This window comes from Rhinoderma darwinii, chromosome 2 (assembly GCF_050947455.1).
Source record: "Rhinoderma darwinii isolate aRhiDar2 chromosome 2, aRhiDar2.hap1, whole genome shotgun sequence".
NCBI lineage: Eukaryota > Metazoa > Chordata > Amphibia > Anura > Rhinodermatidae > Rhinoderma > Rhinoderma darwinii.
Genome location: NC_134688.1, coordinates 229,485,316 through 230,062,031, shown reverse-complemented (window position 1 = coordinate 230,062,031; position 576,716 = coordinate 229,485,316). Strand labels below are relative to the sequence as shown.

General features: G+C 41.5%; 1 protein-coding gene across 1 annotated transcript; it reads right to left on the bottom strand.

Moving 5' to 3' along the window:
- Positions 1-109,044: 109,044 nt before the first annotated feature.
- TMEM132E (transmembrane protein 132E) lies at positions 109,045-487,848 on the bottom strand. Its single transcript, XM_075852911.1, has 9 exons — positions 486,686-487,848; positions 205,720-206,611; positions 186,473-186,613; positions 178,151-178,343; positions 176,187-176,330; positions 147,438-147,643; positions 121,330-121,609; positions 112,974-113,165; positions 109,045-111,769 (listed from the first exon to the last, which is right to left on the bottom strand). Exons 1-9 carry the CDS (start codon positions 486,831-486,833, stop codon positions 110,699-110,701), a joined length of 3,267 nt encoding a protein of 1,088 aa, XP_075709026.1. The 5' UTR covers positions 486,834-487,848; the 3' UTR covers positions 109,045-110,698.
- Between the last annotated feature and the right edge of the window lie 88,868 nt (positions 487,849-576,716).

Here is a 576,716-nt window from a genome sequence, read left to right as displayed (position 1 = left end):
GTAGTTGAAGAAGCGGGCAGCTCGAGGAGATGACAGCCAAAGGGACACTATCTTTTAGGACTATCGGGGCAAGACTCGACACATCTCTAACTTCTAAAAGAGGAAACGGTAAAAGACAGTGGTCACCTTCAGAGGAAAATTTATATCAGACCTTCAAAGTAGCTACAGTGAGGGGGTTATGAAACCTAATGTTATGTTAACTTGTGAAAACTAAAGATCTAAGAGTTACAGGGGAAATAGCATTTTCCACAGGGATTCATATTTTGTGAAGGAGAGCGTGAATCCAATCAAGAATTCTAGCCAAGTGTATAGCAGTATAGTAGTTTTCAGGATCCGGTAAGCTAATGCCTCCACTAGTCTTCTGTCTAGCCAAAATGCCTCTAGAAATGCGAGCCTTCTTACCCCTCCAAATGTACTTGGAATATAATTTATTAATGGCTGTAGAGAAAGCTCTACTTAGTGGAATAGGTAAAGCCTGCATAAGGTAGGTTAATTTAGGTAGCAAGAAAGACATGACTATATTCTTTCACCTAAACCAAGAAAGGTAAGGAATGTCAAGACGTCTCAACAAATCTGGGAGAGAAGCAAGAAAAGGGGCATAATTCAGGGAAAACAAGTGACTCAAATTATTACTAATCTTAATGCCCAGAAAGGTAATGTGAAGCGAAGACCAATTATAAGCAACATTTTCCGCTAATAGTTTCTTGCGAGGGTCAGTTAAGGAGAATTCCAAAGCTTGGGATTTACTAATATTTATTTTAAAGTTAGAAAAAGCGCTGAAGGAGTCTAAAATTTGCTGAATTTTGTGAAAAGCAATCTCTGGATTGGTCACCATCATTAATAAATCATCTGCATATGCAGCTACTTTATGTTCCCTTGTCCACAATGTCAAGCCAACAATGCTAGTTTCCAGTCTAAATGCTTGCATAAGGGTCTCCATTACCGTCAGAAACAACAATGGGGACAGTGGACACCCCTGACGTGTACCATTATGTATCTCAAAGGAGCCAGACATCATCCCATTGACCGCCACAGAAGCAGAGGGAAAGGCATACATAGACAATATTGCATTAACAAAGGGGACAGGGAAATGAAAACAGTTAAGAGAGAAGGACTAATGGGATTCGATTTGTCAGTGAATGGTGTAGGATATGAAGTACTCTAACTGAACCATCTTTACCTTCTCTATTTTAAACAAAACTGACTTGATCGGGTGAGATTATATCGGGCAAGATACCTTTCATTCTATTAGCTAATAATTTTGCTATTAGTTTTAAGTTCGAATTTAGAAGAGATATAGGTCTATAGTTAGAGCAAGAGGTGGGGTCCTTGCCCTCTTTGGGAATAACAGAAATATGAGCGTGAGTCATATCTGGGGAAAGAGAGTGTCCTAACAGTGAAAGATTGGCCAACGACAGTAAGCGGGGGAGTAAGACATCTTTAAATGTTTTATAATAAATTACATGCAGTCCATCTGGACCTGCACATTTACCTGAAGGTGAATCCTTCAGCGCAGTTTCCATCTCTGACACTGTGAAAGACCAGGCCAGATCCTCGCTCTGTGAGGTGGAGATAACGGGGAGGGAGAGGGAAGACAAGAAAGAGGAAATAAGAATCTAATTCCCATCTGCAAAGGGGGAGATACAGGTGTCTTTTAGATTGTATAAATCTTTATAAAAGGAACAAAATTTCTTCGGCAATACGGTCAGAAGAGTACACAAAGTTGCCCGTCAAATCTTTCACATATGCACATAATTTAAAGTGTCTCTGTTTTAGTCTCTTGGCCATAAATTTCGAAGCTCTATTACCATGTGCATAAAATTTCTGCTGAGAGTGCATATAATATTTTGCTGAGGATGCGTTAAGTAAATTTTTCAACTGAGTCCGAAGGAAGCCAGTTCTTGGGAATGCTGAAGGGCTAAGGAAACTTTATGAAGTCGTTCTAAAGCACTTATTCTGGCTACAAGATCATCAATACATTTAGTTTTCTCCCTCTGCACATGGGAACAGTAACTAATGAATTGACCCCTAATAAAAGCTTTATGGGCGTCCCAAACCATATTAGGTGAGGCATCCGAGGTCTCATTTAGCAGGAAATATTCCTCTAACTTGGCCTGAAAATCATCCTTAACTTTTACTGTACTCAAAATAGAATCATTTAAACGCCATCTAACTGTACGTTTAGTCAGATCTGGGAGATGAAAGGTCAGGAAAATGGGAGCATGATCGGAGTGTAGTTGAGAGCCAATCCGTACAGAAGAGCTAAATTAGGAAGGGTTTGGGCAGAAAAAAATAGTCCAAACTCTGGTAAGAGGAAGGTACACTGGAAAAGAACGTATAATCCAAACTAGTTGGGTTGAGGCATCTCCAATCATCAATCAAACCGTATCCAACTATCAGAAATTTAAATCTATTCAGAACCATCTTTACCGTCTCCATTTTTAACAAAACCGACTTGATCGGGTGAGATTACATCGGGCAAGATACCTTTCATTCTATTAGCTAATAATTTCTCTATTAGTTTTAAGTTCGAATTTAGGAGAGATATAGGTCTATAGTCATATCTGGGGAAAGAGAATGTCCTAACAGTGAAAGATTGGCCAACGACAGTAAGCGGAGGAGATGAAGGGTCAGGAAAATTGGAGCGTGATCGGAGTGTAGTTGAGAGCTAATCCGTACAGAAGAGCAAAATTAGAAAGGGAAATTAGAATAGTACAATCTCTGGTAAGAGGAATGTACAGGGGAAAAGAACGTATAATCTAAACTAGTTGGGTTGAGGCATCTCCAAACATCAATCAAACCGTATCCAACTAGCAGAAATTTAAATCTATTCAGTGCCCAACAGGAGAGAGCTGACTTTCTAGAGGAGGAGTCAACAAGTGGTTCCATGACTAGATTAAGATCTCCTCCTATGATGACCATACCCTCTAAGAAGGACTCCAAAAGCGGGAATACCATTAACAACCAGTCTATTTGACCAGAAATAGGGGCATATAAATTAGCAAAAGTAAAAGATTGAGAACCTATTTTACCCTTTAAGAACAAATACCTGCCATCAGAGTTCTGAAGATGCGAAGAATAAACAAATTGGACAGAGCGACTAAAGCCTATGCTCACTCCCCTAGAAGCAGAACCAGCTGAGCAAGAATGGTGCCAATTATGGAAATAAGAGAAAGATAGGTTGGGAACGTGATTTATTTGAAAATGTGTTTCCTGAATCAGAACATCACAGACTGACTTCTTAAGAAATTAAAAAAATCTGACATCTCTTAGAAGGGGCATTGAAGCCTTTGACATTGTAGGACACAACTTTCATGGAGGCCATCGCAAAGAGAAAAAATTAGAAAACAAAGCAAATATTCTCGCCCAAGGGGCTGAGCAAAGGCTAAACCAATTTACCTGATATCTCAAGGTTAAAGCAACATACCTTAATATATAGTAGTAATGGAAGTATCTATTAACCCCACTCAGAAATGAGGAGTCACAATAATACATGTACCAAAAACAGATATACAATGTGAAAAATAACAACAAAAGGGGCCAAACCGGAGGTCCAGAACACAACCCCAGGGGTAGACTATCGAGGGAAGAGGTAGTCAATACTACATCATATGGATGAGTATGTACAACATCAAAAACAGCATAAATGTTAGCAGTCATTTGAACAACATGAGCAACAAGGGGGGGGGGGAAATACCATAGTGTATGATATTTCTAAGCCCAATAGCTGGGAACACTCCATGGGTAATTCGAGACAGGACATGTGTTAAAAAAAAAGTCACATTTTAAGAAAATAGAGGGACACAAAGTAAAGGCATTAGTTATACGATACCAGTTTCAAATAGCGACGAGAACAGTAGAGAGCAATTAAACAGGCAGTCCTCAAGCGTTCTCCTCTAGTAGTCTTCTGGGGGTTAGGCGACCAGATTTTTTACGATTCCTTTGAATCTTGAGTGCTGGATGCTGTTCCCAGGGTGTGACCGGAGCAACTTGGGGGAGAGAGGAGAGATCCGACATTGAGTCCCAATCTGCAACAGGCAATGGAGCAATGTCAAGGTCAGTATAGACGTCATCTAAATCAGTAATCGAGGAGATGGAAAATCGACGACCCTCGATCAAGAAAGTTAGACTAAACGGAAATGTCCATCTATAAAGCATATTTTTATTTCTCAAGAGATCCGTAAGCGGCTCAAGCTTCCTGTGCATTTGCAAGGTGGCAGCAGCCAAGTTTTGAAAAATTTTAATCTCGGCTTCCTCAACCAATATTGGTGCAGCATTTCTGGATGTAGTCAGGATGATGTCTTTACCTTGAAGTTGAGATAACGACAAATCCCATCTCTGGGAGGCTCGTTATGTTTGGGTCTTGGACGTAACGCCCTAAAATGGTGTCTGGTATATCCTCAGGGAGCACAGACTCAGGTATCCCTCGGAAATGCAGGTTGTTTCTGCGGCCTCTATTTTCCTGGTCTTCCAGGGCTCTAAAGATGTTACTAAAGGCAGGCTGGCAGGAGGAGAATCGTTGTGTAACCACTCTGTTATAATTTAGAACCTCGGCTTGGGAGTTCTCCAAGGCCTTAACTCTGTGACCAATATGGCGGACATCTTGCTTGATATCAGCCAAATCTTGAAATGCAGGTTCTAAGGTTTTAGCCAGTACCTGTTTAAAAAAAAGCTCTAGTCAGCGGTAAATCTCCAGATGCAATAGCGCTCACTGTCTCGCTTTCTGCCTCAGAGGCCTCAGAGATCGCAACCTCGCGCTGGTGGCTGTAAAATGGCGCCATCTTAGGACTTTCCGTCGGGAGAGAAGGAGGCTTCTTTTTGAAGAATTTCTCCATTTCATGGTGTGAGGGTGCCGGAGTGACAATCTCTGGGGTATCCCTCACTGTCCTCGATTTTAACCACTGGGAGGTTAAAGAAGCTAACATATGGTGTACAAGGTCTGTTAGATGTACGGAGCTCAGCGAGACATGTCCATGCAGTCTCAGCACTAGCTCCGCCCCCAGGTGGATGTAACTATTGGCAACTCGAATAAATAGTGAGTCTGCCATTGTCTTTTCCTGGACCAAAATCTTGAAATACAGTTATTTAAAAAAAAATATATTATATCTGACAATATTAATATTTTCCTAGGCACAAGCGAATTAAAGGGGTTTTCCCAAAATGCACAATTATTCCTATCCATTTTAATGATTTATATGTATATCTTTTCTTATGAAAATATGAACATGCTCTTTTCATGTGCATTCTAAATATACATTTTTTTAAGTATAAAACTACTAAATATTATATAAGAAATTTCAATAGTCGCTCCCCTAATGTTTTGTAACAAATATTGTAATAAAAAATATATTTGTATTTACATGTTCGAACAATTGGGTTACTATGGTAACATCCCGTTTAAGTTTTCACCTTTGAGTAATGCGAGCAGCTCCCTGTAGTATTCTTTGATTTGTGCACATCTTTGATCCATTTCGGCAGCTGCACTCTTCCAAACAACTTTGCTTATGAGCAAACTGTGCATGCGAGTGCACACACAATATGAGCTGCCCTCCGCGACAATTTATACACATTTTAAACCCATCTCGGCCACCAGAACGATCCAATTCACCTTAATTTCCATGACAACGGAAAAATTTCCTCTATACGCATCCGTAGATCTTCTGATCTGGCCCAGGAGTCATGGCAACCAAAAGAAACAAACATAGACTGTTCAACCTTAGTCTCCATGGCCATGTGGATGCAAAACTAAAAATGTCCCCTACAAGCATCCAAAGATCTTCCAATGCATCCCACGACAAACAAATAAACAAAAGTAGCCCGTTAGACATAGACACATTTATTTTGGCTACTGTAACTTATTTCTAAAATATTTTTAAGCCTGTATGTACTCATGACCACTCATATTTATTTTACTTTATTGTATGTACTGTTTTTTATATATTTATCCAATCAACTGATTGTGTGTGAATAATTTATTCATCAAGTGGTGGGACTTCAGTCCATCCATTTGTCTTTTTTTTTTTTTGCCAATTTAAACTACTGTAGTTTTTTGTGAGTGAAAAAGACGATGGTTCAGGGTCGAAACATGTTTTACTGACAAATAGAATCTTTTGGTTTCTTTGAATTTCAAGGGCTGTGCAACATTATGGTTCTTGCAAAATCATGATAACGCTCCTGATGTCTGTTCTATCAGAAGTTTCCTACACATTCTATCCTGCATATATATGACGAAGAGGAACCTTTCCCCAGTGCTCCGGGAATCAGAAGCGACACAGACTATCATTACCTTATAAGCTTACAGTAGCGTTGCGCCCGCAACTGTATAAGGTGAGCATATATTCATCCTCCTTTGCTACCTTTGCTATCTCTATGGTATTGCACTACGGGCACCACTCGTGTCTTTTCTTTTTCTAATAGGTTTTCCATTAACTATGGGATTACTGACAGGAAGTCCAGAAAAAAATTGCTTTATCTCATACATCACCAGTTCTATGAACCTCCAGAAACAGTGATTTATATATTATACATTGTTTAGTATAGTTTTAGAAATATATGGGTAGGTATTTTTAATGAGCTAAGGCTTTTTTGCCACTCTACATTATGTTGTGGTATTTAATGACTGTTCGGGACCTTGGCTCACGCCAGCACGTTGCTTCATGAAAGTAATTTTTACCAAGAATATTTTACAACATATCAGATATCAATTACTGCAATTCTGTTCATATTTCACGGTAAGCATCTGTTAGCTTCACATTGGAGCAGCCTACTTTCATGCAACTAGTACATTTCTTAAGGGCATAAAATTCATGCAATTTATCCAGTGATGTCCACTACATGCTGTGAATTGGGAAACTCCTCCATAAATGGCGCAGTTCACATAAACTGTATAGAACTACAAAGTCAGACACCCTGCTCTCTGCCCAGAAACAATGCTCTGAATGCCTTTTGATAACTGTATCTCTTTGGGTTTCCATGACCCTTATTTCTCATCGTAAGAAACAGTATTTGCCATAATATCTTTCATAATTAACTTTGTCCATGAAAAATACGTAAATTAAATGATCAAACACAAACTAGACACTATAACCAGCAGGATCAGACAGGCGTTACTGTTCATTTAGTTAAAACGCTCAGTAAATAATCTTTTACATACTTTATAACAGAACACTATTATAGGTTTTCTACTGTTTTAGGAAGTCATTATTTACAAAAAGGTCTAAACACCCCTGTAGCACTTTCCCTAAAATGAGGATCTAGGTATCAAACATTAAAACAGTCTTTATCAGGATGTTTGTAGCTAGATTTGTTGTGCTATTTCTGCCCTCTTTACAGGAATCTAGTATTCTACCATTTTCATTTTTTACTTTCCATTAATCCTTGTCTGTCATCTAGAACAACTATGTGGGTTCTCCTTGGCACAGAATAATAAATATTTGCAATAGTATATAGAAGGGGTGCACAAACTTTTCTGGCCCAAGGGCCACATTGTCAGGATGTATAATTTCTAGGGACCGCAATAATACTCGAAGGGATATTCCCATCTGAGAAATGTATTAACATTATATCCAATAAATGTCTAATAGGTGGGGTTCCACTTCTAGGACTCCCACTTTTTGGGAGAATGGGAGTCCCCTGCCCCCTTGTTCGGCAATCCAGGCAGAAACCTGTACTATAAAAGTCTTAGATGGGAATACTCCTATAAAGGAGGTAGCATGACATAGGGATCAAAGAATATTAAAAAGAGAATCTATGGCCCAAGTTTCTGTTACTCCCAGACACTGACATGTGTCACGAAGGTTCTGTGGACCCACTGGGCCGTGCCACCTTGGCGGTATGGCAGCTGGCCAATAGGCCGCAGGTCAATGTCTATAGTTTGTATAGGTACCTGTGGCAGCTTGGACAGTAGCAAGGCAGGCTCAGCTGGGACTAGGCAGCAGGTAGACGTCAGGTGAGGTGAAGCAGGTCAGGCGTAGTATACAGCACGACTTTGGCTCAGCACAGTACTCGACCAGTATAATATGGAATGCAGGGAACAGGAACAGGAACACACTAGGAGACCATTGCATAGACAAACTAGGGAAACAACAACAACAACGCTCAGGCATCAAAGCAGGGGGCTGGACCCCTCTTATAGTCCAGGGTACTCATGGTCTGATGTTCATCAAAGTCAGGTGCGCCTGCTGCCCCTTTAAGAGCGGGCACGAGCGTGCACGCACACCCTATGGGATCCGGCTGAGGTGAGTGGAAGCAAGCACTGGCGTCTCCTGAGGAGGAGGCTGGGGCCAGCAATTGCCGACTTGTGGCTGCGGCTGTCAGGGGAGATTGGAGCTGACAGCCCGCAACCACAGACATGACAGTATCCCCCTCGTACGCCCCAACTTCTTGGGGCCAGTGCAAGAGAGAAACTTTTTCAGAAGAGTAGGAGCATTGAGGTTCTCCTCTGGCTCCTAGGACCTCTCTTCAGGACCAAACCCCCTCCAATCCACCAAATAAAAATTCTTTCTTCTCACTTTTTTGGTGTCCAAGATCTCCTTAACCTCAAAGGTGTCTGAAGGGACGCTGGAGGCAACCGCAGGGCTAGGAGTATTGGTATAGTGGTTCAGAACCATCGGCTTCAGGAGGGAGACACGGAAGGAGTTGGGGATCTTGAGGGTAGGAGGCAGCCGAAGCTTGTAGGCGACAGAGTTGATCTGATGTAGGATCTCGAAGGGTCAGAGGAACCTGGGAGCAAATTTGCATGATGGCACCCTTAGTCGGATATTCATAGAAGACAGCCAGACCCTCGTGCCAGGGAGAAATTGAGGAGGTTCTCTTCTCCTTGTGTCAATCTTCTGTTTCATACGGTCGAGTCTGCTTCCAGATCTGCAGGAAGTCTCTAAAAGCGGAGTCAGGTGCTGGTACCTCGGAAGTATCGGGGACCGAGAGAGGAATTAGTAGGTGATGCCGTAGACAAAGAAGAATGGTGTATTCCTTGTGGACTCGCTGGTGTGATTATTATATGAAAACTCAGCCCACGGAAGCAGCTGCATCCAGTCATCATGCTGCTTGGAGATGAAGTGGCGTAGGTAGTTCTCCAAGATCTGATTGATCCTCTCGACCTGACCATTGGACTGAGGATGGTAGGCTGAGGAAAAGTCCAACTTCACACCGAGGAGTCCGCAGAGGGCTCTCCAGAACTTCGAGGTAAACTGAACCCCCCGATCAGACACAATATGCTGCGCGCAGCCCTGCAGGCGGAAGATGTGGTGGAATGTCCTTGGGCAACGTGGACCACCAGAAATGACGAGCAATCAGATCTTACGAATGCCTGCGTGACCTGCTAGTCTAGAGGAGTGTCCCCAGCGGAGTATTCTTCCACGATCAGCCGGGCGCTCAAAAGTCCTCCCTGGAGGAATGTCCCCAACTACTTGCAGGGGATTGACAGAGACAATGCAAGACGGATCAATAATGCTCTGTGGAATCTCCATGGTGTCTTCCGTCTCGACAGACCTGGACAAGGCATCGGCCCTCACATTCTTGTCGGCCGGGTGATAATGGAGCTCAAACTGGAACCTGGTAAAGAACAGTGACCACCTGGCCTGACGAGGGTTCAGCCGTTGGGTGGTCTGGAGGTAGGTCAGATTCTTGTGGTCTGTAAAAATTAGGATCGGATGAGCTGGGCCCTCTAGTAAATGTCTCCACTCTTCAAGAGCCAATTTGATGGCCAGTAACTCCCGATCCCCAATCGTGTAGTTGCATTCTGCGGAAGAGAAGAGCTTAGAGAAATATCCACATACCATTGACTTGCTCTTGGGACCTCTCTGGAACAGGAGTGCACTAGCACCGACGGAGGATGCGTCCACCTCTAATGAGAACTGCAGAGAGACATCCAGATGATGGAGGATAGAGGCTGATGTGAAGGCACTTTTCAGGCTATTGAATGCGGACTCTGCCACGGGAGTACACACCTTGGCTTTCATGCCCTTCTTAGTGAGGTTAGAGATAGGAGAAGTCAGTGAGGAGAAGCTTGGAATAAACTGTCTGTAAAAATTGGTCAATCCCAAAAAGCGCTGTATTGCCATCAAGCCTTGAGGGCGTGGCCATTCCAGTACAGACTTTACCTTCTCAGGATCCATCTCGAGACCTCGATTAGAGACGATGTGGCCCAGGAAGGGTAGTTCATCTCTGTCAAACACGCACTTCTCCAACTTGGTGTACAGACGATTCTCCCTTAACCGTAGCAGAACTTGACGGACATGTCTCTGATGCGTCACAGGATCTGGAGAAAAAATCAAGATGTCATCAAGACAGACCACAACACAAACATAGAGAAGGTCACGGAAAATGTCATTAACAAACTCCTGGAAGACTGCTAGAGCATTACACAGGCCGAAGGGCATTACTAGGTACTCATAGTGTCGATTATGGGTGTTAAATGCAGTCTTCCATTCGTCATCCTGGCGAATCCGGATTAAGTTGTAAGCCCAACGCAGGTCTAGTTTAGAAAAAATCTTTTCACCACGTATACGATCAAACACTTCAGAGAGCAGTGGCAACGGATATTTATTCTTCACCGTGATCTCGTTAAGACTTCGGTAGTCGATACAAGGACGAAGAGAGCCATCTTTCTTTTTGACAAAGAGGAACCCTGCTCCTGCCTCCAGCCGGGGAAGAAGACTTTCGTATGAAGCCCCTCTCCAAGTTCTCTTTTACATAGGCTGACATGGACAGAGTTTCTGGCAAGGAGAGAGGATATACCCTACCACGGGGAAGGGATGCACCAGGAATCAGTTTGATAGGGCAGACATACGCCCAATGTGGAGGCAATGTCTCCGCCTCCCTCTTGCTGAAGATGTCCGAAAATGCAGCATACTGACCCGGCAATCCTGCCAATGACCGAGGCAGAGAAGGCTGAACCAAACGAATCTGCACCAGGCAATGGCTTTGACACTCAGGACCCCACTGAAGAACCTCTCCGGAATTCCAGTCCAGGACTGGGGCATGCAGTCGGAGCCAAGGCATGCCCAGCAACACAGGGTTAACAGCTTGGGATAGGACATAGAACTACAGAAGTTCAGAGTGAAGAGCCCCTACTTGGAGCCTCAGCGGCTTGGTTATAGCTATAACTAGGTCTGGCAGAGGTAGTCCATTTACTGAAGCAACTGTCAACAGGCTCTCCAGAGGGGTGGTGGGTAATTGATGAAGGTCCACCAGGTCTCTATGGATGAAATTAGCAGCGGATCCAGAGTCCAGATACGCAGAGACCTGATGCGTTCTCTCACCGGACACTACGGTCACAGGTATGGACAATTTAGACTGAAGTCCTTTTTTACCCAAGGTCGTCACTCCTAGCAACCCTAGGCTTTGGGACCTTTGGGGACACAGGCGCACAAGATGGCCACCGAGGCCGCAATAAAGACAGAAGTCCAGAAGTGCGTCTGCGTTGTCTTTCCTGGGTGGATAGCTTACACTGGTCCATCATCACAGACTCCTTGGGAGGATCAACATCTGAGGACAGCAGGGGTTGCTGCAAAGTAGGAGCCAGACTAGAGAGGACTCCCTCCCGACTAACCTCTTGGAGGCATTCTCGGATCCGTATATCAATCCGGGCGGACAGAAGGATGAGGTCAGACAGGGTAGGCGGCAGGTCTCGAGCGGCAAGTTCGTCCTTAATTTTAGGAGAGAGTCCATGCCAGAATGCAGGCACTGGTGCCTCATTGTTCCATAACAGCTCTCCCGCCAGGGTGCGGAAGTGGATGGCGTACTCACTCACGGAGGTGTCTCCTTGGCATAGGCTAATCAAAGAGGCCGCTGCAGATGAGACACGACCAGGCTCCTCAAACACCATACGAAAAGTCCGGAGGAAGGCTTTGAAGTCACGGGTCTCTAGTCCTTGTCTCTCCCAGATGGGGTTCACCCATGCAAGAGCCTTGCCAGTGAGGAGAGAGATGATGAAAGCGACCCTTGCGCCATCAGACAAAAATGTCCTACTATACAGGCTGAAGTGGATCTGGCACGGATTCAGAAATCCACGACAGGTACTTGCGTCTCCATCATAGCGGTCAGGAAGTGGCAAAGAAACACTCGGGTCAACACTGCCAAGAGGTGTAGTCTGAGGATCAAGACTGCCAGGAGGTGTAGTAGGAGGAACAGCAGCTTGTGCCTCCTGCCGACGTGCAAAAATGTTCAACGCCTGGAGGAGTTGGTCCTGTAGAGACCAGAGGTCTAGCATATCCGCCCCATCTCTTGAGATGTCGTCATTGTCTTGAAACGACCAGCGGGGTTTATGGCCTGAGCGTACTGTCACGAAGGGTCTGTGGACCCACTGGGCTGTGCCGCCTTGGCGGTATGGCAGCTGGCCAACAGGGTGCAGGTCAATGTCTATAGTTCGTATAGGTACCTGTGGCAGCTCGGACAGTAGCAAGGCAGGCTCAGCTGGGACTAGGCAGCAGGTAGACGTCAGGTGAGGTGAAGCAGGTCAGGCGTGGTATACAGCATGGCACGACTTTGGCTCAGCTCAGTACTCGACCAGGATAGTATGGAATGCAGGGAACAGGAACAGAAACAAGAACACACTAGGAGACCATTGCATAGACAAACTAGGGAAACAACAACAACACTCAGGAATCAAAGCAGGGGTTGGACCCCTCTTATAGTCCAGGGTAATCACGGCCTGATGTTCATCAATGTCTGGTGCGCGCGCTGCCCCTTTAAGTGCGGACACCCTACGGGATCCGGCTGAGGTGAGTGGAAGCAAGCGCTGGCGTCTCCTGAGGAGGAGGCTGAGGCCAGCGCTTGCCGACTCGTGGCTGCGGCTGTCAGGGGGAGATTGGTGATGACAGCCCGCAGCCACGAACATGACAACATACCACTGACCCAGCGCATCAGTATCTCTGCGTCAGCACTGAATCATCTTATACATGGAGGCTGCTTCACAATACACCACCGAATAAAGACAGATGTATTCTGCAGGCAAGTAAAATTTAGCTTTGGGACTATATTTGTTTACTGCCAAACTGCTGGAATATATGATAAATATATAATTATATATATATATATATATATATATATATATATATATATATATATATATATATATATATATATATATATATATATATATATATATATATAAAAAACAGGAGCTGAAGGGGTTAATTGTTGAAAGCAGGTACATCCCACCTAGGCTTCTGTATTTAACTAGGTGTGGCTACTCATGTGTGTGAGCTGCTGGGTGCTGACTCTGAGGGTATGTTCACACGAGGGGGTTTCAGACGTAATTCTGGCCGTTTACTCCTCGAATTACGCCTGATGAAACGGCACCATTACGCCTCCAAACATCTGCCCATTGCTTGCAATGAGATTTATGGTGTTCTGTTCCCACGAGGCTTAATTTTATGTGTCGCTGTCAAAATACGTTGCATAAAAAGACGCCCGCGAAAAAGAAGTGCATGTCACTTCTTGGGAGGTTTTTGGAGCCGTTTTTCATTGACTCCATTGAAAAACAGCTCCAATATCGGCTGTAAAATACGCCACGAAAAACGCGAGTTGTTTCAAAAACGTCTGGAAAATCAGGAGCTGTTTTCGCTTGAAAACAGCTCCGTATTTTCAGACGTTTTTTGCTAAGCGTGTGAGCATACCCTCACTCTGCACTGAGAGTGAAGAGCTGTGTGTGCTAAATGCTCCTGAAAGGAAAAGGACTCCTGTATGAGACTCTAAGGCCTCATGCACACTTCCGTCGGCCATTGTACAGCTGTTAATAGTCCCATCACACACGGGCTGCACACGGATGGCTTCAAATTCAATGCGAAGGCCGAGACTGTTCCGTCAAGAACGGGCAGGAGTAGGACCTGCACTACTTTTGAAGGAACGGCCGCACGGTTCTGTTAAAACAGAAGTGTGCATGGCCCGATTGAAATGAATGGGTTCAGGGTGCTATCCGTGACAAAAACGGATAGCACCCTGAAGGAAAAAACTGAATTGGGCATGAGGCCTAACTAAAGACTGGACTTTCGTGGTCATCTCTGGGTGAGAGAAACCCGTATTCCTTTGTTACGGTTTAATACCTGAAGTAAGGACTAAATGTTGATCTCTGCTGTAAAGAGTGAAACTTTGTTATACTTTATTTGCAAATAAACTGTCACAGCTAAAGTGTGCCTACCCCTAGAACTGTTTTGCATGCTCTCCGATCCCCCATGCATCCTCGGATCCCGACAATTGGTGGAGAACGCAGGCACTGTTGCTAGGGGCAACGGCATGAAAACTTGTCTGTTTTGAAATCTGCAAGCTACTTATGTCCTGGCTGAAGGCTGCTACTGCCCTACAAAGCCAGTCAAGCGTGATGGAGGACCTTGTTAAGCAACTCGTACAGGCGAATTTGCAGAAGCAACAGCGGCACAACAAGAAACCAACCGCCTAATGTTAGAACAAGTTGCTGTGCTTAGAGAAACTGTTATATCTCACCCAGAGAGAAGGGATGAAAGGCCTCCTGTGTCTCTAATGGGGAGGAAGGCTGTGCAACGTGCTTTACAAAAGATGACATCTGATGATGATGTAGAGGCCTACCTCACTGTGTTTGAGAGACTTGCTGAAAGAGAAACACTCCCACCCGGTGAATGGGCAGAGGTTCTGGCACCCTATTTAACTGGTAAGCCACAAAGGCCATATTTTGATCTAACTTCAGAACAAGCTAACTATGGCTTGTTTAAAGCAGAGATAATGGCTCATCTGGGGGTCGCCTTAGCTTTGCGGGCTCGCAGAGTCCATGACTGGCAGTTTGAAAAAAGAATGCCGCCACGTTCCTAGATATTTGATATTTTGCACCTAGTGGGCAAGTGGCTCCAACCATAAACTTTGAGGCCCTCTGACATTGTGGATAAGATAATACTGGACCGCTATGTTAGTGGTCTTCCTCGGGACATACATCGGTGGGTTGCTCAGGGAGAACCCAAAACATTGGACCAGCTTGTTTCCCTTGTGGAGCGTTACACTACTACTGAAGATTTTCTTGGCCCTGAACCAAAAGCGCAGCGGTTTGTGCGACACACCCATGCTTCCCCTATTTCTACAAAGAGAAGTCCAGACGAACCTGCAAATGAGGGAGATCGATTTTCTGGGCAATATCTCAGTGTCCGGCCACAAGGACAGAATGTGCCAAAGTCTATAGACCACCAACCCGGGGACCAACTGATCGTCTATTCTGGAGGTGTCACCGACCTGGGCATTTAGCAGCCCACTGCCCAACAGAGGCAGAGCCAATGGATTGTGATATGGCTCAGCGGCGATCATTGTGTGCTCACCCTGTGAAACTCAGGGTTACAGCAGGTCTCCAAGAATGTCTGGTGGCCATAAATGGCCATTAAGTAGTTGCCTTACTGGATTCGGGTAGTCTAGTTACCTTACTTAATGCAAATGTTCCCCACAAAGTTTGTGCTCCCCGAAAGCATGTGAGCATGACCAAGAAGTAGGGGTTGTAGAAAACCTGTTGCATGAACTGATTATAGGTCGGGACTGTGTCTTGTTCTGGCCACTTTAGGAACAGGGCACAAGCTCTATTGAGTCTGTGGGAGTCAATAGTAACCACGTGGTTGATGTGTTGGTGAATACTGTTGAACCTGCAAACATTACCAGTAATCTACCTGAAACTGTAGAAATTGTATACCATGACGAGCAGAGTCAGTCACCACTAGCCGTATTTGGTGGTGAAGAAATTGAGGATAATTCCTCTGAGCAGAACCTCTGTGATTAAAGGGGTGTCACATGATAACTTTGGTACGACTCAGATGAAAGATCCTACTTTAAAGAATGCTAGAGTTCAAATAACGGTCTTGAATGGTTTTCCACAACAGCGGGAAGCTGATGCCCAGTTCCCTCATTTTTCGTTCCATGGTGATCTGTTATATAGAGTAACCAAAATACGTGATGAAGTGGTAGAGCAGCTGCTAGTGCCCCAGTCATACAGACGCAAGGTGTTAGACCTGGCCCATACTCATGCACTAGGGGGACACCTTGGGGCCAACAAAGATTCTACTGGCCTGGGGTTTAAAGAGAAGTAAAAGAATTCTGTGAATCAGGTCCCACCTGTCAAATAACCGCTCCCATGTCTCATTTTCGGAGCCCTCTGGTGCCAATCCCAAATATTGAGGTACCATTTGAATGCATAGCTATGGACCTGGTAGGCCCTTTAGTCCGATCCTCTAGAGGGCATCAATATATACTTGTGGTCCTAGATTACGCTACCCGGTATCCGGAGACTATCCCTTTGAGGAACACCTTCTCAAAAACAATTTCTCGCGATTTATTCCATATGTTCATTAGAACTGGTCTCCCTAAAGAGATTCTTACTGACCAAGGAACACCATTCATGGCAATGGTAATGAAGGAGTTGTGTAAAATGTTTAAAATTAAGCATCTCCGCACATCTGTCTACCACACGCAAACAGATGGCCTGGTTGAGAGATTTAACAAGACCTTAAAAGGCATGTTAAGGAGAGTTGTGGCAAAAGATGGATGGGATTGGGATTATTTACTACCATTTCTGTTATTTTCTATAAGAGACGTGCCTCAAGCCTCCACTGGGTTTTCGCCCTTTGCATTAGTTTATGGTAGACGCCCCCGGGGATGGCTGGCTATTGGCCTACAGGAAGCCCGATATCTGGGGTATATTGTGGGGAGAGGGGTAATCAATCCTCAATTGAACAAAATAGATGCTATCCAGAGTTGGCCCCGCCCTTGCACCAAGAAACAGGTGAGAGTATTTCTGGGCATTGTGGGGTATTATAGGAGTTTATACCCAATTGTGAAACTCTGGCAACGCCATTGACCGACCTCACAAAAGGGGGAAAGTTCACCAGCGTACAATGGAGCTCAAGTGCAGAAAGTGCCTTTCAGATTTTAAAATCTGCGTTGTGTCAGCAACCTGTCTTAACCCCTAGGCGCACCACGACACAACTGTACGTCCGGGTGGCCAGTGTCTTAGGGCGCGGGGCCGTACAGCTACTGCGCAGTTCCCGGTGAACACTGTCGGCGATAGTGTGCACCGGGAACCGGGAGGCCAGCTGTCCCTGACAGCTGACACTCTACTGTATGCCGATCAGCGGCTTATTTCTGCTGTTTTTGCCAATTAATCCCTTAATTGCGGTAATCGATTGCATTTGCCGCATTTTAGGAGCTTCTAGCAAATCGGCAGACCTTACAATGAAATCGTGAGGTTTGCAGATGGCTAGCATGGCGACCGGAGGCAAAGTAATGGCCTCCGTGTCTGCCATGTAAGGAAGCCTATCAGGACCAGCCTCAGAGTGACAGGACGTCACTGCCGTTCGCGATGCACACTGTCGGTGACAGTGTCTGTGACAGTGTGGATCGGAAACTGGGACATCAGCTGTCCCTGACAGCTGACACTCCACTCTTGCCGATCAGCGGCTCATTGCCGCTGATTTCGGCAAGTAACCCGTTAAATGCGGAGCTCGATTGCGATCACCGCATGTAGGGGGTTTGTAGCACATCAGCAGCCCCTATGCAATTGTAGGGGGCTGCTAATGCTTGCGCTGGCACCCGGGGGCCAGACAACGGCCTCCGGGTCTGCCATGTATGCAAGCCTATGAGGACCAGCCTCTAGCTGGTCCTCGTAGACTAACTGACAGAGTGACTGTGATGTCACACTAACAGTTGGAATACATTACACTACCTGCAGGTAAAAATAGAACGTGTAAAAAGTAAAGAAAAAAGTAAAAAAAGTTAATAAAAATGTTTTACAAATGTGTAAAAATAAAAGATTTTTTTTCCTATAATAAGTCTCTTGATCTAAGAAAAAAATAAAACCGTTAAAAAACAGTACACATATTTAGTATCACTGCGTTTGTAACGACTCAATCTATAAAACCATAATGTTATTTTTACCGCACGGTGAATGCCGCAAAAAAAACAAACTAAAAACAATGCCAGAATCACTATTTTTTAGTCACCACCCCTCCCAAAATATAGAATAAAAAGTGATCAAAAAGTCGCATGTACCCCAAAATAGTACCAATAAAAACTAAAACCCGTCCCGCAAAAAACAACCCCTTACACCGCTTTTTTGACTGAAAAATAAAAAGTTACGGCTCTCAGAATATGGTGACACAGAAAATAAATGATTTTATAAAGAAGTGATTTTATTGTGCAAACGCTGCAAAACATAAAAAAAACTATATACATATGGTATCGCCGTAATCGTACCAACCCGCAGAATAAAGTAAAATTGTCATTTATCGTGCATTATGAACGCCGTAAGAAATAAAGAATTTAAACCGCCAAAATCACTGTTTTTTGGTCACCAAAGCTGTAAATAAAATGCAATAAAAAGTGATCAAAAAGTTGTATGTACCAAAAAATGCTACCAATAAAAACTACAGCTCATCCTGCCAAAATAAGCCCTCACACCGCTCAATTCATGAAAAAATAAAAAAGGTATGGCGTTTGGAAGGCGGGGAATGAAAAACTAAAATGGAAAAGCAAAAAAGGATCAGTCCTGCAAAGGTTAATTAATTTCTATTAAAAAAAATAAAAAAAATTATTACCACATGTGGGGTATTGTCATACTCGGGAGAGATTACGTTACAAATTTACGGCAACTTTTTCTCCTTTATCTATTGTGAAAATGAAAAAATTCAACTTTTTAGTGGACAAAAATGTTTATATTCATTTTCACGGCCTAATTCTACTAAATTCTGCAAAAACCTGTGTGGTATAAATGCCAACTATACCCCTAAAAAAATTCCTTGAGGGGTGTAGTTTCCCAAATGGGGTCACTTTTTGGGTGTTTCCACTGTTTTGTTCCCTCCAGGGTGTTGCAATCGCGACATGGCACTAAAAACCAATCCAGCAAAATCTGCGCTCCAAAATCCAAATGGCACTACCGCCCTTCTGAGCCCTGCTGTGGATCCAAACAGCAATTTATGACTACATATGGGGTATTTCCGTAATACCCCATATGTAGATTTTCATTTTCACAGACTAACACCAATAAATATGGCAAAATACCTGTGGGGTCAAAATGCTAACTATACCCCTAGATAAATTCCTTGAGGGCTCTAGTTTCCAAAATGGGGTAACTTTTTGGGGGTTTCCACTGTTTTGGCACCACAAGACCTCTTCAAACCCGACATGGTGCCTAAAATATAATCTAAAAATAAGCAGGCCCCAAAATACCGTAGGTGCTCTTTTGCTTCTGAGGCCGGTGTTTCGGTCCATTAGGAAACTAGGGCCACATGTGGGATATTCATAAAAACTGCAGGACCTGGGCAATAAATATTGAGTTGTATTTCTCTGGTAAAACCTTCTGTGTTACAGAATTTTTTTTAAAAAAAAATAAATTTCCCCTCTACTTTGCTTTATTTCCTGTGAAACGCCTAAAGGGTTAAGAAACTTTCTCAATGCTGTTTTGAATACTTTGAGGGGTGCAGTTTTTAAAATGGGGTGATTTATTGGGGATTCTAATATATAAGGCCCTCAAAACCACTTCACAACTAAACTGGTACCTGTAAAAATAGCCTTTTGAAATTTTCTTGAAAATGTTAGAAATTGCTGCAAAAGTTCTAAGCCTTGTAACGTCCTAGAAAAATAAAAGAACGTTCAAAAAACGATGCAAACATAAAGTAGACATATGGGAAATGTTAACTAGAGACTATTTTGTGTGGTATTACTATCTGTTTTACAAGCAGATACATTTCAATTTAGAAAAATGCTAATTTTTGCAAATTGTCTATAAATTTTGGTGTTTTTCACGAATAAATATTGAATTTATCGACCAAATTTTTCCACTATCATAAAGTACAATATGTCACGATAAAACGCTTGGATAGGTAAAAGCCTTCCCAAGTTATTACCACATAAAGTGACACATGTCAGATTTGAAAAAATCGGCTGTGCCACAAGGCCAAAACAGGCTGCGTCCTAAAGCCCCAAACTTCAACAAAGAATTTTTGGTGCAGATTGATGCCTCAGATGTAGGGTTAGGTGCGGTAATGTCACAAGTGGTTGACAGAGAAGAACACCCAGTCATCTATCTAAGTTGTAAATTAAACCCAGCAGAGAAAAATTCTTCAATAGTGGAGAAGGAATGTCTTGCTATAAAGCGGGCATTAGATGCCTTGAGGTATTATTACCTGTTGGGTAGGTCATTCAGGTTGGTTTCTGACCATGCTCCTCTGACCTGGATGTCCCAAAACAAAGAAAAGAATGCAAGAATCACCAGGTGGTTCTTGTCCCTTTAGGACTTTATAAGGATCACCAAAATACAGATGCGCTTTCCAGAGTGTACTGTACTTGGGCTTCAAGTGTCCAGTCCCCGGGCCTGGAACAAGGGGGGGGGGATGTCAGGAGCCAAAGGGGTTAATTGTTGAAAGCAGGTACATCCCACCTAGGCTGCTGTATTTAAGTAGATGTGGCTTCTCATGTGTGTGAGCTGCTGGCTCTCACTCTGCACTTAGAGTGAAGCGCTGTGTGTGCTAAATCCTCCTGCAAGGGAAAGGACTCCTGTATGAGACTCTAACTAAAGACTGGACTTTCGTGGTCATCTCTGGGTGAGAGAAACCCGTATTTCCTTGTTACGGTTTAATACCTGAAGTAAGGACTAAATGTTGATCTCTGCTGTAAAGGCTGAAACTTTGTTATATTTTATTTGCAAATAAACTGTCAGCTAAGGTGTGCCTACCTCTAGAACTGTTTTGCATGCCATCTGATCCCCCATGCACCCTCGGATCCCGACACTACATATATACATATATAAAACATCATAGAAAGTGACGGCACCAGGTCTTCAGGATAGATGAAAAAGGGTGGATTTATTAACCTCAAGTAAGCAGCGACGTTTCTCAAGCTGAGAAAGGTTCTGTGACGAACCGAGGCGTGGCTGCTTACTTGAGGTGAATAAATCCACCTTTTTTCATCTATCCTGAAGTTCTGGTGCCGTCACTTTATTCTATGGTGTTTTGTATATTCAAGTTGGGGAAGTGATTCGTCCTCCGGTGAGCGTGCATATGGCCTAATAACCACAGTATCACTGTGCTTGATCGGCCAGCAAATTCGCCTGACCTAGACCCCATAGAGAATCTATTGGGTATTGTCAAGAGGAAGATGAGACACCAGACCTAACAATGCAGACGAGCTGAAGGCCACTACCAAAGTAACCTCGGCTTCCATAACACCTCAGCAGTGCCACAGGCTGATCGCCTCCATGCCACGCCGCATTGATGCCGTAATTCATGCAAAAGGAGCCCCAACCAAGTATTGAGTGCATATACCGTACATACTTTTCAGTAGGCCTACATTTTGGTATTGGGCTCATATAATACTCTAATTTTCTGAGAGACTAAATTTGGGGTTTTCATTAACGGTTAGCCATAATCATCAACATTAAAAGAAAAAAAACTGCTGGAAATAGATCACTCTGTGTGTAATGAATCTATATAATATAGGCGTTTCACATTTTGAGTAGAATTCCTGAAATAAATTAACTTTCTGATAATATTCGAATTCATTGAGAAGGACTAGTATATACCGTATATAGGCATAGATATCACTTAAAAATAAAAAGTCCAATAGCTAATTAAGCAAAGCTTCTGTTTTCATCTTTTTTGCCAACTTGTTTGGAAATAATTCCTGGGCAGCCTGTCTGATGTCAAATCTTATCTCCTTTGCCAGGTTTATACACTGTTCTGTAATTAATAAGGCTTTGATACCTGATGGATCTTAATAGGTCTGCAGGAGAGCTGTTTAGCTCGATCTCACTTTGAAGTACAATAACTGAATCATAGGGGACATATGAAACAACACAAATAGTTCTCAGGTTTATAACCATCTCTCCAGTACGTGAATCTATTACAAGGTTTCTCTTCTTTTACTGATCAAAGATGAATGCATAGCTGTCAATGTACTAGACAAATCTGTGAATGCCAGCAGTCTTACATTCCAACTGAATTTACTATAGTTGGCATGGGTATTTTGTACCATAGTAGTTGTGTATGCTGTGTAATAAATTATTACAATTTTTCCATTAACAACTTTTATTGATCAAGCAGAACAGCTAAACATCAAGTACTGAAGGCTATGCCCACCATTATTGCTCTTATGCATTTAAAATGCAACTACTATGCAGACCAATTTGTCTCCATGGTAACAGACTACAAACAAACCTTTATGGGTATGGATAATAACAACAGGATTACTGAAATATATTGCAAGTTCATTTGTTTTCACGTTTTAGCCATATTAACACGCATTTATATAAAAAAAATAAAATGAACTATTTCCACCTCAATGTAAATTTTCTAATATACTTAAAAATGTCTAACCACCAATTGGTATACTGGTTGTACTGTTCTCCTTTGTATGTGTGTGTGTGTGTGTGTGTGTGTGTGTGTGTGTGTGTGTGTGTGTGTGTGTGTGTGTGAAAGAAGCCCATTACCTTTAGTTGCCTGTGTCAGCGTGGTGGCACATACAGACTGAGAGAGTTGCAGGAGAAAAAAGGATCTCTCCAGGGGCGCTGCTGCGTGGTAGAAATGATAGGAACAAAATCCAGAGGTAATGTAAATAAGTTCAATTTATTCGGGTGAGTGGCTACGCGTTTCAACGATGAACAATCGCCTTCCTCAGGCCATGTATGCAATACATTGGACACATCTTATATAGCATGTGGGTTCAAAATTAACACGATCTAGAATTACTCCAAAATATTCACAATAGTTGCAAAAAGAGCAAGTTATCAATTCCTACCATCTTCTCAACATCCAACAGGCATATCCACTTTGCAGGGGACCCCTGTCCGTGTCACTGACTTCAGAAACTAAACAGGAGGGATCCAACACAGGCTCAGCTAAAACTTCAACGCTAAGCCAGTAATGTATACAACAAGAAGTAATTTAAGGGCACATGCTTCAAGTCTGTGAGGGGTATTTCATTATAGCCAAGAGCTATGTAACCATTGATTATTTCTTGATGGGTATGTGATTGGTTTAATAAAGCATTGAAGCTTTAGCTGAACTGGAGATAAGTCTCATTTTCCGCATGTAAAATTTGGATTCATTCCTCTCAAAATTACTTTTTTAACGTAGTGGTTTCTTATTCATGCATGTACATCACTCGTCAGGGCTTTCCACAACATTTCTAATGAATTAAGGAAGAGATATTCCCATACAGTGCACAGTGTCCCCATAACACTGATAAACACAGTGGCTTAGCCACATCTTATTATTCCACGTATCCACACAGGCCTTCTAACACGATTCCTGCCTAAACCCGGTACAGAAAAAATCAGAACCAAATAAATACAATACTAATTTTATTACTACTTTTAATCAAGGGAACAAAACAGTTAGGTCAATCTTGTACAAACATTGGCACATTATAAAAAGCGACCCTTACCTTAAAGATGCGATCCCAGCTCATCCTAGCATCACTTTCCGAAGATCTTTGACTCTGAAAAATATTCTGGCCCCCAGCAGAATCCGTAAACCTAAAACATTATCAACCACCTTTCTATCCAGACCCAATGGCTCCTACAAATGTGGCCACCCACGATGTCTATGCTGCAATAGTATCAACAACAAAAAATACACATACACATCAACAGTCACAAAAGAGTCTTTCCCAATCAAGTCACCCTTAAGTTGCAGCAGTTCCTATGTAATTTACTTAATGGAATGTACGTGCCAACTCCAATACAATGTCTGAGATCCAGAATAAACAAACACAGATTCAATGTGAACACAGGTTTTTTGAAACATAGTGTGTCTCGCCATTTCACCCGTGTACACAAATGCCAATTCAACCAAATCACAGTTACACCCATTGAAGAGATACATCTTGATGTTCCCAACAGATTCAATAAACTTAAACAGAGGGAAAACTATTGGATCTTCAAATTACAGACATTGCACCCAGGGGGTTTGAATGATATCTCCGAATCAACATTGGATTAACCCACACCTCTATTATTCGTAAATTTGTAAACTAATACTTGAGGAAAAACAATCTCCATAAGTCAAATTATTACACAACAATAAACATGGAGCAGTATTTGGTAAATATGAGTGACAAATTCATTCATCCGTTATGCGTTCTCTTTCTGCCACTTAAACCTCTCATCCATAAAGTCTATCATGCCGTGATTGTCCCCTTTTAGTTTAAATATTGCATACCTAATTATTTTAACCGTAATATACGGTTTTTTATTAACTTACCTGCAGCATGTTCTGCCTGTTTTATCCCCGATCTTCTTTAGATCCTCTGGTCTCGTTGTTCCGCATTGCAATTTTAACCTTTTTTAAAAACCATCATTTTATTGTACCCTACTACCAATTTCCCGTAAAGTTATTATTCCTCTGATAGAATTACATACCAGAGCTAAAGATACACTGCGTATTCCTACTTAAATCAGGTCTGCACAGTTTGGAGAATCTTGCAAAATCCAATCTTTTCTTATTTATTTATTTATTTTTTATTTATTTTTTTAACCTGTATAGTTACAAAAGAATGTATATGCCTAATACCGTACCTATGGGTATTCTCTTATTTAATAATGCATTTTTTATTATTTAAGCCCTTTTTTTAAAGTAGTATTTAATCTTTCAATGATCTATCTACATTAAGCGCAGATATCTCCATTTGTTCTGTTACTCCGTTTCCTGCTTGGTTGTCCTGGTAACGAAGTCGCGTCCTGGCGTTTTTCACTGTAACCCAGCAACACATTGGCTTCTAGTGTAGCCCTTGTTAATATTATTATTTTAACCCTCAGTTTACTGTTTCCATCTAATTACTTACTGACTAATGTATGATTCCCTGCTTTCATAGTCGTATATTAATGACAGTGTGATACCGCTTAGAAAGACCTTTTTATGAACACTTCAAACTTCTTTTCTATTTTTCTTTTTTTCTATTTGCAATTTTATTACCCCTTTGTTTGTGTATCTATTTACAAAGAATTATTTGGTTTGTATATTAAACATGTTTACGTATTCACTGCCCTGCGGTGAGAATAAAGAAAAAGAAAAAAAGCCGGGTATGACGTCACGATCGCACCTTGACCTCTGCAGATTTGGCGGTTTTTTCACTCGTGTTAATTTTGAACCCACATGCTATATAAGATGTGTCCAATGTATTGCATACATGGCCTGAGGAAGACGATTGTTCATCGTTGAAACGCGTAGCCACTCACCCGAATAAATTGAACTTATTTACATTACCTCTGGATTTCGTTCCTATCATTTCTACCACGCAGCAGCGCCTCTGGAAAGATCCTTTTTTCTCCTGCAACTCTCTCTACCTAAGCGGTCCTTTTGGGTTACCGACTCGGATCTGGCAGCAGCACTGTGGTTTCTATTATACATGCCCAAAAACTTTGTATCTAGGTGAGCATATTACTTGCCCTCTTGTCTCACCTTTACCAACTGATCTGCACAAGGTGGCGCCTTGTTTTTTTCTCTTTTCGTTCCATACAGACTGAGGACAGTAATGTCATTGTGCGGCACTTTCCAAAACGTGTTAGAAGGCCTGTGTGGATACGTGGAATAATAAGATGTGGCTAAGCCACTGTGTTTATCAGTGTTATGGGGACACTGTGCACTGTATGGGAATATCTCTTCCTTAATTCATTAGAAATGTTGTGGAAAGCCCTGACGAGTGATGTACATGCATGAATAAAAAACCACTACGTTAAAAAAGTAATTTTGAGAGGAATGAATCCAAATTTTACATGCGGAAAATGAGACTTATCTCCAGTTCAGCTAAAGCTTCAATGCTTTATTAAACCAATCACATACCCATCAAGAAATAATCAATGGTTACATAGCTCTTGGCTATAATGAAATACCCCTCACAGACTTGAAGCATGTGCCCTTAAATTACTTCTTGTTGTATACATTACTGGCTTAGCGTTGAAGTTTTAGCTGAGCCTGTGTTGGATCCCTCCTGTTTAGTTTCTGAAGTCAGTGACACGGACAGGGGTCCCCTGCAAAGTGGATATGCCTGTTGGATGTTGAGAAGATGGTAGGAATTGATAACTTGCTCTTTTTGCAACTATTGTGAATATTTTGGAGTAACTCTAGATCATTTAAAGGGGGTTTCAGATATATGTAAATAATTTTTAACATGGCTAAACCTTAAATATAAACCAAGTTGCCATATACGTTTTCTACACTATCCATCTGATTACTTTACGTGGTGTCACATGGATGTCATGTAAATGGGTAATGGATGGTAGCAGGATTAGTGAAATATATTACAATTTGATTTATTTCCACGTGTTAGCCATATTAACACGCATTTAAAACAAAAAATAAATTAACTATTTACACCTCAATGTTAATTTTCTAATATGCTTAAAAATCTCTATCCACTAATTGTTATACTGGTTGTACCTCCTTTGTATGACCCCTATAGTACGTAGCATTCCTTTCTTTTTGTGATCCTTGCGGCCTGAGATACTTTTACGCGTATGTGTGTGTGTATATATACACAGAGACACATACGTATGCATAAAAGTACCTCAGGCCGCAAGGATCACAAAAAGGAAAGAATGCTACGTACTATAGGGGTCATTCAAAGGAGAACAGTACAACCAGTATACCAATTGGTGGATTGAGATTTTTTTTTAAAGAATATTAGATAATATTTGGATATCCACTTGGAGAACAATTTGTTTTCTATTTTACATGGAAATCTAATCACATTACAGGTCACTTTTTTTACAGAAATTTAGGAGGGCTCACAAAATTTCTAGCACAATTGTACGTTCCTAAGTAGGTTAATGTATGATTAAAGTTAAAATTACTCTTTCTTTGTATAGTTCTAATGCATAATATGCCACATTCTTTTCACAATCATGAAAAAAGCAGTCTGGTATTATACCTTTATCCATTCCACCACTTCATAATGCAGGCAAAAAGTCACTAGAGAAACATTGTATGATATTATTATATAAGCATGAAATATTCAACGTGTTATTATTAGATATATTAGCACGCCAAGTCATAAATGGAGGAATAGAATCGAGAAACCTGTTCGTTCTGTTCAGATAATAATGTGCACGTAGGTTAACATGAATAAGAAAGTACAAAAGGAGAAATAGAATAAATGCTGCAAAGGTCAGGCAAAATGAATGCTAATTAATAAAATTTTACTTAAAAGAGCCTCAATACGTGAACGGCAAATATGAAAGGAAATATGATAGATCTATTAATTGTAAGATCGGGAAGGGTATAAGTAGGGCAAGGAAATGGCGATATTACACATCAAAGTAACTTTGAGCTTTTATTTTGGAGGGCAGGCTTTTGGTGATGACACCGGGCACTGGATATAAGCTGCCATTATTGTTTTCGTGTCACATAGAAGTTAAAGTTCACTCTTTCATACATTATACAGTAACATGCTTATTAAGCAGATATCTTGTGAGCCACGGCAATTGATAGATTGTTCTAGAAGAGAACTGTAATTAGCTAGTGAGATATGGCCTGTGGTTTCGATAGGAGAAGAACGAAAAAGGGTAATTTCCACACTACAGAAAAATGTGTTCATGTCTGATTCATGGCTAAGCCCAGGATTTCGATAATATTATTCATACATTAATTCAATATTTTAATTTACTTCAAGCACTTTAGCTGAGGTCTGCACATTAGAAAACATAAAAAAATCATCGTTTTACTATCTGTGTCACATTTGACGTTACCATGGTAACAAACTAAATGTGTGTATTGTACATATCGGCATATTTTTACTATAAAATGCAAAGGAAGGGTGAAAGACTAGAAAGGTCAAACTTTCCTTACAGATATTTTTTGTCATCACGGTCTAAAAAAAGGTCTAAAACGTTCATAAGTCCTTCTCCTGTCACTAAACATCTGTCAGAAAGTAACAGGGTTATTTCTCAAAATCAGAGTTGTTTAAGGGCAGTCATTAAAATTCTTTATTAGAAGAAGCTGCTTAAGATTTTCGTGACGTTCTTCTCTACAAAGGTTTGCTTGGTCATTTAAGATTGACATTTTATGCTGTTCCATTTGTAACTGTAGTTCATGAAGATTGACCTGTCAATATGAAATAAAATTACGTATTAACCTTAAATGTTCTGTTATTCTGATTAAGCCGACTATGGACATGGATAAATGGACCAGTGCTCAGATATTTCCGTATCAGGGCTCTGGCGGTTTACAGAGGAATACACTTTAAGGAATTTCAAATGGATGTAATGATTTTCATGAAGAAGATATTTTCCCCTGTTACTAATATTTGGTTAGAGCCAATTAATTTATTGTCATAAATCAGATTGTTAATGATGGTTGTTACATTTACGGCTACCTTTACTTGCTAATTAGATTTTTCCATATGGAAATCACTCAAGAGATCGATAGGTCTTTGCTCATACAATAGTGACATCAATGATTATATTTTCAGAAGTAGTACGATTGAAGAAATGTGAAGTTGTAAAGATCAGATACATGAAGGTTCGTCTGAAAAATAATCTAAGATGAAGCTATCAGACGTAAACACTATAATGACCTGCTATTTTAAACGGAATTGTTCAGAATTCATAATAGAGTACACCGCTTCTGACTTCAGATATTTGTGGTAATTGCACCAGATTTAGGAGCAGTGGTTTCATTTGTGCAAATAGAGGAAAGACACTCAAATTTTGTGTACCTGAAATTTGATTAGTCCTGCCCATCGATTCGGATGAATTTTAGCTCATTCCTCCATACAAAACAGCTTCTACTCTGTTATGTTAATGGGTTTCCTCCTATGAATTGCTCGCTTCAGGTCCTTCCACAACATTTCAATTGGATTAAGGTCAGGACTTTGACTTGGCCATTCCAAAACTATGGGCTTAGGGTCGTTGTCTTGCTACATGACCTAGATGTCCTAAATTTTGCTAATGTGAGAAAGGACTTTAGTTGCTTAAAGGTTACCTTGGGTTTCTTTGTGACCTCACGGACTATCATATGCCTTGCTCTTGGCGTGATCTTTATTAGTCGACCACTCCTGGGGAAGGGTTATAATGGTCTTGAATTTCTTCCATTTGTACACATTTGTCTAACTGTGGATTGGTGGTCCAAACTCTTAAGAGATGGTTTTGTAATCTTTTACACCCAGATGAGCATCAAGAACTCTTCTTCTGAGGTCTTCAGAAATCTCCTTTGTTCGTGCCATGATACATCTCCACAAATGTGTTGCGAAGACCAGACTTTGATAGATCCCTGTTCTTTAAATAGCACAGGTTGCCCCCTCACACCTAATTGTCATCCCATTGATTGAAAACACCAGACTCATTTAACCTTCCAATTATCTGCTAATCCTAAAGGTTCACATACTTTTACCACTCACAGTTATGTGATATTGGATCATTTTCCTCAATAAATAAATAACCAAGTCTAATATTTTTGACTCATTTGTTTCATTTGGTTCTCTGTATCTACTTTTACGACTTGTGTGAAAATCTGATGTAGTTGTAGGTCAAATTTATGCAGAAATCAAGAAAATTCTGAATGGTTCACAAACTTTCAAGCACCACCATACATACATACTATAGGCTGTGACATGAACAAGAGACCTTTTTTAGGCACATTATTTTCATTAGAAAAGTAAAATCACTGTTAATCTAACAGAAAAGAGTCTTAAGTGTTAATTCTCTGATAAGAGGTCTTTCCCTGGCTTAGCTACTCTCTTTAATACAGGTTTTTCATAGAAATCTGCTGAGAGTTAGAAGGGGCAAGGGATTTTGCTATTTAATAACAAGAATGATCTAGTGCAGATTTCATAATCTTGTGTGGTGCTCTGATACAGCTCAATAAAAAAATAAAAAAATAACATAAGTCCAGTACTGGATGAAAGGCCAGTCTTCCGCCAGAAGTAATAGCTACTGTATAATCATTTTAGAGGTGATAACAAAAATAAAAAGCCTGATGGTTCCTCTCTGACCTGTGTAGGGTTTTATATCAGTGGTAACAAAGCATCCATTATACCATAAGCCTGCCTTTTATTCTACAAAACACAAATTTAATGTCATTGCAAGAGCCCACAGCCCATAAAGCTTGTCCTGTCCATAATGTAATACTGATGGACTAGCAGAAATAACCATTAGCCCATTCAGGTGGAGCACTCACAAGGCCTTTCTTACAACCCAGGAAGGTTCAGAGCACACAAAAGCCGAATAACAGAGAAGACAGAGAAAAGCATCAGTATCAACAATCACAAGATGCCATAATAGTCCCACTATAATCCTTTTACTTTAATAATCCTAGAAATCTAATTAGCAGTCTTATTACTGTATTTCACAAACCAATAGTTTACCCAGCAGCACCTACAAAGTGATTTTAACCTCTTAATGACCACCCATATGCCTTTTCATGGCGGTCATTAAGAGGACTTTAAGGTTGGAGGATGGTGCGGGTGCTCGGTTGTCTGATGACAGCCGGGCTCCTGCTCCAACGGTATCGATTGAAGTTTACTTCGATCGTGACCGTTTAACCCCTCAAATGCCGCGGTCATTAGCAACCGCTGCATTACAGTTGTTTACAGAAGAAGGGAGCTCCCTCTGTCACCCATCGGCGGCCCGCAATTGCGGGCATCTGATGGGGTGCCATGGCAGCCCGGGGCCTAACAAAGGCCACACAGGTCTGCCCTGTCTATATACCTATTAGGATGTGCCAGAGGCACGTCCTAATAGATTGCCTGTCAGTTTTAAACTGACAGGCAATAATACTTTGATATACTAAGCATAGCAAAGCATTATATCTGTGATCTAAAGATCGCATAGTGAAGTCTCCTAGTGGAACTTAAAAAATAATTAAAGTGAAATAAAAATTAATAAAAGGTACACATAAAAAAAATGATTTTATTTAGTAAAAGTGTAAAAATAAAATAAACGCTACACATATATGGTAGCCCTGCAATCATAATGACCCAAAAAAGAAAGTTAGCTTATTATTTATTCCATTCCCCAAAAAAATAATAATAAAAGGTTAATCATTAAGTCCCATGTAACCCAAAATGGTAACAATGAAGTCCCCGCAAAAAACAAGCCCTCATATTGCGACATTGACAGAAAAATAAAAAACTTATGGCTCATGGAAAGCGACGATGCAAAATAAAATTATTTTAGTTTAAAAGTGTTTTTATTCTGCAAAAGTAGTAAAACATAAAAAAAGATACATATTTGGTATGATTGTAATTGTACCGACCCCTAGAATAAAGGTAGCATGTTATTTACGCCGCATGATAAACGTAAATGTAAAAGGTGTAGAACAATGGCTAAATTGCTGGGGGTTTTTATTATCCCCTCCAAAAAAAAAGTTTATAAAGTTAATAAAAATAATTCTATATACCCCAAATCAGTACCATCAAAAAAGAAAACTCATCCCACAAAAAACAAGTCTTCATACAACCATGTTCATGTGAAAATAAAAAAGTTATAGCTCTTTGAATGTGATAATGGAAAAACGAAAAAAAAAAATTGCTTGGTCATTACAATGCATGCAGGGGAAAGGGGTTAAAGAGCAATGAAAGGGAACATGTTAAAAGGATATCCTCACCTAACATCAAGGAAGATAAGCATTGCATTTCATGTAGTTACTGATCTAATACTTATGAAGAACTTTTTTTTTCATTAGCAATGGTGTTCATTCAGTCCGGTGTATTTCAGTTACCTGAATGGGGCCATACTCGAGCGCAGCTTACCCTGGACTTGCCATGACAATGAAGCAAAGCTGTTATGAGCCACTTGAGTCTAAGCATACCAAATACAACTGTTAACTGCATCAGGCAGTGACAATGTGACAACTGAGCTGCGCTGTCATGAGCTACTCATGTGTTTGTCTAGGAAATACTCCAGCTATCACTGTCATAGTTTAAATAATCGTGGCTGCATTCAAAGTCCTATTATAGAGAACAGAGAAGCAAGTTGTAGTATTAAATGAACACTTTGGGCAAAGCTGATACAATTTATGCCTTGTAGGGCTTAAAGGGGGTGGTGATGAAACAGGGATTTTCATATACACCGTGTTCCAAATTATTATGCAAATGTTATTTTTCGCTGATTTTCCTAAATAGTCGATGCAAATGACAGTCAGTATAATCTTCAAGCCATCAACCGTTGGAGCATAATGCAAATTTTATTGAACAAATCTCCTAATGATAACAGATTTTTTTTTAGAAGTTAAAAACTCAAAATGCACTGTTTAAAATTATTATGCACAACCGAGATCAAAATATTTAAAAGGTTATAAAGATAACTAAAATGGTAATTTGTTGAATTTGCAGCATCAGGAGGTCATATTTACAGAAATCAAAAGCTCTTTCAATAAAAAAAAACTTAACAGGACAAGTTACATGTTAACATAGGACCCCTTTTTTTTATATCACCTTCACAATTCTTGCATCCATTGAATTTGTGAGTATTTGGACAGTTTCTGCTTGAATATCTTTGCAGAATAGCCTCCCAGAGCTTCTTTTTTGATGTGAACTGCCTCCCACCCTCATAGATATTTTGCTTGAGGACGCTCCAAAGGTTCTCAATAGGGTAGAGGTCAGGGGAACATGAGGGCCACACCATGAGTTTCTCTCCTTTTATGCCCATAGCAGCCTATGACACAGAGGTATTCTTTTGCAGCATGAGATGGTGCATTGTCATGCATGAAGATAATTTTTGTACCACGGAAGAAAGTGGTCAGTCATAAACTCTACGTACTTTGCACAGGTCATTTTCACACCGTCAGGGACCCTAAAGGAGCCTACCAGCTCTCTCCCCATGATTCCAGCCCAAAACATGACTCCGCCACCTCCTTGCTGACGTCACAGCCTTGTTGGGACATTGTGGCCATTCACCAACCATCCACTACTCCATCCATCTGGACAATACAGGGTTGCACGGCACTCATCAGTAAACAACACGGTTTGAAAATTAGTCTTCATGTATTTCTGAGCCCACTGCAACCGTTTCTGCTTGTGAGCATTGTTTAGGGGTGGCCGAATAATAGCTTTATGCACACTTGCAAACTTCTGGAGGATCCTACACTTTGAGGTTCGCGGGACTCCAGAGGCACCAGCGGCTTCAAATACCTGTTTGCTGCTTTGCAATGGCATTTTAGCAGCTGCTCTCCTAATCCTATTAATTTGTCTGGAAGAAACCTTCCTCATTATGCCTTTATCTGAACGAACCCGTCTGTGCTCTGAATCAGCCACAAATCTTTTCACAGCACGATGATCACGCGTAAGTTTTCTTGAAATATCCAATGTTTTCATTCCTTGTCCAAGGTATTGCACTATTTCACGCTTTTTGGCAGCAGAGAGATTCTTTTTCTTTCCCATATTGCTTGAAACCTATGGCCTGCTTAATAATGTGGAACGTCCTTTTAAGTAGTTTTCCTTTGATTGGGCACACCTGGCAAACTAATTATCACAGGTGTCTGAGATTGATTACAATGATGCAAAGAGCCCTAAGACACAATACCATCCATGAGTTAAATTGAAAAACTAATAATTAAATGTTTATGACACTTAAATCCAATGTGCATAATAATTTGGAACACGGTGTATATAGGGCCCCCGATAGTCGATAGTCTTCTGTCGATAGTGCCCCCTCTAACATCCCCTGTGGCGTCCCCTGTAGATAGTGCCCCCTTTAGTGTCCCCTGTAGATAGGGCCCCCTATATAGTCCCCTTTAGATAGGGCCCCTTAAAGCCAGGGCCCCCGATATAGTCCCCTGTAGATAGGCCCCCTGTGTAGTCCCCTGTATATATGGCCCCCTACATCGTCCCCCTAGATAGGGCCCCCTATATATAATCTCCTGTAGATAGGGCCCCTATATATAGTCCCCTGTAGATAGGGACCCCTATACAGTCCCCTGTAGATAGGGCCCCCTATATAGTCCCCAGTAGACAGGGACACCAACACTGCCCACTGTAAGATAGGGTCCCCGCACCATCCTCCAGCAATGCCAGGCCTCATACAGCGGAATGACTCAACAGCGTGATGCATCATCACTAAAGCGCCAAATGGCTAGGCATCCAGTGCCTAGCCAGGGCAGCGCTAGGCAAATCAATTGTATCCGTGTCCTGAGGAGGGACTGTATTAAGCCTAGCTTTACAACTCCTGTGAAAGCACTTCTTAGTACTTCTTTGATTATATCATCCACATACATTGAGAGACCATTTGCTTCTGGGTTGCCACATGATTAGAACACAGCAATTTAACAGATATGCCAAATTAAATGGGATACTTAAGAACACAAAATGCTCCACATAACTTATACAGCTGTATAGCCCATTAATAACTTACAGACAGACCAAGTACAAAAATAGAAGGGAAAAAATAAGTTGTCTTTAGTTACTTAGCAATAGTAACAGCAGCAAAGACAGAAGAAGATAACATTTTATAAACTAATAACAGGTTTAGTCACATGGGGTCTGCATGGCTATCTGGACATATGACCACGGCAATCAATCAATGTCCACAACAGTAATATGTCAACCTCAATGACGTTAGCACTGTGGACAGTTGGCTGTCACAGTTACACGTCAAGACAACATGTCCTCGCTACAGTGAGGGGGGACCAGGAAACCACCTGTCAGGTGTGGCAGGGAATTTGGCACGTAAGTATAATTTTTTCATTTGATTTCATTTTAATCTATATTTAGTGTTATGCACCTCTCCATGAGCCAGTGATAACCCTTGCCTGTGAGATGTGCTTCTCCTGCTTTCTGCGACTGCTGTTCTTTTCATAGCCGCTGCTTTCCTGCCCCCTCAGCTGGCCGCGTCAGGTTGCCATGGCAACAGAAACTCACTGATGATATCGGCCCCAGTGGTCGATATAAAGGAGATACTAGCCAGACAGCATTGCCGGCGGATTACGGTACATCCTTGTGTTCTAGTGTATGCTTTCTGACCCTGAACCTGATCTTGACTTTGACCCCGACTAAGCTTTATCTTCCCTCAGCACTCCTTCTGCCAACCAGTGAATATTTTGTGGACTTCTAGCTGGGAATTTTCCCATTTAGAGCGCATGCCACCTTGCGAGAGTTAAGGGGGAAGAATGGGGAGGTTACTTAGATCACACTGGATCAGCATGCATCAAACTGATTGTGGCTCAAAGGATTCACTTCTCCGGTGAGAACCCAAGTGTTTTAGAAAAATATGGGGTTTTAATGCTTTTGGGGCTCGAACGCTTTAATGCTTTTATTACCCTTTCATCTGTGATGCTTGCTAAAGGAGATCACAGGCAGCGTATAGACAAGGAATTTCTGGGCCCTTTCACGAGAATGACTCTGATAACTTGCCTGCGGCATATGACTGATGCTTACATTCAACTCAAATTCTATAAATTATTGTCAAATTGTATATATTTCGTTTGGACATTATGGACCTTATTTACACCCTACAGCAAATTCTATATGCATAAAACTACATTTTCAATGCATTATCTAGCAACGGAAACCATGTAGAAGTAGCTGAATAAATCAAACGTTTTATATATTTCCCTTAATGATATCTATTCCAATGCTTCAAATGATAACTCTGAATATATTGATGTTGCGCTTTGCAAATGGAAATAGACAACACTTAGAAGTTCTGTGAGATTTTATGGAAGACATCAATTGCGTGCTTGGGATTCCTTGGGCACTATTTCTTGATGATAATTGTACTCTTTAATTGCCATAGGATCTACATTAATTTCTTGGAGCAATAGTGCTACATTATCAATGTAAATGGCATGCATGAGAATAAATTCTCTTGCTGTGCCTGGAAGCTGCAGATTTTTGGTCTTGTAACTTCTGATCTTCAGGCTTCCCTTTGAGCAGGTATATTTAGATAGAAGGAGGGAAAGGGAGTGATGTAAATGGGAAATCTACAAGGGACACAGTAGTTGTGATGTGACAAGAGCCAGTTTGGGAGTGACTATCATAAAAAAAGAGAGTATGTAAAAGCAAGATGTTGCTTAGGTAATCCTGATGTGCTAGTTAGACTGCCAGCGTTGTGTATCTGTCAGGGCGACTGCGCTTTAGCAGTTGTAATCCTCTTAGGAACCGTATAAGTAAAGCAGCTCGGGAGCAGAGCTCCCAGGTTTAAGGCAATAAAATCCTAGAAAAGTAACTTACATGTTATTATGCAGTACCAAAATAAAAAAGTAGAATGACAAGTGGTACAGAACTGGGCAATAATGTAATATAAACTTATATGCCCTGTCTTACATTCAACAAAATTACTGAGCTAGAAAAAGAATGGAGAAATTCAGCATAACAACAATCTCTAAAGTTAAAGGCTTTTCCTTGATATATTGGGTCCTAGTGACCAGACACTTTATTTGTTTGCCAAGGTGAAATCAATAAAAATAGTAAAAAACAAAAACACTTTGACCCATATGTATCATTCTGCATGCATCAATTTTTTAGCACATTTTCAGTGAAACTAAAGGTGTATACTGTGTGCATGTGATTTATTAAGTATTTGTGCCCAACAAAAATTACTCTTTGTGCTGCATGCATCACTTTGTCACGTAAGACAAGTGGGCATGGTTATAGGCAGAGTTACTTTAAAGCCATATTTATGAAATGCGACAAAAAATTGCATCTGCAAACCCCCAGCTGGCTGGCTTAAAATATAAGCTACAAAACGAAACCAAAGGAACCATACCTTCTTTAATATAAAATGTGAAAAATGTAACAAATTCAGTATCAACCATGAATCATCTTAAAGGGAATGTATCAACAGAAAATGTAACATTTTTAAATTAGTTTTTTTCACTCTAAACAATATTTGAATTTTTTATGTGACTAATGACTATGAATATAAAAATAAATTCTGAACATTCCAGTTTTCACACTGTCCACTGTAACACACACAATAGGTTGTAATTTTCTTTTTTCTGCTGTGCACCCTGGGAGTCAGCAGAATACAGAGGCAAAGCTAAAGGCTCGTGGGCCTAGGTGCAATAATTAGGCATGGACCTGCTCCTCGTCGTGCAACTTTCCACCCCATTTGTAACTTTAAACTGCATCAATGCCCCTCTCAGTGCCCCCTCACAGTTATAGTGCCTTCTTTCTACCCCACAAAGTAATACTTCCTCTATTCTACGACAAAGGGATAGCTGCCTCCTATGTACTCCTACACAGTGATAATGCCCCCTTTGTGCCTTCCACAAAGTAATAATGCTCCCTCTGTACCCCACAGTAATAGTGCCCTTCTTTGTGCCCCCCCAATAATCCCTCTTTGTACACCCACACATGGTAATAGTGCCACCAAAGTAATAATTTCCTTCTGTGTCCCACAAAACCTGACCCCCCGGCATGGACTTCTAAATCAGACCCAGGTCAGAAATTTAAAAAAAATTGCCCCTGGCTTCTCTTCCAGGGCTGTTTTCTTAACCAGAGCTGGCTTCTCTTCCAGGGCTGGCCAGTCTGCCCTGGCACCCACAGGATGATGCCACATCAGGCTCTTGAGGCATAGAAGGTCCTGAAGCAAGGTAGCACCAGGACATTGTATAAGACACAGCATACAACATTCTGATGCTGCCCGGCGACATGAGCAGATCAGGTGCCATGGAAGCAACTACATGTTTCGCTGATAAATGTTGTCCTCAGGGGGTTTGAGGCTAATGGGTGAAACATTTAAGGGAGGCTGTGTGTTCATGATTTTTAGATAACGGGAATTTTTGTAGGAATAATAGTGCTGGCGAACTGCAGATTACCAGCACTAACTAGTAGATAGGAATGATCATATTTGCAGGCTGTGCCACAAATAACTTGAGCTGATACAGTATTGCACATTATACATTCACTGCATAAATGTTCAGCAGTGAATACGTTACTGTATAAGCAACTTTATCAACAACTAATTTGACTAGGAACTGCAACTTTTAAATTGTTCCTCTAATTATTATGGAAGTGTCTATCCAATCTTGATATTTACTAATAAAGGTTACCTTTTTAAATAGATTAAATTGGGCAACTGTTTATAGAATTGTTATTTTACCCTGCACTCAGCAAGGAAACAAAGCTTGTTTCAATATGTATTAGTCTATTGACACATTCTCTAATTAATCACAGCTGCCATAAAGCACACACACCGTGCTGCACTATCTATACATACAATATAAGAGGGAAGTGTGCGTGTGTGTGTGTGTGTGTGTGTGTGTGTGTGTGTGTGCGTGTGTGTGTGTGTGTGTGTATGTATGTGTGTGTGTGTGTATGTTTGGACAGCGCTGGAGAATTTTATCCTCCTTTTTTACTCCATTTATCTCGATCTACTGAGGGAGCCCTGACAGCCCCTGCATGGATTTACCAGCTGTAGTTCTTTGAGACCATACAGGCATTTCTGGGTGTTGTGCTCCTAGCACAACGCCACAAGGTAAGCACAACCGCTTACCCCAGACCCTTTGTCACTTTAAACAAGAGATGATGCACAATGTGCGCCGGGTGTTTTTTTTTTTTTTTCTCTCCTTGTCTATAGATAATGTGTGTCCACCATGGCTGCTCCAGGGAAGTTTTTAAAAATAAAAATAAATAAGTAACAAAAAATTAATAACGCATTTATATTCTACATACTGGAAACATATCTCTAAAAATGAACCAAAATGTATAATAGCAATAGCGTGAAAGATTGTTTAAAAAAAAATGCAAAATCATTCTAAATACATAGCAGGAAAGGCATTACAATAAGAAACTAGTTAATAAGTAATACAGGTTTACTGGTAATTAGATAAACATTTCAAAAATATCAAGTATACTTTGTTACATACTTAGACGAAGATGACTAGAGGTGATAGGGTTAATTGAGAAACAACATCAAATGCACCCGGCTCAGAGATACTCCAGGCAAAACTGAGATCAGAGAGATCCACAAATTCTAAATGCAATTCTGTTTCAAGACACTGTAAAATAATATTAATATTCAACTGAAGTGAGAAAGATACAAGAAATATTACAAAAATATATGCAAGCAAATGATAGCGGATCAGCCTAGTCTGCTCACATCAAAGCCATCTTCAATCTCGTCTCATTAGCTGGCTTTTTATGCCAACCTAATCGAAAATCATATTAGCAAGTAATGTTGTTGCTTGGACTGAAATAAATGTTAATGCACTGTGATGTTAATCAATGACAAGGTGTCAAATCAATCAGTGTTCTCATATTGTGATGTTATCGGCTGTCCCTTGGGGCACTGAGCGCAATCTCCAAACATGCTATGAAATTCATATCACATGGGTTATGGGTTATGACTGACCTGTCTGCTGCTGCTACAATAGTAACTAAATAAATAAAGCAATGGGTGACCAAACTGACATGTCCTTATAACTAGTCTTCTGTGATCGTCTGTGTCTCCACAATCATGTTCTTATCACGGCTAGTGGCGACTTCCACAATAACAGAGATATGCTGATGCGATTTAAATTTAAATAGCTTATTATGCAATTTCCTATGTGTATACAGGTATAAATATAATAATAATAATTTTTATTTATATAGCGCCAACGTGTTCCGCAGCACTTTACAATTCAGGTGGTACATTGTACAGACAATATCGGACATTACATATTGGCAAAACTAGTTTACAATTTAAACAAGAGGAGTGAGGACCCTACAATCTTACAATCTATGAGGAAATAAGGGAGACACAAAGTGTAAAAAATGCTTAAGTACAATGGTCCACCCATCTTTTATACATATTGGGTAGTACACATAAAGCTGCATGAGCCGGTTACCAGCCAGTGTCAGTGTACGACAGACATGAAGTGTGGAAGGAGGGATCCTCCAGCTCACCTGACACAAATGCTTGGTGTCACTGCCAGCGCACGGGTCCTCGTGTCGGTACACGACGTAAATAGCAGAGGTAACAGGAAGGTTGGATCCAGCGCTGGATTGTAGTAAAATGGAAACTGATTCCAAGTTTAATGTTCTTTGGTTAAAAGATCCACAAGGATGGAGTCCTGGTGTGCAGGGTAGGTGATATCAATCCGGGGATAGAGCCTACGCGTTTCGGACGACTCTGGCGTCCTTAGTCATGGCCAACACGTATATATTCCCATGGCCACGTGCGTAAACAATGGCACTGCTGCAAAGGTCGAGACCAGCGCATGTAAGGAGAGCATATGTGGCAAAACATTTTGGGTCTGTAAGTAAATAAAGGAGCTCATTTATTTTTGGAGAGGTTTATTATGTAGGAGATATACTGTATATAACATGTACATACACGACAGACATCAATCACTGGTGAGAGCAGTGGGGAAAGTGGGGAGAGGTGTGGGGAGCACTCACCTCATGATCACAGTGGATTCCATACTCAGAATGCACTGTGTACTTTAAGCTCTATTAGTCAAACATCACAATATTTTTTGTGTTGTTTAGACTAAGGCTGTGTTCACATTGGGCGGATACGCTGCATAATAGCCCGCAGCGTATCCGCCCTGTGCGCCGCAGGGAATTCCGGGTGAAAAACTGCACCAAACTGTCCACTGCGGAAAACTGCAGCACTTGCCGTCCTGCTAGCAGGCCAGCCTCCTGGGATGACGTTTCCTACCAGGAGACAGCTGCAGCCTGCGATTGGCTGCAGCGGCAGTCACATGGGATGAAGCGTCATCCCAGGTGACCGGCCCCCTGACGTCATCCAGGCCGGCCTCCTGGGATGATGTTTCATCCCATGTGACTGCTGCTAGAGCCTGTGGTTGGCAGGAACAAAGACTTCTGGGTAAGTATGAGTTGTTTTTTTCTTGAGTTGCATTTTTTGCGGTGGAATTGCTGCGTACCCGCCGAAAAAATGCAACAACTGCTATTTGTTGCAGGATTTACCTCCCTATTGAATTCAACCTGCAACAAATAAGCAACGTTTACGCAAATATAATTGACATGCTGCGAATAAAATTCCGCACCGCGGGTCAATTTCTGAGCGTTTTTTCCACTTAGTGTTTAGTGTGGATGAGTTTTGTTTTATTGCATCTACTTTGCTGTTACTATACTTGCTGCGGATTTTCTTCAACAAATTCTGTTGCGGAAAATCTGCAGTATTTACGCAACGTGTGAACTGACCCGAGTCAACCAACCAAAAACAGACACAAGGAATCAAATTGTAAAATATATATAAAAGTAAATTTATTAATTAATACATATAATATAAAAAAAAGTCCAATAATATATTCAGTTAAAAGGAGAGGGACCGGGATAAAGATGACACAGCCCATGCAGTAGAGACAACATAACACACCTCCAAGGCACCTAAACCCCACAATACAGGACAATTAAAATACAGGGCATCACAAAATAGTTTAGTGATGCATACAACAGTATATCACATGCAGAGCATTGTTACACAGTAATATATATTGTACTTTAACCCTTTCAAGACTGAGCTCATTTTGACCTTCATGACCAGCCCCATTTTCTCAAATCTGACATGTGTCAATTTATGTGTTAATAACTCTGGAATGCTTTTGCCTATCCAAGCGATTCTGAGATTGTTTTCTCGTGACATATTGTACTTTATGTTAGTGGAAAAATTTGATCAATAAATTCATTGCTTATTTGTGAAAAACACCAAAATTTTGAGAAAATTTGCAAAAATTATGATTTTTCTCATTTTAAATGTATCTGCTTGTAAAATAGATAGTAATACCACACAAAATAGTTACTATTTTACATATTCCAGATGTCTACTTTATATTTGCATTGTTTTTTGAACATTATTTTATTTTTCTAGGACGTTACATGGCTTAGAACTTTAGCAGCAATTTCTCACATTTTCAAGAAAATTTCAAAAGGCTATTTTTACAGGGGCCAGTTCAGATCTGAAGTGGCTTTGAGGGCCTTATGTACTAGATAGACCCCATAAATCACCCCATATTAAAAACTGCACCCCTCAAAGTATTCAAAACAGCATTCAGAAAGTTTCTTAACCCTTTAGGCGCTTCACAGGAATTAAAGCAAAGTACAGGTGAAATTTACAAATTTTCTATTTTTTGCTGAAATTCATTTGTAATACATTTTTTTCTGTAACACAGAAGGTTTTACCCGAGAAATGCAACTCAATATTTATTGCCCAGATTCTGCAGTTTTTAGAAATATCCCACATGTGGCCCTTGTGTGGTAAAGGACTGAAACACCGGCCTCAGAAGCAAAGGAGCACCCAGTGGATTTTGGGGCCTCCTTTTTTTAGAATATATTTTAGGCACCATGTCAGGTTTGAAGAGGTCTTGTGGTGCCAAAACAGTGGAAATTCCCCAAAAGTGAGACGGTTTTGGAAACTACACACCTCAAGGAATTTATCTAGGGGTATAGTTAGCATCTTGACCCCACAGGTCTTTTGCTATATTTATTGGAGTATGTCTGTTAAAGTGAAAATCTACTTTTTTTCTGAAAAAATATAAAAAAAAATAATATTTGCAAGGAATAAAGATTAAAAAGCACCCCAAAACTTGTAAAGCTACTTCTCCCGATTACGCCAATACCCCATATGTGGTACTAAACTGCTGTTTGGACCCACGGCAGAGCTCAGAAGGGAAGGAGCGCCATTTGGATTTTGAAGCACAGATTTTGCTGGATTGGTTTTCAGTGCCATGTCGCGTTTGCAACGCCCTGGAGGGAGCAAAACAGTGGAATCCCCCTAAAACTGACCCCATTTTGAAGACTACACCCCTCAAGGAATTTTTCTAGGGGTATGGTTAGCATTTTGACCCCACAGGTTTTTTGCTGAATTTAGTGGAATTAGGCCGTGAAAATGAAAATCTACTTTTTTCTGAAAAAACATAGAAATGTTTAATTTTTACAATGAATAGAGTAGAAAAATCACCCCAAAATTTGTAAAGCAATTTGTCCTGATTTCAGCAATACACCATATGTGGTAATAAACTGCTGTTTGGACACAAGGCAGGACTCAGAAGGGAAGGAACAATATTTGGCTTTTGGAACTCAAATTTAGCTGGAATGGTTTTCGGGTGTCATGTCGCATATGCAAAGCCCCTGAGGTACCAAAACAGTGGAAACCTCCCAAAAGTCCCGTTAGGGGACTGGAACGAGCGATCATTAGGTCGCTGGTACAATACACTGCAATACTAATGTATTGCAGTATAATGTCATTTTACAGGCTCTTGTAACAGCGCGATCGCTGTTCCTGTCCGTTAGTCCCGGGTGTCAGCTGTAATACACAGCTGACACCTGCAGAATATGGAGCGGGCGCAGCGCGTGAGCCCGCTCCATATATAACCCCTCGCACCACGACATGCTATTAAGTCGTGGTGCGCGAAGGCGTTAATGTGCAGCGGATGGTGCAAATTGAAAATTTAAATTTTCCACTGATATGCCATTTTAATGCACAATACGTTGTGCCCAGTTTGTGCCACTGAAGACAAATACCTCATACAATGTTGAGAGGGTTCTCCCGGATATAAAATATCATATATTTGGACGTAAGCTGGTGTTTGGGCACGCTGTGGGGCTCAGAAGGGAGGGAACGCCATTTGGCTTTTGGAGCGCAGATTTTGCTTGGTAACTGTTCTGTTTGGGGTTTTGCTGGTATTTCAGTTATGATGTGGGGGCATATGTAATCTGTGCAGAGAACATCAGGACATAATAAGAGGGTATAATAATGGGGTACATAAATAATAATCCGCAGATATGTGGCCGGTGTCGCACTGATAAATGGTTGCCCGATCTCATCTGCTTTTGGAACACTCTGCACATTTTGCATCGCCATATTCTGAGAGCCAGAACTTTTTTATTTTTTCTCCAACGGAGCCGTGTGAGGGCTTATTTGTTGCGGGACAATCTGTACTTTTCATTGGTACCATTTTAGGGTACATTTGTTTTTTTTTATCACTTTTTATTAGATTTTTTTTGGCAAGCAAAGTCACAAAGAAACATAAATTCTGACAATGTTTTTTGTATTTTTTTTTTTTTACAGTGTTCACCGTGCGGTATAAATGACATTTTACTTTATTCTGCGGTTTTTTATGTTTTGTGGCGATTGCGCAATAAAATCACTTTTCTATCAAATTATTTATTTTTTGTGTCACCATATTCTGAGAGCCATAATTTTTTATTTTTCCGTCAAAAAAGCGGTGTAAGGGCTTGGTTTTTGCGGGACGGGTTGTAGTTTTTATTGGTATTATTTTGGGGTACATGCGACTTTTTGATCACTTTTTATTCTATATTTTGGGAGGGTTGATGACCAAAAAATAGTGATTCTGACATTGTTTTTTAATTATTTTTTTTGCGGTGTTCACTGTGTGGGAAAAATAATATTATAGTTTTATAGTTTGGGTCGTTATGAACGCGGTGATACCAAATATGTGTTCTTTTTTTAACATTTTCATTTTTTTCCTATAATAAAAGACTTATTATAGGAAAAAAAGCATTTTTTGTTTTTGTAACTTTTATAACTTGTTTTTACACTTTTATAAACCATTTTTATTACTTTATTTTTTACTTTTTACTTTTTACTTGAAGACCTGCAGCACTGATCGCTGCTATAATACATTACACTACCTACTAGGTATTGTAACGTATTATAAACTGTCAGTGTGACGCTGAGAGTCACACTGACAGGAAGCTTATGAGGACCTGCCTCCGGCTGGTTCTCATAGGCTGCTGTGGATGGCAGACCCGGGGGCCGTTGTATGGCCTCCGGTTCTGCCTTATAACCGACTGCAGCACACGCAATCGGTCCCCGGGAAAATTTGTTGTAGCAACAAACTTTCCAGTTTGTTATAGCAACAAACTTTCCAGTTCGTTGCTACAACACACTTTCCCTGCGATCACATGACCGGGACCTGAACTAATCAGGTCCCGATCATATCTCCGGGACCAGAGGCAGCTGATAACAGCGCGATCCGGGTGTCAGCACTACTCTGAGACACCCGGATCGTGCTTTTAACACCCACCGTGAATTCACGTCGGCACTGCACAGAGCCTAGCAAGTGCCGACGTGAATATACAGTGGACGGTCGGGAAGCGGTTAAAGAACAATTCTAGGACTCTTGAAAATGTCATGTGTCATTCTAATGTTCTTTAAGAATATATGGGTATGTTCAGGGGCGTAACTAGGAAGGACTGGGCCCCATAGCAAACTCTTGACCAGGGCCCCCCCCCCCCCGGGTGCCACAATCAGCCCCCCTTATAAATAGTGCCCCCTGTAGAATGTGCCATACAGCTCCCCTGTAGACAGTGCTATATAGCCCCGCCTATAGACAGTGTCACACCCCATTTGTAGATAGCGCCGCCACCTCCCACTTGTAGATAGTGCCATACAGCCCCCGTAGATATCGCCATGAAGCCCCACTGTAGATAGCGCTATACAGCTCCCACTGTATATAGTGCCTCACAGCCGCCCTTAGTAGATAGTGCAGCACAGTCCCCCCTTACTAGATAGTGCCACACACAGACCGCTGTAGATTGCGCCACACACAGACCCCTGTAGATAGAGCCACAGCCCTCCCCCTTGTAAATAGTGCCATACAGTTCCCCCATGTGTATAGTGCCACACAGCTCCCCCTTGTGTATAGTGCTACAGCTCCCCCTTGTGTATAGTGCTACAGCTCCCACTTGTGTATAGTGCCACACAGACCCCCTTTGGGTATAGTGCCTCACAGCCCCCCCCCCTTGTGTATAGTGCCACACAGCTCCCCCTTGTTTATAGTGCTACACAGCTCCCACCTTGTGTAAAGTGCCACACAGCCCCCCCTTGTGTATAGTCCCACACAGCCCCCCCTTGTGTATAGTGCCACAAGGCAATGGTGCATCCGAGAAAGTTGTATCAGCCAGGGAGAATTGACTCAAACATGGAAAGGTGGGTTTTGAGGCAGGACTATGTGACTCTTCAGGATAGCGGCACCGCCCCATGACCCTCTAATGAGTAATTATCATATAGCGTGTGCCGTTTTAAAAGTGGATTTTAAAGATTTTGCTGCATCTGGAAAAAAACATACAATGTTTGGAAATATTGTCAGGTCATGTATTACCGTGTGGTGGTGGTTCAAGGGGTTAAAACTACCTGACCGATTTCCATTAAATATACAGTGAATTGAGAAAAATTCCATCTGCCCTGCAATTTTGTTATTATAAATATATGCTATATAATTACAGATCCAGAACCAAGCTCTGACATATATATTCAGTACCACAACCAAGCTCAGTACATAAATACAGCACTAGAACCAAGCTCAGTACATATATACAGCACCAGAACAAAGCTCAGTACATAAATAGATCCCCAGAACCAAGCTCAGTACATAAATAGATCCCCAGAACCAAACTCATTACATACAGTATATACAGCACCAAAACCAATCTCATACGTATATACAGCACCAGAACAAAGCTCAGTATTTACATACAGCATCAGAACCAAGCTCAGTACATATATACAACACCAATACAGCTCAATTTAGTGCAACCCCTGCTGTATAGGTTTTTACGGCGTAAAACTACAGCTCCCAGCATGGCCCGAACAATGGTGAGGATATGCTGGGAGATGCTGTTTCACAAAAAAAAAATCATGTCATAATCATACCACCCATCATCTCGCTGCAGATCATACAGTGACTACAGTGCTGATTAGAGGCAGAATAAACATTTACATTAAGTGACTCACCGGTGACGTCTCAGATTCTAGTTCTTTTCATCTCCCTCCGATCCAGACATCTATGATGGATTTCTCCCGGCCATGACCCATTTCTGCAGTTTTCCGCTCAGATGTCTTCAGCTTCTCACATTTAAAACATTTCTTCACCTATAAACGAAGTTAAAATTCTCAATACCTCTAAATATAATAAAGCGCCCTACACTGCACTACTAACTATTATAGCGACATACACTCTGTACCTGATTATAATAGTACCATACACTGTCACACACACAACGTGCCCCCTGTAGATAGTGCCACCAAAGAGCCTCTGTAGATAGTGCCCTACATAGAAGCCCCTGTATATAGTGTACCGCATATAGCCCTCTGTAGATACTGCCTACATATGGACTCCAGAGTTGCAAGGCAATATTACTAACCACTGAGCCACCGTGCTGCCCTCCATATAGCTTCCCCTACAGATAGTGCTCCACATATAGCTCAACTCTGTAGTCTCACATATAGCTCCCCCTGTATATACTGTCCCACATATAGCACACCCTTGTAGACAGTGCCCTACATATAGCCACCCTGGAGCTAGTGCCCCACAGGTAACCCACCCCTTTATATAGTGTCCCACATATATCCCACCCCTATATAAAGTGCCCTAAAAATAGCTCCCCTATAGATAGTCCTCTACATATAGCCCACCCCTGTATAGTGTCTCACATATAGCTACCCCTGTATATAGTGCCCCATATATAGACCACCCTGTAGATAGTGCCCCACATCCCCACATATAGACCCCCCTGTATATAGTGGCCCACATATAGACCCCCTGTATATAGTGGCCCACATCCCCACATATAGACCCCCCCTGTATACAGTTGCCCACATATAGACCCCCCTGTAGATAGTGCCCTACATCCCCACATATAGATCCCCTGTATATAGTGGTAGTGGCCCACATATCGATGACCCACCCCCTGTAGATAGAGCCCCTACTATAGATAATGCCAGTTGCAGTTTTATTAGAAAAAAAACAAAAAACTTTACATACTCACATGATCCCGTTCCCGCGCAGTCCGATGGCAATGCAGATCTGCTCTCTTCTAAGCATGTCTGCTGGAGTTGAATGACGCGTCGTTCAATGATGCTGATTGGCGGGGCAGAATGACTTGCCCCGTCAATCAGCACCATCCAAGCATGGATGCGGCGCGATGACGTCATCGCGCCACCAGCAATGTTGAAAGGGTCTGATTGGCGGGGCAAGTCATTTTGCCCCGCCAATCAGTATCATTGTAAGGCGCTGAATAGTCAGACACAGAACATGCCCGGCCATTCAGCGCTAATGCATGTATTTGGCTGTCGCTAGCACCGGTGCTCGCGACAGCTTCGGGCAAGAGAGGGCCTGTGTCCCCCAGCCCATACTTGTTGGTGGCGCAGGCCCCGTAGTAGCGGCGCTACCGCTATAGCAGCCATAATGGCTGTTAGCGGCGCCACCGGTCATATGTGGGGAGTGTCGGCTGGCGGCACGGGCCTCCTCAAGCCGCGGGACCCGTAGCAGCCGCTACGGCTGCTACCGCGGTAGTTATGCCACTGGGTATTTTCAAATGCTAAACAAAAAACGGCTGTAAAATATGGAGCTGTTTTCAAGGGAAAACAGCCTATGATTTTCAGCCGTTTTTTAAGCATCAAGCATTTTTTGATGCGTTTTTTACGGACGTTTTTGGAGCTGTTTTTCTATTGACCCAATGAAAAACGACTCCAAAGACGGCTCAAGAAGTGACATGCACTTATTTTTACGCGAGGTTTTAAAAACGGCCGCGGAAAAAGCGTCAGTTTTTCACATTGAAATCAATGGGCAGATGTTTGGAGGTGTTCAGCCCTCGTATTTTCAGCCATTTTTCAGGGCGTTTACAGCCCGAAAAATGGCTGAAATTAAGCCATGTGAACATACCCTAAGAACTAAATGTTTCCTAGATCTGCCTTATCAGGACACCTTATTGGACAAGTCCAAGGAAACAGAAGCAGGACTGGGTTTTGATCCCATGTCAGTACCCCTGAAGAGACCATATTCAAATGGCCATATGTGTCCTTTAATTAGGTTGAATTAATAGGTCCTGACAGCCAGTGATGAGAAGACTGTGTGATCTCGCGAGAGAGATCACACAGCAGAAGCCGCTCTGAGACTGTCTGCAGCTGATTGGACAGTGTTAGAGCGCTAACTATCACTGACAGTACAGGGGCTAATTTACATATCTGGTGCCAATAATAACAGCATCGATATCTCCAGAATGGCTAGACAGGTAATTCAAAGTGCTCCAAATCTGTACAGCTGCACATGTATGGGGTAGATAAAGGTTCTCTTTAATAGATTATATACAGGTTACTTGTAATGTTGGGGGTAGGGAAACAGACAAGTGAGCCCTAATCTATCCGCCACTCAGTCCCTGCCTACTTGCAACGACCCGCCCTAGGCGACGGGGTACAACTGGGCGACGGTCCCTACGCTCAATAAGTCCACGAAGACAAACAGACAAGGGTACACAGAAGCTAAGGGAAATGGGGCAGTTGCCCACGGCAACACCGTGAGCAACAAGAGAGGTGAACGAGCCGAGTCAAACCAGGAGTGTACGAGGTACCAAACGCAGAGCAGGAGAGTAGTGAACAAGCCGAGTCAAACCAGGAGTGTACGAGGTGCCAAACGCAGAGCAGGAGAGTAGTCAGTAAGCCAGGGTCAATATGAAGCACGGTCAAATAATTCAGAAGCTGCAGCAGGGCCATGAAACCAAACGAGAAGAATCACAAGCAAGGAGGAACAGGAAAGGCAGGTATAAATAGACAGAGGGCGGGAGCTAGCTCCGTCTGGCCAGGCTGTGATAGGCTCTCCCACTCCTAAGCCTGCCATCCTGAGTGGTGGAAGATGGAGTCAGTCTCACAGACATAGAAGCAGGTGCAGACTGATTACCTATGGGCGTTGACACAGAAGCTGTGCCTGGCAGATCCTTTACATTACTACAGTAGAGTTTTATGCCTTTATTTTTTTTTTTTGAAAAATCTGATTAATATAGCAGTACAAGATAACAATCATTTTAAATCGAGTTGTCAGGCAGCATGTTCCTAGCAACCAGTCTATGTCAGATTAATCTCTTCAGCTCATGTCAAAATGGCCACTGATCAGAGAGCAGAGCCAAGGAAAAGTGACCTGGAATGACATTAAAGGGTAACTTCTGATAGTGACATGGCAGATGTTTTGATCTGTGGGGATCCGACCACTGAGACCAACACCGAAGCAGCAGAAGCACTTGGGTGAGCGCTGAGATGCTTAGTTTCTGATTGGCTTTTCTCAGAAAGTCGATATAACGGTGTACGGACTCAATAGAAAGTTTAAAAGCCGATGAGAAAATAAGCGCCTCAGCGCTCACCCGAGTGCTTCTGCAAATTCGTTTTAGCGATCGGTGGGGGTCTCAGTGCTCGGACCCCCACGGATCCAAACTTCTGACATGTCACTATGATATGTCAAAAGTCTTCTGAAAGTTTAGTTACTCTTTAAGTAATACATAGGTTATATATGTTGAACCTACGGCTAGGGCCTGTGCTGGCAGAGGGTCCAACACTGTAATAGAAGCTACCTGCATGCACAAGTTATACAACTCCTATTGAGTTCAATTTTAGCTGTATAAATCCTTAGTTATCCTCCTTCTTATATACAGAAATTATCAAGTCAGAAAAACAGAGCTCCCCTATACAGATATATTATGAAATCAAACAGCACAACAACTTGGACCTTAAAGATTTACTCTTTAATAAAAGAGTGCTACATTTTCCAGTTCTCTCAGTGGGGTGCCTGGAACATTCTAAGGCTACATTCACACTAGCGTGACAGATTTACGTGCGTTAAAAAAAGCATGTTAAATCTGTCCATGTGTGTTGTGTTATGCATCAGTGTGATTTGCATGTGGCATTTGTTTTTCATGGACTCGCAAGCAATTTTTATTTTTTTAAATGTAATTGATGCATGAAACATGGACAGCACAGGGATGTGCGTCCGTGTGCTGTCCGTGGTTTTCACACACCCTTTGACTTCAATGGGCGACTAGGTGCGTGAAAACGCACCAATATAGGACATGCAGTGAGTGTCACGCAACGGACACACGCTGTGTGTATGGCCCCATGGAAATCAATGGCTCCGTGTGCTGTAAGTTGTTTCAGCGCACAGCACAAGGACGAGAATCACATTCGTCTGAATGAGCATTAAGTTTTGCTATCGAGCCCTACGAGTCTGTGTCTATGTTTATGAGCATTTCAGTTTTAGAATTACATGCAGTAGCTTGAATGTATATTAGAATTAAAAATAATCTGCAAACTACAATTGCAACTATCACAGAGCAGAAAAGGGTCCTGCAGGACTGTGAAATACTTTGATAATAATCCTATTTTTACCGGAGTCTATTTTCTGGATAGGGGTACAAGTAGTATATTAACCAAGATTGTAAATTTATCTAGCCAAAACCATAATCCAATGCTTAACCTAGAGCCAGCTTGACTTTAAAATAATAGCAAGAACCCATTATTTATAATTGTTTCCCTTGTGTCTAATGGTTTGAGTTTGTGGACGTAGGCTCAGCATGTAGCCAGTCTTTTAAGGACATTCTCTTTCCAGATACAATAACTGAGAAATGTTTGAAGGAACTTCAAGTGAATGTGCGAAAAGGTTGGCTCCGGAAATTGTACAAAGCTTCTCTTCTACACCATCATTTTAAAATGCTTTCTATAAATCCTCTTTTCAATATTAGTAAATTAGGATTCTCCTACAAATACTTTCAGATGATTTGCTTTTTAATATTCACTTTAGCTATGAATTTATGATATACATTTACATCACAGATTATCACATGGAAAGGGATCTGAGCTTGTTCCGTGTCAGGAGCGTAACTAGCAGTGCTGGACCCCATACCAATCTTTTGAATTGTACTAACTTCTCCTCCCTCCCAGCTTTTTTTTCTTTTTCTTTAGAGCTAGGCAATCAGATCCTGAAGCCAGAATATTTTGTGCCGGGCCCTGAAGGCCCTAATGTGGCCTGTGTGTTCCCTAAACTAGGGGCCCTGGTGACAACTGCAACCCCTATAGTGCAGTGTGTTTTCCTTTAGTTCCATGCAGCATACATCCCCGAGCTCCACAGAATATATTGATTATACACTTTTTCTTTCCTCCTGGTGATGACTTGTCATTCACTGCTATGAAAACATGTCCTTTCACCCCAACATGCCCCCAAAAATGTATCCAAGGCCTTATACACACATGCCTGTCCTTTTATGCTGCCTTAAAATCTGATCCGCAAAAAATGGGACAAACGCAGATGACTTCATTGTGCAGTCTGTTTTTATTAATATGCCATTGAATAGAATGGGAGGGATAGATCATCAAAAAGTGAGAGGAATAGGACCTGCTCTGAGTTTTGCGAATCGGGCACACTGATACTCCAAAAAAAAGTGATATGTGCATGGCTCCATAGAAATGATTGGGTCAGTGTGCATGAGTGCTAATCTGTAAGTCTGAGGCCTCATGCACACAAAAGTGTATTTGCATCCGCAATTCATCCACAAAAATACGGATGAATTGCAGACCCATTCATTTCTATGGGCCAATACAAATGTCCGTGGTTTAGAAGGACCGTGTGGGGGGGCGCAATTGTGGACTGCAAAAACTCAGGACAAGTAATTTTATGGTCCGCAATTGCGGTCCGGCCCCATTGAAATAAATGCACAGCTTTAATATGCATGGTCCATGATTGCGGACAGCCTGTGGATGACTCTCTTTGGGCCATCTGTGCCGTAGTCACGGACCATGCACATGGCTACGGCCATATGCATGAGGCCTGAGTTCAGATTGGATTTCGCCATGAATCAGCAGCAGATCTGCAGCAAATTCATGGCAAAATCTGCAAGTGTTACTTATGGGTTTTGCCATAGATGTGCCACAAATTTCACTTTTTGTATTGCAAAGATATTAGGCATGCTGCAGTTTCGAAAATTCGCAGCATGCCTTGAAATCCCCATTCATACATATTAGACTGTAATCTGTGTGATTTTCAGTGCGGAACCCTCTACCAAAAATCCACAACAATTCTGCCACGTCTTAATTTGGCCTAAATTTCTTTATTTTGAACCAAGCTGTAAAGTAGATATTCTTTTTTAGAATACATAATGCAAAGATCAGAAATATGGCCTGTCCATAAAGATATGAAACCCCTTCAGCCACAAAACGGTTAATTCTTTTTTCAACATCACTGCACATATGATACTTATATTTAGATACGTAGAATTTTTATAACACTTTGACAATGTTGCTTTGTTAAGATTTCTCTATTGAGCCCCCGGCTGTTTACTTTGAGCATGTTGATGTGTGGATAAGCTATAAAGCTTTCTTTGCAAGGTACCCCCTGCCTGTTCATCCATTTGAGACTCAGCGGGAACAGGAGCACAAGACCCATCTCTAGAGTCAGCAGCTGAAACTCCACTCCCTGAACCTTCAACACAAGGATTGGTCCCATAGCTTTAACATCTATAGATCAGATGCTACAAAAAGATAGGATTTAAAGAGCACAATGATAAGTTCCCTTAGCTTATTCTTTCCTGTTTCATTACTTATTAAAGAAAAAGAAGAAGCTGCAAAACAACATCTGATTCTGATGTCAGAAAATCGGATGATGTACGCTACCTAGCAGCTACGTTTCCCAGCTGCTGGGTAGCACAACTATAATACCTCCTGTAAGTGTATTTTTCTGTCTGTTTCAAGAATATGCAACGGAACATTATCTTTAGTCACGTCCATAAGGCCTATCATAAGTATTTTCCCTGTCTAGAAAAAATGTCACATAACAAATCACAGCCCACGTTCTCCAGTCAGAACGCACTTTGCCCGTATATGTATTATTCAGTCTTCCTTTATCTGTAGGAGAAATTACTATATATAATATTTATATAATAATGAAATCATGTAAATAGATGGTAATCCCCTTTAATTAATTGTATGAATCACATCAAGAAAACTTGTTGAAAAACATAAAATATCGATCTTATGCTGGTGGACAGCAGATAATTTATCATTTCATTACATAAGGGCGGATTTACACGAACATGCTATACGTCCGTGCAACCCGCGTGGTTTTCACACGGGTCGCACGGACCTATGCAAGTCTATGGGGTAGTGCAGACTGTCCGTGAGTTTTGCGCAGCGTGAGTCCGCTGCGTAAAACTCACGACATGTTCGGCATTTTTCACGCATCACGCACCCATTGAAGTCAATGGGTGCGTAAAAATTACGCGCACCACACGGAAGCACTTCCGTGGGACGCGCGTTATTCGCGCAACAGCAGTAAATTTTTTTTATGTAAACAGAAAAGCACCACGTACTTTTCTGTTTACAAACATCCAAACGGAGTGTCATTAATGATGGCGGCTGCGCAAAAAGCACATAGCCGCGCACCATATGAACATGACACACGGAGCTGTTAAGTGCCTTTTGCGCACGCAAAACGCTGCATTTTTTGCGTGCGCAAAACGCACACGCTCGTGTAAATCTGCCCTTAATGTAAGACAATTTATTGCCCCATAATTGTAGAGTATCTTCTGCTGGATGAGCAAATGATTTGCTAAATGGCTGGATATGGGAGTTCCAGTAGAAACAGATATTTGACACACTCAAAAACATTTATCCTGTTCATGGTCTGTATAGAGCTTTATAAGCCCAAAAATTGTCTTCTTTTTGCTTCGTGCGCTTATTTCTGGAAAGCTTCACATGCAGAGCAAAATAAACTTTTGTCTTATGCAGAACGTTTTAACCCCTTAATGACCAAGCTTGTTTGAACCTTAAGAGATTTCTCAAATCTGGTATGTCCGACTTTATCAGAGAATAACTCTGCAATAGTTTTGCAAGTAATTTTGACATCGTTTTTTCGTCACATGTTGTACTTTATTTTAGTGGTAAAAGTAGACTGATGCGATTTGCGGAAATTAATGAAAAAATACAAATACTGATAAAATAAAAAAAATTATCATTTTTCCCTATTTGGAACTGCTATATGTCAAATATGTACATACATACTGTACATTTTTTTAATTAAATATATATTTCCATCTCTTTACTCTATTTTGGCAGAACTTTTAAAAAAAAATAAAACAATTTTCAGCAAGTTAGAAGACTTACAAATGTAATAATAATTTTATACATTTTGAAGTACATTTTGTTTTCCTGTACCAAGCCAGGTTTTCAGGGTTTCATAGTTGTCAGAATGATGGAAACCCCCACAAATTACCCCATTTTTAAAACTACACCTCTTAAGGTATTTATCTAGGGGTATAATGAGTATTTTGATACCACTATTTTTTTTGTAAGAATTCATGCTAAGTGAAAAAAAAATAACATTACACTTTTTTCACAAGTGTATTATTGTAAAGACAGATTTCTTTGAAAAGCGAACATGAGAATGAAGAACACACCTCAAAATCTATCACCCCGTTTCTCCTGGACACCCGGCAGGGCCCAAATGGAAGGGAGCACCTTTTATAGGCTTTCAGGTCACATATTTTGCTTGAAAATCTTTTAGGCCCCACTGCACATTTGGAGAGGCATTGAACTGCCAGAACAATAGAAACTCCCTATAAATGACCCCATTTAGAAAACTAGACTCCCTTAAGGTATTTATCTAGGGATGTAGTGAGTATTTTGACCCCACAGTTTTTTGCTAAATTTAATGCAAAGCAGGTGGGAAAAAAATCCTTTTTTTCACAAATGTGTCATTGTAAAGACAGATTTATTTGTAAAGCGAACATGAGAATGAAGAACCACACACCAAAATCTATCACCCTGTTTCTCTTGTGTTCAAAAATACCCCCATTGTGGCCTCAATCTGCTTACCAGACGTGTGGCTGGGCCAAAAAGAGAGTGAGCACCCTCTGGCTTTCAGGGCATAATTTAATCAATTCTAGGCTCCATGTCATGCATTTAGAGGCATTCAGCTGCCTGAACAAAAAAAAAAAACCACCCAGAAATGATCCCATTTTAAAAACTAGACCCCTAAAGGTATTCATCTAGTGGTGTAGTGAGCATGCTGAATGTTAAAGGGGGTGGAGTAATAGCGGGGTTCACCTAGACGTGTCAGCCACTATTACTACCTTCTTTATATATGGGTCACTAGGTTTATGCCTAGTTCCCCTACCTTTTTCTTATATTAACATTAGTCTACTTGCTTTTGCTGATACTCAAGAGAATAAGACCATATAGTAAATAAAGATAATAATAAACATGGCATCACAATCTTAATCTATACCGCCACCCACTTACCTAAACATACATAGAAGTTACGTTACAATACAATACACGCTCACTATTTCTGTCCCACTCCCTCCTAATATAACTGTTCCTGTACACTTAGGGTATGTTAACACGGCAGTGTCCGTAACGGCCGAAATTACGGGGCTGTTTTCAGGAGAAAACAGCCCCGTCATTTCAGCCGTAATGGCATGTGCAGGCGCTTGAACGCCGCGTCCATTACGGACGTAATTGGCACTGCTTTTCATTGGAATCAATGAATAACGGCTCCAATTACGCCCCAAGAAGTGACAGGTCACTTCTTTGACGCGGGCGTCTATTTACGCGCCGTCTTTTGACAGAGGCGCGTAAATATACGCCTCGTGTGAACAGACAAACGTCAGCCCATTGCTTTCAATGGGCAGATGTTTGTCAACGCATTCAAGCCGTAATTTCGGACGTAATTTGGGGGTTAATACGCCCGATTTACGTCCGTAATTAGTGTGTGTGAACATACCCTAAGGGTTAATCAGGTAAAGGGTTAAAATGGGAAGGGTTAAACGTATCAGGTCAGCAAGGGTTAACTTAGGGACTCAGGCACAGCATGGGTCAACTCAGGGACAGCAAGGGTTAACTTCAGGGACAGCGAGGATTAACTTCAGGGACAGCAAGGGTTAACTTCAGTGACAGCAAGGGTTAACTTCTGGAATAGCAAGGGTTAACTTCAGGGAGAGCAAGGGTTAACCTCAGGGACAGCAGGGGTAAACTTCAGGGACAGCAAGGTTTACTTAGGGACAGCCAGGGTTACTCAGGGACAGCAAGGGGAGAGGGGGACAGCAAGAGGAGAGAGGGAGAGTGAGGGTTAAGTATAGCTGTGTCTACACCATGATACTTAGGGTGTAGGTAGGAGACAGGAGCAGGTCGTTGGTGGAGAGAGGCAGACAGGACAGGAGAGGTGAGCCAGTCTGTAGTGGAGCTCTCGTTCGTGGTGTGGTGGTGATGGCAGGACCCAGCTGCTGAGCGTACCGACGGAGGGCTATTTAACCCTGCTGGTACGCTCGCAGCGGGGGACGAGTGGCGCTCACCCTGGCTAACATGGGTCGGCATGGTTATAACATATAACCGGCCGACTCATGATCGGCCGCGCATTATCCCGCGGGATTGCGTGCGTGGGAAGTTTGAAATGGAGACAGGAGATCAAACAGTATCTCCTGTCTCCATGGCTTCCAAACAAAGCAAGGCAATGCTAATTGTCCAGCATTGTTTGTGAATCATGACCAGGGCTGTCATGAGACATTATATATAATATATATATATATATATATATATATATATGTATATATATATATATATATATATATATATATATATATATATATATATACATACACAAAAATAGGGGACACTTCCTTTAACACTGTCCAAATAAAATTTTAAAGGAGGAAATAATGGGTATTATTTCAGAAACTACGGGTATATAATGTTTTTTTCAAATTCTTATTACATTTACACATGAAATAGGGGAGACATGTGGTAGAAGGTTATTTTGTTAGAAATATGCCACATTAATAAATTTGTGCGGAATACAAAAGAGAAGTGAAGCCGTGTATTGATAACGGATGCATGTCACTATATTCCTATTTGCATGTACTTATGACTATGTCTTGCAAAAGAAGCAGTTGTCCCTCATCTGTGCCATTTTCATGTCATTGTGGACAGAATTTTGTCCTAATATAAAATCAGTCAGAGAGGAAAAAATAAACTGTACTGGAGTGACAGGCAATATCTTAAAAAAAATGGAGGAGAATGTATCCAACTAGTTGACAAACTCTAGTTTGTTCACAAGAGAGAAGAACAACTGCAGGGCTGTCATGACTGTCACGGTTTATGGGTATGTGGACCCACAAGGCCGCACCACCGTAGCGGGGAGGCAGCTGGCCAAACAACAGGGAGCCCCAGCAATACAAAGACCCGCACAAGGGTACCTGGATAGTCGGACAGTGGCCGCAGCCCTGGCACTGATGGAGATGGGTGCAGCAGATAACGCTAGATGTGGCGGATGACAGCAGGTACCACAGGTTGCACCAGACAAGGCGAATCCCTCGGGTCGTGGCAGATGACACAGGATGTGGCGGATGACACAGATGCCGCAGGTTGTGCCAGACGTGGCGAATCCCTCTGGACGTGGCAGATGACACAGGACGTGGTGGATGACACAGATGCCGCAGGTTGCGCCAGACTTGGTGAATCCCTCTGGACGTGGCAGATGACACAGGACGTGGCGGATGACACAGATGCCGCAGGTTTCACCAGACGTGGCGAATCCCTCAGGTCGTGGCAGATGACACAGGATGTAGTGGATGACACAGATGCCGCAGGTTGCGCCAGACGTGGCGAATACCTCTGGACGTGGCAGATGACACAGGACGTGGTGGATGACACAGATGCCGCAGGTTGCGCCAGACGTGGCGAATCCCTCTGGACTTGGCAGATGACACAGGAGCAGTAGACACGACTCCAACTAGTAGGCACAGGAACAAGAACACAGCACGGGATACAGGCACAGGTAACAGCGCACGGGTAACAACTGGAACGGGAAAAACTAAGGGACCATTTGCAAGACAGACTTGGGAATTACTAACAATGCTCAGGCAAGGATCAGACGGACTGGGGCCTTCTTATAGTCCAGGAAATCATGTGTGTTGATGATGATGATTTCCTACGGGATACAGCGGACCGGAGCGGAAGTGAGCGGACCCGACGGCCCGTGGCTATGGACGCTACAGTATCCCCCCTCTTACCCCCCTCTTCTTGTGACTAGAGTGAGAGAGGAACTTCTTAACGAGAGCAGGGGCATCAAGGTTCTCCTCTGGACCAAACCCTCTCCAGTCCACCAAATAGAAAGTCCTTCCTCCTACCCTCTTGCAGTCCAGGATCTCCCTCACCTCGAACACATCAGAAGAACTGCTGGGAGCAGCTGTGGAACTGGAAGTCTTGCTGTAGTGATTCAGGACCACTGGTTTCACGAGGGACACATGAAAGGAGTTGGGGATTCTAAGGGTAGGAGGCAGCCACAGCTTATAGGAGACAGGGTTAGTCTGTTGCAGAATCTAAAAATGACCAAGGAACCTGGGAGCAAACTTGTATGAAGGCACCTTCAAACTAATGTTCGCGAGGACAGCCAGACCTTGGTACCTGGAAGATACTGCGGCGGCTCCCTTCTTCTTGTATCCGCTTTTCGCTTCATGCGATTGACAGCCAGCAAAATAGAGGACCGGGTCTGTTGCCAGATTTGCAGGAAGTCCCCAAATGCAGAGTCAGCAGCGGGTACCTGAGAAGTAGTAGACACTGGAAGAGGGACTCTAGGATGTTGACCGTATACAATGTAAAACGAAGTGGAAGTGGTGGACTCGCTTGTGTGGTTCTTGTACGAAATCTCGGCCCATGGAAGAAGCTGTACCCAGTTATCATGCTGTAAGAAGATGAAGTGAAGGAGATAATTCTCCTTCATCCGGTTGATCCTCTCAACTTGCCCATTGGACGCAGATGCCGCAGGTTGCGCCAGACGTGGTGAATACCTCTGGACGTGGCAGATGACACTTGCCCATTGGACTGGGGGTGATAGGCTGAGGAAAAGTCAAATCCCACATACAGAAGTTTGCAGAGAGCCCTCCAGAACTTCAAGGTAAACTGAACCCCCCAATCGGACACAACGTGTAGGGGCAAGCCATGCAAGCGGAAGATGTGCTGAATGAAGAGACTCGCCAGTCAGGAAGCAGAAGGTAGGCCGGTCAGCGGGATAAAATGTGCCATCTTCGAGAATCGGTCCACCACCACCCAGATAGTGTTGCATCCTGCTAAGGGAGTAAGGTCAATGACAAAGTCCATCGCAATGTGCTGCCAGGGGGCATTGGGTATAGGCAGAGGTTGAAGCAGGCCAGCAGGCTTAAAGTGAGTAACCTTGTTAGAAGCACGAAGAGACAAAGTCCACAACATCCTTGGGCAGCGTGGGCTACCAGAAGTGACGAGCAATCAGGTATCGGGTTTTACGAACACCAGGCTGCCCAGCCAGTTTAGAACTGTGTCCCCATCGGAGAATTCTTCTCCTGTCTACTAATCGAATAAAAGTCCTCCCCGGAGGGATGTCTCTAACCTGCAGGATTGGCAGTGATAATGCAGGACGGGTTTATGATAGTTTGAAGAGACTCCACCGTGTCATCCGTCTCAAATGACCGGGACAGGGCATCAGCCCTCACATACTTGTCAGCGGGACGGTAGTGGAGCACAAATTGGAAACGGGTGAAGAACAGCGACCACCTGGCTTGACAGGGATTAAATCTTTGAGCGGACTGAAGGTAGGTGAGGTTCTTGTGGTCGGTGTAGATCAGTATGGGGTGAGCTGCGCCCTCCAGCAGATGTCTCCACTCCTCCAGAGCCAATTTGATGGCCAGTAGCACCCAATCCCCAATGGAGTAATTGCGCTCTGCAGAAGAAAAAAGTCTTGAGTAGTAACCACATACTACTGCCTTTCCTTTGGAGCTCCTCTGGAACAGAAGTGCACCTGCACCAACAGAAGAGGCGTCCACCTCCAAAGAAAACTGTCGAGATACCAGGATGATGGAGGATCGAGGCTGAAGTGAAGGCTTTTTTGAGACTAATAAATGCAGACTTCGCATTGACAGTATAAGTAAATTATGCTTTTGCCAGTACACCCTTGCACATGTGTATTATTTAAGCACTGGGATGTTTGCACAATGGCATATATTCCAGCACCAAACAGTACATCAGTGTCTGGAAAGCAAGGAGGAAGGGGAATAACGCCCAGAAGTCCTCACTGGTTCTCCCATAAGATGTACAGTGTCACGGTTTGTGGGTATGTGGACTCACAAGGCCGCACCGCCGTAGCGGGAAGGCAGCTGGCCAAACAACAGGGAACCCCAGCAATATAAAGTCCCGCACAAGGGTATCTTGATAGTCCGGACAGTGGACGCAGCTCTAGCACTGATGGAGATGGGTGCAGCAGGTAACGCCAGACGTGGCGGATGACAGCAGGTGCCGCAGGTTGCGCCAGACGTGGCGAATCCCTCAGGTCTTGGCAGATGACACAGGACGTGGCGGATGACACAGATGCTGCAGGTTGCACCAGACGTGGTGAATCCCTCTGAACATGGCAGATGACACAGGAGCAGTAGACACGGCTCCAACTAGTAAGCACAGGAACAACAACACAACACGGGATACAGGAACAGGGCACGGGTAACAACTGGTACGGTAAAAACTAAGGGACCATTTGCAAGACAGACTTGGGAATTACTAACAACGCTCAGGCAAGGATCAGACGGGCTGGGGCCTTCTTATAGTCCAGGAAATCATGTGTGTTGATGATGATGATTTCCTACATGTGTGCATGCTGGCCCTTTAAGAGCGGGCACAAGCGTGCGCGCGCACCCTACGGGACACAGTGGACTGGAGCAGAAGTGAGCACTGGCGTCTCCTGGGAAGGAGATAGGGACTAGCGCTCACAGATCCATGGCTGCGGGCTGCAGGAGGTGAGTGGACCCGACGGCCCGCGGCGATGGACGCTACGATGACAAGCTTTTTTTTTTCAGTGACTGGTTGTACAACGTCTCTTTAGCTCCATCAATCCCTATATAAGGGACGAACATGCCAAGTGACGCGGTACACGATAACAGGCCCCTGCCCGGCAAGGTAGGAACCGCTATGTGCACAAAACAACCAATCAGTTAAAGTATATATAAAGGGGCAGTGTCCCAAACCATCTATAAGAACAATAAAGGATCACTAATCCCCAAAATAATGTCAGTATTTCCAGAAGCATTGTCGGGTGCAAGAGGTCCTGCGAAAACCCGAATGTAGTAAAGCCAATGGTGTATTGATTAGGAACAGCTCGATTATTTAGTGATCCTCCAAATTAAAAAAAAAATATCATGCCCGTATCACCATACAGAAATATTAATAAAAATAACAGCTTTGTTCGGCAGGATATAGTCATAAAAACAGTCAAAAGAACTCTACTACCTCTCCCAAAAGAATTCCTCTGCACTTGGAAAGCTCACAAACTAAAATGAAAATATTAATTAAAATTGACTTCTTACAAAGACCCCCCTCCCCCATTTTTGCATTCCCTAAATAAAATTAATAATTGTAAACTGTGTGGTACGTTTCAAAACAAGGGTAGTTGCAGAGTCCTGGTTGAGATGGGCACATCAGGCAGTAGAAGCGACTATCCCTCCTCCTTCCATGCTTACTGTAAACCCTTTTTGGGGATATCTTTGCGTCTCGGTGGAAGGGACGGGGTGAAGAAAGTGGCGCTCTGCAATTCTTTGTACATCGTCAGACTCGTAGGGTTGTGCAGGGGGAGGGAGTCAAATAAGAGACGCTCAATAACCTCTTCCTCTAACTGGAGGAAGGTGAGCGTTCCTTGTTTTTTTTTATAAAGTACAAACCCATTATAGGTAGCGATCTGAATTAGGTAGATTGCTAAATTTTTGTACCATGCCCTGGTCTTACGCTTCACCAAATAAGGTTGTTTATTGTAGTCTGTCACACAGACAGGCTTACGCTTTTCCACGGTGGCACCCTCTCTCTAACTGTCTGGATGCAGAGTGGACAACATATAGACGTCCTTCTTGTCATTCCACTTTACTGCAAGTAACTGCTCGCTTGAAGTGCGAATGACGCCCCCCTTTCCACACGTCTGGACACCCATTGCTTTGGAAATCCCATCCTGGTTTTACGGACTGCCCCGCAGGCTCCTGTATTTGCAGCATGGGAGGATTTAAAAAAGGGGGACACTGCTATAAAACTTATTAGTGTAGATGTGGTAGCCTTGGTGCAGGAATGGCACAATTAGGTCCCACACAATTTTGCCGGATGTGCCAATGGTCTCTGGGCAGCCTGGGGGATTAATTTGGCGGTCTCTGCCTTCATAAATCAAGAACCGCAGGTGTACCCTATTGTGCTCTCGCACACCTTATATAGTTTAACATTATATTTGGCATGTTTGGAGGGGATGAACTGCTGGAATAAAAGACTGCGTTTGTAGCTCATCAGGGAATCATCCACAGATAAATTTTGTGTCTGGGGTGTAGGATTTAAGAAACTATTCTTGTAGGAGGGAAATTAATGGTCTCAATTTATTAAGGCGATCGTAGCCTGGATCATTTCATTGGGGGACTTGGGAGTTATTTGTAAAATGCAGGAAGCGCATTATAGATTCATATCGGTGTCGGTACATAACTGCTGCAAATACAGGCGTAGCGTGGACAGCTCTTGATGCCAAGTAGGAGCAGATAGTATGTTTTTTTGACCAACCCCATATTTAGAGTTAGGCCTAAAAATATTTTAAGCTCTGGGACACTAGTGGGGATCCATGATGAGTAGAGGGATGTGGGTTACTGTGCAATAAATTGTCTTGCATAGATATTTCTCTGTTGGACAATTAAGTCCATTGACAAATATGTGGAAGAAGCCCTAAGGGTTATAATTAGCATCATCCACTTTTATTCCTGGGATTGCTGACAGTTGCGGGACCTGGGAGTTGCTTATAGGGAGTGCTAGCCCTTATTTTTACTGTTTCTTTCTTCTCTCACAGACTCTATTCTATGAGAAAAGAGAGAGAACTAACCGCCATTGTTTTGACGGTAATCGCCGTCATCCGGTGAATAACGGCGATCACATAACCGGGGACCAGACAAAACGGTCCTCAGTCTGCGTTCCGAGGCCTCAGCTTCCTCCGTAGCTGAGTACACAGAGTTAAAGCGCCTCCCGCAGGTGCTATCTTATGCCAAAGCGCTGCCGTGAAAGGCGGCGCTCTGGCATAAGTACCATTAATGGCCGCCATGAAAACACATATAGGCAGTCATTAAGGGGTTAAGACTATAAATTAATTATACCTTCAAAAAGTAAATATAATTCATTGTTTATATGTAGGGACTGAAGCAGAATGCTTTTATTTTGGTCACATTAATGTGGTGTTCAAGCATACTTCTACTTTTCAGTTCTTTTAATGCAGAAAAATATATTACAGTAATTCTCTGTTATATAATCTAAATAGGTCTAACATTAAGCGCTGATCAATTTCATTATATACACAGCTCCAAATCCCCTGCTTTTTTGCCCTATAGCTAAAGAGTTAAATGATACAACCCTGGCTGCATGCAGCTACCATGGGGGGGGGGGGGGGCTTACTAAAGATGAACATATACAGCTTCCAGTGAAATCAATAATCTGTCTTCAATATGCTCCTCGTCTCCCCCTAGTGATTGCTGCAGGCAGACAGAATTTTAACATTTAACTTTATGACTGTGTGAAGAAAATTGAGGTAATATATTCTCTTATAGTACATATTTTCTAAGATGTACTGTATTCCTAAATAACAATTTATCTGTTAGACACAATCTGCTTAATATAAAATGCAAGGGTTCCTATTTGTCCAAACACCTGCTATAACTACTCCAACATTAACTTACTTTTATCCTATTAAATAAATAAAAATATATTCAATAATATTTTTTTTTAAACAATTTTACTCTCTCTTTGTATGGACAAAAATTTGTAATTTATGTGCCGCTGGCCAAAAAAAAAATACCATACGCTGAACGCAAAACAATTAGAAAAAATGGTTTTGCTAGGTATCATCAAATTACAGAGTATTAGTTTGAGCTTCGGCTTTTGCTAGATGCAGCCACCTTGATGGATTTACTTTTAATCCGTAATATTTGCTTTTGAAAATCAAATTTATCATTGAAAGTTTTTCTTTTTCCATTAGATTTTTTTTTTTTTTAAAGTTTAACAATATTTTTAAAAACAAGGACAGCCAGTAGCAATTTATGGTAAAAAAAAAAAAAGCAAAACAGCATTTCCAGACTAACAGCTCTGCTTCCAACTGTGGAGTATTCGAAAGGTAATGTTCTGCCTGATATGTGGTAAGGCCTTGATAATCACTGTGAGGTGTGCATTATTGATTAACTATGCAAACAGCCTGGGGTTAATAGCTTGCTTCAGCACCTCGGACAGAGATTTTAGCTGTGACTGTTGCCCGATAGAAAAATGGTGACAGATGCTGAAAATATTGCTAAAGGTTCAATCATGCTCTAAGCTCCTTTACAAAATCACTTACTGGTTTTCTACTTTACAGAAATCCTTGTAGAATGAGAAGCATTTTGAAACCTCTAGCCAGCTGCTCTAAGAAATGTTCATTATTTAGACTGAAATGCATTATTCATAAGAGCTCCGCAAGTTTACCTGCAAACTGATACAGTTTCATTTAAATAATTGCATAAATTAAGCAGAAATATAAAAGCTGCTAAATTATTAAGTTAGTTAAAAGCTTTTTATTTCCCTACAATCTTTCAGTGTTTACTAATAAAACAAATGCGGATGAAGGTATTTGCATTTTGTAAAATATACATTTTAATGTGTGGTTATTTTATATCGTTATTGCTAGGATTACTAATTTAGGATTGCTATGTATACATGTACTATGTAGCAAAAAGATAGCAAAGCAGAACCAACCCTGGCAGATTCAATGCAACCACTTGGTCACCTCTTTATTTCAGTGGGTGCCGTGTAATAAATTTTCCAAGCAAAATTCGTTTTTGAGCAGCTTCGCCAGAGGTTAAAAAAGCTGCATCCAGATCTCAGGGGCTGCTTCATTACAAAAAAGGGTTTTCCAGTTTTCAGAAAATGTACATCATCATCATCGATATACTCATCAAATGCACACATGAATACATGCGGAACTATAATGGTGTCTCCTTCTAGCAAGATACAACCACATTACATGGACCAGTAAATGACTTAACAAGATGCTTCCTGGAATAAGTTCTATCATCTCTCATATATCTGATATATCTGCATCTCTATTATCTACCCTGCCTTCATGTTAAAAGGGAAATCAATTTAAAACCATCTTGCCATATGTCATAGATACATGTCAGAAAATTACATTGGTACGGTCTGTGATTTTCGACTACCATTGAATTCCAAAATGATTGGGCACTATAGAACGCTTAAAGAGGCTCTGCCACCAGATTCTCAAATCCCTATCTCCTATTGCATGTGATCGGCGCTGCAATGTAGATAACAGTAAAGTTTTTTGTTTTTTTTAAAAATGTTCATTTTTGGCCAAGTTATGAGCAATTTTATATATATGCAAATGAGATTTGAAATGGACAACTGGGCGTTTTTTTTTCGTTATGTCCAACTGGGCGTGTATTGTGTTTTTAACTGGGCGTGTTTACGTGTATGACGCTGACCAATCAGTGACCAGTCAGGATCATACACTCATCTCCATTGATTTACACAGCAGCGATGTGCAGCCACATAAACAGAGATTAACGTTAATCAAGTGTCCTGATAATGAATGCACATTAAATCCAGCCTGGACGTCATGTGTTTTCAGAATCCTGACACTTCTGACTCTTTTCTGTGAGATTTCCAGCAAGTTAAACGAAATCTCGTTTACCTCCGAAATCTCGCGAGATTTTGTTTCCCGTACTAGAAATCTCAAAGAAAAGATTCAGAAGTTTCAGGATTCTGAATACACATGACGTCCAGGCTGGATGATCATGTGTATTCATTATCAGGACACTTGATTAACGTTAATCTCTGTTTATGTGGCTGCACATCGCTGCTGTGTAAATCAATGGAGATGAGTGTATGATGCTGACTGGTCACTGATTGGTCAGCGTCATACACGTAAACACGCCCAGTTAAAAACACAATACACGCCCAGTTGGACATAAGGGCGGGTTCACACATGGCGGAATTGCACTTAAATTCCGCTGCGGACACTCCGCAGCGTTAATCCGCAGCGGAGCCGTTTCTACATTGACTTTCACTTTAATTTAGCAGTGTTCGTTTACACGATGCGTACAATTCCGCTGCGGAGCATAGGCTGCGGAGCGGAATTTGGTGTCCGCAGCATGCTCTGTCTGTTGCGGAGCAGTGGCGGACTCATGGCGGAATTTCTCCATTGACTTCAATGGAGATTCAAAGTTCCGCAATGAAGTCCGCAGCTGTCATGCACATGTCATGTGTGCTGCGGATGCGTCTTGCTTTTTTTACTTGACATTTCTTCATTCTGGCTGGACCTATGTATTTCTAGGTCTACAGCCAGACTGAGGAAGTCAATGGGGCTCCCGTAATGACGGGAGCGTTGCTAGGAGACGTCAGTAAATAGTCACTGTCCAGGGTGCTGAAAGAGTTAAGCGATCGGCAGTAACTGTTTCTGCACCCGGGACAGTGACTACCGATCCCAATATACATGTATCTGTAAAAAAAAATGAAGTTCGTACTTACCGAGAACTCCCTGTTTCTGTCTCCAGTCCGGCCTCCCAGGATGACGTTTCAGTGTAAGTGACGGCTGCAGCCAATCACAGGCCAAGCACAGGCTGCAGCGGTCACATGGACTGGCGCGTCATCCAGGGAGGTCGGGCTGGATGCCGAAGGAGGGACGCGTCATAAAGACAACGGGCGGTAAGTATGAATTTCTTTTACTTTCACTAGGGAAAGTGCTGTCCCTTCTCTCTATCCTGCACTGATAGGGAGAAGGGAAGCACTTTTCCTGCAGTCCGCAGCGGCCAGTCCGCATCAATTTTCTGCACATTTTGTGCAGATCCGCAGCCGTAATCCGCAACCCGGATTAGGTGCGGCATTGATGCGGACAGTTGCGGAGGAATTCCGCCATGTGTGGTCATGCCCTTACGGAAAAAAAAACGCCCAGTTGTCCATTTCAAACCTCATTTGCATAAATATAAAATAGCTCATAACTTGGGCAAAAATGAACGTTTTAAAAAAAACTAAAAACTTTACTGTTATCTACATTGCAGCACCGATCACATGCAATAGGAGATAGGGATTTCATAATCTGGTGACAGAGCCTCTTTAAACCATACTTGGATGATCTCCTATATGAGCGGTGATCTCCTGAGACCCTGGAAAGGCTGCTGGAAACCGTTACTATAGGGAGCTTTATATTGCTCTCATTGACTTCACTGGGAGCTGTATACATATGTATGCAATGATCTTTCTCTTGCATTAGCTACAAGAAACCAGAATCGTATAATTTAATTTTATGGCTGTGTGGAGGAAACAGATAATTTGGAGCGCTGTATCACCAAAACCAAAACTCCAAACTTCAATAAAGATATATTCTGAAATGAAAAAGCACTGAGTTTCAAAGCTTTTTATAGTAAATAAAACAGTGCCAGCATTCTGCATTCACTGCTTACGTGGGATACTCTGCTTCCACTTCGGGTGCACTGTGTTGGTACTGTTTATGTAAGGAATATTGCTGCCACTATTTTTTATAGGTGCCAATCTGATAGCCCTGTTAATAGAGTCATTCTAAATGTGTTTAGAATGCTAACCATAAAAAGGATCTCTATATCTGCAATGGGATGTCTGGTAAAATTGTACGTTTACCAAAAGGAGTTCCAGGACTTTGAAATTGATGCCCTTTCCTAAGGTGGGGTTCAAGTCACGGCTGTAATGTCCGTGGCTGCGGGCTGTCAGCTCCAATCCCCTCCTGACAGCCGCAGCCATGAGTCGGCAAGCACTGGCCCACGCCTCCTCCTCAGGAGACGCCAGCGCTCGCGTCCACTCACCTCAGCCGGATCCCGTAGGTTGCATGTGCACGCTCGTGCCCGCTCTTAAAGGGGCAGCGCGCGCACCGGACCTTTTGATGAACTTTGACCCGTGAGTACCCTGGACTATAAGAGGGGCCAGTCCCCTGCTTCTATGCCTGAGCATTGTTGCTGTTTCCTAGTTTGTCTATGTGATGGCCTCCTAGTGTGTTTCCTTTTCCTGTTCCTGTTCCTGTACCTGTACCTGTTCCTGTACCTGTTCCAGTTCCTGTTCCTTGCATTCCATACCATCCTAGTCTAGCACTGTGCTGTGCCAAATTCGCATCGTGCTGTATTCACATCTGACCTGCTTCACCTCGCCTGATGTCTACCTGCTGCCTAATCCCAGCCGAGCCTGCCCTGCTGCTGTCTGAGCTGCCACAGGTACCTATACGAACTATAGACCTTCACCTGCTCCCTGTTGGCCAGCTGCCTTACCGCCAAGCCGGTATGGCCCAGTGGGTCCACAGACCCTTCGTGACACCGGCACTTCCACCTATGAGCTGAATGAAGGCGGGTTGGATGCTGTTTTCCAGGCTAAGCTTTGTACATTTTGTAGTGGATGTGCCTGGTACTGCAGCTCTCTGCTGCTCAGTCCTATTACAGTGAATAGGACTGAGCTGCAATACAAGTCACAGTCACTACCAAATATATGCTGGTGTTCCTTATAAATAATGAAGAGGATGAATGTCAAGGCCCCTTCAGTTAGCTCATTGTTGGGGGTGAGGGGAGTCAGACCTTCACCAATCTGATATTGATGGAAAACCCCTTTAATATCAGGTAGGTAAATGACCTATACCCAGTAGAGTAACCAAATAAGGTCTTTAATCACCATCTCTATTGATAAACATCCGTAATTTCAATCTCCAGCAAAATATTCCATAATCACCGCCCAGAACCTCTAGTCTGTGACACTCAATAAGTAACAGTTAAGGGGTGGGGGGTGGTAGAGCACATGGCCCTGGTGCCGGGTCCTGGATATTGAGGAAGGCTTAGCTACAACACTGACTGTGTCTCTTCTCAATTAAAATAAGAACGATACACACATATTAATAACTTATTGATACAAGGCCAGGTTAAAACACCAGATCCCAAAAGAATGCAGACAAGCCACATTTCTACATACAGGGAGATTGCACAGGTGCAAAATACTGATAAACAGCCACTCACACCTACCATTTATTAGGGGGATGGCTGCACAGTATTATGAATGCACACAGATAAGGATTATATAAAGTGCCAGTCACACGGTTGTGTGCAGTGCACTATGTTAACACATATTAGTAAATATAAAAAATAGTTTTGCTTGTTAAAAGTCCAAAGGGTTTTGTGCTATATAACTTCCCTAATGTTACAAACAACATGTCTGTTCCTGCATGCTTGTCATCTCCTAGCGATCAAGCAGCAGTTAAGGCAGTTGCTAAAATAATTGCTGCATAGCTGATTCATCAGTGCAGGTCATATGATGACCGTCACAGTGGCTCATTTAGAGAGAGCGACCTGATTGGTCTACTTCTCCTTAAGAATTCCTAGCCTCACCATTTGGGTGTTGGTTATAGAGTTTGCAAGGTGTGGTGATACCAGCCTAGACTTGTGTTTTTCCATATCTGTTTTGTATTTTCTCAGTCCTTGTTTGCTTTAGTGTTCGGTCTTCTTTAGTTGTTCCGTTTTTTCCTGTATCATTTTTTCCTGATTTGGTCCATCTTTCCCTCGTCTAGTTATAATCGTGATCCATCGTCTGGGATTACCATCACCTGAATGTTATTATTGGCTATCCTCTGTTTGTTCCCATCATCTGTCTGACATCATCATCGTGTTACCATTCCGGTCTTCAATTCGTGAGTCCCTGTTTCTTGTATTGGGTGGTGTCTTGTTCTGCCCTCTTGTGGCCAGCTGGCGTTGTTACTCCTATACAACATATATTGACAATGGCTGCATTGAGCAGCTGAAACGTTGCATCCTTTGCAAATATGGGTGATTAAACCTTTTGAGATTTAATTCTGGAGTGCTGCCTCTCTTCCATTTTTGCCTGTGACTGTGGGATCTCCAAGTCGGATTCCCGGAGACTTGCATCGTGTTGGCCCGTGGGTGGTCTTCTTTCAGCTGTGCTGCTCCTACCCTTCATATATAACAATATATTTGCTTTAAATTTATTCAGGTAAATAATTTGTTTTCATATAAGAAAAATACAAAGGCTTGACACATTATGTAACTTATAATTGTAAATGTATGCAGAGAAAAAACTGGTGGAAAACGTTTACTGAAGAAATTATATATTGAAAGCTAATCAAGTCTGACTTAAATACTGGATGTATTAGTTGGGTAAGTTGTGCTTAAGAAATAATTATCTTTCAGAAACAAAGCTTTCTGAAAAGGAACTTAGCTATTGATCAAAACAATGGATTTAACAGACTTTGCAACAAACTAGCCATTTATGTAACAAAATGTAGTAATAAAATAAAATAAAGTTGTCTTACAGACTAATGTATTTGTCTGTGATGTGAAGCACCCGATAAATAAAGTATGTTACGAAAATAGAGGATAAAGTCATTGAGTCATAGAAAGCGGTTGCCATATTCAATCAAGTCATAGCAAATATGAAAAAATTACATCAGGGTAAAGGGCAATGTTGTAGGCCATTACCAGACTAATTGAGGTTAAATCAGGCCGGGAATTATATGCAGGAGATTATTGTTATGTGTGCTTGGATGATGCTTGCATTGATAGAGTGAAATAAAGAATTCATTGCATACCTGCCTGGTTTTGGTAATCGCAGCTTTAAAAACAGAAATCATAAAAGAAAAAAAAATACTAACATATACTATATACTCCTCAACATTGAAATTGCAACACCAAGAAGGAAAAGTTTTGGAATTGTGAAATCACAGTTTTGATAGACATGTTAATGATATGAAAATGATAACAAAATGGAAACAAATATTTCAAATATCTTGATTTATTTAGTATGAGCACCACGCATAGAAATACATGCACTTACACGCCTTGGCATGCTATGAGAAAATTAATAGTTGTCTGAGGAATGTTATTCCATCCTGAATGCACTTGGGTACACAAATCATCAAGATTGGCTGCTGACAGCTCCCTTTACAATAGCCAACCAATGACATTCCAGATGTGCTCGATGAGAGACAAGTCTGGAGATGCTGCAGGCCATGGTAGCACGTTTAGGCCATGCAGGCAGCTCGCGTTGACCTGTTGAAAAACGGCTTCTGGGACACTTTTGAGAAATGGCCATACTACAGGTTCCACGAATAAATCAATGTAATGCCAAGGTGTTATTATACCTGAAATGAAGACTAGAGGGTTCCGGCTACCGTACATTATGCCACTCCACACCATAATCCTGGGAGTAGGACAAGTGTGACGTTCCCTTGTGAAGGCCTCTTCATGGCGTTGCCCACATGGTCTCCAGACCAATATCCAGCTATCATTGCATCTGAGACAAAAGTGGGCCTCATCACTGAAGAGGATACACCTCCATTCCAGCCTCCATTGCCGTCTTGCTGTGCACCATGATAGACTTTGAGATCGGTGGCGTGTGGTCAATTGAACACCTATAGCTGGATGTCCGGCTCGTAGCCCTATGTCGTCCAAACGCCTTCCGATGGTTTGTGTCAACACTGGTAGCTGCCCTACGCTTGGGATGTGACGTCCAATTTCACTTGCAGTACAAAATGGATTGCTATGCACCATTCTTCCAATTAGACGATCCGTCTGTGCAGAGAGTCACCTCTGCGCACCTATTGCTTTCATTCCCGTTTGTTGTTGTTCACCCAACCTCCGGGACACACAACGTTGAACAGTGCTGACATGTTGGCCTAGGCGCGTAGCGTTCTGCCGGAGTGATAAAAAAAGGTCTCTTAGCTCAAGGATTCTGTCCTTCTCAGTTTGCAACAGGTGGCGATAACTGGTACATTAATGAACAGAAGGCATCGCATAATCATCCCACATTACTTGATCCGATCTTTGATGTTTCATGTGGCTAAAAACTTTGCTTTCAATCTGGCTCTATGCCCCTTCCACATGCCACAGATTGAGGCTAGGTGCTTGAAAATTTATAATTTGCAGATCTTAGCGACACCTGCTACTTTCTCGATTTGTATAACCTTAGGTCTTGCCCTTCTTGGTGTTGCAATTTCAATATTGAGGAGTGTGTATTGTGTTCCAGATCTGCAAAATTTCTTCCGATGGGAATATAATAGAACGAATACAAATGAAAAATGGAGTTGTCCATATCAACTACTCATTTATAGCTCATTGTCAGAGCCTCTATGGAAATGTAAAATAAAAACCTAATTGCTTCTTACGGACAACTTCTCTTTCCTTTACTACCCTTCATAACGCTCCCACATAATATGTTAGGGCTGTAGAATGCCTCATCCTATTGGTCTTTTCACTGCAGCTGGTGCTGTAGCAGGGTTACCAACCGTCTGTAAATCTACAGACGGTCTGTAAGAATAGAGACATTTCCTTTAGTATTCGTAAAAAGAATTGTTGCTTTTATGAATTTTTGTATTTACACCAGAGGAGCTTTCACAGGATATTGTGATAATTATATTCTTCATAGTAAATGCTGCTAACGTGTTCATATTAATATTTTGAGATAAAGACATTTAGAACTTATAATCCTATTATTGTTTTGGTTTTCCAGTTGGTTTCTGTCTGTTCTCTGTCTATGATTTCTGAATAAATTGTCCAAAGAAAAAGAAAATCCGTTTGGCAACCTTTTGTTACAACGTGTGAGATAGATAGATAGATAGATAGATAGATAGATAGATAGATAGATAGATAGATAGATAGATAGATAGATAGATAGATAGATAGATAGATAGATAGATAGATAGATAGATAGATAGATAGATTAGATAGATAGATAGATAGATAGATAGATAGATAGATAGATAGATAGATAGATAGATAGATAGATAGATAGATAGATAGATAGATAGATGATAGATAGATAGATAGATAGATAGATAGATAGATAGATAGATAGATAGATAGATAGATAGATACAGCACACAAGAAAATGGCAACAGCACACTGCGAACACTAATGCCACCTAAACCACTAAATATAAATAAATATACATTACTGCTGAATCTACTTACAATAGTAAGGTTCTTAATGCACATTTCGATCAAATTCGCTAAGAACCTCACTATTGTAAGTAGATTTAGCAGTAACACATATTTATTTATATTTAGTGGTTTAGGTGGCATTGGTGTTCGCAGGGTGCTGTCGCCATTTTCTTGTGTGCTGTATAAATTTGCAGTCACAGGCGTGCTTGCACCTGTATACATGTGTTGTTTCATTTTGCTGGAAAGTGCTGTTCAAAATTTAGCATTTCTTATATATTGCATATATGTGGGGTTAGTGACTGCCTCCATTTTTGTTCTTACACTCCTCCCATTCTGCCCTGGGTGATTTTAATTAATTTAATGCTGGTTCCTATCATCCCAAGATATATGTAGGTTTAGTCCCAGTTCTGGGTGTATGAGCAGCATTAGGGACCCACCTTATAGAAGGTGCCTTGTCGTGGCAGGTGGGTACACACAATTTGATCAAAATGTGCGCTAAGAACCTCCCTATTGTAAGTAGATCCAGCAGTAATGCATATTTATTTATATTTAGTGGCTCAGGTGGTATTAGTGTTTGCAGTGTGCTGTCACCTCTTTTAGACTGCATAGGATTGACAAACAGCCATCAGGGATCCATATTTTCCTGAGATGTAGTGGTCCCAGAAGTGAGTAGTGTATAAACTACCCATATAAATAGTGACTGGCAAGGGCTAAACAATGCTAAGTAGATGCAATGAGATAGATAGAGAGATAGATAGAGAGATAGATAGATAGATAGATAGATAGATAGATAGATAGATAGATAGATAGATAGATAGATAGATAGATAGATAGATAGATAGATAGATAGATAGATAGATAGATAGATAGATAGAACATTTAAATTTCTTTCAAAGAGTGCAGAACCCACCAGGAAGCCTAGAACCTATCCGCAGCTAACTGAAATTATGGACAAAATACAAATCATAAATTTTCCCCAGTCTCTATGAAATAAATGCAATGATAACGAGGAATGACATAAGACTATAGAATGAAGGTAGTTTTCTTTATGACTTGCTTGTTCCTGTCACTTCAGAGGTTCTGTTACATTATATGTTACTTTCAGTGGGCTGCATACAGTATGTGTTAAAGTCTTTTTAAAAAATGAAATAGTTACTTGGCTATCAATATTTTAGAACATCACCTACTGCAGCTTGATTTTCACTGTTTGTTATGTAATATGCTTGAAGTCACATTTTGTTACTTATTTGACATTGTATGTACAATTTCTTGGCTTTTTTTTCTGTGTCACCCAGACTTATATCAGCTCCCCTCTGATCTCTTGCAGGCATTTCCCTTTTATCACCCTATCAGTATTTATTCCCTGACTATTCCTTTTTGGAAACTCATCAGGCTTCTGTTTGCCCCTGTGATCTGAATAAATCTGTAAATTCTCTTCTTCCTACACAGAAGGTGACAGCTGTCAGAAGCTCCTGGGATAGGCAAACAAGAAGGCCTGGGGGCTCAGCTGACAGCGAATAAGATCTTCACAAGAAAGAAGAAAATCTGAAAAAGCTCTGAACTTCAATCCCCTAGGTAACAATGGTAAAATTAGAATTTGTAGCAGATAAAGTCAGAGATCACATTAAAATAAGTCGTATACTGCAGGAAAATGCTACTTAGAAAACAACTTTCTGCACTCCTTGGTTATTAAGGCATTACTTACATCAGGTGTACAGTTGAAGTTAATGGCCAACAGAGATCTTCATTCACATCAGCACTTTCCTTAGATACTGGCAAGTTCTAGTTCCCATTATGTCATGTAATACCACACAAATGCAATATCCCATATTGATGCTGTCTACTATTCAAACAACAGTAACAATCTAACCTTTTTTTGTAATGGTGCACTAATGGGCTTCAATATGCACATAGAATTCACGTGTAAGTTTATAGGGATTTTCCAGGAGTAAAACAGTGATGGCCTCTTCTTAAAGGGAACCTGTCACCAGTATTTCACCTATTGAACTCTGCTTACCCCTCGCTGGCCGTTGCTGTCAAAAGTACATTGGCGTTATCCCCTCTCCTAAACTCGTTCTCTGATCGTGAATAACGGCAAATTTTACGCCTTTTATGCTAATAATCCGGCTGTCTCATTGATTCCTCTTCTTATGCCCGCCCACCGCTCAAAACTGGCGCACCCTGAATGTTGTCAATCAAAAGTAAACTGTCAATGAAAAGTAAGAAGGCGGAGATAACTCGGAAAGACTTGAGGAATGAAGATTTGACTCTTTTCAAGCGAAGATATGACTTTTATGCTCATTAGCATACGGCACGGGAACACTAAAAAACTGAATACTAAAGCTACAGAGCCGACTAAGAAGACAATTATAGGTTACATAAAAATGATGTTTTCATCCACTTCCACCAGGTATTGCTGTTGTAGCCGGCCGATGAAATGCTGGTGACAGGTTCCCTTTAAGGTCCATTTACACTTATATTCATATTAGCGATATTTAACCCCTTCCCGACATTTGACGTATCCATACGCCAAAGTTGGGTAGGGGGAAGTATGGAACGGGCTCACGGAGTGAACCCGCTCCATACGATGCCGGTGTCGGCTGTTTGTTACAGCCGACACTTCAGAGTAACGAGCGGCATCGCTCGTTTAACTCATTAAATGCTGCGGTCAATAGCGACCGCAGCATTTAAATCGTTAGAAAGAGGGGGGCAACCCCCTCTAACAGGTCATCGCGCCCCCTGCAATGCAATCGCGGGGAGCAATGGTTGCTATGGCGGCCTGGGGGCCTAATGAATGCCCCCAGGTCCGCCATCTTTGTGCACCTATTAAGCCCTGGGCTTAATAGATGCCTGTCAGAATCACGATATACTGCAATACATTAGTATTGCAGTATATAGTGTAAGCGATCTAACGATCGCTGGTTGAAGTCCCCCTAGGGGGACTAATAAAAAAAGTAAAAATTAGTTAAATAAAGTTGTTTTTTTTATGTAAAAAAATAATTTAAATTAAAAGTTCAAAAAACCCCCCCTTTTCCCATTTTCCCCATAGAGCATAGTAAAAAACAAATAAACAAACATAATTGGTATCGCCACGTCCGTAAAAGTCTGAACTATTACAATATATCATTATTTAACGCCGTAAAAAAAAGTTGTAAACGCCAGAATCTCTATTTTTTTGTTCACCTAATCTCCCACAAAAAATGAAATAAAAAGTGATCAAAATGTCGGTCGCATGTACACCAAAAATGGTATTATTAAAAACTAAAGCTTATCCCGCAAAAAATAAGCCCTCGTACCACTTAATCAACGGAAAAATAAAAAAGTTATGGCTCTCGGAATTTGGCGACAAAATACATTTTCTTTTTTACACTTAGGTTTTTACTTGTAAAAGTAGTAAAAAATAGAAAAAACTATATATATTGGTATCGCCATAATCGTATTGACCCACAGAATAAAGTTAACTTGTTGTTTTAATTGCACAGTGAATTCTGTAAAAACGGCGCGCAAAAAAACATGGAGGAATCGCTGTTTTTTTAATTTGCTACCCCACAAATAATTTTTTTCCCATTTCCTAGTACATTATATGGCAAAATAAATGGTGTTACAAAAAACTACAACTCGTCCTGCAAACATCAAGCCCTCATAGGATTATATTGACGTGAAAATAAAGAAGTTATGGCTTTTGGAAGGTGGGGAGGAAAAAACGAAAATGAAAATCTGAAAAAGGGATGCGGTGGGAAAGAGTTAATACTATTGCTGTAAGTGATTATATATAAATTGCAGACAAGTATTTGCACACAAAGTTATCATCTCAGTATAAAAATATATCATTTGGTTGCCTATTTAATCTTCTATCGCATAGGAGCTATCAAATTATGTTTACATACCATCAGAACGACCAACGATTATTTTTATGTTTGAATGATTAACGACCATATTATCGTTCTGTTGCTACACCTATTTACATTAAGCGGGTATCGAGCACGATTACTCATTAGCGTTGGAATCTGACCGATTGTCTGCTCAAGTAAATGGGCCTTTAAAATAGGCCATCAATATTTGATCGGTGGGAGTTTAACTCCCGGGACCCGCAACAATCATTAGAATGAAGGGGCTGCAACAAATGCAATAAATGAAACGGAGGCAAGTACCAGCCACATGTATTTACAAGCTGTTGTGCCTGGGTAAATAATGAAGAGGCTGTGGCCCCTTTTGTTCTGATAATCAACAAGGGGTCCCAAGGATAGGTCAAGCTGCTATTTCAATATTTTTTCTAATATAATCTAAACACAATACTTTATTTGTATAGTGTGTGTGGCAAATAATGACCATATAGGTTGGTATGTTTGTTTTGTGTAAATACACTATCCGAGCTGAATTTAATAGACAATCACTTCACCATAAAACATTAAAAGGTTTGTCCCACCACAACCTTTTCTATACTTTTATGTCCTGTCAATTAGAGAGGTCAGAAAAGTATAATACGTGGGGGGTCTGACCTCTTTAAATAATTCAACCCCACAATCAATCAAGAAAAATAAAGAGCTAAAATAAAAAGTAAAACAAAGAACAAAATTCCTTCTTTACAGAGTGAAGCCCAGAAAATGCATCTATTTCCTAGTGCAACAGACCGGTAAGAGGAAAAAAAATACCCAGAAGATACACAGCATTATATAGTTTCATAGCAGCTGGAAAGCAGTAAAACATCTAAGCAGTACACAAGATAGATAGCTCTATAACAGAGAGATAGACACCAGTTATGTATTCAGTTCACTCAGGGCCATTTCTATGGGAATTTTGCTTACAGGGCAAACATGCATAAAGCGCACTTACCCCAACCATCATGTAAGGTAGTGAAAGTCTGCAAGCAACCGAATATTACTGAATATTTTCTTAATATGTAAGCCACACCTTCAGCACAAAAAGACAAATAAAAGACAGACACACCTAATCACACAGCAGGGACCGGCGTACACTTGATCTTTCAGTCAGGGACAGGCATTCACTTGTATGTGCGTACCAATGATACAAATGAATATTATAGGCTGCAGGCCACGTTAGGCCTGCAGTCTATAAGGCGATGGGAAGACTCCCTGCGCAGGCCGGTGTGATGACATCACTGCAACACGCCAGTCTGCGCATGCGTCCCACCCGGAGGCTTTGCATTGTTCTGTCCGTCATGGGAAGGGGGCAAGGTAAGTACAAATAATTTTTTTGGGGGGGCTGTGTGGCGATATACAGGGGGAAGCACATTGTGACACTATATACGAGGGGGAGCGATGTGTGACACTATCTACAAGGGGGAGCGCTGTGTGACACTATATACAAGGGGGAGGAGCGCTGTGTGACACTATATACAAGGGGGGAGAAGCGCTGTGTGACAACATATAAGGGGGAGGGCTGTGTGACACTATATACAAGGGGGAGCGCTGTGTTGCACTATAAACAAGGGGGTGCTGTGTGACACTATATTCAAGGGGGAGCGCTGTGTTGCACTATATACAAGGGGGGTTCTGTGTGGCACTATATACAAGGGGGTACTATGTGGCAATAGACAAGGGAGAGGGGCTGTGTAGCACTATATACAAGGGGGGTTCTGTGTGGCACTATATACAAGGGAGAGGGGTTCTGTATGGCACTATATACAAGGAAAGGCGGCTGTGTGGCAATATACTGGGGGGATTGTTGTGTGGCACTATAAACGAGGGGGCTGTGTATCACTATATACACAGGGGGCTTCTGCGTAGCACTATATACAAGGGAGGGGGGATTTGTGGCAATATACAGGGGGATTGCTGTGCACTATATACAAAGGGGGGGTTGTAAGGCACTATATACAAGGGGTATTGAGGAAAACAGCAGCACAGCCACAAAAAAATCTTCAGTGTGAAAGGACAACTTCCCAAACATGGGTGGTGCATGCGGCAAAGAATCCCAGGTCCAAGGGAGACAATCTATATGCAATTGAAGAAAGGAACTGCAGCACTCAAGATAATCCAAAGAAGTGTATTTGATTTATTCACCAAGCATAAAAACACTTGCAACGTTTCAACCCATGAATGGGTCTTTATCAAGCATGGTTACATAGATTCAGTGCACACTTTATATAGTACAAAATACGTGACATCATTTCCTGTACATCATTTCATGTAAACAAAGTGTTTAAAAAAGTTAATACATCCATAATAACATTTATAAACATCTCCACATGTTCCTTGTGAGAAAACCTTATTAACCCCTTCCCGACATTTGCCGTATGGATACCTCATGGAAAGCTAGTGCTTCCCGCATTTTGCCGTTTCCATACGCCAAATGCTTGGCACTGGCTCAGAAGCTGAGCCGGTGCCATCATCGCCGGTTGTCAGTGGTATCTTACAGCTGACATCCGGCTGTAATGGCGGGGACCGAAATTAGCTTCGATTCCCACCATTAACCACTTAAATGCAGCGGTCAAACGCGATCACTGCATTTAAGGTGTTTACAGCTCATCGGAACACCAGCAATGAAATTTACGGGGTTCCGGTGGCTGCAATGGCAACTGGAGGCCTAATACTGGCCGCCCGGTCTGCCTAGCATGGAAGCCATTCAGGACACACCGGGCGGCAGAGCCTGAAGGCTTCCGTAACCGCCGGCAAGGTGGCGCCAGCTCAGGAGCTGAGCCGGCGCCATCAGCGGTGGATGTCAGCTGTATGTAACAGCTGACATACACTTGTAATGGCAGGAACCAGAGCTGGCTCCGATCCCTGCAATTAACCCCTTCGATGCAGCGATCGAAAGCGATTGCTGCATCTCAGCGGTTGCTAGCAGATTGCCAGCCCTGACATGCAATCAGAGCTGCCGACTGCTGCTATGGCAACAGGAGACACAATGGCCTCCTGCTCTGCCACTACGGAAGCCGATTAGGCCCTGCAGGGAGGCGAATCCTAATCGGCTTGCTGTCAGTGAATAACTGTCAGAGCTAATACATTGCATTGTAGGTAGTGCAATGTATAAGAAAAAAAAATAATCAGACAGTTGGACCTTCAAGTCCCCTAGTGGGACTTGAAAAAAAGTGTAATAAAAGTGTAAAAAAAAGTGAAAAATAAATAAATTTGAAAACATAATAAAAATTTCAAGTAATAAAATAAAACACAATCGCCCTGTTCCCTTATCAAGTCCTTTATTATTGAAAAAAAATAAAATAAACCATACATATTTGGTATCGCCGCAACCATAACGGCCTGAGATATAAAAATATTATATTATTTATTGCACGCGGTGAACAGCGTAAAAAAAAAATGTAAACAAATATACCAGAATTTCTGTTTTTTGGTCACATTGACCTACAAATATTGGAATAAAAAGTGATCAAAAAGTTGCACATATCCAAAAATGGTACCGATAAAAACTATAGCTCGTCTCGCAAAAAACAAGCCCTCATACAGCTCCGTCGACAAAAAAGTTCAAAAGTTATGGTTCTCACAACATGGCGACAGAAAAAATACATTCTTTTTACAAAAGTAATTTTATTGTGCAAAACGTTGTAAAACATGAAAAAGTGCTATAAATTAGGTATCGCCGGAATCGGACTGACCTGCAGAATAAAGTTAACATGTAATTTATAATGCATGGTGAACGCTGTATAAAAAAAAAAAAAAAAAAACTATGCCAGAATTGCGTTATTTTGGTTACCTGGTGTGACGATGCAGGGTGTGGACCCACTGGGCCGTACCGCGTAGCGGGATGGCAGCTGGCCAAACAGGTAAAGTACAGCGTCTATAGTCCAGAGAGGAGACCTGAGGCAATGTAGACAGTAGCAAATCAAAATGTCATCGAGATACACCACAACACAAACATAAAGGAGATCACGAAAAATTTAATTGACAAATTCTTGAAACACCGCGGGGGCGTTACACAGGCCGAAGGGCATAACTAGGTATTCATAGTGCCCATCACGAGGATTAAAAGCAGTCTTTCCACTCATCACCTCGACGAATCCGGATCAGATTGTAGGCACCCGCATGTCCAGTTTAGAAAAAAAAAATTCCCCCATATGCGATCAAACAGTTCTGAAATCAAAGGCAGTAGGTACCTGTTCTTCTGTTCTTCACCGTGATCTGGTTGAGACCACGGTAGTCAATGCAAGGTCGTAGCGATCCATCTTTCTTCTTGACAAAGAAGAACCCAGCTCCGGCTGGGGATGAGGATTTACGAATGAAGCCCTCTCTTTAATGTAGGCCGACATAGACTGGGTCTCTGGAAAGGAGAGAGGGTACACTCTACCGCGAGGAGGAGACGACTCAGGAACCAAGTCGATTGGACAATCATATGCTCGATGTGGCGGCAAGGTCTCAGCTTCCTTCTTATCGAAGACATCGGAGAACATAGAGAAACAAGAAGGCAACCCTGCCAATGACTGAAGCGGAGAAGGCTGCAGTGGCTGGATATGACCCAGACAGCGGTCAAGACACTTCGGGCCTCACTGGAGAACCTCTCCAGAGTTCCAATCCAGGACTGGGGCGTGCAAACAGAGCCATGGCAAACCCAGCAGAATTGGGTTGACGGCCTTGGACAGGACAAACAGGGAGATGAGCTCAGCATGAAGAGCTCCCACTTGAAGTCTTAATGGCTTGGTCATAGACACAACTGGGTCAGGCAATGGCAGTCCATCTACCGAGGCAACAATCAACGGCCTTTCCAGCAGGACAGTGGGCAACTGAAGAAGGTCCACAAGGTCTTGGCAGATGAAATTGGCTGTAGGGCCAGAGTACAGGTAGGCAGAGACTGGATGGGGACTCTCGCCAGCAATGATGGTTACGGGAATGAACAGTTTGGAAGAGAATTCTCGATTAAATGCAGTGGCGCCCAGGGTTGTCTCTCCAACCAAACCTAGGCACTGGGGTTTTTTGGCTTCTGAGGACACAGACGCACACCATGACCAGCGAGGCCGCAATATAAACAGTTCAGAGATGCGCCTTCACTGTTTCTCCTGGACGTACAATTTTAGCCGATCCACTTGCATCCGAAACTTGGGCAAAGTAGTAGAAGGAGGCAAGAGGGGTTGCTGGAAGTTTGGCGCCAGTCTAGGAAGCCGTCTCTCCTGACGAACTTCATGAGATCTCTCCCTCAGCCTTATGTCCACCTGAGTAACAAGCAGAATCAAGTCGTACAAGGCAGGTGGCAGATCTTGTGCGGCCAGTTCGCCCTTAATCTTGTACCATAGACCATGCCAAAAGGATGCCACCAAGGCCTCATTGTTCCAGGATAGTCCTCCTGCCAGTGTCTGGAACTGGATGGTGTATTTGCCCACGGAGGTGTCCTCCTGGCAAAGGTTAAAGATAGCAGTGGCTGCCGAAGAGACTCGTCCTGGCTCTTCTAAAACAGTCTGGAATAACCGTACGAACCCCTGAAAGTCTTGGATCTCGGGTCCTTGACGTTCCCAGATAGGGTTTGCCCATGCCAGGGCCTTGCCGGCAAGTAGAGACACGATGAAGGCGATCTTGGTTCCGTCCAACGGAAATGCTCGGGCGTGCAGGGTAAAATGGATATAGCATTGGTTCAGAAACCCCCGACAAGTACTGGCGTCTCCATAGAACTTTGAAGGTAATGGCAGCGAGAACCTAGGATCCGACCCGGAACTGCCAAGAGGTGTAGCAGGAGGGTCGATCTGAGGAGCTTGCATAGAGGCAGGAAGAGAAGCAGCTAGCGTCCCTAGCTGCTGTGCCATGGAGTCCATTGCCACAAGAAGTTGATCCTGTCTAGGTCAGAGATCCTACATGTCTGACTGCATGGCTTGGGAGGGTGACATGCCCTTGAATTGACCAGCAGAGTCCATGGCCTGAGCATACTGTCACTATGTGGGGTGTGGACCCACTGGGCCGTACCGCATAGCGGGATGGCAGCTGGCCAAACAGGTAAAGACATTAGACAGGAGAAAGACAGGCACGGCTGGGACCAGGCGGCAGGTAGACGTCAGGCATGGCGTAGCAGAACAGGCATGGAATGCAGCACAACATGGCAACAGCTCAGCACGACACTAGCACGGGAACAGGATACAGTATACAGGAACAGGGAACACTAGGAAACTGGAAGACACTAGGGGACCATTAGCAAGACAAACTTTGCGTAACGAACAACGCCCAGGCAAAGAGGGCAGAGTCCCTTTTATAGCCCAGAGCATTCTGGGCTAGATTGCCGACTTCCTGCAATTATGCGCGCACTGGCCCTTTAAGACCGTGCACGCGTAGAGACAGTCTTGATACCTGGAAGTGAGTGCCGGTGCCTCACAGGAGGACAACGCTGCAAGGAACTCGGATGTCCATGGCCACGGTCGTCGAGGGGTATGTCAGAACGACGGGCCGTGGCCATAGACGTTACACCTGGCATCCCAAAAAATAGGATAAAAAGTGATCAAAAAGTCGCATGTACCCCAAAATGGTACCGATAATAACTACAGCTCGTCCCGCAAAAAAACAGCTCTCATACCCCTATGTCTATGAAAAAATTTAATTAGTTAAGGCTCCAATAAGTCAGGAATTAAAAATATGCAGTTGTGCCAAGGGGAACATTTCTTCTGTTTCAAGAAGCGATTTATCAAGGCCCTAAAATTAGGGAACCAGGAAGGGTAGGGCCCAAACATATCTGCTAGAAGCGAGGGTACCCGTATTATACCAGGACAACACTTTCCAGAAAAATTCCCCAAACTGCAAAGGTGCGGAGTGTGGACCAAAAGACGGATAAGGAGGGACATTTATCAGTGCAACACTGGCCTGTGCAGAAAGGATTGCTTCACAGCGTAACACACATCTATGGATTATTTTATTGTTTTTTTACCCCATTATTATACCACCTGACTATGCCCCTGAAGTACTCTGCCCAGCTCACATGTACTCCCACATTATAAACGGAAACACCAGCAATACTCAAACAAAGCTACTACCAAGCAAAATCCGCCCTTCAAAAGCCAAATGGCACTCCCTCCCCTCTGAACCCTACAGCGTGCCCAAACAGCAGTTTACTTCCACATATATGGCATCGCCATACCCGGGAGAACCCATAACAATTTTTGGGGTGTGTGTCTCCAGTGGCACAAGCTGGGCACTACATATTTGCCACTGAAAGGGCATATCTAGGGAAAAATATAAATTTTTAATTTGAACCATCCGCAGCGCATTCATTTATGGAAAAGACCTGTGGGGTGAAAATGCTCCCTACACCCCTTAATGAATGCATTGAGGGGTGTCGTTCCTAAAATGGGGTCACTTCTCAGGGGTTTATTTTTATTATTTCACATCTGAGCCCTGCAATTGTGAACCAATACTTTGTAAATCGCCAAATTAGGCCTCAATTTTACATAGTACTCTTTCGCTCCTGAGCCCTGTCAAATGTCCAGGCAAAAGATTAGGGTCACATGTAGGGTGTTTCTAAAACCGTGAAACACAGCATAATAATTAGAGAGCCGTCTAGTTATGGTGGCCCAAGCTGGGCACTACATATTGGCATATCTATGGAAAAAAATCCCATTTTTACTCTGCAACATCGAATGCACACTAATTTCTACAAAAAACCTGCAGGGTTAACATGCTCACTACACCCCTACGTGAATGCATTGAGGGTGTAGTTTCCAAAATGGGGTCACTTCTGGGGGGTTTCCACTGTTTTTGCCCCAAAGGCGCCCAGAAACCAATCCAGCAAAATCTGTCCTCCAAAAGCCAAATGGTGCTCCTTCCCTTCTGAGCCATGCAGTGTGCCCATACAGCAGTTTATAACCACATATCAGGTATTGCCGTACTCGTTTGTGGTTCTTTTTTTCCTTTATTTTTGGAGAAAATTAAAAATTTTGAGCTACAGCTATGTCTTATTGAAGAAAAAGATTGTTTTTATTTTCACTGCCCAATTCTAATAAAATCTATGAAACAAAAGTGGGGTCAAAATGCTCACTACACCCCTAGATGAATTCCTCAAGGGGTGTAGTTTCCTAAATGGAGTCACTTTTTGGGCGTTTTCATTGTTTTGTCCCCTCAGGTGATTTGCAAATGTGACATGGCCTCAGCAAACCATTCCTGCTAAATTTGAGCTCCAAAAGCCAAATGGCGCTCTTTCCCTTCTGAGCCCTGCCGTGTGTCCAAAATATCCGTTCATGACCACACGTGGGGTATTGTTTTACCCCTAGATAATTTCCTTGAGGTGTGTAGCTTCCCAACTGGGGTCACTTTTGGGGGATTTCCACTGCTTTGGCACCGCAAGAGCCCTTCAAACCTGACATGGGAACTAACATATATTCTAATAAAAATAAGGCCCCAAAATCCACTAGGTGCTCCTTTACTTCTGAGGCCAGTGCTTCAGTCTATAAGCTTGCTAGGGCCACATGTGTGATATTTCCTAAAACTGCAGTACATGGGCAATAATTATTGAAGTCTGGAACCCATGGACATAACCAAACTCTGGGTTTCCTCCTTTGTGTTGCTTTGCCAGGCCTTTACTGCAGCGGTCTTCACTTGCTGCTTCTTTCTGCCTTATGTTTTGTCTTAACCCTTTAATGACCAGCCTATTTTAAACCTTAATGACCAAGCTATTTTTTACGTTTTTCGATCGTTACATTCCAAGAGCTATAACTTTTTTTTATTTTTGCATCGACATATCTGTATAAGGTCTTGTTTGTTTGCAGGACAAGTTGTGTTTTTTAATATCACCATTTTGGGGTACATATTATTTATTGATTAACTTTTATAAAAAAAAATTTGTAGGGTAATAGAAAAAAACAGCAATTTCACCACACTTTTTTGCATCCTAAATTTACGCCGTTTACCGTGTGTTATAAATAACACAATAACTTTATTTAGCCCGTTTTTAAGATTGCAACGATACCAAATTTATACAGATTTTGAATGTTTTACTACGTTTACAGAGTAAAATCTTTTTTTTTTTCAAAATTATTTGGTTTTGTGTCTCCATATTTGAGGAGCCACAACTTTTTTACTTTTACGCCAATGCAGTTGTACGAGGGCTTTTTGTGAGACGACTTGTCGTTTTTATTGGTACCATTTTGGAGTAGATGCGACTTTTTGATCACTTTTTATCACATTTTTTTTAAGGCAGGAAAAGAGCAATTTTTGCATTGTTTTTTATTTTATTTTTTAAGGCGTTCGCCGAGCTGGTTAAATAATGTAATAACATTATAGTTGGGGTCATTACAGACGCGGCTATACCAAATATGTGTAACTTTTTAACTTTTTTTTGTTTTTTAATAATAAAGCAGTTTGTAAGGGGGAAATGTGGGTTTAGAGGATGGGGTATAGGTGGGGAGGATGATTGAAAAGCGAGAAACCAACATGTCTGTGTGTCAAATTTTGCAGAGATGAGTCATGGCTGGAATAAATCATTACAGTAGTCTGAGCCGAATGGAGAAAAATAGGGAAAGTGAACGACTTTAATCAGAGAATACATCACCTGTGAGTCACTAAATATAAATGTTCTATAATCAGATTCCAGAATTAATTGGACAGTGACACAAGCTCACTGTGTAAAGTGTCTGCTCGCCTCCTTATAAATTAGGTGCATTTCTCCGGCCGCCCATGCGCCAGAATGTCAAATCTTTCCAACTAGGAGATGGAATAGATTTGCTCTATAATTTATGCCACTTTCTGGAGTCAATTATAGTAAATATGTAGTGCAGCTAGTGTCCCTGTCCCTCCCACTAAGCTCCACTGGCGTAAAAAGTTAATGAATTCCCACCACAACATTTTCAACTACAGTTAGGTCCAGAATTATTTGGACAGTGACACAATCTTCATGATTTGCGCTCTGCATGCCACCACATTGGATTTGAAATGAAACAACTGAGATGCAATTGAAGTGTAGACTTTCAGGTTTAATTCAAGGGGTTGAACAAAAATATCCTGTGAAACGTTTAGGAATTGCAACCATTTTTCTACACAGCCTCCTCATTTCAGGGGCTCAAAAGTAATTGGATAAATTAACATTACCATAAAGAAAATGTTTTTTTTAATACTTCATAGAGAATCCTTCTTTGCAGGTAATGACTGCCTGAAGTCTGGAACCCATGGACATAACCAAACACTGGGTTTCCTCCTTTGTGTTGCTTTGCCAGGCCTTTACTGCAGCGGTCTTCAGTTGCTGCTTCTTTCTGCCTTATGTTTTGTCTTAACCCTTTAATGACCAGCCTGTTTTAAACCTTAATGACCAAGCTATTGTTTACGTTTTTCTATCGTTGCATTCCAAGAGCTATAACTTTTTTTTATTTTTGCATCGACATAGCTGTATAAGGTCTTGTTTGTTTGCAGGACAAGTTGTGTTTTTTAATAGCACCATTTTGGGGTACATATTATTTATTGATTAACTTTTATTAACTTTTTTGTGGGGTAATAGAAAAAAAAACAGCAATTTCGCCACACTTTTTTGCATCCTAAATTTACGCCGTTTACCGTGTGTTATAAATAATACAATAACTTTATTTAGCCGGTTTTTAAGATTGCAACGATACCAAATTTATACAGATTTTGAATGTTTTACTACTTTTACACAGTAAAATCTTTTTTTTTTTCAAAATTATTTGGTTTTGTGTCTCCATATTTGAGGAGCCACAACTATTTTACTTTTACGCCGATGCAGTTGTATGAGGGCTTTTTGTGAGACGACTTGTCGTTTTTATTGGTACCATTTTGGAGTAGATGCGACTTTTTGATCACTTTTTATCACATTTTTTTTAAGGCAGGATCCACAGAAAACAGCAATTTTTGCATTATTTTTTATTTTATTATTTAAGGCATTCGCCGAGCTGGTTAAATAATGTAATAACATTATAGTTGGGGTCGTTACAGATGCGGCTATACCAAATATGTGTAACTTTTTAACTTTTTTTTTGTTTTTTAATAATAAAGCAGTTTGTAAGGGGGAAATGTGGGGTTTTTCATTTTTTTTTTTCACTTTTTTATTTATTAACTTTATTCAACTTTTTTTTTTACTTTTTGTTACCAGTCCCACTAGGGGAATTCACTATGCGATCGTCCGATCGTTATTATAATACACTGCAATACTTCTGTATTGCAGTGTATTACTGCCTGTCCATGTAAAACGGGCAGGCATCAGCTAGGCCATGCCTTTGGCATGGCCTAGCAGGCATTAACTGGGGCAGACCTGGGGGCCTTTATTAGGCCCCCCAGCTGTCATAGAAGACACCGACACCCTGCGATCACATGCAGGGTGCCGGTGGGGTGAGAGAGGGAGCTCCCTCCCTCTCTCCAAAATCTCTCAGATGCGGCGCTCGCTATTGAGCGCCGCATCTGAAGGGTTAAACGAGCGAGATCGATACTGATATCGAACTCGTCAGTCCGAGCAGGGAAGCTCCCAAGAATTAGCTACCGAAGGTATCTGAGAGCAGGGAGATTTAACGGCTCCCTGCGCGGTGTATTTATTCTGATGCAGCGCCATAAAAAGGCTACTGCATCGGAATAAGGGTTAAAAACACTATGGGCGGTCACTAACGGGTTAAGCAAGTGAAATGCATGCTCGATCGGGTTGAGATCTGGTGATTGACTTGGCCATTGCTGAATTTTCCACTTCTCTGCCTTAAAAAACTCCTGGATTGCTTTCAAAGTATGTTTTGGGTCATTGTCCATCTGTACTGTGAAGCGACGTCCAAATCAACATGGCTGCATTTGGTTGAATCTGAGCAGAAAGTATATCCCTGAACACTTCAAAATTCATCCAGCTGCTTCTGTCTTCAGTCAAATCATCAATAAACAATAGTGACCCAGTGCCTTTGGCAGCCATGCATGCCCATGCCATCACACTGCCTCCAACATGTTTTACAGAGGATGTTGTGTGCTTTGGATCAGGAGCCGTTCCAAGCCTTCTCCATACTTTCTTCCTCCCATCATTCCGGCACAGGTTGATCTTGGTTTTATCTGTCCAAAGAATGCTGTTCCAGAACTGGGCTGGCTTATTTAGATGTTGTTTTGAAAAGTCTAATCTTGCCTTTCTATTTTTGAGGCTGATTATTAGGTTTGCATCTTGTGGTGAACCCTCTGTATTTGCTCTCATGAAGTCTTCTCTTTATGGTAGACTTAGATACTGATACACCAACTTCCAGGTGAGTGTTCTTCACTTGGGTAGATGTTGTGAAGGGGTTTTTCCTCACCATGGAAAGGATTTTGCGATCATCCACCACTGTTGTCTTCCGCGGACGTCCAGGCCTTTTGGAGTTCACGAGATCACCAGCGCACTTTTTTTTCAAGAATGTAGCAAACTGTTGATTTGGCCACTCCTAACATTTGTGCTATCTCTCTGATAGACTTCTTCATTTTCTTCAGCCTAACGATGGTCTGTTTGACTTGCTTTGAGAGCTCCTTTGACGTCATGTTGTGGGTTCACAGTAACAGCTTCCAAATGCAAATGCCACACCTGGAATCAACTCCAGACCTTTTACCTGCTTAATTGATGATGGATTAACAAGGGAATAGCCGATGCAGCCCATTAAATAGCTTTTGTGATAATTGTCTAATTACCTTTGGTCCCTTGAAAAATAGGCAGTTACATATTAAAGAGCTGCAATTCCAAAACCATTCCTCAAATTAGGATGTGAATACCCTCAAATTAAAGTGGAGAGTCTGCACTTTAAGCCCATATTGATTATATAACTGTATATTCAATATGTTTTGGTAAACAGCTAAAATGCCAAAACTTGTGTCACTGTCCAAATAATTTTGGACCTAACTGTATATCCTCTGCTGAGCTCCTGTGTATAACTGGCACCTACTACTATATGGTCACTACCACATGGTGGTAATATTGGTTTTTGTGTAGTGGTTTGTATTCAGTAACAGTATGGGGGTATTATTCCATCACTATGTGGTTATGGTGTGGCAGTATTATCCAGTAACAGCACTGGGGTGTTATTCAGTAAAAGTATGCAGGTAATATTTCATATGGTATAGTGGTATGATTTAATAACTGTATATGTATATAGATAATTTTTTTGTGTGAGAGGGGGGACATATGCTTTGGGTCTTGCAAAGCGAAATCAGTGATGCAGTTCTCTGAACACCGCCTTCTGAATTGACTGCATTATTGATATAGTAAGGGTGTGTTCACATCTGCGTCGGGCTTCCGTTCATGGGTTCCGTCACAACTTTCCATCAGGGAAACCCATGAACGCAAACCAAACGGAAACCATAGCTTTCCGTTTGCATTACCATTGATTCCAATGGTAATGTTTCCAATGCAAATGGTTTCTGTCTGTCTCTGTTCCGTAAGGTTTCCGTTTTTTGGACAGAATCAATTGTTTCCACCAAAAACACAAACCTTACGGAACGGAGACCAAGGAGTCTGCAGAGTATTATTACTCTACAGACCATACAAGAGAATCCAATACTGATCAGTCACAATTACAGGTAGAATAAATAACTTTTAAATTCAGTGTCTCACTGGTGGCATCTGCTCTGATTGTAGCCGTTCACTTTCCTTTTTTTCAGTCCGGACAGCCATGACGACTTCTCCAGAAGACTGCAGAGTTTGCTGATCAGATATGTTTGGCCCCTCGTTTCTGCAGCCCAATCCCACTTTCTATAGCATGACAAATTAAGACGCCTTAAATTTATTCAGACCCCTAAATTAATCAGACGACAGACCAGACCCCTAAATGAATTCAGAATCCAGACCATATTCCCAAAATATTTAGACTCCAGACTCCCAAATTATTCAGACCCCAGACCAGACCCCTAAATTATTTCAGACTCCAGATCAGACCCCTTAAATGTGTATTCCCAGATAAATTTATGGCATATTCACAGGATATACCATGAATGTCTGATAGATGAAGGTTCAATCTCTCGGACCTGCACCTATACCCAGAACCGGCATCCCATAACACCATGGTGAGATGACCGCTGGCTGCCACATCCAGATGGTGAATCAGTGGAAAAGTGGCCGGGATTACGGAAACAACTGAGTTAGTTGTGCTACACTCAGGGCCGCCATCAGGAATTTCAGGGCCCCCTACAGCTAAATTTTCTGGGCCCCCCTACCGTGGCACCGCCTGTTAACGGTACTCCGTCCAGCACTATATCATGGTACCCAGGGCCGCCATCAGGGGGGGTATTATGGGTACTGATGTGAGAGGCCCGGCTAAACCTAATTGAAAGGGGGGCCCGGCAACTGCAGCGACTTGCCTTTGGTAGAAAAAAAACAGGCCCGTTTTTTTCACCAAAAGAATGTCGTGAGCTGCGGGCCCCCCTTTCAATTAGGTTTGGCCGGGCCTCTCATATCAGTACCCATAATACCCCCCTGATGGCGGCCCTGGGTAGCATGGGGTCGTCATGGGGGCCGTCAAACACTGCCGCCCGTGCGACCGATCGCGCGCACCCGCAAACTCCCGCGCATGCGCACCCGCGACCGCCTGGAACCGCGCACCGAATTTTGAGGCAGATTTTGACCTGCCCACACTATCTTGCCGCGTTTTTTGCCCGTGGCGATTGAGGACAGCAGACAAAAAACGCAGGGAAAAATGCATTTTCTGCCTCCCATTGATTTCGATGGGAGGTCAGAGGCAGAACCGCGGCAAGAAAGGACGTGCTGCTTTTTCTTTTTTCCGCGACTGGCTCCCATTGATTTCAGATTAAATCAATGGGAGGCGGTTTTGGAAGTTTTTTGGTGCTGATTCTGACGCAGTGTCCGAGTCAATATCAAGGCCCAAAAACTCTGTGAACTGGGCCTTATTGTTAGGGCTTATTCAGACGAACGTGTAATACATCCGTGCAACGTGCGTGATTTTCACGCGCCTCGCACGGACTTATGTTACTCTATGGGGCCGTTCAGACTGTCAGTGATTTTCATGCAGCGTGTGTCCGTGTGTCCGCTGCGTAAAACTCACGACATGTCCGATATTTGTGCATTGCTCGCGCATCACGCACCCATTGAAGTCAATCGGTGCGTGAAAATCACGCCCAGCACTTCCGCAGCAGTATAAACTATGAATGAAAACAGAAAAGCACCACGTGCTACAAACATACTTAGTGTCATAATGATGGCCGCTGCACGAAAACCACGCAGCCGCGCATCATACGCTGCTGACACACGGAGCTGTTATGGACCTTTTGCATGCGCAAAACGCCACGTTTTTGCGCACACAAAAAGCACACGCTCGTGTGAATCCGGCCTTAGGGTAGGAACACACTAGGCATGAACACTGTGGATTTTATGCAACACATTTTATTGTGGAAAATCCGCAGCGTATTACAGTCGCAGCAGAGTGGATGAGATATGAACAAATTTCATCCACACGCTGCAAAAAAAATTGACCTGCCGTGTGGCTTTTTAAGCCACAGCATGTCAATGTACTCTGTGGAATCGCCGCTCGTCTGTTGCGGAAATGCTGCGGTTCTGCCGCAAAAATCACACATGAGAAAAAAAAAAAGGCACTTTTTAAAATTTATTAAAAAGTTTAGACTTGCCCCGGCCGTAGTCCTGGTGACGCGGTCCTCTATTCTTAGCGCAGCTCGGCCTCCTGTCATGACGTTTCATCCCATGTGACTGCTGCAGCGGTCACATGGTCTACAGCGTCATCCCAGGAGGCGGGGCTACGTTCAGAAGAGAGAGATGCGTCACCTAAACTACGGCCGGGGCAAGTCTAAACTTTTTTTTCCCTGCAGGATTCCCGCAGCGGACATGCCTCACGAAACCTGCGCCACTATTTGGTGCGGTTTTGCTGGCGGAATTCCCTGCGGCTACCGGGGGCGGATAAGCTGTGTAGTTTTACTCAGCATATCCGCCTAGTGTGTCCCTTATGATGTCGCTCCTGGAGCTGCTGCCGGTCTCTAAATAGGCAGTTGGTCCAGTGGAATTTGGAATTATTTTTTTTTGTGAACCAGCTTAAAAAAATACAAAACTTTTGTGTTAGGGCCTGTTCACATCACTGTTCGCTTCCGTTCCGGGGTTCCGTCTGAGGTTTCCGTCTGAGGCTTGCGGTCGTTCGCGCGCTCGCTCGTACGCGCGCAAGCGGGCGGAGTTTCGCGGCGGTTATGAGAGGGGGGCCCGCAGCTCACGGCGGTGTTTCACGAGAGGGGGGCCCGCAGCTCACGACATTGTTTTGGTGAAAAAAACAGGCCCCATTGCAGGGGCCTGTTTTTTTCTACCAAAGGCAAGTCGCGGCAGTTACCGGGCCCCCCTTTCAATTAAGTTTGGCCGGGCCCCCTACAGTAGTACCCCTAATACCCCCCTGATGGCGGCCCTGGCTACACTGTTTCCGCAACTCCCATAAAAGTGAATGGGAATTACGGAAACAGAGTAGCACAGCTAACTACACTGTTTCTGTAACTTGGGAGTAGTTACCCTAATAGTGCTGGTATTTCCTCCAACCTCTAATTGGTCAGCCAAAGTGGGGAATTTATCAACCCTTTTACACTAGTATTCTGGCGTGGAGAAGTTGCGAAAGGGACCATAAGTCACATTTTGGCCTTTTTACTCCACATCCGGCACTTTTGTTGGATGGGAGCATGGCTTCCAAAACGGGGCAGTTCCACCGTGGCCTAACAAATTTATTATAATTTACGTCAGAAAATTGGAGTAAGTGGAAATGGACGCCAGCTCCTAGCTATCGTAGATTTCACTCTGTGGGGCAGAGCAAGTTAGAGGCCCATGGAGGATACTCTACACCCTATTCCAGCTCAGATCACGGCAAGTGGAGACCTCGGTTGAGCGGGCTGATGATTTTGAGAACAGGCTTAGAAGAAATAACATCCGCATAGAGGGGCTGCCGGAAAAATCGTAGGGTGCAGATACAGTTTCTTTTCTGGAACGGTGGTTAAAGGAGACCTTTGATGCTACTGTTTTTTCAGCATTCTTCACTATTGAACGGACTCATCGGGTCCCTGCTAGGCCCGGGCCGCCGGGAGGCCCTCCTCACCCCCTGCTGGCTCGTCTGCTACATTTCAGGGATAGAGATGCTGTTCTTCAAGCGGCAAGGCGTAAAGGTTCTATCCTATATAATTCCCAGCAGATCTCCATTTATCCAGACTTTTCGGTCACTATTCGGAAGCAGCGTGTTTGTTTTATGGGGGTCAGGAAGAAGCTCCAAGAAAAGGGGTACAAGTATGCTATGTTATACCCTGCCAAACTGAGGGTCATTAATGGCCCGACTGCGAGATTTTTTCTTTCCCCCACTGAGGCCTTGGTCTGGGAACCTGCTGCGCCTCGAGCCCCAGGAGTGGACTCCCCCCCCCCCTGATTGCTGAGTTCTTCTGTCTGGAGCTTTCTATTTTGATATTTTTCTCTCTCTTTCCTGAAATATTACTTACTGTAATGAGTCGGTTGCTAATTAACTGTTGTATTTGCACTGTTACTATGGAAAGATGATGAGGTCTGGCATTGATGTAATGCTCAATTTTTTTTATGTGATTTGTCTTAACTTCTTTTTTTTTTTTTTCCCTATGAGTGGGATCAGGTCTCAGGGCTGTGCTGCTGTTTTAGCTGTTAGCTTAGGCCTCATGCACACGACCGTAGCCGTGTGCACGGCCGTGATTTTCAGGTCGGCCGGCTGCGGACTGTCAGCCGCAGGCCACCCGCAAATCACCATTGTTTTCAATGAGCCCGGACCGCAGAACCGGGCCGTAATAAGACATGCCCGTTCTTTCTGCGGTCCGGGCTCCCGGGCCGTGCAAGGACCGCAAAAACTACGGTCGTGTGCATGGCCCCATAGAAAAGAATGGGGCCGCAATTCTCCCGTGGATTTTCGGGGGAATTGCGGCCGCAAAAACACGGTCGTGTGCATGGGGCCTAAGTCAGGGACCACTGTTCTCAGCTGTAGTTCAGTTAGTGGGTAAAGGTCTACACTAGCAGTTTTGTGCTTGACAGTGATTGTTGAGGTCTAATCTATTGTATTTTAATGTACTGTTATATGTGGTGTGAGATAATTGCGTGTGTCAATGTTTGTATGCTTTTCTCTTCTCCATTCCCCTCCTATGTTGGCTCTGGGTCTCCTGCTGCTTTCTATTCTTGAGGCGTACCATGGCTATAATTAAGGTCTTGAGCTGGAATGTCCGTGGGCTTAATTCTAAATTTAAACGGTCTCTTGTTTTCAATTTTCTGAAAAAACACTCGCCCCATGTTATCTGCTTACAAGAGACACATTTAACTGGACAAAAAATGTTGGCCCTTAAGCGGGCTTGGATTGCTAGAGGGTATCCTCCTATTCTTCATATTCTAGAGGGGTGTCTGTCCTCATAGCCAAGAGTGTGTGCCTGGAGGTGTTGAGAGTAGTGTGTGACCATTTTGGGCGTTATGTAATCATGCACTGTTCACTGCATGGGTCGCATTTTACTATAGTTAATATGTATGTTCCCCGCATTTGGATCCTGCACTGCTGGATATGATAGCTCAGAAATGATCAGAGTTCCCTGCTGGCCCTGTGTTATGTGTGGGCTACTTCAATGCGGTCCCTGACATATCAATGGATCGTACGGGAGGTTCGGACCAGTCTTCTATTCACCTTAACTCTTGGTCCTCAATGCTTCACTTGACGGATGTGTGGCGCTGGAAATACCCGTTTGAAAAAAGATACTCCTATTACTCCTCTGCCCATAAAACATTCTCTAGAATTAACCTTGCTATGGCGTCGCCAGACTTCTTGCCTGCAGTTACTTCTCTAGACATCAATCCTCGGGGAATCTTGGCTCATTCAGCTCTTATATTGTCATTTTCGGCTGGTCCCCCAGCTGACTCCAAGATATGGAGACATCATCCGGCCTGGCTGATCGGAGGTGGAGTCCTCTCATAATTCGTATTGGTATCACAATTCCTCATAGCCGGACTCTTTGGTAGTGTGGGATGCATATAAAGCCACTGTTAGGGGTGCTTTTATGTTAGGGGTCGCAAGGTGTAGAGCAGTGTCCCGAGAGAAGGAGAGGTTTCTGGTAGGGGAGATTCAGAGGGCTGAGAGAGAATATATTGCGGATCCCAGTGACGAAGAGTCGATGGGCAGGGGTTCAGAGGGAACTATATACTATACAGGTTGAACAAACAAAAAAACGAATACTATATACTGAGGCAGCGGTGTTTGAGTTCGGGGATAAGAACGGCAAGCCTCTATTCCATCCATTCTCTGCTCTGACGGACTCCTATGTACTGTCCCTAAGGACTTGAATAAAGTGTTTATTGACTTTTATGCTGCCTTATATAGCTCCAGATGTAGTGGGCCCCCGGAAGACATAGAACGATTTCTAGATGACCTCCCCTTGTGGCGTTTGTCTGATGCGCAGGCAAAGGAGTTGGACAGCCCGCTTATCGACGATGATATCACTAGTGCAATTCAGTTGTTGCCTTCTGGTAAAACTCCAAGACTTGATGGACGGGGGGGCTGATTGGTATAAGGATAGCTGTGAGGTTTTAGTGCCCAGGCTTCAGGAAGTATATTCTAATGCTCTGGAGATGGGGGTTCTGCCGGTGTCTATGAGAGAGGCTCTTGTTGTGGTGTTGTGAGAAGCCTGGGAAGGATCCGACTCTTCCGGACTACTATCGGCCCATCTCGCTAATTAATTCAGATGACAAGATACTGGCCAAAATATTAGCCACTAGATTTAACAAAGTTATCTTGTCCCTGGTTCATCCTGACCAAACCGGCTTTATGCCTGGGAAAGGTACGGATATTAATGTACATAGGTTGTTTCTAAATATTGATGCTGCGCAATATGATACCTCCACTGGTTTTGTTCTCTCTCTTGATACATATAATACCTTTGACTCGTTTGAGTGCAGATATCTTTGGATACTTCTTTCCCGTTTAAATTTTGATCCAAGATTTATTGCTCTCGTACGTCTTTTATACGAACGGCCTGTTGCTAGAGTGAGAACAAATCTGAATGTCTCTAAACCCTTCCCTTTGGGATGAGGTACGCGTCATGGGTGTCCACTTTCCCCTTTGTTGTTTGCTCTTGCGATTGAGCCTCTGGCGCTGACAGTTAGGCATTCCTCTTCAATTACTGGTGTCCCTCGAGGTTCTCTGGTTGAGAAGATATCCCTATATCCGGATGATACGTTGGTGTACTTGGCGGATGATGGTCCTTCGTTGGCTTCACACCTACAGCTGATTGACACTTTTGGGGCCTTTTCGGGTTTATCGGTTAATTGGTCTAAGTCGGTTATGTTTCCTCTCTCTGCAGAATATCGCTCCCGGCGGGGTCTCCCTGTCCCGTTACAGGTCGTATCTCAATTTACATATCTTGGGGTGCGGATTTCCCTTAATTTGCTACGTTTTCGTGAACTTAACCTGTGTCTGTTGGTGGCCCCTACTGAAAAACAGCTAAAAACATGGAGAAACCTTCCCCACTCCTTTTAAATCACTGGAATAGGACTAGAGTTTCGTTTAAAATGTAACTTTTACTTGTAACATATTTAAAAAGTGTGTAAAACAAATGGCACACCAGGACAAGACTGTTTACAAAAAAATCTTCCTTATTGTACAGGAGATGTAGTGCTCCATGCAAAAAAAGTCAATTCAATATTGGTGATATTATAATTTCTTTGCAGAGTTTAAGAAAATGCTCCAAATTGTTGCAAAACATGTGAGTGATCTATTTCCCAGGAGGATAAATATAAATCTCTGTGGGGTAATGACCCCTCCTACCCGTTCCGTAGTGTGTTAAAGTCCTGTTCCGTTCTTATGGCTGGGGACTGGGAAGCCTCACTTGTTTCTTTCATATGATTTTAGGCAATCAATCATTGCTTTCTCCCGACGCGTTTCCTTATGGCCAGAATTCCTCAGGGGAGATAAGGCCAGATAACCTCCTTTACAGGGGGCACAAAAAATCAATGAGGTCACGGTGGATGATGATACCATTTTGGCCAGCATTGATGTGGAGGCACTGTACTCCTCAATCCCCCACACAATGGGTCTAAAAGCGGTAGAATATTTAATGAATACAAGGGGGGCCCACCTACAGCGACACAATGCCTTCATTTTAGATCTATTAAGATTTGTATTGACAAACAATAATTTTCTCTTCAATGGTCGTATCTACCACCAACTCAGGGGCACAACCATGGGTAACTCATGTGCACCGACATATGCAAACTTGCTCCTGGGTTGGTGGGAGGAAACCATGGTATTTACAGATGAGCGCCAACATCTAAACAGCCCGATCCTGATGTGGGCACGTTTCATAGACGACGTGTTTGTCCTTTGGGGGGGACTAGAAAGGGACTTCATTCAATATAGCAAAGAATTGAATGAAAATATTATCGGTTTGAGATTTACATCTGAATCCGACAATCAAAATTTGCTGTACAATAAGGAAGATTTTTTTGTAAACAATCTTGTCCTGGTGTGCCATTTGTTTTACACCCTTTCCTTATATGGTAGGATAAATCTTTTCAAAATGATATATCTGCCTAAATTTCTTTACCTCCTCCATATTTGTCCAATTATATTGCCCAAACAATTTTTTGGACAACTGGATGGGATTCTACGTGAGTTCTACTGGCAGGGGGGCACACCTAGGTTTAGTCTCAGTCTTTTACAGGCCCCAAAGAGAATGGGGGGGATGGCAGCACCCAACCTTTATCTATATTACTTGGCTTCGCAGCTGGTGCTGGCTGACTGGTGGATTGAGATTGATTTAAGTAATGCGGCCAGGAGCACTTATGAGTTCCTATGAGAGTCTCACCAACTTTTTATATAGGCTTAAACACTCATGTCGGGCGCCACTATCATTAAAAACTATAGCTAGTGCATTGGGGAAGGCACACATATTAATAAGAGATGATGTGAATTCTTCTGTCTCCCCTAGGATTCCATTATGGAACAATACATGGTTGCCTCACCTTGTGTCCCTGCCGGGAGTGATGATGTGGGCTGGGGTGGGGGTTCGATTTTTGCGTCTGCTATACTCTGTTGATAGTGGTTTTGTCTTCTTTTCTGAGCTTGAGGGGAGGTTTGGGGTCTCAAGGAAGGCTTTTTATCATTATCTCCAATTAAGGCATGTCTGTGTGGCACAGTTTGGTTCTGTTACACCTGCTTTGGGGTTTTCCAGAGTGGAGGACTTGCTTGACACCCCAGACCTTCCTAAAACTCTTACTCAAACATATGCTTTGTTGTTGTCGTCTGAAAAACGACCATTTGATAGGGCGTTCCTGGGGTTGAAGAGAGATATTCCTGATTTGTCGGAGGAGGGGGTGGAGCTCTCCTTCTTTGACTTAGTTATTAGTGCACGAGATTTTTTAATACAGTCACGGTTCATACACAGGAATTATTACACTCTGGTTAGACTCCAAAGTATTGGGGACTCAGGGTCAGATAGCTGTTTTAGGTGTTAATCGGAGGTTGGCACATACCTCCACTGTGTATGGTTATATCCTAGGATTTCGCCATTCTGGTCTAAGGTTGTGGAGTTCCTTCATGATAAATTTGAGTTTCCTCGGGTTCTCTCCCCTCAGGTGTGCCTCTTGGTCATTATGAATGAGATAGTACAAGGCTATTATGCCAAAATATTTTTTCGCTTTGTTTTGTTTTGTGCTAGGAAGGTTATGATTATGGCATGGAAAGCCACAGTGTCCAAATCTTGAACATTGGTTGCAATTGGTGAATAAGTAGGTACCCATGTATCAAAAGTTATACCTTAACAGGAGATGCCCTGACAAATTTGGAAAGATTTTGGCTAGGTGGTTGGAGACCTCGGACACTGCTATCTAATCAGTTTTTTACAAGCACAGGGAGAGTGGAGCGAATGTGTGACTGGCGTGTGAATGGGTGTTTATTTAGTCTGTTCTGGGCAATGATAATGATCACTTTATGATCCTGTTTTAATTGCAATTTACAAATTGTCCTTATGTGATCCTTCTTGTCTAAATGCTGTCTTTTGCAATGTGCATGTCTCATATTTTATGGTCATTGTTATTGCCAACTAGTTTTGGTTGGTCAGTATGCTCTGTTTGTTTTTGATTGTACTTTTGTACTATGAGAAAAGTTAATAAAAGAAAGCATTTTATTTTTTTAAAAAGAGAGAACTGTAACACCCATTTTTAAGACAGAGGAACTATTGTGACTCCCAGGCATAGATTTAATACAAAGCATCATGTATCCAATGGCCATTTCGTTTTTACTGTACTAAAGAACATATAAATATCTAATTTGGTTTGTCTTGCCATGTTAGGATCTTATTCAACAACATGACCCCTAACGTAAATATATATATATATATATATATATATATATATATATATATATATATATATATATATTTATTTATTTATTTAATTTGCATTATAGGATACCTCAGTCAAAGTAAAAAAAATAACCTATCAATAAACTGTATCTACTGTATCTCTGAATTCCTCAATTTTTCGACTGAAGCCAATCTCTATCATACCAGACACAGCCTATGTACGAGTATGAGTGGCACTTTTTCTGCCATGTTTTTCTAATCTCATACATCGGCTTTAAATTATCTTCTTCGGTGAGCAAAATAGGACAATAAATCCCTGCCCTGTATTTTTTTTTTAGACAATACTATACAAACTGACATTAAGGCTCTGTTCACACTACCAATTTTAGGTTAGAAGTGACACTTTTTTATGGCAAAAATAGCGCTGTTTGTAGTGCTATTCTTGTTGTCAAGAATACCTAGACCCAGATGGAAATCTGATGAACCCCATTATAAGTTCATGGGATACATTATAATTAGCCTTTCAAAAACAGATTTGGCTAAGCTGTCACGGGTTTATTATGTACAGAAGCCATGGCGCTAGGGTGAACGGAGCCAAATAATTTTGACCGTTTGTAGCTAGGGTCATATTGAATATCATCTAAAATATGCAGTGCATAAAATGTATCTATCATCAATAATAATCATTTTGGTAAAAATAAAAGGAAACATATTCTAAATATGAGTACAAATTTCAACTATGTAGAATTCTGATGGTGTTATAAAGTTATCTCTCTAAGCTACAATAAATGCTTCTTGTTATCTTGCCTGTGCCCAATTTGAGTAGCACAATTTTTTAATGATGTGAATTAATGGCTTTTTTTCCTACTATGTGTGTACCTGTTAACTTAGTTGTTTTGTTTTTACAAAGAATGACCAAACAATCTGAATTTATAAGTTCAACTCTTTCTAAAAATAAAATACATGCAATATTCAGAACATATAATTTCACTTGTCTAAATAGGTTCAAAATTCTGTGCTGAGCCTCATAATAGTTTTAATAGGATTAATTTTTTTTACAAAGATCCAAATTCCTTGCTTCTCTTCTACAGTCAGAGTTAAATGATAGACTTTTAGCTTTCTGCAACTGCCACTTGTTGGCGCTCAATAAATATGGAATTATCTAGCTCCCATTGAACTCAAAACTAGCTGTATAAATTCAAATGTAAGGAGCTACCCCCCAATGGTGACTGCCGACAGCTCGAATTTAGCATTAACTCCCCCCCCCCTTAAATTAATCAGCATAGAATATTGGATTTAAGAAAAACAATAAGTACACAAAAAAGTCCCTTTCATTTGAATTATTTTTCCACATACAGTATATGTTTCTAGCATTTCTTCTTTCTTCAACTTGACTTATCTATCATGTCAGACATTGCCCTAATATAACCAAACACTAATCAGATTATCGAAATAAGAACCTAATCATTTTATCACAAACTTAACCTCTTCCTGACATATGACATACAGTTATGTCAGAGGGGTAGGGGAATTATGGAGCAGAGTGCTCCATACAACGGGGGTGTCGGCTGTATGTTACAGCTGACACTTCACAGTAACGAGCGGGATCACGCCTGTTTAACCCATTAAATGCCGTGGTCAATAGCGACTGCGGCATTTAAAGCATTAGAAAGAGTGGGACGACCCCCTCTAACAGCTCACGGGGTGCCGATGGCTTAATGAAAGCCCCAAGGTCTACCATCTTTGTGCTCCTATTAAACCCAGCCTCGATATACTTCAATACAGACGATATACAGACGATATACTGTGATACAGACGATATAGTGGTTCAAGTCCCCTATGGGGGAATAAAAAAACTGTTAAATAAAGTTTTTTTGTACAAAAAAAATTTTAAAAGTTGAAAAATAAAACTTTTCCCATTTCCCCCTAAAGCATTCTAAAAAAATTAATAAAATAAACACAATTGGTATCGCCGCGTCCGTAAAAGTTTGGACTATTTCAATATTTTACCCACACGGTGTACACACTGTATTTAAAATGCCAGAATCGCTGCTTTTTGATCAGCTCATCTTCTACAAATTTTTTTATAAAAAGTGATCAAAACCTCACATGTACCCCAAGATGGTACCATTGCTTGTCCCACAAAAAAAATTGACGGAACAATTAAAAAGTTATGGCTCTCAGAATTTGACGACACAAAATACATTTAAATTTTTACAGTTAGTTTTTTCCTTGTAAAAGTAGTAAAATATAAAAAAAACTATATACATTTGCCATATCGCCGTAATCCTATTGACCCAAATAAATTTAACAGGTCGGTTAAATTGCATGATGAACAGTTGGCAAAAAACAATGGAGAAATCATGTTTTTTTCATTTTGTACCCCACAAATAAATAATTTTTTCCCGTTTCCTAGTACATTATATGGTACAATAAATGGGGCCGTGAAAAACTACAGCTTGTCCCGCAAAAATCAAGCCCTCATAGTACTATATCAACAGAAACATAAAAAAGTTAGGACTTTTGGAATGTGGGGAGAAAAAAATTAAAATCTGAAAAATGCGCCGAAAGGTTAAAATAAAGTTTAATCTGAGCTTAGGATAGTATTTGTATGGCATGTATGTACATTATTTATAAATGATGATGAATGGAAAAAACTCAAATCTAACTTATAAACATTCCAGTTTTAATGTGTGGTGACATTATGCCCAGCAAGAAAACTGTGGCACAGAAATACTAACCTAGTGGTGGCCAAATAGTCGATTCCGATCAACTGGTAAATCTCGGAATTCCTGCTGGCTTCTACACAGACGACAAAACTGTCTCCTCGTAGGTTTAGGTTTCAGTATACCTGTTTCTGCCCATTTCTATTAAAATGCTCATGGTCGAATCATACTTGTAAGCCATTAGCTGATGTGTTCTGATAGATCGTGGTGACTAATATACACTCTAGCACAGGGCAATCAGGTTGGGAGGAGCAGCATGGCTGTGAAGCAAGTGCAATTAGTAACTAATTCTGGCTGCTATCACTATTCGGTGGGCGTCTGGGTATCTGTAAAAGGGGCATGCAAAAAACTTCAGCAGTGTCCTTTGGGCACCACTTGTGCCTGTACCTAGGTAGATAAACATAACTCAGGCTCCATAAAAGTAGATCCCATACTGAATACCATTGGCCACTCCTGTATTAGCCTGTAATTGTTAGAAAGCAGTAGGTGGTTACTGAGAATAGTTTGTTCCATCTCATCACATAGTACAGTAATTAGACTAAGATGCGGAAGAGTCACAGTAGTTGTCGCATGGCAGAGATCCGCTGGGGTTTTTCCATACAGTTTTCATCCACATGGCTTGTACAGGTGAAGCAGATTAAAAATGTGGCCTGGCCACATTGTATACCGGCACCCTTATGGATAAGAATGAATCTGTAGTACATTTAAATTGTTTGCTTTTTGATGCTTTTGCACCATACCTCATTCACCTTTTGCTAAATTGTTGTTTTGTTTTTTTGTCTATGCTTTCCAGTAATAAATTTTAGATATGAACACATTTTCTCCCTAGGATTGATGCCAACCATGCTCTTTGGATTTAACTGTATTTAATATTGAAAACACATCAGAATTATGTACTTTACTTAATGTCGGGCTTGCATGTTTATAGTAGAGTCGGGAGGAATAGCCAGTTATTTTATGTTTTGGGCCGCCTTTACTGCAGTCAAACCCTTGTGTGTTTTGTATAATCAGAGAATAGATTCCTTAAATATGAAAAAAAAACATCTAGTGAAGGATAAGACACTGAAGAAAACTGTTATCTATCAGAGCTAAAACAGAAAAAAACGACTGATTACATAAATTTTAAAAAAAGCGTCTAGGCCAAAAAAATCTTATTTCATATCTTCTTTTTAAAGAAAATAGGAATGACCCCTTACCACCATTGTAAAAGGAAGAAATCTTTCTTGTAATAAAAAAAAAAGACTAATAACCTCAGCTTGAAAGAGGACAAGTGCTGAAACCTTATCTTTTTAGAAAAAAATACAGTGATATGCAATATAGCTCATCCCTGATAAACTTAACCTTTCAAGCAAAAAAAAATTTTCTACTGTTAGTAGCTACCAGTTTCCTAAATTCTATAAAGAATACATGTTATCTAAAAACACAAATTAAAAGTAGCAAAAGAAAATAAAGAAACCGTGTCTATTACTAAACAGAAAAAGAAATTCCAGCCAAATGCATCATTTTTAACTGAACATAAACCAATTAGAAATTATACCAGAAGGTAAAGCCTCAATGATTGTGTAAAGTAAAATCATTTTATTTAGTTCCAAATATATATCTAATGACATTTTGCAGCAGTATACAGAATGTATCTTGTCTACCTGTCCTAGGCATACAAAAATGAAATGTTTCAAAATGCTTCTATTTTTTGTTGCTCTCTAAAACCAGAGGTATTCCCATTATTTTGCTAGGATATGTCAGGACATTCTGATCTAGGGACAGGGGTCCTAGTTTCTGAGTGTGCCTCAGTACTTGGTAAATCAGTGAAGTAGCCGAAAAGCTTAAATCGTGTTGCAGCCCCATTCTAAGGATCGTGGGGCTCCAGTCAGTCGGACCACATAAGATCAGTAAGTGGTGGCATGGCCTAGTTATATGTCATCACTGCCTTTAGTGGAAAATCCCCTTTAATCCTCCTACTTGATAATAGTTTTGCCACTTTAAAAAAAATTAAATAAATAAACAAATGACAGGAAAATATCTAAAAAAAAACACCTGGATGATGATCAGTGAATGAGGGGGAAAGAAACTGTGGTAGAAACATTGCTTTTATTGTGATTTAATAATTTTTTTCTCATAACTCATTTCTCATATATTTACTGCAACATACATTTAGTGCTTGAAAATGGTTCCTAAAAAACTCGTACTGCATAAAACAAGACTTCATACAGCTACATTGATGAAAAATGAAAAAAAAAAGTTATGCCCAACCAAATGCATCACTATTCAGAATAAATAACTTAAGAAATCTCGGTCTCTTTTTTTTCAGCATTGGCAGGGTGTTAGAGGTAGGAACTCAATGGATCATAATGTTATGGCGTGTCCTAGTAATATGCTACAACATAAGAAGATAGGAGTTTTTCTTTAAGCCTTCATAAACATTAAAGAGGTTGTCCCAGTATTTAATGTTATAGCAATATTCAGCATTAAAAATTAAATTGTTTAGTAATTTATCTTATGTTACAAAAATGCTCCAGTCGCAAGATATGCCCTTTACTTAATTCTAATAGCGCCCCCTGGGGTTCATTCCATAAAGTAATGTGCACGTTCTTCTGCTGAGCTGAATGATGGAGGATGCACATGCTCAGTTCAACTAGTCAATAGAAAATGCCTTCTCTGTTTGTCAGTAAAGAAGCAGAGAAGAAGCTTTATTTCAGAAAGACAGCTTGTAGTGTGGATAGAGACTCACACAGTAAGAAACACACAGGAGAGCCAGCAGCTTGCTTAGATGATGAAAGAGCCTGTATACAACTCTGCTTACATACAGCGTTGAGCTCGCCCCTCTCCTGAGTGCAAGCTGCAGGCTCTCCCTCTTCTTGAGTTATATAGGGCTGGGCTCTCCATCTAAAAAAAACATGTAATGGGGGAGTTTGTAAAGCTGCTCCTAGAGAGAAGGCAGGGGCAGTGAAACAGAACAATCTGCATATACAAGCTATGACAAGGAGGGGGAGTAGCTGCAGCCAAAAATACATGCCCCCTGAGCTGTCAACCTGAAGAAAATCTAGCAGAGCAATGAATGTGTAGATCTCTGTATGCATGTAAGTTATAGGCCTGGTTCTAGCTCTGTTAGAAATAGATTGTCATGCATTATATTATGTCTGATTTTCTTTCGTATTAATTCTTTAAGCCCTTATTCACACGACAGGGTTTCCCGGCCGGGTGACTGCCGTTCATAAATCGGCTGCATTAGGAACAATAGACCCCTAATGGGGCTATTCACACGACCGATTTTTTGACGGCCCGGGAAACCTGGCCGTCAAAAAATGGGACATGCCCTATTTTCAGCCGTTTACCCGGCCGCCCGGCTCCCATAGAAGTCTATGGGGCCGGGTAATACACGGCCATCACCGGAATGTGTCCCGAGTGATGGGCATGTATTCCGTCGCTCTCGCTCTCTCTCCTCCTCCTCACAGTGCAGAGTGACGTCACTCACTTCTGAAGCGGAATCCCCGACCCCGTGGCCGGGGATTCCGCTACAGGAGAAGTGAGTGACTACGCTGTCCATATATGGACACAGCGACGTCACTCACTTCTGAAGCAGAATCCCCGACACCTTGACCGGGGATTCCGCTACAGGAGAAGTGAGTGACTACGCTGTCCATATATCGACACAGCGTCGTCACTCACTTCTGAAGCGGAATCCCTGACACCTTGGCCGGGGATTCCGCTACAGGAGAAGTGAGTGACTACACAATCCATATATGGACACAGTGACGTCACTCACTTCAGAAGCAGAATCCCCAACCCTGTGGCCGGGGATTCCTCTCAAGGAGAAGTCAGTGACTAAACTGTCCATATATGGACATTGAAGTCAGTGACTTCTCCTGGAAGGGGGGGGGGGATGGGTGCAACCTACCGGGGGCTATGTGGCGTAACCTACAGGGGACTTGGTGGCATTACCTACAGGGGACTTGGTGGCATTACATACAGGGAGCTGGGTGGCATTACCTACAAGGGGCAGGGTGGCATTACCTGCAGGGGGCTGTGTGGCATTACCTACAGGGGACTGGGTGGCATTACCTACAGGGGACAGGGTGGCATTGCCAACAGGGGGCTGGGTGGAATTACCAACAGGGGGCTGGGTGGCATTACATACAGGGGGCTGTGTGGCATTACCTACAGGGGGCTGTGTGGCATTACCTACAGGGGACTTGGTGGCATTACCTACAGGGGACTTGGTGGCATTACATACAGGAAGCTGGGTGGCATTACCTACAAGGAGCAGGGTGGCATTACCTACAGAGGGCTGGGTGGCATTACCTGCAGGGGGCTGGGTGGCATTACCTGCAGGGGGCTGGGTGGCATTACCTGCAGGGGGCTGGGTGGCATTACCTGCAGGGGGCTGGGTGGCATTACCAACAGGGGGCTGGGTGGCATTACCTACAGGGGGCTGGGTGGCATTACCTACAGGGTGCTGGGTGGCATTATCTACAGAGGGCTGTGTGTGGCAACAAATGTATGAAATTCATCCAATTTTAAAACGGACAGGGAAAAAAACGGATGCAAAACGGGTCAAAATCGGCCGTTAAAAACGGCAACACGGCCCGGAATGGAACGGATGCAAAACGGAAGCAAACCGGCCGGGAAAAACGGCCCAAATTTTATCGGCCGACACTCGGACCCTGTCGTGTGAATGAGGCGTAATTATATTTGTACATTATTTGCTTTACCTATATTGTACTACTTCTTAACTATGTTATATTTACTGTTCAAACAGAAAACTGAATTCACAATTCTGCTGGACTCCTGTACTAGAGAACAGTGCATTGTGGAAGCTCGGATGACTGTTACGCACTTCGATTTTTGCTACTAGGTCACATGCCAGTCAGCAGAATGAAGGTAAAGTATTTCATGGCCCAAATGAAACCAGCAGAATTTTGAATGTAAAATATACAAAACAGTCAAGCCAATTGTTTTTTTATTGGCATTCCAATGTTGATATTTTCTTAAAAGGTGGAACTTTGCTTTAATGCATTTTCCATTATATAAGTACATCTGTCATGAGGAATTGTGAGACGTTGGTTCATGACAGCTGCAGCAATTTACATTTAGTGATTATGTGTTTTCATGATACGTCATTCCCCATTTATCTACTATGAGACACAGAACAGCAGCCTCAACCTCTGCCGCTAAAGAGTTGGGGAGCAAGAAGACACCTACATGAACGCTTTGCTGCTGGTCACTAGGGGCTAGGGGGCCACACTAAAATAGAATGTTGTGGTCATGTGAATGGCCTGTAAAAGAATTGGAACAATCTAGCAAGGACCGTGGCTATATATAGGAAGTCTTGAATATATACTGTTGTGCTTTACAGAACATGTCATTAGTTGAAATTGTATAATGTCTTGGATGGTATGGTTCTGTCGTTTCAAATGAGCTATCTTGCAGGAATTGGAACACTTGCCTGTTCTCCAGCAAATGAGTTATACAAGTGCATGAATATAAGACTTACTTAATAGATTATTAATAACAATTACCCGATGTATTCGATGTATAAAGAAAACAACAAAAACACACATGTAACTTTGGTGCACTGCCAAACTTTATTTTCCCATATATTTGTTGAAGGAAACATTTGACATAAATGGTGGTTAAATTCAAGACACACATGTCTTATATAAGGAGAACCTTCTTTGCACCCCTTCATCCTGCTTGGGAACGATACACCCCAACAAATGTGTCCCCTGATTTTAGCAGATGTGCACTGTCCTCCATAGTTGGTGGCATCTGTAGCATCCATTCACACAGGTGAGTGGTCTTCTGCCATTACACTCAATCCATTTGTCCGAAAGAAAGCAAAAATAAATCAAATGAAAAAGGCAGCAGTCCTATAGTTTTAAGGATTCGCCAGAGTATTAATGTCTTATTACTTTGAAAATATATAAACCACATCCTGGTAAACTCAAATTAGGAAATAAATGCATGTTTGCATATAATAAAATAAAGATACATATACAAGGTTTAGGGTTTGTTTGAAGAAATCCTACTACAAGAACTCTTCAGACTGAACGTCACGCAATTGAAACACTGACTCATAGAATCAAGGACTCATTTTTGAATGGATTAGCTGACTCCAAATATCCTAAAGAAAAAAAAAGTTTCCCTTTGCAACAATGAAATATAATCTATTTGTGTGGTGACATGACAAACAAAATGCTGTGTCTCAAAATGACAAATTAACCTTAAACATTCTGAGTTTGTGTTAGCAAGCATGTGTCAGTAAAACAAATATTAGCTGCGCTCTTACTGACTTGTATATCCCAATACCAGGAGTTAATAATTTCGAGTATGTGTTTATGCCATTACTATAGGGCTAACCCATTCATACATGGCTACTCTCCCATACTGTGTCTTGCCACAACATCACCTATATTAGCAATTTATGAACCATATTAACTTATTAGATCCCCTGAGAAAAATCTTGTCACATTAGAGGTGCTTTTTAAACCTCTTGCTATTTGTTCAACACGTTCATGTACTTTATAATACCGTATTGTACTGTATAATAGATAAGAACTATCTTCACACTATGTTGTTAACATATTTCATAATCCAAGGTTATATTTTAGATGTTTCCAATTTCAATTTTTTTCTTTATGTGAATTCTATTTGCATTGGCAAAATGAATTGTGTCCCATGTCTCTAAAATCTTCTGTTGCATTCGGTTTCATCAGTTTGATGGTTATGTATAACTTGTGTTAATTTTAAGCATGTTTTTGTTTAACAAAAACAATATCATTCATTCTTACAAGCAAAAGAACCTGTTCTATTTTGGGGTTCTTCAACATTTCATCGGGAACTTAAGAATGGTATATACTTTACTTATGTAATATATGAAGCAGATTGGTATGCAGTAGGCCAAGTAATGCTTACATCTCCATCTCAAAGAGAATAAAGAGACATAAGTAGACAACATGCTTCCCTTCTCTTGGCTAGATGTGCATGTGTTTTGAATAAAAGCGAAAAAGAGAAAGACAGAGAAGTCAATGTCTTATGTGAATATTCTTATGAAGGAAGGAAAAAAGGTGAGTGGCAGTGTGTGGATTTGAATACATTAATATAGAGACATAAGAAGGAACATTATCCCATTCCTGTGTTTTGCAGAAAACAGCAGACCTAATGGGTGCATGATTGCCCATCTTGTCCAGTACAACGGGCCAACAAAATCCTAAGGCTATGCCATATCTCTGACCCTCCTGATATAGTCTCTGAGTTCATGTTGGTCTCTTAGTCCCATATCTCGGCAAACCCACTCAAGATCACATTCCTCTGCTCCTGGTACTGCATCGTAGGCACTACCTTCACTAGGTAAACTGGTAAATGTAGTAAACTTCACTCGCTTGCGTTTAGATGTTGGAGAAGAACTTAATGGGTCCTCACTTGCTTCCCTACTAGATCCACCACCACCTGAGGAGCCATCTCCACGTCCATGAGATTGGCTTTGCACACTAGCCTGAGAACTGCTGTTACTGCTACTTCCTCTTGCTTCCCCTCTACAGCAAGAAGAATGATGAGGTGGTAGAGTTCCTGCTTCCAAGGGATTCCCAGGACTTTCAGGTTGTGGTGATAATTCTCCTCGTGCCCTAAGTGGCTGTCCATTTCCAAGAAAAACCCAATGGTGAGAATGATCAGGATTAGCCTGGCCCTCTGGTGGAATCCTTTTGTGTCTGTACTTTAGAACAAACACAATACAGTTTATAAGGAAGACCAGTATGGCAAGGCAGAAAACTCCAAGGAGAGCATACATTCCAATCTCCAAGTCTGTTAATCCTCGGGGTAATTGAGGATACACTGTAGGAATTGGCAGAGAATAATCCCCAGGAACATGTGTGCTGTGCTCTTCAACTGGTGTGGATAGAGTAATCATAGATGTTGTTCCTGATGTTTCTTTGTTTTCTTGCACAGGCGAGTGTGGGGGAATCTCAGTTCGAAATTTTCCCGGTTCACCCTCTCCTCCTGGTTCAAGTGTGCCAAAAACAACATGGACAATTGCTGTTGCTGTGAAAAGTACACTTTTTCGTTTCGTTTTTTGGCAATTTTCATTAATTATCATTTCTGCTCTGAGAAAAGACCCTGTTCCTTGCTCTTCTCCAGCGATAACAAGAGGAAAAGAACGTTCTGGGCTTACAGATACTACCCTTTCATCCAAGCTAGTAACAGCCAATGTGTAATCCTTGGGATCATAGAGTGACAATGGTGCAGAAGTTCCATCACTGAATGTGAGCCAAAGGTTGAGAAGAGCTTCCTAAAAAAAGGGAAAACAACATAAGTTAGTTGTAAACACCATAACACAATATTCTGCCACCAATGGAATCATACACAAGTGATTAATTATTAATATTGTTTTCTAAGGCCCCATGCACATAGCCGTGCCCATAATCACAGTCTGCGATTGCGGGCACAGCTCTCTACTGACGGCCGCCCGCATTTTCGGGCCGTGCTCCCGGCACAGTTCTACGGCACGGGGCCTAACAGTGGGTTTTGAAGTGTAAATCGGATCAGGGCCAGTATTATAATGGAGTTTGTATGTTCTCCTAGGGCCGACCTTGAGAGTAGGCAGAGTAAGTGGCCATCTAGGCCACCATAGAGGAGGTGGGTGTTTATGCAACCAATTTGACACTGTGACCAAGCTGCTAATAGTGCCGTAGGTGCCGGGGTCGCGAGGGAAACAATTAAATGAATGCTTGTCCATAAAAGCAGTTTTCATGGTGAACTTCAGAGATCAAGGATGGGGGTAAGCTCCACTATAGACAAAGGCAGTCTGCAAAATATATTGGTGCCATATAAGTATTTAGAAATAAATGAACAAAAAAAAAAAAGTATGAACGGCCCAATGTGCTGTCATATTTATACTTGTTTTCCAATATGCAAATAAATGCACAAAAAGTGTTCTCCTCGAGTACGGAAAACTAAAATCTACATAGCAATGGTGGAGAATTTAGTGCCTAACAGACAAAATTCATAGTCAATCCTATTACAGCTTAATAGTTTTATTAAGGGCCTTACATAACAACTTACATAACAGTATGGGAATGGATATTTCTCTCTAAATACCATAAACATTTACAATATTATAAGATTTGTGTGATAGTTATGCCAAACTTATATCATACCATATGAGAATTGAAGATGAAAGAGACTTTTTTCCCCCGTTTTCATATAATAATGCTACACTTCAGAGAGCTAAGACCAGAACTGGTTACACAAAAGCTTTAATGTTGATATATTACTTTTGGGATTATATTTATCTGCTTAAAACACATTCTAACATTGTAAGTGTATTTAGTGATAACATCTTGACAAGAACACATATTTATACAACTTTCCTGCATCTAAATTAAAGTTGCCCTTAGAAATAACAGATTATATTGACACTGTTCACTGAAAGTACTGCATTGTAGATTATACTGTAGACACACTTCACTTTCTTCTTTAATGAGGTCACTTACTTGTTTAGGATATTTTAACAGATGCTGGGCTGTTGTCTTTGCAACTATAGTGTGGCTGTTTCCAGGGCTGGCATGTAGGGAGAGGGAAAGTCCTGATATCACCTGTGCCTGGAGCTCCATTATGCTGACCTTCTCCTCAGTCACTATAATTGTAGTTTCACCCAACACTGCTTCCATAAGTGGAGATACCACCTGTCCAAATTGAATAAAGAAAAAGACAAGGCGCAACTAAATAACTTTCTTAATGAATGTTAGCTCAATATGTCATGATAATTAGCAAAATCATGTGACATCTTGTGATTGTGGAGGTGGCCACATATGTGCAGTCACTTTACATTATTGTGTACTATGATGGTGAAGTATGGGAAATACTGAAACAGCCGAACACACGTCTGTTGTCGTGCCCCTACCATGCTAACACGGCCTCACCAACCTACCTGCGCCCATCAGAGATTGTTCCATTTTTACAGCCCTCCTCTCCTCCCTCTAGAACTTCTTATCTTCCCGCCAGACCTCCATTTTTGCCATCTGTGAGTACTGTTAGCTCTCCTGCAGAGTATGCTTCACATTCATCTCCTGTTCCGCTGAACTATAGTTCAAACGCTCAGCATACATCTCTGCCTCTATATGCTTCTGGTTCAGAGAAACCTGTTTCTGAAACTGCACTTAAACTTATGCTCATGAGCTACATACATCTATACAACAAACTATTCACTCTGCATGTCATAATTTGCAAAAGGACTTTAATGTTTTAGGTGATAGAACGTCACTTATTGAAAACAAGATGGCTGAATTTTCTGAGGTACATAATACACTTGTGGATATGAGTACAAACTTGGAGGAGCAGGTAGAGGCGCTAAAACATAAAGTTGCAGACCTCGAGGACAGGTCACGCCGTAATAACATATGGTTCCATGGAATTCCTGAGGCGGTTAAAGGTGACCAGTTGGTGGAATTTCTGACAGATCTTTTCGTGGCTATCCTGCCGGATACACTGCAAATGGAATTGATGGTTGACAGGGCACATCGTATTCCTAAATCCAAATCTCACCCTATATCATCTCCACGGGATGTGATTGCACGTATACATTTTTATCAGTTCAAGGAAAAACTACTGTTTGCAGCAAGAAATGTGGTTACTCTCCCGGAGAGGTTTCAGGACATTAAATTGTTTGCAGGTCTTTCTGCCACCACACTGCTTCGACGTAGAGAATTTATTTCTGTGACTACCATCATGCGGGACCATCAGATTCCATATAAATGGGTATTTCCTGTCAAGCTGATTATTACATATAAAGGATCTAAGTATGTAGTATCTAAAGCTCGTGCTCTGCTTAACCTGCGGAATTTGGGTGCTGCAACACCCTCACGTTCATCTACCTCTCCATTTTGACGAGATGCCTCTCCAACCAAAGGTCCTCTGCTCTTGAGTACAGACTGGCAGTAGGTTCCAGATCGTCGGACATCAATATCCTGATTGCTTTTCTTGTTCAATTTGACTTCACCTTTCTGCCAGATGAGTGTCACTTTACTACTTGATATGTCTTGTTCTGATAAAAGTACATTATATTTTTATGTACTTATCTCATTAATAATTTATGCTGTCTCTTTGAATAGCCCGGACTTGAATCATGTCTGCTGCTTAGTAGCACAGATTCCCCCTTCCATCATAGCACGACTTTACCCTCTTGTGCCAACATGATTGGGTTTTGTTTATTTATTTGTTATTTTGCTGTTGATTGTGTTCATTATGCTCACTTGCTCTAGATTACCATTTGTATACTACATACTACTTGAACTTGACATGAAACAATTTCTGGTGGAATTTACAGTGATAGCAACCATCTTTTTGATTCATCATGGTACTGCGTATTTCTTTCTTAAATACTAAGGGACTTAATAGTCCATTGAAATGTTCCATGTTTATGGGCTGAAGCCAAAAAATTGAAGGCTTCTATATTTTGTCTACAAGAGACACATCTAAATCAATCAGATACTTTTAGACTAAAACATAAACATTTTCCTAATATATATATATATATATATATATATATATATATATATATATATATATATATATATATATATATATATATATATATATATATATTGCTCCAGCTGTTTCTAAGAAACGTGGAGTAGCTATAGCTACAGTGAAGGAAATAAGTATTTGATCCCTTGCTGATTTTGTACGTTTGCCCACTGTCAAAGTCATGAACAGTCTAGACTTTTTAGGCTAGGTTAATTTTACCGGTGAGAGATAGATTATATAAAAAAAACAAATAGAAAATCACATAGTCAAAATTATATATATTTATTTGCATTGTGCACAGAGAAATAAGTATTTGATCCCCTACCAACCATTAAGAGTTCAGCCTCCTCCAGACCAGTTACACGCTCCAAATCAACTTGGTGCCTGCATTAAAGACAGCTGTCTTACATGGTCACCTGTATAAAAGACTCCTGTCCACAGACTCAATTAATCAGTCTGACTCTAACCTCTACAACATGGGCAAGACCAAAGAGCTTTCTAAGGATGTCAGGAACAAGATCATAGACTTGCAAAAGGCTGGAATGGGCTACAAAACCATAAGTAAGACGCTGGGTGAGAAGGAGACAACTGTTGGTGCAATAGTAAGAAAATGGAAGACATACAAAATGACTGTCAATCGACATCAATCTGGGGCTCCATGCAAAATCTCACCTCGTGGTGTATCCTTGATCCTGAGGAAGGTGAGAGCTCAGCCGAAAACTACACGGGGGGAACTTGTTAATGATCTCAAGGTAGCTGGGACCACAGTCACCAAGAAAACATTGGTAACACATTACGCCGTAATGGATTAAAATCCTGCAGTGCCCGCAAGGTCCCCCTGCTCAAAAAGGCACATATACAGGCCCGTCTGAAGTTTGCAAATTAACATCTGGATGATTCTGAGAGTGATTGGGAGAAGGTGCTCTGGTCAGATGAGACTAAAATTGAGCTCTTTGGCATTAACTCAACTCGCCGTGTTTGGAGGAAGAGAAATGCTGCCTATGACCCAAAGAACACCGTCCCCACTGTCAAGCATGGAGGTGGAAACATTATGTTTTAGGGGTGTTTCTCTGCTAAGGGCACAGGACTACTTCACCGCATCAATGGGAGAATGGATGGAGCCATGTACCATCAAATCCTGAGTGACAACCTCCTTCCCTCCACCAGGACATTAAAAATGGCTCGTGGCTGGGTCTTCCAGCACGACAATGACCAGAAACATACAGCCAAGGCAACAAAGGAGTGGCTCAAAAAGAAGCACATTAAGGTCATGGAGTGGCCTAGCCAGTCTCCAGACCTTAATCCCATCGAAAACTTATGGAGGGAGCTGAAGATCCGAGTTGCCAAGCGACAGCCTCGAAATCTTAATGATTTACAGATGATCTGCAAAGAGGAGTGGGCCAAAATTCCATCTAACATGTGTGCCAGCCTCATCATCAACTACAAAAAACATCTGACTGCTGTGCTTGCCAACAAGGGTTTTGCCACCAAGTATTATGTCTTGTTTGCCAAAGGGATCAAATACTTATTTCTCTGTGCACAATGCAAATAAATATATATAATTTTGACAATGTGATTTTCTGTTTTTTTTTAAATATAATCTATCTCTCACTGGTAAAATTAACCTAGCCTAAAAATTCTAGACTGTTCATGTCTTTGACAGTGGGCAAACTTACAAAATCAGCAAGGGATCAAATACTTATTTCCTTCACTGTATACACCACTCAATAGCCTTTAAACAATATTTTGTACGTATAGACCCAGACGGCCATTGTATTATTATTTTATGCCAACTTAATAATGTTCAATATACTATTGTTAATGTTCATGCGCCAAACACTCATCAAACCAGATTTGCTAACAAACTTCTTAGATTGGTACAAAAACACAAACAGGGATATATTTTATTAGTGGGAGACTAACAAAACGATGTGGCCTTCTCTTGATTCCTCAGCTTCGGGTGCAACCCACTCTCCTTCAGATTTGCTTCATACCATGTCTACAGAAGTTTTGATGGATGTCTGGCGCTTCTAACATTTGACTGAAAAAGATTATACTTTTTTTTCACACCCTCATGGTACTTATTCAAGAATAGATATGTTCTTCGTTGAGAAACCCATGTATGACAGCACTATTTCCTCTCAAATTGGAGTAATCACCTGGTCAGACCACGCTCCTATTACACTTCTGGTATCTGAATGTTTCAATAAACCCCCTACTTTTCCTTGGAGGACTAATCACTTTATTTTGCATTCTACTAAAGATCAGCAGTCCCATATTAAGGTTGTCAGAATTTTTTTTTTAAATTAATGTTACCCCTGACGTAACTCCTACCACAATATGGTGTGCTCACAAGGCCTTTATGAGAGGCCATTATATAAGTTTAGCAGCGAAAGATAAGATAGACAAAGTAAACGCCTTCATCTCTCTCATGATATTTTGCATCTTAACCAGTTGAATAAATGCTCTATATGTCCTGATAGAACTAAATTGATTGGTCGTCTTTAAAGCCAACTACACCAACTTAACCTATATAAATATGATATGGCGTTGCGAAGATTGAAGGCTAAAAATTAGAGGCATAGTAATAAAGCTGGAGCTCTTCTGGCATCACAATTAAGCATCAATCCTTTAAAGCAAGAATCCCCTACCTCTATAACTAAAATAATGATATATTGTTTAACCCTTAAGAGATTGCAAATTCTATTGCACAATATTACTCTTCCCTTTATAATTTAAATTTGGACCCCTCCATTTCTCAGCACTCTTCCACTGCGATTGCAGATTTCTTAGCTTATATTTCTCTTCTAACTGTTACGCCTTCTCAAGTAGAGGATATATCCAAACCCTTTTCATTACCAGAAATAATGGAAGCCATAACGACTCTAAAGCCCCAGAAGTCTCCTGACCCTGATGGTCTTACTAATGACTATTTCCAAAAATTTAAATCCACTCTTGCCCCACAACTTCTTCAGTTGTTTAATCATATACACTCTACGGTACAGATTCCCTCAGAAATGTTACAGGCAAATATTATTACGTCACCCAAACCAGGAAAACCGACGGATAGGCCGCAAAGTTTAGACCCATTAGTTTGCTTAATACAGACTTAATACTGTATTCTAAGATATTAGCTTCCCACTTTACTTCTATACTACCACATTTGGTTCATCAGGACTAAGTTGGGTTTATTGAAAAAATATTTTCGGTTGATGGGATCCAACATTTTATAGACAATATAGATTGGGTGGAGCCCCGTCGAATGCCCTCTCTGCTCCTATCTCTAGATGCAGAGAAGGCATTCGATACATTGGGGTTATTTGGATGCTGTACTTGCTAAATTTGGTATTGTAGGGAAATCACGAGACATTATTATGGCGTTGTATACTAAACCCTCGGCTACTGTATTAACCTCAGGATATCAATCTACTCCTTTTACGATATCTAACGGTACCCGTCAGGGTTGTCCTCACTCCCCATTAATTTTTACTCTTAGAATGGAACCCATGGCGGAAACTATTCGTTCTTCACCACAAATAAGGGGAATTGTACACAAATAAGGTAATATTGTACACAAAATAGGCTTATTTGCGGACGACGTGCTTGTAGCGTTATCTGACCCAGGTGATTCTCTTACTCAGGTTATACAAGTTTTAGATTGTTTTAGTTCTGTATCCTATTACAAAGTGAATGTTAGAAAATCACAGATTATGAATATGGGGTTGACACCTGAAATTGCACAAATCTTACAAATTAAATACTCATTTACATCGTCCTCCCAAGGCTTTCCTTATCTGGGAATTAAATTGATGTACCCTGTATCACGTTTATATACCCTTAACTATCCTCCGCTACTTAGTCAATTAGAACGTGAACTTTATCACTACCTTAAATTTGAGGTTTCTTGGGTAGGCAACATTGCAGCCATTAAAATGTTAATTTTACCTAAGATTCTATATGCTTTAAAGAATCTTCCTATCCTGATACCTATTTCCTATATGAATAAACTGCAAAACACATTAGTGAAATATGTTTGGAAAAAGAATAGGGCTAGGGTTGCTACACACACGTTATATCTTCCTACAGTGAAAGATGGGTTGGGATTTCCTCATGTTGCGGCATATTACCATGCTACCATTCTACACTAAGTTAGGCAATGGCTGAATCCTATGCATTTAAATTAGTGGGTGAATATAGAACAATATTGTGGACACTATAACTCACTTGATACTTATTTATGGGCCTCTGCCCTTAAATTACAGTTCCCCTCCCCCTTTACTGACTGTTAAAACTGCTTTGATCTCCTGGAAACTAATGGTGGTCAAAAAAAAACTTTTAACAATGAGTGTTTGATATCTCTATAAAAACCTTTATGCATTTGACTCCTGTCTTGGACCTGTCGAACTGGGAAAAAAAATGGTATTCAGACTCTTGCTGATATTCGGAGTGGAAGTATTTTGTCTGCTTTTGCAGCGATGACGAGTAAATATTCTATACCGAAAATAGACTTTTATAAATATTTGAGAATCCAACATTTCATGCTCAATACGACTATTACAACTAATCTTCCTAAAACGCCTTATGAATTGTACTTTAACCATTACCAAGGAACTGCAAAGGGAGTTTCTAAGGCGTACTTGGCTATTTCGGAAATTTTACAAGGGAAAGCTTTAACATGCCTATCGCATTGGAAAACTGATCTAAACCTAACACAAGGTTCTACAGATTGGAAATCTACTTTCCTTTTGGCTACCAAGCTGTCTAAAGCCACTCAACACTTGAAAGCTATAAAGAAGTTTTTATATCGATAGTATTTAACACCTCATCGATTGCCCTTGATATACCTGAACTCTTCTAATGTGTGTAGGAGATGTTGTACTTCTGTAGGTACTCTCAAACATATCTTTTGGGACTGCTCAGTCATTAGACCTTTTTGGTGTAAAATCGACAAGTTACTAACTACTGTTTTATAACAACCTATTAATTGTAATCCAGCATTGGCTTTACTTAATATAGGTGTAGCTGACATCCATTCTTGTGACAAAACATTTATTTTTCATGTTCTAACCTCTGCAACAATTCTGATAAAAAACTTCCACTCCTACTTTATCTGAAGTCATTCAATGTGTTAACAACAATTGTATTATGGAAAGAACAATTTCCTCTGTACTGGGTCATCGATCTCAACACTTCACTTGGGACAAATGGACATCTTCCCGCTATTATATGAGTTCTCTTTATACATGATCTTTTTGGATTCAATTTCCATTGTTTTATCTAAGGCAGTGGGCTATGTTTTGTTTTGTTCTGTTTTACTTAATTGTTTGATTTTATGTCTATAATATGCGTAATTATTCCTTTTTTTCATTGTACACATTTTTCTATACCTGCAATTATATGCCATGGCCTATTTTTGTATGCTCTATGGTGTATTGTGATATCTACCTCACATTTTTTATCTGATACCATGCATACTACAATTTTATTTAAGTACCTGTACATAGGTTAATAGAGAGCCATGTGTCTTTTGGATTGGAACCATTCTTCTACTGTTTGTTGTGCACAAGGGGGCTTTGGGTTATGTTCTCTGAGGCTAGCACCCTTCTGCTGCTTAATTTACTGTGCTAATTCCTTCTGTTCTGAAGGTTGTACCTGGCATTGTTTACTGACACTTCTTCGTTCAACATTGGAAATCTTTGATAAATTAGTTGCACTTGGTGTGACTAGAAGACTATGCCCCCTTTTACTATGTTAAACTAAAGTAGACCTTTGTGTAAGTAAATGTGTTATTAGGCTTCTAAACATTTGGCATTTGGAATGAATGTTGTTCTTTCTAATACAATCAGTGACACATTGTTGTATTTTTTTTTTTACTTATATAGTGAAATTAAAGTTTTCTAGTTTTCTGGCCCACAGGCTAAAACAGGATAAAAAAAATAAAATCAGGATGTAAAGACATGTATGGCTTTGATAAAAAGTCAATTTATATTTTGTGAAGCATACAGAAAAATTTATAAATCACAAAAATATGTAGCTCAAGTTTAAAATAAGAAATCATATATGAAAAAAATAAATAAAATACAGTAAATATTATCTGTAGCCTTATTATCTTAGTTCAGAAAAAAAGGATTTTCGACTGAAAAGGCAGATACAGGTCATATGCCAATACACATTATTTCTAGCATTGAGTTAAGGAAAAAGATGTCAAAAATATATTCTATTATTGCACTGTCTACCATTATAAGCTGTAATATAACAATAGCAGGGTGTGAGATTTATATTTGATGTAACATAGCAAGACAAACGTCATTTGAAAACACTCACTTTGAAAATTGTCGTGCCAGGCTCCCTTCCAGCCAAGGTATTACTATCAACCATTTCTGCTACTTTGGGGTCTTCCACCTGCATGAAATCATTCACCAGATCAGTAACCTCCACAAGCCAATTTGGGCCCAGCATTGTGATAACCTGGTCAGTGCCCTCAGAAGAAGTAGTATGGAACTGGGTAAAGACTTGCAGAGTGGCATGCTGATACTGAAGAGTACAACCTCGGTTTAACTTTCTATCTTCTTCATCATCATCATCATCACTGTCACGTACTGACCTGCCAACAAAAGACAAACATAAACTTAAGTAAAGCACTTCAAAAAGCTATATGTATATATACTGCATACACACACACACACACACACACACACACACACACACACACATAATTGTAGCAATATATTGCATTGTTGACATTGATTACAATATCCAACAAATACTGTACATAGGAAAAACACATTATTTCTATTGAAGTTACCAATTAAGGCCTTGTTCACATCTGTGTAGGAGGCTCCATTAGGGGCTTCCATCGTAGATCTGGCCGAGATTACCAGAGACAATAGCGCAGAATGCTGCACTATTGTCTCCTGTAAAACCACAGACACTCCAACGGAAAGCCGACGGAACCCAATAAAGTCAATGGATTCTGTCGGCTGTTGATGGTGTTCGTTGTGCAATGGAACCGTTGCTTCCGTTATTCCCTTCTTCTGCTCCTCTGACAGAGCAGAACAACGGAATGACACAAAGCAGGTCTTATCCTATGATTTTATTTGTATATCTTAGGATTAAATTACTGCTGAAAAATAGAAGTATACAAATATTTTTCGAGTAATTGTCAGAGCTGTTATATTTCTAGTGCACTACGTTATAGGAGGCATCAGAAAGTGGATTATCTTACAGTGGTTGTCCTATATGCCCTACTTATTGTAGCAGAATCTAAGGTGGTGCTTTGGTCTATGATGCATTACAATTTATATATATATATATATATATATATATATATATATATATATATATATATATGAAACGTTATACGGAATTTCATACAAAGAGAAAAGATATACTAAAAATATAAAAATATCTATGTGTATTCCTTGTAATTAACAATACATGAGATTCCTGATGCTTTGCTTTGGCTCCTATACTTGCCACTTTGCCTTTCTTTCATTTCAAATGTCTGTAAAAAAATGGAATTATAATTGGTGTGGTAGACAAAGAGATGAAAAAGATGTAGGAATTCTTAACAAAAGCCAATGCTTAGCATATGTTGCCGAAGTGGGTTTTAGGAAACTAACATAATAGATATAACAACAGGCACAAGAGGAATACAATCAAGCCTAGGAATGAAGATAAACATAATGGAAGCAACAACGTAGTATAAAGTCCTGCACCTGTTTATACAAGAGGGAAAAAGATAAAATAGTCCAAGTAAGCAAGGTAATTCACATCTGCTAGCCCATACAAAGTCATTTTCAGCTGCTCTATAATTTTTATTTTTATTGACAATTAACGGTTAGTGCATTAGCGTTGCTGGACCAATAAGGGAAACTACATTATACTGATTTAATTTTCCTTGAAACAAATTAACCAAATGCTTTGAAGGATTTAATTTTTTTAGCAGGTTAGAGTGGTCTGCAATGTTTTTATATTGGTACTTGAGGAAAAAGAAAAAAAAGATCCCCAAAAAGCCATGTACACAGAGCCAGATTATAGGGAGGACAGAAAGCACATGTTCCCTGGCGGTTTCATCTATCTATCTATCTATCTATCTATCTATCTATCTATCTATCTATCTATCTATCTATCTATCTATCTATCTATCTATCTATCTATCTATCATCTATCTATCTATCTATCTATCTATCTATCTATCTATCTATCTATCTATCTATCTATCTATCTATCTATCTATCTATCATCTATCTATCTTTGCATCTACTTTGCATTGTCTAGCTATGCCCTTGCCAGTCACTATTTATATGGGTATTTGATACACTACTCACTTCTGGGACCCCTACCTCTCAGGAAAAATAGGGATCCTCGATGGCTGTTTGTCAATCCTATCCAGTCTAAAAGAGGTGAAGACGCATGTATGTGGCTCTATTTTGAAGTCTAAGGGAAGCAATAGCTCACCAATCTCCATAACTCCCATAGACTTCCGAAAGTTTAAATTAATGGAAGAATGGATGAGAACGGGTTGTGGGTAGAGATGAGCGAACCGGGACAACCGAACCCGGTTTCGGTCCGAACTTCCGGAAAAGTTCGGTTTGCAGCGAATCCGAACTTCACCGGGTTCGGCCGAACTCGTTTTGACCGAACCCGGCTACATTTTGGCGCCTGCCACATGTTACATCTAAAAGTGAGGATTTCACAAGATCACCTGATATCAGGCTACCCCATAATGCCTTGCAAACGGCTCTCCCAGCCAATCGGTAGGCAGCATAGGGGCGGGCTCAAGCCTGCAATAAAAGTCTATACACGGAGCTCTGCGGCAATTTTACAGACAGGAGCTGTAGGGATAGCATCTCTGTGCAGTAAGGGAAAGATTTAGGAATCTAAAAGGCAGGAATCCAGCAATCGAAGGGGCTCATCCACTACTCACTACTCAGCCAGTGTGTGAATACGCTTTTATAAGGGGCTCATCCCCGTTGCATCCAACTTGCAATACAGGCAGGCTTTGTAGTACTGCAACGCCCAGCATTCCCTGAGTCAGTGCACAGTGGCTAATAGAAATTCTCATTCATTGCCATTTAGCAAGCCAGTGTCAGTGTGTGAATACGCTTTAGAAGGGGCCCATCCCGGCCGTTAACATAACAAACAAATAACAATACAACTTGCAATACAGGCAGCCTTTGTAGTAGTGGTAGTAGTAGTACTACAAGGCCCAGCATTCCCTGAGTGCACTGCGGCGTGGCTGATAGAAATTCTCATTCATTGCCATTTGCCAAGTCAGTGTGTGAATACGCTTTTAGAAGGGGCTCATCCCCGAGATTATGATTCAACTTGCTGCACTCCAGCAGTGAAATGTCTGGGAAAAAAAAGGTTGTGAAAGGACGGGGTAGAGGAAAAAACACCCATGCCGTCTCCACTTCCAGTCCAAATGTTGGAACTGTTGGTGCCAAACCCAGTACCAGCATTTGTGGCACAAAACATGTGCCCAGTTCCACTAGTAGCAGCTGCCATGTGCCTGCTGGTAGTAGTATCACCAAGCCAGACTTGTCCATCTCCTCCGGTGGGCGGGTTACTTTAGACAATACGGCCATTGTGGACTGGTTGGCTGGCTCGCGGTCATCTCAGCAGGAAGACTCTGACGATCTGGCTTCAAGCCAGGTTTCGTTGGATTCCAGATCGTCTACAGTTCCTTGGCACAGTGACAGTAGTAATATAGGTATTTCTAGCGTTTCCATTCCATCATCTATGTCTTCGCTTCCCCTTCCTAGCGGGAAGCCATCTTTCCTGAGAGTCCTAAGAGACAACTCTTCGGGTGCGAAGGAAGATACTGAACAACATAGTGATGATGATGATGATTTGTTTTCTGCGAGTCAGCCAACGGAGTGTGTTGCGGCGGTGGTGGAGGTGGAAGCGGTGTCCGAGACGCATAGCTGCGGTAGTGGGGGTGTTGGTGGTGGTAGCCGTGGTGGCAGACGCAGTAATGAGGGGGGGCATGAAGCCCTCCATGATGTCACATCACATTCACAACACAGTGACAGAAGTGGCGGGGATGATGAGGAAGGCTATGATGATGATGTTGTTTTATACAGGACGTGGGAACCAGGTGACGAGGTGATGATGGCGTCAGAGGAGGAGGGTAGTAGTGGCGGCACTGGCCATGATAAACAGCCAAGCCGAGGTAGGGGCAGAAGTCAATCTGCAAAACGTTGCAGCGGTAGAGGGTCAGCTCAGGAGCCGGTGACGGCGACATTGATGCTGGTGTAGGCTCCAGAAAAAAGCCTGCCAGACAAGGGGCAAGCTCGGGTGGTGGTGGTTGACGTGGTACTACCTCTTTACGGTACTCTGCCGTGTGGCAATTTTTCTGTACCTTCCCGGAGGACGAAAACATGGCACAGTGCCGTATCTGCAAGCAGAAAGTAAGGCGTGGGCAGGGCAGCAATGTAGGAAATACCGCTCTACGTAAACAAATGGAGCGGCATCACAAGGCCATGTGGGACAATCGACATGCCCCACCATCATCATGTACATCTAATGAAGACCCCTCTTCCGCTGCTGCTGCTGCTCCGAGTCCCTGTCATCTAAGTAGTAGCCTGTAAAGGATCTGCCAGGCACAGCTTCGGGGTTAACTCCCTTAATTAATCAGTCAGCACCTGAATCTACATCCCTGAGACTGACTCCAGCTTCCACCACTCAGGCTGGCAGGCTTAGGAGTGGGAGAGCCTATCGCAGCCTGGCCAGACTCAGCTAGCTCCCGCCCTCTGTCTATTTATACCTGCATTTCCTGTTCCTCCTTGCTTGTTATTCTTTTTCGTGTGGTTTCCTGGCCCAGCTACAGCTCCTTCTATTTTGTTCCTGCTCCATACTGACCCTGGCTTACTGACTACTCTTCTGCTCTTCGTTTGGTACCTCGCACACTCCTGGCTTGACTCGGCTCGTTCACCACTCTGGTTGCTCACGGTGTTGCCGTGGGCAACTGCCCCTTTCCCTTGCTTGTATTCCCTTGTATGTTTGTCATGTTTGTTGTGCACTTACTGAGTGCAGGGACCGCCGCCCAGTTGTACCCCGTCGCCTAGGGCGGGTCGTTGCAAGTAGGCAGGGACAGAGTGGCGGGTAGACTAGGGCTCACTTGTCCGTTTCCCTACCCCCCGGTCATTACATAATAACAAGCCCATACCTAGTCTACCCTGGTCCCTGACACCACTATGGACCCCCGTGAGACCCTGGCTCAGCAAATGCAGGGTCTCTCCCTACAGGTCCAGGCCCTGGCTCAGAGGGTCAACCAGCCTGATGCTACCTTGGTAGTTCCCCTCACCGCACCTCTTGAACCCCACCTCAAGTTGCCCGACCGGTTCTCAGGGGACCGGAGGGCTTTTCTCTCCTTTCGGGAGAGTTGTAGGCTTTACTTTCGTTTAAAGCCTCATTCCTCAGGTTCTGAGAGCCAGCGGGTGGGTATAATTATGTCCCGGCTCCAGGAAGGGCCTTCTCCTTGGCTCCTGACGCCCCTGAACTTTCCTCCGTTGATTGTTTCTTTTCTGCTCTCGGACTTATTTATGACGAGACGGACAGGACTGCCTTTGCCGAGAGTCAGCTGGTGACCTTACGTCAGGGTAAGAGACCTGTTGAGGAGTATTGCTCTGACTTTAGGAAGTGGTGCGTAGCTTCTCAGTGGAATGACCCTGCCTTAAGGTGCCAGTTTAGGTTGGGTCTGTCGAATGCCCTGAAAGACCTGCTAGTTAGCTATCCCTCTTCTGACTCCCTAGACCAGGCTATGGCTTTAGCGGTACGACTTGACCGACGTCTCAGGGAACGACAACATGAACGTTTATGTGTTTTCTCCTCCGACTCCCCCATGATGCCTCCCGAAGTTCCGTTGCTTCGTTCCTCCCTGAAAGACTCAGAGATACCTATGCAACTCGGGGCCTCCGTGTCCCCCCAACAACGTAGAGAATTCCGCAGGAAGAATGGTCTCTGCTTCTACTGTGGGGATGACAAGCATCAAGTGAACAACTGTCCTAAGCGTAAGAATGCAGCCAGAGAACTTCCGCGCCTAAGTGATCATCGGGGAGGTCACTTGGGCGCACAGGTATTTCCAGTAAATAGGAAACGTACTAAGATCTTGCTTCCCTTTCAGGTCTCTTTTGGTGGTAGGTCTGCTACCGGCAGTGCCTTCGTGGATTCAGGGTCCTCTACTAATATCATGTCTGTGGAATTTGCTATGTCTCTTGCTATGCCTCTGATTGATTTGCCTAAACTTGTCCCGGTAGTGGGTATCGACTCCACTCCTCTTGCTAATGGTTATTTTACACAGCATACCCCTGTTTTTGAATTCCTTGTTGGCTCCATGCATTTGGAGCAATGCTCTGTACTGTTGATGCAGGGATTATCGTACGATTTGGTTCTAGGCCTTCCCTGGTTGCAGTTGCATAATCCCACGTTTGACTGGAATACTGGGGAGCTAACCAAATGGGGTAATGAATGTTGTACGTCATGTTTTTCTGTTAATTCTATTTCTCCCCCTGAGGAGGCGAATACGCTACCCGAGTTTGTTCAGGACTTCGCTGATGTTTTCTCTAGGGAGGCCTCCGAAGTGTTACCTCCTCATAGAGAATATGATTGCGCTATCGAATTGGTACCAGGAGCTAAGCTTCCTAAGGGTAGGATATTTAATCTTTCTTGTCCCGAACGTGAAGCCATGAGAGAGTATATCCAGGAATCCCTGGCCAAGGGTTACATTTGTCCCTCTTCTTCTCCGGTAGCTGCTGGCTTCTTCTTCGTGGGGAAGAAGGATGGTGGTCTTAGGCCATGCATTGACTACCGTAGCCTGAATAAGGTCACGGTAAGGAACCAGTATCCCATTCCTTTGATTCCTGATCTCTTTAATCAGGTTCAGGGGGCCCAATGGTTCTCTAAATTGGATCTACGGGGGGCGTATAACCTTATTCGCATCAAAGAGGGGGATGAGTGGAAGACTGCGTTTAACACGCCCGAAGGCCATTTCGAATACCTCGTCATGCCCTTTGGGTTGTGTAATGCCCCTGCGGTCTTCCAGAATTTCATAAATGAGATTTTGAGAAATTACCTGGGGATATTTCTTGTAGTGTACCTTGATGACATACTGGTGTTTTCCAAGGACTGGTCCTCCCACATTGAGCATGTCAGGAAGGTGCTCCAGGTCCTTCGGGAAAACAAACTGTTTGCCAAAACCGAAAAATGTGTGTTTGGGGTACAGGAGATACCATTTTTGGGTCAAATCCTCACTCCTCATGAATTCCGCATGGACCCCGCCAAGGTTCAGGCTGTGGCGGAATGGGTCCAACCTGCCTCCCTGAAGGCGTTACAGTGTTTTTTGGGGTTCGCTAATTATTACAGGAGATTTATTGCTAACTTCTCGGTCATCGCTAAGCCTCTTACGGACCTCACTCGCAAAGGTGCTGATCTCCTCCACTGGCCTCCTGAGGCTGTCCAGGCTTTTGAGGTCCTTAAGAAGTGCTTTATCTCGGCCCCAGTGCTGGTTCAGCCCAACCAAATGGAGCCATTTATCGTGGAAGTTGACGCATCTGAGGTGGGAGTGGGGGCTGTCTTGTCCCAGGGTACCAGGTCCCTCACCCATCTCCGCCCCTGTGCCTACTTCTCCAGGAAGTTTTCGCCAACTGAGAGTAACTATGATATTGGCAACTGCGAACTCTTAGCCATTAAATGGGCATTTGAAGAGTGGCGCCACTTCCTGGAGGGGGCTAGACACCAGGTAACGGTCCTTACCGACCACAAGAATCTGGTTTTCCTAGAATCTGCCCGGAGGCTAAACCCGAGACAAGCTCGATGGGCGTTATTTTTTTACCAGATTCAATTTTTTGGTTACCTGTAGGGCTGGGTCTAAAAATATTAAGGCTGATGCACTGTCGCGTAGCTTCATGGCCAGCCCTCCTTCGGAGGAAGATCCTGCTTGTATTTTGCCTCCAGGTATAATCATTTCCTCGATGGATTCTGATTTAGTCTCTGAAATTGCTGCTGATCAAGGTTCAGCTCCCGGGAACCTTCCTGAGAACAAGCTGTTTGTTCCCCTGCAATTCCGGCTAAGGGTACTTAGGGAAAATCATGACTCCGCACTATCTGGTCATCCAGGCATCCTGGGTACCAAACACCTCATTACCAGAAATTATTGGTGGCCTGGGTTGCCTAAAGACGTTAAGGCCTACGTCGCCGCTTGTGAGGTTTGTGCTAGGTCCAAGACTCCCAGGTCCCGACCAGCGGGCTTACTGCGTTCGTTGCCCATTCCCCAGAGACCTTGGACACATATCTCCATGGATTTTAACACCGATTTGCCTCCATCCCAAGGCAAGTCGGTGGTGTGGGTGGTGGTAGACCGCTTCAGTAAGATGTGCCACTTTGTGCCCCTCAAGAAACTACTCAACGCCAAGACGTTGGCTACCTTGTTTGTCAAACACATCCTGCGTCTCCATGGGGTCCCTGTCAATATTGTTTCGGACAGAGGGGTACAATTTGTTTCATTGTTTTGGAGAGCCTTCTGTATGAAGTTGGGGATTGATCTGTCCTTCTCCTCTGCCTTCCATCCTGAAACCAATGGTCAAACGGAGAGGACTAATCAATCTCTAGAACAATACTTAAGGTGTTTTGTCTCTGACTGTCAATATGATTGGGTCTCATTCATTCCCCTTGCCGAATTTTCCCTTATTAACCGGGTCAGTAACTCGTCAGGGGTCTCTCCCTTTTTCTGTAATTTTGGGTTTAATCCACGGTTCTCCTCCGTTTCACCTGGTAGTTCCAACAATCCCGAGGTAGAGGTCGTCCATCGGGAACTGTGCACAGTCTGGGCCCAGGTTCAGAAGAACCTAGAGGCGTCCCAGAGCGTACAAAAAACTCAGGCTGATAGAAAACGTTCTGCTAACCCCCTGTTTATGGTCGGGGATCTGGTGTGGTTGTCGTCTAGGAACTTGCGTCTCAAGGTTCCGTCCAAGAAGTTTGCTCCCCAGTTTATTGGGCCGTATAAGGTCATTGAGGTCCTCAATCCTGTCTCCTTCCGGCTGGAGTTACCCCCGTCTTTTCGTATACACAACGTGTTTCATGCCTCCCTCCTTAAACGCTGCTCCCCGTCCTTGGCTCCCTCGAGGAGACCTCCTGTTCCCGTCCTCACCCCTGAGGGGGTGGAATTCGAGGTGGCCAGGATTGTGGACAGCAAGATGGTCCAAGGCTCCCTCCAGTACCTGGTCCATTGGAGAGGTTACGGGCCGGAGGAGAGGACTTGGGTACCCGCCCGGGATGTTCACGCTGGGGTATTGGTCAGGAGGTTCCACCTGCGTTTCCCCAGTAAGCCAGGTCCACTTAGAAAGGGTCCGGTGGACCCTCATAAAAGGGGGGGTACTGTAAAGGATCTGCCAGGCACAGCTTCGGGGTTAACTTCCTTAATTAATCAGTCAGCACCTGAATCTACATCCCTGAGACTGACTCCAGCTTCCACCACTCAGGCTGGCAGGCTTAGGAGTGGGAGAGCCTATCGCAGCCTGGCCAGACTCAGCTAGCTCCCGCCCTCTGTCTATTTATACCTGCATTTCCTGTTCCTCCTTGCTTGTTATTCTTTTTCGTGTGGTTTCCTGGCCCAGCTACAGCTCCTTCTATTTTGTTCCTGCTCCATACTGACCCTGGCTTACTGACTACTCTTCTGCTCTTCGTTTGGTACCTCGCACACTCCTGGCTTGACTCGGCTCGTTCACCACTCTGGTTGCTCACGGTGTTGCCGTGGGCAACTGCCCCTTTCCCTTGCTTGTATTCCCTTGTATGTTTGTCGTGCCCTTACTGAGGGCAGGGACCGCCGCCCAGTTGTACCCCGTCGCCTAGGGCGGGTCGTTGCAAGTAGGCAGGGACAGAGTGGCGGGTAGACTAGGGCTCACTTGTCCGTTTCCCTACCCCCCGGTCATTACATAGCCAGGCCTTATCCACTATGTCGTTGTCATCATCATCATCACTGTCATCTAGTGCTCCTCTTACGTCCCGTCAGTTATCCATTACGGAATCGTTGTCCAATAAGCAACAATATATACCCAGTCATCCACTTGTCGTGCGGCTTAATTCACACCTCGCTAAGTTGTTGGTGGTGCAGTCGTTGCCGTACCACCTGGTCGACTCCGCCGGCTTCAAGCAATTGATGGCGTGCGCTCAGCCTAGGTGGCGAATACCTAGCCGACATTACTTCTCCAAAACAGCTGTCCCTGCCTTGCACAAGCCTGTGGAGGAAAAGGTGTGCCAGTCCTTGCAATTATCCGTGTGCAGCAGGGTATATGCCACCGTCGACACGTGGAGCAGCAACTATGGGCAGGGACAGTACATGTCTTTCACGGCCCACTGGGTCAATATTTTGCAGTCCGATGCACCACCGCAGAAATGCCAGGCATTACCACCTCCACGCTTGTATCTTTCTGGTTCAACTCCGGACAGCAGGCGCCTACCATCCTACTCCTCCTCCTCCTCCTTGCCTTCCTCCTTGGAGGTCTTCCCGTCCCCGACAGGACACAGCGTATCTTCCTCTCCTCCTCCCTCCTCTTTTCATAGGTGCAAGGTGAAGCGCCACAACGCTGTCTTATACCTGCTGAGCCTGGGCGAGAAAAGCCACACAGGGCAGGAGCTGCTGCTGTGCATCAAGGAGGAAATCGCACACTGGCTGTCTCCTCTGAAACTCACACTGGGCAATGTTGTCTCTGATAACGGCAAGAACGTTGTGGCTGCACTGCGTCTAGGTCACCTGACACACGCTCCTTGCATGGCACATGTGATCAATCTGGTCATAACACGCTTCTTAAAGTCATATGTTGGTTTGAAGGGTATGCTGGCCATGTCCATGAGGGTTTGCGTTCGCATTAGACGTTCGTATGCATTTAAGCACGCCCTCCTGGACTTGCAGCGTCAAAACAATCTCCCAGAACACAGCATGATTTGCGACGTTCCAACACGCTGGAATTCCACCCTGCACATGTTGGACCGTCTGTACGAACAGCGGAAAGTCGTGAATGATTTCCTGATGCAGCAGACGGGCAGCGTTTGGAGCCAGTGTCATTTCGAGCTCAGGCACTGGCAGTTGGTTAGAGACGCATGTTGCGTTTTGAGGCCCTTTGAAGAGGCCACACGATTTTTGAGCCGTGACGCTAGCGGAATGAACGATGTTATGCCGCTGATATTCATTATGGAGCAAACGCTCACAGCGATGATTCAGCAAAGGATGGAGGAAGGATCACATCTGGCTATGGATATTGAGGAGGAGGAGGAGGATGAGGATGAGGAAACAGGACCTGAAGAGTAGCTGGATTTGGAGATGGAATCACAGGAAGGGATAGGGGACGAGGCAGCCGCACAACATGACAGTGATGGTGGTGGTGACGAGTCTGACGACGACCTTGATGATGGACAACCATGGCAGTATGGGGCGGAGATGGAACCAACCGGGCCCTCTGAAACGCTGGCCAGGATGGCGAGCTGTATGCTTCGTTACTTGCGCGCTGACTGTCGTATTGTTAGCATGAAGCAAAGAGATGAGTACTGGATAGCCACACTTTTAGACCCTCGGTATAAAGCCAGAATGGGGGAGTTTTTTGCGCCTTCTGACAGGGAGGCAAAATTGGCTTATTATCGAGAGAAGCTATGCAGCCAGCTTGTCACGGCTTTCAAACGGCAAACACCTGCTGCAAGCATGTCTGACCGGGGGGCCACTCTCCGCTCTACCTCTGTAATAGGCGGCAGCAGCAGCAGCAGCAGCAGCCAATTCAGTTTGGAAAATATGATGACAACATTTTTACATCCAATACCCCGACCTGACACACATCGTAGTCACCAAAGGGATGTTCACCATCACCAGGTGCAGCACCTAAACAACCAGGTTCACTCGTACCTGGACTGTGCCCTTTCTCCGTCAGAAATGCTGATCCCAGACCCCATGGACTTCTGGGTCAGCAGATTGGATCATTGGCAAGAACTGGCCCAGTTTGCCATTGGTGTACTGTCTTGTACACCCTCCAGTGTAGCGTCAGAGAGGGTATTCAGCGCGGCAGGGGGCTTCGTCACCCCTAAGCGAACAAGATTGTCCGCCAACAGCTTGGAAAATCTCACGTTTCTGAAAATGAATCAAGCGTGGATCGGTGAGGATTATAAAACCCCTGTGCCTGATGCCACTGATTAGATCTGACATTGCTGCTGCTGCTGCTGCCGCTACTGCCTGTTACATACCGCCTGCAACTACGGGATTCTGTCCTGTCCACTCTTTTTTTAATGTGCCGCTGTTGGTGCTGCTACTACTTCTACCACCAATCCACCCCCAGTGCCGTCTGCTACAAGCAGGCCTGCCCCACCACAGGGCTTTGTCCTGTGACTGTTGTCCAGTCTCTTTTTTTAATGTGCTGCTACTACTACTACCACCCTTGCTGTCTGTGTTGGCTACCTCTACTACCACCAATACACCTCCACTGCCGTCTGCTACAAGCAGGCCTGCCCCACCACAGGGCTTTGTCCTGTGACTGTCGTCCAGTCTCTTTTCTTAATGTGCTGCTGCTACTACCAGTCTACCACCCTTGCTGTCTGTGTTGGCTAACTCTACTACCACCAATACACCTCCACTGCCGTCTGCTACAAGCAGGCCTGCCCCACCACAGGGCTTTGTCCTGTGACTGTCGTCCAGTCTCTTTTTTTAATGTGCTGCTGCTACTACCAGTCTACCACCCTTGCTGTCTGTGTTGGCTACCTCTACTACCACCAATACACCTCCACTGCCGTCTGCTACAAGCAGGCCTGCCCCACCACAGGGCTTTGTCCTGTGACTGTCGTCCAGTCTCTTTTCTTAATGTGCTGCTGCTACTACCAGTCTACCACCCTTGCTGTCTGTGTTGGCTACCTCTACTACCACCAATACACCTCCACGGCCGTCTGCTACAAGCAGGCCTGCCCCACCACAGGGCTTTGTCCTGTGACTGTCGTCCAGTCTCTTTTTTTAATGTGCTGCTGCTACTACCAGTCTACCACCCTTGCTGTCTGTGTTGGCTACCTCTACTACCACCAATACACCTCCACTGCCGCCTGCTACAAGCAGGCCTGCCCCACCACAGGGCTTTGTCCTGTGACTGTTGTCCAGTCTCTTTTTTTAATGTGCTGCTACTACTACTACCACCCTTGCTGTCTGTGTTGGCTACCTCTACTACCACCAATACACCTCCACTGCCGTCTGCTACAAGCAGGCCTGCCCCACCACAGGGCTTTGTCCTGTGACTGTCGTCCAGTCTCTTTTTTTAATGTGCTGCTGCTACTACCAGTCTACCACCCTTGCTGTCTGTGTTGGCTACCTCTACTACCACCAATACACCTCCACTGCCGTCTGCTACAAGCAGGCCTGCCCCACCACAGGGCTTTGTCCTGTGACTGTCGTCCAGTCTCTTTTTTTAATGTGCTGCTGCTACTACCAGTCTACCACCCTTGCTGTCTGTGTTGGCTACCTCTACTACCACCAATACACCTCCACTGCCGTCTGCTACAAGCAGGCCTGCCCCACCACAGGGCTTTGTCCTGTGACTGTCGTCCAGTCTCTTTTTTTAATGTGCTGCTGCTACTACCAGTCTACCACCCTTGCTGTCTGTGTTGGCTACCTCTACTACCACCAATACACCTCCACGGCCGTCTGCTACAAGCAGGCCTGCCCCACCACAGGGCTTTGTCCTGTGACTGTCGTCCAGTCTCTTTTTTTAATGTGCTGCTGCTACTACCAGTCTACCACCCTTGCTGTCTGTGTTGGCTACCTCTACTACCACCAATACACCTCCACTGCCGCCTGCTACAAGCAGGCCTGCCCCACCACAGGGCTTTGTCCTGTGACTGTTGTCCAGTCTCTTTTTTTAATGTGCTGCTACTACTACTACCACCCTTGCTGTCTGTGTTGGCTACCTCTACTACCACCAATACACCTCCACTGCCGTCTGCTACAAGCAGGCCTGAGGCCTGCCCCACCACAGGGCTTTGTCCTGTGACTGTCGTCCAGTCTCTTTTTTTAATGTGCTGCTACTACTACTACCACCCTTGCTGTCTGTGTTGGCTACCTCTACTACCACCAATACACCTCCACTGCCGTCTGCTACAAGCAGGCCTGAGGCCTGCCCCACCACAGGGCTTTGTCCTGTGACTGTCGTCCAGTCTCTTTTTTTAATGTGCTGCTACTACTACTACCACCCTTGCTGTCTGTGTTGGCTAACTCTACTACCACCAATACACCTCCACTGCCGTCTGCTACAAGCCGGCCTGCCCCACCACAGGGCTTTGTCCTGTGACTGTCGTCCAGTCTCTTTTTTTAATGTGCTGCTGCTACTACCAGTCTACCACCCTTGCTGTCTGTGTTGGCTACCTCTACTACCACCAATACACCTCCACTGCCGCCCGTCTGCTACAAGCAGGCCTGCCCCACCACAGGGCTTTGTCCTGTGACTGTCGTCCAGTCTCTTTTTTTAATGTGCTGCTGCTACTACCAGTCTACCACCCTTGCTGTCTGTGTTGGCTACCTCTACTACCACCAATACACCTCCACTGCCGCCCGTCTGCTACAAGCAGGCCTGCCCCACCACAGGGCTTTGTCCTGTGACTGTTGTCCAGTCTCTTTTTTTAATGTGCTGCTACTACTACTACCACCCTTGCTGTCTGTGTAGGCTACCTCTACTACCACCAATACACCTCCACTGCCGTCTGCTACAAGCAGGCCTGCCCCACCACAGGGCTTTGTCCTGTGACTGTCGTCCAGTCTCTTTTTTTAATGTGCTGCTGCTACTACTACCAGTCTACCACCCTTGCTGTCTGTGTTGGCTACCTCTACTACCACCAATACACCTCCACTGCCGCCCGTCTGCTACAAGCAGGCCTGCCCCACCACAGGGCTTTGTCCTGTGACTGTCCAGTGTCTTTTAATGTGCTGCTACTACTCACCCTTGCCAATAAAAAGGGTCAATTTTTGGAGGGCTTATCAAAAGCCATTGCCTGTTGCTTTTACATCCATGTATGGAAGAACCCCGTTAGGCATCTGCCAATAAAAAGGGTCAATTTTTGGAGGGCTTGTGAAAAGCCATTGCTTGTTGCTTTTACATCCATGTATGGAAGAACCCCGGCAGGCATCTGCCAATAAAAAGGGTAAATTTTTGGAGGGCTTGTCAAAAGCCATTGCTTGTTGCTTTTACATCCATGTATGGAAGAACCCCGGCAGGCATCTGCCAAAAAAAAGGGTCAATTTTTGGAGGGCTTGTCAAAAGCCATTGCTTGTTGCTTTTACATCCATGTATGGAAGAACCCCGGCAGGCATCTGCCAATAAAAAGGGTCAGTTTTTGGAGGGCTTGTCAAAAGCCATTGCTTGTTGCTTTTACATCCATGTATGGAAGAACCCCGACAGGCATCTGGCAATAAAAAGGGTCAATTTTTGGAGGGCTTGTCAAAAGCCATTGCTTGTTGCTTTTACATCCATGTATGGAAGAACCCCGGCAGGCATCTGCCAATAAAAAGGGTAAATTTTTGGAGGGCTTGTCAAAAGCCATTGCTTGTTGCTTTTACATCCATGTATGGAAGAATCCCGGCAGGCATCTGCCAATAAAAAGCTTCTTCTTTTACCACCTTATATGTATGAACCCTGGCAGGCATCTGCCGCCAAAAATGGTTAATTTTTGTACCTTTTTTAACAATGCATTAAGCATACAAAATGCACAAGTGCAGTAGTTTCTGTTAGTTATCACCGTGTCCCATCCGTTTTCCTATAGCCATACATGTTGGCGTAACTTTGACACTAACTTTGCCTTAAAGACAGCTCAAAAGTACTTGGATACACTCATGGGTGACCTAAGAGTGTTATACAGGGCTTCTAGGGCTTTTAAACAGTGTTATACACGATTTTTAGGGGCTTTCTTGTATTACAGGTTCGGTCAGAACTAGTTCGGTCCGAATCAAACTTTTTCACGAAATTCGGCGAACCTGCCGAACCGAACTTTTCATAAGTTCGCTCATCCCTAGTTGTGGGTAGTGAGGGGACAATTTGGATTTATCCTTGTTCACCCCTTTCTTTCTTAACCCCTTCCCGCCGCAGCCCTTTTTCAGATTTTCATTTTAGTTTTTTCCTCCCCACCTTCCAAAAGCCATAACGTCTTTTATTTTTCCGTCGAGATAATACTATGAGGGCTTGATGTTTGCAGGACGAGTTGTAGTTTTTCGTAGCACCATTTATTTTGCCATATAATGTACTATGAAACAAGAAAAAAATTATTTGTGGGGTAGAAAATGAAAAAAAACAGCGATACTTCCATGTTTTTTTGTGCGCTGTTGTTACGGAACTCACTGTGAAATTAAAACAACATGTTAACTTTATTCTGTGGGTCAATACGATTACAGTGATACCAAATATATATAGTTTTTTCTATATTTTACTACTTTTACAAGTAAAAACCTAAGTGTAAAAAATAAAATTTATTTTGTGTCGCCAAATTCGCTTGCACGATATATTGCAATACTAATGTATTGCAGTATATCGTGATTCTGACAGTCATCTATTAAGCCCTGCCGGAGGCACAAAGATGGCGGACCTGGGGGCCTTCATTAAGCCCCCAGGCAGCCATAGCAACCATCGCCCCCCCGTGATTGCTTTGCGGGGGGCGCGATGAGCTGTTAGAGCGGGTTGCCCCCCTCTTTCTAACGATTTAAATGCTGCGGTCGCTATTGACCGCAGCATTTAACGAGTAAAACGAGCTGGATCGCGCTCGAGCGCGATGCCGCTCGTTATTGAAGTGTCGGCTGTAACATACAGCCGCCACCGGCATCATATGGAGCGGGTTCACTCCATACTTCCCCTACCCGACTTTGGCGTATGGATACGTCAAATGTCGGGAAGGGGTTAATAGTATAGTATTCTTCCTTTACGATTTACATTTGTTTCTTTCATTTTTTGTTTGTTTTCCTTCATTATTAAATGTTAATGGTATAGCTCTCACCCACTGAATGATATTTTTGTCTCTGATGAGGTGTACTACCTGTTAGGTTGACTATGTATTAAAATTACTTAACACATACTAATATATTTGTTTAAATTTTATTTTAAAATAATCGGTAGACCTGACGATTTGTATAAAATGCTGTTTGAGAGCTACTCTAATTGACTACATACACTATATGGACAGTATTACAGGTGTAGCCATCTTTAACTTGATTCTGATAACTTGCTGCAGTGTGGTATCACACAACAAAAGCCATTGAAAAGTCATTGAAAAATTCAAGATAAGAGATCTAGCCACTGTGTATTTAATGCGTTAAAAGTCAAGGTGAAACGAAGGTGTATGAGGTTATTGCTCCGTTATTGCATAGTCCTCTGTTGTTCTCCCCGAAAATAGCCCTGCTGGGACTCATTGATGATGAAAACTGGACACGACACACTGGCATTTTCATCAGGGAGTCTCTATTTTTGGCTAGGAAAACAATAGCCATGCACTGGATGGCAGATACAGCTCCATCATTAGCCTCATGGAAACGGTTGGTTGATACCGTTATTACTTACGAACAGATGGTATACTCCCCCAGAGGTTGTCCGGACAAATTTCAGGGAGTGTGGGGACAATGGTTGGATATCAGGGCAGTTCCTGATGAAGGCCTCACCCCATAATAGGATAATTCAGTTTCCAGATTCCCAGGCAGGAGGTAGGATACTAATATCCGTAACCTTGTAGTGCGACATAGGCGACTTGTTTTGTTTTGTTTGTTTTGCTCTATCTGTGTAATTGTTCCTTTTCATATATGTGAAAAGTATGTAATAATCCTGCAATTCACTAATTGAACGGCAACTGACTGAAATGTTATGGCTATATATGTGACTGTTTTCTACTGTTAATGTTATATACTGTATATGCACTGTCACTATTGATATTGTCATACACTATTCAATTGCTGTGATACTTTATATGTGATATTTTGAATAAACAAATTTTTAAAAAAAAGTCAAGGTGAAGACGGCTACATCTGTACACCTACAGGAGCTTTTATGACATCCCATTCTAAATCCATAGACATTATTAAGGAGTTGGTCTCCTCTTTGCTGCTAAAACAGCTTCCACTCATTTGTGGGGTCAGACACTGATGTTAGACGAGAGGGTCTGGTTTACAATCTCTATTCTAGTTAATCCCAAAGATATTTGATGGGGTCAAGGTCAGCAGTCAGTCAAGTTCTTCCACACCAAATACACCGACCATGCCTTTATGGACCTTGCTTTATGCACTAGGGCACAGTCATGCTGAAACAGAAAAGGACCTTTACCCACAGAAAAGGACTGTTCCCACAGAGTTGGAAGTATACAATTGTCCAAGATGTATTGGTGTGCTGAAGCATAAAGATTTCCCTTCACTGGCACTAAGGGGCCTAGGCCAACCCTTAAAAAACAACCCCATCGCATTATCCCTACTCTACCAAACTTTTCAGTTGGCACAATGATGTCAGGTAGGTAATGTTCTCCTGGCATTCACCAAACCAAAACTTGTCCATCAGACTGCCAAATATAGAAGCGTGATTCATCACTCTACAGAACACGTTTCCACTGCTCCAGAGTTTATTGACGGCATGTCTTACACCACTCCATCCGACACTTGGAATTGTACTTGGTGATATAAGGCTTGCATGCAGCTGCTTGGCCAAGGAAACCCATGCCATGAAGCTCCGGGCGCAAAGTTTTTGTGCGGATGTGGCCATCTTTATCTTGACTGTGATAACTTGCTGCAGCGTGATATCACACAAAAGCCATTGAAAAGTAATTGAAAAAGTTAAGATAAAGGATCTTTCCACTGTGTATTTAAAGCGTTAAAAGTCAAGATAAAGAGGGCTACATCTGTACATTTTTTGTCATACTTCTATTTTACTGGCACTTTGGGGGAAATATATTTCACTTCTTGAGAAGTATCCTTGTGTACTTGTATATCAAGGCCGGCTCCAGGTTTATGTGGGCCCTTGGACGACACAGACTTATATGTCAGTTTGTGCCCCCATATAGACGTTAGGCCCCCCGTTTGTACACCATTAATTTAGTGCCCGCTGTAGATAGTGCCACACAACCTCCCTCCCAGGTAGTACCACACAGCCCCCCCTCCCAGGTAGTGCCACACAGCCCCCTCCTCCCAGGTAGTGCCACACAGCCCCCACCTCCCAGGTAGTGCCACACAGCCCCCTCCTCCCAAGTAGTGCCACACAGCCCCCTCCTCCCATGTAGTGCCACACAGCTCCCCTCCCTCTAGGTAGTGCCTTTGCCTTTGGAGTTCCCTCTAGAAGTGGAATCACCAGCAAGAGAATTGCCGACGCTCTGGCTGGGGATTCCGCTTCAGGAGAAGCCCCTGACGTCATTGTCCATACATTGACAGTGTTGTCAGGGGCAACCCCAAGCCCAGTGTCCCGTGCAGAGAACTACTAGAACTCTGCCTGGGATTCCTGCTCTGCTCCTGACATCACTGTCCATATATTGATAGTGATGTCCGGAGCAGAGCTGATGTCCGGTCAGAGCACTAGTAAAGGCTCTTCTCCGGTACTCCGACTGTGGAGAATCCCCTGACCTCACTGCCCATATATGGACAGTGATGTCAGGAGCAGAGCAGTGTCCCAGGCCAAAGTCCCTGTTCTGGGCTCCAGCTCATAGAAAGGATGCCCTGGAGTTGGAAAAAATACAAAGAAGAGCAACTAAACTAATAAGGGGCATGGAGAATCTAAGTTATGAGGTAAGATTAAAATAATTAATCCTATTTAGCCTTGAGACGACTAAGGGGGGGGGACATGATTAACTTAAATAAATATATGAATGGCCCATATAAGGAATATAGTGAAAACCTGTTCCATGCAAAACCCACTCAAAAGACAAGGGGGCACTCTCTCCGTCTGGAGAAAAAAAGGTTCAATCTCCAGAGGCGACAAGGCTTCTTTACTGTGAGAACTGTGAATATGTGGAATAGTCTACCGCAGGAGCTGGTCACAGCAGAGACAGTAGATGGCTTTAAAAAAAAGCTTAGATAATTTCCTAGAATGAAAATATATCATCTCCTATGTCAATGTGTAGAATTTTTGTTTCAAACCTTCCCTTTCTCCCATCCATTGGTTGAACTTGATGGACATATGTATTTTTTCAAATGTACTATGTAACTGGCATGTCAAACTCCTATCTTAAAATAATGTACATCGGTGCAGTGGTGAGAAAAAAAAGTGGGAAATTTTAGTTGAATGATGGTGTGCACCAAAATCTGCAACTGTTTTACGCCAGAAAACTGGCCTAAATTTGTTGATACATCCACGGCTTTGTTTTTTTAAAGTCAATATACAACTAGTCTGTGTACATTGTATGGCTGGTGTAAAAAAGGCGCAAATTTTGGTGCATGCCATATTCGCACTAAAATCTGCGACCCTTCCTTTTTTGGCAATTTACAAAAGTGCCAATGGAAAGGGGGCCAGGCTTAGCCATAGGCACGACCTCCATCGGAAAAACAGATTTATCACAACTTGAAACTGGAGTAAGTTATGGCGAAAATCTACACCTGCTCATAGCAGGCATAGATTTGCATTTTTTGGCACACACAGCCAAAGATGCGGAAAATATATTAAGAGGCGTGCACCACTTAATATATTTGGGGCATTTTCAGCCAACGTACACTAGTTTAAGACTGAATATATTTCCCCCACTGTCTTTATGTGTCTGTGTCTTATGTTTAGCCTTTTCATTAAAGTGCTGAGAGCGTCCCTTCATGATGCTTTGCATTCTCCATGCTTTTAGTATAATTTATTTACAGGTACAATAGCATCTCTGGAGCAAGAATTGCAAGCAGCAGACTGAGGTTCAGATGCTTTTGCATTCATATAGCACCAGCTCCTTTGGGGCTGTGTTGATGCTTGTGAACTTACTACAAGTCATACAGCAAAATGTGTGAATTTGGCCAGGGTTAAAAAAAATAAAAAAATAAAAAATGTAGACACAGGTTGTTACCCAGCCAGCATGTGAAATGTAAAGGATTTATTTTTACTTTATAAAGTGAAAGAAATTGCAATTTGATAGATGGTAATAGCCAAAAACGCTCCGCAGTTAGGCAAGAGTTAAAAAAAGAAAATTAAGCTATTTCTATTTTCTCTCTTGAAAAACAAAGTTACTGATCTTCCCCTTGGCTGAAATCACTAGAACGCAGCGGTGCAGAAAATTGAAGAGGAGAAATTGGAATTTTCTTATGTTTAAAGTACCAGTGCGTAGCTTCGCGGTGGAATGGGGAACACAGGAGTGCGTTTCTAAGGCCGTGTGTACCTGTGACTATAGTGCATAATGAGAACACGGAGCTGGCATTTTATAATCACTGAGGGGGAACTCTTGTCTGCCTAATTATGTGTGGGATATTCATCTTTCCATCTGCTACAGCAAAATTGTGCATGAAACGGCTATATTTTCACCCCTACTAGGAAAAAAACGATTTACTATTTCAAATATTGTCTGCTTAAGATAAAAAAGATGTCACAACCAAACTAATGCAACGTTCAGTACCTTGCAGGCTTTGTAATGACTTGCTTAAGCTGGACTGTTTAATTTGTCTTTATTTCTTTAGCAGATAATACGTACAATGTCCAAACAGATCAAATCGATCACAGATTATATGCTTTTGCAAATATAATGTGGGAGATTTATTCAAACTGGTGCAAAGGAAAAGTGGAATAGTTGTCTATAGCAACCACTCGAATTTCACCCATCATTTTTCAAAGGCCCCTTGGGAAATGAAAGTAGTAACCTGGGCAACTACTTCACTTTTCCTTTGCACGAGTTTTGATAAATCTCTCCAAATGAGTTTTCTAAAATATGAAAAGAGAGATACATTGTCTAATTTGCTTATTATGTGTCATTTCTGACTATTCCTTACCTGGAGTAAAGGAGACCCACCCGAATAACATTAGTTAAATGTGAAACCATCTTTTTTAATATCTTACTTCTATGCTTATGATCTATTGAAGTTACAAGCTTGAGGCCTAATGCTGGATTTCTGGGTGATTCTCATGATGACAAGTTTGAATCCTAATTAGCAAATAGAACAAAATATACATCCAACCTAACTTGTATCTATGTGTGGGAACATGGATATATTTGGTTATATGAATCCACACATGGTCTTCATGACAACACTGTACTAGACAAAAATCAAAACAAGAAATGTCATCAGATTTCCTCATAGTGTAACATCAGGCTTTGGGCCTATAAGTTCAAGCAACCATATCCATTCATATACATAGCTGCTTTCACAATACTGCTGGTTGACCTTGGAAACGGACAGGAGATTATCTCTAAGGCCTAGATCACACTGAGTTTTTTGCAGGCAGAAAAATCTGCCTCAAAATTCCATCAGGAATCCCACTATGCGGTGCTGATTTCCTGAATGTAGAGTCAAAGAAAGGCAAGCTCCTTGGATCTAAAGCCGCTGGTTGGGCATCGATAAATCCACGACTAATGCAAGATAAATCTTGGTTATTTATTGTGTTTTTTGGAATAAATTATACATTTAAAAGTAACTGCTACGCATTTCGAAACCGGACAGGTCTCTTCATCAGGCTAGGAAAAAACACAATGCCGATCAACTGCTTTGACAGCAGCTAAACAACCCATTGTGAGTCCACAAAGAGGCTCTGGGTTAGAGTTCATATAGAAGTTAAAGTTGAAGAAAAAGCAAACATTTTTATATGCATAAAAAACAGTGGCATTTGTAATAATAACAATTTGTCAATATTAAATGTAAGCGATCCAGAGAGGACAAAGAACCCAGCGGACAGTGTGATTAAAAATAGCATTAAAAATACAAGATGCAAATATACGTCATTATGAGCCCTTTTGATTTTCACAAAGTGGCTAAACAGGAGGTCTGGGTGTTAGCATATAGAAAACACTCAATGTGGAATATAAATACTGACATGCGGTAATAAAATGATCTACATAAAAATAGAGAGTCATAATAAATAAAGATTATAAATTCTATAATTTAAGATAAAAGGAATTATATCCAGCTAGCATAATAGGTGTGACAAGAAGTTAATAAAATGATATAAATTTAGATAGCTCATGTATATCAGTTTAGAGATCCATGCGTCTCTGGGAGAACTTTATATCAGTGATAAAAAAGCATTAGGGGATTAATATTAGAGTTATTTCTACGGTATCTTTCTAGAAGGCAACAGTTGTGCTACATATATCAAAGAGGACACAGCGTTATCCCAGCCACTTATTGAACAGCGGTACAGATCATATAGTTATCTCAAACGAGCAATCAAGGCAAGGCACAATTGGCCCCAGAGTACATTACACGGCATTACGGGAGGCACCTTGGAAACATAAAGACATAGTGCCAATGGAAAGGGGGCCAGGCTTAGCCATAGGCACGACCTCCATCGGAAAAACAGATTTATCACAACTTGAAACTGGAGTAAGACTGTCAATTGGACATCAAAAGATTAAAACAGGATGGAGCTATCTTTCCAGGATGAAGCACCTATCAATAAGGTAGGTGAATGAGAGAAAACACATTTCTCTGTGGTATTACTTGCGCTGTCATATTACTGTAGGGCAACGCGGGACACAAATATATTAGGAGTGATCAATGGTTGGTATACTCTGTTGAATATGTCAGCGTTTAGCATACGCAAAAATAATGCTTGATTATTTAGTTGAACTTGTCAATCAAATAGCAGGGAGATATATTGTGACTGAAGTAATCTAATAATTAAACTAGATATTAGGGGTTAGAAAATAGTTTCTGTAATGATGTTGAGACCTATAGGACTAAAAGTATTTAATTTATACATCCAGAACACTTCATGTTTATTTAGGGTGTCCATGCTATTATTTGTAGTTGAAGAGACCTGTCCGGTTTCGAAATGCGTAGCAGTTACTTTTAAATGTATCATTTATTCCAAAAAATACAATAAATAACCAAGATTTATCTTGCATTAGTCGTGGATTTATCGATGCCCAACCAGCGGCTTTAGATCCAAGGAGCTTGCCTTTCTTTGGCTCTACATTCAGGAGGATCAGCACCGCATAGTGGGATTCCTTTACCTTCATTGTACATCTATGAACTCCTATTATGCACTGCTCTCTGGTAAAAGGAGCAGAATTCAGAGTTTAGTTTTAGACTTAGATATCTTAAAACTTAGTAAACACTTACAAAGGTATATCTCATTTTGCTAACTTAATATAGATCATGCAAAAAGTTCTTGTTATCAAATTCAAAGGCTGTCATCTGCCAGAAGTGAGAACATACCAATAATAATAATAATAATAATAATTAATAAAAAGCAGTGAATCTCGCAACAACTAAAAGAAAGGCATGCAGGTTAAAAACTGGATTCATACTATTTTGCCTTAAGGTATTTGTGGATGCAATTAAAAAAAATAATTGTACTGCATAGGGTGCGCTCGAACAACATGAAAAGAAAAGGGAAAAAAATGGTGTCCCGACTGCTCAAAGAGGGGTCCCATTGTCTAGGACATCCATATATCCTATTAGGATATGAAAAGGCGTTATCCTGGTGAGACAAAATCTTTAATTCACAACCATGTTGTTCATTGTTTGCAGTGGATCACTATCAAGACCTGTAGTGCACTTCATTTTAGCTAATAGGGGGATTAGAGAAAAGGTTGCCGAAATCCAGATAACTGCTTTATTATTTGGTTAAACTGGACATGATCTGAAAATGATCTTCTCAACTTTGTTCCTTAAAACATGTTGCAATATTTTTCATCTGTATTAGATTATGAACATGTTTAAAAATAGCACATTACTATGGTCTGTACAATATTAATATAACATAGGACATAAAATGCTGTTAAAAAAAAACCCGCTTGCTGTGCAGTAATGGAGGTATTCATCATGCTAATGTTATGTTATTTTGGGCCCTGTGTAAGTTATGAGAACTTGTGTTTGCCATTAATATGTCTACATTGTCTATCCTATAGCCTGCAGCCAGTCATAATGGCAGGGATTCGTATACATTTATAAAAGGAAGCCTGAAGGACAAATTTCTACTAAAAAAAAGACTACGGCAATGTCTATTTATTGTAATTATCCTTTATGTATCAATAGTACAACATTAAATAAAGCTATTATTTGTCATTTTTATGATTTACCAGTGGGAAACATTAGGCTAGCCCTAGGAAAAAATGGGCCAACTCAAAAGATCAATGCACTCATATGACATTGATTTTGTGATAAAATATAAAAGAAATGGCATAAAGCAGATAACAGAATGTGAAAAATACAGTAAGTCCCATAATTTAAGGGGAATATAGTTAATAATTTTTTTATTTAAGAGGGCCTGTTTACTTTGTCGGTGAAAATGTTTTTCAAAAACATTTTTTTAAATTATGTTTGAGATAAAGATGAACTAAAATGTATGTAAAATTCTGACTTATTTGGAAAAAGCCACCTATTATAATGGAAGTCTATCAGTCTGACACCCTATGATCCTGTATCCTTTAAAAATAGCCTTAACCCAGCATGAAGGGATAGGGTAAAGATCTATTCTTGGGTATGAGAACCGTCTGTTTTTGTCAGATGTGTCCTTCACAAAATAGATTTTTTTTTATTGTATTTCACTCTGATAAGCCAAAAATATGATAACCAGAACCATCTTGCTAAATGGATTGGTAGAATTATCTCATTAATGTTGTTACTATGGGACCATCAAACTTGAGAAAAAAAGAGGATTTACATATTTCCAGACAAATATTAAACGTTCTTTGATCAGTTTATCATTGTCTGATGATAAACTACTCGCATGGTATTTGGCTGCTTGGACCCCCAGCGATCATTTGTAAACCATGGGAGAACCTGTCAATTTCCCTACAGTGCCGCCACAAGATGTTACACAGTTCCCATTAAAACCGATAGGTTGCCCATGCACCGATATGCACGATCCTCCCGAGCTCTCTGATCTGGCTAATAGATGAGGGTCCTGAGTGGGTATTTTAGCATCATGTTAGTGGTTCAAAAGTGAAAAAAATGATATGTGCTTTAGAAGTAGGCTGCAGTGTATTCCATAAGGTAAAACACTGATAAATGGCTGATATAGCTAGCTATATGGTTTGTCGGTTGTAATGAGGACTCACAGGAAAGACAAATCTTTCAATGTCTCTATGTTATTTTAATTAAAACATCTATTGCCCTGACATTGGATGTTATTATATTTGTAGGAGCTGTGGCTTCTTGTATACTATCCATATTTCATATTTTGTAATTTCACTATTGTTAAGCTCTCCGTACATCGATTGAACTCTACAAAGGCAATTCAATAAAAAGTCATTTAGGAATAAAGTTATTTTCTTTCACTGCTTGGCTAGTATTAGCTACTTAGTTGTACAGTACAATGTTCATATATAATGTACGTGCTTACCTGTGGTCTGGTAGTATTGGAATTCTCCAGCCTTTTATTTGGCTTAGTTTTGAGTCAGAGAGTTCAATGGATAAAGGGAGTTTGGGTACCCATACAGTCATTTCTAATGGCGCACTGAGATGTTCATAGGTAAAAACAGCTTGGGCATTCATTGATCCCCTCGTCTCCTTCCCACTGACAAACACATAATCACAGCTTCTTGACACCTGTTAACAGAGTAAGGGTAAGAATTACAAGAGGTACAAGTTAAGGACCCCCATTTGAGTTAATTCATTATCCCTGAACAGATATCATTTTCTATGGTTTTTATTTTATTTATACAAAGGTTTAGTTGATATTCTAGTCTGAGAATAGTTGCTATGCTGTGTATTCTTAGCTACCAGATTCTAATGACACAGGCGTTAATATTAAAGTTGGATTTGTCACCATGATCGCACCAGAAAAGGGGAGACTAAAATATAGAACCACTCACAGAATGTCAGTCTCTATCTTAGCTTGTTTCCCATGTTAACACAACATTTGGTTCATTAAAACATTCTTTGGACTTGCAAGCTATTTGATAAGCCTTGTTCACATCACGTACATCCCGGCTTACACGCTAAACGTGTCCATAGGGGAACATTAGCCCAACGGAGCCCAAAAGTATACTTTTGGCCTCTGTCAGGCTGATATACAGTACATCAGCATACCACCAAAAAAGTCATAGAATAGCGTTGTATACTACACTGCTCCATACAATAGAATCCTGTAAAAATGTCTATCCATTTCATATCTATCTATCTATCTATCTATCTATCTATCTATCTATCTATCTATCTATCTATCTATCTATCTATCTATCTATCTATCTATCTATCTAGATCTTCCTATTGTAAATGAAACTTTTTGTAGCAGCAGCATGATGCCACCAATAATGATCGATAGCACGATTAATGAAGATCAATAATACATTTATTTTATCGTTGACCTTCTCCTTCATTCACATTGGTCAATTATCGATATGACTTCTGAGAAGTGAGCGAATAGTAACAATGAACAGTAAACAGCCTTTACTGAGCACATAGAATTCCCTCATTTGCTAATAAAAAAATGCTAACATTCAGTTCCTGGGGGCTGAGTTTACAAGAGTATTATTTTTTGTTTACATGCAGCCAGTTGGGTGTATGAATGTGCTATATAAACTGACACTTTATGTTACTTATGTATCTATAAAACAGAAGGATGAAAGACACAGTCCTCCCTACAGCCTAGATTAGCTCTCAGGGACAAGGTATGCTATTATTAACCTTCCCTTATAGTACAAAGTAAAGGTTAAATTATTGTAAAAGAAAATCTTTTGAAGCTAATAGTAGCACAGTATAAGGCGAAATGATAAAACTACGATGGAACTTCATTAATAGATCATTGGAAGTACACAGGTTGACAGTCTGCAATGGATTTCAAAAACAACCTTCAGTATCGGACACGGGTTTCATGAATGTCACAGGAGGAAAATATTTTAAGAGTTTACCCTCCATGTATACAGAACTAGTGCACATCAATTTTTAATGGCATTGTAATCTTTGTTGATATCATTGCACACACACAGGACATCTCATTAAAAGGGTCTAATAAGTTTTTTATTAATCAACCCATAAGAAATAGAACCCAGTGGTAAGTGATTTTCTCCAAAATCAGCTTCAAAACGGTTTTGCCTTCTTTTGGACCTTTATGTACATATATATATATATATATATACACAGTACTAAAGTTTTAGGCAGTTGTGGAAAAATGCTGCAAAGTAAGAATGCTTTCAAAATGAGAAATGTTAATATTTTTTTATCAGTTAACAAAATGCAAAGTGAATGAACAGATGAAAAATCTAAATCAAGTTAATATTTGGTGGGACCACCCTTTGCCTTCAAAACAGCATCAATACTACAAGGTACTCTTGCACACAGTTTTTGAAGGAACTCAAAATTTTGAGCATAATCAGACACATCCCAGGATATTGCATGATGTATAAGTATCTGCCTCATTCAGGACACCATTAATCCTGAGCAAATCCCCAACTTCATTTGCTGAAATGCAGCCCCAAACTTGCAAGGAACCTCCACCATGCTTCACTGTTACTTGCAGACACTTATTATTGTACAGCTCTTCAGCATTTTGGCGAACAAACTGCCTTCTATTTCGCCAAATACTGATCATCACTCCAGAGCACCTCCTGTCATTTTTCTGCACCCCAGTTCCTATATTTTTGTGCATAGTTGAGTCGCTTGGCCTTGTTTCCACGTCAAAGGTATGGCTTTTTGGACATAATTCTTCCATGAAGACGATTTCTGGCCAGACTTCTCCGAACAGTAGATGAGTGTACCTTGGTCCCACTGGTTTCTGCCAGTTCTGAATTGATGATACTGCTGGACATCTTCCGATTACGAAGGGAAGAAAGCATGATGTGTCTTTTATCTGATTAATCAAGTTTCCTTGGCTGACCACTGCTGCTGCCGTCCTCAATGTTGCCTGTTTATTTGTGCTTCTTCAAAAGAGCTTAAACAGCACATCTTGAAACCCCAGTCTGCTTTGAAATCTTTGCCTGGGAGGGACCTTGCTGATGCCATTATTGCCATGGCAGACCTGTGACGTGAAACTGTCTTCCACAACCTCGTCTTTGTAGCAGAGTTTGGATGTTCCTCATTCAGTTTTAAGCCTCCTACACAGCTGTTTCTGTTACAGTTAATGACTGTGTTTCAAACTATATATGAAAATTATGACCATTATCGCCTGTTTTTTATAATTGGTTAACTTTACACCTGACTACAATCCTACAAAATCCATGACTTTGTGCAAGTGTACCTAGAATAATTTATGCTGTTTTGAAGTCAAATGGTGGTCATATCAAACATTGGTTTGACTTAGATTTCTGCTCTGTTTATTCACTTTGTATCTTGTTAATTATGATCTTTTTATATATTTTTAACTTTTAATAACCCCACATCCCATTCCACAGGATGTGATTTAAACAAAAACATACATTATATCCAGCAAATTATTATCCCCCCCTTTCCAAACCACACAGAGGAAAGGAAAATAAAAGACACAACAAAAGAAGTACTCCAGACTTCATCGCTCCTCCAGTCAGCCCTTAGAATCATTAGATAGGCATCTAACTATTATTTTCATTCTGATTTAGCCAAACTTTCCATATTTCAGAGAATTGATACCCCTGCCCTTTATTTCCGTATATCACTTTTTCTATTTTCACCATCTTATCTACAGCCCTACTCCATTCTATCAATGTGGGTGGTTCAATTGTTTTTCAATCTTGTGAGCCCAATTGATTCACCCCACCCAGCATCACTCTGTCATGATTTAAATGTAACCCAAAGGTTTTATTCATCTTTTTCATCATTTCTGACCAATATCTAAAAAGTTTGGGTCATTTCCAAATTATCCAGTAATCTTATTTAATTAGGGAAAGCTGGTTTACGGTATAACCGGTGTAAAATAAAGGCTTGAGAAACCCTGAGTGAGGCACTAAATTAAACTAACAAAGGACACCGAACTATCTCCTTCTATGTTTCCTCCGATATTTCTCCAAAGTCCCTTTCCCATTTATCCCTACAGGCTATCTTATTATTGAATTGTCTAGTCTTCAATAATACCCTACCTGTTCTGAAGATAAACGTTTTTACTTTTTGTCTATGATGATTTTATCAATAGAGTCCGAAAACACTTTTTTTATAACAATCCTGGGAAGGTGTAGATAATATCACATTCCTCAATTGTAAATATTTATAGAAGTCTTTCTGTGGAATCGCAATTCCCTGAAAAGAGTGGTAAAATCTTTAAGTGTCTCTCCCCAAAAAATGTGACTCAAAAAGTGTATTCATTTTATATTCCAATATACATATTCTAGAATTCTTTCAATCTCCTTTAAATTATTGTTATTAAACATTGGTGCATATTTCAAATACCCTTTTATCCCTAATATCTTTTTAACTGCACCCCATTTCCCATTCATCAACTTAAAAATGTCATTGTAAGGGCTCGTCCACATGCTGCGGAATTGCCGCGTTTTTTCCAGCCGGAAAAAATGCAGCAGAATACAGTAGCAGCATAGTGGATGAGATTTAACAAATCTCATCCACATGCTGCGTAAAAATTCCAAGCAGAAATTGGCCTGCGATGCATATTTTTTGGACCGCAGCATGTCAATTCCTGCTACAGAAAGTGCCCAGAATTACTGCGTTTTTCAGAAGAGATGTCACCATTTCCTAACATTCTGAAAAACGCAGCAAAATATGCACCATTTTCTGCTGTAAAAAACGCAGGAAATGGTGCGTTTTTGCCGCAGCGGAATGTCTGCATTTTTCAACGGAATTGCTGCAGAAATATTCTGCAGCAATTCCGTTGTGTGTGGACAACTATTCTCTATGTTAGCCAATATTCCTGACTCAAAAAGTGTTTCATACCATCCCTTATTGTCCATTTAACTCAGCAAAGAACTAATTATAAGATTTGTCTCACCTCTCTGCAAATATGTAAGCTGAGAAGCTATAAAGTAAATAAACCAATTTGGAAGTGCCAGCCCACCTTTCTCACCTTGAAGTTGCAATACTTCACTTTTGATTATCGGACGTCTTCCCCCAAACAAATTCTCTTATTACTGAATCCAAAGTCTTAAACACATTACTTGGTATCCATATTAGAGAATTTTGCAATACAAATAAGATCTGGGGAAGGAAGACCATCTTGATCAAATGGATTTGACCTGCCATAGATATAGGTAGTCTGCGCCAGATCTTCACTTTCCTCCTCAGCCTACACAACAGGGGTGAGACATTTAACCTAATATAATCCTCTATTTTCAGTCAGATATACACCCCTAAAAATTGTAAAGCTTAATTTATTTTCTAACACTCGTACCCCTACATTACCATTAATATTGCCTCTCCCTAACATCATCATATTAGAATATTATTTCAGTTAATATTTGCCCCTGGAAAGTTCAAAAGGCAGTGACATCCCCCCATCCACTGCCACCCTCACCTGCGGGTTAGCATATAGAAAATTAATCCACCCCAAAAATTTACTGCCTAACTCAAAACAACCCAATACTTCCCACAAATACTACCACTCCACACAATCAAATGCCTTAGTGGCATCCAAAGATAATATCCCTCTATCTCTGTCTACAACAATATCAGATAGATTAGTGAATACCCTTCTATCATTTGAGTATAGGCTCTTCTCTGGGATCATACACCTGACTATAATCCTACAAAATCCAAGACTTTGTGCAAGTGTACCTCGAAAAATGTATGCTGTTTTGAAGGCAAAGAGTGGTCACACCAAATATTTGGTTAGATTTAGATTTCCCTTCTGTTCATTCACTTTGTATCTTGTTAATTGATAAAAAGAAACTATTAACACTTCTGTTTTTAAAGCATTCCTACTTTGCATAAATATATCACAACTGCCTAAAACTTTTGCACAGTGCTGTATATATATATATATATATATATATATATATATATATATATATATATACACTTACCCAATCCTGCTATGACTAAGTACCATAAAACCAGCAACATAAAAACATTTCTCTTCTTCAAAGATTCTGGTAATGAACGTGATTTTTCTAAATGAATCACATTCAGTCGGTCATGGCTCATGCCCATTGCACAGTGATATCTGTTGGAGAAATCTACTAACCAATAAATACTGTCATAAGAAAATGTTGAGGGGAATTATGAAAAAGCATTCATGATATTTCATTTCATCAAGCTCTTATGCAGTATAAAATGTTATTAAATATACTAGAGGAACACTTAAAATATGGGCTTTCTTAGATCAAATATTTGAGTACCTTTGGAAAATGATATTCCTAAAAAGGTTGTTATGTCTAGGTAATAGCTCTATAGATGTACTGTAAAACTCAAACATTAAAAAAAAATGAAATGTAGCGCAGAGGATGTAGCGTTTCTGAAAATATATTCTTTCAATAATTGAGATTAAAATTACTGACGTGAAAGGAGAATTCCAACTAAACAAATAGAATTAATAGTATACAGAAGAGAAAGCGGCAGGGTCAAAATATCCCCTTTCCCGCAAAGTAGTTTCAGTAGAACCATGCACATAAACATGGAAAAGGTTTAAGGTGAGTATTTTTGGTCTTTACTACTACATCTTTGCATTGATACCAATTAGATCCTTACATAAACACTTGGGTTAAAATGCTCTTCAAGCAACATTATTTGAATAAATTATATTTAAAGAGGATCTGCCAACTTTCTTGACATGTGGGTTTCAATTAATATTTGTATCCCCATGAAATAACAATTCTGGAGCACCTTTTCTTAGAACTATATGTTGTGCAGTTCCTCTGTTATTTCTCCTAGAAATGTATGAATTAATTGACAACTGGGTGTTATCATTCCCCTTGTCAAACAGGAGTCTCCATACACAATCTCACTCACAGCACTGATTACACAGTGTCAGTCTGTGTAGGGACATACCCAGTTGTCAATTTATTTATACATTTGTAAGAGGAATAACAGAGGAATGGCACAGTGAACAGTCCTAAGAAAAGATGCTTCAGTATTGTTATATCAAGAGGATTACAATTATTTACTAAAACAGACATATCTAGAGAGCTGATAGATCTTCTTTAAGGTTTATTGGTCCATTATTTTTAATTGGTATTAAAACTCTTTTTTTTTGTTTGTGTATGTGTTAATTGTGTGTCTGCAATGTACAATACATTATATCTATCAATATATGAGAAATTACACCCCGGACTGTGAATAATTATAGTATCAGACGTGGCCAAGGAGTTCTGTGACTCTATAAAAGGAAGCAGGCGGAGTGCTTTTGTACAGGTCACCCATGTGACAGCCACAATGCTTTCAAGTGTCTGCCACAATTTCCTCGAATTTCAATCCAAAATATGTCCACAATGCCAACAACAATTCCCCCCCGATGCCAGCCTGAGACCCTTTTATATAAGAAATACTAAATGTTCCCCCAGTGTCAGCAACTTAGCTCCACCAGTGCCTCCCCAATGCACTCCCAGTGCCTCCACAATGCCTCCAAGTAACAGCTGCATAGCGTTGCCAATGCTAGCCCCAACTGATCTCAAAGTACCAGCTCTTGTCCCTTCCACAAGAAGTATCATCCTCCTCTTCTCCCTTAGATGTTACATATAGATTATCTCTGTAAAATTGGAACATTCTGACATCAAACACAAAATTTCAATTACATTACGAATTTATGTCAGGCAAAAATTTAATGTTATAAAAATATGACATTATACAATTATTATTTGCAGACACCTCAATGGAAAATTTCCATTGATGTGTATAAAGAACGATGTCTGTAAAAAGGCCTTGATATTTCATAATTCGTATAATTCACAATACACCAACTTGAATCTGAATGCAGTTAAGAAAACTACAGCTACAATATTATATTACCTGCACTTAAAAAACAACTTTAAATTACTGTAAGTTTATATAGCATGAAGCTACTTAGCAGCTGTATTATTAAAGTGGTGTTATTAAAGTGCCAATCTTCTCATTGTAATAAAGAACATTAAAAGTCCAAATAGCACAGGAAAGCATCAATTAATCCACCTCTCATTCATTCCATTTTTGGACAAACCCTTCCTAAGAAATGATTGATTTCTATGAAAAGACATAAGAAAATTATACAGAGCTAAATGATCAAACCATACTGCATAGCCTGGACTGAAGAATGTGCTTTCCCCTTGTCCCTACAGCAACATGCACTTTAATAAGAAAGATGACTGTGAAGTTTATAAAAGGCAGTGTCCAGAGAGATATACTGCATGCAACGTACAGAGGACATGTGCAGCTGGACAGAGGAAAGAGGGGTCCTCTACTGGTTAGAAGGACAGGTATCTACTAAATTCCGGAAATGCAGAACTCAGGGTGCCTCAATTTCTTAAATATTGAGGGCAGACAGACTGTTACTTTTGACAGCCAAGGAGAGCCTTACTGGGGAAATGATGCTCCCTACAGTTGCTCTCCCAGCACCATCAGCAGAATACAACCACCTAAAAAACAGAATCCATATTCTGCTGATGGTCTACTGAGAGCAGTCCCATGAAATATCAACTCTCCTGGTGAAGCTGGGGAACCCAGAGTGTTTTTTCTGCAGTATGCATTGCTACTTTTCCTGGAGGGCTGTGGGTGGTTAATGTATTCTGAAAAATTTGGATACTAGGGGACAAAGCTGAATGCAGATGGGTATCTCCCAAATTGGAATGATTATAGCAGCATAAAAACAATGCATATGGTAGAGAGATGGTTCCAATAAATCCCATTGTGGGATAATCCTCATTTCTCCATTGATAATATACCTGTCTCTATATATACTTGTATATCCATATCTGGTAGGGGCTTTTATGAGAATTTAGAGTCAGGTTACTGTTATTTTCCATGTTATTTCCTATTTGCATTATGTTTATAAAACATACAAAAGCAAACTATAAAAACAAGAAACAAAAAAGCACAAGCTTCTAAATTGATCTTGTAAAAATATGTATCAAGAAGACGTTGACCATAACCGGGAGTCGGAAGTCCATAGAGGAACTGTGCAGGTTTAAATACATTATTTCATCCAGAAGCTCTTTGTACTTCGTTCTTCCCATTTAAAATGCGCACAGTGAGCTAAGCCTGATGCATTAGTTTGACCTTAAAGGAGACCTTGCTAATCTCAGTGATGAATTGACAGCTTAGTTAAACAAGTAAAAGCAAAGTGTTTTAAGTTCAACCTCATGTGATTTAACCCTGCGTATGGAGCAGCCCTACATCAGGAAAGTTGCAGGTATCCATGGATACCCATTATCATTAAAGTTCTAACAGTGTCGGAACAGAAGAAATTCCAGTGCAGAAACCGGCAGGTACTAACGGTTGCTTGAAGATGAGACACTTAGCTGATATTGTGCCAATTACAGATTGCTGCATCTAATCTGCTGTGTGACCTCATATCTTTTATAAATGACATACACCAGAAACTATGGCTGGTCTTATGAATTGATCATCATCATACATTCTAATGAAGTCTAGAGACTACAGTGCTAATAAGATGATGCATTAAAAGGGTGCAGCTTGCCATTAATATAAGACTCATCTCTTCTGTGAACATGGTATAAGAAGTAAGAAGCAACAGAACTAAATGCATTGTACTCTTTCTGTTGTGCACAGTGACAGCTTACTGAGTTAAAGGGACACTGTCTCATGATATCTCTTCTCTAAATACAGCCACCCAGAGTTTAAGCTGTCGGGTTGTGGTCTATCAGCTGTTAAGCTTTCTTCCGATGCTGCATGGAAATAAAGTATTACAAGTCAGCTATTTAAGTAACATGGACGGGCTGGGTTCGCAAGAGTGAGAGCCACTCCAACTTAGCGGCTCTACGTTTTGGCTCACAGAGGGTCTTCCGACGTCAATGTGTCCCAGGCATGTGGACAGGGGGTTGTTTTTATTAGACAATTCCTTTAAAGGCATTAAAAGCGTAAAAGCACGCAGCGTATCCACCCTGTGCACTAAAATGTACAAAAGCAGTACACCAAAGCAGCACAGGCTGGATGTGTTTGGCGTGCTGCTTTTATACATTTTACTACATGTTTGAAACTTTTTATCCTTAAACATTAAAATCCGTTACCTGCTGTAACTGCGTGCAGTGGCAAAAGCTTGGAAGATGTGAAGCAGCAATTGTAGAACTTCAGCTCTCAGGAGGAATAGTGAAACCTCTTTTTGGGACTTTATTGATTTCCTGCATACGTGCTGGGGAAAGGACATTCACTGAGGATTTTTCTTCTAGGTTGTGAGTCCCCAAACTGTTAGAGCGGTATAATATTCTCATTTTGTAGTTAGCAAGCTTAGATAACACTTCTCATAATTATTTGCAAGCCAAAGTAGTAGGCGCTGGAATATTTGTGGGCTTGGACTGACCCACTGGGAAGTTGGTGAATCTCCCAGTGGGCTTTAGAACCACAAGTGGATCTCCCTTAGCCTACCCTGTAGCCCAGGGTGAGCACTCTAACCACCTGGGTAGGAGCGAGATATCAGAGCCGGTAGGAGACCAATGGTCGGTGGCCCATCGACAGCAACCTATCAGAAGCCGGGGGTGGAGCTAGATAGGCAGGGATGAAGAGAGGCTGTGAAGAGTGGAGGAGTGGGGCTGAGCAACAAATGCACTCACTAAACGAGGATACTGAACTTGTGCAGACTCCAGGGGACCAGTCAAAGCAGAGATGATGTAGGAAGAATATTTCCGTTATAGGCACCATGAGGGGCCTATTGCCCATTGTCAGGAGTAGAGATGAGCGAACTTATGAAAAGTTCGGTTCGGCAAGTTCGCCGAATTTCGTGCAAAAGTTCGATTCGGACCGAACTAGTTCTGACCGAACCTGTAATACAAGAAAGCCCCTAAAAATCGTGTATAACACTGTTTTAAAGCCCTAGAAGCCCTGTATAACACTCTTAGGTCACCCATGAGTGTATCCAAGTACTTTTGAGCTGTCTTTAATGCAAAGTTGGTGTCAAAGTTACGCCAACATGTATGGCTCTAGGAAAACGGATGGGACACGGAGATAACTAACAGAAACCACTGCACTTGTGCATGTTGTATGCTTAATGCATTGTTAAAAAGGTACAAAAATTAACCATTTTAGGCGGCTGATGCCTGCCAGGGTTCATACATATAAGGTGGTAAAAGAAGAAGCAATGGCTTTTGACAAGCCCTCCAAAAATTGACCCTTTTTATTGGCAGATGCCTGCCGGGGTTCTTCCATACATGGATGTAAAAGCATTAAAGCAACAAGCAATGGCTTTTGACAAGCCCTCCAAAAATTGACCCTTTTTATTGGCAGATGCCTGCCGGGGTTCTTCCATACATGGATGTAAAAGCATTAAAGCAACAAGCAATGGCTTTTCACAAGCCCTCCAAAAATTGACCCTTTTTATTGGCAAGGGTGAGTAGTAGCAGCACATTAAAAGACACTGGACGACAGTCACAGGACAAAGCCCTGTGGTGGGGCAGGCCTGCTTGTAGCAGACGGGCGGCAGTGGAGGTGTATTGGTGGTAGTAGAGGTACTAGCCAACACAGACAGCAAGGGTGCAAGCAGTAGTAGCAGTAGTAGCAGCACATTAAAAAAAAGAGACTGGACAGTCACAGGAGGACAAAGCCCTGTGGTGGGGCAGGCCTCAGGCCTGCTTGTAGCAGACGGGCGGCAGTGGAGGTGTATTGGTGGTAGTAGTCGAGGTAGCCAACACAGACAGCAAGGGTGCAAGCAGTAGTAGCAGTAGTAGCAGCACATTAAAAAAAGAGACTGGACAGTCACAGGAGGACAAAGCCCTGTGGTGGGGCAGGCCTCACGCCTGCTTGTAGCAGACGGGCGGCAGTGGAGGTGTATTGGTGGTAGTAGTCGAGGTAGCCAACACAGACAGCAAGGGTGCAAGCAGTAGTAGCAGTAGTAGCAGCACATTAAAAAAAGAGACTGGACAGTCACAGGAGGACATAGCCCTGTGGTGGGGCAGGCCTCAGGCCTGCTTGTAGCAGACGGCAGTGGAGGTGTATTGGTGGTAGTAGAGGTAGACTAGCCAACACAGACAGCAAGGGTGGTAGACTGGTAGTAGCAGCAGCACATTAAAAAAAGAGACTGGACGATAGTCACAGGACATAGCCCTGTGGTGGGGTAGGCCTGCTTGTAGCAGACGGGCGGCAGTGTAGGTGTATTGGTGGTAGTAGAGGTACTAGCCAACACAGACAGCAAGGGTGCAAGCAGTAGTAGCAGTAGTAGCAGCACATTAAAAAAAAGAGACTGGACAGTCACAGGAGGACAAAGCCCTGTGGTGGGGCAGGCCTCAGGCCTGCTTGTAGCAGACGGGCGGCAGTGGAGGTGTATTGGTGGTAGTAGTCGAGGTAGCCAACACAGACAGCAAGGGTGCAAGCAGTAGTAGCAGTAGTAGCAGCACATTAAAAAAAGAGACTGGACAGTCACAGGAGGACAAAGCCCTGTGGTGGGGCAGGCCTCAGGCCTGCTTGTAGCAGACGGGCGGCAGTGGAGGTGTATTGGTGGTAGTAGTCGAGGTAGCCAACACAGACAGCAAGGGTGCAAGCAGTAGTAGCAGTAGTAGCAGCACATTAAAAAAAGAGACTGGACAGTCACAGGAGGACATAGCCCTGTGGTGGGGCAGGCCTCAGGCCTGCTTGTAGCAGACGGCAGTGGAGGTGTTTTGGTGGTAGTAGAGGTAGACTAGCCAACACAGACAGCAAGGGTGGTAGACTGGTAGTAGCAGCAGCACATTAAAAAAAAAGAGACTGGACGACAGTCACAGGACAAAGCCCTGTGGTGGGGTAGGCCTGCTTGTAGCAGACGGGCGGCAGTGGAGGTGTATTGGTGGTAGTAGAGGTAGCCAACACAGACAGCAAGGGTGCAAGCAGTAGTAGCAGTAGTAGCAGCACATTAAAAAAAGAGACTGGACAGTCAGAGGAGGACAAAGCCCTGTGGTGGGGCAGGCCTCAGGCCTGCTTGTAGCAGACGGGCGGCAGTGGAGGTGTATTGGTGGTAGTAGTCGAGGTAGCCAACACAGACAGCAAGGGTGCAAGCAGACAGTAGTAGCAGTAGTAGCAGCACATTAAAAAAAGAGACTGGAGAGTCACAGGACAAAGCCCTCTGGTGGGGCAGGCCTGCTTGTAGCAGACGGCACTGGGGTGGATTGGTGGTAGAAGTAGTAGCAGCTGCAGCACCAACAGCGGTACATTAAAAAAAGAGTGGACAGGACAGAATCCCATAGTAGCAGGCAGCAGTAGCAGGCGGCAGCGGCAGCAGCAGCAGCAATGTCAGATCTAATCAGTGGCATCAGGCACAGGGGTTTTAAAATCCTCACCGATCCACGCTTGATTCATTTTCAGAAACGTGAGATTTTCCAAGCTGTTGGCGGACAATCTTGTTCGCTTAGGGGTGACGAAGCCCCCTGCTGCGCTGAATACCCTCTCTGACGCTACACTGGAGGGTGGACAAGACAGTACACCCATGGCAAACTGGGCCAGTTCTTGCCAATGATCCAATCTGCTGACCCAGAAGTCCATGGGGTCTGGGATCAGCATTTCTGACGGAGAAAGGGCACAGTCCAAGTACGAGTGAACCTGGTTGTTTAGGTGCTGCACCTGGAGATGGTGAACATCCCTTTGGTGACTAGTGCTACGATGTGTGTCAGGTCGGGGTATTGGATGTAAAAATGTTGTCATCATATTTTCCAAACTGAATTGGCTGCTGCTGCTGCTGCTGCCGCTGCTGCCACGGCTGCCGCCTATTGCAGAGGTAGCTCTGCCAGAGGCGGTGGAACGATGAGACAGTGGGGAGCGGAGAGTGGCCCCCCGGTCAGACATGCTTGCAGCGGGTGTCTGCCGTTTGAAAGCCATGACAAGCTGGCTGCATAGCTTCTCTCTATAATAAGCCAATTTTGCCTCCCTCTCGGAAGGCGCAAAAAACTCCCCCATTCTGGCTTTATACCGAGGGTCTAAAAGTGTGGCTATCCAGTAGTCATCTCTTTGCTTCATGCTAACAATACGACAGTCAGCGCGCAAGTAACGAAGCATACAGTTTGCCATCCTGGCCAGCGTTTCAGAGGGCCCGGTTGGTTCCATCTCCGCCCCATACTGCCATGGTTGTCCATCATCAAGGTCGTCGTCAGACTCGTCATCACCACCATCACTGTCATGTTGTGCGGCTGCCTCGTCCCCTATCCCTTCCTGTGATTCCATCTCCAAATCCAGCTCCTCTTCAGGTCCTGTTTCCTCATCCTCCTCCTCCTCCTCCTCCTCAACATCCATAGCCAGATGTGATCCTTCCTCCATCCTTTGCTGAATCATCGCTGTGAGCGTTTGCTCCATAATGAATATCAGCGGCATAACATCGTTCATTCCGGTAGCGTCACGGCTCACAAATCGTGTGGCCTCTTCAAAGGGCCTCAAAACGCAACATGCGTCTCTAACCAACTGCCAGTGCCTGAGCTCGAAATGACACTGGCTCCAAACGCTGCCCGTCTGCTGCATCAGGAAATCATTCACGACTTTCCGCTGTTCGTACAGACGGTCCAACATGTGCAGGGTGGAATTCCAGCTTGTTGGAACGTCGCAAATCATGCTGTGTTCTGGGAGATTGTTTTGACGCTGCAAGTCCAGGAGGGCGTGCTTAAATGCATACGAACGTCTAAAGCGAACGCAAACCCTCCTGGACATGGCCAGCACACCCTTCAAACCAACATATGACTTTAAGAAGCGTGTTATGACCAGATTGATCACATGTGCCATGCAAGGAGCGTGTGTCAGGTGACCTAGACGCAGTGCAGCCACAACGTTCTTGCCGTTATCAGAGACAACATTGCCCAGTGTGAGTTTCAGAGGAGACAGCCAGCGTGCGATTTCCTCCTTGATGCACAGCAGCAGCTCCTGCCCTGTGTGGCTTTTCTCGCCCAGGCTCAGCAGGTGTAAGACAGCGTTGTGGCGCTTCACCTTGCACCTATGAAAAGAGGAGGGAGGAGGAGTGGAAGATACGCTGTGTCCTGTCGGGGACGGGAAGACCTCCAAGGAGGAAGGCAAGGAGGAGGAGGAGGAGTAGGAGGAGAAGGATGGTAGGCGCCTGGTGTCCGGAGTTGAACTAGAAACATACAAGCGTGGAGGTGGTAATGCCTGGCATTGCTGCGGTGGTGCATCGGACTGCAAAATATTGACCCAGTGGGCCGTGAAAGACATGTACTGTCCCTGCCCATAGTTGCTGCTCCACGTGTCGTTGGTGGCATGTACCCTGCTGCACACGGATAATTGCAAGGACTTGGACACCTTTTCCTCCACATGCTTGTGCAAGGCAGGGACAGCTGTTTTGGAGAAGTAATGTCGGCTAGGTATTCGCCACCTAGGCTGAGCGCACGCCATCAATTGCTTGAAGCCGGCGGAGTCGACTAGGTGGTACGGCAGCGACTGCACCACCAACAACTTAGCCAGGTGTGAATTAAGCCGCACGACAAGTGGATGACTGGGTATATATTGTTGCTTATTGGACAACGATTCCGTAATGGATAACTGACGGGACATAGGAGGAGCACTAGATGACAGTGATGATGATGATGACAACGACATGGTGGATAAGGCCTGGCTACTACTTAGATGACAGGGACTCGGAGCAGCAGCAGCAGCGGAAGAGGGGTCTTCATTAGATGTACATGATGGTGGGGCATGTTGATTGTCCCACATGGCCTTGTGATGCCGTTCCATGTGTTTACGTAGAGCAGTAGTTCCTACATTGCTGCCCTGCCCACGCCTTACTTTCTGCTTGCAGATACGGCACTGTGCCATGTTTTCCTCCTCCGGGAAGGTACAGAAAAATTGCCACACGGCAGAGTACCGTAAAGAGGTAGTACCACGTCCACCACCACCACCACCACCACCACAACCACCCGAGCTTGCCCCTTGTCTGGCAGGCTTTTTTCGGGAGCCTACACCAGCATCTGTGTCGCCGTCACCGGCTCCTGAGCTGACCCTACCGCTGCAACGTTTTGCAGATTGACTTCTGCCCCTACCTCGGCTTGGCTGTTTATCACGTCCAGTGCCGCCACTACTACCCTCCTCCTCTGACGCCGTCATCACCTCGTCACCTGGTTCCCACGTCCTGTCTAAAACAACATCATCATCATAGCCTTCCTCATCATCCCCGCCACTTCTGTCACTGTGTTGTGAATGTGATGTGACATCATGGCGGGCTCCATGCCCCCCCTCATTACTGCGTCTGCCACCACGGCTACCACCACCAACACCCCCACTACCGCAGCTATGCGTCTCGGTCACCGCTTCCACCTCCACCACCGCCGCAACACACTCCGTTGGCTGACTCGCGGAAAACAAATCATCATCATCACTATGTTGTTCAGTATCTTCCTTCGCACCCGAGGAGATGTCTCTTAGGACTCTCAGGAAAGATGGCTTCCCGCTAGGAAGGGGGAGCGAAGACATAGATGATGGAATGGAAACGCTAGAAATACCTATATTACTACTGTCACCGTGCCAAGGAACTGTAGAGGATCTGGAATCCAACGAAACCTGGCTTGAAGCCAGATCGTCAGAGTCTTCCTGCTGAGATGACCGCGAGCTAGCCAACCAGTCCACAATGGCTGTATTGTCTAAAGTAACCCGCCCACCGGAGGAGATGGACAAGTCTGGCTTGCTGATACTACTACGAGCAGGCACATGGCAGCTGCTACTAGTGGAACTGGGCACATGTCTTGTGCCACAAATGCTGCTACTGGGTCTGGCACCAACAGATCCAACATTTGGACTGGAAGAGGAGACGGCATGGGTGTTTCTTCCTCTACCCCGTCCTTTCACAACCTTTTTTTTCCCAGACATTTCAGAGCCCCTTTTAAAAGCGTATTCACACACGGACACTGGCTTGGCAAATGGCAATGAATGAGAATTTCAATCAGCCTCGCTGCAGTGCACTCAGGGAATGCTGGGCCTTGTAGTACTACTAGGCTGCCTGTATGGCAAGTTGGATTGTTATCCTGTTAATAACGGCCAGGGATGAGCCCCTTTTAAAAGCGTATTCACACACGGACACTGGCTTGGCAAATGGCAATGAATGAGAATTTCAATCAGCCTCGCGGCAGTGCACTCAGGGAATGCTGGGCCTTGTAGTACTACTAGGCTGCCTGTATGGCAAGTTGGATTGTTATTCCTGTTAATAACGGCCAGGGATGAGCCCCTTTTAAAAGCGTATTCACACACGGACACTGGCTTGGCAAATGGCAATGAATGAGAATTTCAATCAGCCTCGCTGCAGTGCACTCAGGGAATGCTGGGCCTTGTAGTACTTCTAGGCTGCCTGTATGGCAAGTTGGATTGTTATTCCTGTTAATAACGGCCAGGGATGAACCCCTTTTAAAAGCGTATTCACACACGGACACTGGCTTGGCAAATGGCAATGAATGAGAATTTCAATCAGCCTCGCGGCAGTGCACTCAGGGAATGCTGGGCCTTGTAGTACTTCTAGGCTGCCTGTATGGCAAGTTGGATTGTTATCCTGTTAATAACGGCCAGGGATGAGCCCCTTTTAAAAGCGTATTCACACACGGACACTGGCTTGGCAAATGGCAATGAATGAGAATTTCAATCAGCCTCGCGGCAGTGCACTCAGGGAATGCTGGGCCTTGTAGTACTTTTAGGCTGCCTGTATGGCAAGTTGGATTGTTATTCCTGTTAATAACGGCCAGGGATGAGCCCCTTTTAAAAGCGTATTCACACACGGACACTGGCTTGGCAAATGGCAATGAATGAGAATTTCAATCAGCCTCGCTGCAGTGCACTCAGGGAATGCTGGGCCTTGTAGTACTACTAGGCTGCCTGTATGGCAAGTTGGATTGTTATCCTGTTAATAACGGCCAGGGATGAGCCCCTTTTAAAAGCGTATTCACACACGGACACTGGCTTGGCAAATGGCAATGAATGAGAATTTCAATCAGCCTCGCGGCAGTGCACTCAGGGAATGCTGGGCCTTGTAGTACTACTAGGCTGCCTGTATGGCAAGTTGGATTGTTATTCCTGTTAATAACGGCCAGGGATGAGCCCCTTTTAAAAGCGTATTCACACACGGACACTGGCTTGCCAAATGGCAATGAATGAGAATTTCAATCAGCCTCGCGGCAGTGCACTCAGGGAATGCTGGGCCTTGTAGTACTACTAGGCTGCCTGTATGGCAAGTTGGATTGTTATTCCTGTTAATAACGGCCAGGGATGAGCCCCTTTTAAAAGCGTATTCACACACGGACACTGGCTTGGCAAATGGCAATGAATGAGAATTTCAATCAGCCTCGCGGCAGTGCACTCAGGGAATGCTGGGCCTTGTAGTACTACTAGGCTGCCTGTATGGCAAGTTGGATTGTTATTCCTGTTAATAACGGCCAGGGATGAGCCCCTTTTAAAAGCGTATTCACACACGGACACTGGCTTGGCAAATGGCAATGAATGAGAATTTCAATCAGCCTCGCGGCAGTGCATTCAGGGAATGCTGGGCCTTGTAGTACTACTAGGCTGCCTGTATGGCAAGTTGGATTGTTATTCCTGTTAATAACGGCCAGGGATGAGCCCCTTTTAAAAGCGTATTCACACACGGACACTGGCTTGGGAAATGGCAATGAATGAGAATTTCAATCAGCCTCGCTGCAGTGCACTCAGGGAATGCTGGGCCTTGTAGTACTACTAGGCTGCCTGTATGGCAAGTTGGATTGTTATCCTGTTAATAACGGCCAGGGATGAGCCCCTTTTAAAAGCGTATTCACACACGGACACTGGCTTGGCAAATGGCAATGAATGAGAATTTCAATCAGCCTCGCGGCAGTGCACTCAGGGAATGCTGGGCCTTGTAGTACTTCTAGGCTGCCTGTATGGCAAGTTGGATTGTTATTCCTGTTAATAACGGCCAGGGATGAGCCCCTTTTAAAAGCGTATTCACACACGGACACTGGCTTGGCAAATGGCAATGAATGAGAATTTCAATCAGCCTCGCTGCAGTGCACTCAGGGAATGCTGGGCCTTGTAGTACTACTACTACCACTACTACAAAGGCTGCCTGTATTGCAAGTTGGATGCAATGGGGATGAGCCCCTTCTAAAAGCGTATTCACACACGGACACTGGCTTGGCAAATGGCAATGAATGAGAATTTCAATCAGCCTCGCTGCAGTGCACTCAGGGAATGCTGGGCCTTGTAGTACTACTACTACCACTACTACAAAGGCTGCCTGTATTGCAAGTTGGATGCAATGGGGATGAGCCCCTTATAAAAGCGTATTCACACACTGGCTGAGTAGTGAGTAGTGGATGAGCCCCTTCGATTTCTGAATTCCTGCCTTTTAGATTCCTAAAGCTTTCCCTTACTGCACAGAGATGCTATCCCTACAGCTCCTGTCTGTAAAATGGCCGCTGAGCTCCGTGCATAGACTTTTATTGCAGGCTTGAGCCCGCCCCTATGCTGCCTCCCGATTGGCTGGGAGAGCCGTTTGCAAGGCATTATGGGGTAGCCTGATGTCAGGTGATATTCTGTAATCCTCCATTTTAGATGTAACATGTGGCAGGCGCCAAAATGTAGCCGGGTTCGGTCAAAACGGGTTCGGCCGAACCCGGTAAAGTTCGGGCTCGCTGCGAACCGAACTTTTCCTGAAGTTCGGACCGAAACCGGGTTCGGTTGTCCCGGTTCGCTCATCTCTAGTCAGGAGGTACTTCACTCCACAATGTGGTCAAAATGCGTTTTACCACGATTTTCACAAAATCACGGAAAGAAACGCATTTTGACCCCAATATTTGATTCCAGAGAGTTTGTGTAGTGGCAAGGGGTCGGTTGACCCAAAGCTGAATCGCTAACTGGTACCGCCCTACATTGGAACCAATCCCAAATACTCATGGACGCCTGTACAGGAAGTTCTACACTTTATTTCTAAGCTTAATTTATTTTTACGCTCTATTCCTATGCATGAGACTGAAGTTCACTAAACCGTCTGCCATATTGTACATCTGCTTGGTACAAACGGCAGAGCATAGCTAGGTTCTCCTGCACCCAGGGCAAAGATTCAGTTTGGCGCCCCCCCGAACTTCTTTCCTGACATCTCTTTCCCCCTTGCCATGTTTGCTTTCTCTACCAATCAATGAGATGTCATTTATTTTTAACATTTGTTTTTAGGTAACTCGAGCATAAAACCATTTGTACATTTTACAAGTGATTATAGTTATATAAGGTAGTTACCATAGCAATAAATTAAAACAAAATAAAGAGGTCAGTGTGCCTGACAAAAACAGATTGTATAACTGAGGCTAATGAGACGAAATGGTGACGTAATAAACAGCCTCCTCTTGCAGATAGTGCCACACCCCCTGTAGACAGTGCCACACCACCCATGTAGATACTACCACACAGCACCCCACTTATAGATAGTGCCACAAACACCCCTTGTAGATAATGCCACATAGCCCCCTTTGTAAATAGTTCAACACAGCTCCCTGTAGATATTGCCACATTCACCCCTAGTAGATAGTGCCACACACACCCACCCTTGTAGATAATGCCACACACACCCCCTTGTAGATAAAGCCACATCCCCTTGTAGATAGTGCCACACACCCACCCTTCTAGATACTGCCGCACAGCCTCCTCTTGTAGATAGTTTCACACAGCCCCCCCGTATAGTGCCCCACACCCCCATGTAAATACTGCCACATAGTCCCCCTTGTAAATAAAGCCACACAGCCCTTCTTGTATAGTGCCAAACACCCCCTGTAGATAGTGCCACAAGCCCCCCATTGTAGATAACTCCACACAGCCTCCTCTTGTATATAGTGCCATATAGCCTCCTTGTAGATAAAGCCACACAGTATCCCCCTTTCTAGAGACTGCCACCCCCCCCCACGCTGTAGACTATGCCACACCCCCCCCCCCACTGTAGATAGTGCCATACAGCACCCCCCTTGTGTATGGCGACCACCAGCCCCCCCTTGTGAATAACGACACACAGCCCCCAAACAAATAAAAAAAAACTTTATTTACCTAGCCCCATTCCCGCGACAAATGGAGCAGCCCCACAGCCTCCTCAGCAGTCTATGAGACTGGATCCTTGCGTATGCCGGCATGATCCATTGACGTCATGGATGAGGGGGCCCAAACCGCCTGGCCCGTCGCTTCCCGTTCCTTCCCTCCTAAATGCGCCCCTGCAAACAGGAAAGGAAAGCCACAGAGCCAATTGTGGGCGGCAAGTAAGGAGCTTTCTCTTTGTTAAGCAGGCAGCAGCCGATTGGTCAGTTTGGGCAGGCTGCAGTGCCGGAGCCCGGATGTTGTATAATGCAGCATTCTCTGCACTGAGCCAGGTGGTGCATTGAAAGTAGGTAGCATATTCAGGTGTAGTGCACTTGTTCTCTCGTCAAGAATAGGTGGCTGCTGTTTGAACAACTTGGTGTCAGCTGCTATCCAGCTGATATTGTTCTTACCTACAAATCAAAAGGTCTGGGATTGGCCTGGGTTGGGTTAATGTTGTTCTCTGGACCTGCAGGGCATACCTGGCTGAGCCAGTGAGGGAGTGATTGTTTAAATTCAACACTGTGTGTACTACAGAATACATGCTGCTATCTAGATGAAGAATTTGAATGTAAGCTCCTGTGGGGCAGAATATGAGTGTAGCCCAGTGTCAGTATTTTTGACTTTGTCCTAAAAATGAACAGGTAATATTTCCATGTAACTATAGGGTAGGCCCCCAGAATCAATTCCACTGGTGGAACCTAGGCATCCTATTCAGTCACTGAATATTTCACAATTTTTTTGCGAATGCAGCCCTGTCATTTTCAGATTTACTTTTAATAAGTCATATAAAAAGTCTAAATAATCATATTAATGATTTTTATTATCTATTGAGGGTTATGGATAGAATTTGGTGGGTTTTGACATAGTTTAAGAGCAATGATCAATGACAGTCATGGCAACTCTTATCTAGCTAACCTACCAGAAGAAATCTATGTAGGTCAGCAACCTAGAGATTAGAAAGACTTGACAGTGTGATTAGGGCTGAAGAAAAGAAAATGTTGAGGCTATGAAATTATAGTGTGCCCTCAGCCCAGCAGTGATGTGCTAACAGTCTTGAGAGCATAATTGGAAGGAAAACTTGAGCATTTACCGAGTGTGGCCTGTATAGTAGAAAGCACTAAAAGAATGCACTGAAGGCGCAAGTAAAAATAACATATACAGTATTGCGTTGATAAAAATGGAGACATATTAAGTTAAACAAGTTGAAAAATATAACTGTATATTATAAATGTATGCAGTATTGTCGAAAAGTATTTCTTACCTATTTTTTAATATTTGGCTCACTGAATATATGCAAACATAATTTTAAAAACTTTTCACAGGTTCTGGTAAGACTTGACTTTTAACTACAGTACCGGTCATAGTCCCACTATTGCTAGAGAATAGTGGCTGACTCATAGCACTGGAACATGGTATAACATAACTAGTTAAAGGGAGTGTGTCATCAGAAAATGACCTATTGTTTTAATCAAGTTTTTATGTTAAACATTTTTTTAATAAGTTTTGTGTTGTTTTTTTTTTTATTTCTATGTCATTATCTACAGTCATGAGAAAAAGTGCACCAGCTTTGAAATTTATTGTTTTACATATATAAAAAAAACACCTGGTCCTGAGAAAGTTTTAAAATTAGGAAAATACAACCTCAGATGAACAACAGCCCACGACAAATTATACCGTCTCATTATCTATTTAACAAAAACAAGGCAAAAATTATAATTCAAAAAGGGTATACATTGTTTTCCTCATGATTGTATATTAAAAAATAATCCTAAAATCTTGCAATGTTCACACACCACTGAGAGACACAATAGACTGACCCTTCCTGTTCAGTAGGGATCACTTCTAAGCAGTCATCTCATTATCATTATAGGCAGGATTACAAGGAAAGGTAACACGTATATAGAGATAACACAGGACCCACCATTGCCAATAGCTGATGGTTACAGCTCCCCTCCTATCCATTCCTGCACAATGACCTCTGCAGAGGTCACAGAGCATGCCTAGAACACTCTACCATAGAAATAAATTGGTTCCATCCTATTCACAGCTTCATAAGCATTTTATTTTGTCATTATAATAAACCTGATGGGGGTGTGGGAGTGTGCAACAAGTGACAGACAACAATCTAGCACATTTACTAAGGTCAGGATCACACAGTGCAGTTTTTTATGTATTTTTTTTACTTATCAGAACAAGGAATGGATACAAATTAGGAGAATCAGGAGTCTTTCCTTTATACCATTCCTAGCCTCAAATCTACTCCTGGCCTTGGCCAAAAAAAACAAAATCTGCATCAAATTTTACTGCGCGAGTCTACCCAATACTTACATCATTATGTACTTATAGTGTAGCACACACCACAACATATTCCCCAACATGGCACATTTCTATTGAGGGATATGGTGCATGCCACTGAACTACAGTATGCCAGGCTGTATCTGCCACACATTAATTCAAATTTTATGTAAAAAAAATAGTGGTGGGAAATCTTTGCACATAGAATGTGACTTGAACGCCACACTCCTTTTTCCCTACACCTGAGATAATGTTGTCGATGTCAGAAATGGTGAGGGAAGATGAGTCCATGGTGAAATGATATTAACATGAATATCATCCACATCCACAGTGTAAGGCTGGGGCTTGACTGCAGTATTAGTTACCCATGGTTGTGGTAAAATTGCAGCATTTCCAGGAATTGCACACAACGTTAATGTTTCCCAGTTGTGACATTGGAAATCTTAAGATTGTCACATTGATTTTTTTTTCCAGATAGGGAATAATTAACGTTGTACCCGAGTTGCGGTATCACTGTAATTTTAGCTGTGGCATGCAGATGACAAATGTCCTCATGGAGCCCTAGTATTCTGCAGGAAAGATCTAGTTGACATATAAAACAAGGTAAGAATTGATGTTACATGACAGGAAGGTAAGGCTTTGTTCACATCTGCGTCAGGGCTTCGTTCCGACGTTAGGTTTCCGTTTCCATCATCAACATTGATTTCATTGGCACCGGATCCGTCACCATTGAAATCAATGGTTATGGAAACAGAAACGGAAAGCTCCAACGGAACGTCGGGACGGAGTCCTGACGCAGATGTGTACGAAACCTTACAGTGAAATTTCTTATAACAAGAAAGCTACTTTGTAAAGTGAAAAAAAAAAAAAAGACAGGAAATTATAGGGGCTTCACTATATTTCAGTGCTTTGTGCAGTTGCCTTAGGCTATGTTCACATGGTTAACAAAAAACGGCTGTAAAATACGGAGCGTTTTTAAGGGAAAACAGCCTCTGATTTATTGCCGATTTTTGCATCAGGCGTTTTTTGATGCGTTTTTTACGGACGTTTTTGGAGCTGTTTTTCTATTGACCCAATGAAAAACGGCTACAAAAACAGCTCAATAGTGACATGCACTTATTTTTTACGGGGGTTTTTTACGCGCCATTTTTCCCCATTGAAATCAATGGGCAGATGTTTGGAGGCGTTCAGCATACATAACTTTAGCTGTTTTTCAGGGCCTTTACGGCCCGACAAAACGGCTGAAAATAGTCCATGTGAACATACCCTTACAGTCCTGGATTAAATTCTGACCAGGACTACCCTTCCCTGTTTTTGCCTGTACCGCAGTACTCTGGCCGCCCACTGCAGCATGGCCCCATTTAGCTTGTGGCTGGGAGCAAGGATGTGCAGGGAAAACTCAGAAAGGCACGCAGAGCTAAATAAGTGCTGTGGCCCCTTCATTCTAAGGACTGGTGGGGGTCCTAGAGGTTGGACACCACCAGTCATAAAATTATGGCATATCCTAGCAATATAACATTATTTTTTATGATGGGAATAACCCAGGGTCGTAACTAGGAAAGACTGGGCCCCATAGCAAATTTTTGACTGGGGCCCCCCTCCCCTGGGTGTCACACAACCCCCCCCCCCCCTTGTAGATAGTGCCTTTTTTACAGCCCCCCCTGTAGATAACGCCATACAGCCCCCCTGTAGATACGCCATACAGGCCCCCCTGTAGATAACGCCATACAGCCCACCTGTAGATAAAGCCATACAGTCCCCCCCCCCTGTAGATAACGCCATACAGCCCCCTTTGTAGATATCTACAGAGGGGGCTGTATGGCGTTATCTACAGAGGGGGACTGTATGGCGTTATCTACAGGGGGGACTGTATGGCGTTATCTACAGGGGGGACTGTATGGCATTATCTACAGGGGGACTGTGTGGCGTTATCTACAGTGGGGACTGTGTGGCGTTATCTACAGTGGGGACTGTGTGGCGTTATCTACAGGGGGGACTGTATGGCGTTATCTACAGGGGGGCTGTGCGGCGTTATCTACAGGGGGGGCTGTGTGGCGTTATCTACAGGAGGGACTGTATGGCGTTATCTACAGGGGGACTGTATGGCGTTATCTACAGGGGGACTGTATGGCGTTCTCTACAAAGGGGGCTGTATGGCGCTAACGCCATACAGCCCGCACTGTAGAGAACGCCATACAGCCGCCCCTGTAGAGAACGCCATACAGCCCCCCCCCATGTAGGGAACGCCATACAGCCCCCCCTGTAGGGAACGCCACACAGCGCCCCCCCTGCAGGGAACGCCATACAGCGCCCCCCCCTGCAGAGAACGCCATACAGCGCCCCCCCTGCAGGGAACGCCATACAGCACCCCCCCTGCAGGGAACACCATACAGCACCCTCCCCCTGCAGGGAATGCCATACAGCTCCCCCCCTGCAGGGAACGCCATACAGCGCCCCCCCTGCAGGGAACGCAATACAGCGCCCCCCTGCAGGGAACGCCATACAGCCCCCCCCCTGCAGGGAACGCCATGCAGCCCCCCATGCAGGGAACGCCATACAGCGCCCCCCCCTGTAGGGAACGCCATACAGCGCCCCCCCCCAAAAAAAATAATGCGACCTATAGTGTGTCCTACAAATAACATGCATCCCCTATCCACAGGATAGGGGATACATGTGTGATCGCCGGCATTGATAGGGAGAACGGGGGACCGAAAGTCCCCTGAAGTTCTCCATGACTAACCTCTGACTTCCGGCGTCTGTGTCGGCAGCTCAATAAAAATTAAAGGAGCGCTGGTCACGCATGCGCACAAGCGCGACCGGCGCTCCATTCATTTCTCCGGAGCTGCCGACACAGACCCCGGAAGTCCGAGGTTTGTGATGGAGAACTTCAGGGGACTTTCAGTCCCCCGTTCTCCCTATCGCTGCCAGCGATCACACATGTATCCCCTATCCTGTGGATAGGGGATACATGTCTTTTGTTTAATGGCAGAGCGGGGAGATACCTCCTTGCTCTGCCGTAGTGTTCAGTGGAGTCCCGCTGTAGCAGCCATAGCGGCTGCTAGCGGAGCCTGCGGCCATGGTGGGGGCCTGTGCCGGCGGGCGACACGGGCCCCCTCATGCCGCAGCCCCGTAGCAGTCGCTACGGCTGCTATGGCGGTAGTTACGCCACTGGAATAACCCTTTAACCCCTTGAAGTTCAAACCATTTTTATTTATTTTTTTCCCGTTTTTTTCACTCCCTGCCTTTCCGTCAATGGAATGGTGTTAAGGCTTATTTTTTGTGGGAGGAGTTGTAGTTTCTATTGGTACTATTTAAAGTACCATATAATGTTCTGGGAAACTGAAAAAAAATTCTTTGTGAGGTGGAATTGGAAAAAAATTTGATTTCTCCAATTTTTGGGGAGTTTTGGTTTTAGTTCTTTCACCGTGCGGTAAAATGACAATTCATCCTTATTGTGCTAGTCAATACAATCACGACGATACCACATGTATGTAGTTTTTATTATGTTTTACCACTTTTACAAAGAAAAAAATATTTGTTAAAAAAATTTGTATCGCCATATTCTGAACGCCATAACTTTTTTATTATTTCATTATCGATTGAGTAGTATGAGAGCTTTTTTTTGCGGACAAGCTGTAGTTTTTACTGGTACCATTTTTGTGCGATTCTGGCGGTTAAACTTGTTTTTACGGCGTTCACTGTATTTAACTATTCTTAACATTTTATTAGACCCCCTAGGAGATTTAAACCAGCGATTGTCAGACACAGGGGATTTAAACCATCGTACAATACACTGCAATACTAATATATCACAGTGTATTGTCAGGAGCAGTGCTTAACATTAGCAGAAAGAAGAAAGACTTGGGGATCGTCATTAGGCCCCCGGGCTACCATGATAACCATAGGCACCCGCGATCACATTTTTCTAACGGCATAGATGCTGCGGTTGCTATTGACAGCGGCATCTAAGTGGTTAAACAGCTAGGATCTGAGTTTCCTCTGTTCCTGGCCGTTAGTGTGAGGTGTCAGCTGTAATACACAGCTGGCACCTGCAGCATATGAAGCGGGCCCAACGCATGAGCCTGCTCCATACTTCACCCTCCGTACCATGACGTTTGGGCATGTCCTGGTGCGTCAAGTGGCTGTGTTGATGCGGAGGAAGGCAAAACAATTTCCATTATCTTAGAGGAAAAATTTCTTTGCAACTCTAAATATTACAATCAGAATAAATCCCTGGATCATCGACCCATCTCCAATAATCTAGTACTCATAACTTTTTATACTATTACTTTCATCTAAGGCATTCAGGACCCTTTTAAACTCTTTCAACAGATTAACCTTTACAACATCCTGTGGCAAAGAGTTCCCTGTCTATGTACCCTGACTATGATGAAGCCGTCTTTCCTCTAGACGTAGTGGATGCCCCCTTTTTACATTTTCACAGATTGGTGATTATACTATGAGCCCAATGGGGACAGAAATTAATGTGAGTCATTCTACTATGTGTACACTGCTATGAGATATGTTGATGTTTTGAATTCTGCTAGTATTGGGCACATACACTTAGGTACCAAGTAGTAGAGTTACTATTAATAAATCAATTATATAGGTAGGTAAATGAAGTTAGATGGACATATAATGGAACTATAATGTCAAACTACTTTAAGCAAGCTTGAAAAACTATATGAAATTCAATACCTATAAGTGATGCTACAATAGAAATGTTACTTCTCCATAGCAAGTACAACAACCTGCTATGGAGGAGTAACATTTCTATTATAGCAAGAGTAGACTGATTATAAAATGCATATAACTAAACCACCAGCGAGAAAAAGATGAACATCACAAATCTTAAGGGTATGTGCACACGATAACTGAAATTACGTCTGAAAATACGGAGCTGTTTTCAAGGGAAAACCGCCCCTGATTTTCAGATGTTTTTTGAGCAACTCGCGTTTTTCGCGGCATTTTTTACGTCCGTTTTTGGAGCTGTTTTCATTCTATGAGAAAACGGCTCCAAAAACGTCCAAAGAAGTGTCTTGCACTTCTTTGACGAGGCAGTCATTTTACGCGTCGTCGTTTGACAGCTGTCAAACGACAACGCGTAAATTACAGGTCGTTGGCACAGTACGTCGGCAAACACATTCAAATGAATGGGCAGATGTTGGCCGACGTATTGGAGCCGTATTTTCAGGCGTAAATCGAGGCATAATACGCCTCGTTTACGCATGAAAACAGGTCGTGTGAACACAGCCTAAGAGTGAATATTGTATGAACATAACAACCCAAAATCATGCTATGTAGATAGCCTCATACTGTATGTCGTAGATTTACACAAGCATTTTCAATTTCTAAATCCAGCAGATAACTACTAGGGTAGCTGGAATAGCAGCTGCTATGAAGTCAGTATCTGAAGGGGTCCATCTTATGTGTTAGAGCATGGAAAGAAGTGAAATGTTTCTTGAAGAGGGCAGATATATAGAGCAAGGAGGACGAGTGGAGTAGAAGTAAAGGGAAAATGTACAGTAGTAGAAAGAGCAAAAGATACACAAGCAGGGAAAGCTACAAGGTGCAATGTAGAAAATTTGCTATCATATACATGTTGAGTCTTCACTCATAATGATCATAGACATTTTCTGAAACATCTAGTTTTGCTGGGTATAACCAAGTGGGACCTGATTTCTGGTTTTACTATTTGGTACCATGACTACTTGTTACCCCCCTAATTGGCTCCCATTCAAAATCCAAAGTTGCGCAGATTCCAACTCCCCAACAGCAGTGGTGATAAACACTATTCTTCCCCTCGTGCCTCGGACTACATTACCTTGATGATGTCCTCATTGCTGGATTTACACTCTGTAAAAGAAGTAATATCCGTGATGACTCCAGACACTTCAATGGCCAGAACCTTTACGGGGATAGCGACAGTCCGGCCTGTTAGAATAGCTGTGTTGATTATCTCAGTGTCCTGAAAGTGAAAAACCAAAGACAGTTGTAAAAATATGAGCCCATGCATCAGTGATACAATATAACAGCAGAAATATATAATGCATTCGGAAAGACTTCAGTCACTTTACATTCTTTCACATTTTGTTATGTTGACGCCTTGTGCTAAAACAAAAAAACAAATCAAGTTTCCCCCCATCATTCTGCACTCAATCACCAATAATGACAAAGTGGAGTCAAAATGGTAGTAATTTTTGCTAATTTATTAAAAAAGGAAAAACTCAAATATTTCATTGACTTAAGTATTCAGACTCTTTTCTCAGTTCTTAGTTGAAGCACCTTTGTCAGTGATAACAGCCTCCAGTCTTCTTGAGTATGATGCCACTAGGTTTGCACACCTGGATTTGGGGATTTTCTGGCATTCTTCTCAAGCTCTGTCCGGTTGGATGGGGACGGGCTGTGGACAGCCATTTTCAGGTCTTTTCCAGAGATGTTCAATTAGGTTCAAATTAGGGCCCTGGCTGGGCCACTCAAGGATATTCATAGAGTTGTCTCTAAGCCACTCCTGCGTTGTCTTCGCGGTGTACTTAGGGTCATTGTCTTGTTGGAAGGTAACCCTTCTGCCCAGTCTGAGGTTCAGAGCACTCTGGATCAGGTTTTCATGAAGAATATATATGTACTTTGATCCATTCATATTTCCCTCAACCCTGACCAGTCTCACTGTCCCAGCCGCTAAAAAACACACCCACAGCATGATGCTGCCACCACCATGCTTCCCTGTAGGGATGGTATTGGGCAGATGATGAGCAGTGTCTGGTTTCCTCCAGACATGACACTTAGAATTGAGGCCAAAAAGTTAAATCTTAGTTTCATCAGACCACAGAATCTTGTTTTTCACAGTCGTTGAGTTCTTTAGATGCTTATTTGCAAACTCCAGGTGGGCTTTAATGTGTCTTTTACTGAAGAGAGGCTTATTTTTGGCCACTCTGCCATAAAATCCAGATTGGTGGAGTGCTGCAGTGATGGTTGACCTTCTGGAAGTTTCTCCCATCTGCACAAAGGATCTTTGGAGCTCAGCCAGAGTGACCATTGGGTTCTTGGTCACCTTTCTTACCAAGGCCCTTCTGCCCCGATTACTTCGTTTGGTGGGGCGTCCAGCTTCAGGAAGAGTCCTGGTTGTTCCAAACTTCTTCCATTTAAGAATTATGGAGACCACTGTGCTCTTGGGAACTTGTAGTGCAGCAGAATTTTTTTTGTACCCTTCTCCAAATCTGTGCCTCCACACAATCCTGTCTCTGAGCTCTACAATCAGTTCTTTCCTCCTCATGGCTTGGTTTGTGCTCTGATATGCATTGTCAGCTGGGAGACCTTATATAGACAGGGGTGTGTCTTTCCAAATCATATCCAATCAAATGAATTTACCACAGTTAGACTCCAATAAAGGTGTAGAAACATTTCAAAGATAATCTAGAGAAATTGGAGGCCCCCAGATCTAAATTTCATGTGTCATAGCAAAGGGTCTGACTACTTCTGTCCATATGAAATTGGAGTTTTTAATTTTTAATACATTTGTAAAAATTTCTAACTTTCTGTTTTCACTTTGTCATTATGTTTTGAGTGCAGAATGATGGGGAAAAACATGTTTTTTTGTTGTTTTTTTAGCACAAGGCCTCAACATAACAAAATGTGAAAAAAGTGAAAGGGTCTGAAGACTTTCCAAATGCCCTGTACATGTTAAAAAGACATTTAAAGAATAAAAGCACCATAAACACACAGAAGATAAAGAAATATATAAAGCAATGTTTAATATTAAAAAGCAGAGGATGAGAGAAGATGTCTTACCATTGCCAGGGGGACTATAGCTCTAATATCCTTCTGGATCACTGTCAGTTCTGTCACTGCCTTTTCCATTTCAGATGGGGGGTTTTGACCTTGATATTCTAGATGCCACATTATACGCCTTTTAACTGACTGACTTGTAAAATTCTCCATCTCGAAGTCCAGCTGCATTATGGGGTTTATAGGTTCATCAGTCCTAAATTTAAACAAAGGTTCATTAAAATGGATAATTACAAATACATATGAATGATCACAAATTCATGGATAATAATTATGTATAGCGCCGGAAATATTAGATCAAATACTAAAAAATTATAGTATAACTACATTGTATTGTATTGTATCTACTGTATTGTACTGCAACTACGTTGTTTTGTATCTATTATAGTCCTGATTTTATTAGGCTTGATAGGAAACCCTAGTGGGCAAGTTGTTAAAAACAAAAAACATGATTAAAGCGACTCCATGAGTCCTGGCAGCATTTAAACAGCTTATTATATGAAAATACTAAATTATATGTCCCCGAGCTCAGCATATATCTATCTACTATGCCTCAGATATGATAACATAGGTGACCTGACAACTCAAGTTTGTGCTCAGTTAATCATAATCTCCCTCGACTCTTTCCAAAGTTATACAGGGATCCAAAGAGTTAAAGTCTGGTATGCTGTTTACAGGATCCTCATAGTAGAGCACTGGTTTATCTGTCATTTAGCTGACATGGAGGGAACAAATTGATCAGCGATTAATTTAATTCCGTAGCAAAAAAAATAGCTTTGTAGAGTCTTAGAACCGTGACCAGAGCAACTAGTTAGTAAGGGAAGAAAAATCACCAGTGATAATTTCTTGTGGCCCACCAGTGTAAGGATCCCACCAAACAACTCACCATATCTGGGTTTCCTGGTATCTACAAGTATTGCAATGGGGGAGTAGGAATTGAGCGAATGTGCCAAACTGCACTGAAACCCAAAATTAGCTTCAGTAAGGACTCATATACACAACAATTTTATAGATCGGCATTGCAAGGATCCATCATACGTCAACTACCATTTTATATGTAAGTTGTTTCTTACGCATTCTTACAGAATATGTGGGGACTCCGCGTACTGTTGTACAGGTTTCTTGCTCGCATCAAAGCAATTTGCAATAATGAACAACATTCTTCTGACCCTTATTGCTTAATATGAAATTTTATGAAATTGTGATAACCAGAAGTAAAGAACTCAGGGTCAATAAAACATTTCTTCAATGTATTCTACCTAACAGGTGAGAGTTTCAGGCAGAATGCCTGCTGGGGAGGAATTACATAATACTGTGCCTACTGAACAATATTACAGCATAATCGTGGTAGAAGATCAGCAAGTCGTGATCCCAGCACAGTCTATCCAATAAACCCACACTAACAGATTAGGCTTCACAGACTCAAAACACCTCAATATTCTAACTTTACAGCTATGATTTCCATGGTACTCCAAAACGTCATTGTTCTACATATAACACAGACATAATGCATTCCTATGCACTAGCGAAGTATACAATTTCTCCCATGATACTTAGTTACAAGAAAAGGGTCAAGCTTCATTGGTAATATGGTATCTTTACTAAACTTTTTTTTTACAAATACAGTGAAGGAAATAAGTATTTGATCCCTTGCTGATTTTGTAAGTTTGCCCACTGTCAAAGACATGAACAGTCCAGAATTTTTAGGGTAGGTTAATTTTACCAGTGAGAGATAGATTATATATAAAAAAAAAAAAATAGAAAATCATATTGTCAAAATTATATATATTTATTTGCATTGTGCACAGAGAAATAAGTATTTGATCCCTTTGGCAAACAAGACTTAATACTTGGTGGCAAAACCCTTGTTGGCAAGTACAGCAGTCAGACGTTTTTTGTAGTTGATGATGAGGTTTGCACACATTTTAGATGGAATTTTGGCCCACTCCTCTTTGCAGATCATCTGTAAATCATTAAGACTTCGAGGCTGTCGCTTGGCAACTCGGATCTTCAGCTCCCTCCATAAGTTTTCGATGGGATTAAGGTCTGGAGACTGGCTAGGCCACTCCATGACCTTAATGTGCTTCTTTTTGAGTCACTCCTTTGTTGCCTTGGCTGTATGTTTTGGGTCATTGTCGTGCTGGAAGACCCAGTCACGAGCCATTTTTAATGTCCTGGTGGAGGGAAGGAGGTTGTCACTCAGGATTTGACGGTACATGGCTCCATCCATTCTCCCATTGATGCGGTGAAGTAGTCCTTTGCCCTTAGCAGAGAAACACCCTCAAAACATAATGTTTCCACCTCCATGCTTGACAGTGGGGATGGTGTTCTTTGGGTCATAGGCAGCATTTCTCTTCCTCCAAAAACGGCGAGTTGAGTTAATGCCAAAGAGCTCAATTTTATTCTCATCTGACCACAGCACCTTCTCCCAATCACTCTCAGAATCATCCAGATGTTCATTTGCAAACTTCAGATGGGCCTGTACATGTGCCTTCTTGAGCAGGAGGACCTTGCGGGCACTGCAGGATTTTAATCCATTACGGCGTAATGTGTTACCAATGGTTTTCTTGGTGACTGTGGTCCCAGCTGCCTTGAGATCATTAACTAGTTCCCCCCGTGTAGTTTTCGGCTGAGCTCTCACCTTCCTCAGGATCAAGGATACCCCACGAGGTGAGATTTTGCATGGAGCCCCAGATCGATGTCGATTGACAGTCATTTTGTATGTCTTCCATTTTCTTACTATTGCACCAACAGTTGTCTCCTTCTCACCCAGCGTCTTACTTATGGTTTTGTAGCCCATTCCAGCCTTGTGCAGGTCTATGATCTTGTCCCTGACATCCTTAGAAAGCTCTTTGGTCTTGCCCATGTTGTAGAGGTTAGAGTCAGACTGATTAATTGAGTCTGTGGGCAGGAGTCTTTTATACAGGTGACCATTTAAGACAGCTGTCTTTAATGCAGGCACCAAGTTGATTTGGAGCGTGTAACTGGTCTGGAGGAGGCTGAAGTCTTAATGGTTGGTAGAGGATCAAATACTTATTTCTCTGTGCACAATGCAAATAAATATATATAATTTTGACTATGTGATTTTTTTTTTTTTTTTTTTATATAATCTATCTCTCACTGGTAAAATTAACCTAGCCTAAAAATTCTAGACTGTTCATGACTTTGACAGTGGGCAAACTTACAAAATCAGCAAGGGATCAAATACTTATTTCCTCCACTGTATACTACTCATAATGGCTACTTTATTGCGTCACCAGAATGAAAATGAATAAGACCCTTATCAGTTATACTGTATAGCCAAGCAAATTGTTTCCATGACAAAGGGGGTATTTATGGAAGGGCTACTGGATAGCATAAATCCCAGGTGCTGGATGCCATTGGTAGGGGGGGGGGGGACAAGGGCATTCAAATACGCTAGGGTGGCAAACTGAACATTTGCCTCAGGTGAAGGTAAACGCCTACTTACAACTCTGCCCATGCCAACACAATGCAAGCAATATGTTTATACACATAGTAATAAGATAAAGCATTGACAGTAATTGATCTACGGCTTTGTGCACAAGTCTAATCAATTGTAAATGGGTAAATTCTAAGACGGTACTCCTTGGACCGCTGTGAATTGTATTGTTTCAGGCTTCGATACTATAATGATTTTATGCGCTCCATTCAATTTGACATTCAATGTATTTTCCCCCAAATTATTCTAAAGCCCGATACTCAATAGTGAACCTGTATTCAGGGATACTCTGGTATAAAATGCTGAGCAAACTTCAGAAAAGTTTACATTGAGTTAAAAAAAATGTCTAAATTATAACAAATCAGATATATAAACTGTATTTTATCATTGATCCTTTTCTCAACTGGCATAGAGTATTTATACAATATACAGCACATTTCTACACACTACATATGGTTGTGATAAACTGGGTAGGTATTAGGAAAAAAGTGAAATCAACGTTCTCGCAATAATGCAGCTTTCCAGACTGCAGTCCGTTTTAGGTCACATGTACCATGTAGAATGATGACATCAGCCTCTGTTTGCCCTCTCTCTATATAGGAAGAAATGCTGGCATTTAATGTCATCTGCAATGTCCGCCTCCGCTTTTTCCCGCTCCTGCCATATTCTTGCCTAACTAACCTATCAGTATGCTTTTTGAAGTGTGGGAGAAATCCACGCAAACACAGGGAGAACATACAAACTCCACACAAGTGGTGAGCTTGGTCAGATTCGAATCCAGGACCATTTAGCAGTGCTTACTACTGAACCCCTGACATTGCCCCAAAAAACTGATCCTCCAATTAAAGAGTTGTTTTAAGGGGAGAATCTGTCACCAGATGACATGCAAAAATGAACATTCAGTAGTGGAGTTTTCTTTTCAGGGGGCTAGAAGAGCAGGTATGTGTCTCTACTTACTAGCCAAGGGGGCTCATATGCGGACTCCTTTTTATTAGCTCAGACTCATTTTACTACATTATTCCAAACTTCTGTGTAACTTTTAAAGTTCAACTTATCATTAAACACTAGATAAGATCTATAAACTGTTAAACCAGAAACCTACACAATAATTGCAAGTACCGAGCAGTTACTAAATTTTAACTCACTCGCCTAAGAAGAAGGGAATAAAAGTATATGTTATGGAAGTATTAGGTATATTGTCTTCAATGAAGAAAGTTGACCTTTCATTATGGCAGTCATTATTTCTAGGCTACGTTCTCGATCCCCTTAAGCAGTTATGTTATTCAAAGCTGTAAAGCTTGAGCACAATAAAAATAATTTCTTCTATTTCATTTTGGAATGACATTGCAGATTGTTAAAGATATAGTGTGGCATGTGTATATATTACATATTGCCATCTTCTTGAAACAAGCATAGTCTGCTAAAAACCGAGGCTTTCCAATGCAGATTGAAAGCGGCCTTCAAAAGGTTAGAGACAGACGATGAATTTAAAGTGATCACAATCACCTTTTAGGAAAACAACCTGATGAAATATTAATGGGATAAATCTAGAGAGCTGCTTTAGACCTCTTCCCTGCGGGGGGGTTACGCTTCAACGCAATTATGCTTTTCTTCTCCCTTAGACCTGTATTTAAAGCATGTTTTTACATTTCTTCAAAAGATAACACTTCTGCTTCAGTGGTGGGCACAAAAGAGATACAAAGGACCCTTGTCCATTTGACACATGCATACTTGTTGAATCTGCATAGTAAGATTTTTCATTCTCATTACAATCCCAGCAGGCAGCATCGTAAGCAATGTATATTTTCATTCTGGTTGTCATGACTGTGTCCATGGTCGTGTAAATACAGTATGTATGTATACATGTAAATACACTTTCTCCTCTAGACCACTGCTTCTCAAGCTGTGAGATGGGCCTGACCTTACCACCAGTAAGGCGCCCCCTAGTTGTGGATGAGGTGCAACTGGGGAGGCAGTTTTGACAGAAGTGATCATATGCTGAACAGTAATTTTTCTGGCTGCACCAGTCTCTGGTTTAGAAACATAATTTACTCATGATGTGCTTATTTTATTGTTATACCGGGTGTACGCATGACTGAAAGGTAAACTAAGGTACATTTTTAATTTTAGCATAGACTTTGACGACAGATGGTGAGGTCCAGGCTTTACCATGTCCTGGCTGGTGTGGCCCTAGTAGTAAAAGTTTGACAAGCCATGCTCTAGACTGTACTAGATATACTAATTCACAGTACATGCAATAAACAACCTAAATATAGTGCAAATCACTTCAATTATCTGCTAGATTTAGACTGGCATAAAATGCGACAGTGCCTGGACATAGTAACGGTAAGGCCTTATTCACATGACAGGGATAATCGGCCGGGTGACGGACGTTTTTTTTAACGGCCGTCACACAGCTGTATTAAAATCAATGCATCTCTATGGGGCTATTTACACGGTCATTTATTTTAATTGACCGTGTGAACGGCCCCTGGAAAAAATAGGACATGTCTTATTTTTGCCCGGTTTCCCGGATCCTCTCAGTAGACTCAAGTATATGAGCCGTTTTGCATTGCCGATTTGCCACCCGGTTGTGTGAATAAAGCCTAAGCATAATGTTTTATGTCATGACTAAACATGTTATTTACAGTATTAAAAGGTTCACTTTTCATCATCTTTTCGGTAGACAAATTATCATATGTTAAGGTAATAAAGTCTGGTTTATAGATATATAATATTTGGTCCATTACACCATTAACAACTTTGGCATAAAAATTGTTTTTATATGTGAATGCATGGTTCAGAAAAAGAAAGAATACACTATATATCACTGGAGTCATGATTTACATATTAACTTTTAAAATAACTGGCAAAAATGTCCCACATTTATCATGCAGCTTAGGCCAGATTTCAATGTAAACTGCAACAAAAAAGTCACAAATCAGAACAAGCTACAAATTTGTAGCAAAATATGCGACTTATGTCACCACCTGCCAAATTAGAAAAATAATGAGAAAAGTGAGCATAATTGTCAAGGATTTATAATTTTAGTCAAATTTATTAAGCAGAAATGCTGAAATGGCGCAAACTTTGTTGCAAATCTATGCCTACTCATAGCAGTCATAGAAATCATTTTCTGCTTCTCAGACAGTGCAAAATGCTTTAAAATTACAATTGCCCGTACAATCAAGAGTGGGTCAACGGCTGTAATACATAGCCACAGCCCCACTTTAACAGCAGAGATTCGAGAAAACTTAACCCTTTGAATGCCGTGATCAATGTAAAATATATACAAATATTTAGTATCGTCACGACCGTAACAGCCTGCAAAACACATTTATAGCATCATTTATCATAGTCGGCGTATACAGCTAAAAAAAATAAAATGCAGTGGAATTGCTTTTTTCCTGAATTTTTGTTTTAATAAATATGATTATAAATTAAATGCTAATGTATATGCACTAAAAAATAGCACCTAATTAAAGTACAACTCATACAAGTCTTATACAGCTATGTTTATAAAAAAATAAAAACGTTATGATTGCCCGAATGCAAAGGGGAAAAAAAAAATTCTGGTCCTCAAGGCCAATTTGAAGTGTATGTTTACCTGACCACTTTTACAGTTTCCCTATCACTATAATGAACAAATTGTGCAGATGTGGAGCCAGAAAGGAATGCTGGGATATTACAGCTCTGAAATCTACAGAATTGTCTATTTAGCATTGGACTATAATATATTCTGTAACTCTGGATCAGTTAAATAAGTATTCCAATGTATTTATAACGTTACTTAATATTTTATGTAGATCAATTCTACATGTAAACTGTATAATGGTATTCAATGGTAAACATGCGTCTCGAAATGTTTTCGTTATTAGTATGCCTATGGCCTAACATTGACACAAATCAGTTCAATGAGTAAGAAATACTCCATAATCACTAGAATTAGGTGTCAGGCACATGGCAGGAGCCTTTGTGGCCGCACACAGTTTGTAGGCACACCATGTTCTCTCGTTTTTTTGCCTCTGTATGACAGTTTTATGGAGATATTCTCCCCTACAAGAAATTCTAATACGGCATACTATGCAGGCCTTCATATGAAATCGGAGGCATACAGAGGTACAGTATGAGCCTACAGACTTCTATGGGTGGGCCATTACAGCTCTGAGTAAAGCACAAGTCTATGGCAAATCTGTTGTGAATGTACGGCAAAATCTGCATGTGTCCTCGGCAATGCCAACATTGAAATCCCCAACAAACATTTGCAACCTATTTGAAAATCTGGATCATGTCTTAAAATCCACATTGGGAAAAGTCTTGTCAATAGAGTGCTCAAAACCACATTCAATGTATTGTACTGTACCTTGTTGCAGATTTTAGGTTTGGATTCCACACCGAAAATCTGCATCAAATTCACCATGTCTGAACGTCGTCTACGACTTGTAAGACAGCTTCACCATTTTCTTACATGATGGCAGCTGTGTTCTAAAGCTTATGTAAACAGTTTACCTTCAAGGCAATCATATTAATTTCTTGAAAAAAAACTTGTAATTCTGTACACATATTTGTGAATGAGCTTTCTATTAATCATAATCTATAATTTATTACAATGAGACCTGTGGGGCATTAAAGCCACTGGCCACCATGCCACACAACTGCAGAATTGTTTCTTGATGTGCACTCATGCCCATTTATTATAAAGCAAATATAGTCTAATAAAATAATTGCATTTAATTACCATGACCCAATCTTCAACATATATATAAAACACCCAGTGCTCACCTAGCGTAATCTCTGTATGAAATCATAGCCGCACAATGACTTACTCCTGAAACAAGTGTAGTGTATACAATAGAGTACTATACCTGTGAGGGAACCCCTGAACCTTTGTCACATCTACTGTCGCAGTGGAATGTTTGCCACCAGTTAGAAGCTCTGAGTTGACAACCCACTGAAGATCCCGGGATCTGGTACTCTGCAAGTTTATTCCTTTCTTAGCTTTAACCCTGTAGAGAAATGAAAAAGAACATTTATAAAGCAAGGTATTGTTCCCACTGACAGTCTATTGATTTTTTGCTACTTCCATTCTTTGGTCTGTTAGCTCATGATTTCATTTTTATATTCGCAGAACCGAAGGAAATTGGTTATACACAGATGTTCTGCGCAGGAGACCTAAGAGATGGAAATGTTTTTGAAATCTGAAATACTGAAGGATACTATTCTACTTTGATGAAAGAAGGTGCACAGTTGGCCCCTTAATACAACTCTTCCCCTAAGGCAGGAACAGCTGTACCTAAAAAGTGCCATAAAATGTCCTTGTGCCTCAGGGAAGAAGTTGTGCTGAAAGTCGAAAATGCCTCACTAGAGATGGTTATGTTTGATGTGATCGTGTGCATTCGAAGCTTTTTTCCCTGGTGTTCATGTGACTTTATTTTGTAGACATCAATGCAGACAAAGCAAGGTTGGGGAGGAGTAGAGATAAAAGACAGAAGAAGTGGCTTTGTGCTATGCAACATCCCATCGTCCCAAAAAGTCTCAGAAACTGTACCCTATTATATGTGTCATACTGAAGAACAAAGTTTTAGGAGGGGTGTCTGCTAGACAAATAAAAATGATGGAGTCAACTACAAATGACATAACACAAAGAGACTGATAATAGTATGGTTGTGATGGATGGAAACTGTGTTACTGACTGTAAAGGTAAAAATCAGAAAGGAAATATTTATTTTAAGTAATTCTGATTATATACATTGTTTCCTTCCTTCTCTCTCTCCGGCAGACAAATTGCATTTGGGGATAGGGTTGGGATTGGGTATGGGGAGGAAGGGGAAGTAGTAAATAATGACCCAAAATACGTGTATTGATTTTGTTAGATAATCTACTCTCCTACTTTTATTTCTTTTAAAACAATAAAAACTATATTTGAAAAAAATAAATGAAATCCGAGTATATGAAAATGCACTGTAAGTGCGTCACTACAGATACATTCAATGACTTAAAGCTTCCTAAGCCCTTTAAACCAGCACAGATCAAATAAAAGATGTTCCGGCGTGCTAACATGAGACGCTGCGGCTTCTTTACAGAGAAATTAATACAACACATACTCATCCTGCACGGTTGACTAATCATTCATCTCTTTCCAAATGAAGGGGCTAATTGAAAGGTACAATGTGAAGCCCTTTCCTCCCGACCCCCTATCAGAGAGGAGGACAGGATAGGAGGTAGCTCTGCAGAATGGGGAGTCTGATTATTGAGAAGCTGGAATAACAGATTAGAGAGCAGCCCCTCCCTCTGCTGTGCGCCCTGATTACACAATTAGGATCTAAAGATAGTGACAGCCGGGGGAGCAGCTGACAGCAGCTACCTGTGCTACTAATCACTGCAGCCTCCATAACACGTGCAGTCAGAATACACATCGCCCTGCAGAGGGCTCTGTTATCATTCTCTATGGCTCAAACCTCTGCAGGCTGGAAAAAAAAAAGTCACAGACAATAAATTGCCTAGTGGTGCATAGGTGTAGTCTACGTCTATAGCACTCTAGCTTTATAAAAGACACTATGGCCTTTGTCTATGAAATAGCAAAGCAGAGCAACGTACTATATGTCAAAATCTACTGTACACCGGCAGCTAAGAAAGAGTGCACATCTGCAAATACGACCTAAAGACAATGGTTGATCTACAAGGTCACTTTAGAGATTAAAAAATGCTGTTATCGGAACTTCGAGGAAGTCTAGTCATTTATGGTCAAGTGGTGATGAGGTGACATCTCAGGTTAGACATTTACAGCTTTATAGTGGAGCAGTTTATGAGTCTGACACTTGTAGCACAAGCAGTAGCAATACAATTTATAGTAATAAAAGTGGAGAAGATGGTCCAACTCAAAATATATTTTTTTTAACGTATTCTCCCAAAATGATAAATACGTGAGGTTTTTTTGGTTGGATTTCTGACTAATGTGCTTTGCTCGAAATGATTTACTGATTGTTACTGCCGACCAGTACACTCTCTATCTGGAGGACCATGTCAGTAGGCATCTGAAGAGTCCAGTAACACCGGCTTTGTTGTGTACAGGGATTTCTCTTATTCCAATATTTATTGGTTCCAGAATAACAGAGTATCTTGGGACCAGGTACAATAAAAATGATGGCACATGCAATACAAGGTTAGGTCAAAATCAATAGGTTTTCGGTGCACTGATGACAGGCACAAGCTCTATACCGCACTACAGTGATGGTAGCTACTTAAATATGGGGTACAGTACAACTGACCCACTAAATACTGGCTGTTCCCCTCTATACACCTCCATTAGGGGTCCCCTAAATATATACCACTGATCCATTTCTTCCAAACAGGAGAACATTTGCAGCCATATACACAAACACTAACATTACTGCAGTGTCCTGACAATGAATAGACATTACCTCCAGCCAGGACGTGATGTGTATTCATTCTCCTGACCACTTCTGTAGCATCTCTGTGATTTACAGCACAGCAGGCGTAGTCTCGCGAGATTACACTGTAAACTGTCATTCACAGCGAGATCTCGCTGTGCTGTAAATTCAAGAGAGATGCTACAGAAGTGGTCAGGAGAATGAATACATATCCCGTCCTGGCTGGAGGTAATGTCTATTCATTATCAGGACACTGCAGTAATGTTAGTGTTTGTGTATGTGGCTGCACATAGCGATATAGCTATATCGCTATGTGCAGAGTAAATGAATGGAGAGAAGTGTATGACGCTGATTGGTCAGCGTCATAGACTCCTCTGTGCAACGCCCACTTGGTCATATAGTAAAACACGCCCAGTTGTCCATTGAGAAACTCATTAGCATAAAGCTAATATAGGTCATAACTCCATCAAAAATGATCGTTTTTCCAAATAAAAAACACTGCTGTAATCTACATTACAGCGCCGATCACATCATGTACAATATAGGCCACTTATAATGTGGTGACAGAGCCTCTTTAAATACACACTGTCAAGATCCTTTATCTTGACTTTTTCAATGGCTTTTCAATGGCTTTTGTTGAGCGATATCACGCTGCAGCAATTTATCAGAGTCAAGATAAATATGGCTACATCTGTACATCATGATGGATCTTTTATGGGTCCCGTGAAAAATGCAGGTATGAACAGAGTAAATAATTCTAGGAGAGAGTACCTCCATAATACAGCCATAATTCCATAATTTACGTCTGTCATAATTGGATGGAATCCTACAGGAAAAAACCCTCTGTATGCCTCCCTAAAAATCAGTACAGTAAGGCCCCATGCGCCACTATGGGTGCCCTATTACGGCATTAATCCAGCCACTTAAATATGGTCTGAGACTGGTCTGGTGTGAAGGAACTGAAAAATAATTCTAGTTTCCTTTTAGTCTACCAAAAAGTTTAGCCCATGCATGTTTTTTAGATTAAAAACCAGATTGAATATAAGAATAACGTATAAGTGAAAATATGTGTTTAAACATTGTCTGAATTAAAACTGTAATTATACTAAGGAATGCAACATTTCAATGTGAAAACCAGTGTGGATTTCCTATTCAATGCATTACAGGGTGTTCAACCAAACCAAATGAATTGTTTGTGCAGTGTCACCACTCATTGAAACGCTGTCAGCTCATTTCCATTAACCGTACATTTTTATTCCAATATCTTCCATCTAATGAGCATTACAGATGATACAAACAGCGTTCGGCAACTTACAAGTCACTTTTTAACTTGATCTTTACAGGCGCAAAATGTCTCATTACACAAACAGACATTTTTTAAAAAGCTACAAACATCCGACATGTTAAAGGAGATCAGAGTTGTTATGAGAAGTGTAGCCCTGAGCTCTGTGGCTTTCTACAAAAGCTTCAAGCCTTCAGTCACTTGTCCCCCGGGATGGCGCGCACGCAGGCGCAGGCAGTACTCTGATTAGGGGCAGTGAGCACGTTGGGCCTAATAAAAGGATACAAAGCGCAGCATATGGTTTGTCTCGGTTATGCTAATAACCTGAGCAATTACTGCAGAACAAATGGTACAATTGTAAATGTGTCTCCTTGGGGACTCATTTCTTTCTCTCGCTCTCTAATAGTTTTGTCCCTCTCACTCTTCTCTTCCTTTGCACCAGCCTGCCAGATGAATTTTGCTTGCTTGGAAAGCATCGGTGATTTAGCCTAGACAGCCTGTGTAATTATGCAGTTTGTGATCCTACATTTGTTTGTACATGAAATGACTAAAGACTGGAGAAGAAAATCTAGTCTTGTCTTGAGTGCGCTTACATAGTTCTAGCTATTGTGTACCATGTGACATATGAAAGATCAATGATGTGGAGCAGAGCTATTCTCACACTAACTTGGTACATATGGAAATTATGTAAGCGTATCTGCCATAAAAAATTCACTGGTCGGTTAAGGCTGTGTTTACATCTGTGTTGAATGCTCCGTCAGGAGCCTCCAGCGCAGAATCCGTCATATTTGGTAGAAAGAATATTGCAGCATGTAGCGCTATTCTTCCTGTCAAAATGACGGACACGACCGCAGAACCCGACAGACCCAATTATATGTGAATGGGGTCTTTCAGGCGCCGTTGGTGTTCATTCAGATCCAGCTTGAATTCCATTTTACTGCTCCTGACTAAATAGAAAAATGGAATTCACAAACAGTAAATAAGTGAGTAGTAGGGTGCACATTTACAACAGTAAACTACAACAGTTTCCCAGCTAGTTGTTCAAGACCCCCATCGATTGCTAAAATGAAGCGGCAGAAGCGCTGGGTGAGTGATGAACTGCTTTGTTACTGATCTGATCAGCTTTTCTCAGAAAACTGAGCAAATAGTGTACAAGCTCAATAGAAAGTCTGAGTCCGTACACAAACTGTCCGCCTTTCCGACAAAAGCCGATCAGAAATTAAGCGGCACATGGACTCACCCGAGCGCCTCTGCTGCTTAATTTTAGTGATCAGTGATTTTTGTTCAACATAAATGATTTGCTATCCTTTCTGTTTCCTTTATTCCCTGAAAATAATCAGACATTTTCATAATATGACATGTCATGTCACTATGATATTTCAGAAGTTTTTGAAAGTTTAGTTAACCTTTAAGGGAAATAGGTGTAAAAATAGCAAAAACATTCATAAAGTACCATAGAATAAATATAACAAGAACACAACAAAAACTAAATATAATTATGCCCACCTTATAAGAAAGATTAAATCAGAACTGATGAGTTGGATGGAACTTCCACTATCTATGACAGGCCTTTGCTGTTTATAAAAAAAATGGCAAGCTAGGCCAGGCTCCTACATCCCATGTAGAACATGTCATTACTGCTACCAAGAAATGATCTAAAAACCCTAAAGACTACTATAAACAAATACCCATTTAATCCTGAAATCGGTAAACCACTACCTTATAAAGAGATAACAAATAAGTACAAACTGGTAGGAAATGCCTGTCACTTTAAGGTTTCTATGACTACCAGCCTAGCTCTTGTTTTTTTTTTTTTGCATCCAATCCCGGTTCTGGGTGGGATATTTAACTCTGGATTGGTCTCTCAGTTTTGTTTATGATTTTCCTGTGTATGCATGTATCTGACCTAGCTAGGATAACTCCCTGAACCAAACCTTTATTACTTCGGATTTTCTTGGATTTAGACTTCGGCTTTCCTCTGGATTAACCCTCTGCTTACTGATTCGGACTTGTATGTTCCCTCCTGGTTACTGGACTCGGCTTGTTTGACTTCTCCCTTTGTCTGTCAGTTTTCTGCTCTGGTACAGCCTGCAGGTGCACCTCTTGTCTAACTTTTTATTCTGCACCTGCAACCTGGGTCCCAAGCAGCCAAACCCAACCTGCCTTGCAGCAGGCTCTGGTGAAAACCTTTGGGGGTCTTAGACTGCCAACCAGAGTGGTGACAGACTTGAGGTTGCTTATTTACTTGTGCGCCTGATCCAGACAGTTTCCTGCAACTTTTAGAGAATCGCTCTTATATTAATTCCATAAGCATAGATCCTGGGAAATTGCTCAAGTAGCTATTCCCTGGCACAAACTCTCTAAATGTGGTTTTACACTGTGGTTTTACATGGTCGTAAAAAAGAGCGCCAATCGACGGTACAGCACGTTGCTCGGCATTCGTTAGGTCCTTTCACAAGGAGCAAGAATTGTATAATGTATAAGGATGAACAATCGTTAATACGATCGTGCGTCTTTATGCATTTGTATCATGTTGGCAGCACATCTCACTACTTATGCAGGCAGATGTGCTGTCAACTAGGACCATCTGATCAGCTGATAAACGAGCGTTTGCTCATTCATTGACTGATTTTTTCCCTGTTTACACATGGCAATGTTCGGGAACGAGCGTTTTTATGAACGCACATTTGCCTTATCTTACAAGCACTTACTGCACTTATTAAGTGAGGGATTTTAAGATAATTGTTCTAAAAGCACGAAACTATAGTAAATTAGATGAGATATTAATTGTGCACAAAACATATGCTACCTCCTACATATATGGTGTATTGGGACAGTCTGAACAAGGAGATATATTAATAGATACCATTGAAAAATGGAGACAAGATATGGAAATAGAACTGGCAGTGGAAGAAATCAAGATCATATTAATAAAATGCCTAAAGCGTACCTAACTTTTCAGGTGACATTTCAGAATAAGCTGTCATATGTGTGTACGGATGTAGCCATCTTTATCTTGACTATGATAACTTGCTGCAGCGTGATATCACACATCAAAAGCCATTGAAAAATTATTGAAAAAGTCAAGTTATAGTTTCTTGACACTGTATATTTAATGCATTAAAAGTCAAGATAAAGATTTCTATGACTGTACATAAGGAATAACACTAATTCTGGCCATTATGACTTGCATTCTGCATTATTTAGCAGTCTTCCCATCTGCAGGCTCTCTCTCTCTAATTCTCAGTTGTCTCTGAGCTGGTGGATGGAGCCTAACTGCTATCATGCCTTCTATACACAGCACACATAAAAGAATAGAATCCTGCTCTCCTATATATCACATATATAGAAGCTGCAGCAGCATGGATGAGATTATACAGCAGTAATGAGCAGTACAGCTTAGAATCCAGCATTGGGGTGACATAGAAATCTTATCATCACATCTGTGTCTCTCTCTCTGCGCCTACTTCTTCTCCCTGCTCTCCCTCCATAGACCTACTTGCAGTGTGTGTTGCTAACTCACTCTCTCTCTGCTCCTTTCTCCTGCTCCCCCTCCCCTCTCCATAGACTTGTATAGCCAGGCAGAGACACAACCCCACCTTTTGCAGCCCATCAATTCTGCTCTGTAACCAGAGACGGACAATGCTTCACAACAGGGGGTAAGCAGCAGATTACAAGAAGGGAGACACCTAGTGGCAGTAACTTCACACAGAATTTTCATGGATAAAACACAATTTTAACAGTAAGTAAATGACAAAATTGTTCTATATCAGGTATATCATTAGATCAACATAAGTTATTTGAAAAGTTAATATAATTACAAAGCCCTGACAAAACCTTAAACCGGCAGTTTATGCTGTAAAACCCTCCAATGTAGCTGAATTAAAACAATTCTACAAAGAAGAGCGGGCCAAAATTCTTCCATAGCGATGTAAAAGACTCATCGTAAGTTATCGCAAATGTTTGATTGCACTTTTTACTAACAAGGGTGGCACAACCTGTTAGGTTAAGTGGGGAAGTTACTTTTTCACATGGGTGATATAGGTTTTAAATAAATCTGTATCCTCAATAAATGGAATGATCATTTAAAAGCAGCATTTTGTGTTTTCTCGTGTTGTCTTTATCTTATATGAAAATTAGTCAGATGTTCTGAAACATTTAAATGTGACAAATTAGCAAAAATAGAAGAGATTGGGTAGGAAGCAAATACTTTTTCTCAGCACTGTATAAATACACTACCGGTCAAAAGTTTTAGAACACCTCAATTTTTGCAGATATTTTTTACATTAACACAGTTCTAGTACAGCAACTAACGTTTAAAAGTAAGTTAAAAACATAAAAATAATATGAATTTTTAACCTCAAACACAATAGTCTGAATTTCTGATTTTAACCAAAGGGCTTTTTTTTCCAGGGAAGACATCAAGGAGCACAGAAAGCAATTTATGGTTTGAAATTGGATGCAAACTATTCTTACAGGTGTCTCAACTTTTGGAGATTACTTTCAAACTCTCTGATTCTACATAACCAGTGCTAGAACAGACTGCATTGCAACACCCTGTAAGGTAAAAGTTGGAAAGTTCTGCTCTTCAGGACAGAGCACATTGCTTACATAATGGCAAAAAAAGGCTATTAACAAAACACAGACAGAGAATTATAACCCTTAGGCTGGGTTCACACGAGCGTGCGCAAAAACCACTTAACAGCTCCGTGTGGCAGCAGCATATGATGCGCGGCTGCGTGCTTTTCGCGCAGCCGCCATTATTATGACACTCCAATTGGATGTTTGTAAACAGAAAAGCATGTGGTGCTTTTCTGTTTACATTCATCCTTTTGACAGCTGTTGCGCGAATCACGCAGTTCGCACGGAAGTGCTTCCGTGCGGCATGCATGGTTTTCACGCACCCATTGACTTCAATGGGTGCGTGATTCGTGCAAAACGCCGAAAGAACGGACATGTCGTGACTTTTTTTCAGCGGACTCACGCTGAGTAAAAATCACGCACATGTCCGCACGGCCCCATAGACTAATATAGGTCCGTTGCACGGACGTAATTCCCGTTCGTCTGAATGAAGCCTTAGAAGTTTAAGTCTGTCCTACAGAGAAATTGCCAAGAAAGCCAAGGTGGCAGTCAGTACAGTTATAATCATTTCTTCTATTGATTCTGATTTAGTCTCTGAAATTGCGGCTGATCAAGGTTCAGCTCCCGGGAACCTTCCTGAGAACAAGCTGTTTATTCCCCTGCAATACCGGCTAAGGGTACTTAGGGAAAATCATGACTCCGCACTATCTGGTCATCCAGGCATCCTGGGTACCAAACACCTCATTGCCAGAAACTATTGGTGGCCTGGGTTGACTAAAGACGTTAAGGCCTACGTCGCCGCTTGTGAGGTTTGTGCTAGGTCCAAGACTCCCAGGTCCCGACCAGCGGGCTTACTACGTTCGTTGCCCATTCCCCAGAGACCTTGGACACATATCTCCATGGATTTTATCACCGATTTGCCTCCATCCCAAGGCAAGTCGGTGGTGTGGGTGGTAGTAGACCGCTTCAGTAAGATGTGCCACTTTGTGCCCCTCAAGAAACTACCCAACGCCAAGACGTTAGCTACCTTGTTTGTCAAACACATCCTGCGTCTCCATGGGGTCCCTGTCAATATTGTTTCGGACAGAGGGGTACAATTTGTTTCTTTGTTTTGGAGAGCCTTCTGTAAAAAGTTGGAGATTGATCTGTCCTTCTCCTCTGCCTTCCATCCTGAAACCAATGGCCAAACTGAGAGGACTAATCAATCTCTAGAACAATATTTAAGGTGTTTTATCTCTGACTGTCAATATGATTGGGTCTCATTCATTCCCCTCGCCGAATTTTCCCTTAATAACCGGGTCAGTAACTCGTCAGGGGTCTCCCCCTTTTTCTGTAATTTTGGGTTTAATCCACGGTTCTCCTCCGTTTCACCTGGAAGTTCCAACAATCCGGAGGTAGAGGTCGTTCATCGGGAACTGTGCACAGTCTGGGCCCAGGTTCAGAAGAACCTAGAGGCGTCCCAGAGCGTACAAAAATCTCAGGCTGATAGAAAACGTTCTGCTAACCCCTTGTTTATGGTCAGGGATCTGGTGTGGTTATCGTCTAGGAACTTGCGTCTTAAGGTCCCGTCCAAGAAGTTTGCTCCCCGGTTTATTGGGCCGTATAAGGCCATTGAAGTCCTCAATCCTGTCTCCTTCCGGCTGGAGTTACCCCCATCTTTTCGTATACACGACGTGTTTCATGCCTCCCTCCTTAAACGCTGCTCCCCGTCCTTGGCTCCCTCGAGGAAACCTCCTGTTCCCGTTCTCACCCCTGAGGGGGTGGAATTCGAGGTGGCCAAGATTGTGGACAGCAAGATGGTCCAAGGCTCCCTACAGTACCTGGTCCATTGGAGAGGATACGGGCCTGAGGAGAGGACTTGGGTACCCGCCCGGGATGTTCACGCTGGGGTATTGGTCAGGAAGTTCCACCTTCGTTTCCCCAGTAAACCAGGTCCACTTAGAAAGGGTCCGGTGGCCCCTCATAAAAGGGGGGTTACTGTAAAGGATCTGCCAGGCACAGCTTCGGGGTTAACTCCCATAGGTAATCAGTCTGCACCTGAATCTACGTCTCTGAGACTGACTCCATCTTCCACCACTCAGGATGGCAGGCTTAGGAGTGGGAGAGCCTATCGCAGCCTGGCCAGACGGAGCTAGCTCCCGCCCTCTGTCTATTTATACCTGCCTTTCCTGTTCCTCCTTTGCTTGTGATTCTTCTCGTGTGGTTTCCTGGCCCAGCTACAGCTCCTAACTATATGATCCTGCTCCATACTGACCCTGGCTTACTGACTACTCTCCTGCTCTGCGTTTGGTACCTCGTGCTCTCCTGGTTTGACTTGGCTCGTTCACCACTCTGGTTGCTCACGGTGTTGCCGTGGGCAACTGCCCCTTTCCCTTTGCTTTGTATTCCCTTGTATGTTTGTCTAGTGCACTTACTGAGTGTAGGGACCGCCGCCCAGTTGTACCCCGTCGCCTAGGGCGGGTCGTTGCAAGTAGGCAGGGACAGAGTGGTGGGTAGATTAGGGCTCACTTGTTCGTTTCTCCACCCCCGTCGTTACAATATCAGCTAGAGGTGGCTACTTTGAAGGGTCAAAAATCTAGATTTAATTTATTGTAACAAAGTTAATCAATTATTTTTATTCAACTTAACTTGTTTATTTCTTCTATGCTTTCATTTCAAAGTACATTTGAGACATTAAACGGTGTAAATACAAACTGGAAAAATGGAGGTGTTCTAATACTTTTGATCGGTAGTGTATATATAGATATATATATAGATGTAGCCAAGTTTATCTTGACTCTGATAACTTGCTGCAGTGTGATTTCACACGACATAAGCAACTGAAAAGCCTTTGAAAAAGTCAAGTTAAAATTTCTTGCCATTGTGTATTTATTGTGTTAAAAGTCAGAATAAAATTTCAAAGCAGACTAGGGTTTCAATATGTGCTGTTCAGGCTCTTTTAAATTAGCACAAAGAAACGGGCAACGTATAGGACCATAGACGCAGTGGTCGGCCAAGGAAACTTAGTGCAGCAGATCAAAGACACATCATGCTTACTCCCCTTTAAAATCGCAAGATGTCCAGGAGTATCTGCAGGCAACAGTGAAGTATGGTGGAAGTTCCTTGCAGGTTTTGGGCTGCATTTCAGCAAATGGAATTGGGGATTTGGTCAGAATAAACCCTTTGATGACCAAGGGTTATTGATACCTCTGTGGCCAGGTCAAATTTTGCAGTTCTGATATGAACTTCTTTAAACGATAATATCTTTGCAACCGCTTCACACAAATATCACAACTATTTTTACTTTGTCTTTTATAAGACTTATGAGGCTTTAATTTTCGAGATTAGAAATTTTTCGTTTCTTATATATATTTCTCTATATTATATGTATATTATATATATATATATATATATATATATATATATATATATATATATATATATATATATATATATAACAAAAAGACAAGAGCATGGAAGCAGCACTCACGAAAAAAAGTGAAGTTTATTCACCCAACAAATGCAACATTTCACTTCCTCAATGGAAGCATTTTCAAGCAGTAATCGCCGGTCACAGTTTCGGCTGGGGATTCCGCTCCTAGAGGAAGCCCTTGACGGTGGACAGTGATGTCAGGGTCTCTCTCTTGAAGCGGGATCCCTGGCACAGAGCGATCTGACACAGTGGATGTTGCTCCTAGTGGGTGTTTAGGTGGCGCTATCTACAGAGGGCGTTTCTATCTACAGGGGGGCAGTATTTACAGCGGGATGGAGAGACGTCTGGGGGCTCCCTCTAGAAGTGGAATCTGGCCGGGGATTCCGTTCCGAGAGGGAGCTTAGGTAGCACTATCTGCAGGGGGTTTTGCGCTATCTACAGGGGGTTGTGTGTAACGCTATCTACAGTGGGGGGTGTAGTCCGGTGCTCTTAAAGCTCCGGCAGACATGAGAGTGCATTGCAGCTCACACTGAAGCAACACTGCACTCGTGCACTGCACCGTTCAAGGCTGCCAACGTTTATACACGTGGCAACTGAACGGGGCATCGGCAGTTGGAACGTATATAGCTGAATGGCAGTCGTGAAGGGGTTAATGATGTCCTCAATGCTGAGAAATACAGGCATATACTTATCCATCATGCAATACTATCAGGGAGGCGACTGATTGGCTCCAAATTTATTCTGCAGCAGGACAACTACCCCAAAGATACAGCCAATGTCATTAAGAACTATCTGGAAGTGATGATATGGCCCCCACAGAGCCCTGATCTCAACATCATCGAGTCTGTCTGGGATTACATGAAGAGACAGAAGGATTTGAGGAAGCCTATATCCACAGAAGATCTGTTGTTAGTTCTCCAAGTTGTTTGGCCGAGTTCCTTCAAAAACTGTATGCAGTTAATGACTGTGTTTCAACCTACATATGAAAATGATGATCATTATCATCTGTTTGGTATAATTGGTTAATCATACACCTGACTATAATCCCACAAAATGTATGCCTTTGTGCAAGTGTACCTAGAAGAATTGATGCTGTTTTGAAGGCAAAGGGTGATCACACCAAATATTGATTTGATTTAGATTTGTCCTCTGTTCCTTCACTTTGCATTTTGTTAAGTGATAAAAAAAACTATTAACATTTCTAGTTTTGAAAGCATTCTTACTTTACAAAATTTTTCCACCACTGCCTAAAACGTTTGCACAGTACTGTGTCTATTTCTCAACAGTAGGTGTTAAGGACTGGATCCTCAGAGGTAGTGTCTCTGCTGGTGTCCTTATTAACTTGTGTGATTCCCTTTCCTCTCAGCTCTGAGCTGCACGACAGACAGCTTAATGGCACACACATCTTAGATTATTGCTTAAGTGACTCCCAGAATAGGTATGAGAACGATGGGCTTAATTGGTCATCACTTCCCCATTTCCTTAACTATAATTGTTTTGTCAGCAATGTAAAAAGGAAAGTTAATCTTGACTCCATCACCTATAGTATCTGTGATCTGGCAATACAAGAATAGTTACATGGTTCTCCTAAAGCAGTGGTTCCCAACCGGGGTGCCGCGAGAACCGTCCAGGGGTGCCGCGACACTCCGCTCATCCACTGCAAAAAAATAAAAATAATTATTTTTTTTTGCTACAAGCTCCGCCCTCAACCTTGTAGCAGACGTGACGCACGTACGTCTGCTACAAGTGCCACCCACCATATCCCACTAGAAGAGCCTGAAGGAGGGAGAGGAGCCATTAACGTTTGGCAGGGTAAGTATTTTTTTCTTTAGTTTGTTAGCAATTGTGTGAGAACTGGAGCCAGGGGAATGCTGGAAGTTGTAGTCTTCTCTTCTTATACCTCCTCCCTGTAATGTCCTCTGATGGGCTGATGGTCATTTTACTGTGAGTCGGGGGCTGATGGTTATTTTACTGTGACTGGCGGGCTGATGGTCATTTTACTGTGAGCCAGGGGCTGATTTTCTTCGAGTGGTTTCCGCCTCTGGCCTTCCATTGAAATTAATAGGAGGCAGAAAAAACCTGCAGCGCTCGTTTGGTGCTTTTTTGGCTGCAGTTTTTGCATTAGCTTCAACGGCTTAAAAAAAATGTGGGCAAAAAACACAGCAAAAAAACGTGGAAAAAAAAAAGCGTAAAAAAAACACTGTCAATTCAATCCCTTTAGGGATTTTGAAGCAGATATTTTTTTCTGCCTTACAAAAAAACGATGTGTTAACATACCCTAAGGGCTTATTCAGTCGAACGTATAATAGGGCCATGCAACACGCAGGATTTTCACGCACCTCGCACGTACCTATGTTAGTCTATGGGGCCGTGCAGACTGTCCGTGAGTTTCACGCAGCGTGTGTCCGCTGCGTAAAACTCACAACATGTCCTATATTTGTGCGTTGTTCGCGCATCACGCACCCATTGAAGTCAATGGTAGCGTGAAAATCACGCGCAGCACACGGAAGCACTTCCGTGATTCGCGCAACAGCAGTAAAAAGTATGAATGAAAACAGAAAAGCACCACGTGCATACAAACATACAAACAGAGTGTCATAATGATGGCGGCTGCGCGAAAATCACGCAGCCACGCATCATACGCGGCTGACACACGGAGCTGTTAGGTGCCTTTTGCGCGCCCAAAAAGCACACGCTCGTGTAAATCCAGCCTAAGAGTGTAGTACTTGATTTTAGCAGTTTTCCTAACAGGAAAGGTGTAAAGAAAAGACAAATCCATCTCCTTTATTTTGTGTCCACTCCTGTTTTTTTCCTATAAAAAAACGTAGCTAACAACAAGACCAAAAACGGAATTAAAAGTGCGTTTGTGAACGTGGCCCAAAGACATTTTTTAAAGAGGCTCTGTCACCACATTATAAGTTCCCTATCTTCTACATAATGTGATCGGCGCTGTAATGTAGATTACAGCAGTGTTTTTTATTTAGAAAAACGATCATTTGTGAACAACTGGGCGTGTTTTACTTTTTGACCAAGTGTGCGTTGTGGAGAGAAGAGTATGACACTGACCAATCAGCGTCATACACTTCTCTCCATTCATTTATTCTGCACATAGTGATCTTACTAGATCACTATGTGATGCCACATACACACACATTAACGTTACTCAAGTTTCCTGACAGTGAATAGACATCACTACCAGCCAGGACATGATGTCTATTCAGAATCCTGACACTTCGGTAACGTTTGTGTGACATTTACAGCAAGGCAAGCGTAATCTCGTTTTAAATGACAGTTTACAGCGTAATCTCGCGAGATTACGCTTGCCTTGCTATAAATCCCACACAAACGTTAGCAAAATGTCAGGATTGTGAGTAGACATCACGTCCTGGCTGGTAGTGATGCCTATTCATTGTCAGGACACTTGAGTAACGTTAATGTGTGTCTTAATGTGTGGCTGCACATAGTGATCTAGTAAGATGACTACACTAGTATAATATATTTTATTGAACAAATCTCCAAATGATAACAGATATTTTTTTAGAAGTAAAAAACTCAAAATGCACTGTTTCACATTATTATGCACAACAGAGATCATAACATTTTAAAGGTTGTAAAGAGAACTAAAATGGTAATTTGTTGAATTTGCAGCATCAGGAGGTCATATTTATAGAAATCAAAAGCTCTTTCAATCAAAAAAAAAAACTTAGCAGGCCAAGTTACATGTTAACATAGGACCCTTTCTTTGATATCACCTTCACAATTCTTGCATCCATTGAATTTGTGAGTATTTGGACAGTTTCTGCTTGAATATCTTTGCAGGATGTCAGAATAGCCTCCCAGAGCTTCTGTTTTGATGTGAAATGCCTCCCACCCTCATAGATATTTTGCTTGAGGATGATCCAAAGGTTCTCAATAGGGTTGAGGTCAGGGGAACATGGGGGCCACACCATGAGTTTCTCTCCTTTTATGCCCATAGCATAAGTATGATGCTAGGAGCCCGGCTCCCTGCAGTGTGTTCGGTCCGGGACTTGCGGCCGAAATACGTTCCGTCCATTACGGACGTAATGTGCTCGTGTGAATCCAGCCTAAAGGAAATCATTTTTAAGTTGGTAAAAATGTACAGTCTTAGGCCCTGTTGATGTCAATGGTGACGGAAACATTTCTAATGGCTTCCGTTTATCACCTCTCCGTCAGGTATGCGTTTTTTTTACAGAATAAATAGCGAAGTCAACTGCGCTATTGATTCCCTAAAAAAAACGCAAACCAGACGGAAAGGTGATAAACTGAATTGATTAGCAATGTTTCCGTCACCATTGATATCAATGGTACTGCACACGGAAACTAAGGTTTCCGTTTGCTTTTCCGTTGAGGGGTTCCCCCGACGGAAACCTCAGTTGGAGCCCCTCAACGAAAAGCTAACGCTGAGGCCCTTATTGTTAATTGAATATACAATCACGTTTTGTACACTCAGATGACCAGTTCATATTAAAGCCGAGTTCACACAGAGTATTTTACAGGCAGAAAAAAATCTGATTTCAATGGGAGGTCAGAGACGGAATCGCAGCATGCTGCTATTTGTTTTCGCGAGCGGTTAAAAACTGCCAGGGAAAAAAAACACCTCCATCTGGGAGGCGATTTCAGCCGTTTTTTGGAGCTGATTCCGACACAGTTTTCACGTCAAAATCTGCTCTAAAAAAACTCTGTGTGAACAGGGCATAAAAAACCTTCTAAAAAATAATCAGTGCAAGTAGGGAGACATACTGATTAGGACATGTTCACATCTCGTTTTGTGCACACGTTTCTTACTTCTAAAAACGTATACTTTTTTTGTTCTTGAGCTAAATCAAGCTTTGTAAAGTCAAGATTTCCCATATCTGGTGACAAAAACGTATACGTTTTACGTATGCAAGAGTAGGGTTTAACCACTTCCCGACATCCGCCGTATGTATACGGCGCACGCCGGGTGGGGGAATATGGAGCGGGCTCACGGGCTGAGTCCGCTCCATAGAGCGAGTGTGTCGGCTGTGTGTTACAGCCGACACTTCCGAGTCTATGTAAAACGGCACCAAAAACGGCTGAAGAAGTGACATGCACTTCTCTTTCGGCCGTTTTTTTATGTGGCCGTTTTTCAAGAAGGCCGTGTATAAAACGGCCCGTTGTAACAGAATGCCTTTTTTCCTATTGAAATTAATGGGCAGATATTTGGAGTCATTCTGCCTCAGATTTTTCGGCAGTTTACGGCCCGAAAAACGGCCGAAAACAAGCTGTGTGAACATACTTTTAGGCCTTATTCAGACGAACGTGTATTACGTGCGTGCTACGCGCGTGGAAATCACGCACGTCGCACAGACCTATGTAAGTCAATGGGGCCGTTCTGAAAGGTCGTGATTTTCACACAGTGTCTGTCCGCTGCGTAAAACTCACGACATGTACGATACTTGCCCGTGTTTCGCCCAGCACGCACCCATTGAAGTGAATGGGTGCGTACAAATCGTGCACGGCACACGGAAGCACTTCCGGGTGACGCGCGTGATTCGCGCTACAGTTGGTAAAGAAGTGAATGGAAACATAAAAGCCCATCCTTTTTTACTGTGTCATAACATAAAAACAGAGTGTCATAATGATGCCGACTGCGCAAAAATCACGCAGCCATGCACCATATACAGATGCCACATTGAACTTTTGCGCGCGCAAAACACACATGCTCGTGTGAATCCGGCCTTAGACAAAAAAGGATAAAAATTCTTGCTTTTTTAAAAAAAAATTGGTTTACTGATGTTTTTGAAGTGTCTGATCAAAGGTATCACCAGCGGTATTTTAATAAGGTATGTTGGTTATCCAATGCCTATTTTAGGCTATGTTCACACCTGCATTTGGGGTTTCCGTTGTTCTGCTCTGTCAGGGGAGCAGAACAAAAGAAAACCGGAAGCCACGGTGTCCTTTGCACCACGGACACCACTGGCGGCCGACGGAACCCATCGAGGTGTCCGCGATTTTACCGGAAACAATAGCGCAGCATGCTGCTCTATTGTTTCCAGTAGCCTCGGCCAGATCAGCGACGGAGGCCACTAACGGAGCCTCCACGCAGATGTGAACAAGGTTTACTAATGTGATTTGTGCTCAACAATAACGAAATAGAAAAGTAAGGGCTCGTCCGCACGTAGTGGAATTGCTGTGTATATTCCATCCGGATTTGCAGACGGAAAATACGCGGCATAATACAGTAGCAGCAAATTGGGTGAGATATAACAAATCTCTCCCACACGCTGCGTAAAAATTCCGACCAGAAATTGACCTGCGGTGCGTATTTTTCATAAGGAAGCATGTAAATTCCTGCAGCAGAAAGTGGACTGAATTGCTGCGTTTTTCAGAGATGTCACCAGCTCCCAGCATTGTAAAAAATGCAGCAAAATACGCACCATTTTCTGCAGAAAAAACACAGGAAATGGTGCATTTTTGCCGCAGCAGAAAGTCTGCTACCTTCAATGGAATTGCTGCAGCAATTCCGTTATATGTGGACAAGCGCTAAGAGTGAAAATACATATCTCCCACCAAATCATACATTTTATCTATTACAGCCAGAAAAAAAACGGCTCCATTACGCCTACAAACATCTGCCCATTGCTTGCAATGGGTTTTACAGTGTTCTGTTCCCACGAGGTGTAATTTTACGCGTCGCTGTCAAAATATGGCACGTAAAAAGACATCCGCGAAAAAGAAGTGCATGTCACTTCTTGGGACGTTTTTGGAGCCGTTTTTTATTGACTCCATTGAAAAACAGCTCCAATAACGTTCGTAAGAAACGCAGCAAAAACGCGAGTAGTTAAAAAAACGTCTGAAAATCAGGAGCTGTTTTTGCCTGAAAATAGCTCCGTATTTTGAGACGTTTTTGGTCACTGCGACGGTGTGAACATACACTTATTGTTCCTGAGCCTGTTAGTGATTGGAGTCGTGTCCTGATGCTCTTGCTGTCATCCACCACGTCTGGCGCAACCTACTGCACCTGCTGTCATCCACCACGTCTGGCGCATCCTACTGCATTTGCTGTCATCCGCCACGTCTGGCGCAACCTGCTGCACCTGCTGTCATCCATGCCACTGTCTGGACTATTCAGGTACCCTTGTGCTGGATTTTGTATTGCTTGGGTGCTCTTTTGTTTGGTCAGCTGCCTCCCCGCTACGGCGGTGAGGCCTAGTGGGTCCACATACCCACAGACAGTGACCTTTTTTTTTAATAAGTAATACATCTGGTCCTGTGCATATATGATAATATATTAACATATCCATAACAAATGTCCCTTATATTAATGTAAACCCTGTGCTTCTGAACTGGCGTTCCAAATGCAACATTTCATTTATACTATCCCAAATCATGAGAAAATATGAGATATTTTTTCTGTTATAAAGTTCAGGATTTAACTTTTGTTGTTTTATTTAGTTATATTACCTTACTGTGAAGTGTTCTACGGTTGAATTTGGCTGTAAGAACAGCAAGATGTTAAGGATCTCCCCAGGACGTAGTGGCCGATCAGGAAGCCTGATGAAGATATTTGTATCCAAATGCTGTTCTTGCATCTGCTCAACCTGAACTGGTTGGTATAGGCTAACACTACCAATTCTTAAAAGAGGATGTTGAGTTGGGCCTTCCCCTCCTCTTCGTGTACTTATGTCATTTTGGCAGCTTCCAGTAGAGTCTGGTGTATGTAAAGTGTAGAAAAGTTCTATTTGTTGGCTTTCACCATTAATGTCTCCTCCATCAGGGGTCAATTTCCGTCTCCCCATAGGTGCTGCTGTCCACCCAAACCAACTTTGAGGAAGTTCCACCTGGGCAAGACAAGTGGCAAGACTTCCCCGTAGGCGACATGAAGTCTTGCGCTCTCGCATCTCTTGAAAAACATGAAGCCGAACGCAGGGAAGACGCTCTGTGACACCAAAATCATCCCAATCACGGCCAGCTACATAAAAGAGCACCTGTACCAATGGTTGGGTGGCAGGAACCTTTGTACGAATAATATAAGCTCTTATTTTCCAGTTTACAGTTAGTCGATCAGGAACTTCTAGTATACTTGAAGGCTGAAGTAATTCCTTTGGCAAAATTTGTCCAGAAGCAAAAGGTCCCAGGGTGACATTCAATACCGGCAATTCCTTTGTTTGAAAAACAACAAAAGGTTCTGACCGTTGCAACAGATGCATGCTTGAATTCCATGTTGGAAGTGGCCCTTCTTCTCGTAAAAAGAAGGCAAGGCGGGTATTGGACAGGCGATAAATGACTGGTAATATGGCAGATGGAGGAGGTGGAAGGGCTGTTGGATGGATAGTAGGGATCACTTTGCAGGATGCTGAAAAAGAAAAGATAACCATTAGAAAATAGTATAAAGGTAGATGTCAAAAGTGGCATTGCATGGCATGGACCTGTATTTCTGTAAATATAATAAGTTATAAAATGACATGTTTTTACTAACAAACTGAGAACTAAGCAGAGGATAATGCCAAACCAGATTGTGCGATTATTTTTGTATACACAGTACAGGAATACTCGAGTTTTGAGTTGAATGCAAAGCACAAATACAAGTTCTCACACAATTGGATATAATCTAAACATTTAGCAAGAATATTGGAGACTGGATGGATGGATAGATGGCTGGATGGATAGATGGAGATATGAGGAAGGCTCTAATTTGTGGAGCCGAAACGTCTCACTCTTTATTTTTCACCATAATTGGGAGTGCTGCCGATGGATGGATGGATGGATGGATGGATGGATGGATGGATGGATGGATGGATGGATGGATGGATGGATGGATAGATAGATAGATAGATAGATAGATAGATAGATAGATAGATAGATAGATAGATAGATAGATAGATAGATAGATATGTGTGTAAGCTTAAGCACAGAAGAAGACCATGTTTATTTTCTTATTGCATGAGTTGCAGAGATGAAGGGAAGGAAACAATACGACAAGCTGAGAGAATCACTGAAGCGTATTTTCTAAAAGCTAGAAATGTTCAGAGATGCGATCACTCGGTGCTCAGTGCTCTGATGGTTTCTTTAACAGTTAGGTCCTGATTTCTGTCATGGGAAGATCTTTACAGCATGCAGAGTGGCTGAGGGGGGGGGGGGGGGGTAGCGACACACTGTGCCATGGCGCCTAATGGGGGTTAGGAAAGAATATTTAGCTACTTAGTATTCACACCCAGACTCTTTGCTGAATGCAGACTCACTACGCACCCAGAACTTGGCCGGAGCTCATCGGGGAGATGGGTGTTTGCCAGACGTATGGAGGACAGAGTTGATTTCTTAACCCACTTAGGAAACAAGCAGACCAAACTAATATCTACATATCTAGTCATTAATGGAAACTCTACATAGATGTCCTTATGTTATAGGATTTAAATCCATAGGTTGTTCACGTGATTCAGTTTACATTCCATACAGGACTAGAAGTAACAGCTGCTTTTGTCACCACCAGTAAAGTCACAGTTAAATGCAGAACATGCAGATGGCCTATTGTTTCTCCCCGTGTATGATGGTCTATTTTAATTTTTATCTACATGGCTTATAGGTAGTGCTACGTGCATACATTATCAATACATTATGCAGCATACCCGACACTTGTTTTCAATGCAGCTACTTGAAAACTCAGGTGTGACTGTAGTGAACCTCAGTATTCTGCGTCCCACCATGTCAAACTCATAGGAACCCAGGAAGCTGAGGTACAAGACATTATCTGCTCAAAATGAAGAGACAAAGTGCCAAAAAGGGACATTGCACTCTCCCTTACAAGCAAAGCGCTAGAGATAAACCTCTGTGTGCATCTGCGTTAAACTGAAGAGTCCTATAGAGGTACAGTAGGGGCCCATAGAATTGTATGGGCGACATATTCAGGACCGTGTGATACAGGTTCCATGTACAGTACACCTGTCAACATGAGACCTAATGCTTAGAATATCTAAAATGTTACATGCCCTTGAAACAATTTCATGATCTGGTGTAGCTATAGGGTGTGCAGAGGGAGCAGTCGGGCTCTGGACAACAGTTTTATAAACAGTTCATAGTAGGTAGGATCCCTGTTTCGCATGGTGGCCCAGGAGCTTAATTTAACACCAAAAAGTAATTTATTTGGTAAGATCTGTGAAAATACATTGTATATATTTGTTCATTGTACGAACATATTATTCTACAGGTTTAGTACTGCCCATAAAACCTCTGTAATGCAAAAGCTACATACTGAAAAACTGAGAAACAACACCATAAGAAAACTATGACAAACCAATGATCTAATCCTTTAGTGATGATAACTTAATTCTACAACCTTTAATAAATATGACAGGCATGAATGGCTTAATGCCAGGCAATGCCATCAATGTCTTTCAATGGAATACCCCTTTATAACAGACTGAGATATGTATGTGACTGCAATGTGGCAGGGGAGTGGGATTGTTTAGCTTTATAGGTGTGATATCCTATAAATATACATATCATGTTCATATCGCAGATTTCATGGACAGGTTTATGTGAATGTTGATCTCAATTGGCAACAATGGCTTATTTTTTTCAGAGCCATAGATAAACTTTTCTTTAACTTTAAGATTCAGTTCACTGCGCTAGCCTTGTGTCTAGATACCATGTCCAAGGTAGATGGCTCATTTGCACCCTCCATGTTTACCTAGCATCCGGGGCACATGCCCCACCAGCCACCCCCTTACTACACCCCTGCTTTAACATAAAACGTGCAAAGCTCAACCTTTAAAAACAGTTTTAGATCTAGACAATTCTATGCTATAATAAAAAAATAATATTTGTTGGCTTTAAATTAACCTATTGTTATGCTTACATTTATTATTGCATGTTTTATATTAAGTTATATAATATAGTATTACATTATACACATTCTACAAAACAAAACAAATCCATTAACATTTGAGCAACCGCTTTTATATCAAAGTTGATTAAACTTCAGGAAAGTAAGATAAAATCTAGGTAATTACAGCAAAATAACTGATAGGTGATACATCACCAATCTCTTTGTCTTTTCTATAACCTGGGGCAAAATAATCTCAGTGGAACAATATCATTCCGGGCCTTTCAACTAGTAATGTGTTTACTTCTAGTAGCCTGAAATATCACCACTAGTACAGCGGTGACATCCAGCAGAAAGCTGGCAGCAAGGTGGTAATGACCTGCGAAAGAGACGAGTTTGTTCCCGAATGGCTGTGTAGTGACAGGGTGAAGAAGCTTGAAGGGTGCCAGAGGCAAGTTGTTGTGCACACAGGTGCCAGCGGTATGTTTACTTCTGTGGCAGCAACACCGCCTATTCTTTTCTACATCCAGTACTATGTTTTCCAATTTGATTACATGGCAAACACATTGCAATTGCTGGCACATCTCAAAAGACAGGGAACATAGCGGTAAACACAGTCCCCCAACTATCATGCTGGCCAGAGGATTGGATGGAACTTTTGTAGACAAGAATATGAGAGGTCAAAATGACAAATAATGATAGAAAACAAGCCAAGGAGGAAGGAACCTGATCAAAAGAGAGGAAATTAGACAACTTCAAGGCATGAGATGAAAATACGACCATGAAACAATCAACAAAAAAGGAGCAAAGCTGCTACAGCAGATAAAACATAGAAGAAAATGTGACTTGTATCTATAATAATAGCCAGGTAGTATAAGGTAAAATCCTAACAGTGCATGTAAAAGTACTAATAATATTATTCTTACACCTTGATCTCTGTCCCAGTAGGCTTGCATCTCCCACCACAAACATATACACAATGTATGATGAGTTTCATGGAGCACCAAATAACCGGTCAGTATGTTTTCTACAACTGGAATTAAAGGGGTTATCCAGGATTTATGGATTTTGCAATTCTCAAATAAAAGGAAATGTACATAGGATCTTTGCGAAAACACATAATACATTTTTCTATTCTATCCTTAGAACTAGACTGAACGGATTATGCTTGTTGTAGCAACCTACTCCCATGGTACAGTCCAGATTCTTGACAAAGAAGATAACTAGGTGGTTATGTAAAATGTGTGGCATCAAAGGCATTGCCCGAATAGCTTGCCACTATCAGGGCAGGGATGAGGTGTAGGCAGACTAGGTGGTTGTCTAGGGCGTCACTTGAGGGGGGGGGGCACAATTGTGTTTCAAATTCTTTCTTTTTTATTCACATTTAAATTTAAGAACAAAACATACAAAAAAGTAAAAAAATCCAGTCCATCCCACACTCCCATATACATTCCAATATATTATAAAGATCAGAGATAGAGGAAAGTGAGGCAGCACAACCAAATGAGTGAAAAAGTGATCCTGTTTAATTCCACATGCAACGTTTCACTCATTTGGTTGTGCTGCCTCACTTTCCTCTATCTACATTGAAGTTGCATTGGACTGTGATCTAGGAGGCATGCACCCACCTTAGGCTTTGTTCACATCTGCGCTAGGGTGACGTTCTGATGTTCCGTCGGAACGGAGCCCTGACAGACACAAACGGAAACCATAGGTTTTCATTTGCATCACCATTGATTTCAATAGTGACGGATCTGGTGCCAATGGTTTCCGTTTGTCTCTGTTGTGCAAGGGTCCCATTGTTCTGACGGAATGAATAGCGTAGTCGACTATGGTATTGATTCCATAAAAACGACTAAACCCTTGCACAACGGAGGCAAACGGAAACCATTGGCAACAGATCCGTCACTATTGAAATCAATGGTGATGCAAACGGAAACCTACGGTTTCCGTTTGTGTCAGTCAGGGCTCCATTCCGATGGAACATCAGAACGGAGCCCTTGCGCAGATTTGAAGGAAGCCTTAGTTGTGTGGCAAGTGCTGCTGATTTGTATATATCTATTATAAAGATCAGATGTGCAATGGTATATTCCATCCATTTAGACATAGGATCAAAAGTTACAATCAGCAGGACATTTAAAATTCTATCTACAACCAATTGGCCACTGTGTTTCAGCGGCTGATAATAGTGCATGGCACAACCCTACATACATATATGAATGGCACATACACAGAAGTAACATGTGTTCTCAGAAGAGCCAGACCTACAAGTTAATGGGTGAATCAAGACTGATAGCTGTGGGCTGAAGGATTGTCCATCTGACAGGTTCATGCTAAACTTTAGGGAGTGAAGGGTGTACAGGTGGGTAAGGGGGCATTCTGAAACCTTTGCCTTTGGGCGCAAGAGAGGGTGTCCAACCCCTGGCCTCCATATTTACTGATCACAGGCTACATATATATTTATATATTTATTGGTCGCTGCTTATACCCTTCACTACTGGGTAAGAGTGATCCCTTACCCAGACATCCCCAGTTCCAGCAGATATTGCTGCACCAATTTCACATACGGTACATTGTAAAGTACAAACCAACTCATGGTTATTTCATGCACTGAGAATATTATAGTGTATTGGAAGGACTTGTGTATCAATTTCAAAATTGTTTCGAACTAACACTTATTTGATCTCCTTGCTCGTGTGAACTTAATAGTCGGGTCCCATGAAAACTTTATAGACAATAAAAAATAGCTCTTCACTATCCCAGCCACATTTCCCGCTGGCAGGATGATGCTACTTGAAGATTTCTTTCGTTGTATGCTTCTAAACTAATTTTTGCAAAAACAAATAAACTACTAAATGAAATATTAAATGAGCTACAGCAAATTAAATTTGTTTGAAATTCATTTCTTTCCATATGTGTTCATATATTTTGTAAAGATGGTTACTTGTTTAGCTCCTATATATATATATATATATATATATATATATATATATATATATATATATACATATATATATATATATATATATACATATATATGATTTTAAAGGATAAATGATGGGGCAGTGACTTCCTACAATTATCCTACAGTACTGGTTAGGTACTGCAGATATTGAATAGGAATACAGATAAAAGGACACGTATGACAGAATGCCTGGAAGGTGGCAGTTACAGACTAAGCTATTTTAAACATTTAGCAATTATATGTTTTTTGCATACACCTTACTTTTGATTGAATTTGGTTAAGGACTTCACGTTCTCATTAAATAAATTAAATTCAATAGTGTGACATACTAGCAAAACTGTTGACAGACTGCCATTTACATCACAACCACAGTGTGGCCACACGTAGACACATAGATATACACATCTCGTGACAAAGTATCGTGAAATCATGTTTTTTTTAAGCTGGTCATCTCGTGTCACACATCTCGGGATATGTTGACATAAGAGGAAAGGTAAGGAAGGACACATCTGTAGTAATATAAGTTCATGATAAGTTCAACCGATGGATACATTAGTAAATTTTGGACCTTTTGTGCTCATTTCTACATGCACATTTAGGCATGGGCTCCATGACCATATTAAGCCGTGATTGTCACACCGTGCTGTGGAAACCAGTTTTTACAGTGAAGCTCTAGTTTTGTGGATCTGCACAAGATTACCTTATACTAAACGTCTCCCAGGTGCTGTGTAGCGCATAATCACTAGTAAGAAATGTCTATACAGAACTTTATTACAGCGGTTCTATCTACCATGCAAATAGATAATTCCTGATCATCCAGCATCCCCTACACTGCTCCTCAAGAGAAAATGTAGCGATGCAGAGAGAGAAGGTAGCTCAGTAGTATTGATGAAATATCTAAAAGTGGAATAAGCACTATTGGTAGAGAAAGTTTTATAAACTTCTATAAATTACATATATACTGCATGTGTGTGGATCCTGTAAAGAGGGCACACGGATATCCTATGATTTTGTATTACAGGTCTGTAGGCACTTAGTGTGCCGCCATATGGTAACGCTGTGAGCCACTGTTGTCACTGTTGTCCTGCCAGCATCTCCCTCACAGGGGACGCCGGCACTCGCGGCCGTCTGGCCCTGCTCTCAGTGTTAGGGTGCGCGCGGGCGCGCTCGGTCCCGGCCTTAAAGAGCCAGCGCGTGCACCTGTTAAGAATTCCCTAATCCATGCCTATTGGACTATAAGAAGGGCTCCGCCCTTCCACGCCTTGCCTGAGTGTTGTAGTTTTCCCATGTTCGTATTGCAAATGGTCCCTTAGAGTTATCCTGCTCCCAGTGTTCCCATGCCCTGCTACCTGTATCCTGTATCCCACACTGTGTTTTGTTCCTGAGCCTGTCTAGTGTTGGAGTCGTGTTTTGCCGCCTGCTGTTATACACCATGTCTGGTGTCATCTGGTATTATCAGCCACATCTGCCGCAACCTGCCATGTCTGCTGGCATACACCAAGTCTGGTGTCATCTGGTATCATCGGCCATGTCTGGCACAACCTGCCATGCCTTCTGGTATACACCACCTCTGGTGTCATATGATATCATCTGCCACATCTGGCACAACTTTCCACATCTAGCCTTATCCGTGCCAGAGCCTCTGCCACCGACTAGACTATCTCAGGTACCCTTGTGCTACAAACTTCTTGTAGAGACTTTGCATAGACCGTGACTTGGCTAACTGCCTCTCCTCTATGACGAAGCGGGCTAGTGGGTTCACATACCCCTAGATAGTGACAACCTTATTATCGCGGATTCCATATGATTTCATATGGGGGCACATGGAGGTACAGTATGGGCACATTGCAGGCTATGGCTTGTGTATTAGATGTGTTTAACAAGGATCAGTAATATGGCTATGTGCATGAACGCTAAATTCTTTCATTTAAGATATTATAAACAGTAACAAAATGTATAAGAAATTATTATATCATTAACAGTTTAGCAAGTTGTCATTGTAGTTGGTATTTTAGATCTAATTATCAAGCCTAAGATATTAAAAATCTGTGCCTCTGGGGCTCTAATATATCAGTAAACACCATATGCATGAATGCTTCAGTGAATAGTAATAAAGGCTATATAAAAAGTACAGAGACATTTTTCATTCATCAGTCCTAGTCTAACTTATTGCTATTTTGAGATTGTTTTTGAATGAAAATAGCGAGTATATTAAATACTGACTTAGTGCAATCTCATATTGTTGAACTAAATACAATGGAGCTCACAAAGCATGAATTTTTAATGAAAAAATAAAGTATGATATGGCATTCAATAAAGGCGTTCTTGGCAGCTACTCACACTGGAGAGTGGAATGGACACTGAAACATATGATTTATTTCCAGCTTTAATTTTCAGCAGTAATGACTAAACTCATTGTGCGGTACAGAATAAATACAAAATCAATATTACAGACTACAATTTACTCTACTGTTTGTATTGAATATGTAAACTCTTTTACTACTGTAAGTTCAATTTCCTCACAAAAAAGTCATGGCAACAATTGCCACAAGAATTCTACCACCCCATCATCCAACACCTACTATCACAAGAACCGACTCCAATAGACCTGATAGTACAGCAGAAGACTGTCTGTCTATTAGTAATATGTTACCGTAACTCAGCCCTGTAGTAGTACAGTCCTGGCCAAAAGTTTTGAGACTGACACAAATTTTGGTTTTCACATGTTTACTGTTTCAGTTTTCATAGTGGCAATTTCCATTAACTCTAGATTATTATGAAGAGTGATCAGATGAATTGCAATTAATTGCAAAGTCATTTCTTGCCATGAAAATTAACAATCACAAAAACCCCATTTGCACTGCATTTCAGCCCTGCCACAAAATGACCTGCTAACATCATTTCAGTGATCTTCTTGTTTGCTCGGGAGAAAGTGTTATCGAGGATAAGGCAGCTGATATCCCTCTGTCATGCTGATTGAATTATAAGAGCAGAATAGTTGCATTAAATGGGGGATGGTGCTTGAAAGCATTGTCTTCTTCTGTTAACCGTGGTTACCTCCAAGGCAACACGTGCAGTCACCATTGCTTTGTATCAAAAGGGCTTTACAGGCAAGGAGTGCATGAGTTTGGCACAGTGATGTCATACAGAAGTGCATGGAGAGGGTTTAAAAAGACAAGCAGGCCTGCTGAGCTCTCTCTGTTCCCGGTTAACGGACGTCTTCTTCTGCTCCCTCCAGATCCCTCACCGCTCCACCAACAATCTAAGCCTAAGTATCACCTCCTTCTCCACGTGCAACAGTAGCTAGACTTAACCCTTTCCCCCTATGCAACAAGCATTTCCCCTGGTTAACCCTTTACCTCTGTCCCTCTATACAACGAGCTGGTACCCCATTTTTCCCCCTGGTTAACACTTACCTCCCCTATACAACGAACACATTTCCCCCAGATTAACCCTTTACCTCCCCTATACAATGAGCGTTATGCTACCCTTCTCCCCTTACATTTAACCGCCACTTCCCCTGGGCAAACCTCCCCTAGACCTGATATTTAACCCCTACTCCTGCACTACCTGAACATTCCCCTGGTAATGCTTTACGTTCCCTAGCCTGCACATCGGTTTACCCCTCTACCTGCACTAGGTTACAATTTACCCTGGTATTAAACCATTCACTTCCCCTGTACAAACCTCTCTATTTGTCCCAACCGTACAAAAGTTAACCCATTAGTAACAGGGACAGTTAGAGTCAGGTGGGGGTGGGACATAGAAAATAGCATGAGTGCATTTTATTGTATTTGTATGTTTAGGTAAGTGGGTGGTGTTAGTATAGTACTGTAATGTCTTGTTGTAATACTGAGCCGCATATAGTGTCAGAGTACTCAATATATATTATGTGTATTGCGGTATCCTGATACTATACCGTGAATATTTACTGTGTTGTGTATTTTGTGTTTTATATCTTAGTGTGATTTGTAATACAAGAGAAACAGGTATTGGATCCAGCGTAGCTGCAACTAAAAGGAACTTGTTCCAAGTTTAATGAAAATTGTATTAGCCGGCTTCCTCCATTCTCTCACCTCTCTCCTAGCACTTGAGGACATCATGCCGATTGACCTCTTTTAATACAATTTTCATTAAACTTGGAACAAGTTCCTTTTAGTTGCAGCTACGCTGGATCCAATACCTGTTTCTCTTGTATCCCACACAACGCGTGCCGACGCGAGGATCCGTGCGAAGATCATAGTACACCGACTTGTACTTACAAGGTGAGCTGGAGGTTCTCCTCCTCTTTTTTCTGTGATTTGTAATAGTAATAAGCCTTTATTTACTATACAATTGTGTCGTGAATCACCGCGGATACACACACTTAGTATTAAGGCAAATAGAAGGAAAAAGGTAGGGGATCTAGGCATAATCATAGTGACCCTAATATAAAGGAGGTAGTAATAGCGGGTGACAGTAGCCCAGTGAACCCCATTAAATATGACACCCTTTAACAACAGGCCATCCCAAATCTAAAATGCACAAAACACAGTTGAACTCCAATAGGCCATCACTAGGAACCATTACAAGGGCAGGGCAGATTTTTTTTATATCTATTAAGTAATGCATAAAGGCTAATACCTCATTAGCCCATAATGAAACTTTTTTAGTTTAGTTTTGCGCTATGGGTTTTCTCTTCTACAGTATAAAATATTACTTATTTATAATATCAGCAATGGTGACCTTGGCCTTGTTCAAGTTTCACTATTAATATAGCTTGAGCACGTAATGTGTAAACTAAATATGCATAGCATTATGTAAATGCAGGTGTCATGGGGACCTTCATGTACCTTTAAATTGTATTCCAATTAATGCCATGTTAGTGACCATATCAAAGCTCCTAAGCAATGAAAATGGTATCTGAAATGTTGATCCTTATGTCAACATACATGGATAATAGTAATTATGCATAAATAGTTCCTGGAACTTTAGATGTATGAACTAAAGGCAACATACTGATGACTAAAATGAGTTCGTTATTCAATCATCAGATGTTACTGTAACCTGTGTAGCAAGGCATACATATTGAATTACCACTGTATGTCCTTGTCATATACAGTGTAAATAGCAAACCTACATAAATCCAAATGACTAAGTAAATATTCTTTAAAACAGCATGTATGTAGAGTAGAAGAGGTTATACCTAACTGAGCGGGGAACCTTGGACTCAAAAGAGGAAAATATTCTGAGGCCCATCCTCCTTCTACACAGTCATCACGTCATCATTAGACACCCAGGACATATCATCGATAAGATCTAATTTATTTGTTAATCCTAGTGGGAAGGGATTGGCTCCAAATAGGGTTGTTTTTCGTTGGACCTTTGGGGCCCATTATTGTATCAGAAACTGGGCACACCAAAGGAGCATCTGGATCTGGTACTCTGGTGGGCCATTTTGGACCTGGCTGGCGAATGTTCATCTTCCCTGCAGCAAATTTATGCATTACGTGACGCTTAATTGAAAACAATGAACTGTGTATGTATTAATTCACAGCACAGTTTTCTGTAGTGTTGTCAAGTATCATTGCATTTTTCTGCCCTTAAAAATGTGTCATTCTAGCCTTGAGTCGAGGACCTCCATAATCTGACAAACAAACTTGTTTGTCCGGTTAAGCTGCCTTAGAATTTCATGTAAAAAAAAAAAAATGTTAGCCAGTGTATCTTAGGCAAAGGGCCAATCTAACATGATTCAGCTGCTTAATGCAAAGCTACTGTAGATTCTCACTGTGTTGAAAGGGGAAAAGGAGCTTGGCAGCAGTCAAATTGTTTCTTTCCCTATCTCAACCTGCATTATTAATCAGATTTTTATAAAAATAGAGATGGAGAAGCTCTTAAAAGATATGACTCAAAATGTGAAGCCAAAAGACAGCTAGCCAAAATACATTAATATACAATATATACAACTGCACAATCTAATAGGCTGGAATACTCATACTGTACAGCTCAATTCATATATATATATATATATATATATATATATATATATATATATATATATATATAATTATATAGATATATATATATATATATATGAATATACACAAATATATATATGAATATACACAAATATATATATATGAATATACACAAATACTGTTTCCCCACAAGAAAAAAAAAAGTTTCAATATTTGTCTCATCTGTTTTACCCTAACAAGGTTATAACGTATCATTACCTAACTATCACTGTAGCCATTCTTGAACTATTGGCTACTAAACCATTAAAGGTTAATGCTTCGGACGGTATTATTTATAGCATACCTATTCTTTTTGTCTCAGCTGTGAATTAACTTTTACTAATACAGGTCATTTGTAAAGTATCACAATTACATGTTTATGATTGCAATTATGTAATACGATATTTTTTCTTGTAGAAGCTAAATGTATTGATCTATACATTTATCCTAAGCAGAGCCTCTAAACGGTTCCTAGCAGATGAAAATATTCTTCTTAGGTTTATATCAATATTAAAAATGTATAACCTTTCTGATTTTTAACAGATTGAAAATTTCAAGGGTAAGTAAACCTTTAAAAAACTTTTGACATGTCATAGTAACAAGTCAAAAGTTTTGATTGGTGGGGGCCCGAGCACTGAGACCCCCACTGATCGCTTAAAAACAGCGGGAAAATCGCTTTGGTGAGCGCTGTGCCGCTTCGTTTATGATCGGTGTACGGACTCATACAGTTTCTATTGAGCACATACATTGCTCCGACGACAGCCGAGGAAAGCCAATCAGAATTGGAGTGGCACAGCGCTCCTGCTACTTCATTTTAGCGATCGGTGGGGGTCTCAGTGCTCGGACCCCACCGATCAAAACTTTTGACATGTCATTATGATATACACAAAAAAGCAAAAAGAGGTTATGGCTAACCCATACCCCCAATAGTACCCGAAAAAGCAATATAAATACAGCACGGTGCCATTTCTGAAGACATTATAAACCAAAAAGAAAAGAAAAAGAAAAAAGATCCAGAAATATATGCAAGCACTCTCAGGTATAAACAATTCATATAAAAAGCACATTTATTTAAACCTCCGAATAATTCCAGATATATCAATATCTACATACAAATATTATATATAAAAAAATCTCCTGAGCATAAGAGATGGATAACAAGTGATCTAATACACCAAAACATGTAGATATTGATATATCTGGAATTATTCGGAGGTTTAAATAAATGTGATTTTTATATGAATTGTTTATACCTGAGAGTGCTTGCATATATTTCTGGATCTTTTTTCTTTTTCTTTTCTTTTTGGTTTATAATGTCATTATGATATGTCCAAAGTTTTTTAAAAGTTTAGTTACACTTTCAGGATTTGTGTGTTTTTCTTATTTTAGGATCCATACTCAAGTGTCACAGTCTTAGGCCTGGTTTACACAAGCGTGTGCGTTTTGCGCACGCTAAAAATGCGGCGTTTTGCGTGCGCAAAAGGCACTTAACAGCTGCGTGTGTTATTAGTGTATGATGCGCGACTGCGTGATTTTTGCGCAGCCGCCATCATTATGAAACTCCGTTTGGATGTTTGTAAACAGAAAAGCACGTGGTGCTTTTCTGTTTACATTCATCCTTTTGACAGCTGTTGCGCGAATCACGCAGTTCGCACGGAAGTGCTTCCATGCGGCATGCATGGTTTTCACGCACCCATTGACTTCAATGGGTGCGTGATGCGCGAACAGCGCACAAAGAAAGGACATGTCGTGAGTTTTTTTCAGCGCACTCACGCGGAGCAAAACTCACGGACTGTCTACATGCCCACATAGACTAATATAGGTGCGTACGACACGCGTGAAAAGCACGCGCGTCGCACGCACGTATATCAGGCATGTGTAAACGAGGCCTTACACACAGGGACTTTGAGAGCTGTTAGGAAACACTCTCCACCTATTCCTTCCAACAATGCACTAATGCTATATGCACATAGCAGAGCCTGTACTGTACGGATTACCTGCGGCTCCGTACTGTGGAGATATAAACACTTTGTGTGCTGCAGTATAGTGCTGCATATTATGAAGACATTCTCCCCTAGAAGCAAGACTTTTAGGGGAGAATTGCTCTGTAATACGTTATCTGGTGGGGAATGCCACAATCTTTTGCTGTCAGATTCATAAGGAATTAGACAGAAAGAACTTCTATATAAAATCAGAGCTATAGAGAGAGAAACACTATGGTCCCAGAGAGCTTGTTCTGAGCCATAATATGCCCATGTACATGAACTACAAAAAATTAAACTAAAATGGTTCCCTAGTATTGATAACTACTGAAAAAGGCAACCAAAAGACTTAGGGTATGTTCACACGGCCTATTTACGGACGTAATTCGGGCGTTTTTGCCCCGAATTACGTCCGAAAATAGCGCCGAAAATAGCGCTGACAAACATCTGCCCATTGAAAGCAATGGGCAGACGTTTGTCTGTTCACACGAGGCGTAATTTACGTGCCGCTGTCAAATGACGGCGCGTAAATAGACGCCCGCGTCAAAGAAGTGACCTGTCACTTCTTTGGCCGTAATTGGAGCCGTTATTCATTGACTCCAATGAATAGCAGCGCCAATTACATCCGTAATTGACGCTGCGTTCAAGCGCCTGCACATGCCGGTACGGCTGAAATTACGGGGATGTTTTCAGGCTGAAACATCCCCGTAATTTCAGCCGTTACGGACGCCCTCGTGTGAACATACCCTTAGGCTGGGTTCACACGACCATGTTACGTCCATAATGTACGGAACGTATTTCGGCCGGAAGACCCGGACCGAACACAGTGCAGGGAGCCGGGCTCCTAGCATCATAGTGATGTACGATGCTAGGAGTCCCTGCCTCGCTGCAGGACAACTGTCCCGTACTGTAATCATGTTTTCAGTACAGGACAGTAGTTCCACGCAGAGGCAGGGACTCCTAGCGACGTAGATCACTATGATGCTAGGAGCCCGGCCCCCTGCAGTGTGTTCGGTCCGGGTCTTCCGGCCGAAATACGTTCCGTACATTACGGACGTAACACGGTCGTGTGAACCCAGCCTTAAAGAAGCATCTTATGATTGGGCTTTCAGTCAATAAACGTGTAAAATTGCATTACCATACAGTAAATCAATGCATGTACACCCTGTCTAAACGCAGCCTATCTAGTGATATGCCAGTTTTATCTGTACATCACAAATTATAAATATGGGCAAGGAATATACGTTTCTGTGTGGCGGACCCATTTACTACTGTGACATTTTTCAGAAAGTCACTTCAAAAGCATTCCAAATGCTGTTTTAGATTTATTTTAAAGCACCTTTGAAGTTGTGAAATTTTGAAGTTGAAAATACTTAAAATTGCTAAGGTTTCCTCCAAGGACTTTGAAGTGCTTGTCTCAGAACCCCTGAGATGGCGCACTGATTTTGTGTGAACAGTACAATAGAAATGTCAATGTGTCTACAAGTTATGTTGTAGGATGAGACGCTATCCAAGTTACCAATGTTTAATCTGAACGGAACACCTATACTGATCCCTATACTGATATGCATCAACACATAAATCTGACATTGACATAGGATGCAATCTATGTCAGATATCTGAGAGTAAACTCACATGCCGCAGTAATGGTACAGCAGATCACCACACCTATTACTGCACCGCAAGAGGGGCGACGGTATTCACATGTTATTTGTGCTGCAGTTTTCTTGGATTTCTATTTCATAAATTGGTGTCATGATTTATATATATATATTAATTTATGTGCTTTTATTCAATAAAATTTTATATTTACATTATTTATTTTTTGTCAAACAATGTTTTTCTTTATTTAAACTTTTTTACTTAACTGGGGGCTGCCATTTTTTATTTCATCTGTGTATGTGTCTGTTCACGACACACACACAGTTGGAATATGGCAGCTACAGGGCATAGGACATACAAACGGCTCCCGTTCGTATGTCCTCTGCTTCTGCCGGCTAGCTTTGTACTGCGCGTGCGCAGTTCAGAGCGACCAGCATACAAGCATGTTTATAGGGGGAAAGCCGGCACCATTTTGGAGACCGGCCGCACTGCAGGTAAGTGTGTGTGTGTGTTCTTTGCATGTTTAGGGGGTGCTGGTGTGGGGGGTGGGGTTGCATGTGTGGGGGGAGATCCATGATGCGCCAGAATTATTAATAACTATTAATATTTCTGCTGCATCTCTAGTTTCCATCCCAGTTCATTGACCTCTAGTTTCTTTTGTGGCGCAGGGGGAAGACAGACGTCTGATGTAGGTGAGTATAAGTATTTATATTTTTCATATGGCCCCATGCACACGAACGTAAAAACGCCCGTAATTACGGGCCCATAGACTTCTATTGGCCACGGGTAAGTCTGAGGGGCTCCCGTAATTATGGGTGACTACGTGTGTGCACCCGTAATTACGGGGGCGTTGCTAGGCGACGTCAGGGGATAGTCACTGTCCAGGGTGCTGAAAGAGTTAACTGATCAGCAGTAACTCTCAGCACCCGGGACAGTGACTACCGCTGGAGTTAATGGTATTAAAAGTTAACTTACCCAGAAATCTTCTTCTTCTTCCTCCAGTCTGACCTCCCGGGATGATGTTTCGTCCCATGTGACCGCTGCAGCCAATCACAGGCCAATCACCGGCTGCAGTGGTCACATGGACTGCCACGTCATCCAGGGAGGTCGGACTGGATGTCAAGAGAGGGACGTGTCACCAAGACAATGGCCGGGTAAGTATGAATTTATTTTACTTTTACTGCGGAAAGGGCTGTCCCTTCCCTCTATCCTGCACTGATAGAGAGAAGGGGCTGCCGATTAGTGCAGTGAGATTTTGCAGCGAAAACGTGCCCGTAAATACGGGTGGAATACCGGTGACACCGGATCCGTATTTACGGGCACGGGTCCGTAAATAGTGGTGCAATACGGGTCGAATACGTGTGAACAAGGACCCGTATTTATGCCAGTATTTACGGGAAGACAAAAATACGTTCGTGTGCATGAGGCCTTGTATTTTTTTTGTTTCACAGGTTCCACTGGACCGTATGGACTACATCGTAGATTCGTTGGACTACTGCGATGATCTGTTTTTTTTAAAATAAATAAAATGGTGAAAGAGGGTTGTGTGGGGGAGTTTTTATTTCAATAAAAAATATTTGCTTATGTCTCTGTGTTTTTTTTACTACTTTATTAGCGCCTAAGTAATGGCAGTTGTCTGTTTGACAGCGTCCATTACTAAGGAGGGGCTTAGTATGAGCCAATTAAAAGGCTAGTACTAACACCACATTATTACCCCAGTACCCACCTCCACCAGGGGTATCGGGAAGAGCCGGGTACAATCCAGTGCCCGACCATCTGTAGTGATGGTCAGGGATTGGGGGGGCCGCATTCTGGTATGATGAGGCTGGGAAGGGCCAAAAACAGTGACCTTCCCACCCTGGTAATGGTATGCTGCTACTGCTCAATGTATCTGGCTGGTTATGAAAAATGCGGGGGAACCCACGTAGTTTAAAAAAAAAAAATAATAATAATAATTGACGAAAATAACGTGGGGTCCCCTCCATTTTCATAACCAGTCATGCTAGCAGTACCAGGGTAGGAAGGGCCACTGTTTTTGGCTCTTCCCAGCCTCATAATACCAGCTTGCGGCTGCCCCGGTACACGACCATCGCTACAGATGGTCTGGTACCGGATTATACCCAGCTCTTCCCGATACCCCTGGTAGCGGTGGGCACTGGGTTAATAATGGGGGGGGGTTAGTGCTAGCCCTTTTATTGGCTAGCACTAAGCCTCGCCTTACTAATGGACGTCGTCAAACAGACAACTGCCATTACTAAGGTGCTAATAAAGTATTAAAAAACAGAGACATAAATCCCTGTTCACACATAGATTATTGGCACAGAAACTGCGTTGGAATCAATGCTATTAAACCCCCGAAATTGCCCCGCATTGATTTCAATGTGATGCAAAGGCGTCTTCTTCGCGGGCGGATTTGGCCACTCGCGGGAAAAAAAAGCAGCGTGTCCTTTCCTCAATTAATGGGACGCTCGTTTCCAAACGTTTTTCATGGCTTTTTTTGCCCGCACCGAAAACCGTGGACAAAAAAGGGCAGGCAGTTTAAAATCTACTTCAAAATTCCTGAATGAATTCTTTTGAAAAACGGCTGCGTAAAAAACCGGCCGTGAAAAAGAAGTGCAGGACACTTCTTGGGATGTTTTTGGAGATGTTTTTCATTGACTCTATAGAAAACAACTCCAAAAACGTCCGTAAAAAACGCAGCGAAAAACACAGTGAAAATCGCGAGTGGCTTAAAAAACGTCTGAAAATCAGGAGCTGTTTTCCCTTGAAAACAACTCCGTATTTTCAGACGTTTTTGGGTTTGTGTGTGAACATACCCTAAGGCCTCATTTACACGAGCGTGTGCATTTTGCGTGCGCAAAAAACGCAGCGTTTTGCGTGCGCAAAAGGCACTTGACAGCTCCGTGTGTCATCCGTGTATGATGCGCGGCTGCGTGATTTTCGCGCAGCCGCCATCATAGAGATGAGGCTAGTCAACGTCAGTCACTGTCCATGGTGCTGAAAGAGTTAACTGATCGGCAGTAACTCTTTCAGCACCCTCGACAGTGAATTCCGATCACCATATCGAGTAACCTGTTTAAAAAAAAAGAGGTTCATACTTACCGACAACTTCCCGGCCGTTGCCTTGGTGACGCGTCCTTGGTGACGCGCCTCTCTTGACATCTGGCCCCACCTCCCTGGATGATGCGGCAGTCCATGTGACCGCTGCAGCCTGTGATTGGCTGCAGCTGTCACTTGGACTGAATTGTCATCCCGGGAGGTCAGACTGGAGGAAGAAGCCGGGAGTTATCGGTAAGTCAGAACTTTTTTTTTTTTTTACACGTACACGTATATTGGAATCGGAAGTCACTGTCCAGGGTGCTGAACCAGTTTAAACTCTTTCAGCACCATGCACAGTGACTGTCTCCTGCCGGGTTCGGTCAAAACGAGTTCGGCCTGAACCCGGTAAAGTTCGGTTCGCTCATGTCTAAGACACTCCGTTCGGATGTTTGTAAACAGAAAAGCACGTGGTGCTTTTCTGTTTACATTCAGTTTGACAGCTCTTGCGTGAATCACGCAGTTCGCACGGAAGCACTTCCGTGCGACCTTCGTGGTTTTCACGCACCCATTGACTTCAATGGGTGCGTGATGCGCGAAAAACGCACGATTATAGAACATGTCGTGAGTTTTACGCAACGCACTCGCGCTGCGCAAAATTCACGCATCGTCTGCACTGCCCCATAGAGTAATATAGGTACGTACGACACGCGTGAAAAGCATGCGCGTCGCACGCGCGTATATTACGCTCGTGAAAATGAGGCCTTACTGTTATAAATCTGAGCTGTCTGAATTGAAGCCATTTGTTAGGAAATCTGCCCCATTATGTCTTGATCTCTTTGATCTCAATGTAGTGAATATGTCCATTACCTCCCTCTGTGCTGAAACGGAATGGAGTGCTATGTAAATAGTTCTTCAGGTTCACATAGTCTATTTCTTCTAGACACAAAGAACAGCCTTCATCATGATAACCAGCTTTACTTATCCTCCATACAGCAATGTCTGATAATCACCACTCCATTAGATGGAGTAGTGTTGTTTGAAGTCTACCTGCCACTTAATAACAATGAAGCTCTGATATGAGAAATACGTAAGAATCCATCAATGTACTGTTAACATCACTAAAGAGCCTATTAAACGGCCCGAAATGGGGTGTGAAAACGAGCGACGATGAACGACACAGCCTGATGATCGGCGCTCGTTTGCTGCTTTCACAAGGAACAATGTTTGGTTATGTATGGGGATGAGCGCTTGTTACTACGATCGCTCGTCCCCATACATTTCCATCGTCTCAGCAGCACATCCGACAACGATAATATTTCTTGTTGCATAAACGATACAATCAGCACGTACATCAACTGATCGTTGTCCCTTTTACTCCCGTTTTTGGAGCTGTTTTTCTAGAGTCACTGAAAATCCGGGCGTTTTTCAAAATGGCCGTGTAAAAAAACGCCCCGTCCGAACAGCATGCGGTTTTTCCCATTGAAATCAATGGGCAGATGTTTGGAGGCGTTCTGCTCCAGATTTTTTGGCCGAAAAATGGCCGAAAGTAAGCCGTGTTAAAACAACGGGCATCACATGGACCTATGCAATTCAATGGGGCAATTCAAACATGGTGTTTTTCACGCAGCGTGGTTCTGTTATGTGAAACTCATTGCATGTCCTATTCTTCTGCGTTTTTTGCACATCACGCACCCATTGAAGTCAATCGGTGCGTGAAAATCACGGACAGCACACAGACACACATCTGATTCACGCACAAGTTCATAAGAAATGAAGAGAAAAAATTTTTAAAACAAAGAAAAGTGTACATAAACAGACATCAATAACTGATGCCACTAGGAACACACACGGATGCCACACGGAAATGCAACTCATGACTAACGTGTCTGATTTTTGCAGACGCAAAATGGACACGTTCGCGTGAATCAGGCCGAGTGATGCATTTTACCTGCACAGATTCAGTGTAGCAAATGATCAGCTCCTCAGACATATTTTTGCTTCTGATGTATTCGGCCCATAGAGGATTGTTTAGACTGAATAAATCTGTAAGGGCCTGTTCACATCGCCGTTCGCTTTCCGTTCCGGGGTTCCGTCGGAGGTTTCTGTCGGGTGAACCCCGCAACAGAAAGTGAAAGTGAAACCACAGCTTCCGTTTCAGTCACCATTGATATCAATGGTGACAGAAACATCGATAATGGTTTCCGTTCGTCACCATTCCGGCTGGTTTCCGTTTCAATGACGGAATCAATAGCGGAGTCGACTGCACTATTGATTCCGTCGGAAAACCGGAAACCTGCCGAAATGGTGACGAACGGAAACCATTAGCATTGTTTCCGTCACCATTGATATCAATGGTGACTGAAACGGAAGCTGTGGTTTCACTTTCACTTTCTGTTGCGGGGTTCACCCGACGGAAACCTCCAACGGAACCCCGGAACGGAAAGCGAACGGCGATGTGAACAGGCCCTAACAAATTCTCACCTGTAAGAAATATTTGGTCTCTACTTTTTTTCAGCCTTTAGGTGTAAAAAAGAATGTTCCCAAACACTGAAGCAAGTAGAGATATTGGTACAAAAAGTATATTTTAAAGATATACTGAACTATAGAAATCTGGTGGTAGAAGAATTAAGGGCAATTATCGGCAACAAGCATTCTATGAACGCTCGTCTGCCCGATAATCGTCCAGTGTAAAACCCCCTTTACCCTCAATGGAACATATTACATTTCTTATGAACAAGATTAAGCCAAACTATATTGTTTAATTTATTGGACCGAGCCGTGCAGCTTTATTCACCTTTCATGTAGCCCAGCTGAGAATGTAAAAAGGGAGTGGGTTTTCTTACCAGGTCTGTGTGAAAGCCTTGCAGATCAATAATCTATTTGCCTTCTGCAATTCTTGAATCAAGCGTCCCATTAAAAGCAATAAAGTGATACGTGCTTAGTGAGGTTAGCCACGTTATCTGGAGAAGCCACTAATCATTCCGGTTTTATGGGTTTTTAAAGCTATAAGAATAAAAGAAAAAGGAAAGTCATCCGCAGAGGGATGTACAGTAGGCACGCATGATCTGCCCGGAAAATAAAGCAGGAAAAGTGCATCAAAATGCAAAACCTCACCTGTACAAAGAGAGAGATTCAATCCAAACTCAAAATCCCCAAATAGTTATCCCGACAAACACTGAATGGCGCAATATATATGGTAGAACTCCGTGTAGTGACCTCACGCCGCTGTCAGATATGTGCCTGGAATAAGCCCTTATTTAGGGTTTAAATCCAGGTCTTTGGCCTCATCATAGTGAAGATTCACAGAACTTTGCAAGCAGATACAAAAATCCACTTTATGTGATATAAAATATAGGATTATATGGTTTTAAGTTCTGTAGGCTGGTTACTTGCCTATACTAATCAAGACAGTGAAGGGAGGCAGAATACCCTGATTTGGAGACATTTTGGCATTATATATTACGGCTTGAAATATCGGCCATGTTGTACTTCGCTGTAATACGACTCCCCCAGACAAGTAAAGGCCCTACTGTATCTCCACATGCCTCTGATTTTGACAGAAAATAATTGTGGCATGCTCCGCCGCATGCCGTATTACGGAGGAATTCCCTCCTAGACATATTGCTTGTAAATTAGAATGGTGAATGAATATTGACTTAGATTTAAGGCTATGTTCACACGCTAGACTAAAAACGTCTTAAAATACGGGGCTGTTTTCAAGGGAAAACAGCTCCTAATTTTCAGGCATTTTTTAAGCCACTCGCGATTTTCGATGCATTTTTTTACGGCCGTTTTTAGAGCTTTTTTCAATAGAAGCGCCCCAAGAAGTGTCCTGCACTTTTTCGCGGCCGTTTTTTTACACGCCCGTTTTCCAAAACGGACGCGTAAAAAAACCGGCCCATTGGAATAGAAGGCCGTTTTTCCCATTGATTTCAATGGGCAGATGTTTGGAGGCATTCTGCTTCCGTTTTTCGGCCGTTTTTCGGGTGTTTACGGCCCGAAAAACAACCAAAAACACTCTGTGTGAACATACCCTAACAGTCCTCCGTATTATATAATTATAAAGAAAAGAAATAGATCCGGAGTTTATATATATATATATATATAAAATATAACTTTTACTGTTTCCTTTTTTTTTTTAAATATAGAAAAGTACTAACATACATATAAAATGATTCCATATGCCGTGTATTCATACATCATCATCATAGGTCACATGTATCTCGTATAACGTATATCTATCTCACTTTGTGAGTGAATTCAACGATCTCTGCTTGTAGTCAATCAATGGAAACATTTATTGTTTACATCCCAAGGAGGAAACCTACATGCAGGAGCACGGCTCATTACAAGACAGGCTCTGGTAAGGGCATGCCCCCACGTGGCGGATTTCCTCCGCAACTGTCCGCATCAATGCCGCACAGAATCTGCGTTGCAGATTCTGCGGCGGATCTGCCCAAAATGTGCAGTAAATTGATGCGGACTAGCTGCTGCGGACTGCGGGAAAAGTGCTTCCCTTCTCTCTATCAGTGCAGGATAGAGAGAAGGGACAGCACTTTCCCTAGTAAAAGTAAAACTAATTTCATACTTACCGGCCGTTGTCTTGGTGACGCGTCCCTCTTTCGGCATCCAGCCCGACCTCCCTGGATGACGCGGCAGTCCATGTGACCGCTGCAGCCTGTGATTGGCTGCAGCCGTCACTTAGACTGAAACGTCATCCTGGGAAGCCGGACTGGAGGAAGAAGCAGGGAGTTCTCGGTAAGTATGAACTTCTATTTTTTTGACAGGTCGCTGTATATTGGGATCGGTAGTCACTGTCCAGGGTGCAGAAACAGTTACTGCCGATCGCTTAACTCTTTCAGCACCCTGGACAGTGACTATTTACTGACGTCTCCTAGCAACGCTCCCGTAATTACGGGAGCCCCATTGACTTCCTCAGTCTGGCTGTAGACCTAGAAATACATAGGTCCAGCCAGAATGAAGAAATGTCATGTCAAAAAAGCAAGACGCATCCGCAGCACATATAACATTTTCATGACAGCTGCGGACTTCATTGCGGAATTTAGAATCTCCATTGAAGTCAATGGAGAAATTCCGCCGTGAGTCCGCAACCAGTCCGCCACTGCTCCGCAACAGACAGAGCATGCTGCGGACACCAAATTCCGCTCCGCAGCCTATGCTCCGCAGCGGAATTTTACGCATCGTCTAAACGAACACTGCTAAATAAAAGTGGAAGTCAATGGACAAACGGCTCCACTGCGGATTAACGCTGCGTAGTGTCCGCTGCGGAATTCAAGAGGAATTCCGCCACGTGTGGCTTTGCCCTTACTGTACTATAACGGTAATGAGCCATGCACCTGTGTGATCATCACATGACCAGAACAGATTTTTATCTCTGGATGTAGGCAAAAATGTTTCCATTCACTGACAGCAACCACTCCCGTCTAGGTTTGATTGTCATCTCTTTGCAGGGAACAGTGAATGAAGCAAGAGGCGTCAGAGCCTAGATGGGAGTGGTTGCCGCTGTAATCGCTGGACACTTGCCTGCTGTAGAAACACCCAGCGGACACTCTGAGAGTAATTAGCATATGGCGCATTAGTTGTTAAAACTTCTTTTTCTAAGGTATGCTTTATTACTTGCTGTTATACTTGGGTATGTTCTGAACTGTCTCTAGCCCTTATATAGCGGTCTAGGGACATCAAAACTGATGGCAGGTTGCCTTTATGTAAATAAATGTTAACGGAAGAGAAGACGTATGAATCACAAGTGATTATATTTTAACGCATTGTAAGTGGCGCGGGCATCACCGTATTCAGCAACAAAAAAGTCCTAGGCAGTGTGCATAAGAGTGCGTACAGTGTGTTGATTTATAAAGCAATGCAATGTGTTATGATACATCTGTGGCTCCTCTCACGCTGGCATACAGCCATCAGTTGGTAACTTTTTTACTGCACTTGGTAGCCAAGATGTTTGTCGACCTCGCACGCCAATCACCCTGCACATTGCATATTCTTTCGCCAGCTGTATCTAGAATATCTTTGTATCATATTTCTGATCTTTTTATATCTCAACGGGTTAAAAGATTAATGAAGCAAAGCTGAAAAAGCTCTTCTTGGCAGTACAAGGGATAATCATTTTCCTGATGCCTAACTCTTTTAAAAAGCATTCTGGTAGCTGCAGCATCTGCAGGGCTTCTGAAAGTAATACTTTTTGGAACTTGTTCAAATTCTTTCTGAAAAGATTTTCCGGGTTACTTATGTTTTTTACTTATAAGAAATAAATTACACTTGAGAAACATGAATTATGCTCCGTCTCCCTGCTATACAACAGTAGAATCAGTAAAAATGAGGTTTCTATGGCAATGTATAGATAACTAGGACAGAATAATGTACGTTTTGTATAGTTCATAGATCACAAAATCGAAGAAGCATCTACAAGACATAGAATAACACTGAGGGGTGTAAAACGTACAATATAGGAAGACCATACTACTCGAGCATGTAAAATAGGTTACAAAACCCCAATTAACATGCATTGGAGGAATAATTTTAGCAGATTTGATGAGGATTTAGGTCCGGAATCCACACCAAAATCCTCATCAATTCCGGAACATGTGAATGGGGCCTTACTTACTCTTAGGCCTCATTTACACGAGCGTAATATTTGCGCGTGCGACGCGCGTGCTTTTCACGCGTGTCGTACGCACCTATATTACTCTATGGGGGCATGCAGACAGACCGTGAGTTTTGCTCAGCGTGAGTGCGCTGAAAAAAACTCACGACATGTTCTATAAATCTGCGTTTTTCGCGCATCACGCACCCATTGAAGTCAATGGGTGCGTGAAAACCACGAAGGTCGCACGGAAGCACTTTCGTGCGAACTGCGTGGTTCGCACAAGAGCTGTCAAACTGAATGTAAACAGAAAAACACCACGTGCTTTTCTGTTTACAAACATCCGAGTGTCTTACAGATGACCGAACGGAAGTTTACCGGGTTCGGCCGAACTTGTTTTGACCGAACCCGGCAGGAGACAGTCACTGTGCAGGGTGCTGAAAGAGTTAAACTGGTTCAGCACCCTGGACAGTGACTTCCGATTCCAATATACGTGAACGTTTAAAAAAAAAAAAAGTTCTCACTTACCGATAACTCCCGGCTTCTTCCTCCAGTCTGACCTCCCGGGATGACAATTCAGTCCAAGTGACAGCTGCAGCCAATCACAAGCCAAGCACAGGATGCAGCGGTCACATGGACTGCCGCGTCATCAGGGGAGGTGGGGCCAGATGTCAAGAGAGACGCGTCACCAAGGACGCGTCACCAAGGCAACGGCCGGGAAGTTCTCGGTAAGTACGAACCTCTTTTTTTTTAAACAGGTTACTCGATATGGTGATCGGAATGCACTGTCGAGGGTGCTGAAAGAGTTACTGCCGATCAGTTAACTCTTTCAGCACCATGGACAGTGACTGACGTCGGCTAGCCTCATCTCTATGATGGCGGCTACGCGAAAATCACGCAGCCGCGCATCGTACACGGATGACACACGGAGCTGTCAAGTGCCTTTTGCGCATGCAAAACGCTGCGTTTATTACGCGCGCAAAACGCACACGCTCGTGTAAATCAGGCCTTAGAGCAGGAAAAACGGGGTCGGTAAACTCTCTTATAGAGGTAATTATACAATGCCATGAGGTAACTGTTACATTGTTTACATCGGAGCCTCTCAAAATGTGAGGCGCCCATCAGTTGTTGGTGAGGGTCAACACTGAGGAGGCCAATTTGACAGGAGTGATCATACGCTGCACAGGCCTTTCTCTGGCTGCAGCAATCTCTGGTTTATTATTTTATTGTTATACTGGGTTCCAGAGACAAATGAAGGATAAAAGACTGACATCATTTTTTAATTTCAATGTTGAAGCCCAGGTACCACCATGTTCTGGCTGGTGAGACCCCATTAGAAAAACATTGAGAAGTCTTGGTCTAGATCCCCCTATATTTATTTGGGAAAGAGTTGAGACAGATCCACTGTAAGGCCAAGTTCACAAGTTCATTTCAGCAGTGATTTTGCTTCCAAGAAAAAGCTGGAACCGATCCCAAAGAAGGAAGAAGGATAATGCTGATGTGTGAACCAGGGCTATCACCATCACTTCCAGACAATGAGGAAAATAATACAATTAGCAACTATGTCACTTATTAGCTGCAAAATCCAATAAAGGTATGTGAGAAATTCCTCCAGCCTACTGCAAGAGAAGTCATCAAGGCTTTCACTCAATGGTTTTTATTATATATATATATATATATTGAGAGGGAGATATCTATATAAATCTATCTATCTATCTATCTATCTATCTATCTATCTATCTATCTATCTATCTATCTATCTATCTATCTATCTATCTATCTATCTATCTATCTCATATCTATCTATCCATCCACACACAAGATTCTATGGCATCTTAGTGTTTGCCTACCAGTCAAGAAGACCCCCTGATAGGGCTGGGCAATTAATTAAAAAAAAAGAAAGAAACCGCGAGCAGCTATAGGGGCATTACACTGTGTTGAGGGCAGTTATAGGGGCATTATTTTGTGTGAAGGGCAGTTATGGAGGCATTATACTGTGCAGAGGTCAATTATGGGGGCATTATACTGTGTGGGGAGAACTATGGGGGGTCGTGTCAGGGTTATATTATATACAGTAGTATACAGCAGGCTCAGGTAATAAATATTAATTTAATGGTGTAGAATGCAAGTAGTGGGCATGGCACGCAAAAACGGGGTGTGACCTAAAAATTTTCATTAATCGTAATCGAGGTTACATGTCCAATTAATCGTGATTTTGATTTAGCTCATAATCTCCCAGCTCTATCCCCTGATATAAAATGTTTATCTCCTGCACTAAATAAAGCAGAACATTATAGTGCTCTTCTCACAAAATGTAGTTCCTCCTGGGCGTCCTCCTCTCAATGCAGCAGCTCTGTGATCATCTACTTTACATATACATCATTTACATATTTAAATTCTTCCTTTAGCAGGTGTCTGTCCCACAGGGCCCCTTATAGGTCTACTGTGCCTATAGGTAAATCTAGTCCACTCTATACACATTTCATTGAATCTTTATTAACTTCGCTATTTAATATACAGGGCACACTTGTCGTGCAACGTGCAAATCGTGTGACGTACATTTTCTTCTTGCAAAACTACAAACACATTCATTATAAACAAATCATAAATAAAATTCATCCTACAGGTATTCAAAGGATTTCTGACTGGGGAAATGAGACAAAATCTTTGGATGCGAGTCAGTAAACTGGAACACTTTGCTAAATTAGCATTGCCTAGAACATTTTAGTTTACAAATATTTGTGCTCAATATCTTCAGAAAGCAAATATATTCTGTTAATCATCCGACTGAAAAACACACTGAAATTACATATATGAGAATGTTCTTTGCTTTTCCAGTAACCACTGGCTAAGAAAAAAAGGAAAACCTTTATCATAGTAAAAATTTTGAAAATAATCACATATTTTGCAGCATTGTAAGAATGGGTTGTCACTATAATATCTGGCTGCTGCAGTAAAATACCACAGTGGCAAATATTTACTAAGGCTTTAAGCATCCTTTCTAACTCTAAAGTATTGTAAAGAGGGACTACTCCTGCGGTGCACAAAGCGGCATATTTTTTTTAGTGTTAAGCCACGCCCATAATCTCACATAATCCCCACCCATACATACTGTATTGAGATGACACTATAATACCGCCTTAGTGCCTCCCCACAGTATAATACCCCCCATAGTGCCACCCCACAATGTATTGCCCCCACACACTATAATGTCCCCATAGTGGCCCCCCACACAGTATAATTACCTCATAGTGGCCCCTACCCACAATATAATGTCCCCAAATGGCTCTCCACAGGGTATAATGCCTCCATAGTGGTCCCCTACACCATATAATGCCCCCGAAGTGCCTATTTATAAAATAAAAATACTCACCTAGCAACAAATGGAGAATATCCGTTTGCAGGTCTCCTCCAGTCTGTGCTATGTGCGGCTCGGCGCAGACAGACGCGATGTCATTACTGCATCGCACCTGTCTGCGCCAAGCAGCTCCCGGCTGGTGTTACATAGTGAATGGTGGAGCAGGGAGCTCATGACTCCCTGCTCCACGTCTGAATTTAACTGTAACTGTGTCCTGAGAGCGTAGATGTAGTTGAAATCAGGAGATGCCGCTGGACTACTGGGACAGTGGTAGACAGTCTGGTATCTGGGACTGTCCTGCTGGATCCGGGACTGTTGGGAGGCATGCTTAAAGGGTTTTCCAAAGTTTAAAGGTCCTTGACTGAGAACAAACATGGCTGTTTCTTCTCAGCAAGCATTATACTGTAAATTAACTGTATCTGCATTATTATTATAAATGAGAATGCAGCTTAATATATAGAAAAACACAGAGTGTCATCTGGAGTGTAGCCATAATGTAATGGTTCACATTACGATAGTGTCCTGGTGCTGAGCACTGTGTATAATGATATGCTGACCTGTAATCATATAATGTGATCATGCACATAAGAGGATTTATACTTTTATACATCTCCACAATATGGCCTGCCGGGCACACTACATGGCTTCATTATCCCCTGATCAGTGATTTTCCAGTAGGTCAGTAGTCTAAGCCCATTTCACCTAATCATCTACAAAACTCACCGTAGTAAAAGAAAATATTACAGACATAAATGATTCCTGAAGTGATCTATGCACATTATTATGCTTTTGGTTAATAATGCAACAACATATGATGAATTGAGTTGAACAAGTAGAGAGAAAATGATTTAAGATTGACTGAAATCCCCAGACAGTATGCCACTGAAGCCTTTTAATACAGCAGCGCAGCTGCCGAGCACGGCAAAGTACTGGTAAAAATGCGGCGTCCTGCGTCTTCTTATCAAGGCCATTTCCTTTTTATCCGCCTAATTAACCTCTATCCATGTCTGTTTGCTGCACAAGGCTAATATGAGGAAGATCAATACGGATATCTTGGCAAGGGCTGCCCTATTAACCGACTCACTGTTGGAAAGAAGTGATGTCACAGGGGCCAATGAGACTAACAGCCCTACGGCCATGACTCGAGAAACAAGTGGAGAGGTGATAACGGGGTTAATAAAAGCCCTTGCTTACATATTTTAGGGTGTTGTTAGGAATAGAAGAGGAAGCATCTTTAATAACTTATCATTCTCAAATCATACAGAAAAAAACACTTTGCCCAGAGGTTGTTTCTTAGGCCCTGTTCACTTCCTTCAGGAATTTTGAGGCAGATTTTTTACCTGCATGCAAATTCTTGCTGCGATTTTTGCGGCATTTTCCGCCCACGGCCATTGAGCACCGCAGGCAAAAAAAATGCAGAGAAAACGCTCTTTCTGCCTCCTATTGATTTTAATGAGAGGTCAGAGGTGGAACCGCGGCAAAATAGAGCATTCCGCTTTTTTTTACAGCAAGCAACTAAAAACCGCTGTGGAAAAAAAACGCCTCCGCTTCCCATTGAAATCAATGGGAGGCGGTTACAGCCATTTTTTGCCGCTGATTCCGACACGTTTTCTGATTCAAAATGAGCGTAAAAAACTCAGTGTGAACTGGGCCTTAGGCTACATTCACACGAGCGTATCAGATTCACGCGCGTGAACAACGCGCCTGAATCTGGTCCGTATGTGTTGCATATGCATCAGTATGCTTTGCGAGGGGCATGCGTTATTCACACACTCGCAAAGCACATTTTTTTTTTTCTAACGAGTTGATGTGCATCCATGTGCGGTGCGTGGTTTTCCCGCACCTATTGAGTTCAATGGGTGCGTAGGTGCGTGAAAATGCACCAATATAGGACATGCAGTGAGTTTCACGCAGCGGACTCTCACTGTGTGAAAACTCACTCATGTGTGAACAGCCCCATTGAAATCAATGGGTCTGTGTGCTGCGCATGATTACCATGCGCAGCACACGGATGTTATTCACATTTTTTTTAGATGGTTTGTCCACACGTAACGGAATTGCTGCGTATTTTCCTGTCCGGAATTGTGGACGGAAAATACGCAGCAGAATACAGTAGCAGCAAAGTGGGTGAGATTTAACAAATCTCATCCACACGCTGCGTAAAATTTCCGACCAGAAATTGACCTGTGGTGCGTATTTTATCGTACCACAGCACGTCAATCCCTGCTGCGAAACGTGGACTGAATTGCTGCGTTTTTCAGAGGAGATGTCACCATCCCCTAATATTGAGAAAAACTCAGAAAAAGCCGCACCTTTTCTGCAGTCAAAAACGCAGGAAATGGTGCGGTTTTTCCGCAGCGCACTGTCTGCTAGTTTCAACATAAATGCTGCAGAAATTTTCTGCAGCAATCCCATTATGCGTGGACAAGCCCCTACAAGTTACAACAAAGAACAAATTCCACAACTAGCAAAATTGCACTAATAGATTATTATTTTTTTTTTTTTTCAATAATTATCAATATGACTGCGTTTTCAGAAACAATGCACTAGATCAATATTGACTGTAAAGCAAAGTGTTACTGGCAGGCAGAGTCATTTATGGCATCTTGCTTTAGACAGAAGTGAACGAGTTATCTATCCATATGGCATTGCTCTCTAAGCACTGCACTTGTCCTTCCAGCGGTGCATGCAGCTCTCCGTCAAATTTATTAGGCATGTAACCTTTCAACGCGCTGCTCGCTGTGACTCTTCATCAACTGACATGCCAATAGCAATGGAACCAAAGAAAATATATACCATGCAGTGACAGTGATGGGAGCAGATAGCCAGACTTGTCTGCTAGAGTCACATTGAGAATCTAGTAGTACTTCGCCATATCTTCATATAGATCTTTACACTACTCAACTGGGCTACCCAAGCCTTGTCCCGTAGGCCAGTACATCTGTCAATGTTATTTTGTGGTCCATAAAATTCTTAATATCCACTACAGACATCACAATATGAGAAAATATTTAATAATAATTGGACTGAAAATATAAATTACAACAACCGGTGGATACTGACTAAAAACCATCCTCCTTAAAGCTCAACCTAGTTCACATTGTGCCGTCACAAACTATTTTAGCGCTTTAATATTTGTGAGATCAAAACTCATACACAACTTGAATCTTTCTTTCAAGGTGTCATGTCAACTAATAACAGACACCTGTAGCAAAGTTTGAGATGTGGTTCCTTTGGACAGGGTTATAGACAGCAGCAAATATGCTCAATGCTATGTACACGGTAATGTCACAAGACAGAAATAAAATGTATCTAGTTGCTATGAAAAGGTAGAGAGGTCCAGCAAAAGGTTGTGGTCCCTTTCTTTTTTTTTGACATGCTGCTGACCAACACTAAACAAGAGAAGGCATGGGGCAAGCAAACCTGCATCTATAGCACCATGTCAGCCGCATGTACACCTTATAGGTGGTTCTACCACAGTACATAAAGAGACGGGTCAAGCCATTGCCAGGAGACTCATGAAACTGGGAGGAAGGTTTGAAGAACTGTGACTCAACCAATAGATTTCCAATTACGCTGGGCAGTCAGCGGAAAGAGGTTATGTCCAAAGATATGGTCGGCCAACCAAGGGGGAGAGGGTGCACTGAGAGGATTTGGCTAGGAGGCCCTTATCTTTTGCGTGTGCACCTATACTCGTAATTGTTAGAGGCTTAACTTGAAGCTGCTGGTCCCCAGTGCAAAGTCTGTCACACGGCCCCCTACCTACCATGTGCCAGTTATAATACTGGTGCCTTCTTATGTGGCATAAGGGCCTTTGGACCCCCTGAGGCACTAGGTTTTGATGTGACTGCTACCTCGGCACCCCCTATATCTGTTAACGGTATGTGAGGTGTATGACTTTGTAATGGTTGAGTATCTCTTTAGACACCGTAAACCCTAGGTTTAGTAAATGATACGGATACGACTTATGGTTATTGTAAAACGGGAGCACATTCATGTAATGTATTAATGCCTTTGTATATAATGCATGTAAATTAAAACAACGTTGGTGGTTTCACCCTCACAGTTTAGGAGCAGCAAATTCCTTCTATCCTTCCTTTCCTTCTATCTTGTCTAGGATTTGGCCTGAAGAAAATATACTCTTAGACTAAGAGATCTTCAGTTCTGCTCACAGTGTTAGTCAGTGACACCGCTAATGTGGAGGGTTGTACAGCGGCATCAGGATTCTCAGTGTTTTCAATACTAATGCAGCTTTGCCTGCGGGCATATCTCCTAGTCGCACACCAGACTTGTAAATTAGGTAGGAAACAATTCATGGATTTAAGAGATTTAAGAAGCCTTTACTGACAGATAATACTGCTTTTTCCCTGAGGCGTGTATAGAAGACACAAGTCTACACTAGTGTGATTTTGATACTTCTTTTGAGCAATCACGGGGCCATCTATAGTGTAATATACAGTTTATTTGATCTTTTTGTCTCAGTCATATTACAAAAACGAAAAACACCCCAGTCTTATATATTCACACGTAATTGCTTTCAGTTGCATCCTAGTAGCTGTATTCATAGCTAAGTTATTACTAAATTATTCTGTTGAGTGTCTATTTGTAGCAAATATTACAGAAATATATTTATTGTTACAGCTTGCTGTAATTTCTCCAACCTATTTTGGTTACATTAGCGATACTCCAAATCGGCATGAAGCCTTAACTTTACCTTGAAACCACTTTAAACATTATAATAGAGAACTGTATTATGAACAATTCCGTAATATACAACTAATTCTTGAATAGCTCCACATAGGAATAATAAAAAATGGCAATGAAATAAAATAATAAAATAGACTTTTATGGCAGTTTGTATTTTCTAAACAAAGTAAGCAGGTAGCAGCGACTCTGCATACTCCATTTATAGAATACAGGCAGGGTACATTGCCCCTGCTCACCCTGCTGATAATGCAATTGTCTTTTTCAGGTCGGTGGATTTTCCTGTGGGGCCACATATATGAATGGGCTACCTGTACCTATAGGTGGATCTAGTGATATCTTATTTTATTTGACTTGATTTTAACTGAATTTTGCAGCAGATATGGGTGCGTTCACATATGTCTGTGGCTTTTTACTAAAAAATTGGAGGAAACATGATGGCACAAGTGACATATTAAAAACAATAAGATTAGTTGTGTCATCACTTGCCTCTAACTTTTATATAATGTTGTTTTTTTTTTTACCACATAGGTTTCTAGTGTTAACACCAGTCATCTTTTAAAGCCCTGTCTGAAAGCAATTTACACGCTACGTTCCTTCTGGTGGGACTGTAAGGCCAATGTCTGGTCACAGACACCAAATATGAGTCCTGTGTATCCATGCAGGAGGCTGTTTTACAGGTGGAGTTAACTGATTCATGTAAAGAGCCCATTTGTACTACACTCCTGCCTACAATGCCACTTCTAGTCAGCGAAACCCACTTTAGAGGAATAACATTTATACAAGAGGTCTGTATAAGTGTTCTACACAATAGGCTGGGAGACTGTTAATTTAGCATCTATTTACGGAGTAGAATTAAAATTCCCTAATGTATTAAAGAAAAAAATGTTTATATATTATTTGCCAAATAATTTTGGAGAATTGACACCTGTCGCTATTACATAATACAATATGTTGTCTTTTTTATTTCTGATGTCCCTGCCTTTGTCTTGTATTAATGTTTCATTCTTTATAATTGAAGACAGAACCATTACACAAACAACTCAACAACAAGCCTATAGGAATGGTTATTAGGGATTTTTTGCAAAACAATACACAATAATAGGATCATTTAACAGTTGAGTGAGCTGCTTAACCGATGAGATGTTTATTTTTTGTGACAGGGAGTGTAGAGCTTTTCAGAGGCAGAAACAGAACGTTTAGGTTGAGACGTCGTTCTCCATTAGGGGGGGGGGTGTATAAGAAGGGTACTACAGAATGGTAAAGGGGTGTACTCTTTACTTTGCCCTATAGTATTTGATACATGGAAACAGTTCAGAAAACTACTTTCCTCCAGAAAAGGTGTATTGCCAAGTTATGCTCCACATCCCACATCGCCCAGTCTTATTGCTCATGTGGGCACAAGTGATGTGACTCTTAGGCCAGTAATTCTCCAATACATTTTCAAGATGAACAGGCAATTTCCTCAAGGTTCCTTGCGCTTTAGAGAAGGAAAACGCTTCCTCACTTTGAACAGCTACAAAGCATTTGACAGCAGAACACAACGCTGATCTTAGATCTCTGTGTGGTAAACTTTGCTATGGGGCCCCCTGATTGTACTCCAGTAAGTTATTGAGTTGATATTATGTGCCATATACCCACAAAAACGTATTTGATGTGCAGGTATCAATAGCAAAATTAGTCAAACAAAACCATTTTAATATGCAGTTAAGTCAGTGTAAAGTATAACTTTAAAGGGGTATCACAGACACAAACATTTATCCCCTTTCCACTGAATAGGTGATAAGTTTTCGATCTGTTTCGGTCTTACTGCTGGGTCTCCCTCTAACTCCCCCCCATATGACGGAGGTTAGGACTTTAAATGGAGCGGCTATGAAATATTCGCACTGCCACTCCATTTAAGTGCTATAAGAGTTACAGAAACAGCCAATCGCATTGCGGGACCAGTTTTACAGTTAAACTCTTCTATTATAGTTGTGCAACTAGTGGGTTAAAGGACTGAGCTTTGCAATTCTCGTGGGAGTCCCACATGGAGTCCTATAGGAGTCCCAGTGGTCGGACACCCACAAATCTGACATTTGCCAGTGGAAAGGTGATAAATGATTGCGGCAGAAACATACCTTTAAGTGAATTGTGAACTATATTGGGAAGGTGGCATTCATTATTTGTAAAACCCTACAGTAAAGGGATTAGTAAGAGCCAAGAGCCTCATCAACCAGAGCGCTCTTAAAATGAATGGCCACCCCTTGAGTTTATTGGATGTTGTGTGTTCATAAGCATTTGCTTTGTGTTTTTATCATAGCAGCTGATCAAGGTAGAATAAATCAATTAGCTTAGGCACCCAAACTGGAGACCCCCTTTAAATGAATTAACAGGCATAGCAGGCACGAGTCAGAAACACTTGACTTTCTGAGCATTAAGCAGCTATAATACAATTTATAAACTAATTATTTTCAGAAGATTCTATCAGCGTGAAGTCACACGTATACATCTTGCTATATGCTACACCACAACTAAAACGATCTTTTATGTTCAATAAAATAAGCTGAATTTATGACAGAACGTTAATATCTCTGGAGGTGAAGCCATCACGGCACATACTCAGGTAATTGTCAGTAATCATTTATTGTCTGTTGATGTCAACTATATACAATAAAAAGTGCATTCCGAGCTTTATTTTTAATTGTGCCATAAAAGATTATGCAAAGAAAGCAAATGCAATAAATTAATGGAGCAGATCTTAACTTGGAGTGAACAAATTAACAACTTGTTTCACTGAAGTAAATTAATTTCCACTTTCAAACTTTGTGAGAAAAAAAACCAAGAAACGTTATTTTTTATTGCAGCTTGATGCGAACCAAGTTACTGCGGCTTTTGTTCTGAGTTGTTCGGTAATTGGAGAGATCATAAAGTCTATATAAAGTACATTTCGTGCTGTCAAGGCAGGTAGTGGAATCATCCTGAGACCTTTTTGGAAGAATGATCCTTACATGAGCCAATCCTCTACCGAATGCTACTACCTATCTCTACAGTAGACGAGCATGAGATTACTTATCGTCACTGTTTGCTATGGCTTTTATCCAGGGAATCACACATATGTCTTTTTAAAGAGCCGCGGTGAGAAAGGCGCTCTGCCATATTACACAGACCTCATCATTATATCTCTAATCATTACAACTATTAGTGACTCCCTCTGCACACCAGTAAGCACGATAACGGGATAAAAGTATTTGCTTGCTAAGGTAAGACAACACATGGTAATTGTCTAATCTGACAAAAGCTTGCAGAATTCCTCCTGCCTCGCTTTTCTACATCAACAGCACAGATGAATAAAAGGGAGGTAGAGCAAGTCACCAAGAAGCTGTTGCATCGGTCAAAGATAAATTATTAAAAATTAAAAGAAGCACAATGCCAAGGAACACGACTCTCCGCGGTGTGATAGCGTGTGATAAACAACCCAGAAAGCATGCTCAGTGACTTGTTATTAACTAGGACATTGAACGCGGCATAGATCTAGCTACGTATCCTATTCCCAGTTATTTGTACACCGTGATCGAACAAATGTTAAAGTTAAGGTGAACTAATATGGACAACATCTTTCCCATCCGCCCTACTAGTTCATTTTGAAGCTATAGATAGGGACACAATTCTATTAACCAGAACAGAAAAGAGAGTCTTGTTCTGGATGTCAAATGATTGGGGGTAATGCTGAATTATCACTACATTCCTCCAGTGAAAACAGCTGTCCCAGCATCAGGACCCCCATGTTCCCCTTCTACCCACTAAAAAATATATTATTTCACACTTGCCATTTTGATAAATTCAGCACCATTTTCACAAATGGCTTGTCTAACAATTAAATATTACTTTTCTGTTAGATCAGGCAAAAACTTGTCTTGTTTTTGTCTATATGCTTGTATTGGCGCCCCCTGGGATTGTTTTGATTTTATATAAGAACATCCACCATATGTGCCCAGTGTCGCAGGTCACACATGCTTAGTAGTCTCTTGTACATTGGCAGAAGGGTGATTATTCCAATTGTGGAGGTCACATACTCAGTAGCTCAGTCCCACCACCTGGATCATCTTGTACATCGGCCGAAGGGTGATTATTGCAATTGTGCAGGTCACATGCCCAGTAACTCAGTCCGACAGCCTGGAACCTGTTGTACAAGGGCGGTGGAATGGTTCCTGCTATTATCTGAATCAGTGCACTATAAGCAGTTTCTTCTCACCAGCAATAAATACATTAGATACATTCGGAAAGGAAATCAATAGAAAACGAGGGGGCGCCATAACAAGTGTGAAACAGTAAAGTAAAGTAAAGTAAAGTCTAGATACAAGACCATTTTTTAAAATGTATCTAACAGATCAATGTAATATTTAATCATGGGACAACCAACTAACGTCCTGTTCACATCAGCGTTGCCCCTCCATTGAGGGGTTCTGTCGGAGGTTTCCGTCAGGTTAACCCCTCAACAAAAAGGCAAACGGAAACCTTAGCTTCCATTTCTTTCACCATTGATCTCAATGGTGACGGAAACCTTGCTAAAGTCAATGGTGTCAATGGTGAAGGAAACAAAAGCTAAGGTTTCCGTTTGCCTTTCTGTTGAGGGGTTAACCTGACGGAAACCTCCGACAGAACCCCTCAATGGAAGGGCAACGCTGATGTGAACAGACCCTTAATTCAGACATTCTACAACACTATTGATGTATCTCTCCCATAATTCTCAACATTTATAAATACTTTCAGGGACAACTTACTTGTCGGTCAGTGAATCTAACTGGAATTGCTTTAAGGCTATACAGCATAAATATAACTCTGTTGAACTGGCCTACAAATTCGCGCCAAAATCCACAACTGAATCCGCACGTGTTCAATGCGGATTGCGTTGTGGATTTTCGTGCAGATATAGCTGCAGATTTCACCCATTGCATTGCAATGAATAAAATACACTGAAAATCCGCAGCATTTCTGAAACAGATAGGGCAATAGGGCACCATTTCCAGCATTTCTGACTGCCGAAAATGGTGAGTATCTTGCTGCGTTTTTCTCAATGTTAGGGGATGGTGACATCTCCTCTGAAAAATGCAGCAATTCAGTCCACTTTCCACAGCAGGAATTGACGTGCTGCGGTACGAAAAATACGCATGACAGATAAATTTCTGGTCGGAAATTTTACGCAAGGGAGTGGATGAGACTTGTTGAATGTCGCTTTGCTGCTACTGTATTCTGCTACGTATTTTACCTCCGCAATTCTGAACGGAAAATACGCATCAATTCCGCTAAGTGTGGACAAGCCCTTAGAGGATTGTATAAGCCGCATTTATTAGAATCAGTCTCCGTAGCCTCTGGACAGATGAGCGGCGTAATCACAGGTTATTATCAGAATGCTTCCCAGGCTAAGAAGGGCTTTCTTGATAATACCATTATATACTTATGTATTTCCCTAACATAAGCTTTAAATTAGCTGAAAAGGTGATGTGTTCACTTCAATTCAGAACTATTGTTGACATTGCAATTCCTCCAGCAAGAATCGGAAATTACTGAAAAGGTTCGGAAGACAGACTTTTCCATTTATTAAGAAGAAGAGGATACAGTATGTCTCTTCCCAAAATGTCTTGCCTGGCAGGAACATTCATTCATCTTGCTTTTCCACTTTACACTGGCAGTCCTACATATTACTTCTTAGACGCTTATGAAATCTGAATGCAGTCCCATGTGTTAAGCATATCGCAGAAGGGATGAAAGGTTTATCCTGCACAAACTTCTCAAAATGAGCTCCTTGGCCTTGCTAACCCCTCGCCCTCTAGCTGCGCATGCCTGAGCGGTTCAGCGCTAATTAGCTTTTTCTAACAAGGAATAGAAAGACAGAGCCAGCATGGGGGTACATGGGTAGAAGAAAATAACGTTAATGAAAGGATTTCTTTTCATTCCCTCTAGCAAATATGAGGCTGCTCATTTATCTGCGGAACAGAAGAAAAATACATCCGACTTTAAATTCAAGAATGGGGAAAACCAATACACACACAATGCAATACAAAAGCAGGAATTGAGGGGGACGTAACCCCCTGTTGTGGTCATTGTAAAATACCATAGATCATTTCAAGGGTCTTCTCAAGGGCAAATAAATATCTGTCCATATAACAATTCCTTTAGAGGTGAAACATATATTAAAGTTCTGTCTATAGTGGTCACTTAAATGAATTGCAGCATACACGCTTTAGATCAGTAAGTAATTCATTATAACACAGGTATTCTTACAAAGGTGTCCTGGTGAGAGAAAAATGCAGAACCAACATGCCATTCTACGATCTAATAAATGTTCCCTTGGCTCTGCTATTTAGTCATAGAGCACAAGCTAAATAAAGCTAAAGATAGTAATGCAAAGTCTGTTTCATTCAAAATGAAGTCCTTTGAAATAGCCCTTCTAAATACCCCCTCTAGCCCCTGTAAATACACACTATATGGCCAAAAGTATGTGAACATCATCCTAACTATTGAGTTCAGGTGTTTCAACAACACCCATTGCAAAAAAGCGCATAAAATAAAGCACACTGAAATGCTATCTCCATAGACTAATATTGGTAGTAGCATGGGTCATACTGAAGAGATCAGTGACTTTAAACATGTCGTTGTCATAGGATGCCATCTGTCAGATTGTCTGATCTGCCCCAGTCAACTCTAAGTGCTATTATTGTGACTAGAAAGCATCTAGGAGTACCAAAACCACAAAGCCACAATGAGGTAGAACACGCTAACTCACAGAGTAGGGCCGCTAAGTGTTGAAGCATAGGGTGCGTAAAATTGGCAATTCTCTGTTGCATCACTCACTACAGAGTTCCAAACTGCCTCTGGAGGTGACCAGCTGAAGAACTGTGTGTCAGGAGCTTTATGAAATGGGTTTCCATGGTCAAGCAGCTGCACACAAGCCTAAGATCACCATGGGTAATGCCATGCCTTGGATGGAGCGGTATAAAGCACGCCACCACCGGACTCTGGAGCAGTGGAAACGTGTTCTCTTGAGTGATACATTATATTTCACCATATCGCAGTCTGATGGATAAATCTGGGTTTAGTGGATGCCAGAAGAACGCTATCTACTGGAATGAATAGTACCTACTGTAAAATTTAGTGAAGGAGGGATAATGGTCCAGGGATGCTTTATAGGGTTTTGGCTAGGCCCCATATTTTCAGTGAAGCGAAATCTCAATGCTTCAGCATCCCAAGATATTTTAGACAATCCTATGCTTCCAACGTTGTGAGGACAGTTTGGGGAAGGCCCTTTTTTTTCCAGCATGACTGTGCTCCTATGTACAAAGCGTGAGCCATTAGGACATAGTTTGATAAGTTTGGTATGGAGGAACTCAAGTGGCCTGCACAAGGCCCTGACATTAACCCCATCAAACACCCTTGGGATGAATTAGGACGCTAATTGTGAGACAGACCTTCCCATCCAACATGTGTAACTGACCTTTACAAACGCTCTGGTGGCTAAATGGGCACAAATTTCCACAGACACTATTCAGAATCTTGTGGAAGGACTTACGATAAGAGTGGAGAATGCTATACCCATAAAAGGGGGACCAACTCCCTATTCTTTAGACCTAAAAACTAACCAAAATGGGACATAACCCTTAAACAAGTAATGTACTTCAAAGATAAAAGTACTAAAAAATCTTTATTAAATATTATAACAATGACAAGTAATGAGAAAAGAGATATGATACAATTAACACGGAGACATATGCAACAGGGTCAGATGAAATAGACCAGAACCAACAGAATCAACCGTCCACTAGAGACCTAACACACACTCAAGTATAAGTAAGTAATTAGTAAGCCCGGGGGTATGGGGTGGTGAGTCCCATACATAGTGCCATGTTATCAGCTAGATTAACAGCGTGTAAAGTATGTCAGTATGCGTAGCCTGCACAGTATATAGTGCATGTAGTAGTACGTACAAAATCTATACAGTATAATAGGTAGTACGTGAAAAATACAACTGAAGACGTGTGCAGATAGTATAAAGGCTCAAATAGCCAAGAAAAATATGACTGCCACGACTAGCTGAAATAGCACAATATTGTGGAGGCTACAAAGAGCTGAAAAAACCTATGCACATACCCAGAGACATGATGAAGAGCGTGGAGGATCAATGGAGTGGATGGGTGAATAAACGCCTCGACGCGCGTTTCGCCCTGTGACCGGCTTCGTCAGGAGGCTACATACATTAAAAATCTAGGGGTTTAAATAGTAGATAGACAGAGTTAGGCTCACCTGCGGTGAGTGAAAATCGGCGCTCGACACGCCCACCGGGCGGCGCACGCATCACGGGACGCGCCGCGCGTCAAATGACAGGTTCCACGTGATGTAAACACCACCATGGCAACCCTAGACGCTAAGCGGCACTCCCGGATACCTGCCCCGCCACAGGTGCGCGGCCGAGCGTCTGTGCAGACACCGCAGGAGAGACAACCCACAATAGCGAGGAGAGGAAATTCCTGTAGCGAAGGGGCCAGCTAACAATATGTGTATATAGTTGAAATAAATACAATAATGCAGAAACAACAATTTATACAAATGTCAATAAAAATACATATGTTAAAAAATACATGCATGAAATAAGAAATAAAAAGCAAAAATTTATTAATAGTGGTATGTGAAACGTGCAAGAAATAATAAATAATAAAAAGAAAAAACAAATAAAAGAAAAAATAAAAAATAAGTGAAAAGTGAAAATATATACGCCAGGAGTACTGGTGATTAAAGTAATAAATAATTTACTATATAAAAATAGGAAAGAAGACATTACCAGAAACAAGGTAATGAAGATAAAGTGCCGTGCACAATATAAGAATAAAAATAAAAATAAATAACAAAAGAAATGGAAATTGGTATATGTGCAATATAAGGTATAATATATGAAATGAAAAATGTGTATAAATAGGTATATATGTATATAAATATAACAAATATAAAATAACATAAACAAATAACATTCGACATTTTGCAGAGGTGTGAAGAGATAAATATACAAATATGTATAAATAAAAATATATACAGGTAATATGGAGAGCACAATATGTAATAATAATGAATCGTAAGTACCACAAGTCTACCTAACCATACCAAATATCATGACAGTAAGTATACTCAAGACATAATGCTGTGCAGTATAGTATAAGTATATACATATAGAACTCCACACTACAGCGCTTTTATACAGAAAATATTGGTAATGACACAAAGATATAAGAATATACACATGTCAAAAATATATCGTACAGAATTATATGTGTGTGTCTTCTATACTCCAAATCTTCAATTGTAGCCAAGCAAAGTCTTCACCAATGAAAAGACCCATTCACTATGCCCGTTCGCTAAAGGGGATAAACTGTAACAGAAAAATAGAATAAAAAACAAGAAAGAAACCCTAGACAAAATACAATTCACGCATGGTTAAAGAGTTTACAAAAAAGGCCTGAAACTAGTGGCTTCGTTTAAACCAAATGGGGCTATAGTATTTAATAACGTAATCCACTTCATTTCTTTTCTTAGCAAAGCCAAACGTACATCACCACCTCTGCAGCCCAGGGAGACCCTATCAATACCACGTACCTCAAAACCCCTAGGATTGCTGGAGTGAAATTCGCGGAAATGTCGTGCAACAGCCTGGAGTTTATCCACGTCCAAAGCATTGGAAGCCGACTTGATTTTGCAGACATGTTCCAGTACCCGCACCTTCAGTTGCCTAGTGGTCATACCTACATAGATAAGACCGCAGGGACAAGTGGCAAAATACACCACAGCTACTGTGCTGCACGTAATGTTGTAGACGATTTTATATTCCTTCCCTCTATCGGAGCTGTAAAAGTTGAAGGTACGTGGAACGTATCTGCAAGCGGAACATTTACCGCAGTTATACGACCCCCAAGGGGGACCTTTACTCCCGAATGGATTAGGGGGGGCACTAGGAATGTAATGACTAGCTGTCAAGAGGTCCTTCAAATTTTTGGATTGCCTCCAAGTAATGGAGGGATAATTGGGTAAAACCCCTGCCAAATCACGATCGGTGAGAAGTACCCACCAGTGCTTTTGCAGGATATCACGGATCTTAGTCCAATGGGTATTAAAAGTAGTAATAAATCTGACATTCTGATCCATTTTATGTTTCTTGGACCTACTTACCAGAAGTTCATCACGAGTCGAGTTTTTAACTCTGAGATAGCCTCTCTTAATGACCCTTTGACTGTACCCACGACTCTGAAATCTTGCCGTCAGATCCAATGCTTGACGCTCAAAGTTGCTGTCATTAGAGCAGATACGCTTTGCCCTCAGAAACTGGCCCACAGGTATAGATGTTGTGACCTTCGGATAGTGGGCAGATGTAGCATGGAGGAGGGCATTAGTGGAGGTTTTTTTCCTAAAAATATCGGTAGAAATGAAACCACTGTCATCTCTACAGATACAGATATCCAGGAAATCAACACGAGTTTGACTATACTGCCACGTGAGTTTGATATTAATATCATTCCTATTTAGGGAACCAAGAAACGATTCTAGATTGGACGTGGAGCCCTGCCAGATAAATAGAATATCATCTATATACCTCGACCACAGGAGCACTGAATCATGACCCGGAGTTTGTTGCACAATGTCCCTCTCCCACAGCCCCAGGAACAAGTTGGCATATGAAGGTGCACAGGTGGCCCCCATTGCTGTCCCCTGGAGCTGTAGGAAGAGGCGATCCTTGAATACAAAGAAATTATGTGTTAGTACAAAATCAAGGAGACATAAAATAAACTCTATAAGGTACGGGTCATGATTGGTCATCTGTAGGAAATGTCTAGATGCTCGGATCCCGTGGTCGTGGCATATAGATGTATACAGGGACTCCACGTCACACGTAACCAAAAACATATCGTGCTCAAGGTGCAACCCATCGAGTCGTTGTAACATATCTGTGGTATCCCTAATGTATGACGGTAAGGTCTTCACACATTTCTGCAGATAAAAATCCACAAATCTGCAGATGTTCTCACACAAGCCACCAATCCCCGATACTATCGGACGACCAGGGGGGCAGGTAACATTTTTGTGCACTTTGGGCAGTAAATAGAATGCGGGCTTGATAGGAAAATCCACAGACAGGCCCTCCCTCAATTTGGAATGAATAATATTAGCATCCACGCCCCTTTGTAATAAGCTATCAAGTTCTCCTTTGAAAACTAGCGTTGGGTCCGATGGTAGCCTGCGATAGCAATGACTCATGTCGAGTTGGCGAAAGGCCTCACATTCGTACATCTGTGCCGGCCATAATACAACATTGCCCCCCTTGTCGGCTGGTTTAATAATCACATCTCTGAGTTTTCTAAGCTCCAGAATAGCCTGCCTTTCCTTATAATTGAGATTACGAGGTGTATCAGAGTCAGAGATAGTTTCAAGATCTTTTTTAACCAATTTGAAAAAAATGTCCACTGAGGGGCATAGCGCGAGAGGGGGGAAATATTGAGAGCGCCGGCACAGATGCATGGGGAGTCTGGGGTCAGTTTTGACCTCCTGTTCTTCTAACAGTGAAATGAGGGCATCAAATGCCTGTTGCTCTACCGGTGAGCACATGGGGACACTATGATCCCTTCTACCGAAGTGCTTTTTACAGAGAAATTTCCTAGAAAAAAGAGCCAAGTCTTTAATAGTAGTAAAAAGATCGAATTTGCCCGTGGGAGAGAAGGACAGGCCCCTTTGCAAAACATTAATTTGAGAGGACGACAGAGTATAGGAAGAAAGGTTAATTACCTTCAGAGCCTCCTGTTTCTCTTGTCCCTGTTGAACACCCCTCTGGTCTTTCTTGTGACTGCCGGTGTTCTGGAGTTGAACAGGGGGTCTCCATCTCCTGCGGCCTGAGGTTTGTCTAAAAAACCGCCACATTCCTCTTCAGATATAAGGGAGGTGGAGGAGGCAGAACGGGACAAGGACCGGGCTCTATCTCTTTTAAAATGCCAGCGGTAGATCTTATTAGACTGAAAATCACCTAGATCACGCTGGAATTTTCTGATTTTAAGATCTTGTATTTCTCTTTCCCACTTAGTAAGCTCCTCCTCCAATGCTTTATCGAAAATACCAAGCTCCTCTGTGCTAAGGGATTGATGAATCTTATCCTTGAGAGGATCAATTTCCTTTTCCAAAGAGTCAAGGGTTCTGCGATCTGCCCCAATGAGCAACTCAATGAGCGTGTGTGAACATTTAGTGAGGGAGTCCTCCCATTTAGCAACAAACGAAGGATCTTCTGTGTCTAAAGTGGGGAACACCTGCAGACGTAAGCCACGGGGTATGATATCTTTCTGTAAATAGTTCTCTAAGGCTGCCTTGTTCCACCAGACCTTAGTACGTTTTTTTAAAAGATCACGTATTTTGAGTTTCAGGCCCTTAATGTTACTACTTTCTGTGGTCACTGCTGAATTCTCTCCGAATATAGTACCAAGTTGTGTAATCCAATCCTTATCTCTTTTCATGAAATCCATATATCCTGAGGTATTTTCTGTAAACACAGAAAGGGACCCCAGTACACACCATCTTTGGTGTGAGGTTTTTGCTTAGGTTGTTCAACTCCCTATTCTTGCCCATGGTTTTGTAATGGGATATCCAACAAGCTCTTATAGGTGTGATGATCAAGTGTCCAAATATTTCATGCTAAACAGTATAGTGCACTTACCTGAAAATATATTACTCAAGCAATAAACATCTAACGTCCCATCATACCAAACTATTACCTCATTGATACTATTAATTTCATTAAAGGGGTTTTCCAGAAAAAAACACATTAATGGTCGATTCTTACGCCATCATTGTGTGATTGGTATGGGTCCATCTCCTGGAATGTCATTCAGTAAGCAAAGAAGGGTGGTACTGCTGCAGTATCAGACACTGTCGAATGAATAGTATCAAAGAAGCTGTACATATCCAGTGAATACAATTTTGGCGAAGTACTTTGTCATAAACAATAATCCATTTGACTGTTGTCAACGTTAACATGTGGAATAGGCCCGCACACTGTTTTTATGTTATATTACAATCAGGGTAACAATAGCTTTTGAATATTTTTGTGCCATGACATCATAGAATAAATTATCCCTGTACTGATACATCACTGCATGCATTATTTATTTATTTCTGTTACTTACATAGCACCAACATATTCTGCAGTACTGTACAGTGGAAATGAGGAAACCCTCAAATATATGGAGAACATACAGACTGTGCTGCCCTGCATTATGTCTGTTGTATGACATTCCTGTGTATATTATTCCAGTGCTGTGACTTCACTGTGTGCATTATCTCTGTTCTATGAAAAGACGAAGTACTTAAACTATGTGCTATGGCATCACTACATATTTGTGCTTATACTGTGAAATCTCTTTGTATAATATTCCTGTACAGTGACATCACTGTGTGCATCATCTATGTACAATGTCTGTGTGTACATCTTTTAAATGTTAGTCTAAATCCAAAATACAACCTGGAAGTTAGCAGAATTCCTCCTAAAAACACTTGAACTCAATAAACGTTCGCAACAAAAGATTAATTCGGAGCTGGGCATCACTACTGTCCCTAGTGGTGAAAGGCTTAATTTCATACAGAATTGGAAATACAGAAAGCCCATCAGCTGAAGGCCATCTCCAGAGCAATTCTCCTGAAGAAGAGAGCAACAAACTTTTCTGTGTCCCCAAAAGAGAACACAATATGAGCTAAAGAGCCGTAAAGCTTTATCGTCATGGAAACATTGGCACTAAAATCCTGCCTCTAACAAGCTTTCGGACAGGCCAGAAATGAGAACACGTTTCATACATCGGCAAATAGAATTTCCAACCTTCCAGTTAGTGTAAAGCTGATTCAGAATAAGACCCAGAATTCATTTATTTAAGTCTTTTGTTTGCCAAACTAAAAGTAAACCACGCAAAACATGAGAAAATAAATACAGTACTCAAACTCACCTCAAGTATATTTATAATAATGCCAGTCTTACATGCAGGGGCATAGCTATAGAGGGTGCAGAGGTAGCAGTCGCACCCGGACCCTGGAGCCTGAGGGGGCCCAAAAGCTCCTCAGCCACATAAGAAGACACCATTATTATAAATGATATATGGTAGGTGGGGACCCTGTTATAGATTTCGAATTGGGGCCCAGGAGCTTCAAGTTATGTCTGTGCTTACATGTACAGGATTCCTACAAAGAAAACTTGTATGCAACTCCTGCTTGAACACAAAAGGGGAGGGAACTTTTCTATGCCAGTTTCCTGGCATAGAAAAGTCGCAAAAAGGTCGAAGTTGCAAAAAGGCTCAGGCATTTTTACACCACCCTCGGCACTTTTGTGAAAAGAATTTGTGGCTATCCATAAGGGGGCAGGGCCAAGATGACCCGAAAAAAAATATTATAATTTACATCAGAAATGTGGTGTAAATTATAGTAGAAAGCTATGCCAGCTCCAAGATGGCATAGATTTCACCCTGTAGTCTCGTTTTTTTTACTGTCGTGTGAATAAGGCTTTAAATCAGTGAATAATTATGATGGAAAATGTAACAGTTCAATGACAAACTGAGCTCTGCTACAACTATGCATGCTTTTGGAGCATGGTGGGAAACTGTGGTAAGCAGAGAAAGAATGTGCAGACAGAAACTCTATGCAGATGTATAGAATTCACCATCCGTCATCCAGCCATCACTATAGCGTGGTAACCAATGAGCCACCATGAAGCTCTATATTCGGTATGTTACCCAGAATTATACATCTGGTATCTGTTATCATGTTGTAGAAAACCGCTTGCTCTCTGATGTCAGCTCTGTTTCTATCCTCATATATTCTACATCACATATGCCCAGTACACCATGTGTCACTGTATTTTTTACTATACAATAACTCAAACGTGGATACAAACAGCAAAGAACCCCTGCGCAAGAACAGTGTATGGGCACTTCATAAAGCTCATCATAGATCAACCCCCCCCCCCCCCAATAAGTCTCTGTAACAATGCACTAGTAATTTGGAGCTGCCATTCCCTTACATACAATCCAATAGACACTAAAAGCCCTTTTACACTGGCCGATAAAGCGAGTGCCGATCAATGAGACATTGTTGATCAGCGCTCGTTTGCTCTTGTCACACAGAGCTATGAAGGGGGGACGAGCAGTAGTTCTTTAGATCTCTCGTCCCCATACATTATTATCATGTCTGTAGCACGTCTACCTGTTTACATGCTGAAATATGCTGCCGACAACGATAATATTTCACTTTTTTAAAACGATACGACCAGCAGATGATCAAGCGTTTGCTCGTTCATCTGCTGATCGTTCCCCCGATAATTGTCCAGTGTAAAACCCCCTTTAGAAGCTGTTGGCTGCTTTCAGGTGGCAGTGATCCCCTTAACCTACTGGGCCCCTATGCCGCTGCAGAGGTTGCACTTATGATATGTCTACCCCTGCAATACCAACATAAATTATATGTACACCAGCTAATGCCGATTCTCTGCATTCTGCAAAATAAACATAATAAATCAATTTCGTTATAGTTGAAGATCTCCAACGTTAAGCTAATAATGAGAATGAACTACTGTTTTTGTGGACTAGAGCTTTTGAGCAGTATTAGGTTGATATCAGTGCTGGCTTAGCACAAAGCTCTGGCCTGGATTCCTGTGAAAATGATAGATCATCATTTAAAGATGAGGTCACGTAAATCATAGCATGTAACCAAGTTCCTCAAAAGGGCAACAAGCTGCCTGTAGTTATAACAGTTACCCTTAATCATGGCACCAGACTCATTCTTTTTCATTAGGTCACCGAGTGTTTGTTATCTGCACCTAGCTTAAACTCAGAATGCCGGATGGAACTATAAAAACCAATATATAAGAAATCTTCCTCATATGACTAAGGTAAAAATGACAAAAGCTATTATTATAACACATAGGGGAATGTCTATCAAAACTCGTGGCAACAGTAGAGCAGTTGCCTGTAGCAGCCATTCAGTTTGCACCTTTCATTTTAAAAAGGGCATTTAAAAAAATGAGAGCTGGAATCTGATTGGTTGCAATTGCTCCATTTTCCCTATACACCATATTTGATAAATCCCCCTCCCCCATATTTTTTTTTTACATAGGCTCCACTTTCAGCAGGAGAGTTATATATTTTATAAAGTGAAGGTTCAATGTTGGTGAACCAACGCTATAATATTACCAACTATTAGCCTAGTTGATATCAGTGTCATGCAACACGTTTAAGATGGCTTTGGAATATTGTCTTTCATTTGTGGGATCAGTAGATAAAAAAAGAATTTAAAGAGGAGAGGCACTAGGTTTTCATTGTAATTAAAAAATGACATGACTAGGATTTATTCTACTTTAGGCCTTTAATAACCTCACACCCAATGTTTACATACCGACTCTTCTAAATTTCTAGCTTACAAATACTGACCAACGTCTTCTCCTTTTATGGATTTTAAAAGTACTAAGTCACTTTAAGGCTGATTTCACACAAAGCGTTTTGATGCGTTTTTGGTGGTATTTTTTTGCACATTCCTTTTTGGTCAACAATGCTGGGGCCTGATGTTAGTTAAAAGTCTAAATATGAGAATGCATTCATACACAGAGTTTTTAATTTTTGTGGCTTTTTTTGTATTGTTTTTGGGGTCAGTGGCATTTTTATCACAACACAGCATGCTGTAGGTTGTACCAATTTCTCTGTCGTTTAAAAAAAATATGCTTGAAGAGCAAAAAAAAAAAAAGTTAAGAGATTTGAAGGAGGCCCAAATTACAAGTTAGAGTAGTAGGCAAAGTGTAAAGATTATGTTTTGCGTATTTAAAAAGATATCTTCAAATTAGTGTTTTGTTGGTCTAAGATGGGGTTGCACCAATGCAAGTTAGGCTGGAAATGTGCGGTGAAATTTTCTGACCGTTTCTGCGTAGTTTGTGGGCAGGGATTCAAATGTTCCATGAATGGGGATTCAAATGTTGGCGGATATGTAACAGGAAATCATTTTGTCAGCTCCCTCAGCAAAAACAAAGTGACAGTTTTACCATCAGTTTCATCAGATAATTCAAAGGTGATAACTAATATGGCTGCAAGAAGGGACGTCATGATTGCTGCAACATTTGTCCTTATGCCAAGCCCATTTATATAGGATGCACCTCCAATCTATGGCATTTAAATAATAATGCACAAATAATGCATATGACCCCCTTGTTCACACCCCAAAATAAATACAGACCCTAGATCCCATAAACGAATACAGACCCCCTTAATAAATACAGACCCGAGACGAAACCCGTGAAATTAATAAAGGTATTCCCATCTCAGACATTTATGGCATATCCACAGAATCTGCCATAAATGTCCGATAGATACGGTCCCACCTCTGGAACTCCTGCCTATCTCTAGAACGGGCCCCTGATCTCCATCCTACCTTCCTCCGCTGACCCCCGGCAATTGACGAGGTGGCGGGCTGTAAGAAAACCGCCAAGCTTACAAAGCTACACTATTTCCACAACTCCCATAAAAGTGAATGGGAATAGTGCAGAACAGCAAGCTACACTGTTTATATAGCTCCAAAGTTCCTAAACAGCATAGCTTGCTGTGCTACATTGTTTCCGTAACTCCTATTCACTTCAATACTTGGTAAAAGGTGAGTATCTGCTGTATTGAGGTCTGTATTTATAGGTCTGTTTATTTATAGAATCTGGTATGGGATCTGTATTTCTTTAGGGGCTCTGGTCTGGGCTCTGTATATATGTAGGGGGTCTGTATTTTTTTTCTCCCAGTCCTAACTTCTCCTGCTTTCACTGGTCCCTGCAACTGAGTTACAAGGTGGCCGGGGTCCAGCGAAAGCAGGAGAAGGTAAGACCAGGGTCAGGGGGACCCGTTCTAGAGAAAGAGATCCTGTGGATATGCTATAAATGTCCGAGATGGGAATACCACTTGAAAGCCAGACCCCCTAAATAAATACAGACCCCCTGAATACAGACCCCCTAAAAAAAATACAGACCGCAAACAAGAGCCCCTAAAGAAATACAAATTCTAGACCAGACCCCTAAATAAACAATTGTCTTAAATGAATGCTATACTTAGCTATCCTGTACTATATAGCTAGACTATACAGTATATATTTCACAATGACAGTACTTCTGTAACTTCAGTCCTAATAAATGAAAAGCATATGCGACTTTAGCAAAGGAGATAGCAGCATTAATGACCAGAGCATTTTATGAGCGTAATATATTCTAAAATGTCTGGATGCAAATTCAATATAAATACTGATGTAGTACTCTAAATTATGAATACCTTAAATGACCCATGAATATGTAGAACTGATTTGTGCCATTGGCCATTGTGTCATTGCAATATATTGCATCATAAAACAAGGAATTATCCTTGATTTTCTCAGAGTAACCACATCATATAAAATATATGAAAGCATGTCCCAGCAAATATCAGAGCAGAAATAAGCAACTCCAAGGGAGCAGACAATTACACATTCAAAATGCATAGACAGCAAAGGTCAATGGAAACGTAAAACAGTTTAAAAAAAAAAAGTAAAATAGAATACAATCTCTTGGTATAATGTATGGTCAACACACCTGACACACACACACGCACACACACACACACACACACACACACACACACACACACACACACACACACACTCACACACACTGTGTTTTCCGTGGACAAACCTCCTGATCATTTAAAGATGTTTCAGCCACACCCATTGGAGACAGCTGCAATAAGAAATCAGGCACACAGTCATGCATTTTCCATAGACAAACATTGGTAGTAGTATATAGTAGGTCATAATGTAGCGTTGAGTTATCTGCTTGATTTGCCAGGGTCAACTGTAAGTGCTATTATTATGAAATGAATGCATCTAGGAGTAACAACAACTTAGCCAGACTCACATTGGGGGGAGGGGGGCTGCTGAGTGCTGTAGTATGTGGCGGGCACTAATCACCTATTCTCTGCTGCATCACTCACTACAGAATTCGAAACTACCTCACGAAGTGACATCAGCACAAGAACTGGGCATCGGGAGCTTCATGAAATTGGTTTCAATGGTCAAGCAGATGCACAAAAGTCTACGATCACGATGCGCAATGCCAAGCGTTGGCTGGAGTTGTATAGAGGATGCCGACACTGGACTCGTGTTCTCTTAAGTGATGATCAGGTTTCACTATCTGGTAATCTGATGAATAAATCTGGGTTAGGCAGATGCCAGGAGAGCGCTACCTACTGGAATGAAAAGTGGTTTGGTTGAGGAGGGATAATAGGGATTGGGCTAGACCCCTTATTTCCAGTTAAGGGTAAAGTTAATGCTGCAGAATATAAACACATTTTAGACAATTGTATTCTACCAACTTTGTGGGGACAGTTTGGGGAAGGCCCTTTTGTGTTCCAGCATGACTGTGCTTCTGTGCAAAAAGTGAGGTCCATAAAGACATGGTGACCAGTTTGGTGTGGAGGATCTCGAGAGACCTGCACAGAGCCTCTAGCTCAAACCCATTAAACACCTTTTGGAATGAATTGAAACGGCACTTGTAAGCCATACGAAATTATTCAACATTAGTGCCTGACCTGACAAATTCTCTGAATAGGCACAAATTCCCAGGCACACTGCAAAATCTTGTGAAAAGCCTTCACAGAAGAGTGGAGGCTTTTATTACCACAAAAGGGAGCCAAACTCCATATTAACGCCCATGGTTTTGGAATAGAATGTGCAACAAGCTCATATGCGCCACTGACAGTGCAAGCTCCAGGCCGGAAGAGACTTCTAGACTGATCTGTTCATAATTTTATTACTTTTAATATGGGGCTTACTTAGGGGGCACTATTAAAATGTGGAAGGCAGTGGAACTAAAGGATAACTCTTACTGTGATGGGGCTTACTTAGGGGACACTATTACAGTGTGGAGGGCAATATTACCATGTGGGGGCACTATTAATGTGTGGAGGACAGTAAGCGGGAACTTTGTACTCTCAGAGTGCCTGTTTGTACTGGTATTGACCACTATATGGTTACTGTATGGTGGTAGTATTGGTCTTTGTATAGTGTTATTGTTCAGTAACAGTATGGTGATATTATTCAGTCACTATGTGTTGGTAATATGGTAATTTTTTTGTATATATATATATATATATATATATATTGTAATAAATAAGAACTCTACATATGCTGCTACTTAGGCTGTATTTATAATTAGGTATAGAATCTAATATTTTAAATTTCTCTAAAGACATTAGAATTTATGGATTGTAACTTTTTGTGTATTTTCACTAAATCTATCCAGTTCACTCTATTATGATATAACCGCCTGCAGAGCTGTAAATTTAGGCCGACACTAACAAGACTAAACATATAAATATTACTGGTAAAACACAAAGCAATAGGTCTGACATGCTCTCCTACATGGGCTATATAACATAAATACTAGTTCTTTATTGTAGAGAAGACATTTCAGAATAGACTCCCACAGGAATATAAACCCAGGAATCAAGCCTACCGTCTAACGTGGCACAGTAATATCAACACAAATTACTCTCATTTACGATCCCATGGGTCTGTTAATGAACTAGTGCGGATAAAAAAACATGAACTATTTTGCCGCACAGCAGAAGTCAGTATCTGCAGGACTTAGGTTATATTATACCCTGTTATTGTCAGAAAACCTCACAATTACTACCTAAGTTAGGAACTGCACAATTTGTTGCTTTAGTACAACATAAGACTTTTATTCATTTAATAATAATAATTTGTACAAACTCAAAGTAAGAAAATGTATGTGAACATCAATGAATTATTTGCCCCCAAAAAAGGAAAAACAGAAAGCCCTTGAGACAAAATACAGACTAAAAAAGCACTATTTTCCATAATTTCCTGTTACGTAATGTTGACTAAATAAAGGCTAGACTGACAAAATCAACATGATATTAAAATACATGGAGCAAAAAAACATTAAGGCCTCATGCACACGGCCGCACCCATAATCACGGTCCGCGATCAAAGGCATGGCCGGCCGCTGGCGTCCGCGGACAGCCATCCGCATTTTCGGCCTGTGCTCCCATACAAAATATGGGAACACGGTCCGTAAAAAGCAAAATATAGGAGGTGTCCTATTTTTTGCGGAGTCTTTCTAGAGCCTGGACACCTTCCCGAAAATATATACGGGAAGGTGTCCTGGGTCAATAGAAGTAAATTGGTCCGTAATTGCGGACCGTAATTATGGTCCGCAATTGCAACAAATTCTACGGTCGTGTGCATGTGCCTTCAGGCATGATAATGGTCCTCTTGGCAATAAGAACATTATATGGGTTTTCAATTTGTTTTGAAACAAGACAATCCCTATTCATATACCCTAGTAGGAATATGGACATCAAAGTTGGGGTCCCCTATGAATAAGAGTGGAGAGATGCTCAGTTAGTGCAGGTCACACTTTTGCAGACCCATCTGTTCTACTATTACATAGATAGCCATTTACAGTCGCTCATTGAAATGAGTGGGTGAACAAAACCTCCCTCACTGATAACATCTGATCGCCAGGGGTTCCAGGAGCTGGGCCCATTGCTGATTCATAAGACAACCAGACACAGGTTTTTTTTATTGAACAAAGACTCACTAGAGTAATGGGGTGTATTTAGATTTTAGTGAACAGCAGTGGTCTTCCATTAACAAGACACATGCTTGACACTTGCTAATACAGGGGTATCCTGAGTGACAAAATTCTCTCAGGGTCTGTTTTTTTCCCCAGAAACAGAGCCAGTCTTGGTAATGGGGCTGAGTTGAAATACCAGACACAGCCCATGGACAAGAGTGGCACTGTTTCCGGAAATTAGGCATAACTGTTTTTGTCTTCCTGGCGAAACCCCTTTAATTTAACACAAACAGTAGCTGCCTGTTATTAGTGTTCAAGAATATGAAACCTGAAACGGGAACATTTTGTTGTTGTTTAGGATTTACTCCTGCCTGAGTTACTGTATACCTTGGTATTATTTTGTCACATTTTGGCTATGTTGAGTAATCCCGGCATGAAATAAATTAACCTTGAGTTTAGAAGCACCAACTGACAAAAAAAACAAAAAATGGAACACGTTGTACCAAATGTCAGATACATTTCTGAGAAAGGTATTTAGAGAAGCATGGTGACCTAGGAAGTGTGCCATAATTATAATAAATTGCCATGAGAGCAGGCAGTCAACGCATATGAGTCTTAAAACATAATTGTCTACAAACCCATGCAATGGCTTTAAATCATTTTTATAAATAGCCATTTATTTATTTTACAGAGTCGAGATATTTACTTATCATTAAAATGACGGATCCTCTGCATTTGTTATTTCTGTGCAGGTCTTTTATCTGTTGAGAATGACAAGACGCATCCTGTAATGACATATATAATATTAATAATATCACATATCCAAACACTTTTCTGCCCAGTTGGATTTGTATATGGCTATATTAAAGATCTGGTACGGACCCGTAATACGGCGCACACTAAATTCTACCGGTCCCATACTGACCTTCCAATTTTGCGCACAGAGGTTTTATTTCTGGTGGATTCTACAAGAATTCACAAAAGAAATTGGTGGCATTGACCAACAATATTTATGTGTTTCTTGTATAGTGCCACCACCAACATATTTCACAGCACTATACAGAGATTTTCATCAATAACATCAATTGATGTCCCCAATTGTTTCACAAATAAAATGTTCCTACTTCAGACACACAGTAGTAACAACTTCATAGGAAGCCAAGTAACATTTCGGTATGTTTTTGGATCATTGTAGGAACTGAAGTACCTGAGTAAACCCACGCAAACAACGTCCATGCAGATGTTGTCCTTGGTCAGACTCAAACCTAGGACCCCAGTGCTGAAAGGCAACAGCATTAACCACTGATCCACCGCCCATCTTTCGTCCTTCTTTCGACTTTGCATCTTTACATATACCTTTACTCTACCAGAAGAGCATGTGATTATAGTATCAAATGAAAAAAAGTGAAAAAAGGTAGGTACATAGCCGACTAACTGCATTTCACCCTCTTATCAGCACAAATGACCTTGAAAGACAAAGCTACAGACACCCAAACAGCAGTGTGGCATCAAATCTTGGTGTACAATTGAGGAGATTTTCATGCATCTGTTAGACAAAAGATTAACATTTTATATATCCTCTGCTCCTCTTAAAAATGAGTGATAGAATATAAATACAAAGCTTCTGGCTTCAGACTCACACTGTGATATGCCACATTCCACAACTGAACAAAAATGGCTTTTATATGAGATACTTATAATCCTCCCTTGTTGTCTTACAAATTGAAATGGGTTTCTGCGCCTCTCCTGTGTTGTAAAAAATACACACCAGCAAAAGACTAATTTGGCAGAATAGCTCGTCTACACGTTAACATGTCAGAGATGCAGCCAACGCTGGCGTTTTGTGGCAGCAGTTGTGATACTATTATCCATTTTTTAAGCTTTACTTATCCTATCTCTGCTTTGCATTTTGAAAGATTCAATAAGTCAAAAATATCTACATCAACCTTTGTAATATTTTAAAGCCGTAAGACATATTTCGATTTCAAATTTTAAGAGATTTTTATATTCTTTTAATTTTAATGCTGTTATGTGCATAAACATGGTCAAACTGGAATTACAAAGCAGCCGTGGCACATAAACCATACCAGCCCACATAAGAGGTATATAAGGTATGGCATGAGTGAGAAAAAATTAGGTATACGGCCTATTACTTTGTCTGTGCTAGTGTCGTAAGGACAAAGCTGCTTACAATGGGTGCAGTGTAGTGCTTGTTTTTTTTCGGCACCGCAGCAGTTTTAACAGTTTTACCAATTTATCAGTTTGGAGAACAAAAGGCATTATTTGCAAATTCTCATGATGTCTTATGTTATTTTAATATTACTGGCCAGTGTCCCTCCAACAGAGCCAACTGTACTGTATAGACACAGAATAGTATTAGCCTTTCGTTGACATGGGCAAGGTAACCTAGGATGAGGACAAGACCCCAGTAGCAACCTGACAGTGGAACAAAAAGCATTGTATTCTGTAGACAATGCAGGCTTCTTTTTTTATCATTTTTATACACATCCTTTTAGAATTTTTAGGCTTAAAGTTTGAAAATTATAGTAAAAGAATAAGCTTTTTTACATTTTAGCTATTTTTGTCTGGTAATAACATAGTTTTACTCTAAAAAAGACCTTTTATTTGAATATATTATATGTCTATTTTAGGGTAATTGGGTCAGGGCTAGCGTTACAACAATGATTGGTGGGGGGGACTTTTTTTGTGGTATTTTATGTGTATTTATTATTAATTTTATGGCACTTAATTTTACTTTTAATTTTTTTATTACTATCGTCTTCCCCTCAAAGGTCAGAAACCTTTGGGGGACTTTATTTTTTTACTTTCTGGGACAGCAGCCCCAGTTAAAGGGGAAATCAGTCCTCTTATAGTGACTATTGTCAATTTAAGAGGGCTGTGCTGGGTCTAGTAAGACCCAGCAGCAGCCTGCCACTAACGGCACCCAGCGATCATGTGACCAGTAACATGATCACCGCTTCCTCTATTTATATACATTGCGCTCATTGAGCTTTGTGTAGAAGAGACCAGAGAAGATAGAAGCAGCAAAAGCTGCTTCTATCTTCTCCTCGGCGTCCCCGGCAGTCACTGAATACTGGAGACCCGACATTCAGCTGCCCGATCACTCTCGGGCAGCAAGCTAAAACCTGCGCCGTAAATAGTCTATGGCGCTGGTTTTAAGGACGTATATATACACAGCCAGCAGTCAGGAACCAGTTAAATCCCTAGACCACCAGGAATTTTACAATTAACCCGTTCACTGTCCTAGACCACCAAGGATATAACTATTAAAGTGGTTTTGGAGACAAGAAAAATTGCAAAAAAGCTTGCTATAGCTTAAAGTAAAAAATAAATAAATTATTTACTCACGTTTCAAATCCGCGTGCCACAACAGCAATATGCATAATGTCCCCATAAACAGCAGCTCACTTAACCCTTCATTGTAGAACAGAAAGTACCCAGGAGTAGCCTCTGAGTGTAGAGTCACATGTGACGTTCTCCTCTTATGCTGAGTTCTGTGATTGGCTCAGCACAGGAAGAAGGCTCCTCCCATTACCTGCCCTAGGGCTACTGTTCTGTTGAGAAGTCCTTTTGGAATCTGACCAGAGGGGTCAAATTATCAGTCTGGGTCTGAAGATCACTAATATACTAAAGCATGTTCTTCTTCTTCTTCTTCTTATTATTATTATTATTATTATTATTATTATTAATAATAATAATAACAAACACTGTAACACCTCTCTTATAGGAAGCAAATCTTGTTAAGACATTTAAAACGGTTCCAGTTGAGTTTCACTAATACCATTTCTAAATATTGCATTATCTGGATAACTAAAAAGGTTAATAGATAAACCCATACAAAGTAACTATTTATAAAAATACTATAATAACGGAAAAAAAATAAATCGATTTTTCTTTGTCTAACTTCTACTTGCAGAATAATTATCCTTTTGTACATGAATCCACAATGCTTTACCATTCATGTCTCATTTATGTTCCAGAAAAGATCCAGGAAACAGTAACAGTATAGTTAATCACTGCATACAGAGGCTGTCATAACAGGATCTCTAAAAATAGTTATACAAAAGTACAAATCAAATCTTCCGTTTGATAAGTCATACGTAAAAAGTTCTGATGATGACAACACTGAATATCACCAAGAATGTACTGGAGTCATTTCAAAAACTGTCAATGGATGTCAATGCCTTTATACCTGATTGGCTGTTGACCATTTAAATGTTATTATTGGGCTCAAAGCAGTAGTAAAGCATAGCTGGAGATTTACAGCTCTTTCTGGTTATGTATTATGTCAATCTAATTTTTATAGGTGTAATATATTTGTTTTCCTACAAGTTAATTTATCTCCTTGGACAATGTGGCTTGCTGTAAAACATGAGGGACCAACCAGAAATGTGAAGAAAAATGTGAAGAGAAATATCAGGACCACATTGTTCATACAGAAAAACCTGCAGGATGGACCTTGGATAACAGCTTGTTTAAGGGAGCCTTAGTTACTCTAGGTACAAAGGAAAAACATCAATTGCATTATCTGTCCCCATAGCAATTAATGTTAAAAAAGGCAACATGCTACATACGTGTGACAAAGGTCATCTAAAGCACAACAGGAACCATAGGTAGCAGTGAAATAACTTCAGAGTTGGGTAACCCAATGAATTGGTTATAAAAGAAGATGATAGAAGAAGAATGAGAACACAAATTGGGTTAGCGCATGAAAGATAAAAAGGCATATTTGAAAAGAAGTTGGCATCATAAGATCGGAATATGAGGTGTCACGCAGGAATGGGGTAGAGAGAAGGAACGTATATGGAGATGACAAAAGAGAATACGAAAAGACTTCAAAAGAGTTGAACAAGTAGAACAGTCATGGGATTTCATGGGAAAATCAGTCATGGGAATTGTATGAAACAAAAAGTCATGGGATCAATAAAATACACCATGTTTTTTGTAGATCAGCAGAAACTTGAATTGATTTTACTATATCCTGTACGCAAGGCAATGTAATAAAACACACACACTGCATTCTAAGTAATGAAACACTGACCACTGAATATAATTCTGTTTATTACTTCATCTTATTTTAATTCTATGGCCAATTTTTGGTTTATTAGAACTGGATTTAGCGGAGAGGAAACGACACCTTTCCTGTAAACTTTGCCTAATCAGTTAGGCTCTTCTTAGCTTGTCTGGAGTTTCCCTGCCATTATTTTCTTAGATATCCTGTGATTGACTTCTGCCTGTGCTGTTTACTATCCTTGCCCGCTACCTGCCTTGACTTTTTGCTCGACCAACCATGAGTGTCTGTTTGCCACCTGCCCTGACCTTTGCTATATCTGCAGACTATCGATTTTGTACTATGCCTGTTTACATTGGCCATCACCAAATGGGGACTATTCTGGGGGTAGCCCCCTAGAGTTCTCCTGCAGTGACCAGGTAAACCCCTTAGACTCTGCTCCATGGTTTAGCCCTACGTCAAATCCTTTGGATGTTAATAAAGTGGGTTCATATCATCCTCTGCAGGCCCCATGACAATTAATACTGTTGCTTTTGCAGTCCATTCATTTGTAATAAATACAAGCACAGAAAAAAGGTTACATGTAGGTATTGATACAATCTATGTAAAACTAGGCCCACATCAATTTTAGCACTGTGGTGTTTATCTCGCTGATGGATTAAGACTTCAAATCAAGCAGCAACAATGTAATCATATCATTTATCAAGATTTGGAAAAGTAAATGTTATCCTATTAAGGTCTCTGAAATTTTACATATACAAGAGCTTTTAGTATACAACAGAATTTTAATTTGAAGCTTAAGAATAGTGCTAAGCTCTTTAAAAATTAGGGAAAATTGTTAAGCTCATCTATTTTTTATTTCTTTTTCACAGAAAAAGTTGATATTACCAGAAATTATGTTTCCCTACCGTAGCTTTCAATTGTTTCTGAGGTTTCATAAGTTATGGAAAGATACTCAGCTGAAATACTTAATGTAATAAAGTCTTCCACCAGTTTCACAAGGGCATAGCACTTTTGCGCCCATATAACTGCTGCAAATAGGTCCCTCTGATTCTGTAGGTTCGGGTCATCAGGCTCGCAGTCGGGCTGGAATTGGGCACTGGGCACAGAAATTGTGCCCGTTTTACGCTTGTGTGTAACTTGGCATTTATCTGATGATATTTTGGGAGCACATAAACCAGAAGACATTTAACTGACATCAACAGTAGATTAAACATCTGCCCACTCTCAGACAAATGTGTGCACCAAGTGAGATATCAAAGTGCTTACCAGTGGCTCATGTGATCACCAGTGCCAAACCCCATGGTAGGGTTAGGTTTATCACATGGAGATTTTTTCACATGAAAAGTACTAGTTACCTCCACAATGAACACCTAGATCCTTCCCTGATTCTATGGTCATTTAATTGGACATTGCATAGCTCGCATTTGTTTAAGTGTAACTTATGTCAGTGGTCCTCTTATTATCCCACTGTACATTTCCCTTAAAGTCTCCCTCCCAATTACACAAAAAACGTAAACTGATGTAACGCTTACTGAAATTCTCTTTTTATTAATATAGCTTTGCATCACAGACTCCCAGGTGTACATTCTGCATACTTGGCATAAACTACACACTCTGTTCCTAAGACTCTTCTATGGGAACCTTGCTGTCAGGAACTAAACTTACCTGGATTTGAAACCTGGACTCCACAGTCATATTTTGCAGCCTTAACCACTATGTTAGGCCCCATGCATATGACCGTGCAGTATTTATGGACAGACTGGGGAGTGTCATCCGCATTTGTGGACCGTGCTTACAGTAACAAGTATATATTAGTATTACTATAAGTATAGTGTTCCGACCGCCACTCTTACTTTCTTTACCCCCTTGGACAGCATCTGCTGTTCTGAGCTAAAATGTTGCTAGGCAACGTGACGCCTACTTGGCAAATACTTCGGTGATTGGTCTACGAGACTCTGGTCTGACTCTGGCAACTGGGACTTCTCCATTTTTTATTTTTCATTAGCTTCCCACACATATTCTCGAGTGCCTTCGGTGTTTCTGCTGCCGTTTGCCGGACCACGTGGGACGGGGGAGTGATCGGGATTCATGTGCAGCCGTCAGTCAGGATAGGTCGGCATCTTGAGCGGATAGAGTGTATCGGCAGCCGTCATCTCTTTGACTGTTGCCGATCACAGTGTCCTCCTATAGGAGGCGGCGGCTGTTACTAAACTGCTCATTATGCAACATATAGAATTGATTGGGAGGGGGGATATTTAAGGATAGGTTTGTGGGTATGATGCCACCCCTTGACGAAGCCTCTGCGAAACGCTTGTCGAGTCAGCAGCAGTGCCCCCGGTCTTGGTCTCCTAGCTACCGTTGTCTCTTACAGGTGTATGTATATATTTTGGTCTATGCTACATTTTGATTCACTCTTATGTGCCTATATTGATGAATATTTAATACTAATCTGTGCATCATGTTATACATTTCACCTGTTTAAAATTATTCTGCATACACTTTTGTATTTGGGGGATCCTGTTATCGTCTTACCATCTGGTTCATCCACTGCTTCAGCATTCTGATTCCACTTTTATCCTGCGAGGGTTGTTTTACTCTGTGTTTTTAGTCGTATTTATGTGTATGTTCAAGTAACATTAATAAAGTATATATTTTTTGTATCTTTTCAAATACATGGGACTTTTTCCTTCCTTTGGTTGGTTTGATATCACTAGCACCACAGTAACATTTAGGGCTGTTGCTCGGTTTTTCAGTAATAAGTATAGGAGCATTGTCCGTAAATGCGAAAAATAATGTCCTATTTTTTTGCGGCTCATTTCCACGGGCCGGAAACACAACCGTAAATATCCGGGAAGGTGTACGTGGTCGATAGAAATGAATGTGTCAGTATTTTATCCGCTATTACAGACACGTGTTAGTGGCACGGATTGACCAGGTGTTATATTATAATACAGATAGGGGGAATTGTTGATTGGCAGTACGTGCTAACAACAATACTAATTAGACGGGATGTCTCACAGGACAAAAACGTATAAAGGTGGGAAAAACACTCAACCACCCATATGGAAAATTAGAGATAAGGACTCTAACAATATATGATAAACCAGAGAAACAGAGTCCATATATATCAATGTATGAAAAAACGAAACATCTTTATTGAAAAAATACAATAAAATACATTAAATGACAAAGACAGAGAATCTAAAAATAAATCCTTTTACGGATCACAAATGTATACATTAAGTCTATATATATATTTAATAATACACTGATAGTATACACAGTTATTATAACTCAATGTAGCTCCAACATGGGGTGCATCGAAATAGGAATGATTTCAAAGTATAAGTTGTGTGAAGAAAGACAATATGCCTAACTCTGAAAAGGCCTATAGTGACTAAAAGGTAAGTAATTAGTGCCTGGAAAGATGGCAAAAAGCCAAATTTAAATCCAATGTGTGCACTTACCCATGTATGAGAGGTTGAGTGTGACCCAGCGGTATAGGATAGCGCCCCGACGCGCGTTTCGCCCGTAGCTTTCTCAAGAAAGCTACGGGCGAAACGCGCGTCGGGGCGCTATCCTATACCGCTGGGTCACACTCAACCTCTCATACATGGGTAAGTGCACACATTGGATTTAAATTTGGCTTTTTGCCATCTTTCCAGGCACTAATTACTTACCTTTTAGTCACTATAGGCCTTTTCAGAGTTAGGCATATTGTCTTTCTTCACACAACTTATACTTTGAAATCATTCCTATTTCGATGCACCCCATGTTGGAGCTACATTGAGTTATAATAACTGTGTATACTATCAGTGTATTATTAAATATATATATAGACTTAATGTATACATTTGTGATCCGTAAAAGGATTTATTTTTAGATTCTCTGTCTTTGTCATTTAATGTATTTTATTGTATTTTTTCAATAAAGATGTTTCGTTTTTTCATACATTGATATATATGGACTCTGTTTCTCTGGTTTATCATAACAACAATACTAGTACCGCTCCTCCTCTGTATGGTCTACCGTGCTTACGCCTCTTTAGTACAATCGGCTATTTAGCCCTTATTTTAGTAAGGTTTTCTATAATAAAAATCATATTTTAATCTTTCAATTAGGCAGTGATATTATTACCCATCAAGTGAACGGATACCTATTATATACCAATGCAACAATTGTTGCTTAATGTCAAATTCTGTCAGTATTTTATCCGCTATTACGGATCCGTAATTGTGGATAAAAACTACGGATGTGTTCATGGGGCCTAAGGAAGAGTCTTTGCTTGTTATAGCTTTGTCTAACCATGTGTTTTCTTCAATTTGTGATTAATTAATGGATTGTAGTCAATCACAGTAATTGCTGCCCTATATTAACACATAGCCTAGTACTTCCTGTGCCTGATTATTCTGACTTGTCGATGATCCTGCTTTCTTGTGCTTATCTGCTATTACTCTACTTGTGTACTGAATGCTACATTACGTCTGACCATGGCTGATCTCTCTACTTGTGTACCAAACTCTGCATTATGTCTGACCATGGCTGATCTCTTTACTTGTGTACCAAACCCTGCATCACGTCGGCATACTTGCCAATATATTAATCCCCAAAGTGGGGACATTTTAAGCCTGCCCCATCCCATCAAGAAAAGCTCCTAAAACAAATGGGAACGCACCTACTTTTTAGACATTTACATAAGTCTGCACTTTTTGTGCACCGGCTTGCCGGATTGTCCTTTTTTAAATTTGGATTGTTGGCAAGTATGTGTCTAACCACAGCTGATCTCTCTACTTGTGTACTGCACCCTGAATTATGTCTGACCATGGCTGTTTTTTCTACTTGTGTACCAAGTTCTGCATTACGGGAAAAAAGTTGTATAGGTATATTCCTAGGAAGCTATACCTAAAAAGAAACCTTGGTGCGGCACTGTTCCCTACTCGTGAAAATCCTTTGAATGGTACCCAGTAATTAATATCCAAAAGTAACGTTGAGGTTGTGCAAATAAAAGATTTTAATCGTCATCATCAAAGCAAAGTGTTTTGGAGCCGTACCGGGCTGAGCAGAAAAAGGGGAGTGTCATTGATATAAGGTCAAAGGTAAAAAAATAAAAATAACTTTACAAAAGATTAGCAATATACCTACACAACTTTTTTCCCGTACTGTAATCGGATGAAGTTTTGCATCCGGATGAACCCGCAGCTTGCAGTTTCCTGGACCTCTACATTCCCTAGAATATGTCTACAGGGATGGCGTGCCCCTAGCACAACATCACCAGATGAGAACTATTCAATAGTCACTTATTCTTGACAATTTCAAACGTGGGATAATGCCCTATGTCTGCACCATTGTGTATTTTTCTTTCTTTAAGTGAAGTTCTGCATTACGTCTGACCATGGATGTTCTCTCTACATGTGAACTGAACCCTGCATTGCGTCTAACTACAGCTGATCTTTCTACTTGTGTACCGAACCCTGCAATACATCTCACTATAATTGGGAATTGTTTCGTCTGCCCGAGCTATTGGATTCCAGATCTGAGAACCAGCATCCAATGCTGTTAAATTTTTATTTTAATAAAGTGAGTACTTCTGAGTGTGCAGTATGGAGCGTATGTCTTTTCTACAATATCTCTGTAAAAAATATATTGAGAAAAAGAAAAGCCCAGTAATCACTGCTTCATATATTTTTTTCACATTAAACTAAGATGTACCTGTATATAATAAAATGCATTCCTTCACTGCCAGATTAACTCTTAATTCATTCAGACAACACATGACAGGTGTGTGAGGTGTATTGAGTAAACAGTACTGTAAAGTACAATTTAAGAAAAACTCTTGGGAAAATTAATACACTGTGTAATTCCCAGTGCAGCCCCCGGGAAGGGGGGGGGGGGGGGGTGGGCGGTGCATGTCACAGAGACCCTCTATTTAGTGTTCTTTGAATCCCTGTGTCATGCACCGCCCCTTCTGGCCCTGCACTAGTTATAACGCAGCGTATCTATTTTGACCAGGGTGATGCTTAAAGTAAAATTCCCTCCAGTCTTTAGGCACTAAAACCTGTACAGTCTTAAAATTGTGACATTTACCAAAAGGCATGGATTTAAAATATGAAAAAGTCACTACATTTCTAAGCTACTGATATTAATGTTTACAATTTCCATGTCTAAGTTAATAAAGAAATCTAAGCCATATTAATAAATGTACTGCAAACCATTGCTAGCCTCAAGGCAATAAGGGATTATGGTGTTAAGCACAACCCAGAAGAAAGCGCTGCAGTATGTTTAATTTTCAAGCAAGCCTAATTCCTATTAATTCTCTTCTGTCTTTTATTGAGGTTCATGAAAGAAACCTATGCTAGCCATACAATTAATTCAATAGCCGACATCTCATACAGTATAAGAAAAGCAGGAGAATCGGCGTGTCTCCACTGAGTTGTCACCTCATTTCTAGGTCATTGTGTTGCAGAAATGAAGGATTTGCCACTATTCTATGTTGAGAGGATTCCCTCAACGCTTTAGCTTAGTCATGAAGCAGGAAATGAATAGGTCAGTGAAAGACGAAGAGATTCCCCCGCTACTACCCTTGGGTTTGCACAGCTGGGGTTTTCAGACTTCAGTGGATACAATAGTCAGGGAATAACAGTGAAAGGAATATGATCCATGGCTAGAAACACAGAACAGGAATACAATAGCTGAAATCAGATACTATCCAGATAAGTAATACAGAAGCACCTAGCACTAAACACTTGGCAACATGAAAGGAAACAATTATATAATCATATTTGTATTATATCTGTGATACTGTAACTAAATTTACTTGAAGTGATTGTCAACATAGTGTATCAAATTACTCCAGAATAGGAAAGATGTAATCTGAGAAACATTGTGAATATCTGATTTCTACCCTGCACGTTCTTATTCTTCCTTTCAAAAGAAATTTGGAAAATATAGTACCAAACAGTGTGCCAAGTCATGCTGACACTGGAAACAAAATCCCTTAAAATAACCAGAGATAAAAAAAAAAATGACTTCACCTAAAATACTTTACCATTAGTTCCTATTCTTGAGTTTTAAAGTGTTAGATAGCAGACTTTCTTCCACTTGTCAGTTACTGCCTTGCGTTGCCTCAGGCGCACTAAGCTCTGCTCTACTGTCTCCCATTGTCTCTGTCGAGTGCAGCTTTTAATTAGCTTCTTGTCTTTAGGAGAAGAACAGCAAAAAATAGCTTAGAAAACATTTACTATGTTCCCCCGACATTGGTCAATAACCTTTCTAAAGGCTATTCCACATCTAATGCAGGGCTGTCTTTCATCTACTCACTTTCATAAAGTGTATGCAGCGCATCATTAATGGAATTGGTACTATCAGAAAATCTATGCGAGTTCCGATCTCGCATTCCTTCATCTCACACTAGCATTTATCTTATACATAAATGGAACTTAATACTTGGTAAAAGAAAGAAGATACTGTCAGGGTTGTCATGTCACTAAGAACATGACTATTATGAGATGAGAAGACTCTTATAGTGAGAATTAGACATCTAACTATTACTAGACTGATATAACATGGTATTTTATAAAGCAGAAGATAATGTACTATAGATTATACTATTATGAGTTAGATGGTATGGATTCCAAATATTCCGATGATGCACGTCACATAATAGGCATTGATCATGGGTGGTAGAAACCATATAAACTGGAAGTGCCTATGAGGTCTACACTAAATGATCACTTAAGTTGTGCAACTGTCACAAGACACGTATCTAAAGGAATGAATAGGTTTACAATTGTCATGCCTCTCAATGCGTCTGTCACTCAGAGGTGTGCAGAAGTTGTTTTTTGGGACACATTAAATATTTGTGGGACACATGAAATGAGTCCCACCATCCCCTAACCTTCTATTATCCACATGCAACCTCTAACTTTCTGTTTAGAAGAGAATAATCTATCTTCTGTCCTCCATCTGGAATGTAGAAATCACTATCTGCAGCCATCAACTACGTAGAGAGGTGTTGCCAGATTATAGAAGTTAACAGAATATGGTGCACAATATTGAGTTTGTTATTGCAGTGTTAAGTTATCATGGTACGGCGTCTTTCTGATCCTTTCAGACATCTTGCAGGATATATGTCACAGTGCATTAGACATTTCTAAGACAAAAGAGGCCCAACTCACTGCAGAGCAGGTACCTAATAACACAGTACCTAAGAGAAGGCTATGATCAGACTGGCATCGTGGCTTCCCTGCATAACAGTAGCCATGACACTGTGCCGGATCTGTTGTATCATAGATCTAAACATAGACTGTTGTTTTTTTTAAATCATTTTGGCTGCATGCTGTTCTTGCCGTCAAAGGTGACTGAACTGACACTGGTCACTACATGCCTATGTGAACAGTGCCTAAGTCCACCAACAAACCACCAACAAACTTCATTTTACACTTGAAATCTTACAGTAAATTCGATTTTATATGCTTGCGAATAGAGATGAGCGAACTTATGAAAAGTTCGGTTCGGCTGGTTCGCCGAATTTCACGAAAAAAATTCGTTTCAGACCGAACTAGTTCTGACCGAACCTGTAATTTCCGTGCGCCGAGCATGGTACTGTCCAGGGTGCTGAAAGAGTTAATGGGCTGCACTAACTCTTTCAGCAACCTTGACAGTACATGCTCGGCGCGCGGAAAATACAATTTTAATGTAATAAAAAAAAATAAAAAATACGTTCATACTTACATTCCTCCTGTCCGGCCTCCAGCGATGACGTTTCATCCATGTCGCCGCTGCAGCCAATCACAGGCTGTAGTGGCGGTCACGCACGTCAGGATGACGTCAGAAGGCCGGCCTCCAGGGATGACGCTTCATCCCACGTGACCACCTCTGCAGCCAATCACAGGCTGCAGCGGCCTCTGCAGCCAATCACAGGCTGCTGCGGCCTCTGCAGCCAATCACAGGCTGAAGTGGCGGTCACGCACGTCAGGATGACGTCAGAAGGCCGGCCTCCAGGGATGACGCTTCATCCCACGTGACCGCCTCTGCAGCCAATCACAGGCTGCAGCGGCCTCTGCAGCCAATCACAGGCTGTAGTGGCGGTCACGGACATCAGGATGACGTCAGAAGGCTGGCCTCCAGGGATGACGCTTCATCCCACGTGAACGCCTCTGCAGCCAATCACAGGCTGCAGCGGCCTCTGCAGCCAATCACAGGCTGCAGCGGCCTCTGCATGCAATCACAGGCTGCAGCGGCCTCTGCAGCCAATCACAGGCTGTAGTGGCGGTCACGCACGTCAGGATGATGTCAGAAGGCCGGCCTCCAGGGATGACGCTTCATCCCACGTGACCGCCTCTGCAGCCAATCACAGGCTGCCGCGTCAGGAAAGAAGGTCGGACTGGAGGAAGAAGAGGGACTCGTCACCAAGACAACGACCGGGTACGTATGAAATGCTTTTTATTTTATTTTTAATCAGCAGCCTCTTTTCTCTATCAGTGATTGATAGGGACAAGTGGCTGCCGATTAGTATAATATTTTTGTAATGTTTTTTCTGCCCGCCCGGGTTCGGTCAAAACGTGTTCGGCCGAACCCGGTGAAGTTCGGATTCGCTGCGAACCGAACTTTTCGCGATGTTCGGACCGAAACTGGGTTCGGATGTCCCGGTTCGCTCATCTCTACTTGCGAACATTTTGTTTTTTGCTTCACCATATTGTTTTAAATACTATGGGGCACTATTCATAGTGCGCCAAAATTCTGGCTCCAAATGAGCCAAAAAAAAAAAGCCGCAAATGTTGTGCAACAGATTTATGAAGTGTTCTAGACACTTTTTGTGCCTCATTAGGTAAGTGAGAGTAGATGAGAGGAGACGGGGTGTGGCTTGAAAAGGGGTATGACTTAAAATACAAAAAATTGTGCTAACATTTTGATGCAAAAAAAAAAGTGTAAAATAAACCAACCAAGAAGTGGCATAAAGTTAGACAAAAGATTTTCGCAAGATGCACCAGATTTATCATACAACATGAGCCACTGTGACATTTTCTGTATGCTTGGTGTAGTTTATAGTTGTCTAAGCTTAAAGAGGACCTGTCAGCTTTCCTGACTGGTGTAGTTTATAGTTGTCTAAGCTTAAAGAGGACCTGTCAGCTTTCCTGACTTGTCTATTTTAGTAAATACTTGTATTCCCTATAAAATAACAATTCTGAAGCATTTTTCCTTAAAACTTTGTGTTGTACCGTACCTCTGTAATTCCTCCTACAAATTTATGAATACATTGGCAACTGGGTGTCACTAGTTAGTGGTGTGTCCCTACTTAGTCTGACACTGTCCAATCAGTGCTCACAGTCTCAGGCTGTGTAGGGACTACAAGTATTTACTAAAAGGGTCAGTTCACACGTTGCGTAAATACTGCGGATACTGCAGCAAATACAGTAGCAGCAATGTGGATGAGATAAAACAAATGTCATCCACATGCTGCATAAATACTGAGCGGAAAAAATGCTCAGAAATTTACCTGCGGTGCGGAATGTTATTCCGCAGCATGTCATTTGTATTTGTGTAAACGATGCTCATTTGTTTCGGGTTTTCCCCATAGAATTCAATGCGGAGGTAAAACCTGCAACAAATAGTAGTTGTTGTGTTTCTTTGCGGCGGGTTTGCAGCGATTCTGCCGGAAAAAAAACGCAACTGAGAAAAATAAAAAAATCTTATACTTACTCAAAGTCTATGTTTCGTCCTCCAGGCCGACCTCCTGGGATGATGTTTCATTCCATGTGACCGCTGAAGCCAATCACAGGCTGTAGCGGTTGTTTCCTTGGATGAAACATCATCCGGGGAGGCCGGCTGGGATGACATCTGAGGGCCGGCCTCCTGGGATGATGTTTCATCCCAAGTGACCGCTGAAGCCAATCACAGGCTGTAGCGGTGGTTTCCTGGAGTGAAACATCATCCCAGGAGGCCGGCCCGGATGACATCTGAGGGCCGGCCTTCTGGGATGACGCGTCATCTCATGTGACCACAGCTGCAGACAATCACAGGCTGCAACGTTCTCCTGGGATGAAACCCATGAGGCCGGCTTGCTATCGGAACGGTTAATACTGCAGTTTTCTGCAGCGGACATTCTGGGCGAAAAACTGCACCACAGTTTGGTACGGTTTTTGCCCGGAATTCCCTGTGGCGCGTAGGGCGGATATGCTCTGTGCATTTACGCAGCACATCCTCCCTGTGTGAACCAAACAGTCATGTGAGGAGTGGTGGCAGGTCCCTTTTAAGACAGTAATAATAAATATACCTCTATGACTTTGCAATGTACCAGAACATAGCCTGTATTGGAGAAATGTAAGGTGTGCATTGCTTCATAGACAGTTTCTGTCAGGAGAAGTGGTTGGCTGATTTTAGATGTTAAAGGGCTCAGCGCAGGAGTGAGGCAGCCAGCAGGCAATACACAAAGCCTGCTCTCTACAGTATGCCAATCATGACTGTCTGCTAAGACTACCACGGGGACATTACTGGCTTGCAGCAGCTGCTGATTTGGTTACAACACTGAATATATGAAATCACAGCCGACTCCAAAAAGTAAAACAAGGACTTTGTCACCTGTCAAGAAAATCAAGGAGATGTGATTGGAACAGGCAATTGTTCTCAAGAGCCTGGCATCTGATTTTAGATGAGGAAGGGTGAAAACATAAAGATGGATGCACATATCAGTCTGCAATGTATTATGTCATACCAAAATAGCAGCTTCAGGCTTAAATCACTGATATATAAGAGATGTAACGGCACTTACATACAGGGCTGTGAGACATAATATAAGGAATGTTCCTGCATGAAGAAGAAACAGCTTGTCACAGGATTTACATAAAACACCTACAGGGGAACTAGGAGCACTCTACATACCAGCTGACCTGGGCACGACTACCACATAAATCAGAAACATTCCTAACTTTTAGCCTGAACATGCCTATGAACTGTCCTGGATCCAGCGGGACAGTCCCGAAATTCGGGTGGTGTCCCGCTGTGCCGGGCGGCCGGCGGCACGTCCCGATAACAACTGCATCTGCGTCTTCAGGACGCAGATACAGTTGAATCCAATGGTGAAGCAGAGACGTCAGATCCCTGCTCCACCAATCACATTGTAATGCCTGCACTGAGCAGCTTAAAGCAGACAGGTGTGATGCATTGACGTCATTGCGTCTGTCTGCTCTGAGCCACACAGTGCACAGACCAGTAGAGAGGGATTTGCTCCACTTTGTCATGGGAACGTGGCTAGGTAAGTATTTATTTTTATATTTTTATAAGGCGCTATGGGGGCATTATAATGTGTGGTGGGCACTATGGGCCCATATGGTGGGCAGGCACTATGGTGTATTATACTGTGTGGGCTGAACTGGTTGTGTATGGTTGGGGGTTGGGTGAGGTTAGAGGCGTGGTTTAATGTTATAAAAAACCTGCTTGCAGCACACTTTACTGTACTTAAAAACGTAAAAGTCGGGAGGTATGCCTGAGAAACCTAGTAGAGGTTTTGTTGCTAGGAGGTTCTTGGCATATGCAAATATATATGTGCCGTTCATAAAAATCATTAGCATGCCATTGGTTAAGATAGCAGATCAGATGTAATATAGTTGAATTGTCATTTAACTGTTTAGGACTTCCATGTTTCTACATCATGAGGACTCTCTACTATATACCATATTAGAGAATTCTGAGTTTATAGAGGGGGTCCTCTCACTCTGGAGGATCTGATCTGTTCTGCATTACACAAACAAACCATTGCTTTCGAATGGGCTGTGTAATTCTTAATAGTGCGGAGGGAAATAGTACACTTAGGCCCCATGCACACGAACATGCTTTTGCGGCCGCAATTCCCCCAAAAATCCACGGGAGAATTGTGGCCCAATTAATTTCTATGGGCCCATGCACACGACCGTGGTTTCCACGGTCCGTGCATGGCCCAGGAGCCTGGACCGCAGAAAGATCGGACATGTCTTATTACGGTCGCGTTCTGCGGTCTAGGCTGATAGAAAATAATGGCCATGTGCACAGCCCGCGGTTTGCGGGCGGCTCACTGGTGACGCTCCGCGGCCGGCCGGGTGACCCGGAAATCACGGCCGTGCACATGGCTATGGTTGTGTGCATGAGGCCTTAATGCCGGAATTCATCAAAGATTACAGCAGATTTTCTTGTAGTCCCAGCAGGGGGGCAAAATGTGATCCGCTTATTGTCATGGGACCTTTCTAAGAAGTAGGGATTGTCCAAAGCTGAGTACCTTTAAGATAATGTAGTAGGTTTACCTGCAGTCTTATATAAAACCACTGACAAGATATCATGGCACAGTATCATCATAGGTTGTGCCAAAGGTAAAACACAACTGTGCTGCATTCTACAAACTCAGCTCTGCACATCTGTTTTGGCAAAACAAACAAAATGGAACATTTAAAGCTTATGTAGAAGCCATAAATATGAAGGATTCTGTCTTCAGTGCCATGTGACAAGTCTACCCTGCAGGGCTCTATTTAGGCATGTAAATGGATCAAAGCATATTTATTAAGTAAGAAAAAAAAGATTTTTAATCTGAGCATTGAGTGGAAAATAATTAGCTGTCATGTCTATTATTAGGTGAATAGTTGGGAAAACCATGCTTGCTTAGACCAAACTACAGAAGATTGAGTTGTAAATCAGGGATCTGCCTGCTGTGTGTGACAAATCAAAGCCACAACTCTCAACAGGCGGCAGACTACGGCTGTGGTACCACTAATTACATTTTACGTCTTCTTCAATGCTGCCTCCCGTGGGTATCAGGCTAAACATTACCTTACGAATGTTGCACACACCTCACTAACTGAGCGATCATATTTTATACTATGACACTGTTCCTCTGCTGGAGCCTCATGTATAGCGTGAGCCCTATTTCTTCTCACTACGACCAGTTTCATAAATATCACAGATACTGCATTATGGTTTCCAAGGGACAGCCATGGGGATTTCTATTCTGTCACATCCATGCTGTGCTGTGGCAGATGTAACTGAAGCAGCAGGGCATAAATGATTCAAGAATAGTTTGAATGTAGTGTATATAGGAAGATGCAGCAGAGCCTGTGAGGAATGAGGTATAATGGCAAACATCATTTCCCCATCAAAACTGCGACAATCACTCAGAAGAAAGTGTGCAAGAGGCATGACTAGACTAATCTTGTTATCCACGCTTCCTGAGCAAGTCAGCATTGCATGGCAGAACACGAGATGGCAAGGTAGAGAAGCTTTAAAGCTTTCCAGTTAGACAGACACACGACATGGGTAAGGGCTAGCTCTTGGGGACGATGCCATGTGAGTCATGCGGTTGTAATTTATGCTGAGTCCTGCATATTTCACTTGTGACACATCAACAATATCACACATGGAGCCGAGCGATGGTCGGTCCCCCGTCTCTGCTTAATTAATGTTGTGCTAAAAGAGGGGAGTTCATGGGCCGCCAATTAAACAGCGTTATGAAGATGGCGCTCAGCAATATACCACTGAAGGGAGTGCCACATAACAATAATTAGCTTCCCATATTAACTAGAACTGAAAGCCATAAGTCAGCATGACCTCATCTTAAATTATTGGAGGTTACATAACATGGCCTCATAAGCTGCTCCTGTTAATGGCTTATTCCCACATTTTTTTACAGGAGACATGATGAATGTTACATTACAGGGGCACCAATGCTGGAACGCTTAATAATTACTAATATGGGGGTCCTGTGTTCCATTCCATACAAACTAAATAAACTAGAATATATATATATATATACATACACAGTGGGCTTGACAAAGGTCCTGCTGAGAGGACTGAAAAGTAGATATTTTTGTACATGGGTTAAATAAACCACTATTTATTTTTTAAATTACTCCTGGAGTGCTGCGTCTATTTCTTTGTTTGTATATACAATATATATATTTTATATACAGAGTATATGTATATTGTATATGTAGAGTATGTATAATTGTATTATTATATTACATATATGGTTGCACAGAATGCTCGCAGTACACTTGTCTGTGAAATTATGGCACCAGTAATACAGAACTTTGATTCACCCTTTAAAACGCTGCATCACTTTGTAAAACAAGTTAGGTATACAGTTATGCAGGTATTACACATATACAATAATGTAGGCATTACACATCAGCAATAAGTCCACTGGCATTGAGATATACATATTTTGTCTCTGCACTGATTAATGTTTATTTATGATGTCCAAGATGCACTGGTACCAGCGAGTATTATTAGCCATTGGCAGGGGTGGCATGGAACTGGCACTAATACTATGTTCTTTATCTCATATTTGAGTGATAAACTATTGACTTGAAATCCCAAAATCTACAGTATTGTGGCAAAGTTATCAACATGGCACTGATGGGAACAATAACGCTGATGTAGTCAGGTTCAGTGTTGTAGGATCATGACCAAGACAAAGGATAGCATTTACATCACAACGTTACTCCTCAGGGTAACACATTAAGAACAGTAATAGCAAAGACAGTGCCTTGCATTTTATGTACATATCTATATAAATGAAGAACTATTATTTCACACATATAGCATCTATACTTGTATTATTGAATCTTCCATATCCTCCTGTTAAAACGCTGAGGCTGCACTGTATGAGCAGTAAAAATCCATCTAAAGCTATTACTAAAACTGACATAATGATAAAAACATCTATAAATTCACCAAGAAAGGCTAAAATGTTGGATTATGGCAAAAAGGAGACATTTATGAGTAACCATGACACACTACTACTGTGGAATCATTACTCGGGTGTGAAAATATTTTACTGTGGATTTCAAGTTTTGTTTACGCCATCACTCTAAATAACATAAAGCATGAGTTTCCTTTATACCTGTAACATAAAACAAGATTGAGAGTTACCCTTTCCTTATTGGCGTCAGCACATCCCAGTTTACATGTTTGCTCGTCTGTCGGCTGATCACTGGCCATGTTACACGGCTGATCGCTGGGCCTGTTACACGGCTGATCGCTGGGCATGTGATCAGAAACAAGTGTTCGAAAGTGCGTAAGAAGGCCGGACAGTTACAAAAGTAAAATGTGCCTCCATAAATCAAAACCTTCAAGTATCAAGAATGAATATGTTGTAAAGGTCAGTGAGAATAATTAAAAGGTCAGGCTAGATAATGTATTGTGACTGGCAAGCACTGAATGTTATTTTAAAATGACTGGTTTACAGGAATATCGTCACAGTGCTATTTTGTGGCATGGGGACGTGGGAGGAAACTATGATTACTGCCTCTATTTCTGATAATAGGACTCTGTGTGGGCCTGCGTGTTTAACCGCTACCAGATCTGCTTATGTGCTTGCCAGTTACTTAGAAACATTAAATCTGCTGCTGCTTGGGGGACTTTTAGTGTGGGGGTAATACATTATAGGCTCTTATTCAGATTAAAGCATGCAGACCTGTCAGAAAAAATGTCCCTCACTGCCTTATTATTCTCATGGAAATGAGCAAGGTGATGTAAATAGAACTGTGGCATTAATTAACGTCCAGAGGGGGGAACATACTGTAAAGATTAATAAGCGCAGCTTTTCTAATTAGACCTAATTAAGGATTCTGCATGAGGGGCAAGAAGTTCATCCATCGCTCTATGGACAGGCAATCCCAGGGCACTGCTGTGGCTGCTGCAGTGATAGAAACATAAAGTGGGATTTATGTGACATTAATGGGTGGGTTAGCAAATGTCTGCTAAAAAACTGCAAGAACTAAAAAGACTTGGTTAATTGATATTATATAACTTATTAGTTTAGGATAGTATAGCATAGATCAAACCTAAACTGAAAATGTTATTTAAAGCTGATCAGCTAAATATCATAGGCTGGAGTTTGGGGTCATGACCTATCAGGTCTCTTGATGTCTATCAACGAATGCTGTTTCTCCAGACATCATTATCATCATTTATTTTACTGCTCTAGAAATGTCAGTGTAATGTCCGTGGCTGCGGGCTGTGAGCTCCAATCCCCTCCTGACAGCCACAGCCACGTGTCGGCAAGCGCTGGCTCCAGCCTCCTACTCAGGAGATGCCAGCCCTTGCTTCCACTCACCTCAGCCGGATCCCGTAGGGTGCGCACGCACGCTCATGCCCGCTCTTAAAGGGGCAGCGTGCGTACCGGACTTCTTGATGAACTTTGACCCGTGAGTACCCTGGACTATAAGAGGGGTCCAGCCTCCTGCTTCTATGTCTGAGCGTTGTTGATGTTTCCTAGTTTGTCTATGTGACGGCCTCCTACTGTGTTTCCTGTTCCAGTTCCTTGCATTCCATACCATCCTGGTCGAGCAATGTGCTGTGCCAAAGTTGTGTCGCGCTGTATTCGACGTCTGACCTACTTCACCTTGCCTGATGTCTACCTGCTGCCTAGTCCTAGTCGAGCCTGCCCCGCTGCTGTCTGAGCTGCCACAGGTACCTATACGAACTATAGACTTTCACCTGCGCACTGTTGGGTTAGCTGCCTTACCGCCAAAGCAGTACGGCTCAGTGGGTCCACAGACCCTTCGTGACAGTCAGCTGCTCACACATATCTTGGTTTGGTGATGCCCTCCATTAATTTTTTTCATGTACCATGTGCTTACAGGTTATGAGGCTTAAATTAACCTAAAACCACATTGTGGGTCATGCGGTCAGAAGCTAAATGTTTGGTGACTTACTGTAGAAGTCCCTTTGATCATAATGTATGCTTTCAGAAAGAAGATGCCTAATGTTCTTAAAGATAAACCATAGGAGGTTCTAAGTACTGTATATTGAAATCAATGGGTGTCTAATCCATGTTGTCCAATAATCAAGGTTTAATAGGAACTTTGAAGTCTTCTATTGCTGAGAGTCATACCACTATCAGCAGTGAATTTAACTGTAGAGGACAGTCCTTTTAACTTCACAATTTAGATAGATAGATAGAAACAGATGGGTGACGGAGGCCACTGTTAGGCACACTCTAGGTTTAACATATAAATCGGGAGCTCTCCCTAGCCTGTCTATTAAATGTAGACAAAATAATGTGTTGTGAACAGGACCTAACAAGGCAGAATAGTTACAACAGTAAACTTTGCGTGCATAAAACAAAAAACCTTTAAAGGAGTTTTCACAGAATCACAAATTGTCACCTATAGGTGGTAATTTTTTGATCACTGGGGGCCCCACTGTTGGGATCCCCACCGATTGTGAGATAGTAAATAGGTGATAATTTATGATTCTGGTAGGACCCCTTTAAGAATTAATAGTATGTTTTTACACAAAGTCAGATTTGGAGTGGGGGAACAATTTGAATACCATTCTAGTGTCATATTGCTACCTAAATACACATAAAAAACACATATCAATGTTGCTACTATTTTTATTTGCCTACTGATAAAGAAAAATAATCATTATAGCTTTTGTTAATAATCAGTTGCCATTATTATATGCTTATGCTACCTATATGTATACTCTGGCTATGTATACTTTACCTCTGAAATGTATTTTATATTATTGTGCTAGCTAATGTTTGTTCTTAAACAGTATTCTCTGAATATCGACTGCTGGCCTCCTTACCAGGCCTTCAAGGCCGTTCTGAGATAGGACTGCAAAGTTTACTGGAGACAGACATGATATTCAGACAACATAAAGCTTGTAAATAGAATAATGTGTTATTAGTACGCATTTATAGTGTGGCCAATAACTTGTAAGTCAGTTGCTTGATGGCAGTTAGCCAGAGAAGGCGAATACAAAAGTAGATTTTTAGGTCTTCAGTCTTACTCTTTAGAGGATCTCCAAGCGAATGTCTTTCTTATTTCTTACGTCTCTATCTCTCTTGACTTATTATTGTAACTTTTCTTTCTTAATAAAGCTTACATTTAATTTCACTGTGAAACAATAAAGTTTGTTCAAGAGCTCCTTATCACTACCTACCTCACCAATGTTGAGTCTAGGAACACTTATAATGGAATATTTCACCTGAAATCTAGCATAAGCATTATATACTACAACAATAAAGTAGGAACTATAACAAACATCAAGGCAACTAAGAAGCCACTCAATCTTGAGAAGTAGTAATATTCTGCCATCAGCCCCTTAGTGATCATTACTATGATTGGCAACCCTACAGATGTGTCCTCCCTTGCCTTTCCACTTATCTCAAAATATCCTAAAATGTGTGGCACAACCAGCTTAAAAAACAAACAAAACATGATTTCACAATACTCTCATGGAATGTGAATGCTATATGTGTTGCCACCCAGTGGTTGTGGTGTGATTTGCAGCCGGTCAAGGGTTTTGATAGCATGTCATGATATTGTGTTGAATTGGTTTCATGAGAGTTCTTAACCAAATTCAATCAAAGGTAAGGGTTGACACATCTGTAGTTTAGACATTATACTAGTATTCACTAGAATATAGTGAGTGTCAGTTACATGTTACCATGGGGCGGATCATTTCTGTATATTCTAATCCAATACTTCAAAAGGAAACACATACAGTCTCAATATTTAAAATAGATGCTGGTTTATTGACCAAACGTGCAACCTAGAGCCTTTCTCAATCATGTTAAAAGTGTCTAGTGTCAAGTATATAAAGAATATACCTCTCCATTAACAATTGACCACATCTAAGTTCATCAACTTAGATGTAATCGTTATTAAGAGACAATGCAGGGCCAGCTTTCTGCCGAGATGTCAGCTCAGCTGAACTGACAGCCGCAGCTTTGACAGAACAATACAGCCTCTATGTATAAAGGACACATGGAAGCTGTATCTTGAAAAGTAAAAAAACTATTTTAATAAAAGTTAATTTAAAAGTTGTTTTAAATCACATAAAACATAAATTTATTTAAAAAAAAAAACTCTTTAAATCCGTACATAGCCTTTAAGCATCTTTTGTCAACTAAATAACCATAGATCTGGAGTAACTAGATCTTGGTAAGTAAAATTTCTTATTTGAGCTATATTCTTATACAGATATGTTTTATTGTACATTGAATCCAATACAAATTATATTCTATAATGCAACATGGTTTCTTTTTTATTGTACTTAAACATAGACTGTGTAGGTCATGAAGCATTCCTGAATGTATGGCATTAAATATCCATACCGCACAAATATATAATTTTACAGATACATTCCAACTCTGCCAAACAAGAACTCTTGCCAAGCTGAATTTGGCAGATGACTGTAACAGTTTTGATACGTTTCTGGATGTTAATATTCTCTTCCCCAAATTTCTGTTTGTAATTAATTTGAATGAAAAACCCAAAATGGGAAAATACAAATGAATACTCAGGAGATAGTGACACAACCTAATCTTTTCTTCTGTTCTACTAGTAGGTTAGTGGAGAGAAAAACGGATCTATCTCGGCGCTGCTTGGTGGTGCAAGACGGTGGAGAAACGAGTAGTCTCTTGTAATATTGATGAAAGTTTTATTGCAGTAGCAACGCGTTTCGACGCCGAACTGGCGTCTTCATCAGGCATAAAATTGTTTTAAAACAGGACAGTATAAATACACACCACTGAGTGGTGATTGGCCCAATTCAGATGAGGCAGAAATTGAAAAAACCGCCAAAAAACTTTGGGGGTCAAAGTTCAAATTAAAAGAAGCAAATATACAGAAAACAATGTATACTGAGGTTTAGGTGATAAACATAAAAGGTACTAGAAAAAAACAATTACAATGTATAACGGAGGATAAGCTGAAAAAGGAAAGCGTGTCACATCTGGATTTCGGAACTAATGGGAGAGCGGCCTTTTATTGAAAAGTATGAAAAAAGTACCCAAAACAGTGTTAATGGAGTTAGGACGCCAAGGATGTGTGTTTATTGTTTTTTATTTTTTATTTTTTACTTTTTACTCCTCTCGGAATAGTCTGTCAGTTTCAGATTTTTATTGTTTAAAACGTTGTCAAGGGGACCATGTAAACTACGGTGGCCGGTGGGTACCAAAATTGGAAGGCATGAGATGGAACGCATGTGGTGGAACGCATGATGGCCCGCACAATGACCCGCATAATCCGGCAGGTTCGTGTAGATGAAAATAGGAGAAATACGAATAAAAGGCCGCTCTCCCATTAGTTCCGAAATCCAGATGTGACACGCTTTCCTTTTTCAGCTTATCCTCCGTTATACATTGTAATTGTGTATTTTTCTAGTACCTTTTATGTTTATCACCTAAACCTCAGTATACATTGTTTTCTGTGTATTTGCTTCTTTTAATTTGAACTTTGACCCCCAAAGTTTTTTGGCGGTTTTTTCAATTTCTGCCTCATCTGAATTGGGCCAATCACCACTCAGTGGTGTGTATTTATACTGTCCTGTTTTAAAACAATTTTATGCCTGATGAAGACGCCAGTTCGGCGTCGAAACGCGTTGCTACTGCAATAAAACTTTCATCAATATTACAAGAGACTACTCGTTTCTCCACCGTCTTGCACCACCAAGCAGCGCCGAGATAGATCCGTTTTTCTCTCCACTAACCTACTACTAATCAGCGGTTTCCCTCGGCAACCGGATTGGATCTGGCAGCAGCACTCGTGGTTTACCCGCTTTTACCCTACAGCAATCTGGTGAGCATGGTATTTTATTCCTCCATCAGTTTACCATACTGAATTACGCTATGTGGCGCCGTGGTCTTTTTTCTATACCCTTCTGTTCTACTGGGATTAAAATATGTAACCTGGATGAAAATTTATAGCACAATTCAGCCTGCTTCCAGTAATCCGACACCAGCTTGTATCCGCTATCTGACTGTATCCAGCTGCCACCAAGGAACCATCTACCTGTGACTGTTTAACACTTGTCTGGCCAGCAGCTACTCCATTACGGCAGAGTAGCCCAGTGGATCCACAACCCCATTGGATGTTCCACGCATACACTTATACCTTTAGGATGGCTAGGTGATTGCCCTAATACATTCATATCAGTGTGTGCTAAGAAGTTGATAGCCCAAGTGGGTTCCCTTTGCAATCATAAAGGTTGTCACTTTGTAATTTTAAACTGGATCAGTAGCTCTTGTTGTTAGTGCAGACAGAGTATTCAAATGTACACAATTACCATTTGTTTCTAGGTTCATATTGGTGTATTAGAAGTATTTGAATCATCATAGTACGGCAGTACAGAGATATGTATTATTTACAAAATGATAAAAAAATTTAGATAACTTATAACAATGCAAACATTTCCAAATGTTACAAAAAAGGACTATGTAACATAAGATAGAAACTGATAGGTTGTCGCGCTACACATTTTTTTTATTTTATTTATAATGTATACAATTTTATATATGATAAGTGTACATGCCCAGACAGTGTATTGAGTTTTACCATGTGTGGAAGTGGTGAACTCCCTTCCAATAAGTATTTTGCTATCACACGAGGAAGGAAAGGCGTCCAATGTTTCCATCCTTCTGGTTGTGAAACATCACTAAGAACAATGTGCAATCTGTTAAAGATTATAGACGTTTTTCGAGACAAGTTTATAAACTGTAAATTAATATTTCAGAAATTCTTAAATACAGAGGAAAAATCATTTATTCAAAAACACACGCCTACAGAACAAATGGCATACTGTGACATCCTGAATCTATCTATCTATTGAAAATGCAACTATTTAGGAATCATACACACAGCCATTTTACAGCTCCGTACAGCCTCTATTTATAGTACCTGGGTACTGTAGGACTTGATGATGACACTAATAATGGGTAGAATTAATTAAAGTAAAGTAGGTTAAAACAGATTAAAGCTGAAATAGCAATTTACATAGCTCGGTATTATTAAGAACCTTTTTATTTCACCTTTCTTTTTATGTGACATTTTAAAAAGCAGCAATGTGTACTGCGGATTATGACTCATCTGTTTATTTCTGATTTGACATGTTTCACCTGGATAGAGAGAAGCACAGACAATAAGAGGTGAATAAAAACAAAATGTTCAAGGTCACAAAAAAGAGGCAAAGACAAAGAACAAAGCAACTACGTGCCTGCTTGTCGTGCACTGCATATTTTACTTCAATTTTCAAGAATTTCTTTTCAGAAAAATGTGCAAAATAATATGTCTATTTGGAGAGCTGGGTTACAACTAATATGGTCTCTCTTTAAGCTCCCACAAGGTTTACATGAAAAACACAACATACAGTACATTTATTACCTATCCACAGGATCAGGGGATTCGGGACCTCCGTTCTTGTTCCGTTCACAATCCGCAATGAGAAGTCTGACTAGTTATGTAGTAACATGGGAAACAAGCAAGGGTGGATTCCTCCTTAGTTGTCTGCAAGGGAAACCTATTGCAATGTGTAAGCATGTCTTTGTAATCCTCCCTTTAAAGATACTATTGGGATACTATGTCATCAGGCATCTACAAGTTTCCCTTACCCAGGGATTCTTCAATTATGCAGATCACATATAATACCATCTTAAAGGAGTTTTCTCATAAATATCCTTGGTGTTCTATTTGGGAATATAAATATCATAGAGGGGGTCCTCTGCTCAAGATCCCCTCTATGAGCCACGACTCTTACAGATTAAATCCGACTCTGCATTACATGGACGGCCATTCATTTGAATCATGAGGGGGCAAACTCGCTCCCCTCAACAATGACAGCTGATTGCCGCACCAGCTTCGCTTTAGTAAGACAACCTGTTTAGGATTTTATGCCATTTCCACAGGATATGTCATGAATGACTGATAGGTGCGGGTCCCACTCATATCCTGCAGCTATAACATAAATGCTTAAGATAGGAATCTTTATTTACTATACTTCATGAGAGTTGAATCTTCCCAAGATCTAAACTTTCTAGATTCTTCCATGAATGAGAAATCACGAGTTATCCTGTAAAAACATGATAATATCTGAGATGAACGTGCCAGTAACCATTACAGTCACAGAGACAAGTGGTCTGAATTGGTGATAGGGGTGATTAGATGTGCAACCACTCATCTTCTCACCCCTGTAGTTAGGGTTACCACCAGATGGTATTTATTCTTGGAGGCTGGCAGTTGGGAAAAAATATCTGCCAATAGCTAGTTCTATGCAAAGCCTGTACCAGGGCTCTCCAACCATCATGTTCCATTTATACTACTGGCGTTCCCCTATGTGGTAGAGGGGCCACTGGGCCTTATCAAGCACTAGGACTCTGGTGGGATTGCAACCACTGCACCCTGTTATGCCCTTGGTCAGTGCATCCCGACATCAGAAAAAGGCGATTATAGAAAGATATGCAGCCTCTCTGCTTTCGATTGTTCCATCTGGGTAGGAAATTGCTTTTTCTCTGCAAATCCCTGCCACAGAAAAATTAAGTTACATGAAAGTGGACACTCATAGAAGAGGAGTGTGGACAGGGAATGAAGAGGAAGATGTGAATAACCCACCCAGGGTATAGTCTCACCGGACAGCGCTTTACTAAGATCTGCTTCTTTCCCTGATTCTTCACTATCCACAGGATATGTCATAAAAGTCAGATAGACGTGGGGACCTCTGGGACCCTCACCTCTGGGACCCTCACCTATCTCTAGAACGGGGCCCCCTAAACCCCATTCTGCCTCTGTGTTGCGGCTGAATTCCGAGGATGAAAAGGTTACATGGTAAAGAGTTACAAAATCAGTGTATCTTGCTGAGCTATGCTGTTTCCGTAAGTCCCATAGAACGGAATGGTAGTTACGGAAACGGCGTAGCTCGCGTGCTATGCTACTTCCGTAACTACCATTCACTACTATGGGAGTTACGGAAACAGCGTACCAGGTAGTGGCTGGGAGGCAGTGAAAACAGACAAAGCTAGAACGGGGTTCAGGGGTCCCAGGGTGGGACCCGCATATATCTGACATTTATGACATATCCCGTGGATATGTCATAAATGTCTCTGATGGAAAAAACCCTTTAAAAGATCATAAAATATTAATAGAATGCACTGCATGTGGCGAAGGACAAACACAAGTAAATTGTGCAGAAAATGTAAACAGCAATTATGTGAATTTGGAAGAAGACTTGGTAGACGGTAATTATAGTTTCTCATTCCTGGATTCAATAGCAGTTTCATCACTTGCCCTTTCTATATAGTCTATAGCTAAATACTGACATAAAATACATCGTGTATGAGGTGGAGACAGCATGCTGATCTAATTTCCCATAAGCTGCTTAAGGTCTTTAGGGGCAAAGAACATTTGCTATAAAGTGACTAGATCAGGCTCGTGGAGTGGCCACCTGCCCACTTGAAATCAGACACTGATTGCCGCATCCATTAGCATGGTTACCACAGAGCTGGGCATGATAGCGTACATGCTTTTAGCCATCAGGACAAAAGGCACAGGCCAAAGGTGACCACCTGATGACTAGTAATAAAGGCCAGCTGTGCCGGCTCATGATTAAATTATGAACAATCCATATTCAGCCACTTGATGCTGCCATTTGCTTTATCGGATAAAAGAACAGACAAAGACAATTGTGTCAGATTAAACACACAAACCCTACCATACTGGCACAGCAGGCGCACAGTCCGACTGTTCTACTATACAGGGAATATAGAATCTACAATACCTCTACATCACATTAATAAACATGCACATTCTTTTTCTTCTTCTTCTACTTCTTCTTATTATTATTACTACAATCATTTATTTTAAAATGTACTTTACATTCTTTTTTATATTATATAAATGTTATGCTCCCAGATGGCAGGAACAATATCTTGTAATATTAATATTTCATGATGCACTTTTTAATCCAGAATCCAATTGTCTGATCAGTTACTCATTGCTGCCATCTGTTATTTATTATGGCTTTACCAATAAATCTAATGTAAATTCAAAGTGGATGGAGCACACCACTGACTGAACTGTTCCAAATGACACAACACAATAGATGCACATGGCTGTAATAGGTCTCTGTTTTACACAACTCCATAATAGGGCTTCCAACAGATATACATGAACCCTCCTCTATACTTCTATAGTCTCCTTGATTTCATTTATTCTATTGGAATCTAACCGAATATCATAGTATGTTCCATCGCACTCCATATGTATAGGGGTCTTCTTCCCTAGAAGCATTGAATACCTCGATATATACGAGTCCAATGGAACCTCTACAGGCTTTGAGCAATGGCGTACAGCAACAATTCTACTTCTCCTTACCTGACAACTAGAAGTAAACTAGAGCGCTGCTGATACTTAGAGAACGCATCATAAGGACATGTTGGGATTAATTTATAATTCTTAGGCCTCATGCACACTATCATATTACAGATTTGTGTTCTTCAGATCTGTAGTACAGCACTTATAGGCTGATACATGAAATGATCTATAGTACTGATGCATTGCTTGTAGGTGACAAAGGGTGGTATATTGAATTACCACTGCAACTCTGTGTGCCACCGCAAGGCAGACCCATAGTGACTTTGTGTGCCACTGTAAGGCCTTAGTATGACACATAATTGGAGCAGTTATATTAGTAAGGCTATGTTCACACGCTTAACAAAATACGGCTGAAAATACGGAGCTGTTTTCAAGGGAAAACAGCTCTGGATTTTCAGCCGTTTTTAAAGCATCAAGCGTTTTTTACTTCCGTTTTTGGAGCTGTTTTTCTAATAAATCAATGAAAAACAGCCCCAAAAACTACTCAAGAAGTGACGCGCACTTCTTTTTATTTGAAAATGAGGCGTAAAATAATGCCCTGTCGGAAAAGAACGCCGTATTTCCCATTGAAATCAATGGGCAGATGTTTGTAGGCGTTCTGCTTCTGATTTTTCACCCGTTTTTCGGGACGTTTACGGCCTTTAGAACTTCTGAAAATAGCCTGTGTAAACATACCCTAAATGTTCTGCATTTTATCAACGCAATTGTACCATTAAATACCTGACATCTAGAAAGTTTTCTTTGACAAAAGGAAGAATATCTAAGAGGTCACAAATATTGCAACATGTTTATCATCCAATTACTTCAGTTATGTCTGCCAGGAAAGTGGGGGGCAAGAACTCCTTGATAGACTTCCAATCGTGAGATATAAAATAGCTAGAGGCTTCTTTAAAATCTGTCACCGAAAAAAAGTGTTGTACAAACAGTTCTTTGATACGTAACATACGACTGGAATTTTTTTGAACCGTCATTATGCTTGTTACACATACAAATAGATGTTAGATGTTATAGTTGGGGATGCGTACTTATATATGGTACAAGCAATAGTGTCTTTTATTAAGTTTTACAATCCCAAAGGACACAGGGGTTCATGCAAAAAACTATTGAGGATACAAAGTGTCTATGTTGCCCATTCTCACATACATAATAACTAAGCTTTAATTTTTCCAGTGTATGTTATAAAAGAAAGAATGTATCTGATTGGTTGCTATGGCAACACAGACATTTTTGATTACACGTTGAATGCAATCTATTGTTCCCTGTTAACAGCCACTTTGACTGGAGAGCGTTCCTGTAATATCTCTAAACGAGCATTTCCATACATACTTGTGGATGATATTAACAGCTTTATCTTTATATAATGCATACTTTAGGTTATACGCCCTTTTAATCTGCTTTATACTGAAAAATATTCGACCTTTGTGAAGCTGCGATAGTGAAATTAATTGCTAGTAATAACATTTAGGTGCCCTCTATAGGTGACTATGTCAGTGCTTTATAAATATAATTATTCATAAATATTTTTGACAATTTTGAAACATTGTTGCAGTCTTAAAGTCACAGAATTGCTTTCATTTTCTAAACTTTTTTAGAAATTAAATTCGGAATTGACCATGTACAACATCACTGAATTTAGTTTATACTGTGCAGAATTAACCTCTATATTGCGTAGTGCCTCCGTCCATAACACTGCTATGAAGCTATTACATTGTATTTACAAGTTCTTTCTTCAACTACTACAGAACTGATTGCAATAACACTTATACATTCCTTTGAATATCTCTCATCCAGCAGAATGTATCAAACTGTGTCAAAATGTGCTAAATGGATATTTTCAAAAAAGAGAAAAATGTCAACATGAGAAAATTAATGGCAATTTAATGGAACGTGTGGTGAACGAAATAATATAAAAAGAAGAGAGCACTAGGTATATATCCTAAGTGTTGCAAAAGCCTACCTGGCTTTCAAAATGTTCTTGAACGTGATGCTCATGAATGCATAATTTAAATAAAGGTGTTTTAAGAGACAAAGAAAAAATTGGCTAAAGGCAGGAAATGTTCTAAAATAACAAAGGTAACATAACTCCACTGTAATGTCCAGGTGATCCCCAGCAGTCTTTGTTTGCTGTCCTGCAGTGATGACTTTCCAACTACCCGCACCTGACTGCTGTAGCCAATCACTTGCCTCCGCAGCGGTCATATGCGGATAGTCATCAAGTTACCAATGAAGGACAGCAAACAAAGACAACTGGGGATCACTGGAGCGTTTTCGCTGGAGTGGCGGGGTATTTACTAGCTGAGTAATGCTTCTCTTGTTCTTCTGTTGTAGTTGAAATGGATACATTATTATTACTATTATTATTATTATTATTATTATTATTATTATTAGTTGTATACATTTAGTAAAAATAAACTGTATTTGCCTCTTTCCACTTGTCCGCCATTTCTTTTTATTAGGCAAAGGAAACCATATACCAAAGTATTGTATTAGGACTCCATTTATTTAAGGAGCAAAGTTAACCCACATTAATATCACCCATGCGAAAAAGTAACTACCCCCTTAGTTACTTAAACAACTGACCAATGTTTCTTCTATCTATGTACCTGTTTATGAACCAAGTTTCAGAGAATGCTTAACATCCACTAAAGGGGTTGTCTACTACTGGACACCTAATGACCTATCCACCGGATAGGTCATCAGTTTATCATCAGTGCGGGTCCGACAACCGGATCCCGTGCTGATCTGCTGCTACGGCTGTCTGTGGACACAGGATGTCATTGCACATTATGCAGTGTACGGAGCCGGAAGAAGTTATCTACGTGCGTTGCATAGCGGCCGTGCTGCTGAACTTCAGCTCTGCTCCTAAACACTTGAATAGGACCAGAGCTGCAGTACGGCAGCTCGGCTGCTATTCCGTGGCCGGAGCCATCTGCTTCCGGCATGATCGTCCGGTGCCCCGAGGCAGCCGGAGAAGCTGATTGGTGCGGGTTCCAGGTGTCGGACCCCCACAGACCTGATTGACTTGTGGTTTCTCTTTAAAAATCTCCTGGACTCTATTAGCCAAGCTATTTTAGCCTTTATTCTTGTCTATTTTTAAATTGTCTATGTATATGAGTCAGGCACTTCGTACTGACAGCTTTTGATATGTCTGCCACTGGGGTGTCCAATATATTATGGATGAGGCTGACATGTTCAAGGACTTGTCTGCATAGCTGTGTCTGAAAATCTTGATGATATATAGTTTACTGCTAATACATTTGACCAGATAAACAGCTCACAGGGTGCCAGTGAGGAAAGAAGAGGAAGTGACTAGAATTCTGTTCATTATGAGGCAATAGTGTTACAACAGTGGTATCTAGTAAAACTTGGTTCTATCATTAGGAATACATGAACTCTATATATTATCTTGTATAAATGACTTTTATCCAGACAGATTGTAATGATTTCATACGTAAATAGTTGGAGACAGGACTCACATTATTTTAAGACTTTATTCTAGCCTACTGACTCTGAAATGACTTGTTCTACTTCTCAAAAAATGTATTAGGAATTAAGGGACTAAAGCATAGTTTAATACACCGAACCCTCGTCTTTGAGAAGACAATACCAATTTTAGTTCAAAATTTTCTGAGACAGATTTTCAATTCTCTTATATCCTATGTATATAGGCCTCCTTCATTGAGTAGACCCCCCCCCCCCCAGGTTTCACTGTATGTATCTGATGGTTTCTGGCTTGGGATGGGGCTAAAAATCAATTACAGAATCATCCAAATTAACTGGTAGTGTTTTCATGAGGAAAGGCATAAGTCTTTGTACTGAAGGAGCCAAGTCGACCAATGTGTTGGTGCACATAATGCTGACTCTTAGAGAGAGTCAAGATCGAGGTGGAGCATGCAAAATATGCCTCCTGACCTACGCTCTGTCCGTGGGTGAGCTAAAATCTGTGTGGTATACTTATATGATACTGGAAATCTACGACCATGTCTACAGCTACAGAGCTGCTGGATTCCATTAATTGTGTGATGAGGATTTAGATGCCTTGCTTTCTTTCTTTTTCTAATTATGTATATTATATGTGGAATAAGGAACAAACATTATCATTTTTATGACACAATCGCTAATAAAAACCAAAGCTGTGTGATATATCTGTGCCTACTGTATAATATGTGTGTATGTATACGATTGTATACAGGGGGGTGTTACTTTATAATACGATATATGGAATTCTACATTATATTGTCAAAATGTTAACATGTATAAACAGAAGGACTGTAATGCTTTGTCATTTTATCTAAGCTAGACAACAAGAAAAAACTAGGGCACTATAGGGTAACTATTATGTTACTGCTATGAACTTTGTAGAAACATAGTCAAGCAAGGATAAAATGTAATGTAACAGACTGTAGTAAATTATTAAAATAACTACACAGTGTATTGTATAACTATTTTTATGTAAAGATTTGAAAGGCAAAAAAATCCAATAAAATCTATAGTAGTATTGATGGTATAGTAGTATGGGAGGTGTCTCTAAAAGTAGAAACAACAATACAGAATGAAATGGTAAAATATGAAACATATAAGAGAGAATATGGGATACAGTAAATCCACCTTACAGAAATGCATGACAGATAGAAATGTTTAAATGTGTAAAGTGAATATGCCACAGTGGCAAAACCAAACCTAGTGCATTAGTAAGAGCAATATGACCACAGAAGCCATTCTGCCTACATAAATGAATTATGTTACAAAAGTGCTATCTGACATTCACCCCACCAGCTGTCACGGCCATTTACCCCATCTTAGCATCTGTCCCATTCTTCACTGCATCATCTCTAAAGCTATTAAGCAGTCAAAGGGGATATGATTTAAATGCCCATGGGACTGACCTAAGTGACTCTCTTACACTAGGCTCAACTAATGACAAACAGGACACTGTCCATACTGGAAAAGACGTTTCCCTAAATGAGCTCATCATGGTTGCACATTGCTTTTGGTCTGTTTCCTGCATTGATAAACGTAAAATCCATATGTCATACCGATATGACAGCATTATAATAAAACACCACTACTCTTACAATGTATAAAATATCACAAGAAACCATTGTTACCATAATCTCTGCCATGTTTTATTGATTTCTTAAAGTCTATCTCCTCCTGCACAGTTGCATTGTCTCCCATTAAAAACAAATGTATGCCGTGCAGTAAACATTCTTCTTTTTCTGCATACAGTTGTACTGAATTGCTTTTCAATACAGTCGAGGAAAAGTATGACATATTGTATACCGGCCAAAGTGTGCAAAAAGGACACTCCGATGACATGTTTGGCTAATGATAGTCTGTGTGCATGTTAAAAATATACATCGGAGCAATTTTCTGGAATATATATATGCTGAACCTACAGCTCAAGGTGGTGCGAAACCAGCCTTAGAGCTACAGTTTGCGTCAGAGCTGCTCCTGGTGTACCTAAGGAAAAAAGTTGTAGCCTTTCACTTTATGGACTATGGACACCAGCCTTTAATCACCCAACCTGTAGATGTGTAAAAATATTCACAAATTCTTCCTCGCTGTCATCCCATCTTCCTCTCTCCACGTTTGTCAGTCTTGTGTATGTTATACTCATATTTATACCCCTTGACGTTCGATAAGTACATGAGGAGAAGGTACAAAGGTAGAAACACTCGTATGCACCCTAGGAATCTAAAAGACTCCTCTTAGACATTAAATTAATTTAAACCTGGGAATATATATATATATATATATATATATATATATATATATATATATATATATATATATATATACAGAACATTGAATTTTCACGTAGGAATGCATTCCTTCACCAAAAGCAGTAAAATAAAGTAACAATATATTGATAATAGTGATAAAAATGCTGGACACATTTCCCATCATTTAAGGAAATTCTACTGATTCACTTGTATTTAAAAAAACTTTATGCTTGTTCCATTATTAAGTAACATAGGAAGGGTGTGTTAACACGACAGTTTTTTCCATCCATCTGAATCTGGTTTATTCTTGAAGTCTTTGTCCTGCATTTCAGTGTTCAATTCTCTATCATTCTCTATCCTAATTTCTTCTACAATATATCTGCTTGAATGAGTAAAACAGAAGACAAGTAGTTGCAATTCAACCGCTATTTTAGAAAATAAGTGTTTTTTTGTTATGTAAATTCAAGGTTCTCTTTATTTCGCTTTCTCTCTCTGTATATATGTATATATATATATATATATATATATATATATATATATATATATGTGTAATAGATCTGTGGAATAAAGCAAGTTAGAATGCAAATGGATATAGTCAATTTTCCAAATGTCATGAGTCATTTCATTCCCTACTATGATTAATCAGTAGACAGACAGATAATGAAAACCATTGAAAATATTGCACAAGTGCCAGTAATAAAGCATCTGGCTCATAAAAATATACAACAGTGCTGGATGTTGATTGGCTAACCCTTACTGTACTCAGGAAAACATTTTCGCTAATGGTAACAAAAACGTGTACACACAAAAAACATAATTAAAGTGTTGATCATGTTGTAATGTATCCATTTCATATTCTTCATTGTTGTAATAATGGAAAATGAAAGAGTGTATTATACATGGAAGTGTATTTATGAGATGTCTATAGAGGGTTAAACCAGAGGGCACTAAGTCCAAACATTACAGAACACCGGTACAGCCAACTCAGGCAGTGAGGGGGGATTCCAGCAGAGGCCGCACTGCTGCCTAAAAGACAGTAAGGGGAGGCCTCCATGACAGGCTTAGGAGAGAGTAGGTCAGAAGTTCAGCGTGGGGTTCATAGAGAGTTTAAATTGAGGGAGTCAGTATTATGGTTAGAGAAGAGTCGAGCTTGGGGATGGTACGTTAGGTCTGTTGCCTTCTTCCTGCTTTCTTCATTCTGAGGGAAGCAGGGAAAAGAGCAACATCAAAAAAGCAAGTAAAAGTTCCCGCCCTCCCGCCCTTTTTTTTTGGGTATGGTTTATTTTACATCCAGTGGTGGGGTTGCTAGCGCTTTCTGACGGTGTTTGTGGGTATGGTTGTTGGTTGCATGTGTCGGTGTCATGGCAGCTGGCGGGGGGAATCCTTGAGGTTGGTCAGTACAAACTGGTGGGGGGGGGGGGCGCATCGGGGGTATGCGTCCTCCAAAAAAGGAATAATGGTGGAAGACTTTTTAGGGTGTTATCCCTTTAAAGTGGGTTTTTGGTCGGAGCCATCTGCAGAGGCGAGCGGTGCCTCCGAGCCTGGTTACGGCTGTAGGTAAAAAGGTGGTGGTTGGCAGATGGCTATCTCAATTAAACAAAAAAGGAATAACTTCAAGGACTTCCCCTGTCTTAGTGTGTGTTAATATGGGTGATTTACATTTGTTATTTATTATTGATGTTTATTGTTTATGTTTATAAACATCCTGACCCATGTAGGGTCAAATGATTTATTAGAGGGAATTCTACGGTGGAGAATTCCCAAGGTTTTATAACTTTTGGATATGTTTACATTTTCAGGTTATTTATAAATAAACGGCTGCTGTGGCCATTAAATCCAACCTCGTTTCCTGTGTGTTTTCTGGGAAGTAAAAATGGGGGGGTTTTTAGAATAGAGGTAAGTGACGCATTCAACACACGATTCTACTTAACCAGGTCATGCCTATTTCTGGGCTTTCAACAAATCAGTATAACCAAGAAGGCTCATGGTGACGCAAGTGCAGGGGCATAGCTCTAGGGGGTGCAGAGGTAGCATTCAAACCTGAGCCCTGGTTATTGACAAGGCCCAAATGCTCCTCCAACATAAGTAGACGCCAGTGGCATAGGGAATGAACAGTCCTCAAAGTCTAGCTTGTGTGGCTGTATAAACGGCTTTTAAAACCCTAACTATTTTCTCTACCACGCTGATTATGTTAAAAAAATACACATTATAATAAACATACCTTATAATATCTTTAAAATTCTGTGCCCTAGTGATGTCAAGTCTGTAACTAGAGATTGGCTGCGATGTCAAGAAGCAATGGGAGACCATAATGACATTTTTACCATTGGCCATAATTGACCATATTAATACAAATCAAGTAACTTTCTAATTTACTTGTAAAAAATATTTTTCTACCTTCATAGGCATGACTTCCTTGGACACAATCCAACCGGGCCCCTCCATTTGCCATTTATAATACTGGTTTATTTTTATGTGTCAGGAGAGCCTTTGGTCCCCCTTAGGCACGGGGCATGGGTATGACTGCTACCTCTGTTCCCCTATAGCTACGCCTATCTCCCTTTATATATGAATCACATAAACACAACAAAAGAGAACACCTGTGACTGCAAATATACAGCAGAAAAAGAAATGGCGACAGCACACTGTGAACACTAATGCCACCTAAGCCACTAAATATAAATAAATATGCACTAAAGCTAAATCTACTTATAATAGAGAGGTTCTTAGTGCACATTTTTGATCAAAAAGTGTTTGCCCACCTGCCACGACAAGGCGACCTCTGTAAGGTGGGGACCTACTCTGCACATACACCCAGAACTATTTGTAAGTAGATTTAGCAGTAATACATATTTATTTATATTTAGTGGCTTAGGTGGCATTAGTGTTCACAGTGTGCTGTCGTCATTTCTTTGTCTGCTGTATATTTGCAGTCACAGATGTTCTCACACCTGAATACACGTTTTGTATCATTTTGTTGGAATGTGCTGTTCAAACTGCTCCCATTCTGCCCTGGGTGATTTTAATTAGTTTAGTGCTGGTTCCTACCATCCCCAGATATATATGTAGGAAGAGAGAGCAAGGATTGGATCCAGCGCAGGATCCAATCCTTGCTCTCTCTTCCTTATCCATGCCGTGTGCAGACACGAGGACCCGAGCGCTACAAGCAGTGTGAACCTGCATCAAGGTGAGCTGGAGGATTCCTCCCATTTTTTCATATATATGTAGGCTTAGTCCCAGTTCTGGGTGTATGTGCAGAGTAGGTCCCCACCTTAGAGGTCGTCTTGTCGGGACAGGTGGGCAAACACTTGATAAAAATATGCGCTAAGAACCTCCCTATTTGTAAGTAGATTTAGCAGTAATGCATATTTATTTATATTTAGTGGCTTAGGTGGCATTAGTGTCGCAGTGTGCTGTCGCCATTTCTTTTTCTATCTTCCTTTATGATACATGAGCTCCCTCTATGCTGGACAAGGCCTGAAGTACACATTGCAGCAACGACTCAGCCCTTACATTGCCTTCCTCTAAGGTGTGAATGCGCCTTTGTCCATTGGTCCAACCCTTAAGGACATCCTTCAGATATTTGACTGTAGAGGACTAATGAATACTTCAGTATCGGTTTGAAATACATATATTATTTCATTCTATTTTGTGCTGGGTAGTGCAAACTTCACACATATAAGTAATAGGTCAATGGTGCGGATGACAAGATGTGCGATAAACAAATTCTAACATTTTCCATTAAACATTGAGGCTCCCGAGATTTTCTCTCTGGCAAACAAACAATTCTGAATTTCTAACCAATTTGAACATGAGCTTGTAATTTTTAATTGCTCTCTTTGAAGATGCAGAAAGAGGATTTTCAGTGGGATTCATTAAATTCAAGAAATGGACTGTGTAAGATTAGGGGGAAGCAGATGGATACAAGAAAGCAAAGTTCTACTGCGTGAGAAGAAGCGCATGCAAGGGGAAAAAAAGATAGGCAGAAAAAAGGCATTAAAAGCAAAGGAAGGAGAGATATTGGAAGAAGAAGTGAGATTCCTCACAGATAGCAAATGGGATATAAAGCACGTGTTAAAACTACCATAGCGCTATAATTTCTCAATTAAAATTCAAAGGTGCTGCAAAGTAGAGAAGACGCTCGCAGCTATTAGTAGAGTGGTTAAAGTTACTTAACATTATATAGGATAAACTGCAGCCAGTTCGGAATAATAATAGAGATAATTTGGTATAGCTTTCAGATAATATCCTAGAGGTTCTCACACAAGCATGGGCAGCATAATTTAAATGACACCTTTTTTAACAGAACATATTTTTCTTCTTCATATTAAAATTTCCTTCAACCTTTTTTTTTTTTGCTTCACTGGAGAAAAATACATATTCAGCCAAAGTGCGCAGTACAAGAAGCCATATTGACGCCTTTTCAGCCGCACCTTGACTATTGAATATTATACATTGCTCATAGAGGAATAAGGAATCGTTGATATAGTTACATAGTAGCTCATTTCTAAGTAAGACTCAAAGGTCAGGTAACACGAACAATGATATATGGGTCAAGTTTCATTGATCCACTAAAATGATTAAATGAAATGTAGAGTCGAAATTCACATCACAATCTCTCACTATTAATCATAGGACCTATAAGAAACTATTCAGTTCTGCTGGGCATCCATTATTTATTTGTTGCTTTGTTCTTGCCTTCCCTATTCACATCATTTTATTGTACCTATCATTTGCAGTCCTGCACCACACACATTTGCCTCTATACAAATCACTAGTCAGACCACATATGGAATATTGTATACAATTTTGGGCACCTGTGTGTGAGAAGGACATGGCTGAACTAGAGCGGGTGTAAAGGTGGGCGACCAAGGTAATTAAGGGAATGGGCAGTACCGAGAAAGGTTATCAAACTTGTGGTTATTCAGTTTAGAAAAAAGACAGCTTAAGGGCGATCTAATTACAATGTACAAATATATAACAAGACAGTACAAAGATCTTACTAATGATCTTATTACACCTAGGCCTGTAACAAGGACAAGGGGGCATCCTCTACGTCTAGAGGAAAAAAAGGTTTCACCATCATCATAGACGGGGATTCTTTACTGTGAGAGCAGTGAGACTATGGCACTCTCTGCCACAGGATGTTGTGGTGGTCGATCATTTACCCTTCGGCTCCACGGGAGATTTCTGTCCTCCCTGATCTCGCCTTAGGACACCTGCGTTACGGTTTGACAGGCATAAAGGCCCTTCTTGAATCTTTCTTGAAAAATTAAATATTACAAGTTATATGTACTAGATTCTGAAGATGGGACGTTGATCCAGGGATTTATTCTGATTTCCATGTTCCATGCAATTGGCATCAACCTCCCCCATGGCTTTGCCTTCCTCTGGATTAACACGGTAGGATTATATTCTTTTTTTCAACCTTATCAACTATGTGACACATATGGATAGGTCACTGTCCGCCCAAAAGATAAATACACCCAGCCCGCTCTTTATATTTGGTTACAGATTGTTCTATGCCAATATTTTTGGCAATTTCAAAAAAAGGGTGTAAACAGAGAATGACAATGGCCCCTTGCACACACTACACATTTTGTTGCAGAAATTTATTCGACTGAAAATCAGTTCCATCGATCTGAATGGGTTGTTTCTCAAGCAAGCACAAAATCTGCAACAGAATCTGCCGTGTGTGCAGGGAACCAAACAGAAATGCATGTTAAATAGCAATCAATCAATTAATAGAAATTATGGAAATACGTTTTGATGCTGAGTGACCATAGGCTGAAATTAAAGGGAATTATAGATTGACAGGTCCTCAATGCTCCTCCCACTTGGCTAAATACAAGTCGATTTGTGTGACAATATGTCATCATGCATTTACTTCATATCATAAGTGTCTAATCCATACAACATAACACTGAAGCATGCAGCGTTATGATGGTCGCTGGTGAATAAATGATGTTTTTGTACATGCCGGCTATCTTGCTCTATCATTCATGTACAGTATTATACTATTCAGTAAAATGTAGATGCTCATTTTAATTCTTAAGACTTGGAGCGCCTATTTGTCATCTTTTAACACATTTTGGGCTTCTTAGAAACATTTTCGGATTTAACTGGAATGAAGCTCTGATTACACCTCAGACATTTTACTTTTAATCAAGTTTGCTTAACTCTAGCAATGCGAGCGTTACAGGGGTCGCTGCGCTTCACAATGCAGTTATGATTGCTCTTAGCAGGAGGCTTAGTTACTGCAGGAAAAACATTAAAAAAATCTACATAACTTGTCTTTTCAGTAATAAAGGAGGAACGGCGGTGTAGTCCTACAAAAGACAAGTAGCATTACGTACACCCTATTGTATACATACTGAGCCTGCATAGCCATATTTATCAGCTTTAATTTATACTCATAACTGTAGAAGTCTGCCTCCATGCCACATATAGATCTACAAACTCATCCAAACTCATCTAAGACGCTCAGGATGCTCAGCTAAATATGTCATATATTTTCACAACTTGTCCAGATCATTTATTGAGAAGCCCCCTGGCCTGTATAGCGCTGTATAAACCGTGTGCATTCTTATGTATTACACAGCCCAATATTTAATAGGTAAACTCCAAATGGAATGTATTGTGCGGAACCTGGAACAAGGGGGGTGGAGGTAAAATATTTTCCTGGGTTTTTCCTGCCTTTAATTATTGGTTGTTCACCCCATTGGTTCTACTGGACCATAGAAAACTGCTTCAATTTAAATAGATAGTGTCAGCAAGCACTTTAGTCAGAACTACTGTAGAAAGATATACATAACCGATCCCGGACTCCTGAATACAATTTTCATTTATTTAGCTAATTCAATAAAACATATAGCAACATGTTACAAGCGGTAAAGTGCATCATCCAAGATACACTGTACCAAAAAAGGAAAATAGACAGCACCCAAAGCCAACAATATATGTACAATTCTTAGCAGGGGCTCTGTCCAACTGACTTCAAAATAATATCCATAGCTACAATAAAAATAGAAAGCACTAATAAAGATAGTGTTTTTAATCCAGTCACTGTAATTAATTAGTAAAATAAATTAAGATTTTATTCGGGAGTGTCAGATCGGTCTTGTATATCTTTCTAATTCGTTACCTTGCAAACACATGCCTGGGGAGTGCGGTAAGATTGAATATAATTTTTTCTACTTAAAGGGTTATTCCCAAGTTGAGTAAAAAAAAAATAATTTATACATTCTAAGTTGAAATTAAATTAGAAATCAATTGCTGTTAAAAAATTAAAAAAATTCATTCCCTAACGACATTTTTTTTAAACATGATAACTCAGCTAGTGCTGGTTCTTTTATAAAAAGGGGCGGAGCGGCTCAATGTCAATCAAGCCGCTCTGCAGTGTGCGCGCTCCCGACGTTGTTCTAGTTCTAGCAGCATCGGGAGAATGTTCGTCTCAATCAGGCATGGTAAGCCCGCTTGAGACGAAGACACCGTGAATTGCGGCACCCTTCTCTGTAACATTCTTCCCCCCTTGCGGAAAGCCACTTCTCCCCCTTGCGGAAAGCTGCTTCCCCCCTCGCGCTAAGCTGCATCCCCCATCTCGTTGCAACACTCACCCCCCACATGTAGTGTAGTCGCAGCACCCGTCCGGCATCAGCACCCAGCGAACCATAAAAATAATAAAAACAAAACTCAACTTACACGTTCCCACGAAGATCTGAATGGTCCCGTCACTTTCCTTCTTACTGCTACTTGTACCTGGAGCCGACCACTGATGTGTCTGAATGGTGGCCGGCCCGGCATCTAATGCGCCGATATGCGTGTTCATGAGAGAATTGACATCCTATCCTAAGGACGAAGAGGATATCATTGCGCAAGCGCGGCCACCGCTAATGGTAAATAGTGGTGGCCGGATTCCTAGACAACGAGCTACAAAGAAAGAGGGACTGACAGCGACTTGAAGAAAGAATATCCAGAAAATGATATCGCTGGGATATAGGAAGGTAATTACAAAAATTAATATCTTTAGAAGGGTGAGCTGAATAGCTAGATTTATGTAGATGGGAATAACCCTTTAAGTCAGAATGAATACTATGTGAGCCAAGCGAGCTAGACTAGGGCCAAGTAATGGAGCCCAGTGTATCCATGTCTCGCTTCCTATCATACTATACATAGCTCACTGAATCTCTGCAAAAGTAGATGTTCCTTATAATTACCCATTATTCAACACCCTACACTATAGGCCCAGATGAACACATCAAGTCATTCTGCAGAAGAGTAGAAATTTGGAAAGCTTGACTTTTGGCCTATCCCACCTATCCACCAGAAAACAATACTAGAAGCAAGGGGGCAAATCTGTCCATAACAAGCGACTATGCCTACTGTACCACATTTATCTTCAATCACTTGTTACATGATACAGATCATACACCATGTACAGTAAGTGTACAGTGTTTCCTAGAAAGAGTGTTTATATGGCAATTATTACATAGAACAGATTATCCACACATTCCGGACTGTCATTTTTACTCCTCACTGCTAGTAATTGAGTAATTTAGGTTTTACATATTCATAAAACGCCATTAAGTAGTACTGTGAGTTCTAAGTCTCACTCAGCTCCTCGGCTATGAAAGTCAAGTATCAAGGCCAGAGCGAATTAGACGCATTGTTCTACCTTGTCACACCGAAAGCTCATGAGTTTTGAATTAAGAATTTTTTATCAGATGTAAATTCTGACCTTTAAATTGTATATTTTTCTACGATTAGAGACTACACAAAGGCTGACAGGTTTCTTATCTAAAAGCTAATTCCTTCCAAATATGACAAATAATCTATTGAGGTGGATACAAGAAATAAAATATAAATACAGACATCAATGATTTGTCCGTGGACATCCGACTATAAAGTAAACGGAAAATGTAATTTCCAAGGAGCAGAAGATACAAGGGGCACCTATTGTGCTAACCTTTCTTATAACACATACAGGTAGTCATTATATCACATGACAATACTTGTACAGATCTAACTCCTGGTCACATCAGGTTTTCTAAAACAAGACGTGAGAAGGATCAGATAAAAACAGGAGAAAATGGATATTTAATCCTACCCAAAAAAGATGGGGGAGGGTGGAAATAGGGAATGAAAATAATGCATGTACCAGCAATAGCTTTTACATGAAAAGACAAGCTAATTGTATGTTAAGTTTTATTTATATTGAAGGCATACTTTAAATGGATATTTCTGTGCTAAAACTGAATATATTTTTTAAGATCATTAAGCGCACCAAAATTGCAACTTCAGGCTGCGCAGAAGGAATAAACTATTGAGCCTCCATTGGCTATGTCTACAGAGAGAGAATGGTGGTGATGTGGAAGACAGACATGTCTACTAAGACATATTCATTGGAGACCTGATGGTTTATTTTAGTTCACAGCAGTAGTGGAGAACCTCTTTAAAGGGGTTATCCGGGAAGTGAATTTTTTTTCTTAGGGGCTGCAAAAATCCGGCGGCACTCCTGGTGGTTGTTTACTTGCAAGTAGCATGTAACTGCTGCAGCCAATCAGAAGGATCAGCGTGGCTCTGTGGTGAAGAATCGTATTTCTGGCATAATGCAAGAAATACAACATGGCCGCTGCGCTAGATCGCCGGGGCAAGGATAGGTAAGTATTGCTTTTTTGTATATTTATTTAATTTGCTGCCACTAAGAAAAAAACTTCACTTCGCAGATTACCCCTTTAAGCTGTTCACAGCACTTGAAAAAACGGAGAAATATCACTATTTTATACAGTCCCAATACATAGTAAATGTGAAATGAATTCCAAAATGCCTCCTTGTATTGTAGCCATTGACATCTATACACACACTATATACTATTTCATGCTAATATTAGAATTATAATGTCTTTTATGGCTGAGGATCAACAATACAATGGCAGAGCTGAGTATATAAATTACAGTATATAACCAGGCTGCTGAAAACCAACCTTGAACAAAATCTGTCTTACTTTGACGAAGCCGGTCTATCGGGCGAAACGCGCGTCGAGGCGCTTGTTCACCCAGATCTTCTGATCCTCCACGCTCTTTCAACATGTCTCAGGGTATGTGTATGTGCTTTTGCTAAACCTATACTGACTTTTGGGCTATATTGTCTAACTATGGCAGCTGCATTTTTCTATAGCTATCTGAGCTACACTATCTCTTGATATACGTCAATAGCTACACTCTTTTCTTGTGCTGACTTCTATCTAGCAGTATACATATATCTATTGAGTTATACTGCGCTGTCTTTATACGTATTATTGTATACATATCGATTTAGCTGCACCCTTTTTGTGCTGGCTCTGACGTATTATCATTATATGCATGCTGCCACATGTTATCCTGCCCTCCCCTTTTTGTATAGGTTCTGATATTGTACAGGCCACCTTCTCATTTCTATTTGCTACATGTGGGATTTATATTACACACCCCTGGGCTTGTGTTATTATTGGATATTATTTGAGCGTGTGAGTGATCATTAGTATATGGTTGATTCTGTTGGTCATGGTCTTTTCTATCTGACCCTGCTGTATATGTCTCCGTATATGCTGTATTATCTCTCTTTTTCTATTACTGTGTTATTTTGTCATTATATTTAATAAAGATATTTTTTGTGCTTTTTATATTGAGTACAATATTTTCTTAAGGGATATGTCCCATCTGGTTCGTTGTTAGGTTCTATTGCTATAGGGGACCTCACTACATGCCATTTCTATGGTGCGAGGTTTTTGGTTAGGTTGTCTTTACTTTGTTTACCGCCACAATTTAAAGGGAATCCTATCTGAGGGCTGCATAAAGTAGAGACCCTGATTCCCATGCTGGGTCACTTATTAGGTTTCTCTCTGTCGTTTTCATAAAAATGATGAGCGCGCGCTGTGTAGCCCTCAGTATTTATGAACCACGGCTCCCTCTACCACCCGGCGCTGATTGACAGCTTTCTGCCTATGAACAGTAAAAGGAGATAACTGTCAGTTAGGGGCGGAGGGTGTGACCTCATACCCAAAGCAAAAATTCACCTTTGGAACGATACATTCTAAAGTTTTCGTTTTGTTATCTAATTTACCCAAATATTTATCTCTTCTTTTCGAAGCAGGTAATAGTAGCTCACTACAGTGGACTTCTGTGTTCATGAGGGGAGTGTTGGTTAAAGGGCAGGGAGAAGATGGTGAGAGCGGGGGGAGAACTGCCCCCATGAATACAGCAGACATAACTTTAAGTTTTTGTATTCTTTGTCAGTCGGGACAAAGTGGGAAGTGTAGAGAAACAATAAAGATCTGTAATTACACTAGATAGACTTATCTGACAAGCAAATACCTTATTCTAATACTATATATTGATTCTACACAGTGTACGGTCATTGTGAATTGGATGATGGGAGCAGGCACTGTGCACTGTGGGGGAGGGGCGTAAGAAACTTTAAGCTAAGCCTTCAGTTCTATTACTAATTATTATATTATTCATCCTGCCATAAGGCCACCATGACTTATAAAGATATGAGAAAGATATTTGGTCTTTTAAGGGTATGCTCCCAATGGTCGGATATACTGCAGAAAAGTCTGCAGCATATCCAATCCAGAACCTGCAAGGAAATCCGTCCAAATGGTGCTTTAATTTGGTGTGAATATTCAGCCAGATTAACTGTTGCGGAATATTACTCACCTGTCCTGGCTGCAGGGGTCGCATGTAATGAAATGTCATCACAGGAAGCTGGCTGTACACAGAGCAGTCAGAAGAGCAGGTATGCATTGCTATTGGAGCGCCAGGAGAGGTGAGTAAAGTTTTTTATTATTTTTTTAGAACCTGCGGAATTTGTTGCAAATATAAATGTTATCATCATGGAAAAATCAACAAATATTGGAATTTTACTACTCCATTGAACTCAATGGGGAAACTCTGCAGCAAATGCGCAGTCTTTCCGTAGCATAAATTGACATGCTGGGATTTATAATCCGCACTGCAGGTCAATTTATAAACGTATTTGCTAAAATCTCATCCACTTTGTTGCTACTAGAACAACTCTGCAGAATTTTTGCACAAAAAAATCTGGTCGGAAATCCCGCAGCATATCCAGCCTGTGGGAGCATACTCTAAGGGTAATTCCACACGTAGTGTAAACACCGTAAAGTTTTCATGCGTTAATTTTTCACCGTTTTCACAAGAGAACTTGACATCATGGTTTAGAATCCACACCGCAGTTCAATTTGTGCACATCTTTTATTCCGATTTTTCCGCAGTGTGTGGGTTAGATTTGTTCAAATCTTAAACACTCTGCTGGTACCATAATATGCTAAAGAATTTACGCACTGAAATTCTGGACGGAAATTCCGCAATGTTTATGCTATGTGCGGACGCACCCGAAATGTGTACCCTTACAAATCAGTGCGGGGACATTCCATGTTTGAAATGATCTAAAAATGTTGTGCCGTCTTCTTCGGCCCTTGTCACAAACTGCAAGTAAGTTGTATATGACAGGAAAGAAAGAAAATGTAGTCCTGTCACTGATGTCAGACACTGATGGTACTATTTTTTGCCTGCTACCTGTTTATTCCAGATTACCTTCAATTTTATCATTATTCTTCAATCCAACTGCAATCATCTTGTACCAGCCAAAAGTGTGCTGACATTTCTGTCCGAACATATCCACATCTCAAATTCATATCAGGATTGTGATAAAATATAGTAAGCTTGAGCATTGTATTCATACAATAGTGTTCAGTATGTTTCCGAATTTATGTATATAAGATATGGATAAATGATGGCATGTTGCTGGCCCACTACCTCTCTCTTTTTTAGTAATTTCTAATACTTCAAAACTATAATGTAAAGTGAAAGAAAAGGGCAATGGTTGGAGACATGGTTACTCTGTTTCCATGGGCAGGTCAAGGGGTAGGCGCTATTAGAAGAATTTATGTTGAAAAAACAAAAACATTCTGTCTTTAAATTTCTTTGTAAAAATTATTAGACCCGGTGTTGAAGCAGTTGATAATGATGTAAGTGCCTCGGTCTAATGGATGCTTCCCTTTAATGTAATTACATGAATAATTGACCATTTAATAACTATAACGCTAAACGTCAAGGACGGAGTCTGGCCCCTGCCTCTGTCTATTTATGGTCAACAATTATGGCCAATAATCATGACATACTGGAAGAAAGAGCTAAAAATCGAGTTTAACATTATTAGTTGTGGGTGAGGCAGGTAGACTAAGGGCTCAGTCAGACGAGCGGATAAGTTGTCCCATGCTAGTCTGAATGTGGTCTAAGTGTCTTTTAAAGAGGTTTTCCACATAAAAAAAAAAAATCATTTTTAAATATGCTATTAAAGGGGTTATCCGGAATGTGAACATTTTTCATTAAGGGCTGGAAATTAAATAAATAAACCAAAAAAGCAATGCTTATCTATCCATGCCCCAGGCGATCCATAGCGGACGCTCCGGCAGCACTCCCGGTGGTTGTTTACATGCACGTAGCATATGACCACTTCAGCCAATCAGAGGGCTCAACTGTCATATATTGCATTTCTGGCACTATGGCAGAAATATGATTCATCACCAGTGAGCTGCGCTGAGTCCCCTGATTCGCTGCAGCAGTCACATGCTACGTGAATGCAAACAACCTACGGGACTGCCGCCGCTGCGTCAGCAGCTTCAGCACTGGATCACTGGGGGCAAGGATAGGTAAGTATAGCTTTTTTGGTTTATTCATTTAATTTCCAGCCCCTGATAATAAATGTTCACATCCCAGATAACCCCTCTGAGGAATTCTGATGAAACAGAGAAAGATTCCGCCAGAGCAGAGAGCACAAGAATAATTGTCTCCTGCTCTGGAGGACCCAGCATACTAACAGCCCATTCATTTAGATCCACACTATGTAATGCTTCATATTCCCTCCCTGTGGTGATATTGAGGGAAATTTAGGAATTTCTTCTAGTCCCAGCAGCGGGATACTCGGTGTATAAGTTTTGCCCCGAGTGTATCTTTAACCACACAAGCATTGTCATTTTTGGGTGGGAACACCCACATAATAATTATACAGTGGGTAGGTCTGTGAGTAGGTATGTGTTATTGTCCAACTATGTAATTGACAATGTAATACTGTAATATTAGATATTTCACATGTCCTTTTTAAATTTGTACATTACTTTGATGAACACCTTTAATAAACAGTCTGTTCAGTGGTACGAGCAAGAACATTTCCATAGCCTTTTCTCTGAACCTCTCTCGAATATGTAATTTAACAAATTCAGGCAGACATAATGAGGACTACGGACCATGGTGCATTTTATTTATAAAATGTGCTTATTTAATATCCTATGTATAATTTTCAGTTTTTAACCGTTGTCCAAATATACATAAAAACATGGAACATATTCTTTTTTCAAATCAGCAAACTGTTATGGGTGTATCAGCTTGCATTTTCATTACACTGCAATCACAGCCATAATGTTACAAAAATACAGACAGTAGAGTGCAGAAGTTAATGTTGCAATCCTGTGTTCTGCACCTGCTCGATCCATTATAAGAGGCATTTTGTAACACAGCATGTGTGTGATGTCGAGCAACATTCTCGTACAGAGAAAAAAAATGAGCGAATGAGAAGCATCTCCCATGGATGTACAAGGCCCTTCAAATTTACTCCCATTTAATCAGAATTCAGCTAAGTGAATAATTGCTACAAATGCTGAATTACCACGCCAGCTCGCGTCCGAAATATGACTGCAAATGAAGCAGGGCAAAAACCTTAAAACTATAGCCCACATGTATTTTATTGTTAGTGGTATCACTAGCCAGTTATTTCAGGCCTGTATGTTGAAAAAGGAAACTAATATTATAAAAATATCATGTCAAAACATAAAAACATAAAAAAAATTAAATAGACTCTACTTTCAATTGGAAGAACGTAATTCCTGTTTTTGTTCCGTAATGACACATGCCACACTTGTATTCTTTGCTGAATTTAGGTGAAAGCATTTTTCAGACAGCCATGTACCGGTTCTGTCTATGATCCATACACCGATTAGCCATAACATTAAAACAATTGACAGGTGAGGTGAATAACATGAGTTATATCGTTACAATGGCACCTGTCAAGGGGTAGGATATATTAACCAGCAAGTGAACAGTCAGTTCTAGAAGTCGATGTGTTGCAAGCAGAAAAAATGGGCAAGAGTAAGGATCTGAGCAACTTTAATGTTCATAGTATCTCCAAAATGGCAGGTTTTGTGGGGTGTTCACTGTATTCAGTGGTGAGTACCTACCAAAATGGCCAATGGAAGGTCAACCAGTGAATTGGCGACAGGGTCATGGATCCCCAAGGCTCATTGATGTGCAAGGGGAATGAAGGCTAGTCCATCTAGTCTGATTCCACAGAAGATCTACTGTACTGCACTATGTGCCTCAGCACTCGACGACCATGATCTGTAACTTTACGTGGTCTGGCGCATTGTGGCTGAGTTGCTGTGGTTCCTAAACGCTTCCACTTTGAAATAATACCACTCACAGTTGATTGTGGAATATCTAGAAGGGAAGAAATTTCACGTACTGACTTGTTGCAATGGTGCCATCCTATTAGGGATGCACGATGCATCGATACTTCAATACTGTTTCGATACCGTGCACCCTCAAACGGTTCGATACCGTTATTTCATGTATTTCTATACTAAGCTGTGCGGCCACACTCCTTAGCATTGTAACACATGAATGTCGTGACAGCGGGGCTGCGCCTGTGGGATACAGTCATTGCCCCGCTCCTGAGGCCTGGCAAGCGTGCACGGCCAGCGTGATGTGATGTGGCCAGCGCTGCACTAATGAGCACCGGCAATGAAGACAGAACATGGCGGGTGCACTATAAAACACCCCCATGTTGTGCCTTCAGTGCCTGCACCACTGCTCATTATTGCAGCGCCGGCCGCATCACCATATGCTGACCACGCGCGCACTTGTTGTCAGGAGCGGGGCAATGCTGTATTACACAGCCGCAGCCCAGCTCTAACAGCGGAGATCAGAGAAACCTCTCTTCTCCGCCGCTATTCCACTGAATGCTGCAATTAAAGCTGACCGCAGCATTCAAGGGGAAAATGAGAAGGGCGGATGCCTCTTAGATCGCGTCACAGGAAATCCCCGTGACAGTTCCCTGTGATGCGATTGAGGGACATACCATACATGTGCAGACAGCCCAGGGTCCATTGAAGGACCCCAGGGCTGTCTGACTATATTTCCTGTAGTTAGGGCATACTTTGTTATGTCCTAACAACTGCCTGTGTACTATCCGTACACAGGCTAATGTACTGGCATGTAGATATATGCCAGTACATTATTAAAAATAAAAAAAAGTATAAATAAAGTCATGTTAATTAAAAAAATACACTTTTTTACACATTTTTTACAATAAAAATTAAAATAGGTCTCAATACATAAAATATACACATATTCGGTATTGATGCGGCCGTAATAACCTGCACAACAAACCTTTTGCATCATTTATGATGTGTACGCTATAAAAAAAACAAAAAACTTCTTTCTTTCACTTATTAATGTAAGGCACAATTTAACCTCCATGTGCCTCACATTAATAGTAATTAACCACATCATGTACCTTACACATTAACCCAATGTTGTTAATTATGACTCAGAAACATGATGGGGTTAATTGCTATTAATGTGAGTCACATTCAAAATTCATCACACCTCATGCCTCACATCAAAAAATGGAAGAACTTATTTTTTATTATTACTGTTGGCAAAGTATCGTTTTGGTATCGAAAATCGCAATTCTACACAAAGTATCAGTATCTAAGTCCAAATTCTGGTATCGTGACAACACTACATCTTATTATAGTACCACGCTGGAATTCAGTTATTGCAGGATAATGTGCCCCGATGCACTGCAAACATCATTCAGCAATGCTTTGTGGAAGATGACAAATAGTTCAATGTGTTGTCTTGGCCTCACAATTTCCCCGGATGTCAACCAGAGCATCTGTGGGATGTGCTGGAAAAACAAGTCAGATCCAAGTAGGCCCCACCTCACAACTTACCGGACCTAAAGGATGTACTACTTAGGCCTTATTCACACAAACGTGTTTCACGTCCGAGATACGCGCGTGAAAATCACACGTGTCGTACCTACCTATGTTAGTAAATGGGGCCGTTCAGACAGTCCGTGATTTTCAAGCAGCGTATGTCCGCTGCATAAAAAACTCACGACATGTCCTATACTTGGCCGTTTTTCACGCATCACACATTCATTGAAGTCAATGGGTGCGTGAAAATCACGCGCAGCACACGGAAGCACTTCCGTGTGTCGCACGTAATTCGCGCAACAGTAGATAAAGAAATGAAGGAAAAAATAAAAGCACTTCCTTCATTTCTTTTCAAAACCGCGTGTCATAATCACGCAGCCACGCAGCAAACACTGATGACACATGGAACTGCAACGCGCAAAAAACGCAGTGTTTTTTGCGTGCGCAAAACACACACGTTCGTGTGAATAAGGCCTTACATTTTGGTGCCAAACACCCCACGACACCTTCAGAGGTCTTGTGGAGTTTATGTCTTGACATGTCAGAGCCTTATTAGTGGCACAAGAGGGACCTTCACAATATTAGGAAGGTGGTTTTAGGCCGGGTTCACACGTAGTGTGAATACTATGGATTTTCCGCAACACATTTCATTGTGGAAAATCCACAGCGTATTACTATAGCAGCAGAGTGGATGAGATTTGCACAAATCTCATCCACACAATTTTTCATGAATTGACATTCGGTGCATTATTTTAATCCGCTGCATGTCAATTTATGCTGCGGAATCACTGCTTTTATTTTGCGAGTTTTCCCCATTGAATTCAATGGGGAGGTAAAACCCGCCACAAATAGCAGATGTTGCAATTTTTGCTGCGTTAAAGCTGCGATTCCACCGAAAAAATCGCAACTCGGGAAAGAAAAAATGTACTTACCCAGAACTTTATGCTGCTGCATCCAGCCCGGCCTCCAGGAATGACGCTTCATCCCTTGTGACCGTTGCAGCCAATCACAGGCTGCAGCGGTCACATGGTATGAAATGTCATCCCAGGACGCCGGGCTGCAGGACGTCCGAGGAACATATCGCCATGGCTATGGGTACGGCTACGCAGCGAACATTCCAGCCGAAAAACTGTACCGCAATTTGGCGTCCAGGGCAGATAGGCTGTGTGCTTTTACGCAGCTTATCTGCCCTGTGTGAACATAGCCTTAAAGTTATGTCTGAACAGTGTATATTTAGTGCCAACAGCAAAAGATTTTGTCAAGTGGATACAGGGAAACAATTTCCTGCTTTCCCATAATGGGATCTATTGTAATTTTGGCACTAAACATATACTATCACATGGAGCCATAACATTGGTATCTGAATATAGCCTACCTGCAGTAACATGCTGTACATAGCATACTTGTATGGTCAAATATACTGCACAAATAATGCGTGAGATATAACATTCTAAAAAACATGAAATGACAGATATCTAGTTAGTCCTATAAAGGCTACATCCACACAGCAGACTTTGCCAGATGTAGCTGAATTGATGGCACTGTGCCAGCTTCTGATAATGCCTAGGCAGTGGGACACTTTTTGCTATTATATTTTGAAGTGCTACACAGATTATAATCACTTGCAACAGCGCTTGTCCCCAGCAGGACTCACAATGTAATTTCCCTTTCTCAGACACAGACTAAAGAAAACTGTATAGGACGCCAATAGTCCCTTTAGTATGTTTTTCATGTGGCAGAGAAAATTGGGATACCTAGAGAAAATCTACACTAGCCCAAGAAAACCACACAAACTGTGCGCAGATGTCTTAGTTGGATTCAAAGTCAGAATAGCAATGTTTACTACCAAGTCACCTTGCTGACGAACAAAACTGCAGCGAGCTTTGTGTTGTTATTAAATTCAAGGCAAATACCATAGTGTTAGGCAGCGCCTGTAGTGGAGGCCTGCCATGACAGGGTTTAAAGAGGTAGCCATGTAAGGGGTTAATGAGGTGGGGGGAGTATCAGAAGGCTGGGTTCAGGAAGAGGTTAGCAGTAAGGGGGCTAGGCTAGCACTTTGTCAAAGTACCTTATATAGGGGGCTGAGGCCCCTGCTTCATCCTTTTTGGTGCCGTTAACCGGACCAGGAACAGCACCCGCCCGCCCTGTTCTTGGACTCTGGTAGTACAGGTGTGGGTTGTGTTATTACTGTTAGGCAGCCTGGCCTAACAGCATCAATGTCTTTGAGGACAGTTGTAATGGAGGTCTGTCGGGGACCATCATGGTGCTCCCCAGGTATGATTGGAGATTGTTAATGGTAATAACTGCCTTCCCTAATTTTCTGCCTTCCCTTGGAAAGCAGTTAAAGGTGTATTCCCTAGATCACATCACTATACTTAGCCCAAACTTTTATTTCCCTGATATGCAGTAATACTGACTTCTTCCCCTGCACAAATACTCCATGGTACCTCTTTATTTTCCTTCAGTCTTTACTTGAGATGTCCTCCAGTAGTTCTTTACTCGGCGGTCAAGCATTCACAGTAACTTCTCTTCAGCTTCCTATGGTATCTCCATCTCTCAGATGTGCTGGGAAACCACTTGCCTGTCTTCACTATAGGTGAAGATGCACAGAACAACTATATGGTCTCCCTGCTTTTCAGCTATCCTCTGCTTCCACTAAGCGCTGCTTGGCTGGAAGGGAAGTGTATCGCCAAGACATTTTGATCATAGTCTCTTTGTATACATGTATTAGAATCATGTGACAGTTGCAGCAGAAGGGTCTGTCAGCGGCTCTTAGTGACGGCTCCACCTGCTCCTTTGATCTAAAACCATAGAGTAGACACTCACATGTTACAAAGCACAAGAGCAGGAGCGGGAGCCATTGTTGCGAGCTAACATTCCTTCTGCTGCACTCCTTTCAATGTTTATAAAACACAAGAGCAGGGGGAGCAAGGTCCTCCTGCTGCAACTGTTAAGGCCCTTTTACACGGATCAGTTATCAGGGCAAACGAGCGTTCATATGAACGCACGTTACCAATCGCTGCCCCGTGTAAACAAGGGAACGATCAGCCAATGAATGAGCAAACTCTCGGTTGATCATATCTTTTATGCACCATAAAATATTATCGTAGTTGGTAGCACATCTCTCTGTGCTGTCGACATGATGGAAAAATATGGGGATGAACGATCGTAGTAACGATCGCTCGTCCCCATGCATTGTCTCGTTGATCGGCACTCGTTTATATGACCAATGTCGGACCGTCTAAGAGGACCCTTACTACACATGATTCTCATACATGTAAATAAAGAGACAATAGTCAAAACGTCTTGGTGATACAGTTTACATAGAAGGCGCTTGGTGTGGAGGTGCGGGGAGCAGAGAGAAATGGCAGAAGCGGCAGACACGATACACATTTTACAAATAGATTCAGAGACTATATTTATGTTAAAAAAAAATTATATGCCTTTACATTGATCATACGCGGCATTATGGCTGTGGCAGAAATTATTTACTTTTATTACATATATTCTATTCACTACAGAGGTAGTCTTAGGAGAGTGGAAAGTCAGAAGTGCACGAGGAGGGGGAGGTCCTTGTAGCATGGAGGAGATGGAGTGTGCTGCTGGGAAATGTAGTTTTACAGCAGTCACATGGTATTAGAAGTAGGACCACCTATTCTGCTCTATGAAGAAGGCGCACACATGGGAGAAAGGGAAGCTAAATACATACTAAGACAGGACAAAGTAAGATTATTTTAGTATGGGGAAGTCAACTTACTCATGTTATGATGGTACTGGGCTTCTGGAAAAATGATGGATTCCACTTTAATAATAAGAGTGGTGGCGCCCTAATAGAAATGTTCTAGCTGGCCATGAAATTCTGACCAAACAATGTTTGCTATGAAAAATAGAATTATGATCTGAATAGAGTGATCAAAGAAAGCAAAATTAAAAATGATAAAAATGGCACAGTAACATTTTAATTAACCTCATCTAATATTTTATTGACATCACGGTTTTCTTTAAACCGCAGTCATGCCTGACTTTTTATGTATGGCACTAAAAATTACAAAGCTAATGATAACACAGATATTATGTCAGATTACCAGAGCTTCTAAATCGCCTCTCATATATCATATAAGGAGCATCGGCAATATCTCGATGCTCACTAATGTCACAGGGTCGTGTCATCTCAGACTCTTGTACAGTAGGGTAGAAAATTAGATCACAAATGGCTACTAGAAAACATTGAAAACGTAAAAGTTTGTTGTAAGTGTTACGGGTCATTTTTGGGTTTGCTCACAATGGCGAGTCACTAGGGGAAGATTTCGCAGAGGCACTTGTTTGATAAACACATTAAGCACACTGAGATAATTACAGATTATCTGCAGCCGGCAAGCTTTGTATCACAGCTCAACAGAGGAGACTTGGGAGTAGACACTAGACTGGCGGGATGCCTTGCAGAGAGGCAAATTGTTCAGCATACGTCCAGGAAGCATGCTTACAAAAGAGAATAATTTGGCTCAGAGTTACCAGCACACAGAGGGGCACAATATAGACTTATTGCTGCTTGACTGATATTCGAAAGCTGGATCTTCATATACTTGCTGAGGACAGACCCAAGAGTGCTGCCAAAAGAAGATTCAGTCAAAGTCGTTCTGAAGCATTGCTGTGATACATTTATAAGTATGGCTTCATTCGATGACTTCTATGTATCGTGTGGAATGATAAGACTGTACATACCTGGCATAAAAACATATCAGAAATACTTTGCATTTTCTCCTAAAAGTATATATTCAAGATAAACAGGCCAGAATTGACATGAATAGAATAATGTTCGATTATGCCAGATCCACGGGTATACAATACGTCTGCTTATGTCCATGTTAAGAAGGGAACCCCAGCGCAAACTGACTGCATCTACATTACCTACTGGTAGTGTGAATCCAAAATGTCACAAATGTTACACCTCTCTTATTTCCCCAAAAATAAGGGAATGTGGTGGAGGAGGTGGAATAAAAATTGTCATCTCCTGTCCTTGTATGAAGAGGCGTCACCAGCAACGTGACAGTTGTGCCATTTTTATCTTCACTATGGTTTCCAGTCTACATCCATGTCACGATCAAAAAGGATCACAGATAATAACAAAAAATCACTTCTACTAACAGGAGTACTTTAATATTATTAGTCCATGTTAATTCCCATCATTATGGTGATTTTATATTATCAGGCATAAGATTACACCAAAGACAATATTGTCAACCATTTTTAATACTATTCCTGGCAATTATTAGGTCAACATTGAAGGCATTCCAGATAAATTTCATATAAGTATTCCAGATAAATTTCATATAGCATGTAGTCAGTCGAAAGGAAAATATAGATCACAAGTGCCAAATGAGACACTTTGATTTTGGAGAGGTTGTCAATATATTCCTATGTGTAGGCTACATGTTTAGATACATAATAATTGTATTCTAGCGAGTTGAAGTCAGTGTAGTGTTGATTTCTGTAAAGCCTGAAAAACAAATTAAATGAATACAGCTCTAAGTCACAGTCCTTTGTTAAAGTAATAATCTAACGCTACTGTAAGCTGACCCTATTTAATAATATATTGACAAGGTCAAATGTGAAATGTACCCTTATTGACCCCGGACCAACTTTAGTTGATCAAAACTACTTTTCAATTTTAATTTTCTAAGTTGCAATTGCATATTAGATGATATCTGATGCTTAACTAGAGATATTGTCATTAAATCATATATGTAAATGCAGCATTTAACAGATGACAATGTGAATGTAGCTGAATTTATACTTTGTAATTTACGGCAATTAAACATATTCCATTTAAACATATTCACAAATGTGATCACAACGCGGCTCAAGGTTATCCAAGGGATAACAAAAATCTTGATAGATTTACATAAATGTATTTTTGAAGCCCTTCAATAAAGACTATACCTCTTTTTTAATGCAATGCAAAATACTTTCACTGCCCAGAAAACAGCTGAAATATGAATTCTCTATCCATCTATATAAGTCCCATTAAAAAGAATTACGCCCATAACTGTATATGCACAATGATCATAAGGGATCATGGGGACTTAGAGGAAGCGTATGGCAGATGACAACATTACATCATGTGGATGGGTAAAGCTTAATTAGGGTTCTTTATACTGTAAAAAGGAAACCCAAATAATGGTGTTCATGTCTTAATAAGTAATACATTTTTCCATATCAATTGAGAGAAGGAATTATAACTTCTGCATGCTTATTCATAATAGTAACAGAATATGGGTAGTTCCTTACCTGGGGTCCTCATGGTAGGGGGTAATTACTATTCCATAGTTTATCCATTCGGTTTCCAGTCAACATCTACAGCAGTGCCACCAAAATGGTGGTCCAGTGGCCACATGTGTCCCTTGGGGGCACACTCTGCAGCCCCTGACAGCAGTGTAGATATGAAATATACTAATACGGTTTTCCCACTGTATACATTTATGTTATATCAATGGGGAGCAGGGAGTGGAGAGATATTAATGAATGTGTGATCACCTTCCATTATAGTGCAGTCGGCTGTTTCCATATCTCACACAGAGCATAATATATAATGAATTAATGAATAAAGTGGAAGCAGGTCTCCTTGAGAAGGTAGGAGATTTCGCTCCAAATGACACCATAAATTCCAATACACCTGGTCTTGATAATAACTATATTTCTGTTGTCAATTTGGCTAACTTTATGCTCTCTGATGAATGCCTCTCTGTATTATCTAAGGGCCTAAATTTCTGTTTGAAAGAATATTTTAGGTTCCGTGAGTTTGAAATTGACCTATATAAAGCTATTCGTAAGATTAACTTGCATAAATTGTTTTCAGGTACCTACACTCAGACAGTACATATATGTATTGGTGAAAGACAGGTAACAACAGGGCTTTGTGGGTTTTTCGGAGGATGATTGTAGATGCCTATTGTTACTCCTTGATATCCTGGATGCGAATAGTAATACAGATGATATGTTCTGTTTAAATGACAGATTTATGGGTGGTGCTCTGTCCCCCTGGTCCCCTCCCTTGTCTTGTGATTCCCCTTTAGATATTTTTTCTAAACAAGTTCTTAGGGATGTTAAAGGGGTTGTCCGAGATTTATTTTTTTTACATTTAAAACCACATTGCCCATATTTACAATTGTATAATATACTTACCCGTGCAATCTTGCTTCTGTTCTCTACTCTGGCTTCTTTTTTCCTTCTGCTCATATGAGCTCTGACGTCACCTTTTCAGCCACCTCCACTGTCGTGTCATATCCCGATCACATGGTCTCGAACCAGAGAGACCTCGGATGGTATACGACACGTCACTTGTCACGTGGTGTAGATCGGCTTGTTCTACTTCACAGCCCGTAACGCGCATGCGCTGTCACTGCTGTTCTCGCAGTCCCTGCTGTTCTCGAGATAACAGCAGGGGCCGCGCATGCGCATTACAACAGAACAAGCCGATATACACCACGTCACAAGTGACGTGTCGTATACCCGGCAAGAATTCAAGATCAACAAAGCAGCAGAGCCGGAGCAGAGAGAGACGTCAACAGTCAAGTTCCCGACGGCAGGATCTGGAAACGGGCCACTTTGGAAAACGTAAGTATATTACATATGTATTTGCATTTATAACTTACATGCATTAAAGGGGTTTTTGAAAATACGATGGTATCTCGGACAACCCCTTTAAAGCCTTGATTTACCCAAGAGCTGATCCTAATTTAACCAGGGATGAACTAAAGCCCTGGAATAGCTGAGTATTCATAAAGAGATTGTTAAGCCAGCAGACAAGGAAGGTAATATTGTTCTATTATTGAAATATTATTATGTGACAGAATCTATGCGCCAATTGAATGATAAAGAGGTATATGAGACATTGCACAATGATCCCACGGTGACATATCAAAATTCTTTAAAATCTTTATTACGATGGGGGTGGAAAAAGCTATCTTTACAGATAAATTTGCCAAGAAGCTTTGTATTGAATTCCCCCAAAAAACATATTGGTACTTTCTACCCAAAATTCATAAATCGATGCAGTGCCCTCCAGGTCGCCCTATCATAGCTGGGATTGGCTCAGTTACTGAGTCACTCTCAAACTATTTAGATTGGGTTTTGAGACCAATTTTAAAAACTGTCCCCTCCTTCTTAGGGGATACCACAGATTTTTTGACCCTACTGCATAATTTTGGGTGGCAATAAGGTTTTAACCTTGCTTCAGTTGATGTAGAGAGCCTGTACACTCGCATCATTCACGATGCGGGTGTGCAGGATGTTAAACATCAACTGTCACATTTTGTGAAAGATGTCATTTTTTATTTGTGAAGCATTGAAATTTGTGCTGAATCACAATGACTTTCAATTTGACACTGGATGGTATCGGCAAGGGTTGGGTACGGCAATGGGTACTCCTGTCGCTCCGACCTCTTAATATTTTTCTTGCAGAATTTAAACAAGATAAGAGCTATAACATTACTAATTCTTATCTACAATATTTACAATTCTATTTACGTTACATTGACAATATTTTTATAATTTCGTATGGTACTCCCCAAGAATTTTCAGATTTTGTACAATACTTTAGCAATAATCAGATGAATATGAAATTCATGAGCAAGTTTGGGGGCAACACTATGAAATTTGTAAATGTACTAGTCACGGCAACAGGGGGAGAATTTATGACAAATTGCTACTGCAAACCTACAGCTACAAACTCCTTGCTGTGGTTTGATAGCCACCATCTATTTCATGTTAAATGGGCTTTGCCACATGAGCAATATCTGAGACTCAGAAAAATAAATAGTGATGAGGTGATATTCGAATTATAAGTAGAAGTGCTATTTGAGAAGTTAAAAGAAGGAGGATATCCAAATACGGTTTTGTACACCGCTTAGGATAAAACAAGTGGTCAAAACAGAAGAATTGTTGGGATTAAAAGGTAATAGAAGTGCTAGTATCAACAATAAGAATAAAAATAAGAAAAGGGACAAAATATTTGTTTTTTTATTCCGACATGGTCCTATGGGTAATGTCATAAGTTCAGCGATTAGAAAAAAATTGGTATATAATTGAAAATGATCCCTTATTCCCTAAAGTTGCGGCTAGAAAAACGATTGTTTCGCTTAGAAGGTGTACTAACTCAAGAGTCATTGTTGTAAAAGTAAGTTTTGTACAACATCCCCACCAAAAAACTTGGCTAAGTGATGTTATCCCGAGAGGGAATTATAGGTGCGGGCATTGTAGGTTTTATAGTCAATTGAAACGGTTGAGGTATCTTAAATAAAGGGGATTGACAGTGGATCCAAATTTGTCGTAAATGTCGTCATGTGCCCCTGTAGTCTCTTCTATATCCAGAAGACTATTCGCCAAATGTTCAAGAGATTTGGGGAATACATACGATCCCTGACTACAGGGGAGGGCTCCCCGCACTTGATCAAATATATGCTTACTCAACATTGTGGTAACTCCAAGGAAATGTCTTTCGATGGCCTTAAATGTATTAAACAGGGGGCAACAAACATAATGTATTGCTCCAAAGGAAACTCAACTGGAAGCTCTGTTACCGTTATGTCTGAATGACCGTAATGATTTAAGTGCTTTTGTAACTCAATAATGTGTCGTTAACACTGTACCTATATATGGAACTGTAGCAACACTATGACGGTGCAGACCTGATGTAACTATTTATGTGTTTTATACTTTTGTAACAATGTTTGTTATAGGATTAAAGTTTTTCTGTTTGTATGTAAGGGAGCAGGGTCTGCTGTAACGCCGAGGCCTTGATAAAGCGTGAAACGGCTGTAGGCTTGAGTTACATTCTGCCCTTTCTTTGCCTCAATAAAGAATATTTTAACTGAATGGTGAGTGCTACGGAATCCTTTATTCTACATTGCATTTCAAATTATTTTCCTATATATCACAGAGCACCCCCTGTTGTTAATTGATGTAAAACCTGTTAAGGATTGTGCTTTGTGTATGGTGCTGGGACGTATGGTGCTCCAAGAGCTGGAGCAGTGGTGGTCTAATTTTTCAAACTTTTGATATTGCGTAATATATAATGTCTTTACATGTACGACTACCTCTCCTCTGCCTAATGTATGGCTCTCGTATGAAGTCAAGGGCCACATCTGAGGCCTCCATAATAGGTTAACAATCTGTAGCAATGTAACAAACTTGTCCCAGACTTTGGCCATATATTACCTAGCACAGGTTAGTACCCAACGAAGAAGACGGGGTGTGTGACAGCTTGTTGTTTAAATACTAATATTTAAGAGAAGGATTTTTTACTCATTTTTCCTTTCATGCTATTTCACATCCCTTCAGGAGGCAACAACAACAATATCCAGAGCCTTCTATAAATAATAATTACAGAGTAATACATTATTTAGTGAACGGTAACAAAGTTGCATGTGTTTCAAGCCTAGATCTTGTCTCACAAAGCAGTTTTATTATTTCTCTTAGCGGCAGTTGTCTTTACAGACAGTCGAACATAACAAATATATGAGCACCAGGTTGTAACTCTGGATTCAACATGTGACAATTACAAGTTTTGGCCAAGCAGCATTGAAAACACACCATCATTTGTCACTTCCATCCTGACCACAGACAGCTTTAGTGCTCATAGTCTTGGAAGAAAGCAAAGCTTTTATTTCAGATTTAATCAACAAATATACATCACTCAATAACTCTCTGTATAATTATCTCGGTCATGGTAACTGCATCACGAAGGGAAGGAAATACACTTACTTTGCACTAAGATAAGGCACCGGGAGGTTGGAATATATTATATGACTTATCACATATAGTAACAGTTAAGACACAATATAATTATAACACAATACAGATGAAAACAAGATCTCATATAAAACATCATCTCCAAATAGAGAATAGAAATGTCATTTTATCTCTTCTATTTACCTGATCGTAGATGCATCTTACATAAAACATTATTATTGTGTGATTTTCTATCCTCATGTCGGCATCATCTCATCGTAAGAAAGTACTCTCTTTGTTTATGTGTTTACAAACAGTATACTTTAATGAGTCCATAAAGCTAGGCATAATCGGTTAGGAGAGAACTAGCTAAAAAGCCTTGACATACAGTCTGAAAACATTACTGAGGTATTGTTACTGTTTAAACTAATAACAATAAGATAAAAACATCAATATTAAGGTCAATTATAGAGTATAAAAAGGCGTCCATGCACATTACATATCTGTCGGCTGAATGCTCGTTTGGTCGACAATTATTTCTCTCGACTCGGCTCATAGTTCATGTTAATTTCATTGGGGAGTGGGGAATAATGATCACGTTGAAATCCAACTTGTCCTTGTTTCCCCCACATGTGTCATTGGGGGAGTCCCCTATATACATCACAAAAAGTCGCCAAGTTAGTCCAAGTTTGATCTAATGTGTATGTGTATGAAACCCCCAACCCATCTACATAGCTCAATGCCACTATTATAACGCAAGGTGTCTATAGAACTTTACTTGCAAGAAAGGTATATTTATTTATGGAAAACTACGGTGTGTACTTCATTATTCAAAAATATAAATCTACATGCCGACTATACACAATTAAATAAAACATAAAATAATAAACATGATACACCATACTAACTTAAAAATAATACATAAGTGATGTGATATAATATATAAGTCCCACTTAATGGCATGCGGGTAATGTTTATTTATTTCCTTCAGTGTTTTCAGCTCTGTTCCATTAGTAGAAAGTCAAGCATCTCATCTATGTGAGCACTGTGATGCTTGTAACAATATAAATAATAAAAATGAACAATGTCAACTTTTGTTAACATGAACAGAAATTAAAAAAGCAAATGAGATGACACAAGAGTCAAATAGGACCCATGAGAATAACTACCTAACGGCTTTTAAGTTGGGAGATCATTGGAGTCGTGGAGGAGGTCACTGGGTCTATATGCCGATGAGGGAGTTGCTTTTAGGGTTCTGAAATTTAACCCAGGATCCCGAATGAAATAATAAAATTTTTGATGTAGCGAGAAAAATGCAGTAGGTGTTTTTGAATGAGAAAGAAAGTAGAGTTCAATCTCCAGGATGCAGACTACAAGCTTCTTCATTGTTATGATGGACGATAATGGACAATAACGCTAAATCAATAATAATAAAAAAACTGTATTCAATGTCTACCAAGAATTAAAACATTAAGAAAGTGTTTTTCATCAATCTTCCCTCTCAGTTTCCGGGATCAAAACTGTCACAAAGTGTTATCTGTGGTTTTCCATAGGAATACACATAAATGTTAAAGCATAATTCCACTTTTTCAAATAAAAAATATGTAAATTTCAAAATACTTTGCGTTACAGTTTTTGAATAATGTTTGATTACGTGTATGATTTGATTACGTGTATTACCTGTATGATGCTGACCAATCAGTGACCAGTCAGCGTCATACACTCATCTCCATTGATTTACACAGCAGCGATGTGCAGCCACATACACAGAGATTAACATTACTGCAGTGTCCTGATAATGAATACACATGATCATCCAGCCTGGACGTCATGTGTATTCATTATCAGGACACTTCTGAATCTTTTCTGTGAGATTTGCAGCCAGGGAAATTAAATCTCGTTTATCTCCGAAATCTCGCGAGATTTTGTTTCCCGTGCTAGAAATCTCAAAGAAAAGATTCAGAAGTGTCAGGATTCTGAATACACATGACGTCCAGGCTGGATGATCATGTGTATTCATTATCAGGACACTGCAGTAACGTTAAATGTCTGTTTATGTGGCTGCACATCGCTGCTGTGTAAATCAATGGAGATGAGTGTATGATGCTGACTGGTCACTGATTGGTCAGCGTCATACACGTAAACACGCCCAGTTAAAAACACAATACACGCCCAGTTGGACATAACGAAAAAAAAACGCCCAGTTGTCCATTTCAAACCTCATTTGCATATATATATATAAAATAGCTCATAACTTGGCCAAAAATGAACGTTTAAAAAAAAAACAAAAATAAACCTTACTGTTCTCTACATTGCAGCGCCGATCACATGCAATAGGAGATAGGGATTTTAGAATCTGGTGACAGAGCCTCTTTAACGGCCGTCACACAGACGTGATACACGCTCGTCTAAATGAGCACTTACTCCTGTGGTCCTAGCATGACATGCATTATACAGAGAGCCCATTGAGTTCCCCCTTGTGGTGGTGCTGCATGAAAATTGGTGATTCTACAAATTACAGTTGATTGTTGGGGATATCAGACCTGTGATCAGCTTAAAGAGACTCTGTCACCACATTATAAGAGGCCTATCTCCTACATAAGGAGATCGGCGCTATAATGTAGGCGACAGCAGTGCTTTTTATTTAGAAAAATGATCTATTTTTACCACGTTATTAGTGATTTTAGCTTTATGCTAATTACTTTCTTAATGCCCAACTGGTCGTGTTTTTACTTTAGACCAAGTGGGCATTGTGGAGCGAAGTGTATGACGCTTACCAATTAGTGACCAATCAGCCATTCCTTTAGTCAGCACATAGGAATCCTGCTAGATCAGTATGAGCTGTCTTATACTGACACATTAACGTTACTGAAGTGTTTAGACATTACCTCCAGCCAGGACTGGATGTCTATTCACAATCCTGACACTTCACTAACGTTTCTGTGGGATTTACAGCAGAGCAAGAGTAATCTCGCTGTAAGCTGTCATTTACAGTGCGATCTCGCGAGATCTTGCTCTGCTGTAAGTACCACAGAAACGTTAGCGAAGTGTCGGGATTGAGAATAGGGTTGGAGGAACCTTCTAACAAAAAGGGATTATCATAGTGGAAAACTCTTTTAACTAAGAACATTATAGAAATACCCATAGAGTCATCCACTTTGGCCATCCTTTTTAGAAATTCAGCTGATACAAAGTTGCCACATTTTCACAGAAATAATATAGTGTATTACAATAGAGTTGTTGTTTTTTCTTTTGCAGAATGCACTAATATAAAAACCAAGTCACATCACCTCTTGGATGATTGATCCTGTGTACACATAGAATGACAGACAACTTGTAAGGTGTGAGGAAAACAGAGAACATTTCAAACTATATTGTAGCTGCAGGAACTTTAGCGATACAAGTCTGACTACAAACTGACATCTGCCTAAAACCACATATAAGATCCCTCTTTTGAAATGTACAGAATTCCTGCACTTTACAAAAATCAAAACATTTTATATTTTCTCTATAAATAACGTAACATATACTGTATAAACACAAATTCCGCTATAGACAGCTTTCAAGTTTTCAATCTCATTTTTTAAATTGAGCTTAAATATTTAGGAGTAGACTGCAGGGAGATAAGGTTCATCCTTTTATATTCACATCCACTTTGATGGTCTGAACAGAGTAGCATGTTGCACTAATCTATCCATCAAGGAAAAACAGAAACCTCATGGACCCGATATAAGTCAATGGGACCTGTTAGGATCTATCAGTATTCATGAATTGTCTTTCCTCCTAGATATTCCAAGATCAACTGTGAGTGGTATTATTGCAAAGTGGAAGCGTTTCGGAATCACAGCAACTCAGCCACAAAGTGGCATACCACGGAACGTTACAGAACAGGGTCGCCAAGCGCTGAGGCGCATAAAAGTTGCCAACGCTCTGCTGAATCAATAACTGCAGAGTTCCAAACGTCCCCTGGTATTAACATCAGCACAAAAACTGTATGCCAGGGAGCTTCGTGACATGGTTTTCCATGGCCGAGCAGCTGTATGCAAGCTTTATTTTACCAAGCACAATGCCAAGCGTCGGATGGAGTGGTGTAAAGCACGCCACCACTGGACTCTGGAGCAAAGGAAACTGTGAAGTGAGGAATGACCCTTCTCTATCTGGCAGTCTATTGGACGAATCTGGGTTTGGCAAATGCCAGGAGAACGTTACCTGCCTGACTGCATTGTGCCCACTGTAAAGTTTGGTGGAGGAGGGATAATGCTATGGGGTTGGACTAGGCCTCTTGGTTCCAGTGACTGGAAATCTTAATGCTTCAGCATACAAATACATTTTGGACACCTGCATGCTTCTAACTTTGTGGGAACAGTTTGGGGAAGGCCCTTTTCCTTTCCAGCATGACTGTGCCCTAGGGCACAAAGCAATGTGCATAAAGTCATGGTTGGGTGAGTTTGGTGTTGAAGAACTTGACTGGCCCGCACAGTGCCCTGACCTTAACTCTATTGAACAACTTTGGGATGAACTAGAATGGATATTGTGAGCCAGTCCCTCTCGTTCAACATCAGTGTCTGACTTCACGAATGTTCTTCTAGATGAATGGGCAAAAATTCCCACAGACACACTCCAAAATCATGTAGAAAGTCTTCCCAGAAGAGCGGAAGATGTTTTAGCTGCAAAAGGGGGTGGGGGGGGGCGAGGATTCCTTATTAATGGATTGACAATGGGATGTCATAAAAGATCCTGTAGGTGTGATGTGTAGGGGTCTCAATACTTTTGTCCATATAGTGTGTATACTGGACACAAGAAATAATGTTCCAACCATAGGAATGACACCCTAAGATGAAGCATGTTATCCTGTCATCACCACTTTAGAAACTGTCAGCTCTGTGCTGATGGCTGCAGATGTTTGCGTTGGAGGGCAGGGAGAAGTAATTAAACTTAACAGTGAAATATGGAACCAACAATAACCAGTGTACAGTATTGTAAAATGATAAATTGTATATGAAGCCTTTTAATTTCTTGGCATATTTAAGCTTTAAACTCCATTAACACGGCTTTACATGGCCCACATTCTACATATTACCTAATGTTCATCTTCATGCAATTATTTATCTCCTCCACAATAAGTACATCTCAAAATTACCGACAGATCCCTTTAAAGTTGTCAGCGTGCAGCTGCTATTCCCATTTATACACTAACAAGCACTATAGGGACAGCTCCCTGTCTAACAGCTCTTTCTGTATCTTGTACACAGAATATTAACCAGCTCAGGACCGGGCTATTTTGAGCCTTCAGTTCCAGACACCGTTTAGCCAAATGGCTATAACTTCTTTATTTGTTGGGCTAGCAACGTGATTTTTGTAGACAATGCAGATTTAGTTTTTCCTAATTTTTATACACGTCCGTTTTGCTATTTCAGAATTTCCAGGCTTGTTTTCAGGCTTAGTTTGAAAATAATAGTAAAAAAATATGCTTTTTTAAATTTTAGCTAGTTTTTTTCTGATAATAATAAAGTTTTACCCTAAAATATACCTTTTATTTGTCTAACGTAAGTTTTGATAAATTACATGTCTATTTTAGGTTAATTGGGTCAGGACTAGCGTTACAACAATGAAAATTGGCGTGGGGTGGTTGGTATTTATTATTTTGTTTATTTTTACTTTATTTTACTTTTTTAATTATTATTACAGGCTGTCCCTCAAAGGTCAGAAAAGACCTTTCGGGGACTTTATTTATTTTCTTTTATTTCTTTCTTTTATTTATTTTCTTTTTGCACAGCAGCCCCAGTTACAGGGGAAATCAGCCCTCTTATATTGACTATTGTCACTAATAGGGCAGTGCTGGGTCTAGTTAGACCCAGCAGCAGCCTTCCACTTACAGCATCCTGGCGATCATGTGATCAGTTACATGATCACCGGGACCAATAGAGGCAGGGGTGCTGCCGCTGCCTCTATTCATATACACAGTGCTCATTCAGCGCTGTGTAGAAGCGATCAGAGGAAATAGAAGCAGCAACACCTGCTTCTATCTTCTCTTCAGGGTCCCCGGCAGCCACTGACTGCCGGGCACCCGACATTCAGCTGCCCGATTGCATGGGTTTTAAGGACCTCGACCGCCAGCCATTTACATACAGCTGGCTCTCGGAACTGGTTAAGCATTTATTTTTTTGCCTTTAGTTATTTATTTTCCATTATTTACACAGCACTGAACACAGAATGTTGTCACTCACATCAGTTGCTGTGTCCACTGGAAGTCACAAGCTCATTTTCCTATCTAGGAACACATACAAACTAGAACTAATTTGGTAGGAGGCAAGTTATTCTATTTATGACCCTATTCACACGAGCGTTAATACAGTTTAGTATTTTTTTACAGTAGTGATCAATTCCAGTGGGCTAATTTTTGTGGTCGCAGTGGGTGCAACTGCGACCGGAGGGAAAGCTGGTCCGGCCCTGGATCACTCTCCTGTTGCCACATCGGGTTCCAGCAAAGGTCTGTGCCGTGGCACATACAAGGAACCTGACCCTGGGCTCCGTCAGGATGTTGTATGCCATGCAGTACGTAACATCCAATGTCTGGAAGCTGTTGTATGCTGCATGGCATATGATGTTCTGATGTTGCCCGGCATCAGAACCTTGTTGGTGTCACGGCACAGACCTTTGCAGGGGCCTATTGTGGCAGCCTGAGAGGGATCCAGGGTTGGCCCCCTGTGGAGAAGAGAAGAGGAACAATGAGTAAATATTTTTATTTATCTTTTTCTGATCTGGGGGGGGGGGAGTGGTGTCTGATCTACCCCAATATTTTTCAAAGACGCACATGCCAAAGCCCACACTTGGTTGTCTAAAGGGCTTCATGTACAAGCCTATGCGGTATCATAAATGTTGCTTAAAGGGAATTTATCGTCAGAAAATGATCTATTGTTTCAATCTCCCTGAGTTTTCACAATAGGCTGACACTTCAGGCACACTCTGCCCATATTTTATTATTCAGAAACCTACAAGAGACAGCAGCGGCATCCGACTATGATGATATCATGATTACAGGCGAGAATTCACATGGAAATCTATGGTTTCCCCCGAAGATTCCCTTCAGGAACCAAATGAACAAAATCACTAGCAAGAAAATAGCATCATATTTATTTAAACACCTAGTATAATTATATCATATTTTATCACAGTCAGTTACCATGTAAAATAAAAATGAAAACAAACAAGAGTCCTATGGGAATTCACATCTACACTACTTCATAAGCCATTCTGAAATGCATAAAATCCACAATATCAAAGGAGTAAAGAAAATGTTCTTATTTACAGTTATGAATAACTTGGCGTAGTCAGGAGATATATATTTATTCAACCCGATAGGTATCTTATAGGTAAAGGTAACAACCTGCCAATGGATTGCTGTGAGGAATATATTACTATCCCAAATGTTTATTTGGAGTTGACTAAAACTATGAAAAACAACCAGCTATCTACTTTAATAGTTATCCCTAAGCCGCAGGGGTTAGACAGTAACTTTTCTGCCCACCATCATTTTTTTCTGAGCTTGAAATGTTTGTTAAATGAATAGCAATTTGAAGCTTTGTATCCTAGGTTACAAAAAAAAGATGTAAGAAATGCTGCATCAATTGCTTCACATCACTGAAGGAGATGGTTCTGGAATCTATCAAGCTAAATTCATAAATATATTGGAGGGAAATGAACATTGAAGGTAAAAGTTGTGATAGAGGGAATTATTTAAGACACACCTTATGATTAAATATTAGCCTAATAGTTTTGAGCAATGCATATATATAAGAAAATAGGGTAAATGTAGAGATTAGAATGGGTGAGAGACAGTATGATTGGAAAGGTAGGAACAGAATTGTTAAAAGAGGTGGAATACAAATATCATATGATCTGGAAAGGAGACTGAGACCATGGCAAGATCTATCTAAATTTCAAGAAGGCATCAAAAATAAATTGATAAGTTAGTTAGACATCTTTCTTTTCTTCATAAAATTCATTGTTTGACCTACCTTAGTAACGGAATAGAAAGGCGCAAACTACATACATGGGTTGCCTCCTATTGATGCACTATTGTTCCCAAGTCGACACGGGATTCAACGTCACTATCTTCAAGGTCTAGACATATCTCCTCTTAATAGTATCAGATATTTCTAAACTCACGTTCAAAGATAATCCACAGTTAAAACATATTCATTATTTCCCAAATTTACTATACAATATTTAGGAAAAATACTAAAAAAGATGTACATTATTTAATGAGCATCCTGTCATATATTTTCCATCTACTGTAATATATTTTCTAAATGAGAGCCATAAAGGTAGTGGACAATCGCTGGCATCATATCACAATTTCCAACATATTTATAAAGAAATAGGATTATGATAATAAAACAAATAGAACATAATTCTGTTACATGCATTATTGGGATTGTTTACCCATTGCCACTCATTTTAATAAAGTTGTCAGGACAGGATCAAGTGGTTCCAATCAGATATTTTATTAAATACTGTGACAACCTGGGGACCTCTTTAGCTCACAGGATCGCCATCTCCCGGGTGAGAAGGTTGGCACACATAGAAAGTTCACTCCAACTCCTTGAATGAAAGGTTTAAACCAGCCGCAGCTAGCTTTATTGTCTTCACCACAGCAATCAGTGTTACAACAATAAACCATACAAAATAAACCCTAGGCCGTCCAGCCTCTAACTAACACATTCAGTGTCCCTCACTATGTGACACTGAGCCTTGTGCCCAGCACCTCAAAACCTTCAGTTTTACCTCACACGGTGGTGACTCTCACAGGCTAGCATGCCTGTCTTCCCCAGACTGAGAGCCCTGTGTGAACTTCACACACCTGAATTAAAGAGCCGTCTCAGGTGAAGCCTAACTAAGCTCATCAGACAGCCCAAGACATGGACTGTCTGTATGGAGTGGAAGCCGCCCTTCTTCACACTCCAGCAAACTATTCCGGGTTTTACACCCAAGCAACAGCAGAGAAAGCCCTCTCTGCTGTACATGTTCCCTGGTTGCTTGAAACTGGACAGTTTCTGCACTGTCCAGTAGCTGCACTACTACAATACCTAATCTAGCGATCAACAGTACAATCTAAAGCTGGAATAAGTTCCTCAACTACAGATTGTAGATAGAATCTGGAGGCAGGAACTCAAGACAGGCATAAGTTCAGTTCCATACACTTAGGCCTCATGCACAGGACTGTAGTAGTGTGCACGGACCGCGATTTGCGACTCGGACGGCCGCGGAGTGTCACCCGTGGCCGCCCGCAAATCACGGGCTTGCACATCACTACGGTCATGTGCATGAGGCCTTAAAGAAACTCTGTCACCACATTATAAGTGCCCTATCTTCTACATAAGGAGATGGTAATGTAGGTGACCGCAGTGCTTTTTATTTAGAAAAACGATCTATTTTTACCACTTTATGAGCGATTTTTAGCTTTATGCTAATTAGTTTCTTAATGCCCAAGTGGGCGTGTTTTTACTTTAGACCAAGTGGGCGTTAGTGCAGTGTCCTGACAATGAATATACATTACCTCCAGTCAGGACGTGATGTGTATTCAGAATCCTGACCACTTCTGAATCTTTTCTGTGAGATTTCCAGCAAGGCAAACGTAATCTCGTTTTAAATCAATGTTTACAGCATAATCTTGCGAGATTACGTTTGCCTTGCTGGAAATCTCACAGAAAAGATTCAGAAGTGTCAAAATAATGAAGCTGGAGGTAATGTATATTCATTGTCAGGACACTGCAGTAACGTTAGTGTGTGTGTATGTGGCTGCACATCGCGATATATCTATATCGCTATGTGCTGTGTAAATGAATGGAGAGGAGTGTATGACGCTGACTGGTCACTGATTGGTCAGCGTCATACACTCCTCTGTACAACGCCCACTTGGTCGAAAGTAAAAACACGCCCACTTGGGCATGAAGCAACTCATTAGCATAAAGCTAAAATCGCTCCTAACGTGGTAAAAATAGATCGTTTTTCGAAATAAAAAGCACTGCTGTCACCTACATTATAGCACCCATCTCCTTATGTAAAAGATAGGACACTTATAATGTGGTGATAGTGCGCTGCCATAACTGGATGACAAGACGCTGAATCCGAACATAGAACTTTTACATTTGTACACACCGGCATTCCCCCGTAATAATCCTGCAAATGTGTGCTTTATGCTAATAGCGTGTATAACACACCCACTGTGCAGCTCTTTTCTGCGCTGCTTGCTGAATATTAATAGTTCATTCCTGTTGGCATGCCCTCCACACACATCGGTAAGCTTTCCAGGTCTTCAATTCAATTTCTCAAAGAGGATGGCCAAAGATTGGCATGGGCTATTGAATACGCCACACTCTTAAGCGCTTCAGTGCACAGACTTATTGCGGTATTACAGTGGGGGAAGGCTAGTACCCACACAATAATTGCATATTATCAATCAGCGTCTGTACATCTATCCATGAGTTACATTAGTTGTGGGGTGTTTAACATGATGACAAATTATCTTTAAACATAATAATGTCTATGGTAAGCAACCTATCTGGAGTACACCAGATATGATGGAAAAAAAAATATTATAAGAGCCTCTGGAATTTCAACCTCATCCCTCTATGCAATTCCTGTGAGGGTTCTTCTCCACTATCTGCAATTTATCTCTGACTAGTAGGGAGAGAGGCGAATAATTGCCAATGGGGGGCACTATAGAGTGACGGAGAAATGTCTCTATTTTGAAAGGTTGCAGTGGAGAGTACCAATCTGTCCTAGTATTGTGTATACAATGACTTTTCTGAATTGACTTCATTTAAAAGAAAGCTGAAAAGCCCATGAGTGATGTCATGCCATCATAATTATAATTATTAGAAGAGCTGGCAATTATTCATTTTGCCGTATATCTAGTCAGAAGGCGTAGTAGAAATATCCTTTTTCTATACGCCAAGTTTTATTTACCATAAAGCAGTATTCGTAATACTTATAGTTAACCTTTTTCATATCACTGAGCAAAAAAACAAAACAAATGGATTACAGTTCAGTTCCTCCTTAAGTAAGAACTTTAATTACTACTTTCTGATATCCTGGTGTCAGTCAATTCCCCAGCCAATCACACATCTCTAGAAAATGACTTCCCTCTGACAGATTCCTTTCCAATTAAGAACGTGTAAAACTCTTTTTTTAATAAAGCCTATAAATGTTTTATCTGCATTGTTAACCAGGATAGAATATGTCACCACTTTTATATCCACAAAGAAAGCACTTTGGTAAGTTTTATAAAAAGTGCCGTTGCCTCTGCACCATGCTGCTCCTTTCTCTGGCTCTCACTAATATAGAAAATAAAGTCGATATTTAATCACACATTACTTTTTGAGGAAGATACAATTTAAGGCTTGTCGCTTGTCAAAATGCTGAATAATTGTGTTTCATCTGCTTTCTGTTATTCTTTGTAAAAAAAACACAGGCAAAAATATCTCAAGTATGTGTCAATGAAATTCTGGTTCTTAGGAGAATAGTTCATTTTGTCGTCTTGCAGCTAGGCTAACAAAGCGGATAGCTTAGAGTCATTGATGTGTACCCAATCGACAATTGCCACAAGGGAACTTATGAGTATTGTCTTGCTATTAAAAGGTTACATGGGTTCACATCTTCCCTTTCTTCAGTTTCATTACTTTGATCATATGTAATTATAATCTATCTTACCAATATTGATCTCATCCGTAGATTCCACAGCAGTGTACATACATTCATTCACATTGACGCCTACAGGTACTCCATGTGCCACCATGCAGAGTCCATGCACACAGCATTGCTATGAGCAGAAGTTCTTAGCACGGTGGAATCCTATTAAAGTAGTTCTCCAAATTTCTACCAATCCAGTTATTTGGAAGATGAAAAGGTTATATTGTGCAGCACATAAAATGCAGCAAGTTTGGCTACCCACAATTATTCACTAACTAAATATACATTATTAGGTACGTTATTATTACAATGTAGCAACTTATGTCTAAAGCACTGTTCACACTGGCGTCTTGGGTTCCTTTTTAAAGGATCCACTATGGATATAACTGACCCGTTTTGTAAGGTGAATCAAATTGACTTTTAATAGGTTTACCAGATAGAATAGCACAGGAGACTACATTATTGTGCAGGCCAATAAGCCACGGAAGCCTGATGGAACGGAACCTCACACCAGTGTAACAGAACTTTAGGCGTATTTCTATATTTTTCTCAGATTTTGTAATTATAATCTTTTAGTTTTTAATTTAAGTATAAAAACAATAAACAGCTTGTTTATTTGTTGTCACAGTACAATGCTGTATATGGCATGGCATTAAGATATTTTTTACGCAGATTTTCTTTTACTACAAGTAAAGGGCGTGACAATGAGTCTTTTTAGCTGGCAATTCATGGCAGTGTGCTACTGCTAGACTGTAGTTGAATGCCATCTGCATAATGAGTGGTTCATAAAGACTACTAACGTACATTCTGCATTGTGCACTTCTGAGGATGCTTCTGGTCCAAGTTTACGTGTAAGTCATTTGTGTCTTCAGAGAAAAAAAAGCTATTTGAAAAAGCTATTTTGCATATATATGTATATGTATGTTATGAAGAAAGGCAGGCATATTTTGCGAGCTTCAGTTGTATATGCTATTAAACTACCTTACAACTAAGGCTGGGCAATTGTGACCTAAATCAAAATAACGATTAATTGAGCATGTCTCCTCGATTACTAATATTGAATGATTATTTAGGCCACACCCCTTTTATGCCATTAAATTAATATTTATCCCGACACTGCCTCCAAACAGTATGTTACCACCATAGTGCTCCCCACATAGTATAATGCCCCTATAACTGTCCTCCACACAGTATATTGCCCCTATAACTCTGCTCCCCACAGGAGAATGCCCCCATAATTGTCCTCCCCACAGTATAATGCCCCCATAACTGTCATCCCTACAGTATAATGCCCCCATAACTGTCCTCCCAACAGTATAAAGGCCCCAATAACTTTCCTCTCCACAGTATAATGCCCCCATAACGGTCATCCCTACAGTATAATGCCCCCATAACTGTCCTCCCAACATTATAAGGCCCCAATAACTTTCCTCCCCATAGTATAATGCCCCCATAACTGCCCTCCCCACAATATAATGCCCCCATAACTGCCCTTCCCAAAGTATAATGCTCCCATAACGGACTTCCACGCAGAATAATTCCCCCATAACTGCCCCCATAGCTGCACCCACACCGTATAATGGCTCCACAGCTGCCCCCAATAGTGTCTGATAAAAATAATATACATACTCACCTAACCCGTTCCAATGACTAGTGGAGTAGATCCCTCTGCTCCTCTGGTCTGTGTGGCACAGTGCAGAGAGGCACGATGATATCACTGCCACGTGTCCAGCGATACATAGTGAATGGTAGAGCAGGGATCTTACGTCCTCTGCTCTACCATTTGATTCAACTGTGGTTGTGTCCTGAAGATGCAGATACAGTTTAAACCGGAAGAAAATAATTGATATAACTGAAATTTGCAAAATGACGATGATTAATTGCACTGAATATCGATTTAGATTATTTTTAGAGTAATTGCCCAGCCCTACTTAGAACGTATATGTCCCCCTTTAAACACCACTATATTGTTTATATATACTGAAAAAAATCTACACGAATAGTCGAATAATGTAGTAAATACATAGTGTTACACATCTTGTACTGATCTTGAGTTACAGCATTTATTGAATTCCAGAGCTGCATTTACAATTCTGCTGGTTGTAATTGGAAACAGTAAGCTTGTCAAAAGATCCACACGTAACGGAATTGCTGCAGAAAATTTCTGCAGCAATACACAGAAACTAGCAGGATTTCCTCTGCGGAAAAACTGCACAATTTCCTGCATTTTTTACTGCAGAAAATGGTGCAGATTTTGCGGCGTTTTTATCAATGCTGGGAGATGGTGACATCTCCTTTGAAAAACATAGCAATTCTGTCCACATTCCACAGCAGGAATTGACATCCTGCGGTACGAAAAATATTTCTGGTTGTAACTTTTAAGCAGCGTGTGGATGAGATTTGTTCAAAAATAACACACTTTGCTGCTACTGTATTCTGCTGTGTATTTTCATTAGGAGGCTAAGTCGCAGATTTATTAAAAATGCCCAAAAAAAAGAGCAGCATGCAGCCCTTTTTTTTTTTTTACAATAAAGTGCACGGACACCATGACGGAAAAACGATGGAACCCAATTAAAGGTAATAGGGTCTGTTGGGTGCCGTTGTTGTACGTCATGTGATGGATCTGCCATTGCCGGAAATAACAACCCAGAGCCTAATACTGAATGCAAATCACCAGAGCAGGCCCTGAGAAGACATTGAGCCAGCAGAGAATATGGGGAGATTTCAGCTCTGAAGTCTGAATAATTGCAAATGAATTGCTGTATCTCATAACCAGTAGAAGATAAGTTATTACATTATTTGACAAAGTTACTTTATGTAGATTCATTGTATATGTAAACTGTAGCTTTATAAGCAGGTTTGTGGAAAAACAGAGCTTCAGAGAGAATGCCCATATGAAATGCTGTAAAGAGCGGTCTACAGGTACTGATGTAAAAAGGTTCTGTCAGTATTGTAGCTATCTGTCACGATTGGTAACCATTGCATTGGTTCTTATTTTGCACAAGGCTCAGTTGTAGCAGTTTTCATTAAATGGTATTTCCTATCATAGACCCAAGATGTGCCTTAAATGTCTAAGTACGGAAACAACTGAGCAAGCGTGTCCAGTCCGAAGGCTGGACAGCATATGGAAAGCGACTGTCACCCCAGGCAGTCCCTTTAATGTTCCTCATTATTTCTAATAATGTATTGTTCCACTCTTCAATTTCATATAACACATAATATGACTTGTTTTCCACTGCAAGTCAAACTAATATAAGAAACTGAGAAAGTCTATGCATGAGTTTGTGAACTTGAATGTTAGGAATAGGCATTATGTGACCAGGAAGCTGAGCACTCGAATCCAATTGAAGCCCAGAGAGATTTAGTTGGACTGCCTGCTCACTCCAGGTAATTATAAAGCAACTTGGATTTCTGGCCCTCATCCAGCCTCATTTCATTCATTCTGCTGGCCAGAGGTTGCTGCTATGATTGCTTCCTTCACATTACCACCCCATACAGACTGAACAAAAGCCATAAGTCAGCGAGTTGAAGGTAACGACATTCACTCACTCCTCCTTACCTTGGCTCACTACAACAGTCCACGTATTTACATCACTTCGGGGATTAGGCTGAACATGCTGTTGTGTATTTTGGATTAACCAGTCACACGCAGGTCAGGACAAGAGCAGCTGATTAAATGCAGTACGGCCAATTATTAAGGACGGACTACACAAATTATTTACCAAGATGATTAGAAACCGGTACTGAACGTTAATCTCATCTATGGGAGGATTTGAAAAATTATTCTAAAAAAAAAAAAAAAAAAAAAATATATATATATACAATCATAACCATCTGTAGACTTCTATGGTAGGATTTGAAAAATTACTCTAAATAAATAATAACAAAAGATAATATATATATATATATATATATATATATATATATATATATATATATATAATCTTATCAATTTGTAGAATTTAACTTTTTTTAATGCGCAGGAGACTTCCGTCTGTAAGTTCCAAGTCAAAGACACTACAGGAATCAGCGTAAGATTGAAAATAGCGGATAATAAACTATAGGCAAATTCTACACTAGCCTATTCATCTCTAGATTCCCTGTTGACTTCTTTAAACGTTGCACTAAATTGTATGTTATCACAATGTTTTTATAAATGACTGAAAGAAATGGACATGAAATAAGAACCAATTGTACGGACACATGCTGTAATTATAATAATAATTCATTACTCTATGTGGCGAACAGCCAAAAAAAATATAGATGTAGAAGAGCTGAGTGGGTCATCTAGCTCATTCTGTTAGAACGTTTTCTTAACAATTTCCATTGAGTTATAGATAGGGCTACTGAATTCTAAAGCTGGCCCTACACATGCAATAATTCTCGACTAATCACTTGTTGGGCCCAGAAGCTTTTTCACCCGACTCCACCATTAACATGTACACTCGTCCATGTTTATTTCAATGTGGGGAGATTAAATAACTCCTAAGGCGGCAGCTTATCTCCAACAGGAATAAAGGATGACCAATCCATCATTCCCTAAACAGCTGCTGTTGGCGGATGGTCAGGAGCGCGCCATACATATTAAATCCGCAGGTTCAGTTTAATTTTATTTAATGTGTATGGCCAGCTGAACTCAGAGTTGAAGCTCATGTACATCGCAGGGGGAATTGCCTGGATCCTATGCAGCCACACACTGAGTGGATATGGATCTGTGTTGAGGGGTGAATGGTGAATTAGCTTGTCTGTGGATGTGTATCTCTCTCTCCTTCACCTGCTGGCCAGCAAACCTTTGTCTCTGTCCACTATTATTTCTACAGACAAACTGATTCAGCATTCCCCAATAACACACAGCATTACCTCCATCTTACCTGCATGTGATCAAACCTGAATGGAGGGTGTGCTGGGTTTATATAGGAGGCACTTGATTAATGCCAGGTGGGGCAGAGCTGCAGCCACACAAAGTATAAGTATTTTTATTTTGTATGATTTGGTTATATGTATAGAGATTTTAAGCTCCTTTTCTTTTTAAAAGGAGTCATGAAGTATTGAATATGTATAATATGTGGTTTATGTATAATATGTATGTGTTTGAAATTTAAACACAAATGTGTGTGTCCCTTTAAGACTGTAGAATTCTGGGAAATAGAATATTGTGTATTTAAGTGCACCCAGAGGAGGGTGGGACAGGTTCAGTTCAGAGCATATGAGTTGAGGATTTGGGTGCTGCTCGATATGAAGGCAGCTGCAATGCAACCCCTACTGTACCTGCTTTTTGTTGTCATTTTGTATTTGCTCAAAATAAATACGAGCATTGTTTGCCAAATCATGAGTGAGGACTGTTTATGACGGCAAGAACACCCACACCCCAACAATCTGTATTACCAGAAAGCAGAGCGCTCCTATACAAGAACACTATATGGGCCACTTGCTCTCAAATAGAATAGAATAGCGTATCCACCCTGAACACTGCAGGGATTGCCGTCCGAAATCCCGTACCACACTGTGCGTTATTTCGGGCGTACATTCCGCTGCGTAAATTATCGCACATACTTTTCCCCTCACTCCTCTGACGTCCACTCCGGCCTCCCTGGATGACATTGCAGGCCACTGTGACGCTGCAGCCTGTGATTGGCTGCAGAGGTCACATGGCCTGCAACGTCATCCAGGGAGGCCGGACTGGAGAAGAAGCAGGGAACTCTGGGTAAGTATAACTTTATTTCTTTCTTTTCTTACTTGTGATTTTTGCAGCGCATCGCTCTGATTCCGCCGCAAATATCGCAACACACAAGGCTTTGTTGCGGGTTTAAGCACCCCATTGAATTTAACCGCACCGTAGGTCAATTTAGGTGCGGTCTTTTCGGCGGAAATTTACTGCAGTGTGGGGACGGGATTTGTTGAAATCGCATTGTAAAAATACTCCTTGTCAGAAGTAAACACTATATTTCCCATTGATTTCAATGGGAACCTATTTGTAGTCTTTTCGCTAGTGTTTTTCAAGGTGTATTTCGAGAAGATTTACACTATGAAATAAGCCTGAAAACACTGCGTGTGAACATACCCTTAGAGAACTGGATAGAAAAGATGTGTAGTATTTTATAGGGTAGAAAAAAAAACAAAAAAACATTTGCTGTATAAACAGGGGAAGGTAAATAATTCACAATGTCTCGGGGCTGACTGAAGTCCCACCCACAAATTCATCTTGTCCTCCCATGTCTTCATATCTGAGGTCATGTGGCGGCTGTTTCGGTCTGTACTGTCTATGTATTAGTGAGCAGGGCGGTCACATCTTGCCTCTATTGCCATGGCTCTGCCAGTCATGCCCTGAATGATTATATGGTCTATCCTAATCAAGTTCTGTTCTTCTGCCATGGATGATATGAAACAGGTGTCGAACAGTTTTTATACAATTTATAAACCTTAATGAGGACATTGTTAAATTATTTATATACCATTTGGAATATGTGGGCCCAATACAATCAAATTTGTTAGGCCCCATTGGACTGGATTATTCTTCTCCCAACCTCCGTCTTCTTCTTCCCTCCTCCTTCAATGGGGAAAATCTGCTAAAAATCCTTGAACTTTTCGCAATATAAATTGACATGTTGTGGATTTTAAAATCTGCAGCACAGGTCAATTTATGTATTTGGCTACAGATTTTCCATCCGCAAATCCGTAAGGAAAATTCACAACAAATCCACTGCGTATGAATGCAGTCTTAGAGATACAGTTCATATAACCAGAAGCTCTTCATGTTTCCCAAATTTTAATTTTTTTCTTAACATAATTACTTTTAGGTGGTTAATATTCTCTTTCAGTGTATTATGGTCCTATTCAAGTTTTCTGTGTAAACCGCTGTAAACGCTGGATATTGTTGGTCTCTTTTTGTTGATGTATGTTTGCCTACATTGTTACATTTTCTTTTCGTGTAATGCAAAGTGAAAACATTGTTACTTCAAACACTTTACGAAAGCTGTAAAGACAGCCGTGTTGGTGTCTAATAGTCAAGGCCGATAAAGCCGCAATTAAACATCTATTATTTATTGTATGTTTGGCACAAACTTTTTATCTGGTTCTTATTTCTGCTTGGTAAAAATTGAGATTATTATGTAAGCCACATTCCAACAAGACACAGGAAAGGTTGGGAGCCTGCTTCCAGGACAAATACAAGGACACAGCTAACAAGCAATGGCTTTTATCTACTAGTGCTTTTGATTTCTTCCTCGTGTGGAGAAAGCATTTGCATTTCAGTAAGAGCTTTCTGTTGCGTGTAGTATCTGTCCAAAGATTCCGCGGACATGTCTAACATCATTAAGTGCTTAACTGCTTCAACTCTGACAGCCTAAACATGAAGGGTCTGAACATGAGGCCTTTGATGTTTAAGACCTTAAAAAGTTCTTCAAACATTCTATACAGTAGTAACTGCCGGTCTGTGCCCAGAACAAGGCCAACTCTAAAGAATACATTAAGTCCTGAACACTTCTTCTTGGTAACAAATTCTCCCCTCTGGGTTATTAACAGGGAGTTAAAGTAGTGTGGTAAAGATAGGCTGCCAAGGAACTGCTTTATTTACCCCTTCAAATGCCTTCATCTTCGATGACCATTATGGACAACTAAATGGCAAATGTACAACACTAAGGGTCGATTTTTTTTTTGTGACTTCAAGTGTGTGTGGGCAAAAAAAGTAGTAAAAGGGAGAGGGCATTCCTAACTGGAAGTCCTGTATTTTTCGACTATAAGACAAAGTTTTTAGCAAGAATAAATCTTGCTAAAAAGTCCCTGCGTCTTATAGTCCGCAGTCAAGGGACCTGGCATCGCCGGGCACCATGACCGGCTCATTATTTAACCCCTTCCCCACCCATGACATGCCGGCACTTAATGGAGCTGTAGGGGGATGATGTATGGAGCGGGCTCACGCGCTGAGGCCGCTCCATACACTGCAGGTGTCAGCTTCTGACACGCTGCTATAACGGCCAGGAACAGCAATTTCGCTGTTCCTGGCAGTTTAAAGGGCTTGTGCCATAAAACACATGTATGCCCTATCCACAGGATAGGGGATACATGTGCGATCGATAAGGAGAACAAGGACCGTAAGTTACCAAGAGCGCTGCACAAGAAGATGTGATTTCCGCGTTCTGTGTCCGGCAGCTTCATAGAGATCAATTGGATTCTTCTGCGCATGCGTGAGAGGCTCTCCATTGATCTCTATGGAGCTACGGAACAGATAAGCCAGACACAGAACCCGGAAGTCCAGGCTTCTCATGTAGCGCTATTGGTAACTTTCGCTCCCCTGTTCTCCTTATTGCTGGGGGTCCCAGCAGTCGGATCCCCAGCTATCTCACATGTAGCCCCTATTCTGTGGATAGGGGATACATGTTTTTTATGGCAAACCCCTTTAACTAGTTAAATTCCGTGGTCAATAGCGATACATGTGGAGTTACTGAAACAGCGTAACTCGCGGAGCTACGCTGTTTCCGTAAGTCCCATAGAACTGAACAGTAGAACTGAACAGTAGTTACGGAAACAGTGTAGCTCGCATGCTACGCTGCTTCCGTAACTGCCATTCACTACTATAGGAGTTAGGGAAAGAGTGTAGTTACGCTGTTTCAGTAACTCCACAAGTAGCCAAGTGGCCGCTGGTTCAAGTCCCCTAGGGGAACTAATAAAATGTGTAAAAAATAAAAAAAAATGTTAGATAAATTTTTAGGAGTGTAAAAAAAAAAAACCTTTTCCTATTTTTCCACAAGCACAATGTAAAAAATGAAATAATTTCATCCTGCAACAAAATAAGCCCTCACACCGCTCAATCGATAAAAAAAATAGAAAAAATTTTTTAGCTCTCAGAATGTGGTGAAACAGAATAAATTATTTTTTAACACATTCTTTTTTTCCTATTTTCTGTTGTCTAAAACCTGGGTGCGTCTTATGGTCAGGTGCGTCTTATAGTCCGAAAAATACGGTACATTGCCCCTCATCTACCATGTGCCATTAATAATACTGGTCCCTCCTTATGTGGCAGAGGAATATTTGGGCGCCCTTAGGCAACAGGTCCTGAGTGTGACTGCTATCTCTGCACCGCCTATAGCTGTGCACCTGGTCGATTGTATATTTTGTGCAATGGCGCAGCACCAGGTGTTCTAGGGATTTGATAATAAACTGACAATAAGATAAGTTAGATACGTTTTTGGTTACTAACATATACTCTAACTGCCACACTGGAAGAATTGTGGGTATAATCATTCATGCTATACTACAAACATATAGTAGTACATGTTTAGACTAGACTTTTGCCCGCAGCATGTCCACTCGCACACAGATCCCTACAGGTTCATATTACCAAAAGGCAAGCTTTGCTGACAAGTTGCTTAGCAACCTGGACATGTGACCAATTACCTAGCAACTCACATACACATTTGACACGTGATCTATCTGACGCCAGGTCTAGCACTTCTCTGTGGGAGGTGTGTATGATGCGTGTATTTGTGTGATGTGAACACACTGGGCACTGGTAATATATGCGCATAAAAAAAAACGTCTTGGCGCAGGCAGAACCCACACATGGCAGGGAAGGGCTCCATGGTGGAATACAGACATGAAAATGTGTGCTAAATTAAGGGACAAGTGTGAACTACTAATAGAAAGGGATACTGGTCCTGCTAATGTTTTGACCCCTGAGGAAGCAGCGGGAGGCCGTGATACGCAACGGGTGCCAGATGGACATTCTTGTTAAAGACTGTTATTTTATATATGCCTACAATATATTTAATGACATATTGATACTTTATTAATCCTGGGCAGAGAAATTATTCTGCATTTATTAATAACTGTCACGATCTGTGGGTATGTGGACCCACTGGGCCATACCGCCGTAGCGGGATAGCAGCTGGCCAAACAGTGTACCAAGTAAAGTCTATAGTCCGAGCAAGGGTACCTGTGGTAGTACAGACAGTAGTGGTGGCTAGGCTCAGATGGGACCTTGGCAGCAGACACAAGGCGCGGTGTAACACAACACGACTCCAACTCTACAGTAACATCCATAAAGGAGTTGTTATTTTTTCTTATCATGGATAACCATGTGGGGGTAGGTGTGTTTTTTAAAGTTTTGTGACTTACATGTATTTGTACTTATGGCCTAAATAAAACTATAATTTTATAGAAAGTGCTTTCTATACACACAATCTTGTTCCTCTCTTTGGTACATTTTGTACATATTCGGTATCCCTGTAATAACCCGTCCAATCCAGTGTACACATTATTGCTTTTTTTTCAGCATTTAACCAATAATAAAAGTTAATAAAAATTAAAGACTTACTTATGTGCATGGCTAAATGGCGCCTAAAAAAAACCTACAGATCATCTTGCAAAAAAAAAAAAAGGACCTCATATAACCATATCGACATGAAAATAAAACAATTCTGGCTGTTAAAGGGGTTATCCAGAGACCTTAAAATGGGAATCATTCTTCCTCTTATATTGAAGAAGCCACTTACCAATATACTTGAAAACTATGATTTTTAAATGCGTTCAGAATCGCCGATCCAAAACCCGATCCCGTGGTGTCGGCAGTGCTTGTTTCCTCTTACTTGATGATCCTGCCTCCTGATCCCATTGGTGTCCGCACGTGATCGTTCTGCTCTGTGACTGCAGTTACTAAGGCGAGGTGTATTCCTATGTTAAATTATAGCTACACCTGCCAAGCAATATATATATTGGAAAAAATGCCTAAATCTGGTCAACTGACTAAAGCCAGAGGACTGGCATGAAGATATCATATCTACTCTCTTCCCATCCATACAAGCTCAAGTAATTGGTCTGTATGCTGCCGCAGAAATCTGACCCTTACTATAAAAACATCTTCTCCAAAACCAATGTCAGCAGTTCATTCATTCATTCATTTGGGACATACACGCTGTAAGAAAACAATTCTATAAACCAATATCTCCGTGCACACACTTAAGTAATATTGACATCCAGTATGAACAATCTTTATTTGCTGACATCTGCTCCTGTATCTTTAACCTGACTCTTAAGCAAATATTGCTCTTCTTTTCCAAAATGAGCGATAATCCTCAGATTTATATCGGACTGTTTGACCTGTGGTCCTCTGCTTGGTAGTATCTTCATTTCGAATCATGTAAACATTTCTTAGCAGTTTTTTAACCCCTTCAGGACTGAGCCTGTTTTGGCCTTGTGGACGCAGACAATTTTTTCAAATCTGACTAGTGTCACTTTTTGTGATGATAACTTGGGAATGCTTTTACCTATCCAAGCGATTCCTAGACTGTTTTCTCGTGACATATTGTTCTTTATGTTAGTGGAAAACTTTGATCAATAAATTCAGTATTTATTTGTGAAAAACACCAAACTTTAGAGAAAATTGTAAAAAATTTGCATTTTTCTAAATTTAAATATATCTGCTTGTAAAACAGATAGCAATGCCGCACAAAATACTTACTAATTAATATTTCCCATATGTCTACTTTAAAGAAAATGTCCAAAACCTATTTTTATAGGGTCCAGTTCAGTTCTGAAGTGGCTTTGAGGGCCTTATATATTAGAAACCCCCATAAGTCACCCAATTTTCAAAACTGCACCCCTCAAAATTTTCAAAACAGCAATTAGAAAGTTTCTTAACCCTTTAGGTGTTTCACAGGAATTAAAGCAATGTAGAGGTGAAATTTACACATTTCTTTTTTTTTCTCAGAAAATCCATATTAATTCATTTTTTTCTGTAACACAGAAGGTTTTACCCGAGAAATGCAACTGAATATTTTGTGCCCAGATTCTGCAATTTTAGAACTATCCCACATGTGGCCCTAGCATGCTAATAGACTCAAACACAGGCCTCAGAAACAAAGGAGCACCTAGTGGATTTTGGGGCCTCCTTTTTATTAGAATAATTTTTAGGCACCATGTCAGGTTTGAAGAGGTCTTGTGGGGCCAAAACAGTGGAAACGCCCCAAAAAGACACCATTTGGCAAACTACGCATAAGGAGCATTTTAACCCCACAGGTTTTTTGCTGAATTTAGTGGAATTAGTCCGTAAAAATGAAAATCTAAATTTTTTCCAATAAAATTTAGAAATTATCAATTTTTACAAGGCATAAAGAAGAAAAAAGCACCCTAAAATTTGTAAAGCGGCTGTTTGGACACACGGCAGGGCTCAGAAGGGAAGGAGCGCGATTTTGGCTTTTGGAGCTCAAGTTTGCTGGATTGGTTTTTGGTTGTCATGTCGCATTTGCAAAGCCCCTGAGGGACCAAAACAGTGGACCCCCACCCCTGAAGTGACCCCATTTGGGTAACTACAGCCCTAAAAATAATTTATCTAGGGCTATAGTGAGCATTTTGATCCAACAGGTTTTTTGTTGTATTTAGTGGAATTAGGCCGTGAAAACTTCTGTTGTTTTTTATTCTTTTTTTTTTACTGCGTTCACCATGGGCTATAAATGACATATTTAATTTATTCTGCGGGTCGATGCGATTACAGCGATACCATATGTATATAGATTTTTTTATATTTTACAGTGTTTGAACTATAACATCACGGTTTTAAAAAAATTATTTTGTTCTTGTGTCACCATATTCTAAGAGCCATAACTTTTTTATTTTTCCATCAAGAAAGTTGTGTGAGGGTTTGTGTTTTGCGGAACAAACTAGTTTTTATTGGTAACATTTTTGGAAATATGTGACTTTTTGATCCCTATTCATTAAATTTTTTGGGAAGTGACTAAAAATAGCGATTCTGGTATAATTTTTTTATTATTTTTTATGGCGGTCACCGTGCGGGATAAATTACATTATATTTTTATAGTTCAGGCCGTTACGGACGCGGCGATACCAATTATGCATAATTTATTTCTTTTTTTTCTAATAATAAAAGGACTTCATAAGGGAAAAAGGGCAATTTTTAATTTTATTACGTTGAACTTTTACTTTTTTATTTTTGTATATATTTTTTTTTACTTTTTTGTTTTTAGTCCCACTAGGGACTATTATAATACCCTGCAATACTTATGTATTGCAGGGTATTATGGGGCATATTAGGTCCGTAGATGGCAGACCGGAGGCCTGTTAGGCTTCCGGTTGCCATAGCAACAATCGGCCCCCGCAATCGCGCCGCGGGGTGCCGATGTTGTTATCACAACTTAAATGCGGCGGTCGCTATTGACTGCCACATTTAAGGGGGTTAATCGGCGGGGATCACCGCTGTGATCTGACCCGATGTTTTCCCCCAGTACTAAGGCTGCTAGTAGCAGCGTGTACTGGGAGATGCCGGGCTGCGGGGAGCGCCTGTGTGCTCTGTTAGGAGCACACGTAGATTAACGGGCTGCAGGCACAAGTACCAGTGCTGCAGTTCGTTAATCTACGTGGGGTGGTCGGGAAGGGGTTCAAATTGGTCCTCCATTAATTCTGTCACTGTCTTTGAGGCAGATGATCATTGACCTAGTATGTAGTTCTAACCAACACTCTAAGTTCTACCTGTAATATCTTCAGCGACTGTCCCATAAAACCCTCTAATGGGACTTAAATGCACTATGACAGCAATGCCAACAAACTATCCATGCCACATTATTTCTTTTTATTCCTGTGACCGCCTGCCTTTCCATTTACTTTTAGAACATAAAAGTGTCCTTCAGAAGATGACCTTTTTGTTGCAAAGTAAAAAAAATCAACTATATTTTGCAGCTAGCAGTGAGTGTTTTAGTGACATCCAGCGTGTTAGAGCTGCGGCCCGCGCTCCAGTTAATACGATTTTACTGTTCAGAGCTAGCATGCGTTTGCCTACAGATGAAAACTCTTTAAAGACCATCATTAATTGGAGATGCCAGAGCATTGGCTTTCACACATCAAAAGTCATTACACCTGTGATCACCGCTAGTTGCATACAAATCAATACTGCACAAGTAATCTGCTGAATGAACCTTACATGTCAACCAGAAGGTGAGATTCAGAGTGGCTCCTACTATCCCCTATCAATTTTGTCCTAGCGATATATTTTATGTTTCGAATATTTACCAATAGCCTATAAAAGGAGAAATTCTTTTTTGCACCAATTTCAAATAAAAATGAATGGTTTACTGTTTTTTTCCAATGGACTTTTAGCTTTTGTCTCTCTAGCAAAACTAAACAATCAAACAAATTAATGGATGACACTTTTTGCCAAAAGTTGCAACTTTAAGGTATTTTCTGAGATTTCCAAAATTGTCTTTATATATATAATCTGTGGTTGTTCAAAAGTATATAACATACCCAGGGTTGGACTGGTACTCCACAGTACTAGAGGATCTTCCAGTGGGCACAGGCTCTCCAAAGGGCTAGCAGAAGTTAACCTCATTTGAAACTGATTTGGAGCCAAGAACTTGCTGCTAGGGAGATTTCATATGGAGTTGAATCACAAATAACGTATTGGAATGTATTAATTATATGACCCATGCAATGATAACCGCATATTTTAGGATGCAGTTCAAAATGGACATGTACTTGCTCTGTATAGCTAAAGGGAGTGCCCTCACAATTATCTTGGGGGCCCAAGATACCACAGACCGGCACTAAACTTACTGATATGTTTAAAAAATGTGCCTCCTACCTGTTGGTCCATGTAAACATACTGTAGTCACATGACCTACTCACAATTTTTCACAATTAAAATGTATGAAAATAAAAAGAAAATAGAAATTAATGTTCTTCTTTTACCAATCTCTTGCAATATGGTAATTTTGGTATGATATTTTTTTTCTTTCAAAATTCACTGAGAAGGCCATTTCAAAGGAAAGGTATGACCAACATAAAAATGGTTTTGCAGGTGATACTCAACTGTGTAAATAATGAACACAAAGGAAAACAGTATTCTTTTATAAATGGATCTGGAGAAGTTAAAGGCTTGGGCAGGGAAGTGGCAAATTAAGTTGGTTAAGAACCACCCACTTTTTTTATATAAAGTTTTAGGTTTGCTGCCCGAGCGATTGGGCAGCTGAATGTCAGGTAACCTGTAGTCAGAGACTGCCAGGGACCCTTGAGAGAAGACAGAAGTGGTTTTCTGTATTTGATGAACGCTGTATATAGAATAGAGGCAGAGGCCCTGTTGGTCATAAGACTGGTCACATGATCACCAATATGTCAGTAGTAGGAGGCTTCTGCTGGGTCTAACTAGACCCAGCACAGCCTAACAGTGACATTAGTCACTATAACTGGGCTGATTTCCCCAGTTACAGTGGAAAAGTATAGTGTACAAAAAACTGACATAAAAATGTCCCCCAAAGGTCTTTTCTGAGATAAATGCCTTGAAAAACTCTACTGAAACGGCGACAAACACCTTCCCATCGTAATCAATGGGAAAAATGGCGCTTAGTTCAGATGTGGAGTTTTAAAAAACGAGCATGTCACTTCTTGAACTGTTTTTGGAGCTGTTTTTCATAGGGTCAATTGATGAACAGCTCCAAAAACGTCTCATTTAAATCTGCAAAAAACATTTTCTGCTAAAAAACAGCTGAAAATCAGAGGCTGTTTTCCCTTGAAAACAGCTCCGTAATTTTCAGCCATTTTTACTCGTGTGTGTGAATATAGCCTAAGACTATATAATTACCAGAATTTTTACCTACTATTTTTTCAAACTAGAACACCCTGTTCACATGGCAGAATTTAAGCGGCGAAATGTTAGTGGCGGATTCCACCGAAAAATTCCGCCTTCCATTCATTTTAATGGGAGTCGGACGCTCCTTTTTCCCTGCTAGCTGATTTTTTCAGCTAGCGGGAAAAATAAGTGTTCCGCTCGACCTTCGGGTGGATCTCACCCGAACCTCACATTGAAGTCAATGGGAGGAGGAATCTTCCTGCCAACGGAAGGAATAATTCTCCAGCGGACTTTGAGGTGGGACCCGCAACGCAAAATCTGCAGTGTGAACAGGGCCTTAGCCTGGAAATGCTGAAAAAGCAAAAATGATGTATATGAAAATGATTTGAAAATAAACCTGCATTGGTCACGAAAACAAAATCACAAAGATTACATCGCTAGCCCAACAAATAAAAATGTTATAGCCATTTAACTAAAAATGGCTAAATAGTGCTTAGTCCTGAACCGGTTTACACTGATAAATGAAAGGTTATGCACTTGGGAAGGGAAAATACACGTCACCCTTATACACTTACATACTAAATGTGAAAATATTGAGTAAAAATGAAATTAAAAAGGACTTTGGAAATTTTGTTGACAGTAAACTTAACTGTAGTAATCAGTGCCAGCGCAAGAAGATCATGGGGTGCATCAAAAGGGGCATAGATGCACATGACGAGAACATAGTTGTACATTTCTAGTCAGACCGCACATGAAATATTGTGTTTTGGGCACCAGTGCATAAGAAAGACATAGTAAAGCTTGAGAGGGTTGAAAGGTGGCAACTAAAGTAATAAATTGAATGGGTGGACTATAGTACCCAGAAAGATTAGAAAGTTACTGTTGTTCAGTTTAAAAAAAAGACAATTGAGGGGTGACCTAATAACAATGTTGATCATGATCTATTTACACCCAGAACTGTAACTATAACAAGGGGGCATCTCCTACGTCTAGAGAAAAGGTTTCTACACAAACTTAGAAGGGGATTCTTTACTGTAAGAGCGATGAGACAATGGAACTCTCTGCCAGAAGAAGTTGTTTTGGTGAATTCACTGAAAGAGTTCAAAAGTGGTCTGGATGCCTTTCTTCAGTATAATAATAATAATAATAATAATAATAATAATAATAATAATAATAATACAAGTTATGTTTACTAGATAACTGTAGATGGGTCTTTGATCCCGGGATTTATTCTGCTTGCCAAATTGGAGTCGAAAAGGAATTTTTGCCTAAGATGAGGAAAGATAGCTTTTGCCTCAAGGGGCTTTTTCCTTACTCTGGATCAAGCTCTGCAGAATAATAGGTGGACTGGATGGATATATGTCTTTTTTCCGTCCTTACAAACTATAATACTATGCACACCAATTTTGAGTTGCTTATAAGAAAGAAGTTGCAAATATATGACATTCCAGCTCTATAAATAGAATACAGTCATGACAAATAAATCAAACTGTGTAATCAGTATTCCATCATAATTTATAATCCAACCATAAAAAAGTCATAAAATAAAATAGTGTCCATAGAAACATTTAGGAATTATAAAATTGTCTAGTTTTTTTTTCAAATCCTATGAGATAAGCAGTTAACTAGAACTAAACAGGCAAAATGTCGAAATAATTCCATAGTGACAGGGCTATTTACAGCAGGCAAGTAACCTAGGAAATGGAGCACCTGTTTGTACAATAATTCATTTAAACATTTGCCTTTGCAATGTTTACAGATATTGTCGTAGCCCATCCACTTGGAACAACTATCCTAAATTATTGTCAATTACCGGCTCACTTAAATCTCATCCTGTGATTAAACAACGCTGAATCAAATAATACAATACTGATATCCTGACACCTTTAAACACGCATAAGAAAATCTATCTAAAAATATAATGTAATGGTCATACGACTGCTAATGAACAGCTGGCATAGTGTTAGTGTTGTTTCGCCTAGGCAATGGCTAGGAAGCCTACGAGTCGCAGCCTGATGACATCACCAGGGTTTTAAAAGGGAACTCCACCTGCAGGTAATTGCTTAATTATCTTGCCCATATTCTCTAGTGTTTCCTCAATTCTATTTGGTCTCCTTTGTTTGACCCTGGTTGCTTATTGGATATTGCTCTTTCCTTCTATTCACTTTGAGATTTGCTACGACCATGTTATTGATTTATTGATCTTTGGCTATGATTCTTGACTTACGAGTTTGTCTGCTGATCTGGTACTGTTGACTGTCTGCATGTTACTGACATGACTTTCCTGACTATTTTCCTCTCAGCCACTGCCTTCCAGAGGACGTCTTGGGGGTCGCTACCCAGGAGTTCCCTTGCAGCAGATTCCAAACCTCCTTGCGAAGGTCTAAGTTTAAGAAGAGTGGGGCTCTATAGAGTCCGCGTTCTGAGGCAGCATGCCTCTGTCCTTCTCTCCAGCACCTCCGCAGCCACTCCTGGTTGTTCTCTCCATGCCATCCTGTCTGTGCATCAAACAACAAGTGTCTACTGGTACGCTTCCAGTATAAAGAATGATACATAAATTACAAATATCCACATTTTTAAGAGAAAGGGAATGGTGAGTGTCACTCAAAACTAGGTTATCTATGTTCACATAATAATTAGGTTCTGCACCCTCCTCACCCCGAACCTAACCATGTCTAACACAAATACCTACCTGTTTTTTCCAGTTATAGGGTTAATGGGCCACATATAATTAAAAAAAAACCTGTGTTAAGATTATTATTTTACTTATATGTAAAACAGACATTGTGTTACTAAAGGCAACCAAAGTTGTAGCATCCAGATTCTACCACTTGCATTTCACATAACCATTCTTTCAAAGAGATTGTAGGAGGGTGGACAATGATGATACTGTTTTAATCATCCTTTCAATAACATAGTTCCCAAAATACAGTTCTAATTACATCTCACACCCTTCAAGGCTACCAAATAACACTGAAGTCTCAACCTGGCACTTTACCATCTGTCTATGCAATTTTATCCTTCAAGTTAAAGATGCCTGGGCAGTGAGTGCTTAGCTTGAGATGATATGTTAAGTGGTTAACTTCTGCAGGATACACCATAACTATTGCTCATACTAAATGGAGATTCAAAATTTGTGCTACCTTATAGGAGCTCTCATTTACTGTTGTTTGGTAAATGTTTATAGAGTTCATCTGGTTTATGAGAGTAATTTGTACAGCATTGAATTAGACCAGCTAAAACAGTATCAAAAGTAAACTAAACATAAACTTACTTGTGGTGGATTCTTGTGGACCCTGTACATACTATATCAAAATTGTTAAAACCTGGCCATTCTACTCTAATTTTACCCAAATTTTGACCTGGTCAATGGCACTCTGACCAAATTTACTACTGGATCCTGAATGCCCTGACCATGCATACCATTATATAGGGCAATCAGAGTGGTCAGACACATGAGAAACACTGCAGACGTATGTTGCTTTCCTGTGTTTTCCTTCATAGTTTTTTTTATGCAAAAATTGGAAAAATTACTGTGAAATGATGTACATTCTAGTAAAGCTTATGAATATTTATCTAAATGAATTTCCTCATCCACTGTGCACAAGTGAATAATGTTTGCTGGAGCTCCAGTTTAAGAATGGTAAACGGCAATAGAAACAGAGACAAACAGTGATACTTCTCAGAGGGCTAGCAATTAATATCTACTTTCTCTACTTGTTTTCATAGCTGCCAAACTGCCAATTTTCTACCCAGTTATTGTTTGCGCTCCCCTGTGTCTAAAATGGGATTCTGTTGATTTTATTTTTTTTCATTCTGGACAAGTGAGCTTGCTCCCAGACTCTTGGCAAAAGATAGAGTAGCTGTATGCTTCTTTCTGTCTTATTATAAACAACTATTTCAATCTTTTAGTGGGAAAGCCTTTTTTATTATTATACATTCGCTTTGGAGCTTATGGCATCTTCTTAGAAACACATAAATAAAACATTGTAGAGACAAACAAATGAACGTGCAAGAGAGAGCTCTGAGATGAATCCATACACGAAAGAAAAAGGATGAAAATGAGACAGAAGACAAAATGAGATCACAATAGACAGGATGCATCAATGACATAACTGGATCTTTACTAAATATTTAATAGTATATGCAGAATACAATACATATAATCTAGCAGCTATGCGTTGAATGGGAGAAAATAACCTTGTATCAGCAGAGTGCTAGATAGGATAGTATGTGGCATAGTTTAGTGAACATTTGTGAAATCATAGATTTAATCAGGAGGACTTAATAGCCGCCAAAGGGTGATTAAAGCTTGATATTGCATCAAAGCTACCTTGCAAGAATGGAGAAATATTTCCACAGCTTTTTTACCATGTTGCATCAATACAGTTTTTCAATTCTCGGGCTTCAACTGAAATATACATCCCATTATCAACATACAAAATTGGCAGAATAAATGATACGGTGTATTTTCCTAATATACCTGGTAGATCTCCGTATTTTGGTTTTCTTTTTTGTATTCACCGTTCCCCTGTTTCTCCACATGCATTACAACTGTATATGTTTAACCGTAAAGGAGTTTTCTACCTTCTGACAACTGATGACCTATCCTCCAGATAGGTCATCAGTATATTAATGGTGCGGGTCCGACAACCGGACCCCGCACCGTTAAGCCGCTCTGGTGGCCTGCGGGCACTGGATGTTATGGCACATGATATGTATGGAGCGTGGAAGCAGTTGGCTCCGTACATAGCATAGCGGCCGTGATGCAGAACCGCAGGTCTGCTCCTATTCACTTTAATAGGAGCAGAGCTGCAGTACTGCAGCTTGGCTGCTATTCCGTGGCCGGAGCCAACTACGTCTGGCATGTACGTCCGGTGCACGGAGGCACCGGACCAGCTGATCTGTGCATGGTCCGGGTGTCGGACCCTCAAAGATCATGTACTGATGACCTATGTGGTGGATAGGTCATCAGTTGTCAGAAGGTGGAAAACCCCTTTAATAGCACCATGGTACTTACACAAAATTAATAACTTTTTTTGCAATATGTTTTTTAGTACAAAAAAACGGATTAAAACATATCTATCAATAGATTCTGCTCATTTCTATGGGATTTATACTAATGCCAAAGTCTTGTATTAATCTTGGTCATTTCCTTGTACAGGGTCCATCATGATTTTGTTTTATCATGTCGGTCGATGTGTGAAGGATTTAAAAAAATGTATGCAAATTGATGTAAAACTCAAAGTACAGGGGTTATCCCACAAATCATTTGCTTCTCTTGGTGCTGAAGATAATATTTGCTGCTATGGGCAGGCTCTGAGCAGAAATAGTCTGCTTTCTCCTGTGGCAACTGACAATATAGTCCCTTCTTACTTTCCCTGCAGATAGGTAACATGGGATCCAGAGTACAGTAGTGAAGATCGTTACTGTGTGACATCCACAGTGTGCACTTTCTTTAGAAATCAATGCAAATATAATAAAACAATAAAGACTAAGTGGGCATGTGCAGAGTTCATATCTGCTGTCAGGATGCAGATTTACAGTGCTGAGAAGATGGAATCTCCTCAGTTATACAGCTATAATTCCGTTATGCTACTGTAGAGACTCTGCTCCTACCCTGACAAGCAGGGAAGAAAGCTATTTCTATTGGCTGCATCAGAACTCAGTTCAGTAGGTGGACATGCACATTGCTGTACACTGCTTTCCCCACATAAAAGTAATTGGGGAAAGAAGCACACTGAGCCCAGATGGAAGTCCTACACCTCAAATGCTTCAAGCAGTTACTTGATAATGAGATTTTTTTTCTCTTTCTTTATCAACTCTAAATGTCTGAAGCTGTTTGTTTGTTTGTTTACCATGCTCTTTTTGATAATTTTTCACCTTATGTACACAGATAGACTGGTTAAAATAGAATGTGAATTGTATGTGAGCTCATGATAATATATTCCAATATGGAGCTATACTGATTATCTTGTACTTATATTCGTAGTAGGGCATGAAAAAAAAAAAAGTGTAACTGCAGTACGTTCGTTATTTAAGTGGTGAGCATAATAAATGGCAATCTTCTGTTCAATTTCAGTTACGATATACTGTAACTCTGTTGCTCTGATGTAATTGACGTGAATTCTCTTTGTAAGTCTCTAGGTGACTACACAGGAATACAATTTGAAGAATATCTGATTCTACCTAAGGAATGCATCAGATATGCCAAATCTGCTACCCAATGATTCAGAATAAGATGTAATAGGGGGTCAAAGAGTGAGAAGATGGCTCACTGTCCACGGGCGTTGCTGCAACATCTCCCATAGATGGCTGATTAAAAAAAAAATGATGTCCACAAATATTATTTAAAAAAAAGGCATTTAGTATGAAATGTATGTTTTTTGTTTTTTTTTATAGCTTATCAGTGTCATCAGTGCTTGGAGTGATAAGCCTAAAGTTTGCTACTGTTGTGGACCTGTGTCCTTATGACAACTCCTCCTAATTTCTGGGCTCTGTAGTTCTGTTTTGTCATAGGGACATACTTTAGACCTAAATTACATTTACATCAATGTTTACATCCTAGATGGCTTAAATAGCAGCAGTATAGGTGTGAATATTGACTTAGGTGGACATTTGAAGTAATGTACCTATGTCAGTTTTCATACACACCTTCCTACAATACCTGCGAAGGTTCTTGGCTGAACTTAGCTTGGCTGAATTTGAAAGCTCTGATCATTTGGTAAAATCTCACTTTGAGACTCATCTGATGAATCCCCACTGGATGTACAATAGATTTAAAGAGTATAGGTGTGGACATTGATGTGGGTGGTGATTTGGACCCAAGTGATGTGCCTTTGACAGCTGTGCGAGCAAAGAAACTACAGGCAGAGGGAGGAGACTATGAAAACCCTTTATTATTTTTCATATACACTTAATGGACTTTTATAAGTACTTGAAGGCCCTTGGCTGAACTTGGCTAAAAGTTAACAGATCTGGTAATTTGGTGATGGTGATACTCTATTGTTAAATCATGCAATCCGTTCCGACTCATCTGATGTTTCCTAGTGGATGTACAATAGATTTAGACCAGTGGTTTTCTTTCATAAAATAAAAATAACAATTTGTGATGATGTGGTTTCAGAATGGGAATCTAGATAGTATTCTAAATTTGTTGCATTGATGCCTGTGCATAAGCTCCTAAGGATTAAAATGCATACATGAATTCTAATCATTCTTGAACCAATCCAGGCAGTCCCGTACATGCTTTTTACCACTTACGAGCTCTAATCAAAGGAAAACAGTATTTTCTGGCTTGGCAGCTCCCAAGTTTAGCCTCTAAGTAGATAGCATTTGGAAGAGGGAAATGTCTGAAAATACGCCTGGCATTATATAAAATAGCTCCTTTTGGAATAGTAATTTGGATTCTCTTAATTGTATTTAAAAACAGTTTCTACTTTTAGTGTTTGTTCTGGTATTTGGCAGCATACAGCAAAATAATTGTAAATCACAAATTAATTTATTATAGAAGACTCAAGGCGGAAAGGAACAATGCTCATTCTGGCTTCTATTAGGAATATTATTGTTGTTCTGCTCTGAACAGAGCGAGCCTTATTGATTCTCTAAATTAAAAAAATGAAGTTATCAGTGTGTAATGCCGATTTCTTTATTGATCTTTTGCCACTGATAAAGCAGATGCTTTTTTTGCCTTCAGCAGGATGCCAGGGGTGGTTTTAAATTGGCGCAGCCAATAAGCATGCAAATGAGCAATTAGATATAAATGACTTATTCACTGGCTGTTCATGAGCTTTGTATACCTGGTATTAGGAGACCACATTTTACGGTATAATAAAAAAGTCCTACTCGTTTATTCTCATATAATATCCCAATTATTAGCATTAGCTGTAAATAATAAGACATGCACGTACAATGAATGGTGACACTGATGTTTATACTGTGATTTCTGTTATCATTCTAATACTGGCTAGGAAAACGAAACTATGAGAAGGAATAATACATCACATCTATAATAGACTTTCAGACAGCCAAAATATGGGCGCATTTTAGCATCGATATTACGGCTCCAATACCTGGAACCACCATGGTTCTTCTGAATTAGGCTTCATTTACACGAGCGTGTCCGATTTGCGTGCGCAAAAAAACGGACCGTATTTTATGCATTTCATGTCCATGTGCCATCAGTGTGCTTTCCGTTCCGCATCAGTATGCTTTCCGTGTGGCATCTGTTTTTCATGTCCGTGATTCTCCTCTGCAAGCACTTCCTTTTTATAAAATTTCTCTGCATTTCTTTAGCAACTGATGCGTGAAATAACGACAGCACGCGGATGTGGTCAGTGTGTTGTCCGTGTGGTTTTCACGCACCCATAGACTTCAATGGACGACAAAGTCCCCAAAAACGGACCACAATACGACATGCAGTGAGTTTCATGCAACGGATACTCGCTGCGTTAAAAATCCTGCATGTCTGAATAGCCCTATTGACTTGCATGGGTCCGTGTGCTGTCAGTTATTTCAACGTACAGCACACGGACGGGGAGCACGCTCAACTGAATGAGCCCTTAGGTTTAGGTTGCTATAGGATTCTATGGTATTATGGTCTTAATATAGACCGTAAAATTAGCTTGGATTGCAGCTGTCTGAATGCAGCCTTAAAGGGAACGGGTCTCCAGCATTTCACCTATTAAACCAGTAATACCTGGTGGTAGTGGGTGAAAAATCATTTCTATATAACCTATAATTGTCTTCTTAGTCGGATATGTAGCTTTAGTATTTAGTTTTTTAGTGTTCCCACACCATATGCTAATGAGCATAAAAGAGTCATATCTTCATTCCTCAAGTCTTTCCGAGTTGACCCCGCCTCCTCACTTTTGATTGACAGCTCCTCGCCTTCCCCCAGCACACAAAATCCTGCGCTTGTGCATTGAGGTCCTCTTCTGGTGTGTGCGTACAACGGGACACCGGATTATTACGATAAGAGGCACAAAATGTTTGCAGACCGTTATTTACAGTCGGAGGAGTTTTGGAGAGGGGATAACGGCAATGAACTTTTGATAGCAGCGACCAGTGAGGGATAAGTAAAGTTTAATAGGTGAAATGCTGGTGACAGGTTCCCTTCAAGCCCCAGTATTAGTCCCTAAAAGGAATACTTATGGGAGAATACCTTTATAATATGCAATGTGTTGGAGCGTGCCATAATTTAGTTCTTCATGGATTCTCAGTGGCACACAGAGGTTAAAAAGGAATCCATAGAATACTATGAGCAGTGTATTCAGGATCCACACAACACGAATATGTGCAAGATGCTGGGTACATAGCAGACACTACCATAGTGTTTAGACACTGATGCCTGCCATGTTAGTCTGTTAGGTTGCCTATTTTGAAAAAATATTTGGTCATGTCATCTGTCCAATAATATTGCAAGTCAATGATGTATGAGCAGATATTGGGTTTCCTAAATATTTCCATAAAAATCCGGCACAGTGATTGTATGGGAAATGCAAGTATACATTCAGACAATGAATATGCAATTTCTGTGAGAACAACAAAATAAAGTCAGAGAAGAACAATTGATGAGTAAGAGCACCAGGAGAGGGACCACCAATCATTTGGGGTTATTTTTTTTAAGAGAAAGATGACAACTGCTTTAGGTATTGTTGAGAGAAGTAATTGTTTATTTTTGCATTCATTTTTGTAGCAAAAACCAAGAAAAGAACCTAAATAGAGGAGGTATAAAGGGGAGGCTTTCCGGAAGTAAATGGTACATGAGTTAAGGTCTTTTTTTTTCTGCCATAAATTACTGCACAAGCAAGATCTGAAATCAACATGTCATGTAATGTAATAGCTCTACTGCAAGTAATGGTTTACGTCCGTCTAAGGAAAAATCATTTTTCTGAGTAAATTTTGCCGAAATTGACTTTTCACACCGATACAAAATATCAGAATACATCTTTTGCATTGACATTGATGTTTTTTCAGTGAGCACTTGTTATTCAAAATCAGTCCACAAATAGTAATATTTTACATTAATACAAATGCAAGAAAAAGTGAAAAATATAGTTTTGGGTGAAAAAGTTAAAAAAATCACTAGAGCTTTCTAAACATTGCGTTTCATGGATTGTGATTTTACAGAAACATTCATCATCTGAACTTAGAATTTAAAGGAACACTGTGGGCAAAACTGATATTATGTCTTGTGCAGATAACAAGGGGGTGGTGCATGACACAGAGATTAAAGCGGGAATCCCTGTGTCCAGGCCCTGAACTAGGCATTACACAGCGTATAACACAGGAGTGTTTCTTTAAGAATGACAATTTCTTGACTGTACTGTGTCATGCCAGTCATTTACAGATGTTACTATAGAATTGACTACATTTTCCAGCCAAATCAAACATCATTTTAGATGTTTTTCCACCAAAAAATGCATTTAACAACATATCTCCCAATTAAAAAGAGATTATTAAAATATTATACGCTGTTAAAATAGATGTCTAAGCTATCCGTTATTCTTCTGTAAGCACATACTGTATTTACAATGATTAGTCAATTCACCGGTAGCTATATAGCTTGCCAAATATATAAACACACCCACCACAAGCTGGTTAAAAATGAACTATAATAATTATCATTGTACGACTTCAGCTGCATATTACACAAAGTGATCCAAAATGCACTGACAGCAAATAGGACACGTATGAGAAAACATTATGACCACAGCAATACCCTGGATAAGGATCATAAATGAATGACAGTTGTTTCAATGTACCTTCCCTGTCACATTTTATGACTCTTACTATAGTCAGAAGAACATTAGAAAATACATTACATTCAGCCAAAATAGCCATGTTATCTGTAACGGGAGGACATAACAAGTGACCATCAATAACAAAACAAGTAAATGAGTCTTGACATAGTATATCATTCATTTTCTAACAACAGGTAGTCACAGGTAATGTTTCCTCAGTCTAGCATTAGAAAATTAGAACCCTCTTCAATAAAGTTAGGTTATGGGAGCAGAACCAAGAGTGCTAGAATGCAAAAGTAGGATAATTCACACTGGGGCAGATTTACTAATACTGTCTAAGTTTTAGACAGTCGAAACTTAGACAAGTCAATCAGAAAATGCGCCAAATTTATCAAAGTGAGCCTAGTTCTTGAAAGAGGTCCAGAGCTAGGACCCGGTGATCCGGTGGATATGCCATAACTCTCTAAGTTGGGAATACCTTTTAAAGATGTTGTCTGGCCGTTTATCAGGAGCGTTTCTAGGGGGGGGCTGGCGGGACATGTGCCAGGTGTCAGGGGGTGTCAACAAGTCACTCGGCCTTGGTCAGGGAATTTAGATTCAGGGCTAGGGCAGCGAACTGAAATTTGACCCAAGCTGAAGGGATGCCTAACTAATATACTTACCTTCTGAAATCTCCCTCTGTCGTCTGCTATGTTTCTACCGTTGGCTTCATTGTCTCCTTAATAACATGTTCATGGGAATAGCTATCACATTTTTTTCCTGATGAAGAACGCAGGCATGTGACATGATATCATATAAACAAAGAGTGACAAAGATTTAAGGAGTGCCTGGTAGTGTCGAAAACTGGTGAATGTAAGACTGAGGAATATATCAGAAGGTATTGCAGACATTGCAGAGTTTTTTTTTTCATCCTATTTTTTTAGTAAATGGCACCACCTGCAAATCCACAGTTATTTGAAGGGATGTGCATGTTGCCACCAAAGATGATTCTGAACTTCACTTCTTCTTTGAGTACCATGACTGACCTTCAGGTTCAGAGTTTTGGTAAGTGCTAAAAATATTTATGAGCTAGATTACAATCATTAAATAATATCTGTAATAAAATTAACATTCGAAAAAGATACATTTTCGAATTTATCAGTTTGCCCCAGCAATACCCTGTGTGCGATCTTTTGTTCCTACCAACAGCAGCTTGATAACTATAAATCTTTTCATTAAACAAAATTAATTACAAAAAATCCAAAAGCAGCTCTGATACTTATCACTCTCCCCTGTGACATCATCGGCAAACTGCCTGCAGCATGTTCACATCATTTACAGCTTCTACCATGACAGCGAACAGCAGATGTAACACAAAAACACGCTATATCCCGAAATGTTATACTCCGCAGAATAGTTTATTTTCTCTAAAACTTACAACTGCAGGAAAGCCAATCTTTCTTTGTGAATTTTACATGAATCCTATATTCCTAGCAATCGTAATGTACATTGCATCTACTCTGTGGGGCTCTCAAAAATGAAAGAGGGAAGCTGTAGCAGAACTACTGTAAAGGGAGAACATGTCGGAAACAAATTGACAGTTTATTGCTTATCACTTGTATACATTTGGAAAGATTAGTCTAGGTAGATTTCATTTAACTATATTTCATTGTAGATTTCATTTAATTAAGGCGAAACTAGTGGGTGAAAAACCATTAGATACAATCTTATATAAATGACTAAAAATGGTGCATTGTGGGAAATATAGTTATTACATTACCATTGTAAAGCAATGTAATAATCCCCTCAATACACTAATAGAAAGACTGAAACATATTTACATAGTACGGTTGAAAAAAGACACATCCAAGTTCAACCATGGCAATAATGGCCAGGAAACCTCTTAAAGAGATACATCTGATCACTAGCACAGCCTGAGATGTGTCATGGTATTGGGTTACTGCTGCCACGCTATTTTACCCATTTTCTGCTGCCAGCACTATGTTAATCCAGCTTTGAGTTAAATGGCTGATTCACGGGCAGCAACTAGCGGTTGCTAGTGAAACATTGCCTGACAACCATAGTCTTTTGAGTCATGCAGCACGTCCCTGGTCTGTCTCAAATTACTCAGGTCTGCAGTAAAAGTCAGAATATAAACTCTGAAACTCCCCCTAGTGGTGGATGCAGGAAGCCGGAATTCTATCATTTTATAATATCTTTGTAAATGACATTTGAGCTTTGTAACAGAAAAAACGGAGCTCTGACTGCTATAAATACATATTATGAAATAAATCATCACAGAATGTTAGACCTGAAGATGACATGATGCGAACAGGTGGACATTCACTTTAAGGTAGTGCAATGTACGTAATAGCATGTATCTATATACTCCCTGTAGCAACCAGGCTGATAAGATTGGCAGTTGGTTTTGTTGCATTGTGTAAGTGATCAAATTATTTAGTTGATATATGATTTAGTTGATATATTATTTAGTAGATATAATATATAATACTGTTTGAATGTTTGAGAATTTTATTTGCAGCCCCCATTTCACTCCCTCCAATACAGAGACTAGTTAGTGAGAAAACATTCCTGGTATTTCACGCAATTTCTCTAGACACTACCTTAAATAAAAAGAATCACAGATTTATAAATACTTGCGTAGGCTTCTGATGCTTAATGAATGCAAAATTTGCATTGCAAATGTTAACATGTGAAAAGCTAGTGGGCATATGGACATGATGAATCAACGGGAAAATCCTTCCCAAAATCTGGTTAAAAAACAACATATTCCTGAAATTCAACTATGATGAAGAGATGGCTATGACTTTAATTTGCCTTTCAGCAATGATGGCGAGAGTTTTTGCTGAGTTGACATCCAGCACTCATGAACTTTGCAAATTATGCCTCCTGAACATGATCGACTTATTCCGACTTATACATTCATATTCATTAAAGATAAAACGAATACACTGGATTTTGACTAATGATACATGTATTGTAGAAGTATGCGAATATGTGTGCTGTCTATCAATGTGTTTAATATCTTCTCCAAACATCTATGAAAGATCCAATGTTACAGTTTTAAAAATAGTAGAGGGAGAATGAGAATGTATGTTTAATATCTTAAAAGCAAGCAATACTTGATTAAAGATAAAATCATCGACTACGCTATTGTTTACGTGAAAAAAACAGAAACTTTACGTTACAGAAATCAACTGAAACTGAAGCATTACCATTGAAATCAATGGTAATGCAAGCTATAGTTTGCGTTCAGCTTACCGTTAAATGTTCCTCGGACGGAATAGATGAACAGAAATCTCAAACGGAACCCGACTGAAACGCCAAACGGAGCAGGCCCTTAATGACCAGCAAAATGCTTTTGTTTTTTCCTCTCTGCGTTTCAGCAGCCAAATTTTTTCTCATTGATATGGCTATAAAAGGCCATGTTTTATGCAGAAAAAGTTGTTATTTTTTTCCCCCGGCAAAGTTTGGTGGGAGGGGGGGGGGGGGGTACAAATAAATGACTGTGTGATTTATGTAAAAAAAATGGTGGCGTGAATATAGAAATACGATTCTCAGCATTGTATTTATTTTGTTTAATTTTTTTACTGTTCACATTTAACACTAAATAACCTGTTAGGGCATGACCACACATGGCGGAATTCCTCCGCAACTGTCCGCATCAATGCCGCACAGAATCTGCGTTGCAGATTCTGCAGCGGATCTGCACAAAATGTGCAGAAAATTGATGCGGACTGGCCGCTGCGGACTGCAGGAAAAGTGCTTCTCTTCTCCCTATTCAGTGCAGGATAGAGAGAAGGGACAGCACTTTCCCTAGTGAAAGTCAAAGAAATTCATACTTACCGCCCGTTGTCTTGGTGACGCGTCCCTCTTTCGGCATCCGGCCCGACCTCCCTGGATGACGCTCCAGTCCATGTGACCGCTGCAGCCTGTGCTTGGCCTGTGATTGGCTGCAGCCGTCACTTACACTGAAACGTCATCCTGGGAGGCCGGACTGGAGACAGACGCAGGGAGTTCTCGGTAAGTATGAACTTATATTTTTTTTTACAGATACATGTATATTGAGATCGGTAGTCACTGTCCCGGGTGCAGAAACAGTTACTGCCGATCGCGTAACTCTTTCAGCACCCTGGACAGTGACTATTTACAGACGTCTCCTAGCAACGCTCCCGTCATTACGGGAGCCCCATTGACTTCCTCAGTCTGGCTGTAGACCTAGAAATACATAGGTCCAGCCAGAATGAAGAAATGTCATGGTAGTAAAAACAATACGCTCCGCAGCACACATAAGATCTGCGGACTTCATTGCGGAATTTTGACTCTCCATTGAAGTCAATGGAGAAATTCCGCCATGAGTCCGCAACCAGTCCGCCACTGCTCCGCAACAGACAGAGCATGCTGCGGACACCAAATTCCGCTCCGCAGCCTATGCTCCGCAGCGGAATTGTACGCATCGTGTAAACGAACACTGCTAAATTAAAGTGAAAGTCAATGGAGAAACGGCTCCGCTGCGGATTAACGCTGCGGAGTGTCCGCAGCGGAATTTAAGTGAAATTCCGCTATGTGTGAACCCGCCCTTAAAGATTCCCCAAGTTATTATCGCGTGGATAACTGAAATGTGGAGGATTTGGGGTTTTTATGTAGCTACCCTACCACACAATAAAATGTATTTTATACGAAATCTCTTTATTTTATTTATTTTGTTTTGCTGATGTTGTATTATTATATTTTATTAATGTTTTTATTACATTTGTTTTTAATCTAATGAAGGGAAAACCATATAACTAAAATTATTTTATACTTACAATGTATTAGCATACTCTTAGTGTGCCCTAACAGTAGGTTTACTGAACAGGCATCCCTGGGGTCCTTTCTTGGTTCCCGGGACTGACTGCAGGGAGGCTCTCCAGTCTACGAATCTGGTGACCAGATCGAAGGGGGGAGTCCTCTTTGATCATGTTGCGGTCACGGACTACGGCGATCAAAGGGTTAAACAGCTGGGATTCCGGTTACCACGGCCATATTCAGAAAGCTTCTTGAAGCATAGGAGCCATTAGTAACAGCTCGTTCTTAAAAAAAATAAACTTTCGCTGAAGCTTTCATTAGCCTCTTCTGCAGCGAGGCCAAAAGACGTTGCTGTAGATTCCCGACCTGCACCGTTAAGGAGTTACATGTATACGGGCAGAGAATCTCTCCTTGACATGCGGTCATCACACAGATGCACAACTCATTGCATAAAGAGTTCTTCCATGTAATGAGCTGTGCACCTGTGTGAGCGTCACATGACCACAATAGATTTTTATACTCTGATGGCAAATACTGATGGTTCCCAATCAATGACTACAAGCAGAGATCTTAAAAACTATGATCACATACAAAGTATATTAAATAGGTGCATAACTTTTTATCGAGAGGTGAATAAGCTATATTTGAAACCAGCAGAGGCGTATTTATAGGGGATCCAGAGGTGTCTAGTGTCTGATAGGCCCAATGGCCGGTCTATAACATAGCAGGACACCAGTATTTTAAATAGACCATAATGTTTAGCGGCCCTGGTTAAAGTTATGCATTGGGGACAGGAGCTTCAATTTACATCTCTGGAAATCAGAATACCCCTTTAAGAGGTTTTACAGTTATTGGCAATATTCTATTCTCTTAACTTTTTATTGCAGATTTCAAAACCAACTAGTCAGAAAAAAAGTGAGAAAACCTGACTTGTATAATACTGTATATGTTCTCTATTTTTTATTAGTATCCCTGATTGTCAGAAATGTATGGATAGCGGGCATGTGGCTTCAAGGAGCGGCACGTTACTTTCCATGGCGGCGATTACTGCTGTATATTACTGATCAGTTATCTTGTTAATTTGATGTGAAAGAGGTAAAAATAGAATGTGATCATTAAAAAATGAGATGTAGAGAAATAACAAACAGCTCGTGACTCTGCACCTTTCCATTTTATACTGTATTGCTTTTTCTAAAATGAATCAGGACTTAATTGGCCGTCAGTTCTCAATGAGTGCAGGATTTTAATGTTCTCACATTTCCTACACTAACAGTATTGTGCCAAGTGTGGTGAGTAAATGAATATAAAGAAAGATAAAAAAATATATTTATATATATATCTTTTATATATATAAATCAGAGGTTGTTAGTGAATTTCTATGAGTCTTTTTTACTATACAATAGAATATAGCACTTCAATTTTGTATTTTAATGGTAATATCTAGCTACATATTCTACATTTTATGTGGTGAAGTGTATGAAAATCTCCTGATATAATACATTTCCAGTAATTACCACTGGATTCTAGCAGGGAAGTCTTCAAATCTGTCTCCATAATAAAGCATTTCACTTATGTAAGCGCTATACATGAATATACATAAACGACATAAATGTAAATGCAAACATCATTGTGGAAAGGTTTACAAATGGCATTGCCTTAAAGTGAACCTGTCAGGTGACTTTTGTTGCCCAATCTGAAGGCAGAATGTGATGGAGTGATAGAAGCTGAGCTCTTTGATATATTGGTTTATATGATTTGACGCAGGATTTCTGACTAAATAGAGGAGTAAATCCTGCCAGGACTCGTAGGTGAGACAGTGAGAGTCCTGCTTGCCCCACAAGAAAGGCTCAGGTTGTGTGAGCCGAAACGTCGCACTTTTGGGTTCAATGAAGCACCCACTTTTTTCACTATAAGTCTTTGTGAGTGCTGCCTATTTATTGCTTTTTGTCTAGAGGGACAGTGGTCAGTTCCCTAAGGCTTCCCCCTTTAATTTAAGCCTGTGCTCCTGGATTTGATTTCTGAATATATATATATATATATATATATATATATATATATATATATATATATATAGGATCCAAAAATCAGGCAGCACTCCAAGGTATAAGCAAAGTAGAAAAAGGTGCTTTATTGGTCCATATACCTTTATTGTGCTGTGCGGCTGACATTGTATTTGGACTCATATATATATATATATATACATACATATAATAATTGCATCTCTTCTAGGGTGTCTTATGTCTCCTCCTAGCTAAACAAGTCAAATAAAGTTGAACCTTCACCATATCTCCTGTCTTTTTTTTATTGTGATGCCCAGAACGATACCATGTTCATGTACTATAATATTCCTTTATGTACCCCATTTGTAAAGAAAATATTTACCAATATGAAGCCTATGTTCTACATATACGGTATGAAGGTTTGAGATGTGTTATTTCCAGTAACTTCTTTCATTGCGTATAAAATGAGATGTTTTAAACCCAATGAAGGTTATATCATGCTTGTGGTCAAGGAAATATACTGCCACAATGCCCTTGAGTCCAAATGGTAGACTTCCTGGCATGCCTAACATTCTGCTGCTAGAAGACAAGAAGAATAGTACATCTCAGGGAAACAAAAAGTTACGTCTTTCAAGATGTCTTGTGCCGTAGATATGAAGATTGCATCCAGTGTATTAGTGGAGCGGACTTTACAGCTAACCATTATAATTGTAAGAATGATTCTTACTAGATAGTGCTCAGTATATCATTTCTCACTCAATGACTAAATGTAGATGCACATACTGTAATATTGACATGTATTTGGTTAAAAAACAAAACAGCTGTAATGCTTGTTTATATTCACAATTCCTTGAATGATCCTATTATTCTAGATACAGGTAAATGGCTGTCAACAGATTGTGTGCGTGTTTATTCTGAAGAGTTTGAATGCCATTTCAGATGTAACGTTGTATTATTTAAATCCATAAGAAAAAAAAAATCATGGCGTGTAATGGAACATCGCATGCTGCATTGCGGAGGGATTCTCCCCTAGAAGAATTGCTTCTAGGGAAGAATATGGAACCTCACGGAGGCAAGAAATGGCAGCACATGAAGCCCGTAATAGAGGTCCCCCCTAAACTGTTCTGCAGTACAGATTCTGCGCACAAGACATTGCCGTGTGCATGTTCACTAACACATATACAGTTCTGTAACAATCTTTCCTTTTTTTAAGCCACCTCAAATATATCTGCTTACTGATCAAATGTAGTCTTGTACTGTTCAACACATGTGATTTCAAACACACATGAATAAATCCATGATCCCTTTATTAATATGTTACCTTTTTCCCCTGCAAATTTATTTTAACATTGGATATGTGTGTAAAGAAGGGCGACCAAAGTAACAAAGGCAATGACCGGATTGATGCACCAAGACAGATTATCAAACTTGGGGTTATTCAGTTTAGAAAACAGAGTTTAGAAAAAAAGACGGCTTAGGTGCGATCTAATTACAATGTACAAATATATAACTAAACAGTACAGAGATCTTTCTAATGATCGTATTACTCCTAGGCCTGTAACAAGGACAAGGAGGCATCCTCTACATCTAGAGGAAAAAAGGTTCTTTACTGTGAGAGCAGTGAGACTATGAAACTCTCTACCACAAGATGTTGTGATGGTTGATTCTGTGAACAAGTTCAAGAAGGGCCTTGATACCTTTCTTGAAAAATATAATAGTACAGCTTATGAGTACTAGATTCTGAAGATAAGTAGTTGGTCTAGGGTTTTTGCCGTCTTCTGGATCAACATTGTAGGATCACCGGATGCACTTGATGGATCTGTTTTTTTTTCAAGCTTATTAACTATATAATTATGCAACGATATTTAAAGTACATGAAAGTACAGGCACAAATGTATGCACCCATTCCCAAATATCTTATATTTTTTATTTATCCCTAAGTCGCAAAGGGTTTCCATTAAAGTCCTTCTAGAGAAATACTATTTCCCATTGCTAACATTCATACTACTGTATGTACAACTAGTGCCACTCTGGGAAATCAAGTCCTCTTCCTTTTAAGAAGGAGATGTCCAAGGGATGCTGGTTACCAATTGTAGGATTTTTCTATGTACTTCACAATTTTTAAACACATATTAGGCCACACTTATAAGGTCACACTATACCATTCTACAAATGAGTGTGATTTTTGCCATTAAATGGGTATTCCCATGCTATAATGTTACGGTATATCACTAGGATATGCCATAGCACTCTGATCGATGATGGTTCGACCTCTGAGACCCAGTTGTTTAAGAAAACGGGCTTACAGCTGCATCTTTATTGTAGGTCTAAGGATGGAGATGCTTCCGAAGAAACCAATGGAATAATCTCAGCCCAAGATATATTGGAAAGTGTGAGTTATAGTTTCTATAGGTTCTCACAGTGATTCGAGTAGTTTAGGATTACGTTAGAACAAAATAACAAAAGGGCTAAAAGAAGAAACACTTGCGAGTAATTTTTGTAACACTGCCAGACTAAAGGCTCTTTTTTTTTTAATGAGGTTTCTACATCATTTAAAACAAACAAAGTAAATAACATTGCCCTGCTGTTCTATTTATCCCAAGTCTGCAGGAATTAGTATTGCCAACAAACCAGCTTGCCAAACCACAGGTCCTTCTGCAGAACGCTAGTTATTGAAAAGGAGAGATTATATAGCAAGCAACAGTGTTAATACACCTGTTTAACATGTTTGTTCTCAAAATGCTTTCGGGTTCAAAGCTTTTTCAGAGAACTGTCCGCGATGGACAATCAAATACACTCTTTGACTTAAGAGAATCCATGTTCATGGCTAGGACTCTCTTAGCAAATTCTCTAAAACTCTAAGCTCTTAGAATTTGTTAGTGTCTATTTATTCCAACAGTTATTAAGGACTGTATTCCAACAGGTAACCCAACAATAATGAGCAGTTCTCTAGGTTGGATATTGCCTGAAGACACGTATAGACACATATCTTCAGGCCATTAGTGAGTCCTGTCTATAAAAATAAAGAGTAAACTGTAAAGACAAATGGTTCTTAAAGTAGAACTACCCACTGAATGAAAGCATTTTAATATGATTTTCGGCTTTGTTTTATCAATGATAGAAGATATCTGTATCAGCAGCTTGTCTCTCCTGGCTTTCCAGGATTAGGGTAGGCTATGTTTTCAGGCGTTTTGAAAAAAAAAAAAGCAGTACTTACCTTTCCTTGCTCCAGTGATCCAGCGCTGAGGCTCCGACAGCACTCCCAGTGGTTGTTTATATAGAATATGACCACTGCAGCCAACCAGAGGGTTCAATGGGGCTTTCTGGTGACAAATAATGCCAAAAATACGACATATGGTCGCTGAGCCCTCTGATTGGCTGAAGGTCACATTCTACGTGAATGTAAGCAAGTAGAGAGTGTCACAGCAGCCTCAGCGCTGGATTGGCAGGTGCAAGGATAGGTAAGTAGCTGTGCTCCTAAGAATAGTGCATTTATTGACATCAACAAGTGACATGTAAGCTCAGTATTATTTAAAGAGCATGTGTGACACGGAGAGGGGAGAAAGAATATGCGCTATGGGCTATGTGATAAAAGTGCTATGTTTGGTAAATTAAAAAAAACTTAAAAAAAATACGCTATTATGGAATTCTGACTTGATAGAAGGGGGTACACCCATTAAAGACCCTCATGTATTATCAGAAGTGATTCCGACTATGATTTTCAGCCCTGAAGACCAGAGAACCGTATTAGCAGACAGGAGAAGCCTGTATAGCAAACAGCTGAGCTTTGTACAGAACAATTTGACACATTAAGGCCTTATGAGATGAGCGTATTTCACGCATTAAAACAATGCACGTCACACGGATCTATGCAATTCAATGGGGCCATTCAGACATTCAGTGTTTTTCACGCAGCGTGTATCTGCTGCGTGAAACTCACTGCATGTCCTATACTTGTGCGTTTTTTGCATATCACGCACCCATTGAAGTCAATGGGTGCGTAAAATGAATGGACAGAACACGGACGCACATCCGTGTGTTGTCCGTGATTCACGCAACAGTTGCTAAAGAAATGATGAGAAAAAGAAAAACACCTCCTTCAGTTTTTTTTTTGCTGACGTAAAAAACGGGTGACATACAGATGACATACGCGCGTAAAAAACGCAGACGCGCACCATACACGGATGGCACACGAAACTGCAGTGCAAGAAAAATGCTACGTTTTTTTACCCGTGCAAAACGGACACGTTCGTGTGAATAAGGCCTCAGGGTAAGTTCAGCATTTTCTGCACGGAAATTCTGCAGCGTTTTTGCAACATAAATTGACAAGCTGTGGATTAAAAATTCATACAGCAAGTCAATTTCCACATGTTTTCTTGGTGAAGGTTTCTTCTGCAGCGTGTGGATGACATTTGTTGAAATCTCATCCACTTTGCTGCTACAGTAAACGCTGCAGAATTTCCGTGCAGACAATCCAGATGGAAATTCTGCAGTGTTTACACTATGTGTGAACTTACCTTTAGGCTGAGTTCACACTTCTTGGTCTTTAGTGGATTTTGTTGTGGATTTGATGCAGATCTATTTCTTTTCGCAAAAAGCTAAATCTGTAATGAAAATGCACAACAAAACCACAAAGTGTGAACTCAGCCTTGGGGGATGTTCAGACATGGCAGATTTGCAGTGGAAATCCACAGCAGAATTTTGTTTCTTGGATTTCTTTTGCTTTTTAGTTTACTTAGTGCAGAAAACATTGGTGCGAAAAATAGATTGTTGTGCAGAATTTACATTCAGTCTGTTGCGGAAAAGCAGCAGATTTTCATTGTGGGTTTCAGCCTCTGATGAAACCCGCATGTGTGAGGGTTCAACCACGTCTGGATGAACCCTCACATATGTAGATTTTGCAGCAAATTTGTTGCGTAATTGCCGCAAATTTGCGGCAAAACCCAAGGCAGAAAATTTCCGCCACGTCTGAACATGCCCTTCGGGTGCAGTCATATGTGGCAGAGTTTCCTGCAGAAATTTCTTAAACTGAAAATCAGTTCCATTCAACTGAATGGAACTTGCAGAAATCTATAAACCTGCTGTAGAAACAACCCCATTCAGATAAATGGAACTGATTTTCAGTCGCAACAATATCTGCCGCGTGTGAATCCACCCTTAGGGATTATGAGGATTCAGGAGTACTGGGAAGTTAACTTTAGATCGGGCCTTCGAGATAAAACCTAAATGTTTTCATATGCCAAGAAAACGGCTAATATCCTAAAACCTAACATTTGTACAGGTAAATCAAGTATTTACCTATTCCCTATGTAAAAGATCCAGGAGCCATTTTAAGAAAAGATAAGAAATTTTTTCTTAGCAAAGCCGTAGGCATAGAACAAGTAAAAGAGAGAAAATGCGTTTGATCTATTATCTAATTGGTGTAATAACTATTTTATCACAGCTGCGACCATTAATAGTTTATGTCAGCAGCTGATGGGAGACAGAGACTCAAGTATCTGCTCAACCTTTCATATGAGGAAGAATGTACTTTGTTCCCAATATTTTACAAAACGTGTTTTATGATTTTAGTTTCCTAAGGGTTTAAACGTTGAAGTCAACTAGTAGAACCAGTCCCAAAATGTTGAAAAAAATTGTAAAAGAAGCAAACTATATGTTTTGTAAGCAAGCAACAGCAAAGAAGTCTAGCCACCGAGTATACTGTAGACCTATAATAAAGCGGATACATGGTCGTAATTCTATTATATTTATAATTTGTATATGTTGTTAAATGGGGTGGCTACACGGCGGTACAGTAGTTAGCACGGTTGCTTTGCAGCACTGTGTCCTGAGTTCGAACCAAATTTGCATGAAGTTTTTAAAGGGGTTTTACAGTCCCATAAAATTGATGGCCTATCCTCAGGATAGACCATCAATATGTGATTGGTCGGGGTCCGACTCCCGGCATGCCCGTCAATCAGATGTTTTGAAGGGGCCACAGCACTCATACGAGCGTTGCTTCCCCTTCATTTCTACTCGCTCATACTGTGAATCGCGGACACACTTATAGCGGCGGTTCACAGTATAACAGCCTACTCCCAATCAAGCAAATGAGAGAAGGCTGTAATACTGTGAACCGCTGCTACAAGTGTGTCGACGATTCAGTGTGATCAGTGGAAATGAAGGGGAAGCAACGCTCGTGTGAACGAAGGATAGGCTATCTATTTTATGGGACTGGAAAACTCCTTTAAATTCTCCCCATGTTTGAGTGGATTTCCTCCGGGTACTCTGGTTTCCTCCCAGTACTGGTCGGTTAAAGGGGTTATCCCACAAACAATATTAAATAAAACGTGAAAGAACATGTAGTTCCAACTAGTTTCTCAGTATTATCCTACAATAAAACTTCTCCTGTGCAGAGAAACAGTTATTTCACCTCCCAATGCACCCTCCTAAGCAGTCAGCAGTCGACATGCATGCGTCGTTCTTTTTGCCTCTCTGAGTGATCAGCGATGCGGAGGGATTTCTTTTTGTGAAGCGGTTGTTTGAATATTCATCAGCTTCTAGGGTATTTGTCAGAGGAGAAGCCAAGCATGAAAAGTAGCATTCTTCTTCTCGGAAGAGCGGAGAAGATTCCGCATAGGCGCTGTTGGCTTATGATCATTATTCTGCACTGTGACAAGTACAAAATAATCATTTATAGTGTAACATCAAAAAATTATTCTGTACTTCTGTAGTGTGGATGGAGATGCTGGGTAAATGCTGCAAGTACATTAGATGGGGACAGAGGAGAAGGAATTTAGGGCAGCCATACATACCATGAGTGCCCACAACAGAGCTATAAAGCAGAGAAAGTAGTTAAAATAGAGAAACATTTTATTTTTAGGGTATTTTTCTTTTTATTAATACCATTAGAAAGAACTATTAAGTGAATGCCAGTATTTTTTTTTGTAAGAGGGTTTGCGGAAGAAAATTTTTAAAAACCTTCCCATGAAATTGTCCCTAGTGTGCATATGGGTGTCTGAGAAAAGAAGAGAATATCACGAGGCTCATAGGCACTTTTGACTCTAAACAACCAGAAGTGAAGAAAATACTTAAGAGATATTGGCGTATTCTCAGTGCAGATATGGATGTAGCAGACCGGATCACTAATCAACCATCTGTCACTTTCCGAAGGGGAAAGAATATAAAGGACAGAGTGATGCATAGCTGCTTTGATCCAATACTGCAACAAGGAACATGGTTGGATAGGAAGATTCCAGGTACATACAAATGTGGCAGCTGCAGAGCTTGCAACTTTATCCAGAATGGGAGGAAATTCAAAAGTGTCACCACCAAAATCGAATATGATATTCGAGATTTTGTGAACTGCAGAACAGCAGGGGTGGTCTACCTGATTACATGTCCATGCCCACTAAATTATGTGGGTGAGACTATCCGGCAATTTTGTCGCCGAATTAGAGAACATGTAGGGAATGTGACAAATGTGAGGGATACTCCCATATCAAAACATATACATGAGAAACACCAAGGAAGAGCAGAATGTTTACGTTTTCAGGCGATTGAACTGGTCCGTCTACCAAAACGAGGAGGGGACTGGGACAATCTGATCCTGAGAAAAGAGGCCCAGTGGATCTATGGGTTGGCATGTATACAACCAGATGGCTTGAACGAGCAGACAAATTATACGTGCTTTATTTAAACATCTATCAATCTATTTATATCCAGTTATAAACTTAAAATTATTTCTCTGAATTGGTATGGGTGTCCCACTTATATATGCTGTATTACATTGTACATTAATGACTTGATAATCCTCTTCCTATAGTGTGGGACCGGAGGGTATGTTGGACTATTGGTTGCCAGGGTGCAGTCTCGAGCTGGACAGCATTTTTGATTCCCATGACAACAAGTCACGCCACCCCTAAGACGTAAGGGGCTAGAGGCTATAATGAAATGCACTTCGCTGCTCCTCTCTGCACATGCACGTTTGGTTAGGAGATGGCTGTGATTTCCGGGCATGTCATCTGACCCGCCGGGTGTCACATGACCACACGTCATGAATGACGTTTGCGATATTGATAGGCCAGCATAAGGGCTTGGCCTCAGCCTAAGGGGCGGAGTATTAGTTATATATACTCCGAGTCCTGAGTGAAGCGTGCCACTGATATCAATGTGTGCACGCTTCCGTGTGTGTAACAGAATATCTGTACACAATTCAATATTGCTGGCGCAGTAGCCAGCTCTATAATGAACAGACCGCTGATGAAATGATTATACAGAAACGCGTAGAGTCAGACATGAGAGGGGATTTCTAGCGTAGGTGACAGCGTTATTGATATTTTACCCTGGCACTGGGGTTCGTAGGAGCGGTAACAGCAGGCTCCAGTGTTGTTATGGGTTCTATTCGCTGTAACACCAATGTCTAAATGCCTTTTGATCCCATATATCTTAATATACTAATTTAGGAGGGTTCGCAACTGAATAAGTTAATGAAGTATATTTAATATATTTTTTCTATAATTTAGCACAGTGGGCTTTTTTCACGGTGGTGATTGTACCCCTGATTTTAGCGAGTTATTTAATAAAATTTTAACATTTTACTCAGTCACAATCAGTGAATTGTCATATTCCAATACTATCATCTGTAAAGATCGAACAAAGGATTTCTGGCAGCCACCACACATATTAGAAAATGGCCGTATCCACCAACAGGAATCTAATAAGTAACGGTAGCTTAGGGATTTTCCAAAATTAGGACATGTCATATAACACTGAGAACAGTTAGATAGGAGATACAAAGGCTGCCCACCACTTTCCTCATCACATGACATAAATGTTGAATTACTCTTTACATCCAGAAGATAATGGTACTTTCTCTGACAACTGGTGGAGTGGGATTCTGTGCAGTATACGAATAGAAAACAGCACCAGTTTAACCAACCAAAATACAGAACTCACTATATACCTAGTGCCAGTTATAGCCATTTTTATATTATTTCTCTCTTGTGTTTGTGCACCCCGTATTTTTTACTTCAGATTGTAATCCGTCCTGTGTTGGTTATTCCTCTGTCTCATCACTGGTTTTCTCATATGCCCATTTGTTGCCAAACCCGCTCATCCTGTTATACCTGTGTCTGATCATTTTGTGCCTTTCTATCCTCTATTGCCAACTAATTGCCTGTTTACAACTATGATTCCGCCTGTACCGTCCGTGTACTGACTGCTGATGGCCCGGCCTGGGGAAGGGGGGACTCACCTGTAGTTAAACAGTGGAATCTGCTGTTTGTTTTGCCCTGAGTATCAATTATGAATTATTCAGTGAATTATGAATATTATAAATGTACACAATCTGTCAGTTTTTTCCTATGAATAACAAAAATAATCAATGCTTCAGCGCTGAACAATAAAATCTTTCTGCCGCACTGCAAACACATCAGTACATATTTTTTGATAGAAAATGTATGATGTAGAGCCAATTCGAATAATGGAAGAGATCACTTTATCCGAGTGAAGCATGATGCAGCCAATATGCATACAATAGATTGGCTTTCCAAAGGTCACATTGTGATTTATGTGACAAATTAGATGACTTGGTTAAGGTGGAGTATAACTTTTTTTTTTCTTTATAAACATATACTGTCAAAAGGAAATGCCAACATATACAACTGTGTGACTATTAGTATGACATTTACTTTAACTGTAAAAAAATATATACTTTAACATATACTTGTGTTGTGGCTTTTAAAGATATAGCAGCCTATGCTTTTCTGTACAGACATAAACCTGCCAAATATATGACAAAACTACAAACTGCAAAATGGAATCCTGTGGGTAACTTACAATGTACATCCACATACATTTTATTTGGTGTGCAGGCATATACGTCTGATATGGTAAAAAACTGTGAGTGAACTTTAGCCTTGCTTTTCACAACCAATGTTTTAGTAAACAACTATATGTAATAAAAAGCCCCATGATTTAACAAGTTCGCTGAAGGTGCCTGTAACGTTAAAACGAAAATAACAGGGCTCTTTTCGAAGGTATGAATTGGAATTAAACAATAATTTTACCTAGACTAAGGCTTCATGCATATGGCTGTATTACAAAACGATGCCGTATTACACCTTCCATCATAGTGCAAGAGGTTTTTACTGTATGCCTCTAATTTCATATGGCGGCAGACAGAGTTTTTTTCTGTCAGATTTTACAAGTGGGACGTGAAAAAAACCATTGTGGTATTGTTTCTAGGGGCGAACATCTATGTGCACAAGGTACCAAGCGAAGCCTGTAGGACAGCACACACAGGCAGTCCGGCTCCGTACTAGGTAGGCGTATGGCCTCTGTGCACTGCTGTACAGGCTCCATTCACATTGCTCTGCCTTGTGTATAAGGCCTTTCTCACCTGCTCACAACTCATGTATTGTTAGGTCAGGATCACACACAGTTTTGATGCAGTTTTGTGGCAGTTTTTGACTCAGTTTATTGAGCCAAAGCTAGAAGGAAGGAAAGATATAAGAAATGACAGATGCCTCTCCTTTCTTTTATGTCCACCTTTGTGTTTGACTCAAAAATCTGAGGCAAAAACTGCCAAAAAACTGCATCAAAGCTTTGTGTGTGATCTTGGCCTAAGGAGGAACAACCTAATCTCCAGAATAAGGCCACATTCTCATGTGTTATTTAGCGTTTACTTTGTAGTGAATGGAATTTTAAATACCGGGATTGCAGGGGATGCTGTTTTTTTATTTTTGTTTTTTTTTACTGCAGCAGATTCGTTGTAGTTTTGACTCCATTCGTTGTAGTTTTGACTTACCTATTCGTTGTAGTTTTGACTTACCTATTTGTTGTAGTTTTGACTTACCTATTCGTTGTAGTTTTGACTTACCTATTCGTTGTAGTTTTGACTTACCTATTCGTTGTAGTTTTGACTTACCTATTCGTTGTAGTTTTGACTTCAATGGGAAGAAGCCTGATAAAGAAAACTACATTAACTAAAAAATTATTGGAGTTTTTTAAGTGGTACCACAATCACAGTTTCCATGGAAACAGTTCTATAAACTTCCTAGAACTACTTTTTAAAGTGAACCACAGCTGCTGACCGGGAGAAAACCCTATGTATTTATATGCTGTTTATGTGGTGCAGCACCACTACTGGAACATGGGAACGCTATTTAATTTTGTATCGTACATCCAAAATATATTGACTTCTTGTAGCCAAAAGAAAAGTTGAATACTAGCGAAAACAGGAATTCTGAATACCATACACAAAGAGCAAATTCCAATTTTTTGTAAAATAATACTTATTAGAAATATATTTGTTTCTGTATTGCAATACTAAGAAAAAATAAAAAAGGGAGACATACTAAAATTACTAGAAGACTCAAATGATTCAATAAGTGGTTCACTACTGAAAACACATTAGTGTCTTAGAATTACCACAAATGCATTTATTTATATAAATTCAGCTTTTTGTTATAACGTAGGCTGTCAAGAGAAGCAATCAAAATAACAAATCCTCGGGAAAATGTGAACTATATAGATTTCGTTTAGCAGTTGTGAGCACCAGGAGAAAGCCACTAATGCTGTATGTACTGTTTCTGTGCTTAGTAAAATATGATGTCTCAACAACGTGTAACTCTTCTCAGTTTATTTTCACACATGGAAGGGATGTTGCAGGAATTTCTGCAACTAATCTGCGGTTTATGAACATACCTTAAAGTTAAACAGTCTTACTCCATACACATAAGAAATAGCGAGAAATCTCCATGATCGATTAAAGGGGTTACCTCGGTAGCCCGAATCGAGAGACGATCTGTTAGAACAGCTTTCACTCCTGCAGACTCGAACCATCCATGTAGTACATGGATGGCCATCCACTATAATGCCTGCCAGGTAATGTTACATTTTCCCTGTAGCGGCCAATGCAGTGAAAATGTCTGGTTTGCTGCGGCTTCCCCAGTCAAAATCATCTGTTTGTAGCGGGGGTGTCAGGAGCCGGCTGAGGCAACCACTTTACCTTAGAGAAGCTTCTGAGCAACAGTTCCACAATTAAACAATTTCAGTGAACTTCCTTATTTCATGATCTAAGGTAAGATGGAACTATAAATATGTATATTTATGATACTCTTTGGTAGGGTTAGTGAGGCCTAATACTAAGTATAGTGAGGCCTAATACTAAGAATATCTCAATTATGATCTTTGCATGACGTACATTTTTGTGTGTCTGCAGCAAGCAATGGGAATCTACCATCCGATATCACAATAACATACTTAGACACTGTAATTGGTAACATTTCATTATTGGACTGCATTCATCTTTGGAAGCTTGAAAAGCTTTAATGGATACTCCACGACACTATATTTAAAATAATTCCCACTGATTTATTTATGTTTTCAAAATGTGACGACAATGATCAGGCCTCTGGGACAGTTATATATAGAGGTGAAGCACTTACAGTTTTCAATCTATGGATGATTGGTGAAGAGCACATCCATCCGAAAAAAACAAAACACTTTTTCACACAATAGAATAAACTTATGACTAGGGCTGGGCAATTAATCAAAAAATAATTGAAATCGAAATTCAGTGCAATTAATCGACGTCATCTTGCGAATTTGGGTTTTATCAATTGTTTTCTCCCGGTTTAAACTGTATCTGCATCTTTAGGACACAGATACAGTTGAATCCGATAGTAGCGCAGGGGACCACAAGGTCCCTGCTCTACCATTCACTATGTATCGCTAGACGCGAGGCGATGACGTCATCACGCCTGTCACGCCTATGGGTATGTGGATCCACTGGGCTACTCCGCCGTAGTGGAGAAACAGCTGGCTAAACTATAGGGGCATTATACTGTGTGGAGGCAGTTATAGGGGCATTGTAATGTGTGTGGGCAGCTATGTGCTGGTAGACCAAGTAACAATGAATGGACTACATATAACTAAGGGCATAGTCAAAGGAGAACTGCAGTGGACCATTATGATCATGGGTGTGTTTACATTATTCCTCTGTTAAATGCATTATAAAAAGCCAAGTAATATTGTTTTTTTGCCTTCAGAACATTTACTACTGCTACATTATACATAAGAAAATTAAGTCTTCAACTTCCACACTCGTTTCCTGGTGTTGTATATACCTTGAAGGTGCTGTGAAGAAGCAGAAATTCATCCTCTGGTTTGGATTGTCTTATTGGTCTACATAAAATCCAGTAATATGTTTCTCCCTTACTTTTAATCATTGTGCATCTTCTCTTAAAGGGGTTGTTTGCTTTAGACTGGTCTCCCTCTGTGATGGAGGGTGGGGAGGGGACCTGTCATATGGGAAGGGGTTGTACAAACTTGACAACTCCTTTAATACAATTCCACAACATCTTGCTCCCAATACCAATAATAGATATGGCAACCTTCTGTTCAGAGACACTCTTTGAAACACTTGTTACTAGGATCTTAATCACAATTGGATAATATACTTGAGTTCAAACTACAAACACATGGAGGCTAAAGAGAGACTTTGGATCATGCTTCATTACAACATGGCATAAATATTATAAAAAATATTATACAGGAATAAAGTGAGTTCTTTGAGCAAACTTTAGCCCCCACTACCGTGTATTCTAACCACCCTTTGGTACCATTCAGCCAGTACCAGAGAATAAGAAAGAACTGTACCCTACAAGCAGATTTTAACAAACAAAGCCACATTTTATTTTAATGGTTTACAGAAAAGGGAAACCCTAGTGCACTCCTATCTAATGCATATTAAAGAACTTATAATCTAACGCAAAAGGATTGTATATCTACCACTAGTAAAACCAGAATTAAAACTAGAAGTGGACAACATAACTTAGCTATCCCGAGGGGAGACCACAATTTCAGTTTTAACTTTGTAACAAAATATAGCCTTGTCCACAAGAAAATTAGAGACAGTTTAACCAAACATTGGCATATTCTTGAAAACGACCCTTTTCTTCAAACAATCATTCCCCAAGACCACGAAATAACTTTCAAATAAATAAAAACGATCAAAAATGTTTTGCCTGCTAGTCGGTGAATTTTTCTTTAGCATCCAAAACCCCTCTTCAAAATATAAGTGAAAGTAGCAATACAAACAGAAATAAAGTAGGTAGTTTTCAAGTGTGGCAAGAGTAGATGTCTATGTTGTCGCACCATTACAAACAACGTCACCGTTTTTCATTACAAACAATCTGTGAAAAGTTTTGAGATCAAGAAAACACTAAACTGCCAGTCACAGTTCGTAATATACCTAATCAACTGTATTTGTGGCATTGGATATGTTGGCAGAACCATTCAGCCATTGAACTGCTGCCTAAATAAGCACAGATCTAATTAACATAAAAAAATAATTTTACATAGCGTTTCTAAACATTGCACCTTTATGCATGATGCCGATAAAAAAATGTTTTACCATGACACCCATAGATCAGATAGAAGAAAATCAACCGGACCGTTTTAATTCTCTTTGTAAACATGAGGTCTGTTGGATCTACAAATTGAATACACTTGTAGCATTAGGTCTTAATGAAATCACAGAGACCGTCATCTAACATCATGCAGTATCCACTGACAATGTCTAATACACAATGATGTTTAGTTATACAGGACTCAGTATATAAAATACACAGAAATACAAAGAATACCATTCTTTAAATGTTTGGCCGTAATCCACTAACAATATCTATTTTCAAATAGATCCAACATTGGGTTAAAAATGGTTATTTTTACAGTTATTTTTATCCAGCTAAAATACTAAACTAATCTACTGACGTTTACTAATCTACTGACTTTTAGATTCCAAGAAAAACGGATGGTTCCGTGGTGAGAATCACTTAGAATTGAGCCCTTCAGGCTTCTGTAGCTACATAGCGTCAGGTTACACTGGTAACCACTTACTCATCAAATGTGACGGACGCTGCTCCTTTCTCTGGCCGTGTTGGTCAGATAAAACACCCTGCAGTGATTATAATAAGTTTCACACAATATCGTCACCAATATAATTGATACCAAGTAGATGTGTACGAAAAATATGATATATTATTTTAATATTTCCTTTATATTATTTCATTTTCTAGAATGTGTATCAGCACAGATGGTCTGCTGTCTTAACAGATGATTGTACGTTTAGAATCACTGGTTCTATTCCGAGTTTATTGTCATGTACTTATACTAAATTGTTTATACCACACTTTGATAAAAACTATGATAAATACTTAGTAGTATGCTAATGCTTCATGTAAATTGCTCATCTTTGCATTATCGGCCATGATTATCTCAACAGATAAATTTGCGATTAGACTAACATGTTTCACCTCTAGGTTATTGTTATGCACTGGGATTAAATATTTTAGACTATAATTTGATAAAAACCATGTTAACATAAAGTCATGTGACAATGCTTCATATAAGTGACTCATCTATGCATTATCGGCCGCGATGTGTCGGTGACCTCTAACCCTGACTCGGCAATCTCTGATTTATTTCAGCCCTAGCATCATATATAAAGCATGCTTTCCTCATGAATGTATCATTTGTATTTCACCTGATAAAGAGGCGGAACGCGTTGTTTTACTTATACAAATACATTTTTTGGATCATACCGTTACATCTCACTGTTGGTTCCACCTGGAGACAGAGGAATTACCACTCGGCCTGCGCCTGGACAAGTAATCCGGTTTTCTTTTTACCCTCATATCCATTATAAGTCTAGACCTACTAGGTCCTGTTCCGGAACCCAAGCTGCAACCAAGTTAAGCCATCATTCTCTGGGGTATATCAGACCACGCATTTTTGGATCAGGTCAGCGCAATTGACCACCTGTTTTTCTTAAAATTCATTTTTATATCTGATTCATTCACTATGTGCGCTGTGTCTCGTTTTTCTTACATCTTGTGTTAGTATCATCATTGCACACAGATAAGGCTTCTATTGGGTGCTATTCACATGGTGATGTGTAGTGCACCATGCTGGCTTACAGCCTATTAGTTACGCCAATGCTATTCGATCAGGTGGGCTGCCCAGCACCTTCTAAATGTGCCAAATGTCATTTTGGTAAACTTTTAAAAAAGAAAAAGAAAAACACATTTATATGCTAAAAACACTTTATAAAATGTGATAAAACCATTAGCACTTCTGATGAGATCTAAGCATATTAGCACGCAAAGAGTGGAGAAAAACGGTAAACGATCAAAACTATTATCAGATTAGGCAACATTTCTGTCTTCATCTCTCAGTAGGATAAAATATGTAATCTACAGAGAGCTTATCACACCCAGCTGAGAACAGGTTAATGTTATGGCACAGTCAATGCTATCATCCTCCCCACCTCCATCCTTAATGTGTATTTCCAGTCCAGGGACTCGCATTTCAGTTGTGGTTGTTTCAATGATTCTACACGCAGGGAGCATTCTCTCCAATCACTTAGACACAAGCTGTGTTGATGTTTTTCTCCTTTGCTTTTGTAAAAAAATCTACTCTCATATAAATAAATAAATTTGCTGAGAGTAAATTAAATTTTCCACTGGGATCATTAATCTCTTATTAAAATTCTGTATTTGTTTAAGAAATCACGAATCCCAAACAATGCAGAATGTGAGTCAAACATTTTACAGGCAGTTTACCCTGTTAATGAAATTGTCTTTATGATGAGATAGTTGAGGCATTTTAGTCTGCTTGACAAGATTATGCATTCTCTGTGCAACCTACGGCCTTGGTCATCCATGAGTAGAAAGAAATACCTGGTCAAAAATTCACAATGGAAACAAGGGACTATGATGGTAAAGATACTTCTTGTGTGGACCACATTAGTCCAGTGAGATTCATTGAAGTGGATATGTAGGATTGTTCAATAAAGATACCCATGCACCCTCAATCTTTCCATAAGCATGAACACTCAGATCAACCATGATGCCTATGTGCAGCCATTAAGGAGGGAGCGGGAGTTATTATGGGTGTTATGGTGAGTTGACTAACTGGGCTATTTTATGCCGTCCAAAACACTAAGACTATTTATTGTCAAATCATGCGAGAGTTTGCTGGTTCAGGCAGGATAATGGCACTATAACTAAGAAGAGTCCGATATCTTTAGAATGGTCCATGTCAACCATTTGAGTTTGTAAATCATTTAAAAGGGGTTGATCATTATGACATCACCGGCCTATATGCTCTTTTAGCGCATATGGACATCATAAAAGGACCTGGCCCATCCATCAAGGATTGTGGTGTCATGTATTTTACCTATCTGTAAAAAGTTGAGTTTGGCACCTGTCGTTAAACATCCTCATTCACTAAAGGTCCTTGAGCCCTGATTGACAATAATAACATGTCAATGGCCGCTCGTTTGCTTCATTTACTTGCAGCAATGATCGTAAGTATGGGGACGAACGATCATATTACGATTTTGTTTGTCCCCAAACAGTTTGCATTTTGTAGGCTGCTTACATGGAGAGATGTGCAGCTGACAAATAATTTTTTATTTGCCCGTATAAAGAATTTGGTCAGCCGAGAAATTAAGAATTTGCTTGTTTGTCAGCCGATCACTGCCATGTTTACATGATCGGGAGCGAGTGTTCCTACCAACATTTGGCCGATCATCTGCCCATGTAAAAGGGCTTTAATTCTGAGACCATGCAATCTTGAAAACAGGTGGACCCCTAATAAAAAATGACTTAGTAAAGAGAGCTAGAAGGGGAAGTCAGTTCTCCAGTTTTTAGTCAAGGACTATTTCAAAAAGTAACTGTTGTATCATAAAACTTTTGACATGTCATAGTGACTAATCGCTGAAACTAAGAGGCTAAAGCGCTCTACAGAGTGCAGTGCCCTTTCGGCTGTAATAGGATACATTCAGGCTCTTTGCGGATCTTTCTCCGAAAGACAGTTAGCTGAAGATGGACTCATAGAATTCTATGTGCCCTTCTTCAGCAAACCCTGCCTCTTCGAGAAAAGCAGTGGAGAGCCGAAGTTATTAAATTACAGCCAAAGGGGCACTGCACTCTGATGATAGCTTCCACCCCTTTGTTTCAGCGATCAGTAGGGGTCTGAGCATCGGGAACCCCACCGATCAAAACGTCTGACATGTCACTATGAAATGTCGAATGTTTTATGAAACGACAGTTAGGGTATGTTCACACGGCAGCGTCCGTAACGGCTGAAATTACGGGGCTGTTTTCAGGAGAAATGGCTTTTTGCTGTGTCCATTGCGGACGTTAAATGGAGCTATTTTTCCATGGAGTCCATGGAAAACAGCTACATTTACGTCTGAAGGAGTGACAGGCACTCCTTTGACGCGGGCGTCTTTTTTACGCCCCGCCTTTTGACAGCGGGGCGTAAAAAAAATGACCGTCTGCACAGCACATCGTAAGACCCATTCGAATGAATGGGCAGATGTTTGCCGACGCTATTGAGCCGCTATTTCGGACGTAATTCGGGGCAAAAACGCCCGAATTACGTCCGTAAATAGTGTGTGTGAACATACCCTTACTCTATTAAGTATAACATAACATTGTTAAAACGCTGCATAGGCCCTGTTAGATCTCAAACAATTGCTTAAGAGTGGATGTAGACTCAAGAAACATAGAGGTAGAGGATGTTACTGATACATTCCTAATATTGCCTCTGACTGTTCCATATCTCTATATTCCTTTTTATTTACAACAGCGCAAATGCAAGCTTCAAAAAAACGTTTGTATTTCTCCCTGCCAGACTCTAAATATTCTTTTTCTGTTGTACTTATTTTAAACCCCAGTGGAAGCATCTATTTAGTAACCTTCGCGTTCTTCCTGGGGGAGTTTCTTGCAATATCAACAGACCAGATAATAGTCTGAACAAGCATTGAGCTTGTTGCAGAGGTAGAACATGAGCCCAGCCATTAACTTTTTAAAGTAATTCTTTATTCCCTTGGCCAGTTTCAATGTGTGTTCGGTACCGGTGACATCTAGATTTTACGCTCAGATTTGAACATGAAATGACTGTGTTTTCCTTTGCTTCTTAAAGGATTTCAAAGGAAAAAGAAAGAGAGGAAAAATGTCTCTTAACAAACCATGAAAGATAAATCCAAACCGTTAAAAAAAGGTGAAATCAAATACCCACTGTATTTAATTTAGTGTCTCTGGTGCCTAAAATGCCATGCATTAGACCTGTCTGTATACGTTAAATGATGGATTGCAGTGGAGGAGGATAATGTTCTCCTTAGAAGCAGTGCCTATCAGACTGAGGAGATAAGTACTACATTGAAAGCAAGCCTAAAATAGCCATGCTACTTATAAAGTGTGGACAGGTGATATTTGGAGCTTAGCAATGTGTAATCATGGTCAAATCACAGTAAAATACCTGAGCAAATACATTCAAGCCAACGGGGGGAATTTATTAACTTTTCTATGCTAGTTTTCTGGCGTAAAAAATAAATAAATAGCAACAAAAGTCATAATTTGCAAAAAAAAAAAATTGCAACTTTTGTGCTGTTCCCGCATCTTCTTTAAAGTGGGTGGAGCTTAGCAGAAGGGTCGGGCCACCCACAGCCCAATACATTTAATATATATTACGCCAGAAACTGACGTTAATTATATTGGAAATCTACCCCAGCACGTACGCTTCTACACTTACTCTGTGGCGCACATACATACAAATATGCAACAAATTTATTGAGAAATAATAAATATTTATATTATTTCAATTAATAAATTTGTTGCATCTTAATCCTGCAGGCCTGAAACTAACACTGGCGTATGAAACGCCAGTCTTATTTAATCTGTCTTACTGTGTATATATACACAATGGAAAAGCAGCAGCACTCACAATGCAATTCCAAGATGGTCTCAGGTGCAAGCAGGTAATCCCGATCCAGGGCTATATAGATCAATATTGAAGAAAATCCCACAGCACTCCATGTTAGTGAAAAAAAATGGTGGTTTATTAAGCCAGCACAAGCTTGTGCTGGCTTAATAAACCACCATTTTTTTCCACTAACACGGAGTGCTGTGGGATTTTCTTCTATATATATGTATATATATATATATATGTACATATATATATATGTACATACATATATATATATATACACACACATACTATACCATACTATACATACAATTCTCAGTGAATTTCTATTAGCCTAGCATCTTCTCAACTGGAGTATTGTCCGTTTAGCTACATCCAACTACATTAGTTACATTCCAGTTCACTCAACTCTTCTGCGACTGAAAATCTGTTCCATTCATCTGATTGGGGTTGTTTCTGCAGCAGGTGCATGAATTTCTGCAAGTTCCATTCAGATGAATTTAACAGTCACAGATAATTTGGACAACCAATTCAATTGGCTGTTAACAGGCACTGTATATACTGATAATTTTTTTTTTAACAGAGCATAGAAATATATTTTATTAAAAGAAAAGTGTTGTTTTATCATTTCGTTTTTTTATGCACTATGGGTATAATTTACCAACCTTTCTCCACCGGGTTAGAAAAGTCGCAAAAGGGACCAGAAGTCGCAATTTGTGGTGCATATTGAGACTTTTGGCCTTTTTACACCGCCTTTGCCACTTTTGTTGAAAGGGGTGTAACTTCTGGAAATGGAGCAGACCACAGCAGTCTGAAAAATGTATTATAGTTTACGCCAGAAAACAGGCGTAAATTATAGTGGAAATCTACCAGAACTCTTAGGGTATGTGCACACACACTAATTACGTCCGTAATTGACGGACGTATTTCGACCGCAAGTCCCGGACCGAACACAGTGCAGGGAGCCGGGCTCCTAGCATCATACTTATGTACGATGCTAGGAGTCCCTGCCTCGCTGCAGGACAACTCTCCCGTACTGAAAACATGATTACAGTACGGGAGAGTTGTCCTGCAGCGAGGCAGGGACTCCTAGCATCGTACATAAGTATGATGCTAGGAGCCCGACTCCCTGCACTGTGTTCGGTCCGGGACTTGCGGCTGAAATACGTCCGTCAATTACGGACGTAATTAGTGTGTGTGCACATACCCTTAGGGCATGGCCAGACGTGGCGGAATTGCTGTGGAATTCCGCTGCGGACAGTCCGCAGTGGAATTCTCCAGCGGACGTTTTTTACAGTTGTTTCAATACATTTTGAGGCAAGTTAGTTCAGACGTTGCGGAAAACTCAGCTGCGTACTATAGGCTGCGGTGCGGAATTTTTGCTCCGCAGCATGCACTGACTGTTGCGGAGAAGAAGCAGAATTTCACTTCGGATTTCAGCCTTTGCAATGCAAAAACTGAAATCTGTGGCAAGTCCGCTGTCTTCTCTGCAACGTCTGAGTTACCTATCAAATATGCAAATGTTGGTGCAGATTCATTGCGTAATTGCCCCAAATCTGCACCAACATTTGCAGCGGAAAACTCCGCCACATCTGGCCGTGCCCTTTGATGGCCTAGGTTTCACTTTATGGGGCGTAGCAGGGAAGAGTCTCCAGCTGGGCCCCTACCTTGCCCCCCCATTGGACAGTTAAATAAAAATAAATAAATAAAAACAATTATATGCACTTCATCGCTCCTCTTCTCCCCTCTGGGTCCCCTCATCATCCCAGCGTGGCTCATACAACATACTAACACTGGGCAGCATCAGGACGTTGTATGTGATCCAGCACTGATGACGATGAAGTGCTGCGTCATGAAATAAACGAGATCTTTCTGTATGTAGAAAACTTTTTATTTTATCAATCCAGCACAAAACTAGACAGTACAAAGATGCAATATTCACCATAAATATGAAATTTCAAATTGAGTCAATAATCAATTAATCAAGAAAAACAGGCGTTCATTTACACTGAAAGCGACGTTTCGGGTGACCGTCCTCTTTCTCAGGCATTCATGGTATTCACTAGTATCGGACTGAAGTGCTGCATTGGCATAAGGACCTTGTATGAGCTGTGCTGGAGTGCTGAACAGACCCAGAGGGTCTTCTATTTTTCTATTGAAACTGGTGTATGAAACAGCAGTCTTAATAATTTGGCCCCTATGTTTGCTAAGAATTCCCCAAACGTATAGCAACATTCTCTGAAGTATGTGGGTGACAATACAAGAGTCCTTTGCTCTTGTATTGGGTCTGGTAGCGCATGCCGATATGCCACAAGCACCTCAGCACCTAGAGCATTAGGGTATGTTTACACCAGGGAATTTTGTGTCGGAATCCGTCATGGATTCCTCCGCGATATTCCTCCTCCCATTAATTTCAATGGAAGTCTGACGCTTTATTTACCTGCTAGTTGATTATTTCAGTTAGCAGGAAAAAGAAGTGTCCTGTTCGACCTTCGGGTAGATTCCGCCCGAATCTCCCATTAATGTCAAAGGGGGCGGGGATCTTCCTGCTGTCGGCAGGAATAGTTCCACGGCCGATTTTGTGGCTGAAGCCGCCATGAAAAATCTGCCGTATGAACTAGCTCTTAGAGAGCAAGATGCCGCTGTCCCCTGTCCTGAAATGAGGAATTCAAAGTAGGATTTTTTTTTTTTAATGTAGTTGTTTACAATTTGGTTTCTAATACTGACTTCTCCACACCGATGACAGAACCTAGGTCTGAGTTTTCTAGGGTCTAGCTGGCCTGAATACTCTCTGACCCTGTTATGGCTTCTAACCTCATATTGCACATGATGAACACATTAAATATTTATTGAACACTTACTAAAAATATCATTTTGGTGACAATGTGATTTCTGTGGCAATGTTAGTGATTAAACCTAATGTTAGATATTGTGTTGTGTGCTTTCAAAAATACCAATTCAATTCTTGACATCATTATTAAACATTTCAGTAAATTTCACTGAAGGCACTTTACATATTGTCAGATAAATGACATTAGATCCAGTTGGTTGGCCAGGGCAGTGCAACACCATATCTCATTCAACTTTGCTACATGTACTGTATGGGATCATACATGTTCTCCTAATCATGTAAAACATGGCTGAGTTACATATATCTCTCCTTTCTTCCTCTTGTACTGCATGTATTACGCATCCAATCTTTTAAAATTATGGTAGATGACAGGATGCTGCAGTCTATTTCCCTACGAGCTGAAAATAAATTGCTCTTGTATAGGCAACACCTTCTGTCAAAGTTAGGTCTCTTTCACAAGGCAGTATTTGATCAGTATTTTACTTCAGTATTTGTAAGCCAAAGCCAAGAGTGGAACCAGCACATAGAACTATAACGGAAAATGTTAACTCTTCCAAGTTTTGGACCCATCCCTGGATTTGGCTTACAAATACTGATGCAAAATACTGCTATGTGAAAGTGGCCTTACACCTTTGGGAGAATCATAGCTGAATTGCAGCATGATCAGAAGTGATGCAACAGAACCATTAGTAATCTGACGTTTTCTGAACAGACAATGAAACAAAAGTCATGGACGTAACTTGTGCAATTTTACTAACAAGTTGAAAAAGAACGGTAGGCTTAAAAGGGTTTTCCCATATTCATTATTTATCACCTAACCACAGGGTAGGTGATAAATATCTGATTGGTGGGGGTCCAACCGCTGGATCCCCCACCGATTACGAGAACGGGCTTAACGTGCCATTCCTAAGAGCCCCATAGGAATGGAAGAATAGTGCGAATGCTTGGCCACCACTCTATTCATTTTTATGGGGCTGCCGTAGTGAGAAGCACAAAATTATAATACTTTTATATGGATATTCCGGTTTCAGCAAATAAAGCGTGTTGGAAAGCAGCTATGTGGCATTGCATGCCTGGTTTTGATTCCAGTGGGTTTGTACCCTTAATCTGACCCTGCAGAAAGACTATCTGTACAGGAAGCCAAAAGGTTCCATTAACTAGCAGCAACCACTTCTTTACCTCTTACAAGATTTTAATGCAAGAAAATAAAAGCCCCTACACAAATCAAACTGCACTAAGTTGTCTTCTCTCTGGGAAAAGAAAATAATCAAACCAATTTGATATTCCTGGCTGATCCAATTTATTCTCACAATCTGCCAACCCTGCCTCCATAAGAATAAATATGCACATTCAACTGAGCCAACATGCATGTTATTGAGTCAATTGTAAAATGATTTTACAACTGAAAGTATCTTTAGTGTGTACGGCCAGATTAACAGCCTGTGACTGCATAATGCTTTTGTATCAATTGATGTAAAACAGAAGAGATCATATGGCAAAAAATTGGTGGTTATTTACATGGTTGGTATGATTGGAAATAGATATATTTCCATCAAGTTCAACCAGGTGACGGGAGGGTGGCGTGGAGCAAAGGGGGAAAATGCATCATAGTTGTCCTTGCTCTAGAGCAGGGCTTCTCAACCTTTTTGCTACTGGGGTCTCACCAACAAGAACATAGTGATGCCTGGGCCTCACCATTGGATTAGGCCGATGCCTAACTCTGAGGTTGGTACTGTCCGGGAAAGACTAGCATGTGATCACTCCTATCAAAACTACAACACTCGAGGAAGGCAAAGAAATAAACCTTATGTTACTGTGCTTCAAGAAATCCTCTAACCTCCTGAGTTAGTCTCAGCAAAAAAAAAAATTCCTGTGGTAGACTATACTCTGCTTCACTGCTCTTACAATAAAGAATCATCTAAGGGGATATGCCAAAAATGTCTAATAAATGCGAGTCCCCGCTGTGAAAACCGTACCTATCTCCAGAACGGGGATCACACGACTCCCATTATGCCTCATCCAGGTGGAGAATTGACAGGTGGCAGCGACTCTCTTCATGCCGGCGTCTCCCTCCCAGAGATGCTGGCACACGCGGCTGCAGCTTTCCTCTGAGTCCTGTAGGGTGCACGCGCTTGTTCCCAGCCTTAAAGGGCCAGCACACACCAGTGCAAAGTTCCTCAGCCAATCCCTATACACCGTGGACTTTAAAAAGGGCTCTGCCCTTACTCTCCTTGCATGAGCAATGTTGTGTCTGCCCATGTTTGTTACTGTAAATGGTCCCTTATTTGTATCCTGTGTTCCCATACCCTGTATCCAGTAATTCTGTTTGTTCCAGTGCTCTGCCAATTGTCATCTGTGCCAAGTGTCATCTGTGCCAAGTGTCATCAGTTCCAAATGTCTGGTACGCCACATGTCTGCTACTACTCGTGTCTGCTACGCCACGTGTCTGCTACACCGAGTGTCTGCCAAATCATCTATCCAGGTACTCTTGTCCTAGAGGCTGTTAATGACTATAGTTTGGCCAGCTGCTACTCCGCTACGGTGTTCACATACTCCATTGATTCCTATGGCCGTTAAAAAGATAGCCGAGAAAGCGAGCCCCTCTCTATTGATGTCCCACCTTTTATGGATATAGGAGACCTTATAGTGAACAGCTGCTGACAATATTTTGTAGTATTGAGCCATTAATATATTTGTCCAAGTTTTTTTATGACGTCCATGTCTTCTTTCTTCCCAAGATAAAATAAATTTAATTCTTTTAATATTTCCTCATAACAGATTCTCCAAATTCTTTATCAGTTTTGTTGCTCTTCTTTGTACTTTTTCGAACTTTTATGAACTGATGCCTAGAACTAAGCATTATATTCTAGATTGGCTGCATTAATGGCTTGTAAAGCAAAGAAATGATGTCTCCTAATATACAACAGTTTCCTGCTAGACTTAGAAGCAGTTGACTGACATTTCATTCAGTCTATGATCTACAGGTACGCTCAGATACTTCAATAGCGACTTTCAACGTTTTATCACCCTTAGGACATAAGGTGCATGCAGATTATTAGTATAAATTTACCCACATTAAATTAAATGCCAAGTGGATGCCCAAACCAGAAGTGCAACTTGATGATCTTGGGCCACAATTCAAAACTGTAACAGGGCCACTTACCTACCATTTTTAATACTGGTGTCTTAGGTGGAAGTGGAGCCATTTAACCCCTTTAGACACAAGAGCCTGGGTGTGACTGCTATCTCTGCACCTCCTATAGCTATGGCCTGAACGATCAGTGTTCCTAGGTCTAGTTCGTCAATGTATTACTCCTGAACTACTTACGCCTCATGCACACGACCGTGTGTGCCGTCCGAGTCCCATCAGTGATTCGAGGAAAGATAGGACATGTTCTATCTTTCCTCGGATCAGAGACTCAGACCATTTGTCATGGACCCGATTCACCCGCTAAAGTGAATGGGTCCGTGAAGACTATCAGGTGCCACTCGGATGCCGTTAAAAACGTCCCGAGTGGCACAACGGTCGTGTGCAAGAGACCTTAGAGTCCCAACAGTTTGAAAAAAAATGGTGGGCACATACGACAGACTAGACATGGCATAGAGGCTTATTTGTACTATGACATTTTTTACTAATATGTTACAGATTCATGGGCATGATATTGTAAAACAACAACAGGGCTCATGCATCAATCGTGTCATTTGTACAACAGGTTATCAATAGTGTTGCTTGAATACCTGACTGATGTACTAACAATGCTATTGATACATTACCATAATTGTTGCTTACTGTAAAGGCTTTTAACACTGAATAATTATTGTTATGATTGCAACGAATTGTGAATCATGACAATAATTGCTCAGAATTGTAACAATGATGTCAAAAGACAATCAACCATAAAACAAATTTTTATCATTGATAAAAAATATTTTTGGTAATTCAAATATACATTATCATTTAAGTTACTATTGAATGTAAACGGTTGTCGTCCAACTGTTTCTATTGAATTGCATTAATAGAAATATTGATTTTGCATTTGAGTCAGGGATCATTTATCTGTGGTTTAGAAAAATTTAATTGTGTAAACGGGTCTTAAGGAGAGAAGGAAAATTAAGTTAATATAAACTAATAGCTAATAAGCTAATAGGAAAGTGACTTCATCGTACTTCACTAAATTAGATAACTTGGGTAAATCGACATAGAGGGGGAACTTATTAAATGCATAACGCCATTTTGCTGCACGCCATATAAGCGCTAAAAGTTGTGACCTTTTACTGTTCTTTCCACTTTTCAAAAGTGGCAAGAAAAATGGGCGGGGTTAGGTGGGAGAGGGCCTCCTGCAGACCGACATATTTAACATCATTAACGCCAGAAATTGGCGTAAACTAGAGTATGGTGCAAATCAACACCTTCTCATAGAAAGCATAGATTTGAGTTTCTGCCACAAGGACAACCAAAGATGCAACAAATTCTTTAAGAGGCGTGCGACTCTTAATAAATTTGGCGCTTTTCATGCCAACGTACTCTACTTTAAGACTCCGTAAATTCTCCCCATACTGGTTTTCCATTTTTTGTCACCATGGTAAAATCAACTGGGGGAGACTTACAAAGAAAAATGATCCAAAATTTTGGCTCAAATTGTGCCCAAATATTGTCATGCATTTAGTGCACCCAAATTTATTATGTATTTTAGACACTTTTTACAACTCACTCGACAGTTTTGAAAAGTGTCTAGAAAAAAAAGACATGGCTGAGAGGAGTCATAAAATAGTTTTAAAAAAATGATAGTAAAGTACACAAGCCAAGAGGTGGTGTAAGGAAGAGAAAAGTGTTTAACGTGTTTAGCAAGATATGCCAAATTAATTATATAGTTTGCGCCACTGTGATACAGTGTACAGCGGTATACATTTTTTCTCTTTGGGTGCCTATTGACGACGTATGTCACTGTATGCCTATGCAGTTATATACTTCGCAGCCTTCTATCGGACGTACACGTTCAGAAATCTTCCCGACATATACCTCTGACGGAATGCTCAAAAGTTATATAAACAGAGCCGAATTTGTCACAGTTTCTGCCTGTTTGGTCTAGTTTTATCCTGTCCAACTAGAATATGCTATTTTATCTATATACCCTATTATATACCCTATTATGTATATACACTATTTCTGTCCATTATATGTCTTGCATTCTGCATTTTTAGCAGTTTATTACTTTGAAGGCTGTATCTCTAATTCTCCGTTTTCTCTGAGCTAGTGGGCGGAGTCTAACTGCTATTATGTCTTCTATACACTGCACACAGAGCAGAGGACAGTCCTGTTCTTCTGTCTCTGTCTATCGCATATAGAATCTGCAGCAGTATGGAGAACATTACACAGCAGTAATGAGCAGTTTAGCTAAGAATCCAGCACTGGGGTGAGACAGTAACCCTTACCAGGAAGCTGATGCAGCGTCTGTCCGTGTCTTTTTCACTCTGCTACTGCTCCCCCTCCCCTTTCCATATACTTTTAAGGGCAGCGTGTCTGTTTCTCTTTCTCTCTCTCTGCTCCCTTCTCCTCCCCCTACTCAATAGACTTGTATAGGCAGGCAGTGAAGAGACACATCCCCACTTTCAGAAGTCCACCAATTCTGCACTGTAAGTTGGGACGGATTTTGCTTGACAACAGAGGGTGGACAGCAGATTACAGTAAAGAAGACACCTAGCGGCTGCAAATTCACACAAAATTTGCATGGATAAAACAACAAAATTTTAACAGTAAGTTACATAGTTACATAGTTAGTATGGCTGAAAAAAGACACATGTCCATCAAGTTCAACCAATGGTCGCGAAAAAGTGTAGGTGAAAATTTCAACACATAGAAGCTAATATTTTTTTGTTCTAGGAAATTATCTAACCCTTTTTTAAAGCCATCTACTGTCCCTGCTGTGACCAGCTGCTGCAGTAGACTATTCCATAGATTCACAGTCCTCACAGTAAAGAAGGCTTGTCGCATCTGCAGGTTGAACCTTTTTTTCTCCAGACGCAGGGTGTGCCCCCTTGTTTTTTTTAGGGGGCTTTACATGGAATAGGATTTCACCATATCTTTTGTAAGTGCCATTAATATATTTATATAAATTAATCCTGTCCCCCCTTAGTCGTCTTTTTTCTAGGCTAAATATGTTTCATTATTTTAATCTTTCCTCATAACTTAGATTCTCCATGCCCCTTATTAGCTTCGTTGCTCTTCTTTGTATTTTTTCCTACTCCAGGGCATCCTTTCTCTGAACTGGAGCCCAGAACTGAACTGCATATTCTAGATGAGGCCTCACTAATGCTTTGTAAAGTGGCAATATTCCATCCCTGTCCAGCGAGTTCATGCCTCTTTAAATACACGACAATATCCTGCTGGCCTTTGAAGCAGCTGATTGACACTGCATGCTGTTATTTAGTTTATGATTTACAAGTACACCCAGATCCATCTCAACAAGTGAATCCCCCAGTGTAGCTCCCCCTAGGATATATGATGCATGCAGGTTGTTGGTACCCAGATGCATAACTTTACATTTATCTACATTAAACTTAATTTGCCAACTGGATGCCCAAACACTTAGTTTGTTTAAATCCACTTGCAATTCACGAACATCTTCCGTAGACTGAAGTATATTACATAGCTTGGTGTCATCTGCAAAAATAGAAATAGTGCTATTAATCCCATCCTCTATATCATTAATAAATAAATTGAATAATAGTGGTCCCAGCACTGAACCCTGGGGCACACCACTTATAACTGGGGACCATTCAGAGTAGGAATCATTTACCATAACTCTCTGGATACGGTCCTTGAGCCAATTCTCAATCCAATTACAAACTATATTTTCTAAACCTATAGTCCTTAATTTACCCATTAGACGTCTATGAGGGACAGTGTCAAATGCCTTTGAAAAGTCTAAAAACACTATATCTACAGCGGTCCCTCTGTCTAGGCTTCTGCTCACCTCTTCATAAAAATAGATCAGGTTAGTTTGACAACTTCTGTCCTTAGTAAAACCGTGCTGGCTGTCACTTATAATACTATTTTTTGTCACATAATCCTGTATATAGTCCCTCAATAGCCCCTCAAACATTTTCCCCATGATGGATGTTAAGCTTACTGGTCTAGAATTACCCGGGGAAGACCTCGAGCCCTTTTTGAAAATAGGCACCACATTTGCCCTGCGCCAGTCCCTTGGCTCTATACCAGTCACTAGAGAATCTCTGAATATTATGAAAAGGGGGATAGAAATAACTGAACTAAGCTCTTTAAGAATTCTAGAGTGTAACCCATCTGGTCCCGGGGCCTTGTGCACATTTATTTTATTTAGCTTGGACCATATCTACATTCATCCAATTCAGTATATCAACTGATATATTAACAGCACTGGCACCAGCTACATCAGCTGCTCTATCTTCTGTTGTATATACAGAGCTAAATAACCCATTTAGTATTTCCGCCTTCTCTTGATCCCCTGTGACCAACTCCCCATTACCACTATCTAGGGGTCCTACATGTTCAGACCTTGGCTTTTTTGCATTTATATACTTGAAGAATTTTTGGGGATTTGTTTTACTACCCTGGGCCACCTGCCTTTCATTTTGTATTTTTGCTAATTTTATTACATTTTTACAGATTTTATTACGCTCTTTATAATTTAAAAAGGCTACAGCTGTACCCTCAGATTTGTATTTTTCAAATGCCCTTTTTTTGTCATGTATTGCCCTTTTTACAGAAGGTGTAAGCCATGTGGGATTTAATTTTAGTCGTTTATACTTGTTACCTATAGGAATAAATTTTGCACTATAAATTACACAAAGTAGATTTGAAAATCTGCCATTTATCATTTGTACCACTATTTGACCTTAGTTCTTCCCAGTCTATATCCTGATTTGCAGCCTTCATCCTGGGGAAATCGGCCTTCTTAAAATTAAGTGTTTTTGCCCTCCCAGCTTGTGTTTGTTTTTTACAGTATAGGTAAAATATAACTATATTATGATCACTGTTACCAAGGTTTTCACGAACATTGACGTTCCCAACAAGCTCTGCATTATTAGAAATTACCAGATCCAACAGAGCTTCAACTCTAGTAGGGTCTTCCACAAACTGGCCCATAAAACGCTCCAGTGGCGGGTAGATTAGGGCTCACTTGTCTGTTTACCTATCCCTGTCATTACACCATCTCTCAGTTATATTGGGGGGTCTATAGATTAGACCAAAAGTAATTTTTTCAGTGATTACCTCCCTTTCTAGGTCCACCCACAAGGTTTTAACCTCCTCACAGTCCTCACCCACTATTGTCTCTTTCACACAAAATAGGAAAGGTGGTGGTGTATGTCTGTATGTGAGAAGTAAGTAAATTACAAAGTTTATATATATATATATATATATATATATATATCAGGTATACTATTAGATTAGCATAAGTTGTTTGAAAACGTAGTGTCTATTTAAGACAATATATCGCCTCAATTGGAGTTACTAGGACTGACCTCAAATGGATAATAATTCAACATACAAAAATGCAAACCATCACTGGCACGTGTGAATGTTGCTCATAACAACCAATCAAAGTCTACATTTTATTTTTTAGTGCTGCTTATTTTTTCAATGAAGTATCATTTATTATCATATTTATACATAAACAAATGTCACCCCCTTTTCCTCTGGGCACAGAATCCAGTGCCCTTACTAACGTATTTGTTAGTAGCAGCATCGCCGTATGGATGATTTTAGAATGTCAATTGCCCAGGGTCCCCGTTTTCCTGAAGATCCCCAAGGATGGCAACCCCAGGAGTAATATATACTACCCAGTATTATTTACCAGTGTATAGAGGTATTATTTGAAAAATAAATTGTGGTATTGTGTGGGAACTATACAATAGTATCATGAGGGCTCTTTAAGGGAGGCTTATTTGGATACTGCATGTTATTTGGTCACTATAGGTTGGTATCATGTAACCTTGGTATGGCAGTATTATCTTGGTTCTATATGGCAGTATTACAGTATTATGTGGGGCCCTACTTTTTTTGTTGCCCAAAGGCTTTATTTGCTATAAACCCTTCCTTATTTGGCAAAAAATGTTTTTTATTGGTTTTATTTCTGCCTATGTACTGTTTATAACAGATAATAAGAAAGATGACTTATTTGTTATCTGGATAATAATGCAATTTTTCTCCACTAGCAATGTTAACACTACATATTGTCATTTGCCTCTGTTCTAAACTGCATTTTCATGAAAACACTCTTCTCAAATCCTGAAGCCGCAATTAGAATTCCAACCACCTTTTGCCATTGTACATATATCATTTGAGCAGCCCAGCTCTAAACTTGCTTTCTACTATGAGGACTTACAGAGAAAAGAAATATAGAGCACTTGGTTGAAAGCCAGGGGATGTAGAGAAATGCAAAGAAATTTCTGGAATCACATTTTTACTGGAACAATGAGCAAATATAACAGATGTATGATTATAGTTTCCCTGACAAAAATATTATATTCATATTTGTATACACTTTCCCCTGTCACTAATAAATTACCAAGCAACCGGAATGCTGTCAGGAAACAATATACGGCTAGTTAATAGCTACTTTATTCTCATATGTGAAATTCAGAAATAAACGGTAAGTTGCAATTATCACGAAAAACTGTTCGAAGTGACGACAGTCGGAATTTACATGTTTCCTAAGTCCTTTGACCATGTAACCTCCTAGGTAAAATATGAATCTCCGCAGCCTAGCAAAGCCTTCATAATACTGCAGTATGTCATCTCATATATTATGGAGAAGCCTGTGTGCTCCATGGAAATATGTTCCTGTTGGTGATTTAGGTCGGATAGAAATCCGGTGGCTTAAAAAAAAAAATGAGATGCACCGAGTTTTAGCTAGATATATCTCTATTTATATCTTTGTATGAGAGATGTCTGAATTTATACACCCCAGCTAGAATTTATATACTTGACAACACTTATTAAAGAGATAGGCTATTTCTCTACCCCTTCCACTCCATTATTGGCACGTTATTTCATGTGTGATTGCACTCACAACCATTTACCAGCACTGCAGCTATCTCATGTGTTAGGGAAGAAGACTTCTCCGCTAAGAAAGCCTGTCATGTCTCACTGAATCAATACAGACACCTACTCTTCACTGAAACAATGATGAACAGGCTATAGGCATCATTGAGAAGGATCTTAAAAGAAATTTGCTGTTTGTTTATCATGCAAATTCTAAAACAATTATGTGTCTCCTAAAGGAACTTCTTTTCTCCAAATTCTATTGTGGCAGTGACGTAGCTATAGGCTCTCTGCACACATATCGGAATTGATGCAGATTTTCCATTCAGATTTGCAGTGGAAGACTGTTGCAAAAGTGGATGAGATTTAAAAAACCTTGTCTACATGCTGCTGAACATTTTCCACATAAAAATCAGAAGATGCCATGGATTTACAAATATGCAGCATGCTCGTTCTCTTCTGGATGTTTACCCTTCTCAATGTAGAGGGGTAAAATCCAAAACAAATTCTCCAACTGTGCAGGGGACCTTAGGGGGCGCATAGTTAGCAGTCGTCCTTGGGCGCTTGCACTTGATACCAAATAGCTGCCCCATACAGTATATTGCCCATAGCTGCCCCAAACAGTATAATGCTCCCACAGCTGCCCCATACAGTATAATGCTTCCACAGCTGCCCCATTGCTGCCTCCATACAGTACAATGCCCCCACAGCTGCCCCAAATAGTATAATGCCCCCATAGTGGCCACCATAAAGTATAATTCCCCCATAGACGCACCCATACAGTATAAAGTCAACACAGATGCCCCAACAGAGTATAATGCCCACACAGATGCCCTCATGCAGTATAATGCCCACACAGATGACTCCATGCAATATAATGCCCACACAAATGCCCCCATGCAGTATAATGCCCAAATTCCCTCATACAGTATAATGCCCCATAGCTTCCCCTATATTGCATAATGCCCACACAGATGCCCCCATACAGTATAATGCCTTCTTAGCTGCCCCGACACAGTATAATGCCCCCTCAGCTGCCACCATACATTATAATGCCCCTGTATATTGATACAGCAGTTAGCATTATTTAAGACAAAATGGGAGTTCTTGCGATAGCTATCAAGATTTTGCATTATGAGCTTAGATGCTGCCTTTAGGGATGCCGGGAGGATGCAGGGGATGCCGGGATAGCTATTCCTGGAAGTTTGGCAGCCAACTCCTGCACGAAGTCGGATAATTTGCATAGTAAAAGTACACTGACTGTGGGGATATGTTTGCATTTTTTTTAATAACACATATTTAGAAAATGATTGATTTCTAATGGGGCTAATGGGTTATAAAATAAAACAGGCCCCCCTTTTCCAGTCATAGATACACTGTAAAGTTAGGCAAAGACAAGCAATAACGCATGGTCTCTCAAATTATAATATTAATTGGTTCCAGGACGACCATTGTATTTTGAAACCATTGTGATAAAAGTATTAACTCCATGGAAAACTGGTAATTGATTCAGAAGCCCCCAAAATGTCAACCCGAAATAAGAAAAACAGAAGATTAAAGAAAATTAAGCACAAAAATAATACAGATAAGTACTCAGAAGATTAGCAGTCAGAAGGACTAACTGGAAACTGGTTAATCACTTTCTACAAGGATGGAAGCATCTTTAGGTTCTGTTTTTGGCCTTTTGCATGTGTGATTGATACTTTATGAGAAGCATGTGTGGCTGGCACTATAATTTTGGCACTGTCTGACACTGGCATGGGGCATTGTGCCTGACACTGTAATGGAGGGCATTGTCAGGCAATGTTATGGTAGGAATGTGACTGGCACTGTAGTGGAGTCCCATGCCCAGTATGGAACCATTCGTTTTTATATATGGCCACAGTACTTCTTGGTGACATATTCTTACAGCAGGGGGTCCTTCCTGATGACTTTAAATATTCTAATTTAAAGCAAGACGTAGCATACAGAGCAAGCTTGATGTGGAAAAGTCTCAGCGTTCTCCGTAATGCTGGAACTTGTAGTTTTTCAAGAGCATCAGAGTTGTCCCTGTTTACTTTAATCTAACTCTTTGTCCCTCGGTGTTGCAGAAGCAGGTTTACTGTTCTGTACATTGCATTGCCACCAGTACTGTATTCAGCCAATCAGCATTCCCAGGAGAAACATTGATGCTGATTGGCAGAAGGAGAATCCAGAAGAATGCTCTGATTGGCTGTTGTCTGTTGCCAATTGTGCATCTGCTGCAAGTGAAAGTTCCATGCTAATTGGATGGTTATTCCAGCCAGTTGCATGCGTCACTGAACAGCGTTGCCGCTGGAGTGATCGCAACCTGAGGCTGCATAAAAAATGGCCCATGAGAGGCCATGGTAAGTTCAGCTCATTGCATCTTGAGGCCATCCTATGTTGTGATATCACTGTAGTTATTATATGACATACTAACACATATTTTGTTCTGATTAATATATGTTAATATATTAATATACAGTATGTTCTGCTAGCAATTTCACAGCTATTTATTTCTAGCGATAATTCGCTACAGCACAGTCGCGAACACAGAGCGGGGAACACATGTTCATGCGTAGTAGGTGCCTAGAATCCTCCTGGTTATAATGACGAAGAGACGCTTGCCTCTGCTCACTCATCTGCAGGGCACCGTCGAACTGTGTGGTTTCAAAATATACAATTTCTGTGTCACGGTACAAAAATGAAGTGACATCAATATCACACTACAGCAGGGGTAGGCAACCTTTTTTGTATGGTGTGCCGATAAACTGTTGTATGTGATATAAATCAATTAATTAAACTTACAATTCAGTGTGAGCCTTGTCCCTGACTTTCTTTACAAATATGATCCATCTGTGGTGAATACGAGGTGACTGAGCTGAACACAAGCCTTACAATCTGCAGTAAGCCTGCTACATGAGGGGCTGAAGATGGAATTCATGTGTGGGAAGATCTACTCACACACTTACTCACAGGAGAGAGCAGCTACTTAACACCAGCTTGTGGGGGCTGCTCACAGGAGAGAGCGGCTACTAAACACCAGCCTGTAAGGGGGTGCTCACAGGAGAGGGCGGCTACTAAACACCAGCCTGTAAGGGGGTGCTCACAGGAGAGAGCGGCTACTAAACACCAGCTTGTAGGGGGGTGCCCACAGGAGAGGGCGGCTACTAAACACCAGCTTAAGGGGGCTGCTCACAGGAGAGACCGGCCACTAAACACTAACTTGTGGGGGGCTGCTCACAGGAGAGTGCGGCTACTAAACACCAGCTTGTGAGGGCTGCTCACAGGAGAGTGCGGCTACTAAACACCAGCTTGTAAGGGGGTGCTCACAGGAGAGAGCAGCTACTAAACACCAGCTTGTGGGGTGCTGCTCACAGGAGAGTGCGGCTACTAAACACCAGCTTGTAAGGGGGTGCTCACAGGAGAGAGCAGCTACTAAACACCAGCTTGAGGGGGGCTGCTCACAGGAGAGAGTGGCTACTAAACACCAGCTTGTAGGTGGGTACTCACAATATATATATAGAAGTAGCAGAAACATGGGGGACATTATACAGCAGCAATGAGCAGTGTAGCTGAAAATCCATTACTGGGTTGACATATTACTTACCAGGCAGCTGCTGCAGCGTCTGTCTGCATCTTTTTCACTCTACTCTTGCTTCTCCCTCTCCTCTCCATAGACTTGTATTGTTAGCATTTGTGTGTCTGACTCACTTTCTCTTATCCCTCCTCCTGCTCCCCTTCCCTCTCCATAGACTTGTATTGGCAGGCTGTGAAGAGAAATACCCTCACTTCCTGTAGTTTGTCTCCTTTGCTCTTTAGCTAGGGATGGATTTAGCTTGACAACAGGGGGGGGGGACAGACGGGACAGCAGATTACAGGACAGGAGACAGTGGCAATAACTTCACACAGAATTTGCATGGATAGAACCACTACATGTTAACAGTAAGTAAACTGCAAAGTTGATCTATATCAGGTATACTATTAAATTAGCCGAAGTTGTTTTAAAAGTTAGTGTCCATTTAACTATTGAGTGACAACTGCAGTCCAAGATTGCATGCAACTAAATGTATCGATTTGGACTTCAGCTGTAGCAATCTGTCAATCAGTAGCACTATAAAAAGTCTGGGTGTAGCCCTGACCATAGGAATCGCTAGGATCGTGTGACAAATTTCTATGTCTAGCCACAGCCTTACTGAGGGTGCTTATTTTTTTCTAGGCTTTGTAGAACACCATATAAGAGGATGATCTTAATCCATTACTCTTCACTATATCCATAACCTACTGTATATCAGGCATGAAATAGCAGGTGCAATTCATCCAGCAAATGGTTAGATTGCTATTCATGCGAAAGGGTGCTGTAAAGGATCTGCCAGACACAACTTCTATGTCGACGCCCATAGGTAATCAGTCTGCACCTGCTCCTATGTCTGTGAGACTGACTCCATCTTCCACCACTCAGGATGGCAGGCTTAGGAGTGGGAGAGCCTATCACAGCCTGGCCAGACGGAGCTAGCTCCCGCCCTCTGTCTATTTATACCTGCCTTTCCTGTTCCTCCTTTGCTTGTGATCTTCTCTGTTGGTTTCCTGGCCGTGCTGCAGCTTCTTGTACGACTTGTCCTCTGCTTGTGATTGACCTTGGCTTTTCTGACCACTCTTCTGCTCTGCGTTTTTGTACCTCGCTCATCTCCTGGTTTGACTCGGCTCGTTCACCTCGCTTGTTGCTCACGGTGTTCCCGTGGGCAACTTCCCCATTTCCCTGGCTTCTTTGTACCCTTGTCTGTTTGTCTGTCGTGCACCTATTGAGTGTAGGGACCGTCGCCCAGTTGTACCCCGTCGCCTAGGGCGGGTCGTTGCAAGTAGGCAGGGACTGAGTGGCGGGTAGATTAGGGCTCACTTGTCTGTTTCCCTACCCCGACATTACAGGTGCTTTGCAATACTGATTAGAGACAGAGCAGATCTTGTGAGGGCTAGAAAATGATTTCTATTGATGGGTCTCACAAGTTGCATAATTTGGCAGGGCTAGTTAAACAAACTGGAAACTCCTGCTGTGCATACAAACTGATGATATAGCAATAATGACAAGTCATTTCTGTCATTGCTTATTATTTCACTGCTGCTGTCATTTGGAGCCATTGATTTTCTCCCAACACTGCTATCAAATTGCTTCTCAGCATGTGTCCATTGTGTGCATTTGTTCTTCTCTCACCTTTACAAATACACTGAAAGTAATCAGGAATGTTGGTAGATGACCTTTCTTAAAAACATTATTCATTAATTCACCCTCTCAATACCTGAGCAGTTTTATGAATTTTCTACTATACTTTCGTGGTTCTTTCTGCAAGTTGATAGCATTACACCATAATTTTTTTTAGCTACAATTATATCTGATCAAAGCGCAGATACATTTCCCTCCCCTCAAAATTGCAAATACCAGAAATGTCCTGTTCCAGTAAGTGGTTTCTGCTATTGAGAAAGATTTTTCTAAACAATCCAAGTGGACAGGGCTGATAAATTGTCAAAGTTGGTATTTTGCCAATAGGCAGGAGAGGTGGATGTTTCCCTACACTTTGAGTAGGTAGATTTTGTTTTCACTCAATACCTAAAAAAATAAGCTGATACAAAGTCTAACTAAAATAATATGTTTTCTGTGTAAAGAGATGTGCATGCTGGTTCGGGAGGGGTTCAGGGGTCTGAAACATCTGTCTCTACAATTGGCTGGTCTACTACCTTCGCAAAGTCTTAAATGTGAATAGTAGAATTCAATTATTTAATCCAAACTTTGTTGTGCCGTGTAAATTGTAGAAATCTGGTCATATAAAGCCAACCAGTATAATATATTTCACTATTGTGATGGTCATGAAAGGGTCCTAATGTGTTGCTTTGCTTATAAAATATAATAATAATTTTTTGCATGCTATGAACCATGCAAAAAAAAAGATTGTCTACATTTTTGAGTGGGAAAATAAATTAAAGATGAATATAAATGAGTAAAATTCATCCAGGGAGCTGATATTAAGACTTACATTAGAATAATGTTTTAGAATTTTAAATGCACAGTAGCAAAAGTAATTTTGTTAAAAAATATCAAAGACGAAAAACAGGAAAAAAAAAATATGACTCATTCAGAAATATACAGATGAGAGAACGGATGGAAGATGCGTCGTAATACTAAAATATCAGCAAAGGATTCTGGAAAGAGCTGAGACGGACTCCTTTATGGAAATGAAGTCCTTCAAGAAGACACATTAACAAACATCTGTTCGGGAGAACATTTACGTTTTATACAGTTAAACTCTAAAAACAAAACAGAATATGAAGTACTTGCTGCTCGGTTTAAAGGGCAGGCTACAAACCACCCGACACATACCTGAAAAACTGACTGCTAAGGCACAGTTAGAGTATGTTCACACGCAAACTCAAAATTGTCTGAAGATACGGAGCTGTTTTCAAGGGAAAACAGCTCCTGATTTTCAGACGTATTTTAAGCCACTCGCGATTTTCGCTGCATTTTTTACGGCTGTTTTTGGGGCTGTTTTCTATAGAGTCAATGAAAAACAGCTCCAAAAACGTCCCAAGAAGTGACCTGCACTTCTTTTTTGCGGCCGTTTTTTACGCAGCCGTTTTTCAAAACGGCCACGCAAAAAAACTGCCTCTTGGTACAGAACGCCGTTTTTCCCATTGAAATAAATGCGCAGATGTTTGGAGGCGTTCTGCTTCCGATTTTTCGGCCAAAAAACGGCCGAAAATAGGCCGTGTTAACATACCCTCAATGTGCATTCAATACTGTACCTGCCTCAAGTGACATCCTGCTTGCAACCTAGTGTACTCACAAGAACACCTAGAGGAATATAAAGAAGTAATATAAAGGAATAGATAGAGATATAATGGAAGGGAACAATACTATTTTAAGTAATGTAAAAACAATAAAAAAAATTTGTTTAATGGACAATCTGATGTCTTAATGTTGAAGGTACTTTTTGAGATGCTTCTCATTGATAGGTTTTCCACTGTGATTGGATAGTCGTGGTCCTTAGCAAGGAACCCAAGGGCCATCCATTGAAAGGCAAAGATTAGTATTCCTAACATTAGCCTAGATATATAATATAACTAAGCCAATGTTATGGCATAGTAGGCTGGGAATGTTTTTTAAGTTGTGAAAATAATTAGAATTTATTTCTCATTTTTGACATTTTGTGCATGCCGCTGGACCGTAGCTGTCACTGAACCATTAACAGTGCAGTCTTACTCTGCAAAAATCTCCATGTAACCTCAGCCTTAGACTCCATGCACACATGCATATTACGACTGGAGCAGGAACTGTATCCCATTTTTTGAAATCAGGAAAGCCTTTCAAAAAAAGGCTTTGGGCATTCTAAAATAGTTTAGACTGCATTTATAGCCCTGTCAATATGATCTATTAGAGTTTTTGGACATCATATAGGAAGTTCCCCAGCACATGTCCCCCTTCTATGTTCCAAAGTGGAGAGCCGCCAACAAGCAGTGTCTCTCTCATGAACCATCCATGCATGGGCGTAATTATAGGAAGTGTAATGGTAACAGTGATATTCAGGTCCTGACTCCCCTGTGGCCCCTTTGCCTCAAAAGAAGACACCAGTATTATAAGTAGAACATGATAGCCTTGGAGTGCTGTTACAAGTTATGCATTGGGACCCAGGAGCTTGAAGTTACGTCTCTGCATCCATGAATTACCAGTGCTGCAATAGTATTGCAAATGTATTGCTGGGCAAATCTTTCCTCATGTTAAAGAGGTTTTCCGGTCTCTAAAAATTCTGTGCAAATGGTTTAACTGCAGTAAGATTAGTTACTTACTAAAGTGCAGTCTGTAGCTGAAATGTCTCTGTAAGCCAGTCACATGACCATGCTCCAGGTGTTTATAACCCGCCTATGTGATGCTTTATATGCTCGATCATCTGCTGATCTTATTGTTTTAACAAAGTTAAATATTATCGTTGTCGACAGCACATCTCCGTGTGTAAACAGGGAGACACTCTGACTACACTATAATAACGTATGGGGAGGAGCAATTGGAGTAACGACTGCTTGTCCCCATCCATAGCTCCTTGTGACAGGAGCAAACGATCGCCGATCAACGATGTCTTGTTGATCGGCACTCGCTTCAATGGCCGATTATCGGCTGGTGTAATAGGTCTTTAAATCAGGGAGGTTGAGTGACAGTGATGAGACAAACAGCACAGTTAAATATGGCATACATTTCTTTGCTCAAAATGCCATGGCCACTACAAGATTAATAGCAGCAATCCTGTAAAGCATGAGAGGTGCAGCTCTTGTACACGTTGCAAACAAACATCACAGTGGTGGCAATGGTGGCTCTCTGCCACACTGGTCGCTTCTTCACTCACCCAACTGTTTCAGCTACATATGGGAAGGTTCAGCACCCTCCACCTGCCAGAAAAGACTTTTACAGGCCTACTCGTTTCCCCCCGTACACACAGCACAACACTACTCTAGCCCACGCAACGGTACCCACAAAGGCGGGTTCAGCTGCCTTTTATAAACTAAGTGATGCCCCAAGTGAGAAGATTGAAGCAAGCTATTGCTGTATGCAACCTCATACTGTTACAGGGAAGAAAGCCTACAAGAAGGTGTCATCCAGCTGATTTTCCAACGCCAAGCATGAAATTCTATTACATGCTTGCCTGCAAAAAAGTACAATTACGAGAGTGTTACAACTAATATAAATATAGAGAGCAACAATATTTCTACTCCAATCAACAAAAATGGTTAAACAATCATAAATAAAGAGATAGTGCAACACATGTTTGCAGCCTGGGGAGAGTGCTGCTGCAAAAACATGACACAGTGGGAGGGGGACCTCGTCCCACACCTTACAAATCTCTTAGGGGATTGTCAACAGAAGAGTTTCTCCCCACTTGGTTGCCCATAGATAATCTGTCTTGCTTAGGCAGCCTTTGCATACTTAGCTGCTCATATATACATGCTGCCTTCTGTAGCAGCCTCTTCTCCGGGCTCTTACACACTCAGTCAGCACACAAATCCCTCTCTTTCACTGCAGCTGACATACTCACTACTCAGTTGTCGCTCAAGTCAGCAACCTCTCTCAATATCAGCTGTCTCGGTCTCTATGTCTCACAGTGCTTCTACTGCTCCCCTACTGGCTCTACAGCACTTTGCAGGATTCTAAGTGCTTCTCCATCCTGTAGCCTTTCCTGCAGCTGTCCACAGCAGCATCCTTGTAGCTGTCTCCTCAGCAGTGATCGTGGTGCACACACCCGACTTCCCAATCGCACCAAAACGCTGTTATTTATAGAACTAGCCTGCCCCCTACAAAAGAAGCTATGCAGAACTTTTTATGGGCTTAAGGACCTGCCTATTTAGTCATGTGACCTGCAGACATACAAAACATGCAATGCAACAACATCTAAAAGAACCCAGTTGGAACAAAGTACAACTTACAAAAGCAGAGTCTAGAAGTAGAACAGCAGAGCTGTCGCAGTAGCAGTTAGTAAATAATTATGGAGGCACCTTACAGCTTGTAATAGAGAGGCATGCAGGCAGCTGTAAATATAGGGAATGGGGGGCAATCCATCAATCTCTCTATGCCAGTTTTCTGCGACTTTTGGCCTTTTTGCCCCACCCTCGCTACTTTTGTGGAAAGTGGGTGTGACATCGGGGAAAGACACGTGGCCACCATGGACCAACAAATTTATTATATTTTACGCAAGATAACTGGCATAAATTATAGCTGAGATATTCGCCAGCTCCTAGCTGGCATAGATTTCACTCTATGGAGCGCAGCAAGGTAGAAGGATGAAGGTACCCGGAGGTGAGAAAAGGAGCGGGGAGGTGAGTATTTATTTCGTTATGTTTTGGGTGACGAATGTGCGGGGGAATGTATGGTGCATAGCCGCGTTGTTGTGCCACAATTGTATTCCAATTTTTCTTTCTATTAAGACTGGCACATGAAACGCCAGCCTTAATAAATTGCCCCCAATATCTGTGAGAGGGTAGAGGAATCATGGGAACTCTAGTCCTTAACATAGAAATCCTGCTCACAGAAAGCCCTGGCAGCATCAAAACAGATAACGTGCAAATGTAGGGAATGGAAATAAAATATAACTATTTCTGACCTATGTTGACATCGTCTACTGAGTATTCAGACACATATAGGTACTTTCTGTTGTTTCATAAACTTCATAAGCCTGTAAAGGGGTTATCTGTCTTGAGTCACTTTATCACTTTTAAGCCCTAGCTATAGCGTCACAGCTGAGCCTTTGTAATAGCTCTTCTTTTCTTTTTTATCTGTTAATACGTTTTTTTTTACCACACTACTTGATAGGTTATTTGAAAACATTTGGGAACATTTGCCACCACTTCCGTGGTGTTAATATTGACATATAATTAATAGTCATATATCATACGTTATGTCAGCACAATAGGATTGCACACATTCTGCTATTTCAATCGGTTTCTTTAGTTCCAATGCATGGGAAAGCCACTGCGACAAAGAATTTATTGGCTATAATGCCAACGTTTTCATATGACCTTTTCTTTCCTGGATCAACATTCAGAGGACTTATAAACTTTCATTGTGCTACTTTACTTTAATGGACTGGAGTGTAAATAGGATGATAGTTATACTGAAAGGAACATTAAAGGCTGATTTGTCACTGACTACAAGGGATCTTGCTGCAGCCACTGCCCCCCCTCCCCCCACTGCCATTCCTGGAAAACGGACTTCTGTTTGTTTGACAACTTTTTACAAGACATCGCTTGCTCTCTCCACTGGCATGATCAGTTTTCATGATCAGTGTTTAAAGCGGAATTCCCATCTTATAGATTTATGACATATTTACCTCTCCATTGAATTCTATGGGGATAGCGGCTGCACAGAATTGGCAAACAGGGGTAACAGGACTCCTGTGCTCCCTGCAGGCGACGGTTCCAGATGTGGGACCCGCACTTATCACGCATTTATGGCATATCCTGTGTAAGTTGTCCTATCGACATGTTATAAAACACCCCGGTGAGCATACCCATTCAATGCTTACCTCATACAGGGTATTAGTCTAGGGTTTTAATAATTTTTTTTATTTTTTTTTAATGTGTAATGCGTTTTATATGGCTCTTTTACATGGTTTTAGGCCGTGTTTTTTTTTGTGTCATTTTGTACATGCACTTTTGTGTTTGCTATAGAGAAGTCTGTGAGAAAAACGCCGGAAATAAAACGCCATACCCAGAGCACGCTGCATTTTGAAAAAAAAAGCCACTAACCCCAAAAACCAAAAGTCTTTGTATGTAGCCTTTTGAATAATTCGCTATAAACTTTAAAGTAATATCTGGCCAAAACGTGATACACCTTGGAAAATACAGTGTGTGTGTGTGCGTGTGCGTGTGTGAATCCAGTCTAAAGAGCTTGCAGAAACCACTGCAGTATTGAAAAACATGAATTTCCTTCCTTCCTCTTTCTAATATTTTGCTGATAATGCAATACAACATAACTTTTAAGGCCCCATGCACACGAACGTGCTTTTGCGGCTGCAATTCCCCCAAAAATCCACAGGAGAATTGCGACCCTATTCATTCCTATGGGGCCATGTACACGACTGTGGTTCTCACGGTCCGTGCATGGCCCTGGAGCCCGGACCGCAGAAAGAATGGGCAAGCCCTATTACGGCCGTGTTCTGCGGTCCAGGCTCATAGCAAATAATGTCACTCCGTACTCGGCCGACCCGGAAATCACGGTTGTGCACATGGCTATGGTCGTGTGCATGAGGCCTAATAGGGGTGTATACTTTAGAGAGGACTTATCAGTTTCTACCATGTCTGTTTTAGTAAATACTTGTATTCAACATGAAATAAAATGTTTTGGCCATGTGTTATTTAAACTCTGCATTGTGCCATTCCTCTGTTATTCCTCCTGGAATTGTATAAATAAATTGACAAGTAAGCATCCCTGACAGTGTCAGCATTGATGGGCTTGTGTTTAACTTGAAGTCTAAACTTTTGTATGTTCATAAAGAGATTCCGTCTAATAATACAAGCTGGTTTATTTTCCTGTTAGCCACCCGGATTCCCCTGCAATCAGCCCCGTCAGTTCCGTTGACCTGTGAGAGTATACTATAAAGTGGGCAGTCCCCAGCGCTCAATGTGTATGATTCAGATTGACAGTGAGTGTTGGAGACCACCCACATTAGGACTAGTTCACACAGTGTTTTTTGGCGTGGATTTTGACGCGGAAACCAAAATAAATGTTTCAGCTAAAAAACGGAAACCTTACAGTATGGAAACCAATTGCAACAGAAGCATTAAAATTGAAAACAATGGTAATGCAAACGGAAGCTATGGTTTCCATTTGGCTTTACGTTCATCGGTTCCTCCGATGGAATGGTCAAACGGAACCGATGAACGGCAGCCCCACGCTGATATGAACATAGCCTTACAGGTCACCAGCACTAAGGAGGCTGATTGCAGAAGAATGCAGACGGCTATCAGGAAAAGAAAAGCAGCGCTGCACTCAGTGCCGCATCGGCTCGTAATATATCCAACTGGTTTTATGTCAGAGAACGTGACAGGTCCTCTTTAATTTTGGTTTGATGTGAAAGTAAGTAAGACAGAAAAATAGCTTTTAAATGTAGTTTAAACTGGAAGTAAAACCAACCTCTGAATACCCACTGGTGAACGTCGAGGTGTTGAGACAGGCCGAGGCTTTTACATTTATTTAAACTTCACATGAGATAGTTTGTGAGCGGATGGCATTTAGTAAACCATTATGAGCAAAATGTTTTCATTTTCAGGATGTGTCAATGAAATGCTATTTTAAATATGACATGTTGACACCAATGTGCATTAAAATCTAGTGGTATATTTTTACCAGTTTACATGGATAAAAGCTCCTATACTGCAGTGACAATGTAATTTTAAGGTACACTATTTAGTTGCCTCATCTTTCCCACTTTGCCTGGCATACACACTGCCCTGCCAGTAGCTTGCCCATTGCATTCAGAGGGCCTATTACTGCTCATTGTCACAGCACATACTCTCCTATCAGTCTATCTAGATGCAAGATATGAGACGCTCCATGCCCAGTCGTTGTTGCTCGATTTTCAGCAGTGTACGGCTGTTTGTCTTCTGCTATGTGTTCTTGTTTCAGAGCTAGAGGGGGTGAACAGCAAGTCTGATCTTTAGATAGAGACAGCGCTATTTCTTATTCACCTCTACGCGTTCTTCTGGCACAAACACATTACAGTCTCACAGTCAGCATTTTTGCCTCCACCCTTAGTCACTGTTCCATAGATTGCAAGATCCCAGTGGGAAAGAAATTGGCACCTCTCAGCCAAGCTCAAAGACATATCAAAACCACTTCTCTCTAAATCCTACTGCTCGCATAAGTAATCTTACTACCCAAGTTTATCCCTTTCCAAACCTGTCTGAAAACAACTCCCCCGTATCTGCGGGCTACTACAATGCAGAAAGAATAGATGAAAAAAGATGAAACCTGAGGCACATGTCAAGTGCACCGAGAGCTGTGGAAACTGGCACTTAGATACTGTTAGATGCCCTGTTGGCATTGTCCATCTTACTCAAGAAAACAATAGTTCAGCTTATTAACATTGCAATAAGATCTAAGTCTATCTGTATTGTGCTGCCAACAAAACAAAGTAATCGAAGCATCTCTGCAGGAACTGCCTGCCCTTGCAGAGATTGTTCTATTCATCTCCTTCATTTGCTGGCAGCAGGGAGTGACCAATTTATGGCTGTAATATGCACTATGCAGCTGAGACGTGGTAAGTGCTCTAATGCCCACCAAAACAGGAGGCAAATGACATAAATGGGGAATCTATCAGGATAGAATACTGAAATGTTTACACTGAAATTGAATGGTAAAATCTGTGGAGAATGTTGTGTTAAAGAGTTAAACTGACAGGGGCTTAGGTGCTTAAAAGAAACCCGCAGCCCTTTTATGTCAAGAAATAGTGGGGGTGAAGGTGCCCAGAAACATGCCAATGTCATTTTCTAAAGAATTTATGACATTTAAAATATGTTTTGGCTAGATTTCTAAATGGTTTTGTTACGGTAGCTGTGAACCTACAGATGCAGAAGTGGGCGACCAAGGTAATTTAGGGAATGGGCGGATTGCAGTACCAAGGAAGGTTATCAAACTTGGGGTTATTCAGTTTAGAAAAAAGATGGCTTGGGGCGATCTAATTACAATGTACAAATATATAACTGGACAGTACAAAGATCTTACTAATGATCTTTTTACAACTAGGCCTGTAACCAGAGGTTGCAATAACTACTCTACCGGCATCATTGACACACATAAAGGCTCCTGAACGCTTTGAAATGCGTATTTTTCATTTAAATCGGGAGGACGGCACTGGCGGTACAGTCTAAGGGGTAATATAAGTACAAGAGGAGAGGTTCTCAAAACCTTGCTTCATGTATTTCTTTAAACTTTCATACTGTGGCCCCAGCACATGTATCACCCTTAATCCAGCCCCTGTGTTTATGTGTCGGGCAGTATTGTCCAACAGTGTGATCCTCCAGGGTCATTTGCCCCTCCTCCATGTCTGCTGATTACCCCATCACCACCCTACAGGGGGTCTGTCTCTTTCTGGACCTCACCCATTTGCTCATGTGTTCTTATTTGGGTTTAGTGGTGAAGGCAAAAGAAGAAAAGGCATTTTCACTGCGATGTGTAAACCCAGGTTGACTGGAATGGAATCTGTGCAAATCCCACCTAACACTGCTGCACATTCATGTCTAATGGAGATAAAGAAAAATGAAAAAATCATCATGTGTGTGTAAAAGACATCTGTTTTATTTGGACTACACATTCTTAGTGTTTTGGGAAAACGCTGAACCACAGAATTGCACAGTCAAAATAAGATTATTGTCTGGGGGTGACAGATGGGGCATTCAGCTTATTTGATGAATTACACTGTTCTAATTCCACTATTTCAACTATTTTTGCGTTGACTTTGTCTATTTGCATGGTCTTCTGCCCAGGTTTCTGAGTGACAAGTTTCGTGCTTCAAAAGAGGTAGTGTTCTCGTACGAGAGCTGCTCCCCTTCATTCCGGTCACACTGTGAATCGGTGTCGGCGATTCACAGTGTGAGCGAGTAGTGAAATGAAGGGGAAGCAGCTCTCGTACGAGTGCTGCGGCCCCTTCAAAACAGCTGATTGGCGGGTCCCGGGAGTCGGACCCCGCCAGTCAGGGCAACTAATCTTACCTTCCTCTTCAGCCGCGGCAGAAGTTCTGTCCTCTCGATGTTGTGCGCGGCGCATAGCGCTGTGACGTCAGGACCTCCACTGCGATCCGGAACCAGGAAAGTCCCGGAAGTCGGACCCAGACACATCAGCTATTCATGGCCTATCCTGAGGACAGGCCATCAATGTTTAGGGACTGGACAACCCCTTTAAGCCTACGATGTAGCAGGCTTAGAGGGCCCATGAGACAGGATCACAGATTGTGTGATCCTGTTTGCTGGGCCCTGTATCTAAGACAATCACATGGTAGGCTTAGAAACATGGTGCATGTGTGATCCTGTCTGTGGGACCCTGTATCTAAGCCTACCACACTGTCGGTTTAGATACAGGGCCCCAGCACACAGTAATCTTATACTGTATAAGATTACTGTCTGCTGGACGCTGTATCTAAGCCTACGTTGTGGTAGGCTTAGATACAGGGTCCCACAGACAGTATCACACATGGGCCCTGTATCTAAGCCTAACACACGTGTTACTAATCATTTTTTGTGTGTTTTCTTACAGGTTCGGTCGTTGGACTACGGCGGATTCCAGGACTACTTCGATGACGGCTTTTTTTTTTGTTATCAATAAAATGGTTAATGTGGGTTGTGTGGGTTTTTTTTTCAATAAAATATTTTTTCTATGTCTTTGTGGTTTTTTTTTAAACTATATTACTACGGCCTTAGTAATGGCCGCCGGCTGATTGACAGCATCCATTGCTAAGGCGGGGCTTAGTGTTAGCCGGTGCAGAGGCGAACACTAACCCCCTTTATTATCCCGGTACCCACCGCCACCAGGGGTGCTGGGAAGAGCCGGGTACGATCCAGTACTTGACCATCTGTAGTGATGGTCGGCCACTGGGGTGGCCGCAGGCTGGTATTATCAGGAGGGGAAAGGCCAAAAACAGTGGCCCTTCCCACCCTGGTGATGCTAGGCTGCTGCTGCTTTATTGTATCTGGCTGGTTATGAAAAATGGGGGGGACCCCACGTCATTTAAAAAAAAAATAATAATAATTGGAAAGAACGATGTGGGGTCCCCCCCAATTTTCATAACCAGCCAGATGCAACACAGCAGCAGCAGGAAGCATTACAAGGGTGGGAAGGGCCACTGTTTTTGGCCTTTCCCAGCCTAATACTACCAGCCTGCGGCCACCCCGTTGCCTGCCCGTCACTACAGATGGTCGGGTACTGGTTCGTACCCGGCTCTTCCCAGTGCTCCTGGTGGCGGTGGGTACCGGGGTAATAATGGGGGTTAGTGTAGCCTCTGCACCGGCTAACATTAAGCCCCGCCTTAGTAATGGAGGTTGTCAATCAGCCAGCGGCCATTACTAATGCGGTGATAATAAAGTTTAAAAAGATACAAGCACATAGAAAAAATATTTCATTGAAATAAAAAAACACAACCCCCATTAACCATTTTATTGAGAATAAAAAAAACGCCGTCATTGAAGTCCTCGAATCCGAAGTCCAACAACCGAACCTGTAAAAAAAACACAAACACACAAAAATAATCTGTAACACATAAAGAAGCAAAATTATTATTCTTACCTATCCTGGGTCCAGCGCTGGAGCCGCAATGTCAGCGAGCTGGGCCCTGTATCTAATCTGATCATGTGTGATACTGTCTGCTGGGCCCTATATCTAATCCTATCATGTGTGATACTGTCTGCTGGACCCTGTATCTAATCCTATCATGTGTGATACTGTCTGCTGGGCCCTATATCTAATCCGATCATGTGTGATACTGTGCTGAGCCACTGTATCTAATCCTATCATGTGTGATACTGCCTTCTGAGCCACTGTATCTAATCCTATCATGTGTGGTACTGTCTGCTGAGCCACGGTATCTAATCCTATCATGTGTGATACTGTCTGCTGGGCCACTGTATCTAATCCTATCATGTGTGATACTGTCTGCTCAGCCACTGTATCTAATCCTATCATGTGTGATACTGTCTGCCCAGCCACTGTATCTAATCCTATCATGTGTGATACTGTCTGCTCAGCCACTGTATCTAATCCTATCATGTGTGATACTGTCTGCTCAGCCACTGTATCTAATCCTATCCATAGTTTATAGTGGTCGTAGTGCTATAGATATGCTATGCTTATACACACACTTTTTTTTGGGGCGGACACATATGTATTGGGGCTATTTCCCCTGACATTTTAAGCCCTGAGGTTATGTTCACACGGCAGCGTCTGTTACGGCTGAAATTACGGTGCTGTTTTCAGGAGAAAACAGCACCGTAATTTCAGCCGTAATGGCATGTGCAGGCGTCTTTTGCTGCGTCCATTACGGACGTAATTGGAGCTGTTTTTCTATGGAGTCCATGGAAAACGGCTCCATTTACGTCTGAAGAAGTGACAGGCACTTCTTTGACGCGGGCGACTTTTTTACACGCCGCCTTTTGACAGCGGCGAGTAAAAAAAAATGACCGTCGGCACAGAACATCGTAAGACCCATTCAAATGAATGGGCAGATGTTTGCCAACGCTTTTGGGCCGCATTTTCGGACGTAATTCAATGCTAAAACGCCCGAATTACGTCCGTAAATAGGGTGTGTGAACCCAGCCTTAGTGACGCCCCTGGCTGCTAGTGCTGCATTGTTGGGTCACTTAGGAGACCCAGCGATGCAGCTGAAAGCTGCGGACCGTCGGCCATGAGAAGTTTGCGGGGGGGGGGGCCCAGTAAGAATTTTTGCATCGGGGCCCATGAGCCTCTAGCTACGCCCCTGGATGCATCCCTGGCTATACAGATCTGAAGCAGATATAACATATGATCCTTAAACTATATTTCTACTCCGAGTAAATGGTGCGAGCATTCGCTGTACATTTCTTGTTATCTCTTTACCACTCCCTTATGCCTGGTGACAAATACACATCATCTGGACTATTTTTATACCCGCTAATGGCACATTTATTATTATCATATACTGTAAATGTGACTGCAAGTTTGGAAATTGGCCATAAATTAGTAGTTAGTCTCACCGCCCTAAAGGAGGTAAAGCATAATGAACACAATGAAACACAAAGGTGTGAGAAGAATATAATCACAGTTTTTGTGCACAGAAGTACCAGTATATTGATCCTTGTAACACATTTCTAGGAGAACGAATGATTTAAATGGATTATATTTTCACTTAGCTCATTTAAAATGACTGCCATAATGAATGAAGAAGAGGACCATAGCAATAGGTAAATATCTGAAACGGAATGGATTCAAAATCATGTGCGAAAAAACATGGCCTAAAAAGTCAGTTTGGTAATAATTAGAGGTACAAATATGTACAGTGAGTAAAGTTCATCATATTGTGTGTCATAGTAACACACTTAATCTGTACATTACCAGGAAAAAATATAAAAAATAAATAAATTGAGACCTCAGGAGTCCCTTCCTATTTCATAGACGATATTGAAATTAAGTATTATTATGCTGGTAGGTGAGCAAAGGAAACCATACAGGTGGTACACTTGATGTAACATAGTTACTAAGGTTAAAAGGATTGCCCAGACTTTAGACAAAAGCTAAAAAACAGTTATTGCCCAGAGTAGAGACTGTTACGTAGGGTTCGTGGACCCACTGGGCCGTACCGCCTTGCCGGTATGGCAGCTGGCCAACAGGGCCTAGGTCAGAGTCTATAGTTTATATAGGGTACCTGTGGCAGCTCGGACAGTAGCAAGGCAGGCTTGGTAGGAACTAGGCAGCAGGTAGACGTCAGGCGTGGAGAAGCAGGACAGGCGTGGTATACAGCACGGCTACAGCTAAGCACAGCACTAGATCAGGTTACAGGATACAGGAACAGGGAACACTGGGAGCAGGAAACACTAGGGGACATTTAGCAAGACAGACTTGGAATACAACAACAAAGCTCAGGCATGGGAGGATGGGGCTGGGACCTTCTTATAGCCCAGTGTGCTCTGGAGCAATTAGCTCAATCACCAACTTGCGTGCGCTCTGGCTTCTTAAGTCTGGACTGTGCTCGTGAGCGCACTCTGGTGGTCACTGTGGAGCAGGACGGCCATATGTGCAGACATCTCTTGAGAGAAGGGCTCCCGGGCAGTAGTTGTCATGACCCACCTGGGATTCACTATAGGAAAGGATTATTTGTTTGTGCATGGCACAGAAATGACACTGAGTCATTTTCTCTAAAGTTTTCTGGGCAAGTTATTGCAACTACTGCCCAGAACTTGAACGTACAAGCAAATTGCAGAAGATGCCTGACAAAAACATCTGTGAATCCCCCTGTCAGTGGGGACGAAGCATATAAAACTTTGCAGGCAAGCAGGTAAAACGTTCCACTCTGGGTAGCTGTGTATTCAGCGTTGGCTTGGCGTATTCCCTGAATACCACTATAGTGAACAGATATGCATTTTTTTTAAATATAATACAATTTATTGGATTTATTATCCATCATGTCTAAGTTAGGCATGAAACCCACTAACATTGTGTATAGATACCTCAAGTCTGGAACTCATGATGGACTCTCATTGTAACTCATCTGCATTACACAATTCATGGTGATTCTCTGAGGCATGGTTATAGAGGGTGCAGAGGTTGCAGTTGGCCAATGGCCTTTCTCTATAAAGGAGAAAAGCAGAGCTACAAATGATATGCAATAATAGGGGACCCTGTAATAAATTTTGCATCGGGACCATGAGCTTCAAGTTACACCTCCGATTATTATTATATTAGTGATATGCTGACCGGTGTTATACAGAAGTATAAAATCTTAAAATCTAAATAATGGAGCGTATCAAGTCAATAAGTACATGACAAACACTGATTTCTTGTAAAAAAAAAATAGAATTCCGATTTAGAAAAAAATGCATTTAAAAAGAAGCCATATAAGTTCTGAACGGGCAAATAATCACTTCTCTATTTTTGTATATGAAACAAGCATTTTCTTTACAGTGGCTGCTAGTTTTGTATAAAGATATAGTATATTTAAAATTTTATTTGTGAATATTAAAAAGCTTGAATTTAACCAACATTTCGGCTTTGAAATGAATAGATAGATTTCACTGGTGAGTTTCTAATGTGTTTATTGTATAACTATATTATTAACATTAAAGGGGTTGTCCCACCATTAAATATCATATTCATTGTATAGATCATAAAAAATAACCAATGTTTCCCATTTACATGCTGTTAAAAAAACGATCCAGTGAAGAGTTAGGACATTTATTTACGTAGTATGGCGCTACCTGGTGTTCAAAGTGTATAGCAATGTGCACATCCACCTAATCACCTGAGTGCTGGTGGATATGCATGTTCAGTCACTCTCCACACAGCCAAGTCTCTGCATAGTGATCCTCTACTTCTGCAGAGCAACCAATAGAAATAGCTTTCTGCCCTGCTTGTCAGGAAAGGAGAAGAGCCTATGCAGTAGTATGGTAGCATAGCTGAGAAGGCTCCTTCTGTAGGAAAAGTAAAAAGGGACTTTATTGTCAGCTGCAAGAGAGGGAAAGAAACTTCTCAAAGCCCTTTTCTGAGCAGCACAGATTAGCAGTAGAACTAAGGGGGACACATGACAGAAAAAAATTATGAAAATGCATTATTTTTTTTAAGGTTAGAAACACGGCAAATTATTTTAAAACAGCTATAAACAATATTTCAGGACTTTTGGCATGAAAATGATTCACGGTATATCCCATTTAGATGAGTTTTCCAGGGTTTAACAGTGGGGGTCAATGTCCCTAAACATCACAATGAAGGGGACAAGGCACCGTAAGTTTTTACACAGGCACAACGGCTCCTTCATACGAGCCATAGGGCTAGTTAAGTGCTGCCAATTTTCACTGATTTCTCTTGCACAGCGGCGCTTCCAGCCCCAGTTATGCAAGGATTTACAACACAGCCCCTTTAACTTAAATTAAATGCCAAAGGGACCTGTTCCTTCAAGTCCAAGAGCTCGGACTTACAGTGATCAAAATGTTATGACATATACTAGTGATAAACTATAAGGGCACGGCCAGACGTGGCGGAATTTCTGTGGAATTCCGCTGCAGACAGTACGCAGTGGAATTCTCCAGCGGCCGTTTTTTAAATTTGTTTCAATACATTTTCTGGCAAGTTAGTTCAGACGATGCGGAAAACTCCACTGCGGACCATAGGCTGCGGTGCGGAATTTTCCCTCCGCAGCATGCACTGACTGTTGCGGAGAAGAAGCGGAAATTCACTGCGGATTTCAGCCTTTGCAATACAAAAAATGAAATCTGTGGCAAGTCTGCTGTCTTTTCTGCAATGTCTGAATTACCTGTCAAATATGCAAATGCTGGTGCAGATTCGTTGCGTAAATGCCCCAAATCTGCACCAACATTTGCAGTGGAAAACCTCTGCCACGTCTGGCCGTGCCCTTACATTCCAAGATGAGAATCCCCATTTACTCTGTGTGTTATACTTTGCCCCCACCAGCACTAGGCATAACACAGTGTATCAGTTTTGCCCAGAGTGTTCCTTTAAAGACAACTACTCACTCTTCCATATACATGACCATTTCCAAATAAAAGTAGTCCCACAAAGCTTAAAAAAAAATTTTTTGAAAATAAAACACAAAAGACTCAAGGACTACATTTTTTTAATGTTTTTCAACTACAACCGAGGAACAAGACTGTGAGATCAATATTATGTGTGATGTGGGTACAACCTTGGAGAGGTAGGAGTTTGTGTTCATTGCCAGTTGTTACTATGATTACAACAATAGTACATTTCAGAATTTCAAAAGAATGTATGAATTCTCCAGAGCTGAGTGCAAAAAACTACACATTAATTGCCCACAACATGAGTCTTTCCAACAACCTACTGGACATATTCTACAGATGAGAAATGTCAAGAGGACTCTCACAATAACAAATGATCTTAAGGAAAGATCAGAGTAGTAAGATCTCAGCAACCATAAAACATCTTGTGAAATTACATTTTGTGTTTTTCCAGTTTTGAAGTGGTTGTCAATTTGGAAAATCTCTATTTAATGTACAGCAATGTTTTTTTGTTCTGTTAACCCCCCTCTCTCTTAGGTTAAATCCAGGAACTACATGATAACTACACTGCAAGTGGAGTTGGAGAATGTTGGTTTGGATGGGATGCAAAGATTTGCTTTTCAATCTATCTTTATTGCATCTTCTTTTCAGAGAGGGAGAACTGATGAAATCATATTGATTCCTACATGATTATGTTTCTCGCAGATATGACAGGAAACAGGTAAACTGTACATGACAGCTCGAACAAAAAACTGTAAAATGTATTCAAATTATAGGACTTATCATAAGGTGTCTGGATTTCTCCTTCTTGCAGTGGAGCAATTCAGCTATGGACAGTAACTTAAAGGGGTTTAGATCCATTTTCAAATACCCTACTAGGCAATTCTGAAGTAATAGAGGAAGATCCCCTGCTCAAGACCCTCATCTGTTAGCCAAAGAGGAGAGTGGCTACAAAGGGCATTTGTCAGTCTGAAAAACCCAGTACGTTCATGCATTACATGGAGAGACCCTTGATCCTAATGGGCACTGCATTACGCCTAATTTCCCTTGTGGCGGTGCTGCAGGTGAATTAAACGCTTCCAGCTGGGTTCTTTCACAAATGACAGTAAATGCCTTGGACACCATGTCTTCAGTTTAGTTAGGCGACACTTATATATCATCTTTGGAAACTAGCATAATCGAATACACTATTCTATACAGAAAACAAAAAGGTCTGCACTGTTTTGGCATGCAGCGGGTGAATGGGGACCTATGGATACATTGTGATGCGAACAGGCCCGACGGAAACTGAACATGAATTTCTATAATGTAGCGTCCATGGCCGCAGACCGTCGGGATTACTCACCCCCTGGCGGACGCAGCCATGGATCTGAGCGCTGGCCCGCATCTCCTCCCCAGGAGACGCAAGTGCTCACTTCCGCTCCGGTCTGCTGTGTCCCGTAGGGTGCGCGCTCGTGCCCGGCCTTAAAGGGCCAGCTCGCGCACATGGGAATTATCATAAATTAGCCCATGATCACCCTGGACTATAAGAAGGTCCCTTCCCCTTTGCTCATTGCCTAAGCGTTGTTGTGTTTTCCTATGTTAGTCTTGCAAATAGTCACTTAGCGTTATCCTGTTCCCGTGCCCTGCTACCTGTACCCTGTGCTATTTGTTCCTGTGCCTTAAACCTGTTGGAGCCGTGTTGTGCCACCGGTTTCGCCTGCTGTCTTACACCACGTCTGGTGTCTGCTGTCAAGGTTCCATCTGTGCTTAGCCATTGCTACTGTCTGAACCACTAGAGGTACCTTTGTGCTTGCACTATTTATATATTGACTTGGTACTCTGTTGGTCAGCTGCTATCTCGCTACGGCCCAGTGGGTCCACATACCTACGGATCGTGACATATAACCTTTTTTTTAACAGAAAATAAATTTCAAATCTTAGGAAAAAATAGACAAGTTTAATCTTTGGTGGGAATTAGGACCTCCGTGACAGGGAAGTTTATAGCCGTATAGACACAGCATTTTATTTCAGTTATATTTACACATGTTCACGAGATGTAAGGAGAAATGAAATCTCAGTGTTTCTTTAGCTTCCCTTGCTATTCTGAACCAACACAGATGGTCATCAGTTTTGGAAAAAGCTGTGAATAACAAGATTTATTAATAGTATCTTAAGTATAGACAGCTTAAAAGTATACAAGACAGGCAGTAGATGTGCCAAGTTTACCACTGTGGTGCACGCTGTGTGATAGATTTGGCGCATCTTGATAGAGATTAGATACTGTCTGTTTTTTACGCTACATCTTGGTTGGCTTAATTGATATCTTTATTTGTCTCCAAAATTCTGGCGCATACAAATGGTAAATCGAGCTCATTTTATGAATCCACTTATCCCGTTTTGTTTTCTAGACACAGGAATCCAAAAAGTGTCTAAAGCACATAATAGATCTGGCACACGCCATGTATGCCCCCTTTTTTGTGACGCAATTTATGCCGGAAATCTGGTGCATTTTGCTTAGTAAATCTTCCCAAATGTATGAGTTTTGCCTGAAGTGTTCCTTTAACGGGTTGCATGTATATTAACATTTCATTTTCACAAAGTCAGCACTGCATTCTGGAGCTCACAATCACTATGAAGATGTAGCATGCGAGCAGATTATTTTGATGTTTCACAAGCTTGACACAGATCAATACCTCAGTACAGACACACTCCGTTTTAATACAGGTACAAGACACCTAGCAGACGTTTTCCGGCAACGAACAGAAGGAAAAATAAATAAATAAATTGACAGAAAATTTTGTAATATGATAAAATTGCTTAACTGGAGCTGTCAAGTTGCCAGATTCATTTTGCATGAGGCTGTAATCTTGACTTGTATGACATTGAATGAGATCATGTTTTTACCTATAATCTCTATTAGCTGACTGCTGTAAGCTGAAGACAAGGAGCCGCATGGATCTATAGCATTATTTTAAAATTATTATTATTAGAGGAAAATATATATACTACTCAATCCACCTGAACATTGCATTATCCTCTACCACTGCTTCTGAATACACAAATCCTACGCTTTAGATGGAGATTAGTTATAAGCAAACCACAACAGCTTTGGTGAATTTCAGTTTTGTGAATTAACCACTCATATACCCAATTACCCTTTTAGGACAAACTTACCCAAAAGAAGGTGTGCCCATGCAGTAAATACTCGCATACGCATTGTAATTTGAGATAATGGTAGGCATAATTGGGCAGGTCAATACCCTCATCTCTATTCCTATATAGTGAATAACGTATAGCAGTGGATTAATCATATCTTCATATGAAATTTGTAGCATATTTGGTTTTGTCGCACTGGTTTAAGGTTAATGTGTGATGGATGCAATGGATGATATCATCATTCACTTTTTGTATCAAAACCAATGGAATGACAGATGCAAAAAACAATGTTTTATATGATAAGTCAAGTAAGTTTTTTTTCTCATTTGTCAAGGAAAGCGTGGCAAATAAGCGTTAACAGAGAAGATCAGTTGTCTTTTGTACCTTGCTATAAGGCCTCATGAATACGGCAATTCCTGTAGTGCACTCTGTGTGCCGTCGTATGGTGCCGCCATGAAGTACTGCTTCTAGACGAGTATACCTCCGTAGTTCAGCATGCAACCTTTTTCTCACAGAATCCTTGAAAAAAATAAAAACCTTTGTGTGCCACCATGTAAAATCAGGACCAAATAAAGGAACAGTATGAAGCCGTAGCAGGATCCCGAATACACTGTGTGCATGATGCCTTAGAATACATATCCTTTGTTGTCATGACTTATATACGTTGAAACATTTCTAAAAAATCAACGGTGCAAGTAACTAAAGCAGACAAAAATAACTGGGCAGATATGAATGGAGATTCTCAAAGAGAACAAAGCAGCCAGAATTGGACTGTGCTTTGTAAAGAAAAGACCATACAATTTCCACCTCCCTCCCAATAGGGCAAAGACAAACAGTGTATTTATCAAAGTGAAATGAGTTTTGTCCAGCAGAAAGAAATGGGAAATTTAATGTGATAAATGTGCTACTATTATTTTGTATTGGGTTGCAGAGGTTTGGGACTGGGAGACTTAAATAACCTAAAGTAATCTTAACTTTTAGACTGATGAGATTTTTAACACTGAGTAAGGGGATGAAATCCCACTGCCATATTTAGGCAGAATTTAGGTAGTCTTGCACCAAAACTCAATCTGGCATAGACCTATTGATATTACGTAGCTTAAATTAATATAACGCAGCATTTATTTCAATGGGCACTGTCAGATACATAACAGTCAAAAACTATTGCTGCAGATAAAATATAATTGCTATGACTTTTAGGAATAATTACTATAGTAATTACTCCCTTCTATGATATAAAGCATTTGTATTCTTCTAATGGCGAGAAAAATGAAGCAATAAAGTATTATAAATACATACGTGAATACATAACTTTAATCATTTTGCAAATGTTATCTGTAAAGTCAAAAGTGTTTTCCCATCTGAAGCATCTATAGAATATCCATAGGATATTGTATAAGGGCACATTCAGATGTGGTGGAATTGCTACCCGCAGTGGAATTCTCCAGCGGCCGTTTTTTACATTTGTTTCAATACATTTTTAGGCAAGTTAGTTCAGACATTGCGGAAAACTCCACTGTGGACTATAGGCTGCGGTGCGGAATTTTCCCTCCGCAGCATGCACTGTCTGTTGCGGAGAAGAAGCGGAATTTCACCACGTATTTCAGCCTTTGCAATGCAAAAACTGAAATCTGTGGCAAGTCCGGTGTGATATCTGCAACGTCTGAATTGCCTGTCAAATATGCAAATGTTGGTGCAGATTTGTTGCGTAATTGCCCCAAATCTGCACCAACATTTGCAGCGGAAAAATTCTGCCACGTCTGAAAGTGCCCTAATTGTCTAATAGATATGGGTTCTGTCGGGAGCAAGGGCTTCCCCTGGCCCTCGTGTGCCGATGCAAAGCGGATGACAAGCTGCATTGGTTTCAATGGAAAATTTAAAGCGGTTTTCCGGGGAAGTAAAAATATTGAGCAATTGACAGTACATCTAGACATAAATACCATACTAATATAGCTCTCGTTCAAATCTCGCCCACTTCTGTGTTTTCTCTTCCATGCGCCGAACAGTCAGAAGTTCATTTATTCCTGAATACCTAATAGCCTGTCGACACAGGCTCGTGCACAAAATAAACTTGTCCCCAACTTCTGTGTAGACACGACACAGCAGTCAGTATTCTTGTGGGATTGGCTTGTATGCCTCTTAGTGATGAAAGCTGACTTCTCTTGCTGCATCCCACACTGCTTCTTCCTCCCCCGGATTACGTCCCCTGTCTTTGCTGGGTAGCGTAATCACATTAGCGCCTCTTGCTCTCTTTCTATATACAATACTATGTAATCTAAGTACATTCAAAGCGCAGGCACCATAAAAGTTGTCCAACAAACAAATAGTTAAAAGGGGGATTACCATCTTAGATATTTATGGTATATTCATAAATGTGGGACTCGCACCTTTATCGAGAACAGGGGTCTCCAGGTGGGGTCTAGTGGAGTGGGGGTCGCGCTGCTCGGCTGTTTCCGTAACTCCCATTGAGCAGAATGGAGAGAGCTGCGCACATGCGCGACCCTCTCTCCACTAGTCTCTGCCTAGGCTCTGCGGCCAGCGGCCACCGCACCAGGCAAAATGGGGGCCGAGAGACCCCCATTCTCAATATAGGTTCGGGTCCCAGAGCTGAAGCCCACATCTATCAGACATTTAGGACATATCCTATGGAGGGAAAACCTCTTTAATGAAAGTTGGCTAAACTTTGTTATCTAATCAAACCCTTCCCGACATCCGCGGTGTGTGTATATATATATATATATATATATATATATATATATATATACATAAACATATATATATATATATATATATATATATATACACACTACCATTCAAAAGTTTAGGGTCACTTAGAAATTTCCTTATTTTTGCAAGAAAAGCACAGTCTTTTTCAATGAAGATAACATTAAATTAATCAGAAATACACTCTATGCATTGTTAATGTGCTAAATGACTATTATAGCTGCAAACGTCTGGTTTTTAATGCAATATCTACATAGGTGTATAGAGGCCCATTTCTAGCAACCATCACTCCAGTGTTCTAATGGTACATTGTGTTTGCTAACTGTGTTAGAAGGCTAATGGATGATTAGAAAACACTTGAAAACCCTTGTGCAATTATGTTAGCACCGCTGCAAACAGTTCTGCTGTTTAGAGGAGCTATAAAACTGACCTTCCTTTGAGCTAGTTGAGAATCTGGAGCATTACATTTGTGGGTTCAATTAAACTCTCAAAATGGCTAGAAAAAGAGAGCTTTCATGTGAAACTCGACACTCTATTCTTGTTCATAGAAATGAAGGCTATTCCATGCGAGAAATTGCCAAGAAACTGAAGATTTCCTACAACGGTGTGTACTACTCCCTTCAGAGGACAGCACAAACAGGCTCTAACCAGAGTAAAAAGAGAAGTGGGAGGCCCCGCTGCACAACTGAGCAACAAGACAAGTACATTAGAGTCTCTAGTTTGAGAAATAGACGCCTCACAGGTCCTCAACTGGCAGCTTCATTAAATAGTACCCGCAAAACGCCAGTGTCAACGTCTACAGTGAAGAGGCGACTCCGGGATGCTGGCCTTCAGGCAGAGTGGCAAAGAAAAAGCCATATCTGAAACTGGCTAATAAAAGGAAAAGATTAATATGGGCAAAAGAACACAGACATTGGACAGAGGAAGATTGGAAAAAAGTGTTATGGACAGACGAATCGAAGTTTGAGGTGTTTGGATCACAAAGCAGAACATTTGTGAGACGCAGAACAACTGAAAAGATGCTGGAAGAGTGCCTGACGCCATCTGTCAAGCATGGTGGAGGTAATGTGATGGTCTGGGGTTGCTTTGGTGCTGGTAAAGTGGGAGATTTGTACAAGGGAAAAGGGATTTTGAATAAGGAAGGCTATCACTCCATTTTGCAACGCAATGCCATACCTTGTGGACGGCGCTTGATTGGAGCCAATTTCATCCAACAACAGGACAATGACCCAAAGCACACCTCCAAATTATGCAAGAACTATTTAGGGAAGAAGCAGGCAGCTGGTATTCTATCTAGGGATGCACGGTGCATCGAAACTTCGATACTGTTTCGATACTGTGCATCCCTAAACGGTTCGACACCGCTATTTCCTGTATTTTGATACTGAGCTGCGGGGAGCGCGGCTGCGGCTGTGTAATTCAGCCACAGCCCCGCTCCTGAGTCATGATAAGTTTGCGGGGTCAGGATGATGCGATGCGGCCAGCGCTGCACTAATGAGCGGCGGCACTGAAGACAGAACATGGCGGGCGCTCTACAAAACACCCCCATGTTCTGTCTCCAGTGCCTGAACTGCCGCTCATTAGTGCAGCGCCGGCCGCACCTCCTCATGCTGACCGCGCGTGCACTTCCTGTCAGGAGCGGGGCAATGGCTGTATTACACAGCTGCAGCCCCGCTCTAAAACGACGGAGATCAGAGAAACCTCTCATCTCCGCCGTTATTCCCCTGAATGCTACGATCACAGCTGACTGCAGCATTCAGGAGAAAATTAGAAGGGGGGATGCCCCTGGATCGCGTCACAGGGAATTCCTGTGACGCGATCGAGGGCCATACCATAAATGGGCAGACAGCCCAGGGTCTATTGGCGGACCCCAGGGCTGTCTTACCATATTTGATGTTGTTAGGACATACCCAAGTATCTCCTAACAACTGCCTGTGTGCTATCTGTCCACAGGCTAATGTACTGGCACATATCTGATATATGTCAGTACATTAAAATTTAAAAATAAAGTAAAAACAAAGTATTGTTAAATTTTAAAAAAAATACACATTCACCTTTTTTACAATAAACATTAAAATAAGTCTCAATACATTAAATATTCACACATTCAGTAATGGCGCGCACAACAATTTTTTTGCATCAGTTATGATGTGTACGCTGTAAAAAAATGAAATAAACACGGCTTTCATTCACTTGTTAATTGTGAGGCGCGAGGTGTGATGAATTTAACCTCCATGTTCCTCACATTAATAGTAATTAACCCCATCATGTACCTCGCACATTAACCCATTATGACTGAGAAACATGATGGAATTACTATTAATGTGAGGCGCATTCAAAATTCATCACACGTCGCGCCTCACATCAGAAAACGGAAGGATTATTATTTTTTTATTACTGTTGGCAAAGTATCGAAATTGGTATCGAAATCGCAATACCAAACGAAGTATCGGTATCGAAGTCCAAATTCTGGTATCGTGACATCCCTAATTCTATCTGTAATGGAGTGGCCAGTGCAGTCACCAGATCTCAACCCCATAGAGCTGTTGTGGGAGCAGCTTGACCGTATGGTACGCAAGAAGTGCTCATCAAGCCAATCCAACTTGTGGGAGGGGCTTCTGGAAGCATGGGGTGAAATTTCTCCCGATTACCTCAGCAAATTAACAGCTAGAATGCCAAAGGTCTGCAATGCTGTAATTGCTGCAAATGGAGCATTCTTTGACGAAAGCAAAGTTTGAAGGAGAAAATTATTATTTGAAATAAAAATCATTATTTCTAACCTTGTCAATGTCTTGACTATATTTTCTAGTCATTTTGCAACTCATTTGATAAATATAAGTGTGAGTTTTCATGGAAAACACAAAATTGTCTGGGTGACCCCAAACTTTTGAACGGTAGTGTATATATATATATATAGAGCGGAATTGTAGAACAAGTAACAGCACCAGGACTTAAAAAAAATTGGAGGAAGGATATTGATTCAATCAACAAAAGGCACACTTTTTGGAGATTAAACCGACATCTCGCCACCAGTTTTTGAAGTCCTGGTGCTATAATTCCACTATCCATTTCAAGTCTATGGAGCTGACTCTTGGTTGTGGTGACGTGCACATGGCCTGATTTTCAGTGATGTGAGGTGTGCTGTGTTTTCTTCAGTTTTTTTCGATTGCTATTCTATGAATCATAACAAGTGCACCATAGTTCTTTAAAATGTTTGGAGAGGAAAAAATTTAAGCTCACTTCTTGGCGATTAAACCAACATCTCTCCACCAATTTTTGAAGTCTTGGTAGGTTACTCGTTCTACAATTCTGCTATCCGTTTCACGTCTAAGGAGCTGATTCATACTTGGTTGTGGTGACGTGCACATGGCCTGATTTTCAGTGATGTGAGGTGTGCTGTGTTTTCTTTTGTTTTTCCATTGCTATATATATATACACAGCGGAGGTCTGGTGGGGCTCAAGACCAAGATCCACTTCATAGAAAGAGCGTGTCGGCTGTATATCATAGCCGACACTTCAGTGTAACGAGCGGGAGCACACTCTTTTAATACCTTAGCTGTCGCGGTCAATAGCGATCACTGCATCTAAGACGTTACAATGAGCGGGGCTGCTCACTCTGATGTGCCATAGACCCACCCGCGAAGCAATCGCAGGGTGCTGATGGTTATCATGGTAGCTTGGGGGCCTAATAAAGGCCCTCAGGTCTTACAGTGAAAATCCACGTCAGCTCCTGGCTGGCATTGATATCACTCAGTGGCGCTCGAACAGATGAAGAGGTGACAAATTCATTAAATAGCATTATAAATTATTCCAGATTTTTTCCTAATAAGGCTGGCATATGAAATGCCAGTCTTAATAAATGTCCCCAATGTATCACTATCAGTAAACATTTACCTACAAGTGCACTATTTACATTTAGTAACTTCTGTTGTACTACAAAAATCATTACAAAATAGCATAAACAAAACCAATATTACACATCTCAACAAGCGATTCTGAATGTGCCACACGTGGCTTTAAGTGCAGGATAAGAGGGGAGTCAAAAATAAAAGGATAATCATATTCTGATTGGCAATCACATCATGCTAGAATACAGTTCCAATTCATCATCAAGGCATGAGGACAAGCACAATCTCAGAGTGATTGAATATGAAAAGGAAAATTCAATTCATTGTGACATCACATGTTTTCTAATACGGTTGGGAAACTGCTGAGAGGGACGTGAAGAACGGCTCAAGAGACCACGAGCACCGTGCTGCTGAAACGTCTTTCTGAAATGCATATAGACAGCCCTTAACAATCATGATATTCCTCATCTATCTGCAATCATTACCAGAACAATCGTCACCCTTTCTAACCTGCATAATGACTTTTGTAATAGATCTCATTTATGGATCATTCTATTATACCAACAATACCTAAAAGTACTGTACTTATACCCATTCGCTTGTGGAAAATCTAACATTTATAAAACCTATGTGTGAGTCTTACGTTTTTAAACTTATATTATTGTCAGACAATTCTGGAAAGCTGAATTAGTCATTTCAATGTGTCCTTTGTAATAAAAAGCTGGGATATTTCACTGAGCTAGGATAATTCACTAGGTTTATATGTAGCCCTATAAAAAACAAATACAAAGATAACACAATGGAGTATGCGTTTTAAAAAAAACTTTCACAGTAGAATATGGCTGCTAGTTTTGTATATTTCCTCATGCAATTGTCTGTTTGGTGTTGTGGTCTATTTCTCTTTCTGTCGTTACGTCCCTATGGGCAGAATTACAGTGACCAACAGTAATTGGACAATGTAGCCATGTAACATGCTCCACTATGGACCCAATGGTCGTCGTTTGACAGCTGTCAAATGACGGCGCGTAAATGACAGGTCGTCGGCACAGTACGTCGGCAAACCCATTCAAATGAATGGGCAGATGTTTGCCGACGTATTGGAGCCGTATTTTCAGACGTAAAACGAGGCATAATACGCCTCGTTTACGCCTGAAAATAGGTCGTGTGAACACAGCCTTAAAGTCACAGAATTGCTTTCATTTTCTAAACTTTTTTAGAAATTAAATTCGGAGTTCTTTTTAACTGCCATGACAACATAAGCGTTATTTATGACAATGCTGAATTATCTGTACTGTGATGGTGTCAGCAATATGTCTGTCACACTACAATTCCTACACAGACACGGTTTGGTTTATTTCTAAAAAATAAACATTTACCATTGTATAAAGTTTATTATAATTTGCAAGGACTCCTATTCCTAAACTGGACCAGTCTGACACTTGCCTGAATTAAGAATTCGCAGAATTTTCTAATGCCGTTTGCTGACATGCTACATCTTCCTTCTCTACACACAGATATTATTCTAGGGGATCTCTCCCTAGCTTTTTTACACCTGGTTTGCAGTTAGTATATCTCCTGGTGCAGTCCTTGCCTCTCATTACTCTTCATTCCTTTATCAGTGTCTTCTAGTCTACCTTTCACTTAACAGTCTCTACAGCTTTCACAGAAGTTTCCTCCTCCCCTCTAATTTCGGAGTTTTGGTGTTAGAAATCCTGGTCTTGGACCCCAGCAGCTGCATTAATCACTTCACATGCCAAGCGCCACTCAAAAATAATCTGAGGGTACAGTATGTTCCCCTGGGATGGATTTGCTGTGGAAAAAACTGCAGAAAATCCCACCCAGATACCACAGGGAATTCAATCCAAAATGTCTACACCAAATCATGTTTGATTTGGTGCAGACTTTCGTCCAGATTTGCCGCTATGGAACCCAGATGAAGGGATAAAAAAAGTCAATACTTACCTCCCCCTGGTTTCCATAGCGATATGTCAGTCCTCCCAGGGATGGTGTTTGTGCTGTCGGCCTCCTGAGATGACCTTTTCTTCAATGTAACCGTTGCAGCCTGTGATTGGCTGAAGTGGTTACATGGGATAAAACATCATCCCAGAAGGCCGGCATCACTGAGACTAGACAGGAGTAAGGGCTTGTCCACACGTAACGGAATTGCTGCATATTTTCAGTCCGGAATTGCGGACGGAAAATACGCAGCAGAATACAAAAGCAGCAAAGTGGGTGGACAGTCTGTATATTTAACAAATGTCATCCACACGCTGCAGAAAAATTCCGTCCAGAAATTTCCGTGCGGTGCGTCATTTTAGTTTTGCGGCGTGTCAATTATTGCTGCAGAAAGTGGACTGATATCCTGTGTTTTTTCCCCATACAAATCAATGAGGAACAACAATTCCGCAGCAAACGACAATGTACTGCGTAATTTGCTGCAGAAATGCTGCAGAATTTCTTACAGGGGGTGGAAATTACATCACAAGAAGAAGAAATATCACCATCACGCAGCCCTTGAAAAACGCACAAGAAAACGCAGAAAAAAATTGTATTATTTTCCGCAGTAAAAAAACCTCTATTGTCTGCTAGTTGATGCGTAAATGCTGCGGAAAATTTCCGCAACAAATCTGTTACATGCTGTGAGTTTGCAGCTTTTCCGCAGCAAGAAGTGCAACATTTGGTATTTGAACTCAATGGGGAAAGTCTGCAACAAATATGCAACTATTTCACAGCATAAATTGACATGCTGCGGATTAATAAATCTGCACCGCAGGTCAATTTCTGCATGGTAATTTTCTGCAGCGTGTGGATGACATTTCTATAATCTCATCTGCTACTGTGATATGCTGCAGATTTTCAGTCCACAAATCCAGATGGAAAATCTGCAGCAATTCTGCTACATGTGAACGTAGCCTTTGTATATTTCACCGCCAACTCCCATATGAGGTAAAAGTAAAAGAATACAGCTGCTGTATATCATCTCTGTCTGGCAAGAGTGGTCTGTGACCACCAATGCCAGGACAGATGATGCTAAATGCTGTCATTTACAGTGTGGTGCCATGGATTCAGCACGTTTGGTTAGGACCTGCCTCCCATATACTTACAAACTTGGCAACCAGGGCCAATTTTCTAGCAGTGACCTGGTATTGTCCAGCCAAAAGGCTGATAAATGATTGGACGGTGCAACATCCCAATATTAAGTTAACATGGAACCACACAATGCTTAAAAAAGGTATTTTATGTTTGATAACTAACAAAAGTTGTAATAGTTGATTTGTGTTCCATTGTGAATAATAATCAGATACAATACAAATCTGAATGTACACTATCAATAAATGACAGTATAATGCAGTAACTTTTATTGTATTCATTTTACATATGAAGACACCGGGTAATGAGCCAATATCAGTAAAAATGAGAAGGAAACAATGACGGAAAAAAAATTACCCTGATTTATGTTTTGTCCTTGAATATCCCTTTGTTCAATTCAGCATGCTACTGTATGTCTAATCCAAGTCACCAGCGACAGGATAAAAAAGAAAAACATAAAAACAAGCAATGTGTGCTTTCATTCCACGGTTTTCTTATTACATGAGCCAACTCAAGTTCTACTACACAATGACAGCTGTTTCTGGCGAAATGAGGTAATTTTCCTCAAGGCGCCATATGGACGCTTGGGATAGCAATACCTACAGGTTTGTGAATTCCTAACAACCTTATTGCCTAGAAGGAAATCAATACAAGAGATAAATGTAACCACCAGTTTAAATCATGAAATGCTTTTGCATCGAATGAAAGAGACTCGAATTTTCACATATGTTACGGCAATATGCAGTGAAGAGGAATGGCTGTTTTATAAAATCAATATTGACAAAGAAATCGGGTTATTGTGGACTAGGATCTCAGAGATTTTAGTATTTTTTACGCAAATGGGCTAAAGTCTAATCATTGAAAACGACAACAACTGTACAATGTACCGGTTATAAGGGCTCGTAATGACATCTATAGGGGCTATATGGGCAATTAAACACCATGGAAAGATTATACATTTAATTTATTAAAACTCTAGAAGAACGAGTGGCCTTGCTGCCGTTGGGACAAGCCCTTTTGACCAGGATACGCAATGACATTAGAATGCAATATTGACACACAGTGACATCCTATCATATTCAGATTATAGTCTTATATTGCACTTCACCTATAGTTTAGATATCGGGCCAGGACTAGTCAAATCAACAGTTGGGGTTATTCCAATGCTGCTGGAGCTTGTTGAATACAGACAAGGTCCAGAATTATTTGGACAGTGACACAAGTTTTGGCATTTTAGTGGTTTACCAAAACATATTGAACATACAGTTATATAATCAATATGGGCTTAAAGTGCAGACTCTCAGCTTTCATTTGAGGGTATTCACATCCTATTTTGAGGAAGGGTTTAGGAATTACAGCTCTTTAATATGTAGCTGCCTCATTTTCAAGGGACCAAAGGTAATTGGACAATTATATCAAAAGCTATTTAATGGGCTGCATGGGCTTTTCCCTCATTAATCCATCATCAATTAGGCAGGTAAAAGGTCTGGAGTTGATTCCAGGTGTGGCATTTGCATTTGGAAGCTGTTGCTGTGAACCCACAACATGGGGTCAAAGGAGCTCTCCATGCAAGTGAAACAGACCATTGTTAGGCTGAAAGAAATGTAGAAATCCATCAGAGAGATGGCGCAAATGTTAGGAGTGGCCAAATCAACAGTTTGGTACATTCTTGAAAAAAAAAAAAGAGCGCACTGGTGATCTCGTGAACTCCAAAAGGCCTGGACGACCACAGTAGACAACAGTAGTGGATGATCACAGAATCCTTTCCATGGTGAATAAAAACTCCTTCACAACATCTACCCAAGTGAGGAACACTCTCCTGGAAGTCGGTGTATCAGTATCTAAGTCTACCATAAAGAGAAGAATTCATGAGAGCAAATACAGAGGGTTCACCACAAGGTGCAAACCATTAATGAGCCACAAAAATAGAAAGGCCAGATTAGACTTTGCCAAACAACATGTAAAGAAGCCAGCCCAGTTCTGGAACAGCATTCTATGGATAGATGAAACTAAGATCAACCAGTACCAGAATGATGGGTGGAAGAAAGTATGGAGAAGGCTTGGAACGACTCATGATCCAAAGCACACCACATCCTCTGTAAAGCATGGTGGAGGCAGTGTGATGGCATGGGCATGCATGGCTGCCAAAGGCACTGGGTCACTAGTGTTTATTGATGATGTGACTGAAGACAGAAGCAGCCGAATTAATTCTGAAGTGTTCGGGGCAATTGCAGCAAGGTTGATGGGACGTCACTTCACAGTACAGATGGACAATGATCCAAAACATACTGCGAAAGCAACCCAGGAGTTTTTTAAGGCAAAGAAGTGGAATACTCTGCAATGGCCAAGTCAATCACCAGATCTCAACCCGATCTACCTGATTTCACTTGCTTAAGACAAAACTTAAGGCAGAAAGACCCACAAACAAGCAACAACTGAAGACCGCTACAGTAAAGGCCTGGCAAAGCATCACAAAGGAGGAAACCCAGCGTTTAGTGATGTCCTTGGGTTCCAGACTTCAGGCACTCATTGCTTGCAAAGGATTCTCTACAATGTATTAAAAACATTTTTTTTTATTTCTGGTAATGTTAATTTGTCCAGTTACTTTTGAGCCCCTGAAATGAGGAGGCTGTGTAGAAAAATGGTTGCAATTCCTAAACGTTTCACAGGATATTTTTGTTCAACCTTTTGAATTAATCCTGAAAGTCTACACTTCAATTGCATTTCAGTTGTTTCATTTCAAATCCAATGTGGTGGCATGCAGAGCGCAAATCATGAAGATTGTGTCACTGTCCAAATAATTCTGGACCGAACTGTGCCTTTTTTGCTCATTTTTCAAGTATAAATCAGCATAACAATTAATTGCTAGATAATGATGACGTAAATGAGTATAAATGCCTATGATGTTTGCAGTGTTTTGCTTCTATTTTTACTAGAGATAAAACAAAAAAAAGAAATCAAGAATTACTTTTTTTTCCCAAGCCAATTCAAATGCAGCAGGCTTTCACAGACATCCGGACATTTCTAGACTGAAACTACAAAGGACAAGACTCAATGATATTTCTTGAGTACTCTAGATCATCAGACCAGCGGGCACATGGTAAGTGTTCCCATCTCTACTGCGGCTGGCATTAAGCCTTTAGCTACAAAAGATTACCTGCCGAGACTGATAATAGTGCAATAGATATAGAAAGCTATTATATAGCATATCTCCATCTGTTAGTCTTAACAATTTATTTTCTTACTGAATATTGCCAAGATCAGACCATATAATGCATGTGCACACACCCCATATTGTACAGAAGCAAGATAAAAATGTAACACTACGTTAGGTAAGCGATAACTACCCTATCGCACATCAATATAAAGAGAATTACCTCTAAAAGATAAAAAAAAAAAACTAACATATAACCAAGAGTTGTCATTTGTGACCTATCATTTAATAAATAATTCATAAATTTGTTAGGTAACTTGGTCTATTAGATGTTCAATACAGTGGCCATAGACGTTGCCATACAGCTACCTACAGATCTGAAATGCAATATCACCATTGTTATGCAGAGTTACATCCCACCCCTTCCCGTGCTCGCTCACCTGCTGCGCTCCGGGAAAAGGTGCCACAGTAGGTCAGGTAGTTCTAGCATTAGTCATGAACCAAAATGCCGAGGTTAATAGGTTCCTCAAAAAGGAGTGTTGTTGATCTTTTTTTAAGTAAAAAATGGCAATTGATCAGTAAGTGATGACCCAACCGTGATCGCAATGTCTGAAGGACTCTTGGAATAACTTGTTATGAGTATTGGTGAACCGGCCAGTTTTGTAGGGAAGCTTACTCTCTTCTAGAATATCTGAAGCTTTTCATCTGCCAACCACTGGACGGCTTTTATTGGTATGCAGCCAGCGTAGGAACATCAGTAAAAGCTACTTTGCATTAAACATCATTGGAATTCCTTGCACGATAGGGAAAACAAGGTGAGTTCACTCTTATTTGAAGATAACCCTTTTGACAATAGTGATAGCACTGGCTGTGATATTTACGGTGTCTACATGAATGTACATGACTCCATCTTCTCAGGTGAAACTATAAGGCCATGTCTTTCATAGATCTACAGTTATTTTCACCTGGTCGCTCTTCTGCTATGAATTGAAATATATATTACACATCTCATATGCCACAATAGAATTCAACCTCATGGATGTATTTATTAATAATAAAATTCCGTAACGCTTTCTGTGTTTAATCATACGGAGCATGTGTTAGTAAGGTAACCTTGACCCCTCCAACCTTGTTAAGCATTCTTATGCATAATGCATTGATTCATCACATAGGAAGAGATTTGCAAACAGCCATATTAATATATCAGACATGCAATGCAGACTACAGGCCGGTATAATAGACAGTCTGTTTAACAAATGGAGCCTTCCATAAAAGTGCTAATAACAGTGCAATCATTTCTGGCTTGGTGCAGTCACATCATCATCTGTACTGAGTATCTCATGACCTCTCTATTGATGGAGAGACCTGGGTTTTACATATACATTTATTTTGTATGGTATTACTAAATCACGGGATATGCACTGTTAGCTTATCTTTTATATCCAGAGTTTATCAGTTTATTCTTGGGATTTCAAGATAAGAAGACACAATTAACCCCACCATTAAGAAAAATGTCATTTCAAATAACAGATCTTGATTTTAGTTTTAGGGTATGTTCACACAGGGCCAATACGCTGCGTAAAAGTACTGAAATGTCTGCTGTGGAAATTAGCAGATGAAAAAAAAAAGTTTCGACTAACCCATAGCCATGGCGATGCATCCCTTTGACGTCCTGCAGCCCTTTCCTCCTTGGATGACGTTTTATCCCATGTGACCGCTGCAGCCTGCTATTGGCTGTAGAGGTCACATAGGATGAAAGGTCATCCCTGGAAACCGGGCTGGACGCAAATCTCATCCACTTTGCTGCTACTGTAATACGCTGCGGATTTTCTGCAATAAAATCTGTTGTGGAAAATCTGCAGTATTCACACTATGTGTAAATCTGGCCCATAAGTGTGGAAAGCTGGTTAGCTGGCCATATTTATCCGCCGACAATCCACTGTCTATAGAAACATTACAGATCGTTGCTGTTCCGGACCCGCTGTCACTGGAGCCGTCAGTCCCGCTGACCTGACTGATTCAGGTTTCAGCGCACAATACAACTTTATGTCCCAGGATAATGGTCCAATTTTGTGAAATCTTAAAGGAGATGTCCAGGGTCTAACAAAAAAAAAAAAAGGGACTGCTTTCTTTCTAGAAACAGCGCCACTCTTGAAAATAACTGAAGCTCATAATAATGGAGAATTGTAATGTAGAGTCAATTTTCTACAGACGTAAAATCTTTACTGCAATACTGAGCGTCAATAATGGCTTCACATCAGTAGAAAGTGCTTAGCGCTTGTTATGGAGTTACTTTCATTAACCTATTTCTTGAACTAACTATGCTATAGCAGAGGGTCCTAATGGTTGCCTGTTAGCCATAGAGGTGATAAGTGTAAAATGGTTTTGTTCAGTTTCCTGCTTACCTCAAAATAAAGTTTTATCCATCTTAATCGGACGTTTCCCTGTTGCCTAATATCTTACCAGCAAATGTAAAATCTAGTATGTTTGTATCATACCATCAAAAAGTTAGTTTTTCAATGAATTTTCAGTTCATTTGTAGCGTAGTATATAAATATTTATTCTGCAGGACATTACGTTTACAGCGATACCAAATTTATATCGTTTTTTTTATATTTTACTACTTTTACAAGGAAAAAACTGATTATTAAAAATAAAATTTGTCGCCATATTCTGAGAGCCATAACTTTTTTATTTTTCCATCGATTTATGTAATTTTTGGGTACATGAGACTATTTGATCACTTTTTATTCCATTTTTTGTGGGAGATGAAGTGACCAAAAAACAGCTATTGTCGCGTTTACATTTTTTATTTTCTACGGCGTTCCCCGTGCATACTAAATAATGATATAATATGATGTAATAGTTAAGACTTTTACAGACACGACAATACCAGTTATGTTAATTTTTTTTTTTTTTATATTGTCTTTGGGGGAAAATGGGAAAGGGTTGTTTTTTTTTTAAAACTTTTAATATCTTTATTTTTTTATATATGCTTAATAAAGATACCACTGAGACGGATTGAAACGTTGCTGGGGTGAATTAAACACACCACTTTTTTTTCACATCATTGGAGTGCTGCCTCTATTTTTTTTGCTATTGAGTCAGGGAGGACTGTTTTGCACCTGACCACTGAAACTGTGCTCCTTTCTTTTTCTCTTTTTATTTTTTATATATATATATACATATATATATATATATATATATATTAAAAAAAAATATTTTACTCTATTTAACTTGTCCCCCTAGGGGACTTGAACCAGTGATCATTGGATCTCTTGCATGATATACTGCAATACTAATGCTTTGCCGTATACTGGAGGTAGGGCTTCATAGGGGTACAAAGATGGCAGACCATCAGGCCCCCAGGTTGCCATGCCAACCATCGGCACCCTGCGATCGCGTCGCGGGGGGCCGTTGCAATGATACAGGGGCTGCCCACCCGTTTCTGTTTTCGCTATTCCCATAAGCCCGCTCCATACTCCCTCACATGAAGTGCGCCATATGTATACACCGGATGTCGGGAAGGGGTTAAGTATTGTCATCTTTTAATGTTATGGCATAACACTAAGCCATAACATTAAGATTGGTGGGGGACAAACCTCTGAGACCCCTGCCAATCCCGAGAACCCTTCAGGATTTCTCCTGCAGAGTGTCGCTCCTTTAAAATATGCTTCTTCTTATCTTTATTATTATTGTTATTATTACTATTTTTATACAAAACAGCAGTAGAAAATTCATGAAATTTGCAAATCATGTTATTGCTCTACAATTTTTGAATAACAAATGTGTTGTTCAGAATCTTTTTCTATAATTGTCTCTGTGTAGCCTACTAGTATAGAACTTGTGTGTTTTCAATATAACATGGGGTTAATTCATGACAGACACTGAGAAAGGTTAATCCATGTAATTGAAAATATAAGTGATGTTGGAAGCATTGGATCCCAGGACAGAGGAATAATTTCATCTCAGAACATTGGGGATATTGATGATTCTCTGCCGTACTGCTTGACAAATTGGGCGGCATCATGTTTTCCCCTCTCGAGCTCTCCCGTCTCCTTCTCCACTGCACTCCAAACATTCACTGAATGAAATAATGCTGCTTATGCCCTTTGCATACACTTCAGCATTCTGCATTGTTTTACTGTAATAAAAGTCAAGGGAAAGAAATGCCTCTTTCGAAGGCTTTTATTTTTCAAATCAAAGGTCACTTCCATTTTCTCCAAATGAAGTCAACTTTTTTAGATGATGAATAACTTCTAAATTCGTTTTGATTCGATTCACCGACAGTTACAAATACATTTGAAGGAACAGCAGACATAAAATACTAAATGCATGGCTCATTGCCTACTTGTCAATTTCCAAAAAAACACATATTTGTTTTCAACATGAGCAATTCCTTCTCAGAATGCTAAATGTAAAGACTATGTATAATACATGCTATCGACTACATTTATAAACTACAGCCTAAGGCCTCGTTCACATCTGCATTGGAGGCTCCGTTAGGGGCCTCCGTCGCAGATCCGGCCGAGATTACCGGAAATTACCGGAGACAATAGCACAGCAAGCTCCGCACTGTTATTTTCCGCACCGCCTGAACTATGTTACCTCAAAGGGTATAGAAACCAATGGAAAAAAAGGCTGCTGCGGATTACCATTGCATACATATATATATATATATATATATATATATATATATATATATATACCCCCTGGATGGTGTTGCAGAGTGTGTCTCATAGAGTCACCTTTGTGTTATGTCCCAGCATAAAAGTAATGGATGTTATATGGAGAGCAGCCAGTTCTTTCCTGCCAGCTCTGAGAAGAGTACAATCTTCCCTTAAAGCTCTTGCTCTCGGCTCTTCCTATTCTATGACATTGAATAAAACATTTAGGTGAAGAAGCTTTTATCCTCATAACATAGTTTTCTGAGTATTTAAAAGGAATGAAGAGCGGCTGGTGGTAACAGAATTTACATGAGAGTCTAAATGTTATGTAGCAGAACTATGGTTATTAGATTGAATTGTGTGTCATTCCAGTGGCGGACACAGACTGCAAAAGGCCCCTGTGCAGATAATGTGCCAGGGCCCCCCCGCCCCCCCCCCAATACCGACAAAGTTACCTAAACATATATATGCATATAAAAATAAACCTTACTAATAAAAATTATGAAGGAAGATTTATATTGTACATTTTATTACCAGTTTAGAACACAAGTAACACATTTTTTTCCGGGTTAAATTCTTATCTAAACTAAGTCCCTAAATGTGGGCAAAGAAAATGAAAAACCTATACTCACCTCCTCCGGCGCCTCCGTTCCCCCTCCGCAGCCCCTATCCCTTTCTGTGTTTACAAAGCTGCTGTGGTGACGCGCGGTCGATGGCACATGACCGCTGCAGCCAATCAATGCCCTCAACAGCGATTTGCTGTGGAACTACTGTCCTCAGCAGCACACCAATGAGGAGTTATTGGCAGCAGCGGTCACGTGCCATCGGCAGCGCGTCACCAGTGCAGCCTTGTACACTTGTAACACAGACCGAGACAGGAGGATGGGGGCTGCGGCGAGAGGGGGCTGTATGGCGTTATCTACAGGGGGGACTGTATGGCGCTATCAACAGAGGGGGCTGTATGGCGTTATCTACAGGGGGGACTGTATGGCGCTATCTACAGAGGGGTCTGTATGGCGCTATCTACAGGGGGGTCTGTATGGCGCTATCTACAGGGGGGACTGTATGGCGCTATCTACAGGGGGGACTGTATGGCGCGATCTACAGGGGGGACTGTATGGCGCTATCTACAGGGGGGACTGTATGGCGCTATCTACAGGGGGGACTGTATGGCGCTATCTACAGGGGGGACTGTATGGCGCTATCTACAGGGGGGACTGTATGGCGCTATCTACAGAGGGGGCTGTATGGCGTTATCTACAGGGGGGCTGTATGGCGTTATCTACAGGGGGCTGTATGGTGTTATCTACAGGGGGGACTTTATGGCGTTATCTACAGTGGGGTCTGTATGGCGTTATCTACAGGGGTTCTGTATGGCGTTCCCTACAGGGGGGGTCTGTAGGGAAAGTCATACAGCCCCCCCCTGTAGGGAACGCCATACAGACCCCCCTTTAGGGAACGCCATACAGACCCCCCTGTAGGGAACGCTATACAGCCCCCCCTGTAGGGAACGCTATACAGCCCCCCCTGTAGGGAACGCTATACAGCCCCCCCTGTAGGGAACGCCTTACAGCCCCCCCCTGTAGGGAACGCTATACAGCCCCCCCCCTGTAGGGAACGCCATACACCCCCAATCACTCAAAAAAATGCGACCTACAGTGTGAAAAGACAAAAGACATGTATCCCCTATCCACAGGATAGGGGATACATGTGTGATCGCTGGCATTGATAGGGAGAGCGGGGGACCGAAAGTCCCCCGAAGTTCTCCATCACTCACCTCTGACTTCCGGTGTCTGCGCAGCTCAAGTGTGACCGGCGCTCCATTCATTTCTACGGAGCTGCCGACACAGACCCCGGAAGTCCGAGGTTTGTGATGGAGAACTTCAGGGGACTTTCGGTCCCCCGTTCTCCCTATCAATGCCAGCGATCACACACGTATCCCCTATCCTGTGGATAGGGGATACATGTCTTATGTTTAATGGCAGAGCGGGGAGATACTCCCTGCTCTGCCGTAGTGTTCCGTGGCATCGCGCTGTAGCAGCCATAGCGGCAGCTAGCGGAGATTCCGGCCAAGGTGGGGGCCCGTGCCGGCAGGTGACGCGGGCCCCCTCATGCCGCGGCCCCGTAGCAGCCGCTACGGCTGCTATAGCAGTAGTTACGCCCCTGTGTTAGGGGGAGTTCACACTGAGGTTTTTTTCGCGAAAAACGTCAGAAAGTGCCTCCCATTGAAATCCATGAAATTTTTCCTGCGAGCAGTAAAAACCGCATGCGGGAAAAAGAAGCGCAATGCCCTTTCTTCGGGCGTTTCTGTCTCTGACTTCCCATTGACAACAATGGCAGGCAGAAAATGCGTTTTTTGCTGCGTTTCCCTGCCCACGGCCCGATGGCCGAAAAACGCCACAAAAAAACGCAATGAAAAACGCGGGAAGTGTTCTACCGGCAGGTCAAAATATGCCTCAAAATTCCGGAAGGAATTATGAGGCAGATTTTTCTACATAAAAACTTCTCCCTTCTGACATGAACTTTTTAACTTCATCTACCTGTCCTCTGCAGTCTGCACGTCCTCCACTCGTCCTGTGTCTGTCCTCCGCTCATCCTATGAGTTCTCCGGCAGTCCTGACTGTACTGTCCAGCCGCCCGAAGTCTTACGTCGCACCGCCCCCTGTCCTCTCCCCTGCCTGAGCGCTCCTCCTACCACCAGCATCGCCGTCCTGTCCTATTCATCTGTGCCAGATTGGCAGTGCAGTGTAGCGGCTATCACCGGGCCCGGGCACCCGCCCCCTCCCTCCCGATTGGTAGTGCAGTGTGGCGGCTATCACCGGGCCCCCGCCCCCTCCCTCCCCTCATGCCTAGTGTTGTGATGCTACTAGGCATGAGGGGGCCCGTGCCGCCAGGCCTGGTACATAAAATGTAATGTGCCTGTCAGGGCGACACGGGCCCCCCCATGCCGCGGGCCCCGTAGCAGCTGCTACGGCTGCTACTGTGGTAGTTACGCCACTGAACGGGCCCCCTTCCCACGCGGGGCCCTTGTGCAGCTGCACCGGCTGCACATGCGGTATGTCCGCCCCTGTGTCATTCCTGCTTTTATCACACATTTAGAAATGTAGGGGGGAAAAAATCAACACATAAGGCAGCACTGTCATTTCTAAGTAAATGGCAAGGAAAACAAGACTCCAAAGTAACAGAGCTAAAGGGCACTCTTATTTTTAAAAAGTTGAAACCTTCCATCTGATAGATATAAAGTGCAGGTAGTCGAGGTCAGCACACAATTACAGCATACAAGTAAAAATGTAATAAGGGGTTGCAGCTGGCGAAATTGATGAGAAAAATGTTTGTCTCACAGGTACACAATAAGGGCAAAATCACACACAGAGTTTTGATGCCGTTTTTGGTGCAGTTTTTTTTAACCAAAGCCAGAAGTGGATCTTAGGGCATGTTCACACGTGGTGGAATTTTTCCACTGCAAATGTTGGTGCAGATTTGGGGCAATTACGCAACGAATCTGCACCAACATTTGCATATTTGACAGGTAATTCAGGCGTTGCAGATATCACAGCGGACTTGCCACAGATTTTAGTTTTTGCATTGCAAAGGCTGAAATCCGCAGTGAAATTCCGCTTCTTCTCTGCAATGGAAAGAGAATGCTGCGGAGGGAAAATTCTGCACCGCAGCCTGATTTCCACACAGTTATTTTCTGCAACGTCTGAACTAAGTTTCCTAAAAATGTATAGAAAGAAATGTAAAAAACGTCTGCTGCAGAATTCCACTGCGGACTGTCCGCAGCGGAATTCAACAGCAATTCCGCCACGTGGGAATGTGCCCTAAAGGAAAGAAAAGGTGTATAGAAAAGACTAATGCATTTCCATTCTTTGGTGTCCACTCCTGTGTTTGGCTCAAAAAACGGAGCTAAGAACTGCATCAAAACTCTGTGTGTGTTCCTGGCCTGAGCTGCCTTTTATTAGTATGTTCAGTGCACACCTTCCTTTACTACCATTCAGCACAGGAATCATATTTGACCATTGAGTAAGAATTCATGTACATTTTGCCACTTACCTTATCAAAGGTACTGCTGCTACTGCATAAGTCAGAATGTCACAAATTCATACAAATAACTGCCGTAAAAAAAAAAGCCTGTTGTTAAGAAACATGGATGCAAAATGAACAGTTGGAATAATATTTGAATGCATTTAGAATGACCTTCCCTCTAATGTAAACCTTTAAAATAACCCAAAGAGCATAAAATAACGATATCGACATTGAATAGGCAATTTTTTTAATTCAAAAGAGCAACTCAAATGTAAAAAACTATAAGCCATCCTTTGTCACAAGGTTTGAAAGGAGTAGTACTCATCATTGGAAGCACATTCATTATGACCTTCCCTCATAGTAAAAGCCCAAAGAGCATAAAATAAGTCAAACAACAATGTATAACCAATTATCGAAATTCATGGGGCAACTAGAATATGAACACACTACAGGTAGTACTTTGCTGCAATGTTTGAAAAGAGTAGAACTCGTCATTTAAGCTACATTGATTATTATTTTGATATTTATCAGCCAATGTTTCAGGGGACTCTTGAGATATTTACCTTGTGTCTACAATAAGTCCTATTAAAAATCAACATACAACGTTTTGATCATGATCCAGTGAAAGAAAGATTAGGAAGAAACTAGGAAATAAATTACAGTTTAAGGCCTCATGCACACGAACGTAAAAACGGGCCGTAATTACGGGCCCATAGACTTCTATTGGCCATGGGTAACTCCCCGTATGCTTACGGGAAGGTGCCTGTGCCATTAAAAAATATAGAACATGTCCTATTTCAGGCCATAAATACGGCACGGGCAGGCCCATAGAAATCTATGGGGCTCCCGTAATTACGGGTGACTACGTGTGTGCACCCGTAATTACGGGAGTGTTGCTAGGCGACGTCAGGGGATAGTCACTGTCCAGGGTGTTGAAAGAGTTAAACGATTGGCAGTAACTCTTTCAGCACCCTGGACAGTGACTACCGATCACAATATAGATCAACCGGTAAAAAAAAAACTTACCCAGAACTCCAGGCTTCTTCCTCCAGTCCGGCCTCCTCGGATGACATTTCAGCCTATGTGACCGCTGCAGCCAATCACAGGCCAATCACTGGCTGCAGCGGTCACATGGACTGCTGCGTTATCCAGGGAGGTCGGGCTGGATGTCAAAAGAGGGACGCGTCACCAGGACAACGGCCGGGTAAGTATGAATTTCTTTTACTTTTACTGCGGAAAGGGTTGTCCCTTCTCTCTATCCTGCACTGATAGAGAGAAGGGCTGCCGATTAGTGCAGTGCAATTTTGCAGTGAAAACGTGTCCGTAAATATGGGAGGAATACTGGTGACACCGGACCCGTGTTTACGGGCACGGGTCCGTAAATACTGGTGCAATACGGGTCGCAAATGTGTGACCAAGGACCCGTATTTACGCCAGTATTTACGGGAGGAAAAAAATACGTTCGTGTGCATGAGGTCTAAGGCTTCATTCACATCTGCATCAGGGCTCCATTCCGATTTTCCGTCTGAGTTTTCCGTCGGAACGGAGCCCTGACTGACACAAACTGAAACCAATGGTTTCCATTTCCATCACCATTGATTTCAATGGTGACGGGTCCGGTGCCAATGGTTTCAGTTTGTCTCCGTTGTGCAAGGGTTCCGTCGTTTGTGTAATGCAGGACAGGAGAGGTTCTCCACAGCGAGAAGTGAACTTTGTAATCGCTCTTCACTCTGGCCAAGAGATTAGGATCCTGAATAGAGGACCCCCCCGCTATTAAATCAGAATTACCTAATGGGGTTCATGAAAATTGGTTTTCTAAACTACACAACCCCTTTAACCACTTCCAGCTATAGCCAGTTTTTTAATTTTTGCTTTTCCCGCTTTGCCTTCCAGGAGCCATAACTTTTTTATTTTTTTATTTTTCCATCGACATAGTATCAGTATCAGGTCTTACTTTTTGCAGGACGAGGTGTATTTTTTAATGGCAATTAATGGCTTTTTGATATATTCTTGAAAACATTATTGAACATCTTTTTCAATTTTTTTTTAGTCCCACTAGATCAATTGCTTGCTCCGGCAGGGCTCAATAGGAGGACCAAGTTAGAAAAACTTCATTAAGCCCCTTGCTGCCAAGACAACTCTTCAGCACCCCACGATCGTGAAGGGTTGACAAAGGGTCTCGGTCTGTCTAGCAACTTAGATGGCGCGGTTGCTATTGACCACAGCAATAGCTGCCTTAGAGCTGGATGTTAGAATATGGTGTCAGCTGTAATATACCGTGCCGACATCCACGGTAGATGTCGGGAAGGGCGTAAGCCCTATTTACAAAGCACAACATGATCTGTGCAACAGGCAGCAATGCCTAACGAAAATGTCACTACATTTACCGGTCATACCTCCGATAATGATAATTTGTACTCCAGCCCGACCGATGAAGATCAGCGACAAACGATGCAAACAGGCTTTTATTGCTTGTGGCAGATCAGACCGAGTTCATTATACATCTCCAAGGACAATGTCTAGCTCCCTTATACAGTGGTTAGACACACAATAACAGCTAAGCTTGAGTAATAGTGTAATAAGATAGTATAGAAACTTTAAAAATGCATGTTTTGCTTATATGAAGAACAGTTTAGGAAGGCGACAGTTTAATATACAGTGGGTATTATATAATGGATTATGCTTTCTTTTATCCTAAATGCAGGTTCTCCTTTGGGTCAGTTTAGTGTAACCATACACAATGTGCATGAAGTCTATGAGGAAAAAAAAAATCTAAAAAAATAAAATGCCAAGTTTTACTGATTTTCCATCCATCTGATGTAAAGGCAATCCCATTTATTTTACATTACCAGTTAACAAGTTGTCAGGAAGAGGTCTTTGATCAAAAGTCATTATTTTTCATCGAGAATAATTATCCAAAAGCTTTCTCTTCGCACCCATTGTACAATTTTTCAGCAGGTATAAACAAAAAGTTGGAAAAGCTGTGGTGAAGAGAAGCAGAAGCGTGCAATTACACTGCGACCTTTCAAAGCATCAATCCCATTTACAGAAACAGTAAAGTAAAAGCACTGAGCCATGTAATATCTGCTCTGCCATTTTTAAAGTGTGTTTCTCCATTTAAGGTATATGTGCTAACCTTTCCAATCCGGTCTTGTTCTACAGCACGCGCCTGGAACACACTATGGTCAAAAACCATTGAGCTTAGGTCAATAACAATAACCTACAAATAAATACTATTGGTTAGATGAGCCCAGGCCTCCTGATAGTACTCTATAGATGCTCAATATATCTAGTCAAACTGTTTACACTGTATGCAGTACCTCCATTTGGTAGTAAGTATTCATGTAAGGCAACATACTGACTTAAATAGAATAAAAACTAGATGGCCTGTAATGGGGTTGTTACCCACAAATATCAGTGGATGTGTGATTGGTCAGATTACCACTGATCATGAGAATGAATGGCTGCAGCAGTGGAGCGCCGTATCCCATTGTTTTCCCGATTCAACGCCACTCTCCTCCAAGTGTTGTTTCTGCTATTGCAGTTGAACCACATCCACCAAGCTTTATGGGCGCCTTCTTCCCGTAATTAGTGGAGGTCAGAATGGAAATATCTGATCACATATTAGTTATATATCCTATGGACCTATGCAATCAAATGAAAAATGAACAAATCTCCATAAATTATACCCCCAGTTATAAATGAAAAATTCATATACTGCAGTACTTACTAAGTTTGCTATGTAGTTAATTATCAAAGTCCTCCTCCATTCTGGGCTCCAGCAGAAAACAGAGCCCTGTGCACAGTCTCCCTGGCATTCATACCCAGCAAGAAGTCTCACTGTACTGCTTCTACTGAAATCAATAGAAGATTTGCAGCAGAGAATTCCTCCTGGATACAGATGCTGGAGTTAATCAACTACATTGAGGAGTTAAAGCTTATACTAAGTACTGCAACATATGAATATGCAGTTATAAGTTTAACATGCTGCAATATAACCGCTAAGATCTCAGAGATTTTCAGTTTTTTTAAAACCGCGTGCGGATGTTTTAACTGCAGTAAAGTTAGTCACTTATGTACTGTCTGTAGCTGAAATGCCTCTGTAAACCAGTATCACATGCAGTCACATGACCAGGCTTCTAGAGTACATTGAATACATGGTTAACTTCTCTCTCCTCCCTCCCGGTAGTGACATCACACATCAAATCCCTCTTATCTCCACATCTCCCTGCTCTACCCCTCCCTATTTTGTGATTGGGCAGCTGTAAATAGAGGCAATGTCTGTGAAAGGAGAGCGGAATCATGGGAACTATAGTCCCTCATATGGCAATCTTGCACACAGCAAGCCCTGGCAAAATGAAAACAACAAAGTTTGGCAACACAATGGAAATATAACGACTTCTGAGCTTTGGTGGCATCATGTGATCACCATTCAGACACATATATGTACTTTTCTATGTTTTTCATAAGCTCGGAAAACCCTTTTAAGTGTTTATTCTAAACAGATTAAGCCAGTTTACACGTCTATCTCATAGAAATGTAATATTACTAAGATATAGCTCTCGAAGAAATATAAAACACCTATAAACTATACTATAACTATATTCACGTCATAGCCTGTTTTGGAATTTTCTATGTTTTTAGCACTGAGTAGTCATAACACTGCTTACATATCAATCATATCATACATATCCTATTGGCTTGGCACAATGAACAGTTTTAAGACTAAATCATAGAGGTCAGCAAATAACTGCTACAGTTCTGTGAAGCTCCAAATTAACAGAAACAGAAGCCTGGTCACAAAGCATGAACTGATTTGGCCATTTGCAATGAGCTAGACAGAAAGTGCTGTACTTGGGGTTAATTACCGTGTTGAGTTTGGTACGCTTCACCGAAATACCGTAGTTACAAGATGCAACTATTTCAGTAGTCAACTAACATAAATCATCTTTTTAGCAATAATATATCACTGGTTTATAAAACATATTGTCAGTGCTCCATCTCGAAGCTGTCCACAATACATTGATGAATTTTTTGATGGACATGGGGACATTAAAAGGGTTATCCAGTGCCATAAAATGCTATTGCAATCATAAACTAACCTAAAATAAGGTGACTTACTAATATACTTCATGTTCTTGTTGATGCGTCAATTTCAAGTTTGAAAATAAAGTCACATGGTCCCGAAAGGTCAGTCCTTCTTTCTGTTTTGATGATGCGCTGACACAGGTACACACGATCGAGAAAACTCTCGCTCCTCCCGTGTCGGCACATTATCAAAGCACGTGATCGCAAGGGGGGCTGGCACACCGGAGTGAGGTGAGATATGCAAAAATTAGATTTCATGGAGGCAGAGTGAATTCAGTAAAACAGCTGCCTCGTTTCACACGTAAATGCTCCTCCTCGTAATATACGAGGCGTCTGTGACGCTCGTAAATCTTGAGCTGCTGTTCATTGAGTTCAATGAAGAACGGCTCAAATTACGTTGCAAAGAAGTGCCCTGCACTTCTTTGCCAAGGCAGTCAATTTACGCGTCGTCGTTTGACAGCTGTCGTCTGCACAGTACGTCGGCAAACCCATTCAAATGAATGGGCAGATGTTTGCCGACGTATTGTAGCCCTATTTTCAGGCGTAAAACGAGGCATAATACGCCTCGTTTACATCTGAAAATAGGTCGTGTGTACCCAGCCTAAGGGTATGTTCACACGCACTAATTACGGACGTAATTCGGGCGTTTTTGCCCCGAATTACGTCCGAAAAATGCGCCTCGATAGCGTTGACAAACATCTGCCCATTGAAAGCAATGGGCTGACGTTTGTCTGTTCACACGAGGCGTATATTTACGCGCTGCTGTCAAATGACGGCGCGTAAATAGACGCACGCGTCAAAGAAGTGACCTGTCACTTCTTGGGGCGTAATTGGAGCCGTTATTCATTGACTCCAATGAAAAGCAGCGCCAATTACGTCCGTAATGGACGCGGCGTTCAAGCGCCTGCACATGCCGTTACGGCTGAAATTACAGTAATGTTTCCTCCTGAAATCATCCCCGTAATTTCAGCCGTTACGGACGCTGCCGTGTGAACATACCCTAACTTGTAATGCTGATTACACATATTTCATGGGGGGATTTTTTGATCACTTTTTATTACATTTTTTGGCAGGCGGGATGAACGAAAAACAGCAAATACTATTGGTTTTTTTTTGTTTTTTTTACGGCGTTCACCGTGCGGGATAAATAACATGATCATTTTACAGTTCCGGTCGTTACAGACGCGGAGATACCAACTATTTGTGAATAACTGTCGGACCTCATTTACACATATATACTTCGACTATGACCTTATACTGTTCTCCTATCTCATAATCTCCTCCCATGCATGACTATAGGGATGATAATTATCCCTATTTTACTCTACACCACCTTTAGAGTATTATAAATAATCCCTCAAAGCCAATGTTATAAAAATTTACCATTCACATTGATTTACATCATAATACCTTATTACACTCTTAAGGTCCTATTACACGGCCCGACATGGGCCGTGTAAACGAGCGTTGATCAACGAGACGTTTGCTCCTTTCACACGGAGATAATTGCTTATTATATTATTAGATCTTTGAGGAGAAAAATTGCCCCAATATACAGTGCCTGACAATATATGGCCATAATATGGTTAGCGATATGTTTCCACAAGACCAGATTACATTTTCACACCTCCAGGGCTCTTGGAGGGCGCTGTTTTTGATATGGAAACTATGTCGTAATAAGCACCAAAAAACTGCCGAAATTGCCCCTCATTGATTTCAATGGGAGCCAGAGGCGTTTCTTATCCTGAGGAGTTTTTATCCTGCTTGCCAGGACATGCCGCTGTTTCCGCTTTTGACGTCCCATTGAGAACAATGAGGCAGAAAAAACCTGCGGCGCTCGTTTCCGAGCTTTTTTGCTGCGTCTTTTGCCTGCGGTCCTTGCATTAGCTTCAATGGCTGCAGGCGAAAAACAGTGCGAAAAACTAATTAAAAAAAGTGCAGGAATCAGCCTCAAAATTCCTGAAGGTACTCTCAGGCAGATTTTTTCTGACTGCAAAAAACTGGGCCTTAAGGCTATGTTCACACGGGGTATTTTGCCGAGTTTTTTGACGCGGAAACCGCGTCGCAAAACTCGGCAAAAACGGCCCGAGAACGCCTCCCATTGATTTCAATGGGAGGCGTCGGCGTCTTTTTCCCGCGAGCAGTAAAACTGCTTCGCGGGAAAAAGAAGCGACATGCCCTATCTTCGGGCGCTTCCGCCTCTGACCTCCCATTGACTTCAATAGGAGGCAGAGAAAGCGTATTTCGCGCTGTTTTATGCCCGCGGGGCTCAATGGCCGCGGGCGAAAAATGGCGCGAAAATCGCAGCGAAAATCGGCGTGCAGGGAGAGGAATATCTGCCTCAAACTTCCAAATGGAATTTTGAGGCAGATATTCCTCCTGCAAAATACCCCGTGTGAACATAGCCTAATATTGGATTTGTTCAAGAAATATATTTTTGTGACCCATTTTCCTGGCATGAGTAAAATTTGTATTTAGTTATGAGAAAGCATGAAGACGATGCAAATCTCTTCAGCACTAAGCACATTAGTGACTGAAATCTATTCAATATATGTCTGGCAAAATCCTCAAAAGTATAAGGTTCACACTGAGTTTTTTGCAGGAGGAAAATCTGCCTCAAAATTCAGTTTGCCTGCACGCCGATTTTCGCTGCGTTTTCACTGCGTTTTTTGCCAGCGGCCATTGAGCGCCGCGGGCATAAAACGCTGCGAAATACGCTTTCTCTGCCTCCCATTGATGTCAATGGGAGGTCAGAGGCGTAAACGCCTGAAGATAGGGCATGTCCCTTCTTTTTCCCGCGAGCCGGTTTTTCCGTTTGCGGGAAAAAAACGCCTCCGCCTCCCATTGAAATCAATGGAGGCATTTTGGGACGTTTTTTGGCGCGTTTTCTGATGCGGTTTCCGCGTCAAAAAAAGTATGTGTGAACCCTTTAAACATCTAGTTACAAGTATAGTAACACTAATATGTAGTCCTGTGTATTACTTTATATTCTCTCTTTATGAACCCTTTTGAGCCTTCATGCCCAGAGCAAAATTTCACCTTTTGGAATGCTGTATTCTAAGGCACTATTTACACGAACGTTGAAACAGCGGCCGTCCCACGGACCTATGTAATTTAATTTGCACGTTCACACAGCCATTGTTTCAACGGACCGTGTGAAGGGTCCGTGCGAAAATAAGACATGTCCGTTCTTTTCGCGCATCACGCATCCCTCCATAGACTCTCAACTATGGGGGATGTGTGACATCGCGTCCCGCAGCGCTGAGCACGGATGCAGCTTGGGCGTGAAAAACTGCAGTTTTTCACGTCCGAGATGCGCAGCGTTCGTGTAAATAAGGCCTAAAGGTGATTTTTTAAAATTATTTCTTTGTCTCCCTAAAATGTTTTTCAAAACGACCGTGTAAAAAAACGGCCTGTCGGAACAGAACACCGTTTTTCCCATTGAAATCAATGGGCAGATGTTTGGAGGCGTTCTGGTTACGATTTTACGGCCGTTTTTCGGGCCGTAAACGGGCCGTATGAACATACCCTAATTTTTTTTATGTTTGGGCTATCATACATTCTGTGTGTCAGGAACATATTAATGTCTGAGCACCTGACGCCCATGCAAAACGTGATAGTCTCATGGAGAATGTCTAAAATTGGTGTGTTTGAGTTCAGAGATGTATGTTCTGTTTTTTGGGAGGAAGGATCCTTTTTTTATTTTTTTATCATTTTACTATATTTATTTATGAATTATTTATTTTTACTATGGGATCACAGGTTAGAAGGGAACACATTATCTATGTGTTTGGTGCTGCCCTTATATATAGATCACAGTTAGGGCATGTTCACACGTGGCGGAATTGCTGTCGAATTCCGCTGCGGACAGTCCGCAGTGGAATTCTGCAGCAGCCGTTTTTTTCATTTATTTCTATACATTTTTAGGAAAGTTAGTCCAGACGTTGCAGAAAATAACTGTGCGGAAATTAGGCTGCAGTGCAGATTTTTCCCTCCGCAGCATTCTCTTTCCATTGCAAAGAAGAATTTCACTGCAGATTTCAGCCTTTGCAGTGCAAAAACGGAAAACTGTGGCAAGTCCGCTGTGATTTCTGCAACGTCTGAATTACCTGTCAAACATGCAAATGTTGCTGCAGATTCGTTGTGTTAGGCTGGGTTCACACGTGGCGGAATTTCACTTGAATTCCGCTGCGGACACTCCGCAGCGTTAATCCGCAGCGGAGCCGTTTCTCCATTGACTTTCACTTCTATTTAGAAGTGTTCGTTTAGACGATGCGTAAAATTCCGCTGCGGAGCATAGGCTGCGGTGCGGAATTTGGTGTCTGCAGCATGCAATGGATGTTGCGGAGTTGTGGCGGACTGCTTGCGGACTCATGGCGGAATTTCTCCATTGACTTCAATGGAGATTCTAATTTCCGCAATGAAGTCCACAGCTGTCATGCACATGTTATGTGTGCTGCGGATGCGTCTTGCTTTTTTGACATGACATTTCTTCATTCTGGCTGGACCTATGTATTTCTAGGTCTACAGCCAGACTGAGGAAGTCAATGGGGCTCCCGTAATTACGGGAGCTTTGCTAGGAGACGTCAGTAAATAGTCACTGTCCAGGGTGCTGAAAGAGTTAAGCGAACGGCAGTAACTGTTTCTGCACCCTGGACAGTGACTACCGATCCCAATATACAGCAACCTGTAAAAAAAATAGAAGTTCATACTTACCGAGAACTCCCTGCTTCTGTCTCCAGTCCGGCTTCCCAGGATGACGTTTCAGTCTAAGTGACGGCTGCATCCAATCACAGGCTGCAGCGGTCACATGGACTGCCGCGTCATCCAGGGAGGTAGGGCTGGATGCCGAAAGAGGGACGCGTCACCAAGACAACGGCCGGTAAGTATGAAATTTGTTTACTTTCACTAGGGAAAGTGCTGTCCCTTCTCTCTATCCTGCACTGATAGAGAGAAGGGACGCACTTTTCCCGCAGTCCGCAGCAGCTAGTCCGCATCAATTTACTGCACATTTTGGGCAGATCCGCCGCAGAATCTGCAACGCAGATTCTGTGCGGCATTGATGCGGACAGTTGCGGAGGAAATCCGCCACGTCTGGCCATGCCCTAATTGCCCCAAATCTGCACCAACATTTGCAGCGGAAAAATTCAGCCACGTCTGAACGTGCCCTTAACAGCCAATGGTTACCAGTGATCTGTATACAGAGACATGCAATGAAGACAGAGATATCAGTGTGCTTCCAAGCCCGCTCTGCACAGGGAATCCCTGTGATGTCATTAATGACATCACAAAGTTCCCTAGCAGCGCTTCTGCATTTGGGAACACAGCGCTCCATATGAGATCCGTGTTCAGGGGTTGTTTATGACAGGGAACTGATTATTTCAGTTTCCTGTCACCTTGAGTGCAATCCTGTCGCTCGCACTGTGTGCAGAAACATGCAGTGCCATCAAAGAAGGCACGTAAATTAACAGGATTCTGGGCCATGCCATTAATGACATAATTTACATTGGGTGGGCGGGAAGGGGGTTAATATAATATTCACCGATTTGTTTTATTTCTTTCAGGTGCATTCTGATATCCATGAAGGGCCTATTTCACACAAAAAGCAATGGCGGGTCATTCACCGCAATTAGATTAATTGCCAGTAATGTGTTTATTGAAGAGATGATGGCTCTTTTATTATTGATGCCATTTTCCCTTTCAAGCTATTTTCAGTAGCAAACTTCAATAAAATACTGTAGATTCTTGTGTTTTGATATTCACAGACAATAATTGTACCCTTGCTTTTAAAGGTAATTCCTATCAAAATTGATACTAAGTAATTGAAATCACCATGTTTTTTTGAAAGTTTAATGAACGACCTTATACTCGAAATAGCATTTCTGCTTTCTACTCACTCTGCTTTGCAAAGTAGACAAACTGATATACTTGGTCTATCCGACAAGAACAGTTTACCGCTCCTCTTGAAATAAAACTATACCACTCACCAAATTTCTAAACTGCTCACTGGTCTTTCTGTATGTCACCTATATATTATAATTGCTGATATTCTAGTGAAGAATAATAGAATTGTATTCCTACCAATCAGCCCCACCAATGGTTTGTTTCCATTCTTATAGATGTTGCTAGGAAAGGCTTGTTTTCCACAATTTATCTCACAAATTGATGCACCAGTTTTGTGTCTGTGGTCAGTGGTCCTACTTTATCCACGAAAAGTATTTACATTGGACATTTAGGTAAAAGTATACAAATTTAAAGGGATATTTCTGCCAATCCACAGATGAGAAATGTTAGATCACTGGAAGCCTAACCGCTATCTATTGCTAGAACTTGTTACCCTAGTCCTCCATCCTTCCCACCAATTGCCATGTAAATACTGCATAAAAATAAAGCGTAAACAAAATACAGTAGGTAATATGCTTCAAGCAATATTTAGAAAGGGCAGATAATTCAGCATTTGGGATCAGTCATACTAGAGAGAAAATCGCTCAGAAGGACTACTACTGCATGTCTGTGGTGACCAAGCATAGGTTGCTGGTCCATCAAGTTCTAATGGTTATTCATTAAATATAAATCATACTGTGCAATACAAAAAAAGACCCACAGAAAGAAGTGATCAGATGAACTCACACGATTGATCACTCAAGTGGCTATTGATAACAATACATATAAGGATAGCCTACATGTCAATTGCACTGTTTTCCAGTGACCCTGGCATTACTACATGCGTCCTCAGTGAATGCCAGTGCCTAATTACCAATGTCAAAGTAAATCTCTATTATTTGTTCTTTGGAAAGCCTTTGACCAAAAACAGGTAGAATGGCAGAAAAGCAAAATGGCACATGTATAAAAAAAAAAAGTGGCACATTTTTTCATAGTAATAAATCTAACCTGAACTGGAAAAAATTAAAACTGAAATCTGAGTGATTGTTATAGGCAGCTGTTTGACTACTCTGTTCATAATAGATTGAATATATTAATAGATTTTATACCGCCAACCTCAAATTACCTTATTAACTTTTTTAAAGAAGTTTTTCCAGCAGAAGAAGTAATGGCACATCGCTATTATATGCCATCATTTACTGATAGGTGGGGGTTGGACTGTTCAGACCCCTACCGATTCTCAGAAAGGGGCCGGGGCATTAGTTAAACAATGAAGCTTCTTCACAGTTTTTTCCTGCGTAGCGCCATCCCATCCATCCACTGTACATAGAGTTTCAAACAGTCTCATTCATTTGAGTTGCACGACAGGTTGACTACTTTAATTTCTTGTAATATTTGACATGGTTTTATCATTAACATTTCACACAATTATTCATGTGCCTTCTCAAGTAATACCTTTTCATGTGGAAATAAAAGATTTTCACAAAATGAAAAAAAAATAAAAGGAATTTAATGAAATTTCAAGGAACCATTTTATACAAACCGACTCATCTAATAATTGTGATGTTAGAGTAGCCTAAAAATACAATCTACAATTATAATAAAAATTCACCATTTCCACTGCTCTCCAAAGCCATCAGTCTTTCTGTATGCATGTCTAATACAAGCCGGAAAAAGCTAGGACTATAATTTGTTAATTTAACATTAATTGAAAAATAATTTACAAGGCAGACAAGAGAAGAATGCAAGTGATACCGAAATACAATTTTGAGACATTTACTCCATAAAGGTTTTTTTATAAGATGCATAAAATGACTAATTGAAAATGCAGTAATTGAAAAACGATTCACATATATAGAGAGTGAAAAATACAAATTATAACCAAATATAGATTGGATGATTTATGGCCACATTCCGAATCTCTGTCATCTTCATAGAACACATCTGTCATTATTGTATTACTTTTATTCCAATCCTCTGCAAGACATTCTGATGTCTTTTTAAGTCGTATTATTTAAATTTTTTGTATAAAAACACAGTTGGTTAGAATGAATGCGACCACGTATAGTTACGTTTTACCTGGGAGGTCTGTGTCCCTTTGTTAAAATTTCTAGAGCAATCTAATGTTGGTGATACTCAACACTTCCTCCACACATAATCATTGTCGTGCTGTGAGTCACACCATGCTCTGAAGGTCCTACACTGTTTTTTGCAGGCAGAAAATTCTGCCTCAAAATTCTGTTTGGAATTTTTAGGCAGATTTTGATCTGCCTGCGCGCCGTTTGCTAAATTTTTCGCTGCGTTTTTCGCCACAGGCAAAAATGCAGCAAAATACTCTTTCTCTGTGTCCCATTGATGTCAATGGGAGGTCAGAGACGTAAACACACAAAGATAGGGCATGTCGCTTCTTTTTTCCGCTCGCGAGAAAAAAATGCCTCCGCCTTCCATTGAAATCAATGGGAGGCATTTTCGGACGTTTTTTGGTGCGTGTTCCAACATGGTTTCCGCGTCAAAAAACCTCCATGTGAACTGGGCCTTAGGATGGCATATTTGCCTTGTATTTCTGCAGCATCAAAATATGCTGTGAAAAACTTTAAAATATGATCCAATAGAAAACAAATACAGACCACATATTTATATATGAAAAAGTGACATCTTTGACAAATACCCCTATTGTACTCTTCCCAGTTTATGTCCCAACAGTTTAATAATGTAACGTCTATGGCCACGGCCCGTCGATCGGTCGTTAACCCCGACGGCCGTGGCCATGGACAGCTTACCTGCCTGCAGCGTCGTCCCCCAGTCAGGCGCCGGCACTCTCTTCAGGGTTCCGAGTGTCTCCGGCGAGTGCACGCGCCCGCGCGTGCACGGCCTTAAAGGGCCAGTGCGCGCGTTTTGCAAAAACCTGCAATCTGGCCCAGGATGCCCTGGGCTATAAAAAGGGCTCTGCCCTCTTGCCCTTTGCCAGAGCGTTGTTAGTTTTCCCGTTGTTCGTCTTGCTTATGGTCTCCCAGTGTCTTCCAGCCTCCCAGTGTACCTTGCTCCTGGATTCCGTATCCCGTATCCTGTTTCCGTGCTACCTAGTGCTATTGCCGTGCTGTGCTACCTGCCGTGCTGTGCTACAGTCTACGCTACCCTGCTACGCCTCACTGAAAGACTTCCTACGATTGCCTCAGGTACTCTCGCTGAACCATTGAACTGTGTACCTCCCGGTTTGTACCTCCCGGTTTCATTTGAGTTGCACGACAGGTTGACTACTTTAATTTCTTGTAATATTGGGTCCACACCCCACATCGTGACAAATAATATGCAATATACACATGGACCACTGTGTTATCCTATATTAAAGTACATGAAATGTATACAGGAAAGTGTATGAAATGTATATAAAACACAGTATACACCTGGAAGAAAAGAAATAAAGCAGTAGAAAAGAAACAATAGTACACTAAAAGCACATAAATTCTGCACACCAGAAGAGATACAGTATGTGCAAAAGTTTTGAGCAGGTATGGTAAAATGCCGCAAAGTAAGAATGCCTTAAATAAGTATTAACAGGTTTTTTTTTTTATCAATTAACAAAATACAAAGTGAATGAACAGAAGAGAAATCTGAATTAAATCAATATTTAGTGTGACCACCCTTTGCCTTCAAAAGAGCATCAGTATTTGAAGGAAATCAGCAAGGAGCTTGTTCCAAACATCTTGGAGAACTAACCACAGATCTTCTGTGGATGTAGGCTTCCTTAAATCCCTCTGTCTTTTCATGTAATCTCAGACAGACTCAATAATGTTGAGATCAGGGCTCTTTGGTGGCCATATCATCACTTCCAGGGCTTAATGACATTGGATGTATATTTGGGGTCATTGTTCTGCTGCAGAATAAATTTGGAGCCAATCAGTTGCCTCCCTGATGGTATTGCATGATGGATAAGTATCTGCCTGTATTTCTCAGCATTGAGGACACCATTAATTCTGACCAAATCCCCAACTCCATTTGCTAAAATGCTGTCCCAAAGGTGAAAAGGAATCTCCACCATGCTTCACTGTTGCCTGCAGACACTTATTATTGTACCGCTCTCCAGCAATTTGGCTATCAAACTGCCTTCTGTTGTAGCCAAATATTAAAAATTTAGACTCATCAGTACATAGCCCCGCTGCCATTTTTCTGCACCCCAGTTCCTATATTTTCGTGCAGAGTTGAGTCACGCGGCCTTGTATCCGGTAAAGGGAATGGCTGCAATTCTTCAAAGAAGACTACTTCTGGCCAGACTTCTCTGAACAGTAGATGGGTGTACCTGGGTCCTACTGGTTTCTGCCAGTTGTGAGCTGATGGCACTGCAGGACATCTTCTGATTTCAAAGGGAAGTAAGCATGATGTGTCTTCAATCTGCTGCACTAAGTTTCCTTGGCTGACCACTGCGTCTACAGTCCTCAACATTGCAAGTTTCTTTGTGCTTCTTCAAAAGAGCTTGAACAGCACATCTTGAAACCCCAGTCTGCTTTAAAATCTTTGCCTGGGAGAGACTTTGCTCATGCAATATAACTACCTTGTGTCTTGTTGCTGTGCTCAGTCTTGCTATGGTGGACCTGTGACATGAAATTGTCTTCCACAACCTCACCTTTGTTGCAGAATTTGGATGTTCCTCACTCATTTAAGCCTCCTAGACAGCTGTTTCTGTTACAGTTAATGACTGTGTTTCAACATAAATATGAAAAGCTGAAAATTAGCTCCATTGATTTCTGCCACATATTAGCCTCAAAATCCTTGGTGGATTTACCTAGTGCAAATCCTTACTGTGTGAACATAGCCTAAATAGTTTTGTTTGATTTACCTGTGAAGCCATTTTACATATTGATAATAAGATCAATGGATCACAGTAAGAGCTTTTCCATTTGTATTGTTAACCACCACTCTGTTAAATTACAGTGAATGAGCTATTGATATTCTATCTCTTATTAACATGCACTAAATTAAACTTTAAAGTCCTGACCTATAAGGATACTGTATGCATACATTTTTTATAAATCAGATCTTATTTATTATATTTAATTGTATTCATATGAATAAAAATACATTCTCTATGTAGTCCTGTACAGAGTATAGAGCGGAGAATGGAGTAATTAGTCATATACTGCAGATTTGTTATAGACGTGATCACTGAGACATAAGTGAATTCACAAAGCAGGTCACAAAACAGAATTATTAATTTAGAAATGATCCTGAAATTCGTATTTCGATCAATACTTTTATTTGGCTCGGTAGGCCATTTTTGATTCTGATGTCTTCAGTGACTTGGAGTGTGACAGCAGGCATAGTAACTGCAGTTTTAATTTGGTAATAAAGTATCATAAATAATAAAAGTATAAAGAATTTATATAGCTTTCCACATGAAAAGCTGCAACAAAAAACCATTAACACAAGACCCCAGTAATTGCACTCGACTATGTTATTAGAACTAATTGCGTTTAGCATTAGTTGAAAGAGCAAATGCGTTAAGAAGTCAAGGTTTTAAAGCTGACCATTAAGTATAAATCAGTAAACTGATGGAACAGATACTTTACAATTCAGGCCAAGAGGTAAATATATGAGTAGACAGAAGAATTAGCATATTCGAGAAACCATTTAATTATTCATCCCTCTTCAGTCTTCACCATTAGACCCGAAAATACCATTTGTAACCTAATTTAATAAACCAACTTCTTATATACACTATATTATGCCCAGAACCATCTACCCGACTTTTAAATAAAGCCAAACTTTTCTGAAGTTTAAAGTTACATATTTATAAGGCTACTGTCTATCATTCCCACTGCTGACCATTCTGAGCATGTGGAGGCCATGAAGAGGAAGAAATCACAGCTGAGCCACTAAAGCCAAAAACAGATGAGAAGCTTTTATAAAATGAACAGCACAGATGACTAGGCTGGATCACTATGCTCTCATGGAGACCAGTAATGTCACTTACTATTCTGCAGAATGGCTGAGGATGTGTATAGATTATCACCAGTAAGTCTACACCCAATAACTGAGAGAAAGATGGACAGCTAGCATGGCAGGGTCTCCCTGCATTTGTATCCTTTTTAAGCTTTAGAACAGTTGTAATCCTGATATATATATCCTTTTTTACTGTCCGTTGCAAAACGTCATGTTTTGTCAATAAACAGATCACAATCGGCTGTTATCTGTGGAGAAACCAGGCAATAAATGTTGAAATTCCCTGCAGTGCCACCACAGGGGAAAAGAAGCATTACACAATCAACTTTTAAATTAATTTGTTGTCTGTGTAATAAAGGTCAGGACATGTCCCCCAGAGCGAGAAGCTCTCTTTGTAACCAATGAGGATCCTGAACAGTGGACCTCATTTATTAACTCAGAATTCCATAATAGGATAAATGATAATGTGTTTTCTATACTAGACAATCGTATTAAGAAGTGCCCTTTGTTCTTGATGCCTTTGTAAATTAGTTTTAAACATTGTCATGCCTGTAGATATAAGGAATATTGAAAGAATAAATTCAAAAATCAACTTACAATGCAGGAAATAAAGAAATAATTTTTTTGAAGTATTTGTGTTATTAAGAACCCACCTCTTCACTGCTGTGGCCTATTACTCTACAAGCTGGAGCCGGTATTTTGTTTATGAAACACTAATGTACGTGACCAAGGTGCCAATTATAGCATGTTGTAGCTGACGCAGAATCACCCTAGGGTGCCATGTACATTACGTCACAACAAGGATCAGTACTAGTGGCTGGTGAGCAGCGGGCTGTGGGAGTGAAAGAAGGCCGTTTTCTAACAGCAGGTATATTACAAGTTTATTTCCTTAATGCCAGCAGACTAAGAGGATTTCCCAACATTCACTTGAGTTTCAAACTACCCCTTTAAAATTTTCTTTTAGGCCTTATTCTCACAGTGAAGTTTTGGTGAAGTTTCTTTATGTTGTTTTTGAAGCCACAACTGGGATTGGATCATAAAGCACGGGGAAGTATTTAGGAATCATTCTGCTTTGTTTTTTTTTTTGTTTGTTTTTTAATCCACTCCAGGTGGTGGCTTTAAAAACTGCACTGTGTGAATATACCGTTATGGTGTTGAGCAGAGTCCAGATTATGGGAGTGTCCCTCAAAAATAAAACGGAAATGCCAAAGAAATTAAAGATTTTTAAATAAAAAGTGAATTTACATGATAATTTTGACATGTATAAAGTCACAAGGAAACAATGCAAAATCTGTGACATGGCCCCTCACCTACCATGTGCCATTTATAATACTAGTGTCTTCTATTGGGCCCTCTCAAGCTCCAGGCCGCATGAGTAAATGCTACCTATGGACATTTCTGGCAAGGCCTGTGGAGTAAAGTAGGAGTAAATACTGAGAAAGTGTTTTTTTCATTTTGGGAAAACAGATTATTTTATTTAAAGAAGTTATCTAGGTTGTGAACATTTTTTTGTAAGGTGTGGATGCCATGACGGTACTCCCGGTGGTTGTTTACATAAACATAGCATGTGCCTGCTGCAGCCAATCAGAGGGCTCAGCAGTAATGAAGCGTATTTCTGGCATAATGGCAGAAATACAACACATGACCGCTGAGCCCTCTGATTGGCTGCAGCAGTCACATGCTACGTGCATGTAAACAACCACCGGGAGTGTCGCCGCAGCGTCAGCGCTGAATCGCTGGGGAAAGGATAGGTAAGTACTGCTTTTTTTGCTTACTTCTTTCATTTCCAGCTCTTACAGAAAAAAAAATCACAACCAAATGACCCCTTAACGTTCTGTACAAATCAATACCATAAAGTTCTAAAGTTACCTGTAGTCTGACTAAGAAGCAGAGGTGAAACATGGCGTCTTACAACATACTACTGGCCATACTATTACTTCTGTCAAGCAGCTTAATAGACTGTCTGAGTATACTAAAAACTGAAACATTTTACATTTATTATAAACAAGTCTCTTATGATATAGCTAAAAGTGCTAAACAACCTAAACCGGCAGAAGACAAAAAAGCCAGGTCTTGTCCAATTTTATCATATGCCCCAATTTGTGTCCATTCTCTGGACTGTAAATGACTAGTGGTGCGGTATAATCCTATTTAATATTTTCTTTATTTAAAGGTTATCTAATGTAAGACATCTTCATTTAATAGTTTTGTATCCTCATTACACACAAAGCTTCTTCTATAAACACAAGTAATAATTTCATTAGCATATTATATGTACATTTATAGTAAAACGGTAAATACAGGCAATAAACCTTAACCGGCAGAATCGAAACGTTAAAGTGTCAAATAATATTTCAAAGTAAAAATCAAGGTTATAAATGAAAGTCAGTGACGAAAAAAAGATGGCATTATCCCTGCTTAATGCGCTGAGTCAATAAAACAGCCGGCTGATGTTTTAAGGATATAAGACTCTGCATTACAATGAAGACCAGAATTTCCAATGAAATTTTCAAGGCAGATTAATTGCTTGCCTGCATTCTCTAGTCTTCACTATCATTGCTTTAGCCATTAATTAGCAACACCAGAAGGTCTATAAAAAAGTACACTTGGCTGAGTTTTTCAGATCACTGGCTCATGCCCTGCATAACAGACAGAGCTGTTTGTGAAATATCTCACCACAGACCAGTTGCATGCCGGCAGGGTACAACACTAAAATCACATTTGGCACCTGGGACATCTGACATAAAAAAACAAGCTCCAAAGCAATATGACTGGCAAAACAACATCTACAATACAAAAATGAATACTTGTCTGAGATGTAAAGGGCTTGTATGTTTTAGGAGATTTTCACGCAGGGCCATGGACGCCGCAGGGAATTGCGGCTCAAAAACCGCACCAAATTGTGGTGCAGTTTTTCGGCCGCAATGTCCGCTTCAGAAAATAGCAGGTAAAAAAAAAAAAATCCTACTTACCCATAGCCATGGCGATGCATCCCTCTGACGTCCCGCAGCCCAGGCCTCCTGGGATGACGTTTCAGCCCATGTGATCACTGCAGCCTGTGATTGACTGCAGCAGTCACATGGGTGGAAACGTCATCCCTGGAGGCCGGGCTGGACGCAGGAGCAGAGAGTTCTGGGTTTTCCACCACAAAAATCGCAACATCTGCTATTTGTTGCGGGTTTTACCTCCCCATTGAACTCAATGGGGAAATCAGCAACAGAAAGCACCGATTGCGCTACATAAATTGACATGCTGCGGATTTAAAAAATGCATGTATATTTATGAACGGTTTTTCGGCTGATCTTTTATGCAGTGTGTGCATGAGATTTGTTCAGATCTCATCCACTTTGCTGCTACTGTAATATGCTGTGGATTTTACTCAATGAAATCCGTTGCGAAAAATCAGAAGGTATTTACGCTACGCGTGAACCCCTCCTTACAGAACCCTTAGGGCATGTTCACACGTGGCGGATTTCCTCCGCAACTGTCCGCATCAATGCCGCACAGAATCTGCGTTGCAGATTCTGCTGCGGATCTGCACAAAATGTGCAGTAAATTGATGCGGACTAGCTGCTGCGGACTGCGGTAAAAGTACTTCCCTTCTCCCTATCAGTGCAGGTAGAGAGAAGGGACAGCACTTTCCCTTGTGAAAGTCAAAGAAATTCATACTTACCGGCCGTTGTCTTGGTGACGCGTCCCTCCTTCGGCATCCAGCCCGACCTCCCTGGATGACGCGGCAGTCCATGTGACCGCTGCAGCCTGTTATTGGCCTGTGATTGGCTGCAGCCGTCACTTAGACTGAAACGTCATCCTGGGAGGCCGGACTGGAGACAGAAGCAGGGAGTTCTCGGTAAGTATGAACTTCTATTTTTTTTGACAGGTTGCTGTATATTGGGATCGGTAGTCACTGTCCCGGGTGCAGAAACAGTTACTGCCGATCGCTTAACTCTTTCAGCACCCTGGACAGTGACTATTTACTGACGTCTCCTAGCAACGCTCCCGTCATTACGGGAGCCCCATTGACTTCCTCAGTCTGGCTGTAGACCTAGAAATACATAGGTCCAGCCAGAATGAAGAAATGTCAAGTTAAAAAAGCAAAACGCATCCGCAGCACACATAACATGTGCATGACAGCTGCGGACTTCATTGCGAAAATTAGAATCTCCATTGAAGTCAATGGAGAAATTCCGCAAGGAGTCCGCAAACAGTCCGCCACACCTCCGCAACAGACAGAGCATGCTGCGGACACCAAATTCCGCTCCGCAGCCTATGCTCCGCAGCGGAATTTTACGCATCGTCTAAACGAACACTGCTAAATTAAAGTGGAAGTCAATGGAGAAACGGCTCCGCTGCGGATTAACGCTGCGGAGTGTCCGCAGCGGAATTTAAGTGAAATTCCGCCACGTGTGAACCCAGCCTTAAGGGCATGACCAGACGTGGCGGAATTGCTCTGGAATTCCGCTGTGGACAGTCCGCAGTGGAAATCCGCAGCGTACACGTTTCTCCATTGCCTTCCACAGCTTTGTGGTTGGGTTCGTTTACACGTTGCGGACAATTCCGCTGCGTAGCATAGGCTGCGGTGCGGAATTTGGTGTCCGCAGCATACAATGGTTGTTGCGGACGTGGAGCGGACTTGTTGCGGACTCATTGCAGAATTTCTCCATTGACTTCAATGGAGAGTCAAAATTCCGCAATGAAGTCCGCATATGTTATGTGTGCTGCGGAGCGTATTGGTTTTACTAACATGACATTTCTTCATTCTGGCTGGACCTATGTATTTATAGGTCTACAGCCAGACTGAGGAAATCAATGGGGCTCCCGTATTTACGGGTGACTACGTGTGTGCACCCGTAATTACGGGAGCGTTGCTAGGCGACGTCAGTAAATAGTCACTGTCCAGGGTGCTGAAAGAGTTAAACGATCGGCAGTAACTGTTTCAGCACCCTGGACAGTGACTTCCGATCACAATATACATCAACCTGTAAAAAAAAATAGAAGTTCATACTTACCGAGAACTCCCTGCTTCTTCCTCCAGTCCGACCTCCCAGGATGACGTTTCAGTCCAAGTGACAGCTGCAGCCAACCACAGGCTGCCGCGTCATCCAGGGAGGTCGGGCTGGATGGCGAAAGAGGGACGCGTCACCAAGGCAACGGCCGGGTAAGTATGAATTTATTTTACTTTTACAAGGGAAAGGCATGTCCCTTCTCTCTATCCTGCACTGATAGAGAGAAGGGAAGCCCTCTTCCCCTCAATACGCAACGGCTAATCCGCATCAATTTACTGCACATTTTAGGCAAAGCCGCAACAGAATCTGCAACACAGATTCTGTGCGCCATTGATGCGGATAGTGGCGGAAGAACTCCGACACGTCTGGGCATGCCCTAATAATGCCCTACTAAAGAAGGTTGAGATAGTGGGCGTGGGCAGGGTGCCCTGATTAGGACCTAAATGCAACGTTTGTCATTTAGGGAATAAGTCTTTGGCTGGGTTCACACGACCTATTTTCAGACGTAAACGAGGCGTTTTATGCCTCGATTTACGTGTGAAAATACGGCTCCAATGCGTCGGCAAACATCTGCCCATTCATTTGAATGGGTTTGCCAACATACTGTGCTGACGACCTGTCATTTACGCGTCGCTGTCCAACGACTATGCGTAAAAAAGACGGCTCATCAAAAGGAGTGCAGGACACTTCTTGAGACGTAATTTGAGCCGTTTTTCATTGATTCCAATGAAGAACAGCTCCAAATTACAGCCGTAATTGACGTCTCGCAAAACGCGAGTACATGCAATTACGTCTGAAATTATGGAGCTGTTTTCTCCTGAAAACAGCTACGTAATTTCAGACGTAAATGCAGTTATCGTGTGCACATACCCTTTATATTACACCATAAATCCTCTAGAAGTTTCTTGAGGCTTCAAAAAAAACTGTTATACTGATGGTATCTTACCCCATACTGCCTTGCAAAAATGTATCCCACCGCATCGAATGTTTGTTGGCGATGCAAAGCAGCAGTATGAACCATCTTTCATACATTGTGGGACTGTAGTATTATACGTTCATTTTGGGAAACCATCCATGGGATTTGAGATGGATTGGATGCCTGCACTAGCCCTCCTTTCCCTAGTGCTAAACCAGCCTCAGCTTTTCAGAATTTTATTGGTGCTGATTCCGACTCGGTTTCCGCATCAAAATCAGCGCCAAAAAAACTCCATGTGAACTGGGCCTTAGATTGGTTATGCTGAATATATAGGTTTGTAAAATTCTTTCTATTTAATGTTTTGCTAGATGGATATATTACCATATGCATCTGTTAACGTTTGATTTCTTTGCAGAAACTTTTTTTTCAATAAGAAAAAATGTTGAAGAAATTCATACAGTAAGACTAAATGTAAAAATAAATCTCTACTAAGAGATATCCAAATATGATAGATAACAGGAAAATGAGTGTTTTGGTTGTAGATAACATGCCAAAAATGTATTCTGAATTGAATGTTTTAAATGTCGTGTTACTGAGCCTTGAATAGACATATTGAGTGTATTAGGCTATGAAAATAGTTTATCAGAAAGAAAGTATTGGAGAAGAAAGGAATGTAGGGCTCGCTGTGTGACACTATTGTAGTCCATTGAATATGATATAATTCCGCATACATTTTATACTTTTCTGCTTGACATTGTTACTGATGCACGGGTGGTTTCTGTATTTATGCAATTACATTCATCATAAGAAATATAGACCGATTTAATATATCACTTCTTTTTTTAATAAAAAATAATGGAAATGCAATGGAATATTAAGATAAATGGATATTATATAAGGGGTTTCTCTGCTTGGGACCCCCTCTATGAGCAAGAGTGGGTAACTATTAGCAGCAACCACTCTGGCAGCCACTGTAGGGAAAATGTATGGCTCTCCCGACCAGATCAGCTGATTGCTGGGGGTTTCAGAAACTAGACTCACAGTGATCGGCTTCATTCCAAAAAGGGTTTGTCACGATAAAACATCCCATTTAACCAAAATCACCTTACCAGTAAAATTCTGTTTTTCTTTGCCATCCCACATTTCCATCCACTGCAATACAGTTTCAACCACTTTCCTGTTTGAGCAGATATTTTAACACTGTTCATCCTGCTCCTCCTGATTCATTAGCAGAATTTCAATGAAGACAGGAACATAGGCAAAGGAAGGAAATGTAACCATAGCTCTGTGAAAAGCTGGGTGACAACCCCTATAGGCAGTGTAATGGATGTCATTAGTTGTTGTCAAACAGCATCTGTTACATGTGAAGAACAAATGTCTGATTATCATATTAAAAGGAACAACTCTGTGAAATATTTCTTTGTTTTGTTTGAGTTTAGAGGGAAGCTGAACCCACGAATCCTCCAGTAGGGGTTTCCTCACAACCTGGTAGCCAATACTGTGACTCCTAAGGAAAACAAGCCTGTGCATTTATTTTTTTTACGCTGGGCCACGAACATAAACCAAGTGATTATTATGTATATATATATATATATATATATATATATATATATATATATATATATATATATATATATATGTGTGTGTGTGTGTGTGTGTGTGTGTGTGTGTGTGTGTGAAAAGATATATATATAATAACTAAAAGAAAAGCCTAAAAAAGCATATCAAATTCCATATACATTTTCATAGCGGAATATTCATGGCACATTACAAGAATTTCTTCCCAAAGACAAAAGTGAAAAAGAGAAAGCAATATGGAAATTTAAGTAGTTTGATCTGCCTTTCCTGTCATTGTCAATCAGGCATTTAGAAAAACATATGCTTTTTGTTATTCTGCTATAACATTTTGAGGGCGATGTATCAACACTGAGCACAAAACGCTTGTTTAGACACGTGGATCAATTTGCTGCTTTGAGGCAGAGACTCCTACATTTTTCATGTATTGTGTGAGACTATAATGTTCAACTGCTGCTCATCTGGTAAACTGTAGAACATGAAAATAAAAGAAAAACAGGAATAATATATATATATATATATATATATATATATATATATATATATACTTCTTAGGTCAAAGCTATGATTTGGAGAGGTGGGTAGGTTGCTGTTAAGAGAATATGGTGCCTATAGAAATCTATGAGCCCATACTGTACATGTGTGTACAAATTTTTTTTCATGATGGCACACAAAGGTTTTTTTTACGTGAAATGTTTTTTTTGTCTTAAAAGCATTGCATCTATGGCAGAATACAGTGCCTCATGGAGGAACCAAGCTGCAGCATATAGAGTGCCTATAGGTCTGAATTACTGATCTGTAGTACACTGACGCACAGGTCGGGGCATTTTCAGTGATCTGGACGACAATAACCTTTCCCCGCTAATGCAGTAGACTGCACATACACTGCACACTACATTGCCTTTTGTGACAAGAAGAGTTTAAATCCCTTGCATGTAGTAACGTTCTCCCTTGATGATGTTATCACTGAAATACATTAGTATACTGGCAAGCACTCAATACCTGTCTATACATTATTCATTGCTATTTATGGTATCTTGCATTGGCACACACTTTGGGCTTATTCACAGCTCCAAGAAAATGAGAATGAGAATTATAGTGATTACCAGAGATCTGAAGCTACAAGTATAGATACAGTGGAAGGGAAAAACGAAGATTATCTCAGTTATTAGTTGCCAAAATGTGATGACGTGGAGGCAGAAGGAGAAGACTTATTTGACTATAGACTGAAATATTAGTCCCATGAGAGCAAATAGGGTTGATGGAAGTGGCATGGAATACTTCCAGGAGAAAGTCTCTGCATAGCTACTAGCCATGAGGATTCCTGTACTGAGTCAAGTTTTTTTCTGGCTGGAAGTAAGCTTTAAAGGGGATGTAGGACATATTGACTGTGGTTGTCATCATGAGGTAACCCCTTTAAGTGTGTTGAGCTATACATGTCCAGAAAGAAGGACAGACTAGGCTAGGGGAACAAAAAGATGCAACGCCTGTAAATCCTAGTACTAGAGATACCTTATCAAACCCGAGCTACAAATATCAGGACTCTCCTTTTTAATCTAGGCACTAAAATTAGTCTTCCTTCTACTTTGAGGGGCTCTGTGGTTGCATTCCTTGAGATGGGGGATGTTTATGGATGTGCAGCAAAAATAAATCTACTCAGCATAATGGGATCCTTTCGAAAGATAATGTTAAAATAATATAAAACCCATGTTTATAATTTCTACCAGTTTTTCTGTGAAAAATGATGCCTTTTACATGTAATGTTAGCAGTAAGATTTTTAAAGGACAACAAGGGAAGTTAAAAAATCCCACAAGATTCACAAAAACATAGAAAGAGATTCACATTTGTAACACAAGACGTTCCTTGGTTGCTAGATTCAACTCTCGTGGATTTCACTGCAGAATTGAATGCTTATACAACAGCCCCACTGGGTGCTGAAGAGAATGAAAAAGCACATGACATTTCATTAACTGAGCTGTCCAAGGCTTGACCGCTGTAAATTATGTTTCTGCTACTATAGTTAAAAGTACACTAAGATGCTGTTCCATTTTATCACTAGGGATGCATTTACCCTCAATGGCACCAAGTGTGTTCCATTTACATGAGCTGTAAACTATTCCTCCACTGCAAGCTTTCTCTTATTCATCCACTATGCCCACCTGACTAGAGTTATTCATCCATCCCAGCAATTTATTGCCTTTACTATGTAAATTATAAACAGCCTTGTGAACAATGTCAGCGTTGTAGCTAAATAAATTCTAAAGTGCTAATAAATAATGTTCCCAATATGCTCATGTCATGGTTCCGGGGCGATATCAAATAAAAAGATCAACTTTAAGCCAAATTAAGTGGAGCTATAAAAAAAAGAGAGCGTAAAGAAAATGATACCAAGTCACAGACATGTTTGACTATATTTTAGTTATATTTACTAAGTAAACAAGAAACTGTCAAAGGTGATATGAAAACATGACACAAGTGAAGAGCATTTACTGACTGGTAAAGGAAGCATTGCTATGTCCTTCCTTGCCATATAACTTAGCAATAACTATAACTTCGAAAACTATTTTTATATATATATATATATATATATATATATATATCAGTGTGATTGGTGTAACTTTCTAATTAGTTTTTATTTCAAATTATTTTGACTTTTTAGGATACAGCTGCTTTGTATTCTGTATACAGAGCATCTGTATCGTACGCTGAGACCTGAATCTACCAGGTCAGCGGCACTGATGGGCTTAGGGCATGTTCAATCGTGGCAGAATTTTTCCGCTGCAAATGTTGGTGCAGATTTGGGGTGATTACGCAACGAATCAGCAGCAACTCTTGCATATTTGACAGGTAATTCAGGCGTTGCAGATATCACAGCGGACTTGCCGCAGATTTCAGTTTTTGCATTGCAAAGGCTGAAATCCGCAGTGAAATTTCTCTGCTTCTCTGCAATAAAATGTGCATGCTGCGGAGGGAAAATTCTGCACCGCAGCCTAAATTCCACACAGTTGTTTTCCGCAACGTCTGAACTAAGTTACCTAAAAATGTTAAGAAACCAATGTAAAAAACGACTGCTGCAGATTTCCACTGCGGACTGTCCTCAGCGGAATTCAACAGCAATTCCGCCAAGTCTGAATGTGCCCTTAGTGTCAGAGGGTCAAACACATAGGATCTACCTGTTATCGATCACATCTGAATTATGAACTTAGATATGATCGGTAACAGGTGGATCCTGCATGTCACGGACACGCAGGACCCGCTGACACTGAACCCATCAGTGCCGCTAACCTGACGGATACAGGATTCAGTGCTAGATACAGCTGCTCTGTATTCAATATAAGGCCATGCTCAGACGTGGCAGAATTTTCCCGCTGAAAATGTTGCTGCAGATTCTTTGCGAATTTGCAGCAACATTTTCATATTTGACAGGTAATTCAGAGGTTGTGGATATCACAGCAGACTTTCTGCAGATTTCAGCCTTTGCAATTCAAATGCTGAGATTCGCAGTGAAATTCCGCTTCTTCTCCGCAATGTAATGAGCATGCTGCGGAGGGAAAAATCTGCACCGCAGCCTGATTTCTGCACAGTTATTTTCTGCAACATCTGAACTAAGTTTGCTAAAAATGTATAGAAACACATGTAAAAAACGGCTGCTGCAGAATTCCACTGCGGACTGTCCGCAGCGGAATTCAACAGCAATTCCGCCACGTCTGAATGAGCCCTAAAAGGCAGCTGTATTTTTAATAAAATGTAAAAGTTGCACCAAACACACTGATAGACATTTTTATAAAAAAAAAATGCTTTAAAGTATAATAGCCTTTAAGAGAATCAGTAGGAAAATCTACTACTTCCATTCTACCCAGCCTATAGCATAATCAGCTGCTTGCATCTAATCATTACAAGAAGTGACTAAGGCCTCATGCACACGAACGTAAAAACGCCCGTAATTACGAGTCGTAATTACGGCCCGTAATTATGGGCCCATAGATTTCTATTGGCCACGGGTACCTTCCCGTATGCTTACGGGAAGGTGCAGTATATAAACAGTATATCAATATTTATGGCTGTTTCCATCGATCCCACAGAGTTGAATGAAGCAGCAGCGCACATGTTTGACCTCCTTGCTCCTTGTCCATTGTGGACAATAGGAAAGAGAGACTAGAGTCACCTGTACTAGGAATCGGTGCGGGTCCCAGTGGTCAGCCTCCCACCAGTCTAACATTTATCGCCTATCCAGTGGATAGGCGATACACATTTATTTCTGGAATTCTCTAAAAAGTGGTATATTTCCAAATTTGGACATTTATGGCACATGCACAGGATATGCTGTAAATATCTGATTGACGTGGGTCCCATCTCTGGGACCTGCACCTCCTATTTATTGATCGGGGCCCCCTAACCATTATCCTACTTTCTCTTGCTCTTGCTGCTCTCCGGCCTTTGACTGGCGAGCTGGTCAAGAGTACGGAAACAGCTGAGCTCGCTGTGCTACGCTGGTTCCGTAAATCCCGTTAACTTCTATGCTAAGATGGGGACATCCCTTTGGCCCTCCTTCAAACACAGAAAAAAACCGCATTTAAAAACACTAGCAGTTTTCAAATGGAACATTAATTTTTTCTGGTATTTTAGGCGCCGTTTTTCGTTTGGTGTCATTTAGTACAAGCTTTCTTTCTGCCGTTTTTGAAGTCCTACAGAGAAGCCTATGGGAAAAACACCTGAAAAGATGCCATACCCAGAGAATGCTGAATTTGGAAAAAATTGCCATAGACCACAAAATTGCCTCAGAATCGCCACAAACCAAAACACAGTTGTTTGTAGTGCAATTGATATTTTACTATGGACAATAATATAACATCTGGCTGCACTAAAAAAGGCACCACAATACATTAAAAATAAACGCCATTAAAAACGCAGCAAAAACGTTGCGTGTGAATCCAGCTTAAGGGTACATTTTTCCTAAAGAGTGGGACAACTTTAACTATGGAGCCTACCCATTTCCATCCCCTGATATATGCCATACATATATGGTTACGTATGTCTATAATGACCAACTACTGTTTCATATAAATCACTGAGCAATATGTTCAGGTACATGTCGCTGTGGAAACAGCTTTGTGTATGTATATCCCAGATGATGGATAAGGGTCACCAAGTGAGTGAGATCTATTCTACTTAAACAGCTGAATTCTACTGACCTGTTTATTGCCTGCTGGAGAAGTGAGAGAAAAACACACATACACGCACGCACGTACGTACGTACACCCCCATTATTACCATTGAAATAAATAGAAAGTTGTTTGTAGGCGTTATCAAGGAGTATATTGGAGCGTAGTACGACCAGAATAAGATGGAAAATAAGCCGTGTTAACATGCCCATACACACAGACCAAGTTTTATTATGCAGCCTATAGTGATAAATAATTGACTTTTTTTTTTTGTTTGTATATTTTTTTCTAGAAAACTGCAGTTAATAAATATTTTAATGCAAGCACATATTTCTTCCGTACTACACATTTTCTGTTTATAGACAACAAATAGAAATAGGGGCTTGGGGCATGAAATTGAGCTACGACATTGAAAAATTGTTTATAAACGAGTCAGAGCCTTACGCAGCATAATCTCATTTTCCAATGAAATACGCTATGCAAGGGAAGGTTACAAATGAGACCAAAAAAAGAACATTAGTTTCCGTAGACATTGGCAAACTGTAAATAATTATTAGACATGCTCAGTGGGTAACAGCATGGGTGGGCTTTCTGTAGCCTCTAGTGGACTGTGTATGCTGTTAAGATACGATTGAGGGGTTATTGTGCTGATAAACAGTTAACACTTCCATAGATGGATGGATAGTATTGGTACTTCATATGAACTATTACATTTCACTTGTTGGAGGGGTGGGATTAGTCAAAACAAGTATTATACCCTGTAAAGGCACATCAACAACTGAATGTGCCTATGGCAAGACCAGCTAGACAAGGAAGAGATGGGGGGGGGGGGGATATATCTGCAGTTTACTGACTTTGTGTCTCAATAAAGCAGAACCCAGGGTGTAAGGCAGGGTGGGAATATTTTATATGTCAGAACGCACAACATGTAAACCACTAAGTAAGCATGCTGAGAAAGATGTACAGAAACCAATAGAGGGAAGGAAAAAGACCTAAAATATGTAGGTTACACCCAACATTTACAAAGCTAGTTACTAGTGTTAGGCTATGTTCACACGCTTAACCAAAAAACGTCTGAAAATACGGAGCTGTTTTCAAGGGAAAACAGGTCCTGATTTTCAGCAGTTTTTTAGCAACCCGCTTTTTTCGCTGGGTTTTTTACGGCCATTTTTGGAGCTGTTTTTCTATAGAGTCAATGATAAACGGCTCCAAAAAGGGCACATGAAGTGGCATGCACTTCTTTTTCGCGGCCGTTTCTTTTACGCGGCCGTTTTTCAAAATGGTCTCATAAAAAAACGGCCCGTCAGAGCAGAACGCTGTTTTCCCATTGAAATCAATGGGCAGATGTTTGGAGGCGTTCTGCTTCCGACTTTTCGGCCGTTTACGGCCCAAAAACCGGCCGAAAATACGCCGTGTGAAGATATCCTTCGAATAAGCCATATATGTCATGGTAGGCTCACTTTTGGTATGGATATGCCAAAAATGTCTTGCCTGAAAAACCCTTTAAAGGGGTATTCTTAAAATAAAAAATTGTTACCCATCTACAGAATACTTTGAAGGGAGCGGCGGTCGAGCATGTCCGCTGCCGTTCCACTTAAATTCTATGGGACTGACGAAAACAGCCGAGTACACGCTCGGCTGTTTCTGTAATTCTCAAAGACATTGAATGGAGCAGCGGGCGCATGCTCATCCACTTTTCCATTTAAGCTCCTCCTCGCTGCGGAGGACCCGGTTGTTTGGGACCCCCGTTCTCACGATCTCTGGTTGTCCCAGCAGTGGGGTCCCCAGTTATCAGACAATTTTCACCTATCCTGTACATAGGTATTCATTTTTTATTCGGGGACAACCCCTTTAATTATTGCACAATGAAAAGTTATGTAACCTTCTAATATACTCTGAAGCACATGTGTAAAATCTTTCACAGTCAGATGAAATTCGGTGCTGAAAGAGCAAACACAGTTGTGCCATATTTATATACAGAGAGACCTAGTCCTGCTATAATTGTATCTAGTCTATGTAAGGGTGCAGTCACACGCTTAGCAAAACATTTCTCAAAATACATATCCTGATTTTCAGCCATTTTTTACGCAAACTGGCCTTTTTCGCTGCGTTTTTTTACGGCCGTTTTCGGAGCTGTTTTTCTACAGTCAATTAAAAACGTCTCCAAAAACGTCTCAAGAAGTGACATGCACTTCTTTTTACGGGGCGTCTTTTTATCTGGCGCCTTAGGCTATGTTCACACATCACAATTTAGAGCCAGTCATTAGTGGGTTCTAAAGAAATGGGAGATATTAAAGAATAGCTTTTACTTCTCCATCCTCCTGGGTCCACTTCTGCCTTTGGCTCAAAAATCTGATATATTTTGTAGCAATCTAATAGGATAGAATTATTTTTCTGATGTATTTGTGCTCTGCTCACACTTACCTTAGGTATTAGCCATAAAGTTGCTCTTTAGCGAAGCATGCTGTGCTATTCTATCCGGTAAACAAAAAAACAAATCTGACAGACCCACTATAAGTCAATGGGATCCATCAGGGTCTGTTACAAAAGGGATTAGAAAGGATCTGTCATATCTGTCATGACTTCTGTACAAATGGCACCTGTGACACCAATGTGAATAGAGCTTGAGTTCACAAAGTGTTGCCTAAACTGGATGCAATTGTATTCACCTGTCAGTTGAGAGCAGGACCAGGTGAATATGGATGTAAACAAGAATGAAAACAAGAAGACCTTGAAAATGGTGAGAAGTTGAAACAGAAAGAGACAGATTTACTAAGATTGGCCAGTCTTAATCACGGCTTAGTTGGAGTAAAACGCGTAAAATGTAGCAAGAGGCGCATGTTCAGCGGTCCTTGTGCCAATTTTTTGACAATTTCTGGAATGAATTATAGAAAAACATTTGAACCGACGGTGGCCCCGCAGCTCCCACTTTTCTAGCCACTGTTCAAAAATCACAAGAGTGAAATTTTAGCGCAAATATGGCATGTGCCAAAAAGTGTGATTTTCTACTCCAGGAAACTGGAAAACATCTTTTAATAAATTAGAAATTTGTAAATGAGAAAGTATATTAGAAATTTGCATAATTAATTATACAGTGATTAAGCATTATTTACATAAAACCAGGAAACCTCTTTAACAAAACCCCACAGTATACAGATAATTAAAAAGAGTATTGGGTTTGTGCTTATGTACATGTGCTGTGAGGGATACAATTGAATTCAATGAATGACTGATGTCCCTTAATACATTGAATGCGTTTATAAGTAACTCTAATAAAATTACATGATGAATGGGGACTGAAATGAGCCGCTGATAAAAATTTTGCTCTCCAACTAGTAATGCCATGTCATACCAAGTGTTGTAAATATTGCCTCATTTGAATCAAATACTGCCGTTTCAAGAACTCATGGGGTGGTATAATAAAAACAATATGATCTAAGGATATCATATAAAAAATATCCATTGATGCACTACTGTGCCTCAGCTGCCGCAGAACCATAATAATACGGCTGCTGCAGAACTTTTTTGTGAAATGTATGAGTGTGTTTCCTATAAATCAATTAATAAATAGATAAGAAGTGTGCTTTATAAGGAAAAATGGACCACATACTATAAATTGTAAGAATACTAGAAATCCCCCTGAGGTTCTGTGACCTGTAAAAATACACTCATGTATCTTATACATGATTTGCAACAAGCAATTGTCCTTATATAACAGATAAATACATATCTGGAGAAATAACAAAGGAAAGATGAAGTCATAGTTTTAATCAACCAAGACGTCTCCTCAGAACATTCACCCTAATATACTCTGTGCCAGGAAGCAAGGACAAGACGGAAGACGCTACATTATTATATATTCTAGGTAATGGTTAGAATAGTGAAAATGATGGTCAACACATTCCATCAAGTCCATCTGAGTTTAGAGGAACCTGGTTAGAGATATGAAAATTACCCTCAACATCCTAAAGTAAGGACCCAACTACGGAAGAGATCTAACAATGTGCCATGTAAACAAGTCCTAAATGCCTTTTCCGACTGGTTTACTGTGAAATCTTACAGTGGATTGTATAGAAATAGGTGGCTGGCATCACTGCCATGCTGCTGTTGATGCTACTGATGCTGAAAACTAGACACACCAGTAGGGGGAGATCCTGTAAACGGAGGACATTAGAGAAGTAAAAGCGCCCTACATTATGTGAAATCCCTCCATAGACAATAGACAGACATCTCCTGCGTTATAGACAGTGTATTGGGAAACATGTTAAAGTGGAGCCACTTATTAGCCATAAACCCCATTCCAGCGGGTGCTTATCAAGTAAAGCTACATATGCATAGAAAAGTAAGGACTCTTGCACATGGCCTTATGATGGCTTTATACAAGTTGTAAAGTGGCACTTATAGTCTATGGGGCACTACTATACCTCTGTATGTCTTGAATTTCATGCAGGGGAACTTTGAGGATATTGATGTGGAATGCTCCATCAGATGCCATAATACAGAGATAATCTCACCTAGAATAATTGCTTCTATGACAGAAGACCTCCATAAAATGGTGCCGTAGGGAGGCACTACACAGCAGTACACTGAGTTTTTATGGCTCTGTAGTAAATATCCACAGGGACTCCTTGTGCCACCGTACATGTACCATGAGCCAATTATGTGTTCAGGAAATATGGCAACTTTTATCATTAGTTTATAATCCTATGAACTCAGCCATAACCTATATTTACGGCAGTAACTATATACTGTATAGTATATTTTACAGCCACTTGACAAGGAGTTGCTATGGGTCTCTACCCTGTATGTCCATGTAAGCACATCTATGTTGGAGGCTCCGATTGGAGCCTGTGTTGCAGACTTCGTCATATTTGGTGGAACCATGACAGAAACCCGACAAAACCCATACAACGAAACCGACATTCCATTTTTCTTTATATTCTTATGATGGAACAGAAAACCGGAAAAGCTAGTGCAGATGTGAACAGAGCCTAACCAGGGAAACTATTAATGAACATGTGATGCAACACTATTTAGTACTAGCGACTATAAAACAAATGGCAAATATGGCTAAAATTAATCCAATGTGCCATCTGATATGTAGACAAAGGGCCTGGGCAAGGGAACAGTTCCTGCATGCTCCCTATTGACAAAGGATATGATTGCAGTGAAGGAAGAGCCCAAGAGAACTCCTAAATAAATACTGCAAACATAAAAGTGCATTTATTAAATAATGGAAAACTCTACACGATGACATATCTTAAACGCAATTTATATCAGAAAAGAAATTCATTATAAATAAGGTTTAATTAAAAAAAATAGTTAATATTTTAGGGATTCCTTGAAGAATACTTCTCTCTATGTAACAGCAAGATCCAAAAAGAGCATACGTAATATAATATTGTCATTCACGTGTTTGAGTTCACCATTAACATACAGCAGTAATGTTAACACCAGCATAGCTTGCCATCCATGTCTATGAGTTACACCAGATGGTAATGTGCCATGTTAGGTACAGATGTAGCAGATCTGAGTTTGTCATTTGTCACATCTCATTCTTAAATCCCAATGCGTCCTCAGAGTATTGCAGGTAGACCTACTAAGTTTAATCATCTCAATGAGTACTAGGGTCATAAAAGGAACAGTTAAATGACAAACCCAGCTCTGCTTCATCTGTATTTTATACAGTTTCTGGCATTATTCTGAACTCACACATCAAGTCAGTAATATTACAATGAACCAAGAAAGAGAAAGATTTGCTGTGTGTAAGAAACGAATCAATGGCTACTTAATACAGTAGACTTCATGTGTCCGGAAAATAGTTAGAAACGACTATTCCCTTTATCGGTCAGAACGCCATTTTTAACAGTGTGGCATAAGACACTTATAGAAAACAAGAGCGCTATGCAACTGTTTCTTTGTGAAGAGTCAATGACAGGTGTAACCTGCGGTTCATATTTCACAGTAAAGTAATGGAATATCCCTTAGATAAATATGTGACACAACACTACAGTACCTAACTTTCCCAAAGACAGAAGAGAAATAATGTCCTAGAAATGTACGTCATCTGTTCATAATTATGGCGCATATTTCCAGCGTTATATATTTGCTGCATGTAAAAGTCACAACCAATGATTCAATATGAAATGAAGACCATGTAAAGAAATGCAGTATTGATAGGGATGCTGATCCCTGCATAACACAGATGAACAATTGAAGCAAACTGTGGGAATGCAGCTGCTCATTCCCGCAATAGTAAAAGCAGACTTATTCTAAAAAACGCCAGAGGACAAATGCCGCCGACGTGTTGGCCTTTCATTGCACTTTTTGTTTTCTCAGCAGAAATGACAAGTGATCATGTCTTTGCCCTTCATTACATACAGTAGAGACGCCGTTCCCTAGGGAGTCAATATTCTACCTTGACATGCGAGTGTCTGATTTTTGTGTCGTGTAGGGACTACATTAGCATTTTCAGAAATCAATTACATTTTCCAAACAGACAGAAGATATACCAGAATCAGTTCATGGTCTGTCTAGACTCTCCAAACATTCTCATTGCAACAGAAAATCTTAATACACTGTCATAAAGGTCCAATTTTCTGCAGTCAATGGAAGGCAATGGCTCATATGAGACACAAACATCTATTTATAAATAAGGAAACACATATTTACAAATACACAGATATATGGATCACACACACATTTGATACACTGTATTTGTTCAGAACTGGGCAACTACATCATCCTGCCCATAGTCTTCAATAGGACTTGCAGACAATGCCATCCATGCCCACTTGCCTTTCTCTAGCCAAATTCCAAACTAGATTATTATTGCTTTAGGGATTTCAGTACAAACGGTTGTTTATCAGTAGAAATGGATACATTTCATATTTCCGCATCCATCCAACTGTTTGCCCTACCCTTCCAGCTGTATGGCATTTTGCATTTCAATCATGCAACAAATGGACCTTGTAATCACATTAACTCTTTGCTTTTCTATTAGTATGCAATGCTACACATGACCCGCTCCTTTAAATAACATTAGCAGGCAGCGGGGATGTGAAGAGACAAAGCTCAACAGTGCACAAATCCCTATGTAGAGACCCATCTATTGAATCATGTTGTCCCATGATGATACTACGCTTTCCTTAAACTATCATATTTAATGAATGAAAGAGTTAATCTTAATCCAGAAGGGGTAACGATTACAGGAAGAATGGCATGTAGGTGGCATCCCATAACCCATTTCAGTTTCTCCATCCAAACATGTTGCCCCCTTACCAGAAAGACCACATTAAGAGAACATGTGTTAGTTGATATGACAGTTTATGTCCTAGCACACAACACTGAAGCCCACCAGCTCCTATAAAACATTGACCACTACCATCTGCAAGACAGATCAATGTGACAGTAGATACTCTGTGCCAGGGGACGCTCAGAATACCCACACTTTATATTTGCCATGTAATACAGTTTACCATATGATCATTACTGTACATAAGCAGGGCATGAAGACAAGCACAGGCAACATGTGCAATAATGGAAGAACTTTCTGCATTGACATTAAAGACGTCTGTAACATCTGATAGTCCTACCCTTTGGTTACAGTCCCATGCCATGCATATGCCTGTGAATAGTGTTACTGCTAGATGTCACTCACCCTTGGCAGTGATGAGAATCAGAAGGCAGCAGTAAATGTAGCAGTTGTTGTAGTGGCTCTGGTAGTGAGTGAAGCTCCACAACAGCCCTGGGCATCTTCTCCTGGCAGTCATAGTGACAATCTGGCACCTTAGTCTAGGGTGCCACATAAACAGTGTCCAGCTCCACTGGCAAGCTCTCTGGTTGTAACTAGCTGCTTGCTTCTTTCTACATTCGCTAGTTATATCTACTCATTGTTCATTTAGAGACATAATACCAGTCGCCAGCTTCACATGGCATTGATTCTACCTCATTCAATGCACAGCATAAGTCGTGGCCTTTTCTTTCATGAAAGAAAGAGGGATCCTACCTCAAAAATCGGGCGCTCCTCATTGTGCACTGTGTGCAGTCACACGATCCCGCTATGCGCTCCTCGGGGGCGGGGCATGCGTGTGGCTGAGTTATTATTCGGAAATGCACAAAGACTCTCTATTTAGCACTTTTTCCGTGTAGGTGTATCATCCAAGGCCACCAAAGAGAATTCACTTTTCCGAAACCATGTCCAGGCACCCAAAGCCTCTGGCCATATAGTCTATGAAGTATCTGACTGCAGGGAATGAAGGGTTACGAAGTTTGTAAAAGAATGTGCATATTCCTTTATCAGTCTGGATCTTGCGAGAGACTTGGAAGATGGATATCGCCAGCTCCTAATCCCGGCTGGCTACAGACTGGGTAGAGGTGCGGAGAAGAAACTTGGTGCCCAGGGCATAAAGCAATGCTGAAATGAAAGACCTATAATCCCAGTGACCCCGTCCAGACCAGGCGCCCCTCATCCATGTAACAGAGCTCCGCTCGCTGGTCCTGAAGTGGCCAAGTTTGTGTGAGCGCTCCTGTAACAATCTGCTGCCACCGGCGACAGTAATATCCTTCAGCGGCGTCCTCCCCGTGCCCACACTCAGGATGCCACCCACCTCCACACCCGGCGCACAGGGCAAGGGAGCTGTAGCCGAGTGACACAGACACTGACGGACGTTGTGACCGGGGTGAGGACGGGACGTGCCTCCTCCACACTGAGAGCCGCTGCCTCCTCCTGTCTCCGGCGCTGCTGGCCGCTCAATGACTTGGAGGGTCCGGGCTTGCAGTGAGTGAAGCAGTCTGCCTCACGTGGGCTGCGAAGAGAGGGGGCGGCGGGGACAAGGACGGGGGCGCGCCTGCAGTTCCCGGGAAGCTCCGACCACACCGTCACCGTGCAGAGGAGCGGGAGCCCAGTGTAGATGTTCAGCAGGTGGTGGGCACTGCAGCTCTAAGTCACATCACATCCAGAAGCCCCCGGTATGCCAACCAAATCATGGATAGATAGATAGATAGATAGATAGATAGATAGATAGATAGATAGATAGATAGATAGATAGATAGATAGATAGATAGATAGATAGATAGATAGATAGCACACACAAAAATGGTGACAGCACACTGCGAACACTAATGCCACTAAATATAAATAAATATGCATTAGGGCGGGTTCACACATGGCGGAATTGCACTTAAATTCCGCTGCGGACACTCCGCAGCGTTAATCCGCAGCGGAGCCGTTTCTACATTGACTTTCACTTTAATTTAGCAGTGTTCGTTTACACGATGCGTACAATTCCGCTGCGGAGCATAGGCTGCGGAGCGGAATTTGGTGTCCGCAGCATGCTCTGTCTGTTGCGGAGCAGTGGCGGACTCATGGCGGAATTTCTCCATTGACTTCAATGGAGATTCAAAGTTCCGCAATGAAGTCCGCAGCTGTCATGCACATGTCATGTGTGCTGCGGATGCGTCTTGCTTTTTTTACTTGACATTTCTTCATTCTGGCTGGACCTATGTATTTCTAGGTCTACAGCCAGACTGAGGAAGTCAATGGGGCTCCCGTAATGACGGGAGCGTTGCTAGGAGACGTCAGTAAATAGTCACTGTCCAGGGTGCTGAAAGAGTTAAGCGATCGGCAGTAACTGTTTCTGCACCCGGGACAGTGACTACCGATCTCAATATACATGTATCTGTAAAAAAAAATGAAGTTCGTACTTACCGAGAACTCCCTGTTTCTGTCTCCAGTCCGGCCTCCCAGGATGACGTTTCAGTGTAAGTGACGGCTGCAGCCAATCACAGGCCAAGCACAGGCTGCAGCGGTCACATGGACTGGCGCGTCATCCAGGGAGGTCGGGCTGGATGCCGAAGGAGGGACGCGTCATAAAGACAACGGGCGGTAAGTATGAATTTCTTTTACTTTCACTAGGGAAAGTGCTGTCCCTTCTCTCTATCCTGCACTGATAGGGAGAAGGGAAGCACTTTTCCCGCAGTCCGCAGCAGCTAGTCCGCATCAATTTTCTGCACATTTTGTGCAGATCCGCAGCCGTAATCCGCAACCCGGATTAGGTGCGGCATTGATGCGGACAGTTGCGGAGGAATTCCGCCATGTGTGGTCATGCCCTTACTGCTAAATCTTCTTACAATAGGGAGGTTCTTAGTTCACATTTTGGTCAAAAAGTGTTTGCCCACCTGCCACTACAAGGCGACCTCTGTAAGGTGGGAACCTACGCTGCACATACACCCAGAACTGGGACTAAGCCTACATATATACCTGGGGATGGTAGGATCCAGCATTGAACTGATTAAAATCACCTAGGGCAGAATGGGAGGAGTGCAAGAACGCCTTGTCGTGGCAGGTGGCCAAACACTTTTTGATCAAAAATGTGCACTAAGAACCTCCCTATTATAAGTAGATTTAGCAGTAATGCATATTTATTTATATTTAGTGGCTTAGGTGGCATTAGTGTTCACAGTGTGCTGTCGCCATTTCTTTGTCTGCTGTATATTTGCAGTCACAGGTGTTCTCGCACCTGCATACACGTTTTGTATCATTTTGTTGGAATGTGCTGTTCAATTTTTTTGTTGTGTTTATGGGATCCATATACGTGGGATTAGTGACTGCCTCCATTTTTGTTCTTGCACTCCTCCCATTCTGCCCTGGCTGATTTTAATTAGTTCAATGCTGGATCCTACCATCCCCAGGTATATATGTAGGCTTAGTCCCAGTTCTGGGTGTATGTGCAGCGTAGGTTCCCACCTATAGAGGGTGCCTTGTCGTGGCAGGTGGGCAAATACTTTTTGATCAAAAACGTGCACTAAGAACCTCCCTATTGTAAGTAGATTTAGCAGTAATGCATATTTATTTATATTTAGAATGAACATATGTCTCCTGGGACAGAGTTAGGACGTCGGCTAGGTGTTTCCAAAATATGGCAATAGACCTCTTTAACGGGAATGTGTCGCTAGAAAATTATATATATATTTTTTTTTAGTTAAACAGTTAGTATATACATAATTACACATTGTTCTAATTTTTTTCACAAGTCAGGAAATATTATAAATTAGATTCTAATTTATAACATTTCCCTGTGCTGGTCACTAGAGGGAGCAATTCCCAAAATTGCAGCATTGGCATGTGGTAAAGCAACCTCATTGCTTTATGCTGCAAAATTGGAGAAGACACAACTCGCTCTAGTGTGCTCAATTAATCCCCCTCCTTTGTCCTGGCTAGTGCCAGGAGAAAGGAGGGGGTTGAATGTTCAAACCTCCTACACTGTGTGCCGCCATTTTTTGAGCGAATGCACAGTGTCGTAGGCTTACATACAGTGGTAATCACACAGTAAAACACGAACATACACAAACATAACTTACCTGCTCCTTCCACCGCCGCTCCCTCCGCTTCTAGTCCTTGCTTCTGATCATATGTCCGGAAGCCGCGACCGGAAGAACTCATCTTACTGTCCGGCCGCGGCTTCCGGTCCACATGAAAATGGCGCCGGATGTCGCTCGGCCGAAGACCTTCCTTTTGGACTGTGTGGGAGCGGCGCATGCGCCGTTCCCACACAGACGGTGTACACTATAGTGAATGGAACGGCTCCCGTTCGCATTCTCTATGGGGATGTATGTGCCGTATTCCATCTCTGTATGTGTCGTTAATCGTCACATAAAGAGATGCAAAAAAAAAAATGGCAGCCCCCATAGAGAAGTAAAAGTAAGAAAAAAGTAAAACACAAATGAATAAAATTTATTTTAATAACACACTAAAAGCAAATTTATATAAAAAAAATTTTTTTCGCGACACCTGTCCTTTAATAAATGAAATAGAAACGCCAAAAGATAATGTATATATAAACAAGAGGACAAGGAGTCATATGCTATATAGTTGTAGAAAATCTAAATTTTAGGCCCCATGCACACGAAAGTAAAAACGTCCGTAATTACGGGCCCATAGGCTTCTGTTGGCCATGGGTACCTCCCCGTATGCTTAAGGGAAGGTGCCCTGGCCGTTAAAAAATATAGAACATGTCCTATTTTAGGCCGTAATTACGGCACGGGCAGGCCCATAGAAGTCTACGGGGCTCCCGTAATTATGGGTGACTACGTGTGTGCACCAATAATTACGGGAGCGTTGCCACGCGACGTCAGTGGATAGTCACTGTCCAGGGTGCTGAAAGAGTTAAACGATCGGCAGTAACTCTTTCAGCACCCTGGACAGCGCTACCGATCATAATATAGATCAACGCGTAAAAAAAAAAGACGTTCATACTTACCCAGAACTCCCTGCTTCTTCCTCCAGTCCGGCCTCCTGGGATGACGTTTCAGCCCATGTGACCGCTGCAGCCAATCACAGGCTGCAACGGTCACATGGACTGCCGCGTTATCCAAGGAGGTCGGGCTGGATGTCGAAAAAAAGACGCGTCACCAAGACAATGGCCGGGTAAGTATGAATTTCTTTTACTTTTACTGCGGAAAGGGCTGCCCCTTCTCTCTATCCTGCACTGATAGAGAGAAGGGGCTGCCGATTAGTGCAGTGCAATTTTGCAGCGAAAACGTGCCCATAAATACAGGTGGAATACTGGTGACACCGGACCCGTATTTATGGGCACGGGTCCGTAAATACTGGTGCAATACGGGTCGAATACGTGTGACCAAGGACCCGTATTTACGGGAGGAAAAAAATAAGTTCGTGCGCATGAGGCCTTATTAGTAGAAAAAAGACAAATGTTTAAAATATACAGGAGATCCAAACACAAATAACTGTATATAGGCTACACAAAAATAGTATTTAAACAACACCACTTAGTGAGGGCATATATATCACATATATTACATCAATGGAATGGATAGATATTACTGAAATGAATACATAGGGTGCATATAAAACCTGTGTATTGACCCAAAAATGGTTCATAACAATGCAAAATGGTAATTGCAGTCAAAGAAGGATAGAGGTAAATCTAAGTAGAGAAAAGGTATAAGGTGAAAACACCTGTGAGTATGAGGGTATATGGGAAGTAAGTAAAGGTAGGAATACATCTAAGAATAAAGATATACAATCAATATCTTACCAATTCGTGTGGTAGATATGTGTCTAGAAAGCGCCCCGATGCGTGTTTCACAAGTAGCTTTATCAAGGGGTACATACAGTGAAGGAAATAAGTATTTGATCCCGTGCTGATTTTGTACGTTTGCCCACTGTCAAAGACATGAACGGTCTAGAATTTTTAGGCTAGGTTAATTTTACCAGTGAGAGATAGATTATATAAAAAAAAAAGAAAATCACATTATATATATTTATTTGCATTGTGCACAGAGAAATAAGTATTTGATCCCTTTGGCAAACAAGACTTAATACTTGGTGGAAAAACCCTTGTTGGCAAGCACAGCAGTCAGACATTTTTTGTAGTTGATGATGAGGTTTGCACACATGTTAGATGGAATTTTGGCCCACTCCTCTTTGCAGATCATCTGTAAATCATTAATGTTTTGAGGCTGTCGCTTGGCAACTCGGATCTTCAGCTCCCTCCATAAGTTTTAGATGGGATTAAGGTCTGGAGACTGGCTAGGCCACTCCATGACCTTAATGTGCTTCTTTTTGAGCCACTCCTTTGTTGCCTTGGCTGTATGTTTCGGGTCATTGTGGTGCTAGAAGACACAGCCACGAGCCATTTTTAATGTCCTGGTGGAGGGAAGGAGGTTGTCACTCAGGATTTGTCGGTACATGGCTCCATCCATTCTCCCATTGATGCGGTGAAGTAGTCCTGTGCCCTTAGCAGAGAAACACCACCAAAACATAATGTTTCCACCTCCATGCTTGACAGTGGGGACGGTGTTCTTTGGGTCATAGGCAGCATTTCTCTTCCTCCAAACACGGCGAGTTGAGTTAATGCCAAAGAGCTCAATTTTAGTCTCATCTGACCACAGCACCTTCTCCCAATCACTCTCAGAATCATCCAGATGTTCATTTGCAAACTTCAGATGGGCCTGTACATGTGCCTTCTTGAGAAGGGGGACCTTGCGGGCACTGCAGGATTTTAATCCATTACGGCGTAATGTGTTACCAATGGTTTTCTTGGTGACTGTGGTCCCAGCTGCCTTGAGATCATTAACAAGTTCCCCCCGTGTAGTTTTCGGCTGAGCTCTCACCTTCCTCAGGATCAAGGATACCCCACGAGGTGAGATTTTGCATGGAGCCCCAGATCGATGTCGATTGACAGTCATTTTGTATGTCTTCCATTTTCTTACTATTGCACCAACAGTTGTCTCCTTCTCACCCAGCGTCTTACTTATGGTTTTGTAGCCCATTCCAGCCTTGTGCAGGTCTATGATCTTGTCCCTGACATCCTTAGAAAGCTCTTTGGTCTTGCCCATGTTGTAGAGGTTAGAGTCAGACTGATTAACCCCTTCCCGACATTTGCCGTACATGTACGTCATGGAAAGTACTGACTTCCAGCATCTTGCCGTACATGTACGTCAAATGTTTGGGACCGGCTCAGAAGCTGAGCCGGTCCCATCATCACCGGATCTCAGCTGTATCTTACAGCTGACATCCGACTGTAACGGCGGGGACCGAAATTAGCTTCGATCCCCGCCATTAACCCCTTAAGTGCAGCGCTCAAACGCGATCGCTGCACTTAAGGTGTTTGCAGCTCATCGGAACCCCAGTAATGAAATTGCCGGGGTTCCGGTGGCTGCAATGGCAACCGGAGGCCTAATACTGGCCTCCCGGTCTGCCTAGCACCGAAGCCGGTCAAGATCCGCCCGGCGGCGGAGCCTGATCGGCTTCCGTAGCTGTCGGCAAGATGGCGCCGGGTCAGGAGCTGATCCGGCGTCATCAGCGGTGGAAGTCAGCTGTACTGTACAGCTGACATCCACCTGTAACGGCAGGAACCGGAGCTAGCTCCGATCCCTGCCATTAACCCCTTCGATGCAGCAATCGAAAGCGATTGCTGCATCGTAGCGGTTACTAGCAGATCGCCAGCCCTGACAGGCAATCGGGACTGGCGACTGCTGTTATGGCAACAGGAGACACAATGGTCTCCTGCTCTGCCATTACGGAAGCCGATTTAGGCCCCGCCGGGAGGCGAAGCCTAATCGGCTTGCTGTCAGTGAATGACTGACAGATCTAATACATTGCACTACATAGGTAGTGCAATGTATTAGAAAAAAAAAAATCTGACCGTTGGAACTTCAAGTCCCCTAGTGGGACTTGAGAAAAAGTGTAAAAAAAGTATAAAAAAGTGTAAAAAAAAGTGCACAAAATAAAAGTTTGAAAACAGTAAAAGTTTCAAGTAATCAAATAAAACACAATCCCCCTTTTACTCTTATCAAGTCCTTTATTATTGAAAAATAATAATAAACCATATGTATTTGGTATCGCCACGACCGTAACGACCGGAGGTATCAAAATATTATATTATTTATTGCACGCGGTGAACAGCGTAAAAAAAACCGTAAAAAACGTTACCAGAGTTTCTGTTTTTTGGTCACTTTGCCCTACAAATATTAGAATAAAAAGTGATCAAAAAGTCGCACGTATCCAAAAATGGTACCTATAAAAACTATAGCTCGTCCCGCAAAAAACAAGCCCTCATACACCTCCGTCGACAAAAAAATTAAAAAGTTATGGTTCTCACAACTTGGCGACAGAAAAAATACATTCTTTTTACAAAAGTAATTTTATTGTGCAAAAAAGTTGTAAAACATGAAAAAGTTCTATAAATTAGGTATCGCCGGAATCGTACTGACCCGCAGAATAAAGTTAACATGTAATTTATAACGCATGGTGAACGCTGTATAAAAAAAAACCGAAAAAAGCTATGCCAGAATTGCGTTTTTTTGTTTACCTGGCATCCCAAAAAATAGGATAAAAGGTGATCAAAAAGTCGCATGTACCCCAAAATGGTACCAATAATAACTACAGCTCATCCCGCAACAAACCAGCCCTCATACCGCTACGTCTATGAAAAATAAAATTAGTTATGGCTCCAATAAGTCAGGAAATAAAAAAATATGCAGTTGTGCCCGAGGGGAACATTTCTTCTGTTTGAAGAGGCGATTTTTCAAGGACCTAAAATTAGGGAACCAGGAAAGGGAGGGCCCAAACATATCCGCTGGAAGCGACGGTGCCCGTATTATACCAGGACAACACTTTCCCAGCAAAATTCCCCAAACTACAAAGGCGCGGAGTGTGGACCAAAAGGGGGATAAGAAATGACACCATTTATCAGTGCGACACCGGCCTGTGCAGAAAGGATTGCTTCACAGCGTAACACACATCTATGGATTATTTTATTGTTTTTTTTTACCCCGTTATTATACCACCTGACTATGCCCCTTATATACTCCGCTCGGCTTACATATGCCCTACATTATAAACGGAAACACCAGTAAGACTCCAAACAAAACTACTACCAAGCAAAATCCACGCTCCAAAAGCCAAATGGCATTTCCTCCCATCTGAACCCTACAGCGTGCCCAAACAGCAGTTTCCTTCCACATATATGGCATCGTCATACCCGGGAGAACCCTTTTAGCAATTTTTGGGGTGTGTGTCTCCAGTGGCATATGCTGGGCACGACATATTTGCCACTGAATGGCATATCTAGGGAAAAATATAAATTTTTAATTTGCACCATCCACAGCGCATTCATTTATGGAAAAGATCTGTGGGGTGAAAATGCTCACTACACCCCTTAATAAATGCCTTGAGGGGTGCAGTTTCCATAGTGGGGTCACTTCCCAGGGGTTTATTTTTATTATTTGACATCTGAGCCTCTGCAGTTGTGAACCAATACTTTGTAAATCGCCAAATTAGGCCTCAATTTTACATGGTACGCTTTCACTCCTGAGCCTGGTCGACTGTCCAGGCAAGAGATTAGGGCCACATGTAGGGTGTTTCTAAAACCAGGAAACCCAGCATAATAATTAGAGAGCTGTCTCGTTATGGTGGCACAAGCTGGGCACCACATATTGTCCACATATCTGTGGAAAAAATCCCATTTTCACTCTGCAACATCGAGTTCACACTAATTTCTACAAAACACCTGCAGGGTTAACATGCTCACTACACCCCTAGGTAAAAGCATTGAGGGGTGTAGTTTCCAAAATGGGGTCACTTCTGGGGGGTTTCCACTGTTTTGGGCCCACAGGCGCCCAGAAACCAATCCAGAAACATCTGCACTCCAAATGGCGGTCCTTCCCTTCTGAGCCCTGCCGTGTGCCCAAACAGCAGTTTATGACCACATATGGGGTATTGCCGTACTCGGTAGAAATTGCTTTACAAATGTTGGGTTCTTTTTTTTCCTTTATTTGTTGCGAAAATGAAAAAATTTGCGCTAAAGCTACGTCTTATTGAAGAAAAAGGATTGTTTTTATTTTCACTGCCCAATTCTAATAAATTCTATGAAACATCTGTGGGGTCAAAATGCTCACTACGCCCCTAGATGAATTCCTCAAGAGGTGTAGTTTCCTAAATGGTGTCACTTTTTGGGCGTTTTCATTGTTTTTTCCCCTCAGGGGCTTTGCAAATGTGACATGGCCGCCGCAAACCATTCCTGCTCAATGTGATCTCCAAAAGCCAAATAGCGCTCTTTCCCTTCTAAGCCAAGCCGTGTCTCCAAACAGCCGTTTATTACCACATGTGGGGCATTGTTTTACTCGGGAGAAATTGCTTTACAAATTTTGTGGTGCTTTTTCTCCTTCAGTCCTTGTGGAAATGAGTAAAAATAAGCTAAACCTACATTTTCTTTGAAAAAATTTAGATTGTCATTTTCAGGGCCTACTTCCAATAATTTCTGCAAAAAACATGTGGGGTCAAAAAGCTCACTATACCCCTAGATAATTTCCTCAATGGGTGTAGTCTCCAAAATGGGGTCACTTGTGGGGGGTTTCCACTGTTTTGTCTCCTCAGGGACTTCGTAAATGTGACCTGGCCTCCGCAAACCATTCCTGCTAAACTTGAGCTCCAAAAGCCAAATAGCGCTCTTTCCCTTCTCAGCCCTGCCGTGTCTCCAAACAACCGTTTATTACCACATGTGGGGCATTGTTTTACTCGGGAGAGATTGGTTTACAAATTTTACGGTGCTTTTTCTCCTTCAGTCCTTGTGGAAATGAGAAAAAATTAGCTAAACCTACATTTTCTTTGAAAAAATTTAGATTGTCATTTTCAGGGCCTATTTCCAATAATTTATGCAAAAAACCTGTTGGGTCAAAACGCTCACTATACCCCTAGATAATTTCCTCAATGGGCGTAGTTTCCGAAATGGGGTCACTTGTGGGGGGTTTCCACTGTTTTGTCCCCTCAGGGGCTTTGTAAATGTGACATGGCCTCCACAAACCATTCCTGCTAAACTTGAGCTCCAAAAGCCAAATAGCGCTCTTTCCCTTCTCAGCCTCGCCGTGTCTCCAAACAACCGGTTATTACCACATGTGGGGTATTGTTTTACTCGGGAGAGATTGGTTTACAAATTTTACGGTGCTTTTTCTCCTTTAGTCTTTGTGAAAATGAGAAAAAAAATCGCTAAACCTACATTTTCTTTGAAGAAATGTTGATTTTAATTTTCACGGCCTACTTCTAATAATTTCTGTAAAAAAGCTGTGCGGTCAAAATGCTCACTGTACCCCTAGATAATTTCCTTGAGGTGTGTAGTTTCCCAGATGGGGTCACTTTTGGGGGATTTTGACTGTTTTGGCACCGCAAGAGCCCTTCAAACCTGACATGGTGCCTAAAATTTATTCTAACAAAAATAAGGCCCCAAAATCCACCAGGTGCTCCTTTGCTTCTGAGGCCGGTGCTTCAGTCCAGTAGCACGCTACGGCCACATGTGGGATATTTCCTAAAACTGCAGAAACTGGGCAACAAATATTGAGTTGCATTTCTCTGGTAAAACCTTCTGTGTTATAAAAAAAATTGTACTAAAAATTTATTTCTGCAAAAAAATATGAAATTTGTAAAATTCACCTCTACATTGCTTTAATTCCTGTGACATGTGTAAAGGGTTAAGACATTTTCTAAATGCTGTTTTGAATACTTTGAGGGGTGAAGTTTTTAAAATGGGGTGACTTTTTGGGGGTTTCTAATATATAAGGCCCTCAAAGCCACTTCACAACTGAACTGGCCCCTGTAAAAATGGCCTTTTGAAATTTTCTTGAAAATGTGAGAAATTGCTGCTAAAGTTCTAAGCCTTGTGAGGTCATAGAAAAATAAAAGGATGTTCAAAAAACGATGCCAATCTAAAGTAGACATATGGGTGATGTTAATTAGAAACAATTTTGTGTGGTATAACTGCCTGTCTTACAAGCAGATACATTTAAATTGAGAAAAATGCTAATTTTTGCAATTTTTCGCTAAATTTTGGTGTTTTTCACAATTAAATGCTGAACATATCGAGCAAATTTTGCCAGTAACATAAAGTCCAATGTGTCACGAGAAAACAATCTCAGAATCGCTTGGATAGGTGAAAGCATTCCGGAGTTATTACCACATAAAGTGACAGATGTCAGATTTGAAAAATGAGGCTCGGTCAGGAAGGTCAAAAGTGGCTAAAGAGGGAAGGGGTTAATTGAGTCTGTGGACAGGAGTCTTTCATACAGGTGACCATGTAAGACAGCTGTCTTTAATGCAGGCACCAAGTTGATTTGGAGCGTGTAACTGGTCTGGAGGAGGCTGAACTCTTAATGGTTGGTAGGGGATCAAATACTTATTTCTCTGTGCACAATGCAAATAAATATATATAATTTTGACTATGTGATTTTCTTTATTTTTTTTTATATAATCTATCTCTCACTGGTAAAATTAACCTAGCCTAAAAATTCTAGACTGTTCATGTCTTTGACAGTGGGCAAACGTACAAAATCAGCAAGGGATCAAATACTTATTTCCTTCACTGTATGTAATAAGGATATTTAAAAAATAAATAAAAAAAATTGGATAAAACACAATGTTAATCTAAAGAAGTCTCAGTAATGTCATTTAATCCACCTGGGTGTAGACATGATAATTTGTAAATCCAGTAGTTCTCTCGCTGCTTAAGACGACTGAATCTATTTGCTGTACCTAGCGGAATTTGCTCAATAGGTCTAAGCAAAATGTTATCGAACTTACATTCATGTGCCAGTGATCAATGGTGTGATACACTGTGTTTGGGAAAACCATTATAAATATTTGACCGATGCTTATTAACTCTACAGCATAACGATTGGGTCGTTCTTCCAATTTACTGAAGGTTGCAAGGGCATTGTAATAAATAGATGACATAGTCACTTCCACAGTTTAAATACGTTCTAATATTAAAACATTCTGGAGTGAGTGAGGTATAAGTCTTAACTCTACACCATGTTCCAAATTATTATGCACATTGGATTTATGTGTCATAAACATTTAATTATTAGTTTTTCAATTAAACTCATGGATGGTATTGTGTCTTAGGGCTCTTTCGATCATTGTAATCAATCTCAGACACCTGTGATTAGTTTGCCAGGGGTGCCCAATCAAAGGAAAACTACTTAAGAAGGACGTTCCACATTATTAAGCAGGCCACAGGTTTCAAGCAATATGGGAAAGAAAAAGGATCTCTCTGCTGCCGAAAAGCGTGAAATAGTGCAATACCTATTTTAAGAAAACTTAGAGGCTCTGTCACCAGATTCTCAAATCCCTATCTCCTATTGCATGTGATCGGCGCTGCAATGTAGATAACAGTAACGTGTTTTTGTTTAAAAAAACGTTCATTTTTGGCCAAGTTATGAGCTATTTTATATATATGCAAATGAGCTTTGAAATGGACAACTGGGTGTGTTTTTATTCGTATGTCCAACTGGGCGTGTATTGTGTTTTTAACTGGGTGTGTTTACTTGTTTTACTAACTGGGCGTTGTGGAGAGAAGTGTATGATGCTGACGAATCAGTGACCAATCAGCATCATGCACTCCTCTCCATTCATTTAGACAGCACATAGTGTTCTTACTAGAACGATGTGCAGCCACATACACAAGTGTCCTGATAATGAATACACATGACCTCCAGCCTGGACATCATGTGCATTCAGAATTCTGACACTTCTGAATCTTTTCTGTGAGATTCCAGCAAGCCGCGCGTAATCTCGCGAGATTATGAGGTAAACGAGATTTCGTTTCCCTTGCTGGAAATCTTACAGAAAGGATTCAGAAGTGTCAGGATTCTGAATACACATGACGTCCAGGCTGGATTTCATGTGTATTCATTATCAGGACACTAGTAATGTTAGGGCTTGTGTATGAGGCTGCACATAGCGATATATCTATATCGCTAGTGCAGTGTAAATGAATGGAGAGGAGTGCATGATGCTGATTGGTCAGCGTCATGCACTCCTCTGTACAACGCCCACTTGGTCGAAAGTAAAAGAACACCCACTTGGGCATTAAGAAAGCTCATTAGCATAAACTTAAATCGCTCCTAACTTTGTGAAAAAAGATTGTTTTTTTTAAATAAAAAGCATTACTGTCACCTACATTACAGCGCCCATCTCCTTATATAGGAGACAGGGCACTTATAATGTGGTGACAGAGTCTCTTTAAATAATTTATTATATTTATAGCCAATGACAGTGAAGTGCGACGTTTCGGTCAATACCATGACATTCCTCAGGCACTTAGTCAATGTATGATCCTGTATGGATGGCGCTTTCGTATGGCGTGCATGATGCTTATTGGTCACTGATTCGTCAGCATCATACACTTCTCTCCACAACGCCCAGTTAGTAAAACAAGTAAACACGCCCAGTTAAAAACACAATACACGCCCAGTTGGACATACGAATAAAAACACGCCCAGTTGTGCATTTCAAAGCTCATTTGCATATATATAAAATAGCTCATAACTTGGCCAAAAATGAAAGTTTAAAAAAAAAACTAAACGTTACTGTTCTCTACATTGCAGCGCCGATCACATGCAATAGGAGATAGGGATTTGAGAATCTGGTGACAGAGTCTCTTTAAGCATGATCATCGTACTGTGAAAAAATTTGTGGCTGATTCAGAGCACAGTCGTTCAGATAAAGGCATAATGAGGAAGGTTTCTGCCAGACAAATTAATAGGATTAAGAGAGCAGCTGCTAAAATGCAATTGCAAAGCAGCAAACAGGTATTTGAAGCCGCTGGTGCCTCTGGAGTCCCGCGAACCTTAAGGTGTAGGATCCTCCAGAGGTTTGCAAGTGTGCATAAAGCTATTATTCGGCCACCCCTAAACAATGCTCACAAGCAGAAACGGTTGCAGTGGGCTCAGAAATACATGAAGACTAATTTTCAAACCGTGTTGTTTACTGATGAGTGCCGTGCAACCCTGGATGGTCCAGATGGATGGAGTAGTGGATGGTTGGTGAATGGCCACCATGTCCCAACAAGGCTGTGACGTCAGCAAGGAGGTGGCGGAGTCATGTTTTGGGCTCAAATCATGGGGAGAGAGCTGGTAGGCCCCTTTAGGGTCCCTGACGGTGTGAAAATGACCTCTGCAAAGTACGTAGAGTTTATATGACTGACCACTTTCTTCCGTGGTACAAAAAGAACCGTGCCTTCCGTAGCAAAATTATCTTCATGCATGACAATGCACCATCTCATGCTGCAAACAATACCTCTGTGTCATTGGCTGCTATGGGCATAAAAGGAGAGAAACTCATGGTGTGGCCCCAATGTTCCCCTGACCTCAACCCTATTGAGAACCTTTGAAGCATCCTCAAGCAAAATATCTATGAGGGTGGGAGGCAGTTCACATCAAAACAGAAGTTCTGGGAGGCTATTCTGACATCCTGCAAAGATGGATGCAAGAATTGTGAAGGTGATATAAAGAAGGGGTCCTATGTTAACATGTAACTTGGCCTGCTATGTTTTTTTGATTGAAAGAGCTTTTGATTTCTGTAAATATGGCCTCCTGATGCTGCAAATTCAACAAATTACCATTTTAGGTCTCTTTACAACCTTTAAAATGTTTTGATCTCTGTTGTGCATAATAATTTGAAACAGTGCATTTTGAGTTTTTTACTTCTAAAAAAAAAACTTTTATCATTAGGAGATTTGTTCAATAAAATTTGCATTATACTCCAACGGTTGATGGCTTGAAGATTATACTGACTGTCATTTGCATCGACTATTTAGGGAAATCAGCGAAAAATAACATTTGCATAATAATTTGGAACGCGGTGTATGTGCAATGTTTGTGCAACACATGCATCTAGAGTGGCCGCAGCGGTAGGATCCACACAAAGTAGGGAGCATTGTGATGGACATAACTCATAGGGTATGTTCACACGCACTGTTTTCAGATGTAATTTGGGCGTTTTACGCCTCGAATTACGCCTGAAAAAATGCCCCTAATACGCCTACAAACATCTGCCCATTGCTTGCAATGGGTTTTAAGATGTTCTGTTCCCACGAGCCTTAATTTTATGCGTCGCTGTCAAATTACAGCGCGTAAAAAGACGCCCGTGAAAAGAAGTGCATGTCACTTCTTGGGAATTTTTTGGAGCCGTTTTTCATTGACTCCATTGAAAAAAAGCTTCAATTACGTCCGTAAAATATGCAGCGAAAAACGCGAGTTGCTGCAAAAACGTCTGAAAACCAGGAACTGTTTTCACCTGAAAACAGCTCCTTATTTTCAGACATATTTTGCTAAGCCGTGTGAACATACCCTTACAGTTATGTAAACAAAAAAATAGTCCAAAATAGCTTGGTCCTGTAATGATAGGGTTAGGGAAACGGACAAGTGAGCCCTAATCTACCCGCCACTCTGTCCCTGCCTACTTGCAACGACCCGCCCTAGGCGACGGGGTACAACTGGGCGGCGGTCCCTACGCTCAGTAAGTGCACGAGACAAACAGACAAGGGTACACAAAGCTAAGGGAAATTGGGCAGTTGCCCACGGCAACACCGTGAGCAACAAGAGAGGTGAACGAGCCGAGTCAAAGCAGGAGTGTACAAGGTACCAAACGCAGAGCAGGAGAGTAGTCAGTAAGCCAGGGTCAGTATGGAGCAGGATCAAATAGTCAGAAGCTGTAGCTGGGCCAGGAAACCACAGGAGAAGAATCACAAGCAAAGGAGGAACAGGAAAGGCAGGTATAAATAGACCAAGGGCGGGAGCTATCTGAGTCTGGCCAGGCTGCGATAGGCTCTCCCACTCCTAAGCCTGCCAGCCTGAGTGGTGGAAGCTGGAGTCAGTATCAGAGACATAGACTCAGGTGCCGACTGATTACCTATGGGCGTTAACCCCGAAGCTGTGCCTGGCAGATCCTTTACAGGTCCTCACAAGGTTATGGTCTTTTCTGAAACTTTTGTTTTAAATTGAAAAAAAAACAAAACACTCCAGCCAACAGGTTTATATTTTACCTAGATATTAGCTAGATTTTTTCTAGAAATTAGAAATGTTTCCTTTGGGCCCTAGTGGTGACTATCACAGGACACATGACCCAAAGACTTTAGTGCGCGCACTTTTAAATGTAATAAACACAGTGGTTATAAAATACAAATAGATGATAATACTACATGATGAGAATGCTCATAAGAAGCATACAGAATTTACTGGATTCTAGTACCGCTTACCATTAAAACAAACTTAGCTGGAAAGTGGAACAGTGCTCAAACCTGCTAGCAAGTAGCTCATACAGGATTAACACTTTCATGCACAGCAGTTTTTTTTTTACTTCCTATGCGGTCTACACAAAATACATTTACAGATTTACACTGATTTAAAACTTTTAATGGGAATTCAAAATTTCTGGAAGTTTGGTGATCCTCAAAACATGTTGGCCAACTTTTTATTAGTATCAGATGGAGGTGTCAGAATCAATATGATTTAAGGCATACACACCAGCTTTTTGGCAAATGGCTGAGTGCATTGTGAAGAGGAGCAATGAACTGTTATTTAAGAATGAATCCCCGCTTTTAACTGTAATCTCATCACTTCCCATTTGAATGCAATGCTAGATATGCACTAGCACATTATTACATCTGACACTAAGGGGAAAACCACTTTGCTAGTCAGTATAAATAAGCCGTTACAGGGCCCAAAAATTGCAGACTGCAATACAAAGACCAACTTCAGTTACTGTATATGGAGGAATCTCTGTATTAAAAATGACTTGTTACATAATATGTGATACTCTCAGAGAAGCTGCGTAAAAAGTAATTGTGGGGCCCCACTCTGCAATGACCACTATTATCACTGAGCGTTTTCTTCTCCTCCTTGGCCTTTCTTTGCTCTGCATTTCACTATACAGTGCTCACCAAAAAAATCCTATCTCAAAATCATTTGCAACATCGTTTTTGTATTGAAATGAGCTTTCAAATGAGCCCTGATGCAATTTAAGATTTTGCTGCCCCCGCCCACCCCACCGCCGCCAAGGTGGTGGGGGTGTTTTTTTTTTTGCGTTAACTGGTAGATTTTATGACCCCATTAAATCCCACCAAATTTCAACCCTCCGCCGTTCACTTTTGGTGGGCACTGTATACTGCCTCCCCTTCATCTCCTTCCTCTAAGGCTGGGTTCCCACTGTGCAGATTTGCTGCAAAATTTGCCTGCATTTTGTAAGCCAAAACCAGAATTGGATCCAGGAGAGGGGACCTGTAAGGCCTTTCTTTATATATTTCTTCTGTTTAGAATCTGTTCCTGGTTTTGACTTAAAAAACACATGCAAAATCTGCAGCAAATCTGCACTGTGGGAACCCAACCTTAACCTTACTTCAGAGGCTCCTTTTAAATGCAGTTGGCTTCCCTCAGCTGCTCTACCTGCTAACCTGGTAGTAATACCGATGTGTCAGAGTATAATCTATGCAGTCATATTGTAAAATATACAGTACTACATAAATAGAAAGAGGTAAATGTTTGTAGTTAAAAAATTAAAAAAATAAAAGTCCATTAAAATTCAGAGGTCACACATTCATTACTAATTTAGGCAGGAGCAGCACATTGCATCAAATTGACAATGTGCAAAGCTGTACGAGATTGTCTAGCCCATTTCCAATTGTTAAAAACCAGACATATGAATATATGAGGGACCACCTGTATCATAAATTGATGTATAATTCCACCTTACTGTTAATGGTCATGTTATGGATCTGTGTTGTGCGGATCTGTAATCCGGCACGCATACAAATTTACTTTAGTCTAGTCTAGTTTAGAAAAAATCTTGGCACCACGTATACGATCAAAAAAGTTCAGAGATCAGTGGCAACGGATATTTATTCTTCACCGTGATCTCGGTAGTCGACTTTTGTATGAAGCCCCTCTCCAAGTTCTCCTTCACATAGGTGGACATGGACAGAGTCTCTGGCAAGGAGAGAGGATATACCCTACCACGAGGAAGAGATGCAGCAGGAATCAGTTCGATAGGGCAGTCATACGTCCAATGTGGAGGCAATGTCTCCGCCTCCCTCTTGCTGCAGACGTCCGAAAATGCAGCATAAGGACCCGGCAATCCTGCCATTGACCGAGGCAGAGAAGGCTGAGCTGAACGAATCTGCACCAGGCAATGGCTTTGACACTCAGGGCCCCACTGGAGAACCTCCCCAGAATTCCAGTCCAGAACTGGGGCATGCAGTCGGAGCCAAGGCAGGCCCAGCAATAATAGTTAACAGCCTTGGATAGGACATAGATCGACAGAAGTTCGGAGTGAAGAGCCCCTACTTGGTCACAGCTATAACTGGGTCTGGCAGAGGTAGTCCATTTACTGAAGCAACTGTCAACGGGCTCTCCAGAGGGGTGGTGGGTAATTGAAGAAGGTCCACAAGGTCTCTACGGATGAAATTAGCAGGGGATCCAGAGTCCAGATACGCAGAGACCTGATGCGTTCTCTCACTGGACACTATGGTCACAGGTATGGACAATTTAGATGGAAGTCCTCTCTTACCCAAGGTTGTCACTCCAAGCAACCCTAGGCTTTGGGATCTTTGGGGACACAGGCGCACAAGATTGTCGCCGAGGCCGCAATAAAGACAGAGTTCAGAAGTGCGTCTGCTTACACTGTTACATTATCACAGACTCCTTAGGAGGATCGACATCTGAGGACAGCAGGGGTTTTGCAAAGTAGGAGCCAGACTAGGAAAAACTCCCTCCCGACGAAACTCTTGGAGGCTTTCTCGGATCCGTATATCAATCCCGGCGGACAGAAGGATGAGGTAGATCCAGGGTAGACGGCAGATCTCGAGCGGCAAGTTCGTCCTTAATTTTAGGAGCCAGTCAATGCCCGAATGCAGCCACCAGGGCCTCATTGTTCCATAACAGCTCTCCTGCCAGGGTGCGGAAGTGGATGGCGTACTCACTCACGGAAGTGCCACCTTGGCGTAGGTTAATTAAAGAGGCAAATGCAGATGAGACCCGACCAGGCTCCTCAAAGACCATACGAAAAGTCCAGAGGAAGGCATGGAAGTCACGGGTCACTGGTCCTTGTCTCACCCAGATAGGGTCCGCCCATGCAAGAGCCTTGCCAGTGAGGTGAGAGATGATGAAAGCGAGCCTTGCGCCATCAGACGAAAATGTCCCAATATACAGGCTGAAGTGGATGTGGCACTGATTCAGAAATCCACAACAGGTACTTGCGTATCCATAATGGCAGTCAGGAAGTGGCAAAGAAACACGCTGTTCAACACTGCCAAGAGGTGTAGTCTGAGGATTAACACTGACAGGAGGTGTAGTAGGAGGCACGGCAGCTTGTGCCTCCTGCCGACGTGCAAGAATGTTCAACGCCTGGAGGAGTTGGTCCTGTCGAGACCGGAGGTCTAGCATATCCGCCCGCATCTCTTGAGACGTTGTCATGGTCTTGAATCGACCAGCGGGGTCCATGGCCTGAGCGTACTGTCTTGACGGTATGTCAGCTGGCCAACAGGGCGCAGGTCAATGTCTGTAGTTCGTATAGGGTACCTGTGGCAGCTCGGACAGTAGCAAGGGAGGCTCGACTGGAACTAGGCAGCAAGACGTCAGACGTGGAGGAGCAGGACAGGCGTGGTATACAGCACGGCACGACTTTGGCTCAGCACAGTACTCGACCGGGATAGTACGGAATGCAGGGAACAGGAACACATTAGGAGGCCATCATATAGACAAACTTAGGAAACAACAACAACAACGCTCAGGTATCAAAGCAGGGTGCTGGACCCCTCTTATAGTCCAGGGTACTCACGGATTGATGTTTATCAAAGTCCTGTGCGCACGCTACCCCTTTAAGAGCGGGCACGAGTGTGCACGCGTACCCTACGGGAACCAGCTGAGGTGAGTGGAAGCGAGTGCTGGTGTCTCCTGAGGAGGAGGCTGGGGCCAGCGCTTGCCGACTCGTGGCTGCGGCTGTCAGGGGGAGATTGGAGCTGACAGCCTGCAGCCACGAACATGACACAGGCTCAGTGCATATATAAATATACAGCACCAGAATCAAACTCAGTACATACATAGAGCGCTAGAACCAAGCTCAGTACATATATACAGCTCCAGAACAAAGCTCAGTACATATATACAGCTCCAGAACCAAGCTCAGTACATAAATACAGCACCAGGAGAAAGCTCAGTACATATATACAGCACCAGAACTAAGCTCAGTACATAAATACAGCACCAGAACCAAGCTCAGTACATATATACAGCTCCAGAACAAAGCTCAGTACATATATACAGCTCCAGAACCAAGCTCAGTACATAAATACAGCACTGGAATCAGACAGTACATATTTATACAGCACCAGATCCAAGCTCTGTACATATATACAGTACCAACATAAATACAGCTCAGTACAGAGATAATTTGCAAAGTCAGTTTAACCCCTGCCATATAATTTTGTACGGCGTAAAACTACAGCTCCCAGCATGGCCCAGACAATGGTGAGGATATGCTAGGAGATGCTGTTTCACAAAAAAAATTGATGCCACCCATCATCTCACTGCAGCGCATACAGTGACTACTGTATTGTTTAGTTAGAGGTGGAATAAACATTTACATTTAATTATTTTTCTCTTTTCTTCTCCATCCGGCCAGACCTCTATGATGACTTCTCCCGGCCACGGCCCATTTTTGCAGTTTGCCACTCAGATGTCTTCAGCTTCTCACTTTTCAAACATTTCTGCACCTGTAAACAGAGATTAAATTGTCATGGTGCCACACACTACGCCCCTAAATATAATAACACCATACACTGTGTCCCTGAATATAATAGTGCCATACAATTATTAGAGAAACAAATAGGGCAATCGAACAGTGTGCTGTCTTCCTGGCGCTCGACATATTGCAGAACGGGTTGATAGATTACGAGAGTGGCTAGTGAGGAAGGGTACCAATGACAAAGTTAGAAGTAGATGGAATGTCCTGGGCTGTGAGCTTAGGGAAAGGACCTTAAATGTAGCATTTTTAGAGATACCAATTGCCACACCAGAGAGGCAGTGGGAGATTTGGGAGGTAAACAAGTGCCTGAAGAACTGGTGTAGGCAAAAGGGGTTTGAGATTTTGGAGAACTGGGCCGACTTTTCTGTTGGCTACAGTTTCTCCAATAGGGATGGGCTGCACCTGAATGGTGAGGATGCAGATGTGCTTGGGAAAAAGATTCGCTAGGAGGGGGGAAAGCACACATGTAGAGGGCAAGATAGTGTAAATAGAGAACTGGGACTTAATAATGATAGTGGGGGTGGAATGGAGGGAGAGGTTAGAAATGTGAAGGACTAAATTAAACAATTACCAAAAATATGTAAATTGTATGTTAACCAACGCAAAAAGCTTAACAAATAAAATTGATAAACAGGAAAATTATAACATAGTGGGGATTACTGAGATATGGCTGGATGTTACAGTCTGTTCAGAATGGTTCCTAAAAAATGTAAAGGGAGAGCGGTTTGCCTTTGTGTAAAGTCCTAGCTAAAGCCCACACTACTGGAAGATATTTATGAGAGAAATGATCATGTGGATTGTTTATGGGTATAAATACATGGAGGGAAAAATCATAATAAAATACTGTTAGGTATTTGCTATAAGCCACAATTATAAGAGAATCCACAGAAAATCTTCTGCTAAGGCAAATAGATGAGGCATCAAATCACAATGAGGTCATTATTATGGGTGAATTCAACTATCCAGATAAAATTTGGGAAACTAAAACCTGTGGCTCTAATAAAGGAAACAGATTTCCCGCAATCATTATTATAAAGATAATTACCTTTCCCAACTGGTGCAGGACCCAACTAGAGGGAGGGCCCTTTTGGACTTAATATTATCCAATAGACTTGACAAAATAAAAAAAATTGCAGGTTGGGGGCACCTAGGGAATAGTGACCATAATATAATAGACTTTCACCTGTCTTTTAATAGGATGTTTTGTACAGGAACCACAAAAACTCTAAACATCAGGAAGGCAAAGTTTGATCAGGAAAAAGCTAATTTATGAAACATTTTTTTACTGTGTTCACAGAGTAGAATGAAATGTCAGGTGAAATGCAGAGGAATAAAGTAAATTCTCCATTAAATGGCATCTGTCTAACTGTAAAGGATCTGCCAGACACAGCTTCTGTGTCGACGCCCATGGTTAATCAGTCTGCACCTGCTCCTTGGTCTGATAGAGTAACTCGATCTGCTACCACTCAGGCTGGTAGGCTCAGGAGTGGGTGAACCTATCACAGCCTGGCCAGACGGTTCTAGCTCCCGCCCTCGGCCTATTTATACCTTCATTTCCTGCTTGTCTTTGCCTGTGATTCTTTCCTGTTTCTTGGCTCTGCTGCTCTTGCTATTATTATTGACCTTGCTTCATTTTGACCCTGGCTTTACTGACTACGCTCCTGCTCTGTGTTTGATACCTCAAACACTCCTGGTTTGACTCTGCTCATTCACTACTCCTGTTGCTCACGGTGTTGCCGTAGGCAACTGCCCCATTTCCCTTAGCTTCTGTGTACCCTTGTCTGTTTGTCTGTCGTACACATATTGAGTGTAGGGACCGTCGCCCAGTTGTACGCCGTCGCCTAGGACGGGCCGTGCAAGTAGGCAGGGACTGAGTGGCGGGTAGATTAGGGCTAACCTGTCTGTCTCCCTACCCCGACATTACATAATAACAGCCCCATATACCTTTTCTACCCTGGTCCCTGACACAACCATGGACCCCCTTGAGACCCTGGCTCAGCAAACGCAGGGCCTCTCCCTACAGGTCCAAGCCCTGGCTCAGAGGGGCAACCAGCGTGATGCTACCCTGGTAGTGCCCCCCACCTCACCTCTTGAACCCCACCTCAAGTTGCCTGACCGGTTCTCAGGGGACCAGAAGACTTTTTTCTCCTTTCGGGAGAGTTGTAGGCTCTATTTCCGTCTAAGGCCCACTCCTCAGGTTCTGAGACACAGCGAGTAGGTATAATTATGTCCCGGCTCCAGGACGGGCCCCAAGAATGGGCCTTCTCCTTGGCTCCTGACACCCCTGAACTTTCCTCTGTTGATCTTTTTTTTTTCTGTTCTCGGGCTCATACATGACGAGACTGACAAGACTGCCTTTGCCGAGAGTCAGCTGGTGACCTTACGTCAGGGTAAGAGACCCGTTGAGGAGTACTGTTCTGACTTTAGGAAGTGGTGTGTAGCTTCTCGGTGGAATGACCCTGCCTTGAGGTGCCAGTTTAGATTGGGTCTGTCGAACGCCCTGAAAGACCTGTTAGTTAGCTATCCCTCTTCAGACTCTCTAGATCAGGTTATGGCTTTAGCGGTACGTCTTGACCGACGTCTCAGGGAATGACGACTTGAAAGTTTTTGTGCTTTCTCCTCTGGCTCCCCCATGATGGCTCCCGAGGTTCCGTTGCTTTGTTCTTCCACAGAAAACTCGGATGAACCAATGCAACTCGGGGCCTCCGTGTCTCCCCAACAACGTAGAGAGCTCCGCAGGAAGAATGCTTCTACTGTGGGGATGACAGGCATCAAGTTAACAACTGTCCTAGGCATAAGAATAAGCAGCCGGAAGAACTTCCACGCCTAAGTGACCATCGGGGAGGTCACTTGGGCGCACAGGTATTTCCCGTAAATATGAAACCTAATAAGATCTTGCTTCCCTTTCAGGTCTCTTTTGAGGGTAGGTCTGCTACCGGCAGTGCCTTCGTGGATTCAGGGTCTTCTGCTAATATTATGTCTGTGGAATTTGCTATGTCTCTAGCTATGCCATTGATTGATTTGTCTAAACCTGTCCCGGTAGTGGGTATCGACTCCACTCCACTTGCTAATGGTTATTTTACGCAGCATACCCCTGTTTTTGAACTCGTTGGCTCCATACATTTGGAGCAGTGCTCTGTACTGGTGATTCAGGGATTATCGTCCGATTTGGTTTTAGGCCTTCCCTGGTTGCAGATGCATAATCCCACGTTTAACTGGAATACTGGGGATCTTACCAAATGGGGTAATGAATGCATGACGTCATGTTTTTCTGTTAATTTTATTTCTCTCCCTGAGGAGGTGAACACTCTACCTGAGTTTATTCAGGACTTTGCTGATTTTTTTCTAAAAAGGCCTCCGAAGTGTTACCTCCTCATAGAGAATACGATTGTGCTATCGACTTGGTACCAGGAGCTAAGCTCCCCAAGGGTAGGATATTTAATCTCTCTTGTCCCGAACGTGAAGCCATGAGAGAGTATATCCAGGAATGCCTGGCCAAGGGTTACATTCGCCCCTCTACTTCTCCGGTAGGTACTGGCCTCTTCTTCGTTGGGAAGAAGGATGGTGGTCTTAGGCCGTGCATCGATTACTGAAACTTGAATAAGGTCACTGTAAGGAACCAGTATCCCCTTCTTTTGATTCCTGATCTCTTCAATCAGGTTCAGGGGGCCCAATGGTTCTCTAAGTTTGATCTTCGGGGGGCTTATAACCTTATCCGCATCAGAGAGGGGGATGAGTGGAAGACTGCGTTTAACACGCCCGAAGGTCATTTCGAATACCTCGTCATGCCCTTTGGGTTGTGTAATGCTCCCGCGGTCTTCCAGAATTTCATAAATGAGATTTTAAGAGACTACCTGGGGGTATTTCTTGTAGTGTACCTTGATTACATACTTGTGTTTTCCAAGGACTGGTCCTCCCACATTGAGCATGTCAGGAAGGTGCTACAGGCCCTTCGGGAAAACAAACTGTTTGCTAAAACCGAAAAATGTGTGTTTGGGGTGCAGGAGACACGATTTTTGGGTCAAATCCTCACTTCTAATGAATTCTGCATGGACCCTGCCAAGGTCCAGGCTGTGGCTGAATGGGTCCAACCTGCCTCCCTGAAGGCGTTACAGTGCTTCATGGGGTTTGCTAATTATTACAGAAGATTTATTGCTAACTTCTCGGTCATCACTAAGCCTCTTACGGATCTTACTCGCAAAGGTGCTGATCTCCTCCACTGGCCTCCTGAGGCAGTACAGGCTTTTGAGGTCCTTAAGAAGTGCTTTATCTCGGCCCCAGTGCTGATTCAGCCTAACCAAATGGAGCCATTCATCGTGGAGGTTGATGCCTCCGAGGTGGGAGTGGGTGCTGTCTTGTCCCAGAGTACCAGGTCCTTCACCCATCTCCGTCCCTGTGCCTACTTCTCCAGGAAGTTCTCGCCTACTGAGAGTAACTATGACATTAGCAACCGCAAACTCTCAGGTAACGGTCCGACCACAAGACTCTGGTTTTCCTAGAATCTGCCCGGAGGCTAAACCCGAGACAAGCTCGATGGGCGTTGTTTTTTACTAGATTCAATTTTTTGGTCACCTATAGGGATGGGTCTAAAAATATTAAAGCTGATGCACTGTCGCGTAGTTTCATGGCCAGCCCTTCTTCGGAAGAGGATCCTGCTTGTGTTTTGCCCCCAGGTATAATAATTTCCTCTGTTGATTCTGATTTAGTCTCCGAAATTGCGGCTGATCAAGGTTCAACTCCCGGGAACCTTCCTGAGAACAAGCTGTTTGTTCCCCTGCAATTCCGGCTAAGGGTACTCAGGGAAAATCATGACTCTGCACTATCTGGCCATCCAGGAATCCTGGGTACCAAGCACATCATTGCCAGAGACTATTGGTGGCCTGGGTAGCCTAAAGACGTTAAGGCCTACGTCGCCGCTTGTGAAATTTGTGCTAGGTCCAAGACTCCCAGGTCCCGACCAGCGGGCTTACTATGTTCTTTGCCCATTCCCCAGAGACCTTGAACCCATATCTCCATGGATTTTATCACCAATCTGCCTCCATCTGAAGGCAAGTCGGTGGTGTGGGTTGTAGTAGACCGTTTCAGTAAGATGTGCCACTTTGTGCCCCTCAAGAAACTACCCAATGCTAAGACGTTAACTACCTTGTTTGTCAAACACATCCTGCGTCTCCATGGGGTTCATGTCAATATTGTTTCTGACAGAGGGGTACAATTTGTTTAATTGTTTTGGAGAGCTTTCTGTAAAAAGTTGGTGATTGATCTGTCCTTCTCCTCGGCCTTCCATCCTGAAACTAATGGCCAAACCAAGAGGACTAATCAGTCTCTAGAACAATATTTAAGGTGTTTTATCTCTGACTGTCAATATGATTGGGTCTCCTTCATTTCCCTTGCCGAATTTTCCCTTAATAACCGGGTCAGTAACTCGTCAGGGGTCTCCCCCTTTTTCTGTAATTTTGGGTTTAATCCACGGTTCTCCTCCGTTTCACCTGGTAGTTCCAACAATCCCGAGGTAGAGGTCGTTCATCGGGAACTGTGCACAGTCTGGGCCGAGGTTCAGAAGAACCTAGAGGCGTCCCAGAGCGTACAAAAAACTCAGGCTGATAGAAGACGTTCTGCTAACCCCTTGTTTATGGTCGGGGATCTGGTGTGGTTATCGTCTAGGAACTTGCGCCTTAAGGTCCCGTCCAAGAAATTTGCTCCCCGGTTTATTGGGCCGTATAAGGTCATTGAAGTCCTCACTCCTGTCTCCTTCCGACTGGAGTTGCCCCCATCTTTTCGAATACATGACATGTTTCATGCCTCCCTCCTTAAACGCTGCTCCCCGTCCTTGGCTCCCTCGAGGAGACCTCCTGTTCCCGTTCTCACCCCTGAGGGGGTGGAATTCGAGGTGGCCAAGATTGTGGACAGCAGGATGGTTCAAGGCTCCCTCCAGTACCTGGTCCATTGGAGAGGATACGGGCCTGAGGAGAGGACTTGGGTACCCGCCCGGGATGTTCACGCTGGGGTATTGCTCAGAAGGTTCCATCTTCGGTTCCCCAATAAGCCAGGTCCACCTAGAAAGGGTCCAGTGGCCCCTCATAAAAGGGGGTGGTACTGTAAAGGATCTGCCAGACACAGCTTCTGTGTCGACGTCCATGGTTAATCAGTCTGCACCTGCTCCTAGGTCTGATAGAGTGACTCGATCTGCTACCACTCAGGCTGGTAGGCTCAGGAGTGGGAGAACCTATCATAGCCTGGCCAGACGGTTCTAGCTCCCACCCTCGGCCTATTTATACCTTCATTTCCTGCTTGTCTTTGCCTGTGATTCTTTCCTGTTTCCTGGCTCTGCTGCTCTTGCTATTATTATTGACCTTGCTTCATTTTGACCCTGGCTTTACTGACTACGCTCATGCTCTGCGTTTGGTACCTCGTACACTCCTGGTTTGACTCGGCTCGTTCACTACTCCTGTTGCTCACGGTCTTGCCGTGGGCATCTGCCCCATTTCCCTTAGCTTCTGTGTACCCTTGTCTGTTTGTCTGTCGTACACATATTGAGCGTAGGGACCGCCGGCCAGTTGTACGCCGTCGCCTAGGACGGGCCGTGCAAGTAGACAGGGACTGAGTGGCGGGTAGATTAGGGCTCACCTGTCTGTCTCCCTACTCCGACATTACACTAACCCAGGATGAAGTGCAGAGCCACCTTACAAAGATTAAGGAAGCACTCCAGCAATTTTTGCCTATATATTGCAGCGTAGGCTATTATTTCAAAATACTGTTGAGTCTCCTGTGTATGCCTGGTGTATACCTGTTTAGGTTCATGTTAAATTTATAGGTTGTCTGCCATCTTGGTTCCTTCTTGCCCTCTGATATGATTTTAATATTGCAGCCTACATTTTCCATCATTCATCTGACTGTGTAGAGGCAGAGGGAGCACAATCTTATCACGCAGCGCTTGCTATGCTCTGAATCCTATGTAAGTGCAGCAAGTTATAGATCAATGACATAGAACTTCTGTCCTCACACTGCAGAGTCTCAGTGTATCCGATGTGATGCAGCTTCACACTGCTCTCCTTGATTTCTGCTTGTAATAGAATTATTTCTGTCAGCTCTTAAAAACAGTAGACAGGGAAGAGCAGTGAGAAGCAGCATCTCATAGAAATATACTTGAAATTCTGCATACAGCACTCACATAAAGTATTGACAGTGTGAATCAGGGGAGTTTTATAATTCTGCAGCCAATCATTATAGAGACTCACATATTATATCACTGCACCCTGGTCGCTTAGATAGGGAAGAAATAATCTTAGCAGCACTATATGCATGAGGGACATACAGTGGAACAGGGAGGGTAGAGCTAGGTGGGGAGAGGAGGTGTCTCAGAGCTTTCAGGAGGAATTTGATAGGTGATACTGTAATCATGTAGTTCACAGGAAGTCAGCCACACAGGAGAGGCTAACCTCTTTTCTACACATGAGTGCATGGTCTATTCTTGAGGTCAGACTGAGATCACATGCCACATCTGCCCATAATAAAAGGGTTCAAAATGTATAGGTGCAACTGAGCTGGGAAGATACAAATGACAATCCTAGAATATTGCTGGGGAGTTAGCATGATATGTACACAATTTTTTTTTTTTGCCAGTGTGCTTTAAAATAGACAAATCACCGGGCCCAAATGCATAAACCCCCTAGTTCTAAGGAAAATAAGTACCGTAATAGACAGACCATTATTTCCGATAGTTAAGGATTCTATAATGATAGGGTCTGTTCCACAGGACTTGTGCTTTGCAAATGCTGTGACAATATTCAAAAGGGGTGAGCCCGGAAACTATAGGCCTACTATAGGAAACTAGGGGTGAGTCAAAAAAGTGATTCCGAAAACTATAGGCCTTTAAGTTTATCCTCCATTGTGGATAAATGTTGGAATTTTTTTTTTATATAATCTATCCTGGAGTATCTCAATAAGCAGTAAGGTATATTTCCATATCAGCATGGGTTTATGAGTTATCGGTCCAACTAACCTGATCAGGTTCCATGAGGAGGTGAGCTCTAGACTGAACCAAAGTGAGTCATTAGATGTCATATATCTTGATTTTTCCAAAGAATTTGATACTGTGCCGCATAAAAGGTTGATACATAAAAAGAGAATGCTAGGAATGGGGTAAAATGTGTGTAAGCGGGTAAGTAAGTGGATCAGTGATAAAAAAACAGAGGGTGTTTATTAATGGTCAACACTCAGATTGGGTAACTGTTACTAGTGGGGTACCACAGGTGTCAGTATTGGGCCCTTTTCATTTTAATATATTTTTTTGAATGACCTTGCAGAGGGATTGCACAAAATGTAAATTCTTGGAGATCATACTAAACTGTGTAAATTAACACAAAGGAGGACAGTATTCTATTACAAATGGATCTGGATAAGTAGGAGGCTTGGGCAGAGAAGTGGCAAATGAGTTTCAATACTGATAAATGTAAGGTTATGCATAAGAGCAGTGAGCCTATGGAGCTCTCTGCCAAAGGAAGTTGTCTTGGTAAATTCAGTGAAAGAGTTCAAGAGGGGCCTGGATGCCTTTCTTGAGTGTAATAATATAACAATTAATGTTTACTAGGTTATTGTAGATGGTTCATTGATCCAGGGATTTATTCTGATTTTCATATTCGAATTGAGAAGGGATTTTTCCCTAAAATGAGGAAAATAGTTTTTTTTTGCCTCTTTGGGGTTTGCCTTCCTCTGGGTCAACAATGCAGAATAATATGCTGAAATGGATGGACATATGTCTTTTTTCAGCCTTACAACTATGATACTGTGACTAAATTCCAAAAAAAGTGAACTCTATTTACACAAATGTGCAATGTTTTAACTGCCAAGAGTTCTTTCTCAAGCACTTACAAAGTGCATCATACAGACTGTTTATAGGAGGTGACATTTAAGTGACTATATAAATTCACAATCAACTCTTTGCAAACATTAATAAATGAACAGGAATGGATCCAGCACTCGTAGTATAAAACTTCTTATTTTATTCGGTCATGTTTAAAACATAGTTTAAAATATTGGGAAGAAGCTGACGCGTTTCGAACCACTGGGGCTCTTAATCGTAGCTAACTTCCTATAGATTCAAAATCAGCTTTTATAACCAGGAACAGTCTATGTCATATGACTCACTATAGGTGGAGTTAAGGTTAACCCCATGTGTACTTCGTCGGACACAAAATAAAAATGCTTCATTGCTGATTATAAAAACATACATTTATTCATTATCTAGTTACCCCTGTTTCACATAATGTAACAGTTTCTGTGGATATAATTCATTCCAATCAATATTGATTTAAATAATGTGTTGTGTTTATACATTCTATGAAAAAAATCCCCGTGGGGAAAGTTTCAGGTGCATGTTAATCATCATTATCAGGTCTGTGGTGCTGAAGGATAGTAAATGCAAAACCCGTTGATAATACCAAGACAGAGTGTCAAAGAAAAGTGCTGAGAACAGCTACTTATGTTATTGTTTGAGAATGGTATCCTACAATTCATATATTTCATATGAATTTTCATATAACTACCAAAAGATAGTATATATAGGATCTCATCTGAGATAAACATGATAAACTATTACATTATGTGAAACAGGGGTAACTACAAAATGAAGAAATGTATGTTTTGATATTCAGCAATGAAGCATTTTTATTTTGTGTTTGGCGAAGTACGCATGGGCTTAACCATAACTCCACCTATAGTGAGTCATATGACATAGACTGTTCCTGGTTATAAATGCTGATTTTGAAGCTATAGGAAGTTAGCTACGATTAAGAGCCCCAGTGGTTCGAAACGCATCAGCGTCTTCCCAATATTTTGTGCCTTTTGCATCTGCTGTCGACTCAGATGATCCCTTTTTATCTCCAAGCACCACCAGCATTTCAAATGTGGCATTGAATGAGCTCAGGAAATGCAGTGGAAATGTGTTGAGAGAACCTATGCAAATCTATACTCTTTGTCTATCTATTTTTTTCTTTACAAACATTGCCTATGAGAAATATACCTACGAGGCTCTGTGTGATCATATCTCATATATAGAGACCAATCATCTATTAATTCTGCTATAAAGCTTTTGGGAAAAATTTTTACAGAAGCTATTTTGCAAGTCTTCACATGTCCAATTTTTTTTACCCCTGTTTATATAATTTATAAAAGTCATTTCAATCCTCCAATTTAGGTATAATAGTATACGCCAGTGCTACTTCAATCATTATTATTTTAATTTAACTTATAGATAGATATAACTTGCTATCTATGCTAGCATAGGACATTGGTGAATTATCAGTCAGTGCTGCATTATATAATTCTAAAAGAGTGCAATCACCTTGAAGAATAACACAAATTACATAACGGTGGATGCAAGTGTAGCTACTGTATTAGAGGTAGTAATGCCATCGATAATTAAACTATACTCTAAAAGTGCAACATTCTTTTGCTATACCTTTGATGTTCAGGTTAACTGTTCACATAACTGGTGCTCAGACATGTTATCTTTATTATACAGACAGGCATGTTTATTAATACAGTGGCTAGGGATGAGTTTAATGTACAAATGTTATGCAGTACATGTTAAATGTCCCTGGTGCTAAAGACAATTGTTAGACAATTCTGAACCAGCTCTAACCTGAGTGCATATGTAAAAAGTCTGTCTTAAAAGGATGTTTCCCACAAGGTAAGTGATGTCATATCACTATGATATGCCATTACTTACTGATCGATAGGGGTCTGTCTACCTGAACCTCCACTAAACCTAAGAATTAAGGGGCCACTCTTTCACTTATTTTCTCGGCACAGCTGCGTTCCCAGGTTGCAGGGTGTGCCGCTGTGCAGAAGAAATGCTGGATTGGTGGTTCCAGAGGTTCGACTCCCATCAAACATAATGTTACTGTGTGCCATAACATACAATGAAATGCCCCTTTAAGACATGGATAAATATATTGCACTACTGAGACTAACAAGTCACACCACCACCACTCCCTGCAATGCCACTTTTCAAAATTCAATTAATTGTCGCTAGAAGTTACAATCAAAGTCTCTGCCCCAAAAGGTATTCATGCTGACACAGAGAGACATATTGCCAATTAGTTGGCTAGATGGCAAAAATAGAAAGACAACACAAAATAATATACTATGTGCCTAATATATGTGATAATGTACCCCCTACTGCAGTGGTGGAACTACCGTTATAGGAGACATAGCGACTGATATGGGGCCCGCGGTATGAGGGGGCCCGTGCCACCCGACCTGGCACATAAATGTTCTTTTAATATTTATGTGGCTGTCACGAGCACAGGGTATGTGGACCCACTAGGCCGCTCCGCTGTAGCGGTGAGGCAGCTGACCAGGTCACAGTCTAAGCAGAAGTAAATGGTAGACAGTATGCTTGGGTATCTGAAATAGTCCGGGCGGTGGCTTTGGCTTCAGCACGGATGGAGGCAGGTGCGGCAAGTGGCGCCAGACGTGGCGGGCAGTATCCGATGGCACTTGACGTGGCAGATGGCACTTGACGTGGCAGAAGACACTTGATGTGGCGGATGGCACTTGACATGGCAGATGGCACTTGACGTGGCAGATGGCACTTGACGTGGCAGAAGACAATTGAACGCGGGTAGGCACAGGAACAATACGGAATACAGGAACGGTAACAGGGCACGGGTAACAGCTGGAACGGGAGACACTAAGGAACCATTTGCGAGACAGACTGGGAAAGACTAACAACGCTCAGGCAAGGATTAGAAGGCCAGGGGCCTTCTTATAGACCAGGAAATCGTGACAGTTGATGGTGATGACGATTTCCTAATTGCACGCGCTGGCCCTTAAAGGCTGGGCGCGAGCGTGCGCGCGCACCCTACGGGATCCAGCCGAATGGAGCGGAAGTGAGCGCTGGCATCTCCTAGGAGGGAGACGGAGGCCAGCGCTCACAGATCCATGGCTGCGGGCGTCGGGAGGTGAGTAAACCCGACGGCCCGCGGCCATGGGCGCTACAGTATCCCCCCTCTTACGCCCCCTCTTCTTGGGGCCAGAGTGAGAGAGGAACTTTTTAATAAGAGCAGGAGCACTGAGGTTCTCTTCTGGCTCCCAGGACCTCTCCTCAGGACCAAACCCTCTCTAGTCCACCAAATAGAAAGTCCTTCCTCCTACTCTCTTGCGGTCCAGGATCTCCTTTACCTCAAATACATCAGAAGGACCGCTGGGAGCAACTGTGGGACTAGAGGTCTTACTGTAGCGGTTCAGGACCACTGGTTTCAGGAGGGACACATGGAAGGAGTTAGGGATTCTGAGGGTAGGAGGCAGCCGCAGCTTATAGGAGACAGGGTTAATTTGTCGCAGGATTTCGAAAGGACCAAGGAACCTGGGAGCGAACTTGTATGAAGGCACCCTCAAGCAAATGTTCCGAGAGGACAGCCAGACTTTAGTCCCAGGAAGATACTGAGGCGGCTCTCTTCTCTTGGTATCTGCCTTTCGCTTCATGCGATCGACTGCCAGCAAAATAGAGGACCGGTTCTGTTGCTAGATTTGCAGGAAGTCCCCATATGCAGAGTCAGCAGCGGGTACCTGAGATGAAGTCGACACAAGAAGAGGGACTCTGGGATGTTGACTGTACACGATGTGAAACGGAGTGGAAGTGGTGGACTCACTTGTGTGGTTATTGTAAGAAAACTCAGCCCATGGAAGAAACTGTACCCAGTTATCGTGCTGCGAAGAGATGAAGTGGTGGAGATAATTTTCCATGATCTGGATGATCCTCTCAACTTGCCCATTGGACTGGGGGTGATAGGCAGAGGAAAAGTCCAAACTCACATCCAGGAGTTTACAGAGGGCTCTCCAGAACTTAGAGGTAAACTGAACCCCCCGGTCGGACACAATGTGAAGAGGCAAGCCATGCAAGCGGAAGATGTGCAGAATGAAGAGAATTGCCAGTCGAGGAGCAGAGGGTAGGCCGGTCAGCGGGATAAAATGTGCCATCTTAGAGAACCGGTCCACCACCACCCAGATGGTGTTGCATCCTGCTGAGAGAGGAAGGTTCGTGACGAAGTCCATAGCAATGTGCTGCCAGGGAGCACTGGGTACAGGCAGGGGTTGAAGCAGGCCGGCAGGCTTGCTGTGAGTCACTTTGTTGGAGGCACACACCGTGCAAGCAGAGACAAAGTCCAGAACATCCTTAGGTAGCATGGGCCACCAGAAGTGACGAGCGACCAGGTCTTGGGTTTTACGGACACCGGCGTGCCCAGCCAGTTTAGAACTGTGTCCCCAGCGGAGAATTCTTTTTCTGTCTGCCAACCGAACAAAAGTTCTCCCCGGAGGGATATTTCTAAGCTGCAGAGGATTGGCGGTGACAACGCAGGATGGGTCTATGATCGTCTCAAGGGACTCCACCGTGTCTTCCGTCTCAAATGATCTGGACAGGGCATCGACCCTCACATTCTTGTCAGCGGGACGGTAGTGGAGGAGAAATTGGAAACGGGTGAAGAACAGTGACCACCTGGCTTAACGAGGATTCAGTCTTTGAGCGGACTGAAGGTAAGTAAGATTCTTGTGGTCGGTGAAGATCAGGATGGGGTGAGCAGCGCCTTCTAAAAGATGTCTCCACTCCTCCAGGGCCAATTTGATAGCCAGCAGCTCCCGATCTCCAATGGAATAATTGCGCTCAGCAGAGGAAAACAGTCTTGAGTAGTAGCCACATACTACAGCCTTTCCTTTGGAGCTCCTCTGGAACAGAAGTGCGCCTGCACCAACAGAGGAAGCGTCCACTTCCAGTGAGAACTGCCGAGATACGTCAGGGTGATGGAGGATTGAAGCTGAAGTGAAGGCTTTCTTGAGGCTAATGAATGCGGACTCTGCCTCTGGAGTCCACACCTTGGCGTTCACACCCTTGTTGGTAAGGGTAGAGATGGGGGCTGTCAGAGAAGAAAAGTTCGGAATAAACTGCCGGTAGAAATTGGCGAAACCCAGGAACCGCTGTATGGCCCTTAGGCCTTGAGGATGTGGCCATTCCAGGACAGACTTTAGCTTCTCAGGGTCCATCTTAAGGCCTTGATCCGAGATGACATAGCCCAGGAAGGGCAAAGACCTCTTTTCAAAGGTGCATTTCTCTAACTTGGCATACAAGCGATTCTTTCTTAGTCGCAGAAGAACTTGACGAACATGCCTCCGATGGGTCATCAGATCTGGGGAGAAGATTAGAATATCATCGAGATAAACTACAACACACATATAGAGGAGATCTCGGAAGATGTCATTAACGAACTCCTGAAATACTGCGGGAGCGTTAAACAGTCCGAATGGCATCACTAGGTATTCGTAGTGCCCATCGCGGGTGTTAAATGCCGTCTTTCATTCGTCACCCCGGCGAAGCCGGATTAGATTATAGGGCCCCCCGCAGATCTAGCTTGGAAAAAATTTTGGCTCCTCGTATGCGATCAAACAGCTCGGAAATGAGTGGCAACGGGTTTTTGTTCTTGACCGTGATCTGATTGAGACCACGGTAGTCAATTCAGGGTCGGAGAGATCCATCTCTCTTTTTAACGAAGAAGAATCCTGCCCCGGCCGGGGAGGAAGATTTTTGAATAAAACCCCTCTCCAAGTTGTCCTTGATATAGGCTGACATCGATAAAGTCTCTGGCAAGGAGAGAGGATATACTCGTCCACGGGGAAGAGAAGCATTGGGAACCAGTTCAATGGGACAGTCATAATTCCGATGTGGAGGCAACGTCTCAGCCTCTCGTTTGCAAAAGACATCCGCAAAACTGGCATACTGAGAAGGTAGATCGGAGAGTGACTGAGGCAGAGGGGGCACAACAGGACGGACTTGTGACAGGCAATGGCTATGGCATCTGGAACCCCATTGAAGAACTTCTCCAGAACTCCAGTCGAGTGTCGGGGCGTGTAGACGGAGCCATGGCAGGCCCAGCAGGATAGGATTGATAGCCTTGGGTAGTACCAGGAAGGAGATCTGTTCTGAGTGAAGAGCTCCGACCCGTAATGTCAACGGCTCAGTGATGAACATGATCGGATCAGGCAACAGTAGACCATTCACAGAAGCAACTGCCAGGGGTCTCTCCAGACGGACTGTGGGTAGTTGAAACCGATCCACTAGATCCTGGTGGATAAAATTAGCAGCCGCTCCAGAGTCAAGATAGGCGGAGGAAGGATGTGATGTCTGTCCGGTGACAATGGCCACAGGTATCGATAATTTGGAAGAGGTTTTAACGTTTGGAGACATTCCACCTAGAGTTGCCTCTCCAACCAACCCTAGGTACTGGAGTTTCTCGGTTTCTGTGGGCATTGGCGCACAAAATGACCCTTGAGGCCACAATACATACAAAGTCCAGAGGAGCGTCTGCGCTGCTTCTCCTGTTCAGATAACCGGACTCTGTCTACCTGCATGGGTTCTTCAGGTAGCGCACTAAGAGTGGACAATAGTGATCTCTGGGCAGAGGGTTCTGGTCTGTGGACCCGGTTCTCCTGACGAACCTCTAGGGAGCGCTCCCGTATTCTCATATCAACCCGGGTGGCTAACAGGATGAGGGCATCCAAGGTAGAAGGAAGGTCGCGGGCTGCCAGTTCGTCCTTGATGTGAGAGGACAGTCCCTGCCAGAAGGTCGCCACCAGTGCCTCATTGTTCCATGCCAGCTCGGCTGCTAGGGTACAGAAGGAGATAGCATACTCCCCTATGCTGGAGCCTTCTTGCTTGAGGGTCAACAGAGTGGCTGCGGCAGAGGATGTTCGACCCGGCTCCTCGAACACGGCACGAAAGGACTGCAGTAACAAGGCTAGGTCCGAGGATACAGGTCCTTGTTGCTCCAAGATTGGGTTCGCCCATGCGAGGGCCTTGCCAGCGAGGAGGGAGATAATAAATGCCACTTTGGCCTCCTCGGAGGGGAAGAGATGAGGCCGTAGCCTAAAATGCACCGTGCATTGATTGAGAAATCCTCTACATGCTCTGGGGTCACCGTCGTAGCGAGGAGGAAGAGGCAGAGGAACTGAGGATCCGGAACAAACAGGGGGAGCAACAGGCAGTGGCACGGCAACAGCTTCAGGGGGTGGAACAGCGAGTAGATCCAGGCAGACCAGGATAGAATTCACCGCCTCAAGGAGTTGATCCTGACGTGTGCGTAGGTCATGCATCTCTGTCTGAATCTTCTGCACTGGGGTCTTGGGCTGGCCAGCGGGTTCCATGGCCTGAGCGTACTGTCACGAGCACAGGCTATGTGGACCCACTAGGCCGCTCCGCCGTAGCAGGGAGGCAGCTGACCAGGTCACAGTCTAAGCAGAAGTAAATGGTAGACAGTATGCTTGGGTACCTGAAATAGTCCGGGCGGTGGCTGTGGCTTCAGCACGGATGGAGGCAGGTGCGGCAAGTGGCGCCAGACGTGGCGGGCAGTATCCGATGGCACTTGACGTGGCAGATGGCACTTGACGTGGCAGATGGCACTTGACGTGGCAGAAGACACTTGACGTGGCGGATGGCACTTGACATGGCAGATGGCACTTGACGTGGCAGATGGCACTTGACGTGGCAGAAGACACTTGAACGCGGGTAGGCACAGGAACAATACGGAATACAGGAACGGTAACAGGGCACGGGTAACAGCTGGAACGGGAGACACTAAGGAACCATTTGCGAGACAGACTGGGAAAGACTAACAACGCTCAGGCAAGGATTAGAAGGCCAGGGGACTTCTTATAGACCAGGAAATCGTGACAGTTGATGGTGATGACGATTTCCTAATTGTGCGTGCTGGCCCTTTAAGGCTGGGCGCGAGCGTGCGCGCGCACCCTACGGGATCCAGCCGAACGGAGCGGAAGTGAGCGCTGGCATCTCCTAGGAGGGAGACGGAGGCCAGCGCTCACAGATCCATGGCTGCAGGCGTCGGGAGGTGAGTAAACCCGACGGCCCGCGGCCATGGGCGCTACAGTATCCCCCCTCTTACGCCCCCTCTTCTTGGGGCCAGAGTGAGAGAGGAACTTTTTAATAAGAGCAGGAGCACTGAGGTTCTCTTCTGGCTCCCAGGACCTCTCCTCAGGACCAAACCCTCTCCAGTCCACCAAATAGAAAGTCCTTCCTCCTACTCTCTTGCGGTCCAGGATCTCCTTTACCTCAAATACATCAGAAGGACCGCTGGGAGCAACTGTGGGACTAGAGGTCTTACTGTAGCGGTTCAGGACCACTGGTTTCAGGAGGGACACATGGAAGGAGTTAGGGATTCTGAGGGTAGGAGGCAGCCGCAGCTTATAGGAGACAGGGTTAATTTGTTGCAGGATTTCGAAAGGACCAAGGAAGCTGGGAGCAAACTTGTATGAAGGCACCCTCAAGCAAATGTTCCGAGAGGACAGCCAGACTTTAGTCCCAGGAAGATACTGAGGCGGCTCTCTTCTCTTGGTATCTGCCTTTCGCTTCATGCGATCGACTGCCAGCAAAATAGAGGACCGGTTCTGTTGCCAGATTTGCAGGAAGTTCCCATATGCAGAGTCAGCAGCGGGTACCTGAGATGAAGTCGACACAAGAAGAGGGACTCTGGGATGTTGACTGTACACGATGTGAAACGGAATCCAGCCGAACGGAGCGGAAGTGAGCGCTGGCATCTCCTAGGAGGGAGACGGAGGCCAGCACTCACTGATCCATGGCTGCAGGCGTCGGGAGGCCATGGGCGCTACAGTGGCATTGCTAGCCCCGACCAAAGCCCCGGATTTTTAGCCCGATGCCCCAGGCGACTGCCACATTCATTGTGAGGGTGGGAGGTGTTAGTTGTGGGGGAGTAGGGGCCAGTCAAAAGTTTGCTATTGGGCCCAGTCTTTCCTAGTTACGCCCCTGCCCTATTGGTTAGAAGGGTACTATCGTAAAGTTTTACCGCTCAGATGTTTGTAAATAAGAAAGTCTGAAGTGTTTACAAAGGGTTCTCTTATCCCCCAGCCTGCATGCAGAAAAGAAAATTCCAACTCCCACTGGTGTATTTCCCTGTAGTTCTGGAACTTATAGTTCCACAAAGCAATATAGTAGCGTGCTACATAAGTTCTTTCAATCACTGGTCTTTACCTCCAAGGGAGAAAAAAAAACCAGATAGTGCACCACCTTTGGGAAAGTACAAACTCCACGCTTTAACCCCTACCCTCTTTGGCTACTTTTTACCTTCATGATTGAGCCTCATTTTTCAAATCTGACATGTTTCACTTTATGTGGTAATAACTTCGGAATGCTTCTACGTATCCAAGCGATTCTGAGATTGTTTTCTCATGACTTATTGGACTTTATGTTACTGGAAAAATTAGCTCGATACATTCAGCATTTAATTGTGAAAGATAACAAAATGTAGTGAAAAATTGCAAAAATTAGCATTTTTCGAAATTTTTAATGTATCTGCTTGTAAGACAGGCAGTTATACCACACAAAATTGTTGCCAATTAACATTCCTCATATCTCTACTTTAGATTGGCATAATTTTTTTTTATATCCTTTTATTTTTCTAGGACGTTACAAGGCTTTTCACAGGAATTAAAGCAATGTAGAGATGAAATTTACAAATTTCATATTTTTTTTTTCCCGAAATTCATTTTTAATCCATTTTTCTTGTAACACAGAGAAAAAAAAGAAAGAATAGATCCGGAGTACTAAAATATAACTTTTACTGATGTAGGTAAAAAATGGACAAACATGTAAAACAACATGAGGATCCTATCTGCCAATACTGCATGCAAATATGTATTTGATTTCCATCAAAATATTGTCAAGATTTCCTGTTGACAGCAATGAACAGCAATAAATCAGTCCACCTTTTGTGTGGTTTCCTAGTATGAATGGTGCTTGATTCTTGGATCACATGTGGAAAAAGTGTAAAAAAACAACAATGGGGCAGTTGCCCTCCTACCCCGTGTCTGGTTGGTAGTCTTCCACGTGAATGTGTCCAGAGTAAAATATTAAATCCTCTCTTTGGAAGGTGAAAAACGACAGGTAATTCTCCCAGAATTCTCCCAGAATTACCTGTCGTTTTTCACCTTCCAAAGAGAGGATTTAATATTTTACTCTGGACACATTCACGTGGAAGACTACCAACCAGACACGGGGTAGGAGGGCAACTGCCCCATTGTTGTTTTTTTACACTTTTTCCACATGTGATCCAAGAATCAAGCACCATTCATACTAGGAAACCACACAAAAGGTGGACTGATTTATTGCTGTTCATTGCTGTCAACAGGAAATCTTGACAATATTTTGATGGAAATCAAATACATATTTGCATGCAGTATTGGCAGATAGGATCCTCATGTTGTTTTACATGTTTGTCCATTTTTTACCTACATCAGTAAAAGTTATATTTTAGTACTCCGGATCTATTCTTTCTTTATTTCGATACTACGGAGAAGTGAATTCACAATAATCCAGGTGGGGGATACACTACACCACGAATTATCTATTTCTTGTAACACAGAAAGTTTTGCTAGAGAAATGTAACTCAATATTTATTGCCCCGATTCTTCAGTTTTAGGAAATATCCCACATGTGGCCCTAGTGTGGTAATGGATTGAAGCATCGGCCTCAAAATCAACGGAGCACCTAGTGGATTTTGGGACCATCTTTTTATTAGAATATATTTTGGGCACCATGTCAGGTTTGAAGGGCTCTTGCGGTGCCAAAGCAGTGGAAATACCCCAAAAGTGACACCATTTGGGAAACTACACCCCGCAAGGAAATTATCTAGAGGTATAGTGAGCATTTTAACCCCACAGGTTTATTGCAGAAATTATTGGAAGTAGGCGGTGAAAATTAAAATCTACATTTTTTTAAAGAAAATGTTGGTTTAGCAATTTTTTTTTTCATTTCCACGAGGACGAAAGGGGGAAAAGCACCGCAACATTTGTAAAGCAATTTGTGTTCATATACGCATAGGGCTAAGAAGGGAAAGAGCGCCACTTGGCTTTTGATGCTCAAATTTAACCGGAATAGTTTGCAGAGGCCATGTCGCATTTGCAAAGCCCCTGAGGGGACAAAACAGTGGAAACCCCCCACAAGTGACCCCATTTTGGAAACTACACCTATTGAGGAAATTATCTTCAGGTTTAGTGAGCATTTTGACCGCACAGTTTTTTTGCAGAAATTATTGGAATTAATACGTGAAAATGAAAATCTATATTTTTTCAAAGAAAATGTAGGTTTAGCTAATTTTTTCTCATTTCCACAAGGACTGAAGGAGAAAAAGCACAGCAAAATTTGTAAAGCTATTTCTCCCGAGTAAAACAATACCCCACATGTGGTCAAAAATTGCTGTTTGGACACACGGCAGGGCTCAGAATGGAAAGAGCGCCATTTGGCTTCTGGAGCTCAAATTTAGCAGGAATGGTTTGCGGAGCCATGTCACATTTGCAAAGCCCCTGAGGGACCAAAACAGTGAAATCGCCCAAAAAGTGACGCCATTTAGGAAACTACACCCCTCGAGGAATTCATCTAGTGGTGTAGTGAGCATTTTGACCCCACAGGTGTTTCATAGAATTTATTAGAATTGGGCAGTGAAAATAAAAACAATCGATTTTCTTCAATAAGACGTAACTTTAGTTTAAAAGTTTTAATTTTCTCAACAAATAAAGGAAAATAAGAACCCCAACATTTTAAAATCAATTTCTCCCTAGTACGGCAATACCCCATATGTGGTCATAAACGGCTGTTTGGGCACACAGTAGGACTCAGAAGGGAAGGAGTGTAGATATTGCTGGATTGTTTCTGGGCGCTATGTCACATTTGCAAAGTCCCTGTGGAAACAAAACAGTGGAAACCCCCCATTGCTGGAAACTACACCCCTCAAGATATTCACCTAGGGGTATAGTCAGCATGTTAACACCGCAGGTGTTTTGCAGAAATTAGTGTGCACTCGATGTTGCAGAGTGAAAATTTTATTTTTTCCATAGATATGCCAATATGTGGTGCCCAGCTTTTGCCACCATAACAAGATAACTCTCTAATTATTATGCTGGGTGTCCCGGTTTTAGAAACACCCTACATGTGGCCATAATCTTTGGCCTGGACATTCGACTAGGCTCAGGAGTGAAAGCGTACCATATGAAATTGAGGCCTAATTTGGCGATTTACCAAGTATCGGTTCACAATTGCAGAGGCTCTGATGTGAAGTAATAAAATAAATCCCTGAGAAGTGACCCCATTTTGGAAACTGCACCCCTTAAGGCATTTATTACGACGAAGGACGGATATATCCGTCCTATGCAGGTGCTAGTTCCCGCATAAGGACGGATATATCCGTCCTCTGATCACGTGGGTACTGCCATTGTACTCACGTGATAAACGTCAGGAGCACGGCTGTTAGACACAGCCTTGCTCTTGCCCCAACTGCCAAAATCGAAGCACTCTCCGAATCCGGAAGTTTAACCCATTAGATGCCGCTCTCAGTAGCGATAGCGGCATGTAATGTCTTTGACAGAGGGAGTGAGCACACTCTGTCACCCCATCGGCACCCCGCAAAGAAATCATAGGGCGCCGTTGGGTTTCCATGGCAGCCAGGGACCTAACAAAGGCCCCCAGGTCTGCCTTCAGCAACTGCCTATTAGGCCATGCCAGAGGCATGGCCTAATAGATTGCCTGTCAGTTTTACACTGGCAGGCAATAAGGCTTTGGTATACTAAGTATACCAAAGCATTATATCTGCGATCGCAAAGTGAAATCCCCTAGTGGGCCCAAAAAAAAAAAAAAAGTTAAATAGTTAAATAAAGTTCATGGGGAAAATTAAAAAGATTACAGTAAAAATAAAATAAAACCATTTTTTTTTTTTCCCAAAAAGTGGTTTTATTTAGTAAAAGTGTCTAAACAAATAACACATACACATATAAGGTATCTTCGCGTTCATAACGACTCGAACAATAAAATGAACACATTTATTAAACTGCCGGATGAACGGTGTCCAAAAAAAAGCCCCAAAAAATGGCTAAATTATTTTTTTTCTCCCATTCCCCCCATAAAAAGGAAAATAGAAGTTAATCAATAATTTTCATGTACCCCAAAATAGTACTATTGAAAGCTACACCTTTCCTCGCAAAAATCAAGCCCACATATGGCCACATTGACGGAAAAATAAAAACTTACGTCTCTTGGAATGCGTTTATGCAAAAACAAGTAAATTTGTTCTAAAAGCGTTTTTATTGTGCAAACGTAGGAAAACATATAAAACTTTTACATATTTGGTATTCCGGTAATCGTGCCGACCCATAGAATTAAGGTAACATGATATTTACGATGCATAGCAAACGGCGTAAATTTATAACTTGAAAATCAATGCTGGAATAGCTGCTTATTTTCAATTCTCTCTTAAAATAAAGTTAATAAAAGTTAATCAATATATTATATGCATCCAAAAATTGTGCAATTGAAAAATACGACTCGTCCTGCAAAAAACAAGCCCTTATACAGCTATGTTGATGGAATAAAAAAAAAGTTGCGACTGTTGGAATGCGACCGTGAGAAAACAAAAATAATCCTTCGTCATTGATGCGCAAAATGACCTGGTCATTAAGGGGTTAATATTGAAGATGTGTAAATCTATCTTGAGTTATTGGTATGAATGGCATGAGAGGATATTGCTAGCAGTGAAAATGATCTGTTTAAGTCAGAAGTACAGGTGGTGAGAAGTATAAGAGTGTGTCATCGAGTGTATGACAGCCCCCCCCCCCCTCTTGGCTGCAGTTTTATTGTACTGAGTGGACAGTTGAGTGGTGTCTTAAAATACATGTGAAAGGTTTTTGATGTTGTTCAGGAACTACAGCTTGGGCAGTTAAAAAAACTTGTGATAAAAAAAAACTAATTTTAGAGGTCTGGTAATGTGTCCGTTGAGTGTGGTCCAGCTGTCTGTGTGGGAAGTTGAAGAAGATGAAGGCTTTGTAGAATAAACGTGCAATGAATTGGTGGCTGTTGTATTTGTGTTGTAATGTTATAGGTTTGTTGTTAGTGATTTCATTTATTATTTGGCTGTTGTGTAAAATTGTTAAGGATCAAAGGAAAGGTTACCCTGTTGCCCACTTGGTCTGAGAGAGTTGAGTGCCAAATACAATTGTCAAGTCTGGCTCAGCGGTCGAGTGTCAGGAACGCCTGACTCGACGAGGTACTACAGGTGTCTGTGGGTGCAAGACTGTCCGGAGTAGACAGACTGTCCATCGGTGGCAGAGAGTCAGGGACAGACCACGGACACAACTGCCCGGTGTAGACAGACTGTCCGTCGGTGGCAGAGAGTCGGGGGCAGAGGACTGTCCAGATAGACAGACTGCGCATTTGTAGCATTGAGGCTGGGACAGAGGAGTTGGCTATTCTGAGGTAATATCCGGTAGTACCGTCAGGACTACATTGGTTAAGTCCTAATCATGGGGAACTCAGAGGGCAGAGTGACAGGGGTAACCCGTGGTATACAGCCAAAGGAATCGTGACAAACAGGGCAGGCAGGGACGCTACAACAAACTCTAATTTTTTTTTAGAAAGGCAGGCTGTTTGGATGTCGATAAATGGTTGTTTGGAGAGATGAACAAGGGATGGTTGAATGATAATGAGTTAACTGAAAAAGCAAAGTACGTGGCTTAAAGTGGCAGAGCAAGTGATTCCTGGTGGGTGCGTGCAAGGAAATTATAATGAAGACGAAAGTGAATTATGACGGGGGGTGTGATGCAGACATGTGTGCAGTGTGTGTTTGTGTGTGTCGCTAGATGAGTCTGAGAAGCAGACTGGTGCAAATGAGAATGTTACTACTGCACTCTCTCTCACTCCTAAACCTAGCTGTACTGAGAACATTTGTGTATCTACTGAACTAATTAAATTGTTAGTTATTTTAGAGTGAGTAAAAAAGAAAAAGGCCCTAGAACAGTGAATTTATCCTCTATCCAGGGCTATCCTGGTCAAGTGCCGTGCTGAGCTGTAGTCGTGCTGTGCTATATTCCACGCCTGTCCTGCTACTCCACGCCTGCCGTCTGCCTAGTCCCAGACGAGCCTGCCTTGCTACTGTCCGAGCTGCCACAGGTACACTATACGAACTATAGACTGTGACCTGCGCCCTGTTGGCCAGCTGCCATACCGTCAAGGCGGTACGACCCAGTGGGTCCACGAACCCAACGTAACAGAATTTAAGTACAAGGTTGAGAAAGGCGGGAGGCAGCAGGTTACGGTGTGTGGGAATGTGAACACTGACTGTGTCTTATCTCCATACTGCTCTACTTAGTACCGTCCTCCGTAACAAACTATACAGAGAGCTGAAATATTATAGCAAGCTCAGTCTGCACAATACAAAGCTCAGTGTGCACAAAATAAATATAAATTACAAAATGTGAACTTCTAGAAATGTAGCGCTAGGGATGAGGTGTCTTCACCAGTGGTGGCGCTCTTGCATTTTTCATGGATTGTTTCCGCTAGGTCCAAAAGTATTGGAGGAGAAGAGTTAACAGATGTTGAAAATTCTGACCCACCCCATGATTGATTACAGATTAATAAAGAGTGAGACACAGGGTCTTAAAAATGTATGTTTTTGGCAGCAAGCGGCTGCAAGGCATCTAAAGATGAGATACAGACTGATCAGTTCCGATTTCAAGGAGGTCTACAAAATGTGTATGAGACCCCAATGACCCATTACAATAAGTAACTGAGATCTTGAGTTTTCTTTTTTAGAAGATGATGCATGAGGTAAATTATCCAGAGACCACTCCCACCTTCTTGTTCTGCTCAAGAAGCGGATTTGGGAGCACTCGCTTCGGCTTGTAACCTGGCAAAAGTTTAGATGGCCAACGTGTACACTGACTCAACGTACGCTTTTGGGATCGCCCACGATTATGGGCTCATCTGGTATAGTAGGAATTTTGTTGGATCATTGGGTAAGCCAATTAAGAACGCAAGAGATGACACACCTGGCAAGGAGAGTTTGTGCAGCCAGGTATCAGCAAATTGGCTTGCCTTGTATTCAATAATGCCACCACTAGGTTTGTAGCAACCTGTATGATATGCACACGGCATGACATAGGTAAAAGAGCAAAGGTACCAATGAAAAGTGCGCCCAGACCAGATTACCCGTTCCAGCAACTGCAGATCGGCTACATACTACTACCCTACTAAGGTAGGTGTGTATGAAAATGTGTTTGTATGCGTAAACCTGTCTCAGGGTGGCCTGAAGCCTGGCCAGTATGTTCCCCACTGCAAAGAATTTGGCCAAGAAAATTTTCAGTGACGTTTGTGCAGATATGGGGTCCCTGAGACCATAGCAATGGACAGGGGGAACAGTTTTTACCCTAAGTATTGAACTGGTGTTTGCACAATGGCTAAGATATCAGGAGCTTCCTAGATGCTATCCCAAAACAAAATGAAATTTAGCATTTTTATTTTAACGGCCATATTTAATACTGAGGTTAAGTTTCATGTAAAGCTCTGAAGCAGCATGCCTTGGAATTGAACTATTGGAGGTATGTGTCAGATAAAAGGTGTAGCAGCGTGTTATAACTGTGTAAGTTATAAATTCTCAGTGGAAGTAGATTCCCATTTGAAAACATTTTTTTTGTTGTTAAAGGAAAATTTTAAAAAAGATAATTCAGATCAGAAACGATTCCTGGATCTGGTACACAGCACAAAGAAAAAAGACTACACGGCACTTACCGCTTTCCAAAGGTGCTTTTAATTCAATAAACAGAGGCAGGCATAACACGGGAGACAGACAAGACAACTGGCCTACGGCCGTTTCACATCCTCTGGAAGCTCTCTCAAGACCTGCTGGGATTGAGTGCACTCGCACTTAAATCCCCTAGCCGTGCATCAGCAACAACTTCCGTTCCTTGTAACAGTGTACAAAAATACAAACATTTAAACGTACATATTGATAAAACCAAGTGTAAAGAATACTAACCGGAGAGGAAACAGTACAACATTGTTAGGCCCTGTTCACACAGAGTTTTTTGCAGGAGGAAAATTCCTCCTGTAAAAACTGACCCTGGAGGTTTTCATGTTTGATGTGGTTTTTGACGTGGTTTTTTACGTGGTTTTTGACGTGGTTTTTGAGGCGGTTTTCCAGGCGGTTTTTCAGGCTGTTTTTGCCGAGGTTTTCACACGCATGAGGCTGGGTTCACACAACCATGTTACGTCCATAATGTACGGAACGTATTTCGGCCGGAAGACCCGGACCGAAGACAGTGCAGGGAGCCGGGCTCCTAGCATCATAGTGATGTACGACGCTAGGAGTCCCTGCCTCTGCGTGGAACTACTGTCCCGTACTGTAATCATGATTACAGTACGGGACAGTTGTCCTGCAGCGAGGCAGGGACTCCTAGCGTCGTACATCACTATGATGCTAGGAGCCCGGCTCCCTGCACTGTCTTCGGTCCGGGTCTTCCGGCTGAAATACGTTCCGTACATTACGGACGTAACATGGTCGTGTGAACCCAGCCTGACATCCTTCTGTCAACGGATCTGTCACCATTGAAATGAATAGTGATGCAAACGGAACTTACTTCACACTTGCCTTTCCGTTGAGGGGTTCCCCTGACTGAAAGCACCGACGGAACCCCTCAGCAGAAACCACGCTGATGTGAACAGGCCCACATTAAAAAAAACATTGTTTTCTGTTTGCATCATCATTGACTTCAATGCTGATGGATCCGTTGCTAATGGGATTCCCTACACTGCGGTATTGGTTCCGTCGAAACGACAGAACCCTTTGCACAACGGGGACAAACAGAAACCATTAGCAACGGATCTGTCACCACTTCACACTTGCCTTTCCGTTGAGGGGTTCCCCTGACTGAAAGCACCGACGGAACCCCTCAGCGGAAACCACGCTGATGTGAACAGGCCCACATTAAAAAAAAAAAAGTATACTTACTTCTTGAATCAATTTCCCAACATCAATGTCCATTCGGTGGTACACCTCTGCTGTCGTCATTTCTGTTCCTGAAATGTTAAAAAAAAATAAAAAAAAGAGATGACATACATGAACAACTGCATAACAAAATTAAAAAATTAAAAATAAAAAAATAGAAAAAAAAAATCTAAAAAAAAAATTGAAAAAAAAAATAAAAAAAAAAAATCTAAAAAAAAAAATGCACAGCTCCATACATGTATAGCATGTATGGAACATAGGAGCAATTGCACTTACTTGTATTCGATTTGGATGCAGGACTTGGGTTTTCTGTATCCCTGAGTTCTGTCCACGATGTTTTTCAGGCTCCACGAGCAGACAGGAAATGACAGCCCCTTGCTGGGCTGGACTAGCAACAGGAGACGACTCCTGCAAGAAACTCCTCCAAAACACTCGGCAATATACTCGTCAGAAAACACCTCACTAGTTCGAGGTGTTTTTTGACGTGTCCCCATTGCTTTCAATGCGGTTTTGGATGCGGAAACCGCATCAAGAAGGGTCATGTCCCTTCTTTTTGCCGCGAGGCGTTTTTTTTACTCGCGGTAAAAAAACGCCTCCGTCTCCCATTGAAATCAATGGGAGTCATTTTGGGTCGTTTTTGGCGCGTTTTCCGACGCGTTTTCCGCGTCAAAAAACGTGTCAAAAAACTCCGTGTGAACAGGGCCTTAATCTATTTTAAAAAAGCAGATAGATCATTTCTATCATTCAGACCCAAAGGTCCTAGTGCCTCCATTCTGATTAACCTCTTAAGGACGCAGCCTTGTTTTGGCCTTAAGGCTCAGAGCCCATTTTTAAAATCTGACATATTTCACTTTATGAGGTAATAACTTCGGAATGCTTAAATCTATCCAAGCAATTCTTGTTTTCTCGTGACACATTGGGCTTTACGTTAGTGGTAAAATTTGGTCGATATATTCAGTGTTTATTTGTGAAAAATTGCAAAATTAAGAGAAAATTTAGAAACAATAGCATTTTTCTGAGTTTAAATGCATCTGCTTGTAAAACAGATGGTTATACCACCCAAAATAGTTACTAGTTCACCTTTCCCATATGTCTATTTTAGATTGGCATCGTTTTTTGAGCATTATTTTATATTTCTTGGACGTTACAAGGCTTAGAACATAAACAGCAATTTCTCATATTTTCAAAAGCCTTTTTTTAAAGGTACCTGTTCAGTTCTGAAGTCGCTTTGAGGGGCCTATGTATTAGAAACTCCCATAAAACACCTAATTTTAAAAACTCGACCACCTCAAAGTATTCAAAACAGCATTTAGAAAGTTTTTCTTAACCCTTTAGGCATTTCACAGGAATTAAAGCAAAGTGGAGGTGAAATTTTCGAATTACATTTTTCTTGCTGAATTTCAATTTTATTCCATTTTTTTTCTGTAACACAGAAGATTTTACCAGAGAAACACTACTAAATATGTATTGTTCAGATTCTGCAGTTTTTAGAAATGCCCCACATATTGCTATGTCCACACGTGGGATAAAACACAAGCCCAAGAAGCAAAGAAGCACCTAGTGCATTTTGGGGCCTCTTATTTATTAGAATATATTTTAGGCAGCATGGTTTGTAGAGGTGTTGAGGTGCCAACACAGTAGGATCCCCCAAAAATGACCCCATTTTGGAAACTACACCCCTCAAGGAATTAGTTTATGGTTGTTGTTACCATTTTGACCCCACAGTTTTTACACAGCACGTATTTGAATTGGGCTGTGAAATTAAAAAAAATAATATTTTTTTCCAATAAGATGTAATTTTTCATCCAAATTTCTTATTTTCACAGGGAACAAAATACCCCATTTTGTTGCCCAATTTCTCCTGAGTGCAGCAATACCCTATTTGTGGCAACAAACTGCCGTTTGGGCCCATGGGAGGGCTCAGAAGGAAAGGAGCGCTGTGTGTTCTTTGGAGTGCTGATTTTGCTGGATTTGTTTTTGGGTGCTATGTCGCATTTGCAGAACCCCAGAGGTATCAAAGCAATGAAAACCCACCAGAAGTGACACCATTTTGGAAACTACACCCCTCTAGGATTTCATTTATGGGAGTTGTGACCATTTAGACCCCACAGTTTTTTCATAGAATTTGGGAGAGATCAGTAGGAAAGGACCACCATTTGGCCTACTGGGGATTTTCTGGTGCGAAGACATGTATGCAGAAGCCCCTGAGGTACCAGTACAGATGAAACCCCCGAGAAGTGACCCCATTTTAAAAACTACACCCCTTAAAGCATTCATCTAGAGGTGTAGTGAGCATTTTGACCGGAGACATACACCCCATAAACGGTAATGTGGGTTCTCCCAGGTATGGCAATACCCTCAATGTGGCTGTTAACAGCTGCCTAGGCACACAGCAGGGTTCAGAAGGGAAAGATAAGTGGGATAAGCTGTGCGTAGTGCATCAGGGCAAGTAAAACTGGAGTAGATTAAAAATCAAGGGATGTATTATAAATTTTAAAACACTCTTTCATACAGAGCCCTGGTTTTTTGGGACACGTGTCACATTGATATATGGTGTCCTTCCTTATCCCCCTCTTATAGCAGACTTTGCACCACTTTGACTTTTTCCGTTCTTGCCAGTTTGGGAAACTTCTCTTGGAAAGTGTTGCCCTAGTACGATGCGTGTGGCCTCGCTTCCAGAAGTACTGGGTGCCCCCCTTCTTGGTCCCTAAAGTTTAGGTTCTGGATAACCAGCTCTTGAAATTTCGGGAAAGTTCTCCTCTGGCCTGCACATCGACGTAGCACATACACATTGTACAATTCCATCTGTATGATGTGCACGGCCAGCTTCTTATACCACACCGCATGGCGCTGTAGGGCTTCAGGACTTGATCTGACAAGTCCACCCCTCCCATGTACCTATTGTAGTCCAGGATGCAGTCTGGTTTGGGGGTCTCTGTACAGGTACCTCGTACAGGTACATAGGTACTGGTGTGGCCATGTATTTTTGTCAATGCAAGGACATCTCTCTTGTCCTTGTACTTGACACACAATATGTTGCTGCTAGAATGTGCCCCGCTCTCACCCCTTCCAAGTGTTTGCCCAAGCAGTGTCTTAGGGAGGCCTCTCAGATTTCTTCTAGCAGTGCCGCATGCCGCAGTACTTCTGGAAGCGAGGCGCTTGAAGAGTGGGACGCTGGTATAAAAATTATCCAGGTAGAGGTGGTAACCCTGGTCCAGCAGTGGGTGCACCAAATCCCATACAAATTTTGCATTAACTCCCAGTAAGGGGGGGGCATTCTGGGGGCTGAATACTGGTGTCCTTCCCTTCATATATCCTAAATTTGTATGGTTACCCTGATGCACTCTCTCACAACTTATACATCTTCACGCCATACCTTGCCCTCTTACTCAGCAGGTACTGGCGGAATTGAAACCTCCCTTTAAAATGTACCAAGGACTCATGTATAGAAATACAATTCTCTGTATGCTTGGGAAAACCAGGCACTGAAATTATCTAATAGGGGTCTCCGTTTATATAAACGGTCAAAACTGGGGTCATCTCGGGGTGGGCACTGCTCATTATCAGTATAATGTAAGAAGCAAAGTATTGCCTCCTTTTTATTATTTTTTTAGATTCCAGTTCAGTTCTGAAGTTGCTTTGAGGAGCCTTTATATTATAAACCCCCTATCAAACACCCATTTTAGAAACGAGACCCCTCAAAGTATTCACAACAGCATATAGAAAGTTTATTAACCCTTTAGGTGTTCCACAGGAATTTAGAGCAATGTAGGGGTGAAATTTAAATTTATTTTTTTTTTTGTTGTCAGAAAATCCTTCTTATTCCATTTTTTTCTGTAAAACAGAAGGTTTTACCAGAGAAACACAACTAAATACGTATTGCCCAGATTCTGCAGTTTTGAGAAACATCCCACATGTGGCCCTAGTGTGATAATGGTCTGAAGCACCGGCCTCCGATTCAAAGGAACACCTAGTGGATTTTGAGGCCTCCTTTTTATTAGTCACCATGTCCGTTTTGAAGAGGTCTTGTGGTGCCAAAACAGTGGAAACCCCCCAAGAGTGTATTTTGGAAACTAGACCCCTTGAGGAATTCATTGTAGTTTTCATGGGGTGCATGCGACTTTTTGATCAGTTTCTATTCTATTTTTAAGAGGCGTGGTTACTAAAAAAACAGCAATTCTACTATTGTTTTTTATTCTATCTTTTTACAGCGTTCACTGTGCGCTATAAATGACATATTCACTTTATTTTGCGGGTCAATACTATTACGGCGATACCTTATGTTTATATTTTTTTTATGTCTTGTGGCGATTTCACAATAAAAAATAATTTACTTCTTGTTTTACCTTATTCTAAGAGCCATAACTTTTTTATTTTTCCATCAAGAAAGCCGTGCGATAGACCCTTATATATCCAGGAGACCAATCAAATTTTATCTGACCCCAATTACTATGAGATCATCACAAAGGACACCAGTCTAATTTTTTAAAAATAATTAAATGAAATAGTTAATAAGGCATTCGAGAAAGAATTCCTAAATAAAAAAGAAAGAGATTTTATACTCATTCTGGAACCCCAATTACCCTTCTTTTATCACCTCCCTAAAATACACAAAGATCTCCAAAACCCCCCAGGACGTCCTATTATTTCTGGGATAAATTCCCTTCCTTCTAATGTGTCCCATTTTGTTGGTCTTCACTTACAACGCTATGTCACATCCCTACCATCCCATTTACTGGATTCCACACAACTACTCAGGGAATTGGAATTAGTTTCCATCCCAGATGGCTGCAAGTTTCTCACTTTGGATGTTACGTCCTTATACTCCAACATTTCACATCGTAAGGGAATTGAAGCTATACATAACACATTATCTACTGTAGGAGATATGGAACCCTCGCAAATTGAATTTTTAACTAAAACAATCGAGTTCATCCTGACACATAATATATTTTCTTTTCAAAAGAAAATCTATAGGCAGATTAGAGGGACTGCGATGGGGAGTCGCTTTGCACCCAGCAATGCAAACATCTTCATGGGATGCTTTGAAGATGCCTTTATTTACAAGAACCTTACATACAGTGATAAGATCCTTTATTACAAAAGATATATAGATGACCTATTTTTTTCTGTGGAATGGGGATGAAGAAGAGGCGACAAGATTTGTGGCCTTTTTGAATAACAATGACTGGGGCCCACAGTTCACATTGAACATATCTAACACTACAATAGATTATTTGGACCTCACACTATTTATTGACGATAATAAAATCAGCAGCAAAACCCACTTTAAAAATGTTGATGTCAATAGCTATATCCATTTTTCTAGTGCTCATTATAAGCCATGGCTCACAAACATCCCCAACAACCAGTTCAAACGTATAAAGAAAAATTGTAGTTCCATAAAAATTTTTAGACAGCATGCCAATATCCTCAAAAAAAATGATTTTATGAGAAGAATTAACCCCGGGAGTTGGTTCGGTCACCCTATCAAAAATCCCTACAAATACCGCAAAAACATTTATTAAATAAACATAAAGACAGGACCACGGTTCTAACCAACAAAAGAAAATTTAACTTTATTACAGATTTCAATAGTGGTCACAGGATGATAAGGAACATTTTGACCAAACACTGGGGCATTCTGTCGAATGACCCTGTGCTAAAAACAATTCTACCCAACAAACCAAATTTTACATATCGAAGGGGTAGAAATATCAAAAATATCCTTGCCCTCAGTATACTGAGAGATACAGAAGGGAATGAAAGTACAAAAATCTGTTTTCTCCCAAAAATAATGGGGTCCTATAGATGCAATACTGCTAGGTGTCAATGCTGTGCTAATATCCAACATAGAGACAGTTGACATCCAAGTGCAATATAACTGGAGAAATATTCACAATAAAACAATTCCTAAATTGTGCCATCCCATTTTGTGGTGTACCTCCTTGAATGCACTTGTGGACTGTAGTACATAGGAAGGACTAAATAAATGTTGAGAACCAGAATATGGTATAGGTCCAACACAAACATCCCCTTTTTATAACATAGTGTCTCTAGACATTTGCATTAACATCATGAGGGACGTTTTGAGGTGAAGATTTCACCATTAGAACAAATCCCCATAGAGACCACTAATACATTCTCACTTTTGAAAAATAGGGAATCCTTTTGGATATATAAGTTTCACAGTCCAGACGGGCTAAATGAGACCCTTGAGAACACCTATTAAACTAAATTTATATCATATTGGGTCCTTAGTATTGAATAGTACATAAAAAATTAATTCAGTACCATTGGTTGACCTAGCAAGACAGTGTAACCAAGGGCGACCAAAAAAAAAACATTTATTGTAGACTTCTTTTATTAAAAATTTCAAAAAATTTCAAAATTTCAAGTGATGCAAACATTAAGGTTATTGAAGGATAACAGCGTTAATATTGGGACATATTTTTATATCTGTATTATACATCATTAATTCAATATTATGGTTCTTTAGGTACATGTATCCTTTTTTGAAAAAGCAGCACAAAACCGAGTGTTGAACCTTGTTATATTCACATATTTCTATAGAAATTAGCTAGTATTTATTTTGCCCACTGATGCTGTACAATAATGGGCTTTTGTGCATTTGTTTTACTATGATCAAAATATGTCAGATTTTTATCACACTCACGCAGTATCGCGTTTTTTATAGATGTATACATTTTATAATTATATTTATATATGTGTAAATTACAATGCATTTTTCCAATATGGTAAATATTTAATATGAGCACATTTTGTGTGATTGTAAGGTCAAACAACCGTAATTTTAAATGCGTTTATAGTTCACCTGTATTACTATCAGGGGGAGCTATTATTAGACATCGCTGATTCATCTATACTGACCTTTGGGGTTAGTTTACTCCTCCCCTCTTTTTTCAAAATTGAGGTGTAACTGCCATCCCGGAAAAAAAGTTTATTTTTTCCAGTTTTTTCTGTGCATAAAATGATGCTTCCATTTGTGTATTGCTGTATGAACCTGAGGAAGGGACCCGTCCGGTCCTGAAACGCGTAGTATCAATTACAATAGAATCAACTGAAAAATACTTTGTTGGAATACTTACCTGTCAGGCGCCATGTCTCGAAAGCTGCATATTTTCTGCTCCACTTCCTGTGTTAGTTTTCCCCGGGAATAGAGTTTTTCACTTGTGGGATAGCAGCGAGTGGCAGCCGACATCTACAACTATCATCATCATTATCAGCTTCCACGCAAAGCAGTAGTGTTTTGCCTATACTTGCATAACACTGCCAGGTGAGTGTACCAGCTCACCCTCCTGCTCCTTCTGTTCCTTTATTCCATACAATATTACCTTAGAGGAGCGCCGTTGTCCTCCTCTTTCCTCTTTTCTCCATTCAGATAATGTTTCCAAATGGCACTATTAATAAGGCCTGCTATTGGACTATATTGGAAAGAAAACACGAATCCCATATTCTATCTTTCTTCCTCTTTTTAAAAAGTAGTGTATTTCGGTCACATTGAAGTGCTCTAGAAAAGGATTGTACCCTCTAGCTCTCAATCTCTTCATCAATTCCATAGATTGTTCCAAAAATACATCATGATCACTATTTATTAGTTTTAACCTAAGAAATTGGCCATAGGGTAGGGACCTTTTAAAATGTGGTGAGTGGAAACTGCTATGGTGCAAAAGTGCATTAGTAGCTGTAGATTTGCAGAATCCACTATTATGCAAGCCTCTATCATCTACTGTCATTTTAACATCTAGAAATTATACTGGCACGGCCAAAATTAGCAGTAAACTCCATATTTAGGTCATTCGTGTTAATATACTGAATACAATTATCAAACTGTATTTGGCTACCTGACCACACAATTATGACGTCATCAATAAATCTAGACCAATATCTTATGTATTTTATATATGGGTTATTGATGTTATATATGTATTTTTCCTCCCAGATGGCTAGAAATAAATTTGCCTACATTGGAGCGACAGGTGTCCCCATTGCTGTACTGGTTCACTGCGCGAACCAATGGTCTCCAAAATGAAAAGCATTGTGAGTCAATACAAAGTCCAATGCTTCGCAAATAAAATGTACACATTCCTCACTTTTCCCTGTCCTCTCCAAAAATGATTTGTTAGCACCTAAGACATCTTTATGGTGGATCTAAGTGTACAGACTTGTCATATCAATAGTGGCAAGGCTGTCACCAACCTCCCAATGGAAATCAATAAGGTTTGGTAACAGGGATTTTGTTATATGATGCAACACTTCAGAGTAGGGGGCGCAAATACCAATCAAGGCAGCAAGATAGTGGTTTAGTGGTTAATTAATTGAACCCTTACCTGCCACAATGGGCCTACCTGGGGGATTAACAAAAGTCTTGTGAATCTTGGGCAGGAAATACCAATATGGTTTAGCTGGTTTATATGGTAGTTTACGTTCTGCCTAACGTCTAGATAAAATATTCAGTGTCATGCCCTTCCTTAATAGGGAGCAAAGTTTCTGGGTATACAGACTTGTAGGGTCTTCCCCCAGTGTTATATATGTTTCACTGTTTCGTAATTGTCGCATGGATTCCGCCGCATAAAATTCCCGATCCATTATCATTACGTTCCCTCCCTTATCAGCAGGTTTGATAATCCATTGATCATTTTGTTTCAGCCATCTTAAAGCTCCAATCTCTTTATCAGTAAGATTGTTCTAAGCTAGTGGATAAATTAGGGCCTTCACATCCTGTGTCACAGCCCTAGAAAAGTTGTAGGTGGAACTATCTGGTGACAAGGGAGGGCACAAAGACGATCTAACACCTCCCCTAAAGGGTTCAAGTACTGAACCATCGCAGTCAGGGTTTGCGGAACCCTCATTGACAAGCTTATAAAGATCTGCTAGAGTTTGTCTGTTTGCTAGCTCTATGTTTTCCCCAAGTTTGAAGCTCAGCGGACCAATATTAGCTGGACTATCACCTTGTGAACCATACCGAAGAAAAAAAGAGCTATAGCGTCTAAGTATGCAAGAATATATAAATTTTATTGATAAAAAATGACATACATTTAAAAACACATCATAAAGAGACTCTAGTACTAATACCGTGGTATACAGTACAGCACAGGACAGAATTAGACAAGAGAGTGGTATATTAGGGCAGACCCGTATTTACTACACCATACAAAATGAGTATATAAAGTATCTTATCCAAGTGGATCATATACTGATAGTTACTCAAAGTCCTAATGTTTATGTGGTAAGTGGATCACAACCTGACCACAATATAGTGATATAGGAAAAGTCAGTAATTGTATGGTGGGCAGTTATAATGATGCTGTCTTACCCATTAAAAGTGAGAGTCTCACGAAATGTCCGTGCTGAGAGGTCCACAGTACAACCCCAACGCGCGTTTCGCTATCCTTGGTTGCTTCCTCAGGGGGTACATTAAGCCCATAGTGTGTGTAGTCCTTTTATAGTGTGTGTACATAACGAGGTAAATCCATATTAGCGCCGAGACAAGAATCGGCGCTTGTCCGATGACGCGACCGGAAGAGAGGCATGCCCCACATCCGGCCCCGCATGCTGGAGCGCATATCCGGATTCCCGACGCGTACCGGGAGTTCCGGACATGCGCAGTGCATGTATCGAGGCCGAAGGGGGCAGGCATCACCGCGGACCGCCCCACCGAGCAAGCGCACGTCATCAAGGAGGTAAGTGGATTCAAAGGGCACACTTGACAAAATTTGCATATAACTGTGCATCACGTCTCTAAATATATTCAACTAATTATTTATTTATGTATTAATCATTATTCTGTATCACCGATTTTCCTTTTGTATCTTTACATATGCCTTTGATTTCTATTGTAATCTAAGACGATCGTATAATGATATAATTATGTCAACGGAATTACTAAAATACAATATACAGTGTACATCTAAGAGTCTGGGATCCTGATTTTGTCAAGTGTGCCCTTTGAATCCACTTACCTCCTTGATGACGTGCGCTTGCTCGGTGGGGCGATCCGCGGTGATGCCTGCCCCCTTCGGCCTCGATACATGCACTGCGCATGTCCGGAACTCCCGGTACGCGTCGGGAATCCGGATATGCGCTCCAGCATGCGGGGCCGGATGTGGGGCATGCCTCTCTTCCGGTCGCGTCATCGGACAAGCGCCGATTCTTGTCTCGGCGCTAATATGGATTTACCTCGTTATGTACACACACTATAAAAGGACTACACACACTATGGGCTTAATGTACCCCCTGAGGAAGCAACCAAGGATAGCGAAACGCGCGTTGGGGTTGTACTGTGGACCTCTCAGCACGGACATTTCGTGAGACTCTCACTTTTAATGGGTAAGACAGCATCATTATAACTGCCCACCATACAATTACTGACTTTTCCTATATCACTATATTGTGGTCAGGTTGTGATCCACTTACCACATAAACATTAGGACTTTGAGTAACTATCAGTATATGATCCACTTGGATAAGATACTTTATATACTCATTTTGTATGGTGTAGTAAATACGGGTCTGCCCTAATATACCACTCTCTTGTCTAATTCTGTCCTGTGCTGTACTGTATACCACGGTATTAGTACTAGAGTCTCTTTATGATGTGTTTTTAAATGTATGTCATTTTTTATCAATAAAATTTATATATTCTTGCATACTTAGACGCTATAGCTCTTTTTTTCTTCGGTATGGTTCTATAATTATGGAGCAGTCTATTTTGATATAATATGGGGGGAAGTTGGTTTTCCAAACTGTACCTAGCCTATAACCAATATATGCTTAGAGCTTATCTATCTATATCACCTTGTGAAGCTTGGATCTGGTCTGTGTGAGCACTATATTATTTTGTTTTGCTGAGGATTAAACCTGCTGTTTGACAAGAAAATTCTGTGAAGTATATATAAAAAGAAAAATCAGTTGGCATATATCAAATTTCGTATATTGCTCAATGTTTAACTTAAAGTTGTTATTTCTTAATGTTTTCCTTCAATTGAATTACCTAATTAAGATCAATTAATGATTATGCGGCAAAAAGATTGTTCTCCACAGGAAGTGTGAAAACCAGATTCTAATGGAATGTGAACGGATAAGGGAGGTGGACTTGTAGCACCCAAGGCACTCTTGCAGGCAGTTGTATCGATGGTGTTTGGCCTCACATATGCCTCCAAGACTGCAAAGATTAATTTGGTAGGATCTAATGGTATGTCGTTTTGACAGAAGCAATACCGTAGTTGACTTTGTTTCAGTCAGGGTTCCGTTCTGAAGGAAAGCTCTGATGGAACGCCAGAACGGAGCCCTGACACAGATGTGAATGAAGCCATAGCTGCACATTTCCTAGATACCCTGTCGAATGGGACAGAGATAAGTTTTTTTATAAAAAGTGTTTGACTTAGTCCAAGGGCTGGTCACTTTTATCTCATGCACTTAGAACAACTTTTATAGAGCATGTTGATGTTGTTATCACCATATGAACATTTATTTAAAAAATTGACAAAGTTTGGGTCCCCAGCAAGTGCCAACAAATTTAAACCAGAGACTTATCAATTGATAAATTCCAGGCACAGCCTGAATACAACATGCTTGCAAACTAGCAACTTGCTGGAAGAAGACAACTTAGATGCAGAGGGTTTGTGGCAGTCATAATAAAACTCCACTAATCCGCCTACGAGGTAACTCACCCCAGGCTAACAGTACAAAGTACTGTGTACAGCCCGATGTCCGAGAGATGAGAAGGACCATATCAAGTCCGGCTGACATCAGCACTCGTCAATGTAAAGCAAAGGCCAAAGACCTGAGTGAACCAGTCAGCAGCATCCAAGTGTTCACAGCGGAAGACAAGTAAGTGACCAGGAGGTGGGTAATAATAAATCCCCCACTGGACACCTCTGTACAGTCTGACTACACAACTGTGTGGGTTACCCTAAGGGTGACAGTCAGTGAAGTGCAGAAGAAGATGAAAATGTACAGGACTTGTCAATGCACTGATGGGACTTAAACCTGGGGGGAAATACTGAGATTGGTGATAGCATTATTTTATTAGTTGAAGCTGTATTGTTTATATTGTGTGAGGTTTATAATCATAATGTATGTAAATATGCCACAGTATTGTAAACAACAACGTTTTAAAAGTGTTTTATTATGTGGAGTTATGAAGTGACGGTCACTAGTTGTTGCCACTCATAAGTAAGAAGTACATGGCAGTAGGGATACATGATGTATCGAAACTTCAATACTGTTTCGATACCGTGACCCGCCAAAAGTTTCAATACCGTTATTTCATGTATTTCGATACTAAACTGTGCGGCCGCAGAGCTAAGTATAGTAACACATGAATGTATGAGAGCGGGGCTACGGCTGTGTACAGTCACTGCCCCTCTCCTGAGTCCCGACAAGTGCGAGCCGTCAGGATGATGCGATGCGACCAGCGCTGCACTAATGAGCGTCGGCACTGAAGACAGAACATGCCGGGTGCACTACAAAACACCCCTATGTTCTGTCTTCAGCGCCGGCCGCATCACCTCATGCTGACCATGCGCACACTTGTTGTCAGGAGCGGGGCAATGGCTGTATTATACAGCAGCAGTCCCGCTCTATAACGGCGGAGATTAGAGAAACCTCTTATCTCCGCCGTTATTCCCCTGAATGCTGCGATCAAAACTGACTGCAGCATTCAGGGGAAAATGAGAAGGGGGGATGCCCCTTGTATTGCATCACATGAAATCCCTGTGACGCGATTGAGGGACATACCATATATGGCAGGGCTGTCTTACCATATTTCCTGTTAGGCCTCATGCACACGACCATAGCCATGTGCACGCCCGTTATTTCCGGGCCGTCCGGCCGCAGAATGACAAATCGCGGGCTGTGCACATGGCCGCGGCCATTATTTTCAATGAGTCCATGCATGGACCGTGAAAACCACGGTCGTGTGCATGGCCCCATAGGAATGAATGGGGCAGCAATTCTCCCGTAGATTTTTGGGGGAATTGCGGCCGCAAAGGCACGTTCGTGTGCATGGGGCCTTAGGGCATACTTAGGTATGTCCTAACAACTGCCTGTGTACTATCTGTACACAGGATAATGTACTGGCATATAGATATATGCCAGTACATTATAGTTTAAAAATAAAGTAAAAACATAAAGTAATATTAAATTAAAAAAATACACATACACCTTTTTTTACAATAAACATTAACCCCTTAGTGACCAGCCCATTTTAGGCCCTAATGACCAAGCTATTTTATTCGTTTTTCTATAGTCGCATTCAAAGAGCTATAACGTTTTTATTTTTTCGTCTACATAGCTGTATGAGGACTTGTTTTTTGCAGGATTAGTTGAGCTTTTTAATAGCACCATTTTTGGGTACATATAATTTTTATATTAACTTTTATTAACCCTTTTGGGGGGGATTATAAAAAAAACTGAAATTCCGCCATTGTTCTATGCGTTTTTAAATTGACGCCGTTCACTATGCGACGTAAATAACATGTTACCTTTATTCTATGGGTCGGTACGATTACGGCGATACCACATATGTAGAGGTTTTTTTATGTTTTACGACTTTTGCACAATAAAAACACTTTTGAACTAAAATTATTTGCTTTTGCATCGTCGCTTTCCAAGAGCCGTAACTTTTTTATTTTTCCATCAATGTAGTGATTTTTTGGGCTTGTTTTCTGCGGGACAAGACGTAGTTTTGAATTTTACTGTTTTGGGGTGCATGGGACTTATTGATTCATTTTTATTATGACTTTTTTGTGGGGCAATGGGAAAAAAATGCAATTTCGCCATGTTTTTTTGCGTTTTTTTTTTACGGTGTTCACTTTGCGGTTTAAATTACATATTAACTTTATTAATGGAGTCATTACGGTCGCGGCGATACCACATATGTGTACTTTTTTTTTTTTTTACACTTTTACTAAATAAAACCACTTTTTATGGAAAAAAATGGTTTTATTTCTTTTTTTACTGTACTTTTTATTAATCATCTTTATTTCACTTTGATGACTTATTTTATTAGTCCCACTAGGGGACTTTACTGTGCGATGTTCCGATCGCTGCTATAATGCTCTGGTATACTTCGTATACCAGAGCATTATTGCCTGTCAGTGTAAATCTGACAGGCAATCTGTTAGGACGTGCCTCCGGCGCGTCCTAACAGGAATATGTCCAGGGCAGACCTGGGGGCTTTTATCAAGCCCCCGGCTGCCATGACACCCCATCGGAGACCCGCGATTTCATTCGCGGGCCGCCGATGGGTGACAGAGGGAGCGCACTCCCTCTGTAAACAAAGTTAAATGCCGCGGTCGCTATTGACGGCGGCATTTAACGGGTTAAACGGCCGCGATCTAAGTAAACTTCGATCGCGGGCGTTGGAGCAGGAGCTCAGCTGTCAGACCCGTGCAGGACTTAGACTAGGCTGACGTGAAAAGGCGTCAGCCTAGCCTAAAGCCCATTAGTGACCGACGTAAAAAGGCGTATTAGTGGTCACTAAGGGGTTAAAATAAGTCTCAATACATAAAATATACACATATTCGGTATTGGGGCGGCCGTAATAACCTGCACAACAATGTTTTTTCCATTATTTATGATGTGCATGCTGTAAAAAATAAAATAAAATAAAAACTGCTTTCTTTTACTTATTGTGAGGCACGACGTGTTCTGAATTGAACCTCCATGTGCCTCACATTAATAGTAATTAACCCCATCATGTACCTTACCCATTATGACTGAAAAACATGATGGGATGAATTGCTATTAATATGACGCACATTCAAAATTCATCACACCACATGCCTCACATCAGAAAATGGAAGAACTTTTTTTTTTTAATTACTGTTGGCAAAGTATCGTTTTGGTATCAAAATCGCAACACTACACAAAGTATCGGTATCAAAGTCCAAATTCTGGTATCGTGACATCCCTACATGCCAGTAATGGGAGCCCTGAAGTCATGTTATGTGACATTACTCGTGGGTATTTTTAGGTTTGAAAGAAATGCTGCCCACGACCTGTTATATCAATAGTGGTTAAAGTTCTGTTAATACAATCTTAGAGTATATATACACTACCGTTCAAAAGTTTGGGGTCACCCAGACAATTTTGTGTTTTCCATGAAAACTCACACTTATATTTATCAAATGAGTTGCAAAATGACTAGAACATATAGTCAAGACATTGACAAGGTTAGAAATAATGATTTTTATTTGAAATAATAATTTTCTCCTTCAAGCTTTGCTTTCGTCAAAGAATGCTCCATTTGCAGCATTGCAGACCTTTGGCATTCTAGCTGTTAATTTGCTGAGGTAATCGGGAGAAATTTCACCCCATGCTTCCAAAAGCCCCTCCCACAAGTTGGATTGGCTTGATGGGCACTTCTTGCGTACCATATGGTCAAGCTGCTCCCACAACAGCTCTATGGGGTTGAGATCTGGTGACTGCGCTGGCCACTCCATTACAGATAGAATACCAGCTGCCTGCTTCTTCCCTAAATAGTTCTTGCATAATTTGGAGGTGTGCTTTGGGTCATTGTCCTGTTGTAGGATGAAATTGGCTCCAATCAAGCACTGCCCACAGGGTATGGCATGGCGTTGCAAAATGGAGTGATAGTCTTCCTTTTTCAAAATCCCTTTTACCTTATACAAATCTCCCACTTTACCAGCACCAAAGCAACCCCAGACCATCACATTACCTCCACCATGCTTGACAGATGGCATCAGGCACTCTTCCAGCATCTTTTCAGTTGTTCTGCGTCTCACAAATGTTCTTCTGTGTGATCCAAACACCTCAAACTTCGATTCGTCTGTCCATAACACTTTTTTCCAATCGTCCAATGTCTGTGTGCTTTTGCCCAAATTAATCTTTTCCTTTTATTAGCCAGTCTCAGATATGGCTTTTTCTTTGCCACTCTGCCCGGAAGGCCAGCATCCCGGAGTCGCCTCTTCACTGTAGACGTTGACACTGGCGTTTTGCGGGTACTATTTAATGAAGCTGCCAGTTGAGGACCTGTGAGGCGTCTATTTCTCAAACTAGAGACTCTAATGTACTTGCCTTGTTGCTCAGTTGTGCAGCGGGGCCTCCCACTTCTCTTTCTACTCTGGTTAGAGCCTGTTTGTGCTGTCCTCTGAAGGGAGCGGTACACATCGTTGTAGGAAATCTTCAGTTTCTTGGCAATTTCTCGCATGGAATAGCCTTCATTTCTAAGAACAAGAATAGACTGTCGAGTTTCACATGAAAGCTCTCTTTTTCTAGCCATTTTGAGAGTTTAATCGAACCCACAAATGTAATGCTCCAGACTAGCTCAAAGGAAGGTCAGTTTTATAGCTCCTCTAAACAGCAAAACTGTTTACAGCGGTGCTAACATAATTGCACAAGGGTTTTCAAGTGTTTTCTAATCATCCATTAGCCTTCTAACACAGTTAGCAAACACAATGTACCATTAGAACACTGGAGTGATGGTTGCTGGAAATGGGCCTCTATACACCTATGTAGATATTGCATTAAAAACCAGACATTTGCAGCTAGAATAGTCATTTAGCACATTAACAATGTATAGAGTGTATTTCTGATTAATTTAATGTTATCTTCATTGAAAAAAACTGTGCTTTTCTTTCAAAAATAAGGAAATTTCTTAGTGACCCTAAACTTTTGAACGGTAGTGTGTATATATATATATATATATATATATATATATATGTATGTATATATATATATATATATATATATATATATATATATATATATATATATAGTATATGTGGTGCAGTGTAGAAGGCATGACATAGATCAAGCTAAGAAAATAAAGGAAGAGTTCTGGAAAGCCAATTCCAAAGATGACTGGAACCTGGAGTGTCCAGATTGGTCGTCGTGGCTTAACCTCTTTAACTGGTTTAAGGGTATTGGGGGTGGATAATGGGTTTGCTCCGGAGTATCTTGCAGGTTGTTTTATTATGTATTGTATTATATTTGCTTCTGCGCCTCATATTTTGGGGCTTGCCAAAAATGTTCCAATGCTTTGCAGCGAAGGCTAAAATGATTACCCACCAACCTGGATCCTTTGATCGAGCATACCCCATGAGTGAAGTGGGTATGGGGAGGAATTTTGTTGACATGCCCAGGAGATGAGGTGAAAAGTTTAGGAAAGTCCTCAAGAATAAGCCCTCCTTTAAGTACCTGGCTTGGATACAAAGGGTCCTCAAATAAACAAAAGGTGGGAAATGTGAAAGTGAGTAAAATGTGTTTATGTGAGTCCATTTTGTAAGGATGGTATGTTACTCCATCTTGCATGGAGTATCCATTTTATATCTTATATAATAAATTTAGTGTTCTGAAGAATCATCTGTTTCTCTATAAAATTTAATTTATGCTGGGTTTCTCTGGACACTGGACGCTCATAAGGTTAAACATTCTTAGCTATGTGCATCATCCTTTATCTGGGTCTGCTAGGAGAATGTGCGTACTGGCCTCGCAATTGCAAGGTCGTTATCGGACGTCTTGTCTTGCTGATTATTTCTCATGAGAAAGTTCCTTTCTTACAGTCAGTTTCTATAAGATGCTTTTCTCGCTCGTGATTGGCTGAGCTCAAGCGTACTCCCCTTTTGAAAAATATTATTGTAATCTCATTCTGTCAATTAAGCAGAGAAAGATTTTGGGGTATATATAAAGCGTGTCCCTTTGTGTCTTACTTCTCTCCGATATATCAATATAACAATATAACATATGGATTTGGATCTGGATAAGTGACTCACTTATCAGTTGACACACCCATCAAACCTTTAGACAACATGTATTTAATTATTGAGGCACTTTTCGCCACTGAAATGTACTTTTCAAGAAAAAGGACACATATCTGTGAAAAAATTATGTTGTAAATTTCTGATGCGTCTTCCAATAATTTCTGCTCAAATACCTTCTTTCCATTAATTTCTGCAAAAGAAATGTAGTGTCTAAATACTCACTACACACCTATATAAAAACCGTAAGGGGTATAGTTTTCAAAACGCGGCCCTATGTTGTCACTGAAATGGCACATCTTTTTGTTTTTTCTTTTTTAAAAGATGACCTGTTATAATTATGTCCTGCCACACAAAGCTCAATTTATTTGACTGTATTGTGAAACGGGCATATTTTTTTTTATTTACAGGATCCCTAATAATCGAGCTGTTCCATTTTAATACCCTATGGGCTTTATTACAGTTTCGTTCAGGTTTTAACTAGATCCCTTACTCCCGACAATACTTCTAGAAATACTGAAATTATTTTGGGGCCTTTACTATAGATGGTTTTGCACACTGTCCCTATATATATTCTGTAGGTGATGGGTTTAGTGCACATAATCGCTCCTACCTCTCGGGGCAGGGGCTTGTTATGGTGTACCGCGTTGCTTGACACTTTCGTCCCTTATATAGGGATTGATGGGTCTGAAGAGATGTTGTATGAGCAGTCACTATAAAAAAGAACATGTCATCATAGCCCACCAGGTGTTTTTTATCTTGTGAACTAACTTGAGTTTGCCACATAGTTAGATACATTTTCCTTAATTTTTTTTTTTTTTTAAATATCTTGCCCTTCACTCCAGAACAGTTTATTTTTTCCAACTATAATTATTTATATACAGTATCCGACCAGAATGCTGTTCACAATGGCATCAGAATGACACAAATGTGGGACAACTGCTTTGTTAGCAAGAGATAGTCATATGAACATGGCAAATTCATATTTCAGGACATGCCTCGCTTATGAGAACATAGCGGTCTGCATGCTCACTACACCCTTAAATATATAGCTTAAGGGGTGTAGTTTTAGAAATTGGTAATTTCTTGGGGGTTTCTATCGTTTTGGCAGCTCAATGCCTCTACAAGCATGCAATGGGGCCTGGAATCGCTTCAATTGTGCCTGAAAAACCGAAGAGTGTTCTCTCAATTTTAAGCCCAGCCGTGTGTCCAATAAGCAGGTTGGGGCCACAATGGCGATATTCCTGACCACAGGAGAAACAGGGTGATAAATTCTGGGGTGCATTCCTTCATTTTCTTGTTGGCATTACAAAAAAAACTGTCTAAAAATAACACATTTGTGAAAAAGGTGAATTATTATTATTTTTTTCACCTGCTTTGCTTTAAATTCAGCAGAGAACTGTGGGGCCAAAATACTCTTTACACTCCTAGATAAATAGCTTAAGAGGTCTAGTTTTCTAAATGAGATAATTTCTTCAGACTTCTATCTTTCTGGCAGCTCAATGCCTCTACAAATGTGCAATGGGGCCTGAAACATTTTTAAGCATATTGGTGTCCTAAAAGCCACCGGGTGCTTTGTTTTGGGCCCTGCTGTGTGTCCAGGCAGCGCATTATGGCCACGATGGGGGTATTTTTGAACACAGGAGAAACAGGATGATACATTTTGGGGTACGTTTCTTCATTCTCATGTTCACTTTACAAAGAAATCGGTTTTTAAAATAACACATTTGTGATAAAAGTGCAATTTAATTTTCTTTCACCTGCTTTGCATTAAATTCAGAAAAAACTGTTGGATCAAAACACTCGCTACACCACTAGATAAATTCCTTAAGGGGTCTAGTTTTCCAAATAGGACCATTTATTCGGGTTTCTATCTTTCTGGCAGTTCAATGTATCTACAAATCTGCAATGGGGCCTGAAACATTTTCAGGCAAAATTGGTGTCCTAAAAGTCACCGGCTGCTCCCTTTAGACCGTGTGTCCAAGCAGCACATTATGGCCACAATTGGGGTATTTTTTAACACAGGAGAAACAGGATGATACATTTTGTGGTGTGTTTCTTCATTCTCATGTTCGCTTTACAAATAAATCTGTATTAAAATTGACACATTTGTGGAAAAAGTTAAAAAAAAATAAATTTTCACCTGCTTTAGATGAATACTTACAAAAAAACTGCAGGGTTAAAATACTTACAACACCCGTTAAAGAATATGGGGGTTCCATCATTCTGACACCTATGAGTCTTTAAAAACTTGCTTGGTGCAAGAAAACAAAATGTACTTCAAAATTTTATTATACGTCTCCTAAATTGCCCAAAAATGTATTTATTTTTTCAAAAGTGCTACCAAAATAGAGCAAAGAGATGGAAATATATATTTAATAAAAAATGTGTACAGTATGTTTGTACATATGTGACATGTTTTATTTCAAAATAGGAAAAAAAGACCATTTTTAAAAATGTCGTACATTTTTGTGTATTTTTAAATAATTTACGCAAATCGGATCGGTCTACTTTTACCACCTAAATAAAGTACAACATGTGATGAAAAACAAAGTCAGAATTACTTGGATATGCAAAACTATTACAGAGTTACAGTATTCTCAGATAGCATATGTTCACACAGGGCGGATACGCTGCGTAAAAGTACACAGTGTATCCGCCCTGGAGCCCGTAGAGAATTCCGACCAACAAAACTAACCAAATTGTGGTGCAGCTTTTCAGCCGGAAGGTCCGCTACCTATACTTACCCGTAGTCATGGCAACGCGTCCCTCTGACGTCCTAAAGCCCGGCCTCCTGGAAGGGTAATTTATGAACGTTTTTTTAGCTGATTTTTTTGCGCAGTGTGTGGAAGAGATTTGTTTAAATCTCCTCCACTCTGCTGCTGCGGTATTACGCTGTAGATTTTCCTCAATGAAATACGTTGCGTAAAACCCAGACATAGCAGATTTAAAAAATCTGGCTTGGTCATTAAGGGGTTATATATCTTAAAATATATTTTTTCCATTGAAGCTCCATAATTATATATATTTTTAACTTATTTATGTTGTGGTGGCTCAAGAATACCGACCAAGTCATTTGTCATTGGATGATTTTCCTCATCTCCAGGCATGATGACCATTGCCTTAAAGGCATGGTGTCGCCCCAAAAACATGTTTTTTTTTAAAAATTTAAACATTTAGTGTGTGGGTGATTAAACATTGTTCAAATTTTTTTTATTTTTTTCGCGAGTCAGGAAATATTATAAATTTTTTCAAATTTATAATACTACCCATTTTTGGTCACTAGATGGAGCTGTTTGGAGCTAGTTCCCAAAATTGCAGCATTGCAACATTGGGTTAAAAGCTATCGCTCTAGTGAGCTCTCAGCATCCCCCCCTCCTTTATCCTGGCTAGTGCCGGGATAAACGAGGGGTTTGAAAGGTTTAACCTCCTACACTGTGTGTCGCCATTTTTTGAGGTAACCCACAGTGTAGTAGGTTTACATGCAGTAGTAAACACACACAAACACTAACATACATTGAAATCGCTTACCTGCTCCTGCCGCCGCGGCCCGTCCGCTCCCTTTGCTGCCGCTGTTCCATGTGCACTTGTCCGGAAGCCGCGACCGGAAGTAGTAATATTACTGTCCAGCCGCGACTTCCGGTCCACAGGAAAATGGCGCCGGACGGCGCCAATTTCGAATAGGACTGTGTGGGAGCGGCGCATGCGCAGTTCCCACACAGACGCCGTACACGGCAGTCAATGGGACGGGAGCCGTTCGCAGTCCCTATGGGACTGTGGCTGCCGTATTCCATGTCTGTGTGTGTCGTTAATCGACACACACAGAAATGGAACAAAAAATGGCAGCCCCCATAGGGAAGAAAAAGTGTGAAAATAAGAAACAGTAAAACACAAACACACAAATGTAAATAAACGTTTATATTAAGGCACTAACATCTTTAACATATAAACAAATTATTTGTGATGACACTGTTCCTTTAAGCATTTGTGAACTGAACTAAGCTAATGGTAAAGGACAATGAATTTCATTACAGTATATTACAGAATTACATACGCAAACATGTCTCATATTGATTCATATAGTCATTATAATATTGCTATCCAACACACATACACTTGTAGTTCCGGCTTAATACAGTACAGGTATTTTCTATAAAGTTATGAAGCACTTGCTTTCATATTCAGAAAATAATGAGCAATTTTTCATGATTGAATGTTACTGAGATTAAACATTTCTTGTGTATCTCAGCATAATAAAATACCTTGTTAGGATTTTTCATGCAGTGTACATAATATATGTTTAGTGGACATGTGGGATTGGGCCTGCCGTGATCAGCACCTCATTAAACAGTATTAAAGTATTAGCGGTATAACTGTTATAATAGACCGTTGGCCTTGCCGAGGCCATTAGACAAACATACATTCACAGTAATATACTTATTGTTGTTTACTCTGGTGCATTAAACGTCATTTTAATGAGACATAGGCGTTGCTAAGAGCAACTACCAGTATATATTTCATAACGAAATGTAGGGGGAAATGTTTGCCCTGTGGTGCATTTTGCATTTTTGCATGTTTAGCGCAAAATAATATTTACAGCTAATGAACACTGAATAATAAGCAAATTCTGCAATGAGAACAGAAGCAAAATGGTTATTCCAAAAGTGTTAGTAATGTTACTTTGCTTATATTTGCATCTAATTCATTTAATGAATACAGTGTTAATATGTAAAAAAAAAATGTGTTGTAGGATTTAACTAGTTGTCTGCATATTTATTAAGGTGAGCGTAAAGCAGTGGAAGACATACTACACCGCATTCCAAATTATTATGCAAATGTTATTTTCCGCTGATTTTCCTAAATAGTCGATGCAAATGACAGTCAGTATAATCTTCAAGTCATCAACCGTTGGAGTATAATGCAAATTTTATTGAACAAATCTCCTAATGATAACAGATTTTTTTTTAGAAGTAAAAAACTCAAAATGCACTGTTTCAAATTATTATGCACAACAGAGATCAAAACATTTTAAAGGTTGTAAAGAGAAGTAAAATGGTAATTTGTTGAATTTTCAGCATCAGGAGGTCATATTTACAGAAATCAAAAGCTCTTTCAATCAAAAAAACTTAACAGGCCAAGTTACATGTTAACATAGGACCCCTTCTTTGATATCTCCTTCACAATTCTTGCATCCATTGAATTTGTGAGTATTTGGACAGTTTCTGCTTGAATATCTTTGCAGGATGTCAGAATAGCCTCCCAGAGCTTCTGTTTTGATGTGAACTGCCTCCCACCCCCATAGATATTTTGCTTGAGGATGCTCCAAAGGTTCTCAATAGGGTTGAGGTCAGGGGAACATGGGGGCCACACCATGAGTTTCTCTCCTTTTATGCCCATAGCAGCCAATGACACAGAGGTATTCTTTGCAGAATGAGATGGTGCATTGTTATGCATGAAGATAATTTTGCTACGGAAGGCACGGTTCTTCTTTTTGTACCACGGAAGAAAGTGGTCAGTTATAAACTCTACGTATGTAAAGGATCTGCCAGGCACTACGTCTGTGGATACTCCCAGGATTAATCAGTCGAGACCTGAGGCCAGCCCTCTTAGACTGACACCGGCTCCCACCAATCAGGGTGGCAGGCTCAGGAGTGGGAGAGCCTATTGCGGCCTGGTCAGTCGGAGTTAGCTCCGCCCCCTGTCCATTTATACCTGCCGTTTTCTCTTCCTCATTGCTTGTGATTCTTCTTGGATTCCTGGCCCCACTGCTGCCTTGCTCCAGCCTGCTTCTGCCGTGCTTCTGCCTTGCTTCAGTTCCCGCTTATCCTGCTTCGCTCTGCCCCTGGCTTGCTTCCTGCTCCGTGCTCTGCGTTTGTATACTCCACTACATCCTGATCCTGACTGGCTCGTTCACCACTCCGTTTCCTCACGGTGTTCCGTGGGCTACTGCCCCTTCCCTTGCTTGTTCCCTGTTTGTATCCCCTTGCACTTAGTCAGCGTAGGGACCGCCGCCAAGTTGTACCCCGTCGCCTAGGGCGGGTCGTTGCAAGTAGGCAGGGACAGGGCGGTGGGTAGATTAGGGCTCACTTGTTCCCTTCACCTCCTTCCTGCCATAACATAATCACAAGCCCATACCTAGTCTACCATTTCTCCTATGCTGACGCTATCATGGACCCCCTTGAGACCCTGACCCAGCAGATGCAGGGCCTCTCCCTACAGGTCCAGGCCCTGGCTCAGAGGGTCAACCAGTCTGACGCTGCCATAGTAGTAACCCTCACCTCACCTCTAGAACCCGACCTCAAGTTACCTGACCGGTTCTATGGGGACCGTAAGACTTTTCTCTCCTTCCGGGAGAGTTGCAGACTTTACTTCCGTCTAAAACCTCACTCCTCAGGTTCCGAGAACCAGCGGGTGGGTATCATTATATCCCGACTCCAGGAAGGGCCCCAAGAGTGAGCCTTCTCCTTGGCTCCTGACGCCCCTGAACTTTCCTCCGTTGATCGTTTTTTCTCTGCCCTCGGACTCATTTACGACGAGACTGACAGGACTGCCTTAGCCGAGAGTCAGCTGGTGACCTTACGTCAGGGTAGGAGACCTGTTGAGGAATACTGTTCTGATTTTAGAAAGTGGTGCGTAGCTTCTCGGTGGAACGACCCGGCCCTAAGGTGCCAGTTTAGGTTAGGATTATCTGACGCCCTGAAGGATCTGCTTGTTAGCTACCCCTCTTCTGACTCCCTAGACCAGGTTATGGCCCTAGCAGTACGACTTGACCGACGTCTCAGGGAACGTCAGCTTGAACGTTTCAATGTTTGCCCCTCTGACTTCCCTGCGATTCCCCCCGAGGTCCCGTCTCCTCGCTCTTCCACGGAAGACTCGGAGGTACCTATGCAACTCGGGGCCTCCATGTCCCCTCGACAACGTAGAGAGTTCCGCAGGAAGAATGGTCTCTGCTTCTATTGTGGGGATGACAAGCATCTACTGAACACCTGTCCCAGGCGCAAGAATAAGCAGCCGGAAAACTTTCGCGCCTAAGTTGTCATCGGGGAGGTCACTTGGGCGCACAGGTATTTCCCGTTAATGTGAAACGCAATAAAATTTTGCTTCCCTTTCAGGTCTCGTTTGCTGGCCGGTCTGCCACTGGCAGTGCCTTCGTGGATTCTGGCTCATCTGCTAATATCATGTCTGTGGAATTTGCTATGTCTCTAAAAATGCCTTTAATTGATTTGCCTTATCCTGTCCCGGTAGTGGGTATCGACTCCACTCCTCTTGCTAATGGTTATTTTACTCAGCATACTCCTGTTTTTGAACTCCTTGTTGGCTCCATGCATTTGGAGCAGTGCTCTGAACTGGTGATGCAGGGATTATCGTCCGATCTGGTATTAGGTCTTCCCTGGTTGCAGCTGCATAATCCCACGTTTGATTGGAATACTGGGGATCTCACCAAATGGGGTAGTGAATGCCTGACGTCATGTCTTTCGGTTAACTCTATTTCTCCCCGTGAGGAGGTAAACACGCTACCTGAGTTTGTTCAGGACTTCGCTGATGTGTTTTCTAAGGAGGCCTCCGAGGTGCTGCCCCCTCATAGAGATTACGATTGCGCCATCGATTTGGTACCTGGTGCTAAGCTTCCTAAGGGTAGGATATTTAATCTTTCATGTCATGAACGTGAAGCTATGAGGGAGTATATCCAAGAATGCCTGGCCAAGGGTTTCATTCGCCCCTCGACTTCTCCTGTAGGTGCTGGCTTCTTCTTCGTGGGGAAGAAGGATGGTGGTCTTAGGCCGTGCATTGACTATCGGCACTTGAATAAGGTCACAGTAAGGAACCAGTATCCCCTTCCTTTGATTCCGGATCTTTTTAATCAGGTTCAGGGGGCCCAATGGTTCTCTAAGTTCGATCTGCGGGGGGCATATAACCTTATCCGCATCAAAGAGGGGGATGAGTGGAAGACTGCGTTCAACACGCCCGAAGGTCATTTCGAATACCTGGTCATGCCCTTTGGGTTGTGTAATGCCCCTGTTGTCTTCCAGAATTTTATTAATGAAATTCTGAGAGCTTACCTGGGAAATTTTCTTGTAGTGTACCTTGATGACATACTGGTGTTTTCCAAGGACTGGTCCTCCCACGTTGAGCATGTCAGGAAGGTCCTCCAGGTCCTCCGGGAAAATAATCTGTTTGCGAAAACCGAAAAATGTGTGTTTGGGGTACAGGAGATACCATTTTTGGGTCAAATCCTCACTCCTCATGAATTCTGCATGGACCCTGCCAAGGTTCAGGCTGTGGCGGAATGGGTCCAAACTGCCTCCCTGAAGGCGCTACAGTGTTTTTTGGGGTTCGCTAACTATTACAGGAGATTTATTGCCAACTTCTCGGTCGTCGCTAAGCCTCTTACGGACCACACTCGCAAGGGTGCTGATGTCCTCCACTGGCCTCCTGAGGCCGTCCAGGCTTTTGAGACCCTCAAGAAGTGCTTTATCTCGGCCCCCGTGCTGGTTCAGCCCAACCAAAGGGAGCCATTTATTGTGGAGGTTGACGCGTCCGAGGTGGGAGTGGGGGCCGTCTTGTCCCAGGGTACCAGCTCCCTCACCCATCTCCGCCCCTGTGCTTACTTCTCTAGGAAGTTTTCGCCCACGGAGAGTAACTATGATATTGGCAACCGCAAACTTTTAGCCATTAAATGGGCTTTTGAAGAGTGGCGTCACTTCCTGGAGGGGGCCAGACACCAGGTAACGATCCTTACTGACCCCAAGAATCTGGTTTTCCTAGAATCTGCCCGGAGGCTTAATCCTAGACAAGCTCGATGGGCGCTATTCTTTACCAGATTTAACTTCTTGGTTACCTATAGGGCTGGGTCCAAAAATATTAAGGCTGATTCACTGTCACGTAGTTTCATGGCCAATCCTCCTTCTGAGAAGGATCCTGCTTGTATTTTACCCCCTGCTATAATCGTTTCTGCCACTGATTCTGATTTAGCCTCTGACATTGCAGCTGATCAAGGTTCAGCTCCCGGGAACCTCCCTGCGGACAAGCTGTTTGTCCCCCTGCAATACCGGCTAAGGGTACTCAGGGAAAACCATGACTCCGCACTATCTGGTCATCCTGGCATCTTGGGTACCAAACACCTCATTACCAGAAACTATTGGTGGCCTGGGTTGCCTAAAGACGTTAGGGCTTACGTCGCCGCTTGTGAGGTTTGTGCTAGGTCCAAGAACCCTAGGTCCCGACCTGCGGGCTTACTACGTTCTTTGCCCATTTCCCAGAGACCTTGGACCCATATCTCCATGGATTTTATCACCGATTTGCCTCCATCTCTGGGCAAGTCGGTGGTGTGGGTGGTAGTAGACCGCTTCAGCAAGATGTGCCACTTTGTGCCCCTTAAGAAACTACCTAACGCCAAGACGTTAGCTTCTTTGTTTGTTAAACACATTCTGCGTCTCCATGGGGCCCCAGTCAATATCGTTTCTGACAGAGGGGTACAATTTGTTTCCTTATTTTGGAGAGCTTTTTGTAAAAAGTTGGAGATTGATCTGTCCTTCTCCTCCGCCTTCCATCCCGAAACTAATGGCCAAACGGAAAGGACTAATCAATCCCTGGAACAAAATTTAAGGTGTTTCATCTCTGACTGTCAATTTGATTGGGTCTCATTCCTTCCCCTCGCTGAATTTTCCCTGAATAACCGGGACAGTAACTCGTCAGGGGTCTCCCCGTTTTTCTGTAATTTCGGGTTTAATCCAAGGTTCTCCTCCGTTTCTCCTGGTTGTTCCAATAATCCCGAGGTAGAGGACGTTCATCGGGAACTGTGCACAGTCTGGGCCCAGGTTCAGAAGAACCTAGAGGCGTCCCAGAGCGTACAAAAGATTCAGGCTGATAGAAGACGTTCTGCTAACCCCCGGTTTGTCGTCGGGGATCTGGTGTGGTTGTCGTCTAGGAACTTGCGCCTTAAGGTCCCGTCCAGGAAGTTTGCTCCCCGATTTATTGGGCCTTATAAGGTCATTGAAGTCCTTAACCCTGTATCCTTCCGTCTGGAGCTGCCCCCATCCTTTCGCATACACGACGTCTTTCATGCCTCCCTCCTTAAACGCTGCTCCCCGTCCTGGTCCCCCTCGAGGAAACCTCCTGTTCCCGTTCTCACCCCTGAGGGGGTGGAATTCGAGGTGGCCAAGATTGTGGACAGTAGGATGATCCAGGGCTCCCTCCAGTACCTGGTCCATTGGAGAGGATACGGGCCGGAGGAGAGGACTTGGGTACCTGCTCGAGATGTTCACGCTGGGGTATTGATCAGGAGGTTCCACCTTCTCTTCCCCACTAAACCGGGTCCTCTTAGTAAGGGTCCAGTGGCCCCTCATAAAAGGGGGAGTACTGTAAAGGATCTGCCAGGCACTACGTCTGTGGATACTCCCAGGATTAATCAGTCGACACCTGAGGCCAGACCTCTTAGACTGACACCGGCTCCCACCAATCAGGGTGGCAGGCTCAGGAGTGGGAGAGCCTATCGTGGCCTGGTCAGTCGGAGTTAGCTCCGCCCCCTGTCCATTTATACCTGCCGTTTTCTCTTCCTCATTGCTTGTGATTCTTCTTGGATTCCTGGCCCCACTGCTGCCTTGCTCCAGCCTGCTTCTGCCGTGCTTCTGCCTTGCTTCAGTTCCCGCTTATCCTGCTTCGCTCTGCCCCTGGCTTGCTTCCTGCTCCGTGCTCTGCGTTTGTATACTCCACTACATCCTGATCCTGACTGGCTCGTTCACCACTCCGTTTCCTCACGGTGTTCCGTGGGCTACTGCCCCTTCCCTTGCTTGTTCCCTGTTTGTATCCCCTTGCACTTAGTCAGCGTAGGGACCGCCGCCAAGTTGTACCCCGTCGCCTAGGGCGGGTCGTTGCAAGTAGGCAGGGACAGGGCGGTGGGTAGATTAGGGCTCACTTGTTCCCTTCACCTCCTTCCTGCCATAACAACGTACTTTGCAGAGGTCATTTTCACACCGTCAGGGACTCTAAAGGGGCCTACCAGCTCTCTCCCCATGATTCCAGCTCAAAACATGACTCCACCACCTCCTTGCTGACGTCGCAGCCTTGTTGGGACATGGTGGCCATTCACCAACCATCCACTACTCCATCCATCTGGACCATCCAGGGTTGCACGGCACTCATCAGTAAACAACACGGTTTGAAAATTAGTCTTCATGTATTTCTGAGCCCACTGCAACCGTTTCTGCTTGTGAGCATTGTTTAGGGGTGGCCGAGTAATAGCTTTATGCACACTTGCAAACATCTGGAGGATCCTACACCTTGAGGTTCGCGGGACTCCAGAGGAACCAGCGGCTTCAAAAACCTGTTTGCTGCTTTGCAATGGCATTTTAGCAGCTGCTCTCCTAATCCTGTTAATTTGTCTGGCAGAAACCTTCCTCATTATTACTTTATCTGAACGAACCCGTCTGTGCTCTGAATCAGCCACAAATCTTTTCACAGTTCGATGATCACGCTTAAGTTGTCTTGAAATATCCAATGTTTTCATACCTTGTCCAAGGTATTGCACTATTTCACGCTTTTCGGCAGCAGAGAGATCCTTTTTCTTTCCCATATTGCTTGAAACCTGTGGCCTGCTTAATAATGTGGAACGTCCTTCTTAAGTAGTTTTCCTTTGATTGGGCACACCTGGCAAACTAATTATCACAGGTGTCTGAGATTGATTACAATGATGCAAAGAGCCCTAAGACACAATACCATCCATGCGTTTAATTGAAAACTAATAATTAAATGTTTATGACACTTAAATCCAATGTGCATAATAATTTGGAACACGGTGTATATGTGCTCTGAATTACCGGTGGAGCGTTAGAGACACTAAAGTGGGTTGCTCTATGCTGAGCTATTCAAGAGCAAGGGCGCCATATACTGTTCTTGCAGTGGGGCCAATGCTCTCTGTTTCCACCCCTAACATAAAGAATAGTGTGCAATATGTTTAACCTGCTAATTCTACTTTCAGATGATAGCACTTCCTTCTATGTGCTACTACCTTAGAAAAAGAAGCTACCCAAACGTATTGCTCGCAATAGTGGTTTAAGTTTGAAATGTAAAGAAATGTGCAATATGAAAAGTGATATGAATGCTATCTGTTATGAAAGTATTATTACATCATATAAATTGTATGTTCAACATTGTAAATTACTGTGGGAACAAATCTCAGACTAAAGCCTTTTTCACATGGCCGTGTTTGGTCCGTGATATACCGACTGTGTGTCGGACGCATTTCCCGTACAGTTCGGGGAGCCGTTCTCCTAGTATCATTGTCATCCATGATGCTGTGAGTCACTGACTTCCCGAGGAAATACCATCCCATATTGAAAACATGATTACTGCATGGGACAGTATGCCCACAGGGAGGCAGGGACACCTAGCATCATACAGAACTATGATGCTAGGAATATGGCTCCCTGAACTGTGTTTGTTCCGGGAAATGTGGCCGACATATGGTTCATATCTCACGGACGGAACTTGGCCATGTAAGTAAGGTCTATAACTCCAAAAAGTTTTTTTTCCAGGGTATAAGAATTGATGTCTAAGGACTAACATGGATAATCAAACAAATTACTTTTATTCCTTGTCCCCTGCTCCTCTGGGGCCTCACCTCTCAGGAGAAGGGCATCTGTGAACCTCATGGCACTGTTAAACATTGCACCTGCAGCTATAAGAGGGAGAGAAGCAGGGCAGAGCTGACCACACATGCAGGCGGCTCTCTCCTATAAAGTCTAAGGGAGTAAAAGAAAATGCTAAAGCTATGCTCTGTAAATAACAGAAGCCAAAACACTGTTCTGGATGTGTCATACAACGGATACCGACCCGGACATACCCTATTGACTTACAATGGGGTTCGTCAGGTTCAAATCTGCCAGGATTGCCAACAGAGCCTCTGAAAGCCGTGTAAGCTGGCTAGTTACTACCTCTCCTCTCTTTTGCATTACGTGACATGATAGACTCAACTCTACTACACCTGTATTTGGAATATTGTTTAAAACTACCGAGATATGAATAATTCTGCCTCCTATGTTAGTAATAAATCACAATAACTGAATTAAAACTAAATATATTTTACATTGTTGGTAATTAAATTATTTATAATTCATGCAAACCATGATGAATGTCAAATCAATCCTAGATTTTTATAGAAATTCTTATAGGAAACCATTTACATAGTGATTATATTATACCATGTATTATACCGTCATCAACTGTTTTTAATGATTTTGTGAGCAAAATAACAACATCCTATTGAAGTCCCTTTCTATTGAGTATTCAATAGACCAACTTAATTTTTAAAATAGAAAAAACAATGTTTGTCGTATTGCATCGCTCACATTAAATTGTTCCGATATTTACTGACATGCTAAAGTGCTTGCTAGAGTAGTCAAGGACCGCGCCTAACTGAGCTCCTTTCTCAATATAAGAATTTGTCCAGGATCCCAGAATTGACCAGCCGGGAGAGACTGCACACATAAGTTTTGGTGTACAAGAGTCTGGATTGTTCAATGCTCTGCCTTTATATACATTCAGTAACACACATTAACTAATCAGATAATGACAACCATAGGAATAGGATACATACGTTAAATTCTTCTTCTGTATATGGCAATACCCCGGTTCCTAACTAAATCTTACAAATACATCTGGAATATATTTATCTGGAATGTAATGACGTCATCAACCTCCTGTCTTCCTGTTCTGTCTGTCTTATCCTTACATATACAGATCTCTACAATGTTCAATACAGCCATTTTGTTAACCAATATAATTTTTATACATTTTACTCTCACATTTCCCCTCTTTTTGACAAAATACTGGATCTAACTATTCTGTCCCTATTGGGCCCGATACCCTCTAAAGGTGGAAACTCCAATCCATGCCTTTCTACACTAAGATAGTAGCCATTAGATCAGGAATTTTTCTTTTGTTTCTTACCTATAATGAGTGACAGCTGAAACTGGGGTATATCACAGATTACACTGGTAGCTGTATAAGCAGTGGGATTGACAAACTTGCCTTGAGATCCTTTCCCAGAGATCAACTATAAATCATTTTCTTAAGAAGGGTGGGGTGCTTCTGCCCATCAACAATGAACACACACAAATCTATCCTTAGTAATCTGATTTCTTCCTAAAGGCAACACAATGGACACATATTTCAACTTGAGAGGGGTTTAATCCATCCCAGTAGGTGCATATCCATCCATTATCCTTGATTTCACTCTTTTAGTAATGTTGACCACCCACCAAGTGTAAAAAAAAACCACGGAAAAATAAAGACGTTATGGCTTCTGGAATGTGGGGAAGAAGAAACGAAAATGAAAATCTGAAAGTTGTTTACGTCGGGAAGGGGTTAAGCCAGTGTTCACACAGGGTGGATACGCTGCGTAAAAGCACACAGCGTATCCACCCTGGTCACCACAGGGAGTCCCGGCTGAAAAACCGCACCAAATTGTGCTGCAGTTTTTCAGTCGCAATGTCTGCTGCGTAAACCTTGCACTAAAAAAAAAAAGGATACTTACCATGACGGCATGTTCCTCCGACGCCCTGACGTCCTGCAGCCCTGAGATGACGTTTCATCCTATATGACCACTGCAGCCTGTGATTGGCTGCAGCGGTCACATGGGATGAAACGTCACCTGAGGAGGCCGGCCTGGCCGAAGAAACACAGAATTCTGGGTAAGTATAAGATTAATTTTTTTTCTTGGTTGCGTTTTTTTGCACCGAAATCGCTGCTTTTCCGTTGCAAAAAATGCAACATCTGCTATTTTCTGCGGGTTTACCTCCCCATTGAATTCAATGGGGAAAACACGCAACAAATAAGCAGCGTTTACACAAATACAATTGACATGCTGCGGAAAACAAAACTGCACTAGAGGTCAAGTTTCTGAGCGTTTTTTCCGCTCAGCATTTACGCAGCATGTGGATGAAATTTGTTCAAATCGCATCCACTTTGCTGCCACTTTATTATGCTGCGGATTTTCCGCAACTAAATCTGTTGCGGAAAGTCTGCAGTATTTACGCTACTTGTGAACTTACCCTAAGGGTATGTGCGCACACACTAATTACGTCCGTAATTGACGGACGTATTTCGGCCGCAAGTAGTGGACTGAACACACTGCAGGGGTCGGGCTCCTAGCATCATACTTATGTACGATGCTAGGAGTCCCTGCCTCTCCGTGGAACTACTGTCCCGTACTGAAAACATGATTACAGTACGGGACAGTTGTCCTGCAGAGAGGCAGGGACTCCTAGCATCGTATATAACTATGATGCTAGGAGCCCGGCTCCCTGCACTGTGTTCGGTCCGGGACTTGCGGCCGAAATACGTCCGTCAATTACGTACGTAATTAGTGTGTGTACACATACCCTAAATGTTTGCAGTTTGACCCTCAGCCTGTGTACAAGCTGCAGTGAGTGCCTTCAACTCAGCATCCTGGGCCAAAATCCCAGATGGGAGCGGTTGCTGAAACAAAATTTAATCTAAGGTGGTAACGGCATTTCCTGTCTTGAGTTCCCGTTGTGATATGATCTGGATCCATCTACAAAAAGTTTAAGATCTGTATTAGAGATGAGTGTTTTTACCACATTATCAAGTTCATTTGCTTCTTGTTTCATTAATTCAAAACAATCATGCATGTCATCTGGATCATCAAATGAAGAAAATGTGTGTGGTGTCTTATGATTCTGCTCTCTAATGTTTTCTCATGGCCCTCTTCTTTCTGTTCTAGCCTTTTCTGCTATTCTTCACGCCCCTCTTCTGGACCAAGTGAAAGTAATGTAGCTGGTTACAGAACTGTGCATCTTTTAATAGTGAGGTGAAGGAGGTGTGAGTAATGCTACCTCATATTTTGTAAGTCATGCAGCTGATAGATGTTTTGTGCTGGCCGATCACAAAATTTCCTGTGCTGAAAATACCTGTATGGTGGAAGGACTCTCATTACAATATCCGCTACTTTATCTTTTAAGGGTATGTGCACACACACTATTTACGTCCGTAATTGACGGACGTAATTCGGCCGCAAGTCCCGGACCGAACACAGTGCAGGGAGCCGGGCTCCTAGCATCATACTTATGTACGATGCTAGGAGTCCCTGCCTCGCTGCAGGACAACTGTCCCGTACTGTAATAATGTTTTCAGTACGGGACAGTTGTCCGGCAGCGAGGCAGGGACTCCTAGCGTCGTACATAAGTATGATGCTAGGAGCCCGGCTCCCTGCACTGTGTTCGGTCCGGGCCTTGCGGCCGAAATACGTCCGTCAATTACGGACGTAATTAGTGTGTGTGCACATACCCTAAAAGTGCTGCTGCTGCTACTGTTATGATGCATGACGGCAGTAGTTGTGTAAGGACACCTTTTGCATGTATTTTTGTCTCATGACAAAAGAGGTTAAAGGGTTTTGTGTAGTTTGGTATGCCTAACGTTAGTGCAGCTAAAATTACCTCCTTGAGCTGATGAAATATTGCCAATTCCTCAGCTGTCAAGTGAAATGTTTCTCCTTTTTATGTCCTAACTATTGCATCATACAATGGTTGTAGTAATGTGGAGGCAGCGGGTATCCATTCTCTCCAGTACCGCAATAGTTCCTGTTACGTCTATGGCCGGAGGTCGTCGTTCAGACTTACTCCTTGACGATCCCGGCCATGGACATCTCTCTTCTCGACGTCCGCTTCCTCCAGGGAGACGCCGGCACTCTCTTCCGGGTCCTCGGACTGTTTCCCGCAGGGCGCGCGCCCGCGCGTGCACGGCCTTAAAGGGCCAGTACGCGTCCAGCTGTCAAACATCAATTATCAGCCCAAATGGCTGCTGGACTATAATAAGGGGACCTGCCCACTGGTTCCTTGCCTGAGCTTTGTTGTATACCCTAGTTTGTCTTGCAAATGGTCTCCCAGTGTTTTCCAGTTCCCAGTGTTACCCGTTCCTGCTGCCTGTACCCTGTATCCTGTGCTATCGTATCTACAAGTGAAAGTCAAGTTGTGCCCTCCGCTGCATCCACGTTGTCACCTGCTGTGAAAGTCAAGTCGTGTCTTCCCGCTGCATCCACGGTGTCACCTGCTGTAAAAGTCAAGTCCTGCTTCTGCTACTGTCTACATTGCCTCAGGTACCCGTTCTGAACTATAGACATTGTTTTGTACCTTGTTGGCCAGCTGCTTACCCGCCACGCGGTACGGCCCAGTGGGTCCACAACCCGCGTCGTGACAGTACGCTCAGGCCATGGACCCCGCTGGCCAAGTCAAGAGCTTGTCATCCTCCCAAGCCATGCAGGCGGACCTGCAGGATCTGCAAGCACGACAGGATCAACTCTTTGTGGCAGTAGACTCCATGGCACAGCATCTAGGTGCGCTAGTTACTGACGTCACCACTCTTATTCAAGCTTCTCCGATCGACCCTCCTGCTACACCTCCTGGCAACCCCAGTTCGGACTCTCGGTTCTCGCTGCCCATGCCACCTCGGTTCCATGGAGACGCAAGTTCATGCAGGGGGTATCTGAATCTATGCCAAATCCACTTCACTCTGCACGCTCGGACGGAGCCAGGATTGCCTTCATTATATCCCTACTCGCCAGCAAAGCCCTGGTATGGGCGAATCCAATCTAGGAACGACAGGGACCCGAGACTTCCAGGGGTTTGTGTGGTTGTTCCATTCCGTATTTGAGGAGCCTGGACGAGTCTCATCGGCAGCCACTGCTATTTTTAACCTCCGTCAGGAGGACGTCTCCTTGGGCGAATACACCATCCAGTTCTGGACTCTGGCAGGAGAATTGTCCTGGAACAATGAGGCCTTGGTAACATCCTTCTGGCATGGCCTATCGCCTGAGATCAAAGGCGAACTGGCTGCTCGAGATCTCCCAGCTGCTCTGGGCGACCTGATTCTACTGGCTACCCGTGTGGACATAAGGCTCAGAAAGAGATCTCAAGAGATTCTACTGGAGAAACGGCTTCCTAGACTGGCGCCCAACTTCCAGCAATCCCTCTTGCCTTGTTCTTCTGCTGCGTCCGAGGTTCCGATGCAGGTGGATCGGCTTAAACTGTCCGATCAAGAAAAACAGCGCAGGCGCACCTTTGGACTCTGCCTATATTGCGGCCTCGCTGGCCATGTCATGCGCTTGTGTTCCCAGAGGCCCAAGAAACCCCAATGCCTGGGATTGGTTGGAGAGACAACCCTGGGCACTACTGCACTTAATAGAGAACTCTCGTCCAAGCTGTTTATTCCTGTGACCATCATCGCTGACGAGACACCTCATCCAGTTTCTGCCTACCTGGACTCTGGTTTCGCAGCCAATTTCATCTGTCAAGACCTTGTGGATCTTCTTCAATTGCCTATTGTTTTGCTGGAGAGACCATTGATCGTTGCCTCGGTAGATGGACTGCCTTTGCCTGACCTAGTATTGTCTGTGACCAAGCCATTGAGACTCCAAGTGGGAGCTCTTCATTCTGAGCTTATCTCCCTGTATGTCCTGTCCAAGGCCGTCAACCCCGTGCTGCTGGGTTTGCCTTGGCTTCGTCTTCACGCCCCAGTCCTGGATTGGAACTCCGGAGAGGTTCTCCAGTGGGGCCCCGAATGTCTAGACCGCTGTCTGGGTCATGTCCATCTATCCCAGCCTTCTCTGCATCAGTCATTGGCAGGGTTGCCTCCTTGTTACACTCAGTTCGCTGACGTCTTCGACAAAAAGGAGGCAGAGATATTGCCAACACATTGAGAATATGATTGTCCTATCGACTTGGTTCCTGATTCGTCCCCTCCTCGCGGTAGAGTATACCCTCTCTCCTTGCCAGAGACCCATTTTATGTCGGCCTACATTAAAGAGAATCTGGAGAGGGGCTTCATACGAAAGTCTTCATCCCCGGCCGGGTTTTTCTTTGTCAAAAAGAAGGATGGATCCCTTCGACCCTGCATTGACTACCGAGGTCTCAATAAGATCACGGTGAGGAACAGGTACCCTTTGCCATTGATTTCGGAGCTCTTTGATCGTATACGGGGGGCGAAAAATTTTTCCAAGCTTGACCTGTGGGGGGCTTAAAATCTAATCCGGATCTGTCAGGGAGACGAGTGGAAGACTGCATTTAACACACGTGATGGACACTACGAATATTTGTTCATGCCCTTCGACCTTTGTAACGCTCCCGCAGTATTCCAAGAATTTGTGAATGACATTTTTCGTGATCTCCTCTATGTCCGTGTTGTGGTGTATCTCGATGATAAGGTTCACTGAAGTAACAATTGAGTAAAAAATACCTTTTAATAGTAACTTGTTAAAAACAGGGGTAAACACACCACTGTGACATAAGCCCCACCGTGATTATTAAAAAATGTATTAAACAAAAAACACTGAGTCATTATGATGCATATATCTCGGTGTTTGTAACGATATTTTGTCTGGAATCAGCATATATCCAGGGCACACCAGTAGTACAATCCCCAAATAAAGCACAGGTGTCCGAATGAATCGGCTCTCCTAGTGCTGGGTGTAACACAATATGACTGTCCCCAATGCAAACATTCCATAAACAATAAACGACCCTTGCGTTTCAGATACTCATCCTCAGGGGTCCGTATCTTGGTAACTCTGGCCTCTTCACCAGCGATAGTGATATTCACCAGCAGATATTCTGCTGTGCGTCACGGCAAGATGCACGTATCGATGTCAACGGCATACTTCATTGCAGGCGCTAGGTTACTATAAACGCTAAAACTCCACCCCTCGTATTAGGCGGCAACACATGAACTGACCAATCCCAGCACCCACTCGATTCGTGACACCTGCCCATGTGACCCCCCGCCGTCAGCTGACAACCAGGGGTCATCATCGGCCGCATCAACCCGAACGCGCAGGCGCAGTAGAAGCCAAGGACAAGTCGCCCGGACTGCCAAACACGAGGAGGTAAGCGCTACACGATAATGTATTATAAGTATATCTTGCGGGACAGTTAAACACCGCAAGTAGACTACCTCACAGAGCAACTCAAAAGTAATTAAACACATGTGAGGTGGGCAAGAATACTAGATCCCTCATAACAGGAGGGACTGACAGGCGATCTCCAAATGTATCGGTTGACCCATATGGCCATCTCAAAACTTAGTATATTAGGCAATATGAACTCACCCACCTTATAGGCAACCCAGTGGAGAAAGGCCACCCATAGGGGAATGGTGAGGCATGTTAAATAAAACATGTATAATTAGTCTGCTCATTTAAACCTGCTGGTTGTATACATTCCAGTCTATGGATCCATTGTGCTTCTTTGCGTAAAATCAGGTTGTCCCAGTCCCCTCCTCTTTTAGGGGATCTAACAAGTTCAATTGCTTGAAACTTTAAGCATGATGCCTGACCTTGGTGTTTAGCATGCACATGCTTAGATATTGGGGTGTCCCTAGCATGGATAATATCTCCAACATGCTCCCTAATACGGCGACGAAATTGTCGTGCTGTTTTACCCACATAATTAAGGGGGCATGGACATGTGATTAGGTAGACCACTCCCGCTGTCTTGCAATTGACATAATCACGAATATTGTATTGTTTCTGTGTAACAACACTAGTGAAGCTATTCCCTTTAAAAATGAATTCACAGGCTTTACAGCTACCACATCTAAAAGTGCCTGGTATTTGTCTATCCAGCCACGTACCCCTAGGTGAAATGGGGTCAAAACAGCTATGCATGACTCTGTCCCTTATGTTTTTCCCTCTCCGATACGTAACAGACGGCCTCTGTGTGATCTGATCTACTAGATCTACATCAGAACTGAGAATACGCCAATACCTGTTCAGTATCTGCATAATATCATTTTGTTTGGAATCATAGGTGCCTATGAGTCTCGTGACCTGTTCTTCTTTCCGTTTTTTAGGGACCAGGAGACATTGCCTATCTGCATCCCTTGCTCCCTCATAGGCCTTCCTAATAACACTCTTGGGGAAGCCTCTGTCCTTCAATCTTGTTTTGAGTTCCTGGGCCTGGCACTCAAAATCACCCATAGAGCTACAATTCCTGCGTACTCTCATAAATTGGCCTTTCGGAATGCCACGTTTGAGGGAATACGGATGACAGCTATTCCATTGCAGAAAACTATTAGTTGCTGTTTCTTTCCGATGTACCTTGGTTCGGATTGTGCCTTCTTCTGTTTTTGTGATTTTCAAGTCTAAAAAAGACAATTCTTTCTCACTGATCTCACATGTGAATTTTAGTCCTATATCATTATTGTTGAGGGCTGCTACAAAACTATGGAACTCATCCGCTGTGGAGTTCCAGAGGATCAACACGTCATCAATATATCTAATCCATAATCCAACGGATGAAGTCCATTTGACAAATTTGTCCCCAAAAACAATTGTCTCCTCCCACCAGCCAAGAAATAAATTTGCATAGGTGGGAGCAGCAGGACTCCCCATTGCAGTACCACATTGTTGATGAAAAATTTTTGTCTTCAAAAATAAATATATTTTTTTCGAGAACAAACTGTAATAACTGCAGAACAAATTGGTTATGAGCTGCAAACTGAGTACCTCTAGATCCCAGATAATACTCGACCGCTTTATAACCGCATTTGTGAGGTATGGATGAATACAACGCCTCAACATCCAGACTAGCCAGGATTGTATCTTTCTCCAGAGAAATACCGTCAATCTGTTTCAAGACATCCATAGTGTCACGTACATATGATGTAAGACTCAAGACAAAAGGGCGCAACACCTGATCAACATATGTACTCACATTTTGAGTTAAATTATTGATGCCTGAAACAATGGGTCTGCCACGTAAGGGAGGATACCCTTTATGGATTTTGGGCAGACTATAAAAACACGCCATAACAGGAAATTGTGGGTATAGGAACCCGAACTCACCTGCACTAGGGTCGTTTATTGTTTATGGAATGTTTGCATTGGGGACAGTCATATTGTGTTACACCCAGCACTAGGAGAGCCGATTCATTCGGACACCTGTGCTTTATTTGGGGATTGTACTACTGGTGTGCCCTGGATATATGCTGATTCCAGACAAAATATCGTTACAAACACCGAGATATATGCATCATAATGACTCAGTGTTTTTTGTTTAATACATTTTTTAATAATCACGGTGGGGCTTATGTCACAGTGGTGTGTTTACCCCTGTTTTTAACAAGTTACTATTAAAAGGTATTTTTTACTCAATTGTTACTTCAGTGAACCTTATAAATTTTTCATATTGTGGGAGCACAATTAAATTTTTATCAAACTATACAGTGAAATTACATTTAGTCCATACAGTTAATAATTTCATTATATCTAGGTATGGCAGCCTTTGCACTTTCTGAATTAAACACAGATGGGTGGATGAGTGAGGCTAAAAGCGTTTTTTCTGAATGTGAACTGATGTATACAGTTCAGGGTGCATCTCTTAAATCTACCTTCAAAAACCTTAATAGATTGCATAAAGATTATACTAGAAGTTGGTGGGAGATCCAGAGTCTGGAAAACTATTTAAAGAACAAGATAGTTCCCAGAGGTCTCAGGGTCCCCATTGTCCCAGCATCAAGATTAAAAACCGCTAATATAAAAGAAAGGTGGGAACAGGAGATCACAGGGAGCTCACTTAGGCTGATGCAGATTTTGGTAGAGGAAGAAAAAGTCCAGTTTGACTTTATTAGTGCTGACCTTAAAAAAGAGATTGAGGCAGCTAAATCCTTGGTAGATACCCCTGGTTTTGATAAAAGGGACAAAATCCTCCAACAAACTTTAGAAAGGTTCACTAATCATCTAAAGGAACGTAAACACTTCCAATTCCAGAGAGACCTACAGGAATTTAGGGAGAAAAAAGCGTACGATTTTGTTACTACACAACAACAGCAATATCAACAGACCAACAGGGGGCCGAGGGAATCTGACCCTTCCACATCAGAGAGTGAAACTACAGACTCTGAAAGAGTGGGCCCATTTTTTGGTGGTAGTGGTGGGAAACAAAAATTTAGGGGAGGAGCAAGAGGTAGAAATAGAGGCCGTGGGAGAGCCTCTTCTAACAGTGGCAATAATTTTTTAGCCAACAATCCTCCCATTTCCCGCTATATGCTGAGGGGACAAAAGGATTAGTGAAGGGGAATAATATGGATAGGCTTCAAATCATTAACCTTTCTGAATATAATTTGAGTGCATCAGAGAATACATTATTAGAAAAGGGACTTTCTTTTGTCCCTACAGTTAAATTTGACTCATTTTCGTGGATAAAAGATCTCAACTTATTTGCTCGTAAACTTAAATGGATAAAATTTTTTAAACACCATAATAGGAAAAAATGTATGGAATTAGGGTTAGAGGAGTCTGATATGGAAGGCCTTTCAGCCCTAGAGGGGTTACTAGAGGAATCCGGAAGAGCTCCAGGTATAGGTCCCTTCACCAACCTAAAAATGAAGAGTAGGAAGCTGCCACCTATAGGAGACTTTACCAATGTGGATTTATTTGTGGATATGGTGGGAGATGAGATCAAAAGTCTTAGTCAGGACAGCAGGGGCATGGATAACAACTTGACTTGGTCTGAACGATTAGCTCTGACCACTTTAGAGAAAAAACAGAACATTGTTCTAAAGGCATCTGATAAAGGTGGGAACATTGTGGTCATGAGCAGGGATGATTATAAGAAAATGTGTGAGGACATTTTGTTTAACCATGACTGCTATACCATCTTAAAGGATAACCCTACGGCACTATTCAAGAAAGAGTTGCTGAGCATCCTGAGTGATGCAAAGAGCAGATCTTTGATTAGTGCAGGTGAGTTCGGGTTCCTATACCCACAATTTCCTGTTATGGCGTGTTTTTATAGTCTGCCCAAAATCCATAAAGGGTATCCTCCCTTACGTGGCAGACCCATTGTTTCAGGCATCAATAATTTAACTCAAAATGTGAGTACATATGTTGATCAGGTGTTGCGCCCTTTTGTCTTGAGTCTTACATCATATGTACGTGACACTATGGATGTCTTGAAACAGATTGACGGTATTTCTCTGGAGAAAGATACAATC

Excerpts from the sequence above, each read along its gene's own strand:
- TMEM132E (XM_075852911.1), bottom strand. The coding sequence starts at position 486,833 with ATGTGGCACCCTAGACTAAGGTGCCAGATTGTCACTATGACTGCCAGG. Across the intron at positions 206,612-486,685 it reads GATTCTCATCACTGCCAAGG|CATCCTGCAAAGTGATCCCT; the intron begins GTGAGTGACATC and ends TTTCTTTTTCAG. Across the intron at positions 147,644-176,186 it reads GCAATGAGGACATCATCAAG|GTGTCAAGAAGCTGTGATTA; the intron begins GTAATGTAGTCC and ends CTCTGTTAACAG.